This window comes from Apus apus, chromosome Z (assembly GCF_020740795.1).
Source record: "Apus apus isolate bApuApu2 chromosome Z, bApuApu2.pri.cur, whole genome shotgun sequence".
In the NCBI taxonomy this organism is placed as follows: Eukaryota; Metazoa; Chordata; class Aves; order Apodiformes; family Apodidae; genus Apus; species Apus apus.
Window position 1 is genome coordinate 67,691,526 of NC_067312.1, and position 505,322 is coordinate 68,196,847.

The following is a 505,322-nucleotide window of genomic DNA, read 5'->3' on the forward strand; positions in this document are numbered from 1 at the left end:
ACATAAAATTACTGAAAATAATTTTAATCTGGCCACAGAGGTCTTTTAAATAAAATTGGCTTTTTAGTAAGTTTTGCTTTATAGACAAAAAAAACCAAAAAACCCCTTATATTAAAAACCAAAACAGATAATTTCCCTAAGATTATATAACTTCCCATCTGCAGGAAATCTCCCAATCTCTTCTCCTTCCTTCCATGAGGGAATCTTTTTTGTTTCTTTATTTGAAACATTCAGCTCTTTTCAAGGACTCAGAAATGTTTTTGCTTCTTTTTTTAATCCTTAGATTTTTTATATTTTTTGGAGGGGTGGAGATAGAGTATTTTTAATCATGTAAATCCAAATAAGTGAAAACATACTGCATCAACAGGGGTAGACAGATACTTTGATTAAAGAAGTTAATTAAAATAAGCTAATTAAATCAACTTTTTAATAGGCTGTGTGTTTCAGATGTAATCCACTCAAAAATACCACCCTGTAGATCATTGGGTAGTTTAAATGCCTATGAAGTCAGGGTAGCATAACTAATCTACAACTGAGTATTTAGCCCATTGTTTCAGAGTTCTACTGTAAGTAGTGCTTATTTACTGGAGTGTCTTAAACAGAGGTTGTAGCAGATGAAATTCAGCCCATTACTTCCACTATCCATATTATTTGGTATTGCATCTCTCTTCCAACTCTGACTCCTAACTGCTATGGCAATGTCAGCCTCTCTACATTGACAGTGCTTCTCCTGTAAGTCAAAGAATATGCAAAATTTTGTAAAACTGTTCTCTCTTTTATGCAGAGACTTTATTTTCTTAGATTTTGAACTAGATGGAAAAGAAAATATCATCAGCTTTCGGTATTTTTAAGAAATATATGTGGGAAAAGGCAAGTCTATTTAGTATCTCGGTGTTGTGGCTGTTTTGCTAAGATGTTCAGATAGATTGTAACTTACAGATAGCACATTCATTTCACTTGATTAAATGTATCTGGTAGTGTTATCCAGAACTAAGTTGTCAGCCTAGGCTAATTATTTCTCTGCTAATAAAGAAGTAAATGTCAGGTTATTTCCTGTTCATATTAACCCCGTGCCTATTCCTGCTCAGGAACGTACACTTTGGAACAGAACTTCCACTTCCTTCAGTGTGGATTGGGACTCTTGGTAAACAACACAAAAACGAGTGTTTTAGGCTCTATCTGTGGCATTTACTCCCATCCTGTCACTGCTGAGAAATATAAATTATGGTTAACAAACAGTCACAAAACAGTCATTGAACAAGAGGAAACACCTGGGTCCAACTGCAGCCTGCAAGGAAACGTGGCTCTTGCTCATTCCAGACAAACACTGAGAGGCTGCCTGATCCTAGGGTAGTGGTGAGGAAACTCTATTCCTAACACCATCCTTATGGGAAAAATGCCAGTGAGACACACTTGAGAACGGATGTCTCCAGAGATGCCCAACATACACAATTTAATTACATGACAAATTAGGGCTTTTAAAAAGATAAATATGCATTTGTATGTCCTTGGTGGCAGGGGGAGCTGCAAGGAGCAGGGGAGCAGCAGGGAGGATGGGAGTCACATCCTACCCAAGTGTGTTTTTTCCAAGTGTCAGAATTTCATGTTATCTTGAATAGACATGAAAGCTAAAGAGTCTGAAATTCTTCACAGAAGGAAGTTCTGGGAGAAAAAATACACTTCACAGCAATCTTCCAAGGTAAAAGTGAGCAAAACACATGAAGACAGATTAATTTCACTACATGCTTCCTATTCTGACAGAATTTTGTGCCATGATTCACGCTACTGCTGGTTATGTATCTATTCTAACAAACCTGTATATGCCCTGTCAGGCACAAACAGTATTTCAGCCCAAATAATTTTTATAGAGACATTGTCCTTTTGGATATTTCTTGACAGTTTGTAATTAGAAAATTAGAATATAATTAGATACATTAGAGTATCATGGCTTCATGTAAGTACTGGTGAGAAACGCTAAATAAGACAGTAATAGTATTCCAATGCTTTGAAACAGGGAAACATGAAGATAAAATAGTTAAAACAGAATTTTTGCAACACCCAGATACCTATATTTAGCATGTTCATATAGTAGAATTTTTGATCTCTCATTCATTGATGTCAATAATGAGTAAAAAATTAGAACACACTAATTGCATCTCATCTTAAATTTTGTTAGCTTACTTGTAACACAAAAACTATGACAATCTGAATTTCAACCATTTTTGTAGGTAAAACTGGAAAAATCTGACTAAATAGTTTATTAAGCAGAGGCAGCTAGGATAGACTGTGGGAACTAGAGAGGATGGTTCTCCCCTAATGCTAAAGTTCTGGTTACATTTCTATATTAAATTTGAATCTTTTTTTCTTTCAGTCATCTTGTGTTTTTCCAGAGCTATGTGGACTTCCTGAGGAGTTAGCAAATAATGAAAAAACAGTATAGTGACTGACATGTCTTACTGCACAGCTTTGTTGGATTGCTTATTTAACATTATTCCCCACATATATTGGTGCGGACCTAACTGATTGATTTTATTAATCAAGGAAACATCTGAACTGTCTTTTCACCCATAACCAGCAAGGGCTTATGGCATTTAGAGATTGTGAGTATCTAGAGATCTGTGGTCTCTAGAGATGGATAGCCATCTAAAGGGACAGCAGGAAGCTAATTTAAGTGTCCTAAGTCATTATCTGGAGTATGTGTACTCATCCTGTGATGAGATACATACTTCCCTTTCTCTTGTTAGTCAATTCTTACCTTCAAAGAGAAGGTTTTGTTTGTCCCCATGTGCATAGCAAGGGTCTTTGTTCTAAAATTGAATCCCTTTTCAGTTACTTTTGTTCTCTGCTTTTCTCACTTACATGCCATCTTGTTTTCTCTTCACAGACACCTTTGTGCTACCTCTCCTATTAGTTTTATTTTATAAAGCTATTTTAGATTTTTATGTTCTTACTGTTTCTCATATACAGAGTGGAGAAGAAATGCTACTAGTACTAGCATGCTCAGTTATTCCTAGGGCTCATATCCAGTTTTATTCTTCACCAAACATTATGCCAGCAAAAAGCCATTGTACTTATTCTTGCCTTCAGTAAGGGCGTCCTCTGAAAACAGGAAATAACTTCAGTTTATTTCTGAGTCCTTCTTCCAGATCTATCAGCTTAGTTTAAGTGACTTAAGGACTCGTGTAGAGTCCATCTGTTGAGAAATAAGGCTGGAGGCTGGATGGTCTTTAAGAAGGAAATCTTGAACACACAGGAGCAGGCTGTCCCCCTGTGCTGAAAGAGGAGCTGAAGGGAAAGAGTGCTGGCCTGGCTGAACAGAGAGCTTTGGCTGGGACTCAGGAAAAAAAGGAGAATTTATGAACTTTGGAAGAAGGGGCAGGCAACTCAGGGGGACTACAAAGATGTCATTAGGTTATGCACAAAGAAAATTAGGAGAGCCAAAGCCCAACCCAAAAGTAATCTGGCTACTCTGTAAAAGGCAATTTAAAATGTCTATAAATATATTAGCAACAAAAAGAGGATTAAGGAGAATCTATCCTTTATCGGATATGGGGGGAAACATGGTAGCAAAGGATGAGAAAAATGTTGAAGTACTTAATACCTTCTTTGCCTTAGTCTTTATCAGTAAAGACCAGTTGTTCTCAGGGTATGCAGTCCTGTGAGCTGGCAGATAGGAGTGGTGAGAAGAATGGGGTGGTGAGAAGAGTGGAGCCACCATAAGCCAAGAGGAGATGGTTTGCTACCTGCTGCACCACTTAGACACACACAGGCCTAGGGGGCCAGGTATGATACACCCAAGGGTACTGAGGGAGCTGGCAGAAATGCTCACCAAGCCACTTTCCATCATCTGTCAGCAGTTTTGTCTATCTGTGGAGGTCCCTGTTGGCTGGAGGTTAGCAAATGTAACACCCACCTACAAGAATGGCCAGAAGGGAAACTACAGGCTTGCCATGCTGAACTTGGTGCCAGGGAAGGTTATGGAGTAGATGATCTTGGGTGTCATTACATGGTACATACAGGACAACCAGGTCCTGTATGTGCCATGACCTGTCCATACAGGACCTGTCAGCATGGGTTAATGAAAGACAGGTCCTGCTTGACTAACCTGATCTCCTTCTATGACAAGTTGACCTGTTTAGTGGGTGAGGGAAAGGCTGTGGATGTGGACTAGTTAGACTTTAGTGAAGACTTTAACACCATTTCCCACAGCATTCTCCTGGAGAAACTGGCTGCTCATGGCTGAGACAGGTGTGCACTTCACTGGATAAAAAACTGGCTGGATGGCCAGGCCCAAAGAGTTGTGGTGAACAGAGTTAAATCCAGTGGGTGGCTGATCACGAGTGGTGTTTCCCAGTGCTCAGTGCTGGGGCCAATTCTCTTTAACGTCTTTATCAATGATCTAGATGAGGGGGTCGAGTGCTTCCTCATCAGTTTGCAAACAACACCAAGTTGAGGGGGAGTGTTGATCTGCCTGAGGGTAGGAAGTTGCTTCCCCAAGCGACTCTACAGGCTTGGGGAAGAGTGACTGCAGGCTGCCCAGAGGAAAAGGACTTGCAGGTGCTGACTGACAACCAGCTGAACAGGAGACAGCAGAGTGTCTTAAGTAGCCAAGAAGGCCAACAGCATCCTGGGTTGTATCAGGCATAGTGTGGCCAGCAGGACTAGGGAAGTGATCATGCCCCTGTACTCAGCACTGGTGATGCTGCATCTTGAGTGCTGTGTGCTGTTCTGGGCCCCTCACTGCAAGATGTTCACTGAGGTGCTGGAGCTTGTCCAAAGAAGGGCAACAAAGATGGAGATCACAAGTTTTATGGAGAGTGTCTGAGGGAACTGGAGTTGTTTATTCTGGAGAAAAGGAGGCTGAGGGGAGGGAGACCTTGCTGCTTTCTTACAGCTACCTGGAACAAGGTTGTGGTGGAGTGGGTGTTGTTCTCTTCTCCCAAGTAACAAAATAAGAGAAAATGGCCTCAGGTTTTGTTAGGGGAGGTTTAGATTGGATATTAGGAAAAAAATTATTTACTGAAAGCCTTGTCAGGCACTGGAAGAGGCTGACCAGGGAAGTGGCTGAATCACCATCCCTGGAGGTATTTAAAGGATGTGTAGATATGGTCCTTAGGGACATGATTTAGTGGTGGACTTCGCAGTGTGCTAGGTTAGTGGTCGGACTTCATGAACTTAATGTCTTTTCCAACCAAAACAATTCTATGAAAGCTTACCACCATCTCTCAAGGATCCAAATACAGAGCAACCTATAGACCTTTGTTCTGTTGTCCTATTTTTTGTTGTTTTCCTCCTAGGAGGGAATGACTGCCCTTGGAGAGAACCTGAACCTTCTCTTCTTTGTCCATCCTTCAGAACACACTTATGCTTGACATATTCTTCCCTAGCACCAGGGCTTTAACAACATTATTTGTCAGAAGACCATTCTGTGTTGCAGTCTCTCTTGAGCCTTTGCTCATTTCCTTTCTTCTTGAGCCCTGATCTCTGTTTTGTCAGATTGCTTCCTTTCTTTTCTCCCTTGATACACAGTTTTCTGTCAGTTGCTGCTTCTGTCTTGGTGGAGCAGCAAAACCTGTTTCCCTGGTTCGCTTGTTTTATTTTTCTTTGACTTTGTGATCAGTTTTCTTGCAAGAGTTTCCTTTGTTTATTTCTAAACCATGCCTGTGTAGCTACGTTTCACCATTTTCTGCATCTTCAAACCCATATCTGGTTTACTGTTGTGGTCACACTTGAGCCTCTGAGTTTCAGTATGTTTATGTAGAAAAAGGTACCTGCTTAAGGTTGATGTATGTCCTGCAGGATCTGCATCCTATTAGTTGCTTTGTCTTGTGCTACCTTAGCAGTCCTTACTGGGTTTTTATTTGTCCCCAAAGCCAAATAAACAATGATATTTTCTTTGAACATGGTACTCTTCTGGAAGTACCTTTTCAAAATCATATTGGATTAGTCCAAAATTATTTCCTTTTACAGTGTTACATTTGGTCATAAGGACACTGGGAAAACAGGGAACCTATCACTGTGGATATCTTAGCAGAAAAAAACACATCCTTTTTAATCAGAGCATTACAACTGCACCTTGAAGTCAGTCAGCCAGTCACAGGTTCAGTAATTCATGGTAAGTAGTACCCAGCTCTTTTGTGTGAAGCTTGCATGGGTACTATAAAGGACATTTGATGAGGAGTTCAAAGCACTTCCAAACAAACCTGTCTCTGCAGAAGTGGTGTAAGAGAGTTTCACAATATGGTGTCTGTGTTTCTTGGTGTACCATAAGGACAGCAATGACAGTGATTTATGACACTGCCCTTCTGAAATCCAACTGATCCCCAGGAATGCTGAATTAGAGTAAGGTACAGTGAGAAGCTCTCAAAATAAGGTTGTGTAGTGTCCCTCTGTGTGAGTCAGAACACCACTTGAGAGCCTCCAGCTACTCAAAAACTCACCTGCTTTTCTTTCTCAGCAAGCTAAGACAGTGCTGCCAACTTCTGCAATTTAATTATGGCTATTTGATGTTTTACTTAAAGTCTGGTTCCTACTGGCTGTGACCATGTGAAAACTTCAGCTTCCCCTTAGAGAAAAAGAATATTCTAGCCATCAAAATACAGAAATTAGCAGGCAAACAGGATCCAAATGCTCACAATTGGCTCACAAAATTAAGGAGGAGGAGTAGAAGAAACATTCTTTGTGGAGTGTTAGTCAAACATCTGCCAGAATAATTTTGGTGTAATTGGTTTTGCCTTAGGAAAACCTCATGTTGGCTTCAAATAATTAAACTGAAATACAATAATTTCAAGTTTTGTTTGTAATTACAGTAATAGGCGGTGAATGGGACAAAGAGATTTTCATCCCTATTTTTATGTTTTAAAGAAGACATTTTTTAATATATTTAATGAAAAAATACAAAAGCTTTTTCTCAGAACTTTCAAAGAAATGCATTTCACTAGAAAGTGTAGTATCTGCAGGATCAAAATTCTTTGCAGGAAACCATATTCTCCAGAAATAGAAGTAAATTCAGAGACATTTATGGGGTTTTTTTACACAGCTTTAGAGTTTCTCATTATAAGTATCTCTCAAAATAGTCTTCTTCCCTTCTTACTGAATATGCCTTTTTTCGGTAACGTTGTGCTAGGATCATGTGGTCCAAGTCAACAAAGAAACCTGCACAGCAGGATTTCTGAACTGGAACTGAAAAACAGTCAAAGAGAATGTAATAATAGGCCTTCTCATTTGTGCTAAAGAACTGGTGGAACTTTAAGATGTTACATTTAAGGCAAAGAAAAAGTACTTATGTGAACAGTTAGAGTACATTGAAATGAAAGACACTTAAGCAACACAGGAGGATAAACAACAGAAAAGTATTCTTTTGCAGCTGTTGCTAATATCTACAGTTACTGCAGCTGTGACAAAGGAGGACTGTATTTTGTGGTGTAAGGGCATTGCCTTGCTAAAAAGCAAGAGAGTCTCATTTCAGGTGAAGTGGAACCAGTGCAGTAGCTGTACTAGCTTCCTCAGAGCTTTCCCTGAGAAAGCTGAAGTGCCACTGCAAGGTGAGCTGCAGTGTCAGTGCTGGGAGGACACTTCATTGCCTCACAAACAGGAATGAAGCACTGATGAGCAGGTGGCAGACTTTTTCACAGGATGGCTGCTCTCTACTAAGCTAGGATAACTCGAGGAAAATTACTCTCAAGTGCAGCTATTTTGCATAGATTCTCTGCTAGAGATACAGATGAAGAGGATGCTAAGGTGTCTCTGTTGTCTAGAGGTAGATGCAATTGTGAGTGGTAAAAGTCTGCAGCAGCAGCTTCATGAATGTCTTCTGATGGGACCCGAGTCAGGCAGCTCTTCTGGGATGGCAAGTCAGGTGGGATAGCAGGGTGACACAGGGAGGTTTATGCATGCAGATTTCCAGAAAGACTGGGTATAGGAATAAAGTGGAAAGCAAGATTAATAGGTTTGTTGAATTGCAGAACTCTTGGAGGGATGATTGTAGAGCATGCAGACTATTCAGAGGAGGGCAGAAGCACTGTCTCTTAAAGTTATTTGAGTCAAAGACAACAACAGGCTGTGATGGGTAACCAGGCACAGCCAAGCTGTGAGCTGTTTTTGCTCACCCCTTCAAAAGGAAGTACTTAAAATAATTTCTGTTAGTAGGAAAAGAGACCAGATTTGTCAAGTAAACTGACTAGCAGTAACAGCAATATTGACTTTTGAGAGATTCATGCTGTTGCTTCTTCAGTTTGCTCTGTATAATGTAACCTAGTGAACATTTTGTTTTAAATAAAAAACTTAGAGGTTTCTATTTGAATTCACATGAGAATTTTGCACAATATCTCATTTGTCTTGTTGTTTGCTGGCAACAGAGGAGTGAGTTACAGTTATTGAATCAGTATTAACTTTTTTTATCCCCATCAGATGTCTCATCAAACCAGAGCAAAGTTACTTTGATGGGAAGCGTTGGAAAGATACTGTCATTCCATTGCAGAGCCTGAGAGAAAAAAGCTTGCAGTGTCCAGTTCTGTCAAGCTTCTTTCATAAGTTCCACAATTGTTTCAATATTATTTTAAATCTTATGTTTAAATGCAGTTCATGTTAAAAGTGTTTTTAGCATCTGGAAAGCCTTAAAGGCTACAAAGGTCTAATGTAATCAGAAAGTTTTAGAGAAAAATGCTGGTGTTCATGTAGGCTATGGTCATAATGGCAATGAAAAAGCCTTTTGGTAGCATTTTCAGTGTTCATTGCTGTAAGATGCAGTAAGAAATTGCTCCTGTACCTTTCCTCTGCCTACCTTTAATGAGACTGCAGTCTGCCTTTTACAAGGCTGAAGGTCAAGATGCTGGAATCTGGCTGTCATAACAATAATCAGAACAGTTTGAGAGTATTGAAAAGATTCAAAAAGCATCATGGGTATTTTTGCAGCTTTATGATATGTAATGAGGTCTCCCAGAACAAGGCTTGCTGTCCCTTTCTTTTTCCTTTGTATTTAATCTTTGACATATCAGATGTATCAAATTAATCATAGAATCACAGAACAGCTCAGGTTGGAAGGGACTTTGAAAGCTCTTCTGGACCACATCTTTGTGGGAAAAGGAGCCTAGATGAGGTTATCCAGCACTCTATCCAATTACATCTTGAAAACCTCCAGTGAAGGGGACTCCACAATGTCCCTGGGAGGTAGTTTCAGTGATTGATTTTTCCTCACTGTAAAGAGTTTCTTTCTTACTTCAAGATGAAACAGTTTCAATTTCCTATTAGAGCCATTTAAGAGGGATAGAGAACATAAGAAAGGCCTTTAGACGTTCCTTTTATTTTTCTTTAAATGCATAAAAAGTAGCCTTCTGGGGCTTTAGATTTAGCATATTGTATTAAATTTAAAGCCACTTCAATCTCATTTTTTACTCTGCAGGTATGTGAGACAGAAACTACCTCCCAAAATTCAGGCACTGAAGTTTTCCCCTCGGTTTTCTACTTGTGGCCTTACAGTGACAATATAAGAAAACTGGGGCCTCTAGGAAAAGGTGAGTTTTGGTCTTACCCACTTACATGACAGCAGATCTACAGACAGCTCCAGCAGGACCAGGGTACTTCACAGCTGGAAATGTGACTGCTGGTGCTGACAGGGGCTGTACAAATAGTGTAGAGAAGTGTGGGTAGGGATGTCTGGGAGTCTCACAGTTTGCTGTAATAAGTGTCCTCTTTTTCCAGAAATGTCTTCAGTTTATGGCATGATTACAGTCTGAATACCTTAATTAATATGTGTTTGCATGTATGAACACATCCTGTTAACTTGTGTTTTCTTGTGGCTTCTTCCCCAGCATTTTGATACTCAGAAGACTCCTGTCCCTTCTTTTCAGTCATCAGTCTCTTCTCTTGCCCTCATGTGCACTTAGCTGAAACCATGATTTTACAATTAACTGTCTTTCAAATCTTTTCCCTCTTTAGCCTTTTTTCCTTCAGCTTCTCCTTGTCTGCTCTTACAGCTTTTTTTGCAGCCTACCTGCAAACTGCTGAAATCACCCTGGTCCCTCTGTAACCAGCCTCCTTTCAACCTTGTTATGCTACAGTTCTACTGCATATCTGCTCCTTGAGGTAACCACAGCTGCACCACATCCGTGGATCCTCCCATCTGTTTTAATCTTTTCCTTTGTCCGTCTCTAAGGAGTGGTGACTGCACAGTCATTTTCCTCCCCAGCTTTGCAGGAAGGCTTAGGATGCAGTTTCAAGCTGCAGCTAAGCCAATATAATAATAATAACAACAACAATAATAATAACAATAATAATAAGAATGATGATGATGATGATGATGATGATGATGATGATAAAAAATCTGCTGCTGAAAGAGGCAATCCTCCTCCTCTGTTTTCAGATTCCCCCCTCTGTCCCCATCTCTCTTCAGATGATCTGATGAGAACATTTATTTTGTTTTGTTGGGTTTTTTATTTCCCAGGTGGATTTTCCATACCTGATTTATCCGTTAGTTGCTCAACAGCTGTGTCTGATGCAAAAGGGGTGGTGGCAGCCTTTGGGGCTGGATGATGGGGGGGTGGAGTTCACCGCTGTTTGCTGCAGTGTGAAAAGTCTCTCTGGAAGCAAGAAGTAGAAAGATAAATGACTGGCTACAGATTTTCCTAGGAGAAAAGGTGATCAGTTCCTTGTGCCTGGTGGCTGCAGTGGAAGAAAGTACCAAGTGATATGGACCTGGATGAGATTGTAGGAGTCGGTGGAAAGGAGAAAGGTTAACTTCCTTTCACTTCTGCCTGTCCAAAAGCAGTCTACAATAGCTTAGATTCTGTTTGTGACTTCAGTAATTTTTCATTACTGCTTCAAAGTGGAGGAAAAAACTTGAAAAAATGGTGTCATTTGAGTTTGTCACTGATTTTTTTTGTATCAGTCTAAATAAATTGAACACTACAGAACCAATCACTTTTCAAAATAGGAATGTAGATGGGTTTTATTGATGTATTAGCAGTTCCAATGTGATTAAAATTAAAGGTTATACATTCTTAGCTGTATTTTAATTAATAAATGACAAATGTGTTGACATGAAAAAATGTAGTGGTACACAGGGGAGCTTTTCATGCTCTTAAAATATTTTTGCAATGCGCATTTGAGAGCCTGGCATGCTTATCTCTTTATTTGTCACAATTCAAGAGCATGCTACCTTTTGTACAGAATCCTTCACAGAATTTTAATTAATGCATTTCAAAGGAAACCCATTACATTTGTTACCACCTTTAAAAATAGACTTAAATCTGTTGCCCCAGTCATGAAAAATGTGAACATATCGTGAGTGTAAATTAACTGCAGTGTTAAATAGCTCTATTGTCTCTCTGTGTGTGTCTCTTTTTGTGGGCTCACATGCTTTTAGCTTTAATTGAGGAGACTAAACTTACTTTTGGAGGATCATAAATTCTGCAAGACAGGACAGTAATAGGTAGCATTAAAATATGCTAGTTAATATGCTGTTTGGAGGAAAAAAATGCATGACTAATCTTTCATCACATTAAATCATTATATTCACCTTTGAGATGTATTGTTTGCAGCCTTTGTACAAGTAGTATTCTCTTACATTAAATAACTGCTTTTATGATAATTTACTTAAACTGCCTGATACAATGTTCTGTTGTTTACTGATGCAAATATTTAACACTTGTGTATAATATTAGATCAATGACAGTATTTAGCTGTGGGGAAAAAAGTCCCATTTTGGCTGTGGCAATGTGCCCTGTTGCACCACTGGGTGTGTAAAACATTCATTATGGAATTTCTGTGGTTTTTAGTGAAAAAGCACTGTCACCTTTGGCATTTCCAGGTCAGCCAATGGGATGACTTTCATTCTTTAAAATCCCTAATTTAACCAAAACAGTGGACAAGAATCACTTGGGTGTTGCCAGCTTCCTGGGCTGGAATTCTGTAGCACATTGTATAGAAATTTCAACTGTATGGGTTTATTTAAGGGAACTACCTTTTCCTTTCATGACACATTTCCAAAGAATGACCTCATTGTGAAAAGGGGCAGCTTCTGCAAAGGAGGCAGGACTCTCGAGAAAAACATATTCATCATCCCAAATTGCTCTAAAGGTCAGCAGTTATATTGCTGGTACACTCCACCTCTGCTGAGACAATCCTGTCTCACTTCTCAGCAGTAGCTCTCAGTTCTGCAAAGTTATTGAAAATCAGGACAAAATCAAACAGCAAGAAAGCCAGCATCCTGCTCATTAAACTCTCAAACCTCTCTTCATACTTACTGTTCCAAAGCTCTTTATATTATTCTGAGATGACTTTTAAGGTAAATGACCTAATGTGAGAATGGGAATGTTAGGCAGCATTTATAATTTCTTAAACAATAAAATCCATTCAGTAATGTTAGTGTGTTGTGTTTTTTTTTAATGAGACTTAGACATAAAATTGCCTTCACTGACATTAATGAACTGCATTATACCAAAATCACAATTCCTACATAATGCAGTGATGTCTTTTGGAAGGCATTCTAATTCAATCTCTTAAGCTTTATAGTAGCAAAATTGCAAATAGTTTGTTTAATGACTAATAAGCCTATGGATTAAAGATAGAAGTATCTCTATACTTCTATTCTGCTACGTCTATGCAAGGTATAAATTTAAATCAGTGTTTTTTCAGCTGCCAGTCACAAGCCATCTAGTAGTCTATTACATGCAGACACCATCTGAATTTCACACAGCTGCATTCATAAATCAACTATAGGAAGAGAAGTTTTTACAAATCTTTATAATTTGGCAGCAGAAGTGCTGTCATGTTATTTTAGGTGTCACAACTAGGCTGCATTAAGACAAAATGGGAAGCAGAGAAAAAAGTGAGGAAAGTAAATTAACTTTGAAATCTTGGCTCTTTTCATGAATTATGTAAATGATGTTAGGGCTTTTCCTTTTTTTTTTTTTTTTTTTTCTGTGTGTGTGTGTGTGTTCCTACAATGAACACTAAAGAATACAAATAAAGGAAAAATAAATCAATATTAGTGTGTGATACAATTTGCAAACACAGCTTCTGAAGCTGTAGTGAACAATCAGTTAGTGCATTGAATGACACCTCTGGTTTAAGATGATGGCATATGGCACTTTATGGTAGGTACAGGTATTACACTGCACTCTGCAGTGGCTGATCCCCATTCCTGCCAGCCTTTAATGTCAGTCAGAGGTGAGTGACTCAGTTTGCACTTCCAAGTAGTTTGAAGCAGGATGGAGTTTGTCAGCTTTTGTGGCAAAACCATTATGGAGACAGTTAGGAGGACTCTAAATGGGTGCCATGGGGCACAGCTGCATAAAAAATTACACAAATACGAATGTGAGAGCTTGGTTTAGAGCCATCTCTACCATACTGGTGCTTTAGATACCTCCAGAGAAGGTTCTGTCACCCCACACCTTATCCTTCTTACCTTTTCCCCCTCCCTTCTCCAGATAGAACAGCCTTCCCTGCCCCAATGTTCATCATTTTGCCTTGTTCTTAGCCAGATTTTAGAAGTCTCTGTAAATTAGGATCATATAAACATAAGTCAACATTGACCATCAGAATATGGATGATATTTACACTAAATGCAAAACAAAATCTCTCACAGCTTTCTCTGGCCAAGCCAGGATCCCAAGCTCACTGGCTTGTGCCCTGGTGGGTGCTAAGGTTTACAGCAGTAGATGCAAATTCGAGATAACCACTTATTTTAGGACAGGAGAGCAGGGGAGCCACACAGTAGCTAAAGTAAATCTCATTTATATATAAGACTTTTCCTTCAGTCATCTGAATATTTTACCCTCCCCAACATTTTATCTTTCCCACTTTGCACTGTCAGTAGTAGATACTTGCTGTCCAGGCTGATGTACCCTTTAGAAATAATTCCAGTTTTTAATGTTTTCAGTTTTATCTGGTCCCACAAAAATAGTATTAATGTGCCAAACTAAGCATTCATTGGAGAGATCATGCAATTGCAGTGAAAAATGCAGGGTAATACTTGGATAATAGAGATGAAATTCCAGTAAAGAAGTGTGCTAAATAGATAAGGCAGGGAGACAGGTTGTGCCATATCTAGGTCAAGTTTGAGGTTGCCCTAGGGAAACATGTGTGCACCTGATTGTTTTACTAATAAGTTAGCAGTTATGATGCTTACCAGTTAACCCTCAGAAAATGTCTAAACTACCTTGGTAGTTTGAATTACCTATGGTAAGGAAGGTATTAATGCACCTTCATGTCTGCCAAAGAAAACTTCTGCATGATGCACAAAATAAGAAAAATCATGGAGTTACCCTGAAAAGACAGTGCAGTTGACTCAGTGTGGGCATCAGCATAGCAAGAGGGTTTATTTTGCAAAATGACTTTTGTAGTGGAGTTAAGGGGTTAGTGCTGTAGGGCCTGGGAGGAAGAGAGGGGATGGGAACCACTGTGTTCTCTGAGAGATGCCTAATCTGAATCTGTGCCTGCAGTCAGGATGTTCACAGGACCCATCAGAACTGGCTTCTACTTCCAACCAAATGCATGCCACAGGGAAGGATGCCCCCAGATGTTAGTGGCAATAAAGCCACCTGCAGGGGAAAAAAAAAACATTCATTTTGTTGGGCAAGTTAACTGTGAGCTGAGTGCACCTGGCCTGTCCTTTCAAGGGGGAGAAAAGCTAGGCTGAATGCTGACAGATCAGCCAAAATCTTTCTCCCTTGCTTTACCTCTGACAGAGAAAGTCAGATCTTGGCATTGGCTATGAGGTTTAGGGAGACCAGTAAAAACATCTGGGAGAGCAACCTCTGCAGGAAAGAATAAGTTGCACAGTCCTTGCCCCTCTGTATAAGTGGGGTGGTAGAGAATGTGCAAGTGGGACACCTGCTACTGACTATGTGGCACCTCACTGCTGGTGCAACACAGGGAAGCAGCACTTTGGGGCCCTGCCTCCACCTTCCAAAACTAAGAAACAGATCTGCAAGAAGGCAAAAATAGAAGCACACTGAAAAGCTGGCAGGAGTGTCTCTTGAGTTGCAGTGAACGTCTCAGGATTGCATTTATGGCTTTTAATCAAAACTCGGCTGTTTCCTGAAAGGCTGCATTTATTTACACTTTTTGAAATGGAAATAGATTTTGGAACTAGAGCATATCTAAATATTAAATATAATTACCTTCAAGTCTCCTTTTTCAAAAAGTTGCTTAGAGTAAACCACCACTTTACAGCAAAGCCAAGTCAAGGCTATGGAAACTATTTTAATGATATTGGCTGAGAAAAACTTTCTTTGAAGAGCACTAAAGTAACTTTCCTATAAAATAGCTGGAGATGCAAATTCATCCCATTACTAGTGCTGTAGGAAATTATCTGAAATACCAAAGTATTTCTGATATTTAATTAAGAATTTTACATTATTTCCACTAAAAGGCATGTGTGAAGCATACTGTTTTCAAATCAAATAAGAATCTAGGATTTTGCAGTCTCTGGCATTGGAAGACAGGATATGATGCACTCATTGCAAGAACTGACCCTCTAGCATCAATTAAACTCAAAAGTCACACTCAAAAGCTTTAGCTGCCTGAAACAGAATTAAGTGGAACCTAACTCTGAAACTGAGATCCAAAACACTCCTGGGCTAAAAACTGCTTGAAATCCAGGCTGTCCTCCTCCTGTCTTCCCTCTCTCACCAACTTGGTCAGAGACACCACTGGGGTTTTCCACTGAACTCCTGGCTGCAGCTTTAACCTTAGTGGAACCAGATCCTAGCAAAAGCACAGCATACTCGTCCTCTGGGATCCAACTCAAGCAGTGTGGCAGCAGCATCCAGCTTTTATATGTTAACCAGGTGGCTTCAAGGATTATTTCCGATTTTATTATTTTTTTTTAAATCCAATGGCTGGTCAATATAAATTGCATACAGAGAGATAGGAGCAAACCTCCCCTTCCATGAGGATTCCCTCCTTGCTGGGTTGCTGGACACATGCCTTTGTGATCTGTCTTCCTTTAAGAAATGAATAATTCCTCCTTTTCTTGTAGACTTGCTCAGTTTCTTGGAGCTGAGTGAGTGACTACTTGTATCACAATGAGAATTGTTCGAAGGGAAGTATGTTATGAAGAGTGTCTTCATGACGAAGAGATACATGCCAGAAAGCACACCAGCTAGTCTGGATCACAGAGCAGTGGTGCAGCCAGTAACACACTAATGAGATTGGAAGAGTTTATGTGATTTGGGAGTGCCTAAATACAAAATATAAAGCTTCTATCTGGTGTTATGAAATCCCTATGCCAGAAGTCAGGGAATGTAATCCAGCCTCTTTTGTCAAGTTTTGTCATGAATCTTCCAGGCAAGGAGGGGTTACTAAACCTTGTCAGTTATCCTTCCAGAAGTTGCTTGCTATAGGAATGGGATGTATCAAATCTAGCTGTGCAGAGTTCAGGTTCAGAAAGTGGAAAGTCCCCGAAGAATTTAAAAGGGAAATTATGAGTTCACTATTTAAAGTCACAGAACAAGAGATGCTGATGGACTAAAGGAAGAGTAGGAATGGTGCCCTAGGATACCTTTTTTGAAGCTCGTCTAGAGGAACAGATTCTGAGGGATTCATGGGGTGCAGAGCAAAGCATCAGACTGATGAATGTCCATGTGTGCAAAGGAGAACAACGAGCAGAAAAATCCTTCCTGAAAAGTTTTCCTGCAGAGGTATAATGCATCTGTTTGGCAGACTGTCTCATGGTTTATACCAAGGTACATACTTGTGGCAAAGCAAGGTGCTGGCCACTGAAACAGTTGCACTTGCACAGACTATTTGTGTGTGCCAACCCTAGGTCTCTGTGTAGCCCTTTCTACCTGCTTACCCTGCAAATATGCTGCGGGAGCCCTGCATGAAGATTTTAATGTGACATCAAGAGAGGGTGATTTTTCTCTTTGTTTATAGTTGTATAAAGCATGAAAAGCCAGACTGTGAATGGGTTCAAGACAGACCACCCCAGGGTGCATGGATGTGTCTGGTAGTCTGCATGGTAATCCACAAAATGACTATCTTTTTGTTGTGGTAATGTGGGTGGCAGCATTGCATCAGCTCTGCAAGCCTATTTTGTCCTATTACATGCACCAAAACGTGGTTCCATCCTTCACAAAGTTAATGTTAAATCTTTAAGGATGCTTCCATGGGAAAATCCACACAGAGGAAGGAAGATAATTCTTAAAATCTATTGTCCATATTAGAAAGATGAAAGAGATATGAGAGGAGAACAATATAGCATATTATTTTTTTGAAAGGATATCTGAAAACTGAAGTTTTCTGTAAGACATCAAAACAAATGACATTCTGTCACCTGAAAATATGTTGGGGTCCATGTATGTGTATGTGTCTGCTTGCTTTTAAGTAGAAACTCTCAGAAAACAAACAAAAACCCTTGCGTTTTTTTCAAATCAGCCTATCTGACTGACATTCTAAAACTGACTTAATTTTTCTCATGGGAAAGGAAAACAGGAACCATCTCGTTCTAGTTAGATATTTTCCCTCACAATAAAAGCCAACTATATCAAGGGTAGCTTTAGTACATGGAAACAAGCAAAGCTCCCAGGGAAAAAATTGCTAGGTACAAATTCAGCAGTTAAGCAGTAAATGTTGCTGACTATATCCTCTCCCACTGCAGGGTCAGTTTATTTCCTAAAGAAAGTACACCCCTAGCATATAATATAATCCACTACATTTTAAAACGCATAAGGGATTAAGGTATTTGGCTGAAGATCACAGATTCTAATCAATATTCAGATTGCCTGATAAAAGGAGAGTTAATTTGCATTCAAAAGACAGATTACTGACAACAATCAATAGACTAGAAGAGAAAAGCACTAGCAGATTGTAGGTCTGCTTTTGCAAAGGTAAGGGAATACCAGGTGGGTCTTTTCGGTTGTTTGCTGTGGGGTTTTTTGTACAACTTTTGAATGTTAATGTTCTGCTGAAGATGGTTTCAGACAGGCTGTGAGGCAACTGCTGTACTCAGCCAGGCAGAGTCCATTGAAGAGTTGCTGAGGCAGAACTGAAATTACAGCCTCACTTTAAAAAAACGACAGTATTGTCAGCTAATTACTTCGAACACACAAATAGAATTTTCATTCGAGTTTGTGGATTTTTTTGGGTAAAATCTAATCCTTCAAAAGGCAGTGTTTGAACTGATTCCTTGGCAGACCCTGATCCTTTATGCTTAGAAGTACAAGGAAATTGCAGAAGAATGGAAAGAAAGATACTTCTAACTACCTGTAACTGCTGCAGTGCAAAATGAGTCAAGTTCCCTCTGGACTAGATAAAGGTATTTGTTTTCTAGAACTTGATTGTCTAATTTTCTTAATTTATTTAATAAAGTTATACCCTTTATATTGCATATGCCTGGCTAATACTGTCGATTATTTCCTACATATCAGGTCAGGAATACTGACATTAGACTGAAAAGTAACAATAACTAAATTAATGTATATTGATTATCTCATTGTGTATTCCCTGTTTACTTTCTGGAAATGTTTTACTGATGCCAGAAAAGGTCATATAAAATCCATTTATTGTCATTTTAAACTGCAAATATATTTTTGGTAGGAATTTTTTACTACTAAGACAATTTTTCAAACTGCTGGTTTGTCTAGGATGTAGCCTATAAGGACATGAACCATGTTATTGGCTTTAAAAGCTTTACCATTTTTGTTATTACTGCTACACATTTAAGGTATTCACTGTGGAGAAGGGTTTCAATACTGATGCCTGTGTATCTGAACACTCTCTTTTTAAAAGAAGAGTGTATACAGAGGAAGGAAACAGTCTGATGCATGCCAGACCATTGCACACTTTCCTAGATGGTGTAAATATATTTATATTTCACAGATTCATACTTTCAGATCTTCACAAGTAGTATCTCATAAAGCTACCAATACTTTAGCAAATGCAGTGAGTAATTCAAGTTTCTAGAATAACTTTGACCTTTTTTGTATATAAATCCTCCTAACACAGATGGAGAGGAATTAAAAAGATTATATGTGCATTTTTAACACATTAAAGGTGATTTTCCATTTTCAACATTTCAGGGTGCATTAAGTAAAAGTGAGGTGCATGGTATTGGAGAGGGTCCACAGAAAAAACCCAACAAATTATTGCTAAAAGTAACCCCATCTGCTTGCTTTAAGAATGTCAACCACTGAATAGTACACCAAGGGGCTCTTTTTTGTGTGCAAAGATCTGTCCTTAAAAGCTGCTGGGAGATGATGAGAATATGTGCCTGCAGGGGAAGGACAATACCTGCTGGATATTAAATGTGTAAGAAGAAAAGAATGAAGTACATGTGAGAAGAGCATTGTTCATATATCCATTTAGACTCTGCAGCAAACAGTAGAACAGGGTACAGTATGAAGGAATAAAATATACATTTGGATACAAGACAAGGGCATGTGTAATTTCATTTGTTAGGCTGGTACATTTTGTGATCAAGTTTTGTTCATCTAAAGTAGGTTTAAAATGTCAATCACATTAACTGAGCTATGAGTGCATGGAAATACCTTCAGTAAAATAATTTATGTACAGATGTTTGAGCCTGAAGAAACTTGCCATGTGTTTTTGTAGCTAAGGAAGTGAGTAATCAGTGAAACCAGTATGGGTGGTATAGGAAAATCATGCACATGGTCTTGGCACAGCTGTGTGCTTGCTACATTCCATGAGATATTTCATAATGGAAACCCAATTGCTCCACTAATATAGGATACCTGCATTTCAGGCATGTGTTGTGAAGCACCCAGTGAAGTCAAAGGATCTTACAGATTAGGAACAGAAAGTCTTGAGTGAACACGAAAAGCAAAAGAAAGTCCTTTGGGTGTTTACGTCAAAGAGAGAGGAAAATACCCTGTTTCATGTGTTTAAATGTGCTGATGTTTAATATCTTGATGTGCTCATTGCCTAACTGTAATTTTTATCAATCAAATTTTAAAAGGTCAAAAGTGTTACTGGGCAAGATGGTGATTAAGTCAGCAGGACTGTATAGGTAGTTGCAGTAGCAGGAAATTTGGCCTTGTGTCTAGTTAGCAAGGCTGCAAGCCCCTGTGATTCAAATGGTTTTCTGCTGGTAAGAGTCATCCTTTGAACTTGCATGTTTTGGAGTGTTTTCTATTTATTTTATGTGATTACATAGAACACATTGTGCAGTGAATGATCTATCAAGAAGTAGCAATAAACAAACACTGCCACTTTAGATGGTGTTTCATTGTTGATGGTTTTAATTTAAATATTTGCTTTAATTCATGCACATATAGACTGTGTGTGTCACAGTTCAGTCTGGAGGTGTTCAGTAGTTTTTCTGAGTTACCAGTTCCTCAGTATTTTGAAAGACTAAGGGTCACCAATACTAATCTTGTGTATCTCTAGGTATACTGGAATGATGTACAGCAACTGAAAGTCAGCTCCAGAGCTTCTGTGTGTCTCAAGAGTATCCATGCTGTACTGCAGCTACCTGGATGGGGTGAAATGCCAGCTTATGAACAGGTAGGATAAACTGGCAGAACAGGTAGAAGTAAGATTCTGCTCAGCAGACTGGGATATGATTTCCTACAGTCTCTTTGGCTGTGACTACTCACCAAAATACAAGTCTTCCATGATAAGAACACAAACATACGGGTGATCATACAAAATGGAGTTTATGTTGTTCATGGCAATAAAGAGGGGGCAATTTAAACCACAGAACAAAGACAAATTTAATTGTAAATACATTGTTCCTAGAGGTGCAGATCTTAAAGCCACTCTTTCCCTTAGTCCTGTTGTTTGCAAAGTAAGAAGCTTTAAACTGTGAACTCTAAGGAAATCCTTTTAATGTGTGGCAATTTTCAATTAAAGTCATCTTTGAAATAAATTAAATGCTGAAAAGCACAGAAAGATCAATCAAAGGTGCTTTGAGCAAGGTTAACTCTTCAGAGTTCTGAGAATTTGTCCAATGACATTTTAAATTCAAAATTCTTAGCGGCTTGATCAGAAAAGTTATCTTTTTGGTGACATTTGATCAGGCCTATGCTCTTAGTTCAGTTACTGGGCTTCAAGTGGGCACCTGAAGGTATCTGAAGGATAGGATGTGCCAAGGCCTAACCTGGCAATTTAATGCCACTAATGAATGACATGCTAGGTTTTCTCTGTTTCTTAATTTCTTTTTGAATTTAGTATCTTAGACTGTAAGCACCACCTCAGGGAAAGATATAATTAAACTACCTAATGGATGTGTGCACCCTGGCAAGGAGAAATTATAATAAAAACCTGATGTGGAATGAGAGATGTACAGCTGTGTACTCATCAAGCAAAATATGAGACACATCTGCAAGGAATGTACTAGAGAAAGTAAAGGGAGCACCTTTTCATTAAAAAGAAAGGAAAATCACTGCTAGTCATTTAAGTGAAGGGTAATCTGTTTGTTCTATCAGTTATGATTTTATCTGAGATGAGGGGAAAAAAAGTAAACAGAAAAGAAGCAAATGTGCACCTAGAGGAATCTTGGTTACATCAATGAATTTTTCAACAACTTTGAGTCTTTTCACCCATGCTGTAACCTGGTTCAGCTCTTAGTGATTAGAACAAACTGAAAAGAAACACATTCGGGTTGTGTTGCTATTATTATTATTATTATTACCTGGTTTCTACCTCTTTCCTTGTTATGATCTGTATTTTTTATTTATTTGTTTTGGCTGCATGGATACCTTTGTGCTGAAATGGGGATACCTATAATGTGCATTACACTCAGGCTTTCATCTCTTGCCTCCTGGATTCTGCATTAAAGGTCGATCCTTGAGCAGAAATCTCCCTCATGCCTCTCTTTGCAGCTCCTCAACACTCTCTTCCAGGTTCTTGTCCTCCATCAGGCTTTGACCAGTACAAGGAATGCAGAGGTTCTCATGCAAGAAAGTAGTTTAAAACATGTTGTCATGTACAGTCTGTACAGCCTCCTATGTACGGACTATTTCCAGTTGGAAGGAGTCTCTGGCCTTCAGTGCAGGCAGAGCTCTGCTGACATAAGAGAAAGTGATGGCCAGGGAGTTGCTTCAGGTGAAGAACCAGAGGCTAGGGCTGTGGAAGCCCCACGTTATTGTGGCCAAGGTGTTTCCAAGCCTAATTACTTGTGTCTATAGATACACCAAATTAGTGTCTTTAGCTAGTTACCTTCTCCTTTCAAGTACCCATGTGATTTTATCAGTGGGGATGATTAAACATAATTTTGTCACAAAGGAAATAATTAAGGATCTCATTTAAGTTTTAGCTTGCAAAAGAAATTGTCCGAAGAGGGCAAATGTAGTTATGCCAGGTAATGTGCCTTTCTGTGGAGAGTAAGTGCCTGCCCGAAAAAGCTTCCAGTCATTCAGTTTCAGTGTAATGAACATACTCAGAAGGCTGTCTAGAAGTCCTAAACCTCAGAAATACATTCCTTTCACCTTTGCAATGTAGTCTGAGTATTACACTGCATATAGTCAAGAGCATAAAAATTAGGATTCTGGGTGTGAAAAGCTGCTAATTTTAAAATAATCAGACATCTCACCTGTGACTAAAATCAGTCAAAACTGCTTACTGGTATGAAAATGAATGTCTAACTCTTCTCTGTATTATCCCACTTGATTGCTTGACGGTCATGGATTTTCTATGTTCTGCATTTTCTCCCATGGTTGCTAACTATATTCAGATAATGCCTAGAAAAAATGTCAGGAAAACCTCTCCTAAAACAGTCTGAGGTGTGAAAAAAAGCCTGGTTACTGTGTTACATATCTGCAGTTTTAGGAAAGACTTCTAAGTGTGTATGTATATAGCCAAGGGCATATGCTTAAATAGCATTAAAATCTGTGACATAGTGTGTGTGCTAAAGAGCCTTCTGAAGTCAGAATATAAGAAGTCTCTTAGAAGGGGGCACCACTGTCTTTGGCCTTCACTGTAGCATCACTACCACAGTGATACCCTCTGTCTCAGTTTGTGTTTCTTCTTCTTTATAACAAGATTATTTATTGACATAATTCATTATTTCCTTCACCAGGTTTCACCCCCACAAAAAAAAAGTATATCAGCTTATTAAACTGGTCTTTCCTAAAGTTCTAGTACTCTCTGTTAAATCCCTACATTTTTTATCAGCTGGTAAGTGAGACACTCTTCCAAAAGACTGGTAGTTAATATTTTTGATCCCTCTATCCTTTCCATCACAAGTCAGACAATAATCTATCAAAAAATATGCAGCTCTAAAATTTTAAATATACAATATTTGGTATATAATATTCGGTATTCTCCAATATTCGGTAAAAAAAAAAAAAAAAGTAGCAGTTCCAATATTTTTATTGCTGTAATACTATTTTGTTTAAGGTGCAGTTTTAGGACAATCCTGGCAATATTCCAGTTTGACTGCGCTTTCTTAATTCACTTATACCTATTAACTGTTGTTACTGAGGCATGCCTATAAATCATTACTGACCCCAGTCTGGTGACAGTGTGGTTATAACTGTGTGGAAGTTTCACTTGTGCATGCTTTGTACTGCATTGTGTTCCTCTGTTTCTATTCCATCCTCTTACCATCAACACAGAACATTCAGCTGAGACAGCATTGTCCTTCAACTGGCTTTGTAGCCTCTCTTTTCATGAGTACACTTTACAGGCAATTTCAGTGGTGCCAGTGATCAGGCACAGTGATCAGACTGTGGCATCCAGCAGCACTTCTTCCCCACTGGAAGGAAAATCTAGTGTGCAAGGGAGGAGGAAGTAATGGCAAGCAGACACCCACACAGGCAGTCCAGGGAACAGATGTGCTAGGAGGCTGTAGCACAGCATATGCTCTGCTGCAGCCAAACCCAGCCAGACAACCTGGCAATTTTCTAGATGTGGCAGAGGAAACATTTACTCTTGAACTAAATTACTACTTGACTGATTTCAGACTGCCTTCCTAAATCTTTTCTCATTTCAAACACTAATTATTTATGCCATTCCTTCATAAATGCTAAAGTGTTACAGACACTGACTGGTTGCTGCCTTCCATCATAGGGACACAAGCATTTTATTGGCCTCCTGCAGATCCCAGTCCATCCCACTTCAAAACATTTTTAGTCATGGTGTATAAAACCATAACTACATTTGTTTTTCAAACCCTTCTCCACAGCTTACAGCAACAGTTTTTCTGTCCTGCAGCAAGGCATGCAGTTTGCCATTTCTGTGGGCTAACCACTGCAGCAGTGTCATTAAGCCCCTCACTTTCCCCCTGGCAGGAAATATTCTACCCTAGTCCAAGTGATGTAGTAGACAGGGAGAGGTTAATGCCACCTCAGGGTCTAGTGACATTTAGTATTGGTAGCTGGATTCTGCTCAGCCAACAGAACAGTACAGGATTTCTAACAGGTCTCATATATGACACACAGGCAAGGAGACACGCTGTCAGGTTCTTTTCCAGATAATTTTTCTCCATTAGGAGGACTTGTATTGAAGTAAACAAACAAAAGGGCTATTCATGGTTAACATTGCTTCCCTTGCCCTACAGAGAGCAAAGTGCATCCAGATGGCTTCTATTCTGACCTCAGCAAAGTGATGATGAAAAGAAGGCAACTGTGGGATTATTCGTTTCAGCTTCCCTGGATGATGGATGGAGAGATAGTCACTGCCACTTTGGTGCCACCTGGGAACATGACACCAAATTCTAGCATGTCCCTGGAACAGAAAACAACGTTTGCCTTTGTGATTGTGTTATTTATTTTCTTGGGAATCCTCATTGTTCGTTGCTTCCGAATTCTACTTGACCCCTACCAGAGTATGCCAACCTCAACCTGGGCTGATGGACTTGATGGACTGGAGAAAGGCCAGTTTGATTATGCTCTTGCTTAGAGACTGAAAATTACGGAGGCTTATTCAGCACTGATAAAAAAACAAAAGCCCTGGAATGTCTCTATTTTGTTTCTGGTTTACATTTTTTTCAAATATTGTAGGGTTTGCAACATACAAATATGCATACCATTAATTTTATTTCAATTAAATGACAAAAAAAAAGTTAAACCTTTGAAAACAGATTATTATGGAATCTCGTAGTTGGGAAAAATATAAAGGTTGCATGAGCAGAACTTTCCTTCAGAATGAATTGGAACGGTATGTAGTGTGTGTGATCTCTCATAACCAGCTGAGAAACAGTAGAGCATGTCTTCTCTTGGGTAGCTTTTTTATCATTAACAAGAGTCTGTGGAGGAAGGTGTCTTAAAAATGAAGTAAGGATGTGTTTTTATGATTCATATGCAGTAGACTAGCTTTTCAAGATGTACAAGACTCTTCTTGCTATATGTCCCATGCTCTGAAGGCAAGCAAGGAAGCTTCCCATACCATAAGATATGAATGAAAGAGCTAGAAAACTTCAGAAGAAAATATTTCCTCTACATTTTCTGAGATATTCAGTAAGATGCTCTTTCTTTTCATTAAACAGTGATTAAGTTACTAAATACTAACAAATCAATGACTGTAACGTTTCTTGCAAATAAGATATGTAATTTTGGCCCATTTTTTTTCCCCAGTCCGGTTTCTATTAAGATAGGTTTTTGCATTGTTCTTAAACCAAAAATTTTTCAATCTTGCATGTGTCTCAAACCCTGCATTTCCAGCATCCAGTCAGTCTGTTTATATGGTGTGCAGGTCACACTGCATTGCTTTTGTTTCTCAGTGGGTTGATTGAAACATTCATTGGTGCTATGAATCAATAAATAACCAACACTCTCTTTACCTATGAATGCCTTTGAATGTATTTATGCAATGAAACCCATTCCTTGAAGTCAATGTAAGCAAAAACCCATTTTCATGATTGATCAGAGAATGAAAGGTTTCAGAGATTGCATAAAATTAAGCAGAACTATGTAGAGGCCAAGTGGATGTTTGCAAGCATTGTTTAGCACCATTGAAAAACTATAGTGGTAACAACACTGGATGTACTGCCGGGTGGGAAAAGGCCACTCTTCTGAATTCAGCAGAATCTTGAAAAAGGTCCTGGTGCTGCCAGGCTTCTTCAACATTTCAGGGAGGGAGAGGAAAGGCACATTTTACCTATTTTCACACAAAGCTTTAGATTTATCTATTTTAGTCGTACCATAATAATGACAAACAGTCGGGACCTTTTCCTTTGTGCTTTGGCTTGCAGCCTCTTAACAGAGAAACAAAGCCAGCCCCGTAGCTGGTACAGCTGGGGCTGTGCTGACTCATCCAAGCTGAGGCTCTGACTCCAACCATGGCATTTAGAGCTATTTATTTTCCTTTGCTGCTTGTGCTGTCCATCGTTTAAAGGTTGCAGCTATTTGTAGCAGAGGCAGTGGAAGGAGGGGTGGCTGTGCACACTGGCTATCACAGTTCACCGGAGGGCAAGCAGAGCCCCAGTGCAGCTCACTGAAGAGTTCACAGAAAGAAGTTGGGCTGTGATCTGTCACTGCTGAAGGATGAGCACAGCTTGTTGCAGGGGTGGTAACCTTTAAGATGGAGTGGGCAGAAGGGGTCAGAAACAACTGCGTTCTCCAGAAGCCATGAAGTACTGGCTTTAGATACATATCTGTCAGTGCTAGGGCACATCAGTCAAAGCAAACTCAAACTTTCAGATCACTTCCCAAAGTTAATTACAGTGCTGCATACAAGAAATATTCCTGCTGTTGCACCAGTGCTACCTAAAGCAAGGCTTCAATATTTATGAAGCCACAGTAACACATCTCTCCCTCTCACCTGGGATTTCCCTCCTGTGCCAGGGTCGGTTTGTTTGAAGACTCTAGACATTTTATTTTCTTTTAAAAGAAAAATACTTTTCCTCATAATCGCACCTAAAGGGGAGGGTGATGATTCTGCTCAAGGGAATGCAGTGCAGTGTTCAAGTGAGGCAATTTGATTCTTGTGTGAAGACTGGAAGTTGCTGAGGACTATTTTGGAGACTTAGCTGGCCAGCATCTCTGGTATGTTTGGAAGCATTCCAATGAGATATTTTTATAAACCAATGGGGTAAGTCAGTCTATTAAGGGGTACCTAGTACTGCCGGGTAGCCACTTTAAATCATCCCATCTGTGGATATTGCTAAATTAACTACAGCAAATACAGGAAATTCATACCAGTTCCCCCACCATGGCATAGACTTTTTCCTTCACACTCTCAAAATCTAACAGAAGTTTTCTGAAGATATGCTAGTGATTCAATTTAGTGACAGTTTACTTTTCCTTTGCCTGGAGAAACCAGGCCAGACTCTCAATGAAAACAGTGCTATTCCAGTCCACAATGTAGCCTCTAGCACATCACTATGCCTTACAAGAATATGTATTCACTGTGGAATGACCTGAAATATTAATGAGACTGGAAAGGGAGGCTCTGTGTGCTAATGCAGCTATGCTCAGGCATCTTGGCATCAATCTGGCATAGGCTTTTGTTCATTATATAAGTTGCTGTAGAAAATCCCATGCAATCTTTAAAAACCCTTTTCAGAATTGACCTTTCTTGATATAAATTAAACAAATATACACTTAAACACTGTGGAGAAAGAAGGAAGTTGTGTAGCTTTTAGATAAAAATACCACATTTATGTTAATTTATTCAATCTAAATACAAGGAGTTTAAGTCAAAGGACTATTGGTGTGATACAAAGCAAAATAAAAACAGAGATAGAACTCTTCATTGGTAGACACCAGGGGGTAAAGTTGTTTTATTCCAATGAGGCTTGCAGGATTTTTTTTATCCCTGTCATGACCCTTACATGAGAGTACTGGCCTAACAGCATGAGGCTGAAGTGGGAGTCAGTTCTCATCAACATCTGGGTGCATGTGTGCTAGAACAGCCCCTGTGCTGCTTTTCCACTGTGGTCAGAGGCTTGAGTGCAAGGTGTGTGGACAGGAACTACCTATAAAGTAGCTCAGGTGTCAGGAATGATACAGGCACAGAAACCTACAGCTGTACACTCTGCAAGAGCCATGTAGGGGTTAGTGCTGGATAAGTACATTTATGTTGGACCTGTGAAATGCATCTGCCACTGCCATGCAAAAAGCAGGATCTCAGTGCTCTATCAAAAGTGGGTGAAGTTGGCATCCAGCAGTACAGCTGTGCTAATTGGAAGAGGAAAGAACCCATTAACCAACTGATGCAGTTGCCAGCAGGTCAGACGACTTCTCTCTGACCAGAGATGGTGGTTTACAGAATTGAACAGACTTTGAATTAAAGTTTCTTGTAAGATAATTTTGTGTAAATAGGAGGAAACACTAATAGAAACTTGTCCTTTTTTTTACTTTTTTGTTCTGTCTGCTGTGTACTCTGAGCAAATGTGTTATGTTTGATTTTGACAAAGTGGTCTGTGAAGCATAGCTTAGTCAGCTTTTACTACACATGGCCCCAGAAGAAGGTCTGGAGATATCTTATTTGTGGTTATGCGGCCCTGTAAGCCTAATGATACTGATGCACAGGGGGTTTGCAGGTTTGGAACTCTGCACAGAGATACTGGATCTACACATATAAGATGTGGTCTCATAGGACACTTTCAAGAAGTCTATCTTAGGAGTTGCAACCTTTGATCCAATCTGTAGACTGCTAGGTAGGAATTTAGACTCTGTTTAGTGCAAAGATCAAGAAACAGGTTGTGGAATCTCCTTCTCTGGAGATGTTCAAGACCCACTTAGATGCCATCCTGAGTAATGTGCTCTAGGGGACCCTGCTTTAGCAGGGGAGTTGGACTAGATGATCTCTAGAGGTCCCTTCCTGCTCTGATAATTCTGTGGTTCCATGAAACTTGCCCATGTCAATGACTACAGAGAAGCAGCCCACAGACCCCCAAGAGCTGCAGGAAGGAAACTGAAAACATTTGACCTATGGCATGACTGGGTCTGTGACCACGACCTGAGCTTTCTCCAAAGGAAAATTCGGTTTCTTTCATGTTGGTTTATTGATGTATGCTGAGTCTGTAAAAGTGTCTATTCATACTGATGTTGTTTGCGTTAAAATAAAGCTATTGCTTTTCCACAATTCACATTCTGTTTTAAATGCTTCTGGAGTCTGCAGCAAAGTTCTGCACTTTTTAGAGTATGTAGATTTGGTGTTATTTCAGCAGCATTGATATATGAGGCTGCCACAGCTCCTGCTCTTTTGTCAGTGTCGCCATAAAAGCAGGGGACGCTACAGCATTTTTTCTTTTTTCCCTCTTGGCACACTAACTAATACATCACCACCATGCCCTTAAACATCTGCATTGTTATCTTCATGGTCTAGAAGGAGCAGTGAGGAGTGAAAGGTCTTTTTTAAGGCAGAGACAAAGACTTATTATCAGTGCTGAGGCAGGAACTGTGAAGCGCAGGCTCCTGTCCCATCTTGGAGTCACTGTGCACTAGTCAACAGGGTAGTAGAAAATGCATCTTTCACTTCTAATGTAACTGTAAAGCCCAGTAAGTCCTATCACACTTTCTTTCTGTTTTGCATGAGCTCTGTATTTTACTCTGGGAGAACCAGTGTTGTGGCAGTTGCACCAACTTGTTATTTAGACCAGCACATGGTCTCCCAGGGAACTAGGGGATTTGGTGCAGTGCTGCTACCTCAGCAAATTAATAACCAGTGATTGAATCAGACTATACTTAAGTTTATTGATTTTTAGTGAGATTCTCTGCTTCTATCTATATTGGTTTAAAACCTTACCTTGCCTCTTAGAATTGGTATCAGAGATTTAAATACAGAAAAGTGGTACTGGGAATGACTTCTAAGCAGACAACACAATGTTTTACACACAATGATTAAGATTTTTTATTTTCTGTTCTATATATGGAAAAAATTGCAAAGGCCAGAGTCAGAGCATCTCGGCATTGCATCTTAGTTTATGTTTAATAACCACCTGTCTGAGACAGGAGAAAGACTCACACATAATGCCGTCCCCTCATCTTTGTAATTCCATGGCTGATGCTGGTGATCACTTCAGTGAAAATCAAAGGACATCTAAAGGTCTTTAAGCTCGTGACATTAGTTACAGTATCCTTGCAACAGAAATAGAAGTGCATTTATGAAGTTTTTGTAGTTGGAGGGTGACATTCTCAAGAACTAATTCCCCATGGCTTTGGCTTGATGTAACTGACTTTAGCTGCTTTACTTTGGATTTGCATCATTATAGCTGAGAATCATGTTCCAGATTTCTAAATACATATTGCTGCTTCAAAGAATTGGTAGTGCTGCACTGATACTTCATACATGTGTAGTTAATTTTTGTTAATAACTAATTTTTAACTTTAAGTTAAACTTAACAGGTCCTGTAAATACAATAACATTACTATGGTGACAAGATGCTTTCACACACCTTCTAAGGTGATGACACATCTTTATTTATGGTGTTTTACTGCTGATTAAGGGGCCATTCTCATAAAGGCATTAAGTTTACCATTGTTAGCATAATTTCTATTCTAGCACTCTTTTCATTTTGAATTTTACAAATGGCTGAATGTTTGATTGTTTTGCTTTTTTTATTTGTTTGCACTTTTGATAATTTTTTGGGAGAGACTCAAAACTTTTCTGTTTCCTATGGAATCTTAATTTGAGGTTGTTGGGACATTTTTATTAGTGCCTTCTAATTTGGATAGATATAAAATGTCTCAGTGTTGTAAAGTTTAAAAAGCTTTTAAAAAAATATTGCTGATACTTTCTGTATTTTGTCTTTTAAGGTGAACTACAGAGTGCAAAGAGTTTGATAACCAGAAAGGAGTGGCCATAAAACATTACTTATGTATGGCAGCAGCATGAAATGAGATGTCTCCTCTGTTTACTACCTGGATTTCTTGATGCTGGAGACTGCGTTGCACAGTGCTGCTTCCTACCTTGTAATTTCAGGTTTTTCTGCCTTAGTTTTTTTCTCGGTATTCTTCCTTCTGTTTGGGATTCCAAGCTCAGATATCCCTGACTGCTTGCTTTACTTCTCCCAGAAAGGGTCATTTCCAGGTGTAATCACAGAAGAAAACATGCTGCAGTGGCCAAGGTAACAAAATATACAATGAAAGAATTGCAGCAATTGTTGAGAGCTTTAAAACAGTTGAAGAACTGTGATCTTTATCTTTGTCTTCCATATCCCCATGACCTGGCTTATGCGTCACCTGGCCAAGGGTATTATTTTTAGTCACTGTAGCTCTTACTGTAAACATGGGCAGATCACTTCCATTAATTATTGTTACCTTCAGAAGACAATGTGACTGTGTATAAAAATGCAGCTTCTTCCCCTGAAGAACTGTCATATGTTGACCTACTTACCTCACTGTCGATTGTTCTAACACAGGGTAAATTTACCATACAAGGTAGTGTTTTCAACTTTTTTTGAGCTTCTCTCTATACAGCAAATTGGTGTTATTAAAGTAGGAGAATGCCTATGTATACAATAATAAAAATGAAAGTTTTGAGCTGACTACAAAGTATAGTTTTGTGGAATTTTATTTATAGTATTTACCAGTTTGTCCATGTGTTGCTGTTACATAGCAGCAGACACAGAAATAATACACAAAATCACAATTTGCTCAATGTATCCTAGAGTTTAAGACACAGAGAAGTTTCTTGCCCAAAACAAATGGATAATGTATAAATAACATATAGAATGGTGTGTCAAGACTTTGAAGTCTTCAATGGGTTTAGAAAATAATTATTCACAACTGCTAGTTAGTACATTTTAAAAAAACTGTTTATCATCATGGGTATGTAAGTACTCCCTTTACTTTAGCATGCTGAAATTAGCTTACATACTTTGACATGCTTCTTGGTATGTTCAAGCTCATATTTATCTAAAGACTCAGATTTCTAATTGCTTAAATGCATTTCTCAAATCCAATGTATTTACATAATGAAAAAAATTATTAATAATCACATACAACTAAATGTGACAGTATTAGAAGTAGTCACTGCCATGACACAATATATAGAGCATGTTTTGCGAAGAAGATAGCAAACAGCTTAAAATCCTAATGTAAACAAGCACAATGTCTGCTATCTGAGTACATCTACTTGAAATCACTCCTCTACCCTTCATTGTGGATTTTGTATCTTTATCTGCATTGCAGAGACATATATAGTATGTCTACTGCAGTTTGTGTAAGAAAACACAACTACAGAGTAACAAGCTCAAATATTTATAGTAGCCCAGCCACAGCACCAAAGACTGTTTTGTCTCAGCACTGACCAGTTCCTGGATAGGTTCAGCAGTCCTTACTAAGCTCTTTGTTGACACTTGATGGTGATAACCAAGATACAGAGCTTACAGTTAAAGAGTATAAGCCTCACAAGCATCCCCATCCCTCTGGACCCTAGCACTTACCATAGTCCATGTAACTCTCAAAGTAGAAAATCTCTTGCTTCCTCTCCATGGTAGTTGTATATTTGGATGACTCAGATGATGTAAAAACAAAAGCCTGGAAAGACTCATTAATTCTCTCCATAGAAAAAAGCAGCTAGTGGTTGAGGAATATGGAATTATGCTAACATACAAAGGAAGAATCAACACCAGAGATCAAGAAAGGATTTATTCCTATTATATATACATTAGTAGCAGCATTACCAGAACCTGTAGATAAGTACACAGAATGACAAAAGTTAAAAAGAACAAGAGGAGGTCTAGCTGGGGCTGCATGCAGATGGCTTCTGAAAATCTTTAAAGATCCCACAGCCTTTCTGGGCAACCTGTTGGAAGTATTTCATCATCCTCAGGTAAAAATAATAATAATAATAATAATAATAATAATAATAATAATAAAATATCCTGTTGAAATTTCCTATGCAGAAATTTATGTGCATCACCTGTTGTCCTTCCATTGTACACCTCTGTCTTCCCTGCACCCTCCAGTGGGGTCAGTTTTAGGCAGCGTGAAGGTGTCACCTGAGTTTTCCCTTCTCCAGGCTGAACCAACTCTGCTCCTTCTGCCTCTCCTCACCTGTCAAGTGCTCCATTCCTCTGATCAGCTTTGGAGTCTGCTGAACTTGCTGCAATATGGCCATGCCTTGTGAGCCCCAAACTGGATGCAATTCACCAGGTGTGATCTCCCTAGTGAAGAGTAGAGAAATATCAGAGCCCTGGTCCCTCTGGCTGCACCCTACTGGTACAGCCCGGGATGTGGTTGGCTGCCTTCACCACAAGGGCACACTGTTGGTTTATGTGGTTTTCTTCACTGCAAGACTCTTCAGTAAGTTCAAGTGTATTTGCTTGCAATGTAAGGAAGACACTGGAAGATCAGCTGCCTGAAGTCTGCCATAATGGAAGTTATTTTCTGGGAGTTTTGTTTCTAGCAGGCAAAATTAAATAGTAGGTGGGTTTACTTATTTATTTATTTATTTATTTATTTTTATTTTGACCTTTAAGTTTTCAAATTACAAACCCAGTATTTGGCTATTACTATTTAAATAATCTTTTTTTCCTAGTTTTCTCTTTCTGGAGAAGTACAGCAGGACTTGATGATTCACCACCGGCAGTAGGAAAAGAAATAAATTTCTTTTTTATTTATAACCCCTTTCAAATCTTCCTCGTAGTCCCTACCCATTAAACAAAACACACTCAGAAAGAAATCCAACAACAGAAAGAAAAATATTTTCTGCAAACAGCTTTATTGGCTGTTTAGGCATGCACCCTTTCTAATACACCCCAGGATGCCATTGGCCTTCTTGGCCACAAGGGCACATTGCTGGCTCAAGGTCATCCTCTTGTCCACCAGGACCCCCAGGTCCCTTTCTCCTACCCTGCTCTCCAGCAGGTCAGCCCCCAACCTGTACTGGTCCATGGGGTTGTTCTTCCCCAGATGCAAGACTCTGCACTTGCCCTTGTTGAATTTCATCAAGTTTCTCCCCACCCAACTCTCCAGCCTGTCCAGGTCTCTCTGGATGGCAGCACAGCCTTCTGGTGTGTCAGCCACTCCTCCCAGTTTAGTGTCATCAGCAAACTTGCTAAGGGCACACTCTGTTCCCTCATCCAGGCAGCTGATGAATATATTGAACAGTACTGGTCCCAGTACCAACCACTGAGGGACTCCACTAAATACAGGCCTCCAACGAGACTTTGTCCCCTTGACCACAACTTGCTGACTTCTTTCCTTCAACCAGTTCCCAATACACCTCACTGCCCAGTCATCCAGACCACACTTCCCCAGCTTAGCTGTGAGGATTCTGTGGGAGACAGTGTCAAATGCGTTACTGAAATCAAGATAAACCACACCCACTGCACCACCATCATGTTGACTGCTCCTAATGACCCTCTTATCTTTGATATGCCTAGAGACAGCACCAAGGATAAGTTGTTCCATCACCTTTCCAGGGGTGGAGGTGAGACTGACTGGTCTATAGTTACCTGGGTCCTCCTTCTTGCCCTTCTTGCAGACTGGAGTGACATTTGCTGTCCTCCAGTCCTCAGGCACCTCTCCTGTTGCCCACGACTTACTGAAGATGATGGAGAGTGGCCCAGCAATGACCTCCACCAGCTCCCTCATCACCTGTGGATTTATGGATGTCCAGATTGCTTAACTGATCCCTTATTACTGAGAGAGTTCTCAGATGGAGCCGGGCTTCCCGGAGGCGGTGAACCCAGGGCAGAGCGGGGAGACCTGAGACTGAGAGGGAATACTGTGAGGAACTGGAAGGCTGAGGTGCTGGGGCGTGTCTGAGAACTGAGGGAAAATGTAAAAGTGGCTTCTCAGCAGCTCCCTCAAGGCAGGCGGCACTGGCACCGGCACTGGCACCAGCACTGGCAGCAGCCATCGCAGAGAGCAGCCCGAGCCGGCTGGAGTGGGTCGGCACAAGCAATTCCATGTGGGTGTGCGTGAGGGCACGTGAGGAGCAGCAAACAGCAGCTGCTTTCTTTGAGCTAGACAGACGATCATGGTCACAACACGACCCAAAGCCGCAGTGAGAAAGAATGTGGGAACTCAGGCTGAGCTCTCGTGCAGACACGCGGCCCTGCAGGTCTGGGGCTGCAGCGAGTGCCTGAGCCTGGCGCTGGTACCGGAGGGAGCCCATGACACCGCGTGTGTGTGGGGTGAGCAAGGACATGATCTGCTCAGGCAGGTGGTTGAACTGAGGGAGGAGGTAGGAAGGTTAAGAAGCATCAGAGAATGCGAAAGCGAAATAGATTGGTGGGGCCACACCCTAAGGCAAGGGCAGAAGGAAGAGGTTCTTGAACAAGTGATGGATCCCCTCCTCTCCTATCATCAGACAGAAGGAGGGAACTCACAGGACAGGGGTAGGTTTAGGTTAGACATTAGGAAGAAATTCTTCACTATGAAGGTGGTGAGACACTGGAACAGGTTGCCCAGGGGAGTTGTGGATGCCCCATTTCTGGAAGTGTTCAAGGCCAGACTTGATGGGGCTTTGAGCAACCTGGTCTAATGGGAGCTGTCCCTGCCCGTGGCAGGGGGGTTGCAACTAGGTAATCTTTAAGGTACCTCCCAACTCAAAACATTCATTGATTCTATGATTATTGCTACTAAAATGCAAATCCACCTAGAAGTAATCATAAGGCTGTTTTCCCCACCCTGCCAAACACACATTTCAAATGCTGGATATACCAGAGGTTGTTCAAACAGGTTTGCTGGTTTTATTTTCCTACATACAGGTTTGGGCTTCCAGCACTTCCACTCTGATTATACTGTTTAGAATATATGCACCCAGGGATAGAGCCTTTTGTTTTATGTGAAGAAGTACAGCTACCTCCTACAGTTTGAATAGCAGGTTTGCTAGAAAGAAAGATCTGTTCTGACTGAGGCTAGGTCCACATACCTCAGGCTTAAAGTAATTTATTTATTTTGTTTTATATATCTCCTGTATTAATTTTTTTTTCCCAAAAGAAAACCAGAAGAGATATAAATATTTTTTTGTAAAAGCTGTAATTTTCTGCCATTTTTCTTTCAAAACTTTGGAGTAGGAGGGGAAGAGAAAGACGTGTGTGTTTCTCAAGTATGTCTTGAGTTTGAGAATAGGACTGACATGAGATGGTTCAGTTTGGACCCAACTTCTCTTTCATTAGCTTTCAAAATCCTGGCCACTACCTCTCTGGGAAAGGAATGTGAAATCTGAAAACCCTTCAGCAGAAAAAAAAAAATTAAAATAAATAATCATCTTTGTAGAATCACAACACAGGAAAATAATAAGCTAAACAAATACACTGTGAAGTAGAAGCTGCTAAAAGAGGGTGGTCTGCTCATGAGCTGTGGACTGCTGATGTAATTTTATCAAGTTTTTTAAAATTAATTCCTTTTATTGATCTAGATCACTGGACAACTTTCTTTTATTTCAATTTCCAAAATTCAAGACAAGTATGTAAGATCTGCATTTTGACTTTGTTTATTCCAGGATTACCCCCGTTTTCATTCAGTTTTTCAGTTATACTGTGGGTAAAGAAAGTCCACATAAGATCAGTTATGTATGGCTAAGGCTGAGTGTCTTTAGCTTCAGGCTGTATCACACTGAATGCAAATTATATATTTAGAGGTTGAACTCCCAGCCAGGAGCACACATGGGTAAGTGGGAGAGCAGAAGGGATTTACCAGAAGACAGTTAGCAAACAGAACACATCTCTTGCCAGTAGAGCCCTGCTTGATTTAGATTCAAGAGCAGAGCTGGACATGCTACGAATTAGAGACCTGAAAGTCATAGCAAGTACAAAGCCTAGAGCAAGTCTAAGAGAGTATCATGTTTCTCCATATTTCTTTCAGATAGGATTGCCTGTCTTCTAAAAAGTGGTCAATGGTTGCTCTTTGCAGTGAAAAGATTTTTCTAGTGCTAAGAGCTTTTGTATGGTAGGGCTGTCTGTGTGTTTCCTGTCAGGTTTATTTTAGAGGTGGGAGCACGGATACTCTGTTCTATGTGTTCATACATCTGTTCCTTTGAATTGCATGCAATAAAACAAAATGCAAGCGTGCATTGCCTGCTCGCTTTTCATTGACCATCACTTCCAGGTCCTTCTCCTCAGGGCTGTTCTCAATTCATTCTCCACCCAACCTGTATTTCTGCTTGTGATTGCCCCGACACAGGTGCAGGACCTTGCACTTGGCCTTGTTGAACTTCATGAGGTTGGTATTGGCTCAACTCTCCAGCCTGTCAAGGTCCCTCTGGATGGCATCCCTTCCCTCCAGCATGTCAACCACACTACACACTTTGGTCATCAGCAAACTTGCTGAAGGTGCACTCAGTGCCTCTGTCCATGATGCTAACAAAGATGTTAAACAGCACTGGTTCCAGTACCAATCCCTGAGGAACATCACTCATCTCTTGTCTTCATTTGGACATTGAGCCATTGATTACTTCTCTTTGAGTGCATCCATTCAACCAATTCCTTACCCAACAAGTGGTCCATCCATCAAATCCATATCCTTCCACTTTTGAGACCAGGATGTTATGTGAGACAAAGCTGAATGCTTTGCACGAGTCCAGGTAGATGATGCTGGTTGCTCTTCCCTTGTTCACTGACACTGTGACCCCATCATAAAATGCCACAATTTTTTAAGACATTACTAGCCTTTGGAGAAGCCATCTTAGTTGCTACCAACCACCTCCATGTTTTCCGTGTGCCTTATTAGAGCCTTCAGGGGGATCTGCTCCAAACACAGAGGTGAGACTGACTGGCCTGTAGTTCCCTGGGTCTTCTTTCCTTCCCTTTTTGAAAATGGGGGTTATATTTCACCTTTTCCAGTCAGTGGAAACTTCACCAGACTACCATGGTATTTCAAATTTGATGGAGAGCAAGGCTGCAGCTTCATCTGCCAGCTCCCTTAAGAGCCTTGGATGGATCTTGTCAGGTGCCATGGACTTAGTGCACTACCAGGTTCCTTAGATGGTCTTGAACCTGCTCTTCTCCTGCAGTGGTCTTCCCAGTTTCTGCTTTTCCTTCTGTGACTTGGCCAGAGCTCCAGTTGGTGAAGACTGAGGCAAAAAATTGTTCAGTACCTCAGCCTTCTCCAAATCCTGAATGACCAGGTCTCCTGTTTCTCTCTGAGATGGCCCAGGTTTAATCTGGGCTTTAGCTTTCCTAACCTGATCTCTGGCTTCTCAGACAACTTCCTATTTCTCCCAGGGTACCTGTCCCTGCTTACATCCTCTGAACACTTCTTTTTACATCTAAAAATGTCCAGGATCTCTTTGTTCATCCATGCATGTCTCCTGGCATTCTTGCCTGCCTTCCTCTTCTTGGGATGCATTTCTCCTGGGCTTGGAGGAGGTAATCTTTGAATATAATTGTATCTGTGCTAGCATCCCTTTGCTTTTCTAAAACAGTACTTTGTTAAGCACTCTCCCAGCCCTCCATTTTGTGCTTACCACAGCTTGAGCTTGTAATGTTGCAAAAGTGCTAAAATAATTTGTCAGAAACTGAACCTCCTTGTGCTCCAGATGATCCTCAGATATCAGAGGGACTGGGGGTGGCTGGGCTTAATTTCTTAGTGATGCTCAAATCAGAATATTTTCTGTCACTGTCTGTTTCTAGGACTGGTAACACCCAATGTTTTAGTTAAGGTTAGAGAATGGTAAGCAGAACCAAGACTGCTACTTGGATCTGAGAAAACATTTTATGCTATTTGTTTAATTGTCAACCCAACATTAACCCATGACAAGGTGATTTAGAAATCAAATTTGTACTCACCTTTGAGGAAAGCTACAAAAGTGTCAGGACCTTGAAAGTGGAATGCAGCTAACGCTGCTCTTTATGGCCCTAAGGAGCAATTCTTCCTGTTCAGAAACTGCTGGAACAGTGTGTGCAACACTGCGTCAGCTGTACCTCACTGTCAGACACACACCTTCCTTTTGGGGTGGTGAGGAAGGTGGCTAGAGCCCACACGCCTGCTTAATCCTCTAGTGCCAAGGAGGTGCCACAGTGAAGTGGCAAATCAAACGTGTCAAGCCTGGATCAGGCCCAGGAGCCTCACTGTTGCTATGGGGGTAGTGCTTCTCAGCATGCCCACTGCTAGGGAAAGGACAAGCTTGAAAACATGGCCTGAAGAGTAGGAGGAAAGACCTGCAGGAACAGGTTAGAATTACTCAGATGACAGGAGAGCAGAGCAGCTGGGAGTTCAGAGCAGGCATGTCACTCCTGCTGCTGACCTCTGGAGAATGAAGCACAGTCTGCCACTGAATATACCTTCTGGGCACTTATTTCAGCAGTTTCTCTGAACATTCATTTCCCGTAATCTGAGTTCATGCTGGACTTTTAATTGTCTTTTTAAACTTAATTTAGGATAAGGTAAAACAAAATCCTTAAAGGGGGAACATTAGCCTAAGAGACAAGGCAGCAGGCAATTGCTGCTATAGGTGGGTATGTTTTCCAGGATGGATGCATTCTGCATCTGCTCTTACTGAGAGATTTCCCCTCATGTTGTCCTTCTTTTTCAGCCTCTCCTTACAAAATGTAAAACTAATCTGGGCTGTAAGTATGAGACATTTAATGCTTGCATTTAGACAAAAATTCATTGCCAGTCGTTAACATTTATGAAACAAACTAAAGTTCAGTCTTTCCTGAGCAGAAGATTCCATATTCAAGTCCAAATGCTAACATCAGCAGTAGAGTGATTTCAATAAAAACACTACATTTGGCTCAATTTATCATTGAGTTAAAGGTTGCAATAATGAAAAAGACCCCCCCCAAAAAAAAATAAAAAAATTTAGAAATACTGATGTAAACTGATGTAATTACTTGCTAGAGACATAAATCACTCTTGGCAATAGGCTAGGTGTAAAAGGCATGTAGGAAAAAGTCTTTGGCTCATGCAGGTTGGTTTGTCCACCCTTCCTAGCAGTACTACTCATGCACTGATGGTAAAGGTGGCTGATCTTACTGAGCGATTTAAAGTATTCCCTCCTAAACAGTGATGATAAGGAAGAAGGGCTTGTTTTCCCACTCATGATCCACTGAGTGGTATGGATAGCAATTCCTGCAATTATGCTAAGAACATAAACATGAACAGGATGACACACTGGGATGAGTGGGTTGTCTCTAACAATTACAATAATGTCTTGGATAGCTATAAACAGAATCAAAAAATATTGCATCATTATGGTCAGGAAAAATCCAGCAGAAAGACAGGGAAACCCAGCCAGACTGAAGGAAAATGGAAACAGTCTTAGGCATACTTACAGAACTGTGCAACAGGACCAAACCTGACTTGTGTACACACACACAAAAAAGAGAAAAAGTGCAGTAAAAGAAAGTATGCCTCAACACAAAGAAACCACAGGAAACCATGTAATTACACTGGGAGATCACCCTCATCATTGCAAACCATTTGCTCTTCATTAAGAGAGTCCTGGCAGTGCCTGGCTACCATTTTAAGCACCACTCACTCTTAAAAATGGAAGGTTAGTACACTGGCTATTTATGATTGTAATGTATGTATGATCACTGTATGGTGATGAAGGGATAGAGATAATGTACTTCTTTATGTAAAGCTGGTCATTTTAGAAAGAAAAGAAAGATTGCTCACTATTTATTTGAAAGGATGCTTTCAGAGGATGAGCCATTGTTTCCTGCTTTTCTGTATCAGAAGAGTTTAAGTCAAAACCAACACTCTTCAGAGTGTATATACTGACTTTTAAAATGCAACTCAATGATGTTTCATAAACCATGTATAGTTATCTGAAATTGATGTTGTGAGGGTTGCCTCTATGGGAGCACCTTCTGGCATGTCCCAGCTGTTTGCAGTAGGTGTTGGTTGAGAAAGTGAAGGGGCAGATGCACAAGCAAGTTCTGATATCTGTTGTTTAATAAAAAAAAGTGGGGAAGCTTCCTGGAAATTGCAGAACTGGTCTCAACTTGTTTGACCTTTTTTTGGGTGTTTTTTTTAGTAACATCAGCAGAAGAGGTATAAACTCCAGGAGAAATTAGTCTTGAATTTGCTGTTGTTTAAGAGTGATGAAGGTCCCAGCAAATGGTGTTTGAGACAAGTCAGTGTGCAGATCTTGGAAGAAAAAGCTGTGGGACCTTGAGTTATGGCAGGGTTTGCACGAGGTTAGGGAACTGTGAACACTGAACGTATGAAGGTACATACCAAACTGAATGTATAGGTGCTGTGGGATATGTTCCTCTAAGCAGAACAGCTGGGTTTCACCCAGCTGGAGACTACAAATAATGTTCTGTAATTCTGTATAGATGCTGAAGCCTGTCTAATTTTATGTATACAACCGTGTGCATATGCATGTGTATTTATGTGTGTGTATATATACACACAAACACTGAGGTTGTGCAGTCAACCAACATTGTAGTCTGATGTTACAAACTCACACAAAATGTCTGCTTTGCTTTTCCTACTCTTAGAGTGAATTTGCTGACTGCTTGACTTCGACTAGTAGTTTGCTGGTCTTTTGCCTAATCATTTCAGGTTTGTTTGCCTCCTACTCCTGTGTGCTTCACACTTAATTTACAAGTGGCTAAAAGCCAGTTTCTGTAAGAACTTAGTCCCTTTGCAGACATTCTCAATTATTTATGCCTTTCTTCAACAGTGAATCTATTGTACTTCTGCCTTGTCTGCAATGAATCCTTGTTTTCTCTATGTAAGGAGTATTCTCTGTTAAACAAGGATGCTCCAATTTTTGCAATAGCTGGTCTCAAATTACAAAAAAATCTAGACAGTTTATGTAGGTGATGTGTTAAAGAGATCCTTGTTGCAGCACATAACTACAAGGCAGTGGGCAGAGTGTAAACCTCACAGAAAAAAACTTTCATGGGGAAAAAGAGTGACTGATTCCTCACTGAGCTGTGAACACTTGCTAACCAGCTTATTCAGTGAAACTTATGCCTAAAGTAGAGAGAAGTACAAATCCTAGTTGTTTTAGGGGTAAAAATGTGATGTGAACGGGTGGCACCCTATGCTATTTTTTTTAACCTGCCTGCAGTTTTCATTTTTGCTTATCCTCATAATTTTCTTCACAAGTGACTAGATTGCTAGCTTTTAAAATGGGTTTTAATTAATATTTTTCCTTTCTCTTCGTTTGCAACTTACAAGCTTTGTTCAGCACAAGGCTATTCTGGCCATGCTTATTGTCTGGCAATCATTTTACAGATCATTTATGGTTCTTCTGTCATGACGTTTCTGAGAAGTGTCTGCTGAGATTTTGGCTTGATCCTGTTCAGCCCTGATTTCTACACTCCTCTTTGCTCCAGTTTAAATGTAAAACATTGAGCTGGTGTATTACAACTTCTCTCACTTTATTCTCTTCTTTAAATAGTTTATTCTAGCTCCTCTCTTTCAAGCACTGCTTCTTGCTTGTCTTCAGAAAACTTTCCTCAGCAGCATTTTAGTTTTATTATGTTCACTATAAAATTTCATATTTGTGTTTAAAACATTTGTGGAAATTTTCTACTCTTTTAGCATTGAGTCCTTATCTACTTAAATAATTCTTCTTTTTTTCTGTCTTCTTGAGATTGAAAACTGAAGGAGTGAGAATGTAACAGGGCCTCCTTTTTCTCAGAAGGATGTTTAAAAAAGAAACATATGCATGTTTACTGGAAAATGTTGAAAGTCACTTTAAGAGAGCTTTAGGCAAGGAATATTGATAAAGATGGCAGAGGATACAACAGGATGATACAAATGAGAACAAATAGTATTTTAAAACAAAATGTTTTAAAATCCCTCCACATACATTGTTTTATTTTATGAACTATTAGTAGTAGTTGTCTAACCATTTTTAGTGGTGAGCTTCCTATTAAATGGCTTTTTCTCAGCGTTAACTTCTGTCATCTCATCTCTACAGAAAACTTTTGAGTCCATCCTTTTGTTGCAGTTCTTAATGAGTTAAGCAAATTTTAAATAGGTAAAGATAAATGGGAAATGATCCTTCTGTCCTCAGCTATCAAGAATAGGCAGAATTATTGGCACATATGTATATGCAAGTTCTTACTTACTGACTTATTTATTTATTTTGGCAGTGTCAAAGCAGTACAGTTGTCTAACAAACAAAACCATTTCAAGTCCCAGTTTACTTATTTGGACGTAGGTGGGTGAAACTGATGTATGTGAGTGAGGGTGTATGTGTGCTAAGTAACTGTTCATATGTAAAACTTCACTCACTCTTAAAATTACTCTGACACAATTGTTTTCTCAGGTTAAGAAGGCACTAATACCAGTGCTGTGAGGGCATATGATAAATGCCTGCCCATTGCAAAGAAATGCATCTTCTGTTATATAAACTTTCGCTTTACAAAACAACTTCAGCCTTGTTGCCTTGAAGCTGGAGGGAGAAGCCGTTAATTAGGGAGGAAAACATAACAGAGCTGAGCAATGTAAGTCAATGAAACACTAATTCCTTAAAATGCAAACAAATCCCCTGAAAAGTCAACTAAAAAGGGGTGGGAAGGGGTGGTGTTGTATTCTAAGAACTTGCCATGAACAAAAATACCATGCCCAGTACACCAGAATTTTCTCTTTAGATGAAGAAAAAAGGTTGTCTGTTGAGCTAACACATTGCATAATCAAGGTTTTGCAACCAGAATGACTCCATGCTATTTGGAGAGTGATGAAGTTTTGGCTGAACACATCTGACTATTGTAGAAGCCTAGGCTAGGAAACTTAGCTTCTGCAATTATGTTATCTGTCTCCATTGATTTTTAAAACCAGTTTCAAATTTTCAATTAAATTAGAAGTGGGACTAAAGATCTTGCAGCCAAGTTTCCACAGAAACAGAAGGCAGAAGAGAGAGAATGCACTAATTAGGGTATCCCATTTAATATCACAGGAATTTGAGTTCTTTTCTACGTGGCCAACCAGCAAGACAAGAAGACTCGTCACAGGTATGTAGATCAGACAGATACAGATCATGCAGCTCAACCCTCACTTACTGCCTTTTCCACCTGTGGAAAGGAACTGGGTGGAGAAAAATTAAAGAGAAAACACTTATGGGCAATAGAAAAGCTACGAGTCATAATTGCTGTGGGGCAAGTAAAAAGGAGTAAAAGCCAAGGCCCATTTTGTTCTGCTGTCTGAAAGACTGATTGAAGCAAGTCTTCTGTGTGTCACAACAACGCTACAGACAGCTTTCAAGGTTTCAGCTTAAAGTTGGCTGTTGACTGTTAAGAGAAATTTGAACCTGAGTTTGGAGTCACTTTTGGCCTATACGATCTAAGTAAAATATGAACTACAGGCCATTTATTCTCAGTTGCAGCCTCCAGATTCCTCAGTGAGAATACAGGTAGCAGTGCTGGGAAGGTGTACCTTAGAAAACAGTGAGATCCATTCATGGCAGAAATCCTGGCAGTTGTCCTTTCTTTTCTAGGCTCTTTGGGAAAACATGCCCTCTCTCTCTGAATCATAGGGGAGGAGAAGCAAGAAAATCGAGGCTTTGAATCAACCTTACAGCTGTGGTGAGTGAAGCTCAGCAGTTCCTTAGACCATCCTCTACCTAAGACTGTATTGAAATCCTGTTAGCATTCTGGCTGCCAGAAAGAGCTCAAGCTGAGTTTCTCTCCCCTCCTTCTCCTTTTTTTCATGATTTACAGCTGATAAAAGGACTTAGAAAAGTCTCTTAGTTGGCCCCTTTGGAGGACTATGAAGTTCTGGTTCTGCAAAAGAGAGAAAGCTGCATAACTCCCATAATTCTGAGGGGAATCTGAGCTTGTAGTCTAAAGTAGAATGATGATGATGAATGAATGAACCCATATGAATTCTCTGTGGATTTTGAATTCATGTTACTGGATTCACAAGCCTCCACTCCCTTTAAAAAACAGAGGCTCTATGCACTCTTACACATTGCTTAACTTCAAAGCTATGAATTTATCAGTTTGGTTATCAAATGTCAAAAAGTGCTTGAACAAATAGCCTTTTAAAATGCTGTCAGTCCAGATTCTTGACATAAAATATGAAAGTGTGGGAGGGCGGTTTATTATCCGCAATTCATCTTTGTTTACTGGCAATGCCAGTGTTGATCCATCATAGAATATTTATTTTGAAACATGACGTTTTGGCAAAGTATAATACATTTCAAAATGCTAGGTACTTAGCACTTCTTTAGGTTGAAATCTTACTTGATTTTTCAATATACTGTACTTTTATCTATGACTTATGAAGTATGGAAATAATTTCAATTTTCTGGGGATTTTAAAGAATTATGTGGAATTATGAAGAAATGTGTGGAATTTTAACTAAAACAGATTCAGAGTGATAGTTATGTACACATCTTTGCAAATGCAAGCTTTGAATTTACAGCTTGTGATCAACTCTAATAATAAAGAAAGACATTCCTTTCCAAATTTGCCTTCCACATTGTAAATTATTTTTTTGTTGTTGAGAGTAGAATCTCCAGTTGTGAATCTCCAGTCACTTACATCAAACCTTGGCACTGTGCCCTATTCCTCCATTGCAACACTAATGCTGACTGACCCCTTTTACCAGTTACTTATATCACATTTAGTGCAAGCAGGGTAGGTATCTCAGCAAAACTGCTTTGCCCTAGAAGTTTACCCCTTTCCTAAAGCAGCTGTGGTGCCCATTAATTTGTTTGTTGTTTTTTTTCCCCTCAAAAGCAAGTATTTTGTTTTTTTTTATTAGGGTCTATTCTTTACTTATAATTTGTCCCAGAAATGGAAGGATAAATAACATAAAGGCTAAGTAAGATTTTGGACAATAGTTTTCTTAGACTGTAGCCACAAAGTTTTTAGACGTGTTCAGGAAACACAGGTTTGAGATATTTATGAATGTTAAGAAAAAGCTCTTCAAAGCACAAATAATGCAAAAATACACCCCAGTGCTATACAAAATTAACCTGTATCTACACTAGTTGTTTGAAGAAAGTGATATATTGGCCTTGTGATGAAAAAAAAATTTGTGTCAGAAACAGATATATTCCTTTCTCATTCTAAGATATTTTGAGAATTCATATTCTGCAGGGAGTGAATCAAAGACACATGGCTCTGATCAGCCAAAATGAGGCTCTACTCTTTACATATTCAATCCTAGGTATGCTGTCCCTGAAAGTGAAATAATAAAAACTGAAGCCGAATGTCTTCAACAGCTTTGCCATCTATGAATGAATGTGGGTTGAGTCATGACAGGTCTTCTCAAGAAAGCTCAAAACATTTCTAAAGAAATTGTCTCCTTCATGGAAACGGTTGTTCCTTCAGTGTCTTCTGTGGGGAAACAATCTCTTCTGGCTTACTTTTTTTATGGGTTAAATCTCAAATAATGTTTCTGAATCAGTTTGGCAAATGGCATCTGCCTGATAGAAGAAGTGCCTTTTTGGAGCTGAATTTCTGACTCATGATACCTTTTCTCCTAAACCTTTTCTGCAGGACTCACTCTACTAAGGTATTATCCTTCTGGTAATGCATAGTAGTTTCTGCTCATCTTTCTGATTCAGTTCCACCACACAGAGCTGAAGTTGCTTTTTTACTAACCAGCTAGAAGAAAAACACCTTTTCAATCTGCCTAGTTGTCATTATCTTGCCCTTTGCAACGCATCAGAGATGGAGAACAGCTGAGACATCTGCTAGGTTGAAAGCTGTAGCCTCAACAGATTCCTTCCTGCTCGTGAACAGATGGGAGGTAGCTTCTGCCCAGACACACAGGGAGAGATTAATGCAGATTGCCTGGTATTAGTGTGCTTCTTTTAAAATCATTATTGTGTATTGTGGACAGTTTGCAATGAGTGTAAAAACTGCCCAGTACAGAGAAAGGTTAAGCAGACTTTACCTTCAGGGGCCACATTTGTTACGAGAACGAGCAGTAGACACAGAAATAACAGAATTTTTCTGTAGGAATTATTGAGCCTACCAGAGCAGGGGTGTCAGTTTTCTTGATTAATGTCTAATTGTTAAGAGCTTGAGCCGTGCTTTGGCTGTGTAACAGTTGCTGACTCTTTTTAGGTAGCTGTTAGCTCAGAAACTACCATAAGACTCTAAAACAGCAACGCTATTTAGAGCAAAGGTGGCTTGTTAACCAGACGTGCCTGATTGTAGTTGCATGTGACTGCCTATGGGAGCTGCAGTTCCAGTGGGGAGAGGCTGTAGCTGCAAGGTCACCAAGACACCAACAGCACAGACACCAAAAACAAAGCCCAGGTCAGAGAGCAAGAGGAGGGGATGAGAAAATGGTTAAAGAGCAAAGTGATGGTGCATCACCTCATGTCATTGGAGAATATTTCTCTTAATGTGCCACTTCTCACAAAGCATTGTGCATGTAATATGCTGCCACTCATAATTGTCAGATAGAGAAAATACGGTTAAGATATGAGAGGGCATCCTTTTAGCTTTTCATTACAGAAGACCCAAGAGAGAAAGGATTATCTTAGGCACCTGTAATATGTGCATAACACACTGTGTATAAGATCAGCTTCTGTTAAATGGTTGGTGAGCTTCAATTCCACTGGGCATAGACATGCTGTGTGTATTTGAGCACCAATGAAATAATTTTTCAATGAAATCAGCCATTTTGCACATTCTGTAATATCACTCTAATAAAGTAGATGTTTTCAGTTGTTTTTTGGCTAGCAGTTGTGGCAGTGCAAAAGGCCATGGAATTCATTCTATTAATTTTATTTATTATTTTTTTCTAGAAACAGGCTATGAAGTTGTTCATCTAACCGAGGGCATTATCCAAAATCCATCAAACATAATAAACCATTTCTCATTTACTGAGGGAGTGCTTCTGTGGTTATAACTGTATTATTGTGGGACATAAAAAATTTATTATTTAAATGCATATGTAGAAAGTAAAATACTCTCTGTAATTATCCCTTCAAAACCTGAAATTGCATCTGTCTCATCTTTTACTCTCCTTTTACTAAAGAAAAGAAAAAAGCCCATTAAAACAATGCCCATAAAAATATTTAAATTCACAGATTTTGTAAATAATTTCCAACTGGGAAAGGAAGTTACTTTCATAGTGACAGTAAAATATAGAACTGGAAGTAAAAATACCAATGCAAATGATACAGAAAAGCATTTTAAAGAAACAAATGAAAAAACAAAATGCAGTTTTTCTGGTATAATAATTCCAGCTTCTGTTTAATTTTGCTGTATTACAGAAGACTTGTTTTTTTTTTTAAATATTGGTATTTTATGGGTGTACTAAGGTGCTATTTCTCAGTATCAAGGCACCTACCAATCCCACCTGGATCACCGTGAATCATATATTCCTTACAACTACATGTAGGTGTTAATTTCAAGCAGAAGAAGTAAGATTTTTTGCTTGCTGTTCCATGCTCACTGGTTATAATATCAGACAATTGTGATTTCATTAAATGTTTCTTCGTTTTCTTTCAGTCTTTCTAGCTAATTTTGGTGTATGCTGTTATCTTACCCTCTCAGTTCAGTTATAACACTGCAATTAGATCAAATTAACTGTCAGACTTGCAGCTTGTCTTGTCTTTCTTTTGCATGTGGAAGGATCTGTCCTTGTAGATAAAAAATGAGCCATTTTTCAGAGGATCATTTGCAACCCAACAGATGCTGCTTTCAGGTTTATTCCTGTATAAATGGATTCCAATGCTAAGTCGCTGAAATCTGGGTCAGCAGAGGCAGAGTTATAATGGGCTCCCAATCCTCCATTTAATAGATAAAAGCGTGTTATTTTTAAGATTTTCTCAAGCTGCTTGTACCAGGATAAAATTGAGAAAGGGCAGCTCACTAGGAAAATAACTTTTGGATCAAGAATCTTAATTTTCATTACACATTTTGTGGAAAGTGGGAATATATAATTTAATATGCAATTTAAATTCTATCACTGTTTTTTTTAATACTAAATTAACATTCAGCAGGAGTTCCTTTGTTGTTTTTGGAAGGAGTTGTACATTAACTGTACAGTAATCATGTGGCATATCTTGTTTAGAAACATATTTGAAAAGGTAAACTCTTACTTTCTTTAATTGCAGTTAGTATGAACTTGTTGGTGAGGAAGTTTAGAACATCTTTATATATTTCAGTTTCTTCTGAGAAATGAAATATTTTCTCAGTAACCTTAGTGGACAACCTTAGTCATGTTTACATTGAGCACCACAAAATGCAATATATATCTGAGTTCCTGTAGTATTAGCTTAAGGGACAGGTTTTTTATGTGTTTGTGTTGGAAAAAAAACAATGGAATGTGGCTATGTGTCTGTATGAATATATATGTTCAAAAATCTAAATTAAATTTTTAAAAGGTAGCTCAGATTTAGGAGTAAGTCCTGCCTGCACTGAATGCAATGGAAATGTTCATATTGATTTTGAAGGAAGTAGAACAAAGTCCATCTAAATTAAGATGTCAGCTGTGTGATGAGTGGGTTTTACAATAGAGTATATGGGAGTCTGTAGGGGTTAGTAACACAAAAAGGTTAACCAATTTGGAATGGTAAACAAGTACGATTTTAATTATCAGTTTGTTGAGACTGTGGGTGGATTTTTTTGGTCTTGCATTCCTCCTTTTCTCTTCAGGCATTAGCCAAATTTCAAAGAGGCTATTGTTTAAGTTCATTTGTGATTCAGCTGCTGAAGAAAGGAACACTATATTTCTCTATTTCCGTGCTTATTTACACTCTGTAAAAGTATATTTTCTTCTTAGCTGTGTCATGCCAGGTCTGTGAAATAGGAATTTCAAAGGCTGCCTGGGGGTGGAAAGAATAATGACCAATCATCATCCCATATACTTTCCACTTGCTTTGGCAGCTAAGTAGCACACTTATTACTGTGCTGTCATTGGCAGCCACATGGACAAAACCTCCCCCTTTCCCAAGCAACCTTCCCCCCAGCATTGTTTAATTGTTTGTTTCAATTAAAAGCTTTGTTTGTAACTTCTAGTAGGCTTCCTGAAGTTGAGGTCTTACTCAAGTTTCCGTATACAATTTAATATACTGACCAAATGCCAGATACCACGCTCTCTTGAAAAATCTTGTCACTCATTCCAGAACATATACAGAAAGGTAAACCTTTGGAAAATCTAGGTTTGGGTTTAGAAACTGGTTATTATATAAACTTTGAATGTTGGTCTTTATAGATCTAGATTTCAGGCAAAGTAGTAGGTGATTTTCTTCACACTTGGTCAAAGCTGTAGACCAAGATACTCTAAGGTTGTACAGTTCAGTCCCAGGTTTAATTTAAGTACAATTCGGGTAAGTTAATTTTTGTTGATTCTCGCAGCTTTTTAATACATTATATATATAGTATGACAGAACATTGTCAAATTCCACCCATTTAACTTGAGGACTGATTGAAGGGAAGAGAATTATTTTCATTGCATAGGCTACTACAACATCTGCCAAGACTATTTGAAGAAAATAAAACAGATCTGAGTTATGGCTCCAAACAGACCTTGTTTACAAGCAAATAGAACCATGCTTCAGTCCATCCACTTCTCTGTGGAATAATACCTACTGAAAGGAAGTCCTTTATATTCAACATATCTTCTAGTCTCAAAGCAGTCTTTCACAGTAGCCAAAGTAATTTGGAAGTAATTTTCTTAGTACCTATTCCTTCACAGAAGGTTTTCCATAATACATGGTGTAAGCTTCTGAGAGAGAAAAATATTCACACTCTCTGGGTAAAGGAATTAAATGTCTTCAAGATGTTGCCAAGACTGCAGTTCTACCAGGCTGTAAGATATGGGTGGATCCAATACTGGGAAATTACATTTAGATGAGTGCAAAGGACATTTTGGCTACAACAGAAGACAGTTCAAGGATTAAGAGATGACTTAAGTTTTTACTTCAATGAACTTAACTTCTGCTTTGTTTTCTATTGTCTTTCATTTTTTTCTGAAAATATTGTATAATTTGGATTGTTATAGATACTCCATGTACAAAGCAAATGGATTACTAACTTGAAAACTGCCCACACCAGACAAGAGCAGGTACACAATATCATAAGGATGTAGGTGTTGTTTTTTAAACAAACAAGCAAACAAGCCCCAAACACCCCAAACCAACACACATTTAGAAGAGGAGGAGGCATTTTCGGCATTGAACTCATGCAAAAAGTAAAAATGTTAGCTTAAAATGACTTGGTAATAAATTAATGCTGAGTATCTGAAAGGAATCTATGTTTAATATGGAAGTGAATCGTTGCAAATTATTGGCTCACCAGTTAACACCAAATCTATGTGAGAAAAGGCTTGTCTACCTTTAGCATTACTTTGATGGGGCTAATAAATGTAGGCAATGACTTACAAACAAGCAAATCCCCGTGTTTTAGCCAGTTCTCTTGACTCAGACCAGCACAAGAAGTACTCCTAAATCGCTAGGGACTTGGTTCAGAAAGCTCAGAAAAGTGTGATAACTTGACAAGTACTTTGTAAAGAATTGGTCTCCAGAAAAATGTCCCACTGATTTCAATTTACACATAATTTAGGAATAGTTTAGGTATAATCCAGCTTAGGGGCAGGGATAAAGTAAAAAGTTTCCTGAATCCTTATTTTTCCTGTGCTTTTATTACACAATTTTTCAGTATTTCAGTTAAAATTCACATGGATCCAATTTGCCTAATAAAAAGCGAACAACGCAAAACTTAAATGATGATTTTACACCTACTCAAACTTTGGAATACTATTCAAGCAGGTCTTAGAGGCAAGTGACTTGATGCAACAAGCAGTTCGAGTATATATTGTGCTTATTCAGGGTTAATACAGAAATATATGGATTTATTTCAAGAACATCTGAAAGAAAATGTTTTTGTTTTCCTATTGGAGCATAAGAAAAAATCAACAAAAAGAGAGAGAAAGCATAATTCTTGCAGTAATTCTGTCAGGCTAATTAAGTAGATGTGGGTACAGAAGAAAAATTCTGAATAGTCCTAGGATTGAGAAGTGTTCAACAAATTCAGCCATGCCTTGTTTAAATTAGCAACATTGTAGAGTCATTACTAAAGTAACGAAGAAAAAATAAAACCAAAAAGCAGCATCCTAGGACCCTGCTGACTTTCTGTGAGCAGTGAGGCGTTTTTGCTCCTTTCTAAACTGATGCTGCATTTAATTTTCTGCCACCAAACAAAAACAAAACAAAAACCCCAACAGTTTAAGAATGCCACAGGCAATCTGCAGCAAAGCTTTCGTAAGATTATAGTCTTTAAGTATTCTCAGTCAGGGATTGCTTCATAAGGACTGAATAAATTAACACAAGCACTATTTATGTAATGATTAGATTGTAGATTTATACGGTTCGTGCTTTAAAGAAGAAGCAGGTTAAAGCATGCAAGTTGTAACAGTAACTGTAGCAGTAAACTGCTAATAAAAGTCTGTGTGATGCAGTAACATGTATGCTTACAGAGCATTCTGCTAAAGCCACAAGGTCCTTGTACACCCAGAGGACCATGGGAAACAGTATTTCATGCACTCACGCCAGCGCCATTCTATTGTCTTCAGATCTTCCCACAGTCCATGAACAGAGGAAAAATCCCTAAAATTTTCAGGATATTTTTCCCCACTAGCCTACTAGAGGAGCAAAATATATCCAAGGAAGACCTCTAAACCTAGTGGTGGAAAAATCTTGGCAGTAATTCTGAAATAACTCTTCTAATGGATGGCCTCTCTGATAGTTTCTGCTTTTCTGATCCACTGGATGCTGAACAAGATAATTAGGCCATGAAAAAAAAATTGTAGAGGCCTCTATGCTCTCTGACCCTTTAATTCATTTGGGATATATTACGTCTTTATCTGAGCCTGAAATTTTATATCAAAGTATTCAATTGACTGAGTCCTTCCACACTGGTTACTGCTTTATGCATAGGCAAGACAAGTTTAGCTCATGTACCTGAATATGAAATATCACCTCAGTGTGCTATCACTCATCACCTTTTAATTTGACATATGACCTTTCTAATAATTTATAATTAGGAAATATTACCCTAGATACTTGGAGTGACCAGGCAACTCAACAATAGGAAAAAATTGCTTGAGACTTTCTATGGACTGCAAATGCTGCTTACCACAAAATGACAGTAAGTGGCTATACCTTTCATTTGATCTAAATTGAGTCAGATTGGTACTGGCTTGGACAATGAATTTGCAGAACTCAGGGAGTTGTGCTATGGGAAGATTCATCCTAATCTGCTGCTCTAACAGTTGAGTATTTCAGGGATGAACAGAGACTAGCAGGATTGCTTCAGATTTCTGAAATGTAGGTTACATAAAGGTGAAATATTTTCATAGATTTCAAAGGGGCCTAATCTGAATTTTCCTCTTGAATAGTCAGTTGGCTATTGCAGGTAGGTATAAAGGGTAGGCTTAAATTTTTATGATGGAAGGTTATAGGCTAAATCAAAGTTTCTAATTGTTGGTAGGTTGACACTGGTAAAATTTGAAATTTTATTAAGTCATTGAAATTCTAGGAACTCTATGAGGGAATTTTGCTAGTCAGCACAAATTGTGCATATGTCGGCTAAAATTTGTTCAAATATATTGAATTTGCCTAACATATTGAATGGACTTCTCTTTAAGCAAAAGGAACTTGTGGGATAGATGAATTGAGATTTGCTGTAGTTTTAGGCCTGATGCTCTATTCACTAAAATGCGCAATGGAATTGGTATTCTAAAGTCAAGTCCCCTCATTTAAAACAATGTAGTGCTAGCATAACATCCTTTTCTTCAAGAGTCAGTCTGCCCTTCTCAAATGTGGATAATGAGTCAAGGCCAGTGATCATGCTGCAGTAGTTAGTGTGGAAGAGACAAAAATACCAGGACATATGTTCAGTATATGATATTTGAGAGTACTGAAAAGTCACTTGTCTTACTTCACACTTCACAGCCTGTAACTTATTTAAGAACCGCCTTCTGGCATGTCTTCTCTGCTTTCTCATTATTTGAAAATGAACACTCTCTTCTGAGAACAGTCATTGCTCACATGCTCTGTGTTCCTGTCTGAAATAAGGTCCTGCCTTGTAAACAAACTGAACAAATGAATTGTTCTCATGGGAAAAAGTAAAATTGGAGAGCTTTGTGACAACCAGACCACTGAAGGTTATGGGAAATCTAGCTTTTAGTATGTCACAAAAGTTTTAGAGCTAGCCTCTTGCTGCTGCAGAGCTGACAGGGACTCCCAGAGAACGGAACAGATTGTTGTAGCTAAAATTCTTACCTTTAATTTCCCTTAGCATGTAATGTCCTGCTTTAATTGACTTTTGGCCCATGGTGCATCTTTTAGAGCAGTGGAATAACTTCTGTTTTGCTGTTTGCTGTGTATAGAATCTGTACATTTTGAAGACCAGCATTTTTCTAATTCTACTTAGTAGGGCCCCTGTGTTCTCCTTTACACAGTGTCAAAAAGATCTGCATGGTGGTTGGAACTCCTTGTGTGAAATTTGCTCCTTATGGAGAGAATAAAGAAATATGGAACCATAAAATGGCTTGGCTTTCATCAAGACATCTCTTTGCCTTCTGCATTTAAACACCAAATACAGTCATGTCAGGCCCAGCACGCCTGCTATAGGTGCTTTACATAATCCTAGACTGGGTTGGTCTGGTAATTATTATTGCGTTTTCTGCCCTGCGAATCATTTGTGACATGACATCTCAGAATGGCCTTCAGACTCCTTCCTCCACGATTCTTGACTCTCCCAACTTTTCTGTCTGGTTCACTTGTGTGGTCACCTAAAGGTGAAATGATGACTATGTTCAACAACATCCACCACTGTATTTTCCATAGTTTTGCTCTATTCCAGATTGCCTAGCAAGGGAAATATCTGTTCACAGTACATTAATGACTTGATGGACTACAAATGCAATAAATGTCTTTATTAATGGCAATATCTCTGATTCTCGTTGCCTACTTAAAATGGAATGTAGCACACCAGTACAGTAGCATCTAGTTTTATCTAGATGTTAACGAATATGAGGTACATCTCACTCTTCCCTCCATGGCATGACAATTCTATGTGTAACCCTGAACAAGAGAAGACTTATTTCAACAACAACAAAAAATGTATAGCTTCTCTGGGGTTTATTCTATTTTCTGATGAATTCTAAATGTCTCTTCAAGTTCTTTTTCCTTACTGCTTTCATTATAACACTGGAGTTTGCAGTTTGGACACTAAAATTTACTTTAAAGCCTGAAATTAAATAAATAAATAAATGGAAATCCTGGGGAAAACTAATCTTCAAAGAAATGCCCCAGAAAATTCAGGGATTAGTGCATACAGAGTAAGTGTTGTATTTATGTAGTTCAGAGTGGCCAGTGAATGTGAGTGAAAATGAACACACATGAAAAGGAATGGAGAGAAATCTGAATTCTTTTGGGGAGGAAGAGTCACTTGTTTAAAAATGGCAACAGAAATAGAACAGAGAGCTAGATCATTGCCCTACTTTTCTGGATACTTTAAGATATAAGCCCAAAACACTCTCCAAGATTAAAGTAGGGTGACCTTCCTTTCAGGCCAACTGTCTCATAGGGAAAGAAGTGGTGAGGGGGGGATGAAAAAAAAGAATTTAAAAAAGCTGATTGTAAGGTTCAATTTCTTTTCTTTCCTCCCATCTTTTCCGTTATTCTTCTTTCTCCAGTACATCCTTCCCTGAAAATTACCTCCTATTCACTGTTGCTTTGAAATCTTAGTTAAAGGTTTAGGTTGGATATGCCTTTTTTTCTACACTATTTAGTTACCTGAGGAACATTTTAATAGATAGGAAGCTAAAAGATAGCACAATCTACCATACAAAAGGAAGAAGTCAACAAATAATTTAACAATGAAAGTTATGCTTTTATAGTGAAGCTCTAGGAAACGTCAGTGTAATATAAACACTCCATCAATAATACTAAAGTAACAAAAGGAATAAATGAAATACTCTTTTCTCCATAAAAGTAATATATTAGAAGAGATCTGATCGTTGCTATAACTAATTATAACAAAGAGGGTAGGTTTAGGTTAGAAAGAAATTCTTCACTATGAGGTGGGGAGAAACTGAGACAAGTTGCCGAGGGCAGTTGTGGGTGTCCCTTCCCTGGAAGTGTTCAATGCCAGACTTGATGGGGCTTGGAGCAACTTGGTCTAGTGGGAGGTGTCCCTGCCCATGGCAGGAGGTTTGGAACTAGATGCTCTTTAAGGTGCCTTCCAGCCCAAGCCATTTTGTGATTCTGTGGTTCTGTAATTATAAAAAATACACTTAACTATATTATTTCAGCCAGTTTTAGAAACCAAAGTGTAAAGTAATACAGCCACATGACTGCAACAGAAATTCTGCTAAACCTTGGAAATTTAAGTAAAATAATTTTGTTTCCATCTTAAAAAGGGATTATAACACTAATGGAAAAAAACCTTCTTAGATACAGATGCTAACTACAACAAGGCAGCAGAGAAAAACAAACTTCATTTGTTTAATGGACTTGTAGACTTCGATCAAAGACTGTGGAAGGCAAATAAGCAACACACTCAGATTTTTTTGCTTTGGATCAAGCCCATTATAAACAAATTATCTTTGTCATCCAGTCTGAATGCTGACTTTTTTATATACTACTGGAGAAAACAAAATTTTTTGTGGTTGTTCTAAGTTCTCTGACAAAAATACTCATAAACTCACTGTTGCAGGCACAGTGGGATGGTGCTGTAAACAGCTAGTTTTGTGCTTAATCTTATGCAAGGTAATGTGTAGACAATGCTTAGAACACATGGGTTTTCAGGACTATAATACTGTTCCGCCATGATCAAGTACATCACAGGATGGCAGGTCCTCGAGACTACAGAGTAACAGTGGGTACATCCTCATTTTTGTTCTAGGTGGCAATAAAGTAACGTCATTTCTTGTATAGACCTGCCATACAGCAGCCTGCACCTGGACACTTGCTCCACTTAAATTGTAGGGAATTTAACTGGTGGGACTACAGTATGAGTGCCAAACAAAGCAAATACAGGAAATGAGTCCTAGATCACTGACTTGCAATTGCTCTGTATGAAAGGGTGTGCAGACAGATTTTTGACATTTAAAAGATATTTCTTTTGGTTTCCCTGTTGGTATATGCAGAAGGAATGGATTCTTTAAATGAATATCCCTCAGTTGTTGTCAGGATCCTGAATGTCACAGTTGTGTACATTTGCAGTTGACACAGCTATTTACTACAGGTGAAGTTTGAAACCTGCTTAATTATATTCTTCCAGTACTTCCAGATCAGGTCAAAATTCCACCTTCATAGTTCACACTACATATAAAGTAAATGATCCTATCATAATTTCTCACAGTTATAAAGACTGACTGGTTTCCACGAAGCAATGATAACTTTTAAGTCATCAGATTCTGTAAAGAACATCATAGATAACTGGCACACAAGTATGGAAAAAAAGTGCAAGTGAAATTCTAAGTATAAACCTTCATTATTTCAAATTACATTAGCTGTTCATTTACAGTTTAGTTTGTCAGGAACATTTTCTCAGAAAGTAATTATTTGATTTTATAGTTCCAGCCAAACTCTTAATCATTTAAAAATAGTATCAGGAGATAAAGGGATTTAACAAAGAAAATATTTGTAATTCCATCAGCTGAACAAACTTGTTTGTTTGTTTGTTTTCCTCCTGCTTTGGATAATTTTCTAAGAGCTGCTTGAAAGAGGTGGATCTCCTCCAAAAATTAGGTCCTTGTGCCCATCTAGACCAAAATGCATTCACAAACAACTGACAAAATATGTCCTTGTCATTTGATCCTTTGGACTAGGTTCCCAATGCACTTGTGTGTGGTGATTGTGGTATCAGCCATCTGGATTTTGGTTATTTGATTAGAGGGATGGAAGAATGACATGACTGGGAAAGGCAGTGGCAGAGATTAGTATGTCAGAAATATTTCTGTGTCCTGATTCTGGCTGGCTGTGAGCATCTGACTGACTTTTAGAAAACAAAAAGGCAAGTTGGGGCCAGGTTCTGCCATTCTAGATATGGGACAGTAGTTGGATATTGTCCGTCTGTTGTTCGGGGTTTTTTTACCATTCCATGTTTTGAGCAGTTTTCAGTATTATAATATTAATAATAAGGTAGCTTATCTACTAGTATTACATGTAGTCTAATATATCATTCATCTTTATCTACATAAAATTTATCTCATAAAACCAGAACAACTTATGATGTGTCCTATAAAAATGTAGATTAGGGAAAAGCTGGATATTTGTATAGTTTTCAGTGGAGATATAGAAAAATTGAGCAAGATGAGAAAAAAGCAAAAGGAGAATATTACATAAAATACATGTCAGGAAATTTAAGGAACTAGATGAGAAATTCCAGACTATTACAGGCAACTCAGTAAAGTCAGAGAGATATTCCAGTGGGCTGAAGAAGAACAAACAGTATATCTTGAGAAGAGAGGAATTATCTTAGGAATTAAAAGCCAATCAGCTTACTTATCTGAAAATATACTGGAAAGATATGAAACATTTTGCAAGCATTGAAATAGTAAAACCTATTCAACATACTTGTATCTAAGAAAAAATAATATCCAGTTATTTTGTTAGGCAGCATATCTTCCAAAGAGGATAGGAGAAATCCATCTTGAACCCAGTAAGACTTTTAACAGTCCTGTGTGTCATTTTCCTAGTAAACTAATGAGATAAGGTTCATGAAACTTCAGTAGGGCAGAACTTTACCTGACTGTAAAAAAACACTTCAGGAAATGTTTAATATTTTTCTGTCAGACTAGAAGGCATCCCATGTTTATGGGGGAATATAGAATAATTATTTAGGAACAGTCTGCTCACTGGTAAGACAATCTGGACTTTTCTAGGTCTTTCTCACATTGTTACTAACTGATTTATGATCTATGAGCAACAATGAGCTATGTAGAGTCACAAGCACAGCATAAGTAATTCTGAGACTGATACCATATTCTAAAATCAAATAGGTGAAATTCATAAAAGATAAGCTGCATGTACATGATGTATAATATTATAATTAGGAAGCAACCTTGCGAAATGGCAAGTAACTGCCCAGATAGGAGTATTGTAGAAAAGAAACTGTAGGCTGTAGTGGATTATAAAAAAAAATTATGAGTAAAGATGTGAAGTGTTAGTTAAAAAAAAGTTATATTTGCTGTCTATTAGTGGTACATGGAAGATATGAAAGGTTATAATGCTTTGTTCTGGTAGTGCCTTGGGTAAGTAGAATATCCATCTCAAGACATTGTATGAAGAGCTTGACATTGAGATGTGAGAGTAATTGTGTCAGAAGACATTTGGAATATGCATTTTTGAAGGGCAAAAATTTCTCTGTGACCCTGATGACTGGGGAATTAGAGAAAGGAGACTATACTTAGCTCTCCATCATTGAGGATTAGGGACATGCATACCTTAAGGAGCAGAAATATCTGGAGAATATATTATTTGATACACACAGAGCATCCATACTCAGTTCTGCAAGCCCTTCTTGGTTGCTAGAATACATTTCTCAGCTCTAGCTCTGGTGAGACATATGAAAGGCAATAAAATAACAGGAATCATCCAAGTGCATTCGCTATGTCGTGTTCAATCAGACTTTTGTAAACTAGAGCACCAGGGAGCATCAGAGAGTGTGGAAGAGAGATTCACAGATCCTCCAGCCTTCTTGTCTTGAGTGTTTCTTAAAAGTCATTGAAGTTCTGAGTTGATTTTGCAAGTAGTTTATCAGTGTTCATATGGTAGGCCTCAAGAACTAGTAAACCCTGCATATCCCAAACTGACTGATAGAAAATGTCCCTTAGGTACGTGCTCTTTGTCCATATTGCCTGTACCAGGATGCCAGATCATTTGTTCTATGAATTCCTACCATTGCCATTAGAAATAAAATTCTTAGTGTGAACACAATTAGTATGGTAGGAAAAGATTTTTATCTGAATATCTGATTATCTGAGTATCTGTCTGAAAAAGAAACACTGCTAGTATAAAGATCTTTATTACACACTTCTTTTTTTTCTTTTCTTCTGAGGGTATAATTCAGACTTATATAACAGCACCTTATATCCCTTGTTTCTAAGTATAGACATTTTCTATTTGGCTGTATGAAAAGAACTGTTGCTTGCCAGACAGAGTTTCTCAACAAAAAAGTCTACTTTATTATTAGTAAGAAATTTACTAACAGCCCCAAGACAATATATGTTTAAATCCTAATGTAAAAGCTGTTAATAGTGAATAGTTCTTAGTTAAAAATGAAGTTGTATTAATGTGGTATATTCCATCTCTATACTATGCAGCATTTGTTATTTTATTAGACTCCTTTGTAATATTAATTTGAACAGCTTTAAGAATTTAAAGTAACATTATCAAGAGTTTAAAGTATATTTTGTCAACATCTTTATCAAGCAAACAGTGGATTTGGAAAAAAACGAACTTGCTTTCTTCCTTTTAAGAACTTGTGACAGGCAAAATAGCCTCTCAATGCGCAGCTGGTAACATATAATATGGTAAACAAGATAGCAGTATATGAAAGATTTTTGTGGGAAGGAGTGGACCTGGTAGAGGAAATAAAAACATGGAAAACTCCAGGGAAAAGGATATTGAGGAATGATACAACAGACTACTAGTTTATTTGTTGAAGGTGTTCCAGGGGTTAATGGAGGAAATTTGAGGATCCCTAGCTTTCTGCTATAAATGAGGGTTCTTGCTCCCAGTGGAAATTCTCTTTGCCACAATGCAAATAAGACAGTTTTGGTGATTAATATCTGGTAAATGTCTAGATCTTTCTTTTCTTCCATTCCCAGGCTATAATTTTCCAAGTATCTTATGCCTTACAATTGCATACCCTCTGCATTTTCCTCTTTCTTTTTCTTTTCTGCCCCCTCCCCCCCCCCCTTTTTTTGATCTAATCCAATTCTCCTTCATGTTCTACCAAGCCTGAATAATCTCAGGGTTTATAATATTTTGCATATATAAGATTGAATAGTTGCTGTTCAACAGCATTGAAGTCTGTTTCTCCATACAGAGTTAATTACCCCAGCTCTGTGTAAAATATAGATAGCAGGACGACAGTGTTGGGATAATTTTACACTCAACAATTGGATCCTATGAATCCTTTCATTTTTGTCCATAACCTTGCAAAGAGGTTAAGTTTATTCCACTCTGCAAAAGGTTTCTTCAATGAAATGTGGAGTTTCTGTGTGTGTCCTTCAAATGCAGGCAAATTCCTTCCACCTCAGCTGATTCCCGGATCAACAGTATTTCTTTGCTTTACTATTCCATCGTCTTGCCTCCTTTGCCCAGATTACCATACATTAGCATACCTGTTTCTATTGGACACAGTAACTTTGAAGACCAAGACTGAAAATGTGAAATTTTCGTTACAAAGAAAACTGCAGTACTCCAAGCATAGATATCCAGAAAAGTACAGAATTGAGTCAGAGTAATTTCTTCAGCTTTGATTTGATTGTCTGGTGGTGTTTTCCATGTAAAAGATCCTCCTCAGCATCAAGATTGGGAGATAGATGAAAAATCTTCATAGCTTGGCTACCAGTGTGTGGGATCAATGGCAATATTTCCTTGTAGTCTTGACATAATGAAAATTTATTATTCACCAGATACTTCTTCCACCTAAACAAAAATGTTAAGCTTCATGCGGATAAATACTTTTCTCCAAATGCTTGTACCTGATGCCACTGAATGATCTGTAATTTTAGCACTCAGAATTTATTTTCATTAGTATCTCATGGGTTTTTTTCAATGCAGAGAGCTTCTCAAGGTAGAAATTTAAAATTGAATTATGATTCTTAAGAGTTATTTGACAATTATTGAAAATAAGATGGAATGTGGTTCACAAGCTACCTTTTATTCTCTGTATTTCAGATTCTGCTCTGTTAGCTGTTCTATCAAAAAACATCAAGGAATACAAAGTGCATAAAGCAAAACTCAGAAAAACTTAAATAAGGTTGAACTTAAAGTTTAATCAAATTCTCTCAGTAATCACCCACTGCTGACAGATCTTTTATTTTATTTTTCTGATAATGCAGATTAGTCTGTTCCAAGCTCTTTCAAGCATTTTGATCAGTTCTGTGATCTGAGGCTTTCAGCCTATGCCTTATTTTGTTACTACATTGCTGACTGAATTTGCTTCTGATTTTTTATATCCAGGGTGCCTCCATATTCAATTTATCTCATTCTTTGCTCCAATTATATGAATTAAATTGTAAATACTATCCTACTGATTTAAGTCTAGCCTCATTGCCCTAGAGAGAATCAGAGAGGCTGTCTTCTTTTCTTTTCTTTTCTTTTCTTTTCTTTTCTTTTCTTTTCTTTTCTTTTCTTTTCTTTTCTTTTCTTTTCTTTTCTTTTCTTTTCTTTTCTTTTCTTTTCTTTTCTTTTCTTTTCTTTTCTTTTCTTTTCTTTTTTTCAGAAGTACTCTCTTAAATGAATTATTTCAATTCCATAAAATTTCAGCTGGCCACTCTGTACAGCACTGGCAGACTTGAAATCCCTTAGTGGTGTAAGGTCTATCAGGGAATGTTTACAGTATTCTTAAAGCTTTCGAAGATGTTGGTTTGGCTTATGTACATCTTTTAAAATACAGCTTTGTTTTGTGAGTTCTGGAGTATTACTTCTGTCTAGCACTGATAGAGAAGTGTGTCCTGTATTTGCTGAATCTACTTTATGGATGAGAGATCTGAATAATTTAGGGCCTGACCTGATCACCTCAAACTTTGGATGTTTAAACTGAGAGTCAGTGTGAACATATTTCTGGCTAGTTGATTAATTTAAACTTTGAAAATTTTATTATCTGATGTTATCAATACATATTATTTGAAAATGGGGGCAATTTGTTTATATAAACCAAAAATAATAACTGTGAAAATATCAGCCTTTCTATTTAACATAAAAACAAAGTCAGTGGATATCATACATTCCTACTGAGGGCTGGAACACCTCTGCTATGAAGAAAGGCTGAGAGAATTGCAGTTGTTCATCCTGGAGAACAGAAGGCTCCAGAGAGACCTTATTGCAGCCTTTCAATCTATAAAGAGGGCTCAGGAGAAAGATGGGGAGAGTCTTCTTACCAAGGTCTGTAGTGACAGGACAAAGGGCAGTGGTTTTAAACTGAAAGAGGGTAGATTTATATTGGACATATGGAAGACATTTTTTATTATGAAGGTGGTGAGGTACTGGAACAGGTTGCCCAGAGTTGTGGACACACCATTGCTGGAAGTCTTTGAGGCCAGAATGGATGGGGCTTTGAGGGATCTAATCTAGTGAAATATGCCCCCACCAATATCAGGCGGGTTGAAACAGGCCACTTCCAATCCAATCCATTCAAAAATTCTATGATTCTATTATTCTATCCCCTAGCAAGCTATTTAAAATGTCTACTGCACAGTATTGGGTTACATTTTATGCTTAATCCTTGCATTTATCTAGATTTAAGAAAATCAACAGTTACACCATAAAGTTTGTAATAAACCAGCAAATAATAAAACATTATGGCATGCATTCCCAGAAAATCGTTCTGTAATATTTAATGCTGTAACTGTTTAAAAAACTTGCATGCTTATATTCCTTCAGAAATTACTCTACAATATTTATACCCATGAGGCATTTTTTAAGGTTTAAAAAACCTAGTATCTGAATCTTTATTCTCATTGAAGAAAGAAACTTCAGACCCTGCCATATTGCAAGCCAGTAGCTGGGGTTCTTTAGATATGCTTTTGGCCAGGTAAGTCTCTCTATCCATGGGTGTGAAGTCCTTGCTTGGCAACTGATTCTCTCTAGGACTGATGCATGTCACTTGAGTATTTGTTAGTAATACTGGTATGTTTGCATGTAACAGATGGAGGGGAGTCAAAGAACAGTAGATGCAGCAGTTCTACCCAGTGGCAATAGAAGAAGAGCATCTCCTGGCTATCCTGGAAACTGGAAATAAGTCTGAAGATAGTGAGACTCCAAACTACACAGCTGGTTGTGAGACTGCTCAAGACAACTAAAGGAATATTCTCATTTCTCTATTAACCTCTTTAAGGTTAGTGTAAGTTCTCAGGAACCTTATTTTCAAGGTTGTCTTTTCAAATATAGAGAATAGGAATCTACTGTATATCCTTCAAGCTTGCCATTTTTACTTTTTTTGTCATATAGTGTTTGGTCACTTTCTTGCATTTGAAAGCAGTATTTTATTAAGATATGAGAAATCCCAATCTACTGAACTAGTGTCAGGATGATAATTTCGATGTTAACTTCAGAGAATAGATTTGCTGGGTTGGACATGAGTGCTTTACAGCAGTCTCAGCCAGAACAGCATGAGTTAATTTGCACTGACAAGAGATTACAAACTTTAGACTGTGAGTGAATTTCATTTTGTTTGCTTCTTAATCAGATTGTAGTAATTGGGGTCAACAGCACTACTTTCTTACAAGCTGTCAGGACAATTACCTAGCATTTGGTATTCTGAACAGTGGAGTCACAGACATACTCGTAGTACCCTATAATGAAAAAAAAAACCATGTCTTTTAAGACTATGATTGCAAATGCATGTGACATAGCACTTCTCACCTGAATCTGGTATTTTCCTTATATGCTGCAGTTTGGAAAACAAGCCTAATGTGTCAAATAAACAATATCTTGCTGAACATAGAAGTACTTGGCATATGAGGTGGAAAATGTAACACCAGTTTAATAGTTTAGAAAGGTTTTATTTGCTTACTAGCATGTAATCAAAGTAACAAAAGCCCCATCTGATGGCAAGTTCATAGGATTTTGCCAAAGAAATCTGGTAAAACTTAAATTTACCAATTTGCTACTGGTCTGTTCATTCAATGTAGAATTATTCAGTAGAGCCTGACAATTTTCAGGGATGGGCCTCTAACAAATAGCAACTTAACTCTCCCTTCTGAAAATGCTGGAAAATTGAAAGACTTAGTGGTCAATCAACTGCAAACCATCACTAAAAATAATCAAGAGACTCTTTTACAATACTAGCTTTATAAAAGCAAGTAAGGAAAAAGACAAGGCCGTGTGCTATCCCTTCCCTTAAAGGAAGCCCGCCCTCTGAATTCTTGATCAGGCAGCTACTTGGGCAGGTGTTTGCTCTCCTCTTCTTGTAATGCTCCACTTACAGAATGTGGGTAACAAATCCCAGGGCTCCATTATCTATGTTGCTGGGTGGCAAAGGATCAAGCAAGCTGCATCTGTTCCAGTGCTGTGGGCTGATGTGTACAGCCCAGTCAGAAGCTTCTCCAGGGATATAGGTCTTGCAAAATGAATCCCAAGGCTGCAACGTAGACCTGAAGTTGAGCCCTGTTCCCCCTGATGGAGCAGTTAGTTTTCCCAAACCTTTATGCATCTTTTCAGCAGTATAATCTTCATCATGTTACCTGTTGTTGTTTGGTTGTTTGGTTTAAAACATAGCACTGCAAGTATGACAGAACATAAAATTAAATTAAATTATATTTACAATTGCTTCTTGATCCTTTTAGTTACAGCACTCTCTCTTAACCAAGGACCAAACTTTTTTTTTTTTTTCTGAATTTCCACTAGTCTACAGCTTTCAGCTTGAGGATTTCTCATTTCTTTCAGACCTCAGGCCCCACTCCTATCCTTTGGCCCTGAAAAGCATGTTTAAGCATGACAGGACCACCTTAGACTTAAGTTATCTCAATAAAATTAAGCCAAGTATGAGAATGTTCTAAGGCAATAGCTCTGAACTGTCCATCTAGAGAAATTGCTATAATGATCTGAGGTATAGCTGGGGCCAAAGCCATCAACTCTTTTTAAAAATTCCTGTTTGAGCTTTAGAAACTAGCAAGGGCTGTGGATCATTCAAAAAAGAGCTTCGCTTGCAACTCGTGTTTTGGAGACTAAAGAATTTAACAGTATGAAGAAGCCTTCCCTTGTCAATTTGTTTTGCCATCAGATAACAACCCAGACTACATTTAAGTTAATAGTATAGATGCAGCATTCATGTGTTGGCCTTGTAGCCAAAAAGTAGACAACCCAGTATCTCCAACAGTACACCAAGTAAAAGCAGGAAGAAACTACCTAATGTGGAAGGTAAGTTTGGCTTTGATACAGTAGCTGAGACCAATCTACAGCATTTTCTAAGTGACTAGCAAATAAACATACTTTTAACCAAATAATTAGTAGCCTGGATTATCCACTAGTACCAAAGAGGATTTTTATGGAACAAGAATCACAATGTTATAAGAAGCTGCATCCTTCTATAATGAGTGAGAGCACATTCACCATTTATTGTAATAATGAAGAAGATAAAGGATAGCTACCTGCACTTAAATATTCAACTTGACTTATTATTTAATATTTCATTAGAACAGTTTCTTCAACTTCTGCAGAAATGGCATTACCATTAATCAAGTAGAGTCACCCTAAGCACTTGACATGAAGTGATTTTTTTTAAGTGCAATTAATTTTGTTTGTCTCCTTTTAAACCAACATTATCATTACATTATAACTATAAATGTTATCTTTTATTTTGTAATTACATTGTCTGTGTACGTATACTGTTGTATAATAGATACACAGATGTCTGTATGCTCTTTGTGTCAACTAGGCTATATATTATACAGAGGGACCTGCTCAAAACCTAAGGAAAAAGTCTTTCAAGATAACATATTTTGCAAATAAAAATGCAAATCACCACTGGGTGCCACTGTTCTTCCTTGCCAGCTCTCCTGTCTTTAACTGCAGAATGATTTTAGCAGTAAAGACATGATCCAGAGCCCATTCAGTCAGTGGCAAAGCTCACAAAGACTTCAACAGCACGTGATGAGAATCTAAAAGAACACGGCTCTACAGCAGAGATGTGCCTGTTGCATAACTATTATAAAATATGGCATTTGCTTGTGAAACAGAAATCTTAGGAATTTTATTCCACTGCTGTATGTTTTTTGAGAGTAGCAGCTTCTAAGAGATAAGTTGGCAAGTACTTAGTAATGAGAAAAAAATCATGCACTTGTGCTGAATTTCTGAGAAGGCAATGATAAATATCCTGTTCACTTTAGCAGAATCATGGGCAGACTTAGAAGCAAGTTCTTCACATGTGTAGTGAAACTATGCAGTTTTCTTTTATCCAGAGAGATGTATCTTTCAAGAGCATTCCTGCTAGAAGCTGTAATTCTGTTTTATATTTCTTCTAAGCTGCATTATTTGCCATGCAGTAACACTACCTTCCTCTACAAGGAGGATGCACAATGACTGCAATTTAGTGATGCTGGCATTATTCTTCTCTTGCCTTCATTCTTCAATGGTAATACTGTTGGTTTATGAAAGACCCAGAGTACTTAGATAAGCTATTTCCTGGCTCTGTGCCTTGCCTTTCTCTGTCTCCCTAGAGCCCCAGGTCATGAGAGGGAAAAGGAGAGCATTGTCCTAAGTTTTTAAAATCAGGTTAATGCTAAATGTCTTTGGCATTTGAGAGGTCTTTTCTGGATCCATATGTTACACAATATTATCTAAATGGTACAGCAAGGCTAGAAATACCATGTTCAGAAGTATGTTATGTAACTACGGAATGTAAGGACCAACTTGTAAAGATTTTTAGATGTCTGAATCCAGTCAGATTTTAAAATGCTTTAAGGTCAATGGGAGGCAGATACATCTTGAACCTCCTGGGCAATGGCATGTTCAACATTTGGGGATCCTGTATCTAAACAAATTAGATATATAAACGTCTGTGACAGACACAGGAAGCAGCCTTCACCTTAGAATGGGGTTCAAAGAAGCCAATCAGCTGAGTGGAATATTGCTTAAATTCAGCTTTGAGAAATACTGAGGAAAGCTCTCAGCTCTCAAAAGTAAGAGGGTACTTCAACCCACGCAATAATATATATTTATATAAAGAATATATTATTCTTATTGCTGAGCTACATTTCAGCAGCTAAATTAATTTGCTCTAACCTGCATTAAAGGAGTAGTAATTGAAAAAGACTGTCCTCTCTCTCACTTCCTTACTGAGATTAGGACCAAGAATCTGGTGACATTGCATGTTTGGAGAGTTTTGCACATTCCTGCCAGAAACACAGGACACTAGACTGAAAAAGCAAGTGGAAGAAATTTCAAAGTTCTCAGTGGCATCATAATGTTGGACATAGCTATTCTATTTCATTTTTAAAATCTAAGATACTTTTTTTGATACTTTAGATGTTACTACTTTGATACTTTCATATAGTAGATATAGTTCAGGATTTCAAGGACTAGAAAAAATAAATTGATATTTTAGTGTATAACTCCTATTGAAATCTGTGTCTGAGGAGAGTCTGGTGATTGGAATCTCTGTGATTAATATATCCTGCAAAGCAGAATGTAGTTTTGTGCTTCTGAAAGTACATTTTATGTACTTAATCTTATCTTTCTCAGGACAGAGTACCTCCCCAGTACTGTCTACATGCAACTGGTTTAGATAGTTTCAAATGCAATTCAGATAGAAATTCTTCTGTATTTCATTGCCTCCTTAATTTATTCCATCATGAAATATATAGGAGCCAGGTTACTCCTTGCACTATACCACTAGATGAAGGCTTATCTGTATTAATTTCAAGTTAGCCTGATACCATTTACAAGAGTCCTCAACAATTCTCTAGAATGCAATAGTAGATTCAGTTATGCAAAACTGATTCACTTAAAATATGGGGAGAAAGCAGCAATTGTAAGGCAATAAAGAAAGGGTTGTTCTGGGTTTACAGAGAGAAAAAAAATCTGATGAGATTATACATAATAGGGCTCATGTAAATAAGGTTAAATCTTTTATAGGCTGTTTATATTGTAAGACTAGGCTATACTAGTGAGAAGGGACCAAAAAAGATGAGGCTTTCAAATAGCAAAACAAAACTCTGTGAAGAATTATACTTCTGCACTTAAAATTTCCAAGTGGTACAGAAATAAAGTGGGTACTTTTGAAATTTTATCACAATAAATAACCTGTAACCTAATTCAGATATTCAGATCATTCGGTTACAACTTTAAAAAAAATACATATACTGTACCTGCACTTTCATAATAAAGCCTTCCTTTGTTTAGATGGATAAACTTATTTTTTGTTAGGCATAGTGGTTTGGCCAGTTTTTAATTAAAAAAATAAATAAATCTGTGTGTCATTTAATCTGAAGGGATATTTGTTGAGCATTAATGTATTCAAATATACAGCATTTCCAGTTGGAATTAGAGAAAACCACTTGTCTTCGCCTTGCAATCCTTGGTGTCACTTGAACTGCTCATGTGACAACATTCTAATATGAAAAGGGACAATAGGCATTCTTGGCCTGGCATATTAATAAATAAGAGCCACAGTGTGTGCAAACAAAGGCTGCTTCCTGGAACATTGTGTCACAAGATGCCCAGGGTCAATCCTGATGGCTTTACTCTAGTGAGAAGCTCTGTTGAAATCAATGAGCTCAATTCTCCTCACATTAATTTTACACCACTGTAGAGACGTTGCTATTACATAGTCCCAAATTCTAATCTCAGTTTTGTTAGTATATTTCAGATCAGAAATGATCTACTGATCTGAGAGTTATATCCAGTGTTACTCTTGGGCTCTCAAAAAAAAAGGCTCATGTGAATAGGGAAAATGGGACCAGCTGCCACTGGGAATCTTTGCAGAGCTGTAATTAGATAGCAAAATGTGTGTGAGTCACCATGGAAGTGGTGAGAGAAGAACTCTTGAGGATTTTAAGCAAGTGTCCCGTTTTTCCACTGAGCGGGGAAATAATGGAAAAAACAAGTACTGTGTGACGGTTTCTGTGGGGTTTACAAGCCCTGTGCTCTTTCTCTAAACTCAGACTTAAATTACACTATAAAAGAATATTTTACTTTCTTGCTTGTGTGCTTTTGAGTGCTCTTCTTGCCAGAAGGGCTCACTTACTTTTTTTGGATGGTTAGTAATCAAAGATAAAAGGCTATCATACAACAGACAGACAACCAGAAGCAGGACAATTCTCTTAGAAACAGAAGACAATCTGAGGTTTGTACCATTAACTGGTACTTGTTACTTTCTAAACATCTCTAATATTTATTTTCTGTACTGTTAATGTACACAGTGAGGTGTTACTCCTCAAAAAATGTCTTTAAAAACCCATCTTTGATAGCATGCCTGTTATCTAGGAAAATATACTATTATGTGGTTAATCTGCTTTTTGTTCATGTTGCAGGGTTGGATTAGGCAACCTTTGAAGGTCCATTCCAACCAAAGCAATTCTGAAAATGGCAGGGTGTGTGGGTTTACAATACTATACTGAAACCAGCTTTTTAACCCTTATAATTCTCCTCTCCATTACTCATCCATTTATCTTGACTCTCTGTTACAGCACTACCCCATAACTTGTTTACATTACTTGGGTAGGAATCTAGCAAAGAGTGCAGCATCGTCTCACTTGAAAGCAATTTGGTGAGAAAAGTAGATGAAGCCCGACTCTTGATGGACAACCTGAGGAGAAAAACAAAGGGTATATCTCTTTGAATGTACATTTTACTGGGAAAAAGTAAGCCTGGAATAAATCAAGTTCTAATCCTGAGATCCTTCTGGAGTTTTATGCTCATAAAACTCTGCCAAATGTATAGTAGAGGTTGCAACTAAAAGAGATAGCTGGTACTGACAGACTAGTCAGTGTTAATTAATTGGTCTGCAGTCTATGCGATCATAGTTAACGTTAAAGTTTATTAGTCCAGACAATCAAATTTGAAGTGTTTTTTTAAAAAAATAATAATAAAAAATGACACTAATAATTCACCACTAGTGGGGTAAAGGAATATTTCTACTGAGAGGCTCAAAAAGTACATCCAACAAAGTTTGTTTCCTTTTGGTCTCTCAAACAGACAAGACTGACACTAAGAAAAGTAGCAATGGAATAATCCTTATCTCTGATTTTATCTTAATTTTGGCCTGCCTGTGTATGCATCAGCCTCCTGAAGACCTAATGAAGGCCCTCGTACAAGGAAACAGATACAACACAGTAGTATCTACATGTGTGCATGTATGTAATTCATTAAAGGTTATCAATATGCCCACATACACATATCTTATCAGTATGATAACTCTAGCCCACATTTATCTAGTTCTGCTTGTATAATGTGTCTTTTTAAACATAAGACTGTATCTTTGGAAAAGTTTCAGTTAATTGCTAATACAAATGAATACAACACAAAGAAAAAGGGAAAAAATGCATATTCACTGGTAGCTTGAGAACTGCTTGATTTATGAGTTGTTCAATTGATTTTAGCTCCGAATTATGTTGACTCCTCTCTCTGTGTCAGTACAAGAAATTATGAAGTTCAAGGTCAAGTCCACATGAATATTTGAGGACAATAATTCCTCTCATCTCTTGTGCTGATTTGAATTCATGACATAACTTTGGCTTTAAGAAAATAAAGATAGCTATAATAATGTCATGCTTATCTCCACATTTCAACCAGACTACCTCTCCCAGACACTAGGAACTGTAGCTTTCTATCACAGATCTTTCCAGGTGGTCATGGAATCCATACAAATACAGACCAGACATATTTTTAATTAGATGCTGAAATCCTAACACATTGTGCCATATTCGTATCCTGCTGTACTAGCCCTGACTAGGGAGATTACTGAGAATACCTTGAACACTTCAGCAGATTGTGTAATGGCTCCAGAATACTTGACATAAACAAAGACTTGTGCTTGGCTGTGGCAGATCCCTATTTAGGCCAGTGCCCATTTAGACTGTTTTCCCTCTATTTCTTTGTGAGTTCAGGTCTATAAAAGCAATGCAGTATTTCAGCTGGTGCATTTCTAGGGGATTATTGCACTTGATGGGTGGTTAAACATCATTTGATGCATGCAATAATTGCCCAAATATGCACTGCCTATTGTGTTTTCATATCTAAATAGAACACTGGATCTAATGAGGATAAGTTTGTTTGAAGTAAGGTAGTCTTAGCAGCAGTGTTTATATGTGAAAGTGCATAAACACTATTATTTCTGTAGAGCCAAAAGTGAAATGCCTTCTCTACAGCTAGTTCCATCTGAATACGTGCATAAGTTTTGTGTCACACTCAGCTGATCACAGGATCACAAAATTGTAATTATTAGTGACAGAGAAACCTATTGGGTAAGTCCCGTGGGGACCAGAACAGCTTCACTGACCCAGTAATCTCTTGTAATAAATGTAGTCATACAGCTAATGTAAGTAATTGGAACTTTCTGTCTCTATATCCAGTTAATTCTGCCTGAATGCAGGCTTAAGTTTTGTGTTATACCCAGATGATCAGAGAATCCCGAAATCAGAATTATTAGTGATAGAAAAAAACTATTATGTAAGTCTCCCAGGGAGCAGCATGACATTGCTGACATGGTAATCTCTCATGATAAATGCATTTATACAGCTAATTTTAGTAACTGGGACTTTCTTCAAACTATTATGCTACTTCTGAGGCCATTTGTATCTGATGTCACTACAAGAGAATTGTTCTGCAGCACGACTTCAGCTTTGTTAGTGAGGCAGGAACATGAACACTGGTACAGCAGTGCTGTATTTGGAGCAGCATATTGGCTTAAAGAGAATGGCAAATATATAACAAATCAGCTTTTGTTCTTGTTTTTCCAGGCAGGATGTTTGCCTCTGCTAACTAATTACATAACTGATGGCTTTGCTTAGTCTTAAATGTCATGCTCTTGGTGGTGTGAATGGTGCACACAGATACGCTTGTGCCTTCAACACACAATATAGTTTGTGTTTCTTTATCTATTCCCATGGATTTTCAGGGTTGGACAAACAATTTGTACCATTTTCCATCTGAAACTTTTCAAATAGTTGTTTGGGCTGTATCTTCAATGGAAACTAATCTTAGTTAAAATTACTGCTAGTTAGTCTGTATGTAGCAATTCAACAGGCAGCAACTGAACCACATATAAGTATGTTGGTGTCATGCCCCATATACTCATTGACCTTCCTTTGGTCAGTAGAACAAGGAGCTTATCTCAGGATTTCTAGAACAGTAAAACCTTATATTATTCCACACTTTTCTGCAGTAGATGGTGAACCAGCCTGCCTGCCAAATCAAGAGATTAAAGAAAGGTATGGTCTAGAGCAGGGTACCTCAAGAGCCAAAGCTGTCTGAATTCCTGCTGTGGACCAACACATCACCCGGGTCAGTTTAGCTGGGAAACACAGGAGCAATGGGTGCTTCTCTCTCTATAGGTGGTTGGAAACAGGTAGATATGGGAAGCCATGCTACCTGCCTCAAAAGCTGTTTCCCTCCTCTTCTTGCTGAATGATGCCCGGCTGGAAACAACCAAACAAAAGGCTAAAGCTGACCCTCAGGCTGTATTTTGTTTTAGTCAAACCCTAAAAATCTGTTGTGACCATGTTCTGCTAAATGCTTACCATGGGGATCTGTTCTTTCCTAAACAACTGACAGCTGTTACACTTTTAGACAGCAATTATCTGATGGTGCCTCTGTCAAATGGCTGCTCTCAACAGAGCTGTATCTGCTTGGTCTTTCTGGTACCAACTGTGGAAGAAACCTCTGGGTTACAAGGTTGTTACCAGGCTGCAAGTTCGCTTGCAAGAAAACTCCTTCTCTTGACTGGAAATGTATGACAAACCTTTATAGATGTTGACATTGACCAAACTGTCAGGAAGACACAGACCTTTATTGTGGCACCTGATCTCGTACTGTTATCCTTGGCCTTCTCATCATCCCTGTGCATTGCCAGCTGGTTTGACCTGGTTTGTGTGATCCTTTTACCAGTTCCTGCTACTCTGATGTGACACTGTGCAGTGCAGAGTTTCTCTGTGAGAGATTAAAGTCCTTGCATGAGGCCAGAGCTGAACCTAGATTCTGATATAATCCTCCTCTAGATACAAAAATCAGAGTTGCCACCTTTTTGTTGAGGATGAGGTATGTGTTCTATATTACTTAATACCAGACAGAACAGTGCAAGAATAGAAACTAGTAGCTGGGAATGGGACAGAAAATGATGAAGTTTCATGAAATTTAAACCTCTGCTGGCATGGCAGGGTGTGTCACAGTAAACGAGGGGAGAAATGTAAGTTTGGGAGTATGTACTTGGAGAAACTTACGGAAGGAAAGTTGGGAGGAAAATCAGGTATCAGGTTTTGTGATTATAATGTCTGTACATTTTCACAGCAATTATCTTTTTGATCAGTATTCAGGAAAGGTAATTTGAAGTCTGCCCTAGACCTCAGGGCATGGTGGCTACAGTGACACCAAACATTTTAAGGTAAAAGGCTGCAGTAAAGACAGAACCATAAAAATGGCCATCCATCCTCATAACACCTGCAATAATTAAATGTCTCTTCACTGTTTGCAGTCAGCTGTTGCATAATCTCAGTGTCATGGATGCTACACAAGAGCAACTGAAACATGCTAATAGAGCCAGTAGGCCGCTTTAGCAGATAGAATGAAGCCAGGATACCAGGATTTACATACACATATCTTACAGTGCTGAAAATCAACAAAAAAAAAATCTTAAATGTCCAAAAATAAAAAAGACTTTCATTATTTTGTTGATCTGAAAGATGACCTAGTGCATAATATCCTATAATGCTTAATAAATGGTCATTTAGTATTACTTTCAGAAAAATACAACTTTTTTGCCTGCACTGGCCAACTTCCATCACACACAAGTGTTTTTAAAATTGCACAATCCAGATGTGTCAATGAATACACACATGGCATAAATATGAGCTAAAATTCAAGCCACAGGCATTGGAGTCAGGGTGTAAAATGAGAAAACCTATCAGACACCTCCCGGATCGATACAGATGAGTTTTAGGAATTAAGTTGAACTTCATTGAGTAGGCAAATAATAAATAAATAAATAAACAAATACACAAAATTATATAAAACAAGGTTTATGAATTTTTAGAAAACAGGAAATCTGAATATGTTTGGGTTTTTTTAGATTAAAAATGAATTCACTAAGAAACTTATCAATACAATCTCGCCTAATTTTAGCTGTCTGATCACAGGATCTGTGTAGGCTTTATGTCCAGTCAATGGAAAGATACAGATGGAACCAGAGGTCTGCCCATCTTATTCTGCTTTCCATGTCTGGGAACTGCCTTTGCTGATTAGAAAGATATTTGATTTTTAAACCACATAGCAACTGCTCATGTGGCTCAAGTTGACGGAGAAGAATCCTGTGCTCATATTCCAAAGTTAGGGTGGCAGCAGGAGACAAATACTATTAGCTTTAATAACAAAAAAAAAAAAAAAAAGATACAGGACAAGGAGATCTAGTATTATTTAATGACCTGCACAAAAAAAATCCATATAATATTTCAGGCAGAGTATACAGGTCCATACAGTAAGCAGCTTCACACTGGAGAAATATTTCTTTAGATTGGCTATCAAAGTAAAACACAATATAATATGCAATAAATACCTGTACCATTGAATCTACATCTTCTAGCAATGTTAACACTTTTAAGCACTGGCATCTTTTTGCCTGGTGCAAGTTTAGGAAAAGATGGTTTTAGATCCCAGGGTAAGAGGTGGCTTTTTTTCCACATGGGTGAATTAGTGCACTTCAGGTAGATTTAACAAAGTGATAAAGGATGCTCAAAGATACAATGCAATTTTGCAACAGTCTCCATTAAAAATAATTTGCCAAAGATGTTTTTCATTATAAGAACATTATTTAGATTTCCATTCATATAATATAATATTTAAAACACAGAAGATACCACCATGGAAGAAGAATATTTAGCAAAGAGGGCTATGAGGGAGATAAAATGGAAAGTTAACATGCAGTCAAAGCCTTTTATTTACTATAATATAAATAACATTTACTGTAATATTTTTAAAAAGCCTTTTATTTTAAAATAATCCTAGTGGAGACAGATATACAGAAGATCTTGTCTTGACATTAGGGATCATGACATTAGGGATTCCTGATGCAAGCATCCACTTGGAGTGACTGAAAGTTTATTATGCCTTCAAAGGCATAACTCAAACCTAGAAGCTGCTGAAATAATTTCCACAATGATTCCCTGGCTTCTTCAGGCTCTTACCAAAACACAGCCAATATTTGGCTACCAGTGGAATTAATGGAAACCATGCCTAGCAGGACAGCTTTTGTTTAGGTGGTACTTTGTCCTCTTTTACTTTGAACAATTTTAATCTAAAACCACTAAGAAATTAAAAGCAGCTTGCTGAGAAAAGAAAGTGGGGAACATAACAAGGGAGAAGAAAGTAAAAAAAAACACATTGTTTTGCTTTTTCCTAAGTTAGACATTACAGCTAAACTAGTTCGACCAATTCTACATACTTCTGTGTCTGGAAATACCTGTTCTATGGAGGGGTTCAGCCAATATTTTAAAGGTTCTTTTTTCAGTTACACTGCCAGCAGCACTGGTAGTTACTAGTGTAACTCAACCCTGGATGAGATCTGTGAACTCTGTATGGTTTAGCTGTGACTTGTATTTGTCTGAAAAGTCAACTGCTCCCTCCCTGTGCTGTAACATCTCCCAGACTTGCCTGGAGCCTTCTTTTTATCTGATTTTGCAGACAGTACAGATCACATTTTTGTCTGCCAACAAGTGAAGAAAATTATCCAAACTGGTTTATTAAATTAAAGGCAACTTGATACATAAATGTTTTTCTTTGTTCTTTAATTATTTTGATACTTCTTCAGTGTCTGAGCACATTTACAGTCTGATGCCACTGTGCAGATCACAGGGGCTATACATATTTAACAACTTATCACATTAAGCTATAGCAACATCTCCAAAATAAAAGTAAAAATGCAACTATTGGAAAGTATACTCCGTCTCTCATTTCCAAGCAACTTAACCTAACGTAGGCTAAGAAATGGAATCCTATTTATTATTTTCCAGGTCAGTTATTCCAATTTTTCTCAATTCAAAAACATTTTGAGCGGAGATGACATTGATGTGTTTGTCTTATTGTAGCACAAAGAGTTATTTTAAGCTTAAGGAAGCATGGAAATAGAATCCAAAATGGTGGCTGAGTTTTTGTGAATTAAAGTTCAATTCCAAGGAGGCAAATACACTCTTTAAGTGACAAATTTTATTAAATGTCACTAAAATCCTCTTACATCAAGGGAAGTTTAATCTCCTTAGCTTTTCACTAGCCCTAAAAAAAAGTCTTGGTTTGTCCCACTACCAGACAAGTCAAAATTTCTGCAGAAGTCCTCTCTGAAGCTTGTTTTGCTCAGGAATGTTTTCAAAAATAAAAATAAAAGGACAGTTCAAAATTTATATGGTTTGTTATAACTTAGGACTAGATGACACCAAATTGAGATCACCAATCAGTATGCTTAAAGGCAGAACTGACAGCTGCAGAGATCTAAACAAGCTGGAGGAATGGACAGACAGGAACTTCATAAAATTCAACAAGAAGAGATGCAAAGTCCTAATCTGGGATTGAAAAGCCACTTGCTCTGATACCAACTGGAGACTGCCAGGCTGGGAAACAGCTTTGATGAAAAAGTTCCTGGGGGTCTAGGTGGACAGCAAGCTGAGCATGAGCCTGCAAGGGGCCACCTGTGCCTTGGGCTGTATGGACAGGAACTCAGGCATTTAATAGAGGAGACTCCTCGTCTATTCAGCCCTCATTAGACTACACTGAGATACTGTGTTCCATTTTGAGCCTCTGGTATGGGAAAGATATAAACTGCAGCAAGTTCGGCAGAGGACTTCTGAGATGGTTGGTACTGGAGTACTAGTCCTGTGAATGGAGGCTGAGGGACCACAGCCTTTTCAGCCTGGAGAAAGGCTAGCTCAGAGGGCACCCAACAGCCACCTTTGGTGTCTGTGAGGGGCTAATGGAGAGATCACATAATCATAGAAACACAGACCATTAGGGGTTGGAAGGGACCTTCTGAACATGATTGAGTCCAACCCCCCTGCTAGAGCAGGACCAAAAAATCAATCACACACAACTAGCGCAGATCACTCAGAAGGGCATCCAGACAGATCTTGAAAGTCTCCAGAGAAGGAGACTCCACAACCTCTCTGGGCAGCCTGTTCCAGTGCTTGATAACCCTCACAGTGAATAAAGTTCTTCCTCATGTTGAGGTGAAACTTCCTGTGCTTCAGTCTGAATCCATTGCCCATCATCCTATCACAGGGCACAAGTGAAAAGAGCTTGTCCCTGCCTTCTTGAAGCCCTCATGTCTTTATAGACATTAATTGGATCCCCCCTCACTCTTCTCCTTTCTAGACTGAAAAGCCCCAGGTCTTAGTGGGGCATGGTGGGAGGGTGAGAAACAAGAAAGGTGAAGACTGGCTGTGAGAATGCCCTTCCACTAGCAGGCCAGGCAAGCAATAGCACAGACTGTCCAGGACAATCGTGCAGGCTTCCTTTCTCCTCAAAGGACTAGTGAAGCCTGAGCAACCTGGTCTCACTACATATGTGAGCAGCACCTTGGACCGGAGATGTCGGAAGCTCCCTCCTGGACTGAATTATTATTTTATCCTATTAGCCTGTTATTCCCTGGCCCTAGGATGATTTTATTTCCCAAACACATAAATACTCCTAAATGAACAAAATATCTAAGTACATTTTATCTTTACATCTCTCTCTTTTTTTTTTTTTTTTTTTTTTTTTTTAATATCTCAGAAGCCTTGTAGTAGCATATCCTAACTATAAATCTCCTATGACCTAGTTTTCCTTGTTGATTATGCTTAACATGTCAGTTCACTTATCTTGAGTGATATATGAAAGTAGCTTGGCACTGGCTGCACAGGCTATGAAACCCAAGGTTGTACTCTTGTTTTGTTTTGTCTCCCCATGTCTCCTCTGATGTGAAGGTTTTATTAACTGCTTGATCTGCTGCTCTCAGTAAATATGCACCAAAACAGTTTCGATCACAAGCCCCATGTAAAAGATGAATTACATTCACTGCAGCTTTTCCTGGTTCATCAGTGAAGTCTGAGCCAAAGGAGCACGTTGCCTTTTCTGGTCCTGCTGTGTTCTGTGACACTGGGCTGTCATTAATCAAACCAGGCTGTCAGAACAAACTTAAAAATTTCAGAGAAAACCAGTCTCGTGGCTGACAACAGCCTCACCATGTGCCTTACTAGGAGCCTGTTAATGGACTCTGGCAAACTGCTATTAAAAGGGTGAAGAATTTGAAGCGGATACTGAGTGATCATGCAGGCAGACACACACACCACCAGTGGCAAGCTAAACTGCCAAGCCTGAAACTCGCTAGTACAAACCAGTTTTCATTTAATCTTCAGTTTTCATGAAAACATGACGTCTGATTTCTGCACACTGCTCGGGAACAGGAAACTATTGCAACATCTGTCTTACAGCAAAGCAGCTACACATCTCAGGACTTGAGCTGCAACCTCAGAAAGCTCCCAAAGGAGCAAACAACTCCTTGTAAATAGTGAATTTTTTTTATTATTTTTTTTTTTTTAAGCCAAATGAGCATGTGCAAGACCTCTCTCAAACCTCCCCTCTCCACCAGAAGGTATGTCAGGCTCTTCCTCTGCCTGAGGGCTCAGGCTGTGTGGAGCGGCTGCTGGTGGCAGCAGGGGTGCTCAGACCTCCTGTCAGCAGGGTCACCTCACCCGAGATGTGGGGGGGGGTTTGCAAATCTCATGAAGATGCTCTGACAGATTTGCCAGGCAGCTGCCACCAAAGGTGGCTGAAATGACTGTGACCCTCCTAGAGGTGGACATCTCAGTGCCCAGACATGCCTTCCTCCCCACAGCCATGGAGCCACTACCCCCTGCCATGGCAGTGGGGCCAGCAGGTGAGGTCTGGGGATGTTTTTCCCTGCCTGGCACCTCTGTCACCTCAGCATTGCTACTCCTCCCTCAGTGCTGCAATTTCCAGAAGAGTTACCGGTTGTGAAAGGCCGTATCTGTTTTATTTTGTTTGTTTGTTGTTTATTGCATGCAGCCTGCTTTGCTCCTATCCAGGGGTGCAGCCTGGTAGCAGGGGAGGCCATGAGCCCTGTTTGTCCTTGCTGGGAAGGACAGCGGGTTCCTGGCAGAGTGGGGGGCTGACCCTTCCCCAGAGGAACCTTCTGGAAGGCAGTGGCAGGTGGAGGTGAGTGTTGTGAGGAAATGACCAAGTGAAGAGTGAGGCCTTGGGAACAGCAAAGCTTGCCAAGTCATGGGAAAGAGGCAAAACAGTTATACAGCCAGGTACCTCAAAGGGGAGAGGAGACGACCAGGGGTGCCTGGCTGCAACAGCACTGAATCAGCCACAGCCCAGACAGCACCTGAGTTGCCAGGCTGGAACCAGTCAGGAGGAAAGGACTTGACCTGCCAGGCACGGTGAGAGAATCTGTTTACAGTTCTTTTAGTTCTGTTTCCTCTCTGTTCAACAGCATGTGTGGGCTGGTGCTGGGCATGCAGGTGAGATAAGCACTCCAGTGTGAGGCCAGGCCCTGGCACTCTCCTCCTGAGTTTGGCCTCAATTCCAAATAAGTTTCATCCCGAGCTATGAAAGGCTACAGGAAAAGCCAGTGTCCTCTACCCAAAGCTACGTCCACCATCAATCAGATACAGAGCAGTGCATCTCCAGCAGCTTATGCGTACTGCGTGTTTTCTTTTAAATAAAGAAGCCCATAGGTAGCAATTGTGTGGAGCTGCCATCTCACAACACTTGGTGAAAATGTGCATGAATATCCAAGACCAGATTTACAAAGTTTCACATCTTTGTGTGAGGAATATGGCTGAGGAGAATCAGCTTTCTGGTCTCCAACAGCAGCATGTCCATGCCAAAATCTATACAGAGATAACATGAATAAAAATTAATGAACACAAAGGCAAGCCTAAGGTTAAGCTTAAAACCTAACATCCAGGAATCCTAGAAATGGAGGGGAAAATTATAGTTATTTGCATTTATTTTGCTCGGTAGTGAATCCACAGGCAGCGCAGGGCCAGAAAAAGACACTTCACAGCTGCACGAGTCCTCAGCCCTGCAGATAAGCAGAGGGATCTGTGCTTATACCGCAGCTGACAGCATGTTTTGTGAGGTAATGGAGAGCTGCTTTTATAACTCGCTAATCTTAGGCAGAAATAATTGCTGCCATGTTTAACTTCAAAGAGACGCCCAGCAACAGTCTGTGTAGGTGCAAGCAATTAGCATACTCTCTCCATGGTGTGAATTGCTCCTGTCACCAATGGCTGTAAAATGGAGTGTGAAGGAGAGCTTACTTGAAAATCAGGTTTTTCTGTGATGCACAATAGAATTCATGGGGGGAGGAGGGGTGCGGGGAGGGGTGTGGAAATCAACTCAAATGTTTAGCAGTTCAAATAAACCTTAATTTTTAATGAAGGTGTATGTGGTGAAAGAGAGTGCCTGTTATATTAGTTCTTTGTGCACAATAGCCATGTTTCTGGTTTGGATTGGCAGAAAGTTATTTCATTTTTAAACAAGTATCCTGAATGCAGTCCTCAGATTTTTTTCTTTCCTTTTAAAAAATTCTTTAAAGAAAATTAAAATATCAGTTATATTTTTAGCCTGCCAGCTTTAGTATGACAAAGCGGTAAGACACAAAGATTATTTAGCAATAGCTACCATTAAAGCAGAAGCTTTGAAACAGTAATTTATGCCAGAAACTAGGCATATTCCAGGGTAGCTTTAGAGAACCAAGATCCCAAGTTTTAAGAACTGCTGTGAACAAACCTAATCTCTGTTAGCTAAAGTAAAATTAAAAAAATTATTTGTGCCAAATATGTTTTGCCTAAGTTATATATAGTCATTTAAGGACACTATTGCAAAAACTAAATATTTGTCTTCCTTGAGATTGGCTGTGTGATACTTCCTGCAGAACATTTGCACAAAGAATCTAAAGATACAGTATTATCTGGAAAATTAACTGACATTAATCCAACACATGCAGCTTTTTCACTCAGAACAATTATATAAAAATGTAGTATTTCCTAGCTGCAGATGCAACTATATACTCAAGTTCCAAGGAAGACTAAAGTGAACAGGAAAAAAAAAAATAAAAAAGCTTTTAAACACGTCTCACAACCTGAGAATGGTCAGCAGGCCACATTTGAGAACAGATTAATTTATCCTTAGCTAATTACCCTGTAAGGTTCAGCTGAGCTGCCAGCACTGCTAACAGTCAAGACATATCACAATGGATTGTTCTGTCTGTTTGATAAACTCATTCAGTGAACACGCTGGTTTCTGGCTGTGCACATACAATATAAACTAGCCAGTCAATAGTGCAACTACTCATCTCATTCAGATAATTTTCTACCTTTTTGCTATGGCTTATTATTTTCAACTTACTTCTTGCATCATTCTTTCTAGTTTGAGGAGAAGTCTGGCAGCCAAGACCAGTATGTTCTAGTTCTTGCTCTGCCGCTCGTTATTTATATAGTTTTAGAAGCTCTGACTTCAATTTCCCCATCTGTGAAACTGGAATAGTATTTAAAAGTCTCTGGAGAACTTTTAAAGTATAAAGTAGTTCTCAAAGTGAAACTAACACACAGTGAAAAGGTACATAAACATGTAACCTTCAAGAAATACACTGTGCTCATTTAATTGCAACGTGCCTTGGCAAGCATACACTTTGTGATCTGAAATAAGGACAGACAAAAAAGTTCTTCAGCAAGAAGTATCTTTTTTGTCTTTTCAGTATACAAAGAGATGAAAAGTACTGAAATTTTCAAGTTTTTGTTAAACAGTGAAGAAAAAAATTAAAACAATTTATTTAAAGCCTGAGATAAAATATATCTTAATACCCGCAGAATAGGAACAGGCATTATAAACTTTTTTGGATGTGTGATAAAACTAGAAAGTAAACATGCTTCTCACTCTGAGCAAACAAATAAGTACTGTTCATTAGATTACAGAAGAAATGTCATGACTAGGACTATACATACAACAAACACATGCACATGAGTGAGAGTTTGAGAGAGGTGTTTGTTTACTACACTAACCTTTGGCTCTAGATGGGTACATGGAAAAATTTTCCATGTCAATAAAAGCACTTCAGTGGTTAAAAAATAATTTCCTCCACTGCTTCCTCACTTCTTCATTATGTTTTTTTAACAAAACTTTCTAATTGAGAAAAATGTAATACGGCATGGGGTTAGAAGAGATCTCAAGAAACGTGTTATTGTCATTAAGTTTCTGGCCTGTTGTCACCCCTTCCTTTTCAGCAAATGCAAGTTTAATATGTTATAAGGACATGTAATATGAAATCTGACAGTGCAAAGTCTTTCTAACATGCCCTTTTGGAAAACTCTAACACCATAGCCTTCATAGATTTTCTGTTTCTCCAAAACTGGCATAAAATAATTGGAAAAATAATTGTGTATTCATCTGACTGCATTCCCTGGAATATAACATTTCAAGAAAACCAGCTAACTACTGTGAGGTGAAGTCTGCTCAGGATACATCAGTTTAAGCTTGGAGGAATGCCACAGAAAGCAGTGTAAATAACTTGAGAGTCATGTGGTATAGAAAAGAGCAGAATTTGTTACATTAAGTCCTTTTTTAAAAATCTTTTCTGCAGGGATACCTATTCATAGCCCTATTTTCACCCAGCAGTTGTAGGTACCGTTTTTGTCATCAGCACCACTTAGAAAACATCTTTTCCCCTAAGCAGCCCAGCATTGTCTCCAAAGCTGAAGACAAGAATTAATGTACAGACAAAATAACTAGGATTTCTGTAGTCTTATTTTCAAATATTCTGAGTTTCGTGGGAATTTGACAGTTCAGGAAGAAAGAAAGAAAAACAAAACAAAAACAAAACAAAAAAACCCAACCAAACAAAAAATACACATAAACCCCACAGAACCAAACCCTGTCTTCCTTGACTCAAAGTACAGCAAAATCCTCAGAAACTGAAGTGGCTTTTCATAACTGCTGAGATAAATATATAAAAAAAATAAATAAAAGGAAAAAAAAGGAAAAACAAAAAGGAAAAAAAAAAGGAAGAAAAGGAAGAAAGTAAAAGCTGCAGTTTCTTCATGCGAACTATAGAAGGAATTCCTTCCTCACCAACTAGATCACCTAGAAGTACAAGAAATTTCAGAACAAGGAAGATGATGTACAATAAAATGGTGACAAGAATCACACTATGTGCTGTTATTCCCTATTCAGTATGAAAACAATCTTAACAGCTGCCATCTGAAAGTGCAAGCCCTTGAGTGTTGTAGGTATTTCTGAAATTGTAGGCTAAGGCTACTGGACTTCCTTATGACATAGCATTTTTACATTCATTTCCCTTACTTGGTCTATGAATGTTTTGCATATGTATTACTATCTTTGCTTGGTGCAGAGAAAATATTACAACCAAACCCTCAGTGGCAGTAGGGTTTAGGTTGCTAAACTAGCAGGGTCAATGTCACCTTTAGAGGATGATCTCCCTGGTTATGTCCAATCATATTCTCCCAACAAGGAAGTCAGGCTTGCGTACGTTTTCCTCCCTGTCAGCATTTGTATTGTTGTGTAACTCTCTCCAAATACAGTTGTTCTATAGTTTATATAGCCACATGATCTGTGTAATTCGATGTGATGATTTTTCAGCTTCTCCACTGACAAAATATACACCAGAAAGAGGCTGAATTTTTAAAATAGTCTTCATAAAAATTTACTTTATTCTGGAAATTTTAATCGCTCTCTAATTGTTCTAATGACAAAGGCTTATATATACATCCTACTTTCCTGCTTTCACAGTATTTGTTATATATGTGACACAAAATGAATTAACTGCACAAATCTTAACAGGTGGATTCTCATTCAGACTTTATTTGTGCTACATTCAATTTACTACACTATCTTAAAAAAAATCATTAAGCAGTTCTATATGATAGGTTCCAAAGCACTAGCAAATGTTGTAGTTTTTCATATGGGAACTAAATAAAAAATCTGAATTGTAATTTGTTCCTGTCATATCCTTATTTCCATACCTTGCTACACTCTTGAACATTGATCAAATACATTCAACAGACAAAACTTAACCTTATCAGTACTCAATATATCCAACTATTCCATCTCTAATATGTTGTAGAATATCTGAGTATAGATATAAAGCTGTTAAGGATAATGTTGGTTGTGTTTTGACTTTTTCATCTGTATAATTGTGAAAAAATATGTTCTACATTGAATAACTTAGTGTCAGAAAACTGAAACTATTGAGCAATGCAATTCTTTCTTTATCTCCACACAATATGGGGAATAAACATGGGTAGTCAGAGATCTGTGTGTGGTTGCAGGGCTACAGTCTTGCTGGGATCATGGAGATGAAGTGAGATGGTTCTCATGACTTGAATATTGCAATGCAATGATATAGGCTTTTTAGGAAGGACAGGAAGGGAAGAGCAGAGAGCTTTGCCCTTTCTGCAAGTGTCCACCTGGAGAGTATGGAGCTCTGCCTGGATATGTAAAAGGAGTTGATGGAGAGTTAGGGTAAAAGAGAAGATAGGCAAAAGGGACAGTATAGTGAGTGTCTGCTATAGGCCACCGAACTGGAAAGAAAAAGTGGATGAGGCTCTCTACAGACAGATAGTAACACTTTGACAGGCCCTGGTTCTCATGGGGTCTTCAACCACCCTCATATCTGCTGGAGGGACAATACAGAAGGACACAGAGAAACCAGAAGTTCCTGAAGTGCATTGATAACTTCCCTCTCCAAGTGACTGAGGAGCCAACAAGGAGAGGAGCTCTGCTGGACCACATACTCATTAACGGGAAGGGGCTTGTAAAGATCAAAGGCAGCTTTGGCTGCTGTGACTATGAGATGGTGGAGTTCAGGACCTGGAGAGGAGGGACTGAGCAGAGTGAAAATCAGTATCACAACCCTGGTCTTCAGAAGAGCAGACTTGGTCTTCTTCAGAGGTCTGCTTGGGAGAGCATTGTGGAATAAAGCCCTAGAGGGAAGAAGAGGCCAGGAAAGCTGGTTAATATTCAAGGATCATGTCCACCAAGCTCAAGAGAACTCAATCCTGACTGGCTGATACACCAAAGGATCATGCTGCCATCCAGATGGACCATGACAGTCTGGAGAAATGAGACAACAGGAACCTTGACTACAGAATCCTTGACTGCATTAGATGACATATTGCCAGTCCTTCCCCTTTATTCAACTCTGGTGAGGCTACACCAGAGTTCTGGGTTTTCCAGTACAGAATAGATATAGACATATAGGAGAGAGTTCAGCAAAAGGTCACAGGGTTAATTAAGGGACAGGAGCACCTCATATATGAGGAAAGGCTGAACAAGCAGAGGTAGTTTAGCCTGAAGAAGAGAAGGCTCGGGATTCTTCTTAATGTGTTTAAATACCTGAAGGAAGGGTGCAAATAATAGCTGTACCCACCTACACTACACATGGGTTTGGTTTACAAGTGGCTCTGGTATGCAGAAATCCTGGATTCTTTTCAGAGGGACCTAAACTGTAGGCTGTCCTCAAGATGCACCCCCGCCTCTAAATTGAACACACAAATTCAAAGCAACAAATGTGGAACTTCTTACACCTTTGAGCTTCAAGTGCAATACAAATTTTAATTTAGGGGGCTGGGGTAAATTTAGTCTAAAGTAAAAACCCTAAACTCCATCTCATGTTGATGTTTTGTTTCTCAGCAACTGCACTTTTGAGTTTTTACTTGCCTCCTTTTGCACCAAGTTTCTGGCTTAGACATATCAGAAATAGTAATTATTATGGCTAGCCTCTCTAGTATATGGGAATGTCACTTTTTAAAAATATACGACACTGTGGCAATGAGCTCCACAGCTTAAATGCATGCTGTGTAAAGTACCTCACAACTGCATTTAATGCAAATTCAGCCTTGTATTAAGAAAGACAATAAATAACCATACTCTGTTTGCTTTTTCTGTTTAATGCATGGCTTTATACTCCTTTATAACATCATTTTCAGTAATTTGTTTGCCAAGCTGCATTATCTACCCAGGAAAATGATTTCTTATCTTTAGTCATTCTTTTGTCCATTTATCCATAATCTTTAGGTTTACTTAATCCTCTTAAGATGAGTAACATCTTAAAGGAAAAAAAAATTAACACAAAAGGCAAATTGTAATTCTTGCAGTATTGCATTATGTATGGTAACCAAGTGAGATTTTCTGTTCTGTGCCCTGTTTTGTTTTTCCATTATCAAGAACTGATGCAATGTTTTCACAGCACTAGATAAACTATCATAAACTTAAAATCTCAGTTCTAATTGTTATTATTCAACTTGCAGGCACTTGCTATACATGTAAATGTAAGATTACTTTTTTCCTGTGACTCACTTTTATCTATACCGCACTTTCTCTGTTATTTTATTGCCCAGTCACCCTTTTCCTTCTCTGCTTCCTTACAGCTTATTTTTTCTGACTTGAATTATAGATAAAGAAAACTTTATTACTTCAATATCAGTGTTTTTCTCAGATAACTTATTAACATACTGAACAATCTGTCCCATGTCACCAGGACATAATCCCTCTTCATAGGAGTATGAACTAGCTGTAACTCTTTACCACTTTATTGTGGGATATTTCTCTGTTGTCATGAGTTCTCAGCAGGGAAAGGTACTGGAAGTCTCTCAGCATTGAGCAATTTACACGGCAACATCATTGTAGTTTGAGGGGTCCCAAACGGACATTTCTTCTTCGTTCAAATAGTCCTTGTAATGCCCCTGAATTGTAAAGGAAGATTAACATGAGCTGAGGCCTTATCTAGCCACCATAATCTCTCATGCTACCGGTGTAATGACTCTGGGAATCACTTTGCTCATAAAAGACTGGCGTACTTCAAACAGTCTCAGGCATTAAAGCGTTTCGTAAAAACTCGCTTTGAAGTTTAATCGTGACCATAAACACTTTTTGCTTCCCTTACTGTATCTGTATTCAAAGATCACATATTGTTTAGAAAGGACTGGGAATATTTTTTTTCTCCAACTTTTTATCTCATCTATATCCTGCAAAGATTTCCTACCTTAATAGGGTATACTGATTTATTTTTGACTGGCATAGCCTTTAAAAGTAGAAACCTACTTTGTCATCAATAAACCTTGGTGATCCTGGAGATGAAAAGCATAACAGAAGACTATAGCAGATTGGGAGGACAGAAGAATCAGTGAAAAAAGTGGTCATTTTGCCATAATTAGTTAAATATTAGTTTTTAAAAGGTAAAAACTTTTAAGTAGTCTAAATAAATTGTTTTCATAAAATAATGAATGTTTAGACGGTTTAATAATTATTTTTAAAAGTTTATTTCAAATTTGCATTTGACTAACGCTGAAAAGAATTATTTAAACTCAACAAAACAGCTGCAGAAAGCTGCTTTCTCAAATATACCCTGATGTTACCTCCTACAAATCAGGAGTCTTTAAAGGTCATATATACAAAGAGAAAACCTAGTTCGGGGCTTAGATTTGCAAGGTGGGAAGCCAGGATGCTTACAGATGAATAAGAAGTGCATGTAAACTATCATGAGGCTAGAGAGCAGCTGAGGTTGGTTTGGTTTCAGCACAATACTGATCTCTGTCCTATGTTTGGCAATTCCTGATAGAAAACTAGAAATGCTTCAAGCTTAGTCTTCCTTCCTTCAAGTGCATGGAAGATGGGGGGGATTTTCCCTCCCAAAAAAGGTGGGAAAATTTTCACACTGAATTTCTCAAAATCAAAGTTAACCAAGTCCTGAAATATTTTTAACACCATACCTTCAGAGCTGATGATGTTCTTGCTAGTAAAAGCCAGAAGCAACCCATTAAAAATCAAATGGCATTTTCAAATATATGGCACTTAAAATTGCAGCATATATTTTGGTGCTGATTTTGGTTTCTTCATTCAAAGACCGCAACTAGTTTTTATTCTCCTATATGTATGCCTTATATTTTAGCCTCTGCACTTTGATAATAATTTTGGGTTTGTCTATTTTGTTTCAGTGTGTGGAATTACTCATCTCAGTAGTTAGTATATCATAATTGTAATAAAAGCCTAGATATTAAATTTAGGAGGTTTTTTTATATCCAAGGAGTTAGAATTAAAAAGTTAATTATTTTTTGTGTTTGTAATCTACAGTCACAATGTTTTTTTGTTAGCAAAATTTAATATGAAGACAGAGAGCAAACTGTCTATTTGACTGCACATCAGTTCAAAGTAATGAATTTTTGTTTCCATCATATTCCATATTCTGAAGTTTCTGTACACTTGTACACACACTCAACTGTTTTGTAATATGTATCACTAATGAAATCATCAAACACTATCAGGCCTTTGACACTGTCCCATGTGACATCCTGGTCTCCAAAGTGGTAAAATATGGGTTTGATGGATGGACTACTCAGTGGATAAAGAACTGGCTTGACAGCTGAACCCAAAGAGTGGCTGTCCATGGGTCCATGTCTAGGTGGAGGCCAGTGACAAGAGGAGTCCCTCAAGGATCAGCACTGAGATCAGTTTTGTTTAAAATCTTTGTCAGCCACCTGGACAGTGGCATTGAGTGCACCCTCAGCAAGTTTGCTGACAACACCAAGTTGTGTGGGACAGCTGACACACTGGAGGAAAGGGATGCCACCCAGAGGGACCTTGACAGGCTGGAGACATGAGCCCATGCCAACTTAATGAAGTTCAACAAGATAAGTGCAAGGTCCTGCATCTCGGTCACAGCAATCCCAAGTACCGATACAGTACATGGGCGGGGGATGGCTGGAGAGTAGTCCTGACGAGAAGAACTTGGGGGTGGTAGTAGAGGAGAAGCTCAACACAAGCCACCAGTCTGTGCTGGAGCCCAGAGAGCCAATTGTGTCCTAGGCTGCATCAAGAGAAATGTGGCCAGCAGGTCGAGGGAGGTGATTCTCCCTCTCTACTCCACTCTCCTGAAACCCCATCTGGAGTACTGTGTCCAGTTCTGGAGCCCCTGTTACAGGAAATATATGAATATGCTGGAACGTGTCCAAAGAAGGGCCATGAGGATGATCACAGGGCTGGAGCACCTCTCCTATGAAGACAGATTGAGAGAGTTGGATTTATTCAGTCTGGAGAAGAGAACGCTCTGAGAAGATCTTACTGTAGCATTTCAGTATCTTAAGGGGGCCCACAAGAAAGCTGGTGAGAGACTTTTTTAGGATGTTGGGTAGTGGTAGGACTAGGGGGAATGGATCAAAACTAGAGGTGGGTAGATTCAGATTAGACTTTAGGAAGAAGTTCTTCACCACGAGGGTGGTGAGACGCTGGCACAGGTTCCCCAGAGAGGTGGTGGAAATCCCTGGAAGTGTTCAAAGGCAGGCTGGATGGAGCTCTGAGCAACCTGATCTAACAGGAGGTGTCCCTGCCTAAGCATGGGGGGCCTGGATCTAGATGATCTTTAAGGTCCCTTCCAACCCTAACAATTCTATGATTCAATGATTCCATGAAACTGTAAACCAAAATTCTTGAATGATAAGCCCTAGTCATCAGATACAATGGTATAGCATAATGGCAGTACACATTTTTAGAATTCTATCAAATAGCAACTCCTAAATTAAAAGCATCTAAATCTGGATGACAGAGCTTTTTAATACGAACTATAAGGGTCATCTCTGTTGTCCTCCTGAAAGACAGGTAGCTACCTCCTTTCATTTCCATCGGATATTTACCCAACAGATAAATGAAAGTATGCCATTTGCAGGTATAAAGGTAAGATGCCTTTCACAGAATTTCTTACTTCAGAGAGAGAAAGATGTTTTGACTGAGAAGAATGACATTTTGATATGCTTGTAGATTGCACCTTCATGGTATTTTGACACATCTAAATTCCTTTGAGGTCCTGAGGGCAAATTCCTTTTCTGTCTTACAAGGAAATGAACTTTTTTAACTGAATGGTCAATAAGGAAAACTGCAATAAGATTCCCAGAGTTGTACAGGTATGGAGTATAAATTACTGGATTTACATCAGAATAGTGTCTAAACTGTCTTTTGTAAAAATCCCCCTCATGGGTTCTCAGTAGGGTTATTGCTCTCATTCTGCACAGCAATGTCTTTTTGGCTAAACTATTCTAGTGTGCTGCAGCACACAAGAACACAAGTCAGGAATATCACCATTAAAGAGAATAATAGGAAAATACAGAGTTTGAGCTCCTTCTTGCCAAAAGCACTAAGGAAGCTTGTGTAGAGACAGAATACTGTTAAGCTGAAACAAAACATCCTTTTTTTTCTCTAAACTTCCAGATTAGCAAATATTAGCAAATATTACTTTTGTCAGTGTCAAAAAGGCACAAACTCCACTTTTGCTGCTGCTCCATCATTTCTACCCTGCTAGGCAGAAGGCTTAGACTTCCAGCATTTACTTCCAGAGAAGTAAGTCTTATTTGCATCCAGAAGTCTTTCTCACTTTTCTAGATAATCTCTGAAGATGTGGATACTGTTTCAGTGTTCTATAAATAGCAATGTGTTTTGCTTGCATTAAATTTATTAGCAATGCATGTGAAAATTTATATGCTAATAAGACACAGATCTCAGGTTCTTAGTAACCTGCTTTTCTCAATGCCGCTTCTATGAAGGTCAGGTTTCTCTCCTGCACTTCTTCATATTTCTTGTAGATGGATGGGAAGGATGGGGACTTTTAGCCATGAATTCAAGTAGCAGCATGTGAAATTGTTGCCATTTGTTTTAGTTTAAAAAATGAGAAAGTACTTAGGAATATACCTTTTGCTTCCTTTAGCACATTCATGTATAAAAGATTGTAGATTTATTTTCATACCGTAATGCTTTGCATGAGCAGTTTATGCCATGCCTTTAGTTCTTTTTAAAGGGTGTGGCTAATGCCACTGTTGATCTTCTAACTTTTGTAAGGTTTTCAGCCACAAAACCTGGAAGCCCTGGTGGACGGAATTGCCTTTCTCATTGATACCCAAAGGGGAAGACCCCAGAACATGAGGAAATGGCCTGAAATTTTGAGCATTAATTTATAAACTGGATTCAGTGTCAGCCAAAGAAAACCTGCGCAGAGGGAAGTAAAAATTATGCAGTGGACTACTTGGGGGAAAGGGGAATATTTCTTTTAGAACAGAGAGGCATTGAAAGTGTGCCACTTAGGAGACTGGCTTTTGCATTATTTTGTGTGCCTTAGAATTGGATGAGAATGGAGGTTGCTGAATTCATGATTATATGTAAAAATGCAAATACAGGCTTTTCTCAGATAATAGCTAATTTAGGTTGGACCAGATAACCTGATAAAAAAAATCTTTTCCCACAGGTGAAGGTTATAAATTTTGCTTCTCTAATTAAAGTAGGCAGTAGTAAGTAATTTTGGTCCTGCATTTCTGTAATACTATAGCCAGAATCAAGGTTAAAGACTATCACTTCAACATGCTATTATGGTAATAAGAATAATGACGACCAGTGTGGATACACAACCTGGGTTTTCAAACTGCATTAGTTATTAACCTGCTTTGATCAGGAACACTTAGAGGACAGCAGACAGAGCTGTTCCTTGACTCTCAAAAGCAATGCTTGAGGGAGACAAAACTTGAAAGTGACAGTATGCTTTTGTTACTTCACTTTAGGCACATCTGGAACAAAAGGCAAGCAAACAAACTACTTCCAAAAAAACAAATCAGATAAGGTAGGAAATGAATGCATCCTGCAATCAAGTTTATATATTTGGGATCATCCTTCCATCCTACCATTTCCTATCATGCATTAAGCATCTAAATAGTTAAAAATGAAAGAAAAATAATTTAAAAAAATACTGCTGTATTCCTTGGCAAAAGATCCAGAAAAATATCTCCCTTACTGAAAACACCTTCAATCTTTTTTTTTTTTTTCTTTTTTAATTGTTTTGGCCTACAGTACAGTTCTGTATTCTTCTTACCATCTATTTATTGTTATTAGTAGACTATGCTGTGTGAGGTGTAGGAATCTATTTTATCTTAAATGGTCTTTGCAAAGGGCTCTTCATGCTTAACTAAAATGAGTCTTATACTTACTGTTGCTTGATGAGGTTTGTACAGTGGTCTATTGTGCAATAAGTAAATCAGTGTTTATTTCTGGTTCTTCACTCACTTATTCAGGAAAAATTATATATATTTTTTATTTATTTATTGAAGTATTCTGATTTAATTAGTAGAGTGCTAATACCACTGTCTTGCCAAAACAATAATCATGCAGAAGTGCTTAAGAGATGGTTTAATGAAACATGTGCAGTGCTACATATAATTAATACTCTTCTATTGCAAATGGTCATTAAGCAAGTATATGAGACACTAGGCCACTTTCTGTCTGCACTAATACTATATGCAAATACTTTCAAAATAGATTAATATACTCTTGACTCCAAAGTATACATATTCCTAGTGGAAGGGAAGCCTAAGTAATTGTTCAGGATGATTTTAATGAATTTTCTTATTATGATGTAATTTACATGAATGACTAATCCACTAGGATTTTTCTGGAGATAATGCATTGTCTCTTTTACCTTGATGTAACTAGGCAATTTCAACATCATATCAAACACAATATCCACATAGAATGTTGAACTGGCCTGCCTATGTTGTGTCAAAAACTATAGCCTTATGTCCACAAGCTTTTAACAGAAGATAGCTCATGTGGTGGTCTTCCTGCCACAAGTACCTCTTTGGGTGGAAAAGCAAAGTTTTAGTTTGTATTAAGCTTATTGGAGAAAAAGTAAAGAATTGAAGGTAGTGCTAGGGCTTCTGATTTCAGGCTTTGGATGTATACTTCCACTGTATATTACTCACCCCCTTTTATGCTAGAGATTACATAAGAAATTCTGTTTGGTTTTGGACATGGAACTGTACACCATGACTTGTCGAATATAAAGACCTATCAAGTTTTTCCTATCAAGAAAATTCTGAGGAGTCTTGTTTGGCTGTCAGGATGTTGCCAAGTTATTTTTGTGTTGCTTGAAGGTAAAGGCATGGTATTGTAAAACACTCATATTACACATTCTTTTAGCACAGCTGACATTTTATTTAAAACAACAGTTTTGTTAGAGTTTGGGGTGGCCATGTAGTAACAGCTTTCCCCAGCCCCCAGCACTTCATCATTTGACACAGAGAGTATTGCAAATGCAACTTAATCACTGCAATAAATATGCACCTGTCTGCTAGTGGGTGCTTGAGGCATTGGACTATGAGTGTGTGAATTCTTCAGAGTCACTCCAGGCAGCTACTTACTTAAAACATTTTGCATAGCTGCAAATAACTCAAAAGCCAAATCTGAGTTACCAGATTATATAGTTTCCTCTAAAGTGTGTACATCACTACAATGTCTGCAGCACATGGTAGAGATGTCCATACTTTCTTTTGCAAATACTGGTCAGATAATTTTTTTTTGCTTTTTTTATAAAGAGGGAAACTGTGAGAAAGCACTGAAAATCTTCTGATCTGAATGACCTATCCTGCATCTTTACTGCACATTTTACTGAGTTAAAGTGGTTTTACCACTGTATTATACAGCCAGGGAGACCAGTTAGCACAGTTTGCAATGCCACTGCACCTGGATATGAGATTTTTTATTTGACAGTGGAAAGATAAAAGGGCAGGATGTCTGACAGTATCAACAAAGTGGAAAAATTATTCCCACAGGCTCTCATTGATTCACAGATTACAATTACTCTATTTCATTGGCCAGCACCACAGCTGAGCAAACAGTGAGAAAAGTGAATAGTAGGAAATATTTATCAAGCTTTAACCACTGTTTGGTTCTGCCACAGATTATGAAATAAAAATCTCTGAGCAGATACAGTGATGCCTCCACTATCAAGCCCACTTCTCTGAAAATGTGGGAATTTCATCTATGGCAGAGGCAAGCTCCCCTTTACAATCAAATGCAATAACTAAGAAATGTGTGATAGGGAGGAGACTGCAAACAGGATGGTGAAGTTTTTGTGACTTTTACAGGTTCTGAATTCTGAGCAACCCACTTGACCTTTCTTTTTTTATATAAACAAACAAACAAAAAATAATCAAGAAATCAAGGCAACAACAGTTAATTACTAACCGTAAGGGTAGCTAAAAATGTTTTTATATGTATCACTAAACATAAAGAGGTTCTTAATTCTCTAGGTCCTATTGCATATCTGTTATGTACTGGATTTTTTTTGTATCACATTTTTGAGCATAGAGGATCAAAACTCTTTCTTCTGAATACTTAAAACCTCATGCTTTCTATCCCCAAAAAACAAGGGTTTAATAGACTTTGAATAAGACTTCGTGTAACTGTTTAAAGTGTATGGAATTTTTAATAGTGTTATACTAAATACTACTTGGATTGGAACCTTACATTGCAAGCAAAAATATGTCTTTTGAACTTAAAAAATCTTTTGGTGTGTAGTTTAAGTACAACACTGCCATGACTTTTCCATTGTTTACTGAAGTGCGAGGTTAGCATTTTTGCTGTTTGAGACAATCATAACTTTTCCCATTTTGTCAACATTGCAAATAAGCAACATCCTCTTTACTCCAGTAAAGTGCTTATGCATCTACATCATCTGAAGAATACAAGTTCCATTAAATTAAACTATTTACATTCTTAAAGTGCTACACATGCTAAAGGGCTTTACTGGATTGTGCTGTAGTAATTACTTTTGATCTTAAAGGAAGCTAACTTAAAGGAAGAATTAAAGTTTCTATCCCTCATCCGTTCCAGAAAATTATCCAGTAAACTACCAGCACTCTTCCTTTTCAACTTCTTTCTGTTAGCTGCTATTCCTCTTTTAGAAACAAGAAGTTCTTTAGTCTCAGAGAAAGCAGAAATTAATCAGATCAAAGCCATTTTTGTCTTGTGACGTTAAACTCCAAACTCTGCCACTGTCACAAATTATTACATGTCCTCATCTGCAGCAGTGCCTACTATATGCAAAAGTTTGTATTCACTAGGACAGGAATCTGTAACAAAATTGTGAAGGAAATGGGTATGTTAGTTTCTGTACTCCTCTGTTCAATTCACTGCAACATATCCTGGTTAACGACAGACTTAAATACACAGGCAGTAATGCCTTTATGGAAAGTTTGGGGAATTTGTTCCATACTTGCATGCTCATGGAGTTTGTTAAATAATAGCAATAATACTTTATGTTTTCCTACTAAGTCAAGACCTTTGTAAGATTATTCCTTACCAGAGTAGAATATTTCAATCCTCCCACTACTGTATATCATAGAGTATAAGACCCATCACATCAAAACAAAGCCAAATGACATGACAGCTTTTAAATAGCCATACTAATAGTGAAGTCTGGGTGTCAAAGAGAGGCTACCTTAGATGTGACTTCGGTGCAGTAGTTTAGTTGATATTTATCATTCTGATGGGAGATCAGGCCCAAATTCTTTAAACGTTTACAAATTTTAAAATGTCATGTAGATGCGAAAGGGTTACAAAGACAGTTGATATATAATCCTTCTGCTCCTAAAATTTAATCACTGTAAAAGAATTAGGTGAGGCTAGAAGAACTTGTTTGGCTGCAAAATATCATCAACACTGCCTGACTTGTTGCTTTCCATGCTGAACCCAGACAGGCAGAGGTAGATCAAATCTTTCATTAGAACAGGAATGTACACAATTATGCAACAACCTTTGTCAATGACCTGACCTTTTCAGGTTAGTTTCTCTCTTCAGCTTAAGAGGCACTAGATATTTTTAACCTACACATTCATGTTGTTGTGCCATTGCATACTCATGGAGGGTCTTCATGCCATTTCTGCTTTTGCTAATTAATATAATGTCCTAGCAATGGCCTGTGAGTATGGGGCAGTTTGAGTGAAAAAGGAAAACAAACAAACAAACAAAACAGCTCTAAGGCTGGTCACAGTTTATTATGAACAGAAGAAATAAATTTATTTCATCTTCTTTCTGCTTACTGCTACAAAAAAAAAAAAAAAGATAAAAACAAAGTATGAACTATAATAATAATTCTAGATTAAACCATATATAAATTGAATTCTGTTTTTCCCACCCTTGCCATCGTTACGACCTTACTTACATGTTACATGTTTAAAATAACACCCCAAAGATCTGGCTAAGATGGGAAGAGAGTACTTCTCACTGTCTGTAGGCTCTAACTCTGCTTAAATTACAGCAGGAAGAAGAGCTAAGTTGAGTGCTAACACTAGGAAGGCCTTGATTCTCATTCACTACCTTTTGAGGCACATATAATTCCACAATAAATTCAGTAGGAATTTTCCTGCTTGTAAAGAGTTGTAGAAGTTGCTCAAACATGTTATCATTGCAGCACAGTAGAGGAATTACCAGAAAGAAAAGAAATACTTACTTTACTTGTATTTGCAGGGGTGCATGAGATATTTCCATATTAGATGTTGGCTAGCTTTGCATAGATCTTGCTCTCAGTTACATTCCTACTCAATTTTATTCTTTATTCAAATAACTTTGGTTTACATTGTAATTTAATAAACTATTAGCCTTATTGCTACTTAATTACTGTCTTGCTAATGCTTAATGTTTACCCCAAAAATTGTGGTTTCTCCAAAAGTGTACAGATTATTCAATGTGAAGCCTCTAAAGCTGATGCCAAGTTCAATGTGTTGAATGGTTCAGCCTTTGGTTTGCCTCCTCATTGTCTCTCCTTCTTTATTCCTGCAAACAAAACAGATGTCCTAAGACTACATTAAATTACCCTGATACATTTCCTGCAAGGACATCCTGTGGAAATAGATTTTGTATTACATCAATGAAGAGGGAGAATGAGACAAATTCCTGAGAAAACACACACTGGCCAAAGAGATCTCTAACCCTTACAACACAATTGTCTTGATCCTTATTGTGTTCCAGCCTTAAGCAAGATGCAAGCTGAAGGGCCTTCCAGAATTGTTTAGGGAAAGCCCTTGGTGTGAGTAGCTGGTCTGGTAAAGTACTCAGAGGATCATCCAACCTAGGCTCTGCTGAACTAGCAAGGAGTTCTTGAGAAGGATGCTTAACAGATCAGTCCTTCTCAATTCAAAGTATATAAGCAATTAGTTCAAGGTGAAGTAGCACTCTTTGCATAATGAGGGAAGGTCATACAGATGTATTTCAGGTGATCAGAATTAAACCTGTGTTGTTTCATACACCTTGGTACAATCACGTATGCATGTTTTGCTCCTTTTGGCTGGGATATTGTTAATTTTATTCACAGTAGCTAGTATAGGACTATGTTTTGGGCTTGAGATGGATACAGTGTTGGTAACACATGGATGTTTTAGTTATTGCTGAGCAGTGCTCACCCAGAAGTAAGGCCTTTTCAGTTTCTCACACTGCCCCACCAATGAGTAGGTTGGGAGTGCACAAGAAGTTGGGAGGGGACACAGCTGGGACAGCTGAACCTGACTGAGCAAACGGATATTCCGCCCCAATTGACATCACACTCAGCAATACAATTAGGGGGAGAAGCTGTTGGGGGGTGCTGCTTAGGGACTGGCTGGGCATCGATAGGTTATTGGTGAGCAACTGTTTGCATTTGCATCACATGCCTTTCTGGGTTTTTTTTGCCCTCTGTCTTTGGTTTTGGCTTCCACCCCCGCCCCCCCCAGCCTGTAAACTTTTTACCCAGCATTACACTGTTTTAAACCTAGCACTTTTCTCACTTTTAGCCTTCCAATTTTCTCTTCCATCCCACCGGCAGGCGGGGAGATGAGTGAGTGCCTGTGTGGTGCTTGGTTGCCAGCTGTGGTTAAACCAGCACAGCATGTGTTTAAGTGTGCTGTCATTCTTTTCAAGAGGTTACCAATCTGTCTAAAATTAAACATGCACTAATCAAGCTAAAGCAATTCAGATTAATAAACTGCCAATTTCAAGTCCTGGCCATATGTAAGACTTTAAAGGAGCACACATATTTCTGCAACTAGTCCCTTTTTGACAGGGTTATGCAAACCTGAACATGTTGATGAACTTCTGGGGTGTCTTCTAAGCAAAAGTGAAGTTGGCTGTCATGTGCTTCAAAAGCATGCATCATAGCTGCTGTGTTTTTACCTTACAGAGTTTCACATGCTGTTCATTTTTCATGTCACAGGGGTATTTTTGCTTCAGAAAGACCATGTTTTCCTGGTTTTTACTAAAGAGCTAGAAAACTAGCAGTACTATCATGTGCTGAAACTGGAGCTGCATGCTGGCTGAAGATTCTCTCACAGACTTTTCCCCGGTACAGAGTCTGCCCCAGGAGTAAGTATTGAGTTTCCCCTGTGGGTGTCATTTCTGAAACAGGTTTCAAAGCACTGAACATAACTGGTCTAAACCAAGTCTTTCCAGCTAACTGTGCATTCAGTTATTTCTTGCTCCAGTTAATAGCTGCTTGACCCTGCAGTCCTGCTACTCAGTTCTTTCATTTTGATAGTTCTGAAGCCTCTAAACCAAGTCTACAATCCCATTTACAATTTCTACTGTGGGCAGCTCCTGTTATGCTTTAAATCTCAATCGTGCTGTAACAAAAAGAGATTTCTAAACAGAATGTTCTTCTGCTGTAAATACTGTATTGAATGGAAGTTCCTCCAACAAACTTCTGATTTAATATGTAAGAAATTAAAACAATTACTTCATGCCACTTCTTTGGAAGAAAAAACTAACAGTCTCACTCTCAGAAAGTGGGCATGGGAAAGAATCTTTGAGAGCCTTTGTGTTTCATTAAAACTCAACTTGACATATGTATACCATTTTATTTTGAATGGTTGATGTTTCAGCTAAAAACTGTGTGCCTGTGACAGAGAAAAAATTGTTTTCTTTTATTGAGATGAGCTTTTGCAGGGTGCACACAAAATTGCTGCTCTTTGTGAATTGAATGTTTTGGGCAGCCAGAGGCAATGCTAGTGTTCCCATGTATTTGTTTTCTTTATTGTTTTCTACAATGTTGTGCCAGCAGTGATTCTGGAGGCTGACTGAGTCAGCAGGTGCCACAAATAGAAAATAATAACAGAAAAGTCAAGAAAGAGCTCAAGAGCTGTCAGGCAGGATGCTATCTTATTACACCCCTCTGGACAGATTAAAAAGACATTGTATCTTTCCCCTGCCTATCAGAGGGTCAATTACTCTTGCTAGATATACCTTCAGAAGCCACAGAAAACATTTTTTCCTAAGTGGAACTTTGTCTTTGGAAAGAAACAAATGGAGTGCTGGATTCAGTTCTGAGGCCCCCAACACAAGCTGAGAGGAAGGTCAGAGATCACAGAAGAAAATTCCTTCCTGCTTCTTCTTCCCTTCTCTTCCATCCATGGCCGGTGTCCAGGGAGGACTCCATCCATCCATCACCACTGACCCCCAGGCTGGAGCTCTCCTGACCCTCATCACTCTGCACTCTCTCCGGCAGCTCTGGGACTTTCAGGACTGTTCCCAGCTCAGGAGATGCTGTGGGAGTTGCTGGGGGTGGGGGGAGGCAAAAGGCTTTTGAACATCCCTGAACACATTTGTATATAATTGTATATATTTTCTTTTATCATTAAAACCTGGTCCCATTCTTGATTGGAGAGACTCCTGTACATTTTTGCTAGGACATGTGCTTGACTTTCTCCTCTCCAGTACCTGCTCAAGTGATTAATCATTTGAAGTCGAGCAACAAGACAAGGTACACTTGGCTGTGGCCATAAGGGAGTGAGAGATAATCACCTCCCGATATGTCTTTATTAGACAGTTTTGAATATTAAGAAATCTTTCAATGTAAGTTCTAGAAGTTTAAGATCTAAGGATCCGTTCTAGATAGTGGCAATTATGGTATTAGCACCTTGCCTAGGTATTATTTTAGCCATTGTTTCAGATAAGGTTAACCTCTGCCAACTAACTGACAGTTGTGCATTTTATTGTTAAGATACCTTTTGCATTAGTGCTTTAACATTCTGTTCTGCTATCCTAAAATCCCAACTTCCATACTATTCAGTTGTGGGTTATTTTTGGTGGCTTGGTCATTAAAACCCCAGTGCTGTTTGTCATAAATCTTGTTTTCTGTATATACATCTCATCTGCTATCTGCCCCACTGCGGGACATGGAACTGTTGGAGTTAGTCCAGAGGAGGATCACAAAGATGCTCCGAGGGCTGGAGCACCTCTCCTCTGAAGACAGGCTGAGAGAATTGAGGCTGTTCAGCCTGGAGAAGAGAAGGCTCTGAAGAGACTTCATAGTGGCCTTCCAGTACCTGAAGGGGCCACAGGAAAGCTGGGGAGGGACTTTTTACAAGAGTGTGTAGTGATAGGACAAAGGGGACCAATTTTAAGCTGAAAGAGGGTAGATTTGGATTAGATATTAGGAAGAAATACTTTAGTGTGAGGGTGGTGAGGCACTGGAACAGGTTGCCCAGGGAGGCTGTGAATGCCCCCTCCCTGGAAGTGCTCAAGGCCAAGTTGGATGGGGCTTGGAGCAACCTGGTCTAGTGGGAGTTGTCCCTGTCCATGGCAGGAGACTGAAACTAGATGATCCCTTAGGGCCTTTCCAACCTAAGCCATTCTGTGGTTCTGTAGTAAAAAAAATCTTTGCAATCTGGAGCTACATTCATGTTTTCTATTGTGCTAAATTCTTAGCTAAAATAAATTATGAAAATACAGCAAATTCAAACATATTCTTGAATCAAGCTATGTAAACAACTAGACAGTGCTGCTCTTCATTATTACTTACTTTTGCTTACCTTACTTCCATTAGGCTAACCAAACTCATCAGATAACTTACAAGGACAAGACATAGAAAGCAGAGTACATAATTTAGGTTTCATGTTTTGTTTCTATCTGAAAATTTTAATAGCATTACTGTTGAGTAAAAAATGACACTAAAGTGTTTTTACCTTTGTCATTTTAGATTGACCGCAGACAATTTGAATTCAAATTTATTTGAATAATTTCTTAATTTATCTAAAGCACTTAAAATTAAAAAAATTAAAGCGGCATCAAAGCAGGGATTTGAATGATTTGAATGATTTTGCATACAGTTCCACTTAAAATGTTTACTTACAATGGTAAAACACAAGTGACATTTCTAGCATGTATCGCAATTCTCAGTGAGGAGGAAAACATTTAATAAAGGCACTTAATTATTCAATGTGAAAGTTATAACATGCCACTTTTTTGCTTATCTTATTTCATTTTCATCTAACACACTACAAAGTCTACCTCACCTAAAAATTGATTAATTCCCTATGCTAATTAGATGTTAATTGAAAAAGTAATTCTGAGTGATCTATAAAATATTAATAGCAATGGCTTTTTTAATTATGTTTTTTTACTCTTTTATCCTTTTTCTTTTTCTCCCCAAAAAAGTCCTGCAAAATCAATATACCATTCTGGGGTTCTGGAAATCTTTATATATATTTTATTCCCATGATTTTTGAAAATAGTTTGATCTATCTTTACAGTTGGTAGTACTCTAAGACTCTCTTGTAACAAATGAGGAAAGACTCCTTGTCAGTTGTTGGTCATCAGGCTAAGAATCTAGAGATTGTTTTTTGGCCTCATTTTCTTGATTTTAATTTTAAACAGTGCTGGCTCAGTGAGAATCCACAAAACCACTTAACTTGTCAGAAATTGGTTTTGAATATTAAAGTATGTGATAAGTAGCTTTGGGAGTTTGATCCAGAAAGCAGGTAAGAGAAATATACTGCTTTTCACTGAAGCTTCATTTTTTCAGCATGCCTAGTAAGATATGACAGGCCTTGATGGCCAAGTGGAAACAAGCTTTTTTTAAAACAAACTAAACTAAACAAAACACACACAGAAAACCAAACCAATACTCTCCCCAGCCTCATTTCTGTGAATGAAGTTTAAGCGATGCAGGAAAGGATTCTATGGTACCTGTGATGTTTGCTTTGGCTACTATTATTGAAAATATTCCAGTGCTGAAATCAAAGGTTACGTGCAATTGGCAGGAAGTTACAAAGGTGAACTGTGTAAGATGTTGCTGAATAATAGGACTTTACAACTCCAGCTATTGCTTCTGTTCAGAGTGCTTTGATGAGTTATGCAATAGTAGTATGTAAAAAACAGATTTTTGAGTTTAGTGTGGCAAGTTTTTCAGACTGAGAAGGTGTTTATTTACAACTGCAAGTTTCATTTAGAAGTATAAATAAAGGCATTTCATGTGTTTGAACAATAGTCTATTATATGTTGCTTTTTCTAAACTAGTTGTAGGGGTTTTGGGGTTTTTGTTGTTTTGTTTTGTTTTTTTAGTTTCTCAAGTTAAAGCAGTTTGGGAAACAATTGAGGGTGCTTGTGGGTTTCCAGCACATCTTACTGCAACTGTAGAATGCAAGAGCTAAGCAAATCTATTGATGCTAATATATCTCTGTAGTTTACATAGCAAATATGTAGCAGCGTTGCTTCTTCATAGTGTTTTGGACACACCAGCCCAGACTTTAGCAAATGCTAATTTAACTGTGGAATTGTTGCAATATGAAAAATACTACTGATAAATTCTTAGTCTTTGCTTTTATAGTATAATGTGAGAACAGAAGGAAGGCTGTTATTCCAACATGAGCAACCCATATACAGACTACCTATTGAGCTAAAAGACATTTGATACTTAGTTTGTAATTTGTATATATCCTTGTTAAGATTTTTCAAACTTCATGCATGTGGTGATTTTTTTTTCCCAACATGAAACCTGTCACATTCAAAATTGTGGCCCAATGTATGGGAAAGGGAAAGGAACAGGAATAACAAGATCGTACAACATTGGAAAGGGCTAAGATGCCAAGATGTAGTGTAGCACAGCCATTTAAATAATGGACCCTCACCTTTACATACAACATAGTGCAGCTCTGCACTCAGAGTTGCTTAGTGGATCACTGATCAGGCCACATTACATGTAGCTCTGTTGAAGTGAGACAGTCACATTTCTGGAGATGACTGAGCTACTGGTAAGCTCAATAGCCACTTCTGTGAGTCTCAGTTTCAGTGTGTGAGACATATTAAGCTTGCATGACAAAGTAATTTTAAAAATAAATGACATCCAGAGGTCACACTGGTATGAGGGAATTCTTTCTATGCTATTAAATGCAAAATTACACCTTGTGATATGTATGGCATTTATTTAACAGTTTAGCAGAATTTCCACTGAATGTTGTAGAAGGAATGATAATAAGCAAACTCAGCTAATGTACTAGTAATCTGTTTAAACAAATAAATAAGTCTTCCAGCAAAAGTGAGAGAACTCTTCTTAGCATGTGGGATCACACTGCTACCTCAGTGAGATTAATTGGATATAACCATGCTTATACTGCATTTCCTATGGCATTTTTCTTCCAAATTCTAGGTCCTTTGGGTTTTCTACTGTGTCCAGAGAATAATATGGATTTTGTGGTTATAGCATAGCTATTTTATAATGAGAAAGCCAAGAGGGGAGGAAAAAAAAAAAGGCAAATCCATACAGAAGTAATTGCAAATAGTTACAGCAAAAGCTGATAAGACATGGTTGTTTCAGAAATGTAATTTCAAGTGTATCATAATTTTAAATATCCTTTCATGCATTCCTTTCTATGAATTTCACATAGGCTGAGTGAAACTGAGATTCTTGTCAGTTCCAGTGATGATATTAGCACGGCTACACTGACAGGATTTGTAATTAGCAAGCTCAGGTTCCAGACAGGACCTTTCATTTCAAAATTACATAATGGACACAATTTAATTTAGAATACTATGTTTGTCCCCTGACACGATTATTTCCTATTCATATCTTTAGAACAGAACATGAAAAACCAAACCAAACCAAACCAAACCAAACTAAATATGTTAATTGTTGCATGGAATATAAGCATTTATATTACTGTATCAAGACATGACTGGCTGGAGACTGAGAACTGAAAGAAGGCCTGTAACAGCCTGCATTTTGTAATTAAAGAAACATACAATGAAATAATTATCAAGACTCTGTGGCCATCCATTTTCTTTCCAGCTTCCAGATACTATATGTGCTATTCATTAAGCTAAAAGTGCTCAGCTTTCTTCAGAACTGGCTTTGTCAACAGTCACTAACTGGAAGAGTTGGTTAATAAGTATTTACCATAAAGCAGTTTGCTTACGTAGCAAAGTGTAGCATATGAAAATATAATTTAGCCAGTCAAACAAAACTGGTATTTATCATACTGTATGTTTGGTATACAAATCATATCTAAAACATTTTAGTTGTATATTAAGATTGTAAGGTTTTGTTCTTTATTGTGTTTTATTCCATTATTCACTAGCAACCACCTTTTAGTTTTATGTGAAATATTAGCCCATTTTCAAAGGTGAAGCTGTGAAACTGCACATTTTCTTCGTTTAGCTCCCTAGGCAGTGCCAGGGAGAATAGCTTGGAGCTGTTCATTAAATGATGTCTGCTTATTGCTAATTCTAATTTGGACCACAGGAACACAGAGAATTATTTTTAGGCAGCACCTAGCAACATGATGTTTGGAACTACTGACTAAATTCCTCCTGTGTTTGTGTTTACAGGAAGAGTGGGGAAAAAAAAGTAGAACGGCAAATTAATTTTATGTGCACAGGGTTTGTGCAACTTTCTATTTCAGCCTTTTGATGAGCACAAGAGTTTATTTTACTTACTATAAAAGCAAGTCTGATAGCTCTTTCATCAAATAGACATTCTGCATGGCTGTGTCCCTATGTTTTACTACTTTATGTACTATTAACCATAGAGAAGATGTAAACATGTTTCTGCGTTTCAGATCATCCATCAGGTGGACATACTCCAGATAAACCTCCTTGAACCCACATAAAATACTGCCAACTTTGGGGGGTTTTTTTTGGTTGGCTGGTTTGGTTGTTTGTTTTTTTTTGTTTTTTCTATTTTCTTTCTTTGTTTGCTTGTTTTAATTTTCTAGGTTGCTCCAACGCGTTACAAGATCTAAACAGTATTACTTTGTGGTCCTTTTCAGATCATTTGTACTTACCTCCCTGCCATGCTTCTTTGGAACCAGGCTGATACAGAGCAGTTCCCTAACAGAGGCTCCCACACTTAGCAGCATCAGGAAGGCATGTTCTTGTAGGAGCCTCACTGGTTTGGGGAACAGAATAACATCTCTTTTCCCTAAAAAGTAGCATCCACCCCATTGACAGGATCATCTGGGGAAGTTTGACAGTCTATTTCTGTAAGCTATTCTACCAAAATGTGCACAGGATTTCAGCTTGTTTTGATGACTGATAATAGAAATGGATTATTCTGCAAGATTCTCAGTTTCAAAGGCTTTAATTTAAACTGGGTTGTGATAGCTGCTTAGAGACCTTGGTGTTCTATAGAAGTAAACAGAAATCATAATTCACATTGAGGTTTTGGCTTGTATAGAATTATTGCTTGTGTTTTGCTTGCCTGCTATCAGTGATTGTATTTAAAGTGAAAACATAAGAAATTGCCAATCATGCAGGTCTGGGGCCTGAATTACCCCAAGTATAATACAGAACAGTTCAAGACAGAGGATAGGACAGAGGACTCAGGAACAGGGGAAGGAACGGCTGTGTGAACACAGACCTAGGGTAGGAACCCTCAAATGAAATTTTAGAGGAAAATTGATCAGTGCACAAAGTCTATATGAGGCTGAAGGAAACAGAAATAAAACTAAAATCATCATTAAAAGCATATGAAGATGAAAGAACAGGAATTTGAATTTGATGAGCAAAATTAAACATGTCCAGTCCTTGACTGGAATTCAGCATTCCTCTCCAGGTGTAATGTTCTCTGATATTATTGCTTGAGGCCATCTTACAAAGAATTTATAGAACAGCTAACAATTTTACAATAGTGAATTAAAATTTAACTCATAGTTAGGAATCATCTGCTTGTTTTGTTTCTTCCCAGGGAACTTTTTCTTAAACGTTATTTTTATATGCTATATCTAGTCCTGTTGATAGCCGATACGGTTTTCCACAGTGGAATTCCCCTTCAGCTCAGATGAAGAATATAGTATTTCCCATTTTCCACCTATGGATTTCCTGATTATCTGGTGCTTGCAGACGTACAAGTAAAAGTAGAAGCTGGAGCATTTTATTTTGGGCAGGAAGCCAATGTGCTTTTCCAAATTTAGACAGTAACTTTTTGGCGTCTTTTCTGTTGTCATTATGGCTGGGGCACTAGTGGTAAGAATCATCAGTGTTGTCAATGTGTATTATACAAGTGAGGTTTTGATTCAGTGAGAGTTAGAATCCATGAAGGTTTTGCCAAACTTGTTTCTGATTTGTCAGAAGTGGTGATGGCTTGAAAATTGTTTTTCACTCCTGAATAATAGTTTTTGAGAGTTGTTTTGAATTGACTGTTCACTTGGGCAAATACAAACCAGTGCAGAGAAAATACACAAGTCCATGTCAAAAACAGAATTCTATGCATCTCTGTGCAATTCTATAATTAGAGATTGTCTCATGACAGTTCCAAGCAGTACGAAACATTCCCTGCTACATTTGTTGACCTGTAGTGTTCAAATGAAATCTTACTGCTGTAGTATTAACATTATAGACTTCTTCCTGGGAAAATCTCTGCTACAGAGAGGAACTAATGCCACCACATTTTTATGAATACATTTGTTGATGAAACACACTACTATTACTACAATGTTACATATAGGTCAGAAGTCCTCTCAGAAAGATTTGTATTGTTAGAATGCAGCATTTTTATTTAAAAAGATCAGTTTCATAGTTCAGAAGCCAGTTTTGCATCATTAAAAGCAGTTTGCCTTCACGTTTGACAAATGCACATATTTTAAAAAAGGTGAATTGTCAGTGAAAACTGTCCAAGTCCTTCTTTCTAAAAATGGTGTTAATGATTCTCAGTAGGAACAAAGGTCTGCGGAATAAAAATTAGTGGTCTTAATCTCATTAATATAGCAGGATGAATATGAGCTACAATTCAAACATTTAAGAATAGCATTGCTCTTTTTGTATTTATATGACACTGTATCTGGCAGGCCGAAGAGTACTTATTTTGTCCAAGGCTTTCTTAAGCCAAGTCCAAGGCTTTCTTCTGAAGATATGTTGAATGTCACCTGATGCCCTACAAACTTGGATGTGTGTGCTTTTCTGTCTTGTCCCTTTAGATTTCATTCCCTGTCTTTCTTACTTTTTAGAGAAACTGCAATGTGCAAAAAAAGTGAGATTATTGTTCTTCTGACACAACTGGAGCAGGAAACCAACCTCACTATTTTGTAGCTACAGAAGCTTTCTGTGATGGAAGGCAAACCCCTAGAGGTCAGTATAATCATAGTAACATTAGCATAGAGGCATCTAAGTTTGAGTAACTTTATGAATAAAATAAGCCAACAATAGAAAGGAGTTTACACTTAGCTTAAGTGATCCTTCTAAAGTTGTGCTGAATATTACTAAAAATTCCTGATAGTTCAAGTTCATCAGGACATAATGTCAAAAAGGTTACCAAAGTAGAACTGGAGCTCTGAGAGTTGGTAATCTTTGTAGCCAGGAGGCAGGAATGGGATGACTTGATTACCTTGGAGGTGGAGTGCCTCCAAGGATAGGCTAGCTGGTGCAGTGAGCAATGAGGAGCATGCCAGCCCTTGTAAGGTAAGATGGATAGTGTGGAGGGAGGCAACAGCTGAGGTGAAAGCAAGCTGGCTATAGACAAGGAAACTAAACAAAAAATAAGCTAGAAGAAACTGTACAATGACTTGGACAAAATGACAAAGTTTGATAAACATAATGGACCTGCTATCCATATTAAATAGCTGAAGGCTTTATACTAGTTACAGCTACAGAACAGACACTATGTTTTGTCTATGTATTGCAACCACTGTGTCAAAAAAAGTTTCTTATACACTAAATGGAAACGGATCCCTTGGAAACCCTTTAATTCTGAAAGAATAGGGAAAAATACACTCCTAATATTCATAACAAACGCTATAGCAAGGGTAAAGTAAGCGTTAGACGACCCATCTAGAACAAAAAATACATTTCATAGTATAAACTGAATTGTTCAGAATACCTCATTTTAATTTATACACCTTCCACACTACAGCTGGATAGGAAGCAGTTTGCAATACTGCTGTGCTCTAATCTTGCACGTGTTGATGGAACCAAAGCCTGCAGACCTCCATTCAGTAATTTTATTGAAATCCAGATTAATTCACTACCCACTGATTCACCATGACATGAAACAGGAGCAACCTTGCAAATATCACAGGGGCTGTACCTACTAACACAGCAGACAATTTGGACTTCTGGCTTTGACATGGTTCACTACATTTTTCACTTGTACTTCCACAACATTGTTGTATTTGTCCCCATGGGAATGTGCTGTAATTTGCCATTCAAAAGAACCAAGGATATGGTGTAAAGGTGCTGGGATTTCACTATTCTCATGTCCATGTTTTGCAGACTATGCAAAATTCAATTTTTCTGTAATACTTCTAAAGCATCTAATAGGTATATCCTTTATCAACAAAGTGTAAAGCTAATTTTTCATGCCAACAACTAAGTCACAGAATACACATACAGTTAGGGCTTGACTGAATAGTCTCAGCAAAATTCTCTCACGTCATTTCAGACACTAGAGAGTTTGTATAGGCCTGTCAGAGATGATACCTCAAGAATATAAGGAAGACTTATGCCTTTTTGTATTTGCATATGAATGCTGTGTGAGAAATCCTAGGGCAACCCAAATGTCACTAGATGCCTCTACTTAGGCAACTGAAACAAACTTTGACTGTTCATATATTCCCTTAACACTCACTGGCACTGATGCTCACTGGCAGCATATGAAATAATTCACTTTTATCCCTTTTGTTGGTATGGACCCAGTCTTACCTCATTACAGTAGTTCTTTGTGTTAACTTCATTGAGTTTTCAACACTACTTTTGAAAACAAGGAAAACTCCAAAACAAATTGTATAAGAGCTTAGATAACAATGGCTTCAAAAGAGAGTATTATTCAAGACCTAGCCCGTGGTGCCTGAATAACTTTCAAAAAGAGACAAACAGTGTTTGTTTTGCTTTTTTATCTCAGCTTAGACTGTCCAAACTGAACTTAAGCCTGGGGCAAAATGAGCTGGGGGAAAAAAAAAAAAAAGTTGAGGCTGAGTTTTAAAAAAAGAAAAAGAAAAAGGCAGGAAAGGAAAAGAAGGTCTGTAATACAGTCAAAAATAGTAAGAAGGCCCACTGCAGATCTCATCTATATTGTAATGACATTGAGTTCTAGAGGATTGTGTTGAAGCAACTGAGAGCAAAACTCATCCAGTGTGTGGCACTGGAAAAGCCACTGAATTTAGTTCAGATAGATTTTTAAAATGTAATATTTTAAAATAACCTAATGTCCATTGTTGGGAATATGTTGTTGGAAATATACTGGAAAGGAAACTTCTGGTATTTAGAAGCTTATTGTCCTCTTTCCCATTTTTGTGACTGAAGTAAGGAATCCTTTCTTTATGACATCACAGTTCTTTTGACAGCATCTCAATGTAATGTCACAAAGAAGAGAAAAACATCTGAACTAGAGAATAATCACCTAGAACTCAGGGAATAAAAATTATTAGACTGAAATATTATTTAGTATGAGTAGAGCTATAATTTTGGAGCTGTTATCAATTAGACTGTTAAAGGCATTAATGTTTCAATTAGTGTCTGAATATCTATTTTTTACTATAAAAAGAGAAGTTTGTTCTAAGTATTACATAAACCATTTGACTGAAAGTGTTGTATATTGTTGTATATTGTCCTTTCCTAAACAAAGACCTATAGTTATCAGCAGAGGTTCTGTAATTCATACAGCAAAAAATAATGTGCATGCTGCATAGAATAATTCAACAACAGAGTAATTCACCTTTGTTGCCAACAGAGGCCACTTTCTCTATACAGACATTTATGCAGGGAAAGAGTGATTATTATTTTAGCTGGGTTGTCTAGTAAAAAGGAATGAAAGAAAGACATTGATTGAAAATTTTAATTCTTAAGTCACTATTTGAGTTATCAAAGAATCCAGAAAATCTTTGTCTGCCAGTTAACTGGAACTGGTGCTACATGTTGTTAGCTGATACACTATGGGGTGCACTTTCATAATTTATGTATATTTATAAAAATCTTTCTAGAATTTTTACAACGTAATACATTTTCAAAACAAACAATTTTTTCACTGATGCTTATAAATCATAGCTTTCTCCCTCTACTAGAAACACAAACCCGTTTCTTTCAGAGAACTAGCATTGTCTTGGTTCTGCCTTCTGTATTTTCCTGATAACTATTGTTTTATATTATAATGTTACATTATATTATAATATTATTGCCCTATTCTTTTAGGAAAATATTTAAAGTACAGCATGTAACTACAATGGCAACAGAAACTGATTCCAATGAACCACAAACTTCTGTTTTTCTGAAGATCAACCTAGGAAAAGCAGAAGCCAACCTTTTATTGATATTTCAACTCAAGAAACTGTGCCCCAGGCAGCAGAGTCTGTCCTGATCATTTATGTCCTGACTTTTCCAAGGTATTTTGCTCTTTACATTAAGCCCATCTTCCCAGCAAGTGTCTTTTTATGGCAATTTAGGTATTATTTGATTGCTGAGATGGGGAGAAAACGTAGGCAGACAACTTCTCTGTCATATTTGTTCATGGGTAGTCTGCAAGCTTACAGCTGAGACCTGTTTGTAACTGTCTGCTTTTCCACCAGGCTTCAGAATGCACTGTTTTGTGGGGTTTTTTTGTTTGTTGGTTTGGTTTGGTTTTGTGTTTTGTTTTGTTTTGTTCTGTTGTTGTTGTTGTTTTAAAGTTATATTAATACAGTTTTTCCTATCTGTAAACCTAATAAAAATCCCTTTCTCCTGCATGCATCTCTCACGTGTTTTGCCTTTATTATTTCACAAGAGGCTAGCTCTCAAGAGAAGTAAATTGACTGAAAACAGATCAACTGAAAACAGATGCCTGAAAACTCAGTTTGTTCCTTGCCCCCGTGAAGGTCAGTGACAATCATAGTGCCTGGGAGAGTAGATTCCCAGGCAGGCTATTGGGTGACATTTCTTCTGTGCACTTCTTTCCCACAGTTTATGGAGATGATTCAAAGCTCATGGAATCAGTGGGAATAATGCAGTTATCTCCTCTGTGTCTCTAGGTCATATCCTCCAAGTCTCTAAAGAAAACCATTTCTGGCTGGTACAGGTTATTACGTTAGAACACTTGTGTCACTTACGAACTTCTGAGAGTGGTTTTACCAATTCATACAGCATGATCCAGCAAACATGTGACACTGGCAATGCTTCAGGAGGATTTTCAGAAGCACCTGCTGCTCCTGCCACTGTTCCTGAGCTTATGACCTCAGCTGTGACAAGGAGACAGCTGAGTGCCTCCTGCTCTTTTTATCCCTGCCATTTCTTCTGCCTTCATCCCAGCTTGTTCTTAGCTAGATAATGTAAAAAATGTGCAGTATTCATCACTTAGATTCTATGTTCGTTGTAGTTTTCCTGTAATTTCTGCAGTACTGCTCTAGCATCTGTACAGCATTAGCAATATAGGGCAGGCTGTCATTTTTTACTGTTTGTCTGGATCTACACTGTGGAAGATTGTCAAATCTGACAGGAACAGTATCAGTGATCCACAGGCACTTTTCTCTCCCTCCTCTTAGCACTGATGCTGCTGCTTAGACAGGAACAGGAGAATGTGAGAAAATCCATACTGGGTATTTTTCATGTCACTGTACTTGTAGACACAAATACTGGAGGGAGAAAAAGAAAGAAATCAAGGCAAGAGAATTTTCTGTTTACCCTCAAATATAGATGTGTTTAATGCAAGTGCATGTTCATGTTGTTAGTTTGCACTAACCACTTTTTCTTCTTTAGAGAGGAAAGACAGAAGTCTCTTTTGACCACAAATTAAATTACTAGTTTGAGTAACATCTACTTAGTAGTACAGCTGTTGTAGCCATGATGCTGTAAAAATATGCAGCAGGGCAAAATTTCTAGATAACGTGGTATCTTTTATTAGAGCAACTAGTTAGTACAGTTAGGAAAAGTAGTCATACTTGTAGGTACATAAGCTTTCCTCCAGAATTAAAGCTGCAGTTATATTTGAATTCTTTCCTGTATGTGGTACCGAAGAACTGCCTTTGGGTCACACTAATGTACTCCTTGAATTTTAGAATACTTACATTTTCTCTTCTTCTGCTATTTAATTTCCATTCAATGACCAGTTCTGAAGTGCTATATAGGTTTCCTCTCTGAAAGACTTTGTTACGTTGTGTAGACAAAATAAAGTCCAGAAGTGGCATTATATCCAGTTGAAGATGCTTGGTCTGTTTTTTGTTTGCTGAATTTCTTCTTGGGACTTCTACAGAGTTGAATGGTGTTAGAAATGGCTTCCTCTCAAATGCAGGGTGTTCCCTTAATAGGTTTAGGGAGAAAATTCCGCAGCTCTTCATTTTTTAACATGTTACATAGATATCTATCTGGACAGAAAAGTCAGGGTTTTTGAGAGGATACACAGTTCAGCTCAGAATGATGGTGTATTCAGATAGAGTAATAATATAGATGAGGAGAATCATAGGTGAGGAGTCCCTAAAGTAGACTGCTGAATGGTGCTGTGAATTTTATTATTTTTTTTTCCCCTGACAGGTTGCTTTTTGGTGAGGTAATCTGTTTTGTCTTGTGCCTATTTTAACCCAGAAGTTCTCCACACTGGTTTAAAAGCTGAAAAGTAGTAGTTATGCTGTTACATTGACTGCTAAACATTCAGTTGCAGTTGAAGTAGGAGAGGTGAGGTGGATGATATAAAAGATTATGGAGCTTGCTGTTCCTTTGATTCTCTTAGAGTAGAATGAATGCTATAGCTATAAATAGTTGTATCTGTAAAGGAAATTTAATTGCTTGTTCTTATTTTTCTAGTTTTTGTAGGAACTCTCCCAGCAGAAAAGCGTGGGTTGTGTCAAACTCCATCTGCCCCAGCTGTGATAGCTGTCTTGCAGACACTCCTGGCACAGAACAAGAGTTAGGGACTAAGACCTTAGGGAATGCATTTGAAATGCTGCCAGTTTAGCCAGTTGCCTCCTACTCCTAAACTAAAATGCAGTCTTGTCAATCAAAGAGCTGGATAATATGGCAGCAAAGTAAAATGTAATCCATAAAAGAAGTGTTACAATGGTAAGAAACTGATGAATCTACATTGAATTATTTGTTTTCCACATGGCAGCAATTATTTTTGCTTACTTTATAATGATGCGTTTACATATGAACAGGGGGACTAATGACAGCTTTTGAGTCTGATGTAGTTCTCTAAAATAGTAATTCTCAAGCCCTGGAGAAATGTAAAAGCACTGAACTCCAAGGTATTGGTTCCCACTGGAAAGTGAGATGAACAAAAACCAAAACCAAACAACCCAACAAAATAATCACTCTTGCTATTTACTAGAGAAATAATGCTTCAAAAATCCAGAAAGTTTCCATGTGCCTATTACTCTAGGCTTAGGGGTATAAAGTGGGGCTTTAAAAGATTGTTTTTCAAGAGCTGCAAAAGTCTTTGCTGTCTCTGTTTTCTGATTCTGAAAAGGAACTGGAACGTAGCTGCTTCACGGAAGTGAAGGCGTTGCAGGTATTTGGAGTCTTAGTTGACACAGATTCAAAAATTTGAGAACTGAGTTAGAAACCTGACAAAGATAGAAGCCTGTAAGATCTTCAGGATTTCCTATGCTCAGCTAAGGCAGGAAATATTTTCATATCTGTTCCTTTTTTTCCAAAAATAAGAGGAAAAAAAATTACATTTCTTGTCTTTGAGTTTTAAATTAGTTTCATCCTTTGAACTAGATGGTGTTCAGGCTGGGTTTAATGTCAAGAGATCTACTATTCCTTTGCAAATCCAATTCAAATCTAGAAAATATTCTGATCAGTGTAAATATATATCAGAAAAATGTTCGTCTTCACTAGGTAGATTATACCAGCACCTGAAACTGAGTTGTCTTTTGGAGAAGTAAAAGGGAAATAAAAGAAAAAGTCTGCTTTCGTTTGCTCTATCATCAGTTGTAATAAACTAATTTATTACAATATAATAAAGCATTCCGTTAAGTAGAGGAAAGGAGAAAATACTAGTATAAAAGTTCTGTTTATCATCTAATAACAACCTAATAATGAATAATGAATTTTTCTGCTAGGACATTTTTGATGTAGGAGTGCCACATGAATATCTGAACAGTTATATTGATTTAATGGAAGAACTGTAGGACTTTGGATGTGATTTAGGTGTCTGAGTATCATCCTGCTCACTTTGGTGAAGAAAGAATAGACAGACAGATGTAGAATTTTTTAAGCTAAAACAAGTCATAAGTGAAGTAGGTGAAGGTGCATCTGTTTACAACAATGTGGTTCTTGGCCTGTGATAACCATACCAAACAATAAAGGGAAAGATCAGAGCATAATGCATGTGTGGTAGCTTTGATATCCAGTAAATGCCAGGAACAATTAATGAAAAAACTATATAAGATTGTTGAGATAGTCAGACCAAATTACTTCCTTTATATCATGAAAATGTATTTTTAAAAAGAAAACAAATTCTAAAAGAAATAAGGTGTTTATGAGAAAAATTGTGATCTATGTAGACTGAAAGAATTTTCTATCCAAGTTTCAATATCTGAGCATTAAAACAGACAATGAAATAAACATCTGATGCATTGGGGTTTTTTCAATAAAACAGGCATCTAACAGAAGAAATCTCAACATAGGCTTCTGTTTTATTAGGACAATGGTATAAAAAGAATTACAGCATGACTGTATAAGAAGTGTGAGTTTTAAACTCATTTATGTGGATGGTAATTAAACAATATGAACTAGAAATCTCACATTACAGAATCACAGAATTGGAAGGGACCTCTGAAGATCATCGAGTCCAACCCCCCTGCCAGAGCACAACCACTACAGAATCTAGGGCAGGTCACTCAAAAATGCATCCAGATGGGTCTTGAAAGTCTCCAGAGAAGAAGACTCCACAACCTCTCTGGGCAGCCTGTCCCAGTGCTCTGTAACCCTCACAGTAAAGAAATTTCTCCTGTTCTAGCTTGCATCCATTGCCCCTTGTTCTATCACAGGGCACAGCTGAAAAGAGATTGGCCTTCCTTCTTGGAACCCACCCTTCAGATTTTTACACACATTAATAAGATCCCCTCTCAGTCTTCCCTTCTCTAGACTAAGCCACCCCAGGTCTCTCAGCCTCTCCTCGTAAGGCAGGTGTTCTAGTCCCTTCATGACCCTCGTAGCCTCCTCTGGACTCTCAAGTAAATCCCTGTCCCTCTTGAACTGGGGAGCCCAGAACTGGACACAATATTGCAGGTGGGGTCTCACTAGGGCAGAGCAGAGGGAGAGAAGAACATCCCTTGACCTGCTGAGTACACTCTGCTTAATGCACCCCAGGATATTGTTGGCCTTTGTGTCTGCCAGGGAACATCACTGTTCCATGGATAACTTGTTGTCCACCAGGACTCCAAGGTCCTTCTCCATAGAGTTACTTTCTAGCAGGTTGGCTCCTAGCCTGTATGGTGCATGGTGTTATTCTTTCCGAGGTGCAGGACTCTATACTTCCTTGTTGAAGCTCATTAGGTTCCTCTTTGCCCAGCTCTCCAGTCTGTCCAAATCTTCTAAGCTCACTACAGGATACAGGACCAACTTACAGGAAACTGGGCAATGCAAACACTAAAGGAGAGGTTGTCATTAGAACATTAAAAGCTTTCGGTTCGTATCTGAAATTCAGTACTTATTTTGAGTAGACAAAAGCTATCAACAATTAGCTGAACTAGTCACCAATTTTGAGGCATTGATCATGGTGAGAAAGGGTTAATGTGTTCTCCTGCCTGACAAAGACTGATGACAATATAAATATAAATAAAAATAAAAGAGAAATAGGAGTAAAGAGGTGAGAAGCAGAAACTTGGTGTGGTTTGAGCAGGCTTTAAACAAAAGCCCTAGGGGCATTTAGGTCTGGCAAGTGTTTAAATAGTTTTTGAAAAAAGATAAGCCCCAGAAAAAGCCAAAGCGACTGTAAGACAGTGACTATGGTGGTGACTTATGAAGTATTTCCCATTTATTTTAGTGGCATTTAAACCGGTGACTAAACATTTTCTTTTATAATCATAATTTTGTAAAGCAGGAGCTTTGGTTTCTATTCTTTAGAAGCAGATGGGGCAGAAGATAATAAGTACATTTTTGAGGGAAAACATTAGTTTTTAAGAAAACGAACAGCAGACTTCCTCCTGACGTTGAGTGAAGGGCTTAAATAGCTGTTTTATTAATATTTGCTGCAGGAGTCCTAGGCTGCATTTTTTTAAGGTTTCCTTATCCTTGAGAAGCAACAATTGCTAGGGTTAGGACTGGGTTGTTGGCTGAGATCAGGAGCACTGAGGAAACCTGAGTTCTGACCACCTTGTCTCTGGCCAACAGGCACAACGGCAGTCAACAGAAAGAAGCTTATAGAGCAAGAGGAAGTCTGACGTGAGTAGGTGGCCCAAGGACAGTCTGATCATATCAAAGAACATAATGAAACCATGGAAAATAAGTCTTTAATCAAGCTTCTGCATTAGCAGGCAAAAAGAGTTTTCTCAATATAAACATATTTCTGTTGAATACTTCTTCTAGTTAATTGGTCAAGACATGATAAATAAATACTGCTTGCTGCTGTGAAAGTATAGCCTTAATAAACCCTTAGAAAAATGTCTCCTGAACCTGCTTAAGGTACTGCAGTTATATTGTGCATGAGGTGTCCAGCTCAAGACTGGACATAGGAAAAGTAAGTCTTGTCAGCAAAAGCATTATTCTTACAGTAAAAAAATTCTCAAAACGGCAGAGATTTAACTACTGATTTTTTGTCCAAACACTCCTAAGAACTGCATTTTACATGTGAATGAAAAAATCAGATGGCAGCAGACTACAGTAAAAAAACACAAATGTTCTCAAAACACAGCTGGAAATTATATTTTTCCATATTAAGACTGTAAGTGTTCAAACATCACTACTGCTGATGCGAAAATGATGCCCATGATAAAGGTGATGAGGTTTGGGGTTTTTTTTAATCAAGCCTCATATCAAATTACATTTTAAAACTAGGATATTTGTACACAATTATTTAGGAAAACACCATTAAAAAAATTTACACTGGTAAAACAGCTAGGCTACAGTTGGATATCACAAGCAAACTCCTATGTCGGGTACAGGTGAAGAGTTCAGGAAGAGTTCAATTACAAAATAAGATGGTGATTGTAGACCTCTTTATTCCTTCTGAGTTGTTGGAAATGGAGGAGTAGGGACTGCTGACCTGTAAATAAGGTTATTGAACAGCACTTTCTTTCTTTTGGAAGGGAAGAGGAGGCTGCAGAAAAAGCCAAACATAAATAGTTAAAATTAAGTCTACAAAATGTCAAGGAAAACTTTCTTTACACGAAAAAAACCAACTTCTGTATTGTCTTAGGTAACAATACACAACCCAATGGTTTCTAAAGCTTTGAAAATTGAACAAAAAGATGGCCCTATTTTGAAGAGTCAGGTCCTGAAGTCTTGACTCAGTTTTTCCCTAGAAATAAATATGCATAGATGCCTTGGCATGCCAAAGGGGTAAAAAGTGGGAGGAGGAAGGTGGAAGTAGGGGGCAGGGAGGGAAGAAGAGGGAGGTAATAGGGGGAGGAGGGAAGAGAGATCAAGATTTGAGCAAGCCTCATTCACTTTGGGTGGCCCGTAAAGTTATCAAATACAATGAAGAACAATTAAGTGAAACTATTTGTTAAGGGCTTTTCAAGAACAGACAGAAGTCATTAGTCTTTGCTTTACTTCAGTGTGATTTCCCAAATTGGCAGAAGGACCTATGTGAGTGGAAGAACAACTGGTAATTTCTAAAAAACACCAACATTCCCTAAAAAAAAAGAAAACGAGACAGCAAGACAGCAAGGAAGTTTTAATCTCCAATGATTTACAGAAAACATAATAGAGGGAAATGCAAAAGCCTGTGTCCTTGGACCTGTATTTGACAAGTGTGATATAAAGATTTAACAACTAAATAAAACAAAACCAAATAAAATAAAACAAAAAATTGTTTTCCACTTCCTTGCACAGTGTTTATGAAGTCTTCGTTCATCTGTTTGCAGGGACACACCCTGTTAGACTCCAACAACTCACCCCCTGAATTCACAAAACCTTATACTCTCAAAACACTCATCATATTTGGCCATAGGAGCTGCAAATGTTGTACCAGGTGCATGACACATGGTTAAACTATCACACTTCACAGCATAACTTTTGTATATATAAAAACCATTTATCTTGGAAAGGAAAAGGTGATAAGATTAAATGCCCTTCTCAGAGGTCTAGGAAAGGTGAGTTTATGCAGTATTCCAGGACTTGGCCCTTACGGCCTGAGGTATTCAGAAAGTAATCCTTTCTCTTTGGTTTAACTATTTAATGTAAAAGTTCCAGACAATAATTGAACAAAAGCATTTCAGTATTGTACTCTCTAGCAGTTATGCTATGAACCATCGATTTCAGACGTCACAGGAAAGGTCTAAGGACAGTATCGCTAACACAGGTCGTTGACTGATCAATGACACGGTAGATGCTGATGTGCTTCGTAGCACACAATACTTGTTCACTGAATGGCAGCAGTGCATGAGGTATGTGGATGCAGATTTTTACTGACATTACCTCAAGATGTATTGTTTCAAAAGGTACTGACTTTAAAAAGATAAGAGGATCTTGTTTCAGAGTAAAACAGTGTTATTGTTCTGATTGTTCTTCCAGATGCCTGAAGCACATTGTCGCATAGTTACTCTTGCCACAGGGATGGGCTGTCTATTCTGTGGATTACAAGGCTCTAGATTTTTATTTTAAAGCAAGGAAAACCATGCCTGTTGTTTTACATTAGGAATGATTGTTTACATCAGCCTGTTTCATTACAGTATACACTGTGTGACCATGATTGCAAAAGATAGTCTTAAGGACTTATTTCTTATTTGCTAGCCACTATACTATCACATCAATGGATTATCCATGATTCATACATAAACATATAGGTGTATACATGTAAAGAATGCATTCACACAAGTATATAATTAATATATTTTATGTTGTATTTATTTTATATTTAACACGTACATTTAAAAATTACACACACATATATGACCTAATCCAGTCATCTCACTTAATTAAAACTTTGTTTTAAAGTTTCATTCTAAGTAGAAAAGGATCTTTTCCCTGAGTAAAGACTGAAGAATTTCTGAGTTGCATGGATCATAAGTATTTATTAAATGTAAATAGGAGCGAGATATGCTTAGAGCATCCATAGTTCTAATATATAATGTGTTCTTGAATCCCTCAACGCAGCTAATACAGGACCACCAATACTAACCAGCAGGCTGGATTTTGGGAGGATGTTTATTTCAGAAATTTTGTATATAGAAAAAAGGTTCATGAATTACATGGAGAGACTTTCTGGAATAGACTGAGTGGAGTTATGAAAATTAAAGTTTCTTTGTCAGTACATCAATTTTCCTCCTGGTTACACCTCCATTTCTCCATTTTGCAGATCCTTCACAAAGACTGATATGGGTGAAGATGTAATCTGCATGACAATGCAGTTACAGTACCACCTGAGAAACTTCCACAGAAATTACGAGTGCTCTCCCCTCTTTGTATGACATTACAGGCCTTTCAGGAATTAAACTCATTCATGAGCACAACCTCTCTCCCTCCCAAGAACTTGCTGACCTTTGTTTATTGAGGAGAAATATGCCACTGATTGAAAATTCTCCTATTCCAGATTTATACAGTCTGACTACCTTATTCACTTTGTTCTTTAAAAATGTGGACAATCTTTCATTAGCTTTAAAATAATCTGGCATTAGGTAATAGTTTACAGTGGTATATTAACAGAAGCTACAAGGTATTTTGATGAAGTTAATCACTGTTATCAGCTAGGATGTTTATTACACAGGCTTTTTTTCCTCCTGTATGTTCTTTTCTTCTTTCCTTGCATCAGGCTCAGCAAATTGAATAGAGAGTACTTGCATGTGCTATAAACACCAAAAAAAACCCAACCCCAAACACAAACTTAAAACTCTTGCTTTCTTTATTATTGCCTTCTTCCCTAGACAGTGCAGTCTTATTTAAACCCATGTATGATCTAATTACAAATATAATCTTTCCCTAAATCTGAGTGCATATTAGAAATTATGAATTTTATGGACATGCATAAAAAATGTTTTAACTATTCAGGATATTCAGAAAACAAAGCATGTATTTTGAGGAAAAATCTTAGCTTCCCCTCTCTCCTCCTAACCCCTTGCTGAGACTGAAATTTTTGTGCTATGTTTCCAGTAAAAATAATGTTATAAGATTTTCTTTGCCAAAAACCTAGAATAACACCCTTGTCTTCAGCATTTTAACTTCTTTATTCCTACTTGGAAAAGTGACCATTCTCACTGATACTTCCAAGTATTGTTTGCTTACTTTATACTAGTAATGTTCTTTTTATTGTGACTAGATGAAAATCTTCCATGAGTTTTCCATGCTTTCTCAGTGGAAAATTATTTGGGCTTTGTTTTTGAAACTTTCTGCTAACTATGAAAATTTTCCAGTATCAAGCTGGAAAAGTTCATGTAGGGAAATGCTTGGCTAGTGCCCAAGTTGTAGCTTAGGTAACTACACTGACTTTTCTAAGAGGCAGCCTCATTATATGGTACCTGGTTGCCCTGAGACCATGAAAACTTTTCTCCAAGAAGGAACACAGATTTGAAGATTTGGAGATGAAACTCAAGTTGTCTTTAGGGAAACAACAACAACAACACAAAAAAAAAACCCCACCAGCTGCACCAGGCGGGTGATTTTTACTGAAGAGAAACAGGGAAGGAGAGGCACACCCTGCCCCACCCCCTCTATATCAGCTCAGAGATCCTATTTCCAGCAGCATTGCAAACACAGGGCAGTTTTAGAAGAATGAGTGCAAGTCTCTTAATTTTGGTTCATCACCTTGAGGACAGCCTTCGTTAGTTGCAACTGCTGGTTGCATTTTGCAATCATCAGTATAAATGTTAGTCCTACGTCTCTGAGCGAACACGCTGATCCCTGTTCCACTGCTTAGCCTATTTGAGAAGAAAGATATTTACCTGTCCTCCCAAGGTTCAAACAGAATAAAGCATGAGCAGATGAAGGGTACTGGGGAGACAACTAACAAACTTTTGATTCATAAACCAAGCCTGTGTGAGATAGGTTAAAGAGAAATAATATGAACAGAAATCCCAAGCCTATTTTTTCAGAAACTTTACGAAGCAGAACTCAGTAGTGAATGCTACTAAGAGCCATTCAGTTATCATGCAGCCTGCGTTGTGCTGTAAGTGTGCAAATCAAAGGGCAGTTCTTGCCTGTGAGATCTAGTTGCTCTGGACTGCAAATTCTTGGTTAATTTTGCTCTGCTCTTCTTTCACGCTCAACTGGATTTGTAATTCAGATCAGCTGACTCAAGCAACATTACAGCTGTGCTCCCCCATACACACCTGAGAAGTTGGAGTGAAAAAACTGGGAGTAGCTCAGTTACTAGCACAGATCCAGATTATATCTAGGATTTGTGTTTAGGGTGTTGTTGCCTTCTTCAGCGTTTTAGAGAGATTCATCACTGTTGCTTTCCGATGGACCTGATATAGTCAATTTCTAATATACAGTGTGTTGGTTCCATTGGGAAGTTCTACTGCATGACAAATAATTAGAATAAGGCTTATATTTTTCAAGTACTCTGTTTTTTCCAACATACTGCATTTATCATTCTTGTTTTTCCTTTGTATTTTCAACTGGAAAGTTTTCTCATAAAATGGAAGACAAAAGTTCCTAGTAAAATACTACCTCTTGGTCTCTGTGCAACAATTTTTATCTGATCTTCTAGCCTATGCCTTATGAGCAATGCTGAGTAAAGTATCACATTTCTTTACATCTCTGTCTGTACCACAGTGATAATGATCTCTTCTTGTGAAGATACCTCTTGCAAGGCAGCTGCCATACACTCCTCTCCAACTACATGCACTGTATAATTAATAATATTTGGTAACTGGCCACAGATCCTACGTTTTGGACATATACGCTTCTTCCCATCTTTCTTTGCTTTAAAATACCTTGGATAGTAATAGCTAACATCTTACTTTATTTTTTTACAATCTTTTGTAGAATCTGCTTACAATGTACCACTTCCTTTTCTATTCTTTTTTAGAAAAAAAATATGTCCGTGTGCTTCTTTTCTCTCTTTCCTTCTTTATGCCACCTGCTTGCTAGGCGTGGGGTCAGGAAGAGAACGGACTTGATTTGGTTTTGGAGTTTGCTTCCATTTCTAGTCAGTCCTTTATGTACCTTAAATAATATTTTTACTATTTTATTGTTACATATCCCTGTGTCAAACCATTCATGATGGCTGTTAGCCCAGCAAGTTTTCATTTTCAGTGACCTTTCTATCAACAAAATTGAAAATACAGTGGAAGTCTGGTACAGCCATTATCATGTTATCAGACAGTTGTTACTGAGGGGTAAAACCTGCCCACTATCATTTTACATTCAGTTTTATCACTGAAGCCCCCATTCTCTGGGGTTAAATGCCAAAACAAAGTGTAAACTTACATCTGATATGCAATCACAGTTATGAAAGAGAAAATTGAAACATGGCACATTATTGTAGAACAATAAAAGTCAGAAAAGAAGTATAAAGCTTTCAATTTTTTGTAATATCTTTATTTTCCAAAACCTCAGGATTTCTGAAGGTAGCTGACAGCACTGTGTCCTTGACAGATTTCTGTAGGTCAGTTACTGAGTCAGCACAGCGAATGACTGTCTGTGACTGCTCCTGACACTGGTGCCTGTAGACTTCAAAGAATAAAATATCAAGGTATGTAAATAAGTCATAGGAGCCAAAGGTCTGGATTCAAAACAAAACAAACAACAACAAAAAAACCACCCACAAAACTAAAACCTTTCTCATATGAGTGACAGGGTGTTTTCACACTTCATCCTCCTGAATGCTTGGCTAAAAGAGCAGCTGGGCTTCAGAAACATGTAATGTACTTTCCTTCCTTTCCCATGTTCTTTATTAATAAAAATATTTGGATAAAAAAGGATCCTTTTTTCCCAACAGTTCATCCGCCTCTCCTGTTTATTCTCTACCTGGTGTCGTAGTCCTCGGAGTTTTGGCAGTGTGATAATTTCCATAGCAGTCCTAGATTAAGAGGATTAAGATTTCTGATTTTTAATAAATAGAAAAAGAGAGGTGAATACTTATACAAAGACTGTGTTTTCAAGTAAATATTTTTAGTAATTTATGGAAATGAGAGAAAAATATGGGAAATCTTCAATATCTAGGAAGAACTGTATAAGAACAGTATAGCTTTTTCAGGGTTTTCCAATAGACACTGCCAGATGGATTTCAGGAATATGATTGCCTTTTGTCGTTATCCTCCTTTAGAAAGCTGGTTCTGTGTTTTTCTGGACAGAAGAAAGCAATTGGCGGAGTTTCAGACTTGAACAAATTAGATTTTAATGACCTTTTTGTAGTGTTAAATTGCAGGATCCCACCTTAAATATACAGTTGGAATCCCAAAATAAATAGTACAGAAAGAACTCTTCTTGGATGGAGACAGAGCAAGATGGCTTGGAGCTGGACTGAGGAGAGGCAGACAGTGCTGCTGCTCAACACATATAGGGCTTGAAGCTATGAAAAAGACATCAGATGTGGTTCTAAAGAGGCCATCAATTACAGTAGCCTTTATGGTTATTATAACCTGCATTGTGGATCACACATTTCTCTAAAACAGATGAGTGGGTTAGACAAAATGGGTGGGTTAGTCAAGTATACAAAGAATTGAGCTTGTAATATTTTAATTAAAATCACCATGAAGCCTATGAAGCAATTAGAGTTAGAAACCATGAATACAAACCTCCAGGTGTAGCTTACATATCTTCAACGCAAGTTATATAAATCACTAGTGGCCAGATTATGCCATCAGTACTCTCGTGGAATAGTTGTCCATACTTCTCCAAGTAATCCCTTTGAATTTGAGCATGTTTTGAGCAGCAAAATCTGTTCTAAATAGCTACTGGCAACTGAGCAAGTGGCAAATAAGAACCTTCTGAAAAAAATCATACTTCCATATTTTTCTCAAAACTGTGTTGCAACTAAAATAAGGCTTTAAGTGTATTTTTACTATATGCTATCCAAGTCCTAGCATTTCACAAGACCTCATAGATAAGATGGTCCGACTATAGCCCTGGGAAATATGCTTTTGCTCCTTATTGAAGTTGTAACCTGCCTGAGACAGAAACATACTGAAATAAGATAAACATGGGATAGTTTTAAGATCAGCAAAAAATAATGTGCTGTTTTTCATGGAACATGAACAGTAAAAAGTTCCACTGCAGTTTTACCGATACGGTAGGAACAGAATGTTTTAAGCTTTGGTTAAAAGAACCAGCACACTGTTTAAAAAGATGGATACTTTAGGATATTGGATTTTCCAACAGTGATAATGTCTTATGTGAAACACTTCTCACCAAAACACTGAATGGTTTAATCCAGATCTACACTTGAGGTGTTCTGAAGCTGATTACTTTCTTACATTGGAGTAAAACTAATCTACCATGCATCTGCTCTAAGGGAAAACCAGGTCCTTGGTACTTAGTACCTTGCTGTGTGTATATGCAGTCTCTTTTACAACTTTACAGTCTCTTTTACAAGTTCAGTAGTCAGAGCAAGGCATAAGATCAATATACTCTGCTACTATGATTATCCTTCACGGTTCTAGTCAATCTTATATCAGAAACAAACTAGAAGCATGCTGTGTGGCAGTACATTGCTAGACACAAGAGCTTCCAGGAGCTCTTTCTTGTATCCTTACACATCACTGGGCTGAAGTCCTGCCATCCTGTGTGGCTTCTTCCTTATTTCTGTTTTAAAATACAAGATGTACACGCCACATATCTGCCACTAAGGAAATTAGTCCTAATTTTCTGAAAATAAAGCACAAAAATAAAAGGTGGCTCTGGAGTGGACTGGATAAACAGTCTACTACTATCTAGATAAACCAGGTCTTCAGTTCTGTATTTGCATTTCATGTATATATTACATGGACAAATTAGTAGTTATATGATGTGTTTACTTACACATGCCTGTAGCAAGTTATTGTGGAATTTGCCCATGCAGTGGTTTTGTCTGTATATACAATCACCACAATTACATTTTCAAATTAAGTATGTATTCATGTACACATGTGGGATAACTATACACACTTTTTTTTACTATTTGGACTACTAATTTTTTCTCAAGTCAACATTTATCTTATACATTTATCCATCAAATTTGCATAAGTCTTCCTTCTGGGTGAGAGCTATTATAGCCTGCAAATTACTTTGTTCTTGTCTACACTGGAAAATATATTTGCTGGCATTTATACAGCTCTGTCTACACTAAGTTGTATAATCTGTTAATATGAAAACACTCACACCTCTTTGTTGCTCTTTCTATTCATGATGGTTAGAGTGCAAAGCCCTTCACTGCTGAGATGTTCACTCAAGCATTTTAGATAGGGCAGCATAGTCTAATCAACCAAATATTTCCACAATTTTGGGATCGTTTTCTGGCTAATAATTGAATTCTATATTACTGTAGGTGAATTTACAATGGTTAACACTACTAGTTCAAAGCTAGCCCTTTTTTTGCTTCTCTGTGCTAATAATGATGAGCTGTAGATGATGTTTAACGTCCCTTCCAACCTCGAATCTTCTCTAATTCTATGATCCTTTAGATATAATCGAAGACAAGAAAGAAAAAGAAGGGAGAAGTTAATGCTACTGGGGGCATTTGGGGACATAGTGGTGTTTTTTTGGGAGGGGGTGTTGCTTGGTGTTTATTTTTCTTCTTTTATTCCTTTATGAGAAATCCATCTCTTGGCATAAGGTACTGTGTCAAAGGCAAGGAGAAACGTGTAAAAAATACATCTGAGATGAATGTTTAAGAACATGACATTGTTTTCTCTGCTGTGTCAGAGAGGAAGAAGCTCTTACTTGTAGATCCATTACGCAGGGGGAAGTGGTGGAAGGTTGAAACTGCATGAGGTAAACGACTCTACAGGCAGCTGCTGTTGATGGGTTTTGTGCCACCACAGCTCGTGTCTCCCTTACCAGCTCCACTTGGGGTCTGTTCCATATACATAAGCAGTCTCACTACTTAATGTTTTCTGCTCAGGGAGCAGGAGCAGGAGCAGACCAAGACAGGATGAAGTAGGGAGCACAAGCTCACCAGAAAGGGAAAACTGAGGTATTTGTGTAGCAAGTAGATAACTGAGGGTTATGACACACATCCCAGACTGGGTGAAGCTAGAAAGGGACAAGAGGTTGAGAGCGTAGGAGGAGAGTGGTGATGGGTGGCCATGGTATTGGAGTGGAGAGACTGAGGTTGCATGAAAAATGCATATGACAAAAAAAACCAAAACCCAAACAAACCATAATGCCCTTCTGTGCACTTATGTTAGATTGTAGGTGCATGACCAGCACTCATAGCATATAATCAAAGTGTGCTGTGGAAGCCCTGATATAATACTCATTGACGTTCTTTAGTTGAAGGAAATGTTGTAAAGAACTTGGTAATTACTTGTTCACAGCAACCAGATTATCAATAAATACTTCAAAGTCCCGAGCCTTTCAGAACCAAACTTGGGAAACAGGATATCGAATTTAGAAAGCTGAGCAGGGAACAACACTACATTTATTTAAACATCATGAAAAATAACAAGAAAGTAAATTTCTCACAGTGCTGAAAATCCCTAAGGATTTAAAACAGGGATCGTCTTTCCTCAATAACATCTCTGCAGGTGCAGATGGAAAGGTCTTTGCGGAGGAGTCACAGAATAGATTTTTTTTAACTATGGGCAATGCAAGAATACATGCTTTAAAAGTCAGAGGGGCTCCCATTTGATATTAGGGTAGTCCTGGTTTGGATTAGGTTGGATAGGCTGTTACCATCAATTCCTATCTTAGCCGCGCTCATTTAACTGTGTATCTCTGAAAGGTTAGACTTAAAAACTGCTGCTTATGCTTTATGCATGGCTGAGATTCTACATGGGACAGAAAACTAGCTTAACTTACATTTGTAGATGTATGCTGATATGTTGCAGGTTGGCATGCTAACGTTGTTTGAGCAGGGAAAGAGGCTTCAAGCTGCACTTCAAGCCTGAAGCTGCACTTGTCTGTTACAGGAATCGGTGCTCCAGAGAGAGGACATGCATACAGTTTCACCATCTTCCTTTTTGCTGTGGAAAAAGGGGGTGCCATATAAACTGTTCTGTCATTTCTGCTACTTTCTGTTGATTCTTTATCTGAGCTTCAGAACAATATATTTTTTGAAGAAGGCAAGCTTTAGTCCAATGTAGTTCAAAAAATGTACTATGTATAGAGCCTAAAAAATCTTGGATATTGAGAATCCCTCTGCTCAAGCTGGACTTCACATATTTTAGAGGACTTTTCTGTGGAGGCAGTTTTCCTCCTGAACCTTTGCCATAATATTGCCTCTTATGCATTACTGCTGCTGATTCCCAAAGTAGCTGTGTTGCAGTGATCCTGTTCACAAAATTTTAAAACCCTCTTGGAATAAAAAAGCTACACCAATGTTAAAACTCTTCCATTAAAAAAAAAATATCTTGAAATCCTACAGCTTTGTAATTGTAGGAGACCCATTAAACTGAACTTTTCCTGCAGCTTCCACTGAAGAAACAAGCTGAAAACTGTGCAGGCAGGACAAATCAGAGAGCAGGAGTCTTCTGGAATGCAGAATAGAGTTGTTATATTTGGCAAGGTTGGAGGTTCTTTATTTTCTGACTGAAAAGTAAATCCTTGGATGATCAGAGGAGTTGGATTTAGGCTATGCATTCCTATAGCAGCCTCTCTGACAGCTTGTTTTGGAACATCATCTTATCTTTTTTTAATTAGCAAGGATTCATGAGAAAAAAAAAAACAACACAGACACACAAACTTAGAGTATCAGTGTCTGAGAACTGAGACATTAAAGGATCTGAAAGAAGATAATTTATCTGGTGAGAAGCTTGTGATGCTGTGAGTTTCTGGCATTGTATTTTTCAGGCAGCTTCTCCTTCTCTCTCACCTTCATGAACTCACATGTTGTGACCCTCTTGGAAATACAGTTTCTGTTCTGTAATGGTTAGGTTACTTTAATGTCTTACTTCACTTTCATTACTCTTTCATAAATCACTATAACTGTTACTTTCTTCTGAGTATAATTGTGTGGAGAAAAAAGTATTTGAGTCAAAAAATCCAAACAGCATGGAGCTTTACGGTGCCACATTTACTCTTTTATTTTCGGAGGAGAAATTTTATTTGAAATTAGATAAATGAGAGAAAATCAGGGATCTTGCATTTTCATAACTTTTAGAGTTCCTTTCACTAGCACAAGTTAGTTTCTAGGAGATACAAATAGTATTTTATTCTCAAGTTACTAGCAAATGTATTGCAAATAATCATGCAACTTATTGTGTTTACCATAGGAAATCACAGAATCACAGAATTTTATGGTAGGAAAAAAATTCTAAGATGACTGAGGACAACCATCTACCCAGAAGGAAAAAAACCCACAACAAACACATACACCCACCCCCGCCCCTGAAAACAAACAAAAAAACAACCAACCAAAAAAACCCCAAACAAGCAACACTGGAACACCCACTGTGCCCACTAGATCATGTCCTGAAGTGCCACATGTACATGGTTTTTAAATACCTTCAGGGATCGTGGTTCCACCACCTCCCTGGGCAGCCTGTTTCAGTGCCTGACTACTCTTTCAATAAAGAAATTCTTCCTAATATCCAGTCTAAACCTCCCCTGGTGCAATTTCAAACCATCTCCTCTAGTCCTATCATTATATATTTAGGAGAGGAGGCCAATGCCCACCTCACTGCTATCTCCTGTCAGGTAGCAATGAGGTCTCCCCTGAGCCTCCTCTTCTCCAAACTAAAGAATTCCAGTTCCCTCATGCTCTCCTCATAGGACTTGCTGTCTAGACCCTTCACCAACTTTGTTGCACTTCTCTGGACATACTTCTTATAGTGAGAGGACCAGAACTGAACAGAGTACTTGAAGGGCAGCCTCACAAGTCCCAGATACAGGGGGGCAATAACTTACCTAGTCCTGCTGGCCACACCATTCCTGATACAAGCCAGGATGCTGTTGGCCTTCTTAGCCACCTGGATATTTTGCTGGCTCATGTTTAGCTGGCTGTCAGCCAGCACCCCCACATCCTCTTCTGGTGGGCAGCTCTCCAGCCACTCTTCCCCAAGCCTGTAGCTTTGCCTGACATTGTTGTGACCCAGGTGCAGGACCCAACACTTGACCTTAGTGAACCTCACACAATTGGCCTCAGCCCATCAATCCAGCCTGTTCAAGTCCCCCTGTAGAGCCTTTCTATCCTCAGGCAGCTCAACACTCCCACCCAATTTGTTGTCATCTGCAAACTGCCTGAAGAAGCACTCAACCCGCTCATCCAGATAATTAATAAAGATATTGAACAAGACTGGCCCTAACACTGAGCCCTGGGGGACACCACTGGTGACTGGCTGCCAACTGGATGCAACCCAGTTCACTACAACTTTCTGGTCCCAGCCATCGAGCCAGTTTTTTCACCTAGTGAAGAGCACACTTGTCTATGCCATGATTCTCCAGCCTCTCCAGGAGGATGCTGTGGGAGATGGTATGAAAGGCTTTACTAAAGTCCAGATAGACAATGTCCACAGCCTTTCCCTCATCCACTAGCCAGGCCACCCTGCCATAGAAGGAAATCTTCACTTGCAGCTGCAAGCTTTCCTGAAAAAATATTCTTTGGTTGAACTGTCGCTCAATACAGAACAACTGTGAGCTGTTTGATGAAATATTTTTGCTTGTTTGATTGGACGTTTAAACGAGACACTAAGGACAATTCCTGAAAACTTCTTAGCATCAGTTATGTCTGATTTTCTTTCCGTTTCAGAGTGCTTGCTATACATTAAAATCTACATAGATCTGGACTGTAACTCATGGTTCTGGTCGTAAGAAGTGTAAAATATATTCTTGTGTCTCAGTTTTCAACATTAAGTTTTGAGGCTTTTTTATGAAAGTCATAATAGCTATCTATGACCCTGTGGTCTGATCTGGTGGAGGGAAGTTTTTCAGTCACAGTGTAGTCTCTTTAAACCTCTTGTGGCATCAAACTTTGAGAGAGCAAGAGCTAGCAAAGAATCATGTATTTCTAAACATACATTAACTTCAATGAGGCCAAGATGATGTGTTTAACATATTTAGTATATCCAAAATGACAATATTATAAAACCATTATGCACTGTCCTAAATGTGGAAATAATAGTGATTATAAGTGTTTTTCTCTAATTTTTCATTTTTTACAGTTTGCTTTCACAAATTTGCATTAAATAGAGTTACTGCTATCAGAACTTTTTCTCAGAAAGTACGATTTTATATTTTAATTCAACTGCAAGCCATATCTGATTTTATTTTTTTTAATAATCTCAGCTAAAATTGTAGTCAACATAGTATATTTTCAGTGGGATTGAGTGCATCCTCAGCAGGTCGATACCAAGCTGTGTGGAGTAGCTGACACCCTGGGGGGAAGGGGTGCCATCCAAGGGACCTTGACAGGCTGGAGAGGTGAGCCAGTGCCAACCTCATGAAGTTCAACAAGGCCAAGTGCAAGGTGCTGTACCTGGGTCAGCTCCACCCCAGGCACAGATACAGGCTGGAGCAGAATGGCTGGAGAGCAGTCCTGAGGAGAAGGACTTGGGGGTGGTAGTTGATGAGAAGCTCGACATGAGCCACCAGTGTGTGCTGGAGCCCAGAGAGCCAGTTGTGTCCTGGCTGCATCAAAAGAAGTGTGGCCAGCAGGGCCAGGGAGGGGATTCTGCCCCTCTGCTCTGCTCTGGTGAGACCCCACCTGGAGTCCTGTGTACAGCACTGGAGCCCTCAGCACAGGAAAGACATGGAGCTGTTGGAGAAGGTCCAGAGAAGGGCCACCAAGATGATCAAAGGCCTGGAGCACCTCTGCTATGAAGACAGGCTGAGAGAGTTGGGGCTGTTCAGCCTGGAGAAGAGAAGGCTCCAGGGAGACCTTATAGCACCTTCCAGTACCTGAAGGGGCTCCAGGAAAGCTGGGGAGGGGATTTTCCCCAGAGAAGGCAGTGATAGGACAAGGAGTAGTGGTTTTAAACTGAAAGAGGGGAGATTCAGCTTAGACGTCAGGAAGAAATTCTTCACCATGAGGGTAGTAAGGTGCTGGAACAGGTTGCCCAGGGAGGTTTGGAACCCCCGTCCCTGGAGGATGTTCAAGGCCAGGCTGGATGAGGCTTGTGCAGCCTGGTCTAGTGTGAGATGTCCTTACTCATGGCAGGGAGTTTGGAACCTGATGATCTTTAAGGTCCCTTCCAACCTTAACCATTCTATGATTCTATGATTATATTGCATTTTTGTAACTGAAATAAAATGCTGTTATTAAAGGAGCAATATGTAAAAGACTGTTCAAATATGTACACTGGTTCATAGCACACAACTGCCTCTAACCCACAGAAAATTAAAAAGAATACTGAAAAGCTAAAAAGCCTCATGGCTGTTCCATTGTTTCTCTTCTGTGTAGAAAATGTTATATAAATCTATTCAGACTGAAGCATCTTAAGGAATTTAATTGTTTTGCTTTTATAGGTAAGCACAATTAAATACATTAAGAAACACATTTATTATTAGAATATTAGTGCACTTTGGTGAGTTACCCATATATCAAAATAGAACACAGTTAAGGGTTTCACAGTTGATAAGCAGAAAAATGTAACATCTTCAGTAAAAAGAAACTTTGCACTGTAGAAATGAGTCATTTTATCAAAAAGAATCATAGACCTCTATGATTAGTCTTGTTTTTAAGAAGTAAAGTGAGTATTTCACTAATTTACCTCAGAGTTGCCTACAGTAGTGAAATTTTGAAAGTATATATTATAAATGTGATGTGGAGAGATGGCAGAGGTTAGGCATGAATTAATCTAAAAGAAATGCAAATGACCTCTGTGTGCACCCCAAGTTGCTGTATTGAGCAAAGCTGTGATGGGGGACTAAGCACTTGATTAACACTGCCAGCAACCTCAGGGAAACATCATTTTGTAGCCTTCCTTTATATAAAGGGGGCTTATAAGAAACGTGGAGAAAGATTTTACCAAGGCATGTAGTAACAGAGCAATGGACAACAATTTTAAAGTGAAAGAGGGTAGATTTAGACTGAATATAAAAAATAATTTTTTTGTTATGAGAGAGATAAGGCAGTGGAACTGATTGTTCAGTACAGGTGTGGATACCACATTATTGGATGTGTTCAGTATTAGACTGGAGGGGCCTTTGAGGCAACCTGGTCTCGTGAAACACGTCCCCACCCATGGTGTGGTAGGTTGGACTAACTGATCTCTAAAAATCCCTTCTAACCCAAAACATTAAATAGTTCTATTCTGCCATAGTTGTCTGCTTCTCCATTCACAAGATTACAGCCTGTTTCTGTAGTGTTTTCCTATTTGTTCCCGAATAACTTTGGCCTGGGAAATTGATTTGACCTGGAAAGTGTCATATGAGTTACTGCTGCTGACTAACAGGATAACTTGCCAGACTATGCTGCATAAAGTTGCTTTCCTTATTTAATTCACTGATTGTCTGAATAATGAGAAGACTGAAACAATCAAGTCTTTACCAAGCACCATGGAACAATAGGACCATTGAGTACATTTTCAATGTAAACTATCACCTGAAGATTCCTTGCCTTTAAACAGAACAGATCACAAATCTCAAAAACAAAAGAAAATGCTTATTAACCTTTCTTCTTGACCTCAGAGAATGTTGAATTGAAAAGCTGAAATAAAACAGGAATTTGGCTTTTTGTCTGAGATTGTATTGAAACATGGTGTTACTCCAGCCTTCTGCTTCTGCACTTGCTGCTTTGGTGTCAGGCAAAGAAGAAAATTTTTGGAAGAGTTTGTTACTATGTGTGTAAACAGGAAACGTTTGCCCCACAGAGGCACTGGTATGTTTACCATAAGGGTTCAGTGCATACAGTGGGAAGGACATGGGTTTGCAACATGGAGAAAGCCAGCTCCTTCTGGCAGGGCCTGGAGCTTTCTAGTTGGAGAGTTTATATAATTGACCTTTATTTATGGAAAGTCTGTTGTCTGGTATACTGTGTGGTGAAATGTTTAGCATTTCTTATATTAAGCTCTGCTTCAAATACTATGTTAGAAAGAATAGTTTGTGTAAGCAGAGAAATTGCAGAAGCAATGTGGATTTTATTAAGCTTGAGTTTCTCACTGAACTTAATTTCAAGTTTAACAGCAGACTTTTTTCAGTTGGTATTAACAAAAGCAAAACACTAGTGAACCACCTTGTTAAATACTAAACTGAAGTTTACCATAATTCAATAGTAGAGATAATTGTATGTAGAAATATAAGAGGAAAGTATCTGGCATGCTAAAGGAAGCTGTATTTCTGTAACGTATCCTTAGAGATTTTGTCCCGTTTTTTCCATGTGACTACACTAATAGCCTGTGAATTCAAAAAGGAGTAGTAATCTGGATTATGGTTTCTTGTTGTTGTTGGGATTTTCTGTTTTTAGCCTTCTGGAGCATTTGTATTTCTACGAGAGCTGAGTGAAAGCTGTGACTAGGCCAAATGTATCAACAGTCTTGTGCATTGTTCAGTCCTGTTCTGGCTAACATAAACCATAATCGTGCCTTTATTTGCGGGGTTCATAAGACACATAAATATTGCACTAACTAGTTCCACCAGCTTCACAGCATTCTTGTGCTTAGATACCAGGACAAAGCTGTTTTAAAGAGCCACAGACTCAGAACTGGTTTCTTTACTTTTCTTCTGGTAAGGAGTAAAATAGTTTTAAAATAAGCAAGAAAGTAAAAATTTTAGAAATCCTAAGACGCAATCAATAAAAATACTTGTAAAACTTGCTATGATGGACTAAGGTGTAATTTTTCAAGGTGATTCAGATGTTTCAGGTCAGAGGGATAGCCAAAAAATTGTATTACTCCCATTGTTTTAGGTGTTTAATTCCCTTTAAAAGTCAGGCCATTGTAGTCATGTGTACTGTACTTCATTATCAGAACACTTGCAGCCTGTATATTTCACTTACATTTTTTTCTGGAGTTCTTTAGGATATACAATTGCTGAGTCCTGTTCTTACCATATTTCTTTCATGCCATCTTCTCCCTTTTGTTCTACATACTTTTCAGGAACTGGAGAAATGGATGATTTTCAATAGTATGGAAAACATTTGGATACTGGATTTAAAAATCTCAGCATTTGTAATTGTTTAAGAAACTAATAAATTATCAGCTATTCAAACTAATTCTACCGTAAGCCCAAGAAATTCTTCAAGCTCTATTTCAAATTCCTCTCTGTCAGTGTCATCATAGTTCACATACTTCGTATCAAAATATTCAGTGGCAAAAAGTTCAGATAAAAGGGAATTAGAACTCTTCAGATACAGCTGGTGTAAGTTTAACTTGAGAAGTTTTCCAGCAGGAACCTACACTTGTCAGCATCAGTTACAACTCTGTAACCTGTTTGCTTTTTTTACTTTTCTAAGGATATGATTGACAAAGTGACTAGCAGAAAAGGAAATTTCTCGTTTATGCCAAGTGAAATTAAAATTAAAAAAAACTTTTAAAAAATTATTTTAAAGGAAAGCATGACAGAACACCTCTGTAGAGATCTCAGACCAGTGGGAAGAGAGACACTAGGCTTTGAATCTGGTGTCATCTACTCAAGTTTCACTGTAGCATGAAAAGATAAAGCAACTGGAACAAACTTCAGAGTAAAGTGAAAAGAAGATGCGGCAGCTGGTAGCAGATTTTAAGTTCAAGGCTATTCTGGTTGCTAAAAGATCTTAAAAGAATTTTTCAAATTACCAAGTGGTAATAATGGCAGGATAAGTCTCATGGATACTTCTGAGAACTGAAGCTTTCTCAATTGAAATTACAGAGTTTACAATCTGATGTCAAATCACCTTATGTCCACACAGTTCCCAGAAACAAAAGGTACAATAGTATGTTTCCCAGAAATAAATAGAATTTCTTCCTGCGTCATTATATCACTTAGAAATAGAAAATCAACAAATTTCAAAGTCAAATCAGAAAATGGCGCCTTCACGATAAGTTTAATCATATAATTAGCAAAGTATGAATAACCTTGGATGAGGGAGACACAGTATCGGTTAAACTCGAAAGAATGCGGCAGTCACACTCATTAGAGAAAGCGCTGAAAAATAAACAGAAATGCCAGAGTTCAAAGTTACTAAGCAACTGCATTTAAAGGAAGAAATGTCAAATGATGCATTTTTCTTTGGGAGTCCTGTTTTTTTAACTGACTGCAAAGTTGTTGCTATGCAATAAATTAGCCTGGGAAGTTTCTTTAGATATTCTCTCAACTTTGTTGCTATTGCTTTTTGTCTGGGATGGGTTTCATTACACTTATTAAATGTTTGTAACACTAAAAAAGACAAACCAGGCACACTGTGGTCGGATAATTCCAGTCAAATGGGCAATTTCCCTAAGGATGTTAAGACTGCAAAACTATGTGAGCATGCACAAGATCCATACTTTCTCTCATATCTCTAGTTGACTAAAAAAGGAAATAGAAATACCAATAATTTTTCACCCTTGCTCAGACAACATGGTGAGAGTAGTCCTTGGGGAGAGAAGATTTTTCAAAGGGGAGAGAGGATTTTCAACGAATCTAGAACCACACAGTGACCCTTGTACAGAGTGCCGATGAGCTGACCAAGAGCCTGACGAATGTTATGGGTCGGTCAGGGTTGCAGTCTAAGCACTTTCCCTCTTCTTCCTCAGATGATTAAATCCCACAGGCTTGCTGAAGGTATGATCCTAACCACAGTTCAGCAGCAGCTGAAGGCAGAGGAAAGGGAAGGCATGTAACTCCCTGCAAAGCAAGGTGATTTTGTATATGCCAGTGGGTTCAGGGAAGGCTTCTGATTCTTATATGATAGATTGTTTAGTGGCATATTGTAAAACATACTAAAATATGAAATCGTATTCATACTCTGCAATCTGTAAGGATAGTTTGTATCTTTGTATATAGTAATCCTTTCCCACAACAGTTTGAATGTAGTCTTTCTGCTACAAAGGTTCCAGGTGATGTAGAGTCTCTTCTACAGAATACAGTCTCTCCTAGAGAATTAGTTTCAGTACCTCCTAACTGCCACTCATTATTACAGTTAGGTATTTTTTTCCAGGTCTATAGCTTCTTTAAGAACTGTAACTTACTTTGCTTAATGAACCATTTAATCACAGTATGATATCATTTTAGGGCATAGAAAGTTAACTGTATGAAGAAGGACATTAAGATATATCAAACCACTGAATGGATCCCATTCATGTGACAGTTTAATTTTGTCACGTGCCATGAGATTATATGTCCATAATGTTCATTGGCCCCTCTAGACTTTGATGCTGCTGCTACTGTGTAAAATCAAACTCAGGGTTCGTAGAAAAAAAAAAAAAAAGGTAATAGATTTTCCACTAGAGAAATTTTCTGTGAAAGAAATTTATTTCTTGAAGAAATCATAGCAGTTTTGATTTATTATTTCTTGTAAACAAAATAAAACCAACCAACCCAACAAAAATTCCAAAGGCCCATTTTCATGTTTTAAATATAACTTTTATTAATAATTTCAAAGGTATTTGGAGTAAAATAAAATATTTAGCATTTATTAAAGTAAAATACTTATGGAAATCCAGTTTGGTCTTTCCAAACATAGAACCAGAATGGTTTGAGTTGGAAAGGATCTTAAAGATCATCTAGTTCCAACCCCCCTGCCATAAGCAAGAACACCTTCCTGCTGCTTAACCTGGCTGCTTAAAGGTGAATTTACTTTTAAAGTTATTAATGAGCTTGAAAAACAGCTTTCTGACAAGCCATAACTTAGCTTGTGATAACAAATATGAATTCATAAATTATAATAATTAGCAAGGTTTATAATCTTGGATAAAATGGTGAGTACCTTCAGCTAGCCACAGAACAAACACCCTATAGTCATGTAAGAAATTTAGAAATTTACAGGAAAGTAAAAGCTATTACAGAGTCAGCAAGTCTCTGTCTGGAGAAATAAAGCATGATTTTCAAAGCCACTGTCATGAAGTTAAAATCACATACTCATACTAATGAAAGGCTATAACCTGCAACTTCATTTGAAAGATCTTGTCTGGATTTCACTCTCTAACTATGACCCAAAGTACATGAATTGTACAGAGCAAACAGATCTTTATGTTTCTATGTACTTTACAAAGACAAGCAAGCAAGCGAGATTCTTATTTGGCAGATGCAAAAGATTATGACTTGAATAAGGTTACACAGGCAGACAGTTATGAAGCTGGGGAAAGAGCCCCATTCCAACATGTGCTGGACGTCCTGACTTCCGTGTTTTCCATGAAAAATTATCCAACTGCAGGAGAGTTGAGGATCTGTTCAAAACAGTATACCTAAAAAAATCCCCCACTGCTGTATTTTCAGTTTTTAGACCAACTGGATTATTCCTAGTTATCACCTAGTCCCTGATGAAGCAAAGAGCTCAAGCATCATTGTTAAACCCTTTGACTTCAATGAGCTTTGAGTCAGTTGCTTTTTTGTATGCACACCCTTTATTGTAAGTGTTTTCTGATGCAGAACAGAGTCTAAGCTGGTTGCATTGCCTATTTATATACAAATTCTTTAGTTGTTTTTTCTTTATGGTTTCCTACGAAATCCAGAAGCATGGGACTGTTCAAAGTACCCAAAGCAGCGTCGTATCACACTGCTTATTAGCTAGTATCTCCCATGTACACCATATAATACATGTGGCAAACTAATTCTGAGAGGAATTCCATACCCATAACTCCTTCTTTAGAGCCAAAGACACTGAAATCTCTTTGGAACATTTGCATGAAAAAAATTATCCTTCTTAAGGAAACGCAAAAATGTTTTGCCAAATTTTTTCCTGTGATTTAGAAGCAAAATTTCTAAGTTTGTGACTTTAACTGCTAGTCTAGTGTAATACTTGCTTTATTTAAGAAAATTTCAGCAGGGTAAGCTGAATTTTTAGTTAATATATGCAGTTAAAAACAAACAAACAAACAACCTGCAACAGAACCCAAACCAAAACAAACACACAAAAAACCCCCCTCTGTTTTTACTGTTCTTATAGAAAACATGAACTTCAATCAAGAAGGATATTTAGAAAATATATTTTAAAAGTATTCACAGTAATGAATCTTAAAAGTTAAGCTTACCTCTTCTGCACATCTATCACTATTTTATTTCACAGGCATAAATAGCTGAATACATGATACGGGGTTTTTTCTATTTAAGATAAGCAATCATTCTGATTGCATTCTGCTCTTAATATAGTACCTTTTTTATAGCTGTTTGCCTCAGAAATCTTTAGTGTGGGATGAGATCATCCCATATGTACAGACATGCTAATGACTAGTTGTAATATTTGAAGAGAGAAAATCACAAATTAAAACATTGCACAAACAGAAAAGGCTTTGGCGGTAGGTCTTAACTACCACAATGTAGCAATGCGTATATTCCTTTGCTAAAAAATACTTTCCATCAATACTTGGCTTATGATTGGAATATTTTTCATAGAAATTTGATTCCAAGGTGTTCATAAGGCATGGAGGGTGAGAGCGAGAGTGAGACTGCAAGGTGTTTTGTTTTCATTGACCCAGGAAATAAACTAGAGTTCTCACGACTATTTATCTTAAACTAAGCATAATTTTTAAAAAGCACAATTTCCCAGAGATGTAACCAAATATATGGTATGTGTTCGTGGGGGGGGGGGAGGGGTGGTGTACATGGGAAAGGCAGTTAAAAGACATAACCAAGAAAAAGAAATAGTGATAATATATGACTCCCTGAAACCTAGAAGCTGTTGTCTGCATTGAAAAATGAGCATTGTCATTAATATTAAAGTGGTAGAACAGGTTGTCAGATATCTGTGAGAACTATGGAGAAAGTAAATGATTAAGCATTTCCTAAGCCTTGAATTAATAAATTGTTCATTTTTAAAGAATATGTCATTGAAAGGGTATGTTTTATGAGGATACAAGTGACTTTGCACGTTACTATGTTGTAGTTCCTTCCAAAGAACAATATGAGTTTATATCAGTTGGGAGAAGAGAACAAAAGCAATGCAGGACGGAAGAAGAGACCCAAGGAATTGCTTTGACCTGTGTAAAATGAACTGGTTTTATACAGAAGTCCAGATTCATGTTGATTGATTAGTGCTCACCATTAGTTGTATGGATTATTTTACTACATTATTTATTCATATTCATGTATCTATATTAAAGGAAATGGGGCCTGAAACTGATGCCATGTTTTCCCTTTTTGTTTTACCTTTGCTGAATCCATCTCACAGAGGACACAAGAGCAAATACTTGTATACATGGTGTGCGGTAGTAATTACTGGGAGGGAAGTCTATATGTCTTTTTTGGTGATGCTGGTGGTAGGGTTCAGACTGCTGTACTGAGGACATGGGGCTTCAGAAGGAGTTCTCATAAACCTGTCTAGGACAGAGAAGGGCCTTGAAGTTTTAAATGCCCTGACCAACCTCACCAGGCATCCAGCCTCCAAACTCTGCATGCCCAGAAGAAAGGGACTAGAATACAGGCTTTCTCCCAGATGATTTCCTACTAGTTTTAGAGGCTTCTATGCTCTGCTGGATGCACATGTTTGCAGTAGTTTTCTGGAAGTCTAGTCTCCTCACTGTTGTAGGTAAAAAGTAGGCATCTCTTGCAGAACTGCCAATGGTATAGCCAGTGCAGTAGCTTAAGGCACCGGAACTTAAGCCAGCTTTATTTCTATTTTTTCTTCAAGGCAATTATCACCTAAGGATGATGAAGTTTTGGTTTTAAGTCATCTTTAAAAAGCGTAGAAAGGAGGACCCTGAGAATTACTGACCTATCAACCTCACCTCTGTGCCTGGGAAGATCGTGGAACAGATTCTCCTAGAAGACATGCTAAGGGACATGGAGGACAAGGAGGTGATCCAAGACAGCCAGCACGGCTTTACCAGGGCCTAATCCTGCCTGACCAACCTAGTGGCTTTCTACAATGAAGTGACTACTAATGGTTTTAAGCTGAAAGAAGAGGGATTTAGGTTAGAGATCAGGTGTAAAATCTTCAGTTGTAAGGGTGGTGAGACACTGGAACAGGCTGCCCAGAGATGTTGTGGGGCCTTCATCCCTGGAGGTGTTCAAGGGCTGGTTGGATGGAGCTCTGAGCAGCCTGTTCTAGCAGGAGGTGTCCTTGCCAATGCAGTGGGGTTGGAACTCGATGGTGTTTAAGGTCCCTTCCAACTCAAAAAATTCTGTGATTCTCCTGTTTGCAGGTAGGGTACAGACAGAACTTGATTCCTTGCTTCTTTCTGGCAGCTTCCCCTCCTTATGGGCTGGAGGACTGCAGCTTGAGAGGCTACCTTGGAATTCGGTGCAATCAAACTTGGCAATTATTGTGACTGTACTAATTTATTCTACCAAGAAAGTTATAGTGAGCAGTGTCAAAATGCACAAGGAGGAGGGCTGTGTGATACAAAACTGGAAGTAAAAAATTTTGCCTGTTGCTGGTGCTGGCTTCAGCTGAGTGCTTAAACAAAGCCTTGGGTCCAATGGAAAGAGGAAGGCCCCAGGAGCTGGATTTACTAGGATGGCAGCTGTCAAAATAAAGAAGTCAAGTAGCTTACGTGGTGGAGACTGGAGCTTTTTCCATATGCATACATATCAAAAACTAGTGAGTGTAAAGCCACAGAGGAGACAGATTCCTTCTGAGCTTCCCTGCAGAAGGCTAATGGGAGGTTTCTGAAACTGTCTCTGAGTTGATTGGAGAGGGTCTAGATATTTGAAACAGAGTATGTGCATTCCAGCATCTTTGCTAAATGGTGGTAAATGTAGTATTGTTGATTAACTATATACTGACCTGAAAATTTTCTTGACTGAATATCAATGCTTTGATCTTTTGGAACAGAATTAAATCATACATTTAACAATATGCAAATTTTGTGCAACTCCCCAGTTGCTAATATCCTATTTTTCAAATATTATGTGCCATCTACAAACATGATAATCAAAGTGATCACATTGTATTTGTGTTTTTTTGTTGGTGGTGGTTTTTTTGCATTTCCTGAGGATATGAGGAAAAACTGCACCAGATAAGTGACTCAAGAGTCACTTTACCTGCCAGAGGGGAAAGTCAGAAAAGCCTTCTCAACATTTTTGGTTTTGAAAGGCATGGATTGTTTTTTTCCACATTCCTGTAAGTGGATATTAGTAGCACTCCTCTTATACATTTAATAAAAGGGGTGCAAAGAAATTTCCAAAAGTCAGCCAGAGAACAAACTCTAGAGTTTTGACTTTGACTTGACAACCCTCCTCAAGCTAACAGGTAACACTGAGAAACCTTCTCACATTCAGGTTGTTTTGTTACTTTAAAAAAATATTAAAAATATTAATATTGATATTGATAGTAATATTAATATTGATGAATATAACAAAATCTCACCACCATCTACAGGTGTAGTTTTATGATTTCACAAGTAGCTACAAGCACAAGCTTTAGAGCAGGCATTTTCCCTAGAAAAATGTCTATGGTGTGATCACAATTTATGTTGCGCCTCAGAGTATCCTCCTTCACTGCAGAACTCTTTTGCTCAGCCTTGCTCGCTTGTTGAGACACTCAGTCATGGGAAACGGCAGTTAAAAACCCTCCTCCTAACACATTGTGGGAAGAGTCCTTTCAGTTGCTGCCATGGCTACGAGATATAAGCCAAGGTCATTGTTTGCTATGATTGTAGATGTGCTGAGCCGCTTTTTGGGGGGTTTGTTTTGTTTTGCTTTTTAATCAACAGCTGTTACCTATCAGTGAAATTAAATCATGTTTGAGGCAGATAAAAAGTGTAGGACTTTTCTAATTCAGGTGAGTCATACCGATATTTCTATCTTCTCCACAGTGTAATCTCTTCATTATTGCCATGCTTTAAATACAGAATCACACCTCAAGTTGTCTGGCACCATTAAAAAACATATCAGAACGTGTAACTTCACATGGATAATTTGAAATAAACTCATACTTACTAAAATGAGTTAAGTCTGCATGCTTGCAAACTTTGTAATCTTTTAGAGATGCGTTTTCTAAAATTAATGACATGGCTGGAAATCTGTACTTGTACTTTATTTAAGTCGCATTATCCGTTGAATTAATCAGGTTTATCAGATTTATTCTGGGTGGATTTGGTTTCAGTCATTCACAGGCAGTTTCCAAAAGAAGATCAACAAAGAGAAGTGGTGTAAAAAATAAGGACCCTTTTTTAAAAAAAAAAAAAATTAGTTATAATATTTATGTAGCTATTTTTGTTGATATTTCTAATTTAAAGACCTTACTTTTCAGTATCTGGACTGTGAGAATCTCTGCCATACATTTTAAATCAGGCTTCTATACCAAGGACCACTTCCCTCTATCTAGTAAAACCAGCATGTAGAATGCAAGGAGCTGGTCCAGTGCTACTTTCCTGTTTTTTAGCTCCATTCAGGCAATTACAGAGGTAAACCCAATTCCTAGGGTAAATTAAAGCAGTTCCAGTATTGCTTTATTTTACATTTATTTGCTTTGCAGCAGTCTTGAAGGGGTTTTGATACACAGTAGAATCAAAGGCAGCAAATTTTGGTATGGTATGATATTAGGTAAGACACTAACTTCTTTGCAGTGTTTTTTTCCTAAACATAAAACAGAGAGCTAAAATATAAAAAGCACAGTCAGATAATATTTTGCACTTAATTTACTTTCTATTTCTAAAAGCTGCTTTTCGTGTGTAACTTTCCAAAATACGGAACGATAGTTCTTGCAGTTTATCACAGAAGAGAAATATTGCTAATGTGTATTCCTCTGCAGACAATTTTCCATACTTCTGCATTCTCCTTTAAAAATGGTGTAAAGCAAGATACTTGGCATCTCTAGATAAAATATTATTAGTCTCTAAACATCCATTTCCTTAAATATATATATTTAAATATATACGCACGTACAATCAAAACTGTGCATATCTTCAATTTCATGTAGATTGTCGTGTAATACATGTTCTTAAATGTATCCATGACCTTAGTTAAACCTTACAGTGCAGGCTCTTATTTTCCGTCGTTTCCTTTCTGACAGTGTTGACAGTAAGCCAAGTGAGCAGACAGAATCCCTGTCTGGATACATACCGAAAGGCTCATTAAGTACATCACTTTTCCAGGACTGAATTTTTCAGTTTCAGAAAAGCGTCAGAAAGACTTCAGAAAGAATCTCTAAGTATTAATTATCTCTTTACTTTCAAGCCTTAGCATATTGAAATATTTCTGAATGTAAACAGACTGAAGATTTGTTAGTAAGGAGACTACTAGATGACAAATTGTTGGATAAAATTATTTACAGGAAGATAGGAAATGAGTCAGGAATCTCAGGAAAAGATAGCTATCTTACAGTCATCTGAAAAAATGTCCAAAACTGTTTTTGGGTTTGTTTGGGGTTTTTTTTCAGCTGGAAAAAGGAAGGGGAAATGTATCAATAGGAGCTACTAATCACAAATTCCGAACTTCCTTCTTAGCTGCATACCAGCTTTGTCTTATACTTTAAGTGCTAGGCACCAATGGGTAAAACAGGCAAAGAAGATAAATTGTTTGGCTTTGTTCTGTATATTAAAGATTCCTTGAGGCAGACGCTGAATAGAACTTGAATAAGTAATTTGCTCTGCTTCTTAATTTCTTTGCAAATATCAATAGTATCGCACAGAAAAGGTTTCTTAAAGCTACTCCAGGAGCTTTTCAAATGCCATGCAGAATGTATTTTCATATGCTGAGCAGAATAACAGAATAGTTGCTATGTAGTGACTATGATTGCACATACTGGGAAGAATCCAAAAGATTATTAAAAGAATGTTTACTTATTTCTACATTTTAGTCTTGTTAAATAACATGCAAAAAATAAGGAGAGTTAAAATTGTAGGAGCAAGTTTGAAGACTAGAAAAAAGACAGCTCTTCCATTTGCTCTCAGAAAAGCATCAGGGCACACAACTACTAAGTAGCACTGCTTAAACTTAGATATTTGAATGAAATGGCTTTCTAGTTGAGGGAAAAAGGTTTCAATAGCATCATCCAGTACATTATTTTGGGATGAACTGCCATTCATACGTGGCAGTAGATGAGATGGATGTCTTCCTGTGTTCTCAGCTGTCTCCCTTTCTTTGCTGTTCAAACGGTACTAAAGATTATGTGAGACTCTTCGTAAAACCAAGTGGGAGAAGTTTCTAGTCAGAAATTTCAAGTGAACAAAGGACAGGGCAACATGGAGGATAGCTTTGGTGATGCATTTTTGTTTTGCTAAGCAAGTGAGAGGATCTCTCACTTGTAAGTTTGAGGATGACAAGTTGGGCAGGAGTGTTGATCTGCCTGAGGATAGGAGAGCTCTGCAGAGTGACTTGGACAGGCTGAATCTATGGGCTGAGGCCAACTATGTATGAGGTTCAATTAAGTATGAGGTTCAAGAATACCAAGTGCTAGGTCATGCACTTGAGTCACAACAAGCCCAAGCAACACTACAGGCTTGGTAAGAGTGCCTGGAGAGCTGCCCAGAGGGAAAGGACTTAGGTGTATTGGTGGGCAACTGGCTGAATATAAGCCAGGAGGATGCCCAGGTGGCCAAGGAGGCCAACAGCATCCTGGCTTGTATCAGGAATAGTGTGGCCAGCAGGACTAGGGAAGTGATTGTCAGCTTGTACTAAGCACTGCTACTCAGCATTGGTACCTCAGTATTGGGTTCAGTTCTGGGCCCCTCACTACCAGAAAGACATTGAGGTGCTGGAGTCCAGAAAAGGGAAATGGAGCTGGTGAAGAGTCTGAAGAACAAGTCTTATGAGGAGTGTTTGGGGAACTGGGGTTGTTCAGTCTAGAGGATGCTGAGGAGAGACTTTATCAATCTCTACATCTACCTGAAAGGATGGTGTAGTGAGGTGGGTCTCTTCTCCCAGTTAACAAGAGGTAAGACAACAGGAAAAGGCCTCAAGTTGCTTCACAGGAGATTTAGATTGGATATTAGGAAATATTTCTTCACTGAAAGCTTTGTCAGGCACTGGAACAGGCTGCCTGAGGAAATGGATGAGTCACCATCCCTGGAGGTATTTAAAAGACATCTAGGTGTGGCACTTAAAGTCATGGTTTAGTGATGGACTTGTCAGTGCTAGATTTACAGTTGGACTCTATGATCTTAAGGATCTTTTCCAACCTAAATGATTCTATGATTTGATGAACATAGAGAGACAGAGTTTATTTTTCCTGACAGTATAATTAAGTAAAAATCCCCCACATTTTTTTATATGGGCAAGTTTTACCAGCACAGTGGCAGTAAAGTTGTTACTGCCCTATTCAGTTCACAGTATCACAATATCATTCTGGTTGGAAAAGACCTTCAAGATCATTGAGTGCAATCACTATACTAACTCAGTTGGTCAGTTCCTCTGTGCAGAGGAGGTTCCATGCTGCACAGAGCAGCTATTTTTATGGATGTTTGCCAGATTTGGAAGATAGAAAAGGTGTGGATTTTTTTCTTTCATTGTAATTCACTTTAAAAAACAGCCCTTTGTCAGTAATTAAATCCAGTCTGACATCTTTATTTCCATTTTAGCAGGTAATCTTTTAGATGTACAGTGCACAAATCCATTAAATTAAATCAACTGGGAAACATCTCCTCTTAGCCTCAAGCCAGCACCTACATACACAGCTCCAAACCATTATTCTCTACTAAGCAAGTTCTTTGGAAAAGTGATGATTTCCTGACTACTCCATTACCAGAAGAAATGGAGGAAGAGAGCCTCACTGTAAGTTAATTCGCAGATTGAGAATGGATTGACATATATTTGGAAAAAGAAGTAAATGTAAACAAAATCTGACTTAAAGGGGGCCTTTTTCTCCAGAGTACCTATAACTTATATTTTTGTAATCCTCAGGTACACCTATGTCAACAGTAAAAAAGTGAGCACAAATGGCAGCTCCAGGCTTTAAAAACCACCACATGCCTATATATTGAGAAAAAGCATACACAGATGAGTGACGAACTTTGGTGTTTTTTTAACATAGGCCTGATTAGGTTAAATTACAAAGATTATGTTTGCTGCTGCTCCCCAAAAGCAGCATTAATAATGGAGTTACACACATATTTAAATCCAGAGCTGCTCTTGTCTAGAACTATCTCCAACTCTCACTGTGACAGAATGACTGTCTTCCATTTTGTGATTCCAGGTTGCAATTTGGCAAAACAAGCAGAAAATAACCTAATTTATTTTCTGTATCCATCTTAGCCTAATTCAGCCTTTCCAAAGCTGCAGAAAAGTATTTAGGTATGTAACCTATATTCAGATACTCTGTGTTCCCATAGAAATATGATTAATGTAAAATAAGTACTTAGAGTTTTTTCATAGCAGAACAGCACAATACCCTTCTATAGTTCCCAGAATGAGTGAAGATCACAAAATGAATAGCCAGCCAGTACTGTTCTGTTATCATTTGTTATGTGACCTTGTGCATTATTTACTACCTTTCATTGAAATAATATTGTACATACAGAAATATTAACTTCCTTCTAGATTTTCCTCTAGTAGTCTCATGATTTTAGGACTTCTTTTAATGTGACTTAATCACCTACAGGAGTCCTGAGTATATTTGCTCTTGTGAGTTTTTAATGTGGCTCTTTTATCTTCGGGTACTTATTTCTGTTAATGACCTTGCCTGTTGGTTGTTTATAAACATTGCTTAATAACATCCTGTGAAGTTCATTGGTAGTTTTGCTAATTGGGAAGTGGGACAAGAGTAGGAAAACATTAAAATTTAAGTTAATTCAGAATTGTCAGTTTTATAATATGTAACAAGTGATATTTTTCAGAATGTCATTCAAGGAATAGAGCATTGAAAAGTCAAACTCTTGACATCAACTGCAACAGTCATTGTCTAAGTTTACTGCAAATCAGACCCTATGTGTTTTAGGGTTAGCTCCCAGAATGCAATAAATGCATAGCATCTGGGAAAAGAGGACTTGGCCAGCAGTGCTGTATCACAAAATGTTCAAAATAACATCAAATACCATGAATATGAAACTTTTTTTTCCCCCAGAATGTATTCTGCTTGATTTGATACCCACCTTCTATTCCATGCTGTAAGTTATACAGCAAGACTCTAGATTTCTTATATCTTGAAAGACTAACACAAGTATATGATACTTGCAATTTAGGGTTTGCATTATGTATTCTGGTACATATTTACTATGTATTTAATAAATATTTCAGATGTTGGACTTCTTAGCTTTGGATAAAATTATAAATTACTTCTGCTATTCGTTATTGGAATGCACTTGAAAACTCTGACAATCCAATGGCTGCCTACAGATTACTAGCAATGCATATCACTTTGATAATTGAGTTTGAATACACTTCAGCCTGCACTCCTAGTTCTGTGATGTACAATTCCTGAATACTGAAACTGAATTAATGTATATTTGTATGTACATGTGGATGCAAATGCAATTGCGTGGAGCCAAAATCCAGGTATCGGAAATACCTGCTTAAATCAAGTATTTCAAACTCTCCTCCTAAAATGAATGTCACTAATTATGGTGTTCTTTCAGCCATGTAGCAGTAACAACAGTAGGTCTCATTAAATAATTAATTAGGAGGAAAACAAAGAAAATAATCAGCTTATCAACAAATACATAAAACTTTAGTTTAATAAGGTGCTCTTACCATCATGTGAACTTTCAGAATACAGGATTGAGCAAAAATAGCTTTCATTTTAAAGGTCAGGTACTCTTGAAATTTCTCTTCCACAGCTAAGAGAATTTAGTTTACCCTCTGAATTCTCACCAAACTGAAACTTGTCAGTGAAATCCAGTTCAAATCTCTGAATTTCAGGTCCTGTTGCTCCACTGTGTATTCCTTTTTAGCTTTTGATTGGTGAAAACCTACAGAGTTTTAAAGTAATTTCTCTAAATCTCTTTTGAAACTTTGAGATTTGAGTAATTTCCGCTTTTAGTCTCAATTGCTATAGGTGCCAGGCTTCTCTTTCCACCTTTGAATTGAGAGCACGGTCTGTATTACCAGTTTGATTTAAAAGCCAGAAAGCTGTTTAAGACATCATCCTAACAACCATGTACAGCTTAAAGGTGATGGTGAGGAAGGAGAGGGGGAATAGAGCTATATCATAGTTTTGATGGTGGGGTTTTTTTTTTACTACTATAGCAGTATTTGAGGACTTCAAGCAGGATGGAGTTCTTATGCTGTTACACATTGTGCAAACAAATTAAGAGCGAGCCTGTCCACTGAAAAAACTTCTGGTCTAACCTGAGGCATCAGTAGAATCTTGAAAATAAGATAAAAAGTCATAGCAAAAAAAAATATCTAATTGTTATATAACCAGCTGTTAATTATCTTAATGTGTTTATATACTTCTGATTAGCTTTATTTTTATTTATTGCACCTTTCTGTCTTTACACAATAAGCATGTCTGTGTGGACTTTGCCAATATGAGAATGCACAGAAACCCAGGCTGCATCACCTATATCGCAGAGGTGTTACAGACATTTTCTTGTCAGCAACAACTGTCAAAGAAACTAAGTCATTTTACAGACAACTAATTAAAATATGTTTATGCATGCTTGTTATAAAAAAGCCTGAAAACTTTGAGGGCAGACTTAAGAGCGTATTTTAATAAAAGTAGTACTGTATGAGTTCTGCAACATGCATTAGCAGTTAACTCTCACATTACTGAAGTAGGGTTAACTGGAGCATGACAGCTTCATTTCTCATACAAGGTAAACCAGACGAATCTGTGCAGCTGGTATAAATTATTAAAAATAGAAGAAGTGAAAAACCCATAGGTTCTTTTTGGCCTTCTGTTCATTTAAGGAGAACGTAAGTCTCACAACGTGAATTTTGCACAAAATTAAGACAGCAAAATAGAGATAACCTAGTCTTTGCAAAAGATGTATCTTCATGTTTATTATGCTTTCTATTTATCTCAGGACTACAAGGCATCGTGCTTCTGGATACTCTAGACTCACAAGAGAAAATGAGATCTTCTTCTTGTCTCCCTGCCTTAGAATTTATTGGAATGGTTTTTGTTTCTAGCCACTAAGCACCGGGTTAGCCATGCCCCAGATTAGCAGAGCAAATCTTATGTTCTGGTTGAAAGTGTTTGTCTTTAGCCTGTAAATAACCAAGCATATTTTCAACACACAAGGGTCTTGAATCGCATTAATTAATTCATGAGACATTACAGTAGAAGAAAATGTGTCCTGTTGATTAAGTTCTTGGATGGAAATCAATGGCTTCATTGCTTGGACATATTAACTTTCTAAATATCATCACTGTGGGTTTCATTACGGAGAACACAATAGATTGCACATGGCTGAGTGAGATATACCCAGGAAGCCAGTCACTTAGAATTAATATACAGTCCTCCATGAATCAAGCTGTACTTCTTGTGCTTTGCTGAAAGGGAAAGAAGGACATACTTGAAGGCCCCGATTCAGAGCTGACATTCAATCTGACCTCTCTTTCACATAGCATGAAATGAATATGGGTGTTTGGTGTTAGAATATGTGCTACTATGATAAATTGAGAGGCAAGATGACCAAACACAGGGGAGAAAATTAGGACCTGTAGTTTGGTTAGTTTTAGGGAAATCAGATGATTTGTTAAAAACTTTTTTCACCAATAAATAGAAGGTATTTGAAACTTAACTAGAAAGGAGTTGTCAGACACATTTTCCTTTCCTATTGTCTTATTTCTGTCCCATCCCTTTACTCTTACTCCCCCTCTCAAGACAATGTAATGTAATATTTAGGGCTTTTTTTTCCTGTTTCCATTTGAATCTCTTTCAAATTTTGTTGAAAGAAAATCAGATTACTAGGATTTTTTCCCCAGTTTACATATTTTTTTAGCTTGACACTTACCTATTCTGCCACACTCAGTTACGAAGGAGAAAGAAAAAAGGAGAAAACTTAATTTGCATTAAAATAATCAGCATTCTGGGATGAAAATCAGAAAACATATTTATTTAAAAAAATAATATTGTTTGTTTGTTTTTTTAATTGTTTGTTTGTTTGTTTTTAAGCCATTCCAGTTACAGGATGTGTGGAATTTCTAGAATATTAAGTATGAACTGTGCAAAATCTTGAGACCCTCAATTCAACTGAAATGTTGCCTTCATTTACAAAGATGAATCTTCGGGGATGTCCCTAAACATTGTGATAACACTGGTAAAGGCAGCTCTTAAGTGGGCTGTTGTTGTGGAATTATGCTGTGCTTGGGATGCTCCAAAGCTGCCGTGTGTTGGCATACCACACTATCTTGTTTTGTTTTAATGAGTTTCTTGATTTCACTTTTCCTGCCTCTTCTGTATCAAAAACTTAATTGCTTCATGTTTTTATTCCTGTTTCCAATGCTTGCCTCTACATTTTTGCTCTGTCAGCAGAAAAAAAATATCTTTCTGAATTAAAGATGAAGTTGGTTGATAGCTGCCATTCAGGAAATGTGCCTGCCTCACAGTACAAATCACTTAAGTAGCAGCTACCACCATGATATTTGCTATAAAATTGGTGACAGAAATGCTATGTAGTTTATTCTGGCCATGGCTCCAGGTGCCTGTGCAGGGGCCTGCAGGCCCCTGAACTATTCTCTAGAATGTCATCTCTTGGTGCAGCAGTGGGTTAAAGTGCAGGCTTTGAGCCAAGCAAACCCTACCTCTGCCAGATCTTCCATTACCCCATGGTGGGTACAGTAAACAGAGGACCCCAAGCCCTAGCACTACCTTAAATAGGTAAGCACTACAGACAGATTTTTTCCTCAGACAGTATGCAAGTCTAGTGTATCTTTCTAAATTTTTTCTGGGATTTTTTTTATTGTTTGTTTGAGGGGTTTTTGTGCCAGGATTATAAACTAGATGAGCAAAGATAATGTTTCCTAAAGCATTTAACATTTCTTTCCAAAGACTGCCATTCCTATAGCCTCCTACACAGCTTTCAATTTCCTGAGTCAGAAACAGTTCTTTTACTTGACATTATTTGGCAGCTTGAATGGACACATGGTTAAAAATGTTTGTACTCTAGCAGGGAGCTGGATTCCTGATGTTCAGAATATGCAGTGTTGAAAAGATATATGTTATAGTAACATCTTACTGAAAAGCGCATTCACATGTCACATGTGCTGAACAGTTTTATATTTCTTTTACAGTTCTTTGAAGTCCCTACATGCAAAAGATCATAACAGATTTTTTTAAATCTCAATATTAAGAACACTTTTATGTCTGGGTCAGGGAATGCTACTGACTGCTAATATATGGCATAGCAGAGAGAAAACCAAGCACCATGTGTTTATCATAAATGCCACCTATTTCAGAAAGTGTCAGTCATCAACTTTTGAACTTCTAATTTTGTTACAGACATGACATTGAGAAGGAGGAAAGGGAGCTGAGACAGGACAGAATGATTTCAAGGCAAAAGCTCCAAAAACAAACTGCTGTTTCCTTCCAGCGCAGGGAGTACACCAGAAATGTCCCTGACTGAAATAAAGTAGAGGGAGGAAGCGTGAGGCTAATTTTGTGTAGTAAAATCTACCTCAATTCCACATTAACCTTTATTATAGATCAGGCCTGAAACAGTTATTTCTGCATCAGCACAGATGAGACCAACCTGTTTCAGCATTTGCTTAAGGAACTAGTTTTGCAGTTTCACAGGGATATTCCTGGTAATTCCAGGGTCCATATAATCTGTGAGACTTATGATAATTATGAAGGAACCCAATATCAATCTAAGCCCTCTTGACAAGTGGAATTTTGGGCATACCTTAAGACTGAGTGGGAATTAAGTATTTAACTCAAATTTCAAAAATTCTGTCCTTACTTTGTAGTTTCATGAACTGAATTCCAAACTCTAACTCCATCAGACTCGCTGTTTAATAAAGTGAGACAAAGGCCTCATAACACCAAGTTATGGACCCTGGAAATATTAATGCTGTGGATTGACATTTTCGTTCACAGAACTTCCCAAGGGTCAAGCTTGAGAGCCACAACCAGTATTATTAATTACTCTTTATTTTTTTTCTGGAGCAACTTAAGAGTTGTACATGGGTTGAAACACTTCTCAGACGTTTTATTTTAGTAAACTAAGAAATAAATATGAAATCACTGCTATTCTGCTAATGGTGCATTACTTACATGCTTTTGTAGACTGGAATTCAACTTCTGATATACTCCCTAAGTGAATAAGAGTGAAATCTTCTCAAAGCACATAATATATCTCAGAACAGCCACTGAGCTACAACTGGACCTGCACGGCAATTTCCCATCAGTAACTCCCCATGAAAAGTGGGGACAGTTACACAGAATCAGGCTAAACTTGGAAAGCCTTATGGACATTCAATATAAACAACTTGCAGCTGTAGCAGATGTTGAATCATATTAGAAAAACATCATTTGTCATGTCTAACCTTACTGGTACCACTGTACCAATTTTCACATGTTATTTCTGGTTCTGAACTCTAAATAAAATGTGTTTTTATAGTACCTAACAGATAATCAAGCCTCACAGCAGCTTAAGAACTGCTGGATGATTTTAAAAATTCTGCTGGCAAATATTTAAGTGTGGAAAGTGTCCTTTTTAGAAACTTGTTTGCCTGCCTACTAGACTCTCATAATGTCTCATTGAATTGCTGGATATTTATTGGATTCTGACAGAAAGTTGCAAAACATGCCTCTGATAATTGCATACATTCAAACATTTTAGATAGCACTTGTGTTAAGCAATCAGTGCTGTGAAAGCAATCCTTGTGTAAAAGAGATGAAAAATAACTGTAAACTGAAAAAGAAACCATGTCCTGTCATCTTCAGAAACACATAGTCAGGCAAACACTATTGCCAAGCATGCTAAAACAGTGGAAAAACCCCAAGCGTCATACGTCAGTATTCCAGTATCTTTCACAAATGAGTCTTGCAGCTTTGGATTCGTGTGACAAGAAGACTCAAGGCTTCTATTTTCTCTCTAACTGTAACAACAAAATCATATGCCACTTTGAACATGTAATTTATTCTCTCTGTTTTATGTGCAGGATAAATGTTTCTTCATTCATTAAAATGCTCTGAAATAAATGTAGAGCAGTGCTTTGTCAGTGAAAAGCATTTTTTTATTAGTATCATAATCACACTGCTCTAAAGTTAAGTGAGAAATAAGGTTTGTAAAGTTAGGTTTCTATTTTACATTTTATTTAGCCAGATGGAAAAAGATTTGCACAGAACATTCTATCATCTAAACAGCTAACTTGATTGACTTAACAAGTCATAATTTCCTTTTTTCTGCAAGATCATAAGCACTCAGGTCTCACCTTGCTGTAACAATTACAGCTGGCACCTGTTTCCCTCTTACTCCAACAGTAGAAGGCATGAAAGAGGTACCAATTATGCCAAGAGGAAAACACAGAGGGGAAGGAGTATAACACAGATTACAACTTCAGGGATAAGTGGGTGGAAGTCACTAATATGATTAAGACAAGGAATTCCTTAATGAAAGACAGTTCAGTGACTTATTTCTATCTTAAGTATTAATTATGACACTGGTGTGTCTCAAACAGAGCACTTCCAGTGCACAGAAGTTTCTCTTTCAAAATTCATCAAATAACAATATCAGAAAATGTGTGACTGGCTACTCAGGAATTTGAATATGTGTGTCTTCTGTCCACATGCTGGCACAGCCTCTTTCTCGAATTCAGTAATGCAGAAGATTAAAGCTGTCAGTTACATATAAGGGTTAAGAACTCCAAAAAGATTTATGATCTCTGTGCAGTCTCCAGGGAGAATAAGCAGACTGTTCCCTGCCAAAACACTCCTAAGCTGCCCTGCAGTGAGGAGCATTACAGGAAAAGTACCAGAGTTAGACGGGGAGGGGGAATAGCAAAGGAACAGGGAATTGCATCTGTCAGCATCTTACCTGCTATGTCTATTCTCCATTCTTACTCCAGCGTACTTCCTCTTTGCTTTCAAGAAATGTATTGTAAAATTGACTTAAATTTAATGTAAAGTTGACTTAATTCAAGTTAGAGAATATCAATCTACCTTTTGCTGCATATAGAAACTTCCTCAAAATAACAAACTACAAGAACTCAGAAATAATGAACTACTAAGAATAGTGAACTACTAATGAAGATTGCTCCTCTCTCAATTTGTGTGTTCATTGCTAGGAATCTAGCTTGAGCTAATATAGTTTATGAGTCCACTGATTGCTGAGACAATTTTTTATTGCCCAAGTGCTCTCCTGGATAATAGTGCTTATTAGACTGTAATTAAAGGTTAGTCTTTCAGTGTCTGAAAATCTGGGAGCACAATTTGGTTTCAGTTCCTATCATTTAGGCATTAACTAAAGGAAAAGCTTCTCGTATTACCATAGTCCAGTCTCCAGTGTTGAAACAATCATATTGTCTGCCTCCCCCTCTGCCCCAGTAACTTTTATGCAGTTAACTCTACCAGTTAGCAGAGGTCTTTCTACCACTGATTTCTCACAGGCATGGCAAATGGGCTGTTGAGAGGACAGAAGCCGCAGCTGAGGGGAAAAAAAACATGTGATTTGACTACTGATCTGCAGTTGAGACAAACTGCTTATGTGCCCCAGCTGTGCAAAGCCTCCAGCTGGAAGATTACAGATCTTTTTAAACATCAAAATCAAGCATCAGCCATAGCTCATTCATCCTACTACTTGCTGAGCAGTTTGCTTTTATACAGCTACATTCACAGTGTGGCAAAGGTGAGCGTGATGATAAAGGCTGACAACATTTTAAGCTAACACATACGCTTATTTGTGCGATTCATATCATTTGGGTTAGCTCTTTAAAAACTACCCAATTGGCTTAAAATCTGCTGCATAACAATATGTTCAGTAGGGGTCAACCCAACCTTCCATATGAAGAGAGTGTTGTTTACCACTGCTCAGCTCTTCCCTGCTTGTGATGAAGAAGCAACATTTTGTCAGTCCCAGAAAGAGTTGAAAACAAACCAAAGGGAGGGTTTCACTGTTTGGTGCAGGAAAGGGCCATGGCAGCTTCACCTGAACGGACTTTTCAAGCGTAACATTGCATGTCCACACTTGTGTAGCAATTTATATCTTGTTTGCATAAGGTATGTGAATGAGATGCATCTTTCCTGTGAAACGGGAGCATTTCTGAACAGTTATGTAATAAAGGTGTTAGCGTGTCTCTCTGCATGCACAACGCTGAGGAGAAAGCAAAACAGTGTCTGAAACTGGAGAAAAGACACAAAAAAGGCTTAAAAACTCCTCTAAAGCTCCAAATTTAATTTCTGTGCATCTTCAATCAATACCATTCCACATTACAAAACACTGGCAATAGGAAAAGCAGTCAGGTGCAAGTTATGCTTGAACAAGCAGACTGTGACTTTGAATTTACCATGCAGTCCTGAGTACTACTAAAATTGGGTTGGCAGAGAAAGAATTCAATACCTCTGTATGTTAGATTGCCTCTAAAATACCTTAATATATTGGTGAAGTAATTTTCTTACCATTTCATGGGGTGTTTTAAGCATATGAGTATCCATGTGTAACAATTCATAGACAGGAGAAAAAAAAAAATAAAAGGACCACAAATAACAGATAACCTAGACAATCTGTTCTACCTGAACTCTGTAGTTTGGCAGAGTTCAGGTTAAAGTAGTTGTCCAAATGACTCATTGAACCTGAATCATAACATTGGAAAATAACTGTTCTTGAAAGAAATTAATGAGTTGAAGGCACAATCTAGCAAAAGCCAGGATGCCACTATGCAGTTTCTTTATGGAATACATGTATTTTTGGGTAACACTATGACAGTGCCATAAGGAACTGTAGGAGGATAGCAGATTACAAGCCAGAATCTTAGAGAAAGTCAGAGGCAGGAAAAAAGCTGAAGAAGTCATGTAGAGTCTGTCTAGATCCAAGAGCCTCTTTGGAATGCTTCTGAATTTAGGAATCAAGAAGATACAGGAGAGACAAGCTAATATATCTTTTAAATATATGATGCTTTTATTGTCATCTGCATCCCTTCTATTCCAGAGGTAACAGCTTCATGAATTTTCCTACTGTTTTTGTCAGGAAATGAACTGAAGCAGTACCGCAGCATCCTTATTTTCTTTTGGTCCCAGTGCTCTGTCCTGTTGTCAGTTCTGTCACCCATTGACATCTGACTCAGCTCCTCTTCCAGGCAATGCAGGATTTTCTAGTCTTGTCTAAATCCCTCTCCAGTATGGTTCCTCCTCCACGTGGGCTAGAAATCCAAGGCAGATGGCTGATAGCAGTTGATGGCATTGCGTCTCTATCCACTGACTGAATATGCATACAATTAATAAAAATAGGAAATACAGTAAAGCAATCTCAAAATTCTGATTAATACAGTTCCTTCCAGAGTTTCACTGCTAGGCACTGAATTCAAAGTATTTATTAAATAAAACTGGAAAAGAATCTTCGTATTTCTTATTTTCCTCTAGGACAGTCTCAGCATTAGTTTTTAATTTAGTGCTTTAGACTCATACTCATCTGACAGAAATTTCCCTGCATTTCCTGTCAAACTCTTCTATGGCTTTTCTGTTCTGGAGTATGTGATTTCTTGGGATTTCTTTCAACTGATTTTACCCTTTTGAAAGTCAGGTGTCTTGTATAAATTAATAATCTAAGTGGCTTCTCTAAAGGAAAGACCGGCACTCCCCATCTATCTTAGATTTCCGTCTTAAAGTGGCATGAATAATCCACTGGAGGTGTTCATCTCTCTCCTTTAGAGAGAACAGACAAGTAATTTGATGTTTCAATTTAGATGGCTAGAGTTAGGACTGATAAATCCCACTCTTACAGACTTTAACATCATCTTAATTACCCTTTTCTATCTCTTTATTTCCAAATAAGAAGAGTTGAGGAGTATTTCTATTAGCTGAAACTATATACTTCTTGCAGATGATCCCAAAGCAGTCAGATATGAAATTAGTTTACAAATATTTGTCAAGAATAGAAAAAGCAAGCCAATTATTTTTTGTTCTCATTTAAATGTCGTTTAAATGGCATTCATGGATGTGAGAGATATTTGTTACTCATTTGGGGCAATTTCTTGTAACAGAGTCTTTAATCTTCATTGGCATCGTTTTGTAGACTGAATCTCTTAACAATACTTAGCACACCTGTTTGCTCAGTTACAGAAGAGGCCATGTTTTCAAGCTGCAGATACTCAATCTAGTGTAGCTTAGCATTGAAGAAGTATGTGGTTGGAGCTTTGGTTAGAATGCAGTTTTGCTGAAGTGAATTATGGGAGGGTGAGCCTAATTTATAACCATGTCATAATATTGTATTAACAGCAATTCAAATAAACTTGTCTGTAAGTTTTTTAAGATTTTGTGACCTCTCAAAACACATTGTGGCCAAACACAGTTTTTAAAGGCATTTATTATTAATTACATTGATGTCCAGAATATGTTCAGAACACACAGACTTGACAATTATTTTTCTAGTCAATATTAAGACCATTCTGCCTATAATCTAAGCAAGACCTGGAAAGGGGAATATATCAATTTTCTGCCTATAATCTAAGCAAGACCTGGAAAGGGGAATATATCAATTTTTTAATCAAAACTCTGTTTAATAGTAGTACTCAGTATTATATGCATGCAATTTAATTTTCCTATGTTGAGTTCTGGTAATCCCACTCAAGTGCACAGGAGCCTCCATTATCACAGGAAAATCAGTTCCTAGATATTTTTAATTGACTTTGCAGAATCAGCAGATGCTTTTGAAAGCTCTGATGTGAATCATTATTTGGGGTTACCATCAAAGATAGCAGCAAAGCTAGGAACAAAGCCTACTTACTCTCACTCTGCTGTTTCAAATATTTTTTTCTGGTTTCTAGGATTAGCTTTCTATTACAAACTGCAGCAATTATAATTACAAAATACCAACATCCTATGCCTTAGATGCAGTGTGTATTCAAGGGATTCCTGGATGCACAGATGAAATTCCCAGAGATATCCACAAATCTATGTAATATTTGGTTCTGTTTACCTCCATAGTTCACATATATTCTTGGTGTTTTTTGTTGTGTGTTTTGTTTTTTTTTAATAATAATAACTGAAAGTATTAATTTCTTACCAATAATGAAAAAAAGCAAACATTATTTGATCATGACTCTTACCCATGACCTTGCTCAGGCAACAAAGCAAAAGCTGAGGGCTACAGTACTAAAATAAGTACATAGACTAGAAGAAAAGAAAGCTTCACAGAGCTATCATGTCTCTCTAGCAAGTGGCTTGCAGATAAAATTAATAAGGAAGAGCCCCAGCAATGAGTTCTGCAGTATGCCTTTTCAGTCCATCAAAAAGCATGGGCTTGACACAGATTTTCGCACTTCTTATAAGGCAAGAGTAAGACTAGATTCCTTGAGCTTAGCTGGTCCAGAGTGTGCTGCAAATTTTTAATTCTAGCAGCTGGGAGAATACTACCATCATTTGATCCCTAAAAGTGCACTTAATTAGAAGCACTACTAACATTTAGGAAATGTCTTTCTTTATGAGTTTTGATTGTTTCTATTCCTTTGGAGCTTTCTGCCGTCTTGCTATAAAGTGACTTCATCTGCGAAACTTGCAACAAGTTGCAGCCAAGTGTCAAAGAATGCAAACAAAAAGACACAGAGTTTAGAGGTTTAATATTTACGTAGTGTTTTAAAATAGAACATCTAGTCCAACATACATCGGGTTTAGATGTGGAAAAGGCAAAGGACTAGTCTGAGAAACAGTGCACTATGCAGCTATTCTACCCTGTAATAAGATTTCACAGGCAATTGTGTTTTTAGGTTAATTTACACATTGCTTTGTACTTGTCAGAGTCATCCTTTTTGTCTGGAATGTTATTGAGAGGAGAGATAACTGAAGGATATGTGTAACATCAAACACTTGCTGATCTGTATAAAGTGAAATAGTTTCTTGTTTATGTTTCTCATGACAGTTACAGAAATTGGAAAGAGGCCCACATCAATATAGTCAAATTGTGTAAGCATGGCCACATGCCAAAAAGAGGCATAAAGTGGGAGGACATTTGGACACTACATAGGCTTTTGCTGATGTTTTTCCCATCAGTACATTTTACGTTTGTAAAAAACAAATATAATTATATACATAGGCACTTCTATGACCTGTTTTTCAGAAGATAGGATACTAACAGCAAGTAGATGTCTAGTTCATCTACTTCAGTGTTCTAGGCTTTTATTTTTCTACTTTGACTATTAGTCTACTTTGCATTAGTCTTTTATTATTCAAAATCTTGGCCACAGATAATCAGACACTCTTTTCTAAATCCATGCCTTTATGTTCCAGGCTGCAGTTCAGAATAAGGGTAGCCCAAGCCCACACCATAAACACAGGTGATCCTGCAGGCAGTGATGTTTCACTGGCAGCTGAGGTTCCTACAAACTACTCGGGAGAGCTGGTTCTCAAAGGAATGGCCATTCAGAAGACAAAGTGAGCACAAGCTTGAAAGAAAAGTTTAGGAGGGGAGCTTATGACTAATCTGATCCAGCCAGCTGATGGGCGTGTCTCATTCCCAAGATAAGCAGCCTTCAATCCTTTCCTGGTGGTAGTTATCATTCAAGAAGTTTAGTGTGGACCTGCTAAACACCCATACTTATCATTATTATTCACTCCCACTGACTTCCTCACATGTATTCCTTAAGTTCCAAGTGTTTTCTGCATGAGTCCCCTGCTGTCTCTCACCTATTAGGGAAATATCTTCTCTCATTATACTGTTAAGTAATAATTATCAGGAATGTTGTGAAAGTGCCAGTGATAAGGAAAGGCTGCCTGGGGCTCATGTTGTGACTAAATCAGCTGCAGCACTCATAAGGCTATCTCACATGGCCATATATGCTACACTGAAAGCTCTTGGCTACTCCTCATGCTCAACTGTGCCAGGAACTAGGTTATGATGAGACCCGGTTGCACTGTCACCCATGTGCAGTGCAGTTAACATCTAAGCTACATCCATTAGAATCTCCTGTCATTTGCCTTCAAACTTTCAGAGCTTTTTCCTTTTGGCCCCTCCATGTGTTTTCTGGGGTCCAAACTTTGTGAACATTTTGATGGATGGTTCATAACACCAGAAAGATTGGCTCATTGGAAATTGTCCACTTTCAGCCCAACTAAATAATCCACTTCAGGGGCCTTGGGCCTTTTTGGACTTGGGTTCTGCATAACATTTTATCTGGGGAAGGACACAGTGGTTTCTAAATTCAAAAAGGCAGAAAAACAAATGGTAGCAGACAGTCATCTGAGTAATTCTGAGGTTTCATGCTGGATCAAGATGGGAACGAAACCTGAAATTGCTATTAAAACTTGTATGTCAGCCTCTCTTCATGTTTTTATTAATTGTGTTTGTTCCAGTAATGACTAAAGAATAAACATTAATAGAGTCTCACTTATCATTGTACAAAAATAAATAGGTAGAAATGCATATTGTTGCCTTTTTAGTGCTTTATTTTTAAAGTCCATTTGGAGGCTCTCTGAGGTACATGTTGTCCTGCTTGCAGCCAGCCAGTCAGGAAGATGAGCAAGTGTTCTGTGCTATGCAAAACTGCTATGCTGTAACATTGTGCCTAAATATGAGACTGAAAGCAACTTGCCAGTATACAAAGTTGTATAACCTCCCCCCCGAAAAAAAAAAAAAAAAAAAAAATCTTGTTGATGTGGAAGTAAAACAACATGAAGATTAGGGCAAACTCTAAATTACTAGAATCATTGTGTTCAACACAGGTCAAGTTAATCCAAGTAAATTTTTAATTACAAAACTCACAGCAACACCTTGAATGATATGATTCTTCAGACTCACCTTGTTCATATTAATCCTTGATTGATTCTCCTGGGAGGGGTTCCTGCAACAGGAATTTAAAAAGGACTCACGTGCTCAGGCAAATTTTCAGAATACTTACTTCTGCTTCACTGATTAGTTTGTAGAACTGTCATGTGCATTTGCGTGGCTTGAAAAGCACTCATGCTGCTTGAAAAGCAAGGAGAGTTGCACGGGTACAATAATGCTGATACTGGCAACTGACTGCAAAGGAACAATCTATTTAAGGGTGTGTTGTTTTAAGACCATTTAATTGTCAGTATCATTATCAAAAGATGAGTGCTGCTTCCAACTCCCCCACTACTGGACATCTTCTGAATAGTTTAATACCCTCTATAGTACCACACATACACCATCCACAAATCTCAGCCTAAGGTGCATTCTTTTGTTTCCTTCTATAAATATTTAATTACAGGCTCACAGCATAATGTCCAGTTGACACAAGCATGCACACATCCTGGTGTCTACATTTTCATTGCCTTGTAATCACATAATATTTTATGAATGCTGTGTTAGAAGACATTTAAACATTTTGTATCACAGGAAAATCACTGTGCAGCATACCGGGTATTTTCACAAAGATATGAAAAAAGTCACACAATTATGACCATCTTTTAGTGTCTGATAACTAAAATGCAAATTAATAGTAATAAAAATGTATTGACATGCATAAGAAAAGCATAAAAAATTAAACTCTCAAAATTTAGCAATCCACTTTATAGAAATTATACAAACAGAAAAGACATTTCTGCATTATAAAATATAACAAGGCTTGAAAATATTTACACTGCACTTATGCAATGTAAGTCTAAGCTCTGATGAAGAATATAAGATTTTATCAAGATACATAAATTGTATTTGGATCCCAGCAATACAGCAATCAAAACACAGCACAACGCGTATAAAATCTTATCAACCCTGCCTGACAGATATTTTTAAGTGGTTTGTTGGGATGTGTGATAGCTTGTTCCATTTTTAACATTTTTAGTATAAAACAAGTAAACTCAGCACTCCAGAGGTGAAAAGAAATGTGAAAGTGCTTATCTATTCATGAATGTGTGGAAAAGATGACACTGTCTCCGGCTTTGCTATTATTAACATTGGTGTTTCTGTAGAGAACTTTTTAGCCTCCTGTGCAACAAAGCACTTTACCATAGGGCAACATTTTAGCATCAGCTAATTCTATTCCTGGTCACCAAAACATCTAGTTACTTTTAACAGAATTTAAATGTGTATAAAAATCCTAAGTTTAAATGTTTTACTCAAAGCAACTCCTTTTCTGACACAGAATGTTACGTCACTTGAATGGAAAGGACACACATTAAACAGAAGCCAATTTCTTCTTTCTCTCTGTGCATTTTTTTGACAGATCACTTATAAATTAACTTTACTCATACAGCACTTAGTTTGATATTGCTCTACTGAAATGAATTGATTTTACTATCAATACTCATGAAGTTTAGATTTCTATTTTAAATTTCAAAAAGAATAAAAATAATATTTCAGCTGACCTCACAATGAGTGCCACTCTAAAATAACAGATTTTGTCTGAGGCAGATTCCTAATTTTTAACAATATAAATGATAATTTTTTAATCTGATTTCCACCACAACTTAATAAACAGCACATTTCAAACTGCAAGGAAAATCTTGTATTCCCCAAAGCACAAGTTATTGAAGTACTTCATGGCCCTGACAATAGTCTTCTGGCAGTAATGATCTAAACGCAAATGACATCCGCTGGGTATTTGTTAATTATGTTTTTGAATTGCTTACAGCTACACTGGAGGATATTTTCCAGGCTCTGATTTCTATTAATAGATGCCTGCTTTGGAAAGCATATAAAACCCTCTGTCCTATCCAGCCTCTTTATACCTAAGACAGTATGTCCCCCTATTTTAGATCATCTACTCTCAATAAAAGACAACAAATTGCTCCGCTGCCATAATATATATGAAATATCAATGTGAATGCACAATATGTAGTCCTCTAAGTTTTGTGAAACCATTGGTGAGTACTCAAGAGTAATTAATCTGAGACAGCAGTTGTATTTAATGCTTTCATAGACTTCAGTGTTCTGCAATCCTTCAGGAACAGGTTAGGTTCAGTTCAAAGGGATGTTTATCATAGCTATCTAAATGTCTTGAGATTAGACCAGACTGTAAATAACATAAAGTGAGCTTTCTTACTAGGCATCTATTAATTTCTCTTTTGATCACTCAGAAACAATTCAAGTGCAATCAGAGTCTGAGCCCAAACCTGGAATGGTGGAGCTATAGCATTTGCACAATGTTTTGATAACAACTATTGAATTTCAGAAAGTTCTGACAAAAGTTCAGGTCTGCTTTTGTTTTACATCTTCAGCTTCACTGCACTGACTGTATCAAAAGAAGGGGCATATATATGTAAGTTTTCTCCCCACTTGTAGGACCATGAAGAATTTAACAGCTAGTTCATATTACAGGAACTCAAATATTCTGTCCCACCATCACTGTTGAGTTTCCATCTTTTTCCACACTCAGAAAGGGGAAGGGAGGCAACAAAACACCTACTGCCCCGTGTTTCCAATAGAAAATATGAGATATATTTTGAAAAATAGGAAGATGTAAATGAGAACAATTATTTAATCCTGAAAATGCTGTGGAATCCTCCCCTCAGAAGATGGAATATTGCTGTGATAAAACCAGATGTTTTAAAAATTACAGCACTTATTCATAAACTATTATAATTATGGTGTAAGTAACGCTATTAAAATAATTGCTCTTTTTCCATCACCAGGAGATAGCCTCTTAAGTAGCCTTATCCTGTTTTTCCAAAAATGTCCTTGAAAAGTACATACTCACTGCAGACACAAACATATACATGTTGCAACTTGTGGTACGGATTAAAAAAAAACAATAAAATTCCATAAAAACGTATTACGTATGTATTGACAAGTTGGATAAGAAAGTAAAGACTGATCCAGGAACATGTATCTGCTACTTTTGGCACAGAATAAGCCCGACATTACACCTGCCCTGGCTGGGTGAAAGATTGTCTAGATATGAGAAGGCAGAACAAACACTAACAATGAAGCTTTCATGTGAGGAGCTGGAGAACTATGTGGTGTGAGGGTAGGGCAGACAGAAACGTCTGCTCAAATGAGCTCTCCAAGAGCAGAGAGAGAGCTGGTGGGAAGTCTACCGTTGCGGGTTTTATTAGCAGGTTAGACAAACATATATCATGAATGTCATTACTGCAGTTGATTTGTTTTACTCCAAAAGAACAATTACACACCTTCTCAAATTCTCTTTTCCTTTCTCCCCACCCTGCCCACTCTTGTTCTCATGGTCTTAGTCCACTGCCTTTTTTTCTTAGTCAAACTTGCCTCTCTAGGTGATCTTCAGCCATTGCAACTCAGGGCTGTAATAACTGTACAGCTTCTTTTCAAGAGAGAAAAAGAATCAAGAAGAAGCCTGGACACACTAAATCCAGGGGCAAAGGTTTTATTCTCCAGTGGTAAAATCCTGTGAAAAACAGCTTTCTTCTCAGAAACCAGGTGACAAAAATCTGCCTTCTGCTATCCTTGCCAGACAGTGTCTGCGATTCTGAGGCTTGATGCAAGTGTAAACGTACCTCTTGGGTTTTTGTGCCAGCTACCTAATTTTACAAACTTTAAGAACTTAGCTGGTCTATCTGCTCTCCATAGCTAGTAGAAGGAGTTAGGACCCTCCAGGAGGCAATTAGACTTTGGTGAGTCCAATTGCCTTCTAGAAGTGCACTCCCATCAATTTCAGGTGGACTCTGGGAGGACAAGGTACCTCAGATGAATGGATTCATTCACTTCATCTGAATTGAGGCTTCTGTGCAGTAAAATAAACTAATTTCCTCAGAGAACAGGATTGCAAAACTAAAGGGCTCTTGGAGTTAACCTTTAACTTGAATAGCTAATCTAGTGTTTTGTGTACCAAGGATAGGCGAGTTCCGTGCTTTGGCACAGTCAGGATGCAGGATGTTGGCACTGGCAGCAGTTCAGATGGGAGCTCTGGAAGAAGCTCTGTGTTGCTGTCATCCGGCAGTTCCCGCTTGGACTAGTCCTGCAATGCAGACTAGACACAAGGACAAGTGAGGAATAAAACCAGTAAATTCATACACAGGGAATGGCCTGGTGGTGGAGCGCAAAAGAACAACCTGGCTCTTACTGACTGTAGAGTGGAAGAGAGAGGAAGCGAAGGAAAAAAAGGAACAGCTTTATCCTGCTAGGAAAAGAGTGGAGAGAGGGACAGGAAGTAACTTGCCCTGCATCTTTTCCCATGTCAGAACACCACTGAGGAAGCATCTGATATAGTTCTCTGAATGTCATTTGCACCCTGGAATCTCTGGCAATAATTTGATGTCCAGGGTATTTACACCTGCATTTACCAGGCATAAAAAACCAAAGTACTGCATTTATTTTGTGAAATTAAGAAGATAAAAAATGACAGATCCAATTAGCCACATGGCTTATAACATTTTGGGCGAATATAAAAATGATAAACATGTACCTATGTAATTTTCTAATATTGTACTGCCAAAATCAGAGTAACTGTCCTAATTAATTCATATTTAGACAAATAATCCCTACTGTCTGCATAACAAGTAATTATTTTTTTTCAGTTTGCAATTCTGGGAAAGTTTTAATGCAAAAGTACTGATGTTTTATCGTCCTTATTTATCCACAGTGCCTATGAATTCGTGGGATGCATTTTGGTTAGTGTATTGTTGCGACAAACCTCTACAGCTATCTCTGAAAAAATCACTCTTTTCAACAGTACTAGCTCATATTTAGAAAATAAATCTTAGCAAAATAAAGCTGGCATAAAGACATACATTTACAGACTAAATAACCAGATTATAAACAAGGCAAAGCAGCAACTACCACCAAACCAGCCTCCAAACCTGACAAAAATTTGCATGGGGCGATAATATTTCACAGAGAGGTTGCGACTAAGTAAAAAATTGATAGTAAGTTTTGACCTTGATGGTTAGTTTGGGGTTTTCAGTTTTTGTTTGTTTGTTGTTGTTTGTGTTTATTGTTGTTGTTTTTCTTTTAATAATAAATTCTCCAAGAATTTCAGTGTTGTTAATTTTTTATCAACTAGATTAAAAAAAGCAGCACAACAGAAATGCAAGTTCGAGCTGAAACAATCTCACTACAGAATAATAAAAATATTAACCAACAGAATCTATGTTTTATCTCAGTAATGTGTTTTTCCCAATATCTGCAGAATTACTTCACTGGTAAAAAATAGTTCTGCAGTTTGACACGTGTCCAAGTCAGAATGCAGGTGAAGAAATCAAGAGCGCCTAAAGTTGTGTGTGTGTGAAGTGTTTAATGTTCAACGTGACATTAGCCAGATTAAAACATGAGTTTTGGTACATCTGGAGAGTATAGACAGAGGGACAGCAGCTGCAAAGATTTAAAACATACTTTGTATTGTAACTTTTTGTCCTGAATTTCTAAACTTTTTGCCTTTGGCCCTGACCCTTCCTTCCTGTGCATACTGGATAAACAAAAAACAAAATTTGTACTGCAGAACTTTCAGTGAATCATATTTGTATTTATAAGTCAGTTATCTTAAAGGAATATTCATTCATTCTCCAAAATAATATTATTTACCAGAAGAGTATTTTTTTTCCCCAGAAATGCTAGGACTAATTTATGTAAAGTATTTATAAGTTTTCAGATAATATTAGGGAAGGCCTTTCTAGTTCTATATATTTAATAATGCTCACACATTAGTACCAGGATACCATGGTAATCTTATATAAATTGACAAGACCATTAATTTGTATATAGTTGCCAAATGCGTGAGATGTCTACATGTCATCAACCTACTGACAGGGAATCAATAAATAAGTGAAGTGACAAGCTTTGCTATTTAAAAATGCCATATTCAGCATTTACCTATTTGATTGGCAAAACAAGAAAACACCTACTTTCCTGTTGTAACATGGTACTGGACATCAATATTCTACCTAGAAGGAAATAATTGTCAAATTAGCAAAGTAATAGTGGCATCCACGTTCTAACAGAACTAAGAATTTTAAATTTTTTTTTTTTTCTAATACTGTATTTCTGAAGTGTGTATTCCCATTCACACAAAATATGCTGTGTGTTTTTCCCTCCAATAGCTGTAACTTGAATTCAAAATTTACCAAGAGCTTCCCCCAGACAATATGCAGAATATTTCCTTATCTTTAATATAAGAACAATCTACAGTGCCTGTGGGTGGACACTTCTGTTGCACAGGACAGTGTATGTTCATCTGAGAAGCAGGAGTTGTAGGGTCAAATTGAAAACCTCTGTATGAAACTTAAAATAATATTTTATGGAGTTCATTGTCTGTGGCTCACAACTAGGCTCAGTTTCTAGAAAAATAAATCCAGGTATATTCAATGCAAATATCATTACTCAATTCTGTTTCCAGTTTCTATTAAATAAATGTATGTTCAAAAAAGAGCAATAAAATAAATAACCTCAGTGAAAACATTTTAACATGTCCCATGAGAGGGGAAATATTTCAATCTGGAATCTAAACCTTCTCATGAGCTTCCATATTTTTAACCTTTTTTTTTTCCGTGTACCAAACTGCAAAATAATGTTTAATAAGGGATTTGTTCTAGCAATCTACCTCTGTTTAACATGGCTCTTAAGCAAACTGCTTGACCTTAGTGGACCTGGACAAGTTTAGTGCTAAATTCACTCTTCAGTGTCTTGCTGAATAGCAAAAGAGATAAACACATGCTTACACAATTTGCTAAGTTGAGTGTCTAGCTATGTATATAATAGAGGTATTCAACTGAATAAGGTGTATTATACATCCATTTATTTCAATGCAATTCAGGCCATTAAGCAGTTTTTAAAATTCAGTGGCTTAAAGGAGTACTGAAACCAATAACCTGGGATCCAATACCTTTCAGCCTGCTAAGACCCAAGCTGTACTCTTGGTGAAGAGGTAGGACAGAAGCAGACCAAGACAAGGAATATAAAGCAGAAGACTAGCAATAGCTTTAGTAGAAACAATAAGATAGGGATTCTAAATTTCACTTCTAAATGAGACAAGACAGCGAGAGAATGGAGGCAAATTCTCTTCTAAGGTGTGTCTTTGCTATGGGAGGTAGCTGGCCACAAAAGAACAATCTTGTGAGGTTTGTCACTGTGGGGACAACCAGAAGGCCAAAAGTAATGAAGTTTCAGTTACCATTTCCATTACAAAATAAACTAAATATACTCTTTTCATAGATGATACCATACACAGATAGGAGGAAAAACTCCTGTTTACTGACAGTGTAAAGATAACAAGAAATACTGAGCAATGCAAAGAGACAAATTTAGATATTTTTGCATTTTTATGTTCTAGCTGAGAAGATTAACCAGATCTCACAATTAAAGGATGTGCAGAGACAGCCGCAGGAAAGTATTTCTACTGCATTTCCTTCCAGCCCATTCTGAAAGATAAAGGAGTGCCTATGATATTCATTCCCCTTGACATAAATGGGTGATGACAACAGACTGCAATGTCTGTGGGTGATGCTTGCCATATGTTTTCCTAAGACGGTTGAAGTAGCTATTTTTGAAAGCAAATTTTACAGTATGACATGTGGGACAGAAATGAGCTATAGTTACAGCAGAAGTTCTCCCTTTTGGTCTAAATTAACTGTTTACAGGATGTTTAGGAAATATGAATTGGTTAATTGAGCAAAGCAGGAGCAAGCTGGTTATTTGTTTTGCTGGAATTTATGTATCTTTGATCAAGGGGAAAGTAAATAAAAATAACAGATTTTCTCTTGAACATTCCTACCAGGATTTTCACCAGATACCACCAGTTTAGTTTTCCAGAATTTACAGAAGTACCTGATGACCATTTTGTCACCTGCTGCCACTGAATAGCGGTGTTTCCCTAGAAAGAAAAACACTATATAAAATGAGGTAATACAAACATCATCTGGAAACTTAGTCTATAACAGTGAGCAGTGCCAGGAGCAAGCATGAGGAAATTTAGAACAGCAATTAATAAACTGATTTGGGAAGAAATTTTTTCTAACCCTTGTTAGAGTTTGCTTATACTTTGACAGAAACAGATTCAGATCTTTACAATTCAGCCTCAAAGCAGCTGACAGTTTTTTGATCATCTGAATGGCTAGTCTTTTCTTCCCATTTACCTTAAGTCTATGATATCTGCATCAACAAGCTAATTATAATGTGTCACTATTTTTTAACTTAATTAATTGTTCCATTCCAGTAGAAAGGTAGACCATAGCTCCCCATTTTGTCTCTTCCATTGCCTTCCAGCATTTTTCACACATCTACTGTTTTACCCCTCTAAAGAACCAAAACCTTTTCACTCTTATTTCCCACTTCTAAGTACTTTTATTCTTCTAAAATGGGAAACCTTTGTCTATTGCAGTTTGTGGTCATTTTTTTGCACACTAATCCATTAGAACTGTCTGTATTTTTTCAAATGTAGATGAGTTACATTGAATATTATTATAATTATTTATTGTGCTTTTACCCTTTTTTTAACTGCTGCTGCAGTTTTACAGTTTTAATTAAGCTATCTTTATGCAATTCAGGTTTTTTTTTCTTTGAATCATTCATATTTACTTAGAAATACCACACACATACTATCTTTTCCAGTGAATTTTCATCAACATTGAATTTCCATAGCTTTCCCAGGGACCATTCATTCAGGTTACTCTGAATTTATTCTAGGAAAAAAAGTTTAAAAAAATTTTTACTGACAAGAAGAAAAATATTTGGCTTCTATCCTATATGAAGACATGGGGCTGCATTTTTTTTATAAAACTTTGATGTAATGATTTTCAGAGTTTAGTGATGAATTCTTTGAAAGGATGCAGGTGAGTCACTAAGCTTTTAAAGACTTCAAGAGCACATACAAAAATACCCCAAGAAAAAAGAACACTTGACACAATATTTAGCATTGTTCAGGAATACAATGAATTATACAGCAACTTACCGTGCCAACATATCTTTAAAAGCTACAAAAAGGACTTACAACAAATATCTGTAATGCAATCTGCAGTTCTAAGATAAGTTTGAAGACTGAAAACAAGGGAAAAACAAGTGCATTACTACAAACCTGTGTTTTCAGCTCCCACTACTTATAAGATTATAATGGATTTGACTGCCTTTGGCATTAGTAATTTCCACAACGAAAATGTGGGTGGAAGAAAAATGTGGAAATGAAAACTGAGAGGGTATTGTATGTTCAAAATATCCACCTCCATTCAGACACAGTAGATTTTATTCAAGCTGTCATCTTTCCATGCCTCAGTTTTCCCATTTATAAAATGGTTTAAGTCAGAATATGCTCTTTTGTCACTATCAAACTTCTCCTGCCTTAGTTTCCTTGTGTTCCCACTTTCATTTCCTCTTCTGAAGATGAAAGGAGAGAAATCATTATTAAAACTGCTTATAAGAAAGCTTACTTGATTCCCTCCCAACGGCTGCACTCCTAGGTGGTGTCACTGCAAAGGCTGCAGGCATGTTGGAACATGTGTCACCTATGCAGTCATCCTCAGCAATGTGGCAAAGATCTGTCTTCCTTGACTGGTCACCGAGGTTCTTATCCTCTGATGCCTACCAAACATAAGCAGCACAGTTACATACCATATCTCCCCAAGTATTTGAATATGAATTAAAGTTAAATAAGTAGAAGAGGCCACTGGTGACATATGATAGAAGTAGTGTAATCTTTGTTTCCCATACCCATAACCTCCTGAACATGTAAACCCTTCAAACTCACAAAACAACATGAAAAAATGTATAGTAAGTTGCTAAATGATATTTTATGCTGCAGGCATATGGGAGCTGTTTAATTTGTCATATCAAAGTTTGCCATATCCAGCCTGAACTACTCAGTTTAAGGCAGCTATTTTACTCTGCTTTGTCAAGTACCTTTATGGCATCTAGTGAGATGCCTGGAGCAAAATTCTGCTTAGGTTTCTAACCATCTTAAATAGCATCCTATAATTAATTAGTATCCATCTTCCTGGCATAAATTTGGTAGTAGAAAGGAATGAAAAATTCTTGCATTGCAGAAACACGTAGCACACGTGAATCTCTTTGGCAGTGCCTACTCAGGTTCACCCTCTTGGTAAAATGCATGTTAGAACCTCTGTTGATGAGTGGGTGATCTCAAATCTAACTCAGTTTGACTTAACTTTTATAAGGTCAGCATACAAGACCTGGCAAGTTTACGCTGCTGGAGTGCTACATATAGGGAGTCCACAGATTCTACATTAATATAAAGAGAGTATTATTCAGATATGACTGGGACTGATTAACATCAGGCAGTAACCATGACAAACTCCTTAAGAAACACTCTAGCCAACAGTTACATTTTACAGGCAAATCATGATAGTTTGGAACACAAGAAATTGTTTGTACAGCCATGGTCAAAATACAGTAAAATAAGTCTACACAAACCTGTCAACATCACTTCAACTACAGAGACCATGAATGCAAAATGTCATCCTGTTAATTTCTGTATTTCCCATTAGTTCTGGATTATCATGCACAAGTATAGCTTTTCTTTGGAATACTAGGATGTTCTTGTTTTCCTTATTTTGAAAAAACTCTGTTATGCTTTTTCATATCCATAACATATTTGACTCATGTTTGATCTGACAAAATAAAAATAATCTTCTCAGACTGAGGGGCATTGCTGCCCAGAGCTGGGGTACACATTGGCACAGGGGAAGTGCAAAATGGGGTCCTAAGAATTTATTCTGGGATATCTGGGGAGGAATCAAAAGTGGAGAACGGGGGTTGAGTTGATCTGGGGAAGAACAGGAGTGGGAAAATCAGAGGCAAGGAGGCAAAATGGGCTGGTGGCAGCTAAGTAGTTGGCTGATGGGAATGCTTGTCAGCCATGTCCTACTCCTTGGCCTGTGCAGCCTGTCCCGGCTGGTCGCCAGAGTCCTTCCTCATTCTGCCATGAGTGACAGCTCTGTGTGTTTGTGTGCATGTGTGTGCACACATGTAATGCTCTGTCACAGCAGCTGGGGTGGGGCTGCAGCCTCACAGGTTATATGTCCTGCAGCCAGGAACTGGGGAGACTGGGATCGAGGGGCAGCAGCTGGGCAGGCTGAGGGTCTGAGCCAGCTGCCAGAGGAACTCACCTTATTCAGTCATGGACCTACATTTTGCTCCACAAAAGAGAGTAGGATGTGGCTCTTGGTGCTGCTTGTATCTGTGTGAGTGCTATGGGTGTCTGTCTGACCCCTGTGTCCAGACACACATATAGGTATGTGCATGGTGTATACATGTCCTCTGTGTGCTTCTGCCTGCTGGGAACATGTCTCCAGCCTCACTGCTGGCTGGATCCAGGGATGTGAAGCTGAGTAGTCTCGCCTCTCCCAGGCTCCTGGATCAGTCAAGATGTATTTGCTCACTTTGTTTCCTACACCTTTTTTTTTTAACTTCTGTCACTTCACCAACCTGTAGCTAAATAGTATGCACAAACAGCACTGGGGCATTTCTTGGCAATGTTACATGGCTTCCCATAAGAAAAACTCAGAAAAAAATATCTAAAAGGATATATTACAATAAGGCAGAACAAAACCTAGGAGTTTTCAAACACTTAATGAAGCAGGCAAACTGAAAAAAAATGGATGACAGTAACATAAATGATAGTTAACATCCACTCAATTTTGATAATGAGGGTTTATAAAACATGAAAGAAAAAAAATTTAATGGACAGACTGTCATAATATAAGGAGAATTAAAAGAAAAGGGCTGTAAATTAACTGTATGAGTAGAATGTGGTTAGCTGGCTTTAGCTTCTGGAAATACAGACATCTCATCTGTGGGCACTGGTGGGCTGCTGGCCAAGCCACTTCCTTAGGCTTCTTTATGCCTGCATGTCTACTCCAAAGGACATCCACTTCAGAAGCTAATGAATGGGATACAATGATGTGGAAGTTATTTTATCTTCAGTACACGATTAAGCAAACAAACAAAACAAAAATCACTTTGAAAAGGAAAAATTAAAAACAGAAACCACTTAGATACACCCTTAAATGGTAAAGCAGCTCCTCATCCCTGTATTCTGGCTATCTCATGTATATATAGATACAGATACAGATATAGGTATAGAGATATTTGGAGCCTGATCTCTAGAAATTTAATGTTTGACATGACTTCTTGCATGTAGTTCTAGAGAGCAGAGAGATGAACTGACAAAGGGACTGAACCATGTAAAATGGACTTAGTTCATGCAGAGGTGTCAGGAAGAAATTACCAGAACAGGTTGGGAGTTCACAGAGAAATGGAGTAGGAGGATCTCTGGTAAGAGAGACTGTAAGCTATTTGGCTACAATCTGCATGCAAGTTTTGGAATCAAAAGTAGTACTCTGTGATGAACAGTTAAGTGAGCATTCAGGATGTCCATTTTACATTTCAGCATTGCCTTAACGCTACCCTGCAGCTTCTTCTACTATAAAATTCCTTAGAGAATGAGACATGTAGAAAAGACTAAAACTAGAAACATAAAAAAACCCCAGTCATTAATAGTATTATTTTATGTTGAGGATACATTGGACTGCACAAAACCCCATTTGTTTCTTTGTTTATTTATTCACAATTCCAAAATAGTTGCAATACTTTAATCTATAGTCTGAATTTATTCCTGATGTAACTGCCCATAATGACAGCAGTTTAAGATAGCAAATTCCATCTCCCTTTGAAAAATTTCTTCCTCCTAAAGCACATACATACACACGGTAATTTTCAAATGCTGGGCAAAAAAGGAATGAGTCAGACGTTAAGTGCTCTGGATGTTATGTGATAATTAAAGTTGATAATTATAAGGTCTTCACATTTAATCTCACTTTGTCACATGGAGACCTTGGCAATGGTTTCTAGAGCCTGTGGGGCTTTGCTGGTCTCAACTGGACTGATACGGGCACAGCATGAAAGGCAGTCTCTTGGATACTAAGACTACCAGAATTTTAAAGAGAAACCAGCACCCTAAAACTAGACATGGAAATTTACAAACTTCGGGCAGGGAACAGGTGCTGAATGTTCTTCCTCCTACTACTGAAAAAGCATAGCATCTTGCAAAAATTTCCATTCCTGGATGGACATGAGAGATACCCTCCACATCACTTCTACGTAAATACATTGTTAACAGAGTATTAAAACTTTAAGTCCATCAAAGAAGCCATCCAAAACCTATCTAGCATGCCTCAAACTGAGAATGCTAGAAATGCTCAAACACTAGAATTACCTAGAGTTATTATGGAGATATTCTTGTTACAACAGGGTCAATAAAAACAAGGCAGTGTTGTGTTAGGTAGTGAAATAAATGAAAAAATACATGGACACAGCAAAAGCAGGCTTGGAACAAGAGAGGGCCCTAAACCAGATTGTTCCACCATCACATCTGGCTGCCAGCAAATGGGTTTCTTTTCCTGAGTGTCTTAATCACAGGATTTATCTGGCAGCATTTCAGAAGTGTTGCTGCAATTACCATTTTTTCTTGTAAGCTAGGATTACTATAATACAAATACAGGTAAGTTGCCACATGACAATGCAGTATTTGTTCAGACTTCATTCAGATTTCTGGAAAAAGAGACAGTATTATTAAATACTGATTTGGATGAACACCTGTAATAATTATAAAGGATACAATAAACAGCACAGTAGTAGAATACAAGTATTACCTGAGCCTCTATTTGTTATGGAACAGGAAGGAAAAAAGAATGAAGGAAAGAATATAAAAGAAGAAATGAAGGGGGAAAAGGGAAGAAGAAGCAGGCTGTGTTTTGACTGGGGAAATGTGACATGGGATCAGGTTGTAGAAATATTTTTAGATGCTAACGATGACTATATAAAGAACAACTACACAGGTGATATACAAAAGGGGAAACAACCCGCATTATGATTCAAGCAGTGCATTCACAGGACTTGATCCAAAATTTTAGCACTGAAGAACACTGCAACAGTGCCTAGAGCAGAAAGTTTGCAAAACCTCAAAATCTACCAGACCTGTGTTCAACAAAAAAAAACAAATAAACAAACAAAAACACAACAAAAATCCAAACTGAACCAAACCCAAGCAAACAAAACCAAAACCCAAACAAATAAAACAACAAACAAACAAACAAAAACCCTCAAAAATCCAAACACAAGAAACCCAAAACAAAAGAAAATAAGGAAGGTCATCAAGGGCAAAGCTGGAGAGGGGACAAAAAATATTAGGTTCTTACAGATGCTGATTGCTCAAAACGATAATTTTAGAGAGACAGAGCAAATTTTTCCACCAATCAATAATGACATGAGGAAAGTTGAGAGGAAGCTGGCACAACTAAACAGGAGGAGTAAGGAAATTTACTAGATGAAAGAAGTAATCCTTGGCAAAGCTGGAGCTTTGTCATGTATATTAAACCCAAATTAAAACAGTTCATAAGCATGAGATGACTGCACAAATAAATTATGTAGAAAAATTTAAAAATCAGTAGAAATCATCTGTTATGTGTGCCTGGAACAGCCAGTCTGTATAGAGTCTAAAGCCAATGGATGATGAAGATACAGAAAGATAAGGGCCTGTCAGGCAGGCAAAATGAGTATTTGTCGTCTGCCTGCACCATGAAGAGGTAAGAGACATTCCTCTGCTGGAGCTCTTCATTGCAAGGCATGAATAGGAGGCATCTGTCTGAACAGTAGCAAGACAATGTGTCCAAATGGCACTCAGCCCTAAGCTCTACAAAAAGTCAAGGTTGAAACTGCTGAATTATTAACTCTGATGTACAGCATCTTAAAACCAGCTTTGTGCCTGAGGACGTGAACTTTGAAAATGAGATACTTATTTTTATTGACTTGAGGGGAGATCTGTGGATCTACAGGCTTGAAAGCCTGTTGCCTGGCATCAGACAAATAATGAGAAACTATAATGAAGCATAGAATCAGTAGACACAGGGTCAAATATGATTTTTTGGAGTGTCAGCACAGCTCTTGTACATTGGGAGTATACCAGAGTTTTCTGAAGACATTCACAAACAAGTAGGTAAGATTTAGCTGAAACTATTTACATGGTTTTCTGAAACACTTTTGACAAGATCTTGCCAAAGGCTTTCAAGGAAATCAAGGATCAATGAAATAAGAGGGAAGGCCCATGTTTTGGAAAACAGGTGTTTTAAACACAGGGAGAATGGGACCAAGTGTTCACCCAGTAAAAGGAGATCCACAGTGCATGCACTGTGTGAGCACCTCAAAATGATCTGGTAGAATCAGAGAGGAGCAAGAATGTGTGGAACAGTGTTTGCAGAAGCAAAGACTTAGTGAGAGTTCCTCTGCTTGGAAAAGAGACAAGCGAGAGAGATACAGTCATGGTCAAAGTGGCCATGATAGTCTTGATGTCATAAAGTGACTGTGTTTTATAGGGTTTTATATTGGGTATAATATGAGCACTATGCAGTATCTGGTGAAGGTAGCAAACGACAAGCTCCAAGTAGTAAAAGGAGGCAGTTCCTCACATCATGTTTATTTGTGGACGTCCTTGCCACAGGACATCAGGAAATCTGCATAATGTCAGTGGGAAAACAGACACATTCATGGAAGAGAGAGGTCCTCTGGCTTGCTTAGCCATGTGCATAATGTTGGAGGCTGGGAAAGTACCTGTAAGACCTGTGCTTGCTCTGTTCTCAGGCAGTGTTTTCTTGGTGGCCACTGCTGTGGGCTGAGTACTGGGCTTTGTATGATGCAGAACAGCCATTCTGTCTTATGTGGAGGTTTGTACAGATATTAAACTGCTTTTACTTACCATCATTGTGGACTATTCTGATGCCCCCCACTGCCAAAAGGATATGCCTGGTGACAAAAGGTACCTCTGACAATCGTAATCCACCAGGTCAACTGCATCTGGTATTTTCTCCAGTAAGGTATGTATTATACATGTATAAATAAATAATCATTAGATCTTCCCAGGTTTCTAAACTAACAAAACTGAACTTGGAATTTTCAGTAGTGCTTCTGCATCTTTGACAGGCCACTGAAACCCTCTACAGCTCTTCCCTTCACACTTGGTAAAGAAAAAGAAATAAATGGTTAATGTTCTGTGGTAAATAATCTTAGCTGGAACTAGTGTAATTTATTACTTATTTTATTTAATGGGCGACATTTTTGTTTTGTTCACCAGACTCTACTGTGCTAGTCTTTTCAGTAGAAGAACATCAGAAACTAGACAGTATACTAAAGCATTAAATCTCTCTCTAATTAAGAGCTTAAAGTGTATTTTTTAGAATCAGTGGCATTTTATTTGGCTGTTAATGGGATTTTGTGGGCCTTTTATTCTCCTTTACTCTCACCCTTCTCAGAGGCCACATGAAGTTTCAGAACCTTTATGAAGACTTGGTCCATTTTCCTATTATCCATGTCAACTTCACAAGCTTCTTAAATCTCCTTGATGCTTTTGTTTCTGAGAGACCTCCATTTTCCTCATCCATCTTCTCGTTCCTGGGTCCTCAATTTCCTTGTTTTTCCTAAGGACTGTGGTAGCACCAATTCTTTGCTTTGTTCAAAGCCAGTATTTACCATTATCTCACATCACATTAGATGGATGCACATCACAAAAATGTATTTGCTACAAATGTTCTATCTTGTCTTTTTTAATTTCCATAAAGATGTCCCTCGTGAGAAATCATGAGCACCTACTGTCTTCCTAGGATAAAAGTACTATTCTCTTTTAGGGCTCTTCTTTACCCATTTTCTTCCCATTTGCCTACTCTTCCAACTCAATTCTCTCTTCCTTCTACAAAGGAACCTTTTGTTGAAGCCTGAAGTGCAAGGGTTCCATCTGCCCCTGCTTCAATCAGACCAGTGACTTGGGCTCCCTAACTGTAAGCAAGGCCTATGGATCATTGATTCTGCAGATGCAGGATGGCAGGGCAGGTTAAATGTTTGAGCATTGCAGTGCAATAATATAATCAAAACCAAAAGAAGAACTGACACTAGGTGGGCTGTGGGCCTCACAAATGTGGCCGCAGGTATCTCGTTGTACATATGGAATGCTGTTTGATTTTAAACAGCTAAACAACAGTAATGCAATCCCATCCCATCATCACCAACTGTATCACAAGTACGGGATTTCACGAGCTGCTTCCCTCCTTGTTTCTGTTATTGCTTACCTATACAGGAAGCTGACAGAAATAACCCTTTCCAAATCTAAATTGCTTCTAAAAACCTTACCATATGACATTCTATGCAGGTGTTAACCATGCAGTGTTTATGCCTGCTTATGCAAAATGTAAAGTGGAAGATTTTCGTCGCACCTCATCTGCTGTTTGCTTTCAATCCAAAACCAAAATCCTTTATTCTGACTTGTTCTATCATCGTTTTCCAAGCCCTTGCTCCCTTACTAAAGTAAACATTTCACTATAGTTTAATCTTTCATTTCCCAGTTCACTCGCAGACTTTTGTGTATTCTTTACACCCTGAAAATCTGCTTTTTAAAAAAATGTCTTACCCTTGGGAGTTTTGGAGCAGGTCGAGGAATTTCTCAATTTTGAAGTATATGATTTTTGTTCTTTTTCTAGATCAGTATTTGAAGAGGAAAGGCTCAGTGTACCCACCCTGTCATTCTAATTAAGTGTCCCCAGCTCTTTTACACACGCACACATCCCTGAAATGGAAACACTTCTTAAGTAACTGCTAGAAAAAAGGAAGGTTTGCTTCATAACTCCAGTTCTTTCTTGTTGCATTACATTGCCAAGTTTGATGTTAATTTAAATAAAACAGTAGAGATGTGGTGAGCTAGCAAACAGGATATTGGCACTCAGTTTGCTAGACAGTGCTATGTACAAATATATACAGAGCTGCACATGACTAGGAAATAAGATTGGGAACCCAGAAGTACCAACCAAAATGTTGTGTTGTTTTTTTTTTTTAAATAAAGAGGTGCTGCTTGCTGCTTGAGAGGACTAGCTTAAAGGAACGTTTGCCTAATTAGTTTTAGCAACTAAGTAAGGTAAAAATTGTTTTGGCAACTGTTCACCAACTCAGCTGCTATTCTGAGATAGCACTTCCAAGTGTATAATGAAAAGTTGTTGGTGGATCCCTTTCCAACGTCTTGATGTGGAAGCAGAAGGTCTGAGGTTTTTTCTTCACAGCCTCCGCGTTAACCTCCCGCGCTTTAATGGATTATGTGATCCTTGCACTCCACGAGGGGAAGGGGTGGCAGAACAACTAGATTTATTATTTTTTTTTTTTCACGAAAGAACTAATCACGTATTCTTTTGAAGAAAGAATACGATGCAATAGAGACGAGGAGTTGCAACGCAGTACACGGAAGGCATTTCTGACACTAGATCCATCAGGCAAGGAGAAAATGACTTTTACAGCACCCTCGGAAAAGATGTGGGGGCTGGAAGGCGAAAACAGTGCTCAAACGACCATCTGCTTTTGCTCGTCTCGTGTATTCCTCCCTCAAGGCACCCGTGAGCTAACATTCCTGGGCATTCCCGGCACTTGCCGCCCCGCAGGCGCGCGTCTCCTTCCTGCCCTTTCTCAGCCACGCCGCACACCGGGACCCCTCACCCCGGGCAAGGAGCAGCCGGGTGGCGAGGGGCCAGGACCCCCAGCAGGCGGCTCAAGGGGGTCCCTGCAGCAGCAGGGCTGCGAGCGGGCGCGGGGCGGCCGGCAGCACAGCGCCGGTGCCGCCCGCGGGTCCCAGGGCTGCGGCGGCCTTGCAGCCCCGCCGCGCCTCCGTCCCGCGTCCCCCGCCCACCCAGCGACCGAGCGGCCAGGAGGGGCAGGGGCAGCGGCGGGAGGTCCCGGCTCCGGGCCCGGGGGGCGCGGCTCCCCCCTCCCCGCTGGGCGGCTTCTCGCGAGACGTGGCGGCGGGCTCCGGGGGTGACAGGCGGGCCCCGCCGCGGCCCCCGCCCCGGGCCAGGCGCTGCCTCCTCCCCCCGCCCCTCCCCGGGCGCCGCGGGGCGGATGCGGTGGCGGCCATAGTTTGGGACGGGCGGAGCCGCGGCCGCCGCCCTCCCCGCTAGCGCCGCCGGCGGGCCAGGGAGCTGCTGCTGCTGCCGCCGGCGGCAGCGGGTGGAGCTCGGGGAGCAGGCGGCGCCGGCGGCCCCCCCCGCGTTTCGCCTCCGCCCCAGCGGGGAGGCAGCCGGGCGCGGCGAGGCGGCTGCGGCCGTTTCACGTCTAAGTCGTTGCCTCCGCTGAGCGGGGATCAGGTGGAGCGGCCGGAGGGCGGGGAAGCGGAGGGCACCGGGACTGTTTCCTTCCCTGCTCCGCCGCCCCACGCCGGCCGCGGGCCCCGCGCCGCTCCCCGCGGCTGCAGCCCCGGTGGGCTCGCCCGGCGCGGCCGCTCCTCCCCGCGCGGCGCTGTCAGGGCGGCGGGCGGTGCTTTCGCGTAGCGGGCGCGCCGGGGCGGGCGAGGGGGGGAGGGGGGGGGGGGGGGAAGCGGAGCCGGGGGGGGAGGCGGCGGGGCCGGTGCGGCGGGCGGGGGCGCGCGGCGGGGGCGGCGGCCGCAGCGGCGGCATCATCACCTGGCGCTGCGGCGGGGGCGGGGCGGGGCGCGCGGCGCCGCGCGGTGTCTGAGGCGCTGCAGCCCGGGGCGCTGCTCGGCGGTTTAAAGCGGCGGAGCCGCCGCCGCGAGGGGCGTTCAGAGCAGCCGGGGCAGCCGCAGCGCGCAGGGCTCGGTCGGCGGAGGGCAGGCATGGAGGGCAAGCAGCAGCAGCAGCAGCAGCTGGCGCCGCCCGGCACGGCGGGCGAGGAGAGGCGGTCTGAGGAAGGCCAGGATGCGGCAGGCGGCCGGGCGCTGGGCAGACCGCTGGGTCCCACGCCGAGCCAGAGCCGCTTCCAGGTGGACCTGGTGGCCGAGGGTGCCGGCCGCCCGGCCGAGGAGCCCCGCAAGGCAAGCGAGGAAGGCGGTGCGGTGGGGAAGGGCAGCGAAGAAGCCAAGGGCAGGTTTCGGGTGAACTTCGTGGACCCGTCGGCCGGCCACGAGAGCCCCGGCGAGCCGGGGGGAGGCAGCTCGGAGGGCGGCAATGTCAGCTTCCAGAACGGCGGCGACACGGTGCTCAGCGAGGGAAGCCTGCACTCCGGCGGGCACCACCACTACTACTACGACACCCACACCAACACCTACTACCTGCGCACCTTCGGCCACAACACCATGGACGCCGTGCCCCGCATCGACCACTACCGCCACACGGCTGCCGATCTGGGCGAGAAGCTCATCCGGCCCAGCCTGGCCGAGTTGCACGATGAGCTGGACAAGGTGAGCGGCTGTCGCGTACACCCCTTTCCCCCGAAAGCTGCTGGCCGCCCCCGAGCCGCCTCCCTCGGCAGCGGGCGGTGCGGGGCCCCGGCCCGCACGTCGAGCCCCCGGCGGGGCCGCGCTCGGCTCGTGTTTGCCTCGGGGCGTGCGGCGGGAGGGAAGGGCGGAAAGCTCCCGGAGCCTCGAGGAGGCGCGAACAGTGCGAAAGCATCGGGCGGCTTGCGTCTGCCTCTTTGTTTTTCGTTCGTGTTTGTTTTTTTTTTTTGCTTGGTGTTTTGTTTTTGTTGGTGACGCAGCGGGGCTTCTCCCCCGCTACATTTCTGGGAGGTGGTCCCCGTGACGAGAGCTGCTTCGAGCTGTAGGTCTGCGGTGCGAGTGTTTTATCCACAACTCGAGAGAGGCTGTGTTACAGACGCAGCGGTTTCCCGCTTCTGGTCCGCAGAGTCTTCCAGCAGATAGGGAATTCGGGGAGCGGGGGGGAGGGGGGCTGAGAAAGGTGTTAGTCTGAGAAGGGTAATTAAAATACTTGGAAGAGATGCGGGGGGAAAAGATGCGCTGGTTTTCATTAGCGGCAAGAGGTTTGCCTCGGGAGCGGCTGAAAACGCATGCCCGTCGGTGCGCACGCAGCGCAGACCGCCTCCGGGCGTGATGCTGGAGGCTGCACAGATGCAGCCCCGGCTCCTGCTCCTTCAGGGGCTGTTTCAGCCCTGCTGAGCAGCCCTGCGCGTGAGGGCGTCCTGAGCAAGGCTTCAGAAATGTTGGAGCTGTGCGTCTCGAGCTTTTTCTCTTTCGGACGGGTCTGTGTGTTGTTGGAGACGAGTCACAGTGAAAGCTTGTTCGCGTTGTAGGCTGCCTTTATGAAAGGGCAAGCGTTAGCTGAGCCTGGAATTAATTTGATATGTTTTCTAGATCACGATTAAACCATCGTCACTAAACTAAATCCAGATCAAACTGGCAGTGGTGTCTTCTTGCAGTCTGAAAATTGCCTCTTGGTATTTAGCTGTGCTCTTAGCAATCCGTGTTCTAGTGGGTTTTTCTGCTGGGTTTAGGGAAATAAAAGAACATGTAGGCCACATCCTAAGGAAGTGAAGAGTATTCTGTTCCCAGAACTTGTGGCATTCCACCTTTCACTCCTTATAGGTGGAGTTGCTTGGGAAAATACATTTTCTTTTGAGGTTGTCCTGTTTCACACCATTATTAGGCGGCTCAGTATGTCTGTGCTGATCTTTGGCGTTTTTTTGGAGGAATGTGGTGATTCTTTAAGTGTATTTTTTTGAAAGTAACTCTTAATCTGTTCTCATAGAAGTAATTGTTTGGTATGCTGTAGACATACTTCCTTGCAACATCTAAAATTAGATACCAGAATAATTACTAATCCTATAAATTACTCTTGCCTTTCAGGTCCCTTCCTGATGGAGTTAATTGGTGTTCTCTAGTCTCATTCTAAGTTAGTATGGAATGGAAGGTGGCAGTTACAGTCTTGTGCATGGAGTTAGATGCAGTATAAATAAACCATGTAATATATGTGAAAACACACTAATTTTTAAGGTGTTTTTTTTTCCCCTCCTGTAGTTTCTTGACTCCTGGTCATGATGAGATGACCAGGTCATTAGGTACTCTGTTCTGTAAGCAGAACATTACTTGAATTTCTAAGCTTGGGAGATAGGTTTTCAGTGTGTTTATGTGGTGGCTGTCAATAAAGCTTTTTGTGACACCATTAATACATTCCAGTGTGGAATCTTAACTTCTACAGCTATAGTTTCTAAAACTAATTTCTTCATATTTCATTACAAAGTGTGGCAAGCAGTGTTCTTGGTAGGTTGTGGCATAGAGGAGCTGTAGACCACCTGATTACAGGATAATTATCAGAACATTAATTAACTGAAATTATTAATTTCTTAAATTTCATAAGTTCTGCAGTGTGGGTAGGTGTGTACATGAAGATTTTTTTTAAATTATACCCTTTGTGCTGTGCCCCCCCCCAAAAAAAAAAAAATCAAAAAACCACAAACAAACTAAAAAAACAGGATGAAATATGTTACATTTGATATTACACTTAGGTACAAATTTAAAAAACTGGTGTGGTGTAAGCTTCAGAAGTTAAATTGAAGCTCTGTGGAGTTCTCAGTGGTTCTGTAACAGGATGGTTCATTTCCAAAGCATTTAGTATGTTTGCAGGCATTTAGACATATGTGGAGAAGGGAGATAATTATTTTCTTTTCAAACTTAAAAAACCATTTTGCGAGATAAGAATATATATAAGCTTTTTTATGAGAGTGTGTCATGCATACTAATAGCGTATACCTGCATCTTCCACAGTCTCTGGAGTATAAAATACACCACATCTGGATTATGTACTTGATTTCTGGCCACAGAGCACCAGTAACTTAAATCACGATGGCAGTCTACTTTTATATGAACGATGTTCACAAAGCTGTTGTGCTTTTTTCACTGTGTTTTAGGGGGCTTATTGTTTCCATTCCCAAAATGACTTCACTTCCTGCTGACTGACAGTAACGGTCTCTAGTGTTGAATAATACAATGCATTAAAGAAAACATTTCACTGACTTCTAAGACCCTGGAAAAATTAAGCTTGCTCATTAGCTGTGTTTGGTTGTTTGGTACTAACTCAACTTGTTCAGGATGTGAAAGACTTAGTAGAGCAGCCTTTACAAACATCCTAGTGTCATGGCATAAAATTTTCACTGTGTGAAGAAGACTTATTGTTAGGCCCCTGCTTCTTGACCCAGTGCGTGAAGGTTGGAAGTTATTTTGTGTTAAGCCTGATCCAAAAGTGAGTTCCCCAGCAGTGTGGTTTACTACTTTGCATGTAGCAATTTTATCTTGCAGTTTAAGTTTGAGCTTTTTTTTCCTTTTAAAAGGTAGATGTTGTGAGGTGGTGTTACAGTAATGTTTATGCAAGTGGTAATTACAGGTTTTTTTCCTTATTTTTGCTTACAAGCTTCATATGTGTAACTCTTCTGCTGGTTCTGTTCTCACAGAGAAGCACTCTTGGAGGAAGATACGCTGTTTGAGGAAGATGCACATATGCCTACCGAAGGGGGGTACCTTTTGACAAGGATTTGTTTGGCTGTCTTAGTAAGATAGGCGTCTCACCAAGTCAGGTTTCACGTGGTTGTTCCAACAGTGGCTTTACTAGTAGAGAAGAAAGGGATTGTTCTTGAAACTGGTTGCAGAAATGTAGCTAGGTGATGCTGCAGTACTCTGAAATGGGTTAATTGCTTACTACTGATCTTGGTCTATCATGTTAAAATTCAAGTGAGTACTTTGCTTTAGAGAGATGACAGCTGGAACTTGGTGATACTATTACAGTTGCTGGTCTCATAGGTGACGCTCTACAGGAGGTTTAGTCTCCAGAGATAGAGAGGCGAGAAGATGGTTGTGAAAAAAGAAGTGGGAGGGAAACAGTGTACCAAAATATGTAGGATTTTGTTGCTGTTGTGGCTGTGTCCCCCTTCCTCTTGAGGGGATCTGCCTTCAGACAGTAGGAAAAATAAGTGTCCTAGCTTTTCTTAGATAGTGTTTTTTTCTATCTTAACAGTTCAGGTATATCTGTTTTGCCTAGGTTTTGTATTAATAAAGCTATGGCCTGCACAAGAGACTCCAAGTGCCTTTGTGTCTTCCTCTGTGTAAAAATTACTATGCCATAATGTCACCGATGTCACAGTTCTGGAATATGAATACTTTTAAAGTATTCAAAATTGAACTGTGTTTTAGTAATTCACTGGTATGCATTAATTTAATTTTTTTCTGTATAATACCTTAATTGGGGAGATTAATTTTTTGAAAAATGAATTTCACAGTACATGGGTGATTCTGAATTGATGCATATTTTATGCAGTAATATACAGCAGTGGTAAGTAAATGTTGTGCGAACCAAGCCCTCTACTGGTACCTTTGTTCTGTTGTTTGTTAAATACTCCCCTAGAGTACTAGTTGGTTCCCTTGACAGGCTATACAGTGGTAGTGATCTCGTGGGGAGATACTTACACCACCTTCAGTTCCCCCAGCACAAATTTAAAAAAAAAACACACACCTGAAAAAAATCCGAACAGACTCAAAGGCATTGAAAAACAGAAGTGTGCTTTGCTTCCTGCAGCACAGAAATCCATGCACCTTTCCTCTCAATTTGGAGACCGCAGTACAAAAGAAGACATTACTGATACCTGTGCAGAACTGAGGGTTGTTGTATTTTGTTTTTACTGACTTTTGCTGACAGTTTTTTTTAAACTATCTTTCTGGCTTTGATTTTTAGTTTCTTGAACATTACAGCATTTCTTGTTATATTGCAGCTTAAAATCTTTTAACTTAAGCATAGTGAAAAGTCTGCATATGGCTATGCTTTTTCACAAATAATGTTATTTCACTCTAGAAAATGTTAAATGCCTGCAACACCTCTAACATGGTGTTTTGTTGCTTGTTTTGTTTGTTGTGAGGGTTTTTTTCCTTAGTTCTTGGTTTCTGATTGCTTAGCCTGTAGGGAAAACAGAGCTTAGCTGAAGATGCATAAATTGCTAAAAAAGGATTCTAGATTATTCTAGGCTATTGAGTTAGGTGACTGTGTTATGTAAAGTCTGTCATTACAAACTGCTTCCTCTACTATCCCTCTGCTGGAAGACCCTCTTGCAGATTGTTTTTATTGTACTACTTTGCTGATTCTTTCTTACAATCAGTAGCTCTTCTAGTTATTGAGTCAGTGTGATTTAGTTTGGGTAGCTTATTTTCCTTCTTACTCTCCTTTTATATTTGTAAACAGAAGTTGAATTTTCTCTCTGAATTTCATTGTACTTAAACAAAACAAGAGAAACTCATTTAGTCTCGGTCTCTGCTCTTGGACATCCTAGAAGCCTTTAATTTGTAGCTTTTCTTGTTCATCACTTCTGAAAAATAGTTAGATCAGCTCAAGTGATCTCAGTGCAGCTTTACTAGCATCATACAAAGTGGTACTTTTATGCTTTGTCAGGCTTTGTGGAGAATCCTCACTTTTCTTATTCCAGTACTGCACTTAATTACCACCATCTTCATTGAGGGGGGAAAAAACAACAATGTATGGCTCTGTTTGCAGCAGTAACTCATATTAGTCTTCCGGGGTTTGTATTCTACAAGGGTTATGTATATTTTGTAATTTTATGTTGCTCGATTCTTTAATATCTCCTGTCTGATGTTTAGTCTAAAATACCTATGGAATACTGGAACCTTTGAACTGTCTTCAACAAACTGCTAATATTGTTCTTACTGCTTCATGTTTTTTTTGTTCCAGAGAAGCTGGAAATAACTGAGTGCTATTAACAGGTTCTAGTTTGACAACACAAGTGTGAGCTGCTACTGTAAGGGGTAAACTTTTGTGTTCTCTTTGTATTTTTTGACTTGGATTTGGGAACTAATCTAGTTTACAGAAAGTAAACACTCCCTTCAGCTGCCAAATCTTGCACTGGATTGCGTGAGTCAGTTCCTTGATGCAGTACAACTGTGGTTTCCACAATTTTTTGACTGCATGCATATGTCAATACATTTTTTTGGAGCATGCACTACATACATGTATCAGTAAATTTTTTTTGAGCATGCACCCCTAATGTATGTGTATTTATTTGCTTAGAAATTATTTACATGTTCTACTGTACTAATATTGTGTATGGTACAAAAATAAAAATTAAAGGGTGGGATAAAGATGAAATAAACACTTTCAGAAATATTTTTGTTCTTTATTAACATTGCAAGCAGTATTTTCTTCTCACACTTCTGATGGACTGTATTGGGCACTTCTTGGAGGCCATTGCAGTATGCTATGAATCCCTTGAGTGCTCATGTCAGAAGAAAAGACACTGTGATTTCCCAAAAGAGTAAAACCAAGAAGGAAAGAAGGAGGGAGCTTGTGTTTTTTAATAAACCAATTATTGTCAGTATCAATGACTAATTCAAGACCAGAACCCAAAAGAACAGCAATAAACTTTCTCTAGTGGACAGCTTTTATTTCAGCATAAGCTGTTTCAGAACTGGTTGAAGAGGAAGGTGCTGCAGAATTAATCTTCATTTTCAGATTAACTTTTTCCCTTTTGGTACTGCATTTGATTTGACCTGAGATGATATTCATTCTCGGAGAACATTCTTGCAGAGGAGGAAGTCTGGCAAGATGAGTATCTTAGAGTAATTCAAACTAGCATACTACATCTTCTGTTACATCCCTCAGATTTTTACCTATAGCCCCGTATAATACATGAGCAACCACAAAACCATTTCACCCCCCCCCCCCCGCCCTTTTTGGTATAGGTAATAGCAATCACAGTATGGTCATTTGTTCACTACTGAGGTTTTTTTTGGATTTTTTTTTTTTTTTACATAGTTGACTTTGAATTGTTTGCCTTCCAGTATTTTGGCAGGTATCCAGTTCTTGTAGCTTGAGTACATGGAGTCTTTGATTTATTTCCACATTTCAGTATGCCAATTAGGCCTGATAAACTCACTGAAATTTCTTTTATGCATAAAAGCTAACTAGGATGCATTATCTATTCCTGATAAACTTAACTAAGTCATTAAAAAAAAATGTAAAAAAATCCTAACATTCCACATTAAGAAGGAAACTTAGCACTTGCATCTTCATTTTTCATGTTTTTTTTTTTCATTTTTTTAATTTTAAGAAAACAGCAATGTCTGTTTCAGTTGTAAAGAAATCATCACTCTAGGGTTAATGTTTCCACCTAGTCTGAGGGTTTACATGGTAGACAGACTCCTATTCCATATTGCTCTTGAGCTGTAAGCAGATTGGCAGCTTGGGCCTGAATGTAGTACTTCACTAGTACAAGTCAGTGCTGTGCTGCATGAATGTACCAGCCCTGCTCAGCACTGGCTCAGGGACTATCCCTGTAGCTGCATCCACCACTTCATGGCATGATGTTAAAAATTCAGGCAGTATTTTATTGATTTTTAAGATTACTTCAGTGGGCTGTGTGTTGTGCTGTAAGACAGTAGGTTAAATGTAATTTTTCATTAGAATATAGTTCTAATTAAAATGGGAAATTTTATAAAGTGGCCAGCAAGCCCAGGAAAGTGATTCTTCCCCTCTACTCTGCACTTGTGAGACCCCACCTGGAGTACTGTGTCCAATTCTGGAGCTCTCAACAGAGGAAGGGCATAGAACTCTTATAGTGAGTCTGGAGAAAAGCCGTGAAGGTGACCCAAGGGCTGGATCACTTCTCCTGTGAAGACAGGCTGAGAGAATTGAGGCTGTTCAGCCTGGAGAAGAGAAGGCTCTGAAGAGATTTCATAGTGGCCTTCCAGTATCTGAAGGGGCTACAGGAAAGCTGGGGAGGGACTTTTATTTTTAAGTGTGTGTAATGACAGGATGAGGAATAATGGTTTAAACCTGGAGGAGGGTAGATTTAGGTTAGACAAAGAAATTCTTTAGTGTGATGTTGGTGAGACACTGGAACAGGTTGCCCAGGGAGGTTGTGGAGGCTCCCTCCCTGGAAGTGCTCAAGGCCAGGTTGGATGGGACTTGGAGCAACCTGGTCTAGTGGAAGGTGTCCCTGTCCATGCAGGGGGGTTGGAACTAGATGATCTTAAAGGTGCCTTCCAACCCTAGCCATTCTATGATGTTATTACTGTTGCATAAAGTGTTACACTTGCTCCCCCTCCACCTCTTGAGTGGAAAGTGCATAGTTCTCTTTGGCAGAAGATTTTTGGATGAAAAGTGGAAGGTGTTGAGCAAGAATGCTTCAAATTAACCTTTTTTGGGGGGGGATGGAGTATAGAAGACTTGAGAATTTGCTGTGTTGAAAACAAGTTCCTGAGCAGCACTGAAACTGATTTTCTTTTGCATCTTCAAGTATAGTTCTGTAAGTACTAAACTACTATGCAAGAGGTTTGCTAGTAGGATTTAATTAAGCTCTTAAGCAAATGCTGCATCTGCTTCGTTCTGGAGAGCAAGAAAATTTTATGAAACACTTAAAAGATCTCTAACCGTTAGAGACTTCATAACCTCAGGGTTATGTTTTTCAGATAATCAAGTGAAAACTGCCTGAGTTCATAGCTTGGATCCATTTTCCTGCAAAGTCTGATTTCTCTTCTCATGCCACTGGATATCAAAAGGAGTATGATGGTCAATGCACAACAATGAATAATTGCTTTGACAATCATTCAGAGTACAATGGTTCTTCTGGAAAGGATCAAATGCATCAGTGTAGTAGCAAAAGTAGTAGTTTAGTTCTGGAGTGGGCAGGAAAGGAGTGATCCGTCAAAACAGAACTGAGATGTATTCTTGAGGTGTGAAGTAGACTACATGTATTTCTTTTAAGATGGAAGGATTTGTTTCTGCTACACTTATATTTTTGTAATTAGATGTTTTAATGGTGCAATTTCCTTTTAACTACAAACAGACTGGCAAAAGAAGTTTGATTTTTATTTTTTTATGATGGCAAACCATGTTGACTGTTCCTTGACAGGAAGGCCTGACTTTGCCTACAGTATTTCTGGGAGTGCTGAACATAAACATTGTGGCTTTACCATGGGTAGCCATACTGCATAGCTGCTGAACAAAGGTATTTTCTCATAGAATTCTCATTGTCAGCTTGCCCAAAGTATTCATGTCATCCTGTGCTTACAGAGGGATGTATGAATCAAGATGTGACAATGTAGAGGTTTTTCTTGAACTTGATGTTTTTGTTCTTATTCTGTAAGTTCTTTTGTTCTTGTTCTATAAGTAAATGTTTTTGGTATCAGGGAAAAAGCATAATGGTTATATTTCAGATAGGTTACTACTCTTGCATACCTGTAGATGTCAACAAAACTTTGCTGTTATGTCATATGTTAAAACTACTGGAAAGCATTCTATCTGTTCACACCATGCTGGGTACAGGTTTTCAAATCTCAGCCCTTGCATGACTGTCTAGAAGTCTGTTTTCCACTGGAACTTTTCTTGTTGCTTACTGATTCTCTAGTAATCTACTTAGAGAGAGACTTTATTTCAATTTGATGCTAAGGAAAGGATTCAAACTTTTTTTGTTTTATCAGAGGGCTGAAAACTCAAAATTCCTGGTGATGCAATGGAGAAAGCAGGTAGAGGAAGGGGCGAGATCTTAGAATATTACACAATGCATGTTTAGTTCAGTGACATGGCAAGTTGGTGTGAAATACTGTTAACTACAGTCAAGTTCAGGACCAGCTCCTTCTTTATTTTCACCAATTAAAGTATGTTTAAGTATGGGCAGTTTTGCTGTTGTTTCACTTCTGAATTGATTCCAGACTTTTTCCTTCAAGCAGGTCTACCTGATTACAATTTGTATCCATTCTGTATTAGGAGGGGAAGATCATAATCACTTCCTTAAAAATAAAAATCTGTAGCCTTTGTGTGGTTAGTAAATTTGGAGATCTGTCAAAAAAATTGTGTGTGTAAGACTTAAAGTGGTGATGAGGTTAATAAACAAGGTTTCTATCTCTCCTTTATAAGTATACCAGTGGAACAATTACTTACTCCTAAGCTGAAATCAATTGCCATACTAAGTCTCCTGATCAACAGTCTTTGTAGCCTGGTTAATACATAATGCTACTTGTAAGAGTTTGGAGGACAAATTAATAATAGAATGATTGAACAGTTTGGGTTCAAGGAGACCGTAATGATTTTTATCCATTTAAAATAATTAAAAGAATTTAGGTAAAAAATGCTTTTAAAAATCACAAGGAATATATATATACACATATATATATGTATTTGGGCACTGCAGTATATGAAGGGCATTGAGGTGCTGTAGAGTCTGCAGAGAAGGGCAACTAGGCTGATTAAGGGTCTGGAGAACAGGTATTATGAAGAGAAGCTGATGGAGCTGCGGCTGTTGAGCCTGGAGAAGAGGAGGCTGAGGGGAGACCTCATTGTTCTCTACAGCTGCCTGAAAGGTTCAGATTGGATATTAAGAAAAATTTCTTCACAGAAAGAGTGGTGAGGCATTGGAACGGGCTGCCCAGGGAGGTGGTGGAGGCAGCATCACTAGAGATGTTAAAAAAACAGGTGGACGTGGTGTTTCAGGAGATGGCTTATTGGTCACAGGATTGTAGGGCTGATGGCTGGACTTGATGATCTTGAAGGTCTTTTCCAACCTTGATGATTCTATGGTTCTGTGATATACGCACACAAAAAAGATACTGCCTAATGTTTCTCCGTTAAAAGCAGTATTGAGTTGCAAGACAATAAAATAGAAGCTGGTGGTAGAGGCATGTAGCTGGTTAATTCTTCAGTTGACATGTTAATTGTAACTGCAGATTTCTTCTGTTTAAAATTATTTCACTGTAATCAGAGTACAACAGACCTTAATTTCAGCTTAAGATAACATTGATGTTCTGTGATGCAATCTCCTTTAAAATCTCTGGATGTGGATGCCAAAAGCACTTGCTGCTATATTTTAAATTTGTAATTGCAGAGAAGGTAATATAGCCAAAGCACTTAAGTTTTGGTCTCTTGGCTGCAAACCTGAAAGGATTTCCTTTGAGGATTTCCTTCAACCAATGGTTGAAGCTGTTAATGTTTCATTCTATGATATATGTTTTATTCCAAGGAATCCTGAGTTTTAAGACCAGTTCATATTTTATCTGGGCAGTTTATCTTGTGTTGCTGTAGGTAACTGCTGGGTTAGAAAACTTTTTTTAGGTTATTACTGTAAAAGTACTGGAACCACAGTATAGTAGCAGCATTTTCCATATGCTTCAAACAAGGAGTTGTAATTACAAAACCTATTAGCAAAGTTTAAATCAAGCAGTGAAGGTACCTAATGTAGGTGCTGAATTTTCTGAACTGCTGTCAACAACTAGGCATTCCTGTAATGTCTCAAGAAGGAAGGGGCCAGTAGGGATCATTGAGTCCAACTCCCTGCTATTCTCAGGACTACCTGAAACTAAACCGTATGACCAGGACTGTTGTTCAGATGCTCCTTGAACTCTTGACAGGCTTGATGCCATGGCCACTTCCCTGGAAAGCCTGTTCCAGTGACTGACTACCCGTCTGTCAATAGCCCTTTCCTAATGTCCAGTCTGAATTTTCCCTGACACAGCTTTTCCTCATGTTCAGTTGCTGGACACCAGAGGGAGAAGATCAGTACCAGGATTACCCTGTCCCAGATGGAGAATCCAGCACTTGCTCTTGTTTATTTTCATACTGTTGGTGATTACCCAATGCTCTAGTCTATTCAGATCTCTCTATTAAGCCTTTCTACCCTCCAGTGAGTCCACAGATCCTCCTAGTTTAGTCCTGTCAACAAACCTAAATGTACATACAATTCCTGTGTCCAGATAATCAATAAAAACATTAAAGAGGACTGGCCCTAAAATTGAGGCCAGGGGAAGCTCACTGGTGACTGCCTGCTAGCCTGATGTAACCCCATTTACTATAACCCTTTGAGCCCACCCAATGTATTACGGACTTGTCTATCTGTGTGCTGACCATTTTGTCCAGGAAGATGCTGTGAGAAACAGTGTCAAAAGCTTTGCTAAAATTAAAAAAAAAACAAACTGGCTTCTGTGGCCAGCTAGACAGGACCTTGTCATAGAAGGAAGTAAAGTTGGTTAAACAGGACTTCTCCCCTTACAAACCCATTCTGGCTATGACTGCATTGTCTCTCAGTCCTTTTATTAAATCAAATACACCCGCAAGTACAAGGTGTATTTTAATCTCAAATGAAATTACTAAAAACCAAGTTCTGACAACTTCTGAGATACAAAAATTGTTAAAATATTAAAATATTTTAATTAGATAAACATATTCAGGTATTCCAGGTATGCTGTTAAGTAAACTGTGGAGTAGAACTGGGGGACGTCATCTTTCATAGCAGCAAAATTTTCTGACAAGGTCTTGTTCCTGCCTGATCAACTGGTTCTGTTTCATTGCCACCTCACATGAAGCTGCAAGCTAGCAAAAAAACAAAACTACTAGCAATGTTCGCTGAAAACATGTAGTTTTGAGTTTGTTTTTTAAAGAAAATGCTAAGGTGTTTAGGCAGAGTGAGATGTCTAGAAGATGTCTTCTGCTGTGTTTTGTTTTGCATGTGGTCACTGGCTCGTTTTCCCAATGGTAGCAATATTAATCACTCCAGCTTCCTATCTAACGCCTGAAAAACCTCAACACCTCAATCTGTTTTGCTAACTTGGCAAATTTATTTTAACTAATGAATTATCAGGAATTTATAAACTCTTCTACTTTGGTTTCTTAGCCATTGAGCTTCACTTGTTTCTATTTCCAGATCCTAGGTCTAGCAAGATTCTTCTGCATCGTTTAATAGGCCTAAGTAGCAAATTGCCTTTCTTAAAAAGTAACTGTTTCAGTCAGATTTGGATATTGATATTTACTTTATAGTTCTGGGATTTTAATGGGAGGGAGGCTTAGGTAAATTCACTTTGGCACAACTGAAAGCACTGAGGGTGTCTAACAAAGCTTTATGGTTAGCACAGATCAGTATAGAGACAAAAACTGCTGTTTGTCAGCAACAGTATTGCTACTGTTACTAGTTTACAAAATAGATGGTTAGTGCCAGTACTGACTGTTCTTCAGTAAAGTGTTCTGTAGAGTAAGATATTTTAAAAGTAATTGCCTACAATACTTACTCCCTTTTAGAGCTGTTTATTTCCCTTACAAAAAAAACAGTTGAAAACTGTCAGACATGGCAGAGGTGTTTCTCAAACTTAGTATTTAACACTTGGCATGATTTTTAGTCCACAGAGCAAAATTAACAACAGTATCTCAACCATTTTAAACAGGTGCTCATTAAAAAATGGTTACAAACAGTAGCCAGTGTCACCAGGTCAAGTCAAAGACTGGTGAGAACCTTTTTTTCCTTTCACTTATTTAAGTATTGACTTTGTATTTTCAGTCAGACAATCAAATTTGAGACTTTCTTGATAAAGTGTTAATCATAGGACTCTCTTCTCTCCGTGGACAGTAATATACTTAAAACCATTCCATAGAGATTCTGATATTTTGGGAGGGAAGCTTTATGCTCTGTTCCTTTCACCATTGGTGAGATATATAAAAAGAGCTTATCAAAGATCCTTTGGCACAAACTTGGAGTTTTATGACCACAAACGTTAGTGTGCTTCTAAAGCAATGTTTGAAGAACAGGTGATACATCGTAATGTTCTACAGTCAGCATTTAATAGCTGAGTATTCACATTTAAATATATTTGTACCAGTACAAACTGTTTGCAGAGGATGTCACTGTTGCATCAGAAGTTTATTCTATGTGTACAATACTTCTAACACTTTGTAAACCTTTTATTCAGATAATTGGACATGTTACAGGTGAGGTGGAAGGAAGAATCCAAAAGTTCATTCCAGAAGGGCAAGTGGAAGACTTGCTCATCCAAGAAAAGATTTATAGTCTTCAGAAGCCATGGGAAGTGTTATTATCTCCTGGGGCAAAACATGTACTTAATTCTGCTGCTGTTTTGTAACTTTCCTTAATCTCATTTTTATTTTGTCCACACTCCAGCTAAAGTATGTCTGAATTAGAAGAGCAAACCAGAATGTTTGTAAACTTTTCTTCTGTGTATGTTTTGAGCTGTGCTACCTCTGAAAATTTTCTGAAGTGTCAAGTTTTGTATTTGAGTAGCCTTACTGTGGACCATGTGTGGCTACAGAGTTGGGCTGTTCAGGAGTGTAAACTCTGCAAGTAATGATTATTCTACTGTTGACAGCTAGCATGCTGAATCTGGATCAGTGCATTTTATGGATTGTTTCCTTCCACAAAAAGGAGTTTCCTTAAGACAGCAATGCCTATAAAGTGAACCTTTGGGCGATGGAAACAAGAAGTTATTATGGTAAGGTGTAGTAAACAGCTTGGCAATAATGCTGGAAGCAGCAGTGAGGGAGTGCAGAAGATGAGTGCAAGTCTTGCTCGTGTGAAGGAGAGTTCCACTGTGTGTGATGATTGCTACAAACATCTCTAACCACAAAGCTGATAGCAGGTAGAAGCATGGTTCTGTTGAGGCTTCAACTGTAGCTGGTGAGGACAGAGACCCATTGCTGTACAGATTCTGTCAGTACCTCTTTTGGTGGAAGACAGTTCTCAGATGGCTTCTCATGTTTCCTGGCTCCAGTAACTATTTTAAATTATGAGAGCACCATGCATAGTATGAGAGTATATGAGTACAAAGCAGTTTAAATGTAGGTGCTGTTCTCTTCATTAAATGTAGTGGAATGCCCTTTTTATATTTCCTTGCAGAAACTGGAGCTTGAAAAGACAAGACTAAAGTTTCTTTAACATTTAGATAGTACTGAAGCTGGTTTAAACAGCTAATACTGTATCCTACTAAGACAAGAAAAGCTACTGTTATGAAGCCTTTTAAGGAATTTGTATGAAGAGGAGTCCATACTATATGTGCTAAACCCATGAGTAGTGAAACTTGAGAGATGGAAAAAAAAACAGTTATATGCTCTAGACTCAGGAGTTTCTTTGGCCTCCTGTCTTAGCACAAGAGTAATAACAATAGGAAGGATTAGCTAAAGAAGGTACTATTTGGGACGTGTCAAATCAGGAAGCCTGCAAAGAAGGTGGTCTGCTTGAAGAAGAACCAGGTAGTTTTAGAAACTTGATGGTTGCATTGTCCTTTAATTAGGGCTTCCATGTTTTGATACTTGAAAAAAACAAGAGCAGAAGAGCTCATGTTCTGGTACTACCTCATACAGTTCAGTACAGCCTAAGTGTGTTGCCTCTATGATGGGATAAAGGTAAGTTCTCCACAAAGAAATGTGCTGCACAATATACACCACTATGGAGAGCTCTCAGTAAAACTAAGTAGCAATTTTTACCAATGAAAAACTTTTCCATGCACCAGTGTATGGTGTGTGAAAAAAATCTCAGATCTCTTCTGGCTAACAAGTCTTTTCTCATTACTAATCCACTTCTAATAAATGTGGAGGCTATTCACAATTGGCACAAATAACTTATTGTTATGATCCAGTACTGGAGATGAAATAGATTATCTGTGCTTTTCAGTGCACTGTGATACAGCAATGGAAATTTCTGTGTAGGATCAGAATTTAACTGTTTCTTGGCTAAATTCCTATCAGTGTACGATAGAATTGTCAACATAAAAATGTGTCTTATTTTGTTGTTAATGGTGCAGTGAACACCCTAACTCTTGTGTGTTCTTTGGACTGATAAGATAAAACACTCTTCTGATTAGAAAATTATGTTAGTAAGAGACTTTCTGATCTGAAATGCTGCAACCTTCTCTTTCCCCTTTTGTTCCACCCCCTCCAAATCCACAGTGTGTTAGTGTTTTTTACTGTTCATGAAGGTCTCACCGTACGTGTATTACTGTTCTAAAATAGTGCTAGTGCATTTTTTCCACTCAATATGTGACTTGAGTAGAGGCATTGTTTCCTTATGAGCACAAGCATGAAAAATACTATGCTTGCTTTATTTACAGCTGAGACCACAGTTGTGCTTTCTTAATCTCGCATTGAAGGACTGAACTTGGAGCCTTGTGTAGTGGAATTCTTTAGTGCCCACACTGTAATATCTGTTCTCACTGGTGCTTTATTGGGCACCCACTAGCACTGATAACCAGAAATAACCTTTCAGTTATTACATATTGCATGTACTTCAGAATATTTTCCTAAGAAATATTGCGTAGTGTGGAGAGACAAGACATACAGAACAAAACTTTCTTGTTTTCATAGTGTGCATGTCTTGGACCTGATCTGGTAACTGATAACTCAAAATATCAGTTATCTCCCTCCCAGAATACAGCAGGCTGAGCTGTCAGCTTTTTTGAGCACTATAGTAAGATGCGTAGCTATCAAATGATGGTTCAGGTTGGAAGTGACCTGTGGAGGTTGTCTTGTCAATGTGTGTGCATTCTACCAATACCTGGGCAGCCATAGTTATATACTGAAGTATTATAAGCCTGTCTTACACTAGATAATAGGATGTCTCTACCTTCTCTTAAAGCCTAAGTGTGCAGTAGGTGAGAACTTCTACCTTGTTTAAAAAACAAAGAAGTGTTGTGACTCAGTATTACAGCACAACTACATTAGTTGCATATAATGTTTCAGTATTTTAGGACATAAAGATACAGATTTCTTCTAGTCCTTCCTTGATCCTCCCCAACCAATCTTATCAAAGAACTATTTTACTGTTTCTTGTTAGAGATGTGAAATGCCTTTTTATAATAACTGAATATGTTATCAAATGTTGGCACTTTTCTTGGCCAAAGCATAAAAACTGCCAGAATAATGTAAGTTTGACTCCCTTTATGCAATGCCTTAAAGTTGAGTTTGTTACAAGTATAATGTGTTGCTTCTCTGTGATAAATAATAACTGATAATGAAGGAATAGTAATATTTAGTTACATGATGGCATGTTTGATAGGAGGTTTTGCTGTCATGGTTGTCGTGTCCTTTGATTTATTTATTATTTTTTTCCTCACCCTTTCTGAAGTGGTGGGGAAAAAGTGGGGAGAAATTTCTTGTTAAGTGCTGCTGGAAACAACAGAATCTGGTGAGGGAGACCTGGAAGGAGTTCTTAGGTTTATTGCTGCATTTCTCAGAGAGTAATCTGAAGGATAAGTAATCAGAGGTGGTGCAGGGCAGTATGTAGGCTCTTTCTTTTCTGAATTGAACTTCAGATGTGTCTGAGTTGCGTGAGATGCCCAAGTAGAGGGTTTTCCATTTCCTCAGTTCTGATTTGGGTAGATCAGCATATGCTCAGCAAATTAGTGGCTTGTAGCTGTCTGTATTCAATTAAAACTAGTTAATTATTATTCTGCTTCTTGACATAGAGGTGCTGGAGTTAATTCTGTGTAAATTCTTAAAAGTAGCAGCATGGTAGTTCTTTTTTTTTTGGTCCTCATCATTCCTCTTACAATTCTTAATGTATCACATACCACTTCTTGCTTTATTTGCTTTGAATCCGGAATAGAAGTAATCAGCAAACCAATAGATTAATCTGGTCAAAGGCTATGCAAATCTCCCAAGAAATTACAGACATTAGTTCTCTTCTATTCAGAAGAACTTCAGTTCAGCAAACTGGGTAATTCCCAGTTATGTTTCTTTTTGTCCTCTATTTATTGTATATAACCATTTATACATAAACACATCATATACATGTATATTCACTTGCATATTAAAATATATATAGCTGTCTTCTTCTAAATTCCTTCTGGAGACAAGAAAACCTACTGTTTAAGAAAGCTGACTGTTAAAGGTGATGATCTGCAAACTGATTGTGATTCTGCCTACTGGTGAGTAGCTTATGTCATACAGGATGTCCAAATGTGTTGTAGGTACAACTGTTTTTGTGAGAATTTCATAATGCAGAGTCAGAGGGAGAAGCACTGGCATGAGGCTGTTTTAATGACCTTTGGGAAAGGTTGACATAATCTGATTCTTTTTAAAATCTATTTGTATGTGTACTGCTCATTGTAGGGGAACTCAGATGACACCTTTCCTAAGTGACAGATCTATAAATATTGCCTCTGAACTCTGTGCTGATGATGTATTTGATACTAATGTATTGGGAGGAGGAGGAATTTATTAAAGTATCATACTTTCTTACTGTGTCCCTCCAGCAGGGAACATACTACTAGAAAGCCCACTTTGGGTCCAGTATATTTTGTGTTGTATTTAGCAAATGGAAGTTCTGCCCTTTACCTCATTGAGATTGAAATGTTTCCTATGCCCTCTGGGATGCAGGTTGCTTCACAAACAGTGTTTGAGCTGATCTGTTAAACAGTATTCTCTGAATGGTATTCAGGGTTTTTCTAGTATATTCATTCTTTATACTTGTTGCCTTGGGTGACTAACATACTTTGTTTAGAGTGCTTCCTGCAGATTTCTTAGAGCAAGCACAGGAATATTTGGGTTTAAATGTTTAGATGGTTGCCTGGCTTGATAAAACAAAACTGCCTTGAAAAGCAAGTATGCAGCAAGTATGTAAATAATACATATATTTTTAACATAAATCAAACAGTTAAGATTTCTGCATTGTAAGGCTGAGGGCTGAATTGTAAAGAGAAGCCACACATTGGTCTTTGTCCATAGGACTGATATTTTCTGCATCTGTCATCCTTCACTTTTAAACAGGGACGAGTGTTTAGGAAGAGACTTCTTCCCTCCTTTTCCATGCCACTCTCCCACCCTCCTTTCTTGCAGCATCACCTTACAATGAATAGTAGAACAGGGAAGTGAATAATTTATTTTCTGAAAAATTGATCAAATGACAACTAAGTCTGAACTACAGGATATGCTGCAGCTGAGACCAGTGACTTAATTCATCTGGCCTCCATGGTTAAGGATAACAAACTTTTAAAAATATATTAACAGCAAAGGAAAGACCAGGGAGACCCTCCTTCCCCTATTAAATGCAGGAGGAAACATAGTGATGAATGCCAAAGAGAAGACTGAGGTGCTAAATGACTTTTTTGCCTCAGTGTTTAGTAGCAGGACCAGTTATGTTGAGGGAATCAAACTCCCTAAGCTAGGTGACAGGGACCAGGAGCAAAGCGGTCCCCCTACAATTCAGGAGGAGATGGTCAGTGACCTGCTACACCACATTGACATGCATAGATCTATGGGGCTGGATGGGATCCACCCAAGAGTGATGAAAGAGCTGGCGGGGATGCTCACCAAGCCACTTTCTATCATTTACCAGCAGACCTGGCTGACTGGAGAGGTGCCAGCAGACTGGAAATCAGCCAGCGTTACCCCCATATTCAAGAAGGGACGGAAGAATGATCCGGGAAATTACAGGCCAGTTAGTCTGACTTCAGTACTTGGGAAGCTGATGGAGCAGATCATCCTGAGTACAGTTCTGTAGTGCATGCAGAACAACCAGGTGATCAAGCCCAGTCAGCATGGGTTCACGAAGGGCAGGTCCTGTTTGACTAACCTGATCTTCTCCTAAGACAGGGTGACACACTTACTGCATGAGGGAAGGGCTGTGGATGTTGTCTGCCTTGACTTTAGCAAGGCATTTGACAAGGTTTCCCACAGCATTCTCCTAGAGAAGCTGGCTGCTTATGGCTTGGATGCATACACACTTTGTTGGATAAAAAACTGGTTGGACAGCTGGGTCCAAAGAGTTGTGTTGAATGGAGTTAAACCCAGTTGGCAGCCGGTCACGAGTGGTGTTCCGCAGGGCTCGGTGCTGGGGCTACTCCTGTTTAACTTTTTTATTGATGACTTGGATGAAGGGATAGGGGGCACCCTCAGTAAGTTTGCAGGTGACACTAAGCTGGGTGGGAGTGTCAATCTGCTTGAGGGCTGGGAGGTTTTGCAGAGGGATCTAGGCAGGCTTGACTGATGGGCCACGGCCAATGGCATGAGTTTCAGTAAGCTCAAGTGTTGGGTCATGGACTTTGGCCACAACAACCCCCAGCAGCACTGCAGGCCTGGGGAGGAGTGGCTGGAGAGCTGTCCAGCTGAGAGGGACCTGAGGGTGCTGATTGACAGGTGGGTGAACATGAGCCAGCAGTGTGCCCAGGTGGCCAAGAAGGCCAATGACATCCTGGCCTGCATCAGGAACAGTGTGACCAGCAGGACCAGTCTTGCCCCTCTGCTTAGCCGTGGTGAGGCCACACCTTGAGCACTGGGTGCAGTTTTGGGCACAGCAGTATAGGACGGACGTTGAGGTGCTGGAGAGGGTGCAGAGAAGGGCAACTAGGCTGATTAAGGGTCTTTAAAAATGAGCCTTATGAGGAGAGGCTGGTGGAGCTAGAAATGTTCAACCTGGAGAAGAGGAGGCTGGTGGGAGACCTCATGGCTCTCTGCAACTACCTGAGAGGAGGCAGTGAGGTGGGTGTTGGCCTCTTTTCCCTAGTGACCAGTGATAGGACAAGAGGAAATGGGCTCAAACTGCATCAGGAAAGGTTCAGACTGGATATTAGGTAAAATTTCTTCACTGAAAGAGAGGTGAGGCATTGGAACAGGCTGCTCAGGGAGGTGGTGGAGGCACTGTCCCTAAAGGTGTTAAAACCAGGTAGATGTGGTGTTTTGAGAGATGGCTTAGTGGCTGGGGGTTGTTAGGGGCAGACAGTTTGACTTGATGATCTTGAAGGTCCTTTCCAACCTGGATGATTCTGTGATTCTTTGACTTGTAGAACAGTATATATTTTCAGATGAAGAAAAAATAATGTCCTGTGCTGTGAAAGTTTCTGCATTTGAAACCTTATGGCTCTTTCTAACAGACCAGATGTTTGTTTCTTAGGACTGTAGAACTATTTTAAAATAGTTATTAATAACTGAAGCAGAATACATTGGTCATCTGTGAAAGTTTGTTACATATTCCTAGAAATCTGTGAGATGTGTGCTTCATGCAAGGAATATACTAACAGACAAGCTTCTGCCATGTAATTTTTTAATGTTTCTGTTTGCACAAGTAGATGGGTTTTTTACAACATACCAAATGCCCTCTCTGCTCTGTTAATCACCTTAAAGAAAAACCTCTTTTTTTTTTTTTTTTATTCTCCAAGGAGCCATTTGAAGATGGCTATGCAAATGGTGAGGAAGGCACACCAGCTGGGGAAGCAGCTGCCACTTACACACCTGATAGCAAAGGGGTGGTCAAGTTTGGCTGGATAAAAGGTGTACTGGTAAGTGTGATGTGTTGTGCTTCAGTTTCTTACAGATGTGATCTTTCTAATTTTGCAAAAAACTTCTTAAATCTCAGAAAAGTTTTGGAAAGATCCTTGTCTCCCTTCTAGTCCTAGTAACCAGCTAAACTTTTTGTAGAATTGATAGCATACTCCTTGAGTAAGAGAGAGATCTAACACCTGCTGTTAGACTTCTGTCTAAATTCTGTACAGGGCAAACTCTGTTTTATTGTGGACTAAGAGTTTAAAAGTACAAGGATTAAAAATGCCACCATCCCAGCCCACCCCCCATCATGTTAGTGTGCAGCTGTATACAAAAGATACAAAAGTTTCAGGACAGGGAAGTTGCATGGGTTGTTTCTTTTTTTGAAAATAATAAATTCTGAGTATGGTATTTCTTTGGTAGGTTTTTGGGAGATTCATGGGAGAGAAGGAATGGAGTTGTTGACCTTGCAATCACTTTATACCTCACAATGTTATTTTTAGTCATACTCTGTAGTATGAATTTTGGATCCTAAAGGCTGGAGTCTAAATTATTTTTATTGTCTGGTCAAGAAATACTAAAAGTGTCAGATTTTTAAGTGCTGTAACTTTATCTATGTTCAATATAGTAACTTTTAAATAATAATACTTATTTTTTCAAATAAAACCTGAACTTGTCTAATTAAATATATTCTTGTGAAAGAATCGGAAAGCGGTGAGGAAAAACTTCCAAGATAATTCTCACAGCATTAAAAGCTGAAATGAAGAATTGCTGGAAATGACTGCAGATGGGAGACCTAAACTGTGTAAAATTTCTCTTTTGTCTTAGGTACGATGTATGTTAAATATTTGGGGTGTGATGCTCTTCATCAGACTATCATGGATAGTAGGACAAGCTGGCATAGGTATGGGTACTAATGCTATAATTTTATTTCAGTGACCTTTAAATGGGATCCAAAAGAGGGTGTAGATCCTGAGCTTACACTTTAAACAGGAGTAGAAAATTACCTTAATATTGTCAGTCTTAAGGTAATTTTCAGTTATCAAAACTAAGCAGTAAGAAGTTACTTATACTTTTCATGTAGCTATAAGGTATGTAATATAAAATTGACATTTGTAAGTCTTCAGTGAACTGCAGAGGTAAACTTTTGATCTGTGGTTATTAAAATCTGGGAATAGACTTTGTAGTATATAAACATTTTTCTTCAAAGGTTTAGACTAGTATTGGGCTGCAGAAAATCATCTGCAAAGGGCATGTGTTTCCTTAAAGCTCTAGAATACAACTTCTACCCTGCTAATTGAAGAGAATATTTATCCAGTTTTGTTTGTATCCTGGAAGCTTCTCTGTATAAAAAGAAGCGAAGAAGCCTTTTGCCTGCCTGTGTGGTACCATGTACAGTAGATTTGTGTTGTATTTGAAAGGCTAATTCTTGAAACCAAGTTAAGTTGGTCTGTACATTTTAATGGTTCTGGCCTTATACCATTTTTCCCCCTCTTCTTCCAAAAGGTCTGTCTGTCTTGGTTATTGGAATGGCCACTGTTGTGACTACTATTACAGGACTGTCTACTTCAGCAATAGCCACAAATGGATTTGTAAGAGGAGGTAAACCTACTTTAATAAAGCTTTTAAAGCTTTCATCATTCTGAAGTGTACACCTTAAGGATGGAATTTTTAATTTATTTTCCATTATTTTGACACCAGGGAAAAACCAGTATGGGTGAAATGTATTCTGAGGAGCAGAGTCTTCCCTGTGTTCTGTATTTGACTAAGCAGTCATGTAATTAATGAAAAGTCAATAATTAGCTTTATTAGATTTGACTGTTGGCGTTCTTTTCCGCTGTGGAAGAAACTTTAATCTATTACTAATTTTATGAATACAAACATTTTTAGAGATGCATATGCAAGAATAAATAGAGTTTAAATCATCTCCTGCATCTACACTGGTTGATCAAGAGTCTACATGTGTGATTGTATGTTCGTGTCCCAAAACAAAACTATATGCTATACAAGGATAAGCTGTATCTATATGAGAGCATACAAAAGGATGTATGTTCTTGTTCTGTTGTGATTTTTTTACACACAAAAGAAATTCTCCAAACTCTTTATTATCTCCAGCTTTCCTGAGGGTGATAGTTTTCATTCTCTTTCATGGTTTATGTGCTGTTGCCAGCAATTCCTACAAAATAGTTTCATGAGTGGTTGGTGCCATTGACACACTAAAGCTACTTTATGACAGTACAGACTGCTAGTAGTAGAAAATGTGATGCAATTAAAATAGAAGCTTACAAAATTCTCTTGATTGAGAGTGAAGAGAAAAAACTCATTATCACAAAGTAAACAGACCCAATGGGAAGGATCACCTATGAATCTTAGAATTATGTCAGACTTAGCTTCCAAATGCCCTTTTTTTTAAATGTCATTATACTTACCTGATTTTCCTGTTCTTATGAAATCCATTTTTTTAGAGTCACCCTTGCAAAATAACACTTCGCTACAAAATTTGAAGTGCTCAATGGGAAGAACTGTAGAATAAAATCACAGTAGTTACTATGAAAATCTTACATTACAGTAATTGTTTTCTCTTATGTTAGCATTCTCATTTGCAAAGTATTTCAGAGCTGGACACCTCCATATATTTTGCACAATAGCTGTAATGCAGTGAAATTAAGGATTTCCTGTTGCAAGTTTTTAATCTCTACAAAGTTTCTTCAGATAGCAACGGGAGGATTTTGTTGTTTCTGGAAAGCTTAGCCTTAAATTGGAGGAATATACCTTTGATAATTTTTTTTTAATTCTGCTCTAATGCTGAAGATAGTCAGTTTTCCATTTGTCCCACCTGGGGCTTGAGAAGTTGTATTTATCAAGATCAAAAGTACAAATAATAGCTTTGAAAAACAGGGTGGTCCTGTGATTATTTTGAGTTCTACTGGGAGGTAGACAATTTCCCTTACAAAAGAGCTTTAATAAACAGTTCAAGGAGGTTTGGAACTTTAGCTGATCTTATTATAGCCTACATTGTCAGTTTCTTGAGCTTTAGCTAATGAAAACATGTAATAATGGAACTGTGCACAAATGTTTTGAGTGGTTTGAAATAAAAAGCCCAGTAATAGTGCTGCATGTGTTTTATAATTTGTTTGTTAACTGTAGAACTGTTTGCATTGCTGAATAATATGATGTGGTGCATGAGTCAGGTGACTAATTCCAACTGGTGTATCTTCTTAAAAACTTGAAATACATTCCTGAAACTTTAGCATGCTTGTCCCTAAATTACTGGGTTTTGGGTTATTCTCAAATGCATCAGGGAAGAGGCAAGAACAAATAGCACCTTGTTCGTGTAAATTTTAAACTACTGATGACTAACTACTGATCTTCAGGCTCTTTCATGTAGTGTGTTCGGGTTTTTTTCTTTGGTTTTTTTTCTTTGTTTCTTTTTCAGGAGGGGCATATTACTTGATTTCCAGAAGTCTGGGACCAGAGTTTGGTGGTGCCATAGGTCTGATATTTGCATTTGCCAATGCTGTTGCAGTAGCAATGTATGTTGTTGGCTTCGCAGAGACAGTTGTGGAGCTGCTGAAGGTATATGCATTATAGTGGTTCTATTGTCTACATTGTCCTTTACATAAGTTTGAACTGTCATCTAATCACAGAATCATAGAATGCTTTGGGTTGGAAGGGATCTTTAAAGGTTGTTTAATCCATGCCCCCTGTAATGAGCAGGGACATCTTCAGCTAGATTACTCAAAGCCCCATCCAAGCTGGTCTTGAACACATCTACAGATGGAGCATCTCTGGGCAGCTTGTCCAGTGTTTCACTGCCTTCATAAAAAGTTTCTTACTTCTGTCTAGTCTGAATCTACTTTCTTTTAGTTTAAAACCAAGTCCTATTTCTACAAACTACTAAAAAGTGCATCCCCATCTTTCTTTTAAGCCCCTTTTAAGTATTGAATGCAACAATAAGATCTCCTTGCGGCCTTCTCTCCTCCAGGCTAAATAACCCCAACTCGCTCAAGCCTGTCTTCATAGGAGAGGTGCTTCAGCCCTCTTAATATATTTGTGGCCCTCCTCTGAACTTGCTCTAACAGATACATTTCCTTTGTGCTGAGAATTCCAGAACTGGGCACAGTACTGCAGGTGGGGTCTTACCAGAGCAGAGGGGCAGAATCACCTCCCTCAGCCTGCTGGCCAGGCTTTTAATGCAGCCCAGGATATTGTTGGCTTTCTGGGCTGCCAGTGCATATTGCCAGCTCATGTCCAGCTTTTCATCCACTAGTTACCTCTGGTCCTCCCTAGCAGGGCTGTGCTCAAGCCCTTTGTCCTCCAGCCTGTATTAGCACTGGGGGTTGCCCTCACCACTTAAAGACATAGAATGAGGTACAAGGTTACTACATATACATCAGTAAAATACTAGTGTAATTCAATAGCTTTTGGGTAAAAAAAGATGATAATTGGTGTCAAATGGAAACTTTCTACACGTTTTATTGCCCTGAAAAAATACAATGTGTAATTCCTGGTAAACTCCAAGCTGGCTGTTGAGAAGAAGAGTGGCAGTACAGATTCATGATGCAGAGTTGTTAGTTGTTAATGCCAAGATTCTTATTATTGAACTGTTTCTTGTGATAGTAATTTATATTAAATGAATTTTCAATGGAGTTCTCCATATTGAAAACAGCTCCTTAAGTTAAACACAACCAAGTATTATTTGTCTGTTAGATTTTTTTATTAAGCGTAATATTGGGAAGAACTCAGACTACTTTTTGTAGCTGGGAACAAGTTTGAAATACATGAAAAAAAGTAATAGTGGTTGAAAAGCAGGAGCAGTGTAGGAGAAAGGAACCAAGGGGTCCTGGTGGACAGGAGGATGACCATGAGCCAGCAATGTGCCCTTGTAGCCAAGAAGGCCAGTGGCATCCTGGGGTGCATTAGGAAGGGTGTGGTTAGTAGGTCAAGAGGAGTTCTCCTCCCCCTCTATTCTGCCTTGGTGAGGCCACATCTGGAATATTGTGTCCAGTTCTGGGCCCCTCAGTTCAAGAAGGACAGAGAACTGCTTGAGAGAGTCCAGCGCAGAGCCACAAAGATGATGAAGGGAGTGGAACATCTCCCTTATGAGGCAAGGCTGAGGGAGCTGGGTCTCTTTAGCTTGGAGGAGACTGAGGGGTGACCTCATCAGTGTTTAGAAATATGTAAAGGGTGAGTGTCAGGAGGATGGAGCCAGGCTTTTTTCAGTGATGTCTAGTGATAGGACAAGGGGCAATGGGTACAAATTGGAACATAGGAGGTTCCACATAAACATCAGAAAAAACTTCTTTCCTGTGAGAGTGACAGAGCACCGGAACAGGCTGCCCAGAGAGGCTGTGGAGTCTCCTTTGCTGGAGACATTTAAAACCCACCTGGACAAGTTTCTGTGTGATGTGCTCTGGGTGACCCTGCTCTGGCAGGGGGGTTGGACTAGATGATCTTTTGAGGTCCCTTCCAACTCCTAAGATTCTGTGATTCTGTGAAAAGTTAAATATATGTGGGGCAAGAGGGTAGCAGTTGCCTTGCTAATTAATTTTATTCTCTGGTGGTTGAAGACAGGCCATTCTGTGTGGGAATGGGCTATGAACAGGAATGATCATTTCCATTTAAAAGATTCAGTGATGTAAATCAAGGCAAGACACAAATTAATTGTGTTCACACAAGGAATTGAAAATTACTCAATTGGTGGTATAAAGGTTAACTGTATTAATAAATTACAGTTGATAAAATGGTATTCTGCAGTAAAGAAGATAAGTACTCAAAGTATATGACACTGTCTTTATTTTGTTTTGTTAGGAAAATGGAGCATTGATGATTGATGAAATGAATGATATCAGAATCATAGGGGCTATCACGGTGGTTATATTGCTGGGTATTTCTGTTGCTGGAATGGAGTGGGAAGCAAAAGTAAGGAACTATCACCTTTTCTTGTATTCTCTGCCTCATAATTTTTATTCTATTTTCTACCTTTTATGTTTGATTTTTTAAAATACATTTTAATGCGCTCAGCAGTGTGTGCATGGTATGTTAAATTTGGTCAGTTGGCAGTTTTTATGCAGTAGCTCTCTGTCTGGCACTAGCATGTGCAGGTCTGGACTACGTTTCAGACCTTAGACCATTTTGCTCCACTAGAAGCTTAAGCATCTATGAGAACCTAAAATCCAGCATAGTCTACTCTTAATGACACTGTCAGTAGGTTAACACTGTTGCGCTCTTCTGGGCAACTAAAGTGCAACAAGGAAAGGAAGGAGCATTAGCATGGGAATTTTCCCTCACTGGGAACTTCGACTGATCTATGGGGATGGAAAATAGAGGGTGGGACCTGAAGCCAGTCTGAAGTGTGTAGTTTCTGCTAACACAAAAAACCCAGTGTTTTCCACTCTCTTCTGGTTTTGTTTTCACTTGAAAACAGCCAGACAGCATGATGGGGTTACTAGACCCAGCCCTGAGAAGGGTTGTGAACATTGGTGGTGGTGAATGTGTAGGATGGAGAACCTACTTTCCTCATTTTGTTGTGGCTGCATAGTCTTAGGTCCATTCTCATTGTGGAAACGCATGCAGATTCTAGGATACCTTAGTATAGAGGTTGCTCTATTAGTTTTCTATTCTCCATTGTTAGACAGCCTGGCTAGAGAAGTCTCAAGAAAACGAAAAATTAAAAAGCAATTGTAGTAGTCTACAATTTTTTTTCATAACGAAGGGTTGAGAACATGAGAATTTAACAGAATTAATCTAGTCCGTTGCATAAAATAGCAAGCAAAAGCTGTTTGATTCCTGATGTAATAAAATTCCTAGTAAATATTGCATTATAAAGTATAAGGCAGAGTATTATGATCTTGGTTATTAGGGCAATACTCTTAGCATTTGTGTGCATTTAGATCTTTTTCTTGTTCATTTCTTCTATATACTAAAATCCATTTCTTCTGGAAGGCTTATGGAGAAAATAGAGAAATATTCTTCTGAAGTATTTTGTCTTTTGGAAGTACAACTTTGAGGGGTATTGTAGAAACATTCTCTTTTGAATGGGTGTTAAACTTAGAAATCATTCCTGTTTCATTATTTAAAATCCTGGCACATGTTCTCTCCATCTTGTCTTATTTACTTGTGGAAAACAAACTGAGGAGACTAAGCTGAATTTCAAATCCAGTAAATATTTACATTTTAGAACACAACATTGAAACTTGAAACTGTGAAAAAGAGCACGTTCTTCTGTCTGACTGCAATCATTATGTTTCAGGCACAGATAGTCTTACTGGTGATCCTCATACTTGCTATTGGAGACTTTGTTATAGGAACATTTATTCCTTTGGATAGCAAGAAGCCTAAAGGTTTCTTTGGTTATAAAGGTATGTTGAAACAGTTAGTATTCTAAACAACATCTAAACATCTAATTAAACATCTAAAATAGCTTATGGTCCTATTTAACTATTGAGATTTTTTTGTGGTTCTTTCAAACTTAGGCAGTTTTATTCCTTAAATCTGTTGGGCCAAAACATGGTCCTGCCTGTTTAGTATTGGTTATATTACATTTTTAAAAGCTGGGTGATTCTTTTAAGTACTTTATCTGGTTTTAAAGGCTATTTAAGTTTACTGTATTGGCTACAATTTTGAGATGAAGTGATGAATTAGGACTTCAGTGCTCTACACTTAGTTTTAAGGTCATACAGCTGTGACTTAGCTTTTTCATAGAGCTATTAATAGCTGTAATAGGCTAATACTGTATGAATATTGATAGACTTACATCTTCTTCTACAGCTGAAATATTTATGGAGAATTTTGGACCAGATTTTCGACAAGAGGAAACTTTCTTTTCTGTATTTGCTATTTTCTTCCCTGCTGCGACTGGCATACTTGCTGGTGCAAATATCTCAGGTGATCTTGCGGTGAGTAGTGAATTAGCAAATGTTGTTCACAAACACTGAGTGTATATCTATCTTTGTCATCACTGTCCACTGACGTTTTTCTTTCAGGATCCTCAGTCAGCCATACCTAAAGGAACGCTGCTGGCCATCTTAATTACTACATTGGTTTACGTAGGAATTGCAGTATCTGTAGGTAAATAGAGAATGTTTTTAACTTTATCCTTTCACATTCATTCTAAGGGTGTGTTTTGATACAGTTTATGTAATGTATTATGTAAAGTCATTATATAATTGACTTTCATGAATGGGAAAGTAATAGCCAGAGGTTTCTAATTTTTATTGTTGGAGGTTCAGTTTTTAGCTGTTTTTTTAATTTCCTAAAATGAGTGTGGTATTTTTGTAAGACTGCATGAGACTAAAGATAACAAAAGGCTTTATATGAATGTTTCATCATTTGTTGCAGTTATTTATGTTAAAAAGATACACAGTTTAGCAGTGGGACAATTCCTGGATTAGAAGAGTGTGTTTCCAGAAAATACTGAAAAAACACCTGTGTTGGTTTGAAGATTATGGTAGTTAGCTACTTAACCTGAACTGAATTGTGGGATGATCAGCCCTCTGGTGAGGATGCGTGAGCAGTAAGGTCCAAGCAGAGGGAGGAGAGCGAGTTGTACTTGAGTCTGACAAGCCCACTTCCCAAAGTTCTGTCACATTCAGAAACATTGCCTGTAGTTTTATTTTCATCTGGAAAGAGAAAAAATCATAGACTGATCCGAGGCTTATATAACCTCACTTTCTGGTCTTCCTGACGCCACAGGGGTTTGAAATTCTCTGTAGAAATAGCCTTGGGGTTTGATGCCCTAAATCAGTTTTGCTCTAGAACACCAGTGGTCAACCAGATTTTTCCCACCCAAAAACATCATTCTGGCAACCTTAAGAATGTAAGATTGTAATTATATTTCATGTATTTCTTGTCTATGATTGGAAGTGTTTTTATTCATGTCACATAGGTTGGTTTCTGGCAGCAGTAAACAGTTTTCTTATATGAAAGACCTTGCCTTATCTTAGCTGTGCTGCCTTTTGAATGAAATTCTAATTTCTAAGAGTACCATTGATATTACCACTAATGATACTTCCTTTGCAAAGATACCAATCTTGCATGTCAGCCTCTGTTGGCTAACATTGTACTGTAGCTCTGCCAAATGGTTGCTCTGTAGTGATTGTGCTTTATGCAGCATAATGGCTTACACTTACTTCCTAATTAGACTGACCACATGGACCTCTGCTACCAAATTTGAATCCTTTAGAACTTGAACTCACATGAGAGCAAAATGCTCATTGATACTAATTTGTTAGTGGAATACTTTGATCATCTTTCAAACATGAAAAACCTCATTTTTTTAATTGAAAGGAACAGTTTTCAAAACCAACTGAACATGAAATTGTTTGATGCATCAGAAATGCCCTGCCTTAGTTGGCTTCTGTAACTTACAATTCTGCTAGTTACAAGTGGTCTATTTAGCACTAAAAAGTGCCGTTGCAGAAGTTAGAGATTATGACAGGAGTGTAATTTAACATTTTTTGAGGTGTTCCTTTCCCCTCACACTATTCCCCACTGTAAGTTTCTAGAGCAGTGATAAGCTAGTCATTAAAACTTTGAAACTAGTAAATATCACTGAGCAGTCATGTCTGAATGGGAAGATGATGTTCTGAATTTAGCTCAGTATATGCATGCTCTGTAGTAAGAGGGTTAAGAAGCTGAATAGAGAAGGCTTAGGAGAGGAAAATTGCTAGTCTTACTGCTCAAGCTATGCAGCCTATTTCAAAAAAACAACAGCTGTGAGGAGAAAGTGTGCAGAGTCGTATTTTAGCAAGGGACTAACGCAGACATGCAGATGGCAGGTTGAAGATTGCATAAGCAACTGCAATATGAAAATTCTTGAAAGACATTTTAAAGAACACTTACTGCTTTAAAAACAAGGGAAGCTCTACTAAAAACTGCAAACTTCTGAGAAGGGTTAGGACATGCCTTCTGTACACAGAAAAGGAAAACTAATTAATGAGGACCTAACTGTAGCTGCTTGTAGGACTGGAGAAGTAAAGCACTCTCAAATGTAGTCTGAAGGACTTAGGCGGTACTTCTGGAATTCTTGCTGGCTGCATGTAGTTAGGGGATAACTTGATGCAGATGGTGTGTTAATTGGGCTTGTAGCATGGCAAATCTTTATTTGACTATAGCAGGAGTATGCTTGTAAATGCCTATGAAAAGGTGAAATCCTGTTCTTACAGGAAAGACAACCTAGAGGTTCTTGAGGAAAGTGTTGCCAGAATCTTAAAAATAAATCTTTTCTGAATGAGGGTAAAATAAAATGTCTGGAACCTTTCTTAGATGTAAATATCTTCTGCTGAGAATGGAGCCTGCCCAGCTGGCTTCTGTTCTGCATTCTGTCATAGTAAGACTTGCATGAAGTTTGGTCATGATGCCATTGTCCCTTTCTGTTGTATTTTGACTCTTTGTATGAAAGATCTCCCAGCCATTTGGATTTGAATTACAAAAAAGGGAATGAGGAAGAAGAGGGCTGTTTTAGTGCATGGTAGCTATCTAGTGGGTTGTTCAGTTTAGTGGGCTGCTCAGCTAGTGGGTCTGCTACTGCAGTCTATTACCAACATTATGTTACCTACAGATATACTTGCATAGTGGAAGACAAGAAACTTTTTCTTACACAGAGCTTTTAATCCCATTTAAAAGAGAACATCAACCAAAAAAACCCAACACATACCCGCAAGGAAAGCATAAGACAAGTGATCAAAACAGGAAACTCTAGCACATCTGTGCCCTCCTTATTTTGCAAGTAATTAATTTAGGTCCTCAGTAGTGATATATTTCTGTTCCCAGAACCTTGCTGTCAAGATCAAATGAAGAGAATTATATTGGCTAATGCTCTGTAAAATTCTGTCTTCCCCACTCGTCGTTTAATTTCTGTTCCTGGAAATAATTACTGATGTCCAAACAGTTTGACTGCCTCAAGGATGTTAAATAATACTTAGCCTGCTCTGATTTGTTTTTACCTTTATGAGATAAAAACCCATGAAGCATAAGAATAGAGGTCATTTTAGTACTTATTTCTTAGTACTTAGTGGCTGAAATGCTGTGTCCTCAGCATTTTCTTGACCAATGAAATTACAAATAACCATAGATGAATTGAAGACAGCAATTTAAGTGACAAAATTAGTTATAAAAAATGTAGTAGGAATGGGACTATGTGGCTTTGTTTTTCACCAGGAAACAAACTTAAAATACCAGTCATGTATGAAATAGCTTGTTGAAGCATTTGAAAATGGCTTGCAACAGGCTTTCATGACAAACTACACAGTATTTTTTAATGTCTGAGCCATATTGACTGTAAAAGAAGTAACTGCAACACTATGCACATCTCTCTACATAGATCTGTACATACACTGCAAAAATACAGTGCTCTAGGAAAGCTGAAAGAGAAACTAATATCAAATGATCGTGCACACTGCTAACTTCAGTTAAAGAGCCGTGTGGAAATTCATGGGTCAGAAAAATAATACGTTGAGCTAAAATTGTGCTGTTAAACTTTTGCAAGTCTGTTGACATTATTTTCCTCTGTGTAAAAACTTTCCTTTTTTTACTAGACTCAGATTTATGAAAAAAGTCTGTCAGGCAAGTGAGCAGTTAGTTTGCTTGTTTGTGTTTGTGCTTCATCATGAAGGTGTGCTTAATGCTGAAATGTATTAAAATGTAAACGGTATCTTTTAATGTTGCTTTGTGAGAATGTTTACTTAAAAAGGGAGCTGAGCTCGATACCTGTCCTTAAGTTCACATTCAGTCTGTTAATGCCTTTTTTTGTGATTGTGTCCACCCTAGGTTCTTGTGTTGTACGAGATGCCACAGGGAATGTTAATAGCACCATTGTCACTGAGCTGACAAATTGTACTGCGGCAGCTTGCAAATTAAACTATGATTTCTCATCCTGTCAGACAGAGTGTCCCTATGGGCTGATGAATAATTTTCAGGTATAAAACTGTCTTCTAATTCTGTTGATTGATTTTTGTGTTTGTTCTTTCTTTAAATTGTATATTAAGAAAAATCACAGGCTAAAAATACCTGTCTCCATAAATACAAGGTTTATCTGGGGTAATGAAGTGGTAGAGTAGGTTCTATGTAGAAAAATGAGGTAACTATGTTAAAAACTTAGGAATGTTTATATGTAGGTGGTACAAATATTTACTCTTCTTCCCTTAGGTTAGATGGTGGGACTGCAACTTTTCTGTCTTCAGATATCTGAATGTCATCATTCAGTGATTTGGACAGAAGTAGTCATTGTTCAGTAGAGATACATAGTGGTCATAGCCTCTGTCAATAACCTCTTCCTCAGTTCTCTTAAGTTCATTTTAAAATATGCTGACTTTTAAAGAATGTTTTACATATTTGTGACTGTATCCTACTAAATGGTAAGAATGTTGGGCATTTTCATAAAACCTGATGTTGCAGTATTTAAAATTCCACTAGAAGTTATGGAGTGATTCATAGTCTTCAGTTTACACTTGACAGGTAATTTGGATGTCCACGAACTATTGGTAAGGGTTTGAAAAAATTCCAAGGAAAACATTGCTGATTGACTAAAACTTGCTTTTTGATAGTCCATATATGTACTAAATTTCTTTAATACACATAGAAAAAGTTAACTACAGATTTAATCTGAAATCCACTAATGAAAAACGTATCTGACTTTCAGGTTTTGATCAGAAGTAAATATTCTCCTTACGTGTATGGCTTACAGCCTTACCTGCAAAGCTGGGTGGAAAAACTATTTTGTACATGCTGAAATAATGTTGCACGTGCAGTGACCATTTTGTTTTAGTAAAATACATTTTTATAGTGGAATAATTTCAGTATGTGCGGTGTTACTTTATTATGGTTCAGAAAAAAATTACATTCAGAAACACTTCAGAATTGCTCTCGTGGGAATAATTATTCTGCAAAATCTGATTACTTCCCTCATTTGTTTAAGCTGAAAAGAACCCAGTATATCATCAAAGGTACAGCTGAGAATGGCATAGAACTGCTTTCCTCTGAGTGTATCTTTTTCTTCAAATCATAACTTTGGTAACATTGCCTGCCATAAATGTTGCTTGTACTTCTAACTAGTAGTTAATATTCCAGTTTCTTAGCATTTGTTAGAGTACTTCTTTCTCCAAAATTATTCTTCCTTCTCTCTGTGGGAGAACTAGTGGGTTCCAAATAGGAAAAGCCACTTTCAAGGCCAGGGGCTGCTCAGAGAATGCAGTGCCTCTTATGCCCCCCTCTTTGACAACCTCTTGGGGCAACCTGCTATAGTGTTTAGCCACCTTCTCTGTGGAATTTGGTTTTTTGTAATGCCCAGTTGGACTTTCTTTGCTCATTGTTTTTTCTCTCCTCCTCACAGCTTTTGCTGTGGATTGCTAAAAAGTCTGATTCTGTCTTTTCAGAAGATGTCAGAAGAAAATGGTTTGCATGAGAGGCTGTCTAATGGTAAACTTTTACCATTTTCTAACAGCCCAGCTCTCAGCTTAGTAGCTCTGAATGGTAGCTGTAAGGAGAGATTTTTTGAAGTATGCACATTCCAGGAAGGGAGTGCTCTTGAGCTCTTCATACAAACAGAACTTCTTTCTGTAGATTAAATAACTGAGAACAAAAATGTCATAAACATAAATTAATCTCTAAAGTGAGCAAAGATTGTTGTATTTCTAGACTACACACAGGTCTCCAACTAGACTCTGCCCAACTTAACTCTCTGAGCTCTGTCCTTCAACCAGTTCCAATCCACCTCACTGCTCTATCATCCAGTCCACACTTACTTGGTTTGGCTGTGAGGATGCTGTTGGAGATGGTGTCAAAAGCCTTGCTGAAGTCAAGGTAAACCACATCTACTGCTCTCCCATCATCTGTCCCACCCAGTTATGCCACTGTAGAAGGCTATCAGATTGGTCAAGCATGACTTACCTTTCGTGAATCCATGCTGACTACTGATGATGAGTCTCTTCAGTGTGCTTTGAGATGGCACCAAGAAGAAACTGTTCCATCGCTTGCCATTTCTTTTTATGATTTTCACTGTGTGTGGGTACAGTTAGTCATTGCAGCCCTTGCTCATTAATTTCCATAGAATTTAAGGCTGCATATCTGTGTTTTTTAGTGATTCTGGAGGATGGAGGTTGAAGCTGAGTCTTGCTTTTGTGAGTCATCAAGGTCTAGGGTGACTAATTTTCAATGGTGTTCTCTACAGAGACATAGTTCTGGAACCATGTGTCAATCTCTATCTCAGATCCACTGATACTATGCAGTCTTTTAACTGTTCCTGGCAACCCAGCCACCTGAAGTAATAGATAATGAACTTGTGCAGACCTGTGGTACTTGCCTTTTAACCAGGAAAAGGGTCTTGGTACTCCCTGCAACATATTGCCTGTACTGAAATTCCCTTTCTTGACAGTTCAGTCTCAGTGAATGCTTCAGCCAACTCAGAAGCTTTCTCTGTAGTAACACGTGTTTTGGCTCTGAGGCAGTGACTACCATATTGCCAGAGACCAAGAGCTCTTCTCTGTTTTACAGCTTGTAAGCATGCAGGTTCTGATGTTGAAATTATTAGATTACTCATGTGCACAGCCCCATCACTTCGATACACTGCTCCCTTCAGTTCTTTTGGCAAAGAATTGATTCAAAGTTAGTGCTTAGGCAGCTCAGGTTTTGATGTGTTTAAACAGCAAATGGATTATTTGGAGTATGCTTTACCTGTGGAAAGCTTATATGATGCTACAAAACTTAAAATGAGAACAGTTGGTGAGACAGGCTTAATCAGATTTGCATAGAAAGAGACCATATGTAGTTTGGCTGTAGTCAATGAAAGTTAATTACAGGTCCTCGCATGCTTCAGACCTTTTTCTGATCAGTGTCAGTGACCGTACTGTGCCTGGGCTGTCACCTGGTAGAAGAATTAACTTCAGACATTTGTTCTGGGCTTAGTTGCTTCAGCCTGGAACTTCTCTAGAACTAGTTACAGCTTTGGGAAATTCAAATGCAGTTGATCAGCTTTGGATTCAAGTTGAAAGTAGTATGGAACTCCATTGCAGAAACAGTGTTAACATTCATCCTATAAAGGAAGACAGCTGTAAAACACTTGAAAAAAGTTAGAGGAAGGAGGAGTTGAACAATACTTTGTCCATATTCATCGTAAAAATCTTAGGAAGCTGCTTCCCTTTTTCGTGTGGCTTTTTTTTCTGCTCCACAATGGCTGGACCAAAGAACTTAAACTGTAGTCAAAATATATTTCATTATCCCAAATGTCTGAAATTTAAGAAACTGTCTAAACAGTAAATGACAAGGAAACATGAGTCCCTTATTAGCAGTAACTATATATCTGGCTCACCACACGAGTGGTGAGGAGTCAGTTCTTACAGGATCTCAATTCTCCCAATTCTGTATGTTCTTTCAAGGATGAAATTTTAAGTGCTATAGCTACCTGCATATGTGGACTTCTTGGTTTTGTGGTCATGAGGTCTGGATTATGGTGTGTATGTTGGGTCTGTAACACCATGTCATACTGGTTCTGCTGGAACTGGCTCTCATGTTTCCCTAGCTTAGGGGAACAATGTCTCTCATATTAGTAACCTAAGTTGTAACTTACTACCTTCTGAAGGACAAATATCTGCATAAATTATACTCAGATTCCTTTCAAATTTATAAAACAGATATAATAGTAAAAAACAGTGCAAATAAACGGGGGCAATGAACAGAACCTAGGAAGATATTTTAATATCTGAGTAGATTCTAAGAACTAAATGGAAAGAAGTTGGTGCAAGTGCAGTAAAGGGAAGGCCTCGAAATAACAATGTTTTAAATCAGATGGGAAGAAAAGTGATGGAGACTTGTATGCATATTCTGTCCAGAAGAAGTCCTTCCAGGGAAGATTGATCAAGTCATCCTTTCAGGGAAAAAAACTTTTCATACTGCTTCTACAAAGATTATTCTGTGCTATTTTTTTATGTTACTATAGCAGAAGGGTTTTTTTTTTTCTAAAATACTGGTCAGTGTGATATTTGCACCCTTAAAATATCTTTGAGAAATAAAGTATAGGGTTAATACAAATGACCATTTACAACCATAACCTTTTCTTTTTATTATAAAACTAGCTTAAACCTGGGCATAGAAGGGTTAGTTTAATGTTTGTGTCATCAGTTGTATCTATGAATAAAGGCCTGTTCTACTTGTTTTTTGTTTTCAACTACAACCATGCTTCAGGAAATTCACTCCTTAATTTGATACAATACTATGACAGCTACTTCACTCTTATCTTGTGTACTTGCAATTATTTTATTTCTGTTTTTAGGCAAGGCATGCCTCGAAGTGACCAGTGAAACCTGATGTACCATAGGGATTCAGTTAACTGTTTGAGAGACCCAGCAGTCTGTCAGTCTGATCTGGAGGAAAACACTAGATTTGGTCATTACTTTAGCTGTAGGAATATAAATAAAACTTGGTTGGTCACCTGTATATTGGTTCTGAGAGCATGTCCTACCTAGTAAGATTGCTTTATACAGCTCCATTTTGCAACTTAGGTGACAGTAACTTAAAAACTGGACACATTTGTGTGATCTTTCTTACCTCGATTACACCGATCCTGTAGGTGAGGCTGCTAGAGTAAAAGAGGCCCATCAAACAGAACCTCATTCTGACACCTTGTGCTTGAAAGGGGCTATGCTAGGTTTACTCCATTGAATAACACCAACCTTTTTCAAGATGGTATCAAATTCTTAAACACTGGCTGTCTTCAAGCAGCTTAGGCTTTTGTTGCATAATGAAAAGTACTCTATTAAGCAATTATTGTTTTTTAAATACATAGTTCTGTATCTTAATTCACTTGACACATTTAAAGCTGGATGCACCTATGATGTGGAAGTAATCAGTATAATGGTAGAAGAAGGTCTTCAGGCTATATGGCAGTTCAATAAACTGCTTTGGTTCTAATTTGGATTGTTTTTTTAATGTCTTATTAATGGTGTTCTTTTACTGAGCATTTACAGTTTTGCTAGTTATCCAGTCTACCAAAAATAGCGTATTGTATTTCAGTGAGGTTGCAAAGATGTTAGGATGTGATCCTGGGGGAGGTAGGAAGCAGGTTTTTTCTGTCTGTGAGGTTTTAAATGGGCAACAAGCCTAATTTAGAGTCGTGGAGATGCTGAGAAAGACAATAAGCTTTCCCAAGATGTTCCCCAATTTCAGTAGTTTTTATTCAGCAGTAGGCTAGTCAAAATGATTGTCTTATGTTTAGCCCAGATCTGCAGCTAAACTCAGCTTTCTGTCTCATACAGTGGTCCCCTCCACAGCCAAGTAGGGGAATCAGGAAGAGGACAGGAGCCCTGTGGGTTGAAATATAAATGGATTTAATGAAATAACAAAACTAATAAAAATACCAACATAAAGTGTAAGATTACCCTCAGCCTGGTCCTCAGGAACAGCAGAGTGAGCAGTAGGCCAAGAGAAGGGAAGCCCAGGGAAACAAACCCTCCGCTGGTCCTCCTTTTATAAAGAGCTTGACTTCACTGTTGTGGGATATACCTGTTGGTCAGCTTGGGCCAGCTCCCCTCACTCCCAGATGATTTGGGGATACTAAAGGCCTGCCATTCATGGCTGACCTGTGATACCTATGATTCTGTCCTGGTGAAACCAGGACAGTAACAAATTCCAATGTATTTTTCTTCCATGACTTATTTTAAATTTTCTTATGAGCTTGTGGAGGCTTTGACCGTTGATTGTTTTGATATGGGAATTACACGGTTGGGCAATACATTGTGTAAAAAGACACCTTCCCTTGTTCTGAAATTAGAATCTATTTATATCCCCTGATTAATCCCTAGTTCATTCATTGATACGAATGCATGATATTAGAACAGCTTCTAAGTGGAGGGTGCATAGTATTTTATTTTTCTGTTGGTGAATTTAATGTTGCCATTTATTTGTATAATGTAATTTTGCATATTCTTTTAAAAAATAATTACTTTGCTTTCAGGTGATGAGCATGGTATCTGGATTTGCACCACTGATTTCTGCAGGTATTTTTTCAGCCACCCTGTCTTCTGCATTAGCATCTCTTGTCAGTGCACCTAAGATCTTCCAGGTAAGTGGGAAAGTGAAACCAAAATCCTTTAAAGAACCGTTTCAGTTAGCTCTTGAATCAGAATTGTTGGAAGGGGACTCTGTCATACTGCTCTCATGACTCATACTAGGTGATATCAGTAGATTGCTTTGTTTACCTGTTGCTTTGAATGGGAAAATACTGTGTTACTTTTACTAGATGTAGCTAGACTAGTTGACTCCACATCTTGTGTTTCTCCTTAGTTCAGAGATTATTGTGGTGCAGCTAACATTATAGGAATCTACAAACTCCTTTAAATATTTGGGGTTTTTTGTAACTAGCAGTGGAGCACATACAAAGATAGCTGATTAGTTATTTTCCTAAAGTAGTCACAGAAAGAGAGAGCATGAAGTAGAACCTGTAGCTGTAGAATCTAAAATCTTAGTGAATACATTATCAAAATAATTGAGTACCAGTTCTTTTGTAAATACTTTACATTGATTTTGTTGGTGTTCCTGAATGTGTTTTGCTTTACTTTCTTAACCATTTAATCTCATTCATTGTCTTACAGTTTCTCTTTATTGGGTGAAACTTCAGTGTCCTCTAATGTCAAAATACAGAGACAATTCAATATAGAATTAATACGTGGTAGTTATAAACCACCTTCATTCAGGAAAATAATATGCAGTAGAAGCCAGCATTAGTACGGATACACTTTGAACAAAATGCATGTTTATTTTTTTCTTAGGCTTTGTGCAAGGACAACATTTATCCAGGATTTCAGATGTTCGCCAAAGGATATGGGAAGAACAATGAACCCCTAAGAGGATATCTTCTGACATTTTTAATTGCTCTTGGATTCATATTAATTGGTTAGTTTGAAATTATAATAAATCTCAATATACTTCTGTCCTTTACCAAGCATTCCATTCCATGTAATGACTTGATGACAGAGTCCTAGAAGTCTAATACACAGCATAATTCTAAGCCAGCACTCCAAATCCGTTTGAAAGTGACTTTCATCTGTCTTCTAGATATAACTCTATCTAGAACTGTAATGAATTTGAATTGAACTGTAGCAATACTGCACTTTTCTTAATAACCTCAGGTATCTGTCTTCAGACACTGTAAATCAATAAAAATAGATCTTCTACCTGAGGTGAAGAGATGTTATATTGTGTAAATATGAATGTTTATGTCACGTCTCTAATAATTACAAACGGCTTGAGCGAAGGCAGATTTGCACAAACAATACTTTTTGAAGTGCATTTTTCTGTTAAGTTACAAACTGTACAAAGATGAGTGCTGATGCTGTGGTTGCTGAAGGTAAAGATAGTCTAGGTAGAATTACATGTATTTTATGTAGATGGCAAACTAGTTGTGCTGTATGCATCCATAAGTCTCGTACCAGTGCTTTAATACTTCTTTTCCCAGTTTGGTCTTTGATTACAACAAGTAGAAACTTGAAAACTGAACATGGCACATTCTGCATTTTAATAATTTTTTTTTTGATGGTGAGAGTAGAGATGCTAAATAGAAATGTTTTGTACCGTGCTGCCACAAGGAAAGGAGATGATCACATTCTTCCATCTTTTTCACTGAAGAGGATGTACTCATCAATGCTGTGGTAGTATTAGTCTGTAATAATTCATTATAATAGTACCATTGATGCAATTTTTCATTTAAAATGCAAGCAGGTGAACGTGTTTGTCACATTGCTGACACTAACTTTGTCTGGTGTTGCCATTCACTGTAGCTGATTGTCTCTTAAATTTATTAATGTCTTATGCTTTGCAGTTTAAGAACTGAGCTAGAGACATACTGCAGACATATTAATGCTCAATCTACTGTTTCTGACATTCTTCAGAACCCAGTGTATTGGTACACTGTTTGATCAAGCTACAGTGGGAAATGTTTTTTAATTATTTATTTTGAAAAAGTATATGGTGCTTCAAAAGCAGCAGTTCTGCAAGACTTGGTAGTGTGGAAAAATGTTTATATTTTTAAAACTGAAAGTTACACTTCCTGACTATTAGAAGATAACTCAGCAAATAAGAGAACATTAAGATAACAGCTGTGTCTGTTGAACAGAAATCACAAAGTGTTTCTCCTTGGAGTACCTCAGAAAATAAGGTTGTTTGTAGCAGATATTTTACTCTGTAATCTACAAAGCCATTGGATGATATCTTTCATAACATCCTGCTTTGTTTTTGGTTTCACAGCTGAACTGAACGTCATTGCTCCAATTATTTCTAACTTCTTTTTGGCCTCCTATGCCTTGATTAACTTCTCTGTATTCCATGCTTCTCTTGCAAAATCTCCAGGTAGGAACTACACTTTGGGGGAGAGTTTAGCCTGCAGTATCTTTATGCATTAATACAATTTAAAAGGTTTTAATACAAATGAATGCTTGATTTCGTTAGTAAATTTCTATTTGGCCATCATGGTGCATCTGAATTAAAAGTGTAATATGTTGTGTACTTGGGTCTTAGGAAATTTTGAGGACTGAGTAATACAGTAGAGATTGGGAGCTACTAGTTTTGTCATCTTTGCTGAGGGAACACAAGGTAATTTGGTATTTATTAAGAAACTCTTGAAGAAAGCTTTTTGCTAATTCAGTATCTGGCATTCAAGAACCACCCTTTTGTCTTACTGGGATTTCTCTGTTAGTATGTTTCATCTTCCAGTCTGGAAGAAACTGGAACTGCAGCTGGTGTTGCCACATTTTTATAGTCTTTGGTGTGGGAGGCTGGTTAGATTAAGGGAATAAGCAAAAGCCCAGTACTTGCAGAACAGATGTATATCATACCCAGACCCCTAAGCGTTTGTACTGAAATAATACCCTTAAAAGCTGAACTGGTAGATACCATTATTTTGCCAGAGCATGAGCATAACTCTCTTTACACAACAGTTTTATGTCTAATGCATTTGATAATCGTGGGTGTGTTGGTGGGGGTGTGCATGTGTATTTAGCCAATTTTGGATAAGCTTGTGACAAATAAGGATGTAAAACAGTGACAGTTCAGTATTTTGAAGTATTGCAAGTTGTACTTGGATGTATCTGTCTTCTTCATATGGTAAAAATTTCTGTCCATGTGAAAACAGTAAAAACACAGAGCTAGTAACAGCTGTATGTGAGAGAGTCTGTCTGAAGCTGATTGTTCTTGTTATACTAGCTTTGAAAGCAAAAATCAATTGTCAGGCAAGCTATTGCCAAAGGTTCCTGTAGCCCTAGTCAGCAGACATTCTGGCACAAGCCATCTTCAGATTTTCTTTTGAGATAAGCTTTTCAAGGGCAAAACTAGGAACATTTGCATGTTGATGTAAGAAAGATGCAAATTAATTTGAAAGGTGTTGTAAAATTACAAGATCTTAATTTTGTACATTACTGAAACTGTCACACATTCACATGAAATGTGATGCAGAACACTAGACAAGGAAAAGAGGAACAGTACCTTACTTCGCTTGGAGTAGTGATTAAATTAATTTCCCCTCTATTTTCTGTTCCTCCAAATGATATTTTTACTAGGTTGGCGCCCTGCTTTCAAATACTACAACATGTGGATTTCTCTTGTTGGAGCTATTCTGTGCTGCATTGTGATGTTTGTCATTAATTGGTGGGCAGCGCTTCTAACATATGTCATAGTCCTTGGACTCTACATTTATGTCACTTACAAGAAACCAGGTATTTATAGGGGCTTCTTCTGTTTCTGGAGGGGGGAAAAGGGATGTAGAAGAAGAAAACAAGGTGATGACCTTAAAAGAAATAAAAAGGAAAAAAAAAAAACAACAAGGGGAAAAAAAAAGAAGAAAGAAAAAACCCAACAAAACACAAAAAACTAAAAAAAAAAACCCCAACTTACTTTGACTACTTCAAACTTGTTTTCAGGCTTTTTAGTTGTAATGAGATGTGATTATGTGTCTTGTTGCTGCTGTTTTCCCCCATCTTCCCAAATTATCAAGATGCATGCCTTGCACTTAGATATAAACATTTGAAAATTGGAGGAAAAGTTACATAGAAAATAGCTTAGGTTTTGCCTCAGTAGACCATTCCTATAGCAACAAACAACAATTCATACACTTTCCTTTTTATAAGAGCACTGTATGATCCTAAGTGCAAGATAAAGCAGAACTAGATCAGAAAGTATTGCTGAAGTTGAAAATAAGGAAAACCCTACCATCCTGGGCTATGAAGATTATTAAGTACTTGAATAATAAATTAATTGTAGCTATCAAAATATGTATATGGCAACAAATAGAGACAATATTGGAGTCTTTCCTTTCTTTTCTGTATGAAAATATTAGTCTACATAGAACTGCTTCATCTGTGAATTTTTCACTGAAAACATTTTGTTTAGGCAGTGTTTTGAGATTAATTTTTCATTTGCTGCTGTGATATACAATAATGAAGCACGACATTTTTTCATGGCATGTTGTTTTTTTAACTCTGAAGTTGTCACAATCTTTTAAAGTGTTGGGGGAAAAAACCTCTCAGTGCTTTCTTCCTATAATTTTAAAATAACAAACTGAAACTTGTTTGCTAAAACTTCTGTAGAAGTGAATTGTTTATTTAGTTGCAGGGTTTGACTAATATTGTGTAGAATATACCAAAATGTAGCCTAAATCTGTGTTTTCAGCTCGTATTCAACAATTCATTTTGAGATCAGGTAGTTTTACAATTAACAGCTCTAAATAAAATACTGGAACTTAAAATCTTCCAACAGATGTGAACTGGGGATCCTCAACTCAAGCTTTAACTTACTTGAATGCCCTACAGCATTCTATTCGTCTCTCAGGAGTGGAAGATCATGTGAAAAACTTCAGGTAATAGTTAATATTAAAAACGTGAGAAATTACTTAAATGTATTCAGTAGGGTACTGTCACAGTGCTTCCTATCATTTCCATTAAATGCCTGTTCATCTCCTGTGCGTTATAACAACTTTGAATTTCACCACCATGGACATCCTCTGGATGTATTTAGATTAGCATATTATTTCTGATTAAGAGTGCACTTTAGAAGTAAGTCTATGGATGATGCCTGCTTATTGTTAGATGCCTCGTGATATACCTCATGAATTGTCAATTAAATTCCTCTTTGATGAAACTAATGGGAAGATTAGCTCCAAACTGCTAATAAGCATTCAGTTCTATTTAATGTTAGACATTCTCTGATTGCACTTCAGTAATGGCTGACAGAATACATGAGTGTTTTTCACACAACTGGATAACTGATTTGTTGTCTGCCAGCATGGCTACCCAAGAAGGTTACACTCAAGGAGGCAGTTTTCTGTCCTGTAGTATTTATACTATGGAAGAAAGATTGAACAGGAGTTTACTGTGTGATCTTGTCTAATACCAACCTGACTGACGTGTCGTAGATCCTGCAGTTGCAGTTAAATCCAGCTTTGTTTTTGTATCAAGTTGCTCAGGGCCATAGAAGGACATTAAGGTGCTGGAGCATGTCCAGAGAAGGGCAACAAAGTGGGTGAAGGGTCTTGAGAACAAGTCTTATGAGGAGTGTTGGGGGGAACTGGGGTTGTTCAGTCTGTAGAAAAGGAGGGTGAGAGGAGACCTTATTACTCTAAACAACTATGTGAGAGGAGGTTGTGGTGGGGTGGAGGTTAGTCTCTTCTCCCAAGTAACAAGCCACAGGACAAGAGGAAATGTCCTCAAGTTGTGCCAGGGAAGGTTTAGATTATGCAGATTAGATTAGAAGCTGCTTCTTCACTGAAGAGTTTATCAAACGCTGGAACAGACTGCCCAAGGAGGTGATTGAGTCACCATCCCTGGAGGTGTTTTAATTATGTAGTGCTTAGGGAAATAGTTTAGTGGTGGATTTGTCAGTCTTAGGTTTATGGTTGAACTTCATGATCTTAAGGGTCTTATCCAACCTAGATGGTTCTGTGGTTCTGTTCTAGGATTCCAATACGGAAAATTAACTGGAGCTGTTGTATATATTGAGACAGATTACTCTAGGTGATTCCTATTATATGAAAAATTACCTGTTGAATTCTGAAGTCTGGACATTTCATCTTTTAAAATTAATTAATCAGTTGTCTAGAATAACTTACCTGCCGTTGCCTGGCTCTGCCTTCTGCATGATCGTAATTTTAAAAAAGTGTATGATTCCAGTTTTTCTGTTGGGCACAGAAGAATCTAAGCTACAAAATGCAAAGGGATGTGATTTACAGATGGGGGAAGAAATTAATCCTTTACACCTAATCTTGTCTAAAACCAGTTTCTGATTTTTTTTAATGTGTACATTATCAGATTTAGAAGGGTTACTAAGTTTGAGACCACTTAATCATAGGTCGCCTGACGGTTTTGGAAAAATTGATCTTTATTTTAACGTAGACGTATACAAGTAGATGAGGTTACTACATCTTCAGTAACAATTATGTTCTTATGGCCAGTATTTGAAAGAAACTTTCTTCTGTTAGTAAACACCACAACTCCACATGAAATTAATTCTAACCTTATTTTTCTCCTCATCTATTCCCAATTGTAGGCCTCAGTGCTTAATTATGACAGGTGCTCCAAGTTCACGTCCAGCTTTGCTTCACCTTGTCCATGCTTTCACCAAGAATGTGGGCTTGATGATCTGTGGCCATGTACACATGGTAAGTGTGTTCTACCATTACTTCAAAGTTACCATGTTCATTTGGGATTTTTTAACCTATTTGCTTTTTGTGTGTGATTCTTGTTTGTTAATGGGGTTTTTTGTTTGTTTTTAAATTAAAACCTCATTACACATCAGAAATGCAGAAGGAAATATTAACTGGTTTGATACGCTCGTTTTTCCAATTGGGTATACTATAGGGGAAACTTTGCAAAATTAGGACCTTTGATGATTAGATGCTTAAATGCTGTGCGAAGTTTGTAGGTGTGAAGTGAACACTGATTTTCAGCCTGGGTCTCTTCTATCTGTGTGCTATACAGTCTCATGTACTCTCTCATGCTTCAAACAGCAGGTGGTCAAAGTCATGCTCAGTATACAGCTGCTGTGTTTCCTCCCAGTGTTACTGTTCCAGGGAGATTGAGTCCTGCGTGGATTTCTTACAAAGCTTGTCTAAAATAAAACTTCTTGAGCAGTAAGCCCAATATCAGTTTAGCCAATAGTTAAAAATTGTTTTTAACCTTTTATTTATTCCTTCAGTTACCAGATTAATTTCACTGGCAGGTAAAATAGTAGTGTGAACATGTTTTTCTTTCCTGAACCCTTTCTGCCAAGCCCCAATAATACACTATCTTTCCCTGTTTTTTATCAGGATATGGGTGCGAGTCTTTTTAGGTTTGGGAGTGTGTGAGGGCCATCCTGCAAGGGCATAATTTCAGCAGCTCTTACTACTTAAAAAAAAATATGAATTGTCTTCTGTGGCACACCTGTAGAAGCTTTGGGGTGCAGGGGAAGGAAGCAAGCTTCAGGTAACTGTTCTTCAAAGTTGCACTTGTCATGAGTTGTCTTAGCTGTGATAAAAGGTGGGTGCCATACTACGATCTGTACCAGAACTTCAGTTAGTGACAGAGAGGTTGCTGCAGCTCTGATAAACATTGGTAAATACGTTTTGGCATATTTGCATTGTATGGTTAAGCTTCATATTTTAAGGCCAAACTTTCTCTGTCGCATCACTAAGAACATTTAAGCAAATATAACTTTAAATACAAAGATTGTTTAGTCTTAAATATGTTTAAATTTACCACACTGAATAAATATTACTTGCTTCTGATCCAATGAACAGGTGAGAGCCAATCAGGCTAATGCAATCCACAGAACATACATTTTGTTAAGCAAATGTTGTTCAGTTTTCCCTTCAGAAACTTTAATTCTTTAATTCTGGTCTCTACAAACTTAAAATTTCAGTTAGTGCAAAGGACAGAAACCAGGTAGTACTAGAAAGGTAAGATACCACAGATGGCATTACTGTCTACTTTCAAAAGTAGGGCTGTTCTGAAAAACATAAGGTAGTGTCATCCTTCTTACAAGGAAAGGAATTCTGATTAGAGATTTTCTAGGAGTGTGTCCTGTCTCTATTTAAAATTGTTTTCCTAAAAGGAGATTGAAATGACCGTATTCTTCACTAACTCTGACCATTTGGACAGAATCTGTATCCTTTTGCAAAAACTGGGCTACTATTATACCTTATCGTGCATTCTGCATTTTGATGTCTAGAAGGAGCACAGTGATTTCATCCTGATGGAAGTAATAAAAGTATTTAAAGAAGAGATTACTTTGACTGCAACATAAAACTGCAGAAGTGACCCTACTGTGACAAAGGCTTTCCAGTTAGGATTATGTACACACAGAGGCACACTTGTACAACTTGAAGCAAATATCCACATAAGGCCTAATAATAAGTCATCCTATATCTGTGTTTCATTACAAAGCCCTTTCTTTTTAAAACTGCATGAAGCCTTGAAGGGCAAACTTGTGCCACCTGCTGGGGAAGCAGGTTTTTCTCTGCAGGAGCAAGATTGCCAAAGCCTGAGCAATCTAAAAATGAGAATCTGATTCACTCTTTGCTGCTGATAATGCCTGGTATTTTGTTGTTTTCAGTTTTTTTGATAGTGTGGAAGCATGTTTTGATGTTCTTCGACTTAGAATTGGATTCTAGGAGTGAAAAAAAAAGAAAAAGGGAAGAGGGAGCTTTATTACAATTCATACGCATAATTTATATTCCCTCTCCTCTTTTTATTTCCCTGTTTTGAAAGGGTCCTCGGAGGCAAGCCATGAAGGAACTGTCAACTGATTTGGCTAAATATCAACGATGGCTAATTAAAAACAAGATGAAGGCTTTTTATGCACCAGTGCATGCAGACGACTTGAGGGATGGAGGGCAATATTTAATGCAGGTACACCTCTCACTTTATTAGGTGCACCTAATTAAAGTGATGAAGATGAACATCAAAATAGGAAGTGTTTTTGTGCTTTGAAGTACTTTCATTTTACAAAGTTGTCTTGAAACTTTGCCATACAATAGTTTGTTTTCTGCTTAAGAAAATAATAGAACCTTTATGGATTCCATAACATGTTTTTTACAAGTATTTTTTGTTCTTCTTAGGCTGCTGGTTTGGGTAGAATGAGACCTAACACCCTTGTTGTTGGCTTTAAGAAAAACTGGAGAGAAGTTGACATGAGAGATGTTGAAACCTATATAAACTTATTCCAGTAAGTAGAAAGTGTGAAGGTGTAGGTCTTAAAATACATTTCAGTATGTTTGGTAATAAGTCAGGAAGATCTCAGTTGCATGAAGCCTATTTCAAGTAGGTTCAGATTTTCCGTATTGCTGTTCCAGAAGTCTTCAATATGGTGGTTTTTTTTCTGATAGGAAAATTAATAAGCAAGTCTTTATAGAATCATAGAACCATAAAATGGTTTGGGTTGCAAGGGACCAGATCATCTGGTTTCAACCCCCCTGCATGGGCAGGGACAACTCCCACTAGACCAGATTGCTCAGAGCCTCATCCAGCACTGAAACACTTCCAGTGCCTCCCTAGGCAGCCTGTTCCAGCATCTCAACACCTATACACTAAATAATTTATTCCTAACGTCTAACCTAAATCTACCCTCTTCCAGCTTAAAACCATTACCCCTTCTCCTGTCCTACACACCCTGGTAAAAAGACTCTCCCCAGCTTTCCTGTAGGCCACTATGAGATCTACTTGAAGCCCTCTCTTCTCCAGCCTGAACACCACCAATTCTTTCAGCCTGTCATGTTAACCCTGTTAGATTTCTATATAATAACCCTTTCTGGATCTAGAAGGAGTTCTGGCTGTGGCCTGAGGTTTAAGTGTTACTGTATTTAGAGGCAGAACTGGTGTCTTACGTACAAATCTGCAGAACTCTTTACAGCACAGTTTCTACAGAAAGCAGAGCTTTTCCTACACTGCTTCTGTAGCAATCAAGTGCAGTACAGAGTCTGTGAATTCTTGCGCTGAAGTTCTGGCTTCATTAAACCCTGCTCTCATATATATGAGATAGTTTACTTACTAGATGCACAGCACTGATACCAAAGCAGTGTAGTAGCCAGGAAGGAGATAGAAAAGGGAAATCCCAGTGTAATTTGACAGTACTAATAGTCAGACCAGTTCTGGCTGAAAAATGTGATAGAGTAACTTGGGCTACAAACACTTAAGAAAACAAAAACTTTTTTCTTACAATTAAATTAAACAGAGGTTTTTGTTTCACTACAGTGCTGCTCAACTTGTTTCATTTGTGCTTTATACTTCTCATTTAGAATAAAGCAAGGATGGGGGATTACAGGCAGAGATTAGAAAAGGAAGAAAATCATACTGTCCTACTTTCCCAGTTCTTAAGAGAAAAGCAGGAACACCAAATGCAGGGAAAATAAAAAAATGTTGTTTAGTCATTGATTTTTGGCTTTTTTTTTTCCTATTTCATTTTGAAATGGCTTGTGCTGGAAGATATTTCAAGGCCAACAATCCTGTGGTTCTCCACATTCTGAAAGAGAAACCTCAAAGAGTAGGTCTGACCCTAGCTCAGGTGTATTTCTGGAAAATACCAGGAAAACTGAAAGTTTCTGAGGCACACAGAAGCAACACATATAATCTGTACAGGTTTAACAAATCAATTAATTAAAAAAGTCCACTAATGGGCAAAACTCTGTCATTTTAAATCAAGCACAATTTTTCATGCATTTATTGTAGTATATGTTCATACTTCTAGTATATCTAGTCAAGCCTTAATACTTCCAAAGATAAGAGTTTATTGAGTAGAATCTTGAGAAACTTCTATCTCTGCAAATGACATGGAGAGCAAGTTATTTGATTTATGGTTGTTTGTAGAGAGGGGTTTGTATTTAAAGGACTGATGATTAGTAACTATTGCAAAGTATGTGATATGGTTAATTTTTTTCAGTCTTGTATCTTGGGAGGTCTTCATTTTACTTTGTCATCCTCTTTTACTCAGCCAGTTATTCAGGCGTTTTGCTTGTTTCTACAGTAGTGACGTTTTCCCACTTTATTTTTTGAAGTCCTAAGTTCCTTCCCTATCAGACATAATGGAAATAGCCACATTATATCTAAATTAAAGCTAATTTGATTCTGAATGGCAACTTCAGATGTGTTTTTAATACCCAAATGTTTTGGAAAGACTTGACTGACCTCTTCATGGTGATTTTATTTAATCATGTTTAATATAGGGGACACTGGGAGACAAGGGAATAGGTATACTTTCTATGTGTTGCTTTGCAGGATACACCATTCAGTTCACTGATGCAGGAGATAATTTGGATTGAAACTGAAATTGTAACACAGGTTTATGACTTTGGAGTTTTAATGGCAGTGTTTAATCACTGGAATTTGTTCAAAGGGTATGTGTCAAGTAGGTTATAAAATACTTTCTTTTTTTCCCTTTTGTTTAGTGATGCCTTTGACATTCAGTATGGTGTAGTTGTAATCCGTCTAAAGGAGGGCCTGGACATTTCTCACCTTCAGGGCCAAGGTAAAATTTATTTTACTTCATCTGGTGAAGAGCTATTCTTATGACCTTTTAATACTGCTTTCTGAAATTATTAAATTAAGAGAAATTATTAAAAAAACTCCAACAAACCAAAACACCACTCTTCTAATAGAATAAAAATTGCTGAAATTACCAAGTCTGAAATGTAAAATTCAAGTAGTCCATGTTAAGCAACAGAATTTGGTTTTCTGTGTGATCCAACTTTCTGTATTGGTAAGCTGTATTGTTGCTTCCGAGGGATTTGGTATCTTACGGAAACAAATTAAAGAGGCTGCAAAATTGTTATCAAGTATTTGGGACCCAAGACTAGAAATAATGAAAATCACAACTAATTTTGCATGATCCAAGAGTGCTGTGAGTCTGGGTTGGGTTGCCAACTCCTACACACAGTAGTTTAGAGACCTCAGCAGTAGTATGTCTCAAGGTTAGAAGGATTTTCTGTTTTCAATGTAGAATACTTGGTTATCCTTTGTAGGTAGTGGTCTTATGCTTAGTGGTATAATTTTAGTTAAATTCAAGCAGAACAGTGAAGGGAGCCTGTTGGCTTTGTCAGCAACTGTCTACTGAATTGAGAATGTCTAATGTGTTTGTACCTTGCTCCCTACAATGTTGCTGCAATGAGGAAGAATGCTTGTGACACAGGCTGTGTAGGGGGCATCCTCTTGAAAGAGGAGAGGGTTGTTCTTTCAGTGGAAACATGTGAATGTCTTAGGATTTGGAGAGAGGCAGAGAGCCTGTCACTATGTTCAAGATGGCAGAGGAGTATGAGAAACAGCAACGAGTGAACCTGCAGTGTGAAAACAGACCTGCTGAGAAGACTGGGAAATTTAACACCAAGGGGTCAGAAGAGTCTTAAGTATCCACAGGGGATTGTGAGTTGGCTTTAACTCTGACAGCTAGCAAGTAGCTCCACTGAAGCCAAACCTGGAAAAAAAACTTGGCTGTGAGACATGCCTGGTGTGGGCCTTGTCTAAGGCTCATCTTCCTCTTGGAGTCTGAGTGGAAACGCAAGATGTTTCACCAAGTAATGTTTTTTTAACTCCTGGTTATACTTTCTCAGTTTTAGTTAGCTCTTTTATGTTTAGACTGTAGTACTGCAATCAGCACCCAAAATCTGGGAAGGAGTTAACAGGAGATTGTACCTCTGCTCAGAGGAGGAGCCTCTTTGAAGCAGTTCATAAAAGATTTTGTTGTTGCTGTTTTCTGCTTACCCCCCCCCCGCATTGCTTTGCCATAGCATAACAGTTGCAGTGTAGCTTAAGTAGCTATCATCACAGCCATCATCTCAGTATAGTCACATACCTCTGTTGATAACATATGGAACAATTAAGTCATTTATAATGTGTTTCTTTGCTTTCTCAAAGAAGAGTTACTGTCATCCCAAGAAAAATCTCCATGTACCAAGGATGTTATAGTAAAAGTGGATTATAGCAAGAAGACTGAGACAGACACCTCTATAGCTTTTGCTCCATCATCTAGTGAAAGAACTCCCACTTTACATAAAGGTAACTTAACCACTTAGCAATGAAATTTGAGTTCTTCCTTTCTCTCCTTGGTTCCTTCTTCACTTCCTCTCTCCAAGGAGTTATTCCAAGGATTTTTGTCTCTGTGGAACAGAAGTATGTCATGCTTTTCTAGCCATTGATGTCTAATCCCTTAAGGACTTTGGTTTAGAGTTTACCAGTGTGTAAAATAAAGCTTTCACACATACTCCCCTAAATAAAACAGGTAGTAGACAATGACTTACAGTGAATTTTCTTTGTTAATGAGTTTGACAGGCATTAAAAATGGGTTAAGAGTCGTGCCACACATCTATATATTAAGTGTGATTTGAAGGCTGCTAAATCTATGAAGGTTTTTTCACCTCAGACTAGATACTATATGCATGTTCAGAGATACAAATCATTCAAGGTACTTTGACATGACGGAAAACAACTTTCCTCTTCTTTTTAACTTAAAAACTTGGAGTGACTTAATAGTTAAGTGAGCAATGCGATTTTTTTTTTCTCTTTTTTAAGTACAAATAAGTTTCCAGATCTGGTAGACTGCATTTGTGTGCTTTTCTTTGTATGAAAATCCATTTCATTCTACATCTTTATTTTCTGACTTTTTTTATAGAGGCTACTAGTGTTTTCATTAATACCACAAAGGAAATTAACCTTTTTATTTTGTATCTTTAAAAATCTTCCAGAGGAGGACGAGGATGGAAAGACTCCAACACAACCACTGTTGAAAAAAGGCAGGCATTTTCCACCTTTTTGTGTTGAATCATTCTTTTGCATTGTTAATTTCAGTTTTCCTTTTGTATTCCTTTATATATACATATATATATAAGACAGGAAAATACCAATCATCCAGTGTTAATTTGTTTCATCATACCTACTTTAGAAGGTGCTTCATCTTTAGGAATTAGGTTATGCAAGACTCCCAATTTTATGGAAGTTACTAAAAGAAGTTGCTACTGAGAAAGGATTGTGCTTGTGTTTAAGATACGAGTGTCGGGGATATGGAGATACAGATATAGATATAGATATAGATATATATAGATAGATAGATAGATATAATATCTTTTTAAACTTCTGTGCTTAAGTAACATTTCAAATGTGTTCAGGAGCTTGTTTAGTTTTGTGTGTCTCAGATATATGTCTTGGTCCTTACTTGATTTAGGAGTAAGGGAAATCCTATCTAACGGTATTGTGGAAGTTCTCCATCAGTCTGTTCACATACTGTAAAACCCATGGTTCTGGCTCTATTATTTGGAATTGTTGAATAGTTTGCAAATTAAGGCATAATATAGCTAGTTAGTGAGATAAACGTCTGAAAGAATATGAAGTAATCATTCAAATAAAAAGCATTTTGAGAGATGAGTTGAGCATTTTTTGCACCCTGGTTTATTTCAGACATTTTTTGAGTTAAGCAAATATTTTTGCCATAACTAAGATACATCTAACTGTTTATTCCTTCATTATTTCAATGCTGTTGTGTTTTAATAATGGAAAGTGAGATTACATCTTGAAGCACAAGATGGCTATTTGGAAGAAGTCTCAGTGTGCAATGAAGTAGTATATTAATGTAAATCAGTAAATGTAAATATACGTGTAAGGACTAAGATGAATATCAAACTCCTTGCTCTTGTTCAAACTGAGGTTTTAATAAAGGGAAAGGGATTAATTTTTTTTCTGTAGTTTTTAAGAAACCTGTATTAATGTGAAAATGTCGTTGTCTTGTTCTCAGCAAGTCCAATAACTTTGTTATACAAAATAGTCTCTGTTATGCTTCAGAGCCTTGCACATGCAACACAGTATTTACTGCAAGATAGGATTCCAATACACAGCTTCTTTATTTTGACCACTTGCTTGAAAAAAATGCATTTGAGGAAAGAAGTGCTTAGCACATGGTATTTACTTGTAAGTTAGTATCTGTGTGTTTTTAGGGAAGTTTTGTCATGTGCAAGAGATAGCAGCCTAAGGCTCTGGAATATGTATGCAAGATTAAATTGTCCAGGCAAATGACTGTATTAAGATCTTACTGATCCTTTATTTGTCAAGTGTCTGCTAAGTGACTTTGAGGTTTCAATCTTTAACAGCAGAAATAATGAGTTTGCAGACTCCCTAAGTAAATACAGCTCAGCTTATATATATTCAGTAAAAATTTGGAGAAAATTGGAGGGCAAGAAACAATTTGTATTTAAACTTAGGGATATCACAAAATATTAAGAAATGCATTTGGTGAATTTCAGGGTGATTAAAGAAAACACTTTAAAAATGAAATTTCATCATACTTTCTTCCAGATTCAAAGAGCCCATCTACTCCTTTAAACTTGGCTGACCAAAGACTTCTTGATGCTAGTACTCAGTTTCAGAAGAAACAAGGCAAAAGCAATATTGATGTCTGGTGGCTCTTTGATGATGGAGGTAATGTGCATTATACTTTAAAACAAATGTTTTTTAAAAAAACTGAAGTGATTTTGAATTAATTGCTAATAGATATATTTCAGTCAGTTCACAGATAGCTAACAAATTTGTACTATTAAACTCTAAACACAGTGTTGTATTTTCTGAATCATTCCCAAATTCTGTTCAAAATGCAGGTTTGACACTGTTGATTCCATATCTTATTACGACCAAGAAGAAGTGGAAAGACTGTAAGATCAGAGTGTTCATTGGTGGAAAAATTAATAGGATTGATCATGACAGAAGAGCGTAAGTTTATTTTTAAAATTTTGTGTCCAGTGCCAATAGATCATGTTACATAGCAGAAGACTTTCTCTTCATAGTAGCCTTCTTTCAACAAGGTAAACTAATTTTTCCTTAAGGTAAACTGATTTTTCTGCAGCATTGTCTGACACTGATTCTTTCTTTTTCAAATATTTTCTGAGGTTGTCTTTATGTGAGCGCTCTTCTTTTGTGGTTTGGTTAGATTTGGTTTTTTTTCTTCCCAAGCATGTTGTTGCTTTATAGCTGTATGCCAGGTAGGTTTGATTTTTTTTTTTTCCTATCACATTTAAGTTGCTTTTCTTTTTTATTCTTAAACTAGTATTTCTATTGCCAAACACTTGCCTGTTTATCTTGTGAAATAATTAAAAATCTGATCATGCTTAAAGGCTCATTTTTCTGATACAGGATGGCTACTTTGCTCAGCAAATTTCGGATAGACTTCTCAGACATTATGGTTCTTGGGGATATTAACACTAAGCCAAAGAAGGAAAAGTAAGTCTCAAAAAAAAACAACTTACTTGTTATTTGAATTCTTGATTTCTTTAATGAATTTCATTCTTTTGTCTGTAACAGTCTGGATAGAGTAGTTCCTGTGACATCCAGTATTTCACAAAAATGAAGGAAATAAATTTCACAGTAACTCCAACATCCAAGAACATAAAATTTTATATTTTTTAAATCTCTGGCTCATATAGTGTAATATTAAATTTAGAAGAAAATGTTTTAAACAGTCCACTTTGTCTGGAAGCTTGGTCTTCAAATAGCCTGATTTCTTTTTTCCTTTTTTTTTAATTGCTTGGATTTTTAGTTTACACAGGAATGATAATACATCTGGCATTTCTCATTCTCAAGTTTATAAAAAAACATTAATTGTAGATTCTTTCAGTATAAATGTATAACAAAATGTGTAAGATCTAAAAATAATTATTCTCTTCTCCCTTCAGCTGTTCTTCACTATGTTGACGTTTTAAAAATATCTTCTATGTGAATATGATGTATCTGAATAATTTGACATGTCATACAAATTAGGAAATACTGCTGACTTACATAAATAGCAAATGCTAATGTGCATTCTTTTATGCTCTGTTTTTTAATCACCTTTTCTTAAATGTATGGAATATATCAAGTAACCATAACATTAGAGTACTTTGGCACTTGGAATCTTTTGTATGTCTTTTCTTCTGGGAGCATGCTAATGTAAAATGGAAACTTAGAAGTAGCACAGATTTATGCATAAAAAAGTTGAGATTGTAGAATTACGTTGAAACACTTTTATTTCATAGGAGTGATCCATAAGCTACTTCTTCTGAGACCATTGTTTTCTATCTTTGTGGATGTGTTTTCCACAATGTTGGCGTTGACACTAGTGAGGAAGATTATTTCTTTTTACAAGTTGCCATGCTGTATATTAAAATACTGTTAATACTTCTCCTTTTTGTTCAGCCAAAAATAGCAATCACATTTGTTTTTTCCCTTTTGATGGAGGTAAAGTAGTTGTATTGACTAGCTTCAATGAAGACCACCAAGGGCAGAAAAAAAGATGTTTTTTAGTAGTGTGGAGGTTTCCTGGAGAAATGAGACTACCTCAGTTAGAAAATAGGCAGAAAACAGGCATAGAGGGAGGGGTTATATGGAAGGTAACACTTTGCTCATACTGATACTACAGTATATCCTAAGATGTATTCCTTAATGTTTGTTAAACTTCCCACACTGTAATTCGCAACCACAGAAAATACCTTGTCATCTTTATAAAAAAACACTAACTAGCATATAAATGCAGTTACTTCCTTGGACATCAGGCATGCATTTTAGTACGTTCTCCTAAAAATCTTTTTTCTTACATCTCACATGGTGGGGCTATTCAAAGACAAGTTACTTTCATAACTTGTGTCAGCTTTTGCTTTTCAAGTATCCTAAAGGGTATAAGGATGGAAGAAGAGCTTTAATACAAGTTGTTATTTCTAGTAGAAGTTACTTCCTCTTTGGTTTTCAGAAGGTTTTCTTTCAGAGGTTTGCTGAAGTTCGAATGAACTACTCAAATATGTGGAACAGGAAGATAAACAAGATTACTGTGGTTACTTGTATTTGAATGTGGCTCTCAAAAGTGTAATGGAAAGGTAGAAAATAAGCAGAGTAGCAGTATCAAAGTCAAAAATCCTAACGATGCTAGCATGAGACTCAATAGGGGTTTTTTTTAGTGTTTGAACTTTTTAAACTTAGAAGTTCAAACTTCTTCTCTTTTTTATTTAATTCTGAAGAAGCTACTGTTTGTTGCTATACATTTTCTGAGGTGGTACTCTTCAACTTTCAAACAAGTATAGTAAAACGCAAGTAGGTTTGTTTGTTGATTGTTTTTACTGGTAAAATTTATATTTAGTTGCATGATGAACAGTTAAAGCTCCTATAGATGTCCATAGTTGTCTTTGGATTTACTTTGTGTATGGAAAGAACTGATTTGATGTTCCAACTGCAATTAGCAGTGAAAAAATTTCAGTTCACTTGATGTGGTAAGAAAGCTTACTCTATGACACCATGAAGGTCATTGCTGACATACAGACTCATACCTGTTTTAATATGGCTGTTCACTTAATCCTCCAGTATTGCAGCTTTTGAAGAAATGATAGAGCCCTTCCGACTTCATGAAGATGATAAAGAACAAGAAGTTGCAGATAAAATGAAGGAGGATGAACCATGGAGAATAACAGATAATGAACTCGAGCTTTACAAAACAAAGGTGCTGTATTCTTCAGTGTTATGTTGCATGTTAAACTTTTTCCTACTGCATTCTTTTGGGAAACGCTAAATCACTTTTCTATACTATTAATTTAGAACAATATAGTTGATATTCAGCTGTTGGTTGACCTTTTTTTTTTCTTGTTTTCAAAACTAACGTATTTTGCTTTGCTATTAAAAAAAATGATCCAAAACTACACATCTAAACATGATGTTACAAAACAGTTGAAGATCTTACATTTTTGCCAAGCATTTTTGTGTGATAGCGTAATCAGACATACTCATTCCCAGGTGCTTCTGTGGTATAGGTGCTTCTATTATGTAATAGGATACAGATACACACAAGTATCTAAAGAAAGACTTGTTAAAGTTTCACTGATCTAAATTTCTTCAAGATGGTCTTGAGTATATTCTACCCATACCTTCTTTTTCCTTTCTGTGTTCTTATTTGGAGTAGAAAAGAAATGGTAATTGTAGATTATTGTGCATTGGAAGTGTTAAAAAAAAGGAGACAACCAGCAATCTGTTTAACAAGATGTAAAAAGATACAAAAATTACAGTTAACTTCTAGTAAATTAACTGCTTAATGCCTTGCTGTTCCTCATGTCTAAAAACACTGCCAAAACTCATTGAGATAACTGAAGCGATTCATTCTTTCATTTGTTGATAGCTTAATTGCTTCTGCAGACATTAGCCCACAGGCTAACTAGACTTTAGCTCATCTGGAAACAGCAGAACTATAAGAAATGGTTAACTCAATGTTGGCTAAAAACTTGGTTGACATAAAGGAGGACTGTAAATTACTGAGGAAGCTACCTCAGATCTCAAGACAGGATAGCATAGTACAGAAAGGGAGGCCTGCCTTTAAGGGAGATAGGCTTACCAAATTAAGATGTTTCACTTCTGTCAGACCTGCTCACCACGAGCTTATAAAATAATAGTTCAAATAACCTTGAAGAGAACATAAGGGGCTCTTGCTTCCAGAAGCTATGGAGAATGGTATCATTGTTAAGATGAGCTATCTTCAAAGTTAGCTTTCATGGTTCCTGGCTTATTTGCATGTTTTTAAGCTTACAGCTATTTTCTCTCCCAGAGTTGCAACTGTAAATATTTTGGAAAACTGAGCAAGTTGCTAAGCTGAGATGGAAGTACATGCTTTCTACAAATCACTCCTACCAATTAATCGTAACTGGTTTTCATTTTTATTGAATAAATGAACTTTTTATAACTTAAGTTTTTATAAAACTTCTGGTTACATGTTAAAGATGTTCCTAACAAGTTTCATTTTAATTACAGACGCACCGCCAGATTAGGCTAAATGAATTGCTGAAAGAGCACTCAAGTACAGCTAACATAATTGTCATGTAAGTAAATTACTTGTATGATTATCCTAGTTGATATTGAACTGTAATTTGTAATATAATTATACATAAATACAGATTAGGAAAAAGCCTGTGCCTTGGCACTGAAGTGTAGAACTACTTAAGGAAGCTTCAGTGCTGAAAGCAGTGATTACAAGTACGGAGCTACTTGTGCTGATGAGCGAAAAATGGCCCGTGTAGCTTTGTGCTTCTGAAACACTACTTCAGGTGATTACCTCCACATTTGTAGTGTGGCTCCAGATCCTCACATTCCTTCCACTCCCACATGCCAACTGTTGCTCTCTCTTTCAGGTCCTTCTTTTCAGTTCTTTTCCTAGGAAATCTCTTAGATAAAAAGTTAGATCAACCTCCCGCTGATAAATTTCCATACAATTACTTTGGTGTAAACAAGCAGATCGTAGGTTTCTTCACTTTGTTTTCCTTTGGGAGCCTTCTTTAGAGCTCCATGAAGTAGTACCACAAGTAAAGTCTGAGTAGTGCAAACAAACCACCTTTTTAAAAGAAGAAAGTGTGGCATGTTTTGGAAGGATTTTGAGAAAGAATTTTGGACTGCATCAACCTGGCTTCTTAAGAAAAAACTGTATTTTAAAATAATGGAAGAGTCTTTCAAGAAACTTGTCTTCAACTGAGGAGAATTCTGCATGAATCTACGTGAATACAAAATGGTGGTAAGAGGCCAAAAGTGAAGGGTAAATAGTTGTAAAGGCCTGTGGTGCTTTTCCCCTCATTATCTGAGGGGGAAAAATTTAAAAACAGAACAAACAAAACAGAACAAAACACAAAAAAGCTTAGGAAATTAAATTTGACATCTGCCTCTTTGCAGAATGATACTTTCATATTTATATATGACTTGTACCCCACCAGGTTTTTCTAACTATTGAATGTTTGTTTTTTTTCCTTGTGACTTCTAGGAGTTTGCCAGTTGCACGAAAAGGTGCTGTTTCTAGTGCACTATATATGGCCTGGTTAGAAGCTCTTTCTAAAGATCTGCCACCGATTCTCCTTGTTCGTGGGAATCATCAGAGTGTTCTTACCTTCTATTCCTAAGAGTACTGCACATGGGACAGCTGTGATGAAATGGTACTTCAGTGCCCAGGGGAGAATGACTGACATGGTCTATAGTTTATTAACATCACAAAGGCAAAAAGTGACTCTTCTTTCACAATTTCACTGACTTGAAAGCACACAAGGAAAGTCACTGTATTTCTAAAGTTGTGACATCTTCAGTTTTATTCTGTATTTTCTGTAATTTAATCTTGCTTAATGGGGGGAGGATTCCTTGTTAGAGTGAAGAACAAGACAAGCTTTTTGTTTGCTATTTGAATAGCAGCAATAAATGTTTTATTTTTGATCAATGAAAGGATTATAGATTTATAAAAGCCTTTTAGCCTTGAGGTGCCTTCTGAAATTAACCAAATCTCATCCATACATCCTATTTTGTAAATTTATATAGAATGTCAAAATCTGCCTTCAACTAAGAGTTTAGATCAGACTTCCTTTAGTTTCTAGTCTCTTCCATATTACAATAAAAACGAATGCTGCTTTTCAGTCTTCCATTGAGCTATTAGTTCTTAGTACTGTATGTTTTCTATTGTCAGAAAGTTTTTGGGTCTTTATTCTTACATCTGTTAGATTTAAAGGTTAGAATTGGGGCAGGTCAGTTGAACTAAAACAAATTATTCTGATGTTATTGTCAAGATTCATGCTACTAAATTTTGTATCAGCTAAAATAAAACTAATTCTTCCAGCAGAGAGGTTCCTTTTCTCAGATTTGACAATGTGTACTGCTTTGGTACTAGTCTGAGATACACAGCTAACATTAGCTACCTTAGTGAAAGATACTGGTCCATCTTTGCTCTGTAGCTCAAATATGAATCAGAATTCATCTTACTGGCTGAGGCTTTTCATCTTACTACAAACTATAAGAAAAAGACCTGTCCTAGTTCTTGGCCTATTATGTTTTAGTGTCACTTTCAACTTATTTTGAAACAAAACTCAACTTAAGGCTTGAATGGGGATAATATAAGCAATGTGATACTATCTAACAGAAAACAGTAAACACTATGTGGAATCTATCCAATATGAAATGTAAAAGCTACAGTTCTCTTGCATTTTTCAACAATGGTTAAAAGGACCACTAGTTACTAGAGGAGATGTTTTTAGGTCAATTCGTTCAGTTGTCAGAAAATACATGTAGTCTTATTAAACAATACTCAGGTTTTATTGTCTAGCAACTTAGATCTATTCCATACATCCTACTTTATACATTTTCTATGTTCAATAAAGAAACTGCCAATCTTGTGTGCCCTTTCATTGTATATTTTGAAAACTTCATAATTTAGTCTTTTGTGAACACCTACACAAGAAATTTCACTTGAGCCTTGGTATAAAGGTTAGTAATACGAATTGTTTTTAAAATTCCTAATATATTTTGGATAGAAAGGATTGCCTAAAAACATTTCACAAGCTTTTGATATTAGCATTGGACATGCAACTGGATCAGTTTACCAGTGGTTGAGTGGCTTTCATTTAAGGATGCAAAGATAAGGTGTATTTTTATGCTAAATACTAGATCAAATTGAAATGTTCCTTTTGAAGGACACAGCATAATCATCGTGTGAGTAAGGTAGAGCTTCAAGTTGTGATTAAAGATAAAAATACGCTACACAGTGCAGTATACACTGTTTTCAAGTTATAGGTAAAATACAAAAAAATCTTTTTTTGCTGTTTCTGTCAATTGGATTTGAGACTATTGAATCATTTCACTTACAAAAAATAAGAAAAACAAACATGCATGTTTTGCTGCTAAGTGTGAGATAACTGATGCCAGCATGAACCCAGCTTGTTAAGATAAACATTTTAAGACAAGACAGTTTGAAGTAAAAGTTCTGTTTCCTTCCAGGTGAGGGGGTGGGATCAAACTTACCTATTACAGGTTTTACAGTGTTTTAGGGGATAAGGAAGTCACATTTGAATATGGAATCATTGCAGTGTTTTGTCTTGTTTTGTGGGTTACATTCTTTCGAACAGATGGACAGTAAGGCATGGACTTAGTGCTGCTATCTTAAAAAAAAAAAAAAATTAAAAAATGTGCACAGGTACACTTATTTAAAAGGTTTTTTGCCCATTCAGGAAACCATTGCTTGTGATCTGTAACACAGAAACCAAATGAAGTGTGTGTATACATGCATATATGTGTATAAAATTATATAAAATATATCTAAATATGCATATGGGGATAGTTATGGTAATGTCTGTCAAATAACGTAGGATGCTTTTCACATGCACTCTCAGAAGTCCACTAATGCTAGGCATGAGGTCAAGTTTCAAGATTATTTGCTACACTAAAATTTCAATAGTTAATGGTAATTGTTTGCAACAGATGTCAGTTAGTGGCAGTCACTCCAACTTGTGCTTTGATTTTGACACCAAATTTAGTTATGTTCCAATCATTATTAATTACTTGAAAAATGAAATCACTTACACATGGGAATTCATACCCTCTATAGATTAGGTTTCTTTGTATGGGTTTAGAAAGACAGTAATAGCTGGTGAAAATGAATTATTTATTTGTTCACTTACATTTGTATTTAGGTTTCCTTTTACATACATTCTTTTTATATGCTTTTTTCTGACATTACATATTTAAAAAGAACTGCAAATAATTTAAAGATTTGAGCGTTAGTGGGTAATGGCCCACTTGGTTTGATGATGTAAGATTTGATACTGTACTGTAACTGTCACACACAAATGCTTTTCTAATGTTTTAACGTAATTATTGCAGTTAATACTTTGTACCAGGGGGATGTCACTGCAATAAAAGGAAGTAAATTCAATACAACTGTCTTGTCTAACAAAGCCTTTTTTTTAATTGGTGGGTGATAGGAGATACTTGTGGAGTTTGCGTAGGACCATGAGTAAAACTTGAAGCCATTCAGTCTGGTGTAAGGAGACAAGTGTTTTGTTCTTGAACGCAGTGTTTTCTGCTGCTGGGTTAGGAACAGCAGTTGTTGCATAAGAAAAATAAAATTTGTTTTGCTTGCTCAAATTTGTCATGACTTGCTGGACAGTGCAGACGAATCTGCAATCCATGGTATGTTTAAGATGGAACATTAGTATTTATCTGTCTATCACACAGCCAATTTGTTTTCCCTCTGAATACAGTACAAGCCTGTGTAACTCCTCTTTCTTCCTCAAAATACTAGTCCACTGGGATATGAGGAAATAACATTGGGAAAATAACTTGTAAGACTCTTGCAAAGCCACTTGTAAGCAAGACACGTTTGGTCTTAACTCTGTTTATGTATATTCAAGTAGAAACTAATTGAAAAATCTTAACTTTAAGAACAGAATTGAGAAATGGCAAGTTGTTTTCTCATACCAAACGAAACCACGGAAGAACTCCTTAACCACATCAATGTTGGTGTTTCCCAGTGTAGGTGGGTGACTGAGAATTTTTATTTTAAAACTAACCTTTAATAAATTAAGACCTCTGCTAGATATCCTTAACTCACTAAATCCTCGTGAAGTTTTTCTGTGCACTTAAATCTAGGCCTTGGGAGTGAGGACTTCAGGGAAAATGGAATGCTAGTACACTACAAACTTACATGGCATTGGCTCTAACCTTTTTCAGTATGTAAACGGAGGGGGAAGGTATATAGCAGTTTCCCTAGATCTTCCATTTGCTGGAGAAGTGGTTGAATACCATTAGCTGAATTCACAGGTAAGTGACTTCACATATACTTTTGAAGCTAAAAAAGGACAATTGTCTCAAGGCTGACCTCATCACTTGGCTACACAGTCAAATAGTAAAGATTCACACTACACAGTAACCTTGTGTGTTTTGAAACAGAAAAGCAGGATTACTCTAGTCCACTTCTCATATAACCTCTGTGGGATCCAGTAAATCTTGCCTCTGTATCTAAACCTGGTTTATGTTCAGCTGGGGCGGGAGCTAGTTAAGACTTCAGTTTCACCTGATGAAGGCTGATGCCTGCATTTAGGAGAGGGGGAAACAACTTGGTGGAAATCATCACTTGGGTTAACTTAGGAACTGAAATAAGTGTGGAAGCAGTAGCATGCACCTCCTCCAAAGGAAGCAGGGAGGACCTTTCTATTGAAAGAGAAGGGGCCTCATAGGCCCAGATGGATACCCATCTCACACTGACAAATAGCACTGTATCCTTTGGGCTGTGTACATCAAACTTGCAAAGTCATCTATGAGACCAGCACAAGTCAAGCCCGTGCTTGGCCCAGTTTGTTGCGCTCACCCTTGATCTGTTGTCAGTCTCTTCCAGATAGGGTTTGCTTTGTAGTTCTAGGAATCTTTTCCAGCGCAGCCACATTTACCTGCACCCCACTGTGCCCTGGGGAGAGGGGAAAGCGGATATGAAATGTCAGGCAATGCTAAATTTAACCTTTGAACCACCCCCTTGGCAGAGAGCCCCGTTTCTCACCCCTTGCAGCCCTGCTGCCCCTCGGGCCGCACTGTTAACAACCCTGCGGCCGCGGTGCCGGCTGCTGGTGCCATTTGCTGGTGCCGGTTGCTGGTGCCATTTGCTGGTGCCGGTTTCTGGTGCCATTTGCTGGTGCCGGTTGCTGGTGCCGGTTGCTGGTGCTGGTTGCTGGTGCCGGTTTCTGGTGCTGGTTGCTGGTGCCGGTTTCTGGTGCTGGTTGCTGGTGCCGGTTTCTGGTGCCAGTTGCTAGTGCTGGTTTCTGGTGCCGGTTGCTAGTGCTGGTTTCTGGTGCCGGTTGCTGGTGCCAGTTGCTGGTGCTGGTTTCTGGTGCTGGTTTCTGGTGCCGGTTGCTGGTGCCAGTTGCTGGTGCCGGTTGCTAGTGCTGGTTTCTGGTGCCGGTTGCTAGTGCTGGTTTCTGGTGCCGGTTGCTGGTGCCAGTTGCTGGTGCTGGTTTCTGGTGCTGGTTGCTGGTGCCGGTTGCTGGTGCCAGTTGCTGGTGCCAGTTGCTGGTGCTGGTTTCTTGTGCCGGTTGCTGGTGCCGGTTGCTGGTGCCGGTTGCTGGTGCTGGTTTCTGGTGCCGGTTTCTGGTGCTGGTTGCTGGTGCTGGTTTCTGGTGCTGGTTGCTGGTGCTGGTTGCTGGTGCTGGTTGCTGGTGCCGGTTGCTGGTGCCGGGGATGGGCCCCTTCTCCCATCCCATGGAACCACCGGCCCCAAGGAGCGCGGGGCCTGCCGGGCAGCAGGGCCTGCAGGAGCCGTGGCTCGGCCAGCAGCTGCCCCGGCTGGCTCGCCATAAACCTGCCCTTTCTGAAGTGCTCCGATGGTGCTCTGATGGTTGCTTGCGCCTGGTGGTGTTTGCTGCAGGCGTTATTTTCATTATGCTTGAGCAGAATCTGGCAACACATGCCGGGCCGCACAGCTGTCTGCTCACCCTGTGAGGGCCTGGGGAAAACTGACCGTGACGAGCAGCAGCGAAAACAAAGTCCAAGGTGAAGTTCAGGGTCTAGGGGCCTTGCTTTCGAAGTCCCACAGCTCCCATCCATAGTAACGACTACAAAATCTGGATAATAAAGCATGCTTTTCAGTGAAACGAATAGAATCTACCTCCTCCCTTCAGTTTCCTAGGAGTTCAAGCCACAGCAGCAGCACCAGGCGGCACTAGCGCCCTTCCGCCATGCGTGACGCCTGGAACTGCCCTGCCAGGTTCACTCTTCTCTCACCGTTCCTTCCCTTTCATGGGCTAAACGACTTAGTGATTTAAATAAACAACGCATATCAGAATAATTGGGGGCGGTTTTTTGCCCTTTTTTTTTTTTTTTTTCCATAATTGTGAGTGTGTATTGAAGAAAAGTTTAATATTTCTTCCCCCGCCCCCCACTCCTTTGTAGCAAAAGTATTCTGGTTTTGTTCTAAAGGATGCAGAACTCTTGATGCAGATGCTGCCTGTTAAGCACGAACAGGTTTTTTTTGTTTTGTTTTGGGTTTTTTTCTCTTTTTTTAAGCATTGAGTGACTGACATCTGTGTTTCTCAGTGGCTGTCCTTCTCAGGACAGAGCAGACTGACAGGTGCCATCCAGTTTCAGAGCGATCCATAACTTTCAACAACATATTGCTTCACAAGTAACAAGACAGATGTCCACCACCTTCCACAAGTACAGAGGTAGGATCAGGATGATAAAAGCTTTACATCCTCCCAAAATACTCTAGTACTGGTTCTAAATTACTGGAGGAAAATTAACAGTGTAGCACTAGGCATTTCCAAGTTTATTACACTTGAGAATAACACTTTGTTGAAGTGTTGTACGACTAATAACTGAATCTTGGTCCACTTCTCTGGAATTAAATTTGTCTCTGCAAAACAGATGGTAAAAAAGTCACAAGCAAAGGGTTTCCACAGGCTCTAGCTGGGGTTAGCCTTGAAACATACTCACTGTCAGCCCTGCATGGTCATTTGTTCTTTCAGACCAAGTTGCCTGGCTGGCTGGTTTAACCACAGTAGTGCAAATTATAGGGACTCGGGCAATTCCTTTGCACTGATTACATAGTTTAACATTGAAAACAATATTACAAATAATGATACATGAAGCAGGGGATGGCATATACGTACAAAAGAATATGTCAAATAATCAAATTTTAGCTTATGTGTTTTATAAATATTTTGTTCAGTTTAATGCAACTCATCTCTGGTGAGCAGTGGTGGTAAATTAAAAAACGTCAAAACAAATGTAAAGTACAAAAATATAAGCACAAAAGTATTGTTGCTGGTAGTAAAACATGGTAGTTTAAGCACCGATGATGTAGATACAGCAACAGGTCAAAGCACAGTTGCCTGCCAAGACAAGCTTGCACCTCAAAGGAAGTGGCATTTTACAGAATCAACCAAAAACAGCTGTTCGCAGTATTATCACGCAACTCCACCACCTCGCTTCCCCACCCTATCTTTCCTAAAAAGCACATAGCCATCCATGGCCACATTCCAGTCGTGTGAGCTGTCCCACCATGTCTCTGTTATTGCTACCAGATCATAACCCTTAGACCGCACACAGACCTCTAACTCTTCCTGTTTATTCCCCATGCTGTGTGCATTGGTGTACAGGCATTTCAGGAAGCAAGTAGAGCACATCGGTGGGACTAAATCCTCCTTATCCATAAATCGATGGGTCCGGATGAAATGCATCCAAGGGTGCTGAGGGAGCTGGCGGAGGTCATTGCTAGTCCACTCTCCATCATCTTCGGTGAGTCATGGGTAACTGGAGAGGTGCCTGAGGACTGGAGGATAGCAAACGTCACTCCAGTCTACAAGAAGGGCAAGAAGGAGGACCCGGGTAACTATAGACCGGTCAGCCTCACCTCCATCCCTGGAAAGGTAATGGAACAACTTGTCCTTGGCACTATCTCTAGGCATATCAAGGAGATGGGGGTCATCAAGAGCAGTCAACGTGGTTTTACCAAGGGTAAGTCATGTTTGACTAACCTCATAGCCTTCTATGAGGAAATTACTAGGTGGATAGATGATGGTAGAGCGGTAGATGTGGTCTATCTTGATTTCAGTAAAGCATTTGACACCGTCTCCCACAGCATCCTTGTAGATAAGTTGATCAAGTATGGGTTTGATGATCAGGCAGTGAGGTGGATCAAGAACTGGTTGAAAGGAAGAAGTCAGAGAGTTGTAGTCAATGGGGCAGAATCTAGTTGGAGGCCTGTGACTAGTGGAGTCCCTCAGGGGTCGGTACTGGGACCGGTGTTGTTCAATATCTTCATCAACGACCTGGATGAGGGCACAGAATGTACCCTCAGCAAGTTTGCTGATGACACCAAGCTGGGAGGAGTGGCTGACACACCAGAAGGCTGTGCTGCCATTCAGAGAGACTTAGACAGGCTGGAGACTTGGGCGGGGAAAAACCTGATGAAGTTTAACAAGAGCAAGTGTAGAGTTTTGCATTTGGGGAAGAAAAACGCCATGCACCAGTACAGGTTGGGGGCTGACCTGCTGGAGAGCAGTGTAGGTGAAAGGGACCTGGGGGTCATGGTAGACAGGAGGATGACCATGAGCCAGCAATGTGCCCTTGTGGCTAAGAAGGCCAATGGCATCCTGGGGTGTATTAGAAAGGGTGTGGTTAGTAGGTCAAGAGAGGTTCTCCTCCCCCTCTATTCTGCATTGGTGAGGCCACATCTGGAATATTGTGTCCAGTTCTGGGCCCCTCAGTTCAAGAAGGACAGGGAAGTGCTTGAAAGAGTCCAGAGCAGAGCCACAAGGATGATTAAGGGAGTGGAACATCTCCCTTATGAGGAAAGGCTGAGGGAGCTGGGTCTCTTTAGTTTGGAGAAAAGGAGACTGAGGGGGGACCTCATCAATGTTTACAAATATGTAAAGGGTGAGTGTCAAGACGATGGAGTTAAGCTTTTTTCAGTGAAGACCAGTGATAGGACAAGGAGTAATGGATACAAGTTGGAGCATAGGAGGTTTAAGAGGAATATCAGGAAAAATTTTTTTACTGTGAGAGTGACAGAGCACTGGAACAGGCTGCCCAGAGAGGTTGTGGAGTCTCCTTCGCTGGAGACATTCAAAACCCGCCTGGATGCCTTCCTGTGTGATGTACTCTAGGTGACCCTGCTCTGGCAGGGGGGTTGGACTAGATGATCTTTCGAGGTCCCTTCCAACCCCTAGGATTCTATGATTCTATGATTCTATGATTCTAACCACAGAATAATGTGGGCTTTCACATGGGATTTTGGCAAACCTCATATGGAACTTCATTTTACTTTGAATTAAACAGTTGAGTGTTGTTAATTTTAGGAATCTTGATTCTCATTAAAATCTCTCCGTGTTCTTCAAATAGCAATAGTCGTATTTCAGACATGGTAGGGTTTATTGGGAAAACTGAAGCTTTGGGAAATAAATACGGAACTTTACTAGACACTGTTTGTCCATGATATTTTTATTTTAATTGCATTGTAGGATTTGGAAGTTGCTGCTTTCTGGTTCTTGCCATGCTTGTACGCACCTAGAAAAACAAAGCTTGATTCTCAGCTGGAATCTGGGAGTCATCATGATGCAAGTAATTCCAACAGGTAATAAATAAATAAATAAATAAATAAATAAATAAATAAATAAATATTACTATGATTGCTTGTAAACTCTGGGAATGGAGCATCTTCTCTAGCCAGAGAATAGATGTGTCTTTTTCATCCTGTACTAGTGGCCAACACTGAAATTCTTAGGTCATTACAGGAAAGTCATTCTGTCCCAGGCACAAAACATTCCAGTATTAATTTGGAGTCTGTCTTGGCAAATGTATCTGTGCATCATCGCTCCAAAGTGCATCGTAATCAAGAAATTTTAACTTCCCCAGGATTAGGCAAGATTAGTAGTAAGAAGTGTCTTCTCCTAGTGCAGCTTTGACTGTAAGTAATCAACCTTTAAATAAAGGGCAATAGGTTCTGAATTTGTAGTCCTGTCCTTGTTTTGACAGCAATTAACCATATTCTATAGCAGCTTTTATGCCAGGAAGTGACTTAGTGGCAGATTTGGAATTCAGATCAAATCCTGATTTCTGAGTTTTGCTGTGTAATACTAGGGAGATTCTCTCTTCCCTCCAATGCAAAACACTTCTAAGTTAACGCTTTGTAATTTCTTCTAACTTTAAAACATCCTGTGTGATTGTTTTGTTCAGTTAATGCTGCAAAATGGACAAAATATGGTTACAGTGCAAGGTCTCCAAAACATAGTGTTTGAAGTTATCAGGTAGTTTTTAGGTTCACCTTTAGATGAGCTGTTAAGAATTCTTCCTGTGAGTTGAAGACAGTAACCCCAGCACTAAAACAGGACTTGTGGTTTTTGTCATATTGCAAGCTCTGTGGAAGCAGAGACTCATCCTGACCTGTATGCCTGCATGGGTTCTGGAAAACAAAACAAAACAAACAAATGAACAAACAAACAAACAAACAGAAGAAGAAGAAACATTGTAAACTTACTGGAAAAGGAGAAAAGTTTAAATGAAAAAAAAAAAGGAAATTGAACTGAAGATCATGTGAACACGTTTTGTTTTTGATAACAAAAATGTCAGATGCTATTAGTGGAGCTGGAATTTTCTTGCAGGTTTATTAGTTTATTTGCTATCATAGTTTGACTATCCAAGTGAACGAATTTTATTTTAGAAGAAAGTCTTCCTTGAAATAAGTCCTCTTAGTATGTGCAGTTACCTAGTGTATTGGAGGCCTTACCTGAAACTTGGAAAGTGCTTTGAGAAGACATACTGAGGGAAAATTAACACCACTGTGAACTCATGAATGAATATACTAAGTTCTTCAACTGTGTACTAGAATCAATGCCATGAAAATAAGACATCCAGCAACATTGTGCCAAATAATAGCAGTAATTTTACAGTATAATGTGACATATAAATGATTGTTGGTGTTTGCAGAATTCATTAGTATTTTAGGTGGAAAAAGAAAGGAATCTGTGTCTGCCAGATGCCGTGGGACTGCAGAATTTGCCCCACTACTGAAGCTGAAGATTGTGTTTGCCCTTAAAACTAGAACCTGGAAACAAGTGCAGCTTCAATGCAAGAGCAGGCTAGGGCTACACATTAGGCCTTGCTGAGTCAGTAATGTTGAGAGGGAGACTGGTGCTGGAATTTCAGTCTTAGTTTTGAGGGTTTAAGCATATAATATGAAGGTTATATGATATTAAAAGTAAGTTTGGAAGAGGTAGGAATTGTTGGTTTTGCCACAGTTAACCTCAAAATTCTGATCATCTCATGATGAGTTAGTTGTGCATAAAGCCAGATAAAAATATATGCAAAAAATGGTATCTTACTAAGGCTTGCCAGATTACTTTTATAATTGTACTAAAAAACTTTTTCTCATTTATGTAAAATTGATATGTTTACAGGTGTCTCAGGCCATAGCTCATTTGTGTCTGCCAATGCTGAGCCATACTGCTCAAATGTTCTCACTGTTTCCCATCTCAGATACTCATAATTGCCTTTATTTCTTTTTTTTAAGAATTTATGACTTACAGAAATGTTACATGAGTGGAGGAGAACAGTACAATTAAGTTTTAAGCTATGGGGATGAACTACTTTGCAGGCTTTTTATTGAATTAATAACTTTTAATTAGTTATTTCTTGCCTACTTTCAGCATACTGCTAAATTACATTTCTGCAACAGACAAAACAGCAATAAAACTTAGGACTTTTGGTGATATGGTTGATCTGTGTGTTGATATTTATCTTAAAACTACTGCATTTCAAAAAACTGAATATGCAATTAAAAGTTATGGTCTAGTGGTTATTTGAATGCCCTCCCTCTCTTTGCCCATTTTTTTTCTTTCTTAGTGATGAATACAGGTCTAAAAGCATGGGGTAAAAAGGAGAATGATGAACTTCCTTAAGCTATCTCCACATGAAGAACAGGAAAAATTAGATATATGGGCATTACTTTACATAATTCAGACGTCCAGGTTTAGGCCCTTGTATTTGCATCACTTAGGTATATCATGCAGTATTTTTGCTAAATAAGTATACTGGGCTTGGGGTACTGTCTTCTTGAATGCATATGTATTCTTTGGCTTCTAACCATCAGCCAAGCCTTGAGAACACATCTGGTGTTCAGTTGTCAGTTTGGTGATCTGGCCTAAATTTCAAAATCTTCCAAAAAATCTGGTGTTTCAGAGGCAGTAATTCATCAGCTCTCTTCATTGCAGTGAAGAGACAGTGTTTGTGTAGCTGTGTGCCTTTGCAGTGTCTTTGTTTTGGACGTTGTTTTGTTTTGTTTGTTTTTGTTTTGACAGCTTCTTAGCAGTCTTACCCCAGGGCAAATCTTAATGGCAATGGACAGGATTCTGGTATAGAATGAAGCATAGAAATATCAGGTATTTCTGGAAGTATATAAGCAGTATAGAAATAGCAGAACTGGATAAAACAGAACGGATGTAATACCTCCAGCAGTAAAAAGATAGATGATGTCACTGTTAATGGAACCTTAATAACAGTATTTCAGGTTTACTTTATGTAAGAACATCTTTAGACTTGGGATTTTAAAAAGTACTGTACAGCAAAAAGCTGCTACACTGCTTCCCCTTTCCGCCCACCCCCCCCCCCCCACCCCCCCTTTTTTTTTTTTCTTCTTCATTGTTCAGATACAGGAGGATCCTATCCAATCTAGCAATTTTCTTGTCTGGACCTGAAGAGTCATAGCTTTCCCTGTGCTTCTACCAGCTTTACCTGCTGGTAAAATAGTGAGAATTGTTACACTTGTAAGTATGTGGATATTGTTTCCTTAATATTTTGTTTCCTTAGATCTGTATATGCTTCCTAGTTTTAGTACCTCAGCATATTCCATTGCTATTCGTATGATGTGACTGGGGTTCAGACCCTTGAGGAAGGGTCCTGTGTTTCTTACTCACTATGGGTAATGTTTTCTTTGTCACTTTTCCTTAATTTCTTCATGGTGCCATTTGTAGCAGTGGCTTCTATGTTAAGCTAGATTTGAGCTAGCTCTGGATACTTCTGTTAAGGATATTCTGTAGTACAAGGTAGACACACTTTGATGCATGGCAGTACTGCTTTGGCCTTGGAGTTCAAAATTTTAAACCTTAAAATGCATTCAGGTAACAAGTTTTTTTTTCAGGTGTCAAAGCTGTGGTACAACCCCAGCTGTTTCCTGCTGGCATTCCTTGTGTCTTAGGATCTGGTTTTGGCCACTATTAGGAAACCCCTCATTCTTGACAAGCCCAAGTAGCAAGGAAACCTTGCTCGTACTAAAATTATGTCAGGTCAAACTTTTCTGTGACCATCCACACTGACATATAATTGCCATTCTTGGAAGACACTTCATAGGTCACATGAGAAACCATCTCCTTTATCAGTTCTGCAAGGCTATAGAACAAAGAACTTCTTTTATATATAAAATGTACTTCTGCCATCTCATGTTTCCTTCTCTCTTGCTTTAAGAAGGGATAATGTAGATATGTGAATCTTCATCGCCTTTGAGTAAAGTTGATAAATCCAGCCCCCCTTTTTTTTTTTTATTTAAGCTCTATCTGTTTTGCAGCACTGTTTTGTTTAGGTGCCTCGACTGCATTTAATAACAAAAGGGAAGAATTAAAAAACACAGTGGCAGTGGATTTTTGATATATTTAGTTTTGCAGTGCATTGCCACTCTTGAATTCTGTGGGTTTTGCACAAAGGCACTTTCTTCAGCTGTTGGCCTGAGACCACCTCCATTACACCAAAATTCAGCTGGTGATTCCAAATCAGGCTGATAAAATCCGATTTTGAAAAAAGTCCTTTTTAGAACACTGACTGATGAGCCTGGCCTATGAAAAACTGTTACAGGCCTGTCCTGTCAGACAAGAAACATTGAGTAACTGGGTGTTTGAATTGCTGTAGCATTACTGCTGGATAGATTAAGAAGTGTGTCTATGAAGAAAAGAACAGGATGTGCACAGAAAGTTACTGGAGGCTTAGACTGAGCAATACTCCCAGCAATACTTCCTTGTCTATTGAATTGGAGCCATGCTTGAGGACGAAGAAGGAGCCCTAAAAAGGCTGTACACAGTTCTTACACACTTTTACACATACACAGAGGTCAAACACTGGAGCATCTGAGAACAGAAAAGGAGGTATGCATTCTTCAGTGGGCCTGATAACACTGTGGGATTATAGTAAATGATGCTGATTTTTAGTGCTGGCATGCTGGGAAAGCTAATATTTAGATCTAGAGATGAAGGACTGAGTCTTTGCAGCAAAGCTGGAAACAACCTAAATACTTTCCTCAAAACAAAATTTTAGGTTATATATACACATATTTTTAAAACTACTATTATGGGGAAATACCACAGACATGCTAGAATTGTTACTGCACTACTGAAGTTCACACTTCCCAGGCTTAGCTTAGGTGTTACCTTTACTTAATATGATTTTACTGCAAGTTGCCAAGAGATTTATATTGCAGCTTCTTTTAAAGAGCAAGACAATTTTCATTTTCCTGTTAGCAGCAGAGTTTCGGTTTTTGTAGCTTTCTGGAACGTTATATTTCCTGTGCATGGGTAGCCAGCTTTTTCATTAAATGTTTAGAAATTCAAAGGCTAGAGGCTATTAAGGGGTAGAGTCTGGAGAAACAGGTGTACAAATATATAATGTGGTAGGCTGGATGGTAAGGAAGTGGGCTTGTTTTGGTTTTCTACCTTGGGCTTTTTGTTTCACCTGGATTTGAAGCTGGGGTTGACTTCTTTCTGGGTATTGTACATAACTGTTGTGCATTTTAAGATAATAGAGGATAATGCTGCCTTTCTACTAAATGAATAAGGTATTTTTTCTGCTTTGTACTTACTGTACGATTTGTTAACGCAGGTGTTACCCAATGACAGTTTATTTTTTTTTTTAAAAAAAAGGCTTTAAATCCACTAAGTGTGCATAGCACATGCAAATAATCCGTTCACCAATAAAATTCTCCAGAACTTGTAGCCTCAGAGGAGTAATTAGTGTTGCCACTATTTTCTCTCCGTTTTGAGAGCTGGCAACAAAGAATAATGCTCTACAGGGTTCAGTCTGTTGGCTTTTCTTGCAATAAGCGTTTCCTGGAAAGCTCCCATTTTGGACAAAGAGTAGCCTTCTTGGAAACTAGCTGCTAGAGTTGTCAAGTCTTCAGTCCAGAAGACCTCTGGAGGTCTTTTTAATTCTGTAGACATCAGTCATTTTACCTAGAAGCAGCTTTGAATCATATCGAGATTTGCACGACCATACCTGAAGGTAAATAGATCTGGTTTCAGGCAGTTTTATATTGTCTTGTTTATATTGATGCATTATCAAATGTCAAATAAATCTGAATACATATGTAGGCTTCCTGGAACAGCCAAGGCAATTGAATTCTATCAGTAATTATGAAAAAAATTACAATGCCATAATGGCCTGATTATTTTCTTTCTTGAGTGTAATTTAAGTGTATGATTCCTTTAAAAACTTGTGCATCTTCTATTACTTTATTAATATTTTAGGGGAGAGGGAAAGCAGGATGGCAGGAGAAATATATTAGCCTGGACCTTTGAAAGCATGGGGAAGAGCAATTTTTGCTGAAAAAAGTTCTCAGACACTAGGAAAACTAATTGTTACTGCATCCAGCAATTAAAACCTTAGACCTTCAACATGGTTTTTATTGAAATTAACTTCTGAAATACCACTACTCCAGAAGAACAGCAATACAGTATGGAGGGCTGTAATTCTGCTGGTGCAGACTGTCTTTTATTATATTCAGAAACTAAAGAGTACCTCTAAAACAAGACTTTTGTATCTTAATTCAGTACTTAACCCAATGTGCCTGATTTCCTTTTCTTTGGCTATTACCACTGTGACAAAAACATGCAGTCAGTATTGGCTATTAAAAACAAGATTGTGTAGCTTATGTAATGAGGTCTTCGTGGAAACCTTGCATATTTTAAGAAAAAGTCTTTGCACTACCGGGTTTCACTGTGTACTAGATGAAGGACATTCAAGGAAAGGAATGCCTGCATTGATTGTCTTACCAGATTTTTGCTACTCAGGTAGGATGGAGGTTTTACACTCCTACTCTTAAATGTATGGGGAATTTTTTTTTAGAGCCTGCTTATTAAACTTAAATTGTGATAAGCAAAACCTTCTGTGAGGTTGAACGTAGTATATGACGGATTTTAAGAGAGCTGAGGCAGGGTTTTAACTTTAATTCCTGAGTTTCAGCTATATAATGATAGAGAAACTAAGTCAGCAAATGCTGTATAACTTTAAATGTGAATGAAGAAGGGTCTGCATCATACAGCTCCTTTTTCTGCTTCAAAATTCTTCACATGTACAATTAGATGTGCATTGTGTGTAAAGAACACAGACATTTCAAAGACAAAAGCTACCCCAAAATAAGCTTTATTGCAAGAAAAGTGTTGCCTTACTGATACAAACCTTAAAACTTTTTTTCTTACAAATATTTGATTAAAAAATATACAAAGTTTCTTTTTCTTTTCAAAATCCCCAAAGTCAACAAAAGAAAAGAAAAATCACTGAGTATAACTTGATATAATCTTTGGTCAGCACTGATATGCGACTGAAACAATCCTGGAGTCAGCATGTGCTCTGGCTGTTTTCACATACGAGATTCTGTTACATGACTAGTTACAGGCAGCAGCTGTCAAAAAAGCACCACTGAGACATACACTTAACACATAATGGCACCACATTAAAAAAAAACCAACAAAAACCTAAAGTAAACTAAATGTCAACTCATTGTACAAACATCTTTCTTACAAAATAAGCTATGATAAAATGAGGCATATGGTGTATAACTACAGCATTAATGAAACTTCTAACAAATGGATTTCAAATACACATTTCCCTTGTCTGTGCTGCATAACTCATTTGCACATATGACAGTCCTGATACAGCTCTCACTTTTTTAGTAAATGCACCATTATTTCAAGCCAGCACCAAACAGTAAGAAACATCACATGGTCCCTTCAGAGAGACATTTTCGTCAGCTGCCTACAGTATGCAAGTTTGTAGAGCACCCTTTCTAGGAATGAGGTGTGGTTCATGTGTGGTTCCTTGAGGTTATTGGAAGTACAGTACAGTTTGGCTCTGCAATTCTAATGGTATAAAAAGCAGTCAAGGTATTTTGCTACAGTGGTTGTGCCTCTTTTTCCATTATTTAATGTGGCTGATTCAGAATACAATCCTATTGAGCTGCTGTGAAATATGATCTCTGCAGAGACTGATATTGCAAGTCTTGTACTTTAATACTCTTTTTCTTTTTTTGAATACTCAAAGTTTTGCAAGAGTACTTTAAAATATCCAGAAGATATATTACAGTGCTCTTTCAGCTCTGATACATTTTAAAATTACTTATATACTATTTGGATGACTGGCCCAAATACAGAAGAAAACATCTTTCAAATCTATTTTTTTTAATTAAGAAAGTACCTCTAAAATGTTATAGTTCAAATTTATAAATCTAAAGAAAACCAAGCAAGTTTCCCTTTTTGCTTACATAATTTGTTAATTTCTCCATATATTACTGCATTAAAAATAAATAAACTTTTTTTTTTTTTTTTTATTAGGAACTATAGCAAAATACCCTAAGTGTTACAGACTGCTAAGAGGAAAAAATAGCTCACTTTTTTGTGCCATTTAGTGCCACATGATGACTTCCTGAACTTTAGCTTTTTATTATACTTCAAATTGAGGTTATATAAAAGATACAGTAACCATGATTGTAATCAAAGTGTTGGCGGTGGCAGAGTTTAAGTTACCCTCCTGCAAGGGTGGTTCTGCAGTCTTGGCAGGATAGAAAGGACTTCCCTTCTTCCTTTTGTGACTCTTTTAAAGCCTTTGAAAAGCAGATATGCTCAGGTGGGTAGACAGGTGGACAGAAGTGACTGAAGAACTGGACTCCATCTGGAAGATGGCTAGTAGAGGTCTATCCACAGCCTCATTCTGAGAGTTTCCCCAAGCTCTCCTACGAGGTAGTTGTCCTCATTGCTGTCTTCCAGTTTCTTTAGCTCCTTTTGCTTGTATAGAGGAATGCTAGTGATTTCCAGTGTGTGAGTTCCAGGCACTGACTTTTTCTTAACTGTGTGCAAATAACTCAGTCCATCCCTCTGATGGATTCGAAAGATGCCATCGGCGTTGCCACGTGAGATGATGTACCGCACGTGGTTGGTGAGGGGCTCAATGGCTGGCATGAGTTCCAGGATGTGCTTCTTGTTGTCAATCCTGGAAATGCTGACTCTCATCTTTAAAGGACTATCCATGTCTAGACTTCCCAAGCTCATCTGCTCAATCTGAAGTAAAGGAGGAAATGTTGTTTAGAGCAGGAGAGAAAGAGATACTCACTTGCATTGAAAGAAGGATACTATGTACTATTAACAGTTTCTGCATCTGTCAAAATCTAGCTGTGAAAGAAGCAATTGTAAATCTTTTCCACCTGGAAGAACTCTTTGATTCAATTTAACACACTCTGTAAATCCTAAAGGCTTCTCCCTCAGGCTTAACAGGATAATTAAAGTCACAGAATAAAGTCTACAGAGGGGGGTCAGATTTCAGATACTTTTCAGAATCTGTTTAACTTCATGCTTGCAAAAAGTTCATGTAAAGAAAAGACCTATGTTTACTACTGCAGTAAAGGCTGTACAGGAAGCACAGTCCTGTTCTTATGATCAGCTTCAGTGAGAGCTTTACAGAAACACATACCACAACACTGTCTGGGAATTCCTTGAAACTTCTGGTAAAACTTTTTTAATGAATCCTGGGACTTGTAAAAACAAGCAGGATCAGCATTCGGTGATGAGGAAGTACAGTGATTATAAAGAAAGAGAAGGAGAGAACCACTGTGTTATTAGACTTCTACAGAAAGGGCTAGCATGTCACATTGTCCAATTGCATTGTATTTTGATCACTGAATGCAGTGTGGAAAAAAGGCCCAGCATTGTTTTTCTGACAAATCAGTCACGTGCTCTTTTTAATTTGAGCTTCAGTATAGTTATGCTGCAGGTGTGAATCTGTACAGAGGTTTTAGCTGGGAACACAGCTGAGGGCAGGAGAGAATGAGTGCATCCTTAGAATAATCTAACAAGCAACATCTTTTGAAAGTGCTTCTACAAAAATATATAGGCTGTAGTCTTCATTAGGAATCCTAATACTAAGTGACATACTGAGACTAGCTGTCAAGATCCTTTCATGCTTGTAAGGACAGCAAAGGATTTCTCTCTCTTTTAGGGAACTCCAATCAGATGTGAGTACATATGTAATGTAATTAAAACACACGGTGAAAATAAGGAAAATTCATGGACAGGAGCGAGTACTGTAAATACTGCACTCCACAGATACCATTAATAATCAGTCAATTTATTTTTTCACATAGTTTTATGGGTTTGAAATGTTTCACTTTTACTGCTCAGGTAGCTGGAGAAACTAGAAAGGTTAATGCTATGTAGTAATAAGAGATAACAGTTATAAACTAGGTATGAAATTAATTGCAATATAAAAAATGCTTTTCAAAACATCCATGTATTTCTGTAGTGGGTTGACCACAGAATTCCAGCAAGAATCTATCCAGCAAGTGGCGATAGGAAGGGAAAAGGGATGTTTGTGGCAAGTGTGGATGTGTGGGGGGAAATAAAATATTTAAATTTTAAGTGCAAATATATGCTTTAGAGCAGAAATTATAGGATTACTGGCTTCTTTAGAAACTTTGCCAATACAAGAAATGGCTTTGATGGTATTATGCAAAGTAGCGTGTACTAAGGCTGAAGCTTCTGGATTGTTTTTTGTCCTTACCCTTTTAGAAAGGAGACTTGTTTCCCCATTCTTTCACTGTAACTTGTGTGGCTAGCATACATTACCATTTTAGTTGAGGGTTTGCATTTTGCCAGTTTGCATTACACAGCTCTTGTACTACCAAAGGAAAATCTCCGTGTCCCCCCATCTATAAATTGAGTTAGTTTCCCACTACTGCAGATTCCAAGACCATAGCACAACATACAGATAAGGCAGGTAACAGATACACAGGCACACTCTTCTAATTTTTGGAAAAAAAAACCCAAACAACCAAAAATCCACATCTAAAAGGTGTAATTAGCAGGGCTGTTGTTTCAGGAATATCCCGTAACTTAAGCCCACAAATTAAGCAGACAAAATGCAGTAAGAAAAAAATTAAGTCTGAAGTGCAATTCTCTAATACTTCAGCAATTCTGCAAATATTGGATTTAAATGTATCAGCTAGAGCATGCACTCTAGCATCGCACAATTGTGAGCAACAGTAAGACAGACACTTAGGCTAAACTGTCCTGCAAGAAGATCTAGCTGTCCCAGACCATAAAATGCTCTCCAATCTCTTCCTGACAGCAGAAGAGATTGCAGATATGAGCAGATTTTTAGCTCTTTACAATTACAGGACAATTATTTCCCTGAATCTATTTTGAGGAACTAGACCACATCTCACACTGTAAAAGACTCTTTACAAGCTTTATAAACTTCATCCATCCATAGCTGTTGATAACGTCCTGATTGTCACATTGTTCCTGCCAAGAGGATCCAAGTGTGAAAACCACTGAGGCAGGGAAAAAGACTTTTACTGTTGAATGTGGTCTGCTAAAAAAATTCCCTCCATTTACTAGTAGTGTTGATTATGGTATCTCTGAAAATGCCTCAAAGTACATTATAGTGCTCATTTATTCTGGTACGTACAGTGTCATTAGCACTTCTCTTCCTCCTGTTGTCTTTTTTGGAATAGCCATTGATTTTGCATTCATAACATGCTTCATGGGACAAAGCATTCTCTTCATCAGCGTCTCCATCCAGTGACAAGTACTGACCTTTGTTAAATCCCATCCCTGAGACACAGTGGCTGTTGAATAAAAACATGGTTTAGTTACTTCTTGCAGTTTTATTAACTGTTCTGTTAAATGGAAAGTGAGTGTATGCAATCTGTACCACAGTGCAGTATCCCTTGCCTCTCCCTTCCCTGCAGGAGGTCTGTGTACTAATCTTCTTCACACTAGGGCAGCATACTGAATGAAATACAACCATGTGGGTTTTTAAAATTTTCCTTTACAAGTTTGAGAAAGAAACAAAAAAAACCCAAACCTGCCTTAAACTTTGGAACTAAATAATATCTCCATTTTCATGTACCACACCAATTCTTATTTGTGTTTAATGTTCTGGGTTGATCAGTGGGGCTGAAAACCCTTAATAACCTCAGTACAGATGGTAATAGTTCTCATTGAGCAGGTTTGTGAAGCAACTCTTGTGCTGATACTGGGGCAGAAGGCAGAACTAATTGTTTAATGTTGCTTATACACTAGATTTAACATGAGTGTTATGCTGCACATACAAACAGGTCTTTCCATCTAGCTTATGGACATTGTGTCCAAAAGAAATAGAAATGATGACTTAGTAGCCTGTCCTTCCTTTGCACCTTCAGTCTGACTAGAATCCAGCCTTTTTATAGTCTTCTGAACGTGTCTTTGATAAATGGCTGTGGAGACACTCACCCTTGTCCAACTCTGTAATAGCCAGGTGGACAGCCACAAAGATAACCACCTTCAGTGTTGGAACAACCATAATTGCAGGGGTTTTTGGCAGAAGAACACTCATTCACATCATGGCATGCACTGGAGAACTGGTCGTAAGAAAATCCAGAGGGGCAGGCACACTTGTAACTTCCAAGTGTGTTGTAGCAAGAAGCAGAGCCACACATGTTAGGATTAGAGCATTCATTTTCATCTAGTAAATAAACAAAAGTATATTGTTATCTTCTAATCTGATAAGACATAAGACAAGCATGATGTATTTAACAAATCAGAGTATCTGCACGTCCTAGGGCTCTGCTGCATTCTTGACCTCATCATCCCACAGAAACCTGGTCGCTGAAGAAAAAGGACATTGGCAAAGGTCCCAAACATATATAGCTGGGCTGTAAGGGCATGTTAGAAGACTCTTATTGTTAACCTTATATTGACTCTATTCCCCTCCCTTGCTTCAAGGCATGTCTCCGGTTTTGCTTAGGGGTCCTCTTTGTCCTGGCAGGGTACAATCCTATCAACATACTCCTATCATATAAGGTCCACAGATGAGAAACAAGCTGGGACTCCAGTCATACCCCAATCATTACAGCGTTCTTGAGCACCCAGCAATGGGGAGAAGTTAGCACATTGTTTAGTGGAAACCTGTAAGCTCAGTGAGGGGAAAGGCAGGGTAAATAGCCAATGAAAATCAAGTATGGTCTTCACTTTGTGAGGCTGAATTAAGACACAGAGAAGATGAGTCCTCCTGTCAGTATGACTGATTTGGTCCCAGGCTACACTGCAAAAAATGAGTGAGGATAGTACCTTGTATGGAATTTTTATTGGTAGCACATGTTGCTTTTTAATTTATTGTACCAAGGTACTGTTTTTCTGTAGGTGTTTTATTCTGCAATACCACTAATGCATGCTTTACCATTCTTGCCTGCAGCTTCCAGGAGACACATTCTTTCGAGGGCTATCTATGCTATTCAGAGACTGTTGCTGCTTTGGAGTTTTGCAGGAACTGTTTGTTTCTGTCCCTCCCACCCCAGTCCTTTGCTTTCTTTGCAGCTGAGCAATATTAAGTACAGAGTGATAGTGGTGGTTGCGACCTCAGAAAAACTGCCTGGTGTGCTACTTAATGTAAAGTGGGTATAATTCATTTATGTCTAGGATCAGGACAGTAAGATCAGCCTATAAGACATGTATGACAGTGCTCACAGTCATCCTGATTATGACATCATTAACAGAGAACCATGAAAGCAAACTTGAAAAGGGAAATATGTTGTTATATGCCTTGTGAACAGTACAGGGTGGCACTATTTGGGTATGTTCTGTTCATTATTAAAAAGAAAATTCCTGCATTTCATTTGGTATGGGAATTAGCTTAGTTCATGAAAAACAGAAAAGAAAGGCTGAATTGGATGAGCTAAACCAACAATAAAACTGCTGAGTGAATTAATCTGTCCCTGTTCCCTGCCCAAAGAACTAATGCTGACCTCAAGACTATTTTGGAAATAGAAAACCCTTAATGGTTATGTGATATTTTTTCTCCCCATTCACTATACATGCTGATCTGTAGTATTCTCAGATTTCTAATGTAGCGAGTGATTATTACTTAAAAGATGGTGGTTTGTTTGGGTTTTTTTTGATTGTGGGTTTTCTTTTTGTTTGTTTGTTTTTTTCTTCCCAGCAGAAGTATTTACACTGATGCTTTCAGGAATTCAATGAACATCTTTCCACCTTTCTAAAATGAGAATTTTTCTGAGAAGGGACTCAAAATTCAGGCCTTAATAGGAAAACACCTTGTCAAACCTAGTTCAAACAGGATGAGTGTATTTTCTTTTTACCGTATGCATTGATTTATGTTGGGAGTAGTAAGTGCATGGAAGGAGGGGGAGAGAGGAAAAAAAGATTAGTGTCTTCATACCCCTTGTCCTGCCCATCCTTTTCATCACCTGGCAGTGGACACTATAAACACTATGATACCTTTGCTGCTTCATGTATTCTGTGCTGTTCGTTTCCTTACCAACACACTGGTTCCACTGGTAATGCTGAATATATCCTTGTGGGCATCCACATCTGTATCCACCCAGGATGTTTTGACAGCCGTGCTGGCACCTATGGTTTCCATCACATTCATCCACATCTTTACCATAAGGAGAGAAGAAGAATATGAAAGAACACACAGTTATACACATTGCCAAATACTTTACTCACTTGAATCATAATCACTGAAACATCAGTATTTGTGACGGAGGAGTACTGCTGTAAGATGGAAGCACAGTTCAGGTTGGTCTTTTGGGAAGCCTGAAAGTCAACTAGTGTAGTGTTCATTTTATCTATCAATAATCCTGTTGGAGCTTTTGAGCTTTTACAGTACTCAGATTTGGAGAAGAAACACTATTCTTGTAAATCCCACATGGTGTTGCCTTGACCTAATGTTTAGAATCTGAATGTTTTTTTATTTCAGTTTTCAAACCAATTATGTGGGACTAGATTTTCAGTTTCCTGGAAGGTACTAAAGTGTTTGAGTATGAGGTTTACATACCATATTTGGATGTAAAATGTCTCAGAGGAATAAAGGGTAAAGCCACAAAGAAAAAACAAAATGTAAAAACTCAGTAATCTGCAATAGGATCTTCTGAAATACGTAGATTGTAAGCAGCCTAATGTGTCAGGTACAGTATGCAGTCCTAGCGGAAAATAAAAAGTCATGCATAATATCACGGATTCTAAGTTACACTCTAGTTGTCCACAGTTTGAAACGAATTTCATGAAATGTTGATGTCCCAAAGTCTGAGGTGCAGAAAACAATCGTGCCAGGAATGATTTTATCAGTAATGGGAGCCATCTGAAAAGATAATGCTTTCTAAAACTTACAGCTGCATATATTCTGCACTGTTACCCTAGAAACGGGCTCTAAATCTCAATTCCTGTTTTAAATGCTGCACCAAGGAGGCTGACATTTTGAGATGTTGTAAATTTATAGACATGTATCTCTGAATTTCTCATTCTCAGCAGTCATATGGCCTAATACTGCCTATTAATTTCTTCCTGGCTCAGTATCTGAGGCTCACTGAAGAGACTGGAGCTCTCAAATAGCGATTTCCTGACTGGGTTTCCCTTTCAGGCCAACAGAGAGAGATGAAGACCACAATATAATTTATATTTTAACAGTAGTGAATTACCCCTCTCAATGAGTATCGCTATGGCAGAAAACTTAAAAGTACAGGATTTAGAATTTTATCTGGGATACCCTCAGATAGCTGGATGATTACAAGTACCTGAAACAAAAGTTGCAGAGTGATTCTGTTTAGACTATATGAACACTAAAATTAAAAAGAAGAAAGAACTAGACTTTTACATACAAAAGCCTATGTGGAGTTGAAACAGCAGCCTAGAAACAGTTCAGCTAAAAAGTCACTTCTAAGTCTAATCTGTGTAGAAATTACTCATGCAGTATGTTATTACACACAATTACACTTAATACACATACACAATAATACATTAACTACTCAAATACATTCCTATTTCTTTTTGGTATTTTCTTTTACTATGGTTGGTGCTCTGTTTTTCTTTGACACCACATGATTCACTAGACACAAAGGAAAGGACTTACACCATAAAAATATTTGACCTTCACTAGTTACCTTCACAGTTTAATCCAGTAGAATCCAGAGAAAATCCTCTTTGACATTCACAGGTAAAACTTCCAGGGGTATTTTGGCAAATTCCTTTTGATCCACAAAGTGATGGCTGAGAACCACACTCATTGTTATCTTAAAAATTCAGAGGAGAGAGAAGAAGACTGGTATGCTTCGCAGTAGGGTTTTAAGACATGTTCATATAACATTCCTTAAGAACTTGAAATACACACAGGTGCAACAGTTTATTTTGAATACGTAGCTCTTGACACACCAGAAGGCTGTGCTGCCATCCAGCATGACCTGGACAGGCTGGAGAGTTGGGCAGAGAAGAAGCTAATGAGGTTCAATAAGGCACTAAGGGGAGGACCCATCCCATGCATCAGCACAAGTTAGGAGTTGAGCTGCTGGCAAGCAGCCATGAGAAGGAGGATCTTGAAGTCCTGGTAGACAATAAGTTAACCATGAGCCAGCAATGTGCCCTTATGGACAAGATGGTCAGTGGTATTCTGGGCTGCATTAGGAGCAGTGTGGCCCGCAGGTCAAGGCAGGTCATCCTTCGCCTCTACTCTGTCCTAGTGAGGCCACATCTGGAACACTGTGTCCAGTTCTGGGCTCCCCAGTTCAAGAGATAAAGGGAACTAATAGAAAAAGTCCAGCAATGAAGATGACTGGGACACTGGAGTACCTATCTTATGAGGAAAAGTTGAGAGAGCTGGGACTGCAGCTTGGAGAGAAGAAGATTGAAAGGAGACCTTAGCAATGTCTAGAAATATCTACAGGTGTAAGGAGGATGGAGCCAGACTCTTTTCAGTAGTGTCTGGTGACGGGACAAGGGGCAATGGGCACAAAGTGGAATACAGGAGGTTCCAGCTGAACATGAGGACAAACTTTGTGACTATGAAGGTGACAAAGCTCTGGATCAGGCTGCCCAGTGGATTTGTGGAATCTCCTTCTCTGGAGACATTCAAAACCCATCTGTATACAGTCCTGTATAATGTGCTCTAAGCAATCTTGCTTTAGCAGGGGGGTTGGACTAGAAGACCTCTAGAGGTCCAACTCCAGAGTTTCAACTCTGAAGATTCTATGATTTTGTGATTCTTTTAATATTTAAATGTCAGGTGACCTGATGACTCATGCAGAGCTATGAGTGATTAATAAATTAGAAGTACAAGTTGTAATTCAGTTACGAGTGTCAAAGACTCAGGTATGTAATTGTTGACAGTGAAAAAATACTTCACTTCTGTATTAGCTGATCTAAAATACTTTCAATTTGAAAGATTCACACCTATCCTTAAGATTTAAAGACATCGTTATCTCCTTCTTCTTTTACATTTTAAATCCGATTTTAATACTTTACCCTGTTGTCTCCAGCTCATTATACTTAGAATACAATAACATGTATTAAATATGTACAACCATTCACTATGCAAGAAAATACACATGGTGGATAGATTGACTGTTCTTTAGTTATAACTGTTGCTTTTCAAAATCTGTTTTCTGCACTGCTGGCATTACTGCTCTGTATTATTAGTCTTTATAAAGAGCAAAAGAAATTAATGAGAACTGAGAATGTTGTTCTTATAGAAAAACTGATGCAAGACTAATGTTTTTCTTACCAATACAAGCTGTGTGATGTTGTGTAAAACCAGGTGGACATTTGCATGTGAATCCTCCAAGGGTGTTGACACAGAGAAACTGGCAATTATGTTGTTTGGTTTGACATTCATCAAGATCTGAAAGTAAGAGATGATGTTGTGTCAAGAAAAGTCAATAAAAAAGAGGCAAATTCAGTCTAACTTGATAATAACATCACACTTCAGAATTATTTCAAGTCAAGGTGCAACAAAAGTAAAAGCTAGTGTGTATAACTTCCTTTACCTTTACATGTCTTTCCATCTTCTTGAAGGATGTACCCACGAGGACATGAGCACTGATAGCTTCCTTCTGAGTTCTTGCAGATAAAATTGCATGGTTTAGGTGACTGGGAGCACTCATCAAGATCTAAAGAGAGAAACTGTTATGCATCTCTTGTACTAATTTCTTTGTCTGTCTTTGAAGGGTGTTTTCTAAAGCACACTGTATGTAAGAGAAAAATGGTTGTAGAAAAAGTCCCCCATTTACATTTGTTCTGAGTTTCTAATTCCTTCTCTGTGGATGTGTTGCTGTGGAGTTTCTGTGGAGTTGTCACTACAGTGACAAACAATGTCTTGAAAGAGTAGTATACTAGAGTGATAGTGGCATTAGTATTTTCATCTAAGTATTTATTTTGGGGCATAATGTGGTATATTTCTATGTTAACCAACAGGAAAGTGGCAAAACTTAGACCACAAAAGAATGAGCTGGTTTGTCAAGTCAAAATGGTTACACAGCTGAAACATATTTCAGTGCATATTCTACTGCAAGAATATTGCCAGTAGAGCTTGTTTTTCAGTTTCCCCAAATAAACATAAAAACAGAACTGCATATTAGCAAAAGAAAGACAGAATAATATAATTGTTTTGGTTGTAAAAAATCTTTAAGGTCATGAAATCCAACTGTTAGCACTGCCAACTCCACCACCAAACCATGTCCCTAAACTTTCTAAAAGTACCCTGAAAGATGCTGGACCAACCGCTTCCCTGGGCAACCTGTTCCAGTGCTTGACAGCTCTTTCAGTCAAGAATTTTTTCCTGCTATCATAATAGATGAGGATAGAAAAGAGAAAAAAAGAGATAAAGAGAATAGACTGCTTTGATACGAAGGTTTACAGAAGTTGATAGGTCATTATGAACCAACTAAAAAACAACTGAGGATTAAGAAGCTGAATCTCACCAATGCAAGACGTGCTGCTTATGTCAGTGGTATAGCCAACTTTGCAAAAGCATCGGAAGGAGCCAACAGTGTTAATACACTGTCCATTTCTACATAGGTTTGGCATGACCTTACATTCATCAGTATCTGTACAAAAAATATTAAGTATTTCAGTTTATCTTTCAGTTCATTTCATCTTTCAGTTTTAAATTTGACTTTTTTCTTCTCTTCCAGTCTTGCACAGTTCCTTGTCACCGTGCGTCTGATAGAAACTTTAATCTTCCTTTCTCTTTAAAAATGGATCTCAGCTCAAACATCCTTCACACTTTCATTATTGTTGGGTTTTTTTATCAAAACCTTCCTGATGTATCACTGGATAATCAGGGTCCATTTTTGCTAACTCAAAATAAAAAACCCATATAAATGAATTTTCTTTTGACTAGTTAGATGATGTACATTTTTTTTTCCATAAATTAAAAATGCATGCTGTCTTCTGCTTCCTGTGTGGAAATAGCAACTGCAAAGTATTTATTACAGATTTTTGTTGGGTTTGCACCTTACACAACTTTTCAGCATCCTAAAGCTTTGGGATAATTTTTAGCTTCTATTTACTGATAGGCACCCCCTGTTTTAGATCCCAACTCTGAAAATTATGCACAGCTGTGAGTATTCTGATTGCAGCTACTGTTCAAAGGTGTTTTTAATTTCTGGTCTCTCAGCAGCATTTGAAAAATCAAATATACCAGCATACTCCTTTCTCCTTTTCTGCCTCTTTTTATCCCCATAAATACCTCTTCCATCTGTAGTATAGCCTGGTCCATGTGGACAGAGTTTCTTATATTGAGTGGTCCCAGGAAGAGGACAGAGCTCACACTGGTTACCCCAGCCCCTGCCTCCATCACAGCAACACTCAGATTTAGTGACAAGATTCTGACTGCTCGAAGCCATCTGACACATTGTCTGTAAAACTTCAGCAAAGCAAAACCCTTGGCGATTATCTGTAAGGAAGAAGTAGAGAAATTAAGAAAGTGTAGGACATAAACACCTGATCCACTAAGCATCTGTTGCATAATTCTGGCTCTCTGCCAACACATGCAAGCATTGGAGGATCATTAGCAAACAGTTTTTGCAAAGTCTGTTTTGATTTAGTCTTTCAGATTTGTTGTGCCTTCTGATAATCTGCAGCTATTCCAAGTGTATTCCCAACATGCTTCAAGACCAGTAACTGTATGAGCTGGACATGAGTTTTACTTCTAGAAAAGTTGTGCCCTGGGGCATATCTGGTAAGATTGCTTGGTTATAAAACAGACTGTGGGCTGCGCTGAGCTTCCACTTAAGCTGCCTATGTTTCACTTGCATTTGAATAACTTTCTTGGAGAAGGGTTAGAAGTTTGTTTTGTTTTTATGTTTCACTGGCCAAAAGAGCATGTCTGATCATCTTTCAGTATCCTTATGTAGTCTGAAGGACAAAATCTTTAGCACCTAAAAATATCTATGCAACTCAGTACTTTTTCAGAGGTACTTCTAGTTTTTGTAAGGAAAAAAAAATATTTATATGGTCTTAGTGTTGATCTATCCCTTTCTCATTCTTTTTTCTTAATTTTTAAGCCTTTTGGTCAATACCTGTCAATCATGAAAAAGGAGCATAATTCCAGAGTCATCAAGCTCCTACAAGTTTCCTTCAAGAAGGCAGATGAGGAGAGCAGAGGTCCCAGCTTCCAAAACTCTAAATTTTGCAGAGGTATCTTCTAAATTGGCTGTCTCACCTGTCTTATTTGTTAATTAAAAGGGAAACACTTTCAACTATGGTCTGACAGATGCTTATGATTTTAAATGAAATATTTTGGTTTTTTTCTCTTGAAGCTAAAAGTTAAAAATCCTTCTGATCCTTCAGATTGTGTATATGTATCAACACCCAGCTGACCTTCTTGTTTACAAGTCTGAGGAATAGAATCTGGACATTTCTTACATCAATCTGATAAAATGTGAATTTTGTCTTTAGACAAAACTTACATGGGGTGCCTGGTAACTGTTTATATGAAATAAAGCTATCCTCACTGGAACTGTCAGTTATGTAAGACAGTATGTTTACTGTAGTCATTTGCAGGACTCAGTGCAGACCTTCATGCACATGATAACTTGAAAAACATGTCATGCTTTGTCTCCTATTTGGGATGTGGAATACATTTTAATGTAAACATAATAAAAAAGGTTTTCACAATATATTAAAAATAATATATGAGTTAATCTTTGTGGTTTAATTCTGAAGAAATACTTTGTTTCTGCCAGACTGATTTTTCATTGTAATTTCTGACCCAGGAAAACCTAAAGGAAAAGCAGCAATAAGCAAACTAACCCAATGCATAGTTTTCAGAAAAATAATACGAAAAACACATATTAAATATAAGACAGCAATAATGACCTCCAAGCAGGGTATTTCCTTGGCATTAACGACTACCTGAGGTTAACAGACTGAAGCATCCTCTTCCCATCTGTCTTTAATAGCTAGGAAATACCTGACACTTCCAATGTTATTGCTGTAACATGAAGTCACACACCATTGATGACAATTTACACAAAGCTGGTTTTATTGTACTTATGTAGGATAATGTACAAGTATTTTAGATGCAAGAATACTAGTAAACACTGATAGAGTTTAAGTATTGTAAAATACTTTGAAGTATCAATACACTGATCATGAAAAAAGAAAGTTCTGCAGTTCTCTTTGATTTCTAAAAAGGGAACAATTAATTTTATAGTGCAGTCTGAATGTACTGAAAAGGAAATACAGGCTGCTGACCCTTTATCAGGATTTAAAGTGCAGGTCTGCATCAAAAGTTTTTAGTATATCTTGCAATTTTTTTGTGAAATCCTAGTATTTTGTATTAATAATCACTGCCTGGATTAAAGGTACAGAAAATTCAGATGTCTAGTAGCAGTACAGTGCTGCTTAAGATCATGTTCTGAATATGCAAACATTTAGTTTGATGCTGCATCCCAGTTGTCAATCTATCTAAGGTAACTAAGTTCTGCTTCTTCTTTAAAAATACCTGTATTTTGTCTGGATAGTGTTGCTCAGCACCACACTTATGTCCTATAGAATTTAGACACTTCTATATGAGGCCCTTGATTGCTAGATTCAGCTGACATTCTCAAGATGCTCCAACATTCCTATAATTATTTAATATAAGTGTTTATTTCATAAGTATCATTGTTTAATTTCTACAGATACGAGAGCTGTTAGGTACTCAGAAGCCTAACTTTCTGCATCCTTTATACTTTAATGTAAGATAAAATGTATACAAAAGAGGCACTTACCAAGACACTCAGTGCCTGATGGACTTGACAGGAATCCTTCATTGCATTCACATCGGTAACTCCCAATGAGGTTCACGCAACGACCATTTTCACAGATACCTGGCTTGGTGCGGCACTCGTTTTCATCTTTACAAAAACATATTAACAATTTTAAATAAATTTTTACAAGAAAATATATCAGACTCATAGAAGGCATTAATTAGTCTGCAAAATATTTGCAAGAAGTAGAAAATAAGCAATTGATTAAGCCTGGAAAGGACTTCCCGAGTAACACTGCCCTGTCCCATTCCTCATGCACTGGATCCTACCTTTTTTTTCCCCTCTGAGCTAATGGCAGCCTCAGCTACTTCTGTCCACTTTGAAAAGGTCTTGCATTTTTTTTCATGTACCAAAAGAAAGTATAATGCAGCCATTGTTTCCCCCTCAACTAATTGCAAAAGTGATGGAGGAATTATGTTTACTTACTTACAGGATGAAGAATTATTCTGAACTATGGCAGTTTTCACATCTTCTGCTCTTAATCGCTTCTATTTGTTTCAGAATGTTACAGTTTTAATTCTTTAAGAAACTGCCATATTATTTATAATCAGTATTAATGTTAAATATGATGTAACTTTTTATTTATGATAAGTGAGCAGAGCCTCTTTTGTTTGGCAACTTAGTTTTTAAAATTTAACAAGTGTCTGAAAAAACTTTTTTATTTTATTGTACACGAAAAAGAAACAAAACTGTTTTTTTCCTGATATACTTACTAGTCATTTAGAACTACTTTCAGATAAGGCTCAAACCTTGAAATAAATAATTAATAATCATTGGCTGTTTCAAGCATCCTTTATGAATTGCCATTTTTTAGTTTAGTATATACATACACAGAGACTTTTTAATTTGTTTGTTTGTTGGTATTTCAGTAGATGTCTTCTTCCCTTTCCAAGCTTTACCTGTGCAGCCTTCTCCATCAGGTCTCCGGGTCATTCCAGGAGGACAAATGCACATGAAAGTACCAATCAAATTTTTGCACATCATGCCTCTTGATTCACAATCATGCAGACCTTCAGCACACTCATCTAGATCTGGAAAAAACCAACGTATTTCGTGTTTGAACTTCCTTCCAGTAGCTTCAGTTACTGAAGACAACTAACATTTTCCAAAGAAAAACAACATACAGACTTCCCTAACTAACAAGCACTGAAGAAAAATATGAGAGTTATGCAGTTGTCCTAATATTTGTAAATTGTATCATCTTGTCATGCTAGAGATTGACTTGACCATTGTCACCTTCTTGGCTTTACAATCTCCATCAAGGGGTACACCTGATAACAAAAATACTAGATATCTGTCTTATGTAGGTTCTGAAAGAGTAAATCAACATTTGCTGGGCTATTTGATACATTCTACTGACAGGATGAATGCAAGATGCATAGCTGCAGTATCCTTTGGTAAGTATAGGATGATGGAAGTTGGGCAAAAGTTTAAACATCAGTCATTACCTTTGCACATCTTTTGGTCTTCTCTTAGTTCATAGCCGACTGGACATGTGCATTCATAGAAACCGTAAGTGTTGATACAACGAAAAGCACACAGCAAGGGATTCTGAGCACACTCATTTATATCTGAACAGAAAGGAACAAAATAATAATTCTCCACTACATTTTAAACTAACATCAATAAGGTTTTCTTATATCTGTGTTTTTGGGTTTTTTTTCAGCTTATAAATATCAGAGGGGTAATGCAAATTTGTGGATGCTTGGTTTTGAATAGTCAGAGAAAGCTGAACAAAGTTCTGCTTAAAAATAATGACATAATAAATGTGGAACTACCTGAGCTTGGAATAACAAGTTGGGACAAGCAGATTTTTATTATATCATAATCTTTTAATGTATTTTTTGTGTGATGAGAGATGTCAGCTTTTTTTTCAAACTCTAAAAAAAAATAATTCTTGCTTCAGAATGCGAAAGAATTATGATTCATAAAATACAAAACCTGTAAGAAGCATCCTGATCAGCATCAGATGAAAGCAGAATGGTTGCACACAAATCCCGTGCAATGAAAAGTAAGAGGTACTATATGATATTAGTAGGAGACTAGTTTAAAACAGATGAAAGAAAATACTTTCCTAATTAGTGACATTCTTGCTGCCACAAGAGGCTGTGGAGGCAGATTCAAGACTGTACTGGACAGATTATTGGATAACAGATCCCTAAGTGAATACTAAAATCACGGTGTAGTTTACATCATATTTTCCCTATATCCTCAGCTCTCATATTAGAGGAGTGAACTGTTTAAAGTTGCTTGCATGTGGAATTAGAATTTAAATTGTGAGGGATGAAATAATGGCCTAGATGGACCATTGGTCTGACTTCAGTATTACGTTCATTATAACTCACTTGTCACTGTAACTGTGATGAGAGGGCCAGTTCATAACTGCTCTCCCTCAGTTATGAAAAATGCATTTTTGCCATGGATAGCTATACAGTTATGAGGATTTTGAGAAGCACAACAGGTAGGTTTCCCTGACCCTCCTCCTCTGTCTTTCCAATGAACAGCTGAATAATGTAACATACCACAACATGCAGTTAGGGAAACCCTCTGATAAACTAAAATTACTGCTTACATCAATTCAGGACTTATTTTTCAGGGACATATTTCAAGCAGAGAAGCTTTTTTTTCCTCCTAGTTATTATAGCACCAAAGTAATAAAGTTATTTTAATAATGAGGACTGGACAAAAAATGAAGGGAAAAAAAATAAAGAGGACAAAGTTACCTTCACAATTCATCATTGGGCCTGGCTCAAATCCTTCATGACAGGTGCACTCAAAACTGCCAATCACATTAGTGCATGTGCCATTTCCACATGGGTTGCCAGTTGAACATTCATCAGTATCTGGATGTAACAAACAAATGCACATTGAAGAGAACTGGGACACATTTCACACTGTGTTTTAAACGGAAGTGTTACATAATTCTTATAATTTATGAAATATGGACATACCGATGCAATGTACTCCTGTGTAATCTAAGTTGTATCCCATGGGACACTCACAGCGAAACGATCCATCAGTATTGATGCAGTGACCGTTTGAGCAAATCCCTGGGCTTTCAAGGCATTCATTGACATCTAAAACGCAGGGAGATATTAGCAACCACTTAGCTGATACATTTCTGTGTCAGGTCTTCAAAAAGCATTTTCAATAAACTAACAACCTACGGGCTGAGAGAGTTGGGGTTGCTCAGCCTGGAGAAGAGAAGGCTCTGGGGGGACCTTATAGTGGCCTTCCAGTACCTGAAGGGGCTACAGGAAAGCTGGGGGAGGAGCTTTTTACAAGGGCAGTTAGAGATAGGATGAGGCATAATACCTTTAAATTGGAAGAGAGTGGATTTAGGTCAGACATTAGGAAGAAATTCTTCACTATGAGGGTGGTGAGACACTGGCAGAGGTTACCCAGGGAAGCTATGGATGCCCCTCTCTGTAAGTGTTCAAGGACAGGTTTGATGGGGCTCAGAGGAACCTGATATAGTGGGAGGTGTCCCTGCCCACGGCAGGGGGGTTGGAACTACATGATTTTGAGGGTCCCTTCCAACCTAAACCATTCTGTGATTCTGTTTGTCTCTAGGAACGGAATTTCAAAGGTAATCTTTTAACTATCATTTCATAATGGTCCACAGTTATTAAAGGTCAGCCTCTGTCACCTGGGGTTATGAGCAGTAAGCCATCATATACTATAATATCCAAATCTAGTATAGATAAATTAGATAAATAGTATAGATAAATAGATAAGGTATAAATTGTGTGGGGTTTTTTTATTATGAGGAACAAGAATACCTACCTTCACGTGTATCATCGATTCCAGGAATAGTTCCATGACCATACGGACACAGGTCCTGAAAAGCAACTACAGAGGCACGGTTTTTTAAAAGAAAAAAGTGAGACACAGAACCATGGCAGATGGTTAAACCCATCCAAAAATCTTCTACATCAAATTTTTCAAAACTGTCAAGTTTTAAATCACAGTCATTACTCTGTCTTGCCAGATGCAAAAGCAAGACTGTCTCTTGGGGAAGCAGGAATAGAACTTGTTGAGCTTCCATGAGCTCTATCTGGAGAAAACCAAGAACTGAAAACTGTTGATTACTTCAAGGATTCTTTGCTCTGTCCTCTTTTCCTCTGCTCTTTTGCCTAAAGCAGGCTAGATCTACAGATGGAGGCTACTAGTGCATTTTTCTACAGAGAAAGCCCAGCAATTCAGTATTTCTCTTTATCTATGGTTTCTTCTACTTCATTTTGTTCTCTTTGCTGACCTGAAAACGGTCCTAGAAAAGGCAGTTAAGAGAATGCCAGAAAGATCTCTCCTTCTAATGATCAAAAGGTCCAACACAAGTGTGCTCTCCCTACCTAAAAAGGCTTTATTTTAAACCTTGATGTGTACCTTCTTCTTCCTTTGGACAGAGTTCACACGGATCACCCCATCCTTCTCCCGGCATTTTACTGCAGCAACATTTTGCCTTTGTGGTGTTGAAAGCCTTTGGCACTGAGCATTTCCCATTCTCAAAGTTAGTGAAACAGAAGCTCTGGCGAGTATCTAAAAAAGAAAATGCAGTTATGGGGAGCTGGCACCCCCTACCTGGTTAGAGGGTGACTGTGCAGTCCTGAAAGGAATAATGTTAGGCCTGTGAATTTCATCCAATTTTGAAAGCACTTTCCAACCCTCATAAGGACATTGTTTGGAATGGAGATCCAAAGATCCCTTTTTACTCATTCAACAGAGTATCTGTTACCTGTTAGAGTAAGTTATTACATTCCTTAATAATTAACTTACCAAAACATCTCCGTCCATTATCAGACAGCACAAAACCTGTAGGACAGATGCACTGGAAACCTCCTGGCGTGTTCGTACATGAGCCAAAGAGGCAGATGTTGGGATCCTCGTTACACTCATTAATATCTGTAAAGGAAAGGAGAAACCCATTGGCTGTGAATTCCTTGGTTATGAAAGATTTCTTATTTATTTATTTAACTTCAGCAGGAGGTGCACCTTCAATAAAGCACCCAAGAGATAAAGCAACCTGAAGGTTTCACCAACTCTTTCAAATTAGAGCATTGCTCTGGCAGGTACCTTCTTCTCCAAATATGACTCTCTCTTCTATGTCATATACATCATATAAATATTAAAGAAATGCTATCAGACTTAAAGAGAGAAGGAGATATATTTTTTGTATGAAAAGTGTTTTTCTGTAAACATAAAACAAAGACGAATTTTTTAAAAAGGGCATATTGGAAATTCTTTGTAATTTAATCTGCACCTTTTTCATGATGATTGACTGAGTCTTGAACTGAAACTACAGCTACTTACTAGATTATATCTACAGATTTGTGCTGGTTTGTTTTTTGGTAGTGGGGGGAAGGGCCCCCAAGAAGCAGGAGAAACTCTCCCAGCTCCAAAACCAGTGAGGCAAGGCGCCATTAGAGAGACAATGGATGCACCTCCACGATTAACATATGAAAGAACTGATGTAAGATTTGAGCAGAGCGAGCAGAGGAGAAAGAGCTGAGCAGGAGAGGTGAAAGCAGTGCCGGGGTGAAGATCCTGGTGGTTGATGAGGAAGAAGGGGAAGAAGGTGCCCAAGCAGAAGTTTCCCTGCAGCCCATGGCGAGCTGGCAGCTGTCCCCCTGCACTCGTGGAGGAACAGGGTGGAACATTCCCTGAAGGCACAAGGAGGGGTGAACTTTAATTTGCTGCCAGTGGACTTGGATTTTGTGGCCAGAGAATTTGCTGCCAGTGGACTTTGATTATGCAGCTTTGGAAGACCCCAGAGCCAGGGGAGGTGCCTGTTCCCTGAGCAGCCCGTGACTCTGTGGGAAGCCCAGGCTGGAGCAGCTCCGGACCTGGTGGGAAGGACTCATGAAGGAGAGGTTCGTGGAGGACTCTCTCCCATGGGAGGGACCCTGTGGGGAAGCGGGGAAGGACTGTAAGGAATCCTTCTTCCTGAGGAGGAAGGAGCAGCAGGAACCACCAGCCTGTGAACTGACTCTAAACCCCATCCCCATCCCCCTGTGCCGCTGGGGGGAAGGAGGGAGAGAAACCGGGAACAAAGGGATTTGGGGCTGGGAAGAAGGGAGGGGTGGGGTAACATGTGCAAGCCCTGTTCTGTGTGTGTCTGTGTCCTGTGTGTGATTAGTGTGAAATTAAATTATTATTTACCAGTTATAAAATTATTATATGCCAGTTTTCCACAGCCACTCATGATAGGCTATTTATTTTTTCCCTGTTCAATTTCATAATTTAGAATAAATTGCTATGACTATTTAGATGTGAGATTAGTTTTTTAAATTGAGATATTTTAATAATTCTTTCAAACTTAAACCAAAATAAAAGACTACTCAATATAAACACCAACTTCTTGTAAAATAGTGCAGCTCTAACAGTATCAGCCTGCATATCCTGCATCTATATAGACAACAAAGAAAAGTAACACATTAACAGAACTTTAACTTTTTCATATCTATTATTTTAAACTATATTTTAATTTATTCTATTCTACAAATACTGACAGAAGATATAATCCTCCGTACTGAAGTAATTTGTAAAGGTAATTATAATTTAATAATATCTGAAGGGTATTTTAACAATCTCCAAAACTGTATCTGCAGTACAATCCATCTGGGTCTTTCAGAAAGGGATATTAAAAGAACTGTCACAGAGACCTACGGCTGTATAAGTGTTCTACAACAATATCAATATTGATCTTAACCAAAGTGTAGGCAGGAATAGATACTCTCCATGAAAAAAAAGCTTCATGGATGTGTTTGTGGTGCTGTTTCTCCTAATATCTGTTGGACTCTTTACTATACTGAATCTTATAAAACTGTCCTGTATTTAGCATATAGGGAAGCAATGGAAATACAGTCTTTATCCCTAGGAAAATGTAAGTGGGGTGATGGAAAAAGTAATCTATTAATCGATTCTGTGACATTACTTCTGAAAAATATTAACTTGAGTCACATGTTCAGAAGTTCCTGTTTGGTACTGCACACGAACAAAACACTGCAGCGTAATCTGGCATAAAACCAAACCCTGCAGTAGCTTCCCATGGACAGCGTCTTACTATCTGAAGCAATTTAAGTCAGCCATATTCAATGAAAAAAAGGTAATTAATTTCCCAGATAGCTGTTAATATACAAAGGTCAGCAATTCAGCTGCACTAAAGGAATGGAAAAACTGTTCTTTAACATACTGATTACTACTGCCTTGAATGACGTGGGGCTAGTGGAAGGAATGCTTTGTGGCCACGATTACCAGACACAAGCCACACTCTGGAAGTAAACGAGTCCTCTCCTCTTCATTCCCAAAATGAAATGAAATACTGTAAATGGGTAGGTGAAAACTAAGAACTTGTCTGTGGCTCCCATCTGCTTCGGTTTCTCCTGCATATAATCACTGAGCTCAAAAAGTAATCTAGCCATAGCCAACCTTCGCACTACAGACAGAAGTAACAAATTCTTATAAAGCTTATAAATCATATAATATCAATAGAAAGTAACGGGGAATACACATTGCAAGGGCTGTCATAATACTAATAAAAATATTAGTAAAATCACACATTATTATCTAGGCATTTTCTAGGAACTGTAGCTACAAATTTTCTGGACACATGGCAGAATGAACAAAAAGAATGCAACTGAGTCCCTTTTACTCAGTTTGGGCAAAAATCTGTTTGGCAGTCAGTGATGCTGTAAAAAACCAAGAGATTCTGTCAGGATACTAAAGTGGCCATAAGCACTGATATTCCTGGAAAAGTAAAAGCTTTCATTTAAAATTCATTATTTTACAACTGCAGGCAATCTAAATTCATCTCATACATAAATTGTAATAAGGAAATGGTGGTTGCCAAAATAAACCATGAAGTTGGCAGGCCAGCTGATTATGGTGGCATAACACAAAAGGACAAGAGAACTGCAGGGCATAGAAAATACATCCTGTTGATCAAGCCAAAAATTCAAAAACATTCCTGTGATCCAGTTTCTGCACCCATACAGATTAGGTGGCTTTAAGTAAAATCTTTATGTTCTTGACTGTTTCCTACAGTCCATTCAAGTACAAGCTGCTCATTTATTAATGGGAGTTATTTGGATGAATGTTTGTATATTTGGGGTGTCACACCAGCTAATTTCAGTCATTTAAGCTGAAATGATGTTTCTTAATGTAGTCACAGTGGAGAAAAAGGTGCCTCCTCTGTTCTCTGAGTATGCAGAAACCTCAGGCTTCCAGGTTAGCTACCTAAAACTAGTTGTGTGCACCTTTCTTAACACGTGCCCCATACAGATAATTTAAATGTCCAGTAAATTCACAGTAGTCCTCTGCTTTGCTCTGCGGGAAAAGGGAGTTGCAACTCAGACTTATTTCTAATTTTCTTCCATACCAAACCTCAATTCATTGTGTGACATTCTGCTCATGAATGATATTCAAGGCTTTAAATGAGACACATGAACAAATAAGAACATGCACACTGATGAAAAGATCTGCTGTACTCTGTTCCTCCTGTGAGTCTCAGAATTTGAGGGACATTATACAAAATACAACATCAGAAAACAGTTGTTGGAAGAAACCAGTTTAAGCAACTGTTCCTGTAAGCTCCATAATTTTATTACGATTCTAAAACTTCATAGCTCATTCTGAAAACACAATCTTAGTTCATGCACAGATTGCCAATAATTATCTTTCTGTAATGATTCTATAAATCAGTACACAGGTTGGCTTGTTTTATGAATGATATTTTTTAAAAAAAAAGGAAAAGTGAATGAAAGATAAAATAACATTTTTCAAAGTAAGTCTTTGTTTCCATTAATGAAGAAGTTAATGCATAAAATGTAGTACAACACAATACAAAATATTTTGCCTTCCATTTTTAAAACTACTTCCTGAAGACTTTTCCTGCTTATTCCCTATCACAATTTATGTCAGTTATTAATTGAAGTCAGTAAAATTTGGGGAAAAATAACATCTGTAAAAAAAAAAATAATCACATAAAAGAGAACATAAGGGACACGTAGAATAAAAACAGGGCCTAGATAACAGTGAAACAGTAAGAATTTGACAAAACCAGATTCCAATTAGAGAAAAACACTCCCCAAGCAGTCTAACAGCCCAGCCTTGAGACAGGCCTGCAGGACAGATGGAAGGGATGGAAAGGAGCACTCCCCACAGCTTGTCTTGCTTACAGCTTACAGCACTGGGCAAAAACACATTGAGTAATTGAAATCACTGTATTAACATACTTATAAGCTATTAGCACACTAAAATACCCACCATAGGCTAGAGGGACCCCTACTAAGAACAAGCCCCTTACTTTTTGAGCAGGCGCAGTGAAACTCCTGAGCACTGCCACTTGAAATGGAAGCCAGGAGTTAGTGACCAACCGTGTGTGCCAGAGATAGAACAATGTTAGACATAAAGTTCCTTCTCACGTTTTTGGGTATAAAAGTAGCACTTGTGTTTCGGGAAGCTGAGCTTGATTTGTGGAACACCCCCCTGCTCCCTTTTCTGCACAAAACTGGATATTAAAGCAAGTATCCTGACTCTGCGTCTGGATCAGCTCCTTGCACACCGCGTAACGGACCTGCTTTCGGGACAACACCATGATTTTAAGTCGGGCAACATTAAAAAACATTAGGGGGTAAAACTATATTAGAACCAGAGACTATTTGCAATTTTTAAATTGTTCAGAATCAAGGATTACAACTTGCCTTACCAATACAACTTTCACTTTTTACTTCATATCCTGGTGGACAGATGCATCTGAAAGATCCTTCCAAATTTTGACAAGTACCAGGAGAGCATGAACCAGGTAGTGCCACACACTCGTTAGTATCTTTGGAGAGCAGACAGAACCAAGAAAGGTTTAGAATAATGTAATTCTTAAGGTAACAAAACAGGCTTATTAATGAAAAAGACTGTAGGATTCTTCTCCAACTTTTTTCTTCTAAGGCACTTAAATACTTGAAAATTAACAGCTACTCCAAAACCCACTTACTGCTACTGCATTTTATTAAAGTCACTGTCTTATTTTTTTATACTTAGATACTCATACTGTGGTGCTTCCCTCTAGATGGGATCTAATAGTTTGATTATTTCATCTCATCAGTGCTTTAACACCTCAATGAGGTATCATACATACCAATGCAATTCTTGCCATCTAGGGTAAGTTCATAACCTTCATTACACAGACATTTGAAGGAACCAATTTCATTGAAACATTGTCCATTTCTGCACACCTGTCCAAAGAAGGAACTGCACTCATCAATATCTGTTAATAAAACAAAAGCCCAGAAGTGAGATTTGAGACCCAGTAGAATAATGCACAGTATGTTATAAACACACTCAGCTTGCAATATGCATGTCTGTGGTAAAGGCAAATTGTGCAGCAACAAAAGAACAGCAGACAGCTAGTGGAAAGTAACTCTCATTCAAGTGCATTAAGGTACATGTTCTATTTAAACAACACTCTCTTTTCATAGGGTATTATAATTTCCAAACTTGCAGCATTACCTCAGCTACTGCATCTGCAGACATTCAGCTACTGCCAAGTGACTGTATGGTACAAACTCCAGACACAGAAAAGAAAATTTTACATGGAATGTTCTGGATTTTATCTGGATTTATTTGTGCTCAAGTTTCCTCCTAAAACCTGCCTTGTCATTTTCCAGTTGTGGAATATGTAACTTGCTTTCCACAAGATGATTTTCTCTTTCAAAACAGTTCTGAAACCAAGGTCAGGAAATGCTTATTAGTTTGCAGAGGTGCTTTAATAATGTAGACTTAAAGGAGCACTGTGTAAGAAAAAATACAGATGAGAAAGCATCAGAATAAAGGAAATGAAGATTGCATAAGCATCATGGTGGAAGAACAACTTACACTCCACTGTTTCATTAGAATTCAAATGATGAAGCCTAACATCAGTTTTAGTGAAGAGATTTTAATCTTCTTCAGCTGCTGAAAAAGATGTAACTTCTGCTTCAGCCAGTACAGCCATTCCTGTGTTACTAGTTTAATCCATAGTGTATTTCTGCTGTGTCACAGTTCTAGAAGCAGAAATACCCCTAAAGTATTATATTGTGATTGGCCAAATTGCCTTTGAATAACTGGGATTGTTTGGAAGAAAACCCTGAGGTTCTCCAAGCTTTCAAGGGGAGTGCAAACAAAAGGCCAAGTCTTTGAGTCAGCTTGGGCTCCTTAAAGGTAGCACCTGGAGCAGAGGCACTAGCTGTTCCTGGCAGTGGATTGGCAGCTATACTGCCAAGGAAAAAAAAAAACAACACCTTGGCAAATAGTGTCATTCTTTGGCAGCAGAATCTTCTTACTTGAACAAGTTTTTAATTTTCTCTTCCCTAAGACAAGGGGAAGGCTTACAATACTTATGTAAGATGTTGCAGTTCTCTCCTGAACAAGAAAGGAACCTGTAGACTGTTATGTCTTCCTTCCGTAGCAGGAAGCCTTCCTTACACTGCAAAAAGGAGAGGATCTCCAGAGGCATACAAGCCTGTTTTTCAGCTGAGGAAGATTTTAGTTGCTTTATTACAAGTATCTATGAATTTGCATTGTCCACAATCATCAGATAGTCTTGCGTTCTGTGCTTTAGAGAAGAGTAAATAGCAATGCATGTATAAACTCTGTAAAACAGACTTTATCTTAGGAGAGCATACTTGGTAGATTAGTGGTACTGCCTTTCCTACTGCTGATCTGCTTCCTCTTTCACACTGCAAGTGTCAATACGGTGATATAAAGAAATTACTTTAAATTCATGAGGTGGTGTGATATAACAGATGCTTCTTGGGAGTGGTGCCTATGGACTGTGACAGTAGACAAGGACATCTGGTGTAGGAAAATCTAGGAAATGTAATCCAGGTGAGGGCTGCATTAAAATGTCAGTGCACTGTAAGGTTGCATCAGTGGTCCAGAGATTTAGAGTTCACATTATCTCAACCTGGCCAGTAAAAAATATTTGTAATTGGTTTAAAAATGATAGTAATGATGAAGCTCTGGGGCTGCTAACAGTATCAGCTACCAAGCCCAATTAACTTTCTCAGCACCCTGACCTGTCTTCTGTTTGAGTTCTAACCACATATGATTCCTTGGCCTACCAAGTAGCAGGGGGAATAATGTTTGGATTAGATCACCTACCCATACAATCATTATTGTGAGTTAATTCAAATCCTGGGTAACACAGGCAGTTATATGATCCAACCGTGTTTTTACAAGTTCCATTTCCACATGGATGGCGTTCACATTCATCAACATCTGCAAAGAGAAACAAAACTGTATGTGAGAATTGATTTTTCCAGGTGTGTGTTAAAGTGTTATCTGTGCACAGTGACAACATTCTAAACTTCAGTCTCTCATTTGTCACATTTTCTATTTAGACTACTGATTTTACATCTTCTGGTTACACATAGAAAAATGTAACACGTTGCATTTTTTTATACATATTTTAAAATAAAAGATTCTGTTGCATGCAAGGATAAAAGTAAGGGCATGTGTGGTATCACAAAGTATTCTGTAATTTTATTTTACAAACTAGCATTTCTTATTTTCTTAATGTACACTAATGATCAGAACTTAGTACAAAGGACTAAGAGTCACAGCCCTGGAACTACCTCAAATCTGATATACATATTTTCATCTTCAGCCCATGGAAACCTGTTGAAAAGACTCTACAAAGGAGTTTTGTGTCATTGTTCCCAAGTCAATTTATGTATCTAAATATATTATAGCAATGCTACGTCCATAATGAAACAGTAAAAGAAAAAGGAAAACACTCTCATTTTGAAATCTTAGTTCTTATATAATCTCTATCACTTAATAATTTTAATACAAAATTAGTATAGACCTAAGTTACATTTAATGTGGGATTTTGTTTTTTTAATGAAACCTGAAATTTGATAAATTTCTAAAGAACTGAAAAATATGTCCTTCTTCATCTCCTAACTCTTCTCATGCTGTTTTATCTCCTAGAAACTTCTCTGTCAAATAGGCCACTATGATGCATTATTGTGAAAATGAGGTTAATATATTCTTCAGTAACATGGAGCTATCTTGGAGAATACTGTGATTGTCTTCCTCAAACTATTATAACCACTCCAAGGATAATTTCACATACTTTACTCACAATGAGTCGTTTTTGTAATGCCACTATAATCTCCTCAAAAATTTAGACTCATCTTGTCCCCCTTTAAAAAAGAACAAACAAACAAACAAACCACAGACAAAAGCATTTTCTTTCCATACCCATGCACATTGTTTGGTCTTGGGATGCCTTAAAACCATTGTGACATATACACTGGTAACTTCCTTGCATGTCCACACATAAACCATGACTGCAAACATTAGGAATTTCCAGACATTCATTGCGATCTATAACAAAAAATATAAACCAGATGGTACATATCATTGACTTCTATTATTAACTCTTCTTACACAAACATGTTTTTACAATCTGTTATTATTATTATTAAAAAAACCCAACAGACTCAAAATTATCCATAACTAAACCTGAATCATAAGAAAAATTAATCTTATAGGATCTTCTTGCCTGTACATCTGGAGGGCAAAAATACTGTGGGGTTTGCTTGATATATCAATAAATTTCTTTAAATATTTTATTGTCTTTTCTTCCCTTCTACGGGGAAACAGCTATAAAGTAAAAGCTGTTACATAAACCAGCAGACTACTCGAGGTTAACAGAAAGCAATGATCCTTTTACCCTTCAAGAGAATCACATATATACCACTGATAAAGTACAGATTGAAACAGATGAGGAAAGTCAACTGATTTCTTACCAACACAGGCACCATTGGGTGAAAGTTTAAAACCAGCAGCACATTCACAGCGGTAACTACCAGGACTGTTGATACAGTCTGCATTTCTCTGACAGAGTGTGTCTCCATTGCTGCACTCATCAATATCTGAAATACCAAGAGTCATGGCATCAGAAACATCAGAGACATCTGATCAGATATGTCAGAAGCCATGAGATAGATAATATTGCCTACAATTTAAACTACATTGTCCAACTTTTGCAAGACAAATCTTTTGTCCTCAAGAAAGCATGGATATTCTGACCTTCAGCCTCCTGTGCCGTAAATGCAAATGAAAAGCAGAATCGATACAATATCACCCATAAAACACTTTTTAGATGAAAGAGGAGCCAATGAATCCAACTTCCTACACACTGAATTGGCTTGGCAATTTTTAAAGTCTGCCTATAGAAATTAGGTTTTGTATTAAACATGTTCCTGTTTGCCTTTGAATTGAAATAGTAAGAGGCAAAGTTTATTAGCTTTATAACGTGCACGTGTCAGCACGAGACCCTTGAATAACAATGGCAAAACTTCCATTGACTTTAGGACATCCAAAATTTCACTATTACCTTCTATGAATCTCTCTACCTATAAAACCGTAGAAGACTGTCCACAAGATGGAAAAAATAAAGGAAATTTTTATTCAAGAACTTTTAAGAATAATAATTAAAATTAAATTAAAATTTACTCCCTAAAATAAAACTAAATAATTTACTTCCTATTTAGGAGTTAATAAATTGCTTGCCACAAAACTATTACAAACTTTACAACGTGCACATGCATTTGTATTAAAGACAAACACATCATAAACTGAATTATAGATGTGAGCCCTACAAAAAAAGATCAGAGTTCATCTCTTGGACTTTTAAAAAACATGTGAATTAAATGTTTCCTTTCCCTTTAAGATAAGCATGCTTATGGGGGGTTAGGTAGAAAACAACGTAATTTCAAATCACCTTCACAGACCAGGAGCAGGTCATTGTAGCTGAATCCAGTGGGACATTCACATCGGAAGCTGCCAATCTGATTGATGCAAACACCATTGGCACAGATTCCTGGGATTTCCTTACATTCATCAATATCTGCAAGTGAGACAAGTTAGTCAAAGTAAAATACTTCATGCCTTTACATACTGCTTGGATTCTCAATTTCACAGTGCTTAAAACTGATTTGAGAAGTTCCTCTTAATCAACAGAAACTTTATATAGGAAGTAAATCTAAACATACACCCATTATGAGAGAAAATAAGCTATGTGAGGTTGAGGAAGTGATCAAAACAGAGTAATACTACATATCAGACAAGATGCAGAGCTGTTAGAAATGTGCAGGTAAATCTCACAACATTTTTGAAGCCAAAGCTCTTTAACTTACCAATTAAAACTCAAAACTATGAAATAGAATGCAGAGGAAACAAAATATCATAACAAAATGTAGAAATAATGAAAAACACCCCAACAAAATATTTTACACAAAAATTGGTCTCAAAATTTATGTTGCCATTGTAACTCCACAATTAAATTAGCATTTAATTATAGGAGATGCTAATTTCATATTGCAGCTGCAACAACCTTATAAAAAACAAGTTCTGGTTAAAGTAAGTTTACAGAAACTTACCAACAGCTTTTCCAGTATGAATGTCAAAAGTGAAGCCAGGAATATTCCCACATATGTTCTTAAATTCACCTATAGCAAAACAGAGAACATGCATTTTTAGTGAGTATTTATGAATCTCCCAAGGATTAACTGAAGTCTTCTTAGCTTTTCAAAACCTGATACAAGCCAAACCTACTCAGAAGAGGCACTGTGTCCTGTACAGATTGTATTGAAAATTGAGATTGCCAATACAGAATACAAATCAAAACACCAATTAATATTTATCTTTTCTTAATTCTTTGCAGACTTTTGCACATGAGTAAATATCTGGTTTGAGAAAGCAGCAGTTCAGTTTTTGTTTTAAATCCACTTTTTACTTTACTTTTTAAAGTTAATTCCTGCTTTCCAGATAAATGTGGAGAGAACCTCCAGCAACAGTCTCAGTTAAGAGAAATCTTTGATGATACTATCTCTGTTCTCTTCTGCAGACACTACTGCAGTTTAGTTCTACTAAACTGTAAAGGAGAATGGACACTCTGCTTTGAAAAGTGATGCTCAAAAAAAGAGCATTGTTTTAGCATGCTCATTTTATATCCTCTTTTCCAGGGCATCTTGAGGATGGGAAAAGCACAGTATAAGTATGAAATCAATTAATCCATGGTTTTCCAGGCAAGGTGTTTGAAGTTGAGTGGTTTTGCAACATTTAGAGAGAATTTTCTTGCATGGAATCTATTAAGTATTGCAGGATGAAGGAAATAATTATTCTTTTAAAAATAGTATTTCTTTTGATCCTGGCATGAAATTTTACTGGTAAAACAGCGCTTTGCAGAAAAAAAAGAAACAACGAACAAACATATTTGCAGTACATTGATAGATTTTTGATCTGGGTAGAAATATGAAAAAATGATAGGCCTCCAATTATGTCAAATTTGTAAAATACTCCCAGTAGAACTTCATACTGCAAACTCATTTGTTTGAGGGGAGAAAAATAATTCCCTGGTAAACACACGACCAGTTTTAACAGTTTGCCTTAAGTGTGTGTTTGCAAAGGCTAGTCAGCATCTTTTTAGATCATATTAGCATTCAAATACCCCAGAAAAATAAGAAGTATCTTTCAATATTAAGTTTCCAAACTGTTGTTAAGGAAAAATTCCAGAATATGTGGCAGACAATTGTACATTCATGGCATTAAGAGAAGGTAAAACAACCTTCTAAAGAATGTGGATAAAATTTACAGAAATGTACCACTGACATAAAATTCAAAGAGGTTCTGGAAGTGTAATATCTGGAGATTTCCGTAAGTGCTTAGTCCATTGTTTATCCTGCTGAGGACCTACAGGAAGCCTACTATCTATTCAATGAGATAAAGTGTGTGCAGTCTACCTTTAATTCACCTCTAAACCTGAAATGCAGACAAATTATCAGACATGACTTCCAGCACCAGAAAAAGAAATAGGAGACCCTTCTGTTTACCTATGAGTAATGATCTTTAATCTAAAGTGGTGACAGTTTCTCTACTGGCTGCAGTTTGAATTTCTTTTTCACCTACATTTTAACAGCAGCTTTTCAAGAGTTTAGGATTTTGCAAAGTTTAATCACCGGGGTTATAACTTGAATACTTCTTGTCTCTTTTAACAAGACATTTTTATTTATTAAAATTTCAGCAAATGTAGTTGATCATTGCTCAGAATAAGAGGTGGCAAAACATTTTTATGCATTCAAACATTCTTTTTTTTTCCTGTGTAAGCCAAATAGGATACCTGAACTCCAGCACTTCCTTCTTTCTTCTGTCCTATTGTTTAATGACTGCTTAATGGCTACTGAGATTTTTCGTGCAATACAGGATACGAGGCCATAGAGGTTGTCACCACAGTGTTTTACCATATGCAGTTTTCTCCTCTTTTATATTAATACATGTCTAATCTGTGAAACACACACACTAGATAAAAAGAGGGCCCTATGTTCACTAGCTTATCTCCATAGGTGATGACAGCCTATGCCTGGTGATAGTGTCCAACACATCAGGTCTGGGAGGATGAAGAGGCTCTGAGGGTTGTAGGCCCTCTTTCATTCTGTATTATCCTACCTACATGTTCTGTGGAATACATTAATAGATTTTTTTCATATTTTTTTTTCAGTAGTGTGTAGAAAAAGAGCATGTCATTAGATAAGGACTGCAAGATAGTGCATTATACACAGTGCCAAATAATACACAGAAAAACAAGCCAGAGATTTACTTTCTAAAAGCTTGAATTTGCATTAATGACTTAAAAAATACTCAAAACCCATATACTTATCACTATATTGGTTTTTAGGACAAAAAGATCTATTATGTAACAGAGAAAAAAGTCTCTGGAGTCAAGCACTCCTTAAATGACCAAACCATGAAAGAGTTCTGTAAATACCTGGTTATCTCTTAGTGAAGCAGCTTCTTACACTTCTTTGGGTGAAAAAACCAAATAAACAAGAATTATTAGTTCTGATTAAAGTCTGTACAGTAATGGTTATGATCTGTATAATGTGTAAAACTAAGCAATACAGTTTTTACTAGCTAAAGTAACCAGAGATTGATTGTTAAATATAAATATATGAAAAAGAAGAAAGAGCTCTGTTCACAAAGTGAAAAAAATGCAAATGCACTGGCATGTGAAGTTCATGTGGAGGAACAATATAATTCTCATCAGAGCAGAATAATGCTCTTAATGAGCTACTGGGCTCAGTCTAACAAACTGGTTAAGGTCAGTGTTTCATGACCCCTCTCTGTGATGTGTAGCCCCCACCCAGATTTCAGAGCAACTGATTATACCACATAAGTGCAGCTATTCAACCATTTACACTTGGAATTCGTTTTTGATCCACCACACAATATCTTTTTATGGTGAAAAAGGTTCAACTATGTCTCCAAATACAGTAAGGCATTTAGAAGAGCTAACAAGGCAATACTGAAGTATTTCAGGAAATATTTTAACCCCATAACTAACTGCAGACTAAGTAGACTTGTCTTAACAAAGCTGCAGAAGTTCTTGAGAACATCAGTCTTATCAATTTAAAAGAATTCTTTCTTCCATGCAAGAATATTAGATGCAGGAATCTCTGACAGTACTTTGCTGTATTTTTCTCATCATGTTGTCATCATGATGACTATTTTATGGCACTGAAATAAATGACTATGGGAAATAATTTTATGAGCTCTCTGTGATAGCAAATGTATTTCCTCTCTCAAGCTTATTTCCATCTCTCATTCCTGACTGTTAGGAACATGCCTTCATTTTCTCTCCTCCTACTTAAGAAAGAAAAGGAAAAGGCTTTTTTCTTTTCAGTGCCATTTTCTTCCTCCTTACTGCTTGTGTGGGAAGCCTTTTCTAAAATATCTACTGTTTCCCTTTTGTCATCAGGATAAACCACTTGGATTGAAAACTGTGTGGTGAGGTTGACACACTGGAGGGAAGGGATGCCATCCAGAAGGTCCTCCACAGACTTGAGAGGTGGGCCCACTCCCACCTCATGAAATTCAACAAAGCCAAGTGCAAGGTCCTGTACATGGGTCGGGCAATCCCAGGCACAAATACTGGTTGGGAGTAGAATGGATCAGTAACAGCCCTGAGGAGAAAGACATGGGGGTGATGGTGGACAAAAAGCTCAAAATTGGTCAGCAATATGTGCTTGCAGCCCAGAAAGCCAACGGTGTCCTAGGCTGCATCAAAAGAAGCCTGGCCAGCAGGTCAAGGGAGGTGATTCTGCCCCTCTACTCTGCTTTGGTGAGACTCCAACTGGAGTACTGTGTCCAGTTCTGGGGGGCCCAACACAAGAAGGACATGGAGCTCCTGGAGCAAGTTCAGAGGAAGGCCACAAAGATGATCAGAGGGCTGGAGCACCTCTCCTGTGAGGACTGGAGAGATTTGGGGTTGTGCAGCTTGGAGAAAGGAGGTTTCTGGGGAGACCTTATAGTGGCCTTCCAGTACCTGAAGGGGCTAGGAAAGCTAGGGAAGGGCTTTTTACAAGGGCAGGTAGCAATAGCACAAAGGGTAACGGATTAAATCTGGAAGAGGGGAGATTTAGGTTAGACAATTAGGAGGAAATTCTTCACTTTGAGGGTGGTGAGACAGTGGAACAGGTTGCCCACGGAAGTCATGGCTTCCCCCTCCCTGAAGAGAGTTTGGACACTTGTTTAGTGTTTCTTTGTAATAACATTTAATTATTCATATGGCACAGTCATATATTAATTTTATCTTCAGGGTTCCCTGGAAATGTTCAAGGCCAGCTTGGACAGGACTTTGTGTAACCTGGTCTAGTGGGGGGGTGTCTCGGCCAGTGCCAGTGGGTTGGATCTGGATGATCTTTAAGGTTCCTTCCAACATAAACATTTCTATAATTCTTTGAATACTTGCCTTACACTGACATCACAAATGATGCAGCACCACAGGTATAGGTTTAGTGGCAGTAACTTGGGGCAAAGTTAATTAAACAATAAAATGTATTTGTACTGAACAGGCAATTGAGGTTTTTTTTTTTGTTTTAGCTAGGCACTTTTGCAGTTTTTACAAATGTAAGAATCTTTTAATGAAGTTCTGGTGCTACTGTGAGGTTTCCAATTTGGTAATTCTCCCACTAATGATTTTTCTGAGTTAAACTTTCAAGGGTATCTTGTTCAAGTAAGGTGCTCCAGGAAGACTAAGTGAAAAAGAAATGTACCATATTATTTTTGCCTATCTTTACAGAAAGGAATTTTTACTTCCCTTTTCAATGCCCTGCTTATTAAGCTTTTGCATGTTCATCACTGAAAATGTAGAAGCAACCAAGAGAATCATGTTCAGATGTGAGACACACATGAAAAATCTAGAAAGGCAATATACATAGTAATGAAACCCTGTCTTTCTGCGCTGACACATCAGGACTACTAGAATAAATGTATCCCCAACTATGCAGTAACTGAATTATACTATCCTAAATTAAGTATCCTAGAAGACAGACTAGGCAGCAGGCATCTCTCATCAGCCAGTATCTTCAACCCCAGTATTTTGCCCAGTGACTGCTTTTCCAGAAATCTCAGTGACATCTTTAGAGACAAACTCTGTAATCGTGTATCCACAAAACTTGCTTATGCCTGCTGAGCTACCCTGATGGATCTATCCTTCACAAACATAGATTTTGAAAAATTAAAGTGATTCTATGTCCATAAAAGACTTCTGAAAGCTTTGATATTTGTTAGAAAGAAAGAAAGAATGAAACAGCCACAGCATAGTCATTTAATAGAGTCACCTAAAAAAAGTTGTAAATAATTAGATCTATCTACAGATACCTGTGTTACAAAAATCCTTTTAGCTACAGAATTTACATACTCGTGCTGCTGATGGGAAGCTCAGTCTATGCTTTCCAGGCCTTTTTATTTAATTTCAGTGACACCTGACAGTAGCTGGATACCTTGCCCTTGCTTTCAGGGGAAAATATGCATGTTTCTCCTGATTATTTTTTCTCATTTAAAGGGAATGATTGGTGTCTTCAACATCTTTCCACACAATATAAAGTGATACTTTTCCACTTAAAAATATGGAAGGTTCATCTGTACTTACTCCAGCCAGTGACAGGGTGGCAGGGTATTATCACTCTGCTTGGGGAGTATGGCAAAGGTTTTTTTGGGTTGAAGCGTTACCTTTAGCGAATAGGTCAAAGGAGCAGATGAGCAAAGAAAATAATAAAATAGGAATATTATAGAAGGCTTTACCTGTTCCTGGAGTTGGACATGGTTCACAAGGTTTGTTCCAAGCTTTCCCAACATTGTATGTGCAGCAACACATCTTTTTGGTCACATTGAAGGGCAGTTCATTCTCACAGGAGGTTCCATTATAGCTTCTGTAGCAAAAACTTTTCCTCATGTCTAGATGGGATAAGAGAATCACTTATGAAGTAACCAACAAACTAACTTAAGTAAATATCAATTCCCTACCAACCTAGACAGTGGTTCATTAACTTTGGCTTCTGAATACAACCCATGCATATGCATGGATGTACTTATAAATAATTTAAGGACTGAAGTAATCTACAGTCTTAATTTTAAACTGTCCTGAATTTTCACATATTTTCAGTTATCATTCAAAGACACAAAAAAGAAAAAAGAAAATTCCCAAGAAATCAGAAACACACTGTAGATGCTCATCAGATCCATTTGTGGAATTCACTAATGAAAAAAAGATTTCTGAGTTCAGTTAAGGAGTAAGAGCACTTGAACACTGCACATTAGTCACTGGGATCCCTTTCCTGGCTATATAACATAACTATCTGGGAGCTTAAGGGAAAAAACAATAAAAGGCTTTAGAACTGGCCTAAATTAAAAGGAAACTTTAAGCAGAGAGTCTGGCCCCAATATAGTCTGATGTTCAGACAGTCCTAGTAAAGATGACATTTTGCATACCCATGCAGTTATGTCCTCTGTTCACCTGCATATATTCAGGTGGGCAAATGCAGGTGTAGTTCCCCAAGGTGTTGTAGCAGGTGCCAGGACCACAGACACCAGGATGTGCAACACACTCGTCAATATCTAGAGATCAAGCGAAAACATTACAATTAAAAAGGGAAAACAGGACCAAGTCCAAGCAATTTCTGAGAAATATGACCATAAGATACCACGCTAAGATAACAAAAATGTTCCATTTAAAGGCTACCTTGGAAAGTACTGCTCAGATTTTGGTTAAGTAGCTATTCTACCAGTTGCTGAAAAACAGTATTGTTGACCTCTGTGAAATCCAGCCACTAAAGTATAGGAGAACACTCTCAATAAATTCAAAGTTGTTGAATAACTGTTGAAACTGGAGCACCCTGTGCCCCATCAGCTCTGCAAGGGAAATTCACACCCTCTTCTCACAGAAATGTTACTGTCACTTCTCAGGTAATGTGTGTAATGTGCTCACTACTCTACTGAGAAATGACCTTTTAAGTACTCTTTTTAGAAATTGGCAAGCTGATTAACCACACAGTCTCACTGCTCTAATCTTTGATCCTCTCCTTAGAAGTATTTGGGGTGTAAACCTGTTACTCAGTCTGGTCAGTTTTCTTCACAGGCCCTGTTTTGAAAGGAGACAATCTGGCTTTTCTCACAAAGTGAATGAAGAAGGGAAAGCTGACTTAGAACAGTTCAAACTAAGAGAAAACATGAAAGATTCTTTACATTTTTGGGTCTATTGACAATTTTTGGTTCTAACATGACAAATCTCAAACACAAAAGGAAGGCCAATATCCACTTCACTTCACATTGTGAAAATTTAATTAAGTGCTACTCTGAAATACTGTGAAGAGGATATCTTTTCTCACTTACAATACAGGGAGCCTAGTGAAACTAGCAGGACATACAAGGTGTTGAAGTGAGAAGCCAGAAATCGAGAATAATTGCTGTAGTTTACTGAATACACAGAGCTGACATCTATCATATAGAAATAAACATTAGCATACTTCAAGTGTTGCATTTCAAGTTTTATATTAATCATATAATTTATGCAAAAGATAATTATTTTAGTGAAGATTTTTGGTAAGACTGTGGGTACTATATCCACTTAAGGATCTAAGTCTAACAATGACAGTGTTCTTCATAATAACTGCACTGTGGTACTGAAGGAGGTTTAAATGGACTCAACCTTCACAGATTCTTGTCTCTTCACTGAGGTAGTAGCCTTTTGGACATTCACACTGGAAGCTGCCAAAAGTATTGATGCAATTTCCACCTTGGCAGAGGCCTGGCAGTTCCTGACATTCATCAATATCTGAAAAAAGAGAAAAAACCCCAACCATATCTTCATTTCAGAATGAAAAGAAACAAGAGGCTTTAAGTACTTACTCCCCTGAAATTTACCAACTAGAAGCTTTTAACTGTCACATGGATTTCTAAATTATACTTTTTGCAAACACTAATGAGATGGTTGCTCTCTTCCATTTAAGTAGCTCTTCAGGAGCATGTTTCAGCTTGATAAGCCTATGGAGTTCAACTTCCATTACTCTTGACAGGAATTTGTCATCTAATTCCTTATTCCTGCACACTTGTAGGAAAAAGTTTCTTTGTTCCATGAATATTTCCTGAGACTTATTCCTTCTACTGATAAGCTATAATTTTCATAAATTACTTATCCTTCAGGGGCCAATTTCAAAGGACAATTCAAGCAAGGAGGCACACAAAAGGTATGCATCAGGTCATTTTCCTACTGAAAGGTTGCTGGACTTCTTCAATATTCTTTTATAATACACCTTTTCATCATGTTGTTGTCCAATTCATACTAGCAGAAAGTTTTGCTTTTACTAAATTTAATGATTTCTGCATACATCTCTCCAAAGATGACATTTTTTTCATTACCAGTCATTCATTAAAAACTCACCCTCTAAAATAATAGTGATGGGATTTGGTCTGAATCCTTCTCCCCCTGGACAGAGAGTATTATATTCCGCTGAAGTGTAACAAGAGAGAGCATGTCAGTCGTATGAAGAATAAAATGTAAACAGCAGAAACATAAAATTTAATTTATGTTCTTAATGAATCTACTTCCCTAAACTTATTGGTTTTCTATTCTTCTTGGCCTAATCACAGAAAATAAAGCTAGTGCATTAGGTTGGTACAAAATCAAGGTCAGATTAAGAGTTCTGCTTAAAACATTGCCATAACTTCAGACACTCTTAAGGAATGCATGATACTTGTTATTTCTGTTGGATTACTTATTCAAAGAACTTTAAAGTTCTACCAAAATTTTTAAGTATCAGGCAACAGTTTTGAAAAGTACCCAAGAGTGACTTGGAAATAGTTACCCAACACTTATCGACACTATCCTCTGAGAACTACTGCAGGTCTCCAAATTCTAAGCATAATTTCAGTTCTAAGTGTTGTAAATTTCTTTATTTCCCTACCGACCTGGAATTGCTCAGTAAAAACTCCTAGCAGATGTGTGCAATCCTTTCCATTCTTAGGACACATAACATAAGTGCAACTACCTTAGTTTTTTTTCTTAGTGGGAGAAAAGTAAAAGCAAAATAATTAAGTGCCCCAAACCACACAAAGTACACAGGCCTGGTCCAGTGGGAAGTACCTTCTGAGGTTATTGCTGATTTATTACTGTGAGACTAGGCACCGAGTCAGCCTAGGAAGGCTAAAGATCAGGTCTTCTGATACACAGGTCTGTAACTCTGTGTCATCCCTCTGTCAGTAATTACTCTGTGAGAACATTGCATCATGAACAAAAACAGTTTCTTAAATGATAAATGCATAGTAATACTGTAAAAGATTTCAAGTACTTTTCCATCCTTTGTTAACATCTGCTACGATAAGAGCATTGAGGGAGAACAAGAGAACATTTCCTTACTGCTGTTGACAGGGGGACACGTCTCACAGGGGTTTCCCCAAGCCTTTCCCAGAGAGCAGCAGCACGAGGAACGACTGACGCCAACCCCAATTTCAGTGTTGCAGGATAGGCTCCCATCCCCTCGTGGTCCATACTTCAGGTAGCAATTGCCAACACGGTTATCTGCATACAAAGTACATATGACTACAGCTGCACACAGTGATCCGGACAAAGGAACAGCAGGGCATTTGTCTTAACATTTCAAATCTAGAAGAAGGAATTCAGATAACTTTGTGCTTTTGAAGTAACAGGCAGGCTCAAAACACTCATGTACATTGTCTCCTTGTTTTTTATAAATGAAAGGTAACTAGCAGTGAGTCATAAATATAAGGAATGAGAAGATAGTAAATTATTATAATATTTCTTATTACCATCAAATAAGGTGAATATTAATTTCCTCAAGAGTAGTACTATAATCCTAATGACCATTTCTAAGAATTAACTTGCTGTCCAAAGTTGCCTTTAAAGATGAAGAGAATCACACTCACTTTTTTTTTAATTTTAATACATTGTATAAAGACCACAGTATCTTTCTGTACTTTTACTATTTCTGTTAATGGAATAACTTAGAAATTCATAAATTAATTTTTAAATTCTTTTGTCAATACATATTTTACAAAAAAAATTACACTTTTAATTTACTCCTTGCAGAAGTGCCAAATGCTACAGCTTTTGCAATTTACATGGAATAAAACGAACACAGTATGATAAATGTGGGCAGTTCACACTTTGAAAATTTCTATAATTTAACACAATGTCTTGATATGATACGGGTTTTTTAATTATGCTGAGGTTAGTTTGTTTTTTATCTATGAAAAAAAGGAGAAGGCAACTTTCTGAATTTTTAAGAACTACTTGTTCCCAAGATCACCAAGTTAGTTAGATATGTATAACATAAAAACACAACTTCACACTGATTTTTCAGACTCAACATTCCTTTAAGGGTCTTAATATCAATCAAGATAAAAACTTCAGGCATTCCAAAGGATTTATTAAAATCTAAGCATTAATGGACAAATTTGGGTGCATTTTTCTGCACAGTTTTAAGAGCATTCTGTTGCAGAGATTGTGAAAAAGGAGGTTGTTCCTGGGCCCCACACATTCTAACACAAATTTAAGTATCTCATCATAAGTGCAAACTGCTGTAAAGCTAAAATAGGCAGTACAGAAATGAGTGGCAGAGGCACATGTATCCTGTACCTCTGAGCCTGAGGGAAAGAGAAGAAATCTCAAGCAGGCTATCTTCCTCTTTCTACAGGCAAGATTTATCAGAGATCACTGATCAGCATATATTAGAGTGGAAGTTGGTCGGTTTCGTTTTTTTCTCTTTCTCTTTTTTTTTCTTTTTCCTCTTTCTCAATGTCAGAAGAGAGTAAAATTAATTGTCTCTTTTAAAAGGGCACATCCTGTTGTTTTTATTGTGGACTTAAACTGAAACAACCCAAAATGTGGTGATTCAGAGAATACCTATCTTCTCCTGTTCTAACAAGAACTGCATGGTTCTCTCCATTCATGACAGCAAGAGATACCTGCCTTTCTAAAATAAATTAAGAAGAGATTTGGCTTAATTTTCCTGGAAAAAGTGAAAACCAATGACCATTTTGGAAGATGGCTTCAGCCCAAGATCTCAAGCCCATTAAGAACAACAGGTGATGACAGACCTTTGAATGAAGGCAGAACTTGGAATTCTCTAGCAGAGTATTGATACAAGTCCATCAAGAGTTTTAGGTTTTGGTTTACTCCTCATATGAACTGTCCTGACACAGCATCATAGTTCTCTTGGCCAATGATAATACTGCTGTTTCTTCTGAAAGGAATGGGAATTTCAATTCCTATGCCTTTTTTGCTCAAGCAAGCAAGAGACAGCGCTATTGAAGAGAACCAGAGGATGCTGTCCTTTGACAAAAAGTTTCTGAAACATTTTTCAGCATAACCTGTGCATTCCAGAAGCAAAAAACTTTTCTTTGTCTTGGTGATGTCTACCAGCCTCTGTGGGTTGTATTTTCAAAGGTTAAAGTGAAGCTGGATAACGTTTTACCCTATGCCAGTGACATACATACCACAAACACAAGTGAAGGTTTAATTTAGAATTGCAGTCCTGAGACTGTAAAGGATCACAAGCAAATTGAACTTCAGCTCCTCCCTTTTTGAACTGTGTAAGTCAGTAAAGTAGACATACCCAAAGCATACCAAATCTAGAACTAGTACAGCTGCATTGCAATGGCATCTCACTTCATTTCCATTTCCTATTGAAAATAATTTACCCTCTGGAAATACCACAAATGAGAAAGGCTGATGAAAGAAAATTTAAAAATATCAAAACAATGTGTATAATAATATGAAAGAGCAGAATATATTTTTAGTTGCACATGGTGCTCATCTCTTCCAGGGTTTCTAAAAAAACAGGCACTGCTCATTCATGGATTAGGGCTTTACTTCTCTCTCACTCTGACCACATTTCATGAGAAGAGTGGCTTTTCTTGTCTGTAAAAACAGAAGCTGAATGTTCACTGAGTATTTTTTGCACTTGTCATAGAGTCAGGCAGTGGAGATGGAAAGTGTACACTTGAGGCCTGCAGCTCCTCCCACAGACAGGTGAGTGGATTTTGGATCTGCCACTATCTGAAAGCAAACTTGTATAAAACCAAAACCCAACCAAAAATGCCATGTTTGCTCAAGGGTAAGTCTCGGGAGTCTCTTCTGCACCATCAGCACTCTGCAAAAATGTCATTGGGACAACTGGTCCCAAAGTAGAGCACCAACTCAAACTCTCATTTTTAAGTGAAACGCAAGTCAGCTAGCAGTAGGATAATTAATTCCTGTAAGCTTCTTCAGAGATCATTTAAATTATTTGGTCATAATTCAGCGTTTGGCAGGGCTGATCATACACAGTATCTGGCTGTAGGAAAGAATGAGGATCTTAGTAGTTGTATGTTGCAGAAGAGGAACAAAAAAGGCAGGATTTAATTGCTTCAACTGAACCTTTAGGTCAGGCAAAGCTAAAAGGTTAAGTCAGACTGCAGCTGCAGAAGCAAAGTGTCTAGCCTGGATTTGTCAGAAGAGTGTCTAGGAGACAGAAACAAAGTTTTACAATTAAGTGGGAATAGATTACATAAATCCCCCTTATCATTAAAAATCTCAGCTTTAAGTTTTAAAAAAAACAGTCATAACTGTGAACATCTAAGGGTCTCAAACAAGATTTGTTTCCAGCATTCAGAGAAACAAAAGAGAATAATCATAGGTGGAAAATGGAGAAACATGGAAAAGCTGAGCAATAAAATTTATTCTGAAGGAAATCTACATTTCTTTAGAAATTATTTGCTTGGAATATGTTTATTTGTCACCATGCTATAGTATTTTTGTAAACATGTAGGAAATGTATAGAGGTCTAACTACCAATTCAGGAGAATCTGAGTTTTCCCAATGTAATAAAATAAAAAGGCTGCTTTCCAAATTAAAAGTTAGAAGGCTTTCCCAGGAAGGAAGAAGGCTTAGCCCCTTTTCTCAACTCCCCCTTCCCCAAAACTTCCCAAGAATGCTAGTAGACAGTGCTATACCATGTAGCAAGGGGGACAACTAATAAAAATTCACTTGAAGTCTGTGTAAGCCAGACAGAATTCCTTGAACTACAGAGAAATACATTTTTTACTTTGTTTCCAGCACAATGGGTACCAGTTTTATTCCAGTTTAGACTTAAGCTAAACATACATCAATCTCAAGACACACCTGGGATTAAAAAATTAATTTTTAAAATATTTGCTGACTGTCAGGAGAACGGAAATGCAGATAATACATGTTTCAACAAATTTTAAAAAGTTGTATTTTAAAGAAATCATAACACCATTAATCACAGAACTTTTTGAGTTGGAAGGGACATTAAAGATCATTGAGTTCCAACTCCCCTGCATGGGCAGGGACACCTCCCACTAGAACAAGCTTCTCAGAGCCCCATCCAACCTGCCCTTGAACACCTCCAGGTATGGAGCCCCCACAGCATCTCTGGGCAGCCTGTTCCAGTGTCTCACCACCCTTACACTGAAGAATTTATGCCCGATCTCTAACCTAAATCTTTCTTCTTTCAGCTTAAAACCATTACCCCTCATCCTCTCACTGCAAAGCCCCTGTAAAAAGCCTCTCCCCAGCCTTCCTGTAGGCCCCTTTCAGGTACTGGAAGGTCACTATGAGGTCCCCATGGAGCCTTCTCTTCTTCAGGCTGAACAACCCCAGCTCTCAATTAAAATAACTAACTCCATCTCTATAAAACTATGTAACAGGACAAGCAGTATGTGGAAGTCTTCTGTCTTGCTAGCCTCACTCACATCAAAACAGTAAATTTGGCTGTGATTTCTAAGGTAACACATCAGGTAGCTTTTACTTACCTACACAACCCACTCCAGTAGGATTCAGCTGGAAGTCTGGAGGGCAGTTACATTCATATCTTCCAGGAGTGTTTACACAAAGACCATTAACACAATTAATGGGATCAGCACATTCATCGATATCTAAAATAGGAAGGTACATTTATAAATCTGCTTACTAGACAGAAAAGAAGAACTATTTTATTATTCAAGACCATATGGGCAGGAAGATTTCAAATGCAAGTGAATTTTAGTTGAAAGTGAACAAAATAACCTCTAGTAATTCATCCAACATTTATGAATAAGCTTTGTACAGCTGCATACATACTTATTTGTTCCAGTCTGCAACCAACTCCAAAGCATGAAATTCTAGACATAGCTGGTTTAGTTGGGGAAAAATGTACTGTCATTGTTGCAACAGAATACAACACATGTTTTGTGAACTCCTCTTTATCTTATGCAATTAAAAAAAATAAATACTAAGTCTTGACACATTTCTGGACTGAAGAGATACCTGTACAGTTTCCACCAGTTCGATCTAGTTCATAGCCATCATCACAGATACAGTGAAACATTCCTGGTAGATTATTACAGGTACCAAACACACAGATGTTCTGGAAGGAGCATTCATCGATATCTGAAGGAATACATTAAGAACAGAAAGCTACATGTCATTACAATACCCTGTTGTACTACCAAAAGCAAATTAAGAATGTGTAACTTAAAAAAAAAATTAAAAAATAAATTAAAAAGTAACACTGAGTAATCACTTCTGGTTCTGCACAGAATGCTGTAACTAGGTATTTATGTGGCATTCTTCATTAAGCTACATGTTATTTATTCCTGTCTTGACTAGAGTGAAGTAAAAATAGCAAAACTGACTTCTCAGGACTCAAAATGAAAGTGAAGTCAAAAAGCGAGTTAGTTCCTTTCTAAATGTGCATCAAACTGAATTAAATGTAGCACCATACAAAGGTATGAGTAATTTGGCAAGTAAGATTTTCAAAATATCATTCAAAGGGGAAAAAAAAATACACTGAGAAGAAATGGAGGCAGTAGGCATTGACAGTTACTTATATATCCTCGCAGAAAGTATACAGATAAAAGGAATACAGAAAGTAGATTATTTTCTCAAGCTTATGTTAAACTAGTTACACAGTAACTATATATAAGTGTAACTGCATGTAAAGGACTGTCTGTGTGCTCACATAAACTGAAGATGAAATAAAGTTGAAAGACACTGAAGGTAAATTAGGTAGCTTTGTCAACTACAGTGCTAGAAAAGGAGTTAAATATTAACAATACAAAGCACAAAATTATGGTTTTAGATGCAAAAAATGAAGGACTTCTGAGTTGAATGTAAGATCAGAGGGAAAAGAACACTGCATGTGTTATCTGGCAGAATGACTTTTAAATTGCCAAAACAAAGCAGCTGTGCAAAAGGCTAAAGCTACTCCAGCATTCACCAGTGAGCTATTTTTAGCAGAGGCAGGGAAGTGGAAAGCATTAATACCATTTTACAATGCACAGCTAAATCTTGATTTGAAATTCTGCGTACAGTGCTCTGCTCAGGAGTGCTGAACTAAAATTGTTTGAGGTGTACAAAAGGGATATTAGAATTCTAAGGGTAATTAAATAGCTATTTTAAACCTGGCTTGCTTGCCTAAGCCAAAGCTTGAGAAGCAATATATTGTGTTTATAGGAGCATATAAGTACAGGTGACTTTTGAGGAGGAGAGATATACAAATTCTTAAGGGAAAATTAAATTTAAGATAAATGCCTAATATGCAACAGTCCTGCTTAAATTTAAACTGGAAATTAGAGGAAAGTTTCTAAGTGCCTTGGAGTACAGGCATGGAATGGCCTCCAAATCAGGTCATGATCATGGTTCATGATTGCAGAAATCAGCCAAAGAAGTCAAAAAGTAACCTTATGATAGGACAAATTAATATATCAACTTTAAAAAACATTTAAGCACATAAACCAAAATCCTTCTTTTTAGTATTCAGCACCCAACAGCATGATTTAATCTATGGAATGCTTTCAGATCTCTATTGGTATCACAGCCACATACCAATATACCAACCATTTTCCTAAAATTCTTCAATTTATTTCTCAGAGCATTTTATAGATCAATTTAAAAGCCAAATGTTTGTGACCCACTGCCACAAGAATTAGAATAATATTGTTTTTCAACACATTGACTAGCTGATATCTATATGGGGATTTTCATTAGAACATTGGCATGACTATAATATGACTAACTAACTGAGCTGCAGTGAAAAATTTAGTAAAGGTGACTGACAATAGTTAGCAACTATGAACAGATCTGACTGAAACAGTTGCATGGCTAGTTTTTCAGAAGCATCTGCAATTTCTTTGTACAGCTGGAATGTACATCTGAACATCTGAACACACCAAGTTACTGATTGAATTTTGGAATCTGTTTTTAATATCTCATAAATAATTTTAATTTTCTAAGATGTTATGAGGTTTCCACCATTAAATATGACAAATTAAAAAGCTTTGGGGCACCACCTAAAAAGTATTTATCTAATATACACTCCTTTTATATTAAACGAAAGACACAAGAACACAACAGTGAATAGAAGCTGAATTGGACTAGAAAGATAACAATTCCTTTTGAATTTCAGATGATCTGATAAAATATTGAAAGTGAAAGGGTGATGACAAAAAATCTCAAGTATGCATTTAAGGAGAGTTACAAACTTGTCAAATATAGCAATGATTTGCCTACTCCAGTTTCCCTGAAAACATTTGTTTCAAAATGAGGTTATTTAATGCAGTTTGTCTCTCCTATGTAAACACTAAATCAAAGAGTGATGAACACAGGATTTTCCACACACTATTCACTAGTGACAAATGACAATAAATAGTTAAAACACCAAAATTACCAAGCCAAACCTCTATTTGGTGCTTTTTGGACCAAGGCCAGGAAAACACACAAAAAACAGGAAAGCTACCTTCAAAATGATTCACACTGAAAAATAATCCTTGCTTGAAGAAATTATTTGTATATGAAGCATGTGCTGAATATTCTCCTTCCACACTGAGGTCCTTCCAGCACTTCTTGTTGTTTGTTCTACAACAGCCAATCCAGGCTCAAAAAATAAACTTCAGGTGCCAGTGGCTCACCTTGGCACGACCTGCTGTCCGAGGCCGGAGCGAATCCCATCTCGCACTCACAACGGTAGGCACCAGGGACGTTCAAACACTGTCCATTTTCACACAGATCAACATTTTCTGCACACTCATCAATGTCTGTGGGAGACAGAAAATTCCTTTGAAATTACATGCCTCCCTCATTACAATTACTATTATCCTGACATCCAAAACAGCAGTGCTGTTGAGTGTTGTTGATATAGAATGAAACATTTAGACCTGAGGATGAAATAAGCTGAAAGAATGCAGAAAAAGAAGCACAATGCTACTTCCAAAATTATTCCTTCTTCCCTGCCATGATTCCTTACTCCCTGCTTTTCTTTAAGAGATATTTATTTTTTTTTAAATTATGCAAGGTTTTCAGATTCAGTACTACTAGCTTTGACAAGTAAGTGGAATATTTTGCTTACAAAGTCAAAACTTAGTCTCTTAGTCAAAACTTAGTCTTGGTATGTATTGCTACGTCACTTTGACATAAAACTCATTCAAATGACAAATTCTCCTAAATGAACCATACCTAGAATATTATTTTCATATGCATTTTAGAAAACAGTCTTTGAGGATTAGGAACATTACAACTACTATGTACACACTACTGGGAAGTCTTCTAGTATGACCCAAATGTGATTTGTCTTTTTTAAAGTTATAAAAGAAAAAATGACAAAGGAAGGCATTCAACATTGTAGTAATCATAATGACTCATAATTTTGTTACATATGCTTATGATTATAAAAAAGTTTCCAATATACTGTCTTTATTTTATTATTTAATTTCTAATACCTCATCTGTTTTTTAAAAAAATCATTTTTATTTTTAAAATGTCCTATATTAATGATTAAAACCTGTTCAAGTAATGTAGTGAGAGGAAAACAGACGATGATGCCTTCCCTGCCAGAAACAGACCTGGCCTACAAGACCATTACGGAGAGCTGGTGTCCAGTGTTCTTGACTGGAGAGCCTGCTGCTGCAAGCAGCACATGCACATTCAAAGGTATGGGCATGAAGAGGAGGAGGAGAAAGCAACAGACAGGCACTTCACACACCAAATGGGCCCAGTGAGTCCAATGTGGCACACAAAACAAAAGAACAATCAGCTGCCTTTGTTAGCATTTCTTCAGCAGATCGGAAGAATCTTGATCTGAAAAGACACTTTTACATTTATCATCTGGTACCTTGGGGTTAGATCTAATTTGCAAAGCTTCCATACAACAGATACAATCAGAGACATCTTACCAGAGCAAGTAAATCCATCCCCAGTGAAGCCCTCTGCACAGGCACAGCTGTACGACCCTGGTGTGTTCACACACTGCGCGTTCACGCTGCATTGGTGGGTCCCATTGGAGCATTCATCAAGATCTGCACATCAGGAGCAGGAGAGTGCAAGCAGTAACAGAGGAGTTAGCATACTTGGCTTACAATTAGCTGTCAAGCTAATAGGAGCAACTGCAAAGATTATTTATGTCTCCATAAATATACAAAGTTCTCGTTAAAAGATACAGTGCTAATCTATAGTGATTTCATTTTAATCTTTCTTCCTTTAAACTAAAATCCATGGGATTGGGTAAAATGTTTCCAAGCAACAGATGGAATTCACCTGACTTGTTACTTGATTGTTAATGTCCTGCTAAAGAACTTGAATTAAAAATGAGTTAAAAAACCAATCAACAAAAGAAAAACAGTCAGGTGAAAAATCTGCCACACATTTGGAGAATTTTTCCAAGTAACAGAACAATGTGCGAACAATATAACCCCATGGAAGTCAATGCCAGCTTTCTTAATATACTTGGATGTAAACTTGGAAACTTGGATGAAACTAAAGAAAAAAAAAAAAAAAGGAAAAAAAGAAAAGAGAAAACAGGAAAATGGAAAAAAGGAAAAAGGAAAAAGGAAAAAGGAAAGAGGAAAAGAAGAATAAAGGAAATAAAAGGAAAAAGGAAAAAGGAAGAAACAAGACAAAGGAAACAAACAGGAAAAAGGAAACAGGAAAGAAGAGAAAAGGAAAGAAAGAAAGAAAGAAAGAAAGAAAGAAAGAAAGAAAGAAAGAAAGAAAGAAAGAAAGAAAGAAAGAAAGAAAGAAAGAAAGAAAGAAAGAAAGAAAGAAAGAAAGAAAGAAAGAAAGGAAGGAAGGAAGGAAGGAAGGAAGGAAGGAAGGAAGGAAGGAAGGAAGGAAGGAAGGAAGGAAGGAAGGAAGGAAGGAAGGAAGGAAGGAAGAAAGAAAGAAAGAAAGAAAGAAAGAAAGAAAGAAAGAAAGAAAGAAAGAAAGAAAGAAAGAAAGAAAGAAAGAAAGAAAGAAAGAAAGAAAGAAAGAAAGAAAGAAAGAAAGAAAGAAAGAAAGAAAAAGAAAGAAAGAAAGAAAGAAAGAAAGAAAGAAAGAAAGAAAGAAAGAAAGAAAGAAAGAAAGAAAGAAAGAAAGAAAGAAAGAAAGAAAAAGAAAGAAAGAAAGAAAGAAAGAAAGAAAGAAAGAAAGAAAGAAAGAAAGAAAGAAAGAAAGAAAGAAAGAAAGAAAGAAAGAAAGAAAGAAAGAAAGAAAAAGAAAGAAAGAAAGAAAGAAAGAAAGAAAGAAAGAAAGAAAGAAAGAAAGAAAGAAAGAAAGAAAGAAAGAAAGAAAGAAAGAAAGAAAGAAAGAAAGAAAAAGAAAGAAAGAAAGAAAGAAAGAAAGAAAGAAAGAAAGAAAGAAAGAAAGAAAGAAAGAAAGAAAGAAAGAAAGAAAGAAAGAAAGAAAGAAAGAAAGAAAGAAAGAAAGAAAGAAAGAAAGAAAGAAAGAAAGAAAGAAAGAAAGAAAGAAAGAAAGAAAGAAGAAACAAGAAGACACTTTCTTTCCCTCCAAGGGCCTGTTTGGTGAGTGTGCCATATCAGTCAAACTAGGTAGTGCTATGGGGGAGCTGACAGTCCCTTCTCATTCACCTGTAGGGTGGTCTCCTGCAAAAACACTCTATACCCAGGAGCTATTCTAATCGGGAGGATGCTGCTGGAAAAGCTTTTCAAAGTTTTCCTCTTCAAATGGGATTTCTTATTTAATTAGTAGAATTTAACATATCCTTAAATGATAATAATAAAGACCATGGAGCCTTCCTCTTTTCCTCCGATATGGCTTAAACACTTTAGAAAATCTGGCTGGTAGTAAAATCTCATAATATGGTACCAGTATTTTCTTTCACATCCTATACCAATAAAGCCTAATTCTTACATGAGACGCCTCTTCTGCAGACCCCCAAATGTTCTGAAAAAATGCAAATCTTACAATAATTTACGCAACAAACAAAAAAATTCAGGCAAGGGGACATGATGATGTTCTCACAGCCCAGTAAAAGTAGAATCAAGTTTCCCATACCTCAAAGTCGAAACTGCTTTATGTTTGGGCCTGTAGACTAGATATACTACAGGATGTTTACAAAAAAACAAAGGTCCTAAGTAACAGAAATAATATCTTACCAGCAGGAAATCACAACAACAATTCTACTTTATTTTTGACACTTTTTAAAAAAATACTTTGCACATTCTAGCAGTTATGTGTAAACTTTGTAACACAGTTAATTCAGTAAGATGTTACACCAGTTTTTGTTCGCAGAAAGCCAAACCCCTGAACTATAAGGATCTTTCATATGCACAGAGTGCAGAACACAGAAGAATAATACTTTATTTCTAACGGATTACTCAGTCACACTACATGTTTTCATTAAAATAAAAAATAAAATGTAAAAAAACAAAAAAAAAGCCAAAAAAAAGCTTTATTTTCTGCATACTTACCAATACATTTAACACCATTTCCAACCCATCCTTCTCTGCAACTACATTTAAAACTTCCTGGTAGATTGACACATGAGGCATGCATGTCACAGTTGTGAGCACCAATTTCACACTCATCCACATCTATAACCACAAAATAAACTATTAGCATTTACATCCAGAGAACTGGAGTATTACAAATTATTTTTATTTTACATATTGCTTATTTCCATTGTGCAGGTTTGCAGTCCTTTAAAAAAACAAGTGTTCGAGACTGCAGGTTATTTCAAGCAAGTTACTTTTTTTTTATTATACATTAATAAAAAATAGTGTCAATTGTATTTTCATTTTGTTCTTTGTTTATCAACATGATAAAATCAGTCTGCTTTCCTACTACTCTTTTTCAGCTTGAAATTAAAACTATTTTCAAGACTTATTAAATATGCTGATCTTTATATGTATAAAATTGGGATGTGACCTTTGGGTGTAGGGGCATGTTTCAGATATAAAAACGATTAGCCAAGATTTTAGTAATTATAGAAAAATTCTTACAGACCAAACTGTAGGAGAAATTCTGTCAGCTTTCCCAGAAGAGTAATTTTGGATGAACTTAAGTTTCCTAAAAACAGGAGACTCAGCTTGCAGAAGAAAAGGTGCTACTTAACTATCACAGGAACTTGCAGAGTTTTAAACTGACTATGATTCTTTAAAGTTTGTTAGCATTGGTTACAGGATGGCATATACTTTCCCTTTTAAATAATAACTTATTTTCTTTCTTTTATTTTTTTTTCCCCTATTGTCCTTTTCTAAGACTACAGGGTCATTTCCTGCAGCTTTATTTGACAGATGAGTTTATACTTTATGTATAAGAAACAAGTGCTGATAAAGTACTTCTCAAACCAATGCAGCTGTACCCACCCAAGTTGTTTCATACCACAGATCCATGTTGACAAAAGCTTTGCCTTTAAAATTACAGTTACATAAGGGGCCTCACATATCATACTGATACGGGCCAAGGAATGTACCTTTTCAAACTCCAGATATATGCTTGCAACTGTAAAATACTTTTACATTTACTATTATTTACAAATAGCAATTGCTCACTTCTATATGTGCACTTACACATTTACTGTATCTGAAGTCCAACTAAAATATATATATGCACACCATAACATATATGCTGGAAATTTGCTTTACCTGTGCATCCAGTGGTTCCTTTCTTGACTGAATATCCAGGCTGACAGTGACAAATGAAGGAACCTCTAGTGTTTTCACACTCTCCAAACATACAGATGTTGGAATTCAAATCACATTCATTCACATCTGTAAGTGTACATAAATTCACTATTAGCTGAACATTACTGTCATTTAACAGTACTTTGTCCTTTTCAGGTGACAATATTCAGGTGAAAATATCAGAAGTATGGTCCACCCCTACGACATCTGGCATTTGTTAATCTTGACCATAATGTATTTCAGCCTTTCCATTCTGTATTTTTAATTCCCCTAAAACAAGTAAAGGATGAATGTGTAGTTCAAATATCACAGTGTTTTCTCATTAATTTAGAATGAAGTCTAATACTTATTACAAGAATCACTTTAAAGCATTTTTTAAAAATGTATTTTTGATGATTGTACAGCCATAATCTTTCAAAGAACTGTCAGTAAACTGATTACTTTTTCTGCATGGATATTATCTACAGGTTTCAATTTGCATATTTTGATCATTATTTAAAATTAAATAATGATATACATGTGTTGATACATCTGAATAGCATTTTGCAGACTTATAAAAATAATAAAGTAAGCTCAACCAGTTTTTTAAATAAGAATTCAACTTAGGGCAGGCAATGAATCTTACGGAACAATGAAACTGGTATAAGAACAAACTAGAATTGGAAACTTCTCAAGTGGGTAACTGAGGAGTTGCATGAGTGTTCTGAGTCATACTGCAGTTTGGCCATGTAGCCCAAGAACTCTCCAAGTACCTTGTCCAATATTTCCATTTGTACCTTGAAATTATACAAACTAACAGTCTATGACATCAAAGAGAGTCACTGTACTGTGGACAAAACTGGGATTTCTGGTATTTGGAGTTGTCCTTTTGAATGAAGTAAGACTTCATGTATTGCAGCCAAAGCAGAAGTCCACATCACATATAAATTAGAATTGTATTAATTGGGGTATAATTAATATTGGCTTGCTGTAAACACTACTATAAGCACACTAAAATAGTGTTAATAGCAATAGTATCTAAGTATTGTACAACAGAATCACCTTGGCTGGAGAAGACCTTAAAGATCACTGATCCTACTGTGATGGCTCAGCCAGACAGTTTTGCATAAGGATGTGAGCAAGGAGACTGACAAAAGGACAAAGAATGATGGGTGTAGCTGCATGAAGGAAAGATCAAAGTCATAGAGGCTGTCAAATAAAGAACAATACAAGCACAAGTGCCTCTAGATAGGCAGTAGAACCTCACCTGTACACCAGAAGAATGACTGCCAAGACAGGAAAATAAGGTAATTCACCTTGAACTTCGTGATTAAGCAACACCAAGGATTGGAAGCCAGTAAATGCAGAAAACAGCTCTGTGGCATTGGGTACTTACATGTAATTCAGAACACGATTCTTAAAAGCTAACAGTTTTGTATGTGCACTGATAATGATCAATATTTTACTAACTGAATTCAGTAAAAAACAGGTTTGCATTTTAAAACTGGGCTGGTTTAATCAGTATTCTAAATATTCTCATTACAGTGGCCTTCATTTCCCTACTATATTCAGCTGTCATGCTAAGAGGCAAAGGAAAGCTGCCATGCTCTAAGTGCCCTTAGCTGTAGAAGCTGCACTTACCTCTGTAGTTCTGCTTGCTGAGACACCCCTGAAACATAAGAATTGGCCTGCTTCTTCCAAAATCACATTGGAAAAGCTTGAACTATAAAGGATATCAAATAGGAAACTCTTAGTACGTGTGTGTGCGTGTGGTGGGGCCAGGTCCTTGCAGACAACTAACAAGATTGTAAAAGAAGCTGAAAGAAACTTCAAGACATTTCAAGAGAGGAAGAAAAATCAAAACTTCTATCAAAGCTGAGATTAAGTAGGAATGAAAAAAGTTGCCAGTAACAGCTCAGAGTTGTGATAACTGGGGCAGTCTAGTTGGAGATTTGTGTGTAGTAGAGTCCCCCAGGGGTCAGTACTGGGTCCAGCCTTGTTCAATATATTCATCAATGACCTGGAGAGAGTGCATAATTGGTAAGTTTGATGATGGTACAAAGCTGAAAGGAGTGGCTGACTCACCAGAAGGCTGTGCTGCCATCCAGCATGACCTGGACAGGCTGGAGAGTCGGGCAGGGAGGAACTTAATGAAATTCAACAAGGGCAAGTGTAGGCCGCTGCATTTGGGGAGGAACAACCCCCTGTATCAGTACAGGTTGGGGGCTGACTTGTTAGAAAGCAGCTCTAGGGAGAAGGGCCTCCAGGTCCTGGTGGACAACAGGCTGACCATGAAGCAACCATGTCCCCTCATGGCCAAGAAGGCCAATGGCATCCTGGAGTGCATTAAGAAGAATGTGGCCAGTAGGTCGAAGGAGGTCATCCTGCCCCTCTATTCCGCCCTGGTGAGGCCACATCTGGAATACTGTGTCCAATTCTGGCTCCCCAGTTCATAAAGGACAAGGGACTACTGAAAAGAGTCCAGCACAAGGCCACAACGTTGATGAGAGGAATGGGACATCTGCCCTATGAGGATGGGCTGAGAGAGCTCGGGCTGCTTAGCTTAGACAAAAGGAGGCTCAGGGGGGATCTCATCAACGCTTATAAATATCTATAGGGCAGGTGCAGGAGAATGGGTCCCAGCCGCTTTTCCAGTGTCCAGTGACAGGACAAGGGGCAATGTTTACAAACTGGAGTACAGGAGGTTCAAGCTAAACCTAAGAAAAAACAGGCTGCCCAGAGAGGTTGTGGAGTCTCCTTCTCTGAAGACATTCAGAACTCATCTGAATGTTTTCTTATGTGATCTACTGTAGGTGACCTTGCTCCAGCAGAGGGCTTAGGACTAGAGGATCTTCAGATGACCCTTCCAACCCTGACCACTCTGTGACTCTCTGACTGAATCCTAGACATTAAGAGCATGCCCTTGAGAAGAAATGCTTGCAAAGGTTAGAGCTATTTCTAGTACATACAAAGACACAAAGCCACCACTAAGGTAACGTTCAAGAAGACAAACTGCAGGTAGAGTGGGGAAAGACACTTGCAGAAAGAACCAGTGATGAGCCACAACCAGAAGGGTTTTCCCACAACCTTTTTTTTGGGGGGGTGGAAAAAGAAAAATGTCACAGGCCTGTAGATGTGCCCTTGTTCCAGACCCCCTTTCCAGACACCTCAACACTCACTGTCTTGATGCTGACTGGAGTTTCAATAGTGAGAGGTAAGTTTGCTACTGATGTCTCCTTGTTTTTCCCAATTTGCCTGTGTGTTGCATATATGATAAAAATTTTCCATTAGGAGGAAAGCCTCTCCTAAGGAAGGAGTTTGTACCTGAACTGTGTCTTACGTTCTTTTACTGCATACTAAATCTTCAGTATAGGCTTGCAACTATAATACAAGATTTTAACATTATTCCACAATTTACCTCATTTGAAAGTTGAATAGTTTATAATCAAATAACTGGTTAAAAATTTGAAATTAAAACATAGTCTTTTTATGGGCTACACTTAAGTCAGCTTTTTTACTTTATTCAAGTATAAATATTGAGATATTTATTTAAATATCTCAAGTTTTACACTACTTAAATGGCAAAGAACATCTAGTTCAACATAGTGACAAATGAATACAAGTTATTGCAAACATTATGCTGAAAAAAAATTGAGTAGTTTGCTGAAAGTAGTGTTAGGTCCAGCATGAAACTCTAGTTACCCCAAAGGCTTTTTGGCAAACTGGATGATGCTGTTAGCAATGAATGCAATTACATACATGGCAGAAATTCACATTTAATATGAGATACTGTTTTCCTAGTGAAGAAAACTTAAGAGAAGTTGTGGATAAAATGAAAAAAGTATTTTGATTTTAAAGCCACTAACATAGCCAATATGAAAAATCTATTGAAAAGACAATTTCTAAACTTTCAAGTCGGTTGTGCAAACATGGAGTATGTGTGCATAACTGAAAACAAGAACCTAGAATACCATAAAAGTGAAGGTGAAAAGAAAATCTTAAATTCGACTCTAACTACGGAAGATACAAGACAAAACCAACTCAGAACAGCTTTGCTCAGCATTACATATAACTAGTTTCTCCTCAGTGCATGTGCCTGTGTCAGTGTGCACAGTTGCAAAGTGAAGGCTTGTTTGACAGATGCTCACAAAATTTAACAAGATGCTATTAATATAGCCAAAACCAACCTAAAATATGAAACAATAGGAACCTTATATATGTTAATTTCAGACAACACATTTAATTTCCTCATGATAATTTTCTGTACTTGAGGGAGTAACTATAAAACATTCACAAAAGACAGAATAAAATGCTTGGACACTCAGTGTCTTCTCAATGGATATGTTTTAAAGGAATCAAATAATTACAATTAAATCACTTATATTTTTGGAACTAGGTCATTTTCTTCACCTTTTTGGACTCTTCAAAATTTTTTCTACTCTTTTGACAACTATAGTGACAGGCAAGAAAGATCTATTTTTTTAAAATAATATACATAGTTGCAATACCCACTTTCAAGGATTCAGGCAAACATTCTAAAACATTAGCTGCAGAATTTTTAGACTTGCATTAAATTCAGTGTGTACATCTACTTACCAATACAAGTTTTCATGTCCATAGAAGCCATAAATCCATCATAACAGAGACAGCGATACTCCCCTGGAATATTAGTGCATTGCCCACCATCACAGATATCTGGATTGTTTTCACATTCATCAATATCTGGATTAAAAAAATATATATATATAATAATTCTGTACAGACTGGTTAAAAGAATACCATGTTTATATTGGCTGAAAGAGACAATGCTGGAACTTTTAAGATATTAAAACCTACCTGCACATGTCCTGACATCTGGCATTAGGGCATAGCCATCACTGCAGCTACATTCATAGCTGCCTTCTGAGTTAGTGCAGTGGGTGTCACAGCCTCCATTCATTATCATACATTCATCAATATCTGGGGAACCAACAATAGTAGCAGTCAGTCTATGTTTATAAGGAAAATTTCATTTTACTTAGCAGATGAAACAGTTTATCAGTTATATGATTTTGAATTTTTATTCGCACTCCACTTTTTCGGATTATTATTTTGTTCAGCTTTCTCTCAACTGCAATCTCATCTCTGGAAACAAGTGTCTACTTTTAGTTGTTGCTTTTGTTCATCCTCCTATTACTAGGAATGTAAAAAAAGTGCAAAACACAACATGTGGAAAGGAAAGAAGAAAAACCCTGAGAAACAGGTTTCAATAAAGTTCGTAATGTAGCACAAATTATTATTTTTACCAAAAAAAAATATTTTAAAACCCAACAAATAAACTCTCAATACTTCTGTCCTCCTTACCAATATCATGACACCTACATAGTTCAGTATTACTATAGTGAAAGATTTAAGCAATATATAAAGAGAAAAAGTGAAAGAGATACTATCAATGAATGGGGCTCTTCTTTCTTGCTGAAGAAATCAATACTTATTTTCTGATTGTTATTTCAAGCCTCTAATTTTAATAGAGTAGTGTGATAAGAAATACTTTTTCTCTAAATAATCTGCAGAGTTCAGTACAGCAACAGTCTTTTTACACCTTCTTTATATCTCTCAGGGAAAAGAAGGGTCCACAGGAGGTCATGACAGACCTAATAGCAGATGAGCAGCTGAGCCTGCTCAGTTTTGGAATGAGTGAATGAACTTAAATAAAAACAAAGACAGATGAAACACTATAAGCCAAAGCACAAATATATGGGTGAAGGTGTACAACACTTGCCTATGCAACCTTGTCTGTCATGAGTTGCCTGGTACCCAGAGTTGCAGGAACACTGATATGTTCCAACCATGTTGACACACTTGCCATTTCTGCAGAGATTGGCACTTAAGGAGCACTCATTTACATCTGGAAAAGAATAATTTGTATCAATTACATGCTATTCAGGTGCAAACTAACTGCTCAAATGCCATAGAAAGTGGGTGAGTGGTGACACTTTAAACTTGTGGCTCTCAGGCTTTCTACATTTTCTTCTTGTTCTTAGGATGTTCCATTCAAAGGCATGAAGCTCTGAATAGTATGTTTACACCAGTGTCTGGTGTCCAAAGGTTTTATCTTATTTGTTTCTGTTCTGTCAGCATTAACTGAACAGTCTGATGGTTTAAACCAACTCTTGGAGCAACCATGCATCAAACACAGAAACCAAAGAGACAATATGCATTATGTATTTTGCATTTTTTCACCATTTTGGTGAATCATGTGCAAAAAGGAGAGCTGCATTTCAGTACGGGACTATACTTTTTTGTGACTGTAGGAACGAAGTTCATATTGTGCTTGTATTTTGCTTAAAAGCTGCCAACATGATTGGTGCAGTCCTTTAAGTTGCTAAATAATCCCTAAAAGGCCTGGTAAAATACTCCTCCTTGAAATCAAGCATTAAAGGCACTGGAAATAACAGGATCTGTTGTAAGATTTTAATTTTATCATAATCATATACAAGGACGACTGTGAATTTGAGTAAGATTTTCCCGAGCCCGTCTCTTTGGCAGGGACAAGAAGTTTTCTAAGCACAAATGATCACCGGTCTTAGAAAGCTGAAGACTGCTATTCTGAGTTGAAACTCACCTATGCATTCCTCACGTGATGGTGACAGCTCATGTCCCAAGGGACAGTCACACTGAAAACTCCCTTCAGTGTTCACACATGTGCCACCTCTACACAGCAGAGGGTTGCGTTCACATTCATCAATATCTGCAAAGAAATCATGATAAACAAATACAAAATCATTACTAAGGAACAACAAAGAGAAAAGCAATTATCACTGTCTGTAAGTGAGAAAATCCAGATGTCAGAAATAAAAGGATTACTTCATTGAAGCAGTGCTGCTCATTTCCTCATACTGCGTAACAGGGCAAATAAAAACCTAGGCATTATTAGCTCTAAAAATTTCTATTTTTCTCCTCATGAAAACCAGAAATTCATCATTGAAAATCAAGTATTCTAGGAGACAAAGGACACAACAAATATGCACTCACACTTTTGGACTCCCTGGAATCATTATGACTACCCATCCTTGAAACTAGAGACCTTACTCAGATAGGCAGGCCAGTGTTATCTTTCATTAGCCTGAGATTTTAGTTTAGATATAATAGGGTTTTGCAGGTTATTCATATGAGAGGAGAAACTCCCTGATATTAGAAATCAACATCTCTTTTCCTATTCGTATCCCTGATTGGATAGTCCTCAGAGCTCCAAAATATTTTTATTGAGCAACATGTGCTCCCTTTCTTAGTTTCTGCAAAAGGCCCTCAAGAAGTAAGTTCTCTTCTGAACTCCTCACTCTCTGCTTATTAATCTGCCATCTTGCTTCCCTGCCTCTGTCTTACAGAAAATGTATCTTCACCATTCAATACTGATTTATGGCATTTGCCTCTCCTAAAGGCAATTAATCTTCCACCGTATGGCTTCTTCATTATATTCACCTGCAATTCAAGCAATTACCTCTGCAGTCTAAAAGCATCACAATTTGCAGGAAATCAAGTAAGAGTGACACGAAGCCTGCACAGCCTCCTGACACACAGGGGCACAGGACAACGTATTTGAGCTCAATTACAAGCACAAAAGCTCCTGACAAAACTCAAACACAAAAAGGAAGCATAAAATAGGCAAAAGCAGGAATGAGTGATGCAGGAGAAATAACAGAGGATGCGGGGATGGGGTCAGGGAAGCCAAATCCACCAGGAATTGATGCTGGCAAGTGATGTGAAGGGTGTAACAGCAAGAACAAAAAGATAAGGGCAACTGGGGGACAAGAACTGCTGACAAAGGACATGGAAAAGACCCATGAGTGCTGAGAGGGAGCTGGCAAATGTGATTTTGAAGCCACTGCTAGCCAACCTTGAAAGCTCATTAGGCAAGAAGGAATTAGGCAAGGATTGTTAGGGCAGGAGGAGAGGAAATGTCAATCCAATCTTTAAGAAGAGCAAGGAAGAGGACCCATTTAACCTCACCAAGACGAAAATCACAGACTTCATTTTCATTATTCATTATATATTTAATGATGTATTTAATGAAATACTCCACAATACCAACTTAAGATTTTTTAAGATGGCTAGTAACTTTTGGTGTCTCCATAACTATTGTTACAACTTTACACATATCAGAGAGATGTTGTTTTTCAGGAAACAGTCTCAGAATTTCATGAGTGCAAGAAGAGCAATGAATCACACTACTTTTGAAACTTCAGCCTTCTATTCCTAACTTCATCAAAAGTTTGGATACCCCCTTAGTTATTTTTAAACTACGTGAATGATTAGTTGCTGCCATTCTAAAATATTTACACAGAAACATGTAAAAGTATTTAGCAAAAAGTACAAGCAAAGCTGTATCAATAGCTCATTTATCTGTCCTTTAAACTGTATACCTGTCTCATTTGTTCAAGAAGCCACAATAATTACACATATGAAGTGTTCACTGGAGCAGAGCTGGTATAGCATAGAGTACAGTCAGGCTTTGTACAGTAAATGGACAGACTCCAGGTGATCCTGGCAACACTTACCCATACAGTTCTTCATCATCATAAATCCACTTTCATAACCATCAAAGCACTCACACTCAAAGCTTCCAGGAGTGTTGACACAAGTACCACTTCCACACAAGTCTGGAGAGATCCGGCACTCATCAATGTCTATTTTGCAGTAGTGGAGAGGCAGAAAAATCAAATTAAGGTTATCCTGCTTTTCACAGAGTGAACACTTCACCATTATTAACATTATATTAATACTATGAACTTTTAAAGGAGTATCTGATTACGTTAAACTGTTTCTTAAAGATTCATAATGCAGTGCCTTCAGAGGACTCAACTGTAGATTAAACTGTGTAACAAGTAGACTTCCATTAAATGTAATTTTAGGTTATATTTCTAAGGAAATGAATAACTAATAAATGCTGAGTTGTTATTATTACAGAGGTACCAACTGACTCCATGACTACAGTGCCATTGATATTACATTGCTTATTATGAACACATTAATCCAGTAATAGCATTATAAGCTTATATATACTGTTTTCATTATGAATTAGATTAGCTCCTTTGAAAGCTAGAATTACAGGTCACTTGTCATCTTGGCAAAGTTTGAATTAAAATTACTGTGGAAAACTATAGAAAGTGTGTAGAATGTAAAAGGAGAAGAGAGAGGTGATCTCTTTGTAAGACACACTGGTAGTGAGGCAGGAAGCTGAAGAGCTTGTAACATGGGTATGATGCAGTGAAACTGGTCACTGTTGAAGGAGAGAACTGGAAAGAACTGGATAGCCTGTTACTTACTACCTCCTCAAATCTTACCAGACTTCCGTCTCCCTTACTCTACCTCCAGTGCTTTTGGGGTCAGCTAGGGCTCAGTGTCTTTGTTTCATGTTTTCCACTATAGCCTCTACCTTCAGCTTCATTCACTACTATGTCATTAATTTCTACATACTATGAAATAATGAAGTCTTTACAGAAAATAAAAATAACAGAATATTTAAAACAATGAAGACATGCTAGTCCAGGACAGGTCTTAGGATTGGTTCTGTCAACCAAGAAGTCCAGGGAGCAAGGAATCAGAGAAGAGAATCAACATGTTTGCAGGAAGGTGTTCAGCTGGGCAGCAGACTCCTTTGTATTTATGGCTGAGGAAAACTAGTCAGGTATAAATTTAACTGAAGAAACTGTTAAAGATTTAAAACAGTTCTTTTTTCACCACATGCAAGAGTCTCTTTCACCTCTCTGTCACTCCCCACGGCCAGGTTTCTGCCTGGAGTAGATAGTTTAGTTCCCACACAGATGTGTGGAGGTGTCAGATGGTAACCCAGGTGGTAGGTCTGGGATGTTGCAGAGTATCTGGGCTCCTGCAGGCTTTATGAAATATTTTGTTGCTAATTAAAAAAAAAAAAAAAAGAAGTCTCCTGTTTAATAAAACCTGGCTCTCTACAGCTGCTTAGTGGAGCATTTTCATCAGAACAAACTTCCAATGGAAAACAGAACCAAAACAAATTTCTGCAGGGAGAAGTTTTCTGACCTATTCTTGTTAGTATAGAAATAAAGTTTGCTAAATGCTTTTCTCATCAATGCAATCACTATAAAAACAAGGAAATCACCAGTTAGGGCAACATTAACATTCAGACCAACCTCAGTTAACATGCCTTACCACCCACACTTCATATTACTCAGACTCATTCATAGACGCCTGTGTGGTGTAACAAAACCTCCTTCATTTTGAGCACAGAACCACCCACAATGCAGGCATCCAGGTTCTCATAACCAGAAAAATGTCAGGCTTGTTTTCTGTTTCAGTGTTTCCAGGCAGTAAATAACAAAATATTAAACTTTTAAATTAAATGCCCATCTCTTCTTAACATTGCACTGATGTCAGAACTGCAGATGTGCCTCTGTGTGTGCTTTGGCTGTCAATCTAAATGAAAATTAATTTGCAGTGGAGTCTCTAAATTAATTTGGTAATACAATGAAAAGAGAATACGAAATGTAAATTAAGATAATCTATATGTTCAAATGTTGAACCTGGCTTCACTGGTAATATTTATTGACTTCTCAGGTTGTACTGACAGAGCACAACTGAGCATCTTTAACACCAATTTAAAAGAACGTATTTTTTAAAGAAAAAAAACTTGACAAACTTCAGATAGTTGGCCCTACTCTTTAAAAATTAAGCTCTTAAGAATTTGAATTAAATTAATGACATTAAGCTTCCAGATCATCATGTTATGTAACAAGTGCAAGTTCCTTTAAAATGCCCCAGGGATGTGGTGGAGTCCCCATCGCTGGTTATTTTCAAGATTGCCAGGTTGCCAGACAATCTTATCTCATCTCAGCTCTCCTTCTGTCAAACGGCTGGAGCAGATGATCTTTTGAGGTCCATTTCAACCTGGACTATTCCATGATTCTAGGACAAACTGGGGAAAATGAAAGACTTACCTGTACAGTTTCTTTCCTCCATATCTAGAGTAAACCCACTGTTACACCTACATTTGAAACTTCCAATCGTGTTTCTGCATTTACCATTCATGCACATACCAGGGAACACTTTACATTCATTGATATCTATGAAATAAGAACAAAAGAAAAGAGCACTGTTAAGCATAAATTTCTATATAATTAATGGGAATTTCCTGTTCCTTCTTACCAATTGTATTGAAGGACTACCATCCCTGGAAGACCTATGTCAGGGCAGAGACAGCCCTGAGGGACTGCAGCCTGCGAGTGACCTATGCTAGTGCAGGGACATGCCTGAGAGATTGGGGCCTTTAGATGACCCAAGCAGGGGCAGGCACATCTTGACAGACAGTGGCCCATGGAGGATGCATGCTGGGGCAGAAACACCTATGAAGGATTGTGAACCATATGCAACCCCTGCTGGAGTTGGGAGATCCCTGAGACACCATGACCAGTGAGTGATCCATGCTGCAGCAGGGACATCCTGAAGGAGTATGGGCTGTGGACAACACATGCTGGAGCAAGAGCACCCCCAAGGGCCTCTCTCCCACGGAGGAACCCATGCCAGGGCACAGGAAATGAATAAGAGTGAAGGAGCAGTGAAAGAAAAGGCTAAGCAACAAGGGGTGACAAAGAGGAACTGTCGCAGTGTTGCCAAAGTCCTGTGCTGCCAAATTCCTCATCCATGGAGGGCTGGAGACCAGAAAGGGTGCAGGAGAGGTACTGGGCTGAAGTTGAGCCTGGGAGTAGGGAAGAAAAGATGTTTCCCTAACTCTTGAGTTGTCGATGTTCTCTTTGCTTCTCAATACCCAGACCAGTAATTAAAAGTTTATGTTAAGTTTAGATCAATCAACCAAATTCAGGAAAATTCCATGTATGAGACTCTTTTGCCCATGGTGCCAATATATGCACTGAGCTGTATTTGAGCTTTCTAACACAATGAATATTCATGGTGTTCCTAAGACAACTTGTAAAAGATGTAACCTCTGACTGGTTGACTGGGTTTTTTATAAATTTAGATTGCCAAAGTGGTATCTGGAGCCCACTACAGAAAAGGGCAGGTTTCATTTTGTAGAATTATCAGATTAAATGTTTCACCTTTTCTAAATTTGTTTTCCTAGACAGCTGGATAACACAGCCTGTTAAAGGATCTTGCATCTGACAGATAAAAGTTATTAATGTGTCAGCCTCTCTCATATGTACCCCTCCAGCAGCATTTAGAAACTTGAATGAGCTTCTCTTACACTCTGTGATATAATTTGCTGAATTGATGTCCTGAATCAAGAATTATCTTTGATAAAACTTCTATCTCCTATGAATTAGTTTGAATGGAAGAAAAGTTTGGTGCAAATATGAAAGCAGAAGTAAGAAGCAAAATGTTAAAAAAAAACTGGAGTGGACAGGATTTTATTATTATTCAACAATAAAAAAATTATTATTGTTAATTAAATACATTTTAATAAAATGAGCACATTTATTATTATAAAATTCCTTCTTGTTCAGTAAATAATGACTGAACATTCAGAGCTTTGCTTGAGAGTAGTAACTCCTGAAAATCAGAGCCTACTTATGGTGAAGCAGATGTCCAATCTGCTAAAGTTTTCTCAAGCTCCTCAACATATTTCAAGACAAATGCTTCAGAATACACTCTTTCAAAAACAAATAAAACACTAAAACATATAAGGATCACCTCAGTTTCTGCATATTGAAATTTACTTCATCTCAGATCTCAAGCACCTAAAATATCTGAGATCTGACTTAGTAAGATTTTCCAGTCTCTTCGGTTTTGTTTTTCTCTACAGAAGGTAAAGCAGTAAAAACTGGACAAAAAACTTTAATTTACTTCTTTATCACTTCAGTTCCTTGTTATGAGTGCCCTCATAACTTTTCCTTTTAGTCACTGATTAATTCAGCAAACCATGGGTTCTAGAAAGAACCCATCTGTCTTCAGTCTCTTTCAGAGAATCCTGGACAAATTTTAGTAATATTTTATGTTTAACTTCTGGCTCCCTGACTTGATGGAACTTCAGCTGAACCTCAGCTCACTCTTTGCAAAGCACTGTCTTAGAAAAGGTGCACATTTTCTGTTGCTCTCATAATTTAGAGCTCTTCTCCCTTCAGTCCTGTCTAAGTCACTTCCTTTTCCTCCTTTTCAAATCCAACCTTCATATCTTTTCCTTTCAGGCTCCTGTAATACTCTTGAGCACCCTGCAAGCAGAGACTTTCCCACCTGTAAGGTCAGCTCTTTCAGGCAAACATTTTTACAACATCTCTCATCTCAAGTACATAAGAATCACAGCCACAAATCCTGGAATTTTCTTAGAATATCCACCCAGATGTACCTGTAATTTATTTTTAGATCTAAAAATTAATCCTTACCTTTATAAAACGGCCTGCCAGTTAAAATATCTCCCCTGTTGGAAAAGCCAGGACCTCTGGGGCACAGAGCCTCATATTCCTTGGTGCCAGGTTTAGGACACTGCTCGCAGTCGGAGCCCCAGGCAGCACCCACGGCGCAGCAGCAGGCATCCATGCGGAACTTGCCGGGCACAGACTGAATGCACTCATCTTCATCCCACCTCAGGTAGCACTGCTCCATGCGAACATCTGCTCATTTGACAACAACAAACAGGCATTTTCCCCTTTGCTAAAGCTTTCTCTCTTTCAGAATCACCTATTTCTGAGACATGAGTACATGTGATGCGCGGTTTCTGGGAGACAGATTTCTGCTAAGGACTCTACACTTCTGAACAACGCTCAACCATTTGAATTTGCCAATACTGCACTATAGCTAAGTTTCTAGACATCCGTTGTACCACGTAAAAGTACAAACATCTATTTACTTGGCTCTCAATATCAAGAAATATACAGTTACTCTGACACAATTGTGCTTTTTAGGTTTTCAATAGGACAGAAACACATCTTTCCCATATACAAATTGATTCGCATTCATGGTAAAAAAAAAGTAAATACGTACCTATGTTTGTATTATTAAATGTATTTAATAATAAAGGAATACAGGAAAAAACCTGCTGACTGTTGTTAGGCTTACTTTAACACCAGTTAGTAGAAGAAAACATGGTTTCCAGAAAAACTAATTATGTTCATTCTCAAGGTTCTCATTTTCAGAAAAGCAAGTCAACCAAAAGAGAGATCAACCAAGTGTGCAAGCAAAATCTGTACTTGCATACACAACTCTCAGGAAAAGCACCACACACCCATCTGCACACAGAAAAAATCAGATTTGATACATCTCACATACAGTAAAAAACAACACTAATAACCCATCTGGAAGCATCAGTACATTCCAGATTTCTCACCTATTTGTACTTCAGTACAGAAAAACAGTTTAAGATTTTTAGAAAAAATGTTACTATTTGTTTAAGAAAAAAAAAAATAAATTAAAAAATAGATTAAGTCTTCACACGCGAATTTCTACAACACAGCAGAATTTCTTTGCTGAAATTCCAAAAATCTGACAGATACTACCAATAATGGGAAATGGACAGTAGCAATTACAGCAGTGCTAGCAAAGATGTCTCTGATACTATAGAGAAAATTATTGGTAGTTTAATGCCCTCTAAGAAAAGAGAATTATTTTCAGTGTGTAAGGAAGATCACAACAACACACTGTGCCTTACAGAATAACTTATGGACATTTTCTAGAGGCTCCTGACATGACTGAAATGGATTGGAGGTCTAGCTGTATTTTCAAGATAATACAAGCATTAGTGTTTCACGTGATATGCTGGACTGGAAGTTAGGTTTTAGCAAACCTAACAGAACTCTTAAATGCTTAGTGCAAAAAAGCTTTGCAAGACCTAAAAAAACCACAGATGAGCTGCTGCACTTTTTCCATACATGTCCTTAAAAGCTGTGTAGTTTCATAATAAAAATGTACCCTATAAACATCTGAAGTTAAACTATTTAGAAGCAAGTATAAGAAATGGAAGCTGTTCAAAGAATACTCATGGTTTCTTGTGAACTATTCCACACCAAGATTATACTTCTAATTTCAGCCAACACACTGCTAATAAATGTTTGCACTAAAATTCTTGTGGATCATGCAGGAAATAAACATCTTTCAGAAACACATGACGTAGTGCACAATACTTGTGTTGCATACTAGAAGGCACATGTCTTGTAATATAAAAGGTATTTTTTTCATTAAAATAAGAAAAGGGAAAATGCCTTTAAGGGTCAAGGAAACCTGTGTCACACACCAAACACACCAAACATCCTTTCACACCCCTTTGAGAATAATTTTGGACAGCAACAGTTTTCAACACAGCTAAAAGGCTGGCAGAATTGAGGGCACTCTTACCTAAGCACACTCGCCCTGTGCCGTCCAGGGTCAGCCCCTCAGGGCACTCGCAGTGAAACGAGCCCCTGCTGTTAACGCACCTCCCACTGGAACAAACCCCGGGGAAAACGTCACACTCATTCACATCTGTGGGGGAAACAAAGAGGTGAGTTAGGTGCTAAGGTGATGGAGATAGCTGCAGCTTTATCGAGAAATTAAGCTACGTGAAAGGAAGGGAGAGGCTTTCCTCCATCCTGTGCAAGGGTTTTGTGGCATTCAGGGTGTATAGTGCTTGTCTCGAACAATCCAAGAGATAAACGATGGACTTTGGCACTCAGGATATCTGTTGTCTGTCTTGTGGCATCTGACAGTTAAACAACATTTGTTGATGGACTAAAGAGATGTCTCAGCAACCCACCTAACTGTTTTGCTTCCCCTCCTGCGACGAGTACCTGAGAAGTGGGGAGTTCAGTGTGGGACATGCTGAGATTGGAGACAAAGCAGTTCTACAGCTGGTGTTGGGAGCAGAATAGCCAGTGATAACCAGGCCTTGATATGAAAACCACCGACTTAGCAGGACAAGACAAAGAGTGCCAGTCTCAAGCCACTTCCTAGGACCGAACCTCCACTGCAGTAAACTAATCCTGTGGTGCCAGTTGTCTCAACCTCCTCTTTTGTAATGGCTGATCTCATCAGTTAGCCAAACAAAGACTACATAGCCCCTGGCATCATACCTGCCCCCTGCTATCTCTGAGGAGCACAGAGAAGATAGAAGGATTTTCTCACTTACTCAGGGAGAAAAGTGGGGGTGCAGTGGGCAAGAACTGTATAAAAATCTGGGACACTGTGGGTGCAGGGAAGCACTTCCCCACCAGGAACCACTTCCCCACCGACGACATCGCTGGATCGTGGTGGTAACTGTGCTCTCACTTGCTGTCCTCTGTGTCTCTGTTTTCTCCCTTCTTCTCTCTCTCTGTTTTCCTCCCTGTCCTATCCGCTCTAGGGACTTTGCTGTGTTACTCTAATAAAAGTTTGTTGTGTGCATGACATCTGACCTCGTTTGTGTCTTAATTTCACCATTTGGGATCACCTTTAAACTTCTTCTCAGGTCCTGCTGGACAATAAAGGGAGCAGCTGCCGTGCGGCTCATCCCGGGGGAGGAAAGGCAGAATCCAGCCGCACCAGCCTCCCGCTGCCGTGAGGGGTGTTAGAAAGCAAGGGGGTTCTGCCCCATCTCTCATAAGACCACACGCCAGCCCCGGTGCCCATTTGTGCACCCGATGTTGTGTTATCTTTGTTTTGTCCTGGCAAGATCGTAAAAAATTGCCACATACCCGAATACCAGATTGTGACAGGTTTGAACACTGTTCTGAACAAGTGTCTGGCTCAGTCTCATGGGACTCTTGCAAGATCTTCAAGTCACAGGGCACTAAGATGCCACATTCTCTCTTCTAAGATAAAATGATGGGTATGTCTGACAGAAAGGAAAAACTAAGGGGATTAAATGTATTCTGAATGAGCAGTTCCATTCTCTTTGTATCATTTTGATATTCTCCAACAGCATAAGGAGAACTGTTTGTGAAGACATCCATATAAGGTCAATAGGATTATGTCTGACAAAACCAACATATTAGAAAGGGGAAAAAAAAGGGACATGTTGACTAAGAAGGGAAAACTTCACCTTCACAGGTAACACCCTTCACTCTGGCAAATCCTCTCGAGCAAGCTGTGTCTGAAACCAAGGAAGAAAGATTTATTACTGCTTTAGAATGACAGAAATACAGGAGTAAATGATTTTAAAACAAATGTACCCTCAGGATTCTCAAATAATTTGACTGTATAAGATGGTGAGTGCTCCAGCCTCCATCAAGTGAATAGCTGAGGAAATTAAATTTTAGATAATTGCTTTCTCATGTGCTTTCTTTAATGGAGATCAGAATGCACAGCATCTAATCATATCAATCTCTGCACTCAGATGTACCTGGGAGGTAAACTTCCTGAAAAGTTGCCTGAAGATTTAAAGCTTTAATAATGCCAGTTATCACTAGAGGCTTTTCTTCCACTGTAGCTTAACAAAGATCTGAGCAAGGACATTACTTTAGGATGTGCATGTAAAATGTAGTCAGATGTAGTGATATGAAAGCTTGCTGAAATTTAACTACTTAGATAATAGGAAATTAAATGGCCAAATGTTCCTAGTCTGAGATAATTAGCTCTCTAGATTCATTAGTTTTTTATTACTTTTACCTGTCCAACCTGGCCATTCTGCTTCCTGGAATCCAAAGCAGAAACTTTCCTTGATGCTGCACTGCACAGTTAAGAGCTCTGTTGGATGTTGTTTGCACCATGCTTGTTAGATGGGATACATGTGCACACAGTTATTGTTCCAATTTAAAGTCTAAAACATCCTGACACTGGTTCAACTGCAAGTGGCATTATTCAAACCTTATGGGGAGAATATAGCACAGTGTTTTTTCCACAAACCAGAGCACATGGCATTCCTGTTTCCAACTTCTAGACCTAACTCTGTAATCCAATAGCAATACTATTCTGCAATCAATATTTGTACATAAACTGTGTTTGAAAACAGCTGGAAAAAGTGTTAACAAGCTGCAACATAAAAAGCCCTCAAGACTTTTATCAGGTATTTCACTTTACTGTTGTAGTCCTTACTTCCCTACCCCAATGCACAGTCTCTCTGGAGATAAAACATACATAATTATTAAAATATTTACTCATATGTTATTTCCTGGTAAATTCAAAGTTATTAGAATGATCTCCGACTGTGAAGATTTTACAAGTTATGCTAAATAAGACAACTTCATTTAATAGTTTTTTTTCTGTTGTCTGTTTTTTTCTGTACAGAAAATGATGATGAATCTGTCTAGTGGCTCCTCCTCTCTTCTCCCAGAAGATGCAGGGTACAATGCAGGATATGAGAGCATACCTAATTCACATCGCTCACAGGGGCTGCCCCAGGCTGCTCCTAAAGTAGCACAGCATTCAGATTTCAGGGTAGCACCGTTGATGTTGACTTCACAGCGGTTGTCTTGGATGTTAAGCCAGCAAGTCCCCTTCAGGCTATCTGCAGTGGAATACGAAACCATATGGAATTGTCACAGCAAAAATAACTGGCATTCCATGATCATGCCACCAGTAGACAAAGTACCAAGGAAGTACAGGTTCCCTTCTAAAAGAAAATCTTCCACCACAGTAGTTTTGTACACATTTTGGTTTAAAAGTGATGGAAAGTAATAGCGCTATCATTAAAAGTGAGCAATACAGCACACTGCTTAAGGCATTTTATAGGCCAGGTCCCACAGATAGCAGAAGTCCTCCAAATACTACAGTGGTTTTATTTATTTTATCTAGTGACTGATCAGTCTAAAATACAAAAGTTACAACAAAAACAGAGATCACAACCTGGGACTCCATTTTGCTGCTGACTGCCTGAACCACTGAGTTATGAAATCCAGGCCCTCTTTCTTCTCTCTCACTCAGTGAACCTTCAAGGTTGTCAGGAAGTGAAAATAGATTAAAATGTGGAGGATGAGGGGTGTGTTATATTATTTCAGGGGTCTGGTTCTGCTGGTGTGTTAGCTGTGCTTTGAACACTCCTGTTAGGTAATACTCCACACTTTGCTGCTGAGGGCTCAGCCTCAGCAGAACCAGCTCCTGAGACACCAACTGTGTTGTCAGGCAGGGAACCCAGACCAGCTCAGGGCAAACACCTTCCAGTAAGTGTCCAGCCACATCAGGCAGCACCTCCTGACTGCTGCCCAGCCTAGAGAGCCACTGACCAGAGCAGAGATTTTTCAGCCACAAGTGTTGTCTCTGCTGCCTGAAATCCTGTTTCAGGTACCTGAATCTTCAAGTCTTAAAACCTATGCTTTCAGTACCCAGATCACTTTTTAAAAAGTCAGGTCCTAAACCAGTGACGTGTTTTAAAGTTGTATCGACAGCACCTTCACTCACTACTTTTACAACGTTACACTCAAATGGTATAAAATTTCTTGAAGCAGACAGCAACCTTTGTGGTCAGTTGGAAAAATTGGACTGTTAAGATCTAACCCAGACTGGGAGGTCAGCCTGAGTAGAGTTTAAATGCACGTGCATATTCAGAATTCAAAGCTAAGCGAGTGGTCCAGATGAATTTAATGAGACGACTGACGAATCAGGAATAGGATTTGACTTTAGTATTTATGTATATTATATGTACAAAAAGCCAGACCCCCTACCAGGTACTGTTGATCAGGATTACTAATAGGTCATGTTTAGTAGCAATGTACTTAAGATAGAAACATTCCAGTTTGTTGTGGTTTGTTTTTTTCAAACACCTTCAACTTTACTTTATTTACAAATAAAATTGTCCTGTCATGAAATCATGGAGACCACAGAGACCACAACCTTTCTCTAGCTCAAGTAACAGGAAAAAAACTGGCCCAAGCATTGACTGGAATCAGCCACAAAAAGTGGGTGATGTACTTCATGAACAGTTAAGTGTTAAACACTTGAATTATTTGGGTTAATGTTGGTGTACAATGTGGAGCAGACCAGCATACTTAAACAAGGGCACAAACCAATGAGGGGTACAGAAGAGAGGAAAAGGCATCTTAGATAACACTCAAGAGTTGGGTTAACATAACAAGATCAAAGATGAAACCTGGACAGTCATTAGCTGCATCAGCTCTTAGCCAGTCATGGAATGGGCATGTCCCTGGTCATTCTATGACCCAAATTCAGGGATGACATGGGGACAGTGAATATAGCTGCTCTTTTATAACACATCCAGCTTTCTGTCCATATGTTGATGGCTCTGCTTTATGTTATCAAAATGTAAATGCTTTCATTGCTTTATTCACTCAAAGTTTCTTGAACATAATGTTACTTATTTTTGGAGGCCAACTTTACAGGATGGAAAAATCAAACTAATACCTCAAAAATGATTTAAACTATAGAATTTAGCTGGTGACTTCCCTCACACCAGCTGCATCTACATTATCCTGCCAAAGTCTGCTTGTCTTATCTTTTTTAGGCTATGAGTTAATTTCCTTTATTTTACATAATCTTTCTTGTCCAGATGAAATCTACATTGTGACATATGCTTTGGAGAAGAAGTTATTATTCAGCATCAAAGCATTCTTTCTGCTGCTTACATCTCTTTGATTCTGACTTGAAGAATATATGCATACTACAGGCAGATGGCAGCCTACTTACTGTGCACTGTGTGAATTCCACAAATCTTGACTAAAACAAGCATAAAAAGCATACATTAAGCACACAGTTCAAAAAGCACTAGAAAATGTCAGTGTGCAAGCAAAATAAATGCAAAATACGTAAAGATTTTTGCTGAATGTTTTAATTGTAATCACTGAACTAACAACTCACATCTGCTGGAGTTTTGAGCTTCAATTTGAGTGCAATCTTGTGACTTGAATTCTGACTGTAATTTGAGCAAGTAATTTTTTCTCTGCCCAAGAAAGCTCACAGAAAGAGGCAAATGTATCACATCTGTGCTCAATTTCTACAGGTAATATGGATGCAAATGGCTCAAGCCACATGGTTCTTCAGCCTTGAGGCTGGGCAGACTGAGCAAAGAAATTAGAGGAACTGACAGACTGAAGAATTCTGTCCACAAACCAAGAATATGCATCACTCATATAGTTACTCCATATAAAATGAGTATATGACCTAAGTACACAATACAGCAAACATCAGCAATAAGACTAAGGAGCAACAAACACATTGGAGCAATAAACTGTAAAAATAGAATCACATAATGTTATGTTAATCCTTTCTTATTCTAATGTTGTTGCCATGTGTATTTTAAGGAGGGAAGTAAGGAGGGAAGTAAGGAGGGAAGGGAAAGGGAAAGGGAAAGGGAAAGGGGAAGGGAAAGGGAAAAGGAAAGAGAAAGAGAAAGAAAGAGAAAGAGAAAGAGAAAGAAAGAGAAAGGGAAAGGGAAAGGGAAAGGGAAAGGGAAAGGAAAAGGGAAAGGGAAAGGGAAAGGGAAAGGGAAAGGGAAAGGGAAAGGGAAAGGGAAAGGGAAAGAGAAAGGGAAAGAGAAAGGGAAAGAGAAAGGGAAAGAGAAAGAGAAAGGGAAAGAGAAAGAGAAAGGGAAAGGAAGATTCCAATGGAAACAATTTGCAAAATACATTCAGAACAATATGAGAACATAAGATTAAAACTAAACAGTACAAAAGAGCATGTCATAGTGTGGTCATATCAATAAAGTAGCACAATGTTAAAAAAGAACAAAAAGAATACTAAACCTTACTGGCTAGTGATGGTACAAGGAAACATAAGAGAAAGCTTAGACACAAAAGTAACAGTCACCTAAAAACATATTAAGGCATGGACAGACTCCATCATTAAATGGAAACTTGAGTCTTTGCATTCAATATCCTGTCTGAAGAAAACCTTGGCAAGGCAAGAAAGGTGAACCAAGAACACCAAACAATTCCATCTTAAAATAAAAGGAACATTTAAAATTAGCATAATTCAGTTATTTATGACATTCCAATACAATTTATCACACATATCCTAAAATTACTTCAATTATGTTACACAAATAGGATGAAACAATGGCAGCTTGTGATCACCTGAGAAGCAGAGATGCCTCCAATCCTTTTGAGTTTTCTTGGAAAGGCAAGGCAAAAACTGTTAATGCATGCCTTCTAAAGATAATACCAATGACATCTTGCAGACAACTGTTGCTGCTAGCTCCAACAAAATCTGTGCAGTGCTCTGCTTTTTTTCAATGCAACAGAATCTGAAAAGGATGCTAACATTATTTTTATATATTTTTTAATTTATTTATTTTATTTGTGTGTGTGTGCACATAAAAACCAAGACAATACACATCTGTCTGCTCCAGGGGGAGAGATTCTTACAAACTCAGATCTGTTTTACTCACCTTTACCAGCTTCCTACAAAAGAGGTAACATGTAAGGTTATGCTGTAATGCAAAAGCCATTCACATTTCCTATTATCTAGGAAAGTCAGTCTTACCAGTTTATGAAAATCTGACCCCTAGAAGCTACATGCCTTCCTACCACTATTTGAGTAGATGTTCCTCTCTTGTAGCAGATTTAAGAGTGGCCAAAGCACTATTTCTGCTTTACATTTTCTCAAATACTAAACTAATCACCTATAGGTTTACTGATACCCTCATTCTCCCCAAAGGACAAGAGAATTTCTACTAAGGTATCTCCACTCTCTTTCACCAATCACTATCTGTTTTGCACCACTTCCACCATAGTTTGGACATCCTCACAAACTATGTTTCTCTCAGTCTCAGTTCCTGCCCCCATGGAAGAAAAGTTTGTTCGGTCTTACCTACAGAATTAGACATACTGTCTGCTATTGCCCAAATGCATTGTTTTCTTGCTTCATTAACCAATATGATAAACATTTTTCAAGTTAGTAAGAAAAAGGGAAAGTAACAGCAGGAAATACCCACCTATACATATCAGTCTTGTAGAATCCAGCTTGCTTCCAAGTGAACATTCACAGCTGAAGGACCCAAGACTGTTTCTGCAGGCCCCATTGATACATGGGTTACTTTCACATTCATTTATATCTAAAATCCAGAAGCAAAATACACTGTTAGAACTATGATGTGCTGCTGGAAAATATTGTACAGTATAAGCACTGCTAGGGAAGCCATTGTCACCCTGTACTTGGCACTGGTGAGATCACACCTCAAGTACTGTGTTCAGTTTTGGGCCCTTCACTACAAGAAAGACATTGAGGTGCTGGAGCATGTCCAGAGAAGGGCAATGAAACCAGTGAAGGGTCTAGAGAACAAGATTCATGAGAAGCACCTCAGGGAACTGGGGTTGTTTAGTCTGGAGGAAGTTGAGGGGAGACCTCTCTCTCTCTACAACTACCTGAAAGGAGATTGCAGCAAGGGGCTGTTGGTCTCTTCTCCCAAGTAGCAAGTAATAGGATGAGAGGAAACGGCCTTGAGTTGCACCAGGAGAGGTTTAGATTGTATATTAGAAGAAACTTCTTCACCAAAAGGTTTATCAAACACTGGAACAGGCTGCCCAGGGAGGTGGTTGAATGACAATCTGCACAGGTGTTCAAAAGGCTAGATGTGGTGGTTAAGGACATAGTTTAGCATGAGACTTGGCTGAGTTAAGCTAATGGTCACACCTGATGATCTTAGAGGTCTTTTTCAAAGAGAATGACTCTGTGGTTCTGTGTGATTATGTGATTTTGAAAGTGTTGATTAAATGGCTCTTTTCTACACAGATAATAATTCCCAACAACTTGGACTATTAACTTCTCCAGCATCAATTATAACCATCCTGTGAGAAAACAGAACTCTTTTTTCATAGAATGCAATGCATACCCAGCCACAACATGCAGTGCACAAACAAAGGCCTCATTGTTTCTGTCATTTATGGCTCCTTGAGGCTTTGGAAGAATTAAGAAAACGATGTCAGAAGCAAAATATTACAATGCTGGCTGTGATTCTCTAGTTCTGGAAAGCATTCAAGAAATAGGAGCTGAAACTGGAATACTATAAGTGGTACTTCCCTCTAGACCCTAACTCCTTCTATTTATTTATCCCTGTGAGTTTTTTAAGCCTGTTCACATGTAACAGTAGGATCCCTGCAGAGAGTATTACTTGCTGTTTGTTTTTGTTTTGGTTTGGTTTTTTTAAGTGAAATAAGTTTTAAGATTAAAATACTAGCAAATTCTTTCAAAGAACAATTGCAGTTGCATGTCCACCATTTCTTCCAAGCAATTTCATCTTTTTTTTGGGTCCTGAATCAAGTCAAACATTCTAATCCAACCAGACAGTTCCATCAGTGGGCCAGAAAAAACCTCTTAAGCTCTTGCTTACTTTTCCTAGTAGTGCTTGAGGAATATTAAAACAGCCTGATATAAATTAACTATAAATTAATGCAGGATGCAGCTAAGCATAGAAAACTTTAATAGTATCAAGAGATTATTTTAAAGACAAATTAAAATATCTTCCTTATGTTTTAGAAGTCACGTGAAGTTGCCTTTTGCTATTTGGTATGTTTTGATGAATCAAGCCTTCATTGACATGCACTCTTTCATGATAGTCTGGGGTCACAGGAAGGAGTATATGTTTAAAATACTCACTACACTATGTATACATTATTATTTGCCCAGAAACCAGCAAACACAGGAAACTCTGAACTCTGCCCTCATGCCAAAAGCAAGCACTTAATTTAAAAGTCAATTTTTTAGCCCCTTTAATTAATGAAATTACCTACAAAGAGCAAATAGCACTTGTTCTCTAACTCTAGCAAGTTTTTGAATAGTGTCAGAACTTTACATTTGTGAAGTCTACTCTTAAATTTGTGGATTACCCAGCTTACACATGAATCATACACAGATGCAGAGATGTCAAATCGTATCCCGTCACAACAGCATGTTACAGGAACACACACACACAGAGGTTTGAAGGCTGGCTGCACTGGGCTATCTGCGTTGGCAGCACCCAAGCTGGAAAGCCCCATCCTACTATGGGCTGGCAGTCCTGTAGCGCATTAGGCAGAGCTTCCAAATTTCCCTGCAAACAACATGCTTAGACACAGTTGGTCATGCTGTCTCTGTTTGTGTCCTGAGCCAGCTTACCATGGAGAATTCAGCCCTGTGGATGAGCAGGTACAGCTAGACTGGGTCGAAGCTCTAAGTCCCTCTGTATCTGAGCAGTTAATCCAGAGGCGTGGCTGACATGTATCTGCTCTGCAGCCTATCTCCTCTCTGTGAATACCTTTCACACTTCATTAACTAAAGTTTTATTATCCAGGGTATACTGCATAAAAGAAACATAAATTCCTTAAGGTCTATATAAGGTAAAGACCCTACTTTTGGTATCAGAAGTCACAAACCACAGCTGCTGGGGATGTCAGAGTATTTTTGGAAATTAATGTTGTGTACTTGCTCTGTTTTGGGTCAGAAGGATCTTCAGTCAGTCTCTGCATTTATGTTTTACCTTTTATGCAGATACTCTCTGTCCAGCCAGTTGCAAGCGCTTTTAGCTAAGATGTGACTTCAGAGAAGATCCCATGAAGGACCAGGCATAATCTGTGCCACAGAATCTTTGCAGCTTTTGCACCCTAAAAATAGTCTCCATTGAGAACGTGCAAAACGTGACTTAGAACTTGGCCACATCTGAGCACGTTTCCAGAGTGAAAAGGAACGATCCTGACACAAAAACTACTCAAGACATTTCAAGCTGCAACAGCATAGAGGAGCAACAGCTTTTTCAAGAAAAGTCACAAGGTTTGTATGCTTCTAAATACACAAACCAACATTTTCTTAGACATCAACAAAAAGGTTTGTATGCATTTTTTAAATGCAAAATGAAAACCCAGTCTCACTCAAGACATCCAGTAAAGAAAATTACAGTGCTTCAAGTCTACTAAAGATGTTTATAGCTGAAAACAAGTGATTTTAATGTAAAGTGTCACAGGATTTTTAACAGCTGGTAGTCCAACCACACACAGGTCTGAACATACACAACTAATGTCCAAGGTAAAATCCTGTAATAAGCACAGAGCTGCCACTACCCAAAACATCATTTCAGTCATATTCAGAATACTAAAAAATGCATGAAACAAAATACTTCACATTTATAGATATAATACCAGGTTATCATGCCTGTCTTTAATCCTCCCTGACACTTAGAAAGTGTCAATTATTTTTTTTTTCTTTGAAAATGTATCTTGTATTCTGGGTTTTCAGAGTTAAAAAGAAACTCAAATGTAACAAAAAATAGTTGAGAGCCCCACCTGATTGTCACTGTCCCCAAAGCTACAAAGATAAATGAGTAAGTAGGGATGGAGAGGTCAAAGCATCTAGATTTCAACACCTTATCAAGAGCAAAGCAGCTCTCTTGACTTCATGGGCCATGTTCTTCATTCTCTGCCTGAAGACTGAGAAAGGAGAGAAAAAGACTCAAACTGAGCATATGGTGGAGCAAAAATGGGGAAGAATGGAAAGGTGATACACCATTGTCCACATTCTAGACTGGGGTAACTGCCTGTCCATTTCAAGCCAAAGTCAGATAATCTAGTCTAAATCCTCACTCAAGTTTGCATTAAATATGTTCCTTGGCAGAACAGCTGACTCAATCTGTCAGGTTGCTGCCATCCATAGAGGACATTCTCCTTTTACCTTTCTCCTTCTTTTTCTCCCAGTCTTGCTTTCTACCCTTCTCAATTGACAATGCCAGCCCCTCACTGATCCCATAGACAAATAGTCATTTTCCACGTCCTGGGATGAGAATGGCAGAAGGTGGTCACCAAGACCAGAGGTGAGAGAAGTATCACGGAACCAGGCTGCTCCTCATTTCACCTTACCCTGATGCAGGTGAAGGATTACTCTTTCAGTTTCTCTCTAAGGGGCAGAAGGAGGAAGAGCAGCTTTCACTGAGGATTAGGTTACCCATATCTGGAGGCATTAATTTCTGGCTGTTTCTAAAATGATGTTTCTAAAATGCTCTATGCCTCTAACCCTGAAAAAAACAGTTTGTTACTTTCTACGTTTCACATATTTCAGCACTATGCTAGGGAAAAAAACCCAAAACAACAACAACAAAACCCAAAATGGTCTTGTATATTAAAAAGTTTATAATATTATATTAACTACTCCACAAAGCCATCACTCAGGAAAAATAATTTTAAAATAGTTTTTAAAATAATTAAAAGATTAATGCACTTCAGCACTAGTGCTCTGCTGAATCAGGTAAAAAAGTATCACAGGAACAATGCAAACAAACTCCAAGTATTGTTTACATACACCTTATTATAATAGTAAATGGCAATTTTAACAAGACTGAACAAGAAACAGATTTTTAAAAATAAAAGTAATTATATTTATCAGGTGCTTTTAAAAAAAAAAACACACTTTTTTTTTTTTCTGAAGGGAAGTGGGTGTACATTATAAATGTCAGAGAAACAAAAATTAAAACAGTCCACTGTACTTTCCTGGAAATGAACTTCAAAGCACATCTGGTTTATGTTTAACTAGTTATGTCACTGGAAACATAATCTAAACCACAAGAGCTTGTTGTAAAAATCTCAACTTTCTCAGACTCTGGAGCCTTAACCAACTTCCCCCACTCCCCACAATAAACTGATAAAAAATTTAAATTGATTTATAAATGAAAACAGTCAAGAGTTTTGTTGTTTGTTCACAGTTACTAATGAGAGTTGTATTAATTACAAATATATTGTGAGTAATATGCATCAGATTATTTCAGAGCACAACACAAAGCTTCTGGCTATAGCAGTTTTTTTACAACTGCTGAACTTGTAACTCTACAATAAATTATATAGTGTTCCTTTGAAAACATAATTTGGACTGAGATTAATCTATTCCTCTACTACCCCACTCAACACTAGAAAAAATATAATACATTTAATAAGTTTTATAGACAGTTTTATGCCAAACCCTTGCTGATCAGCTTTTTTACCTGACTCCCAGATTTGGTTTGCTATGTCATGATCCCCACACTTCTAGGACAGGAGGAAAAACACTGCAATGATTATAAGGACATCCAGGAGACAGAAAAGATTACTTTTTTCCTAAGGCTGTGGTGGCTCAATACAAGCAAGAAACAATTCTGGTTTTGCAGTTGACAAATCCTGATTTTGAGCCTATATATTATTAACATTGCTAATAGTATTACAATTAAAAAACAAATTTAAATTTTGTATTTGAAAATCTAGATGCTTTTTTTTTTTCAATAGTTTTTCATTCTCCCATCTCATTCATGTATGCTTTGGTCAGTGTTATGCTCTGAACTTGATGATCTTTTCATGTTGGTAATGAACATCTCCATTTACCATACTATACCAATTTTTCTGTGTAGAAGATTCCTTAAGAAACACGCACATTAAGGGCACATTGTAAGCTGTTTCCACAGCTAGCAATCTTTCAGAGCACAAAAACTAAACATACCAACAGACTGAAGAGTAAATTTCAGATGAACACTGTGGATGGGTACAAGGCACTGAGGCAACTTAGCAGAGGGAGCACTGTAAATCCACAGGGGTACAATATAAGAAAAGTCCTAATCTGAACAAGTGCTACTAATTTGTAACATACAGAGAGTGAAGAAATTTTAACTTTTAAAAGCAACCTCTGAAACGTACACATACTAAAATACAAAGGAACAAAATTTATTTTGAACAGAAGGGGTGAGGAGGTGAATGATTTGATACTGCCAGAATTTAAACCATTTCATGAGATGTTTTGAATGTAAACACGTTCACCTTTCAAACAGCTGGAGACACTCAAAACACTATTGCTGCTCTCACCTTGCTTGCTTCCACTCCTCTGTTGAAAACTGGCAAGGAGCATTCATGTGCTCCTCACCCACTTCAGTGCAAAGATAGCCTGTCCAGCATATGCTGCTAAGGAAATGGTTTCACTTAACCTGACTGATCTTACACAGCAAGAGTGATTTACAGAGTGCTTCCACTTTCCCTTCAATATGTTTGTTTAGCTGTATGGCAGTAACTTCTGTCTGATCACTAATAACAAGCAGCTCAAATGCAAGACTATATATTGTAAAAACTTTCTAATGATAACAAGTATTAACAGATCATGGAACAAAATAAATAATAATGCAAAAGATCAGTAAAATTCTGCTACTCTGAATAACAATTTAAAATTGTGATGATAGCTAATTATACTATTTTGACTTTTCTTTACAGCCTTGCCTCATTTTTTCTGTAATGGAAATAGGGGAGTTGGAACTCAATGATTTTTTAAGGTCCCTTTCAACTCAAAAAATTCTGATTCTGTGATTCATTAGTCTCCACTCTGTAACCTTTTCATTGATCTAACATCTGTGTTCATTTGTAATATAAGAAAGTAATTTTAATGACACTGTAAAAATAAAGGACAATTTTAGTATCAACAGGCAGATCTTGCAATTTGAACATCACATAAAACATCACAAACACCAGAATTTGATTTAGAATTAAGAATTGCCACAGACTGAAGAGAGTAAAGAAAGAAGAGACTCTTGTGATCAAAATAGATGCATTTCCCCAAATAACAGTCCTCGTGCCCTGCTGCATGATCACAGGCAATAACCTATTCCTTCTTACTCCAGCTTGAAAACATTTTATCTAAGGAAAGGGAAACATTTTAATATAAAAATGAACTGATAACTTTGAAAGAAATTCAATGGCAAGACCCAACACACTAAAAAACATTGCAGAGAAATTACAAGTGGAATGCAATGTTTTGTGTAGTATCTTAGTTCTGTCTTTTCCTCTGGTATTTGTTACCATTCTGAATCTTTTCTGATCATTCAGTTTTGATGTTACCTAATAAGGAAGAAAATTAACACAACTTGCAGATTTTTCACCTTCACATGTGTCTGTCTCAGTGCTGAACACATAACCCTTTGGACAAGTGCAGCTGTAGCTTCCAGGGGTGTTTCGACAGAGCCCGTTATCGCACAGCAGCCCGTTCACTGAACATTCATCAATGTCTGCAAAAAGATGAGTTAGACACACCAATGAGTGCAAATGCCATGAGAAGCCTTCACCTCCACAAGTAGCCCCCGTTGCTTTCTACAGCAACAATTAGGTTGTTGAATATGCAGTCTTCTGCAACCATGTCTGAGAAAGGAAAAATGTGAATTCTCAGTATCAAAGGTCTCATTTATTTTTACGTTCTTATTAGAAAAATTTTGTTCTGCTTTTACACTTTTTCATTAGCAGGCTTTAAAGATACTTCATGCTTAGTCTTAAAACAATAATTACGTCTTCCTTGGGATCTTTGCCAGTTGTATTACTGTATCACCATGAAAATTTCACCATCTCTTTGCTTTTAAATTTTAATTTCTTTTTTATTAACACACTGTCAACAATGTGTTAAGAGTACTATTCTAATCCTGTCTAATGGGAAAAAATGATTTTGTTATTCATTAATACATTAATACAGGTGCAAACTGGAACACAGGAAGTTCTACCTAAATACGAGGAAAAAACTTCTTTACAGTGAGGGTGACCGAGCCCTGCGACAGGGTGACCGAGCCCTGCGACAGGCTGCCCAGGGAGGCTGTGGAGTCTCCATCTCTGGAGACATTCAAAACCTGCCTGAATACAGTCCTCTGTAAAGTGCTCTACGTGATCCTGCTTCAGTGAGAGAGTTGGACTAGGTGATCTCTAGAGGTCCCTTCCAACTCCAGCAATTCTGTGATTCTGTGATTAAGTGAACATATATATTAAAATCTAAATGGTAGTTAATGTCTGGCAGATACCTTAAGAGTATATTGTATTTTTAAAAAAGCCCTATAATTAAGATATCAATCATACTGAATTGGAAAAAAAAAATAAACATCACTCCCTTAACTGCTCTTACATTAACTGCACATCATGCTAATAAAAAGCAGTCAACCTTCCTCACTGTCCCGTTGTCTGTTTTTAAAAAGAAAAAAAGGTACTATAATTTTAAGCTACTTTAATGTCCATCACATGTCACAAATACTTAAACTTACAGACCCATACTGACAGGATAAGCCATGATAAGCCTGACACTTCATCCTGCTTCAGGATGTCTCCTATTTTTAGACTACTTAACTTTCCAACTTAACATTGTAATTGAAATCTTAAATGAACTAGATTTTTTAAAGAGTTTAAAAATGAAGAAAAAAAAAAGCAAGAATGCAATATAATTACAGTCTGGAGGCTTTGGCCTTTCCAACTAAATTAAATTTTTCAATGCTTATAAATTCCTTTAGGATTCAGACAATAAAGTCTAAATTTCCCCAGACAATGAATCCGAGATTTAAGTTTGGCAGCTGTAAAGAAGCTCTTCTAAACTAACCTGTCCTTAATCTAACCTCATATGATTTTAACTAAATAAAGGAGGGTGGAGTTGGAATTTAATATTTTCAAGAGCAACAGACTGTCATTTTGAGCTTGTCATACAATCCTTTAACCCAAACTAGAAGTGTTATTAACATATTATTTCCTTAGAATCTCACAGAATAACTTCAGATTTGGACTGTAATCTATTGTGATATGCACTGTCAAAACACAGAATGATATAGCTCATTCTCTGGAAACACTTAGAACTGACAAAAATACTGGCTGCATTCTGTATAATGACCATTTTTATTTCTTGGCCATTCATAATCTGCATTCTTAATTAAGACAGTTCAACCCTTTAACTGAGTATTCATAATTTAATTATTTTGTGCCAAAATTCTCCTATGTAAGAATAAATGCATCTTTGCAGTCAGTATGCAATTTTTATTTAATATGCTATATTTTTATTTAAATAAAAACCAGATATATACCTATACTAGCATTTACGTAATCCCAAGTGTAACTATATACATAAAATCTCTTGCCATAAAATCCATTTGGAAAAGGAATATTATGCAAAATATTTTTACAAACCATCCATAGATTTCTGCAGCAGTGTCTTTCCTGCCAAGAGGGCATTTAGGCATTTAGGGCCTTTAGAAAGTAACTAACTGTAAAATTCTTTAAGTCAAGCAGATTAAAAGAAACACTTTTATTACTTTGTGTTTGCTCTGCATCAATAGGTAGGAATGTTTGGTATTAAAATTATACCACAGTTATATAGTCCAGGTTTTCCCTACCAAAAATGGTGGGGTTTTGTTGACCACAAATACCAGTGACAGGAGAGCAGTAATTCCCCAAAATAAACACAACACATGGCAGGACAATACTTAAGACATTCTAATGGTTTCAGATAGGTTTCCATTACCTTTTAATGCCAACACAATTGAAATTTCTGTTTCAAATTACAGGACTATAACAGGACTACAAGTGATCTTATAGTACAGTGTGCCTGTGGTATAATGCATTTTTTTGGGATTTAAGGATTGTTAAAAGAAAAAAAAAAACAAAACCACAATGGAATTTCATGTATGACCATGAATAATAAAATTAATTGGAGAGAATGAAATATACAAAAAAGTATCTTCTGCTGGGTATTCCTAGACATTTGCAGAAAATCTATCTAGATACTGCATCAGTCTGGTATAAACCTAAACCAAACAACGAATGCCAATTCAGATTCTGAAGTGAATCATTCCTGTATACCGGTCAGCTGAGACTCTGAAGAACAAAAGAATAACTGTTACACTTGAGGCCAGTGCTCGGACATGAGTTATGAAATGCCAAGAGTGGGCCACTGCTTCCTACACGAGCTGGAGCTTCCAGAAATCAGAGGACTGAGTGTGCAGCCATCCATTCTGCTGCACTTGTGTAACTCAGGGACATCATGAATTACTGCACACCACAGAGTTTGTGTATGCAGGCCACTAGTAATCATTCAATATGGTAATGACATCCATTGGTTAAATTTTATTGTGATAAATCTTGTTAGGAGCTGAAGGTCATATTATCATCCAACCATGAAAGGGACACATTTTAGGTGGTCTTGACAAATGTTGTACATTAAATATAATGCAAACTGATCCTTGCTTGCAATGATATCTCTTGTTTATACTTCCCCAACAGCAATACCCCCATGTCAAACAATACAGAACACCACCAGTTAGAATATTAGCAATGCAGTGACTGAAAAAAGCAGTCTCATTAAGAGATATTTGTTTGTATTTTCATTGTAGATTTAAGAAGCAGACATCCTGCAACCTCAATACTGTCAATTCAAATTAGCACCAACATAGTGATGAATTATTCAACAATATTAAAAAAAATACTCAAGCAACTTACCCACACAATTTCTTCCAGAAGCATCAGGCTCATAGCCACTGTTACAGTTACAACGATAGCTGCCACGTAAGTTTTCACAAATTCCATTGGAGCAAATATCAGGATCCAATGCACACTCATTAATATCTGTATTAGCATAACACAGAAGATAACCAGTTACTGAAAGATATGAGAAACCTGATCCATTGATATATGTGGACAACATTTGACTCACTGGATGTTAAGGCTGTTATTTGGTACAGCCAGAAAACTGAAAGAAGAGATTACTCCCATAGTGAGGCCAAGCCTGCAATACAGTGTCCAGTTTGGGGCCACTTCATAAGGTTCACAAAGGCCCTCTCTTCAAGCCTGTCAAGGTCCCTCTGGATGGTATATCTTCCACAGAGTGAATCAACTGTAACACTCTGCTTAGTGTCATCTGCAAACTTGCAGATGCACTCAGTCCCACTTCTATGTTATTGCTGAACACATTAAATAGTATTGGTCTCAGTATGGATCCTTCAGGGACAATACTTGCTATTGCTTTCATCTTGGACATTGAGTCATTGACCATAACTCTTTGCACACAACTATCCAGCCAGTTCCATACTGGTCCATCCACCAAACCTATCTATCTCAAGTGGAGAGAGAAGAATGTGGTGGGGGGCTGTATTGAAGGCCTTACAGAAATCAAGACAGATTATAACTGTAGCTTGTCCACTGGTGCAGTCACTCCATCACAGAAGGCTGCTAGATTTGTCAGGCATGATTTGCCATGATTGGTGAAGTCATGTTGGCTGTCTCTAATCAGCTCTATCTTCCATGCTTCCAGGAGGATCGACTCCATGATCTTACCATGCACAGAAGTGAGACTGACTGGTCAGTAGTTCCCAGGGTCCCCCTTTTTACCCTTCTTAAAAATGGGTATGAAATTCCCTTTTCTGTACTCACTGGGGACTTCACCTTACTACCATTTTTCAAATATGATGGAGATTGGCTTAGCAACTACATCCAACGTTTTCCTCAGGACCCTGGGATACATCTCATCGGGTTCTATGGACATGTTCAGGCTTCTTGGGCGGTTTTGAATCTGATCTCTGCTGTGACAGGAGGGATTTGTTCCCCCAGTGCCTGCCCTGGTGTTCAAAGACTTGAGAGATAAGGGAATAGTGATTACCAGTGAAAACTCAGGCAAAAAAGATCACTGAGTACTTCAGCCTTCTCCATGTCAGCTGTCACCAGTTCTCCTGTCTTATTTATCATGTTTTTGTGTGTGTACATTTTCTTGTAATCTTCCTTTTCTGACCAAGATACCTGTAGAAGCCTGATGTATTCTTCACATTTCTTGCAAAATTCAGCTCCAAGTGCATTCCCATGCCTACACATTTGGGTAGTGTCTATGTATTCTTCCCAGGATACATGTTCCTGGTTCCACTGCCTACGCACTTCCTTCTCACACTTGAGTTTGACCAGGAGGTTCTTACTCAGCCATGCTGGTCCCCCTGCCTTCCTTGCCTGATTTCTTACATGTGGGAATCAAGAAGTCTTGCAAACTAAGGAAAATGTCCTTAAAGAGCTGCCAGCTCCTTTCTGCTCCTTTATCCCTGAGGGCAGTTTCCCAGGGGGTCCCATCCACTATTCCTTAAACAACTGAAAGTTCGCTCTCCTAAAATTCAAGGTCCTGGCTTTTCACTTGGCCCAAATTCCTTAAGATAATGAGTTCCCCCAGGGTATGGTCACTGCAGCCCAGGCTACCACAGTCTTGACCTCACTAATTAGCTCATCCATGTTGGTAAGCAACAGGTCCAGCAATGCTTCTCCTCTGATAGGGCTGTATATCACCTGGATTAAAAAATTATCCTCATTGGGCTCCAGGAGTCTCCTAGACTACATAAAGCTTGCTGTGCTGTTTTACAGAAGATTGTTAGGGTGATTCAAGTTTCCTAGCAGGATCAGTGCCTGGTGTATGAAAAGAGGTTGAGGGAACTGGACTTGTTTAGCCAGCAAGAGGGAAGATGAGTGGGTCGTCCAGTCGCATTCCATGATCTTAATAGATGGTTACAGAGAAGACAGAGACAGACACTTCTTTGAGGTCCACAATGACAGAGCAAGAAAGTTGCCAGGTACAACAGAGGATATTTTAACTGAACACCAAGAAAAAAAATTCTTCCCCATGAGAGTGGTTAAGCACTACAGTAAGCTGCCCAGGAGGCTATAGGAACTCCATCCTTGGAGATTTTCCAAACTCCACTGGGCAAGGCCTTCGAGAAACCTGATTCGACTTCGAAATAACCTGTCCTCTGAGCAGAAATTTAGGTTGGAGGACTTCCAGGTATCCTTTCTAACCTAAATCAATAAGGAGCTATGTGTTTCAAGAATACCTTCATGCAAAAGATTTAGCTTGTTCAGTTGTAAATTATTAGGTGACACCAATACTCTTCCTAGTAGACTAGTAATACATAGGTCAATACCAGAGCATACTCAGTCTTATAAATATTACTGAACTTGTTAGAAATTCAATTTTTTTCTTAGGTTGACAGGACAGGATGATGAATGAGATATATTTCCTGAACTTACAGTTTCACATAGAATTACTGCTGTAGATAGAAAATTCCAAAATATTCCTATGAACTGGAAGAACAGGAACAAGCTAGTTTTACTATTTTTTTTTTCCTTTGAGGAAAAAAGGACTTTTCAATATTAAGTTATTTTTTCCCATTTAGGATCTGGAATTGGCAAAGAAAGTCCCCCAGTATAAGCAGTAGCAAGAGTAGCAGCAAGAAAATTATCTGCACAGTCACTGCACAAGATGTACAGAAAATACTAGGGTTTTCTTTAGAAACCTAAACAAAAAGAGAATTTAGCTGAGCCATGAACACCCAAGAGACTATAGTCTTGATCACACAATTGGTAAAGGTCACAATTGGTTTTACCATTTTAGTAAGAAACTGTATTTTCTACCTATCCAAAAGAACAGATAACCTCCCTACAAGACTACATGCAAATTCTTATGGTAGGATGCAGTTTGTACAACAATATTGTGGTACACTGCCACTACTTCTCCATTAGATTAAGAGATTCTCCAACTGGACCTTGTAAAATTCACTGAAAATTAAAAGAATTTATAAACTCTTTGGATTTAAAATTACTTGTAAGTCTGGCAACATGTTAAGCAATGAGCTCATAGAGAAGAAAAAATGTGCATATATACTTACAATACTGAACAGAAACAGAATTTATTATAGTACTATTTTTAAAAGTTATGTAGGCTGCTACTAAGTATAATGATCAGAGGGTCTCATTCTTTTCCTGTTGAACTGAATAGGAGCTTTAATGATGACAAGGATAAAAATCATATAAATTAAATGACTGGAAATATTAAATATACAGTATCTGCTTTAATTTACCGGCACCTTTATTAACTCGTCAGGGAACTGTCTAGCAATAAATCATAAAACTGTGTTCAACCATTCCTTTTTCAACTCACTCCTCTTGTTTGGCAGCTTGCAGCGTGTATTGCCTCTCCTTCAGCCTGGCTCAGCTATTATTTTTAAAATCCCTCTATCTGTGGTGCTAGGAAAAGGAGCTGGAGCTTTACAATTCCCAGTAGTAAATGCAAGTGCCTGCTTTTAGGATTTTTTTCAGGAAGATGTCTTTTTAGTAAGCTCCCTTCCAAGTCTAATTCACCAGAGAAATGATCCCTCCATGGAAATGGTCCGTGTAGTGAACACTGGACCTGGAGTAAAAACCTGCTCTATTTCTATCCCAGCTGGCTGAAAATCAACTGCAAACACAAGTGGCTCCCATCAGTCCCAAAATGAGGGAGAACTCTCTTAGGTCTACTCTAAAAAAAAAGGAATTACAGGTCAAAGCTTTACAATTTATTTATTTATTTTTCTTCTCAGGATTAGGCAAAATCCAGTGTTGTAGAGGATGAATTCTGGCCTTTTCTTTAGACAACACCTAACCATTTTACTTGATAATGAAAACACTAAAATCAACGTCATAATCTTGAGGAAAAAAAACTCCATTGTAGTATGTTAAAGAAAAATATAATTCTGAGTATATGCTTTTTTAAGCCTTGAATCACATACATTAAACAAAAAGTGCAACATACCTCGTCCATCCACAGTAATACCTATTCCACTGCTACACAGGCCATGGAATTCAGCTACTCAATTGAAGCAAGAGATGTGGGGGAAAAAAGAAAATGTTATTTCCAGTTTTTCACCTTCTTTAATCCTAAATCAAATTTTCAAAAGATTTTTCTACAAAGTAACTTCTAAAATGCCAATGTTCAAATGAAATAACCATTTATAGATAATATAGCTAAATACATCAAGTAGCATTGCACCCTGAACTCCCATATATATAAAAAACCAAAATTTGATAACAAGAATTATACACTCAAGGGACTTCACTATAGTCTTGACAGAACTGTCTCCTTAAGTTACTGATTTCAACCATAATGCCAGTTTTACTTCATTTCTTCTAAACTGCTTTTTCCTATCTTAGAAAATGACACTGAATGGAAGTACTGTGCAAGATACACCACCTCAGTTCTATACTCAAGGGATTCTTTTCCTAATCAATTGCCAGGTTTATTTGGAGAACCATTTCTTATAAATGAAATACAGATTTCTAGAATTAATATGTTCTGCTTTTAATATGTTCTGATTTTACTAGGAAATCTAAAGATTCATCAGAGAACTTTACTTATTCTCTTTAAAGTCTTATTTCTTATAGCCAACACTTAATTCAGGGACTCGACTTCACCCATAGCATACTCATGCTCTTTGTCTTGAATTTTTTCACAGTCTGGCCAGCACTAGAACTAGTTTCACCATAAACATTACAATACATAAAACCACAAATACTCAGCATAAAATACCAGACAATTTCTTGTGGAAGGATAAACAATTTCCAGGACCAGTGTAAAATTCCGTTAAGTACTATATTCACTTCTCCTTATGGAATGAAATAGATGAACAAGATTTTAAGTCTGCATCTTCCAGGTAGGATTCAAAGAAACACGAAATTTTACCTGAATTTTTAGCAGGGCAGGGGTGGCATGGCTCTCCAAAACCGTAATCAGGATTGGCACAGCAACATTCAGACTTTGTCACAGCACCAGGGAAAGGACGAACACAAGCTCCTTTTTTGATACCTCCATAGCATGTGCTACGCATATGAGTATCTAGGAAAGGGTAAGCAAAGAAACAACTTATTTCCGTAGGCTGAAAGTGAAATGCATGCCCACTATCTCAATGAGAGCTCTAAAAAATATATTTTGTTCAGCAAAACGGCTATATTGGCTACATCTGCATTGCTCTGTTACAATAATTCTGATGGCATCAAGGCAAACTCTCAAAACAGTTTACTCCTGGAACTCTCTCCAGACCACTTTGAAACCATATAAACTAGCCTATAGTGGGCAAATTTAAAAGCAATACATAGGACCCAGCAAAGATGACCCTCACACGAGAGCATCAGTCAACACGTATCTCAGTAAGAAACACAGAATGGCTTGAATCAGAATGTGGTGACTAATTTTTCCCTTTGAGAAGTACTACAACCATAACCTAGGCACACAGATCTCTTATTTACTTCCAAGATGGTTCCTCATGTAGGGTAATTCAGCAGCAGCCCAGGGCTGGTGACATGGGAGGCAACCTATTTCCAAAAGGGGAAGCACTGTATTTAGAAATTCTGAACAAAAATGCAATTTCAGCAGATTGTTCAGATCAGGATTTATGTGACATGGCTATCTTAAGAGGTTTATAAGTAAATTGGCACCAGTGTTGGATTAGGGTCAGGATATCAAAGAGGTCCCAATAGCTAGCTAGCAACAGTAATTTAGTGATTCTTACACATGACTAGGTAGTGGGGAGAGCAGCACTACTGTCTCAAGCCTAAGAAATTTCTGGAGGCTTGTGATTGAAAAGCCATTATGGAAATTACAGTGCCCTCCCTGGAGAGAGAGCTGGAAATGATGGCCAAGGCAAACAACCACTTACTACACAAAGAGAGCAGATAATACGTGAAAGGTTTTCAACCTTGAAAATCGTGCCATAGAAGACAGCAGAAAAATTACACAGGACAGCCACAAAACTGTAGGACTCACCATGTGCATATGGACAATATTCCAGCTGATTTAGTCATATAAATCAATTTGACTGACTGTTCAGTAAAATGTAGTAAGATGCATCTTCTGAGGCAGGCCTTCACCCCTCCACTTTCAGGAATAACCATCCACTAGACTTACCCAAGAACAATGAGAATGTCTCTTAGACTGCTTTCTATGTGTTTTGGATTGCTTTTTGTTGTTTTGTGTTTTTGGTCCTTCCAGGGTTAGATGCCTTTTGCCTATTTGCTTACAGGATAATATGGGAGACTTTCTAAGCATGTGAGTGGGCAGTCCACCTAAATGTGTGGTTGAGAATTGCTGGATACAGTCAGACAAACTATCCTTTAGTTTTGACTCCTATACTTCTACAGACACTTATTACAGCTGCAGAAATATTCTTTCTTTCAGGCACCTTTATGGACCAGGCCAGACCATGGCTTTAACTTATGATCCTCATCAATCTCCCAGTAAAACTTCTATCTGTTATGGCCTGGACATGAGGTGCTTGGGTGCACTCAGAACAGTGTCAGAGGGAATCCAGACAGTCATCTAGGTAAAAGATGGCCCCCAAACACCAAAGAGAAGTTGCAAGAAAAGTCTTACAGTGACTGTTTAACATCCTGAGCGGACCTGAATAAGAACTGGCAACTCCTTCTCTGTTCCACCTACTCTCTGGGGGTTATAAACTGACTCCTATAAAACAGGATTGCCTGTACACAAATATTTTATCTTGCTGTTGGTATCTCATAGAACAGATAGCTCTGGAGCAAAGTTAAATGTGGCCCAGATTTAAGGCTTTATTCCTTGCCAAGAGTCTAGGTGAAGTCAGTACAATTTGCTTGCATTCAACAGCAGGAAACTATTATTATGCTTGACAAAGATCAAGAATGTTTGCACAAGAAATATGTGTTCATGTACTCTGCAAAGTAATTAATATCATCACATCCTTTCCCTCCTCCTCTAACAAATCCAGGTGCTAGTCTGCCGTGCTCAACCATGAATAAAGGGGCTTGAATCATTGCCCTATTACAGAAGGGAGGACTTCCCCCTGGTTAAGTGTCTGGGACACAATGGAGAAGCAATTTAAAGGAAGGAAATGGCACTGAGGGAAACTGCTGGGGGAGAAAAGATTGGAAAGTATGAAATATATATGCTGTAGGAAGGTCTTTGAAGATGTAAAGTGTGAGAAGCAGCTGGAGGACACTACAAATGTACTGGGCAGCTGCTCTGTGTAAGAAGAGAGCGAGTGTGTTTCCACATAAAACAATGTTTTTATAGAAGAAACATAGGGAATTTGGGGAGGATTGCCTAACTAGTTATAAGAAAACAGTCTTTATCTATGCTGTCAGTGATTGACAAAGCCTGTGCAGGATACAGAACCAAGCTGGCTTCCCCAGAACCAAAACAGTGATTTTAGGACAGGAAGAGTGTCCTTCCCGGGTTGTGCTTCCCATCTGCTAGCCAGGATGAGAAAGACAGGCACTGCTTTGTCCATAGCTGTAGGCACCTCATCAAGCTCAGGTTCTCTGTGTCATGACAGTACTGATGAACCTGCACTTTGATCAGCCTTTGGCTACTAATTTCAGAACAACATGAGAACTTAATGCCTTGGATCAGAGTTTAGTATTGGTGCTGCTGTAACTGTGTATCTTCTTATGGGAAATTCCACTGTTACCAGAGAATAGCATTTCAAGACTCTTAAATTTTGTGGTCTAGCACTTCAACATCTGCAAATACACCATTGTATTTGTGGTGAAGTGAGCCAGTGGCTGAACTGTTCTTATGCATGTCACTGTACCCATCCAGGTGCCTTTGAAGGACAAATCACACAGTGCTCATGAAAGGCACTTTGAGGGATGGTTCTGCAAAATAGCCAGGGTAAAATAAAACTTAGCTATTTTGTCCTGAATAGCTACAGCTTTAGGCAGAGATGTGAACTGCAGACTGAACTATAATTAAAAGCATCTCAGCAGAGAACAAACAACATTGCACAAAGCTACAGCCACAGATCAGTACAAGTCCTGAGGTGATACATAAACACACACTGAGCCAGCTGAGGTATCCAAGCAGAGAGATGCAGTTCTGAGTAGAGCCAAACCTGAAATGTCTGCAAATACTAGTTTGGCTCTGAGCATTTATCTAACTGCTGCTTTTTCAAACATTTGTTCCCTTTTATATTCCAAACTTGTATAACATTTTGTGATTGACTGCCATACTTATTAATGCTAAATAGAAAGCCAATTTATTCTAAGAATAGTTTCACAAGAAACAGTGGTGCTATTCAGAAGTTAAACACAACTCAAATTAACAGTGAGAGAATTAGACTGTAGGCTCTTTGATTTTACATTTTTGCTAATTGCTTAGCACATTTGTGGAAATACTGTTAAAGGGAAGCCAAATATAAATTGTTATATTTCAGAATAAAAACACTCTTCTAGCCACCAGAATGTCTGAAAACTATTATTTAGCTCATGAAATATAGGGGACAGACTACCCAAAGAGCATTCCCGGTGTTAACACAGAATGTTTATGTTTATGTAAATACATGTGTGCATATATATATATATACACAAACACACAAAATTCTGAGCAGCAGATTGGCTCAGAAATTCTGTTGTAAAGGTGGTGTATGAGGATAACTTTGTTACACAATATTTGAAATGTTGTATGTTATTTTATGCCTGGAATAATTACATCACCTTTAAAAAAATAGATTTTCCAAATACATCATGATTCTGCCTTCCTATTTTTGCAATACTGAGTGCATTTCCTGTTGAAAATCTAATAATTTATGGTAAACCTTAAAACAAGGTGACATGTGGAGCTGAAAATTTTCAGTCAAAATACAGTGTTCACAGCTGATGGCCAATTTGTTAAGTCTTTAGCTGCTAGAACTGTGGTAGCATTAGGTAAAAGGAAGAACAGAAAAATGAGCACTGGATTAATTCTTTGCAGCTGTATCACTGACAGGGTAAAGACGAGGCCAACTTGGAACACACAAAAAGTTACTGAACAGCCTGTACTCAAGTGGCTGTGCCACTAAGCAGTGAAATTCCTGTATTAAAAACAGTATACCAAACCTTTTCTCATTGCTTGATCTTTTCACTGCTTTTCTCCAAACATTCAATAAATCAGAACAACTTGGCTTCTATGAAGGAGAGAACAAACCCTGCTTTTGTTGGTTCAAACATTAATACAGTTTTTCTTACTAAAACAATCTAATTTACTTAAAAGAACAAATATTTAGGTTCCAACTGAGAGACTGAGAAGGTGTTTTGGCTTTTTTGTGGTTTTGTTTTTTGTGTTTTTTAAACTGAAGTGGCAACAGAAAGGGCCAGCTTACCCAGGCACTTGTTAGGAAGGCCTGCACTAGATTTTATTTTAAAGAATGATGAACTTCTTCACAATTTAAAATTTTATTTTAAATGAATTGATGATTGCAACACAAGGAAGTAGCATCTCACATTCCTTTGGTGCAAGGTAACATCCAAACATTGTGATTAAGTCTTTCTTTCATCTGGACGCATGCAGGTAAGACATAGGCAGGCAGGACACATATGCATCCCTCAGCAAGACCAGTCAAAGCACTGTTTAATGTGTAGGACTATTGTGGAACTTAATCAATGGTTTCTCCTCTGCTTTTAATGCTTCATGAACCTGCTAAAACATCATGACATAACCAGATGGCCCAATCTAGTACCAACTCCAATGGCAGTCCAGTAACCAGCATTACCTAGCGCACAAAGCCATGTATCAAAAGTGAAGCTTGTGTGCTATGCTGCTGCCAGAGGTTTGCCTCATTCCAGGCACATCTGCCTGCTAAGCTTAATGGTATAATGGCATGTCTATCCAATCCCTGAGTCTTGTGTCACCAATATGCATGATGATACATACATTTGTGAGCTAGGAGAGAAGAAACTTAGGGGATTACAAACTGACATTCTGATAAACAGAAGAAGGGAAAGACGGTATCTCCTGTAGATTAAATTCATGTAAGGAACTTTGCAATATCACAGTCCCTAGTGTACGTAGTCCCATCATTCTAAGGAATTTTTTGTAAGATGGGTATATTTCTCCACCTTCTTCATCAGCAATCAGTATAAAACAAGGGACCAAATACCTCTTCTCCTCTACCCTTTTTTTATTCTTCATCAGGTTGAAAATGCTCCATTTTTCTGCAGTAAGCTCCCTGAAGCCATGCTAGAGCTCCTCTAGAGCTCTAGAATGAGGTGAGACTCTCTCAACTGTCAACCAGTAATACTTGAGGGACGAAGAGGCTGTGGTTCCAATTATATGACAAAAGATTAATCAGCAGCAGACGAGAAAAGGTATGCCTCAAAAACAAAGAAATGCCAGGAAGGGTAAATACCATAAATTTAATGTACAGGATTAGCAGATAAACAAGAGGTGGTGCCTCTCTGGTTTCACACAGGAACTTAAGCTTCTTGCCTTTTCACACAAGGTTTATCAGATAGCAAAATGCAAGATTTCCTAGTAATTCTTAATAATTATATTTGAGTTCACAGAAACAAGTCTATCTAGTTTTCACTATTCCTCCTGCTACAGCTTTTCCTTTTTTAGCACTATTGTACAGGGAGAATAAAATTTTTTCAGATTAGAAAAAGAAATGGAGAGTGACAAAATATCAGTGCTGCAACCGAGACACGTACCTGTTTTAGTTATTTGGAGTGGATGATGCAAAACTGAATATAAATATGAATATACATACATCAATATACATACATATATATATAGATATATGCATATACGGGATAACAAATACATAGCAGAAAGAAAAATATTCCATATTTATCCTAGAATAGATCCTCTGTGGTTTGATGTCAGCATTAGCTAGAATAACGTAATTTGTTGCATTTCTTTAATTTGACAACCTGATAATTCCACTTGTTTTTCAATGAAGAACAAAACAAGAATCACTTACCCACACACACGCGACCATCAACCCCAACCGCCAAGCCAGGTGGACACTCACACCGAAAGGACCCTTCAGTGTTTACGCAATGACCATTCATGCAAATTCCTGATGTCTGACATTCATCAATATCTATCAAAGGAGCAAACACAATTCAAATAATCTAATCACTGTTTACAAGCAAGATTAGGATTAATGTTTTTTTGTACATTATCAAATGACTTTGTTATCCGTGTTTTCTTTATAATAAAAATACTACCTTTGAATTACACTAAATAACTGAAATTCTAGCTGCTCATAAAAAAAACCCAAAAAAACAAGCATCAAAAAACCCCAGAAAAACTGTAGAGTTAGAAGCATTTCAGATTCTGTATTAAGCAAAATTAATACTAAATTTTTCCCTTTGTTCATTCCATGATACTGTAATTTTGCTCTAAAGTACAGTTACAGAAGCACTAATCGCAGAATTTCCATATAATGGTAAATTTTAATTTCAAATAACTTTTCAGTTGTCAGCAATTTCTAAGGCTAGCTGCATGCACATTAAGAAAACCACAATTAATAGAAATGGTTCAACTTCAAATCAGAAAACTAACAATTTAGATGATTTTGCACTTGCTAGAAATGACTCAAGCCCAAATCTACTTCTACTGGTAGCAATACGGATCTTCCATTTAGCTTACTTAAACTGAAGCTAAATCAGACCCTGTTTTTAAAATGTCTAATATAAGTGTTCGATGACCTCACTTTAAAAAGTTTGTAATGTTAGGTGACAAATAAGACATCTTATGTGTTATGCTCTCTGAATTGCCAGAATGATGATGTGGAAAACATTTGTGTGTATTCACAGATATAAAATCTTTTGAACTTCCCATATTGCTGCTCACTTTACCACTTCACAAAGGGCCTGGATATTTGGCTGCATTTGCAATGCTCCAAGGCTTTTCAAACACTAATTTATAATGTGTTGTATCTTTCACAAAACTATTAAAAATTCTTTCTTCCTGTAAGTTTAAGACCTATTTCTATTCTAGACAGCTTAAGAAATCTACTGCAGTGAGTTAATATGGTATTAGTACGATATTAAACCCATGTAACGAGGTTGCAATTCTTGCATGAATGCTGGACCAGAAAAAGATGTTTTCAATCAAGATGCATCACCCCTCAGTTCCACATACCAGTACAGTAACGTCCATTTGGAGCCAGAACAAATCCTGGTTTGCAGATGCATTTAAAACTCCCATCTTCATTTATGCACATCCCATTTAAACACATGTTTGTAGTGGTACACTCATCATGGTCTGCAAAACATTGCAAAGAAAACTGCTTACAATTCCTCACATTTCAGAAGACTGCACACTGAAAATAAATGATCAGGACTGATGCGACATATTTATTCACTTGAAGACTTCATTCTACTCATAACTCTGATGAAGCATCTGAAGAGTTTTCATTCTATAGACATAGCATCATTTTTTTTCCTGTTGGGATCAGTTAGTTCACATGTTTCTGCAGACTGTATTGAATAAGTGAGGTGTCTTTCTTTCTTTCTTACATGAAAGGGTAAAAAGCTTCAATCACCTGACAGAATTAAGAGACTGATGTTTATCTAGAAAGGTTTTTTTGACATAGTATAGTCAAAATTAAAACCAGTTATTTCTTCAGGAGTGGTAATAAATGAAGCACTTGCTATGAAGCTTTAGGGGAAAATATTGTTCCTGGCACTAAGCCACCTGGGACTTTAGAGATGTAGCTTCAAAACCAAAACTTACCTCAAGTTATCTTTCAAATCATGCAGTTACATACAATAACTATTTGCATGCAGGTGCTGTAAGTTCCCCTCAGATTGCACCTTATTTCAAAAAAGGTAATCCTTAATGATCCTTAACTGTAGTGTGAGGTACAATTTCTACAATGTCCAAGCTACTGCCTGTCTTAATATTTAGAAGAGTTCTTACCCACACAATTTTTGCCATCTGTAGTCAGTTCAAATCCAGCATTGCAAATACACTGGAAACTTCCATCAGTGTTTACACACCGGCCATTTTTACAAAGAACACCATTCTGGATGCACTCATCTATATCTAAGGCAACAAACAAACAAACAAATAAATAATCACACAATCTGAGAATTACTAGAAGATAAAAAACATGCAGTGGTAATTATTGCTTTGAAAGATATTGGCAAGCTATTTAAATATTACTTAGAAAAAAATTACCAAGCATGGGTAAGAATTCATTTGCATTACATCAGAGATATGAAAAATAATTATTTTACAGACTTTTACAATGAATTCTACAATGCTACATTTGGTGATGCTCAGAGATTACATTATGAACACTTGAAAAAAATTACTCATACATTCATCTGCATACATACATAAATATACACCTGTTATACTAATAGTCTGTTTCCTCTTTTATTTATTTTTTTTAGAACTCTCAGCTAGGGAACTCCCTGGCCAAGTGACAAATATTACGGAATAATGGATAGATGTTAAAAGACAAAACCAGAACAATTGGAATGGTAGCAATTGATGCAACAACTCTTGGGATTTCCTGAAATCCTATTGTTAACTATTTTTCAAAGTCAAAGGGGATCTGACATACGGGGTCAGAACATCTGCCATGTCCACTGATGTGATGCAGATTTTCTTACCGATGCAAGCTTGCTTCGTAGGAGTTCTCTGGAAACCTGTGTGACACTTGCAGTAATAAGAACCAGGTGTGTTGACACAGTCTCCATTAGAGCACGGGTTTGATGTGCATTCATCAACATCTGTTGGCAGCAGAGAAAAGCATTAACTACTTCACAACCTATACAATTTTTTTTTTCAAGTCTAGAAGTTCCTAAGTGAAAAAAAAAAAGGCAACTAACAGTCAAACGTTAAATACTAAATCTTGTTCTTGGTGCAAAATCATTACTTTCCCAAGAACACAGAGCTGTTCTTAGTCCAACTATGCAGACATTTTTAAGAAGTGAAATGCTACTATGCCTTGTATATGCATCTTGATAGACAAAGGAAAAAATATGTGTGAGGATTTTGAGACATGGGATTTGGCAGTTGCCTAGTGAAAGTGAACAACACTTTATTCAACAGTTTCATTTAACTGAATACTCATTAATTCTTATTCAGAATTAAACTACTACAAGTCAAAATTGGCATTTTAAAATCAGAGCAAATAATGGCATATGGATATCCCCCATTATATTATAGGTTTAATGCAGAAATGTGAGTAAGGGTCAGTCACCAGCAGGAGGGACTCTTAATAAGACCACAGTCTGGGCACCACATCTCAATTATTTATGGCTCATTGCATCCTCAACCCCAGTCTTTACATTTGAGTAATGCCAGACTTAATCTAACCCTTCTCTATAATGTACCTTACTCTCCTTTCCAAAGTTTTTTGTTTTATTTGGGTGCAACAAAACACAATCTAACCACTTTAAATCTTAGGTAGCTGCTCACAAATAAATCCTACTTGACACAGGGCTCAGAAAACTTTAACTCTTTTCAAGAACCCTTCCCAAATTTGATTCCCAGTAGTTACCAACATATCAGCTGTGTCTTTGGCTCAGTACAGCTATTTCCAGTTCAAAAATAACACTGACTGTTGCTTCCAATTACGCTCCTCTAAACCCTCCCCAGGATCCTTCCTCTCTGTGATCTGGGAGTGGTCTGGCAGGCAGGGCTGCTGGCTCAGGCTTTCTTGCAGCTACCAGAGGATCACCTGAGCAGCTCATCTCTGTAACAACTAAATTCACGTTACAAACTGAATGGATTCCTTGATGAAATCTCCCTTTCCTCATCAGTCAACACTGCTAATTTGACTTTCTTCCCTCCAGATGTGCCCTCCATTTCACTTACAGGTCTGAAATTACTCATTTCTACACTTAGGTAGGCTTTAATACCACAAAGCCAAAGTGGACTTTTGGGGGTTTTCGGTATCTAGCTGTAAGCTGCATAGGATGATGGGGCTAAGTAGAGCCACTGCTGATCAGTTCTTAGTAATTATTTTTCCATGCACCTTGCAGTGCACACTAAACAGAAATACCAGGAAAAACTCAGGATAATTTTTCTGAACATTTGTAGTCAGCCTTTATCAGGCCTGGGACTGAAACTTTGTTCATTACATCTTGGAAATAATATGATGGAATGAGAAACCATACTTATAAGAACATTTATGTGCTAAATATATGTGTACTTCTAGAAAGTGTTGTGTTATTAATTATTTGATTGTAAAATAATTGTTAGCTTTGTTCTAATTTAACCATAAACAAGACCATTCATTTCAAAGTATTTACTGTGTTAATGCACACCCAATTTAAGCCTATAGCATCAATATACATATGAAAGAGATCTGGGTTTACCTCAATCATTGATTTAATGAGCTGGTTCACAGCACTCTTGGTGCGTACTTACAATCATGCCATTTTGGGTTAAACAGTTAAGTGGAAAAGGCACAGCAAACACCTCCTCTCATGCACATTTAACTCATTCACATTTGCATAGCAGCTGATAGCACCACAAAACCACAAGAATGAAGCAAGATAAAGAAAAGAGAAATGCAGAGTGCTAGATAAAATGAAGAAAATAGTAACTGCATCTTTATCAGTAGACTTCTACATAGTTATAGTAGTTTTCTTCTCTCATGCTTCCCTACAATGCCTTGCTGTTGGGATGCTCTTCCTCCTGAGTGCTAGATTGGGTATTTTTTCCTCAGTGCTCAGCTGATACAGGGGCCAAGGAAGACTGCACGTAATTCCTTCTGAACAAAGTCCTCAGCTATCAACAGAATATCAAACCCTGTTTCACATTTTCACATTAACATTTTGTCAAATGTCTTAATTCAAATGACTTTACTATATAATTATCTTGCTTTTGTAAGTGGAAGACAGGGCAACTTAGAATAGATATGGCACTCACCTATTTTGTTTAGTTTTCCTACATGACATGTATGATTTTCTTTCTCATAGGCTTCAACTTGCTTAATCTGGACAATAATACACGTTCATGCTAGAAACAGAACTCACTGTAAATTATAAATTATACAGCAGGAATGCAGTGTTCCTCTGTGAAATAGCTGACTTAAGCTTAGAAAATCCTTCCAAAGCCATGTGCATCAGATGATTTCCATATAAAATATGCATCTTAAGATGCTCTTATTTTTATAAGCTCTTGATAAAAGAAGGAAATGGCAAATATATGTTAATATAAAGGAGCTGTTGGCTTTAAGTTTGCATTGCAAGCATTCATATTCCAGTAGTATAAACAGGAAACATCTGAGACAGATATTTAACCCATTTATTCTATCTCCCAGTACACCCCTCTTCAGCATTAAATATTTCTCGTTCAACACTTGCATCACACTTATCTCCACTTTTCAGTGTTTCATCTGTAACACATGTCAGAATTTCACTACACACAGAATGGAACTTCCAAAACCCCCTTAAGACTTACTGTGACGAGTCTGAAGATACATTACAAATTTTAAAATACGGAGATTTGAATTCCCTAAACAACTAAAATTCAACACAACACAGCACAGCTACAGGTTTGTCGCCACTTTCAAAGTCTCTACAGTTTTATACAGAGTTTCTATGACCAGAATGAAATCAGGAAAGGTAATAGCAGTACAGCTATCTATCAGTCTGGGGAAAAAGACTGACCATCTAATTTCACTTAGGACACTTAAGGTCCTTGACCCATCAGGCATGTTCCATCATGAGAGCAGCAGAACACCAGTTTAGGTCAGAGAGCAGCATGTAATGCCATATTTTTTTATTTGGCAGGAAAATTTTGAAATAAGACCTTTTTTTTTAACTCTATACAAAGATGTCTAATGAGTCCTAGCTTCTTAATTTATTGCTTGGGAAGTAGGCAGCCAGGGAGAGTACGGAAGTGGTGTTCATTTATATACCATTAATGTCACCCCATGCAGTGAAATGTAACTTTTTCCAATGGCTCCAGACTATTCTTTCAGTAAGAAGAGTATCCAAATTAGATTCAAGTAAGCCTTTAATTTCATTTAATATGTATCAGTACACCCAGACATTCCATGCAGCTAAGTTCTTGCCTTCACTACCACAACAACTTTTCTTATGATTTATGGCAATTACCATTCAAAGATCACCAATTCAGTGAAGCACTTAAATACTCTAGCTACTTCTTTATAATACAATACAAAAATAATAGTGAAACTAAGCTCTGTCATCTAAAATAAATATACATAAAATATACTTTCTTATAAAAAGTCTTCTGCATACAAGCACCTACTCAAAAGAAAAACCACAGAAGAGCCAAAATAATTTATAATGACTGATTTGTTTCACACAGAAAAAAACCCAACTTAATCTTCCATCTAAACTTGGTGCAAGCCAGTATCGCTTTGTTGGGTTTTTTCCCACTTTCAAACTAGGACATCACTGTAGCAGGCACAGCATCTTCTGTTTTTCTTAAACCAGCTGAAAATTTTGTTTTGATCCCAGTGTGTCCAACACTGCTTCAGTTTTCAGACTACTGTTTCATGCTGAAGTGTGCAGTATGAAGTTGAGAGTAAGATCCCTAAGTAAACACACCCTTTTTCTGGGCACACAACTGTATGTTAGAGAATTAAACAGGTCAGTAAGTAGTTTTGTGGATTTTTTTTCCATGCAACTATCAACCTAGTCTCACAGTTTTCAGGCATTTTAACCTCAAACTAAAAATCACGTGCAACATCACAATTATCACAAGCCTGGAGTGGAAGGTGAATGGCAAGGCTGCTGGACTACAGGGTAATCCCACAGAAGAGAAAGGGACTGAATGCCAGTCCCCTGTTAAGAACACACAAACTGATTGCAGAAACTGTCAATCAGTTTCAGCACCAAGACATGTAAATCTGATGAGCCTTTTCAACCACAGCTCATTGTCCTACTTCACTTTCTCATGCATGACTTCTTCAGTGAGAATTGAAAAATAAAAAAGTTCAAAAGCAATCCATATAGCGTTACCTGCTAAAACCACAGTATACAGGGGCACAAAGATAGATCAAATGAAGCATTTCACAACAGGCTCAACCACAGAGTTTAAATCCTGTTCTGGACGAATCCCAAAAGCCATTCTCTGATAAAATTAGTACACTAATACCTGATCATTTAGGCTTGAAAGCCAAAAAGGAGCCAAAAGCATGAATTGTTTGGTGCCAGTCTTTATTGAAAATGGAGTTTACTAAGAACAGAAATCTAACAGCTCAGGTGAGGCCTTCGGTTTATCTACTTACCTAAAATTTTCTAGTATCATTAATTCCTGGTATTTAATCAGATTTTGCAAGAGTCAAGTCCTCAGTAACTGAATAACAAAGTGCAGAATATCCCAAATTCAGGTCTTATTTTAAAAGTTAGCATTAAATATCTTCAGATATATTCGAATAGAATAAAAAGGTAATTAATGCATTTTTAAAAATTATTGTATATGTTTCAAACTGTCATTCATCCTTACAAATAGGTAAAACAAATTCTACCCTTTGTTACCTTGAAGATAACTCTCCATTGATTCCTGTTGCAAAAATGGAGATATGTGAGCACAAAAGAGAACACACGGAACAGAACTTACTTTACTGAATGTGAAGACAAAAATGTACAACACCCATCAAATATAGGAATACTCAATAACAATATATGTGACTAAAGATTCATTTGCTTTTTATGGAAACCGATAATTCTCAAGCAGATTTAAATTATTTTAGTGTAGGTAGTATCATGATCTTTGCACTGTCTTTCACAAGAGTAGTATCATTAAAATGAATATGTATGTGGGATAAAAGAATATAGGTTATTTATTTTTAAAAAATATATTTAAAGTACAAAATACTAGTCTTTTAAAAGTGAATAACTGATTTTAGAAACGTGTACTTACCAATACAATCCCCATCTGCATCCTGCTTATATCCCATGTTGCACTCACATCGGTAACTAGAAGGGGTTGGTATGCAACGTCCATTTAAACAAAGGCTGGGATGGTGCTTACAGATGTCTACTGTCTGATTGAGTATTGCTAATAAAAAAAATATTAGAACATAAAACCAATATTCATATTTTCAAATAGAGGTAGATGCGAAGATTAGTCTTAACTTCTGAAAGTATGTTATCAGGTGCTTAAATATATTCATCAAATCAGGCATTTTTTCCAAGCATTCTCTGTTGACAGGTCAGTAAGCTAACAGAAACATGTAGCTCTCAGAAACAAAAAAAAACACATTAGACAAATAGTTTTAATTATTATTTACCATTTATGTATTGAACCTGAGAAGACTGCCAGTGGCCTCATTCATAAACCACAATTTGGGTGAAAGTTGAAGCACTCTGTTCCTATAGGTTTACTATTTTTGGTGCACCTGTCTTAATAATTCTCCTCACGTTTTATTAACTTTATGGTCCTGATCCTAGACATGTGCTTACCCATTATAAGCAACTTTACATATATGAGCCCTCCCTCTGAATATTACTTATCTTGAGCTTTCTGTCAAGGCAGTGTTCTTGCAAGACAGGTAAGCTTTATATTTGAAAGAACAGGAAGGAGAACAGTTTATTTTAAACCCTGGTGGCTTTTTGAAAACACACAGAAATTTGTTGTTTTATTAGTGCTGACCAGGAAAGATCATCAGGAACAGCACAGGCTCAAGGACTCTAAAACTGAAGGGAAGAAAAAATTCTCTACATCTGAACTCTTGTTAAAAAACAGGCTTCTGAATTGCCTAGTGTTTGAAATGAGGTCTCTTAAATGTGCTTAAAAACAAAGGCATTTTTACGTGTTAAGAGCAGCATATCATTTTGAGACTAAAAGCTAAGCAGAAAAAAATACTTACTTAGCCCTGTAATTATTGGGCCATTTCCAGTGGGACCTTGACCTCCTGTTCCTACCCCTGCTCCGCCTACACCTGGGGAGAAACCATTGCTTCCAGGAATGGGAATGAATCCTGCTCCTCCTGGGATGTAGCCATTGCCATTGCCACCAGGAAGGAACCCATTTCCTCCCGTCCCACCATGTCTGGATCCACCTCCAGCAGGAGCAGCATCCACACAGAGTCTGCTGTGTTCATCTATTGAACAGGAAAGCACAGAGAAGCATAAAGTAAATCACTTCAGAGTCAGCTTAGAAGGAATATACAGATCTTTGTATGCTACAAAAAACAGACCACCAGCTCCTTCTTTCTCTGATGTTATGTGTTCCTTCTCCAGCTGCTAATCTCAGGGAGATCCCACAGTTGTGACAGGTGTTATTTAAGGAAGGACATTAAAAATAACAAAAAGAAATACTGTAATTTACAGCTATGTGTTGAAACCTTTTTGTTGATGTGTTGCCAGCAGCACTGTAACTCCCTGGTCTCTCAAGGATCTTGATCTAGATACACTGAAAATACATTCCACTAGGGATGTGGACTATTGTTCTGTGAGCAGAGTTGAAAGAATAAATGAAACACTGACGTATTTCTAGTTCAAAGTAACCCAAAACTTAAAGGAACAAGAGAGCAGCTGTTGCTTTAAATCAAAATGAACTATGGACCCTCAGAGTCATTTCCTCTTTGAGACTAACCACAAAATCTTTCCCACTTCCCAAGAACTATTTCCAAAGTCAACAAAAGCATGTTGAAGAAACTAGTCCCAAACAATCATGGACCAGAAAAAAATGGTTCACAGATGGCAACATCAGTATTAAAAACACAAGGATGAATAATAATGTAATTCCTGATTTTCTTTTTCCATTCAGCCTACATTCTAAAGTGGTTTAGAACATTCAAGTGACCTCAATCCCAACTAGAAAGGATACTAAGACAGAGAAAACAAATCAACCAACCAGCAAGCCACTTACCAGATGCTCTGACAGGACACATCTCTGGAACAGACCCAGTGGCCCAGCAGCGGCCAGACTCACAGCAGCACTGCCTTTTGGTGAACCTACCAGGAAGCTCCTGTGCACAGCGGCCATTCACGATGCTGGAGAAACATGTACTCGCCCTCTGGTCTGGAAGTTAATTTTGAAAGAGAAACAGAAGCAGTAATGTGAGTTCTCAAAATGACTTTCCTTTTTCAAGTCATGTAACAACTAAAATGTTTAAAACATCGTATTGAAAACAAAAGAAAAACAAACCCCAAAATACCCCAAAATACACTCAATAATTATCTGAGGTGATCAGTGCTAAAACATTCCAGTTGATTAAATACAGGATTTTATATTTGCAGTTACACTAGTCTTGAATTAATCCAACAATGGAATCTTGAAGTCTGCTCAAGTGAACAGGAAATATGGATGATACAAAATATACAAAGCATAACAAACAGAAATTACATACAAGTATATAAAAAGCCTACTATCAAAAATCAAAATACTTAATGTAACAACTGCAACATCAATACATTAATTCAATTAATTTTTCCTTGGTGTAGATAGATCTGACTGAAGAGATGCTATGCAATCTGCTCTGCTCAGCACACTGGATGTACAACAATATTTTAGTAGTGCCATGTAAAAACTAGTCTATGTAAATATGTCAGTGTTTATTATATTCTAGTTCATTCACAGACAAATCTAAGATCTTTTTTGTCACACTCCTGAATGCTGACTAGGAGAAAAGCTGAATGAATTTGAAAAGACAAGGTGCTAATTACAGTAACTGAGCACATCCTGATCATTTGGTAAAAAGCAATTGGCTTTAAACTGGAAGAGGGTAGATTTAGGTTAGAAATTAGGAAGAAATTCTTCACTATGAGGATGGTGAGACACTGGAACAGGTTGCCCAGGGATGCTGTGGATAGTCCCTCCCTGGAAGTGTTCAAGGCCAGGAAGGGTGGGGCTTTGAGCAACCTGGTCTACTGGGGGTGCCCCTGCCCAGGCAGGGCGGTTGGAACTAGTTGATCTTTAAGATGCCTTCCAACCCAAACCATTCTATGATCCTATGAAATATTTATTTTAAGCTGAAACAAATAAAATAATGTATATTAATAAGGATTACATTCTTCATTTTTCTACAAGGTAAAGGAGAAAATTTACTTCTGGAGTACACAAATTACATTCCAAACATTTTAGAGCTCAAGAACTTTCCGACACTTCTCATTTAAGGGAAGAAGACTCTGAGAGAAAGGCCAGGGATTTGTGTGCACTTGGTTTTGGAAGCTGACTTTAGAAACCAGATTTTAAAACATGCCAAAATCCACAGAAATTTTGATCATATTGAAATTCATAGGTTCTCAATACTTCTGAGGCTAGCCACAATGTATCTAAAATTGGGCACTCCTTAGCTGAACTTGAATATCAAAAGCTAGCTATATTATGCAAAAAAATATCCATGTGAAATCATTCATTGTCTTGTGTTGCTACTGGCTTAGATAATTTATCTGTAATCCTGAAATCCCTTCAGAATTCCCATCTCTTTCCCAGCATGACAACAAAGTGCTTTGAGATGTCTGAAATAACAAGAACCACATGAGATCTAGAAAAGACACTATTAGCAATTGTTAATGTTTTTACACATGGTACAAAGTATTTTTAGTTAATTAATTAGAATGGTTTATAGCATATATTTGACACATACAGCTGTGTAAAATAAATTATTGAGTTAAAATAAGCATACACCTTTCTTCTAATATAGAAATGGCTTTTAAATAAATTGTCCTGTAAAAGCTGCAATCTACTGAAATCTAATATTTGGTTTATTATCTATTTCAGCCAAATTAGTGGCACCTCAGCATATATACACCACTTAGTGCCTTCTGAGTTTATATATGTGCCTTACAATGGTCTCCAAAGGTTATGTTAAGCTATGTGAGATGGAACTTGAAATACCAAGTAAGGATAAATGTTTGGTCCTTTAGAACCTAAGCGAGCTTAACTTTTGGTTTCTTCAGATGCAGGTTAGAGAAACAAATAGAATTAACATTTCCTATGTTTGCCTAGAAAACAGAGATATACTAATTGATTTTTTTCCTAAGAAGATCCAGATCTCAGGCAGGAATTTGCAGGCTAAAATACAGTCAACAAAGAGCAATCTATCTACATAAAGATGGCAATCATCATCGTCAGAGGATGTTATGAATTTCAAGTAGCTGAATCGGAGGTCCTCAGGCAGGAGGGGGAAGCTATAGAAGGTTGGGACAGAAGTTCTTGCTACTTCTGTATAATAAACTGCCTTGAGGGTTCTAAAAGCCTACAGGGTGGAACACCTACCAATACAGCGGGCACGATCCACAGATGTGACATAACCCCGTGGGCAGATGCAGAAGAAACTTCCCATGGTGTTAGAGCATTCACCACCTTCACAGATTCCTGGGATGATGCTGCATTCATCAATATCTATCCAAAAAGGAAAGGACATAGAATAATTAGTGGAGAACTTGAACATATTGTATTATAAGGAGAGAGAGTTTTCTGAAACAAAGTTGTTTTTCTACTCAGACTGAATAAGATACTGGTGGCATTGGCATATCGCAGATAATTTTGTTTGCCCTCTAATGGAGGCTTTCCTTATCATTCAAGGGGTTCACCACCTCATGTAACAGAGGACATGAAAGCAGTCTGGGATTTCCTCTAAATGACACACAGCGAGTGCCATCTCCAGGAAACAGACAACAGCTACAACACCAAGGTACACATTCTGCTTTTGAGCTGAAAGAAGAATGGCACAGCAGCCAAGCATGATAGCTGTGGTTTCCTACAAATACAGAAATATTGCTCACCAGATCTGACTGCTTTCTGGCCTTCCAATACTCCAACTGTAAGCAAGAATTTTGGCCAAGCTCTTCAAATGTGACCAAATGCCACTTTTTAACTTTTTTTTCAGATATTTTTAATCCATTCAAATGTTTCTGATAACTAAAAACAGTGGTTTAATCTGAAAACTGAAACAACTTTGTATGTAAGTATTTGTAAAGTGAGTAGTCATCAAGCTGATGAATGAGCTTCTGTATGTAAGAAGGGGCTGCTAAGGCACTTGGTACCAGGACTGATAGCATCATGTGCTGTCCCAGAACAAACTGGAAGCCACATGAAGAACTGAGGCAATGAGAATCAACAGGAGGAAGCAGGTCTGACACACCAGAAGGCTGTGCTGCCATTCAGAGAGACTTAGACAGGCTGGAGACTTGGGCGGGGAAAAACCTGATGAAGTTTAACAAGAGCAAGTGTAGAGTTTTGCATTTGGGGAAGAAAAATGTCATGCACCAGTACAGGTTGGGGGCTGACCTGCTGGAGAGCAGTGTAGGTGAAAGGGATCTGGGGGTCCTGGTAGACAGGAGGATGGCCATGAGTCAGCAGTGTGCCCTTGTGGCTAAGAAGGCCAATGGCATCCTGGGGTGCATTAGAAAGGGTGTGGTTAGTAGGTCAAGAGAGGTTCTCCTCCTCCTCTATTCTGCCTTGGTGAGGCCGCATCTGGAGTATTGTGTCCAGTTCTGGGCCTCTTAGTTCATGAAGGACAGGGATCTGCTTGAAAGAGTCCAGCGCAGAGCCACAAAGATGATGAAGGGAGTGGAACATCTCCCTTATGAGGAAAGGCTGAGGGAGCTGGGTCTCTTTAGCTTGGAGAAAAGGAGACTGAGGGGTGACCTCATCAATGTTTACAAATACGTAAAGGGTGAGTGTCAAGAAGATGGAGTCAAGCTTTTTTCAGTGATGTCCAGTGATAGGACAAGGAGTAATGGATACAAATTGGAGCATAGGAGGTTTAAGGTCAATATCAGAAAAATTTTTTTTACTGTGAGAGTGACAGAGCACTGGAACAGGCTGCCCAGAGAGGTTGTGGAGTCTCCTTCTCTGGAGACATTCAAAACCCGCCTGGACATGTTCCTGTGTGATGTGCTCTGGGTGATCCTGCTCTGGTGGGGGGGTTGGACTAGATGATCTTTCGAGGTCCCTTCCAACCCCTAGGATTCTATGATTCTATGATTCTATGATTCTATGACTGTATTGTTAGAGATGTAAAGCACAGCAGTGAAAACTGGAACAGAAGAAATAAAAGTGGGCAGAACAGAGAGTTAAGACTGTGCTGTGACCATTTATAGGAATGAGCCATTTTAAGTAACCACTTAGTTCTACAGCTGTGTCACTCTTTAGACATACAAATATTTTAGGGTCATTTTAGTAACCTAATTTTGCTTTTAAGTGACCTCTGCACATCAGCTTTTTAAGTAGCTTTCACTAAATGGGAACTATGTCCTGGGTTTAATATAGGAGGCATTTTGAGAAAACCTGGGAAAGAGTGGGCCAACCTTCTAAATAGCTTGAGTTATGTTTTCCAGTTGCAATTTTATGATACCACAGGTTTTGCATGGCTTAATACCAAAGTTAGTCATAGGTACAAGACTTTGGCTTAGCTTCTTTGTACAAATCTGGATGCAGTATTAATTTAAATGAAATTTCATACTGAGAAACACAAATAATAAAAAAAAAAACCCCTGACTATTCAACCCAAACTGTCTTATGTCAAATAATGCAGGAGAGGCATCAGAAAGAGGGTATTACAGAAACTATCTTGTGAAAATATTGCAAAGGTGCTCATATCCCTTGTAAGAAATCTTTGGGAACCCACACACCTTCCTTGCACTTTTACACTGACCTATCATTTCCTTGGACCTGTTACCCCAGAAATCCTCTTCAGATGAATGATTATTTGAGAAATAAACTTCAGCAGGTATTCTTCCTTAGGAGGCTTTTATGTGATTAATACTTTGCTCCTTCCCTGCTACATTCTCCACACTGAAAACTCAAAGACAATGAAGAGTGCCAAAAAGATCTGGCACATACAGGGACTATATTAAAAAGGTAACTCCCTACTATGGGAAGGTCCACACATGAAGAACTCCCTTTAAATACAATTAAGCACTGAAAAAGGAAAATTAAGTTTTGTCACAAGGCCACTGAGAAGATGAAAACTGTTCTTTGTAAAGTGAAGGTATGAATAAAACAATCCCTCTCCCACTGGCATTTCATTTGGATTCTCATTGTAGAAAATACTATTTATCTTGAAGGTAACATGACTTCAAACTTCCCAACTACACCAAACATGTAAATATCCTGTGGCCTTTGTTGTTTGTTTTGAACCATGAAGCAGAATCTGTGAAAGTGAACATTTTGACTTTTTACTAGGTTTAAGTGTTTCAGAGGACACAAAAAATTTACATTGTATATTAAAATACTTACGAAATTATGACAGCTATTTCCCTCAATTTAGACAAATGATCAATTATGTGCAAAAAGAAGTGTCATTTTTGTCAAATTAAAACACTTCTAAGAAATAATGCTTCCACTGACGACTTCATAGTTACCCACTGCAGACATTCCAGAATTTCAAATGATGGTATAAATCAAAACCAAGTAATTCCCCAGGAAATCTCTGAACTCTTGCATTAATTTACTATATTAAAGACAATACATGTATATAACGTGGTGAACAGCTTACTATCTGATTTAACCCAAATAAATGAAAACCTTTGTGTAAATCAAAACAGAACTGGAACCAGCTGCATGCCCTGTTGAGATCTTTCACGCAGTACAGCTCTTTTAACAACCTGTCAGTCTTTTAAACAGGAATACTGTCTTCTGTGTACACACATGGCCTGAAACATCACGTCAGGAAGGCAGACAAGAAAATTTAATTAAATGAGGACCTACTCTTTTTGGAAAGTGACACCTTTGCAATGACACAGTCACTGGACTCATGCAAGAAAACTCCACTATTTTATCATCCCTCCAAGCACACCTTCAGTCTCAAGAAAACAGAATCATGGAATTGTTAGGGTTGGAAGGGACCTTAAATATCATCTAGTTCCAACCCCCCTGCCACGGGCAGGTACACCTCCCACTAGGATCAGGTTGTTCAGAGCTCCATCCAGCATGGCCTTGAACATTTCCAGGGATAGGGCTTCCACTACTTCTCTGGGCAACCTGCACCAGTGTCTCACCACCCTCATGGTGAAGAATTTCCTCCTCATGTCTAATCTGAATCTACTCATCTTTAGTTTTGATCCATTCCCCCTAGTCTACCACTACCAGACATCCCCAAAAGTGCCACCAGGGTAAATGAGCAAGTTAAATTTAAGAATCTCTGTGCTAGGAACTAGTTACATAGTATTTTCAAAACACCTATTTCATTCAGTCACTCTCTAAGAGCAGGTTTTAAATCTTGTCAGTTTAATAGCATCTATTTCCTTTTTTTCTCCCTTTTTTTCCTTTTTTTTTTTTTTTTTTTTTGTAACTGAGGTGAAACAGCAGCTACAAGAAGAATTAATCTAGAAATACATGACTATTAAAACCAGCAAGCACTTGAAACCTGAAAGTTTCCCCCTGATTTTCACTTTGTTTGCAACACGTATCTGCTACTTTAAAGGCAGTAACCTTAATTATAAGAACACAACATCTGATCTTCTACCAAAGGAAACCAAATTCTAAACTAGTTGGTCATACAGTACAAAGCCCATTGAGGTAATGAGCACATGGAGTTTGTAGTGCTGGCAAGTGCAAGACATAGGAATGAAGCAATAAGCCACTTCTGCAAAGCTGCAGGACACAGAACATCCTTCTCACCTGGCTACATGCATAGGAGTTTAACACTGTCTAGGGCTCTTGTCCAAGAATGACAAGGAGCTGGGAAGGGAGGAAGTACCTTCCTGTAATATAGGCAAAGACCAGAGTGGAAGGAAGACTCCAAAGCCCTCTCTATGTGGAGAGAAAAGCATTTTTTTAATTAAATAACACAGAGAAACCTTGTACAAGAATGATTTTCTTACTTACTGGAGCAGTAACAAGTCAGTGGATTCGTTTCATTAGTTTCTGAGCTAAAGCTCAGTCTCTCCTTCCCCTCCCTGGTCCTTGCATGTGCAATTCTTTCAACAAGATCTCTGTTACCTCTGACTGGAAATTCTGAGACTTTACCTCAGGAACAGCTATTTTTAGGATGGCTGACTGAAAAAATTAGTCAATTTCCACCTCCAAAAGACATAAATTAATGGTCTGGGGGAAAATGCTCCAAAGACAGTGAGAGGAGATGCTGTCCTAAGGGTGAAAATTATGGTAGATGGCTGTAGTTCCAACGTTGCACTGATGATGAGAAAGCCAGTTTCAATGTGAGAATCAATTTAAATGTGCGGCATAAACTTTGCAGGTGTGAGTATTAATAGGGGAACTTCTGCCAAAAAAACCAGCCCTGCTAGCTGTCATCCAGAATTCATAATTTTACTGCTACAGTAAGCAGGATTTTATGAATAACTGAATTAAAAATACTAGAAAAGGGGCTGTCAGCTGCTGAGTTCCAAAACAGGTTTCCCTGAAAACAGTTTTAGTAATACCTTGTAGTGTCAGATTTGAATAAAACACAGTGTAGTGAAATTGTACATTAAATCAGGAAAAGCAGAAATAGAACTGTTTATTTTAAAAGGTTTTTGGCATTTTTGTTACATGTTTTTTTAAAAAGGGAATTAGCCTATGTTATATAGTCCTGACCCTTTGATGACAACCATACAGCAACATATGTTTTTGGAAGAGCATTGGAGACATCCTACCTCCTACAGTACTGTTGACTGTAAAGGGTGTCATGACTATTTTTAGTCAAGGAGCACAATGTATTTTCAATTTGAGAAGAGTAAGTGGAATGCATTTATTAGATTCTTGAAGTACTACTAAGTAGTAATCTACCTCTTATGCAAACCAGCAAGCACAACTGAAAGCTTATTTCTCCTTTATCTATATACAATCCACCTCTGAATAACTCATGTATGTCAGTTCCATTAATCCTAGAAGATAACATCCTAAACAGAACAGAATTTCATTCCTAAAAAGACAATGATAACTGAATATTATGTAGATCAGACATTTTAGGACAAAAAAAGAGAAGGCTTTGGTGTTTTCTTTTGTTTATCTAAGACATCACACCAGTGTTCCGGATATCTGGAATTTGGTGCAACCCTGTAATGGCCTTTTCCAGATTTTATTCAGCTTTTTGACCATGTCTTGAATCCTTCCATGACTTGACCAGTAGTGGAAGGAGTTGTTCCGGCTACTGTGGAAAGTCTATAAATCAGGAATACAGAAAAGCTTATAAATAAAATCAGTAATGTTGAACTCTGAACTAGACTAGTTTTAAAGGTCATATTTTCTCAGATTGACTCAGCTAACTAGTTACATTTCAACACTTCAGGGCATACACACACACAAGTTGTTCTCATCTACTTTGGAAATCCTTTAAACCCTCTTTACTGGTATATAAATGCAATTAATTTCTAGGTCAGTGTCAGTAAACTGAGGCTCAAAATAAACCTGCTAAGCCAAATACATGCCTTTTATTTATTTAATTGCTTGCTTGATTGTTTATTTATTTATTAAATGAAAAAACCCACAGGAATATAATGAAAGCAAATTGCTTAGCAAAGCAATGCTTGTAACTTAGCACAGTTCTAGCAAAATCCATAATGGCACAAAAAGCACAACATGAACATTCCTACTTATTCTAACAATAGCTGTTATTTCCAGGAGGACCAACAGGAGAAAAACCCTAACTCAAAAAATATATCTGGATGTTTAAGGGCAAAGGATATAGCAGGGGATCTTAAATCCCTCTGTAAGTAGAAGACTTGTTAAATAGAAGGTCTGAATAGTTACTGTAAGATTCCAGCCTCTGCCTCTGAACACTGGAGCCTTGCCTGGTTACTGACTCCAACTTGGATTTTTTTTGTAGTCAGCAAGTATTACTTGATCTGGTTTTCCATACTAAAAGAAGGGAAACGAGTCAGCAAAATACTCCACACTACATCACTTCTATATAATGTTTTCAATAAAAAACTTCATTAAAGCAATGTACCTTCTATTAAATAATTTATCTGTACAGAGGTTCTACCATGTAGGAGATCAATTCCTTATATCCTTCCATGTGGCACAATCCATATATGTAAACCACATAGCTTCACTCAAATGACCAGTCCCACTAACTGAAAGTGCAATTGTTTGAAGGACTGACTATAGTTTTATGCTATAAATCTCACATGGAGAGATTACAAATTCTCAAAGCGTTTATTAAAAATAAAAATAATGAATGAAACTATGGCTTGGTTTTCATTCTCTGCTCCACTCTTGGAATAATGTAAGCATGGTATTACACTGGTATAATTTTGGCATTGCTACTTTGGCTGTGAAGCATGGGGAAATGGACAAGCAACAGCTTAACTAAGGTTCATTTTCCCAGCAAAAAAACTGTATGAACTGGGCACTGCAGGTTGTTATCTGCATAATTCCCTGTGGGGAATTATGTGACTAGAGAAGCTAGTAGGGAAGCTGTGACAAAGGACTAATTAGTAACTAATTTCTGTCACAGGGGCTTAGAAGAAACAAAGCCAGAGCATATGACCTGTTCTGCAGCAGGTGCCAACAAAGCAGGAAATGAAAAAGCATTGATTACTGAACTATGAAATAAAAGCAAATATTTCAGGCTGCAGGTGATGTTTCACTTCTATTATGCACGGTCCCATGAGCACCACAGATTTCTAAGCAAATATATGTCAAAAATACATTCACCTATTCCTGTGGATGCCATCAGGAAGGATGTTGAATAATTATTTTAACAATTAAAGCAGAGCTTAAAGAAGCAGAATGCAAAGAATGCTTTAAAAACTGTTTTCAGAGGGAAAGAAACTGATAAAGTTCTCCTTCCAGCATCAAAGCTGGGGTGCAGATGCTGGGCAGAAACATAACATATACAAAATGACCTGCATTTTTTGGATCTCTATGAAAATATCTATTTGTTATATTTTTAACTGCATCCTTGCCTGAGAGGAGTTAGCAGCTCTCTTTCATATGGATCTGTTCTAGGGTTAATATCAATAAAGCATGAGTACTGTCATGGGCAATTACAGAAGAACAGGCACTTCATTTACTGAACCGAGAGAGCAGTCCATCCTAACAGGTACTCAAATGCTGTCTTTGCTCAGATGAAATGCCATTTTTTTTAGGACACCTCAAAAGCTGGCTTGGGCAAAAGCACCATTGCCCTACCCCTGCCATACAAGTCTCATGGAATAATAATAAATATACCATGACCGAGGGAATCAAAAAAACAAGCACACTTCTAATGAACAAGGATAAGTAATTATTAATAAAAAAAATTAGTTTAATATTCGCAATTATGACTATAAAAGTTCTGAATAGTCTCAAACTGAGAGTCCTGTCAAAATTAACACATGTAAATATACAAGTTCAAATACAAGTCTTCCAGTGAAATTTCTTGCAACTGGTAACAAAAGTCCAAGATGAGTAACAACCAAGCATACACTTCTACTCTATACATTACCTACACAAAGACACTATATGTTTATTTAGCAATTACAGCTGGTTTTGCATCAACTTCAAAATGATTAATAGATTACATTGCTAAGATTTTCAAATCCATTCTTTCAAGTGAGGCATCACAGTCACATAGAAAAAATTCAACAATTGCAATTTTTTTTCCTCGTAGTTGCTTATATTGAATACAATAATAACAGTAAGAAAATGTTTTTGCATTTTGTGTAGTTTATGTTGTGAAGCTCAATACACTTAAGCTTGGATTCTGCTGAAAAATAAAGTGTATTGCCAGAATTTTTCAAAATAATGAGAATTGCATTTATTGTTTGATATCCAGCATAACACAAATTGATGGCAAAAATAGCCAGTTACGCAAAGACAATGGAAACAGTAAGTGCTTATTCACTGCCCAAATGTTGTGTAGCCGTCGCAGAAATACACTGCTTAGAAGCCAATGAAAGCACTATTGTGTTAACAAAACTAAGCATGTCAGGTATATTTCAGATTTAAGCTAAGTATAGGCTGCTGTTAAATTCACTGTGCCTGTGCTCTGAGCTGATACAAACTAGCTCTGGTGCACAAGTTACATACATCAGCACAGCACCACCTCATACCTGACAGTAGTGCCAGACAGTGCTATACAAACTTAGTCATAAACTAAATTGCATGTAATCATTAATAGTATCTGTCAGTTTACTACTCCTTCCTATTTGCTTCCCTGGCAAGAAAAATCTCACTACCTATCCTGTCTCCTGAGAAAAATGAAAGATTTTACCAGGATGTGCTAGGACTTCATGCTTAGCCCTGTTCCTCCAAGGTTGCCATGCAGCACAAAGTAATGAAATGCCTTGGACTTAATTCTCCCAAGAAAGGTGGCTCTGATTACCATTCTCCCTTCCAGTCATCTTATTTTGTAGGATTCTTCACTCCACTTGGTGCCTCCTGGCTTCTCCCTCGATTCTGCAAAAGGCTGTGGAGATGGTGCCAATACTGCTGCATTGCTCTACAACTCTTCTCCTGTTCTATCATCTCCAAGGTATGGAGAGATTCTTTTCCCCAGTGTTTCAGCAAAGCTCCTGGTGCTCCAGGATGCCTATCAGCACAGCCTTGTAGACAGCTGTGTAAGTAAACAGATGCACATGCACAGACACAAACATAAGGTGCTTCTATTTCTCCCCAGCCGTTTTAAGAATATTTCTGTTTCTATGGTTGCAGCTCTATTTCTTGCTGATTCTTGGAGGGTTTTAAAAAGATACAGACAGGCCCACCCTAGAAAAACTCATTACAGTGCACTGAATAGAACCTGGAAGTGGTCAATATAAAAAAAGCCCAAAAACCAAAAAGTTGGAGGGCAGGATTAGAGTAAAAATATCTTTGGGTATTTTTACTTACTCTTCAGTATTGCTTGCAAAAACACTAGATGCAATATTTTCACTTCTAAAATGTGTTTTTCAAACTGATTGTATTAGGTTTTTTTCCTGATAATTATCCACTGTAGGCAGAACTAAAAAAAACTCTGAGACAACTTCCAAAACTGGCTACAAACCACATATTTGTAACGGAATACTGAGCATAATGTAATTTGATAACATACTTAAATTGATACCTAACCACAAGTCCAAGCCTTGAACAAGCAGTTCTCTTATCTATGTAACTTGAATGTGAAGGCACCTAGCTACTGGTTGGGATGAAGTCTGAGGCCTAGTTTTTTTCAAAGGCATGGCAAATTTTCTCAAATCAGTGAAATCTTCACTGAACCCACAAAAACTCCTCAGTTTTCAACCACATCACTTTAAACCATGCAGAATAGTTATTATTTATTTTATCAACATGTTTACTGAATAAACATGGTTTGTGTTTTTTAAACTATGCTTATTGAATATGGTCTATTTGATTTTCCATCTAAAAGAGGACATTTCCTATGTATCTTTTACTTACCCAGGCTCTTGAACACAAGCTGTACATAGCAGTAATTTCTGACTTCCATTACCAAAACTGCCACATTTGCTTTTCACAATGTAGTCGGAAGAATCAAAGTATGTGCCTCTACTAGAATATTTTGGACATTTTTGATAAAACAGAATCCTAATAACTCAGCTGCAGTTATATGCTGCTCACAGATGCATTCTCTACCAACAGTTCTAAATTTTTAAACAAGATAAACACTGTCTTTACCCCCACAAGTCAGACAGAAAAAAAAACCATCTAATGCAAAATCTGAACAGCAAAGTAGAAAAAGACAGTGCAGAGAGGAAGAAATAAAAAGCAGGGTATGTTCCGACATGAATGTTCAAATATTCTGAACAGCACGTCTATTCAGATATGACATTGCAACTATTCAGACCTTCTCTTTCATTACAAAAGCTCTCCAGTGCTTTACTTAACTGCTTTTTCTGTGTGTTCTCAGACAACATCACTTACCATCACATTTCTGAGTTGCCTCATTCTGTTTGTGACCAGGGGGACACTTGCACTCGTACGAACCTACTGTATTAATGCAGTTTCCTCCCTGACAGACTCCTGGGATAGCCTGGCATTCATCAACATCTACAAAGACAAAAAAGAAGGATTACTTGGTACAAGTTACATAATTTCATATGGCTTTTGCTGATAGATAGAGAGGTCTGAAATTATTCTTAAAAAAAAAAAAAACAGCAAACCCCAGGACATTTATCCAGGTCAGCATCAAAGTAATATATGGCAGTAACAGCAGTAACGTGACTCAGACGTGCATGTGTGTTGTATTTGATTCCATATAAGCTCAAAATACTTTTACATGTCTTACTTATGACTTAGATAGCTTTAAACATCTAAGAAGTTGGTACTCTTGGTATTCCATGCCTTCAGATCATTCCTTATATATGGCGATTACAAAATGCAGATTCTTATTTTGAAAGGATCTCTGCCTGTACACACAGGCCACCCTCTTGTCCTCCTTAACTCAACAGTAATTCTTGCAGGATGTTCTTTCTGGACTGAAGTTAAACTATTTGATTCAATAGAAACTAGGTGCTGTTGAGCCAGGTTAAGATGTACAGCACATGATCTGTGTAACCTTGTATACTGAAGTAATAAGTAGGACTAGAATTTAACAGACTTCTTTAGGCTGGACTGTCAATGTTAAATAAATGCTATTAGAAAATATATTGAAATTTTCACTTTACATATTTCTTTCAGTAACTTCCTGCTGTATTTCATTATCTGCTTTCCAGTTCAAATTGTGCTGCATTTTTTGTTCCCCACTTCATTTGTTTAGAAATAAAACATTCTGTATTTCTGTAGGTTTTTATACAAAACTACCAAATTACTCAAATGTGTAAGTGCAAATGGGCAGTTAAAGTGAAACCATGGATCACAGAGGCCCCTTTGAAGTAACCAGGGTTAAAGAAGACTGACACTCTTTGTACACAAGGAAAGGGAGAACAAGCTCCAGACCAGTGCATGATATGCAAATTATATGTCAGTATTTAGCTTTTCAGCAGCTATTTTTAAAAGTTCAGTTAATCTATAGCTATCAGAGAGCTCAGAATAAAGCAACTGTACAACAAAATTTTTTGCAAAAAATTTCACATGCACCAAATATTACAATTTCATGTGCACCCAGTACTTAAAGGGTGGCTCCAAGAAGATGGAGACTCCCTATTTACAAAGAGTCACATGGAAAAGACAAGGGGTAATGGGCACAAGTTGGGCACAAGGGGAGATTTCAATTGGACACAAGAGGTAAATTTCTCCCCATGAGGACAGTCAAACATTGGAATAGTCTCCCAAGGGAAGTGGCAGATTCCCTCACACTGGACATTTTAAGTCTCAGCTTGACAGGGTGCTGAGCCATCTCATACAAACTATAGTACTACCTAGAAAGGTTGGACCAGATGATCCTTGAGGTCCCTTCCAACCTGGCATTCTGTGATTCTATGATTTTACATTCACAGAGGGGGAAGGCTGAAAAGTTTTGTTCCAACACCAGCAGAAGCTCTTCTATGAGATTGCAGGCAATCTTTCTTGTCAAACAGTTTGCCCTTTCACAGAAGAGACAAAAATTAATTTATTTTATTAGTTCTACACACTGTGGAATAGAAATAAAGGAAAGTGTCCTTTGCAGGTTGCAAAAAAGGGGGCCACATGGCTTCCAGAGAGTTTCTTCTGTGCAGAGGTCAACTTCATACTATTTTCTCTTATTGGATTACAATTGCATATGGAATTCCATTATAGAATTAAAGCAACACACTGTCTATGTTAAAAATCCACAATTTTATTTCACTTTCTTCTCCATTATGATTAAAATACGTATTACCTTATTTTCAAAGCTTTAAGGAAAAATATTTCCTCATTTTTTCCCTACATTTTTCATTAATGCTAAATAAATTAAGAATTTAAACCATTACCCTATTTTCCATTTGCAATCAGTTTTTCCTGTTAGCTTGCATGCACTAGTCAATGAAGCAGCTGATAAACTTTACTTAAGATGCAGAAGAAAGCAACTTCCCTCTTCACACTCAAGTTCACTTTCTTTCTACTTTTTCCCTTCCACAAACAGCTCTTTACCACTATAAACAGTGAGATACAGATAGGGTAGGACTCTAAAGTAAAATACAGTACTCATGTTCAGGAGGATGTTCTCATCTCAAAGCATGGCGGTTTCAAATTTTAGTATTTTGTCAGTTTTTGTTACTCACGGTGTTTGTGCTACTGATAAAACCTATGACACAGGCTTTGACAATTCACCCGCTTTTTCACTTCAGCAGGTTTAATTGCCCATAGTCGAGAAATCAGGAAATTTCTTAAAATAATTTTTTTTTTTTTAACCACTGGACATGGTTCGAAGTTCATGTGCTGGAAAAGTTTGCATTTAATTCCTGAATCTGTGCTGATTTAGTCAGCACAGTATCATGTCCAAATGCAACAGTTTGATTGTAAATGGACTGAGGACTTTATCAGAGGCATAAACTTTCTGCAACCATTTGTACTCTAGATAACTAGTGCAATCCAGTTTACCCAAAAAGCAAACTTTTAATCTCTTTAGTATTTTAAGGAATTTGGACATGATTTATCATCATCTAGACAGAAGACAGATTCCATCAATTATTCAAATCCAGCCCACCTGGTAGCTCCCTTCCAAGCAAAACTAATACAGTGTTTGTCTTTTGACCCTTGGGCCTCAATATGCATTCATCACACACAGTACGCATGCACCTTGTGTCATTTATTAATGCTTGTTTAAACTGAGCCAGATTTTTCATCAGATCAGGGGTTAAAAACAACCACTGCATGTCTTTCATTGTTTTGTTGTCAAAGAACAGTAAAATAAATGGCAGCAGCAGGAAATGAGTACTTCCCAGAAACTGAAAAGATATCACTTAAGCCTTTAAGTGAACAAAATTTTATCTTGGGGAAAAAAACCATCAAACCAAAACTTAACTGTTTGAATTTGTATTGGTTTTGCTTCTTTAATTTTTTAAAAGCTGTTCATGGTAATAATGAATGACAATACTACCATGATTTTCTATACAAGAATATAATCAATCATGGAAAGGTGCTAAACAGCTACTTAAGATACACTGAGACTGCGAGATGCACATCCTGTGGAGAGCAGGAGCAACTTCATACTCAGTAGTTAAATCTTGTCACTCTCTTGTCATCTAATGTACATTGAAATTACAACCTGTTTTCCAACAGTAAGGCTTGCAAGTTGTACTTGTTCAGATCAACTCCCAGACTAGGCTGTTGATGAAAGCATTCACTTAAAAAATGCCAAGCATTCAAACTATGGACTGAGTGGGTCTGATATAATCGAGAAGTGACAAAGACAGAATTTTACAGGAATACCAAGGGGTTCTGTGTTCCTTTAATAAAAGTCTCTGTGAATCTGATGTCATCAACAGAAAGAAAAGCATCAAAAAGCATTAGCCAGATCCCAGTTTCTAAAACCCTCAGATAAAATATTTAATGCAGTCTCATCTGACCTTTCTTTTTCTTGAAAAGAAGCCTCCTCAGACAGGAGTTATCACACTTGGAGAATAATTGCTTCCTGAATTGCTAATACTACTCTCTTGTTAAAACTTTTGTAGCACACTCCTAGAGCTCCATTTTGTCCCCTTTATTTTCTTTGTCACAGTTTACCTCTGTGCAGTCATACCTGCTTCTGCCTATGCACTACTCACAGATCTAGCACTACTCACAGATCTACCACCCTTTACTACTTGTTTGGATTAAATTCCCCATTCACCTTTCTCAGCCAGGTTGAGTTTGGCACATGAATTTCAAGAGTTGATCATATATCCTTGAAGTATTTTAGTGAAGCAGCAAGTACCTCAATCCCAGTTTGTTCAGCATGCCCCTTAGCTTGCTCTGAGAGTTTTTGCTTTAACCAACTGCTGGATGTTTTTTTCATTCACTGTGAACAACACTGCTGTATTGCTTTTTTCTTGCCTTTTCATACCTAGCTGTAGCAAAATCCTGCAACTTCTTTGTACAGACTATGTACCCTAACATGGAGTTTGGAAAAGTAAAAAGTAGTCTCCACAGTCACAAGTGCTACATCAAGTCCCTTCCTCCAGCAGAGTGGTCTGGTAACTCAGAACAAAGTACACAACATACTATGGACCTGCAAACACTACAGAACTTAGCTCAGGAGGAATTACCAGTACTCAGAGCTTAAAAGGGGCAATCTCAACTGTTGGTATTAAAGGCAATGATTTAGTGGAACAAAGAAATTCTCCGTCTCTCCTTTTCCACCCAAAAAATCCACATTTTCTTCATCTGCTTGTGCTTTATCATCATCTTGTCACATCGTGTGCTAACTCTTGCTGACATAAATACAATCAGATCTTCCTATATAGAGATAACATACCAACACTGTTCCAGTGCTTCCCAGTGGAATTCAGTAATTATGTTAACGAACTAATTAAAAAATATCTGCCATGCAGAATAAGCTGGGAGAACAAGAAAACACAGGATTGTGAGCATGGGTGCTAAAGAGCTCTAGTGATCTCTCACATAATTTAAATGAAGCCCCAGAAGCTTTGCCAGAGTCAGTCTGGCAGAAAAGTTTTAAGAATTTATGTTATATGGCCAACATCTTGGTAACACAAAGGAGTTTGACTTGGGGATTATAACCTCCGTGCATGCCTTCAGTACATTGTTTCTGTTTATGATCTCGTTATGAAAAGAATGTCTAAAACATACTAATCACTTCAAGATGAATAGTAAAACATAAGCTGCTATATGCAGACAGAGGCCTATTTCTGACATATAAGGAAAAGTGCAATCACGTATTTCTCCGAGTACCATTTGGATGCCTTAAGCAGTGTAAGCACAAAAAAAAAGGAAGGAGAATATTTAAAATTAAGAACAATAAAGGAATTTATTGTTGCTTAAAACTAATTTAAGTATTTTAATTAAAATAGATGCCTTTGCTAAAACAATGGTGTGGTGAGTTCCACAGAAGTGGATCTGAGCTACTAACTTCAGCTGTAGCTTCACACAGAATCTCAGAATGTCTCTGGCTAGATGAGACCTCCAAGATCATCTACTCCAACCCTAGACCTAACATGGCAGGCTTGCTGCTAAACCATGTCCCTAAGCACCAGGTCTACATGCCGTTTAAATGCCTCCAGGGATGGTGACTCCACCACTTCCCTGGGCAAACTAGTCCAATGTCTGACAACCCTTCAGTGAAGAAATGCTTCCTAATATCTAACCTTAACCTCCCCTGGCCCAGCTTGCATCCATTCCCTCTGGTCCTATCACACATCACCAGGGAGAAGAGGCTGTCCCCCTCATCACTCCAGCCTCCTTTCAGGTAGTTGTAAAGAGCAATGAGGTCTCTCCTCAGCCTCCTCTTCTTCAGACTAAACAACCCCAGCTCCCTCAGCTACTCCTCACTGGACTTGTGCTCTAGGTCCTTCACAAGCCTCGTTGCCCTTTTCTGGACATGCTCCAGCACTTCTATGTCCTTACCACAAGCAACAGAAGCTGCCCAAACCAGGATGTTTTCCACAGAATCACAGACTGGTTGAGGTTGGAAGTGACCTCTGGAGGTCATGTTGTCCAACGACCCAGCTCCAGAAGGGACGCTCAGAGCAGGTTGCCAAGGATCATGTTCAGATGGCTTCTGAGTGTCTCCAGGGACAGAAGCGCCACAACCTCTCTGGGCAACCTGTGCCAGAGCTTGGCCATACTCACAGTAAGGTAATGTCTCCTGATGTTGAGGAAGATTTTCCTGTGTTTCCATTTGGGTCCAGTGCCTCTTGTCCTGTCAGCAACACTTAGAAAGAGCCTGGCTCTGTCTTCTTTGCATCCTTTCTTCCAGGTATCTGTATGTACTGATGAGATTCCCCTTGAACCTTCTCTTCTCCAAGTGAAGGGTTCCAGGTCACTCAGTCTTTCTTCAGAGGACAGATGCTCCAGTCCCTTCATCATCTTCATCGCCTTTGTCAGACTCTCTCTAGCAGCACCATCTCTTGTTCTAGGGAGCTCAGAACTCAACATGGCATTCCAAAGTATTGCCTCACCTGAGCTGAGGAGAAGGGAAAGATCATCACCCCCAACCTGCTGACGACACTTCTTCTTCTGCAGCCCAGAATAAGATGAGTTTCCTTTCCTGCAGGGGCACATTGCTGGCTCATGTATAACTTGGTGCCCACCTGGATGCACAGGTATGCTTCTACAAAATTGATTTCAAGATCACCAGCACCCAGCATGTACTGGTGCCTAAGGCTGTTCTTCTCCAGGTGCAGGACTTAGCACTTCTCTTTGTTGAACTTCTTGGGGTTCCTGTCAGCCCATTTCTCCAGAGTGTCAAGGTGCTTCTGGATGACAGCATAACCCTCTGGCCTATCAGCCGCTCCTCACAGTTTGGTGTAATCTGCAACACTCACTGCGGGTATGCTCTGCTCCATCATCTATTAATGAAGATGCTAAACTGGACCCAATATCAACTCCAAGTGTGCAGTTTTTGTCACTGACCTCCAAGTAGACTTTATGCTGCTCAACACCACACTCTTAACCTGTAATTAGGTCAGATTTCCACCCACCTGTCTTCTCATCCAGCCTGTACAGCAACAGCTTGCCTATTAGGGTCTTAGGGGAGACAGTGTCAAGGGTTGTAAAGAAGTTCAGGTACACAATAATCACTACTCTACCCTCATCTACCAGCCAATTCACTTTATCATCGAAGTTTATCAAGTTGGTCAAGCATGACTTCCCATTGGTGAAGCCTTGCTGGGTACTCCTGGTGATTTTCTTATCCTTAAAGTACCTGAAAATTATTTCCAGAATTAGCTGCTCCATCATGTTCCCAGGGATGAGGGCCACGGTCCAAGCTGCCTGTGAATCCAGCCAGTGTGGCAAGGCTGCAGACCACCCATCTTGACAACCAGCCTTACAAAGATGCCAGAGCAACTCTGGACACCCTTCAGTGTGCTACTGCCACACTGGCAGAAAACTAGTAGTGTCCCTGTCCCACCTGGTCTCTCTGGTATGGCAGCTTAAACTTCTTGAGTGGGACATCAAGGGGGATCCACATACCATTACTGGCCTGGAGCCAAATAGATTCCCTGCAAGAGGTTTGATTGACACTGGAGCTCAAATTTCCTGTTTTTCCTCGGCCTTAATGGCAACTCTGGGTATCTCTTCCTGTGCACGTGTTCACACTTAATGAGTGGATGGCCAGCCTCTCAGTATGTGCACTTCCTGGGTAGTTTTGCATCTTCCTGATGAGATGTTGCTGAGTTAAGGTTGCTTTTGTACCTGATCTAAAACAAGCACCACAGCTCCACTAGCCCTTTTGCGGAAGCCACTTGTAGACAGTCTCAGTGAAGGTAATATCCACTGGGGCACACATGGTCAACCAACTGGCAAGGCTTTTCCTACTGCACTGTCCTTGCTGAACCTACTGACTCCCTTGGGAGTGCCTTAGGTCCTGAAGATTGGAAAACAATATTGTTTAACTGCCCCACCCTTAAACAAGGTCTGCTTTTGAGCATACATAATAATATCTGAAGCTTTCAGACTCCTGACAGCAAGACCCTAAAAATTTCCCACAAGTGGATCCAGGGATAATCATCCAGCCTTTCCCCATCGGGATGATTTTCTGTTCTGCAGGAATCTTATGGATCAATTCATGAGATCAATTCATGACTCAGAACAGCATAATTTGGTTCACTTGTTTGATATGTGGTCCTTGTACTCTGCTGAGGCACTGTTGCCAGCAGGACAGGAGGACAGGGTGGTGTTAATTGACTTATTGCAGGGAGTGGAGAGGTTTGCCCCTAGTGATTGGATTCATGTAGGGGTTCAGTCCGGGTTCATGCAGTTATTTGAATTTTTGGTGCTGCTGTTCAGTGTGCAGCACCACACCTTCCAGACTGTGCCAGCAAATGACACCACCCCTAAGCAGCAGGCTAGACCAGGCTTTCTTCTGGAAGGGCTTGGTGTAGCATTGCTGCTGGTAGTATGTGGCCAAACAGCTGCATTGTGGGTGACATTGTAGGGGCCAGAATGATGCCAATATCAAGTGGCTTGGCCACTTTTTCCTGGTGGCCATTAGTGGTATGGTATGGCTCTGCAGTGATAAATACGCCTATCTCAACTTTAATTGGTGGTAAAAATGAAAACAAAAAAGGGAAATGACTATCAGCAAGCCTACTGCACCCTAGCTACCATTCTATTTTACCCTAGCAAATGGATGTCCCATATGTTGCACCCCTTAACTAAGCATAACTCTCAGGTAAAGCAAGAAACACTTCCTTGTAAAGGAATGAGTGTAGGTCAAAGGTTGAAATCTGTGATGAACGGGTGGCCGACTGGTTTATTCCAGGCAGTAACATTAAGACTGTCATCAGAGATACCCTCATCCAACTGAGACATCTAACCAACAGCATCAGAACTTCCTTCACATTGGTCAAGCCACACAACCTCAAGCCACTGCCAAGATGACACTACAAAATAGACTGGCACCAGGTGCCCTCTTGCTCACATCACACACTCATCAACCCAACAACAGACTCAGACTCTGAGCCTTATTCCTTCAAGCACCAACTAGTGTTGTAGGGTCTGACTGCAGCACCTACTTGGTTTCCATTGCTTCTTGGGAAGGTTCTCAGACAACACAGCTTGCAAACTGACCAGGAACACCGCGCTGTAATGGAAAAGTAGTACATTCTCCTTTGGGAGCTCTAGTATCCCCTGTTACTGCATTCTTTATGGAGTTTGTTCAAAAATTTACTCAAGCAGCTACAGCAGAACAGATACCTATATTTTAGGATAAGTGGATTGTAGTAACAAGAAAAAGGAGCAGCAGCAAGTCTCTTGACATAAAGGAAAAAAGTACTGCATAAGGCTTTCCCATTTCTCAAACATTTTATTAATCTAAACATAGAAGACTGCAGTCCTTCCTTACTCATGCATTTTTCTAGCCCTCTACAAATATTCCAAACAGAGCATCTAGAAGTTTCACTGTGTGCTTTATCTAAAAGATGGGATTAAAAAAAAGAAAAAAAAAGAAAAAAAAAAAAAGTCTATATAACTCCCAACCACTTCAGAAATAAAACAACTCAGTGGCAAGAAACAGTGAACTTTCCAACAGAATTAATTGCTAAGTAGATGGATTCAGAAACAGAAGCCAGCTGCCCGATTAGTTCTCTACTGCAGTATCTGATGGCTGTGCTTAACAGACATTATGACCTTTTCATGCTCTGAATTTATGGCTCTTTGATTTTCACTCATTTCATCTAGGCACTTTGAGTTTTCTTCTATATGCACATTAGCTAAAATCTGGAAGCATATCCAAATTTCATCAAAAGTAAGATACACTGAACACACACAAGGAAAACAGTGATTTATTTTTTTTTTAAATGGACACAAGGTTTTCAAGATGCAGCTCAGCAACACCACAGTTGTGCTCCATGTAAAGCAGAAGGCTTACCTTGACAGGCTCCAGTGCGAATATTAGGGATGAAGCCACGACGACATGGCTGAGGCTGAGCAGGGCACATTTCACAGGGGTGACCCCATGCACGTCCAATAGTTGCACAACAGAGGGTTTTTGTGCAAACAATGCCAGTTAGCTGACCCTGACACATTTGGTTGTTAACTTGTGTGAAACATGGGCCTGTTCTGTAATCTGGAAAAAAGGAAAGATCACTGTATTATACAAGACAGTGTACTAGTAACTATAGTAAGAATAAAATTTTAGTCCAGTATATATCTATATTAAGAAAATTCCAAGTATAGAAGTAGCATGTCACCTTCCACACAAGGTAATGATTTTCACAAAGTTATCCTGTCTTACAATTTCTTTATTTCTGAAAGATGCAAGTAAGGAAAGGTGGCTAGACTCAAAACCAATCTGTGCACTGACAATGTATCCAGTAAAATCCATAATAACTGAAAGCGTTTTACAAATAAATAAACAACAAAACAACCAAAAGAGAAGACCAGATGAAGCAAACAAGGACTGGGAACTGGTATCCTTCTTCCTAAGTTACATTACGATGATTCATGGGAGGGAACTACAGACCACAGCAGGCACATTTGTTCACTCCACATTGATCAAGGTCCATGCCAGCAATAACCACAGAGTCAACTTTCTTGGTGGAATACTTAGTGCAAAATAGTGCTGCCTATAGAGGACTAATTGGTAAATCACCATTTATTTTCAGAGGAATAACAAGAGATAATACAGCCTATTCAAGCTATATTGAGTACACTGAATATCTAGCCCTAGACAAATTATTGTCAAATTCCTGTAAATAGTTAATAAGGTTCAACCTGTAAAAGGAGAAAGATTTTTTGGACCATATGAGGCAACACAAACAGGGAACAACAATTAACTGAACTTCCCTAGGAACAAATGAGAAACAGATGGCTGCTCTAAGCCAGGTTTCATATCCTTATGGAAACTTTAAGAGGTGGAAAAAAAGAAGAAAATGCAAAGCTTCCACTCAGATTCAGTCATGCACAAGAAGGCGTAACAGTGGGGTTGCAGCTGCTCTCCTGTCCTATTATCCTTTTTTTCCTACTGAAAACAGGCTCCAGTACTGATATGTGGTCACACACTGCCTTCCACACACTTGCACTGGTCTCACAACCAAGCTGCAAACGGGACAACCAATGCATTCTAGAATTTAATACTTTCACCCTGAAGAATAAAAACAGCTTTGACATGATCGGAAAGGGAGAAACTGGTATTTCCAGGGAGACATCATATTAAGTTTTCTTTGCAGTAAGACACAAGCCTCTTAAAGTAAAAGTTAGATTAAACAGAAATAAACATCCTGCTGCCTGTCTTTTATAAGGTCCATTCAGGTACCAGTCTGGGAGAGACTTCTGCACAATTAGTCATACACATCAGCAGTTAATTTCAACTCGGCTGTTCATTTCAAATAAAGTTAAGCAAGCACATAAGTATCCACAACAAAAACACCTAAGAGAGTAGATTAAGAGATCATAAATACTCTATAAGGACTGTGAAATTTCATGTTTCTTGATTTTCATCAGAAGTCATCTTCAGAGTTGTATTTTTGAACCTCCCTCTCTGTCCATCAACCCATGAAGACAGTACTTTTAGTAAAATATGCATATTACAAAAACAAAATCCTGTCCATTAGGAAAAGGTTTCAGTGATCTTTTATCCAAGATAGAATCAAAGAATGCTTAGGGTTGGAAGGGACTTTAAGGATTATCTAGTTCCAACCCCCATGCATGGGCAGGGAAAACCTCCCGCTAGACCAGGTTGTTTCAAGCCCCATCCAACTTGGCCTTGAACACTTCCAGGGAGGGGGCAGCCACAGCTTCCCTGCACAGCCTCTTCCAGTGTCTCACCACCTTCTCCAGGCTGAACAACCCCAACTCTCTCAGCCTGTCTTTGTAAGAGAGGTGCTCCAACCCTCTGATCATCTTCATAGCCCTCATCTGGACTCACTCCTGGCTTTCCATGTCCTTCTTATGTTGGGGTCTCCAGAGCTGTACACAGTACTCCAGTTGGGGTCTCACAAAAGCAGAGTACAGGGGGAGAATCACCTCCCTTGACCCATTAGCCACACTTATTTTGATGCAGCCCAGGACACTGTTGCCTTTCTGGGCTGCTAGCGAACATTGCTGGCTCATGTTGAGCTTTTCATCAACCAATGCCCCATGCCCTTCTATGTCCATCCTGTATTTGTGCTTGGGATTGCCCCAACACAGGTTGTAGAACCTTGCCCTTGGCTTTACTGACCTTCATGAGGCTAGCACAGGCCCACCTCTCAATCCTGTCACGGTACCTCTGGATGGCCTCCCTCCATTCCAGTGCATCGCCTCACCACGCAGTTTGGTGTCATCAGCAAACTTGCTGAAGGTGCACTCCATTCCACTGTCCATGTCACCAACAAAGCTGTTAAACAGCAGTGGTCCCAGTATGGACCCCTGAGGAACCCACTTGTCACTGATCTTCACTTGGACATTGAGACATTGACCTCAGCTCTTTGAGTGTGGCCATCCAGCCAATTTCTTATCCCCCAAGTGGTCCATCTGTCAATCTCCAATTTAGAGACAAGTCCATCATGTGGTACAGTGTCAAATGCTTTGCACAAGTCCAGGCAGGTGATGTCAGGTGCTCTTCCTTTATCCACCAACACAATATCATACTGGAAGAGAAGCAGCTTTACAGTGGTCTGAATTTAATGAAGTCCAAGGCCCTTGCCAAATTGGAAAGAGCTGAATTTTTAACATAAAGATCCTGAGGACTGATAGCAAAAGACCATGATCTCATCAAGCTATAACCTCATATTGGAATGGCAAACATTTGAAATACAAACTCCAGCCATCAAAGATTTAAATTCCACTAATTCACTGTAGTCTTATCTGGATTTTAGTTAAAGCATAAGGGTAAGAAAAAGACTCTATCACAGATTATGACTGTATACTTGTTTCACACAAAGTTTACTCAGGTGTCACAAGACTAAGGGGAATACATGATAGACTGCATTTTGTCTGCAAATCATCAGCAAGGGTCAGCCTGCTATTGGAAGAAAACAAGAACTGCTTAGAATTCGAGACATGAAAGAAACAGAATTAAATCTTGACTTTGGTGAAAACAAATGGGAATTTGGCTACTAAATTCAATGACAACACTACTTCATTCTTGGAAATTAGTATTATTGCTTAGTATTACCTAAGAGCTTTCTCTATGACACATAGTGAAAGTAATAACCTTCATATATATGGAAAAAGCTTTTACTGCTGCTCTAACATCAACTAAGCCCTATATACTGCTAACGTGAAAGTAATAAAAACATTTAAAACCAGCCCACTCATTTAATTTTCTCATTAATGACTGAAGTACAAATAATAGCTGGATTCTGAGAAAGTCTGTGGTTTACTCTGTGTATTAAGAATTTATTGTTTGACTGTAACCTGTACACTGCAGAATTTTTGCCTAACTGATGATTCCAGTCAGATCAATAAAGAATGAGTCCTGAAAATTGTTTGATTTTAGACTCCTCATTAATGAGATTCTAATTAAACATGAAACTGAAAAAGAAAAAAGGGTGTGTGTAGGTAAACCTGAAAAGTCCATGACCTTTTACCACTAGCAGCACTCAGAGTCCCATTATAAAATGTAGTCACTGTCATAGGAAAAAAATACTTATTCAGAAAATAAGTAGTTCTGCTGAACAGTACTATATTTTTACAGCATCTGTGCTCTTTTTTAATAGGACCAATCTTTGAATAACATGAAATTATTACAGTAGGAGTAGAAATACAAATTATGTATTTTTCTGTTTAATGTTTGGTGATCCTTAGGAATATCCTGGCCAAAGGTCTTTTTTAAGAAGTCTGGAACTCAATCGGACAAGATTAAACTTGGAACTTCAACTTGAGTTGTGAATAGTACCTGAGTTTCATTATCTTCCCCTAAGACACAAGATGATTATGTGTATACTCTGTCAACCCTAGTAATGCAAAGTTCAGTTTCAAGGGCGTGTTTGAAAGAAAGATTGAGAATATAACCAAATGATGAAGTGTTTGTGCAAGAGAATATGAATGAGTTGGATACAAGAACAAATTATACCAATACACCCATTCCTTAATATATTCTATTAAATAAGAAATATATGCTCTGGAAACCTACACATATGTGCCTACTCATGCCTTAATAAACAGAATGAATAAATCACAATGTTCAGGTTCTGTAACAACTTCCATCAGAGTAGATCTGCAGGAGAGTACCTGCAAATCTTACTACTGCAACACGAACAGTAGAAGAATAAACAAAACTATTACTAAACTTTAATGTAAATTTACAAATAAAAATAAATTTTACCCATAATACTGAGATCCTGAATAGTACTTCAGAATAATCACACATAAACTGCAGATCCTGAGCTCCTAAGAGAATGTGAGCCTTACATAAACTTGGGCTACAGAAGCAGAAAACCAGCAGCAGACCATTTCCAGACAGAAAGAGGGAGTAACCTCTTATCTATACCTAGCAAGAATGTTTTTTTCCATGGCTATGGCAACTACATTTCAAATGGGATGCTGGAAAACTGCAAGAACTATGCAAAGAGTCAGAAGAATAATTTAAGATTTCAGAAAGATGCTTTATAGTGATATTACTATTTTAAAACAATATTGTAATTAAAATAAAAAAATAACAATTAAAAAAATCTTTATTCATTAAAGTCTATCCAAAATGAAGTCCAAAGGCAAAGAGTCTGAGTAGTGACTGGTCTTCTGTCCTAAGAGGAAAAAGTAAGATTTTATTGTGTGAAGTGACGACAAGAATATGTGGGCTAAGAGTGAAATGCAGTTGTTTATATAAGGTCTCTAGTCATATAGTATATTTTTACTTAGGGAAAGTAAACACACAAAAACTAGAAGCCATTCTGAAGATACTTTGCCATTTCAAATGAAGTTGTGGATTTGATTCTGAAATTACCACGTGAGATTCTATGGTATGTTTTATAGAGTCAGTCAGACTATACTATTGTAACAGTTCATCTGACCTTAAAAACCCTGGGTTTATGAATCAGTCATCTTTTCCATACTGGTGTTAGGTGTTTCTTCAATTGCTCCTTTCCCCGTACTGCTGTCACAACGATTTTGCCAGAAAAAAACGTATGTTAGAACATATGTTTTAGATCACTTGTTGCTTAGAGAGAGTAACTGCTTTGGCAAAATAAGGGGACTTTCAGCACATACATGTTATGCTTTTTTTTTAACGTCAGAAAATTATATTTGATATGCACCATTATATGAAGAATGACACTGTTACCAACAATCCAAATTGCTAATATATTTAAGAAGAAGTACTTTTTTTGTTGGTGTGAACATTTAAAAAAACCCTGGAAGTAGCATATTTGACTTCTAAATTTAGCTATACTACAGTGTTTCTATTTTTCTTAGAAGTGTGCACTCTGTACTAACAAATGGGACTGTCCCACTATCACAATTCTTGGGATCTTTTTCATTAATTCTGTTTTAAAAAAAATATATTCTAATTTACCTATGATTTATAAATGGCTACTTGACAGAAAGCCTGATATGATTATTAGAAATGTAACAATTCTAGTTTTGAGTACAGTCCAATATCCAGCTATTTTGTTTTCCTTCCTGTACCTCTGGCCAAAACCAGACAATTTAGATGAAGATGTAAAAAGCCTGCTGTAAGTAGACATGGGATAATCTGCCTGCCTCATTGTTTCCTCCTGGTGTCCAACACCCACTAGCTCAAAATCTGAAACACGCAGCTCAACATCCCAAATACCATTTGTTGTCATTCAGGATAAAAAATCAAAATATTTTAGTACACATATAAGGATCCAATTTGTATTTGAATTTTGTCACCATCTTAGTCTTGACAGTTTCATCCTGTGCTAACGAACAACTCCTGCCCATGAAAATTTCACCTATTCTCAGCTAACTGAAAAAGTGAGACATAGAGAAATAGAAATAGAAATAGAGAAAAGTAGAAAGGCACCCAGACATGTTGGAATGCAAGTTATCTGGATGAAAACTTGAAGTGTCTTTTCAAGGAAAAGCACAGACTGAAATTTTTAACTGAAGGCTCCCAGTACTGAAATGCTGTTTCTGTGTAAAGCCCAACAGTGCAGTGGCAGTCTGCTGCAGCTACATAAAGCCAGAACCTCAAAAGGGCATAGACTGCAATGCAGGAGCAGCATATTATCATAAATCCTGTATTTCATACCTGTGAGTGCTGTAAAGATTAGCAGGAAGGAACTGTGAAATCTATTCCATCATTTTTATTTAAACAAAACTCCATGGAACCATAACTAAATAAGGAAGCAATGTGTCTGGAAGTTAATGTTTTAAACTATAAGCTATCTGGATTATTGATACTTCTATTGCTAAAAATAAAATATTGAAAACATTAAGCATGTTGGTCAGTATGAGACACACAAGGAGTAAAGGAGGTCTGAGACATGCCCTCCCACTCCTGTCAATTAAAGAAAAAAACCTAATACTTGATAATCTGTTTCACTTCCTTACAAAGCAGATTTGCCTTTCATAAAGACTTTTTACAGAAACCCTTGCCCGTAAGTATGATTTAGCAAATACTAGTAAGGGGATGAGAAAATAAGCAATTTCAGCTTGTACCACCTCACTTGTAGGCTCAAGAACAGTAAAAAGGTTATTATCATTAGACATACCTCAAAAATCTATTTCATACATCAGCATTATTAGCTTAACAACCTAATACATGCAACATAAATGCTGAAAAGTAGTGCCTGCTGTTAGGGTTACCAGGAACTTTATTCCCTTCAAAAAGAAAAACCAGCACAGTGGGAGAAAGTCCAAGAGACTGGACCCCGTATCAGGGAACCTTCAGAATGGAGAGATTAATTCTATACTGGCAAAAATCTGAAGTTAAATTCACCTTACTAGAAGATGCCCAAATACGAAACATACAAAAGAAGCAACTGTCTTTATTACACCTCTGACAGGAAGCTCTGGCAGATTTTCTCATAATTTCCTTGGACATTCAGAGGTCTCCAGAAAATCGAAACTTATTTTTGCTTCTTGTTGCAGCACCTGCTCCTTGATTACTGATGATATTTTTCAAAGAAACTGTATCTGAATCCTCCCCTTTGTAATGTGAAATCTAAATGTTTTGACAATTAAAAATATAACTAAGCTCCACCTTTCTGCAATGGGAAATCCTACAATGTGTGGCTCCTACCATAATATCATTAGAACTGGAAGAGCAAGGCATAGCCCATTCTCCTGCTGATTCTGCATGAACAACAGTGTTACCCAGCCCTTGTGTATCCAAAAAATGGGAGCTCCGGGCTTTCCTTGATGAACTTATCATCTGAGAATGAAAGGGTTGGTGATGCTTAGAGTTGTACTTGAGTTCAGACCACAAATCTGAAATGTAAGTGTATGCAAATATTATTCTTCTTGTTCAACTCCAACATCTGCAGATTGTAAGTCACAGTATGCAAAATGATACTTAAACATTACAAAGGTACATATGTTTGTTTTATTAAAGATTAGCTAAAATTGTTTTTCCTTCAATATTTTATTCATCCTAATATGGAAATTTTCCTTTTTTGCAGTAATGTTTAGCTGCCAACACTGAGGGTTCACCATAAGTGAGGTTTCAAAGGTAACAAGAAGTAAGATGGATTGTACTGATTCAGGCTTGATATAAATAAAAAGCATTTTTTTCAAAGGTGACATCCAACAAGTTATGGAAAAAAGATTGTTGGCTGAAAATGAGAGCTAGTCTCTTGGAAAATGAAAGAGACTTGGCAAAGCTATTAATTGCTCTTGGAAAAAATAATCTATGGGCAGTACAGCTATTTAGAGTAAGACATTCACGTAAACCAAAGCCTGAGTAGCAGGGCCTGAGCCTTCTTCCCCTGACTTTTTTTTCTGGAGAAAAATTTTGTGTCAAGTCTTTAATTGAGTATTTAATACAACTAACTTTATGAATAATGTAAACAATTAACACCAACATCTTTCAACTATTTAAAATGCTAGAAAACTCAAAGTTGAAACACATCCCCAGAAGATTCCTTAGTTACCGTGTGAAGCAATGATATTTTATAACATTTCTTTTTATATGTAATAGAGAACAAGAGCAGTTTAGTTGAAAAAGGTTTTGAACATTTATGTCAAATACATCATCAAGGCTCCAACATTTTTATGCAGCTGACAGCTTTTATTTTCAGGCTGATTTTTTACTACTGTTCTACTGGTCCCACACGGCTATTTCTGACCAGCTCCTGTGATACAATACTTTCCATCGTACAAACTCCTGTGATTGAGTAGGCAACTTAATACACACATGGCAATTAAAAAGGGAGTGAAGGGCAGCTCTAAATGAAAGGAGAAAAAAAAAAGCATGTCTAATGCAGCAGTCTATGTGGGCCTTGTAGCTTTTAGCAAAATTCCAGTTTCCACCAGTACTGCTGTCATGTCCATTCTCAACACATTCTCATTTTCCTCTTGCTGCAACAGCAAAAGCAGCTCCTTTCCAAAAACAACATTCCAGGATTTGCACATCCATTTCAATATAATTGATATTATGTCAATTTTAAGCAGATAAATTATTAGCACAGTATTATCTGCAGATCTTAAAACTTTTTTGTTAATTAAAAATAATTATTTCTTACACACCTAAGCACATGGGAAAGGATGGCAAAGCACCAGATAGTCAACAACATTTCTGAAATAAAAAATAATTTTTCTGTAATCACTCTGAACATTATAGAAAATGCTTCTAGTATGTTAAGATACACACAAAAAGCAGAGAAAGATAGAAACATGGGAATACTTTGCTTTTGTCATTTATGGAATCCAGTTACTTTCAAAAGTGAAGTATTTTCATATACTTACAAACTTTTTGGAAGAAACTGTTGTCCAACCACAACATGATACACTGACTGCTACAAAATTTCAAGTGTAGAAAAGAAAACAACTCAAGAAATAAATATACCTGAGTCTTGCTTCCAGAAAGGTCTCCAATTTTGGCTTGTTTTGAGCTTCAAGTGAACACAAGTATTTTCATATACTTCCAGAAGCCTTGCTACTACATAAAGTTTGCATCTGAGTTTGGATATTTGACTCTAATGAAATATCTCTAAGAGCAAATACTTAACACACAACAAAATTCTAATCAATGATTACAAGACGTTAAAGGCTGAAAGTAGTCCTGTGCAAAGTGTACAGGGAGATAAGAAATCACAAGAATAATTCCTTGCAAGATTCAGCAGTTCATACCTACTATCCTACCCTTCTTACATCTTTACTTTGCTCAGATGTCTATAAAATTCAAAGCACTGCAGTAACTCTGTGTATCATGCTGCCTACTGCTCTTCTCTTCTGTTTCACATTTAAGTTAGAGGAATTTCAAGCATACTGGCATTCTGGTCACAACTACACTCCTTCATAACTACAGCACAACAAAGAATACCTGTCCCCAGAATCCCAAACATCACTTCAATGGAAGGGATTCCAGTGATTTCCTTCTTCATCAGACAGTCAAGGGTAAGACCTAAGTCCACCGATTCACAGAAGACCAGACAGAAGCCAAAGCCATTTAAATCCTCACTGGGAGAGCACACACTACTACCAACAAAGCTTTGTAGGTGGAAAAGGGGATACGCAGGAAGATTTCCTGCTACAGCCTGACAGCTGGATGTTTAATTTTCAATGACAGAAAGGATTCTTCTTACCTCTGTTAAAACTTCATACACTGCACAAAACCTTGTATTCAGATTTTATGGACAAGATTTGCCCATATGATGAAAAGAAAAAGATACTACTCATTAAAACTCTGGAAAGCTGGCCAAATGCACATTATATTCTTTAATTCCTTCATATCCCAACCATTATAAAATCAGTGCCTTGCAATATGCCTGCAAAGAAAATACGCTACTTTTCTGGATGATCATACAAAAACTTGAGTTACATCTTCCACAGGTTTTTGGTTCCATAACCACAGACAATCAGTGCTACCCAGTTCAACATCAAAGGAACAGAATCCTCTGTCAGCAAAGAGGAAATCTAAATATTCAGGTCTGAAGATGTGATAAACTTCTAAGAGTACTGAAGAACAGCATAAAGAGCACAGGGTAGGCTTCCCCACCCTCACTCCCTCGCTTTGGAGTTCAGTGTCTTTGCTCATGCCAGAAACCAATCCCACTACTGAAAGTGAGGCATTTCATAGTGGTTAAGACTATATACACAGAGAAGGGTTTGTAGAACAGGTCTACAGTGAATAATTATTTATTCTCAGAAATTCTGATCTCACCATGGTACATTAGGATATATTTCAGTTAGCTGAGCACGAAAGAACAGTCAGGTTAATTTAAAGGTGCAAATGTAAAGTTTTCTATAGCTGCAGAACTCAGAAGTAACTTAAAATTTTCATAGTAGGTGGAAAAGTGGTCTAGTGGGTTTTTTTCCAACCCTTTGTCAATCTGCATGCTACTTTGTGATGTCAAAAATAAGAAGAAAGACATAAAAGAAGATAACGTTTACATGTTAGCCTGCAGCTGGCCACAACCCCGAGTCAGAACAGTCAGGTCCCATAATGCAGGATGGAACCTCTGCTGAAGTCAGGTAAAAGTGGGTAACCATAGCTGTGGAGACTCTCTCATTAGCTGTGGCCTTACTAGGCATTTCAGGAAGGCCTTCAGAATGCATCCACACTCATAAAAAGAAGACGTGAAACATTTCATAACTAATTGCTGCATAATTTAAGGAAGGCAGGCAAAGAAGTCTCAGCAGATCAGGAACCCTATTAAAACCATGGATATTCACATGAATGTAATGCTGTTAATTGTTAATGTACAACTGCTTCACACATTGCTCTTAGAAAAAAATAAATCACATTTAGCTTGCCAAAAACATTTCCCCTGATGACTGTCTAGGTTATCTTCATTTTTTTTTCAGTTGCTCATAAACTAAAAACTCGGTCAACTACTACTTAATAACTCTCTCTGTGAAGGGCCAGAAGCATAGTTTCCTGTTCTTTGGACACCTGGTTTTTGTCCAGCAAAACAGAAGAGCTCTAGAGATTCACCTCTTTGGCTTATATATACTTATATACTTATATATTTGGCTTATAGTGGGACACTAGAAAGCTGGGTAACTTTTAACAATCAAAATATAGGAGAGAAGTTAATTCAGAGGATTCATCTCTTAATAAAGAAACAAATTACTTCTGTTTCTTATTAGTCTGAGGTGGAATAAATCAGCTTACTTTTGGCACTCCTGTATTTTGAAAGCCTAGATGCAATGTGCTCTTGATTGGCTTCTGCAGATGCTGTTCCTGATAGCACCTGGATTACTCTTTTCCATATAATTTTATTGGAGTAACTATAGGTTTTAAGACTTGCATAACTAATTCTTATGAAGACAGGTATGGCTGAAAATTTAAAGCAGATAAAAGTTAAACAATTGTTAACCTTCATATTTAATTCATTTGAAATTGAACAATAATTTAAAATAAAATATCTTCCTTGATACATAACTGCTGTGCCATACTTCAATGTCAAAGCCATTAAAACTTTGAAGTCCAATAGGCTTTCCACCAGCTACCTGAAGCTTAATTTTTTTACTGTTTTAAACTGAGTAACAGAAACACCTTCCAGCCTCTATCTTTCAGTTTCCCTTTTTAGTTCTTATACACAAACTAGTGCTACAGCATTTAGGTAGCAGAACCAGAAGATCTATACTTAAATGCAAACAGTGGCTCTAAACCTGAATTCTGTTCTTAATCAAAACTCCCAGTAGCTTCTCTGGGATTTCTGCCAGACTTAGTAGTGCAGGACTGAACCCAAAAAGTGTATTTTCATTGGCTTCAGCTGCTTGCTGGGAATCTGCAGAGACAGAAGACTCATCTCTCTGTCAGCAGATGAGAGTGATGACTGCAGTATGCTATCAGCCTGGTGAAGGGCACTCCATGAGGGGACGACTGTACACGGGGAAAGACAATGAAGTAATGGCAAAAAAGGAAGGACATACACACTACACATTTCACTCTTTCCAGAAGTAAGTGTGAAAAATACTCGAAAGTCAGTACTTCCAAAGACTGGATCTGCCAGCTGCTTAGCGCCCCTGTACTTTGTAAAATCTGATCTTGAACATAAAACTTGCCAAGGAGCTGGTATCAGGGCATGCAAAAAAGAAGGAAAAAATAGAAAAACTATTTCCAAATATCTGACATCTGCCTAAGCCCCACCATAGAGCCCCATGGATTTTGCATCCTCCTGGCTCTGCATTTAGACAGTTTTATTAAACCAGTTTTTTATCAGTCAAAAAAAGTATAAAGTTTGCAGAGAATTACTTAAGACCTTTAAGTGAAAAGTAAACAAACAAACAAACAAAAAATCTTCCCATTTCTTATTTTTAAAACTAAAGTTTCCGTGAGAGAAGCTGTTCAGGTGTTTCTGAACTATCTATATATTTTTTTTTTTTGGTCTTTCGTTATTTCCTTAACCACCGAGCCCCAGTACACTATTACAAAAGAAGAAATGAAGGAATATTCAAAGCTGTCTTCATGCTCTCACACTTAATTTGGTACCTCTTTAATTCAGTACCTCTGTGTACACAGAACTTGTATAAACACACCCAAGGTAAAACAACAATTAAGTTGTCTTGTATGATGAACCTGTCCATGGGCTTTGGATCATTCTGTGTGACAGCAGTGACATAAACTATGTTATTTATACAAAAGTATGCAGAAATAGAAAAAATACATAGATTTACATTGCTTATATTAAAAATATCCTCTTCCTATATATGTGTGCATAAATGTATACATTTACACATACATGACATTGTCAACAGTAGAGCAGGTTAGCACACCTTTACCATGCTAGCCTACACACTCCTGTGTAAGAATTTGGAAATAATAATATATAATTAAATATGTTAAAATTTGGGAATATTTATATAGCTATCAAAACTACAGCCACTAAGAACACTCAGAGCAATGACATAATTAATACTACCAATACATCCCACAAGCTTGAATGGCTTAACAATAAAATTCTCTTTAAGTCTACTGACAATGTGTAAAAATGTTTTTTTAATTTACATTTCCTGTTCCTCTTCCAAAGGATAGTTGTTTGAATACTAGACTGACAAAAACAAGTGCAGATTACTGGAAACTTGCCACCAAGATTGGGGTTAGGGGGAGAAAAGAGAAAGAGAGAAACCTCCAAACATGGCTCCAAGTATGAAGTAATTTGAAATTTTAATTGCCTGTATGCTAATAATAAAGGCCATTATTTGCTTTTTTTGCATTCAATTACCTTTTTTGTCTATGACCCTTCTGCTATGAATCCATTTCAGTGTGTAACAGTTCATTAATGTAGCACGGTTGAAAATTTCCTGCTATTGTTTAAAATGCTAAAAACAACTATGACTACAAAGTATCGAGTCCATCCTTACTTAGAGCTAACAAACTCAAGGGACAAACAGTAATCAGTTGCACCATTTCAATTAGTACAGGATTTTCATCTATTCTTGTTTCCAGCTTTTGAAAGTGAGCTAGCACTGCTGATGAAGATGGGTTGACTCCTTGACCGTTTTGACCAGAAAAAGACCTTGTAAGATTTTGTACTACTATACAGAGGACTGGCAATAGAGACATGAAGGAATTGTAAAAACATAACACTAGGAAGCAATGGAATTACACCTTTTGTGTGTAATTGCATTAATAAAAAGGAAACTTACTGAAATGCAATTGCAAACGACTCCTTTAAAAGCTACTGTCTCAGAAAATGAAACAGAAGAAAGTTCTTTGGTTAGAAAGTTTTTTGCTAAATTAATGTGAAGATCTGCAGTTTAAATAACTTTTATATTGTTTTATATTGCAAGATAACAATCTAATTATAAAAGTTTTCATCATCTAAAATACACTAACAGAAATTAAGTGAAATTATTCCCTAAGCAGAGAAGAACAAAGAGCTTCCGCTTTTACTACTGCCAAACTCAAACTATGTCTTGGATACCTTGCCCAGAGGAGATAAAAAAATAACTTTATTCTGCTCATGATGCTGGCCCATCTGTGAGTAAACTGGTGTCTCACAAAGCTAAAACAGCATTAATCATCTTCCCTATACTGATCTATGAGTGCAAATGACTGCTCCAGCAACTGTCAGAAATCACAGACAGCACTTACTAAAGCCCCTTCTTCTGCCTCAATAAAAACTTATTTTCTGTGGTAAACATGTATGGTTATACAGGAGCAACATCAGTCATTTTACAGTAAAAAAAACAGTAACTGCAGCTTGCTATGAAAATTCTTCCTCTGGCTGGGTCCTGATGGCCTTGGGGAGCCTTCGAGCTCTGCAGTGGTACAAAGTGGCACAGCTCAGTGTGCGTTTACAATAAGCCAATAAAACGGCCTGGAAAAGGCACTGAAAGCAGAAATATTAATTTCTGTTCTACAAAATGGCAAGAACAGTGATAATTTTATGTAATTACGTTGATATTACATTTTTATGAGTAAAGGCCTTAACATGGAGAGGCAACAGCTTTTCACAAATGTGCATGAATTGTCACATTTGCATACAGCAGTCAAATAAACAAAGGAAAACTTTACCTAATGAATGCAAGAATGGATTCTAAATGGTACCACCTGAGTCTTAATTTTGTGACACTGATGTCCAACTTTCAATCAGACAGGGTTTCAAATAAATTATTTGTTTCTCAGGAAGGAAAACATCTTACACTTTCAAATGATGCAATTTCTATACTGGAAAATGACCCTTTCATTGTCACATTTTATTAGTTTCAGATGTTTCTGGTTTAGCTGGCAGGCCTTGCTTAAACTTTCCATTTACTGTAGATACAGCAGATTAAGCTCACATTCTACAAATACTCAGAAGCAATGAAAGTTTCTGGGCATCAGACTGCAAAGTTGGAGGTAGGTACATGATGTCTCTGGTAGTACAATGTTCAAAAGTCATACTACAGTATGATGCATAAGTAAAGATAGTTGAAATGAGGTTAAAAAATTAACAAGGATTATACCTCTACATTTTTCTTGTCATTTATTCTACAAGGCACAAAGGCTGAAAAGATGTGAAAATGCTGTTTATATCTAATATATAAACCAGGTTTCATGTTTTCAACACAAAGAGGAGACACAGCTCGAGTTCTTGAGGCAGATGAAAAGCAAAATTTTACCTCACACAGCAATATCATTTACTGTCAGACCTAACATCAGAAACTGCAGATTCAGAGTAACAGAGAGTCCAGGACTGAGGAATGATACACTGTGGAAAGACAAACTTGTCCTGAAAGTACAGGGAGCATAAGAGAAACCGCCTACTGCATCACACCATATCATGAAATGATAATCAGGAAGAGCAGAGCAGTAAAAAAAAAGCAGGCTACAGGGCTGGATATCAGGACACCTTGGAGGTGCATATGTTTAGGCATGGCAAGGAATTGCTTCTTTGAAGCCAGAGATTTATAGCTATAGAGAAAGACAATAGAAAGATTCCTGCATAAGAAAAAGTTTAATCTGACAGTTTTTAAGGCGTGAAGAGAAGGTCTGGACACCAGCTACAAACATATTTTTCCTTAATGAGTAGCACTTACTGAAAGCACAATGACTTGGTGAGCCTGATAAGTTATAAAAGAGCCTTATTTCCAAGAAGCACCTGGAGCTCTTAATACAGCCAGTAGGAGAAATGTTATCACCTTTGAAAAAACAGGACACCTACTCTTATTTGATTCTTGCAAGCTAAAAATCAGTATGATGTGAGACAAAAAAAATAGGTTTTCTTGGTAGACAATTTTAGCTACTGTAATTCTGTACTCACATCAAAATGCTATTACACATCCTGACTCCCAAGAAGAAAAAAATCCTCACCATACATGGTCACCAGACTACAAATTTTTCTATCCCACCTCATTCTTGATATTGATAACAAAAATATGTCATATAGAAGAACTGGAGGTGGCAGTAGATCCAGACTGGCCGGACCTTCAAAGAACCTCAACCATTTTTACAGTCCTTCAGAATTGGGTTCTGCTTTCTTCCAATTTAAAACTTTGTGTACAAACCCTACATATGCAATGGAAAACATCAGCACTTCCCCAATTTGACAAAAGTTTTCCTATTCACTTGAATATTCCTGGAGGTTTTGCATTTTCTTTGTTAAAGACAATCCCTGTTGACAAGTGTCTCCATTTCTTTGTGGATTCCAGATTATTTTTTTTCTGGATATATTACAAAATAATTAGTTTAACAAAATTAATAATTTTCCTATTTTTTCTGAAGAAATTCTTTTTTTTATTTTGAAACTCTAACGAATCAGGTCCTGTCATCTCCTCCCATGAATTATATTAAAAAAAAAAAAAAATAAAAAAAGTTATATCCTAATGCATCTGACAAAGAGCAAAATTTTCACTGAGGAAGGAAAGAGAAAAGAGTAGACAGATTTTTTTCTAAAGACCTCTTCTGCCACACTTTCACCACTCATTGTTTTAGTCCATTACTCTATATTGGACCCTTGTTTTACTTCCCAGTGAACAATCTCCAGATGTGGAACATAAACCAGTCTCCTTAGGGCTGCTGTCAGGCCTTTCTCCTCCCAGCCCCTATCTGTGCTTGGGATTGCCCCAACCCTGGTGCGGGGTCTGATTGAACTTCATGCAGTTTGCACGGTCCCACCTTGCAAGCCTGTCCATGTCCCTCTGGACGGCATCCCATCCTTCCAGTGTGTCAAGAAAACAAAACAGAGCATTGCTAGCAGAGGATGGTTTCGATCCATCGACCTCTGGGTTATGGGCCCAGCACGCTTCCGCTGCGCCACTCTGCTGCTGTGCCAATTCTCGCTGGAACAGCACATCCAGCTCCGTGCCTCGGCACGCAGGGACACAGTGAAGGCTTATTCAAGTAACCTACAAGTACAGGCTGAGTATTAGCATGCCAGCATAAAGTGACTTTGCTGTACACATCGCTAGACACTTACCTAACAGCCTGACTGTGATCATGCAACCAGAGAAAATATGGGCAAGGGGGAGGGAATACTAATCACATCCTGAAATACTCAGAGAAAGGAAAAGAAGGAAGCAAGACAAAGACACAGACTGGGATTACACTGCTTTCTTCACCATTACTGCCAACAGCATGCTCAGCCTCACCCATACCTTTTTTTAAACTGCAAAATGTTACATCTTCTGCGCAGCTAGGAGACAGAAATTCTCAGATTCCTGCTAACAACAAACACACACTGTAGAAATCTTGTGGGCTCCTTAATGCCTTTGTTAGTTGTCAGCTTGTGAAAGGCGAGGGAAAGAAACTCTGAAAACCTTGTTATGGAACATAATGATGGATGGCAAAACCAGGCAAGAGTCCTGTAATCCTAGTAGCTACTGATACCTAAGAACATGAAAGCAGCTTGCTGAATTTGCCCTTCAAAACTGCTGTAATCCATCAAAGACTGATGGATGCAAATATCTACAGGTCTGAACTTGTAGAATTTCTCTGAACAGCGACTGCACTTAACTGTATGCACTGTAAAAATCTGATTACACCTCTAGTCTCAAACAAACAATGAAATAACTACTAGGTTCTTCTAATACAGATAACCTGACCTATTTTCTTTAAACAGTTGCTTACTTGCCAGATAAATTTTACTTTACATTGCTGCAGGAATTTGCAATTGTTCTCTCTTAACTTCTCCAAAAGAAATTAGAGAAATGGTTTTTTTTATTTTTAACTTAAGTATTTTTTTAAAATAGTATCACCACTGTGGCAATTTGCTTATAATCGACTTTCCACTATGTACGGAAAAAAGCTGACAGAAGTCTTTTTCAACAGGAAACTTAGAAGATAAAATACATAGGAAAGCATAGTGAAAATTTGAAATTTTAGGCAGATTCACATTTTGTAGAGGTTTAACCTATGCCTAGCTTATTTTCACTTAAATTGATTAATTGATTTTAGTTAAATTAGACTTCAAGTTGATTATGTCACTCTTGTGTTTACCCCAGAGGTGATTAACAACTGCTGTGAACTGAACCACATAGAGTATGCTACAGTGAACTAGTATTTCTTTTTCTTCACTCATCAGGCCCTGAGTGACTCCTTTACAAACTTGCGGAAGGTTTGTAACTCAAGCATATGGACTCAAGACCATATGCTCTGCTTTCCAATGGCTAAAAGCAGACTGAAAATGAATTAAAGTGGTGTTTAGCAGGTAAGGATTCCACAAGATTAAAAGAATACTGGTTGATACTTGAGTGCAGCATTTGGTATTTTTAATTCAAATTTATGGCCTTCCTTTCTTCCTGCCTTCTCCTAAAATGCCCTTTCTTTTCATTTATATTAATTCCCAGAGCATGCAAAATTCAACCAGATTACACCACACCTTAATAAACAAGGCAGAATGACTCTCCCTAGTTAAAACCTCAGATTGAAACCAGGTATTTGCTTGATTATCAAGTCTGCTAAAGCTTCCCCGCTCAGCCTTCAACAAGCAACAATCTGTCTTGGGAGCAGGGGAGAAATTAATAATACTGCCTTTGTCCAGTAAGAACAAATATACAATATCTGAATGCAGCCCCTTAAAATTTTCACTACGCTTCTCATGGTACTGCTACTATCAACAGATACAGAAAAGTTTTTTTAAATTAAAAGATCTTTTGAATACCTGTCAGAAGAACGTGTAGTTTCATCCCTCCATGCTCCATTTATAGTAATCATTGCTACTTAAGCACAGACAGCATTTTCAGCAATACTACAGACTAAATAGGAATTTTATGCTTTCTTTATAATAAAAATAAATTTGAGAAGTACTGAGGACTATACAAAATTGTGTCAAGTTTGCTGTTTGAGCTTAGTTTTATTAATATTTATAACTGTTAAGTGCCCAGTAGTTTCTTCAGAACAGCTCCACTTCTGTTCTGCTTTCCTCTTTTGCCTCAGTTACTACATACTATTTAACAACACCTTCACTGAGAATGTTCCCACCCCTTTCTGTCTTGTTGATTAGCTTCTTCGTCTTCCCAGCCTGAAGAATACCTATTTTTGCTTTTTTCCTCTTTTTTTTCCCCTTTTTCTTCTATCGTTCTTAGGCAAAGGCTATTTTCCTATGGGGAAGGGTCAGATAAAGGCAACCAGTCTCAAATACAATGTTAGATCTATGTTCTCTTACCCCAAAAATTAACCTCTTTTTCAGCGACATCTTCTGCATAAAACCTCTTTCACTCTGCTCTGCAAAATCCTGGTCTCCAGCCCCAGGAACACTTCAGCTCCCTTGCTGTGCCTCCTAGGACTCTTCAATTGCATGGGCCAAGTCCTTGTAGGCACTGCAGAACTGGCATAAAATGCTGCCCTGTACAGTGGAGCATTTCTGCTGAGTACCTGACTGCACCTATACAGTCTTCCCTACCAACTCAATGAGAACCTGTAGTGAAGCAGCTGCCCCAGTCACTGATTTACTGTATTTGTCATGAGGTACAGGCTCTCAACTCCTTTGAAAGACAGAAATTCAAAGATTCAGACAGTCAGAGAAAGTGTTCAGATACTTGCACTGTGAACACCAGGTGTAGCAAACATAACGGGCTAAGACACATTAGCAGCAATTTTCCCAAGAACAACCCAAAGGCTCCCTCCTTTCAGATGTTCTCACATTATAGTAAATTATTGTTTTTCTCCATTTTCCTCTTTTCTCACATGCCCAAACTTGATAGCTTTATCTGAAATAGTCTCCCTTTTCCGAAAGGGTATTCTTCCCAAGCTACATGTTTTTACTCAGTCCAAACCCTTTTGCTTCCTTCGAATTAGAAGCTGCTCGTGTAGTCAGTGAGGAGGCACTGTTCCTTCTCCTTCTGATGGGATGAATGCAAACTTAGATCAGTACAGGATTCTACATTGCCACTCTTTCTTTCTTTTAACCCATAATTTAGAAGGAAGAAAACGTTGTTTTTCCACAGCCTGATACCTCTACAGGTGATTTTAAAAATGCACAGGCTGCATCCAGCAATGCAGACACCACTTCCTGAGACAGTCTTGACAAACCAAAGGAATTGAGCATGCTAGAAAAAATTGCTTCTATGTGTACAACTGAGGATGAGGCCTCTTAATATTTTTTAAATTATTTTTCATTGGGAAAAATAAAACAATAAAATTCCAAAATCCGTATTTTCTTTAAAAAAACAAAGCAAACCACAAAAAAACAAACAACCACAAGATCACCGCAAACCAGACAAAATAGAAGACTTGAATCTGGTGATTTTACAAATCAAAGGCAAGAAGCTAACTGAAAGTACAGACTTTGATAGGAAATAAAAAAGGTCATTGTATATATCAGGAAGAGTAAAGCACAAGCTCCTAAGCAGGTTCTGCTTTCTTATTAGCCCAGCAGCAAGTCTCAAGGTAAATACTGTAATCATACCAGTCATTAGTTACTGCTCAGCCTCCTGTCTCCAGCCCGGATATTAGTCTGCTCAGAGCCCAGATAGAAGAACAAGCAGTCATGTTTTATCATATAAGTGAGGCTGGGAGGCCAATCTGAAGGAAAGCTACATATGTTCTATATTAGGCAGAAAATAGCTAACTTAAAATAACTTAATTTACAGAACAATACAAAGTATGCATTCAAAAGACAGCAATGTAAGAAAATAACAAAACATAATCTCTTGTGATGTTTTTTGCAAGGGAAGTTCATATAACTTTAAACATAAAATTTAACGTAAAGAGTTATGAACTGTTACTAAACTCAGTTTAAAATTAAACTACAGAGGCATTTCTTACTGTAAAGTATTACAGGCAACTATTGTAACATATAGATGAAGAAATCATCACTTTTTGTATTTTGTTGGAAAGTATAAACTACTTACTAGGTTAAAAGCATAAATTACAAATTACTGTTAACATAATAGGCATTTAAGGTAACTTTTACAAGTTTTTGTTTGGTTTTTTTTTTTTCATTTCGAGCTCACGCAAAGCATAAAAATTTTAAGTTACTATATTAGACACTTTCTAAGTCATTACCAAGATACACTACAGGAGTCAACTTTCTTTAACTGAATAATAGTACAATAAATTAGTAACTACTATGATACTTGAACATGAGAAAGTCTAGGAAATGCCAAGATAACAGCCTTTTCAATATATCATATCATATGTCCAAATTACATATAAAATTATATGTAACATATTTTTGTGACAATGACAGATGCAAACTTTGTTCACTATCTCCAGTTTCAAGAAAGGAAACATAAACTTCTAATTACAATAACTCAGCTACCAAAAAACCATGAAATGTAGCCTAAATCTTGAAAAACATTAGCATTCTACACATAGAAATGTAAGGCTAGGACTTGAATTATGCATCTTAAAGTTTCACAGAGAATTGCAAGAAAGCAGACTCCAATACTTTTATCACCACAAAAGTTAAGTTACAATACCCATATCGTTTGAACAAGTCAACCTATTTCAAGTATAACATAATTACTAAAAACTTTGAGCCATCATCACAGCTAAAGCCTGTCATATGTATTACCATTATCTCACATTCCTTAATGTAGTCAGAAAACAGAAGAAAATCTTAACGAGGAATGATTGCTTCTATCTGGGACAAAAAGCAAGCTTACCAAGTTGTCTGGCAATTGAAAAAAAAAAAAAAAATCTGAATGCAAGCAATTAAAAAAATACCAACTTGCAGTATTACATTTCTATCATGTTCAGCTGTAACTATCATCCATCTTGGATACACAGCTTAGACTTGTATTTGGACAAATGTAAGCTCTATCTGAACTAAGGCTCAAACTGTAATGCAACCTCTAATGTTGCCCAATTGCTTGAAAATCCAACCTAAACAGACTTAGTAGACTCTTATTCTAGATAGAAGGGAAGTGTACATCCTACACAGACATATTTCTGAAATGGCTGTAAATATCAACAGAGTTTTTGACAGAATTATGCTTCCTATTTCCCCTCTAACCAAAATATAAAAGATGAGTCCTTGTACTCGGTTTGTAAGAAGCAGCTACAGAGAATGGGCTGGATGTAACATGTGAGAGCAAAAACCTAAGCAAACAGTGATGAATGGAAGTCAGTAAAACTGGTTTTAAGTATGAAAGTGACAAACTATTAGAGACAAAGAAACAAATTCATCCTTTACATTTCTCTGTTGCTTGAGACATCTAGTGGGTATACAAACCAGACTGCAATAGCAAATAGAAACTCCTGCTTTTTGTTTGGTTTAGTTATTTCCTTCATCTACATGGAAATTATTTCCATTTCACAGTCAACAAACAAAAAAAAGTGGTGCAAGACATCTTCACAATTTATATACAGCTTTGAGCACTTCAGAGCTGAATTTGAAACACAGAATTTTACAGGATTCCCTTCAGAAGCTAATTCAATTACCAAGGGCAAATGTCATCACTGCTTTCAACCTTAAGGGCATGGTTCTGAGAACAAATAGAGGGCAGTGGATGTTGCTTGACTTGAGACAGGCTTCCACAGAGACATTGTGACTGCTGAAACACTGGCTGAATAATAGTGAACACAGTGATAACAACAGATAAGGTGAGTGGAAAATCAGCTGGACTGATGGCTCGGAGTTGTGATCAGCAAAGTCCAGCTAGAGGACAGGAAAAGCCCCTCAGGCATGAGTACTAGGACAAAGTTTAACATCTTCATTAACCACACGGATGATGGTACAAGAGTGCACCCTCAGCAAGATTACAGACAACACCAAATTAGGGGCAACAGTCAATATGCTGGGCAAGGCTGCTATACAGAGCAAGCTAAAAAGCTGAGAAAAAAATGGGTGAACAGTTGGGAGTTCAGTAAAAGCAAAGGAAATGGCACATCTTGGATGAAACAGCCTGATGGAACAATATAGGCTGGAGTATAACTGCCAGTAAAGCAGCTCTGACATAAGGATTATTGGGGTCCTAGTAGGCAACAGCCTGAACATGAAGCAGCAACATGCCTTTACAGCAGAGAAGGCCAGGTGCACGCAAATTCAGGCAATGTGGTCCTTCACTTCCATTTGACACTTGTAAGAAAGCATCAGAGTACCATGTCCAGTTTTGGATTCCCAATACAAGAAAGAAATAGAGATACTGAAGGAAGCCCAGGGGAGGGCCACGAAACTGGTCAAGGAGCTGAAGAACTTGCACTATGTGGAAAGGCTGAGGGACCTGAGCTCATTCAGCCTTAAAAAGAGGTTTCAAGGGGACTTTATTGCTGCCTATAACTACCTGTTTAGATGATTCAGAAAAACTGCTTCTGGGAGGCTCACAGCAATCAGAAAGAGGAAGCTCACAGAAGCTGGAACATGCAAAATTGTCATTAGATATTAGGGAAAAATTTTATTTTTTACCATGTGGGTGGTTGTCCAGAGATGTTGTGGAATCTCCATCCTTCAGGGCGTTCGAAGTCTGACTGTGCATGGACTTGAGCAGGCTGATCAGATTAGACCTGCTTTGAGCAGATATTGGACTAGATGGTCTGTGAAGGTCCTTTCTGATCTGAATTATTTTATCAACCTAAGAAGTCTACTTCTGCCCTGAGTGGGTGTTTCATCCATTGCTAGCAAGAATTAAAGCCTGTGACTTTCTATTTTCTATTAATGCAGATGATCCCATCCCCCTTTTTAGTACTGACAACCTTTTGAATATTTTAAAGGAGTAAGATAACAATGCATACTAGTATTCAGCATTTCATTCTATGGTTGCTTGGTTCTTCAGCACCCTTTTTGATTAGAACATGTATTTGCAAACACACCAGCTTGGAGAAAGACAAAGAATAGTATTTCTGCTAGCTTTTCAGTAACATCTTTCATTATTCTTGAAAACTTCACATTAAATGATACTCACTAAATATCCATTCTAAATAGACAGTAGTTCAGGTTACACTCGTCGGTTTCATTCACGAAATACATTCCACAGTTAAATCCAAAGTTGAGCAGTTCTGCATTACCATATTTCCAGTTTTGGTTTCAAAACACAAACAAAGCTCTGATTTATTAAAGAGCAAGAATTTTAGATTTCTGAGAGTGGATAGTTTATTATAAATCACTATATATGGACTCAGTGACATCATTATTCCTGTGCTAATCACTACTTTAACACTAAAAATGCTTTGTTTGGCATAATTAAAATGGACTTTCTCAGTATATCTAAGCTTGTAAAAGAAGGATGAGTATTTATCCGTAAAATTTTAAAATAAAATCCTAGTTTAGTCCCCAATTCATTAAAGAACTGTATGTCAAGCCATGTCTAAGATATTTTCTTGAATAAGAATGGTTTTAGGAACTGATTTCAGTATTATGGTAATGGTTTCTTTTTTCACTCCATCTGTGACATTCTCCTATAGGACAGAACTAACCAGTGTAAATACTCCCCACTTCCTCATCTGAAAGAGGAGTTACACAGAAAACAACCCTTCAATTAAGTTATACTTACATAATTGTAACACCATCAGCGATTTTGTGATGTTATTTTACGTAGCTGAGAACAAAGGATCTCTCGTCCTCTAACTATTATACAAACAAAATAAGCTCAAATTCCTACCAATTGTGATGGCTTTGTACCTGCCAACCTGAAATGTGGCTACCAGACTTGAAACAAACACACTTTCTAAGATTACAAATAATGGTTTACTGGAAGCTCACTGGCTCAGCCAGAAAATACACAGCATAAAATATGTACATAGAGTACTGTTGCATATAAATGCTCATAATTTCCTTTCTTATCTATTGCTTTTACCTCTTTCACATTGAGGGCCTGTAAATCCATAGACACAGGCACAGCGATTGGGTCCAATACACCGTCCTCCATTCTGGCAGCCATTTTCACAGACAGCTTTAAACAACAACAACAAAATTAAAATGTTTTTGTAATAATATTTCAAAGATTGCCATATGTGGTATTCAAAAACATTTTTTTCCCCTCTCAACTGCTCAAAGTCTTTCTGAACCTGAATACCAAACTGATCTCCTTCCCACCCATCATCACCAACAATAATGATAGTTCAAGTCAGATTCCACTAGACTGAACTCCATTAGCACCTGCTTAGTGCTAATTGCAAGCAGCTGTTTAATTAACCGCATTCAGCACAGATTCTTAGCAGATGTTGAACTTAAGTATATTTTTAAACAGTTGTGCATCTCTAGTCACTAATCGTAAGAATTTATAACTATCAGCAAAGTTAGTAGATAAAAAACTCAACTACTTTTAGGCTATTTGAGCATATTAAGTTGTGTTATTCAGTCACACCAAGAACAAAGCTTTCAAGAAGGGAGGCTTGGGCAGACTGAGACAGTTCAACTCTCATACTGCTGGCAGAAGTGATGTTTAGAGCAAGGGAAAAGAATTACCAGATTAACTCATCTTTACATACCTTCAAAAACTTTGTTTCCTAGAAGATCCCAACAAGAAAAAAACTGTTTGTGGGGGACTGTAAATCCAAAGTATACATAAATGTATAGCATAGAGTTGTAGGACTTAGAAGCACCCACTCATACTGTTTATCAATGACATAAATCAAGAACAAAGCCTGCTGCCAAAGCACCAAAATCTTCTCAATTTGAAATGGAAACAGTTCCATCAGCAATGCTGAAAAATACCATTAAGAGAATCCTTCAAATAACTAACTCTATTTCCAGGCTCATTGCTTCCAGGACATAAAGCCTTGTTCACAACTAGTACATGTTCCAAATAAAAGTATTTCACCTTGAAGGACAGCCCCATAATTTTTAAGTGGATCTGAACAACAGCAAAGAGATTTTGGTCCAGAAGTCTCTAGACAGGCCTTCCTATGCACCTCCACAGTCTGTAGGTGGCATTTAAAAAATATTTGATTACCCAGTGCAAAAGAACCTCAGCAACCTAGAGAAGACAAGTATTTCAAACTAGAAAAAAATGTACACCTGCCTTCAATATCATCAGAACGGAGAACATAAAATATACTGTTAGGTAGACATGTGATAAAGCCTTACTTCTTAGCAAGAACTATAAAACTGAATTACTTTCTACTGAGAATGCATATCTTAGGCATAAAATGAAGATACTTCTCTGCATCTGTTACATTACTCCATGAATGGACAATGACACTTTAGGGAGACAACTAACTTCAATAGATTTAAGACACACACTCTAGTAAAAAGAAATAAAAACATATTTACATTTTTCAGATGTTCTTTTAATACTGTATCTAGAAGACAAATACTCAATCTTACTTGAAATTTCAACTCTCCTGTACACTGAGGCAAATATCCACAGCTGGTTAAGATTTGCAGCAGTGCTTTAGAGTCGTTGCTTGAAAATTCAGTCCTCTTTTCATTTATTCATGGGTAACATGGCCTGCCTGAGAGCATTCAGGTGTTGACCCAATACAATAAAATCAGCAGTAAGGGGCCAAGAACTCTTAAATGTAAATCTGGCTGTGACTAGGGCCACATTTTAGGATTACAATTATTACCTAAAATTTTTGAGAATGTTAGCCAGATAGAAATAAAGCAAGAAGAAGACTGCTCTCCAGCATCTGCAAAAACGACCAAGTCAAAATGACGTTCATCCACACTATTAAATCTAAGTATTCTTTGCACAGTTGCCTTTTCTTTAGCTCTACTTCCTTCAGACTACCTTCAGCAATTAATTTCTGCCTTTTTCCCTTCTGAACTGTCGTTTTTACCCTATTTTCATCCTTCTCCATCTCCTTATGCCTCTTTCCCTCGCTATTTTTGAGCTTCTGTTCTCACTGATAGCGAAACTCCTTTTGATCCTCTTACTTGATCAAACCCTTCTGTGAGTCTTTCCCTTCTGCAACTGCAGAACCTGTAATAAAGTCTTTGACACCTATGAGGGTTTTCCTGCAACTTGCTTTTTCTGTTTTGCAGTCTCACAAACTTCTTCCCTTCCACTGTTCTCTCTAGAAGAGCCTCTTACCTTACAAGTCAGTTTGGAATTTTTGGGGTGTTTTTTAAAAGTTCCTTTTGGTTTTTTTCTTTGCTCTTGGTTTTCTTTGATAATACCAAGACATACCTTTTTGCATTGCATCAGCAAGCTGAGTCACTTACTACTGTTTTTTGCTGAAGTTCATTGCAATGCTTTTGTCTACGTGGTTACTGAAGACACTGTTTCCCTTGCTTCCTAACTGCCTTTGTGAGCATCATGTTCTCAGCTAACTAGGAGACAGCTGGCCCGACAATACGCTTTCAGGCTTTCCTCAGCTCTGCAGCCTTTAGTGATATTTATTGTTTACTGAATTTGTATAGCTTGTAAACACTTGTCAACACAGATAGATACATGCAAATAATTTACTTTCTAGATTGTCTGCAAAACCAAAAAGGTATACAAAAGCTTGAACCATATTTAATTATTTTTCTGAATCAAGCAGAAGACAGAAAAACACACTTTATCTTGGCATTTAGGCTGTTCTCCTGAGATGGAGAAAGAAAACTTTGTCAAAGAGAATGAAAAATTGGTGATTACCTGGTCGGAAAAGGAGAGTGGGATGTGCACTGCCATTGGCCCCAAAGGATTTTCCAGAAGTATTTAATTAATTCAAATCCTAATTTGAATTTCAGAGAATACAAATCCACTTCATGCATGCACTGACTTCCAGTTAAACACTACACCCCAAAACAGCAATAAATTTCTCATGGGCATTTCTTTATATTTCAACGTCTTGGCTTTTTTCTCTTCCTACTCTACGTAAAGTAAGAGGCCTGACTTGCAGGACTTGAGTGATTTGATTTTAGCTGCTGCAGGGCAGTTACTTACGCTGGCCACAGTAGGTTCCGACGTAGCCCTTCTGACACTGGCAGTGGTCGTCGGCGCAGGAGCCGCCGTTCATGCACCTGATGCTGCAGGGTTGCACTGCAGAGGAGCCCAGGCAGAGACACCAGTGTTAGGGGAAAACACCTCACCAAGAAGCAAATGTGGATAAAAGCAGAGACAACTGGAAGCAATTGCCAGCTTCGTATAATATGTGCTGTGTATCTCAGTGTAGGCTCAGGTAACCAAAGCCATCCAAGCTTTAGCTGTCAGTCAGCCATTATTTTTAAAGCAAACATGAAGACCTTTTTTTTAGACTTTCCCATTACTATAGTTAGCAAAGTAGAATTTTCCATTATCTTGGAGGCTGTACAATCTTAATTTCTTAAGAGATCTGACTAGATGAAAATACTAATATCGTACACATTTATATTTCAACTTGCTTGTATCTTTAAACACTTTTTTTTCCCTAATTTGTCACAGAGAGTAAACATGCACAGGTGGTGGGTGAAACTTTATAAAAAATTAGAGATATACCAAAGTGTAAGTTACATCTGTGTGTGCACTAATGACAAGTTATGTCTAAAGGATTTACACAATAGTTATTTTTTAGTTGACACTTGAGAATTAGTGAAAGGAAAGCTCTAATGAAAATAAATATAGAGTCCTTACTAGATTTTGATCCACAAGTAGGTGATATTTGTCCACTTGCACAAGTGCACATGTTAGGACGGGAACAAAATCCATCACCACAGCTATTTCTACAAATCGCTGAGGAAAAACACAAATAAAAGGACAGTGATTAACAATAAACTCAGTCTAAAGGAAAAAAGCTAAAAGTATGTTAATAGCTTATTTAAAACAAAATAAATAAAAGCGAACAACACTTGAATGCTCAATTCATTGGGACAACTAATACATATGCAAAAGTAATTGTAAGTTAAAATAAAGTAATGGAATTTTGGTATAATTAATATCTGGCAAATTTAAAGACAAAAAACATTGAACATTGCATATTCAAACACTGGTCAGACCACTGAAACCAGATAATCAGCTCTTTCCCTAATTAGAAATACCAGGCTATTACACAAGTAATGTAAAATTATTAAAATTTTGTATTTTAGACCACAAGTCCTGTAGGATACTCTACCAAGAATCCAACATTTGAACTAATATAAACAATATAGATCATAAATGTCAATGTACAGTATGGCTTCTCTCTTATAATCAATATTTTAGAAGCATTTTAGGGCCTCATATTTCTGAGAATATCCATCCTTTATCAAGCCAATGCTTAGCTTCACAGATATTGCATAGTTTCACTAAATACACTTTTCTGTACTCAAATATTTCAACATTGTCGTTTAGAAACTAACTTTATAAAATCTCAGGGAAGCCTGTCCACACCATATTCTCTGTATGTAAGAAGCATGTCATTGTGCTATCACCTGACATGTCCAATTGTGTCTTCCCTTCTCGCTCACCAGCCAGTTCCCTTGCACAAAGGAATGACAGAAACAGAGAAGAGTTCAAGTCTACATCCCAATTCTAAAGGAGACCCAAATGAACGCATCTAAATAATCTGCTGAATTAACTTATTCACCAGAAGAAAGCCTCAAAAGCAAGTATGGCACACGATTACCTAAAAAAACACATATCATGGAAGAGACAGCTTGTAAAGCAAAAAAAAACCACAACCAAGCAAGAACCACAGCTTCTTTTGTAAATAATTCTAGGGTTTTGACATCATCAAGTAATTTGGAAGCACATCTCCACTGAAGGACTACAGAAGGAACAGATACTTGCTGCAGATAATTTGCCAAGAACATACTGGCTACCTAAAATAAAAGGCCTATATGCATTAAAAGGAAAGAAAAAAAACACCACATCTGGCCAGATACACAAAAGAAAAAAAAGCAGAGATAAACCTTCCCCTAATTGCCTGTGCTCCTCTTCAGAGCTAGAAAAACATGCATAAATGAGATGCAACTCCCATAAGGAAGAAAATATTGTTTTCTTGTCCTGTTACAGAATTCAAACATGCTCCCTGTGGAATGTACATGCTCCCTTTCACCCTTTCACCACCCAATCAGAAGCTCTGTTCTGATGCCACACATGACCAAACCAGAGTAGATTTTTTCAACCCGTGGCCTCCTTGACATACTCCAATAAAGGCCACATTTTCTTTACAAGAGAGGAGTAGACAAAGCCAATCACTAATAGCAATCCACTGACACTCCACTGGCATCAAAAGCATGCAATGTGGATCACCTGCATTTATCATTAAGTCCCTCTACAAAGATGCCCCAAATGTGAAGGCACTAGTGGTGAAGAGTTTGTGGGATTTTGCTATTTAGCTGAAATTAGAGATAGGCCACTGACTGATACAAACTACTTTCCCCAGTAGCAGACATAAAAGTGAGAAATGGGACTCAGATTCAGAGAACTTGGCAAAGACAGGGAAGAGGGCTGTTTGCCTTTTATCACTGTTCAGTCCATTTCTATTCAATGGCACTCAATCTCCTGGTTAAGCAAGGTCTACATTTAGACAGTTTTCTTAGTTTCTTATCTGTTAGGGAATAATTTTTTATCAACTGAAAGTCCCATAACTGAAAGCATACTCCAAATATGTTTTCATCAGTACAGTTCATATTAGTTAACAAAAAAGTCTGTTTTTCAAGTGAAAGATCACTTTTAATCATAAATATGTCACACACCACCAACAACCACCATCACATTATCTACTGAAAACAGTGTTAAGGTCAGAATAGTTTCCTTTTGACCACCAGCTCGTAGATCTCTCATCATGAAATAATCCCTTAAAATCATCATTTACAATCTGCACTAATTATAATCAATGCATCTCCAATAGTACGTTTATTAGCTTGTACATCATCCTGTGCAGGGTGTTTTGCCTAGATGAACAGCTCTAGCTACAGGGACCATCATCTCAGCAAATGTATCCTGTGAGCCTAGAAATCTGTTCTCTTAAGCCTTCATCAAAATACAAACAGAGAAGTATCACAGCCAATCATACAGATCTTCTGGCAAAGTCATTCACCCTTCAGACATGTGAGAGAGCTGCAGTCAAGCTCCAGTACATAAACAGCAACAAAAAATATGTCCTTTGTGCACATAAACTAATAGTAAGTAAGATTTGTCTTGATGTAAAGAGAGCTGAGACAGAGGCACAGAGAGTCACAATTTATAAAGGTTTCTGAAAGCACCTGAATCATTCTGTCTCCCTAAAGTCATTTGACCTAGATAGCCAGCTGAATTTGAAAAGCCTACCAACAGCACATTAGGCAGCCTAAATCCATCTTTAAAATTCCAGTTTATGCTTAAGTAAGCCAGTATTGTGTCGCTTCTCTTACTCCACAGTAGTACTCATACCAGCATCTTCCTCTGAAAGACACGATTAATCTTTGCTAGGAAATGCCATGTCCACCTGAGATGAAAATCACTGCCCCATGGCACAGTTAGTTATAAGAAATATTGGAAAGGCAGGTTTTCTCATGTAAAACAAATAGATGAACAGGCTGATAGTCCTGAATCGTAAGGCAACAGCCCAAAAGTCACCTTTAGCTGTGGCAGATCTTGGCTTACTACTCATTCCTTCCCTAGTTTATTCCTGGGTGCCAGTAGCTTCTTAAATGGAGTATTACAGAAACCTTCATCACTTAAGTAAAGAGCAACATGTTCTTGAACCTGAATTCTGAAGTTAACCGTACTTACAAGCAAAAGAGATTGGTGACAGGCTAGGATGAATGAGAACATATTCATTAAATATGCAAGGACTACAACAAGCATGTGCCTCATTTTATCTAACAGACAGAATATTCAAATTAATTCTCTCTTTCCTTTCTTGGTAGACAATGATGCCTAACCAGAGAAAGTACTGAGCAGATTTGCACCCCCAGACACACCTTTCCTTCCTTTTTCTTTTTTGCCAAGCCATGCCAACAGCCCTATGTGTCAGCACAGCACCTATGATGACCAGGCAGTAATCCAAAACTACATGCTCTATAGCTATTAAAGCACAACTGAAGATGATAGGCAAGAGAATATGCACCCCAGATGTAAAACACTTTTGCATCTGATTGTCATTTCAAGCCTAGCACATAAGTTTCACAAAAATTCAGATCTGATTTGATTTTTATCAAGACTATTTGCCTTTTCTTGTTACCTTGGTTTTTCTCCTTCTTCCTTTATTGTTCTGTTCTGAAAAACTAAGTGGTCATGCCTCTCATGAACACAACAGAGAAAATACAGCAATTTGCCAGTCTTCCAGTTACAAGAAACATGGACCTGTAAATCCCTTTTTTTCTTTCTTTTTTTTTTACTTATTTTTAAAAATAAGGAAAAAGACAGAACTGAATTATCTTTCCTCATGCTCAATGGAGCAGTAACTTGCAGAAGACTATTTATTTTTATTATCACAAGGGCAGTAGGAACTCTAAGTCAGACACTTACGAACAATGCACTGATTTCCTCCAGGGAGTGTCTTCCATCCAGGGCAACAGTAGGAATGGAATCTAGAGCCACACACATTTGGCCTGTCAAACAAAATAACCAAATAAACGTATATACAAAAGTGCACCTCCATGTAAGCAGAATCTAAAGTTTTATGTATGCACAAGGGAAGAAACCAGCTGCATGAAATGAGAAAAAGTGTAGAGAGCAAAGATGTCCACAAAAAGTCATCCTCGAAGGAACAAAATCTTCTCTACTGTAAGAAGTTCCGAGCAATTTTATTTTGTATAAATTCAGTGGCTTAGTATAAAGAGGAGAGGCAGACTAGGCAACGGCAGGCCACACAATTCTCGTGGAACTCGTGAGGAAATGCAAGGCATGAGTTGGGCTCTAATTCATCTACAGTCCTAGAAGCCTTGCTACAAAAATTGCCTTCATACTGCCATCTGACACAAGACAGAAAGAACGGCTGGTCATAAAGATCATTTAACTCAAATTAGCAAGAACTCCCCAAAACATTAAAGATTATTTTTCACAGTTTCTCAGAAGAAGCCAAATTAAAGTGACTGTCACAGTATCTTAATATTGTAACATTCTTGAAGAAAAAGCCCAATGTTGTACATGTGTTAGTTGCACCGCAGCCCCCCACAATGTCTGCTTTTAATAAAGTATCACTAATTAAAAGGCGCGTTTCATAGCCGAGGACAAAATACCAAGTTCCATTAACCCCTAACTAGCCGTGTCAAGGGGCCGGGAGGTAGGATGCACGGCGGACAAAAACGCGGACCACAGCTTTGGGGTGGGGGGGGAAGGGGGAGGAGGCCGGTTGGTTCCCGGACGGCAGCGGGGAAGGGGGCTCGGGTGGCGGGGGGCGAAGGTCCGAGCGTGTCCTACCCGCGCAGCACGTCCCGCTGTCCTGGCCTGCGGGCCCGGCCGGCGGCGGTACCGGCCCCGTCCTCCCGGTAGGCGGGCGCGGGGTAAATGCCGCCCGCTCCTCTCGCCGGGCGGACCGACGGCGGCTTTTGTTGCCCGGTTGTTCCCTGAGCCCAGAGGGCCAGGCAGCTCAGCCACAGGCAGCAGCAGCAGGGCTGCACCCAGAGCCACCGCCGTCTCCCCATCTTGGGGATGCTCCGCTGGGAAACGGCGGGGAGAGGTGCGTGCCTGTCCCGCACCGGTGCCAGCGGGCACGGCTCTGGCTCCTCGCTGGGGAAAAGCTTCAGCCGCGGAAACTCCTTCTTCTCAGCTCCCCGGCCAGCCCTGCAGCTGTCAGCGGGATACGGTGATACCAACTGCGGGGTCCACGTCGCATCCCCCTCCTCCTCTCTCTCCAAAAAAAAAAGGGGGGGGGGGGGGGGGGGGGGGGAAGAGAAAAAGAGGAAAAGAAAAAAAAAAAAAAGGTTGAGTCGGTTGGGATTTTATTTCCCTCCTCTGAAATCGGAAATCCAACGGAACCACGCTGAATTTCTCTAGGAAAACCTACGAACAAAATGGCTATTAACAATAACCGCGCCCGAAGAAGCGCTCGGAGCTGGACTCGGAGGAGAGCGAGCAGCCCTGCCCAGAGCTGGGGAGGTTTTCCAGCCGGCTGGCGGTGCGGGAAAAGCCGGAAAGAGGGGTCGGTGCCTCCCGGCCGGTGCTGGGGCGGGAAGAGCCGAGGGGAGCGGGGCGGCACACGTGGGGCTGCGGCGGGGGCCGGGAAAAGGGGCGGTGGGAGAGGGGATGGGGAGGGGAGCGAGGGGCCCGAGCAGGTAGAGCTGGCCCCCAGGAGAATTCTGCTTTTCCTTCGGCTCCACCTCCCGCTCCCAAACGTCGGGGGGCCGTCCCATGAAATCTGCAGAGTCCCGCCTTAGCTGTAGTAAAACCCCTGCATGGCAAAGCGCCTGTGGGGAGGAGGAGGGAATTGTCAACAGAAAGGTCCAGATCGAAGCTGCAGCGCCGGGACCCCCCGGGGGACGGTCCTTTCAGCTGCCCTGGGAAGGGTTTGAAGCCGGGGGGAGAGGGAGAGCCCGGGGTGCGTGGGCCTGGGTCTCTTCCCGGCGCGGGAACTCGGAGCAGCAGCGCCGGCCGAGGGAGATGGGTCCTGTCTGGTGTTCAGCCTTGCGTATTGGTTCTTTCGTCAGCGAAAGTTGCCGAAACTTCTTCAAAACGCCTGGAAAACACCGACAGCTGAGAGACTTTGAACGGTTTGCAGTTACCGTCAAGAGTAGTTTTTGCGAGTTCACACCTCAAAGTTTAACTTTTTGTCCTCATGCTGCTTCTCTCTACATAAACATCTGAACATGCAAAAAATAAGTCCCAGGGCGACTGTTTTTACGTTTTAAGGCCAAACCCATGCATTTACCAAGATGTGCTGAATAGTTAGCCATCAGTAAAAAGCAGATAAACGCACTTAAGAGGCATCCCTGCTGGAAGACCCCGAGTGCTCCCTGTGGGTCGTTCTGATAACAACAGTCACTGCCCTGCTTTGATGGTTCAGTGGCTCTAAAGACTTAATTTCTAGATCTGTATTCTGACTGATCAGAAGCTAGTGGGTTGTTTGTTTTTTTTTTTAAATTTGGAAGGTTAGCGAAAGTAGTTTTGTATAAGATCATCTGAATCTTTAAAGGTAAAACCCTGAGAAGTTAAAGGATGTATTTCATGAAAACAACCAGGTAGAAGACTTCAGGAATGTCATCAGTGTAGATGAGGTTTGGAATTTCTTCAAAACAGAAGCTGTTAAACCTGTCATGGCTGAGAGTCGCCGAACAAAGCCGGGTAAAGAGAAGGATTCCATGCCTGTTTGGGTAAACAGCTATCTGGAGAAAAATGCTAAGAATAAGCAGGCAGTCTACAAAGAATAAAAAGGAAAGAACTGATCTGAGATAAGCTTAGCCCCTTGGCTATCAGGAAGCACGGAGATAAGGAAGTAATTCTCAGAAGTTAAACAGAGCTACATCTTGAAGAGGACAACACAATAACTTTTTAAGGAAGAAAAAAGAAAAGATCAGTGAAACAAACAACAAAAACAGTTAACTAGGTACACAGCAGGGGTGGGATAGAAATTGGGGGGGGAAGTTACGGTTCAAAGTCAAAATATAGATACATATAGGTATAGATATAGATATCTATCTATATAGATAGATAGATATGTACTTTTTATTGTTTCGGGGTTTTTCTTAGTTTGAAACTGTTTATACTGAGTACAGGAACAAAAGCAAATGGTCAGCATCTGCCAGTAATTTGTAAAGTGATTTCTAAGACTCAGGAGACCCTGATGCACTCAAACCAGAAGAGGACTAGGTAGCATCTTCCTGGATTTTTGAAAGGAACTAGCTCACAAAACTACAAACCATTCAAAAACAAGGTGTCATTGTGATATAAATGGTCTATATAATTATGCATACAAATTAAGTACTTCCTAACACAGCTGTCTTCTTTAGAAATGGAGGCATGAATGCTTTTATGGGTATGAGACACTGATCAGACATAATCTAAAATTATTAAATTATTATGTTCTGATCACTCATGTTAGAAGATGTGTTAAGATTGGAATAGTTGCACATAAAAGCCACTAGTATGGTCAAGAGAAGAAAATCACTGCTAAAGCATTTGCATTCTTTAGCTAAGAGCAGTTGTCTTAAAAAAATAGCGAAGGAAAACAGTAGAAGAAAAGAAAGTATGAAGTGCTGATAAATTAAAAGAGTTTCTCAGATAAGACAGGAATACAGTTCTGCATTAGAAAAAGTAGAACCTAAAACTCTTTCAGGATGAAACTAAACCTGTTTAGGAAAGATGTTGTAGGCAGTTTCCCAACTCTTAAAAAGCATTTGAATTTAATTATCCCAAAGGTTCCTTCCCACCCTAATCTCTAGCTGTTATAGAACAGAATAGCTTATGTCACAGAGGATGCCATGATATGGTGACATAATGTGACTGATGCAGAAGGATGAGTGATACCTATTTTGCACCAGCTGAACTTCCACTTAAGTCTGATCAATTCTGATAAAAATAGTTCAAAATGTTATATATAGTGGGCGTTCAGGAAACATGTAAGTGTAGATTTACATACAGAAAATATTCTCAGAGAATAACTTGTAAAGAGATTATTTTTGAATCCACACTTTTCCCTTGTGGTTGACTTTTTTTCTTCTCAAACAAGGGTGGGAGTTATATTTAAGTAAAGGCACTCCTATTACTTTTGCATGTGGAAACAAAGTGAAAGTGTGGGATACCACTTTTCTAAAGCAGGATCCATTTAAACTAGACTTCTTGGATATAAATAATTTCTTTTAGTCCTAAAATTTATGTCTTTCAGAGGCCTCATTTGATTGTCAATTAGAAACATCCTCAGCTATTCATGACCCTGAATCACCAGAAGCACCCAGTAGTAGATGCCTAGACCAGTACAGGTATTAAAAGTAGAAATTACTGTAGAATATCAGAATTAGTTAATTTTTTTTTTTTTTCTTATTGCTGTTATCTGAACTGCTGTCATGTTATTTTACTTCCACAGCATTAGGAGGAGTTGAATATATTGTAAAGTGGTCCTGTCCTACAGAAAGTTTTCTCTTAAAAGTCAACAAAGGAGACTGCAGCATTGAGCCCATGTATTTGCCCAAGGCCATAGGTTGAAAGTATAAGTCACGTAAATTACAACACATACTTGATATAAAATAATATACTCGATATAAAATAAAAGAATTAAAGGGTTTTTCTGTAGAATAAAGCTTTCTCTGTTTGTTTTGGGGGTTTTGTTTGAGTTTTTTGTTGTTGTTTGTTTAATGGCTGAGACACTACAGTAAAATGTATATAATTACAAATGTGTGAAGTTCTGCTTCTATACATTTCAAGGGGACAGCCCTGCCTTTTCAGGGTTAAGTGCTAGACACCAGTTTTAGGACCACAGGATATGGTGTGGTACAGAGTCACCAGCTCACAGATCTAAGCACTTGGATATATACAAGTACAGGATATGGTTTGCTGGTGCTTCCACATGGCAGTGATAGCAGGGGATGTATCTGAGTGCCTGGCCATGCCAAGTGTAAAAGGAAGGCCTGTGATTCTGTGATTTTGTGACTGAAAAGGCAAAGGTAGATGCATTAGATCCAGTGGGGAAGAGGGAAGAGCTGAGAAGAGTCAGAGAGAGCAAGCTTCTGTATGTAGACACTCTGGTATCTCACCATAGAAACATTTAAAATATATGTCTGGAAAAGACCTTGAAAAGTCACCTGATCAATCCTCTCTGTGGCAACAAAAAACCACAACCCAGTTCCTACCAGCGTCCTCTGAACTGACCATTTGCCCTGTGCCTCAAATACATGAATTCTGCAGGGTTGCAGGTAATCTGCTACAGCTGCCATTGATTTACTACGATGAAGTTTTCCAAACAACCAACAGAAATCCTACTTTCTGCATTTTAAAAACCTCCCCCCAATTTGCTTGTTTTTCAATCATCTTCTTACATGCTTCATGTCTGAAGAATGTAATTCTGTCCTTTTTTTTTCTTGACTAAATCAGTGTGTGTCAATTTTCAGGCTTTCCAGATATTCAGTCATTCTTGATGCCTTCTATTGGGTCAACTTCCATCTTCAAGAGAGGTGCTCAAGGCTCAAGACAGTTCTGCAGCTGAGACTGTGCCCAAGCTGATAAGAGAGAGTTATTAATTTCTCTCGGAGCCTAAAATCAGTACTAGAGAGTGCTTGCAGTTTTCAGAACAGTTCTGATGTCACTACTCAGTGTAGCTTATAGTCCTCTGTGATACTCCAGTCTTTTTCTGTAAGAGTGCTACCTAATCAATAAAAATACTTGCATTTCCATTTTTTGAGCTGTGTACTCTTTGTAATTTAATTTTATTTTTTGAATTTATTCCTACTTGTTTCTTTTTGCCATTTATCTAATTTATCACATCATTTTGAATTCTAATCCTGGCTTCCAGTGTAATTGTGCTCCCTCCAGGTTGGCATTAATCTGCAAATAGAATAAATTTTTTATCACCTGCTCTTTAAAAAAGCAGTCCAAGGCTGTCTTAAGCTGATGCACAGTGCTTGCTGCCTGCTTGGCAATAAGCTATTGATAACTGCTGTAATATATTTTCTTTAACCAATTATATATTAACCGTGTATTTTAATTGAGACAGGTTTCTTGCTTGCTTAGAGGAATGCCAGTTGAGACTGTGTCAAAAGCATTACTAAAATCACATAGAACATCTAGTTTTTTGGTTCTATCCATCTGCCCTGTTGTCTGCCTGTGTCTTGCTTGCTTTTGACAAGGCGCTTTTGATTGGTTTTGATGTTCTTGTTTCCTATAGAAACTCATCTGTAGAAAAAATGCATATAGAGGATAACAGAACCATTCAACAAGGAGTTCTGATTAATATTTTTTATTAATTTGCTTATAGTTGCTCTACAGTTATGACCCCAGATATTATCCCCCAACATAAAGTCCCTTATATACACAACATATGGATGAATCATCCCACAGAGTTGCATTTTTATCACTTATAAAATTTACAATTATTTTTGCAGAGGTTTCAAAGTAAAGCTCTCACTACAGATGGAAAAAAAATTAAAATAGTACCCCTTAACTGAGACATATTGAAATGAATAAATGAAACCATTAAATGGAGATTATAAAAACAAACAAACAAACAACCCACAAAAAAAAAACCCAGAAAGGTTCAGAAGGAAGGAGTTGAGGGAGGGGGAAAAAGCAGATTTTTATTTTTATTTTTTTCCTAGTTGTAGAAATGGATAACTAGATTTTATGTGCAAGAATTAGGAATGGAAATAAGATCTGTATATATGTCTTAAATGAAACAGGATGTTGAAGCCAGGCCTTTGTATATCTCAAACACCCCAGTGTCTTTTAAAATTAGTCAAGTTAAATAAAACATAAAACACAACAGAGATTCTGGGATATTCTGTTTTGTCCATGGAAAAAGCATATAGCTGCTACAGTTCTTCTCAGATTCCAGGAAGAGGTCTATAGTTACAATTATTTTTACTTCATTTTAGAAACGACCCTGAAAAGTCTGTAGGTGGAGCACATAAAAGGGCTCAGTTAATCAAAGGAAGTTTTGGCTAACACTAAACTGTGCGCTACATGGTTTTAGTTAGTTAAATACATTTATAATTTTATAGCAGTATGATTTAACACAGTTGTTATTTTCTCAGTTCCTTTGAGCATTATTTTCTGACTCAGCTTCTCTTGAACAGCAATTTTAAAATGAGAAGATTCAAGTGTCCTAAATCTCACTGAGATGACATGTTCAAATATACTTTCCTCTAGCTATTAATCTATCTAAATAATACATAATATTTCTTATGCAGTATGTTAACATCTCCAGAGTTACTTTGTGCACTGAGGTAATTTTCTTTGTCTAAACCAGTGGTGAAGTTCCAGCAGTTGCTGCTACGAGCATGTGAGTGTTGCACCACAAAATAAGAATTAAGAAAAAAGTGATTGTGTCTAATGTGATGTGTTCTGCATTTCAGTGCTTCCACATGCCCACGGGAAAGTCAAGTTTTAACTAAAGACAACAAGGATGGACTGGGAGAGTAGGTAAGTGTTGCAGTCAAGTTTCAGTGCACCTGAAATTCCACCATTCATATAAGTGGCTGTATCATTGCTTAAAGCTATGTTCTCTTTTTTAATTAAATATTACTTCATCTGTGGACTCACAAAAGTAAAGCAATCTTCACAGTAATCCCAAGAATCTCTGGTAAGCCGTAAACTAAGCAGTAATGTTATCTAAATAATTCTTAATAAGAAATTAATAAACAACATTTATCTGTTCCGTTTGTGTTCTTCCTCTCTGATGCATGTTAGATCATTGTTTTTTCATACTAGAACCAAACTTCATTTTTACCAAATTAAAATAGGTTTATGGAATATAAATACAGGAAGACTTTGATTCATTGCCAATTTTATGTAATCATCAAATTAGCATAATCTTGATATATAAAATTCTGATCATTATTCAGGAGAGTTTATAAATGTCCATGCTCAAAAAACACAGAGAAATAAATAACTATTATGTATTCTATTAAAATAGTATGATGGAGAATATTATACAGAATTATATATACTATATATAATACAGTGTGTATATATATACATATATATTAGTGTATATTATGTAAATTACATATACATATATTATTTATAGTGTGTGTATATATATACATACAGATTAGTTACAGAATGCTTAAAAAATCTGCAATGGCACTACATATACTAAGAACAATTACAACTTTGCATTAACTTATTTCAGGAGCACCATGCCAGCATATTGTAATTGTGGCATGTTATGTACAGTATGCCCTTCATGTAGACTAATGGAAGGAAAAAGAATTAAGTCATACAGCAGAGCAAATTCCATAAGAAATTCAGCAGTCATCAGAAATGTTAGCAATGTGGCTTTCCAAAAAGAAGGATTTTTCTGAGTATCATGATGGTCTCAAATCCAGCTCTGGTGCCTGCAAATGTAGGTATGTGGTTCAGTATATAGTCTGCTGCACCCACCCTCTTACACAGGTATCTGAAGATGCAAGGGCTTAAAAATACTATGAAACTGTCTCCTTTTATTTTTATTTCCTTAAAAATGTCACTTTAGTCTTTTTAAATATTAGACCCCAAGGTACAATCAATCCTCATCTTTTTATTAGGTAAAACAAATCTGGACTCATCATTACAGACCCTAGGTTTGCAGTCACATGAATCTTAATGTATTAGGGAGAGAAGCTGTGCTAATTCCATACAGATGTGCTGTTGCATTCCTGTAAATTTTCAGACTGAAAAGGAAATGCTAGTTACACCCCTTTCCCCTTCAGCCTACGGTAGAACATTTCACAGATTGTGTATGTGTTTTGCATTCAGATAAAAATTGTCATAGAATCTCTTTGACCAGATACACTGGTTTTAACTTGCCACTGACATTTTAAAATCAAAACCCCATGTTTGCTCATTTCAGCATCGTATCTATGATGTATATATTTTTAAGAATATAGGACACCAGCCTTTGCACCTTTGATTTTTTTTTTTTTAGCATGAACACACAAAAATATGAACAGCTTTATTCTCTTAAGTGTTCTCCTTTGTTTGGGAAGAAGGCATATTTGTATTTTTATATATGTGCCTATACAAATATGGGTTTATATACATAAAATGTAAATATTTTTGAAGGACTTGATCTCAGCTTCCCAGTTGGAGCTAGAAAAAATGAACAAAGAAGATGTCATAATACTTACCTTGGCCTAGAAAATACTTGGCACAAAATGAAAGCAAAGACTTTTAAGACTACCAGGGTAGAGCTTTTCAGACCAGCAGCTAAAACTGGGCTACATTCTCCACTGATTGCACTGGCACAGACCTTGAAGAGACTTTCAGTATGGGAAAATATATGTGAATGTGACAGTAGAAAACACCCAATATCCATCTTCCCAGCATGAGAAAATTCATAGACCCAGATGGAGACAGCTAGAAAAACAGAAAGGCAGAACATGCCAGTCTGAGTGAATCTGTTAAAAACTTTTCAAACTGAAGTTACCTTTGCACATCACAGTCCATTTTTGACAGCAGCAGGCAGATTTCAATGTAGTTTTTTTGTTCAAAACATTTATCCTTCCATGTGATTTACTGGATCTTGCCAGTGGTGCCTACGCTTCAACAACTGATAATGCAATTCCTGTTTGTAAACATAACATAGTAGAACTTCTTTTAAATCACTCCTCGAGGGACTAACAGAGGTTCTGTTACGAAACAGAAGTGGTCTTTAACCAACAGTCGAACAAAATTTGTACTTGAACCTGGGAGAATACTTCAGGTCACTTAGAATGTGTTTGAGGTCAGGATGGACACTTACACAACAGAGGCTCTTTGTCAGTATAGCCTAATGCACTGGTTATAAAATACCTTTTTATTATGTTGTAATTTAGCTGTCTTTATTGAAAAAAATGCTCCTGTGGAAGTGTTTTCTATAGTCTTCTTTTCAGCCAGGTGATGCCAAAGGCAGAAGGAACACAATCCCTATATAATATTCTTGAAGTTCAACAACTTACAAAACATTTTTTCTGCCTGATCTGTTGATTGATGACTGCTTATCAAGTTATTTGAGTTGAGTGTGGTTCAAGACCATCTCAGCTGTAAAGCAACTCTGCTACAATTTACAATTGTTACTGGTTTTTTGCATTATTACAGTGACATCTAGGGGCTTTATTAATGGATCAGGACTGTGTTCTGCAAGCATGGGATAAACATATGAATTATCTTTTCTTGATAGCAAAATATTAGCATCACTATAAAAGAGGTAGGAATTATCTAGGGAAGACTGCATAAAATAAATATTTGGTGAACTTGACAGGTGGGTTCATTAGGCATGTAGCATAGGAGCTCACTCAAAAATATAAAGGCATATGAATGAGGGGAAAAAAGGATGTTTTATAGATACCTTCATGATTTATATTTCCAAAGAGGAAAAAGACCAAGAAAGATGCAGAAATACATCAATTTTTAAGCATGCTTGTCTATGAAGGTTTGTTCCACAGGCCAGACAACAGTCAGTCTCTTGAACTTGAACTGACTGCAAGAGTCCTAGAAAGTAACATCACATAACCTATAATGAATATAAGAGAAGATTTGTAATGGAGAAGATTTAATGGAATAAGCTAATCTTTGTGTTAGCCATCTGGACATGTATATTGGATTTGAAAGCACTATAGAAAGTGTGATCATCAGTGGCATCTGAGATGACAACCAGGACAAGACTTTTTTAGTCATACAGATGCAACATTGTATTGCAGTGCAAATAATGCACATTGCAAATGATGATAAGAATATGGACCTAAATGACAGGCAGGATGGCAGTTCTACAAAAACATCCTTAGGGAAGGGAGTGGGGGAAAACATGCAGCTAAGTTTGATTTAATCCTTGCAAACCTTGCATTAGCAGCCTGAATTCCAAGACAACAAATTAGAGAAACAGACCTGGATTTAACTTAGAGGACAAAGACTTTGATTAAATGAGGAGGCTAGAACAAAAAAGGAGACTGGAGCTCCAGTTCTTTAGAAAAGGCATATTCTACAGCGGAAGGACAGAGCATGGAAAAATATGAAACCTAGAAATAGAGTTCTGAGGTTTTAAAATAAAGTTAGGGGTCTACAGGGTGCATTCTGTCTTATTTCAGATATCTTAATCTCAGAAACTGGAAGACTGATGTTCACATGTTTTTTTTTAACAATCTTAAGACTGTAAGATGATGCCTGTCTATTCCCTGTAGCCAGCTCTTGACAGGCAGCAAATTATTCTCAAGATTGGAATATTTGGGACTTGCTGTACTTGTTTTTTCAACATGTTCTCAATTGCATCAATATAACATCAAATCCTATTGTCCCATTTTGGCAACAGAATTAGTAAATTCACATTAGGAAGGCTTACAGTTGTTATTGAGAAGTTAACATATTGTCTATAAATGAGCCTCAGTAATGGAAGATACTTTAAGGATAATATGCAATAAAAATTTCTATAATAAATTTAGCTATGTAGCTTCAAAGCTAGATGCCCAGTTTAAAATAGTCCTTCATACTCACTCCAGTACCAAGGGACCAATTCATGGCTCTAATCTTAGATTCTTCTCATAGGAAAGTATGTCCCCTGTCAACACTCACCCTGCACCCTTTGCATCTTGTTACTGGCTAACTTGGAACACATACTTGAGGCAAGAGCAGATTAATCCTCTTCATGCTTCATAAAAATATCAGTCATCTAGAAAAGCACCTTAGTAGAGAAACAGGAAGATAACAAGAATTAAACAGTACAGAGTTTTTTTATTAATTTGCTTTCAAAATAATAATGATGTAGCCACATTTTTTAAAAAAGGTTTTTATCCACAGGATTGCATCCATACTTATCTTGGCATAAACAGTTGTCTTCCTATGTATGGAGGTATGAAGATAATTTGCAAGTATCACTTCATATACTTTAATTCTTCTGGGAGGAATCTCAAAATAATTTGAGATCTATTCTTCAAACATTTCTTTAAATGAGTAAAAGGGGATAATTTTTTTCCCTCTATTTTTGTAACTGCAATTTAATATGTTTCATTGAACAGTGTCATTAATTTAATTTCCAGATTTTCCTGGTGTTCTGTAAATACTGTGCCAGAACCTCCTGAATTCTCTTTAAATATGATGTACCTAAAATGTGTAATTTGAAACTTTAGGGAGTTTATGCTTTACTTCACCAAGAAGTAGCTAAATTACTAATATTAAAAACAAACAAACACAAAAAACCCCATCAACAACAGGAAAAAAAAGACAAAATACCCCCAAACAAACAACGAAAAAAACCCCAAAACAGTCCACAGTTTCAAACACATTTACGTTTTATCAAATGTGCACTGATCTCCAGAAAAAAATGTTACAATGACCTACCATCAGCAGTAGTATGGTGCCTGTGATAATGACTATATGAGACTTCTTGGTAGAAGAGTATTTTCATGAAGAATGTTATCTCTTTCTTTTAACTGTTTGTTTAAGATAAAGAGGAAAGCAGGAAGAATTTGGACTTTCCAGTGTTGGATGCATTTCCCATTAAATGTTAAATCCATTCATTCATCATTCACACAAAGACTATTACATTTCTTTCTGCATACTCTTCATCAAAATTAAAACGACTAAAAGTTTTTGGCTGCCCAGAGCCTCACTCAGTTAAACTATCACAAATCCAGGTAACCCAGCTCGCTTCCTTTGTTTTCCTCTAGATTTGACAGCAGTATCCATACAAACAAGGTACAGAGAGAGGAGATGAAAAAGAAAGTACAAAACATACTGAGAGAAGTCAACAGACAATTAACTGATATTTGCTGGAAAAGACAGCGTGAATGAGCTACAGATACAGTGCTTTGTCTAGAAAACAAAAATGTTGTTCCATACAAGTTAGTCCAGATTTTAGCCTGGAAAAACTGAGACCAGAAATTGGCAAGTGTGATTGCATGGTTCTACGTCTTATTAATGATAACTGAATTATTCTGCACTAAGTTAAGGAAAAGTAGGTCAGAGCCTTTTTCATCTGGTGATGTAAAGCAACTTAAATCCAAACTTCCTCACCCCCTTACTGCAGTATTATCATTCTTTATGGTATTAACAAAATAGCAATATAAACAAGGTAAAAAAACCCAGTGTTTTTCTAACCGCTGTGAAGTTAGTTACCAGCTAGTACAATATATTTCAATCTTGCTTATCTTACAGTGTAAGAATGCACATGTATCCAGTCTTTTCTTGTGTTTTCCCTTCAATAATGCTGTTTCTTTTTCCCCCATACAATATGGGATCATTTTTCCTAATTGGAATTTTAAATTTAATGTTTTTAATTTATAATTCTGTACGTTATATAAGTTTGAACTCGTCTACTAAATTGCTAGTAAGGAAACTCTTGGCACCTGAAAACACATTGATGACTAGGACACTGTTCATAATGCACAGAAAGAAATAAAGATACAGGCAGTAAGAGATTTTCTGCCCAGTCTAATTGAAAAAGTGTGGGCAGTTGTTTTGGTCACCTGTTTTGTTAAAGTTCTTGATAAATAATGGTCATTACATAAACCGAAATAGATAGGTCAAGACATTTAGATGGGTCAAGGTACATTTTAGATAGGTCAAGACAGAACAACTGTAACTCTTTAGGCTTATGAGTAACAAACTGAATAGTAGTACCAGGGTAGAAAATCTCTTTGTATTAATCCAGACAGTAGTGCTGGAAATTTTTGCTATAAAGGAAGAGACAAAACTCAGTATTGACCTTTTAAAGAAACTGGCCTTTTCAGTTGCAGGACAAGACAAAACAGGGGCTAACAAAAAGAGGTGGTCAGGGGCTAATCCTGATAAATTCTGCTGTTCAGAAGTCTCTGAGAACTAAGGATGCCCAAAGCTATCTGCTTCCTGCAGGGTATGATTTCTCTGCAAACAGACAGGAAGGAACCAGTTCTCAAGTCACACCATATCCTTTTTAAAAGGGACAGTTCCTGGTTCCCTGCTACTGTTGGCTTCCCATGAAGGCCCATATTCAGTTTACGCGTTCTCCTCCCTTCTCCTTTGTAGTAACAGGTCACAGGAGCTCTCCAGGCCAGAGATTGTCTTTGTTCGGTTGATTTGTACAATGACACATGGATCCCTGGCATGGACTTTGGCTCTTAAAAAAAAGATTGTGCTGCCATTACATCCTTGAACTGTAGGCTCTACTACAATGATAATTTCTGCCCAAAAAAGCATAACCAGCTTTAGTCTTCTGTGTTCAGAGGCAATGTATACTACACCCACTGTGAGAGTTATAATAGCAGGCTGTAAGGACTTTCCAAATCAGAGATTATTCGCATGCAGATTGTTATTACTAGAATGATGCTTTGATCCCTGACATGGATAGAAGGACAACATTTTTCTGGTAAGAAGAGCTGAGCAGTGGAGCATGTTGTTCAGACAGGTTGTGTGGGCTCCATTCCCTCAGGCTTCATGCCCTGGGTGTGGGATTCCTTGAGTAAGCTGGTCTGACCACAGAGATAACCCTGCTGGGAGTAGAACATTGGACCAGAGACCTCCTGAGCTCCTGCCCAACCTGAGCCATTCTATCATTGTATGGGCATTACATAAAGAATTTATTTATTTATTTATTTATTTATTTATTTATTTATGTTTTATTGTCGCTATAACAATCTAAACTACTAGGTTTGGGGTTTTTTTCCTGTATCTGGAAGTTAATGATTTTAATAACACTTTGTGGATGGCATACCTTTATACCAAGTGGTCTATATTTTGTACAGTTCAGGGAGGAGACACTTCATCCCTATTTGAGAGTATTCAGAACAATCTTTTCCTCCTCTTGGTGGAAGTTCATAGAGCTAACATAGCTCTGAATTTGTTATACATAAATATAAAGTTAATTTGTTTATTTTTACCTTTGATTTCTTCCACTATGGAGGTTCTTTTTATAGTAAGATAGGCCGATCACTTCTTTTATTTGCCAGCAAATCACCTAACAATGACCTGGAATATTTTACAGGAAGGAAATTTCATTTACTAGGAAGGCAAAGTCCCTTTAGTTTGGCAAGACTTTCCTAAGGACTATAGGGATGCTGTTAGTCAACTGCTAGATGAATTCAGAGCCAACTGTGACAAATAAATAATTTTATCATACTTCTTCTGAGGAAGTATAAATCTATTCATGTTCAGACCCTGTGATTTTGTATGACAGATTGTATAATCTCTCCCTGTTCTCACATTTTGTCTATACCAGAACTATTCCTGAAAGTCCACCTTTTTCTTTTTTATTTTGTCATGTCACAGTAATTTATTTTTTTTTATTTAGTCTTCTTTTCTCCTGATTAAACACGTAAAAAAAAAATGCAGCTATACCAGATTAAAATGACTAAGGCAAATCAAAGACATTAACTACAAAATATCTAGAGGATAAAGTAAGTTGTTGGAAGGACGTAAACAGCAACTCATTGACAGTCTCAATATGTATATTACAACTTGCATTATCACCTCAAAAAAGGGAAATTGTACTGTATATCCTGGAATGTTTTCCACCTTGTGTTTGCAACATTCTTTGAGTTAGTTACAAGTATAATAAAACTTTTAGGCTCATTCAACAAGAATGCTCTTTTAAAATGAAATAGGCAGTGCTATACTAACAGGACTCCTCTCTCACTTTTCCGTTTGCTAAGCTGCTTAAATGGCAAGCTTTCATTTAGGCCTTTTAAACAGTGTTATAATCTCCCTAATCTTGCCACAATTTTGTATGTATGTTCACACAGAAATGTTATATTGATGTGATTACTTCCTGCAGTCTTTCTGATACAGGCTCTCCCAAGCACAATTCTCATCCTGCTGTATGGTCTAGATGGTTCCTAACTAGATGTCATGCAGCATCTGATCACATGAAATCCAGGCAGTCATGAAAAGTTCAGTACAAGTCTCTAGTAGGTACCAGTCTTAGCAGGACTTCATTAAAAACAATAAACTTCAGAGTAATATTCAGTCGCAAAGTCCCCTTAACACTGAATTTAGAGATCGTTCCATTGGACAGCTTTAGTCCATATACTGTGCTGTATGGAGAGTACATTTTGTTAAACCTTTTGATCACAGCATAGCATTAGATACCTTAGAGATGCTGGAATATAACATGTGCAGTTACTTTTATCCATCCATTTTGCAAAGTACAGTGCTTGGGCAGAATAAGTTTTCCACGTAAATATATACATTAAAAATTATATGTTTCATATATATATATATATATATATATAAACTTTTTATCATTATTGTTATTGTTATTGTTATTATTTTTTCTGAAAAAGCCTTAATTATTTGACATCTGTATCATCTGTTCAACTGCATATTTTCAGTTAAGTCTCTGACTCACTGGATTGTATAATCTACTGATCTTTTAGCAGTATTGTTATAAGTTTTTCCAAATACCTGGACTTTCCCCACTCTTTCAGTGTAGCAGAAATTATAAAAAAATTGAAAATTCCAGGTATATCCTGCCTGAGACATCTAATTTGAAAACCTACTTTAGTAGATTATATTTAATATATATCTCTTCAGTTTTTGTTTGAGTGAACAATCACAGAATCACTGCATATAATCTGATTTTTTTCCCCCCCTTAAATGATAGTCCTTCCCATTTCTCATCTCTAAAAAAATTGCCAGGATTTTTCTGATTTATCCTACTATCTCTAGCTTTTGCCATAAATATTTTCTGTTAAATCACGGACTAGTCATGGTTGGAAAGGACCTCTGAGATCACTGAGTCCAACAACAACAGCAGCAAACCCCCCACAAAAACCAACCAACCCAAACCAAAAAAACAAACACAAAGCTCCACAAAATCACATCCCCAAAAAGCACAGAACCTACAATCTCAGCCACTAAAGCATGCCCTGAAGCTCCTCATCTACACGTTTCTTGAATACATCCAAGGGTGGTTACTCCAAGTCAAATTCATATTGCATACTGTCAATTTCCTCTATATTTCTCTGTTTCAGTATAATCTATGTTTTATCACATTAACATGCTAAAACAATGGCTGGCTGCTGAAAGCAACACACTGGAGGGCAAGGTGAGTCTTTTGCAGGGTACTGGTTTCAGGAGCCTTACCAACCTAGAATAAAATCTAGGAAGCAGCAAAACCAAAACAAAATACCAGCATCCCCAAGAAAACAACCCTTCACTTTTTTTTTTTTCTACTGGCTTGCTACTCTCCTCATTGCTTCTTGAGAATCTTCAATGTCCTTCAGCCCACAGACAGGAGATACCCAAGGTTTCCAGGACCTACTTAGTCCCTCCCAAGTGTTTAAAGGTTTCTCATTAGTTCCCTTCATGTGATTTCAAGGCTTGCCATTCCTTACCATAGGTGGACTACCAATCAGGAAATAATTCAGTAATTTTCTAGTTTCTTTCTTACTATCAACAATTACAGAAAATAATTATCAAAGACTAACAGAATAATTAAAAAAAAAATAATATCAGAATCTTAGTGCTGTTCAATCTAATAAATCTACGGAAGAAAATATAGTAGATAACACCAAAAAAAACCCATATGGCTTTGCCTATGATTTTCCAATGCATTAAATATATAGAGCACATACGATCTCCTAAAATTGTTAAAATGTTCTTTCCTAAAAATCCAGTGTCATTTGAAGGAGAAATTCAAGCAGCAGTGCGAAGTGCTCCTTTTTATTAATCCATTTTCTTGGCAATATCCTGTGAGGTCCTAGACAGCTTGCTTACAGCCTTGGTGGCAGGGTTTAACTGACCACTCTTGACGGCTGTTGATGATCCTGGCTGAAAATGGGGGTGAGGAACGGAGTGAGGGTGAGAGTGACGAGGGAGTCTTCTTTTCAGAGTGAGAAGAATGCCCTTGAATGGCCTTGGCCAAACTTAATTGTGGGGGGGAGGGGTGTTTATTTATTATCCAACTGTTTTTTTAGCAGCTGCTTTCATACAAGGTGCAAATTAGTTGCATTTTTTTTGCAAACATTTTAAGTAACTTTGTATTATTTCACTTACTCCATTTTTATATGTAGTCATATTTCTCCTGTAGCATCCAAAACCTGTTCACAGTAATCTAATTTTCCAGGATTACTGCCACCAGTCTACATTCTTCTTTCTTAGTATCTTTAACAACCTTGGAAAAAACCCATCTGGACCTCAGGATTTATTATTTTTGAGTCACTACAACTCATTTATCACTTCTGTCTTAATGACCTTGAAATCATCCAAGATAGTGAGTGCACAGTCAGTTCAGATGAGATTTCATTACTACATTCTATCTACAGTAACTGAATTCAGAAACTATGAATAACTGTCCTGAATATATAAACTTCAGTAGAGAGTATGCATACATAGTGGAGAATCCCACATCTTCAATTTTACTTAAGACAGTTAAGTACGTGGGTGTGGGGAGAAGGAATTCTTTCTGAGTGTAATTTTCAGTAGCAGTAACTACATTAAATTAAGCATAAGTAATTTTTTAATTACTTATCTTCTTAGGTATAAGAAACATTGATAGTTTGACTTATCACGTGCTTTAGAGAGATGGGCCTTTATTACTTTGGTATTTCTGTCCTCCAGAAATCTACAATATGTTTTTCTTGAGACCCAGTCAGATAACATTTTGAAGAAGTACAGAGTCCAGATACGAGAGAGTGAACTTTCTTAAGCAGTTGAGAGTGGCAACTGGGAATGCTGCATCATAGTGTGAGCTTGGATGGTGTTGAGCACCTTCATTTCTTCTGCCAGTGGTACACTTCATGGCTGAGCTGTGACCACTGACAGCTGCAGTCTCCTATTGTTTAATTTACATCTTTAAGAATTTTGAAACATAAAAGCTGTTTCTATACCAGGGAACTAGAAATTCTGCATAGATCACAAAGGAATTTGTACTGCATATTACAGCATAGTGTCATGCTATTAATTTATGGTACCAAGTACTTTTAAACTATGATGGAAAAAGGTCAAGAGACTTAGATCTCCAGGCTTTATTAAGCCCTTTAGATAGTAAAACTCAGTTCAAGTTTCTTTATGCTAGCCTGCTTGTGGCACACTTGTTATAGAGGGTCCACTTCTGGTAGTTAGAAAGTTCCCTTCAAAAATCACAGAAGTAACAGTGGTAAGAAGTAGTATCAAAAAGGGGGGGAAAACCCAGCATAGGTCATCTACTCCATTCTTCTGCCAATGCAGAATTGCACCCGACTAAGTGTGGCTGTTGCACCTTTGGAAACATTTGCTCTGTTTCTCACTGGCAATTGTTTATCTTGTAGGACTTCAGAGAACATCTCTTTACAGGCTTGTGACAGTTGTGGCTGTGGCCACTCGGGTCTTGAAACCTGACTTCCAGGCTCATGGATCCCACAACATCTCTTGGCAACCCACTCCAGTGCTTCATGATCCTCACAGGGATCTTGCTTTTGATTCTTTATCTCCATCCTGAAGCTCTCTAGTTTCGGGAGATGCCACCATCTGTCACCCTCCCACCTGGCAGTGCTGGGAAGAACCTGTCCACATCTGCTTGATGCCTTCCCCTTAGGCATGGGGATGTGCTGTGAGGGGCCCTGATGCCTTCTGTCCTCCAGGCTGAACCAGCCCCAGTCCCACAGACTCTCCTTGCCTCCACTGAGCCCCTCTGGTTTCTTGGCCTCCCTCCTGTCCAGGACCCCTCATGGTCTCAGTGCCTGGATGAGGCCTGATGGGTGCTGAGCTGAGGGGATCACCCTTGTGTGCTCCTAGGGGAGAAAGATGGGAGAAAAACCCCCAGGGTGAGCCCAGTGCTGCCTGTGACCCCCCATGGGAGGAAGCAGGGGAGCCCAGAGGCCTGGCCAGCAGCCCTCCCTTCCCCTTTTTTCCAGAAATCCGTTTATTCAAACTCCCATATTATTGAATTTTATTTTATTTCACTACTTTGACATGTAAATTCCAACTGTAATAAGAAGTTCTTTATGTCCCCTTGCAGCAAGATATTTTTGACTGATATTTGGCTTGGATTAGGTCTGACAGTTTTTTTACTGAATAGGTGTCCATGTAGCAGATATGTGTTCTGGTTATTCTGTATGGACTCAGAATACTTCAGCCTTGTAACGGAGCTGTATTATTTACCATTGGACACAGTTTTCACCATCTAGGCTTTCTTTTAAGTTCATTTTTAATTATAATTTACAAGATCCTATTAAATCCCTCTTTTTTGTTTTTTTTTTTTTTTCCCCTTTTCTTTTAAACAAAGCATTGAAAATTTCTATGGATTATCTTCATGTAGTGACAAGTGGGATCAAATTGAAAGCATGATTTCAAGGTTTTCTTCATAAGCCTGAAAAGATTCTTCAGGTATTTTCAAAACCTGAACGATATTTACCCTTTTGTTTGTTTGTTTGTTTTGGGTTTTTTTAAGTGAGAGAAGCAGTTTTAGCAGACTGAAACTTTCTCATAGCTTTATGGAAAATGACTTAGGAGACAGAGGTTCAGGACCATCCCTTAGACATATTCCCCATGGCTAGATTAAGATATATCACACACATAAAGTTTGCAAATTTATTTAACTGACTTCAACTTCTGTCTAGGAATTTTCCATTAAACACTTGAAGAGCTCAAAAGACTATAACAGATTCTGGGGAGGACTAACATTTTTGTTCGTTTCTGAAAATTGTGGAAACTGAAAATTCGGTTTCTGCCTTCTGGCAGGAAATAAAGGCTCAGTTGGTAAAAGTGTTTTATAAGCTAGTAAGCAGCAAAACACCATTTCTACCTCCCTTCTGCAAATAAATTGTTAGGTCTCAAACGCAAAAAAATGAGATATGTAACAAGTTCTCTGTACTTTTTATTGTAAATTAATATGACAGTGTAATCTGTTTGGGTTTTTTTCTGTAGTTTCAACAAACAGGAAAACTAAGCAAACAACAGAGGGACATACAAACCCACATTTTTTTCCCAGTGGGGAATTAGATTTTCCCAATGCATGATTAAAGGAAATGAATGGAAGTATTATGAAATGCAACTGTTGCTTGTGCTGATTGCATTGAAATTAGCATTTCAAATATTCTGGAGTCAGCAACATTCAGTGCTTTTCAGCATGCTCACATATGCTAGACACATGGGAATTCGCTGATGGACATCGAGAAATACACTGAACAAGGACAACTGGAACTTAAGGAATGGGTGAAATGTACACTGTAGAGCAGATACTAGAGTCAGTTGTGTAACTGGTTACAGATCTCTCATATATGGCCTAGTTTGGCAACTTCACAGTTACGTTAGAATGGCATAAGTGTTAGAACAGAAGGAAACAGATCACCAGCAAAAACTAACAAGAATTTACCAGTATTTTTACCTTGCCACTTTTCCTAGTTTTCTTGTGCCTTCCTTCAGGCCTGGTATGTACAACCATACTGAGGAAGTGTGGTCTTGATGGTCAGGTAGTGAGATGGATTGAGGACCAGTTGAAGGAAAGAAGTCAGAGAGTTGTGGTCAATGGGACAGAATCTAGTTGGAGGTCTGTGACTAGTGGAGTCCTTCAGGGGTCGGTACTGGGACTGGTACTGTTCAGTATTTTCATCAAGGACCTGGATGAGGGAACAGAGTGTGCCCTCAGCAAGTTTGCTGATGACACTAAACTGGGAGGAGTGGCTGACACACCAGAAGGCTGTGCTGCCATTCAGTGAGACCTGGACAGGCTGGAGAGTTGGCTGGGGAGAAACTTGATGAAATTCAACAAGGGCAAGTGTAGAGTCTTGCGTCTGGGGAAGAACAACCCCATGGACCAGTACAGGTTGGGGGCTGACCTGCTGGAGAGCAGTGTAGGAGAAAGGGACCTGGGAGTCCTGGTGGACAGGAGGATGACCTTGAGCCAGCAATGTGCTCTTGTAGCCAAGAAGGCCAATGGCATCCTGGGGTGTATTAGAAAGGGTGTGGTTAGTAGGTCAAGGGAGGTTCTCCTCCCCCTCTATTCTGCCTTGGTGAGGCCACATCTGGAATATTGTGTCCAGTTCTGGGCCCCTCAGTTCAGGAAGGACAGGCAACTGCTTGAGAGAGTCCAGGGCAGAGCCACAAAGATGATGAAGGGAGTGGAACATCTCCCTTATGAGGAAAGGCTGAGGGAGCTGGGTCTCTTTAGCTTGGAGAAGAGGAGATGAAGGGCGACCTCATCACTGTTTACAAATATGTTAAGGGTGAGTGTCAGGGGGATGGAGCCAGGCTTTTTTCAGTGATGTCCAGTGATAGGACAAGGAGCAATGGTTGCAAACTGGAACATAGGAGGTTCCATGTAAACATCAGAAAAAAACTTCTTTACTGTGAGAGTGACAGAGCACTGGAACAGGCTGCCCAGAGAGGTTGTGGAGTCACCTTTGCTGGAGACATTCAAGACCTGCCTGGACACGTTCCTGTGTGATATGATCTGGGTGACCCTGCTCTGGCAGAGGGGCTGGACTGGATGATCTTTTGAGGTCCCTTCAAAACCCTAAGATTCTGTGATTCTGTGTGATCAGATAAGTCTGTTGTACAACATGAGTATTTCTGTTTTGTACCAAACTCTAGGAAATGGAAAGGAATACAACTAAGAGTGTCCTTAGGTGTGAACTTAGGATGGCACACCTGACACTTTGAATTTGGTAGTTAAATTTTCATTTAAAAAGAAAGCTAAAACTCTCCCTTGCGTTTCATCTTGCTTGTACTTTGTCTTACCTTTGAGGTACTGTGAACAAACTGTGCTGTCTACAGCTGCTTGGCTGAACACCTTCTGATTGCAACAGACTAACCAACCTACAGGAGATAACTGCCCTGACAAGGCAGATGCAGTTCAAGACTGAAGTTTTTTACAAGAATTATTAGCATTTTGTCCTGAGCATTATATGAGAACTCTGGAGCTGAAAAACATGTATCCCAAATAAAATATATAGCAATTCCTGGATCTGCAGCTGAGAGAATTATGAAAGTCAGGCAGGGAAAAAAACTGCCTTCTGCTAGACAAATCAGAGTCCAACTCACCAGGAGCATGGACTGAAACCATGCTTCATTTAATGCTGCTAAGCAAAATTCTTTAAGAATGCATTCCCCATTCCAGGTCATGTTTTGTCCCTGCTACTTCTTTGACCCTGGTTACATGCTGTTTGGTCTGAATCTTTCAGTGAAGAGAGCATGTGTGCAAGTGAACAGCTCAAAATTTGTTGATACAGGTGTCCAAATATATTTTTCCACCTATTTCTGTTCATTTTCACATCACTTGGCTGATGGGAATTTTCTGAGCCAATTCAATGTTCTAGGGTGAGAAATACATTATTTCAATGAACACGTTCAATTTTTTTTTCTTTAAACTAAAAGGAAATAATTCAGAAAAAAACTCAGAGTATACTTTTGTGGGTTTTTTTACTGCAAATACAGGTTGTTTCATTTTGTTTTCTTCTTTTGGAGAATATTCTGTCCAACCCTTCCGTAGCTACAAAAATTGTGTGGGTGGAGAACATAAGCTGTATTCCTAGCCTTTGTCATTGTTTGAGCCTAACATGACAACAAAGAACCAGGCCTGTGGGTGCTCACTCTGGGATGGGGAGGGCAAAGGCCAACTAGAAGTTCATGGGTCGAGACAAAGGACAAGGAGGGCTTGCTCACCATTTATGGTCCTGGGCAAAACAGACTCAACTTGGGGAAAAAATAATCATTTAATTTCACACTAATCAAACACACACAGGACACAGACAACACACAGAGCAGGGCTTGCATGTGTTACCCCCACCCCTCCCTTCTTCCCATCCCCAAATCCCTTTGTTCCCGGTTTCTCTCCCTCCTTCCCCCCAGCAGCACAGGGGGATGGGGATGGGGTTTAGAGTCAGTTCACAGGCTGGTGGTTCCTGCTGCTCCTTCCTCCTCAGGAAGAAGGATTCCTTACAGTCCTGCCCTGCTTCCCCACGGGGTCCCTCCCATGGGAGAGAGTCCTCCACAAACCTCTCCTTCATGAGTCCTTCCCACCAGGTCCGGAGCTGCTCCAGCCTGGGCTTCCCACAGAGTCACAGGCTGCTCAGGGAACATTCACTTCCCCTGGCACAGGGTCTTCCACAGCTGCGTAATCAGAGTCCACTGGCACAAATCCTCTGGCCACAAAATCCAAGTCCACTGGCCAAGTTCACCCCTCTGGTCACCTTCAGGGAATGTTCCACCCTGTTCCTCCACAAGTGCAGGGGGACAGCTGCCAGCTCGCCATGGGCTGCAGGTGTGAGAATCGCTTGTTGCGCCAATGAACAGGCCCAAACAGAGCCTTCAGCAAAGCACAGTTTATTTACACTCTTGCAAGAATGGGTGACCTAAACAAGTAGGCACACCTGATAAAAAGGTGAATAACTGTTTATATTCCCTTTTTCCGATGCAAAATTCCCAGTTTCTCCACTGGCTGGGTAGTCCAGGGTTTACAGCCTCTCCAACGCTTCTAATTACCATATACATTTCCTGCCCCTCTTTACACATTCCATTCTAGGTATTTACTTTTTACCATTTAAAGTTAAGTTCTGACCATTTTTTACCCCTTGGCTGTCTTCCCAGTCACCAAAATGATCGATACCTTCTGGTGCCATCCTGTTCCAAGAAGCAAGATAGAAGTGACTTACTTCTGTCCTGTCTTGGGCCATAAATCCTGCTCCATGTTCAGATCTGCCAGATGGGGCCCAATTAAGTCCCTCTCTTTCTTAGGCCATAAACCACCCCAGGTGTTCTTGGAATGTCCAGATATCTCTCTTCTCTCTTCAGTCACCATAAAGTTTCTTTTCACTAGGGCAGAAACAAACTATTGTTTTCCTAACACTAGGGTATATAAAAACAGCCCCAATACTATGCTTCTAACACTAAGATGTGAAAACAACACTACATTCCGTTTCCAACACAGGGGAACTTCTGCTTGGGAACCTTCTTCCCTGTCTTCCTTACCAACCACAGGTACTGCTCGGTCTTTCCAGCTCAGCTCTTGTCTTTCCTCTTCTTGCTCTGCTCAGCTCTTATCTCAGTTCTTTAGTATTTTGATCACAGAGGAACATCCATTGTCCCTCTAATGGCTCCTTGGCTGCTTTTGGAGCTGGGGGAGCTTCTCAGCTTCTTACAGGAGCTATCCCTGAGGCACTTCCCACTGTACCAAAAAATCCACCAAACCAGCACAGCTTTCCACAGGACAGGAGGAACTGCACACTTTAACGTAAGCACAAATTTATATATTATTCCCTTGAATAGAAATGGAGTGCTGGAGACTCAAAGAAGCAATCTACCTCTTGCTCTGGATTTAAAATACACTTCCACATTTCTTCAAACATGAAAAAAGCATATATGTCTTTACTTATATTGCAGGTGGGAGAAGATTTTAAGTTTAATCAGTGAAGATCTTTGCACTGTTAGAACCATTCAGTTAAAAAGTGGACTCCAGGTCTCCTATGGGATGGATTAAAGCCTAATACAAAAAAACCCTCTAGAGTGGTCTAGAACTGTGATTTGCATACTTGATCTGTAAAGCCATGGTAACTAATTTGTGACTGCCCTACAGAAATATTTTATAATGCTAAAATGTCTAGTTTAAATTATATTTCAGTGACTTTAGTTGTAGGATGAAGTTGGATAATGAGGCTTAAGAATGATGTTGGTGCAAAGTATTTAGGAGCTATTGGTCCAAAAATTAAGTTAATTACCTAGCTAAAAAAAGTTCAAGTACCTTTGGCTATTAAATATAACAAAATGACTGTGTAGCTAATATTGCAGCATTTTGATTCTATAATTTTGTGGTTTAACTCCAGCAGGCAGCTCAGCCCCACACAGCCATTCACTCACTCCTACCAACCAGAGGGGGGAGAGAACAGAAGGGTAAAAGTGAGAAGACTTGTGGGTTGAGATGCAGACAGTTTCATAAGCAAAGCAAGAGCTGAATGAGCAAGCAAAGGAAAAACAAAACAAAACAAACAACAACCCACCAAAAGAAAGGAATTAATTCAGTACTTCCCATCAGCAGACAGATGTGAAGCCATTTCCAGGAAAGCAGGGCTCCATCATAAGCTACTTGGGAAGACAATGCTGCAACTCCAAATGTCCCTTCTTCCTCAGTCTTGCTGCCAGCCTTTTAATGCTGAGCAATGTGGAGTATAGTCTGGAATATCCCTTTGGTCAGTTGGGGTCACCTGTCCCATCTGTGTCCTCTCCAGACTTCTTGTCCTGCCCCAGCCTGCTCACTGGTGAGGTGTGGTGTGAAGTTAAAAGGCCTTGATGCTGTGTGAGCACTGCCCAACAATAACTAAAAGCTTATCAACATTGTTTTGGCCACAAATCTAAAACTCAGCACCATATGGCCTACAACAAAGAAAATTAACCGGATTCCAGCCAAAACTAGCACAAATAATGTTTGCCATACCAACATTTTTTTATCTTTAATTTAGTGACTAGATATTGATGAACATTGTTGTAGCTAACATATAAAATACTTGGATTCATTGAAGTCTTCAAGTTCATTCTAAAAATTTGCTTTTTGCATTGGTAAAAAACCCACCTGTTCCTAAGAGAAAAACTGAGCTTTTGGGTCTGCTCAAAACCAAAAGGGGAATGCACCAGAGAGGGAAAAACAGAGTAACACCTATTGAGAATTACAAGGCCATTACCAGGGCATGCAGAGTCAGCTAGAGAAGCAAAAGCTCAGCTGGAGTTGAAGTTGGCCAAACAAGTAAAAAAATTGCAAGAAAGGCTTCTGCATATGCATAAACAATTAGCAGAATCAGAAGGAGAGCATTGTCCCACTGTTAAAGAGAAGAAGTGAACTAGTCACCAACAATGCTGAAAAGGAAGAGGTTCTCAACACTTTCTTCACCTCTGTCTTTGCCAGTTGGGTCCCAGGCCATGGGATCATAAATCCAGGTTGATGGAAACAATGACCCACCATCAGTGAGTGGTTGGTATGTTTGTATGTGAATTGTTACAGGAACTTAAAACCCGAGGGTGTTAAGAGAATTGGCTGATGTCGTGAGGCTGCTGTCCGTAATCTTCAAGAAGTCAGAAAGATCAGGGGAAGTCCTAAATGACTGGAAGAATGCTAATGACACCCCATCTACAAGAAGGGTTCAGGGGAGGATCCAAGTAATTTTACAGGCCCACTAGATTTACTTTAATCCCTGGGAAAGTTATGGAACAACTCCTCCTGGGGACTGTCACAAGTCAAATGAAGCATGTGATTATGTGATTGGGAAGAGCCAGCACAAATTCACCAGGGGCAAATCATGCTTGACAAACCTGATCATCTTCTATGACAAAGTGGCCTGCTTGGTTGATGCAGGGTGAGTGGTGGATGTTGTCTCCAAGGCTTTGATATGGTCCCCCATAACCTTATCTTAGAGAAACTAATGCTTTATAGTCTAGACAAGTGGTCTTTCCAGTGGGTGGGAAACTGGTTGTCAGGCCACACTCAGAGCGTGGTGGTAAATAGTTATTTTTCATACTGGCAATAGGTCACAAATTGGTCCCCAGATATTGATACTGGGCCCAGCACTGTTTAATATCTGCATAAGTGATTTGGATGATGGGATCAAGTGCACTCTGATGAATTCTGCAGGTGACACCAAGTTGAGTGGGGAAGTAGGCACTCCAGAAGGAAGAACCACCTGCTAGGGAGACCTGGACAGGCTGGAAGAGATCACTAACGTGAAACTTATGAAGTTCAACATGGACAAATGCAAGGTTTTGCACCTGGGATAAAGTATCCCAGGAGTGTAGCACAGACTGGGATCCACCTGGCTGGAGAGCAGCTCTGTGGAAAGGGACCTGGGCATCCTGCTGGACAACAAGCTCAATATGAGTGATCAATGTGCTGCAGCAACAAAGAAAGGCAACAGGGTACTGGGCTGTGTCAATAAGGGCATCACCAGCTGAGGTAACGAAGTTACCAGCCCACTCTGTGCAGTGCTTGTCGGCCACACCTGGAATAGTGTGTTCAGTTTTGGTCCCCGCTATGCAAAAATTACATGTACAGGCTGGAGAGGTTCCAGAGAAGGACCACAAAGATGATCAAAGGATTGGGCAGCTTGCTATACAAGGAAAGGCTGGGTTTGTTCTATCTGGAGAAAAGAAGGAAGATAATATTCCAGTATTTCTAAATTAAGGTACATGCATTCAGATTACTATTACTTTAATAGAAAGTCTCAGCTTTTTCAGTAACAATAAAATGTCATCAAGTAATTTAAATTTTTCATATATATTTTCTGAGGGGAAAAGGTTTGAGTGAAAGTACTCTACTGCTCATGAATCTATGTTTTGGAAGGACCAGTCACTCAAAATACATCAATGTATCACAATCCCCAATTCCTTTAATTTGAAAAACAAATTATTTTAAATATTTAAAATTTTACTTTAAATTGAATATATATGAAATTGTCATTGAAGTCAGTATCCTAGAGATGTAATTAAAACAGGAGAGCTGTTGGAGGCCTCTGTTTCAGATCTAAGTCTGGATGGAGTGAACATCCATTATTGATAGGGCAAACACAGGTAAATCGTTTTGCTTCCCACAAAACTGTGCAGTTTTTTTTCAAATTTATACTAATTTTTCTTTGTACATAGGAAGTGGAGGTTTGAGATTTTTAAAAGAGGACAATTTATAATGTATTTCTCTCTCATATCAACATAACTTTAGTGTAGTGTCAGGAACCAATGTAAGAAAAAACAGTCATCCCCATCTCATCCTTCTTTAGGGTCCATCCCATCCTTTGCAAGTGACAAGATCTCTTGCCCTCATCAGGCAATAATCAACTTTACCCTTGCTTACTTTCCTGGCAGTACTTTCTTTATTCAAACTGCAAGACCCATCCTTTTTCTTGCTCATAACTAGAATGAAAAATGTCCCATTGACGTTTTTTCCTTTCCTTTGGGCCAGGTACTGGCATAGTGACACAAGCTGACCTATAATCCTACGAACACTCATAATGATTTCAACAGGTTTAGTCCTGCAGTACACAAATAGTTAGCATGAAGAAAAGTGGCAACATATGAACCTTTCTAGGCAGTAACAGTCACTTCTTTGTGACCTCAGCTATGCATCCCCCTCCTGTCCATTCTCCACCCACATGTACTTTTTTATCCTCATTTAAATCTTAAAATGGACAAGTATACTTCTAGTTCCTCTCAGGAGGAAAACTAGAGGAGCTTAGATTCAGTTTTCTCGCTCTTCTACCAGGACAGCAAAGTAACTAAGCTGAACAAGTGTTTTCATATCTTGTGGCAGGATTTTCACAATTAACTCTTCCACAATTAACTCTTTATTGGCCAAAGCAATGTTGTCTTAAAGCAGTGTCAGCAGTACAATTCTTTCAGATTTCCTTATTCAGACTTTTGCTGAAGTACAAGTGTGCCAACAGCTACTAAATACAGCTGCTCAGTGACCTCAGAGCTGAAGTCTAGACATAAAACTAAGAAACATCTTTAGAGAAGTTGTTTTAACATCATCCAAACCAACACAGCTTAGTTGGTTAGCAAACGTTTTAAGCCAAAAATCTTCTATTATGCAACTTTACCCAAAACAGGTGCTTCAGTAATAGAGATACTCAAAGATATTTTTTTCTTTCCTTAAACTAGATGAAGCCAGTTTTCCATCTCTAACTGATGCATAGATTCCTATGAGTATATTAGCCAACAAATAAAAGAAATGCAATTATATGAACAAATCTAGCTGTAAAGCCTTTAATTCTGGCAAATTAAATGACTGAATTTCCAAAGTAATTTCAACCTGCCATAAAAATCCAGATATTCTTAAACATGAGGTGACTGATGAAAGTGGTGAGAAAGTCCTTAAGCATAAGATTTGTGAATGTGTTACCCCCTTCATGTACAGCTCCCTCCACCCCCATCTTGCTTTTTTCACCCCAGTTTGCAGCTGGCACAAGTATTACTTTTGAGTGAAGCACACATTCCTTAGGATGTACTGCCAAAAATAATGGAAAGCTTGATACAATGGAATGGTAAAAAATGGTACCTGAAATGCTTAGAAACCATAAAACTTAATGTCGCACAGCTCTCACAGTCAGTGCCAACTACTGCAGCTGCTAAGACGTACTTGAGGAATCTGAGGTTGTTTTGTTGTGGGTTTGGTTTTTTTTTTCTTTTCCTGTGGAATCCCACAGACATCAGTCATTAGGAAATTTTGTTTATAGTACTAACAGTTAGTCTATGAAAAGAGGCAGGAAAAGGCTTCTGTGCATTCACAAAGGAGTGAAAAAGATGACGAAGTGCTCCTAACAGATTCCTTCACAAGAATTAAAAGTGGAACGAAGCATAGTGTCTTAAATGTTCTTCAATAATTCTTCCAAATATAATCTGTAACCTCGAGTTTTTGCTAGCCACAATACTGCAGAGCACAAAGTGGAAGAGAACTGCAACCCACCCTGTGTAACTCAGGCCTGAAATGCCACACCACAGGTACAGACTCAAAAGAGTTCTCTAACAGCCATTAGACTGACCTCGCTTCAGCTGTACAACGTGCTGCGTGTGAAGAACAGAGACATGCTCCATCTGTCTGTAGCCTTCCTTTCTCCTGGCCACACCAGCAAAGGCAGACAAGAAGCCACAGATCTTTTAGAACATGAACTTGAGAGTGCAACTATCTCCTGTTCCCCTAGTCAGAGTTATTTGTGTACTGACTTGGATATAGTCAGTATTTCAATAGTCCCAAGATATGGGAATTAGATCTTTACAATATTACAAGTAACATTTGAAGAAAATCAATGAAATATTTATAATTTCACTGAAGCAGGTGCTATCATTAATGTAGACTGTGTGCCTATGATACTGTGGATCAATGCAACACTATTGTCGGAAATTCAGTTTAGTTGAAATAGGACTGAAGAAAAGCCTTTTTAGTACTTTTGACCCTCTTCTCTGAATCTGCAGATTCGGATTCAGACTTGCAAAGATTTTCAAGAAGACATATTTGGGACTGAAACTCTGAAGTATGTACCATTCCTCCTCAAACAAAGAATGGAAAATCAGGACCAGATGTGAAAATAAGAAAATAAATGTTTGGGGAAACCAAGAGACAGAAAAACAAGTAATCAACTATCTGAATGTGCTGGGGGCAGACACCTTCTTCCTGTCACAAAAAAATGTAATGCATGGGTCTCTGGATCCTAAATTAATTTTGGCAATACAATAAATTAATGGAGTATTATTATGGTGTCTTTTCTCCCTCTGTTCTAGTGTTGTATACAGTGCATAGCATTTAGCTCAAATAGAGAAGTCATCAGCAGTGTATTATTGTATGCTTAGGGCAAGGAAAGATGCAAAGTGGGTTTATAAGAAATTGAGAAATATCCACTGCCGTGGCAATAAACCAGGTTTCCAACACGGTATATTAAACTGCTCTTTCAAGAGATGATGAACAATTTAATGAAATAATTTATCGGCACATAAATCTAAAACAAAAAATGCTGTCTTTGTAATAATGCCTTCAATTATAATAAGGAAAATAGTTCATAGACTCAAAGGAAACTTGTGGCATCCTTGAATACTGCAGTCCAGAAATTTAGCAACTGCTTGGGTTTGGTCATGCCAAACATCACTTCTGAGAAATTTTCTTCATTCCCAGTGGTATCTGAAGCCCTAAGAGACTGCTTCCTTCTGCAAATATAATGTTGAGAAATAACTTATATTGTGTATGAATTATGTTTTCTAATAAAAACCTTACTTTTGAAACTCTCTGGAAAGATAAAATCAGTTCCAACAGTGTTATTTGGCACAAAGCTTTAATCTTTATTTTTACTTCCTAAGAAGTTATAACTGTTTATCCATAAGAACAATTTGCAAAACTCACATGGTTTTGAAATACCTCACGTGTGCTCCGACTCCTGACATCCTTGTGTAAGTATAGTATCAACATTGCTTGATAGGGTTGCTGTGCTAAAGTTTGGGGGTTTTTGTGGTTGTTTGTTTTTTTTTTTTTTTTAATTAATGAACAAAGAGAAGGCGTAAGTATATATAGGAAATAATTATCCAGCTTTTCCAGAGAACATGTTTTGCAAAACTGCCCAATTAATTTTATGTACAAAACGACACAGCTGTAGCCATGGTAATGTGGCCAACTTTTAACAGACATATTCCCATCTCTTCCAGATCTAAGAAAATAATATCTGTAACTTTGAAGCAGTGTTTGAGCATTCACTCACACAGTAATACACATCATTTACATGCAAAGTTCAGCCCTGGGACAGGGCGAGACCCGCTAATACCCAGGCACATAGCCTACTCTTGCTATCTCTGAGAAAATACTTGAATTCTAAGGCACAAAGTGACAACTACTTGTTGACAATTTTCCGCTGTTCGAAACAAGTCAAAAGAAAAAGTCAGTGTCCACACATTGTACTGACATCATGCCACCAGCTTTCAGTACTTGCAGTACTTCTGTAGCTTACTTCTTTCTGTAGTAAAGACAGTCCATATTTCAGCTACATAGCCTAGGCTCAAGCATACATTTCAACTGCATTCTCAGAGAGCTGCACCATTAAAAGCATGATTAGCACCAGTTTAGAAGCTAGCATGCCTAGATTTTGAAAGTGTACTGCCTTTTTTTCCATGTCCTAAGATAAAATTAATTCAAAGATACGGTGTTTGGAAACATTTGCAGGCATGCTGTGAGGTACGCATAAATTACTGAACAGCTGTCACCTGCAATCTTATATGAAACCATTTGATAATTTTTCTATGAAGCTGTTTTTCCTATTTTGTGTTCACTAAACTAGGTCCAGAGTGACAGATAACAAGCTTCTAGGCTCAGAAAGACCTTAAATAGTTGTTAAAACAAGCAACATGACAGAGATGTTTCACATCTCACTACTTTGCAGAACCAGAACAGGAAACTTTGCATCTTTAAGAGAAGATTGCCAGGTCCTTTTCAGACATACGTGTGCTTCTAAACACAGATGATTCTTGATAGACATTAAGTAACTTGTTTGTAAAAGGACCAAATTATTTGACATTTCTTTAAAAGAGTCTTCTCCTTTTCTATAGGTTTCTACTCATGGCAACTAAAACACCTTTCTTTAACAGGTGGAAGGGAGAAAAAGTACCAACGTATTTAACAAGGTACATAGAATATTCCTGAACTAATATATTTTATACAAAATTCACCCTAATTAATTCACCCTAATTCACAATTAGGCAACTACTTTAACCACAGTCCAGTGAACATGTCATGGGTTTCTCCATTTCCCTCAGAGATGCCAATGATGGGAATATAGAAGCTTTTCACTACAGCAACCATGATGGTTGCTCAATCTTATGTGGTCACATCAAACAAGCACCTCTAAGATTTTTAGGCTACATTAGTCTCTTGAGGCAGCATTTCACGGAAAGCTGTTCTGCAGAGTGGCAAAATGAGTATGGTTAGTTTTCACATTTGTGTTGTAGAAAGCTGAAGTCCTTAATGTCGTAAGGGCTTTTTAACATATTGCTAAGGCCGCTACATGGAGTCTGATTTATTATCTTGCACTTCAGCTGTTTGGTTCTGACTCTGGTCTGAACCATGGGGCGTTCCTGAGAAGCCCATGCCTTTCATGCATATTATATAGCAAACTACAACAACTTTGCTTTTACTGCAAACACTGTGGTCACAGAGTATTTATAAGTTACCTTTTCAAAATTATCACTTGCTACTTTGGCTGAAGGAAATGCATTTCTTCCCCTCAGAGGAATTAATATTTTATGGTTAAATCTTCCTGGGTCAGGTAGATATTACTGCTTTAGGAATATGCTTCTGGACTGCAATTTTTTATTTTTTAATAGAGGGAGCACTTACTTATGCAGTTTCCCTGAAAAATAAATTACCAGAAAACCCACACCACCTCTCAAACAAAAAAACCCCAAACAACCCAAACCTCAAGTATTTAGCAATTAGATTCTTTTATAATAATATAAAAACCAACAACAAAAAACAAAACCACACACACAAAACCCAAGAACAACAACAAAAGCAACACCCCCCCCAAAAAAAAAAAAAAAAAAAAAAAGAAATAGATCTCAGATAAAATTCAGCTACTCCTAGCTTTAATTTCACAGACAGGAACTGCAAAATGATGATCATGAAGCAGCCTTTTTGATAATACGGAGATAAATCATGTTAATTTTCACATACACAAGAGAGAATACAAAAGCCTTGCTGCTTGATTTATATACCGTGGTCCCTGTGAAGAAACAAATGATACTGCTTTCTGGATGAAAGTCTTGAATGGTTTAAATCATGGGCAGTGTAGAAATTGCTCTAAGCCCAGAAAAGGTACTAATTCTGAAACAGTTACCAACAAGCCTTTCTACCCAGTGTTTTTCCTGCAGAGCAAGACAGTGGGTTATTAAACTTTCAATGCTACAATAAAGCTGTCAAAGATGTAAGGCTAGTGTTGATTATATGATTCACATTAGCATTATATTTATTGAAAGAAACTGTGATTACAATTATAAAGCCTCAAGAAAATTATATAAACTGTTTTTCTATACAATTCATTGGTTATTATTTTATTTATGAATAAAATTTTTTTAACAATACCTAATAGCACAGAAGATCACAAAGTCAATGAAACCAATATGTTTTCTCAGTTCTATTATCAAGATTCCCTCATGCTGTGGCAAGGCTGACGCAAAGACTACACTCAACAGGTGGAGCCATTTTCTGAGACAAAGGATTGCAAAAAGCCTCAAAGCCTCAGGCAGGCAGTGCTGCTCACTTATGGGCTTGCTACACAGCCAGAGGCCAGCACATTTCACATGAGAGGCAAGGCTCTGTCTGATATAACCAACTGGAGTTGTCTTCTCTTCCTCCCACTCCAAATGGCCTTGCAGGTCATCTTACAGCCATCTCATTATAGCACAGAAGGGAACTATGACTGAAGTTCAGTACATAATTTCAAGTTTCATTTTATGGATTTGAGTACCTTCAGCTGCAAGTAATGCCACAGCACCCTTCTCCCCCCACTCCCCTCCCTCCCCACTGAGCAGCCTTCTAAAATTGGTATTTGACATAAACCCAAGCATTTTCATCATCATCATCATCAAATGGTTTGGGTTGGACGGGACCTTAAAGATCATCTATAGTTCCAACATTCATGCATGGGCAGGAATAACTTCCACTAGACCAAGTTTCTCCAAGTCCTACCCAACCTGGCCTTGATCACTTCCAGGGATGAGACATCCACAACATCCCTGTGCAACCTGTTCCAGTGTCTCACCACCCTCACACTAGAGTTTCTTCCTAATTCCTAACCTAAATCTCCCCTCTTCCAGTTTCAAGCCATTAACCCTCCTCCTGTCATTCCATGCCCTTGTAAAAAGTCCCTTCCCAGCTTTCCTGTAAGCCCCTTCAGGAACTGGAAGGCCGTTGTCTGGATTCATTCCGACAGCTCCACGTCCTTCTTAGTTGTGGGCTCCAGAACTGGACACAGTATTTCAGGTGGGGGTCTCCTGAGAGTGGAGTAGAGGGGCAGAATCACCTCCCTTGACCTGCTGGCTGTGCTTCTTTTGATGCAGCCCAGGATATGGTTGGCTTTCATTTTGAGCTTCTGTATCTTAATTTTATTAAATAACAGTGTTTTGGTATGATATACAGGTAATCTTAAAGGTGATGGTGATTGTTTTCAATTAATGCATCCTAATCCTTAGTAAGTTCTTGCTAAGTGATCTTTACTGCTATAAATATTGGAAGTAGTTGATGTACAAGGTAGGGTGAGCTTAGAAGAAAGCCTGCTGCTTGTTCACAATCTGAAAGCACTAATCAAACATTAGGTCATTACACAATATCTGATGACCTGTTAAAATCTGGAAAAAAACCAAAAAGGTCAAAGAGAACTAAATTTCAATAGAGTATGTGTTACTACACCAGTTTGGCTGTCAAAATAATACATTTCCTTACCTGTAATTATAAAGGACTATTCACTTAGTTCTCTCCTCTTTAGTATTTCCCTTTCCAACAGGTTGAATTTCTGGTTTACAAGTTCATCAGACCCTCTAGAAACCAGAACACCCAGTTTGCTTTGGGTCTACATCACAGTAACAAAACACTGAGCCTGATTCTTTCTAAAGGAGTCTCTAAACTTCATTAAGCTGTTGTGTTCCCCAGGGTGTCCAGCTACACATTCTGCTGCAATAAAATAGCGATAATATTATATCACTAAGTATTTTATATTAAAGCAAAATATGTAACTGGATCTCTCACAATAAATGTGTAATAAAAATTAATTGAGCCTTATAAATCTTAAAATTTATGTTTCTTCATTCTCAAGAGGCATAGTAAAATTCCACACTGCAATAGACATTCAGAAACTCTGGACCTGTAACTACTTCAGTTTATAACTTAGCAATTTGCTTTTCACTCCAAAGGCACATTTACATTGTGTGTAGCACAGACCAAATAATTTCCAGCTTGGGTGGCTTTGAGCACACGGTGCAATGTTGAATCATGCAAACACAAACTCATGTCATGAAAGTAAGCAGTGATGCAATTAAACTGCACCTCTGTTCTTGAACGGACTTTTAGCTCCAGTTACAGTCCGGAATCCCTAAAAAGCTGGTATCATAGAACCACAGAATGCCAGATTGGAAGGGACCTCAAGGATCACCTGGTCCAACCTTTCTAGGTAGTACGATAGTTGATATGAGATGGCTTAGCACCCTGTCCAAGAACTGTCCAATGTGGGGGAATCTACCACTTCACTTGGGAGACTATTCTAATGTTTGAATGTCTTCATGGTAAAAACATTATGTCAGGCCACAAAATCAGCTTAGCCTCAGCTGCCCAGGTTTTGAAAGTATTCTTCACAGACATAAAAAACTTGGATTTCTAAATTTGGTGTTATTCACTTCCCATTTTGAAGGAATATTCCCTTCCTTATCTGTTCCCCCCACCAAGTCTGATGGGCTTACACCGTTTCTGACTCCATTAATGATTTTAAGAACTGCATAGCATAATGATTTTTTTATAATAACTACTAAAACAGAAGTATTCTTTTCAAACTTGATTCCAAAGCTTGCTTTGGACAGCAGAGCATTATTGTTCTGTAGAGCACCATCGTTCTGAACAGGATGCTCCTGGACATAGTGAATTTAAACAGATGCATTCTTTACACCATTGCTCTGGGAATTCTGTTACTCCAGCATCATGAGAACACAGGCTGAGACTGGATTAGGCTAATTTATGGTGGAGAATAGCAGGTCACAAGATTGTTTTTGAACTCTTATTCTAGAATAGGAAGGAAAAAGATAATGAGAGGGGTCACCTGTGTGTTGGAAAAAGCATTTTAATTGCCAGAAAGAGGATCCTGTAGTCTTTCAAGCTTGACAATTTACCAGCAAAAGTGTCTTCCAGTACACTCCACAGTCTTCCAGTGCCAGAGTATTTGGAATGAGGAATACCAGCAGCAGTAACTGAAGTCAAGGTCAGTCTGTAGGTTTTGTCTGTATTGGACCTATGTGAAGAGCCAGAGAGTAAAGAACCAGTGAAAAAATTTAAGACTTTGCCTTATCCAGAAACCACAACTATTAGGTACAGCCAGCAGAAACTGAATCTTCAACTTTAGTATTAAAATATTAGCAGAATGTTTTGGTTTTGCTGAAAATAAACAGTAAGTTGGCCGAAGTAAATAAATAGGTATTTTATGGCACTTAGCCTATATTTGTGAACAAGCTCATTCTGGTGGTCAGGTTACTCAAACAGCTCAATGATAAGGACTGGCAGAGCTACCGCTTTTATCAGGAATAATTTCTTTACTGAAAGAGATGGTCAGGCACTGGAACAGGCTTCCCAGGGAGGTCGTGGAGTCACGATCCTTGGATGTGTTCAAGAAATGTGTAGATGAAGAATTTCAGGGAATGCTCTCTAGTGGCAGAGATTGTAGATTGTGTGTTGTGGTTACACACAGGGTATTTACAAATAAATGGAATTTCATACAGTTTGTCTCTTATTTTATTGAGGTACATCACCTAATCTACCTTGCACTCCAAAATTTAGACCACTTGGAATCTGAGTAGCTTGAAAAGGAGTAAATATATAATACAGGATAAGGTCTCCAATTCTTAACCTTTATTTAGAACTTAATGTCCTTGAAGGTAGAACTACATCTTAGCCTGTAAGGAATAGAGCATGATAATTCTATCTAAAAAAATGAAACTGTACTGCTTAAAGATTTGGTTTTAGTAAGGGTACTTCGGTGTAGACTAAATTATATCCTAATTTTTTTCTGGAAGTCTTCATTGAAGGCCTTTTCCAATGTAAGCAATTCTGTGATTCTGTGAGTGGAGTTAATCAGTATTTGCTTGAATTAAAAATGCTGACATGACTCATACTTGTCTCCTGTAAGAAAATATGAACTATCATTGATGTAACGGATGCTAAGAACACCTTACATAGAACTCTCTGGTAAGAAATTCTAAAATTAAAGGTTTTCATTATTTTGCAGGCTAAAGCAAAGGTTTAAAAATCTCAGGGTACTTCTATATAATGAAAAATATTTTTTCTTTTAAGTGTAAGCCCCACTTTATATTCCAGAACAACTTCAATGTTCAAAGAGTATAAATTCAGCTTAAGGAAGGACGTTTTAAAATTCACTATTCCTACATTTACAGAAATTAAATTCAGAACCACTTAAAGAGCCATTGTTAGGAAAAACAAAAGACTAAGGGCCTCTGGAAATGAAGAGCAGCTCACAGAGTTTTTCTTGCAAATGTGTGAAGATCTATCTTCTGGCTTTTTTTCCTTTTTTAGAAGTTCATTTCCAAGACTAGAATACCATATATTGTGGCATAAAATGTTCTGTGCAACATGTAAAAATTTAATAAACTGTATCATGGTTTTGTTACAAGATTTTAATATAGTATTTCCACTGCTTGAGGTTTATCAATAAGATGTGCACAGAACACAATCCCATCGTCCATAAATTTGATAAAATACCCTTGTTTGGCTCAACAGCATATAAACAGTCTTGAGAATTTGGCACGTGGCCTACAGTGGACTTACTGACCAAGATACCGTGTTGCATAGATCATATGTAGCAGTGGCACATTGTAGTCAGCTAGCACTGTGAAAACGAGGAGTCAAGTCTACAGTTAGCAGTTAGGCTTGCAACCACTGCATTGTTCTACTGGTTCTCTAGAGACTGTCATAAAAGCAAAGTAATGTGGGAAAGTCTGAGTTCTATTGCCATTCTAAGTCTCATCATTTTCTCATCATTATCTGGCTTGAATACTTTAAAATAGCTTGTAATTTTAACAATAGTTTTCAGAACATCCAAATTGTGAACATTATACCCTTCGGGTTTCAATTCTGTCTCTAAAATTGCTTAAGTCTGCGTGTTCTCACAAACATAATTCTTCCATTTTTTCCTGCTTACAGAATTTACCACTTGCTTTTGCAGGAAAACAATACAGAACAGGTAAGCCAACAAAATCAGGGCTGTTACTAGGTTCAGTGGGAAACACAACTTCATTGGAAATACCACATCAAATGATATTTTCCATAATTTTTTTCTGTGCTGACATAACCAATGTCTATCTTATTGTAGAAGTGGGAGCATCTGTCTCTACGAGACAATCACTTCTGGCCAAGCTCACCAGATTCTGTATTAGCATCTCCCTCAAGTTTCATACATTGCGATAATGGAAAGCCACAAAAAGATGAAGTTCACAAAGGGGATGAATAGCACAGTGATTTACAAACACGTCTCTCTGACAGGCTACTGACAGCTGTTGCGTTTTACACGGCCCCTGTTGCCAAACTACTTGCTCTGCTCTGAAACACTGGATGCCACAGAAGACCAAATCAATTCGTGGCTGTGCTCAAAAAGGCTGAACTCAGTACCAAGTGTTTAGGATATTCACTGAAGAGGAAAGTATTATTTTAGATCGAACTCAGTAATTTACAAGCATCTAAGGAGTACTAGTGCCACACAGTTAGTTACTGTGATGAGGATGAGAAACAAGTAATGGAGTCAAAAACCTAGATGGAGTACTTTCCTGCCCCAAATTCTCCCTCATATTCTTCTTTATAATTCTTTATTAATAAAGAAGAATTGCTTTGATGAAGCCTGCATTCTGGTATTTCCTGCTAAACTCCTGCTGTAATAAGTACTCTTCACATACAAACTTCCAGACATAAAAATGATGTCAAGGTGAGGTGTTGTTCAAGCAAAAAATAAATTATATTTTAATGTGTAAGAGATAACAACAGGAACAACATAGGAGATTTTTGGGGTTTTTTTTGTTTTTAAATAATAAGTATTTTGGAAATACATTTTCAGAAAACTTGTCTCTGGTCCATAGAGATTCAAGCAATACATTACAGTAGCTCTTTATTTTATTTTATTTTCACCAGTAGAAAAATATTCCTTGTGGCTAATCTGCATCTTTCCAATTTAAGCCCATTTTATTCCTTTTTAGCTTGGCCAGGAGAATGATTTTCCCTTTATTGCAGACTTTTACATACTCAAAGATATATTTTACCCTCTCCCACCCTTTTTTTTTTTCTTTCTGATGGATGAAGAGTGTGTTAATGTAATCACTTACAATCATAACTAATTTAAAGGAAACATCATCTTGCTACATTAATTCTGCCTTGTTCTCATTCCAGGGGCTGCATTATACTCAGAGGGTAGCCAGTGAACACAGGACTTCTTCAATATCCTGGGTTAGTAAACAAGACTATAATTTATCTATAAGCAGCAATCTCTGGAAACAGTATAGGAACTCATCATATGAGGTGGAGCGTTTTGTTTCCAAATCAGACCTGAAATTTCTGTGTTGTTCAAGCACAACAGTGTAGCTGCTACACCTTTGTGCATGCATAGCTTTGCTCTGAGTTGGCTGTAGAGACAGCTCAGCTGCAGATAAGGGAATAAACACATTTCTATAAGATTTTTATTATGTATTGGTCACACTCTATTATATTATACCCCCCCTACTGAAAAAAAAAAAAAAAAAAAAAAAAGAAAAAAGAAGAAAAAAAAAAGCTAAAAGACATTTCTTTCCTTACTCATAAAATGGTGACGTTTTTAGTGGTGACCGGTTTTAGGAAAAGTGATCTTTTGTACTTTTCATTGATTATTTATGCAGTTGTGTAGAAATCAGGGTTAATTCACAAAACACCCTTCACTAGTTCTGCTAATTGAAGAGCTTGCCGAATTCAGCAGATACATAATGGGTTTTCTAAGCAAAGACAACACTGTCCTTGCTCTATAGATAAGCCCAACAATGAGATAACTCTTCCATACCTCCTATCCTGCTGGGTGATGGACATTGCAGTGGGAACAGGGCAAGGGTGCATACCAGCCAGCTTTCCTATTGCCTTTGCAGTGTTGCTTTTAAGGTAAAGACAAACTCTCTTTCAAATATCAACTGGAGTAATTTTAAAAGCTTCACTGGAGACACCACAAATATATACAGCTGTGACAAAGGACAATATAATACCTGACCTTTTTAGTAGTTTAAAGTACCACTAAGTTAGTTCAAAATGATGATGAACTCATAAAAATGCTGCTCTGCAGTTAAGAGGAATAGACCAGATATTGCTTAGTAAGACATTTAGCTAATTAAGAGATTATGGTAAACAAAAACATTACTGTTTTCAGCATTTGTATGTTTTCTAGGTGAGATATTCTGGTCTGTTACAATTCCCTTCTTCTCACTAATAGTTTGATTTTAATGTTTGATTCTGTAATTGAACCAGAGATAAACTCACTCTTGCAAATAAACAGATCCTCTAAAGAAACACTATCTTGCTTGCTCATTCTAAGGATAGTGTGACTTATCTATGCTGTAACAATGTGATGTTGGTAAAATAACCTGAATAAATAAACAAAGGTAGGCGTGAGAAAGGTGGCACTGGTAAAGAGGCTCTGCCACTGTCCTTTAGAAGAATCTGTGTTTAATTTCAGTAGTCTTATATAAACCTCATTATACATGATCCAGTTTGACATTATTTATTCTTCAGTTAAAGGAATGGTTTAATAAAATGGCTTTGCACAACAAACTATGTCAGAAGAAGTAACTAAACAATTATTTTTATATGCAGAGGTACCTCAACTGGAAGAAAAAAAGAGATGTGAGACCAAGTATTTGAGAAGTAAGTCACCTTATTTTTCAGATTTAGCTACCTTCTAATAGGAAAAGGAAAAATGAGCAGTGAATATTTCAACAAGAGCTGAGATTTAATAGTATAGGTGTTTTTTTCCCATGTGTGCTTTAAAATAGAAAGTCATCCTTTCATTTACCACCCTGAGAATGACAAGGTGATTCATCCATAATTATTTCTTTCTTCTGCCAATATGCTAACCTGAGTGCCACCCACACAAAACATGCCTGCCAGCATTCAGACCTACATCCCAGCCATGTTCTTATTTGCTGAAAATCTAGCATAAGCCTTTGGGATATCATTGGCTGCATCAGAGCTTCTCTAAGTACAGCAGTTCTTCATCAAAACCTATCTTGAGTAGGTGAAATTTTTAAATTTGATTGGAACAAGTTCTTTACTTCCAGTATCATTTCAAGTTTCTGCTTTATACCATGATTATTTTCTAACGTGTTTCCTGAAATAATGCCTAAATAGATCCACCAGTTCATGTAAATGTATTTAAATAGATCTATGAGTATGACCAAGAAAGGCAAATGAAGCAGACCTTGTAACACTGTTCTTAATCTTTTTGTATAAAAAAGAACTGTAAGGCATAATTTCTCGGTGCTGAATGTGGCTTCTTTGTCTTAGTTATCACTGCTGAACTATGCATTGACTCAGAACTCTGACGGTGTTTATTTTGCAAGAGTTTGGAATATGTTGCCATACTCAGAGAAGTTAAGTTGCAGCTGCTTAATTTCCCATTTTCTCCTACCTTTGGGGAACACAGAAGAAACAAAAAAGACTTCTGAGAATATGATCCCTCTCTTTCAATCCATGTGGAATATTCTTCAAATCCACCAAATAACAAAAACAACAACTCTGTTTTATCTAACTAGTGTTGTCATTTGAGTTACAACTCTGAACAGGATTGAAGGTCTAGCCAGTTTTGTTTGGTTGGTTTTTTTTGGTCTTGGCTGCCTTTACTCCTTTTTCAATGCCCAAAGCCACACAGATGAGGAGCTGTTTGTATCTTTCCAACAGCAGCATCCAGCTCTTTGGCAAACTGTTCCATTAACTTCTTTGACCTACTGACAGCTCTAGGCTGCTAATGAATACTGTGTTGGTTGCCTGGAGTATCTATGGGTCATCTCTTTTAAAAAACCTGCAGAAACGATGTAACAAAATTCATTTAAAAACACCAAGCAGTATTTCCTGAGACATCTACAAGTGGAATAGTTTATTAAGGGAAACTCTTTTGCTTGAGTCATTTACAACTAAACTGGAGCAAAGACTGACATAGTAGTGGAAAGAGTTATGTACTCCTGTGTTGACTTTAACTAGAAAGTTTCTGGTTTTGTTTTGCTAGGACACCTTCTCCTCATGGTGACCCTTAGAAACCTTGTACAGCTGCTGTCTGATGATTTCATGTCTTGCACTGTTTGTGCAACTTAAATAACACCTAACACATAGCACTTGTAACATGCAGTGGTGGTGTATCTGTTCTGCTCTTTTCGGCTGCTAGAAGCCCACCAGCAACACTGCTCCAGCTTTAGCTTAGGACAAAAAAACAAGCTGTACCTATTTGCCAGTTCATGTCAGCTGCACTTCAAAATATTGTCTAAAAATAAGTTGCATTAACACATTTGATATCTGTTCTGGTTTGGTTTGCTGGGTTTTTTGGTAGCAGGGGAAGGGCCCCAGGGGTGGCTCCAGCCAGAAGCTGAGAAGCTCCCCCTGCCGCAAACCCAGCCAAGGAGCCACTAGAGGGACAATGGATACACCTCAGTGATTAACATTCGAAGGAACTGAGCAGAGAAGGAGGAGGAGAGGAGCTGTGCTGGGGAAGGAGAGCAGTGCTGGTGGTTGGTGAGGAAGAAGGGGAAGAAGGTGCCCAAGCAGAAGTTTCCCTGCAGCCCATGGCGAGATGGCAGCTGTCCCCCTGCATTCCTGGAGGAACGTGGTGGAACATTCCCTGAAGGTGCCAGGAGGGGTGAGCTTGGCCAGTGGACTTGGATTTTGTGGCCAGTGGACTCTGATTACACAGCTTTGGAAGACCCCAGAGCCAGAGAACGTGCCTGTTCCCTGAGCAGCCCGTGACTCTGTGGGAAGCCCAGGCTGGAGCAGCTCCGGACCTGGTGGGAAGGACTCATGAAGGAGAGGTTTGTGGAGGACTCTCTCCCATGGGAGGGACCCCGTGGGGAAGCAGGGCAGGACTGTAAGGAATCCTTCTTCCTGAGGAGGAAGGAGCAGCAGGAACCACCAGCCTGTGAACTGACTCTAAACCCCATCCCCATCCCCCTGTGCTGCTGGGGGGAAGGAGGGAGAGAAACCGGGAACAAAGGGATTTGGGGCTGGGAAGAAGGGAGGGGTGGGGTAACATGTGCAAGCCCTGCTCTTTGTGTTGTCTGTGTCCTGTGTGTTTGATTAGTGTGAAATTAAATTATTTTCTCCCCAAGTTGAGTTTGTTTTGCCCAGGACCATAAATGGTGAGCAAGCCCTCCTTGTTCTTTGCCTCAATCCATGAGCTTTGTCCTCCTCATCCCAGAGAGTGTGTGTGGGGGGGAGTTGAATGAGTGGCCATGGGGCTGTTCTTTTTTTGTTGTGTTGTCCCAAACCACGACAATATCTCAGAGTGGGATTGTTTAAGATTTAGAGACAGATTTTTTAACACTGGACTCATTTTCGTGCCAGCCATCTGCTTCACTTTGGCTTTATGAAGACAACTGTACTAATATTATACTAGTAGTCAAACATAATTGAACACAATGGGATGGATTTTGAGAGTTCCCAGGAAAAGTTATCCTAACTTCAAGAGCAAGAATGTAGAAGCCATTGCTAGGTGCTTTTGAAAGTCCTAGCCAGCATGTTTTGCAAGTATAGATCAGTATCAATACAGAACAACAGAAAATACTAGTTGTATTGTTGATATACAGTGCAAAAAACTGTAATTATATGCTGACTTAATTCCATGCATGTGTCTCTGCTTAACCCTTTGCAGTGGATGCAATACAGTTGTGCCAAAGGCTGAAAAGCAGTATTAAATGCACTACTCACTGCTACGTTCCTTTCATTTCAGTGTCCCTGATATTAATGTTTTCAGAAACAGGCTCTTGTTTGGGACAGTGAGCAAAGAGCAAATACTAGACACTCTGTTAGACAAACAGCTTATTTTTTCTTTTACATCTATTCTCCATGCCCAGCATTCTGTTTTCCAAAGCCCTTTTTCATTTTCTTGCAACTTCACAGTGCTGAACCTGGTCATTCTGCTGGCTAGGTATTTGAACAGAAAGAATGAATGCACCAAGGATGTGTTTGTTCTCACTTGTGAAGGCTGCACACTATAAATCAAGTAGGTTTATCTTTTCTCAACACAGCTACTATAACTACTCTTGAAATGGATGAAAGTTACTAGGAAATCAAAGGGGGGAAGCAGATAAAAACGTCTTGAGAACTTAAATCTTGATTTATGACAGAAGATATGAAGTATTATCTAAGCAGAAAATAACAGGAAGAGTCTGTAAATAGCTGAAGTGTATGAATATCAAGAGTACCATGGAATCACTGGTGCCATAGATAAGGGCATAATATTAAGTAACAGGATGCAGCTCAAAGGGGAATATGTTGACTGAACTTTAGGAAGCCACTTACTAGTCAGGAGGATGGACAGCAAAACTAAATGAGTCTTTTTATTTTCTAACTTGTAGGTTTTAAATAAGCAGATTTTCCTTAGAACTTTCCCACTCTGATTTAGGCTGGCTGTGACTCAACTACGTATGCAAATAATAGTTGCACTCTGGAAAGAGAATTACATACTCCGTAATTTATTAAATTTGTAGTTTTGTATTCGACATACTGGAAGTAGACTTTAATGTTAAAGATTTGCTCCAGCTAGACAACTGATACATTTAATGGTTCTTTATGACTGTGTGTGCTTTTGCACTTGTGCTTTATATTTTTTTGAAGCCCTTCTATGTTTCACATGTACTGTAGGATGAAAGCAGAGATCATCTCTTCCATATTTTGAACAAGAGATTGGAATTAATTGTGAAAGTTCTGTTTGCTAACACTTTTATGTCATTTAAATGTTGTATCAATTAACACAAAGAGACTCAGTCTCTCCTCAGGGAACAATTATCAGAAAGAGTAACACCTTCACTAGTGCCAAAAAAAAAAAATAAAAAAATTTAAAAAGGATGCTATGCTGTTAGACCTGAGCCTTAGACCATACCCCAAAACTGGGACAGTAATTTCTGGAATTACTCAGATGTCCCTGAAATGCACTGTTGTGTTGCACCAACCATAGCGTTTAGGTAACCTTCACTAACATCTGTAGGAAACATATGCTACATATTTTTCTGACAAAGATCCCCTTTTCTTCACTTTCTATGTGTGTGGAGTTGTTTCCTGTTGTTTGCTGACACTCTGCTGATAGTCTGTGGGATCTACCGAGGATCACTAAGAAGAAGTAATTGCTAGTAGGCTTAAATTCATCTGGAAAAATGCAGGGATTTAAAATCTGAGAAAGGCTGATACAAAATGCTGAATGAGAAAAATCTGAGGGATAGGTAATAGGAGGTTAGAGAAGAAAAAATCTTTGTTGCCATATTGTCCTGTTCCTCACTGTTTGTTTAACTAATAACCTATTACTAGTACTAATGGTTAACTGATAAATAAAATTAAAATTGCCAGCTGCTGATGAATTTCTAAAGGATTCTCATACCAGATTTGCATGTCTAATGGCAACTGCAGCTATAAGCTATAATAACTAAGGCATCATAGTAAGTATGATACTAAACTAAGCTAACCTAGCCTATTTTATGTATTTGTTATATAACCACTTTGTTTTTATAAAAATAACTTAAAATGATATATTGTTTCCTCTATAGGAACTCCCCAGAGTATATAGAGAAAAGCAAAATAATCTTACAGGACCTGTTTTGTGTAATATTATTTAACACTATTTAAACTAATGTAAATATATCAGAAGAGTTGTGAGATAATAATTTTTCTCATTACAGAGAAAGAAAAGGATGCCATGATCTTTCTTAATTTGTGTATTTTGTTTTTTTATCAAACTGCTGCAAGAAAGATTCCTGGGAGGATTCACTTGAGAAATGAGGCCATGTTTGGCAGTAGCATTTAATTTTACATTTAAGCAATTATTTCATGCTAAGGAAAAAATAAAAACAATCTATGCCCATGGATATAACTAACTTCCTTTTGAATTATGCAGTGATAGGATCCTATAATAAACAAACAAAGAAACAAACAAAACCAATGGATTTTGGCAGTTCTTTTAACCACCAGGCACAGAAAACATTGATTCATGTCTTCTGATGGAGGCATGGCTATGCAAGACACTACAGCAGTATCTTTGTATTTTGACCTCCAATAGCTTAACTGTTTTAGTCTTCAATAGTCTGTCAACTAAGCCAGAATTTCTGGTGATTCTATGATATAGCCAACCAAACACACACTGAGGCACAAACAGGGACCACACACACCATTTAACCTGTAAAGTTTTAACTGGACTGGATATTTGCTTCACTTTTCATCTTAACAAGACAATTTGAATTATTTGAGCTATTATTTTCAAATCAGTAAAGCCTACTGATACTATTGCACTGTACTAAGTGCAAGGTGAAGTCCAATTATTTCATATCCATGCTACTATAGAACAAACTCCAAATAGTTTTTTAAACTCCCAAACAAGAGAAAATTACATAGGTTTAAAATAGTTCCTACTTTACCTACTTTTATTCTCTGGCTGTCAAATCCTAATCTGTGAACAATCAAGTTTCATAACATTACCTTGTAGTCACACAGGAAAGCTTAAAATTATGACTGACTGAGACTGGAACTGCATGGAGTTGTTAACATCCTTTTTGCTATCAATTACTTTTATTTAGGTCCAGATTTACATGTTTTAATTCTCCATCAACTCCAGCTGTACTTACATTCTCCTGAAGGCAGAGGACAAATGATCTATAATTTTCAGAAACTGCAGAACACAGGTAATTTTTAAAATTGCCTAACTTGTCATCAATGCATATGGGAAGTTAATTTATTTCCTAAGAGAATTTTAAAATAAAAGGTAAAATCCTTTAAGTAACAACTTACAATAATCAGTCACATTTCTTTGTAGTGAGGCTTACCACATTAGACTCCTTTGTTAAAACAACTAAACACGCTCAGCAACCTCTAAAAAGCATTGAGATTCTGAAATTATGTCTAGACTATGTACGCTACAATATTTTAACAAGGTATAATGGCATTTAAGAACACATATATATTCTATTAAGTATACATAGGATAGTGCCTCTGATTCATACTGCTGTCATGCAATGTTTGGATCCAAGCAGTCTGGTAAAACCAGAGACATTTCTTGCTTGTAAACCCCTCCCTGCTGCTGTGATCAGTTCCTTTATCCTACAAAGAACAGCTTCTTTCTCTTCATCTTACGTCATATTTGTGTTGCTCATCACAAACCTAAGGTAGCAGGTGGATTCTGAAAATGACTGGTTGCCATGATCAAAATATTTATCTGTTTTTTCCATTATAAAATGAAATTCAAGCTTTTCAGTATTTGAAAATATACTTTCCCCAGCAAAGTGAAATGTAGATACATCAATGCTATGCTTGTAAAAAGTTGTTTAAAACATGGTTGCTGTATTCTAGCAGCTTTATGTATTGGACCACCAATCAAAATACATCCAGGACAGAGAAATGTAAATAGTTTTACATGATAGTTTTATGCAGACCAAGAACATATTTTTACTGCTGGGTATTTCCAGGGAATATGTGTGGAGAATAGATGTTTACCAGGAGTATCTGGAAGGACACAAGAAAATACAGCACTCAAGACAGATTCTTAATGTCACTTGAAAGAAGGAAATTGTTTATTCCTGGAAAGGTGTCTGAGAAGTCGATGAACAAACCCATCTAACCCCACTTGCCTTCTTCCAGCAGACAAGATTCCCCACAACAGTTTCAGCTGTGTAAGATCACTGAAAATGGTTTTAGCTATTACTTTAGCTCCTCTGCCTTTAACAAAGGTGAAAACACTATCCTATTTTTTTCTCTTGAATTAGTTTTGCTGATTGCTGTTTTATTTATGCCCAAGTTATATTCATAAAATATTTTCAATATGCAGGTAATTTGAATCTCTCTCTCTGATACTCTGTTGTCACTATTCAAATATGCTCTTATTTTTAAATTTATTTTTTGTATATCAATCACAACTTATCCTAGCCATTAACATACAAGAAAAATATTTTATATCACTGTAGTATTTTATTTTTTTTTGTAAGTAGTCGTCTTTAGAATATTCTAATTTTTCTTTCAATCTTTTGTACAATAGTTTTTAAGGAAAATTAATTGGATTGTCTCTGACACTAACCTGTAATAAGCCTCTCAGTTTTCCTCATATGTCAGCAATTTGCAAAGATCTTTCACAATTTGCCTAAAATGCTGTGTTTCCCAGTTGGCTGGAGGAAAGTAAACTGATGTATATCTGTATTTAATATTTCTTCCATACAGAAATTCTCCAGATTCCTCAAATGTGAGCAGATGTCTGTTGTGAGGGACTAATTCTCTCAGGATTTTTTCACAACTGAAAAGAGCTAACAAGAATTTGATTAGTCTTGTAGAATTATCTTGAGGAATAAAAATTAATGTGGTCATTTTCCTGAGGTAATCAGTTCTACTGAAACGTTCTCAGTGCTACTTGTAAAAAAATCTCCTAATCTTTTACATAAAGTCATTTGATAAATAACCATGATGGTTTTCCTATGTGTCACTATCTGCTGTTGTAAACTTTAAAGCCAATGCCCAGATATGAAGGGAGCTCTGTGTGATCACTTAAATGTGGGTCATTGTCACGATCTGGTATTTGGATATGTGGCAATTTTTTACGATCTCGCCAGGACAAAACAAAGATAACACAATACTGGGTGCTGGCGTATGGTCTTATGAGGGATCAGGCAGAACCCCTGCTTTCTAACCCTCCTCACGGCAGCGGGAGGCTGGTGTGGCTGGATTCTGCCTTTCCTCTCCTGGGATGAGCCTCACGGCAGCTGCTCCCTTTGTTGTCCAGCAGGACCTGAGAAGAAGTTTAAAGGTGATCCCAAATGGTGAAATTAAGACACAAACAAGGTCAGATGTCATGCACACAACAAACTTTTATTAGAGTAACACAGCAAAGTCCCTAGAGCGGATAGGACAGGGCAGAAAACAGAGACAGAAAAGAAAGGAGAAAGCAGAGATACAGAGGACAGCAAGCGAGAGCACAGTTACCACCACGGTCCAGCGATGTCGTCGGTGGGGAAGTGGTTCCTGGTGGGGAAGTGCTTCACTGCACCCATAGTGTCCCAGATTTTTATACAGTTCTTGCCCACTGCACCCCCACTTTTCTCCCTGAATAAGGGAGAAAATCCTTCTATCTTCTCTGTGCTCCTCCAAGATGGGGGGTGGGGGGAAGTGTGGGTGGTATAGTGCCGGGGCTATGTCCTGCAGATACTCTTTGGCTAATTACTAAGATCAGTCAAAGCAAAAGAGGAGGTTGAGACAACTGGCACCACAGGATTAGTTTATTGCAGTGGAGGTTTGGTCCTAGGAGGTGGCTTGAGACTGGCACTCTTTGTCTTGTCCTGCTAAGTCGGTGGTTTTCATGAGATATCAAGGCCTGGTTATCACTGGATGTTCTGCTCCCAGCGCCAGCTGTAGAACTGCTTTGTCTCCAATCTCAGCATGTCCCACACTGAACTCCCCACTTCTCAGGTACTCGTCGCAGGGGGGAAGCAAAATGGTTGGTGGGTTGCTGAGACATCTCTTTAGTCCATCAACAAATGTTGTTTAGCTCTTAGATGCTTCAAGACAGACAACAGATATCCTGAGTATATCACTTACCTCTTGGATTGGTTGAGACAATCACCATACATCCTGAATGTCACAGTCATGTATGAGTATCTTGAGCCAGGGAGGGCTGTGGCCTCACAGGAGCAATAAAACACTGAGTGTCATCTCAGTCATACATTCTAAAGTCAATGAAAGCCACATGCTAGAGATAAACAGCTTTTGCATTTTCCGAATAGTTTTCCAACAAATCATGTAAGTGGTATTCAACAAGAAAATAAACATGTACACTTTTCTGCTGTGGTAGTACTCATTTCAGTATCATGTCCCACATGGATGTTAGACCTGAAAATGTGCCTGAAGCATGCTTTCTTACCATATTTTCCTGTCTCTTATGATGCTTAAAATGTATAGGTGACAGTAAATCAGTACTGAAGGGAATTATTGTTACGATACCTGTAAAGAGTGTATGACAATGGGTTAAATCCTTGGAACAATTTAATTTTCCTAGTCAACAGAGCATTTTTTCTGATAATAATTATTCAGTGCTGTAGAAATATTGACAAAACCCCTACATTTTCAACTCATCTTGACAGAGCTACAGATACTAGAATTTCATACTGAGATTTGTCTGTATGTCTGACTGCAAAAGAGAGTAGGAGAGTGAGAGACTGCATTCTTAACAGAATACTTTGTATTGTTTCAAAACAAATGAGAATTCTGTGTTCACAAAAATCCAAGCTTATTGAAGCAATAAAATAGGTAAAACCACCAAATTAATCTCAAGAAAATGACCAGATTTTGTGGACTGCCCTTCTTAGTGTCTGGTATAACTATTTCTGTAAGATTACATGAACCCTATCATTTTTATTACTTGTTTGTTCATTCATTCATTCATTCATTCATTCATTCATTCATTCATTCATACATTCATCAAATGTGACTTGACATCAGAACTTCTACCAACCACTAATTACAATAATTAGTTCTTGCATACCCCTTATATATGACTGAAAGTCAGTCTAATCCTTCATGAGATGCAATCCAATCTTCTTAAAATTCTGAAGTCTAAGATTGTCTACATCTTACCTCTGAAAAACTTCAAACTCACTTTTCCATTTTTTCAGTAAGAGATACCTGTCATTATTGCGGGAGAATAGCAAGGATCTATACATTTAGTCCACTTGATAAAGTCATCTGGAGTTGATGTTTCTTAGAGGTGCAACACAGGAGCTGTAACTCATTGAAGAAGATGAGAGTTGTGCCTCTAAGCCGTCATTATGCTTTTGTGATCCTGGGTGTTTCAGTAGCTGAGTGTTTTCAACAGGTAAGTATCGTGATAGATTACCAACATTGCACAGCCTCCTAAAACTGCTCTGTAACTATCATAACTACCAAAAATTTCTACAGTGCTACATAATTGTACAGCTTCTGATCCTGTCCACTCTTTTTAAAAGGCTGTAATTTTGATTAGTCCAGAACAGTTTCCCAGTTCATCTGCTACAGCCACTTCTACAGGGGAACCTCACCAGATACTGCTGAACTTCATTAGTCACTCTGTCCTTTGTTTTTTTGAGTACATTCTCAATTTCCAATAGCCAACTATAGTTCCCGACTCATAGCTTTTTATGGTATCTGAGGATTCTATGTTGGTCCCTAGGTGTTGCACAGGACTGACTAAAGAGAAAGTATGCATACTCAAAGGCAGAATTTTCCACAGAGAATACCAGATAGACACCACCATCTTATGGTCAGTGTTGGAGGCAGGATGTCAGTCTCATTCCAAACACCAGAACTTTCCTTAATCTAAACAAGTACAACAATTCCTATATTTTTAATAGCACATCACTTAATAGAATAATCTGTCATGTATACACAGGTAAAAACTTTAATGGAAGTAAAATCCCCTTTAGTGGCATCAGACAGGTATTTGGAATGCATTTTCATCCCAGCTGATTTCCTTGTGAATGTCTTGGGATAACTGAGAAACTAAATATGTGGTGCCCTATAGTAACAGGCCAGAACAGTTTCAACAATACTGAAAATGAAATTTCTGGATGTAAATTAAAAGTATTGCTCCTACTGTACATTAGGCAAAATATATGCACCTTGACTTCTCAGGAAAATCTTCCATTTTCTAGAAGAAAGCTATGGACTCTGGCACAGTGTTCCCTATGGCTCATACTGTGGCTCACACAGCTCTCCTGCTTTCATTCTGCTTCCCTGCTGCAGGAGCCAGCACATGTGTGGCCACTCCTAGGGTGTGCTTGGCAAGCATTGGAGCACAGACGCCAAGCTCCAGATTGCATTTTTTTCCAGCATCAATACATGAGACTGTAGCTGTCTTCTTCCTGGCTGGATTTCTTTGTGCTGCTGGCTGGCTCCACATTTGGCTGCCAAAACGACTGAAGGAGTTGCCAGCAGGACTGGTGTGAGGATTAGTCTGGTTTAGCTGTCCTAACCTTCAGGATACTGTGATCTTCCAATTTCCCTTTCACAAAAGAAAAAAAACAACACATAATCTTTTGATGTTTAAGAACAAGATTCTAGAGGCATTTTTTTTAGAGATCCTTTTTCAAATAACTTTTGTGGCAAAGGGAAAGGAACTGCCATATTTATGTGAAGTGTTAGAACACATACCACAAACAAACACCTGTACAAATTCTGCCCATGCTTTTCAAGCAGGCCACAGTCTCACAAGTTCCTTCCTCAAGATGCTCATAGCTAAGTGGGAGAACCATATTGCTTTCTGCATTTCTTCAAGACTGGGTATAGTATTTTTAAATTGGTAACAGGCAAAACAACTTATGTCTCTGCAAATACCATGTAAGAACAACTTCTATTGTTCAGTTTATGACTAAAGCAAGAATACTAAGAATACAAAAGAGTACTGTGACAAGCACCTCTGCATCTAGAACAAATGTACCAATCTATATGCATCAGATAATGGTGACAGAGAAATAATATCAAGATCTGCCTGAGCTTCCAGGTAAATATCCCAAAACAAAAGAAGACTGAAGGCATGGAAAGATGCAAAAATTACAACTATTTCTTTTTGTGGCTGCATGACAGATGTGGTAATGATGTATATCCTGAAAATGGGCCAGTAGAGAAGCACATCCCTACCATATTTTGGAAGTCTGAAAGGTACTGTAGGTTGTTGAGGTAAAAGCCATTATTACAGTGTTCCTGCACTGCCTGAATTCAGGGGTATGATTACATCACATAAGAGAATCTATGATGTATTCATTCCAATATGTCTAGTTTCCAGCTAAAAAGTATCTTTGGTACTAATTTCTTTAAGAATATCCATTGCTAAGCATAGGCATGCGCTGCAGAGGTGAATACCCTGGGTACTCTCTTTGTGCTTTGAAAAGTTCTCATGCATTTGGTGGCCTCAGTCCTTCCTGGAGCACTGCCTGGGGTGGTGTTACTCCATTCCCAATGTGAAACAGAATTTAATTTGCACAAACGGTTCCTCAATCTTTTTTCAGAAGAATAAAAGCTGGGAAATGTTTCCATCCATGAAGTGCCTGGAAAAAGAAGGGGAAATAGATTAAGAAGCCCAAATCCTCAAAAAATGAAGAACAGAAAAAAAGGTGGAGAAAGAAGAAAAACCAAAGTAGCAGAAACTAGATCAGAGAGGGCTGTATTTAACAACAACAGTTTAAACCTTAGGGTCTTAATGTGCAAATAGCACCATAGGAACATTTCAAAACTAGGGCCTGTACTACTGACTTCTAGACCTTAAGACAGCTCTGGAATTATGTACTACTTGACAAGTGTTGGAGGGAAATAGAAATAGCTAAGTGTGTTTCCAGTGGCAATGGCAAGGAAAAAACAGTGAAAAGCACAAAAAACATACCCTACAATTAACTTAAGACTGTATACATTTTCATTAATGTTTTACTAAGATAAATGAGTGCTCCTAGCAGAAATAAAGGATCAAGTGGGACAAACATTTTAGAAAGATCATTTTATTCTGGATTTTTTTGTCTGGAGAAGACAAGAAAAATAACTGACACTTTTACTGATTGAAAGCATTTAAAATAAGAAATTGAATTTTTAAAATGCTGGGGAGGGTTTCTTTGGGATGGGAGAGGGATACAATAATGGGTTAAAGAATGCAAGAAACCTTAAACTTGTGAAGACGTAGGTGACATTTTATTTTATAGGGCATTCATTGTAATTTCTCTGGCTGGGGGCATGAAAAGTAGGTGTGTACTTTTAGGTAAACATCAAATGTCTGGGAAGTTCTGCTTGATGGTTCAAAAAATTGGTTGTCCAAACCAATTGTTTGGAGAGTATAACTCTACTTGCAGTAAATTTATCTTTCTTGTAGTGGTCAAAAATAAGAAGCAGAGGCAAAAAGAAAAAAAAAAAAAAAAAGAAAAGAAAAAAAAAGAAAAGAAAAAAGAAAAACAAGAAGAAAAAAATTGGAAAAAAAAAAAAGGGAAAAAAAGAAAAAGAAAAAGAAAATATTACCAAATGTTTTAACAGCCTAAGAAATTTTTCTTTACTTGCCTTTTGAGGTAAAGGTTCAACTCAGTTCTTTCTCCTAGTTAGTCTGCTAAACCAAGACATAAACATAGCAAGTATGCCAGCTGGTGGTGGGCTGTCTGCCTGGCTTACCTGGCTTCTAATACCTATTCCTGGTCCAGAATGTTCATGATTCAGTCAAAGCAAACAAAGGGTCATTGTAACCATTCTGTTAACCACATAAATTTGACATATTTTTTCAGAGTACATTTTGAATAAATTAATTTAGGACAAATATCAGTAAAATGCCATCCAGCTGCCACCTATGAATTCTTCACAACGCTATAAAAAATCTTTCCACAGAGATTAGATATTGCCATTCTGTGATCTGATGCAGGCTCCAGAACTAAAAAAACACATAAGAAAATGTACCAGATTTGTTTTTAAGGGTACACCTTAAGTTGGCAAGTAGTTTTCGAGATCACAAACAAATTTAAAATAAAAATATAACTATTAAATTCGTCCTGTTTTCTACTAGTGCACAATAGATTGCACTGCATTTACTCTGAAATTTATAAGCAGGTATATAGTAATATGAATTTTAAAATTTTAATGCCGCTATCTACAGTTACAGAAGTGAGTCAGAAATTTGTGATTTTAATTTGCTTTATCTTCAAGATGGGGATTAAAAGTAAATTCTGTATTTGCAAAACAATCTCATTTTAATTTTAGAAGAACACTCATAATGAATTATGGAAAACATGACATTACTTTATTCTAAAAGATAAGGTAGGCAAAGCTAGAGGTTAGAAGCAGGTCCTGGGGGTCGAAATGTCAAATTTGCCAAGATCTCTATAAAATCCTCTAAATACAAAATGCTTTGTAAACATTACCGATGGGATAAGAAAGTAGCAATAGTTAAAACAAATACATTTTTAAAAGCTCAAAAAATTTCCTGACCCTCTCACAATGGGAATATAGGAAAGGGTAGAAAATAAGAAAATAAGAGAAGCAGGTGTGGGGGAAAAAAAAAAGCCAAACTGGGACACCGGGCCTCTTCCCCTCTCCCAGCCTCAGACACTAGCATGGGGAGGACAAAGGCGAACTAGAAGCTCATGGGTTGAGACAAAGGACACGGAGGGTTTGCTAACCTTTTATGGTCATTGGCAAAACAGACTCAACTTGGGGAGAAATAATTGAATTTCACACTAATCAAACACACACAGGACACAGACACACACAGAGCAGGGCTTGCATATGTTACCCCACCCGTCCCTTCTTCCCAGCCCCAAATCCCTTTGTTCCCAGTTTCTCTCCCTCCTTCCCCCCAGCGGCACAGGGGGATGGGGATGGGCTTTAGAGTCAGTTCACAGGCTGGTGGTTCCTGCTGCTCCTTCCTCCTCAGGAAGAAGGATTCCTTACAGTCCTGCCCTGCTCCCCCATGGGGTCCCTCCCATGGGAGAGAGGCCTCCACAAACCTCTCCTTCATGAGTCCTTCCCCCCAGGTCCAGAGCTGCTCCAGCCTGGGCTTCCCACAGAGTCACGGGCTGCTCAGGGAACAGGCACCTCCCCTGGCTCCGGGGTCTTCCACAGCTGAGTAATAAGAGTCCACTGGCAGCAAATCCATGGCCCACAAAATCCAAGTCCACTGGCCAAGTTCACCCCTCCTTGTGCCTTCAGGGAATGTTCCACCACGTTCCTCCATGAGTGCAGGGGGACAGCTGCCATCTCGCCATGGGCTGCAGGGAAACTTCTGCTTGGGCACCTTCTTCCCCTTCTTCCTCACCAACCACTAGCACAGCTCTGCCCCTCCAGCTCAGCTCTTTCTAACTGCTGCCCTGCTCAGGTGTTACAGCTGCTCTTTTATATGTTAATGGCTGAGGTGCATCCATTGTCCCTCTAGTGGCTCCTTGGCTGGGTTTGGAGCAGAGGGAGCTTCTCAGCTTCTTAACAGAGTCACCCCTGGGGCCCTTCCCCTGCTACCAAAAACCAGACAAACCAAACCAGCACAGAGATCAACCTCACTCACATGCTCTTCATACTTAGTTTTGAGGCACAGCTTTGAACATATTCCTCCTTTTTGTCCAAAGAGTAAGGGAAAATTCAAGAAGTGAAGGGAATTCCTCCAAATATATACTAAGAAGCACGTAAGTCATAATGAACATGTCTAAGTCTTTCAAATTAAGAGCCTAACAGGACATCTTTCTCCAGTTATGGATTAGCTGGGAAATACACAAAATTTCTTTCACTAGAACCCACCAGCTGATTAAATTACACAGGGCTCCATTGGGTTTAATTTAAGGCATATTTATACTGGTAAAAAATAGACAGTTTAAGATTGGCATTTTTTGTTAAAACTGCAGTGAACAGGCAAATACTTTTCAGTTTGCCTGTGCACTCTTAATGAAGCCAGTGAGTATTCTGGAAAGAAGCATTTGACATGCATCTTGTAATATGCCCATTTGTTGCTGGGCTTCATGTATTCTGGGCTCTTTTCATGCAGCTCTAAGACAGACAGCTCTCAAGACTTCTTTACTGAGAATACATAATTTAATCTTTCTAAAAGATCCTGAGGAGATTTGGTGGTAATAATATTGCTGAGTGTGGCAGTCCTCACTGTTATTAAAATGTATTAATGTGTTTGAGATTTATTGGCAACCATGCAGAAGCGCATCTTTGTGTGAGTAAGAGGACAGGCAGGCAACCACATGATTTATTGCTGTGGTGCTACAGCAGTTCTGTTTGAAAAGCAGAAGCTTAGAACTAGCCAATTAGCTGGTTTACATAACATTTCCTCATGCTGCTTAATATATTTAAATGTGATACTGGGGGGGACACAATATAAGGATGACAAACAGTGATGTCAGAACTTCCAACTAATGAAGGCTTCTGTGGCAAAGAAGGGAATGAACTGTTTGCTGTTCTATGAAGAAGTTATGCAATTGATCTGTTTCATATCTTACCATAAATCAACAAGGACTCTTGTGGGATGAAACCATCAGCAATTTAACAATGAGTAATGGCTATGACAAAAGAAGCCATTCAGAGACAGAATAAGAAAAATCATCCAAACATTGCTTAATTACTGTAGTCTGTGGCGCAATTAACTTGTGAATTTGTGGATGTGCAAGATGCCACTAAATGTTACATCTTTGCATCCCTGAGCTTTGGATCAGATAGGATGCATTCTTCTTAAGCATCCAGACAATTTCTCTGTAAAGAAAAATGCAACCTTTTAGTTATTTTCACAGGAAAGCAACTACTTGTTTTAGTACTCAGCAATCACAGGTCTAAGTCAAGTCAGAAATCTTAAATCAAAATGCTATCTTTGGTGAGAAGTGGTGGGGTTTAGTTTTAATTATTATACCTTTTTTTAATGTGTGGGGGGTGGTTTGGGTTATTTTGGTAGTTCACACAGAAAAAAAAAAAAGTGTATATAAAAGAGTATTTTACATAGTCTTTGTTTAAAAAAAAAAAAAAAAAAAAAAAAACTACAGTAAATTGTTAAATAAATTCTGAAGGAAAAAACCTGTAGATATTTGTCATAACATTTTCTTCTCCTGGACTGCTAGAAATAAGCCTGAACTATGATAGTTTGATTTATTTTTCTTCCTTGAGATTTCCCACAGTTAGAAAAAAATGAAGACCTGTGGAATAATTCATAATAACTTATACCTACACAACAGTGAGTTCTTGGAGGCTCTTTCTACTTCCCTTTGCTGATGCAACTGGATTTTCAGAAACACAAGACGTTACTAACTGGTTCTTCAGGCAGTCAAGGAAAATATAGGGTAAGGTAATAAATTAATAATGAAAAGCTTGACAGAACACCAAGCCTCACATCTTCATTTCCACAGCTCATACAGAAGCAAAATTTTCTGTTCTTTTTTCCCCTTCAAACCAGGAGGCAAAGCCAGTGCTAGAATCTTTAGCTGACAGATGCAGAATGACAGCAAGGCAGCACATGCTCTTCAAAACAGTAAGGATTTGGGTAAAGAAAATAGACTTCATTTGCTACTAGATGTCCCTGGAAAAGCTGAATGGCTGTTTTCCATGGACTTGTGAGGAACTGAGCCAAAATCAAAGTGTCTCTGATAGCTTTGGAGCATGCAGTTTGGCTTATTTGCTAATGTGTGTCCATGAAATGGACAGTACTGACCATGACATTATCATGCTGACAAAAATGAAGATAATTTCACTTGTAATCTATAAGGACTACATCTTCTACAGGAATTAAAAGTCATAACAAGAAATGGAGATTATAAGTAAATCTATAGTTTAAGAGGAATTTAAGGCTTATAGATTACAGATAATACAAAAATTTTGCACAAAATATGCACACCTGAAGTTAAACTGTCTTCTGGCTTTGGGTTTCTTGGTTTTTCTTCCAAATAGGTGAACAGACCAGAAGAACACAGACGACTGGCTGAGAGAAATGAGTTATCTTGAGTTCCCATTTATAAGTCTGCAATTGTCAGCAGAAAAAAAAAAAAAAAGAGAGAGAGAGAGGAAGAAAGATGCCAGATGTGTGCCCTAGCATGCTGATGTGAAGGAAACTGCAATAAATGTTGACATTTTGGCATTCAGGACATTGTTCTGACTGGGGTCTAAGTGGTGGAATGTCCACATTCTTCATTTGCTTCTAGTAAAATATTTGCTATGAAGTGTAAATAAAGACTATAGAGTTTTTTCTTCACATTAGTTTGCTGAAACATCTGGATTTGTGTTTATATTGGTTGGCATCACAGGCTTATCCTTCGAAGCAATGTACTTTGATTTTCTGTTTTCTAATGGAGCCTCTCAGAAGTACAGTGTTTGTCTAAGTAAAACAAAATTTGGTGACTATGGGAATAATCTTAAATATCAAGTGAAAAAATACTAGAATAATGCCCAGCTGAATCTGTAGGATGCTGATGTGAAACCAGGTGAAATATGGAATGATATGGCATATACATAAAGCGTTTACCTTGTTGTCTATGGACAAAGAACCTTTCGGCTGCAACTGCTGGTCTCAATAAATAAGAGTAGGTGTCTAGTTCCTTTGTATCTACAGTCAATATTAGCTCTCTAACCTAGATGGGCTGATGGGCAGAAAACACATAGATGTCACACACAATTTATTAATGACACCATATCTCCAGATCTCACAAGATCTTGGCAGTAGTTTTCAAACAGCAGCTCCTTATTTACCCAATTCACAGTACACTGAAACAGCAATGGGAGTACTCATGAAGAAACCAGTGCAGAACAGATAATCAGGACACCACAAACTATCAAACTGTCTCCAGCAGAGCAAAGACTAGCTAACAGTGAGGTTAAAAAAACAAACAAACCAGGTAATCTTCACTGTATCATGTATTACTGCATCCCTACATCACAAAATGTTTTCGTTTTGGAACCACTATGTGTGCATCAGACCAGAATGGTTTAGCCTGATGGACACCAGATAAAAACAAACATAAACCAGGTTTTTCCAGTGCACTGATATCCACCTACTGCTTTGATAACCTATGTCACCTGGAAAAAAACACAAAGCAACCTCACTGAGCTACTATAAATAATGTAAAGAAATTAAACAGCTATGTTTCTGAACTGCTAATTTAAGCTGAAGAAATATAACTGCAGCATTCAAGGTTTTAAAATACAAGAGCTTTCTTAAACAAATTTTATCTGTGTTATCTTTTAATGTGTCTTGCCACGTCTAGTAAAATAGCAAATAGAAGTACTTATTCTCTAATTATGTATCCCAAAACCAAGGTCACTCAAAATGGAAACTCTAAAAAAGGGACATGGTTGCAGAGAATCAGAACTAACTTTTAGCAGAAGACTCAGTTTATCAAATACTCTGAATGAGCAAAGCATTTGAGAGAGAGAATGTAAATCAAAAGACAGATGACATTTTTTACCTGAGAGCAAACTTGTGTATGCTTATATGGAAGCTCTGTCCAAGTTTAAGAAGTAATTGATTAATGTATGACCCTCCCTTTCTAATCTGAAAGATGGGAAAGAAATACAACAAAGATTTGAAATGTACGTTTCTACAAATCAATGAAAGGCCTGGAGTCTATGATTTTTATCTAATGGTTTTTCTAGTAGACAGTGTATACGATTTGACTGTTAAAAATTCTTTACTCAACAAAAGCAAGTCTTCCACCACCTTCATTTTCTAACATATTTTAACAGCGTCAATAGCTTATTAAAAAAATACAGTTACATAATCTCTTATATGTTTTGAAATATCATAGCATGCACTAAATGCATGCTATAAATGCAACTCTTATCTTTTTTTATTTAGTGGTATTTCTACTTAATAATTGAATTTGAGACATGAAGAACCCACTTAACCTTGGTTCACACTAAACTCAGAATTGTGGATTATATTTGAGTTTATTGTTAATCACAGCACTAGAGTTGTATTCCCTGGGAAATACTGAAAAATAGTAAGATTTTTTTAATGGCTGTGTAGTTTCAGATGTTAGAACAGAAAAATCCAGAAGAGTAGACATATTTGCACTATCTACAGAATAATTTGGAAGCCATCATCTACTGCTGTATATTGATTTATATACCTCCAATTAAGAAAATGCTCATAATTTTGCAGCTTCTCATGCTAGTTTATTTTTCTAACCAAGCCTCTCTCACTTTTCCTGACAAAACTATGCTTTGTCTCTGGCAGTTGCTGCTCATTGTCCTGCAATTTGACGAGATGTAGCCTTTGGATGGAAACCAAACTTAGAGAAAATCCTTTACCTAAAGTAGGCCTTTCAGACCAACAGGGTATTACTCAGTTTGTATCTTTTTATCATACAAGGCTTACTTCATCAGGTATTGATTAATTTGAGTGCTAAAAAGGATCGATCTTTTTTCTCCTATTGCAGAAAGGAAATCCTAGCATTTGTTTCTTTTTTGCTTTAATCTTCTAAGATGTGTGTTCCAGAAAGCAAAAAGGCAAAAAAAAAAATATTGTTGAAACTTAAATATGTATATTGACAATTATATTGCAGTGATTGGAAGAGCTTTTAGTCAAAATCCTATACACCTGATGTATGTTAACACAGCACTTAGCATGATGGAAAATTACTACCAGAAAGGGTCTTCCAAACCTGGCAATATTAAAAGTAATAATAAGAATGCAGTAAAAAAAAATAATTTAGAAAAGCCAAAAATTTCCCCAGTGAATTTCGGCCTCATTCTCAGATATATCTGCCTCTAGAGTTATCTTAGTGTGAAGCTCTCAATACAGTTGTACTTCCTCTTCCCTTGCCTCTTCACAGTCACTATAGCTTAATTGAGCCAAACACTTCTCCTTCATGGCTCAGCTTTCTTGGCAAATAAGGATATACAGCACTGTGAGAGTGGCAGAAGAAAGGGGTTACTGATTTTTTGTCAAAACTTGGACCAATCCATGCATTGTTCAAATCAAAACAGCAAAACCAACTCTGCCAATTCCTTTTTGAAATAAGATTTATTGAGAAGAAAACTATGCTACGAGAAAGACCTCTTTTTTTGTTTTGTTTTAGACAGTAACATTGTTGGCTTATTTGTTTAGTGACTACACAAATAGTCATCGGACTGCAGTCTTTTTTTTTCTTTTCCATTCCCAAGACACTTCTTTGGCATTTTAATGTGCTTAAAGTACATGTGTATACACTTTTGTATAAAAATTAGTAATATGCTGCTGGGGTCTGTTAGTCTGCCTGTTTATTTTACATGTGTTTATTTATGTGAGAAATATTTTAGTTATTAAACTTCATGTCAATGAAAAATTAACTTCCCAGTATATTTTTATACAGTAGATCTTATATTATTGTTATAGTCAGAAAAGTGACTGTAAAAATTGTTCTGTTTATGAGTGTACCAGTTCCTGTGTGTCTCAGTCAGTGGGAATGGCTCTGTAGTTAAGGAATATATTTCACAGACTTTACTCTAGAGGCACCAGCATCTTATTTTCCAGCTTTCTGAAATACTTTAGCTTTTAAGAATCCCAACCTATTATTCAATTTATTAGCAGCATTCTAGCAATTGATAAAAGACACTTCAGACTTTGGTCATCTTGATTCAAAGACAGTGAGATTCATTACATCTTTTAATTGTGTAGCAGTGGAATAAGCCCTAGAATTGTGAAGAGGTGATGAGCTTATTTATCTTCCTATGGAGTCACCATGAGATGTGGGAAGTAGACAGGCAGTATATAGGTAGGCGGTACAGCACACACTGGGAGACTTCCATTTTGCAGACCTTCATTTGAGGCAAAAACGTTGCTAAAGAATTCAGCATAAATCAGACAAACCTCAGGCTTAGATGAAGGGAAAAACAAGAGCTGCTAGGACTCTCATCAAAGAAAGAAAGTATCTCTGCCAGTCACCAGTGAATGAAAGCTGACTGTTGGCCTGGCCCCTTCCCATGTGTAAAGGAGTGGAGTCTGAAAAGAATAATTTTTTCTCACATGCATGTCTTTTTCTGCCTTAGCAGATAACCAGTCTGGGCACCTACCTGAGTTAAATTATTAGTTACTTATAACGGAGCCTCTATTGTAGATAAGGGTCACATTTTTGCAGTTTATTTTTGTGGGCTTTTATTGTCTTTGTTACTGCTCACTTTGGACTCTTAGGTATTTTTCTTGCTTAATTCTTGCCTTGGCTTTTACACGTTGATTTGTTTCTTTGAGTAAATACCATTATTTAACTGTTGGACATTTTAAGGAAAAACCCGGCCTTTGTCTGAAGGTGTGCTAGCCTCCACACATGCAGCAGGAGCTGCAATGTTTTGAAAATTATCAGAAAGCACAAGAGACATTTTTTAATGTACAGATATATAGATATAGCTGTACAAAGACATATGTACAGCTCCTTGACTTGAAGCACATTAACATTCGGAGTCAGACATTACAGCTGAAGACCTGTACACATTTGCTAAGCATCCCTCCTTTTGTGGACTCACCTACTGAAAGACAGTTCAGGTCAGCAATCTGGTCAGGTCAGTGTCTCACCTGGAGACCACAGCATGGACTGAAGTACAGTAACTGTCTCTGCACCTTGCTGTGCTTTTTGCACCTCTTCTTCCCTGACTGGCTCTCTCTCATCTTGATTCTTAGCTGGAACAATTTGTGCACTTTTGTCTGAGTACCCTTCCTGTCTGTAGAGCAGAGATTTAAAGTAGGCTGAAATACATACTGAAAAAAACCAACAGTGACAAATTGAGAAGTGGGTTATGTTTGAGAACTTGGGAACTAGAGAGACTACAGAAACAAACACACACCCCAAGAAAAAAAAAACACAACTAAAACCAACAACAAAATCAAACAAAAAAGCGCCCCAAACACACACACACAAAGCAAAGGCCAGTGGATAGAGCTGCTCTTTTGATGAAAGGAAAATGTAATGGCTTATTGACTTGTTCCAGAGACACAGGATTGTTCTCTAGTAAAAAGACGTGAATCCGAGCCCAAAGAATGCTGCAGAAAAATGAGGAAACAGAGATACGAACATGCCCACAGGACTTATTTTAAATTATGTTCTTCTTATTTTTTGGTAGCAATGAGTAACTTGTTTTACAGTTGTATGCAAAATCTGTATGATTTTTGCAATCTCCACATGCTCCTACACGCCCATACTATTGACTGCAATACTGTGTTGCAGAAAATGCTGCTTACACTAATTAAATGCTCAGAGGCAAGCAGTGGCCTGACAGGTCAGATTAAGCTGGTGTCGCTTCTGTGAGAAGGCAAGAGACAGACTGTGCTCCAAATATGTGGGAGAAGAAAGTGCTTCAGCACATACAGATCAAGTCCACACAATCTCGGCAGACCAATCACATCTCTGCCTTAACTCAACTGGATCCCAGCCAGCTTTCAATTGGAAACTGCTGTGAGTAGAGAGCTATGCCCAAGTTACTAAGTATTGCTGAGAGACTGACTTGAAGCTCAGAGCTGGATCACAAGTGGCAGACAGAGCCAGTTTAATTCTGTCTGCAAAAGACTGAGCAGACATAGCTTTAGGGTAAAGGAAATCTGAGATTATGTGAGGTCTATGGATTAGGATTCTGCAGAGCATATCCCTGGTGGGAGCTCCAAGAAGGGAAACACTACCCAGACTGTCATAGATGCTCTAAAACCTGCTAAAAACAAGAGAGATCTGTGAAATAGCTGCGAGAGCTGAACTGGGACATCTCTAGTTTGGTGCTGTCTAGTTGGGATTGATCAATCACAACTATTTCTTAGAACATGTTTTCCCTTTTAGGACAGATCTAAAATAGATAGAAGAACATCTATATTCCGATGAATCCTAGGGCACCAGGTACAGTCTTAATTATGTTTGTTAATGTGTGCATGTGGTGGCTCTCCCATTTATAAGGCTTGATTACTAAACTACAAACATTTATTTCAGCAGTATACTTTGATACAAACTACAATAAAATAAAAAAAACATTGACAAAACCCTTATTTTATTTTATTTTTTTAAAATATGTTTTAACACTTTTAAAATCACTTGTTAAGTGAAAAGAAGAGGAAACTGACAGGAGATCTCATCAGTGTGTATAAGAATTTAAAACTTTTGTTTCTAGTCGAATCTTTCTGTTCACTCTTGATGAGTAAAATGAAGGCTTGGTGAAAGGAAAGCTTTAGAATACTCAGCAAAAAGGCACTAATATCTACACCCTGTGCTCCCTCTTCACAATCACTGCTGGATCCTTACATGCAACATTATGCTAGAGAAATTACAATCCTTACCTCCAATTCTCTCCACACAGTCATAAAATCCACTCCTGATTCACAGAGACATAAAACACACTCTCAGTGGAGAAAATCCTCTTTGTCTTGGAACCATGTGTTTGAATAGGAGACAGAATATGATGACTGAGGAATTGTCTGTGTTCATTCAGCATGTCTGCTGCATCTTAAATGTAGAAACCACTTGCCTGTACTGGAGTAAGACAGTTACTAGATGCTGCAAACATTCCTCCTGTGTTCCAGTAGCATTTGGCTCAGAAATACTGACAGGCATGTTAGCAGGTAAGAAGTGCAGCTCTGTCTAGTAACTACAGCAACTGGACAAAGAGATCCAAGAACTACCTGCAAGAAAGAAGAAACATCAAGTTAAAAGGAAATATATAAAGGAAATGAAAAGGGGAAAAGACAAGGAACATGGTATCCTGAATGGGGTGTGATAGCAGACAAGATGTATATGCACAGAACAAGATTTATTGCAAACAGTACAGGAGTCTTAACTGTTTTAAAGGCACAAGCACAGTCAAATTGTGGGGAAATTGGGAGACTGGAACCTAAGTTGAAGTTAGAATGCAAAAGGTAGCCTAACAATAAAATGGTTAGGCTACCTAGGACCTAACTAGTGGTTAGATCAAACAATAAATGTTAAACATTAAAATGTTGGCAACTTATTGCCAAGTTTTATACTAGATCTAGAACACTAGTTACTGACTTTAAAAGGATCCTACAATCTTAAAATTTAAAATTGAAAGATTGCTTAATGTAAAATTAACTAGTAAAAACAATAGGGAGCTAATATCTCTCACCCTTGTCTGGATACAGTTGGGTGTCCCTTTCTCTGGTCCTTAATTCTTGATCATTAATCCCGCTGGCAGGTGTCCCTGCTGGAGAGGAAAAGGTCCAGCAACCTCCAAGGAAAGTGTACAGGACTCTTCCTGATCAAAGATGGGACCAGGCTTTTATAGAATAAAGCGGATTGACTGCTGTCATTTAACCATTAGCCATACCTCCAACATCTCTCATTCAAGAATAAAAGGAAAGCAGTAGAAAAAAACATGAAGGGCCTGTTCTCACTAAGTAAGCTCTTATTTATCTGCTCATTCTTGCTTTATCTCCATTTTGGGTCTATTTGTGCCTAGGCTGGGCTCTGTGTTCTTCAACACCTGAATTATCTCTCTTCCCTGTACAGTCAAGGCAGAGGTGGTGATAACCCTGCCAGTGCAGGAGTATCCTAGGCTGAGGTTGACTTGGCAAGGTAGGAGTCCACTTCAGGATGAGATGAATCACAGAAAAAGTTTACTGCCAACACTGACCACCTGTCCGTGGTGAGAAATCATCATCTTTTCAGGAGCCAGCATAGACACACCCATGATGTCAGATGAACACAGATGCTGCTTCCTGATCCCCACTAAGTGTTTAGTTGCCTAGAAGAGCTAGTGCAATACCAGGGAGATCCTGGGATTTGAGGGCATCTCTGTCAGTATTCTGAGATTACCTACTGCTTCCTCTCTCTCCTGGATAAACACTTTCTGCAGATTTACGTGTGCAGACTAAACATGGAAGTCCCTAACACTGACACAGACCAGGAACTGTTTTACAATTTCTGAAGAAAAAGTATGGGGAGGTGGGATAAAGAAAGGATAAGTAATTGAGCAAGTGTAGGAGCAATACGGTCAGTAGAAGTAGTATTTCCTCTCTGCTTTTCTCTCCTTCCCTTCAAGACTCTGAGGTACTGCAATCAAAAGCAGACAACAATGCTAAAGAGAAGAAACCCATAAATGCCAGCCCAGTAGTTCTGGAATCTTAACTTGTCCATTTTCCCCAGTAAGAAATGTTGGCCTCCTCTTTTTGTTGCAAAACCACAAATTTTGAATATATAACATATCATGGCCAGTTGTATGAGCTGGTAAGAATGCTTTAGTACAAATAATATTTATTTTTCTCCTATATATTATGAAAATATACTTCTGGAAAAATGTTTCTCGTATACTTCATCCTGTCCAGAAAGAGATTATGTTCAGTGGTTCAGTTAGGGACGTAAAGGCTGAGATTCAAAATAAATTTACAATTAAGACTGCGTATGTAATTTACTTCTAATCCCTTCTGTATTTGTGCTAAGACAGTTAAATTACATCAGATAGTGATGTCCTGCTTTTTCTGAAGATTATACAGGCTGTGGGTCTTTGAACACCATGGTGGTTTTTGGCAACTAGCTCAGTACTGTCCTCTCTCTAAGGCACTTTTTAAAATGGTCTCATTCTAGGTCAGACGATGTGGATAGATCCAGTGATCTAAATATTCCAGGCTATGCCTGGAAGAGACTCTTTGTGGTGTTAGTTTTTCAGCATTCATGTGTTACATATTCTAATTACCAGTGTGACTCAGTACAAGAAGCATTTGACCAACATACCCAGCAGATCTACATTCTAGTAACATTTGTTAGCATTTTACTCGCAGCTTCTCGACTTAATTTGTAATGTGTCTTTCAAGAATGGGTGACTACACACTTTCATATGGATTACTTTTGGGAATTGTCTGGCATGTATACAATTGAACATATATTAAGAGGTACATGTACATATCTGCACATGAAAAGATACCATCCAGTACCTTGATTTTTTTTTTTTTTTTTTTTAACACCAAGGTGTGATTTTGGGGCTTTTTGGCAGCAGGGGAGGAGGTTATACAGTGGTTACTGTATAAAGCTCCTAAAAGCTCTCCTGGCTCAGCTGGCCAGGGCCAAACTATTAGAAAATAGAGGGGCCTTTGCGATTAACATATGAAAGAAGTGACACAAGACCTAAAGGCAGAGACAGATAAGCAGGAAGAGCTGAGCTGAAGAGACAGAGGTAGCAGTGCCAGGGTGAAGATCCCGAGGCTGGTGAGGAAGAAGGTGGAAGGACGTGCCCAAGCAGAAGTTCCCTTGCAGCCCATGGTGAGATGAGAGGTTGTCCCTCTGTGCCCTGTGGAGGAGAAACATGGCGGAGCATCCCCTGAAGGCGCCAGGAGGGGTGAATGTGGACCTGCGGCCTGTGGACTTGGATCTGCAGCCGTGGAGGACCCTGTACCAGTGTGCCTGTTCCCTGAGCAGCCCGTGACTCTGTGGGAAGCCCAGGCTGGAGCAGCTCCAGACCTGGTGGGAAGGACTCATGAAGGAGAGGTTTGTGGAGGACTCTCTCCCGTGGGAGGGACCCCGTGGGGAAGCAGGGCAGGACTGTAAGGAATCCTTCTTCCTGAGGAGGAAGGAGCAGCAGGAACCACCAGCCTGTGAACTGACTCTAAACCCCATCCCCATCCCCCTGTGCCGCTGGGGGGAAGGAGGGAGAGAAACTGGGAACAAAGTGATTTGGGGCTGGGAAGAAGAGAAGGGTGGGGTACCATATACAAGCCCTGCTCTGTGTGTTGTCTGTGTCCTGTGTGTGTTTGATTAGTGTGAAATTCAATTATCATTTTCTCCCCAAGTTGAGTCTGTTTTGCCCAGGACCTTAATCAGTGAAGGACCCTCCTTGTCCTTTGTCTCAACCCATGGGCTTCTAGTTGGCCTTTGTCCTCCGCGTCACAGAGTGTGTGTTGGGGGGAGTTGAGTGAGTGGCCATGGGGCTGTTTCTTTGTTATTGTGTTAGGCCCAAACCATGACACCAGGTTATGCACCTCAAATTTAATCGTGATGCCTCCATAATTTGGAATATTAATTCTTTTAACTTGCTCTCCCTAAACCTTGTAAATATTTTCATTTTAAAGAGCACAGGTTTTTGTCTCATCTGGAGTTATTTAAGAGATAAAGAGAAAAGAAACACTGAATATGGAACTTCTATTTCTAGTCCTTTGAAAAGGCTCTGAACTTTAAAAAGGAAGAAGTGTCATCCAGAATCTGGAAATAGATATCACAGAAATTAATTTTTACATGCACTTTAAGAAATTTCCTGCTTAATTTTTTTCATTATCTGTGAGAGTCAGAATGACTACCAGGAAACCCTTCCCTTCTATGAACTGGCACTGTGATCAACTGTCTTCTGCAGTCACCTTACAACTCTGCACCAATGTTCAAATAAGTCTTGATCCCATGCATACAGATCCGTTGTGGGTATGCATGTTTCCAGTTTATAGCTGAAAACTACACTAATAAAATTTTTAAAGTTATCAAAAATATCCACTCATACAAATACTTTTCTTGTAGTGACACGGAAATTCCAAGTATATAGTATGATATAAAAATAACAATGGCAATGACAAAAAGGAGAACAAAGTCGTACCACTTCACCCCGACATCCAAAGTGAGACTTTCAGAAATTGTCATAGAACGCAAGGTCCATTGAGTTCAACTCCTGCCTCCACACAGGACAACCTAGAAGTTAAACCATGTATCTAAGACTGTTGTCCAAACCCTTCTTGAACACAGACTTGGGACCACATGCATTTCTCTGTAGAGCTTATGCAATGCTTGATCACCCTGACATCAAATAACTCTCGTACTACCCAGTATGAACTTTCCCTGATGCAGCTTTTTCCTACAAGCAGAGGTATGTATGTGACTAGGGGACTCTTCAAGCTAAAAATGAATACAATGGATACATACACACAAGACATGCATTATTTTGGGGTCAGGGTCAAATGCTGTTTTCCCACTCAAAGTAATTATAAGCACATAGGGAAAGACAGTTCCAGGGTATGACAACATTTTCCATTTCTCATACCTGCCTATGCTAATCTAAAGCTCTTTTACTTGCAAAAAGCAGTAGATATCAGCCATTAAGTGAAACATTTTACAGCCCTAAAAATGGAAGTTTCATAAATTAGGTGCATTTCTATGCAAATGCATAAAATACGCCACTTTGGACAATTTTAACTAGAAGTAGCAAGTGCTCCTGTTAAATTCCATCAGGATCTAGTAAAAATCCTGCAGGTTATTATATTTTTGTATTTGAGGTGCTGTGGTTGAAGTTACTAGTTTTAATTAGCTTAAGGAAAAATATGTTGCTTGTAAAAAGGTTGATATGATGCTCCAGAAGGTAAATAGCATGCACAGCTGAAAAGCAAACCTTCATCAGAGAATGTTCGGAGACCCCCACTGCCTGTAGCCCTTCCTTCTAAGAGTACTAAAAGTTGGGAAACCGTTTGTCAAAATCAGTGAAGTACTGCCCTCTTCTGATTATATTTGATATAGAGGTAGCTGCACTTGCAATTGAGGACGAGAGACCTGGCCAAAGAATAAAAGGACTAACGGCGTGGCTTGGTGACTTGGACGAACCTTTCACAGCGGTTGGTCAGTGGGGAACCTCCATCATTTTTGAGTGACAAACACAGTGAACTCCATATCCAAGAGATATGGATAGCTTGAAGAACAGAAACACATCATGTATATTTTAGGATAACAGTGTAATGAAACAAAAGTTGGCATGAAATGCAAGCAGCAGATGGATGATTTAAAGTAAACAGGAGATGGTTTTCATGTAATTAAGCAGTGGAACTTCTTGCTGTCCCATTTTGTGCATTCTAGGCTTTTCAAAGGTTCAAAAATGAGGAAAACAAGCCCCCAAAAGAAAAGCACATTAGAGAGCTATCAATCATAAAGACACAATCAGGAAGTTTCTAAGCTGCTAAGGCTGAGTGAGCGTGCTGCAAATATATCACTATTTGCTAGCTTTTGTCTTACACTCTTTCCTAGGTGTTCTCTGCTGTCAACTATCACAGACTGGGTGATGCCAGCCATGGATGAAGCCATGAACCTTGTGATTCCTTAAATTTATATTGAGTATGATGCATAGGAGATGGAACACTTCATTTCGTCCATTTTGCCTGGTCTGCTCCTCCCCACAGCAGAGTCACAGGTGTGAGTCCTTTACTCCCTTCTGGTTCCAGAGCATGAGGTGTTTTTCTGAACCAAACAGTGGTCTTAGCTCTGCACACCATTCTCCGGCCTGAACTATAAACGTTGAGTGTTATCAGTACTAAAAGAAGATACTAACTGAGAAACATGCTGTTAATTTCAGCAAGTGCAGCTACTTTGAAGGGATTTCATTGAAAAGTAAAAACACACAAAAAATGTGTTCTATCCTGGCTTAAACCAAGATAGAGAAACACTGTGTCTCTCTCTCTCTGGGTGTTTGTTACAGGCCACCTAATCAGGATGGGGAAGTTGATGAGGCCTTCTACAGACAGCTAGGAATCACAATCACAGGCCTTGGTTCTCATGGAGCACTTCAGCCACCCTCATACCTGCTGGGAAGGCTCATACAGCCAGGCATGTACAGTCCAGGAAGTTCCTCCAGTGTATTGATGATAACTTTTTCACTCAGGTGGTGAAGGAGCCAACCAGGAGAGGTCCAGCTGCTGGACCTAGTTCTGACAAACAAAGAGGGACTGGTGGAAGACATCAAGGTTGGAGTACTTACAGTTAGTTATATATGGACTATAATGACAAGGACGTTTTAGTTTCATTTTGACAGACATAAATAAAAAAAACTCCTCCAGAATCACATTATACCAAGCAGACTATTCAGGACTGGGTTGCACTACTTTTATTCATAGCAACTTTGTCTTGATTCTTTTGAGGGAACCATGTGGCTCCATATGAACAAACATGGCATGGCTAGAAATAACAGCTGACTTTGAGGGTATTTTAGTCAGCTGTTAGAACTGCTTCTTAACTTTTCCCTAAGAAAATGAATGTTTAAGTAAAATAAGCTCCTTGAAAATACAGCTTATGGTGTGTATTCCAAGTGGAATAGAAATTAACCACAGGAATCATTACACATAGACTTACAGCCTCATTACTTTAGAGGATCTAGCCCAACCTCTGCTATGACTGATAGAAGTAGCATATAGTGGTATGCACATGTGCCTGTGCAGATATGCATGTATGATTTAGATATGTATTTAGAGCCAGAAATATCTTATCCACCAAGGAGGGCTATTAGATTTTTAAATCAAATTTTAAACTGTTTTAAGACAGAACAATTATATATGTATATCCAACTTGGAATTATGAACTAGCAAATATTCTTGCTGGAAAAGATACTGCATTGGCTTCATGCTGAAAAAGTACATGTGTTCCTCTAATAACAACCATGTTAATCTTTTGTAGGGGCAACAAGCTTCTCAGCCTGTTTAGGCCTGCATAAGGCATTCACTGTGTCACGGTCTGGCATCAGTAGCAGACCACTGGAACATTATTCTGTGACTTCTCCTTTTATTAGGAGGTTTTTGCTTAAAGGGAACAAGGGTTGCATGTGGCGTTTGCCCCTCCCAGAAGAACAGCCACTTTGGGACTGTCTTGGGGTGGAACTAGAATATCCACTTCTCACCATGCCCATGAACTACAAGTGACACCAATATATGAGTTTAAAAATTCACGGTTTATTTAGGGAAAAAGCCAAATTATGGGGACAAGGGCTCAGTAAATGTAAGGGAGGAAAAAACAGGAAATAACATGTACTTATTGAATATGTGCTCCTGTAATGGGGATGCAAGGGCCTGAGGGAGAGAGGGGGAGGAGGACAAGCCCAAAAGAAGATTCCCTCTGGGGGCATCACAGTATGTATGTGTGTTAAGGGCACTGGGACTGCCAGGAAGGGAGGACTTGTGTGGAACAGGGGAACAGGGTACGCAGCCTTACTATTTTCCCAAGATGGTCTGTAGGCACAAGGCTTACACGGGCAGTCTCCCTCTTGGCATGGCTATCAGCTTCATATTCCAAACAGAGAGCTGCACCACGACCAGTTGGTCGGCATCAGTAGCTCAGTCTCAAGCTGCAATGGTCTCCTGGTGTCCAGGGGTAGCACATCTAGGGTCCTCAATCCACACGCAGCACGTCGCCTTATAAGATCCAGGCCAAGTTTCAAACTGCCCTTTACTTAACTTCTAACCAGCCAAAAGTCCAGCAGCAAACTCCAGCAGCAGCCACATCAGCAATCCAAAGGGCAGCAAGCAGGCACCGTCTTTTACAGTGTCCAGTCTCTTGTTAGTGCCATGCTGCAGACCTCAGCTGCATGTAAGCATGGTCCAGTCAGGTTGCTGTATCTCAGTGTTGTTGCTCCCTTCCCACCTTTGGGCCTGTCGCTCAACCAGGCAGCTTTGTCCTTGTCTCCACCCTTGAGGACCAGGGAAGCAGGGAGTAGCCATTTTGTGTCCATACAACCTGCTGGCCTGAAAGGTGTCCTTTCTCAGTCGTGTTGTGGGGAGAAACACCATTCCCCACACACTCTTACAAAGCCAGGATGGAGTGAGAGCAGAAGGGCCTGCAGGAGAGCTGGGTGTTCCTGGAAAAAACTGCCCAAATGTTGTGCTGCAGGCCACCCCGGGGGAGCCCTGAGCACCAGGCTTTTGTCCTCTTGCTGCAAGTCTGTGGGCAGCTGGATGGCCAGGCCCTCCTGATCAGCAATGGACGACTGATGGACCTGCAGGTGGCAAGATGACATGCTCCTCAAAATTGTTGTCCGCCTGCAGCGAGTGCAGGGTGGAGAGATCCTCCTCTTGCAGACGGGGCACTCGGGCTTGCTCTCAGCCCAGCACAGGATGGAGGTGTAACAGAACTGGAGGAGGCACGGCAGCACGGAGCTGGCCTCCTCCCAGCTGTCCAGACAGACGGGACAGCGGGTGTCCAGCTCCATGGCCACGCTCTCCATGTGCTGCAGGGGGCTGGGGGAGCTGGGGATGTTGAGCTGCTCCCTCTCACGGGTGCTGCAGCAGCCGGTGTTGTGCTGGAAAAGGAAGAGAGGCCACGGTCAGGAGCTGGCCTGGGGAGGGTGTGAAAAATGCCCAGGTCCCTGCAGAAGGAAACCCTGCCAGCTGCCCACGGTGAGGTTTCCCCTGCCAGCTCACCTCTGCTGCTGCCAGCCTGCCTCCTGGGTGCCCCGGCTGCCTGCAGCTGGCAGGGCTGGGGAAGGTCCTTTAATGGCTCTGAGGCCGAGGGTGAAGAACTCCCAGGAAAAGCTCCACAATCACAAGACCAGCTGCAAGGGATGCTGACAACTCCAGTCTCACTAAGCCTCACCCAGCTGCAGTGCTGGTAACTGGGTAGAACTCCAAATATTCCATCACTGCTCACCCCTTATCTGATTGAGCAGCACGAGAACCTATGGCTTGGGGACTTCACCACTTCAGCTCTCAGGGTTTCATGACAGGCTGTCCTACCCCTGGTCCTTGCCCAAATATCACTGCACCCCAGTGTGCAGCCCAGAAGGTGCTGGGGCACCTCACATCACACCCCACTGCCTCTGAGGAAGGCATCAAGGGAATGAGGACAGGCTCTTCCCAGCACTGCTTGGTGGGAGGGTGACAGATGGTGGCATCTCCTGAAACTGGAGAGGTTCAGGCTGGAGACAAGGATTCAAAACCAAAATCCTTGTGAGCATCATGAAGCACTGGAGTGGGTTGCCCAGAGAGATTGTGGGATCCCTGAGCCCAAAGGCCAGCCTTCAAGACCTGAGTGACGACGACCCAGAGTATCCAGGTCTGTGTTTATTGTTGACCTTGCCTTGAGCTAGTGGTTGGACAAGAGACCTCCTCAGTCCCCTTCAAGTAGAAGCATTTCTGTGGTTTGGTGACTGGTAGGACCAGGGATGAAGAGGAACACCTGAGCATGAAAAACTCAGGACAAGCAGAAACAGGGCTGTGAGAGGGGCAGGTGTTGATGGCACTCACACTAGCACTTCATCAGGATCACATCTACATGCTCCTTCTCAGAACACCAAGCAGGGACAATCCAGGGGATATAAAGCGATCTGCAAAGGTTGTGTATCTTGTCACCTGTCTCTTGTCCACTGTCATTCTGTCCAGGCTAGGTGGAAGTACACATTTAGCTGCTTGCAGATAGGTGGATGTGACAGCATGCAGGTGAATGAGTGAAATCAATTGTACTTTGAAATAATCTCCCTTCCCATCCTTGCTTTGATTTTTGCAATATCCTTGAAATCTGTTACATGAGAGGTTTTGAGCTGCAATGCCCAGAACTCCCCAGGAGACCCTCGTAAACTCTGTAGTACTCTGTAGAGCTCCGTAGTACAACAGGAGCTAAACAATTGAAGGATAAGAGTACTTCATGTATTGCATCCCCGTTCTTGCTCACACAGGATTTGGGGGAGGGCATGGAGAATGTGTAAGGGGCAGATTTCTATGCAGTGGTTGAAGCCATTCCATTTTAAAATGAGAACTGTGTGCTCTAGACTGTCAGAAAGAATAGAGTGACTTCTAATGATTTATATGTCCCCAGATTCTTTATTTTGTCAGTCATGCCAATGTAAGATGTCTCATGCCATCATCGAGCATATAGAAAAAGGCTCTTGAATATGTTACATTATCAAAATCCAAGTTCTAATTCAATGATATATTTATAATTTTTTTACATTGTGGCCACAAAGCAACCAACAAAGGCATGAAAAGCAAGCAAGCAAAGGAGAGGCCAAAGAAGTACCACACAATTTCAATGGCCACTCTTGTTTCCCCCTGGGTGCTCAGTAATCTAAGGAAAAATCCCCAGCAAGCAATGTCTTGTTGCCAAAATCAAATGAATGCCTTAGACTGCATGGAAGGGAAGAAGACCAACTCAGAAACAGGGAGACACAGAAGCGAAGATTTGATGATAACAGTGGCATTGGTGACCCTATAAGCCGAGATGAAAAAGTCCTCAAGACTCCTTTTTATTTGTTTGTTTTTCTCCTTAATTCTCTAAAACTCCCCTGAAGTAGTGTTTTCATTCAACTGGGCTTACAGTTTGTTCCCAGAACAGTTAGGAACTCCTTTCTCATGACTTCTTAATCCTTCAGTTCCCTGGAAGCACATGTTTCTCTGCAAGGTTTGAGGCTTTCATCTTAAATCATGGCTGCTTGGGCATGCCTTGTGGCAGGTCCCCTAAAACCAGAGCAGAAAAGTATGGAAAAGCAACACTTAAGTCTCTTGCCACTTCATCTGGTACCACACTGAGAACAGAACCACATTCTGGTTTCGCCCTTGTCCTTTCCTGGGCACAAATGGGTTTTCATAGCACACTGCAAACATACAAAAGAAAACGTAACAGGAATGCAAAAGTCAAATTTATTCTTGCTCTTGATACTTCTGAGCACCGATGTTGAATGAATAGGCAAGACAAGCAGTGTTGTGTCACCCAACTACAGTGAGGAGGTTGAGGCCTTCCACTTGAACTCGGCTGCTCTCATTCTTTTCAGAGTCCATTCAGATTCAAGTCAGTTCCAGCTGAGCTAGAAAATGTGTTGCCCCCAGAATGCATTCTGCTGTTCTAGTAAAATATTTAAGAATATTTACTTCTTCTTTTACCTTGGGCAACTTTGTGGCACGGGTTATCTTCTTTACCAAAAAAGTGCCTGTGAATTGTTATAATACCAAATACATCACCGCATAAAGAGATGGTTCATGGAATGAAATGCATCTCCTTGATATCTATTCCTGAATGACATGTAAAAGAAACCTCCAGAAAAGATTAGATGAGAGGGTAGGAGAAAACCAATACATCTGGAAATTATCTAATGGACAAAGGTGGAAAAGAAAAGCATCCTGTGAGGGAAGAATAACCGGAGATTAGCTACTGTTTCTTCTGGAGAGTTATCTAGAGAAAGAAGTCCTGTCACAATACCATTTAGTTGGATCAGGCAACACTTACACAAGAGGACATTCATGTTCTTGCATGTGTAGTGACTAGTCAGTAAGAGATACTGATGGCATCTTCTAAACGTGACCTGAATCTCAAAAACCGCTCGCGGACCCATTTCCCCAAAGCTAGGTAGGATCTCACAGCCTCCTATGGCTAACGTGGCACCTGGCACAGGCTGTGGGGACATCAGCCAGGTGAGCTCACAGAATGGCTTTGTGCAGATGCCTGCTGCTCACTCAGAGGGTCTATGGCTGCCAGAAATGACCAGGGGTGGACAGGTGCTGGCAGCATCAGATGAAAATAAATGGACTCTTTTGTCCTTGTTACAGGGACCCACCCGTCAGGGATTGAAGGAAGGAAACCAGATTGCTGCTTACAACTTGGCTTTGAGCAGGTTTTGAATTTGAAAGGTACGTTTAATAAAGGGTATCTTATGTTGACAAAGTGTCCAAAGTAATTTTGTGGTTACAAGGTAAGGGCAGCTGGGGTCTCTGGGGCTTTGTGGGTGGAAACCCTCTTTGGCTGAGAGCACCCACTCACCCGTCCCCCAGGCACCTCCACAAAACCAGCCCAGCTACTTGCAGTGTCTGAAAACACTTCGCAAGGTCCCTTCCAAGTCATGTTATCCTGCCATCCTAAATGCTGCTTCCTCCAAGCCCTGCCAGGATGGAGAAGGTGCAAATACAAGCAAAGCTTATGCAGGAACAGCCTGGCCTGGGCCGGATGAGGACACCCAGATGGGGCCTTTCCTGAAGGCCAAGAAGAAGAAGAGCACTAAGGAGCTAGTTGTTCGTGCAGGAGAAATCTCTCCGGTGCTGCGGAAGAAAACGTGTGCTGGGAGCTGATGACTTGGGATGCAGGTCTCGGCAGTCGCAGCAGCTATTCAAAGGAGAGCTTCGAAGGCTGAAGCGGAGCAGGGCTCCACGTGAACAGCAGCTGAACATGGGTCAGTCAGTCCTAAGCGGTAGGTCCCACCACACAACCTGCCAGCGGCCCCGTCCCGGCCTCTGCTCCCGCCCGGCCCAGCCTCGGCCCGGACGGGCACGGACGCCCCGGGTCGCCATGGCAACGCGAGGACCAATGGCAGGGCGGGAGGCTTCGTACGGGGCGGAGCCAGAGGCAGCCCTGGCAACGCGCGGGCCAATGGCAGGGCCGGAAGGTGTTTACGGGGGCGGGGCCAGGGCCAGGCAGAGCACGCGCCGAGCCGTGGCGAGCGGCCGTTCCCGCCGGCGGCCGCAGGTCCCGGCGCTGGGCAGGCAGGGCTGGGGTGCGCGGGGACACCCCGGCCCCGGGGGGACCGCAGCGACCCTCCCCACGGGCTGGTTCTTACGGCTTTTGCCTTCGGTTTTTTCCTTCATCTTTTTTTTTTTTTTTTTTTACATTTTATTTTCCAGTTCCGTATTTATCCAGAAGCTTCCTGGCGCCTGGAGAACTTGTGGAGGGACTTCGTGGAAGTTGGGGGACGTCGCCGGGACGAGGTGAGGGGCGGCGGGGGCCGGCGGCAGCGGGGAGCGGCGGGCTGGCAGCGGAGGGCGGTGGGACAGGCCCGCCGAGGGCTCAGACCGGCTGCTGGGGCAAAGCCAGCCGTGCGGGCCGGGGGGTGCGCGCAGGGCAGGGCTGTGCTGTGATTTCTTGTTGTGTTTAACCGCCCTGCCCGCCTCCCCGCCCCCCGCGGCGAGCACTTCGGGGGTCCCACTCAGCGCGGGGCAGGATTTTGCGGGGGCCGAGTGCTGGCCCTGGGGTTCAGGCACCGGAGCAACGTGTGGCTGTCCCCCCAGCCTTCTGTTTTGGGAGAGAAAAGCCTGTTTGGAGGAGCGGGGCTGCTGGTTCCGCCCTGCCCCGCGCCCGCCTCCCCCCCGCGGCGGTTGGAGCCCCGCATCCTTCCCGCGGAGCCGCGGCCTCGGCACGGCCGGCTCCGTCCGCTCTCTCCTGGCCCCAAACCCACCGGGTTCCGGGTTTTCAGCCCAAAGCTGCATCCCCAGCCCGAGGAGAGCCGGGGGCTGAATCCCCCGGGTCGATCGTAGTGAGCGGGTGCGTGGGGTGGGTCCGCCCTCTCCCCCCTCGGGTTGTTTTAGGGACCCCGAAAGTGTGAAGGGAGGAGCAGGAACAGCCTGAACTCGAGGGGAGTTCAGGGGCAGCGGGGCGGGGCTTGAGGTGCTGGATCCGGAGATTTTGTCCTGTTGGCGGGTGGGAGAAACATCCTCCCTGTGTGGGACGACAGGGCTGTTGGAGGGTTTGCTGTGGGTTCGGTGTTTTCTTTTGTTTCTGATTTCTCGCTTCAGCCGAAGAAGGCTTGCGGGGCAGCTCCGGCCTGCCGGGCGGCGGGAGGCACTGGGCACAGGGTTTGAGGGCATTTACCCAAGATTCAGAGCTGCTAAAGCCCGCCGGGGGAGGCACCGGGGCTGTGGTGCGCAGCACCCAGGGGATGGGTCTCGCCCAGCAGCACCCGGAGCACCCAGGAACGGCAGCACCCCGGCCCTGCGCGGGTGCAGGAGAGCGGCTGTGCCCTGGGGAGCCGCAACCTTCTCTCTGTCGTTATTGCAGGAGCTGCCCTGTCACCTCCTTCTCCTTCCCGCGCAGCCCTTGAAGGCAAGAGCCGAGACATGGCTGAGGGGTGGCCCGACGACAACGGGAAGGGCAGGAAGAGGTGCTCGGCCAGCATGGACAGCCTGCCCAGCCTCACGTGGCTGACAGAATTCTCTGTCAAGGACACCCACATGGCCAGGCCCCCGTGGATCCCAGACCCCCTCGACCGTCCCAGGGCCCCCAGCTTTGCTGCCCCCTGCTCACCCCTGGCTGCTGACCCGGCATGCATGGGCGTGCCCCACACTCCCTGCCACCCCATCTCCTCCTCCTCCTCCTCGAGGCCGGTGCAGCACACCATGGCCACGTGCCCTCAGCTGGCGGAAGACATGGACTACAAGACCAACCCACACCTCAAGCCACCGTACTCCTACGCCAGCCTCATCTGCATGGCAATGGAAGCCAGTGGGAAGCCCAAAATCACCCTCTCTGCCATCTACCAATGGATAATGGACAACTTCTGCTACTTCCGACATGCCGATCCTACCTGGCAGGTAGGGCATTTGGAGACCTCCTTTCTGTTTCTTGATTTTATTTTTCCTTTATTTTCTTTCTCTTTCTTTCTTTCTTTCTTTCTTTCTTTCTTTCTTTCTTTCTTTCTTTCTTTCTTTCTTTCTTTCTTTCTTTCTTTCTTTCTTTCTTTCTTTCTTTCTTTCTTTCTTTCTTTCTTTCTCTCTTTCTTTCTTTCTCTCTTTCTTTCTTTCTCTCTTTCTTTCTTTCTTTCTCTCTCTTTCTTTCTTTCTTTCTTTCTTTCTTTCTTTCTTTCTTTCTTTCTTTCTTTCTTTCTTTCTTTCTTTCTTTCTTTCTTTCTTTCTTTCTTTCTTTCTTTCTTTCTTTCTTTCTTTCTTTCTTTCTTTCTTTCTTTCTTTCTTTCTTCTTCTTTCCTCTCTCTCTCCCTCCCTCCCTCCCTCCCTCCCTCTCTTCCTCTCTTTTTTCCTTGCTAGCTTTCTTGGTTTCTTTTCCTATTTTCTTTCTTGTCTTTCTTTCCTTTCTTCAGCCTGGATGCAGGGAGGGATGCTGCCTAGTTTTTGGCCAAGTATTTTCTCCTCAACACAGGCAATAGGTGCAGGCATGACTGCATCTAGGCAGGTTTTGAATATCTCCAGAGAACTGGACTCCACAGCCTCCCTGAGCAGCCTGTTCAGTGCTTTCTCACCTCCCTGAGCAGCCTGTTCAGTGCTTTCTTACCCTCCTAGTCAGGAAGTTTTTTCTCATCTTTCAATGGAACTTCTGCATTCCAGCTTGTGTCCATTGCCCCTCAGCCTGTCACTGGCAACTACTGAAAAGAGCCTGGCTCCAGGCTTGACGTTGCCATTTCTGCTTTCTTTTTTCCAAAGGTCCTTGCTGAAAAGGGGCCTCTCCCCCAGCATCCACAGGTAGGTTGGTGCTGTGGCAGCAGACAAGCATTCAACTCTGGCTTTGTTTCTCTTTTGTGCCTAGAACTCCATCAGGCACAACCTCTCCTTGAACAAATGCTTCATCAGGGTGCCCCGAGAGAAGGATGAGCCCGGGAAAGGAGGGTTTTGGAAGATGGATCCCCTGTGCACTGACCAGCTCAAGAAAGGTTCCTTCAGAAAGCGGAGGAGGTCCCCAGGGCAGATCCACCCAGCCTTCACAAAAACGGCCCATCAAGAACCACAGTGTGATGCCAGCCCAGCCACTTCAGTTTGCACCCCCACTAACGTCCTCGGGGGCAGCAGAGAGTCGCAGCAGCTGCTGGAGGAGTTGGCAGAAACCCCCAGCAGCCAGACCTGGGATCCGTCTGAGGGCCAAGCAGGGCAGAGGCACCAGCAGCTCTCACCCAACCGACCGGCCAAGGTGGCTCGGCTTTCTAACTCTGCCTTGCTGACCCAGGAAGAACAGGAGGAGCTGGGATCCTTGAAAGGTGACTTGGACTGGGAAGGCATCTTCGACACCAACCTGAATGCAGACTTGCCCACTTTTGAGGATCTGGACCTCCTGTCTCCAACCAACCCCACCGTGCATGACCTGGACTTGACAGTCCCTGGGCAGCACACCGAGGGTCCCCAGGGGCAGGAGCAGGTCCAGACTGAATCCCACCAGAAAAGCCTGGGGTGGGATGAAACCTTCATGGCTGCTGCTTTCCTGCAGAATCCCTGGGACGAAGGGACAAACGATTGCCTCAACAACACTGTCAACATGGAGGAGGTGTTTGAATGGAATGACACTCCTTTGCCAGAGGCAGGAAAAGGAAAAGGTCTATAAATTCAGCAAGTCTGCCTCTCCTGATGTTTTTGTATAATCTATTCTATATTATCTATTCAAAGAAACCTGCATTTTTAGCTTTAGAATTTCTTGTAGTAGGAGGCTAGGGGAAATGCAGTTTTGGAGCTGTTTGATATTTTCACTAATTGTTTCACTGTTTCACTGTGTAATTGCTTAACTGTTTCATATTTACACTGTTTAATTGTTTCACTGTTTTGCTGCTTAATTGTTGAACTGGTTTACGTTTACACTGTTTAATTATATCACTGTTGGTTAAATGTTTCATTTTTACACTGTTTTATTGCTTCACTGTTTCACTAATTAATTGTTCAAATGTTTCATATTTTCACTTTTGAATTGTTTCACTTTTTCACTGTTTAATTGTTGGAATGTTTTCTGTTTACCCTAAATTCCTTCACTGTTTAGCTATTTAATTGTTTAAGTATGTTATATTTTCAGTGGTTTTTTTCACACCATTTCACTGTTTAAATGTTTAAATGTTTTATATTTACATTCATAGTTTCACTGTTTTGCTGTTTAATTGTTTAAATGCTTTATATTTACACTAATTAACTGGTTTGCTGTTTAACTGTTTAAATGTATTTTATTTTCAATGCTTATTTGTTTCACCATTTTGCTCTTTAATTCCTTAAATTTTTTTATTTACACTGTTTAATTGTTCAACTGTTTTGATGTTTAATTGTTGAAATTATTTATATTCACACTTTAATTAAATAATTGTTTAATTGGTTAAATGTTTTATATTTACACTCCTTTCACTATGTCTGTTTTTCTGTAAACCAAGACTATGGAAGGGAGAATTCCTGAAGCAGCAGCAATAGGTTTTGTACAGGATCCAGCACTTGGCCTTGCAGGAGAGAAGCAGAGGAAACTGGGGTCCTCCCAGAACTGACCTGGCATTTGTATTTTTTGTACCCAAAATCCTTGTTTTGGTCTAGTGGGGTTTGGGGGGGGTTGGTGGCCCACAAGGGTCTCTCCTGTGAGAAGCTGCTGGAAGCCCCCGTGGCTCCAATTCCAGCCCAGCCTCTGGCCAAGGCCCAGCCAAGTAGGGAAGCTGGATGTGCCTCTGGGAGTGACATGTTCAAGACAGGGAAAAGGAACCTGCAAAAAGACCCGCAGGGCAGGGCTGGTGTGAGAAACACCACGATCACCGACAGCCAAGGCTCAGACAGACTCCTCAGGGAAGCACATTTTACTGACGTTCTTACAAGAGCGGGTGACCCACAAAGCAGGCACAGCAGGGGGGCACTCAGCCCAGTTTTTATTCCCTAATCCTGACCCAGATCTCCCCTGGTTTCCCCACTGGCTAGGTACTCCAAGGTTGACAGCCCACCCACGACGCCTAAGATGACCCCTTGATGTCCTTCCCCTCTTTACCTGCTGCCACACCCTGCCTATAAGGCTGGCTCCATCTTGTTTGTTTCTGCCCTTTTATGGTGAGGTGGTACAACTTTCTTCCCTTGGATTGGGACTTAGCCAACTTGCTAACCACTCTTCTGCTACAAACTGGGTATCTGCTCCCCAAGTGCTGAAACATTGCCACATGAGCTCTTGGGTACATCCAGCTTCTAAGAAGTAATTTCTTTTACAGTTATCCCTAATGTAAAATAGCAATAGCTTTTACAAAACCAGTATCTATTGTTTGTTTATTTGTTTATTTTCTGCTTCCTACACGGGGAATATTTTCATCACCAAAATAAGCTGTTTCTGTGCCTCAAACCAGCATGTGGAACACATTGTTTGTTGAGATGTTTGGTGTTATCTGCAGACTTACTGATAATACACTCTATGTCCCTATCAAGATCATCAATAAAGATGTTAAGCAGAAACAGTCCCAACATTGAGCCCTGAGGAACACCACTTGTGACTGGCCCCACCTGGATTTGACTCCATTGACCACCACTCTTTGGGCCTGACTGTCCATCCAGTGCTTGATTCAACAGACCGTGTGCTCATCCAGGCCATGAGCAGCCAGGTTTTTTATGAGAGTTCTATGGGGAACCATGTCAAATGCTTTTTGGAGGTCCAGATAGACAATATCCACTGCCTTTCCCTCGTCCAATAGCTGAGTCATCAGAAGGAGATCATGTTCATCAGGCAGGATCTGCCTTTCATAAACCCAGGCTGACTGGGCCTGGTACCCTGGTTGTCCACTATATGGCTTCTAATGACACTCAAGATGATCTGCTCCATGACCTTCCCTGGTACCAAGGTCAGACTGAGAGGTCTATAATCCCCCACAAGAACAACAGCAAGTGACTGGGAGATTTCTCCCAACTGCTTATAGAAAGCTTCATCCACCACACTGCTTTGGTTGGGAGGTCTATAGCAGACTCCCACAGTGATAGCAGCTTCATTGGCCCTTAACCTAATCCAAACACTCTCAACCTCATCATGACTATACTTCATTTCCAAGCTCTCATAACATTCTCTAACATACAGGGCCACTCCACGCCCTCTTCTTCCCTTTCTATCCCTCCTGAAGAGCTTGTAGCCATCAATTGTGGCACTCAGTCGTGTGATGCATCCCACCACCTTTCTGTCATAGCCACTATGACATAGTTTTCTTGGTGTATCATGGCTTCAAGCTCCCCCTGTTTGTTGCTCATACTGTGTTCATTGGTATAGATGCACTTCAGATGAGCTAATGATTCCAACACCTTTTTTCCACTGTAGGCCCCTTTTCCTACCAGACCCTTCTCAGGTGCCTCCATGATTTCTAAACAGCGATCCTTTCTCTCAAATGAAGCGACAGAGTGAGAATCCTTCTCACTCCACCATCCTTCATGGTGCATGGCCTCATCTCAAAATGGTCTCACCTACTCCCTACAGTCACTGTCAGGTTTGGCTTTAACTATGACTTCCCAAAGGCAAAGATTTGCAGTGGTAAAAAGCAAGTTGTACTATTATAAAGTCCTCTCTGTCAAGCACAAGCACTACCTTCCAGCCACAATTCACTTTGGAACACATTCCACATATCCAAAGAAATCCAGCAGCATTTGAAATACCTTCTAACTTACAGATACCTTAAGTTAGAAATTAAAATGTGATCCAAGGCACAGGAGAGGTTCCATCTAAATACAACAGTTATTGAACAAGGTTCTTCAAGCCATAACCTCTTCATCACCAGTGAGTCACATGAGTTAGTCCCTGCAAAACTAAAAGGCATTGGTGTTTCAACAGTGCCATCATAAACTATTTCCTGTATTTCTGACCATGGATCTGGACATGTCATGGTAAAAGTCCTTATGTTGTTACCCCATATTCCAATATTTATTTAGGATGCTTATTGAAGTATGTGCTGCTCTGTACCAACAGAAGAAGTATGACTGAACCATGTGGAGGGACTTTGGACACAGGGCAGGGAGTAAAAGGACAAGGGGCAATGGGTTCAAATGGAAAGAGAGGAGATTTAGGTTAGACATCCAATCTTTCAATGGAACTTCTGCATTCCAGCTTGTGTCCATTGCCCCTCAGCCTGTCACTGGCAACTACTGAAAAGAGCCTGGCTCCAGGCTTGACGTTGCCATTTCTGCTTTCTTTTTTCCAAAGGTCCTTGCTGAAAAGGGGCCTCTCCCCCAGCATCCACAGGTAGGTTGGTGCTGTGGCAGCAGACAAGCATTCAACTCTGGCTTTGTTTCTCTTTTGTGCCTAGAACTCCATCAGGCACAACCTCTCCTTGAACAAATGCTTCATCAGGGTGCCCCGAGAGAAGGATGAGCCCGGGAAAGGAGGGTTTTGGAAGATGGATCCCCTGTGCACTGACCAGCTCAAGAAAGGTTCCTTCAGAAAGCGGAGGAGGTCCCCAGGGCAGATCCACCCAGCCTTCACAAAAACGGCCCATCAAGAACCACAGTGTGATGCCAGCCCGGCCACTTCAGTTTGCACCCCCACTAACGTCCTCGGGGGCAGCAGAGAGTCGCAGCAGCTGCTGGAGGAGTTGGCAGAAACCCCCAGCAGCCAGACCTGGGATCCGTCTGAGGGCCAAGCAGGGCAGAGGCACCAGCAGCTCTCACCCAACCGACCGGCCAAGGTGGCTCGGCTTTCTAACTCTGCCTTGCTGACCCAGGAAGAACAGGAGGAGCTGGGATCCTTGAAAGGTGACTTGGACTGGGAAGGCATCTTCGACACCAACCTGAATGCAGACTTGCCCACTTTTGAGGATCTGGACCTCCTGTCTCCAACCAACCCCACCGTGCATGACCTGGACTTGACAGTCCCTGGGCAGCACACCGAGGGTCCCCAGGGGCAGGAGCAGGTCCAGACTGAATCCCACCAGAAAAGCCTGGGGTGGGATGAAACCTTCATGGCTGCTGCTTTCCTGCAGAATCCCTGGGACGAAGGGACAAACGATTGCCTCAACAACACTGTCAACATGGAGGAGGTGTTTGAATGGAATGACACTCCTTTGCCAGAGGCAGGAAAAGGAAAAGGTCTATAAATTCAGCAAGTCTGCCTCTCCTGATGTTTTTGTATAATCTATTCTATATTATCTATTCAAAGAAACCTGCATTTTTAGCTTTAGAATTTCTTGTAGTAGGAGGCTAGGGGAAATGCAGTTTTGGAGCTGTTTGATATTTTCACTAATTGTTTCACTGTTTCACTGTGTAATTGCTTAACCGTTTCATATTTACACTGTTTAATTGTTTCACTGTTTTGCTGCTTAATTGTTGAACTGGTTTACGTTTACACTGTTTAATTATATCACTGTTGGTTAGCCATACCTCCAACATCTCTCATTCAAGAATAAAAGGAAAGCAGTAGAAAAAACCATGAAGGGCCTGTTCTCACTAAGTAAACTCTTATTTATCTGCTCATTCTTGCTTTATCTCCATTTTGGGTCTATTTGTGCCTAGGCTGGGCTCTGTGTTCTTCAACACCTGAATTATCTCTCTTCCCTGTACGGTCAAGGCAGAGGTGGTGATAACCCTGCCAGTGCAGGAGTATCCTAGGCTGAGGTTGACTTGGCAAGGTAGGAGTCCACTTCAGG

General features: G+C 38.5%; 5 protein-coding genes and 1 non-coding gene across 8 annotated transcripts; 4 read left to right on the forward strand and 2 right to left on the reverse strand.

The window, feature by feature from the left end:
• Positions 1–24,467: 24,467 nt before the first annotated feature.
• On the forward strand, positions 24,468–24,927 carry CTXN3 (cortexin 3). The gene has a single exon (XM_051642925.1). It carries the CDS (start codon positions 24,511–24,513, stop codon positions 24,802–24,804), a length of 294 nt encoding a protein of 97 aa, XP_051498885.1. The 5' UTR covers positions 24,468–24,510; the 3' UTR covers positions 24,805–24,927.
• A 156,159-nt stretch (positions 24,928–181,086) lies between these two features.
• SLC12A2 (solute carrier family 12 member 2) lies at positions 181,087–244,014 on the forward strand. 2 transcript variants are annotated; one of them, XM_051642388.1, is made up of 27 exons: positions 181,087–181,779; positions 202,249–202,368; positions 203,180–203,255; positions 203,858–203,953; positions 205,788–205,927; positions 208,163–208,273; positions 209,604–209,712; positions 210,122–210,249; positions 210,337–210,421; positions 214,121–214,269; positions 220,296–220,403; positions 221,110–221,233; positions 222,584–222,685; positions 223,891–224,046; positions 225,086–225,185; positions 226,871–226,982; positions 229,072–229,212; positions 229,422–229,528; positions 231,744–231,823; positions 233,206–233,346; positions 234,033–234,080; positions 235,633–235,755; positions 235,932–236,043; positions 236,464–236,550; positions 238,657–238,792; positions 240,088–240,155; positions 241,085–244,014. In XM_051642388.1, exons 1-27 carry the CDS (start codon positions 181,216–181,218, stop codon positions 241,218–241,220), a joined length of 3,459 nt encoding a protein of 1,152 aa, XP_051498348.1. In that variant the 5' UTR covers positions 181,087–181,215; the 3' UTR covers positions 241,221–244,014. The 2 variants fall into 2 exon arrangements, with proteins under 2 accessions (XP_051498348.1, XP_051498349.1); XM_051642389.1 differs by lacking the exon at positions 234,033–234,080.
• Positions 244,015–258,557: 14,543 nt separating this feature from the next.
• Positions 258,558–418,863, reverse strand: FBN2 (fibrillin 2). 2 transcript variants are annotated; one of them, XM_051642419.1, is made up of 66 exons: positions 418,640–418,863; positions 417,746–417,828; positions 413,945–414,043; positions 413,279–413,374; positions 410,261–410,356; positions 385,473–385,670; positions 375,965–376,090; positions 365,450–365,575; positions 363,098–363,250; positions 362,094–362,327; positions 361,145–361,282; positions 355,906–356,025; positions 355,205–355,330; positions 354,425–354,547; positions 353,256–353,378; positions 347,231–347,383; positions 346,304–346,357; positions 342,208–342,333; positions 338,856–338,981; positions 331,944–332,063; positions 327,429–327,566; positions 326,163–326,213; positions 324,503–324,628; positions 322,558–322,785; positions 320,161–320,286; positions 317,746–317,874; positions 315,813–315,938; positions 314,970–315,095; positions 314,045–314,167; positions 313,805–313,930; positions 309,191–309,316; positions 308,015–308,137; positions 305,501–305,623; positions 304,241–304,366; positions 301,599–301,721; positions 301,106–301,228; positions 296,688–296,849; positions 295,713–295,781; positions 294,981–295,106; positions 293,765–293,890; positions 293,078–293,230; positions 287,377–287,445; positions 286,719–286,844; positions 285,742–285,867; positions 285,191–285,316; positions 284,087–284,203; positions 282,084–282,212; positions 281,658–281,777; positions 276,728–276,853; positions 276,338–276,490; positions 275,738–275,803; positions 274,903–275,028; positions 274,675–274,794; positions 273,400–273,522; positions 272,851–272,982; positions 271,913–272,038; positions 269,386–269,592; positions 268,616–268,741; positions 267,683–267,805; positions 267,421–267,537; positions 265,808–265,936; positions 264,184–264,303; positions 262,143–262,374; positions 261,333–261,496; positions 260,471–260,478; positions 258,558–258,932 (listed from the first exon to the last, which is right to left on the reverse strand). In XM_051642419.1, exons 1-66 carry the CDS (start codon positions 418,861–418,863, stop codon positions 258,558–258,560), a joined length of 8,709 nt encoding a protein of 2,902 aa, XP_051498379.1. The 2 variants fall into 2 exon arrangements, with proteins under 2 accessions (XP_051498379.1, XP_051498378.1); XM_051642418.1 differs by lacking the exon at positions 260,471–260,478 and having other exon boundaries at positions 261,307–261,496.
• On the reverse strand, positions 402,277–402,348 carry TRNAM-CAU (transfer RNA methionine (anticodon CAU)). The gene has a single exon. It is a non-coding gene; the product is annotated as a tRNA-Met (tRNA).
• Positions 418,864–498,105: 79,242 nt separating the features above from the next.
• LOC127396032 (forkhead box protein J1-like) lies at positions 498,106–500,311 on the forward strand. The gene is made up of 2 exons (XM_051643583.1): positions 498,106–498,579; positions 499,526–500,311. Exons 1-2 carry the CDS (start codon positions 498,106–498,108, stop codon positions 500,309–500,311), a joined length of 1,260 nt encoding a protein of 419 aa, XP_051499543.1.
• A 2,764-nt stretch (positions 500,312–503,075) lies between these two features.
• On the forward strand, positions 503,076–504,773 carry LOC127396033 (forkhead box protein J1-B-like). The gene is made up of 2 exons (XM_051643584.1): positions 503,076–503,174; positions 503,988–504,773. The coding sequence occupies exons 1-2, from the start codon at positions 503,076–503,078 to the stop codon at positions 504,771–504,773; spliced, it is 885 nt and encodes a 294-aa protein (XP_051499544.1).
• Positions 504,774–505,322: the final 549 nt, after the last annotated feature.

Excerpts from the sequence above, each read along its gene's own strand:
- CTXN3 (XM_051642925.1), top strand. The coding sequence starts at position 24,511 with ATGATGAAAAGAAGGCAACTGTGGGATTATTCGTTTCAGCTTCCCTGG.
- SLC12A2 (XM_051642388.1), top strand. The coding sequence starts at position 181,216 with ATGGAGGGCAAGCAGCAGCAGCAGCAGCAGCTGGCGCCGCCCGGCACG. Across the intron at positions 203,954-205,787 it reads AAATGGATTTGTAAGAGGAG|GAGGGGCATATTACTTGATT; the intron begins GTAAACCTACTT and ends TTTCTTTTTCAG. Across the intron at positions 225,186-226,870 it reads GATCATGTGAAAAACTTCAG|GCCTCAGTGCTTAATTATGA; the intron begins GTAATAGTTAAT and ends TCCCAATTGTAG.
- FBN2 (XM_051642418.1), bottom strand. The coding sequence starts at position 418,863 with ATGGGGAGACGGCGGTGGCTCTGGGTGCAGCCCTGCTGCTGCTGCCTG. Across the intron at positions 295,782-296,687 it reads GTGTCCCCCTGTCAACAGCA|CGGAATATAATACTCTCTGT; the intron begins GTAAGGAAATGT and ends GTTACACTTCAG. Across the intron at positions 285,317-285,741 it reads ACCCAATGGTGCCTGTGTTG|ATCGCAATGAATGTCTGGAA; the intron begins GTAAGAAATCAG and ends TTTTTGTTATAG.
- LOC127396032 (XM_051643583.1), top strand. The coding sequence starts at position 498,106 with ATGGCTGAGGGGTGGCCCGACGACAACGGGAAGGGCAGGAAGAGGTGC. Across the intron at positions 498,580-499,525 it reads ATGCCGATCCTACCTGGCAG|AACTCCATCAGGCACAACCT; the intron begins GTAGGGCATTTG and ends TTTTGTGCCTAG.
- LOC127396033 (XM_051643584.1), top strand. The coding sequence starts at position 503,076 with ATGAAGCGACAGAGTGAGAATCCTTCTCACTCCACCATCCTTCATGGT. Across the intron at positions 503,175-503,987 it reads CTCCCTACAGTCACTGTCAG|AACTCCATCAGGCACAACCT; the intron begins GTTTGGCTTTAA and ends TTTTGTGCCTAG.